A 504,289-nucleotide genomic window follows, 5' to 3' on the forward strand; every position below is an offset into this window, starting at 1 on the left:
TTTCTACATTCCCTCTTCTGACTTCTGTTTGTGACTATCCCCATTCCCTTTCTTCCATTTGTTGCACATTGATCTATATGGCTGCCTTCACTTCCCCTGCAAAGCAGATGTCTTTCTTTTTAATTAATATGTCCTTTTTCTTGATTGTGACTTTTTAGGCATCTAATAAGATGTTCTTAAATTATTCCAGTTATCGTTCACATTTTTCTGATTAAATTCTTCCTCCCAGCTAACTTTCAGTTCATAATTATGTTTAGCTTTGTGAAACTGGTCATATTAAAGAACTAAGAGGCTTTCTGGACCTCATTATAAATGTAATCTAGTCATGATCACTTGTACCTAAGCAACCAGTAATTTTTAGGAGCTTCAAGGGATAGCTGAGTTAGTCTGTTACAGGAAAAAAACAACAAATGGTCTGGTAGTACTTTATTGACTAACAAAACATGTAGATGGTATCATGATCTTTCATGAGCACAGCCCACTTCAGATGACCAGAGTTATGAGTCGGGGATATGAAAACTCGAAATAAATAGGCTGATAAGGTAGTTCCTTAGTTGTTGTTTTTGTGAGGGTGTGGCATAATTTCTGGCTGTAATCCGTGGGGTATGTAGATTGTTGTGGGTTTTTTACCCTTAGTCCATTAGGTATAATGTCCATCTGTTTGCACTTGGAAAGGAAGATGTCAGTTTGGATCTGTGCAAGCTTCTTTGTGAAGTTGATGGATTTCCACTCCATATGGCTGAATGCTCGCAAAAAAACTAAGGAATCACAGCCAACCTCCAGGAGAGACCAAGGGTTCAGACGAAGATTACGACCCAGGTAAGACTGGAGGGAAAGCCCATGTCCACTCTCATGGACTCAGGCTGTAGCCAGACCCTGGTCTGGGCAGAGTTCCTCCCTGAGGGGCCAGTTCTGATACAATGTATTCATAGAGATATCAGAACTTACTCGACGGTGTGGGTTCACCTATCTGATGGAGTGGATGAGGCCATCTGTAGGGTAGCTTTAGCCCCGAAGCTCGTATATCCGGTGTTGCTGGGATGTGACTGGCCCAGATTTGGCCAGATTATGAGGGACTGGGGCCAGGAGGAACAAGGCTCCCAGAGTTGTGGAGCCAGCAGGGAGCTGAAGACATCTTTAAGCTCTGAGGAGATAGGAGCAGGTGAAAACTTTCTCTGAGCAACGGGAAGACCCCTTCTTGACGCATGCCTGGGAGCAAGGTGAAACCCCAACCAATGACCAACCTATTGAGGTTTGTTGAGGCCGGATACCCAGGTTTGAGGTAAGGGCCGACCTGAGGATCAGGGAGAGGTCAGACAATTGCTTTTGGAGGCAGGTATTAGACCTGGCCCACTGTAGCCAGACAGGAACCCCCCCCCCCCTTGTAACATCCATTTTTGCTTGCCTGGAGCATGCAGGGCACACAGAGCAGAAGGCCCAGGCTGTGTGACCGTGAATGGCTGTAAACAGAGATATGCCAATTGCTGACCAAGAGGCTGCCAAGGAGTGTCCTTGACTCAAACCCATATTGATACGAACACACAGCCATCTGCGGGGGGGGGGGGGGGGGGCGAATCTCTCGCCCAGTAAAAGAATATCTGGCACTCCTAATTTAGCTATCTTCCTCTCTTGCAAGTGTGAATTAACTTGAAACTTGCTTGTAAGAACTGGCGCCACAAAATGGACCAGTACAATTTGGCCTCTTAGATAAGAAGATACGGGCCCCCAGGGGTATAAAGATGGGTCCAGCAGTACATTTACTCTGAGTGTCAATCTACCATCTATCTGCTGGTCAGGTTAGGTGTTTGATCTCCTGAGGTTCCAGAGGGGACACCCACCTCGTATTCGTCTTTCCTAGGAATTGAGAGACTGGCCCTGGCCTGACACACTGAAGTTGAGAGGCACAGAAAGGGGTAAAAATTGTACCTGGATGTGGTCCTTTGTCTTAAGTGTACACAGACTTAGAGCTCTTTAAAGATTAAGCTGTCACTTGGTACCATTATTTCTATTTTCTATCTTTATTTTCTTTGTAACCATTTTTTTAAAATCTGTATTTGCTAACAGTTGAGAGAGCAATAGCCATTGTAACCATATGATTTATAAGTCTTTTTAATAAACCTGTAACTGTTTAAGTTTTAACCTGACTCCTTCAGTTGCTGTAATAGAACCAAGCACAATTTAAAAGAACTTCAGCCAGTTATAAAGAGATAGGCATAGGAAGAGCTTAGGCATTTGGATCTGTGTCACTCCCAGGTGACAGATTCGTTGGGACACTTTTCAGCCTTCCCCAGGCTGCCCGCTGCGAAGGAACGTTGTGTTCTAGCAGCTAAAATCTAAGGTGTAATAAGCTCTTCCTATATAACGGGGCGTCTGTTGGCCTGCTGGCCACCCTCTGTGACGGGACCCCGGTCTTAGAAGTAAAGACATTGACGTTAAACCTTTTCTCGGAAACACGCACACGCACATGCACGCTGCCCTGACCGTCGGCTGACGCCCACGCCAATACGTAGGCTGGACACCTGGGGTGAGAAAAAACATTTCAATGGATAACACAGGTTCTTTTGGCTGGGCATTCATAGAGAGGTTAGGGACTTTTGCGAATCTTGCCCTGAGTGCCAAAAGGCTGGTCCGGGGATAGTACCAGGGGCTCCTCTGATTCCACTCCCCGTGGTGGACGTCCCTTTCAATCAAGTAGCTATGGACCTGGTGGGACCCCTGCAAAAGTCTCGGCAGGGAAACCAGTACATTTTGGTACTTATAGATTATGCCACCCACTACCCTGAAGTGGTCCCGCTTAGGAACACCACGACCGCCACCTTTGCCACAGAATTGGTGAAAATCTTTGCCCGAAGGGGGATCCCACAGGAGCTGTTGACCGACCAGGGGACCAATGTGTCATCTAAATTAATGACGGAGTTATGCCACCTCTTGAACATGAAGTCCTTACGGACTTCAGTATATCTCCCACAGATTGATGGGTTAGTTGAACGTTTTAATAAAACCTTAAAAGGAATGCTTTGACGGTTCATTGAGCTAAACATGAAGGAATGGGATATGTTACTGCCTGCGTTATTTGCAGTCAGGGAGGTTCTCCAGGCGTCAACAGGGTTCTCCCCCTTTGAGTTACTATATAGGAGACAGCCGCGGGGAATACTAGACTTATTTGAGACCTGGGAAGAACAAGACTCCTGGGTGAAGGGTACAATCCCCTACATCATAGACCTAAGAAAGAAATTGCAAACAAGAGGGGAGATAGCTAGGGAAAATCTACTACAGGCCCAAGAAAAACGGGCCCAGTATTATAACCAGGCAACCAAGCCCCGAACATTTTATCCAAGAGACTGGGTGCTTCTCCTACCATCACCAGAGTCAAAGCTATTGGCCAAATGGCAAGGACTCTTTGAGGTCCTAAGACAAGTAGGACCAGTAGACTACGAGGTGAGGCTGACAGGTAAACATAAAAACACCCAGATCTACCACATTAATTTATTATAGAAGTGGAAACCACAGGAAAGCGTGTTGATTATGTTACAGCCACCGGATCCAGAGTTGGGGCCCTGGGGAGGCAATCTGGTAAAGGATAGCTCAGCGTAAAGGGGCCAATTTGACAGACCACCAAAAGAACGAGTTGGGAGTCCTCCTACGAGAATATACGTACGTCTTATCAACACAACCTGATAAGTACGAGACCAATTGTGACACCTCCCTAGGAAAATGTGGGAACCCGTACAGGAGGAGGTACAACGGCTGTTACAGATAAGGGTGGTCAAGGTATCCGGCCATGGCATAGCCTTCCCATACCACCATCCTGGCCCCGCACACACCGCCCTCAGAATGCCTACTGTAGGTGTTCTGGTGGCAGAGTGTTGCGGCCCCTTGTGCCCGCCTTCCCTGTGCTCCAGGGGTGGGGAGGCTGGAGCCACGTGCAGCCTGTGCTGCAGGCCCGAGAGTCTGGAGCCATACATGTCCACCCGCCTTCCTCCCCTCCCTATGGTAAGGAGGGGCAGAGGCAGCTTGGCTCCCATGCAAGGCAGAGCCTCAGCAGAAGAGGCAGAGCAGGGGGTGGGGTTGGGACCTTGCCTCTCCCAGCCCTACCATCACTGGCTGCCCATAATCTCAGCAGTATCAAGAAAGCTGTCTTGGACGATCACCTGTGAGACTGAAGTGAAATCCTGGTCCCATCAAAATTAGTGTGAATTGTACTGTTTCTAGTAGGGCCAGGATATCAGCCTCAGCCATTTTCACAATGGAAGCATAGCACCAAATGTTGACAGTATCTGTCTTAGTGAGTTTATTAAAGAAATTCTCTTTTAATAAAACCTATGCACCTGTTAAATTGTGTCCAGTGCTGCATCTGAGGCAAGTATGACAAGCATGTAATTTCTTCCCCATCTCTCTGGATTTCTTTCTTAGTGTCTGTATTTATTTAGACAGAATATATAGAGCCAAAGGCTAATCATGTTAACATGACCCTGTCACTATCCAACATTAAACTGTGTTAAACAAGTTTTGGGGTTTGATATACAGAGATCATAGCTTGCTTAGCATAATGGCAAGCACACCATCTAAAACCCTTTTTAAACTTGAATAAAAAGACACAAACATTTAACATAAGAACGGCTGTACTGGGTCAGACCATTTGATGAAGCAGCATTTGAAATATAAAGGATTAAATACAGCTTTCATTTTAACATCCTTATTCCCTTTCTGCTGAGCTGCATCGATACCTTTACAAGGAAAATCCCCTTTTGTTTAACAGACTTTTTATAGTAAATGTTCTTTTTTGGGGGAAAGAGAAGATGTTAGTAGAGAGAGAGGCTGGAGCTGTTGTTGTTGGCTTTGCTATTTAGTCAATCCAATTCCCTATAAGGTAAAAGAGAAACACACACAAAAGAGAAGAGCAAAGATAGAAAATGCATTTCTAGTTCTGCTGTTGACTTTCATTTTCAATCTCACTGCTGAAAAAACACAGGCCTGGTACACAATTTTATCAGTCTCTCCAAGACCTGGCAAACCCGTACCAGTATCAGGCTATTTAGGGCATTGCTTGCAGTTGCAGTTTCTGATCATGGGCTCAGTGTTGTAAAATATACCTTCGTGGCTGCCTAAGAGAAACTTATTAAACAGGAAAGAATAAATAACATGGGGAAGGAAAATTACACATTGTGTGAATGACAGTCTCATATCTTTTTAGTTATCTAAAGCCCAAAAAGGATCTATCCAGGAAATGGAAGGAGAGACATTTCACCAAAGAAGTATGAATAGGAATAGTGTATGAAATCAAGAAAGCCAAGCCAAAGAACCAGTGACAGCTGGTAAGGAATGCTAGAGACAACAAGAAGTGATTCTACAAATATCTGACCACAAGGAGAGACCAGAAATGGTGTGAGTCCACTGTTCAATGGCAAAGGTAAACTGCAGAGGTGGCACATGGGCAATATGAAGGGTCGCCTGTCCCCTCAATGCCAGAATGCCATGGGAGTGGGGGGAGGGAGGAGAAATGCAAGGGGCCAATAGGCAGAGCAATACCCACAGGCCCTGCACTCCACTTCCTGGTGTGGCTGCTGATGCATGAAAGGGGAAGCCTGAACCCTGCCGCCAGCTCCAGGCCTCTAATTCCCTAGGTCATATTGCTTAGGAAAGGAGGCTTGTGGGGAAGGAGTGGAATGGGACCAGAGAAGGGGTGGGGCAGGGGTAGAGATTTGGGGGAAGGGGCACAGAAGGGTTGGGAAGAAGAGAGGCCTGGAATGGAGTGGGGCAGTGGTGGGACTAGGTGGGCCCTCCCCCGAGCTACGGAAGGCACAGGGAGGAGTCACATGGGGAATGGTCATGTGACCAGTGTCCCCCTTTTGTCCTGCCCCAGCAGTTGTGGCTGGTGACCTGCTAACAGAAGATAAGAAGGCCAAGCTCTCAATGCCTGCTATGCTTCAGTCTTCTCACCCCCAAAAAAGTGACCAGGCAACTAGCAAAATTACCATAGACAAAAAAGGGAAAGGATGCAGACTGGGATAAGTAAATAATACCTCAGATCCTGCACTGCTCATTAGTCTTGTGATGAGCATTATGAAAACAACACAGCTGATTCTGCAGAATTTCATGAGCTGAGACTTGGAGCAGGAGTCCATGCTCTCTGTCCTGTTGGAAAGAAACCATTCAAGATAGATGTTGGTATTCACGGAACAGCTGTATGAAGTAGAACATTGCTATTGGGCTCAGGAAACAAGCACTAAATGGGGGTATCAAACCATGATGCAGTTATGGCAGCCACTGCTTATCATCCCATATTGTATGCACAAATCCATCTTTTTTGAACTGTGTGCAGAGCGAATACGAGCCTTGTGGTGTAAGGACACCAAAATGAGAAGAGCCCTAATGGTGGAAAAACACGTGGTGATGGCTGCATAGAAGCTTCTTTTGGTCAGTCACAAACTGGTTTGTAGTTAGGAAATCCACCATGGGGGTTATGGTGATGCAAATGTGCAGGGTTATTAATCTCCTCCTACTACTAAAAAGTAATAGAGATACAGCCGTGTAAGTTTGGTCTAGCTGAAACAAAAGACCGAACTTTGTAGCACTTTAAAGACTAACAAGATGGTTTATTAGGTGATGTCTGGCCCACGAAGGCTCATCACCTAATAAACCATCTTTAAAGTGCTACATAGTTCTGTCTTTTACTACTACAAAAGACTGAGATGCTGGGCAATGTGCAAGAAACAGGGAATCCTCTTATCACAAAGCCACCCATGAACGATGGCAGGGTGATAGAGGGCATGTATATCTTAACATTGGCTCCAGACCATGTTGTAAGCTAAGTTTCCTGTAAGCTGCACAGTTGCCCATTAAGCACTACCCAGGCACTCAAAGCAGCAGCAGGTAGAGATGCCTCTTTCCCAGCCCTGGACTTGCAGCAGTGGGAAGAGGTGCCCCTCCCCTGGCCTCAAACCAGCCCCACACCCACTGTAGCTAGAGGAAGGGTGCCCCAACTGAGCTTTGGACTTGCAATGGTGGGGAGTGGTGCCTCTCCCTCCCAGCCCAGATGCCGCTGCTGTGGGTGCAGAGAGCTGGGAGTGAATGGGTTGTGTCCTCTCTCCCCAGGGCAGCTTGCACCGCCTCCCCCACCCCCAGCTAGAGCCCTCACCCCAGTCATTGCACTAGGCCTAAATCCCCTCATCCGTGGCCTCACCCCAGAGCTCACACCCCCAGCTAGAGCCCTGCCCAATCTCAGAGCTTGCAGCCCCAAGCAAAACCCTCACTTCTCCCTCATCCCCAAATATCTGTCCCAGTCCTGAGCCCCCTGCCACGCTCCATACCCCTCACATCACCTTCATATTGGTGTACATAACAAAATTCATTCTGCACATTCATAGGAAAAGTGAGAGGGAACATTGGAATTTGTGAGTACCTCAGCAGAAAGGGCTGCTTTTCTAGATGTTGCAGGCACCGGTGGATCACTGGGGCCATTTCACTGACATCAGTGCAGTGAGTCAGTGCATGACACACACATCTGTAGAGAAAGCTGCAGGCAGGTACTTTTTTACCAGACCAGAAGATTCCAATAGATGTGGAAATGTCCAGAGTGCTCCTGAGCAATACAGTTGCTTATGTAGCCATATACCAGACTTTTTTTAGTAGAAAGGAGCATTTCAACAATAGGTTCACACGTGCAGAATGACCATAGAACAGAGGTCCTCAATCTGTTTATCATTGTAGGCTGCATAGCAATGCTCAATGTTAGCTGGGTCACAGACTGAGAACCACAGCACTCCCAAATTCCAGACCAAAATGCCCAATGCCCTGGCCCACCTACAGACCCTTCCACAGAGTGGAGCCAGAAATGGACCTCAGGAATGGGGCAGCAGGGCAACCTTAAGCCTTGACCCTGCCATACAGGGCTGGGTGACCAGCAACCCAAAGCACCATCCCAAATAGTGGGGTAGCCCGCACACCTTTCTCAGCAGGTCCCAGCAACCTTTAGCACACAGTTGTGTGACAATTGGGTTGCATGTGGGCTGCATGTTGAGAACCACTGCCATAAAATTTGCATCTGGCAGATCAGAGTTGCTGGTGCTACCTTTTTGGTAGTTAGACCTCGATAAGGAAAATATTTGTGAAATTATACTAGTCTTCTGTGTTCTGTATAACATTTGTGACTCCAAGGGGGAAAAGTTTCTGCAGGGGTAACACTGAGGTGGATAACGGGATATCTGATTTTGAGCAGCCAGACTCTAGGGTTATTACAGGAGGCTACTGGAATCGGGGAGTCTTTGAAGCAACTTTTGACACTGAGTCCCAGTGATGTGTCTTTCTGTAATGAATTAAGCCATGTGTCATCTAGGGAAAAAAACTTGTAACTCCCACCTGAGCATTAATTGTGGTTTGAAAATGCATTAATTTCTGTTGCAACCACCATGTGTAGACAGGAATAATCATTGTCTTTGTAAGCCTAAATTATTATTAAATGGCAATACATTATTAACATATCTCACAAGGGATATGAGAGTGAGCAGCACTCTTTGAAGCTGCCTGTAAGTCCAGTCATAATTATGGGATATGTCTGTCAGGATGGAGTGCCAGGAGTATTGTGACAGGCCAGAAATGTGTTTGGGGAGGACAAGGAAATCTACAGCTGAGCACATGTTCCACCTGTAGCACAAGCAGAAGCATCTCTGTTTCTCCATGAATTTTATTGTCCATTCCTGCCCATCTCCTCTCTCGGCTATCCATTTCTAATTTATCATTTATTGTGTCTCTCTACACCCTGGGCTTACTATCAGTTTAATCTGAAGATTGCAGCAATGCACAAAAGAAGTGCCTCATCTGACAGGTTCTTCAGCAGTATGTAGGAGTTGGACATCCAGGGTACATTTACAGAAGCAAAAAAAAAAAAAAAAAAAAAAAGAGATCCAGAATTGTGTGCAACCTGGGAAAGGGGAGATTTGGATTTAATTCTCTGCTCTGCTACATAGTTCATGTGTGATGTTGTGTCTTGCTCAAGGCTTGTCTACACTTTAGTGCATCACAATCCAGAGTGTGAAACTGTGTGCGCTAGCCTGTTGTGCAGTAACAGCTGCTGAAGTGTATGAAGAATTCTGCAGTGCACTTGGGACATACTCCTCTGTAACTTTTAGTGCATTTTAGTATGGTATGTAGTCAGTGAGCCTGACAACAGTCTGGTGCAGAATAATTCATACTTGTGATTGCTATGTGCTAGCTTGCCATCTAGCATGCCCTCAGTCTCTGTGCCAGTTATAGAATGGGGATGATATAGTATTGCCAATTCTTGCAGTTATTTAATGCACTGTTCAGTTTATTTAAAACTGCTGTTCTTGGAAATAAAAGATTACATGAGACTCTTGGCTTTTCTAAATAAATTCTAATTCACTCTACTATCAAAAAATAAAATAAAATAAAATCCTGGCCCATCATATAGCCCCAAAGCTCAGAAACTAAAAGGGCAAATCTAAAGAACGAGACAGTTTTCTAAACTCTCTTAGGGGTGTGGAATGTTCTTATGTTCTCAGTCCTGTAATGGGTCTGCACATAGGCCATATGCATGTCTGCACTATCACCCCTAGTATCATTATCTCATAGATAATAACCCTCCCCCTTCTGTTCTAAATCTGATTTGTCAGTTTCATTATGGCTGTGTCTACATTGGCATCCTTTTCCGGAAAAGGGATGCTAATGAGACCAGTCGGAATTGCAAATGCCCCGGGGATTTAAATTTTCCCCGCAGCATTTGCATGAACATGGCTGCCGCTTTTTTCCGGCTCGGGGCTTTGCTGGAGAAAAGCGCCAGTCTAGACAGGGATCTTTCGGAAAATAAAGCCTTTTCCGGAAGATCCCTTATTCCTGATTTTAGGTAGGAATAAGGGATCTTCCGGAAAAGGCTTTATTTTCCTCAAGATACCTGTCTAGACTGGCACTTTTCTCCGCCCCGAGCTGGAAAAAAGCGGCAGCCATGTTCATGCAAATGCCGCGGGGAAAATTTAAATCCCCGGGGCATTTGCAATTCCAACTGGTCTCATTAGCATCCCTTTTCCGGAAAAGGGTACCAATGTAGACACAGCCTATGTGTTCACGTTTTTTCATTGTATTCCTTTGGTATAAACAGGGGTTGACAAATTATGGAAAACCCTACTCACCAGACAAAAAAGGGACTCTCCACCCTCTCCCACAAAAAGTGTTTTTTTAATGGCATAAATTCTTAATAAGAACAGTAATTACTAATAAGTTATTAATAAATATCACCCAGGTTATTAATAAATATCTTATAAACCTCTACCTTTTCTCTCTGCTGCCATGTCTCCTCCCCTTGCTCCATCAGCTCCCCTGGTGCCTGCTGCCCCCCAACCCCTCACCCTCTGCTGTCTTGACTGCTGCCCTTCTCACTGCCCTCAGCCTTCCTGAGACCTGCCCCCCTCCACCAGCCCTTCTCTCCGCCCTGTGCCCACTCCTCCAGTAGCCCCACTCTGATCGTGTAAGCTACCCCTCCTCATCCCCTCTCCTAAACCTCCCTCTACACACCTGCCCTGCCTCTCTCCTCTGGTGCTGGTCCCTCCCCTGCAGCTGTCTGCCCTTCTGCTTCACCCCCAGAATCCCTTGGCACCTGCACCTTCCCTTAGCCCTGTCCCCTCCTGCTGCCTCTCCCTTCCCTCACTGCCCCTGCCCCCTTTGCTCTCTTTTTCCCTGATACCCACCCCCTCACCACCCTCTGCCCCCATTCCCTTCATGCCCCTGTGCCCTCACAGATGCCTTGCTCCATCCCTGCCTTCCTCATGCCCACCCCTTCTTTCAAGCCTTCTCCCAGCACCTCTCCCTCCTCCTCTAGCCCCCAGTGCCCTTACCCTCTCCTCTCCCAGCATCACCCTGTCCCCCCTCTCACTGACACCTCCCCTCCTGCCCTTTTCCTCATTGTCTGTACTTGGCCCCTTGGCATTTGTCTCTCCTGCACCACTGTCCCTTGGTGCCTTCCCCTTTCTTCTTCTTCTTCTTCTCCTGACCTCCTCCCCTCAGCAAAAGCCCCTTCCCCATATTTTTCCCCTCCCCTCCCAACTGCCCAGCCCAGCCCCTTTCCCTCCCCAGGGGCCAGCTCTAGGTTTTTTGCAGCACCAAGCAAAACATTTTGCCCCCCCGCTTTGTTGTTGTCTTTTACACGTTTGCATTTTGCAAGGGGTTTTTTTGTTTCTTTTCTTTTTTGTCCTGGCATTTTAGCCCTATAAACAACAAATAGCATTTTCATTCATTTTTTACCCTAAAGGCAAAGGCGCTTCAGGTGAACTCCCCCGTTCACTCGCTGCTGGGTCACAGCAGCCTTTTCCCTGCTCTGTGCAGCCCCTCCCTATGGGCAAGCATCCTTCACTCCCTACCCACAGGGGGTGCAGGGACATCACAGAGCCAGAGGGGTGCAGGGAACAGTGGGGGAGTACGGAGGTGGCGCGGGGAACGGGAGGCACAGAGCCTCGCCGGCCGGCGGATCAAATGGGGCTGCGCCACCCGTAGTGCGGGCTTCGGCCAGCGTGTCACAACGGCCCACTGGGCCAGTCCGCCCCTGCACTCGCCCAGCTGGAAAAATCTACTCGCCATGGGCGAGCGCATTTGTCGAGCCCTGGGTATAAATATGCTCATGCCAATTCTCTTCCAGAATTTGATGAGGAAGTGGGTCTGGCCCACGAAAGCGCGTCACCTAATAAACCATCTTGTTAGTCTTTAAAGTGCTGCCTAGTCCTGTCTTTTGTTTCAGCTACACCAGACTAACACGGCTACATCTCTATCACTATAGTACATGTCGGTTAGTCTGTGAGCTGCCCGGGCATGCTGGCTTTTAACGTTACAGACTCACATGGCTGCCCCTCACAGGTGAAGCCCAGTCGAGTCGGTACCTCGGGGCGCCTGCTTAGTTGAGAAAAGCATCAAGTCTGGTTTAACCGTCTTAAACTGCCGCGGGGGAACCCGGGATCCCCTTCAACAGCGAGCGGCCCTGCGCTGCGCCTGCTCCCCGTGTCCCGCTGCTCTCGGCTACCTCTGTGCCCGTTTCTCACCGGGCCCCGCCTCCCAGTGCTGGCTGGGGCAGAGGAGCCCAGGCGGGAGTCCCTCCGTCGAGCGGCCCTTCCCCCCAGCACGGAGGGGCCGGGCGGGCTCGGTGTCTGCCCCAGAGGGGCCGGGCCGAGCCAGGCCGCGGCGGCCGCTCGATGTTTCGGCGCTCGGCATCAGGCCGCGGAGCCAGCCTGGCCGCCATGGCGCTGAGCGGGGTGCGCGTGCTGGAGCTGGCGGGCCTGGCGCCCTCCCCGCTCTGCGGCATGATCCTGGCCGACTTCGGGGCGCAGGTGGTGCGGGTGGATCGCTCGCCCCGCTCGGCGATGAGCACGGACGTGCAGGGCCGGGGCAAGCGCTCCCTGGCGCTCGACCTCAAGCAGGCGCGGGGGGCGGCGGTGCTGAGGAGGCTCTGCCTGCGGGCGGACGTGCTGGTGGAGCCCTACCGCCACGGTGAGGGGCTGCCGGGGAGGGGCGCAGGGTTGAGGGTGGGGTGCCGTTGGGGGAGGGCCCCTGGGTGCAGGGCTTGGGAGGAGGGGTGCTGCTGCCTGGGAAGTAATAGGGTGCAGGGCTTGGGGAGCGTCTCTTGCTGTCTGGGGAAGTTCAGAGGTGGAGAGGGGCTTTGGGATCCTGGGGGTCCCCTGCAGAGGAGACGAGGCAGGATGGGGGCTCGGTATCAGGGGTACCAAGGTGGGAAGTCAGGTGACTATATGGCAGTAGTGAGTGTTGCCCTTCATGGGAGATAAGGAGTTGGTGTCTGGATGACAGCTGGCACGTGGCTGGATAGGATGGTGGGAGCAAATGTTAGGAGATGTAAAATCCTGTTTAATTAGTTAACTGGGCAAACATTGGCTTCATCTAGACTGGCAAGTTTTTCCTTTGTGGAAAAACTTTCCAGCTGTCTACACTAGCGGCTTGAATTTCCACAAGAACACTGACTTCCTACTGTCTGAAATCAGTGCTTCTTGCGGAAATGCTATGCTGCTCCCGTTCGGGAAAAAGCCCTCTTGCGTAAATGCTTTTGCGCAAGAGGGCCAGTGTAGACAGCTGAAAACTGTTTTGCACAAAAAAGCCCCAATGGTGAAAATGGCGATTGGGGCTTTCTTGCGCAAAACCACATCTAGATTGGCATGGATGTTTTTCCACAAAAAGTGCTTTTGCAGAAAAGCATCCGTGCCAATCTAGACGCTCTTTTCCGCAAATGCTTTTAACGGAAAACTTTTCCGTTAAAAGCATTTGCGGAAAATCATGCCAGTCTAGACGTAGCCAAAATATTTAACCGGTTAAATGATTAAATAGGGTGAGTGGGGGCTGCCTTGGCGGGCTGAAGTGCCCCCCACTCATGGTGGACCCCACCGGTTAACTGGTAGGCCTCACCTGGTAAGCCAATGGATGACCCCAATGCCTATATAATGGGTTAAATTGTGGCATGCAGGGGCTTTGACCATGCAAAGATAAGCTTACACTTTTCAATCGTTTAAACACTTGAACTCCCAGGCTGCATCTAGACTGGCATGATGTTGCGCAAAATCAGCTGCTTTTGCGCAAAATCTTGCTGCCTGTTTACACTGGCCGTGAGTATTTGTGCAAGAACACTGACTTTGTAATGTACAAAATCAGTATTCTTGCGCAAGAAGCCAAGTGTAGATAGCAACATTAATTTATTGCGCAAGAAAGCCCGATGGCTAAAATGGCCATCGGTGCTTTCTTGCGCAAGAGAGCGTCTACACTGGCACAAAAGCAAATCTTTTGCGCAAAGGCACATGCCAGTATAGAGGCTCTCTTGTGCGAATATTTTTAACGGAAGAACTTTTCCGTTAAAAGTATTTGCGCCAAATCATGCCAGTCTAGACGCAGCCCCAGTGTCTACAGTTTATCAAGCCTGTAAGGATTTGTATGTTTGGGGCCTTAATTTTTAATATGGAGGTGCGATTCCTGTGGAGAAGACAGCTCCAGCATGCTCTGTTCTTTTCTAAGCCACGCAAGCCCATATATTTGAGCCACAAAAATGGCAAGTTGTAGCAGGAGGCTCAGCTTAAAGTTGTATATCACATATTGATTCCTGTGCCCTTTGGGCTGAAATTCTGTATTAAAGATTGAGCACTCATGGAAGTACACGTACATTGTGTTCTGACCACATTAGATTGAGGACTAAAGGGTCACATTATCATTTTAAATATCAATTGTTGTAAATGATCATATTTATCTGTGTTACTAATAATGCCTGTGGTCATTAAATCTTGGAACTACATATATCTGGTGTGCTTTTTCTTTGTCTATTCCTGGGTTTTGACATATTTTTTTTTCCCTTACAGGCTGTACTCTGGAAATCAATAAAACTGATTTCATTTTAATTTATAATTTCACATTTTCTGGTTGAAATGTTTGGATTGCCATGGGATTGTATGGTTAAAAGTGAGACAATTCCATTGGAATTTTGTGATTATTACAATAGAAATTTCTATTGCCTTTTGGTATTGTAAAAACCTTTCTGCACAATTTAAACATGAATGCAAATATGAATTGATGCTGGTGTCTCATTAAAGTTAAAATTCCATCTGCAGTTCCTTGAAATTTGGGGTCTTCAAAGTATTTTTGGGGTCTTCAAAGTATTTGAAGGCTTCAATATCTGAGATATAGGTGAGAGGATTATTCTGGGAGGGGTGGGTGAGATTTTGTGGCCTGCAATGTGCAGGGGTTCAGACTAGATGATCATAATGGTCCCTTCTGACCTTAAAGTCTATGAGTCTATGAAATTCTATAAGCTAGTTAATACATCTTATGGACCTTGTCCTGAAATTGGTTTCATACTGGTTCAGAGATCTTCTGTCATGGAGCCAGGAGCAGGGTTGGGGACCAAGTGATACATGGGGAGATTTTCATTGGCACAGACTAGTTAGACACCCAGATTCCATTGGCTTTTAGTTATTATTTTGTGAAATCTGTGGGAGGTAGGCATTTGAAAATCTGCTCTATCATGGTGAGAGAAAACCAACACATTGGCTGTGTCTAGACTGGCAAGTTTTTCTGCAAAAGCAGCTGCTTTTGCGGAAAAACTTGCCAGCTGTCTACACTGGCCGCTTGAATTTCTGCAAAAGCACTGACGATCTCATGTAAGATTGTCAGTGCTTTTGTGGAAATACTATGCTTCTCCCGTTTGGGCAAAAGTCTTTTTCCGAAAAACTTTTGCGCAACAAGGCCAGTGTAGACAGCAGAGATTTCTTTTCCGCAAAAAAGCCCCGATTGCAAAAATGGCGATCGGGGCTTTTTTGCGGAAAAGCGTGTCTAGATTGGCCACGGACGCTTTTCTGCAAAAAGTGTTTTTGCGGAAAAGCATCCTGCCAATCTAGACACACTTTTCCGAAAATGCTTTTAACGGAAAACTTTTCCATTAAAAGCATTTGCGGAAAATCATGCCAGTTTAGACATAGCCTTTGTGTCTAGTTTAGTAAATTTTCACCACAGTTTTGTGAGGCTGTATTATAACTTGTCTGGTAGTAAAGGGCTCTATTCATAGGTCTTTTCATTTTGAAAGTACTGAGTTAACATTGGCAAAGCTAAAACTAGTTATTTCTAGATTAATTTTCTTAAACTTTGATCCTGCATCTATGCAGATGCAAAGCTTCATCAACAGTTTCTTGTGAGTGAATCCAATTTGAATATACAGTCATGAGACCTTAACATTTTATTATTGCAGGAAGGGTTGTCTGTTTGGGAACTTGTTATTCAGTGAGTTCACCTTTTAGGGCAAGTGGAAATTGAAGAGCCAGATCTACATAATTTTAAATATTATTTAATTGATGCAAACATATCAGCAAATCTCTCTGTTTCTCTTCTTAATCATTATCAGTTGACTCTTTCCAGTCAATGTCATGCTCCATTTGGATCTTGAAGGAGTTGAAGGATGATAGGTTTGTGTTTTTATAAATTAGTTTGGGCAGGTGTGTTCCATTTGAAAAATGTGATGAGCAAGCACTTTTAAGAATCTAGTATTTCTCCTCTTCTCTCCTTTTCAGATTGTATTGCTCTGCTATGTCAGCCCTGTTTTATCAGATAAAGTTCTGACCAAAGTTTAGCTGTAGTTTGATAAACACAGATACAGGTCTGTTTTACAAATTATACACAGTTTGAATATTTCATCTGTAAAAAAAACCAAACACAAACAAAACCCAAGACACTTTTTGAGAAGTCAGGCACCAAAGGGAGAGACAGAGAATTAAAAATGTGAATTTACATAGTTTTTCATTCTTGTACTGTAGATTAAAATTGATCAAACCTACATTTCTCTAATTTTGCAAAAGTTTCTTGCACTTCAGGGTACAGAAGAAACTTTGCTTGTGCAGTTTCTGCAAATCATTTGCTGAGTGTCAGTCTACTCTTGTTTTTATGATAGATAAAAAGTAATAGTAGTAGAAGGGTAGGCTAGTGTAAAGATAAAATTAAATGTCTTATACACATTGAACCTCTGTTAACCAGGACTCCCTGGTATGGGTGCCAGACCACGATGTTCCAGGACCAGAGAGTCCTAGTGAAGGGCTGCCGGTTCCCCACAGTTGGGTTGTTACGTACAACCTAGTGGGGCTGCCTGGCAGGGCCAGGAGCCCAGCGTGCCACACTGGGGCCGTCTGGTGAGGCCAGGAGTCCAGTGTGCAGGAACCTGTGCTGGAGCTGGGCTTCTTGGCATAGTAGGGAAGGGGGTGGAGGGACTGGCAGGCAACAAGGCTGGTGGCATCGGGGGAGCCAGCCAGGAGGTTGGCAGCCTGTCCAGGGCTGGGAGCAGGGGAGCCGGATATGACCTCCCCTGGTCCGGCAAAATGCCTTATCTGGGACTGGTCAGGTCACTAGGGTGCTGGTCCAGGGCAGTCCAATCTGTACCAACACTGAAGGAAAGGGTAAAACTATATTAAGCAAGTAAGCAAGGAGAGTTGTCAATAAGCGTTATGCTGATAAGTGACAGAAGCAGTCCTGAGAAAGTTGTCCAGAGGTTCAACTTTGTAAAGATTGGGGAGTGTGTTAGTCACTTTTTCTATGGTGCCTGATCATCTGGGAGCTGTCTCGTTGGTTCAGCTATGTTCAGTCATTCATAGCAGAGGAAGCTTGTCAGGATGGTTATGAGGAGTCTGAAGCTGGGAGAAAAAAACTATTTTTACATTAATTTTATATTTGGTGCATTCAACATATATAATAAATTTAGTGCATTATTAATTTGTAAAATATTGGCAGTTTGTGTTTTAATATGGCTACTGTCTGTGCTGGAGGCTTTTTTGAACTGAATCAGTATGTTAGCTATGATTCAAGTTCATAAGACTAATACATTTTACAGGTTTTTTTTTTTTCAAATCAAGTTTATTTTGAATCGAAGTTAAAAGAAAATGTTTGCATTGGGATTAAACAATTTATTTTACTGTTAAGGTGTCATGGAAAAACTTGGTCTTGGTCCGAAGGTCATTCTACAGGAAAATCCAAAACTCATCTATGCTAGACTTACTGGATTTGGCCAGTCAGGAAAATATGCCAACTCTGCAGGTCATGACATCAATTATTTAGCTTTGTCAGGTAAAGTGTAAAAATTCCTATTAGATTAACTCTATTTTTGCTTGAATAAGAATTGTATTAACAGGCGTTTGTGCATGTGGTTTAAATTTCTTGAGTGTATCGTTCTCTAGGTAAAAGACTATAGAAGAAGAAAATCTCAGTAAAGTAAATAATTTTTATGATAGTCTTCAGTTTTATCTTTTCATTTTAGGCCTAATCCCCCAACTTTTACTCACTGAAGCAATCCTTGCATGTTTAGTCCCATGCAACTATAAATCAAACTACAGATCAGTATGTCTGCTTGTCTGAGAATGTTGAGTGAAAGCTGCAAGATCCAGGACTTTTGTGAGCTCTATCATGTCTTAGTACTCCGCATATCCTTATATTGAATGCCAAAATGAAGTAATATTATTGATTTAGTACTGCTGGACTGCAGAACAAAGTCCACACTGCTTTCTAAAATAATTTTCTTCCTAATTTTGGTTTAATTGGTACCATTTTGTGTGGTTCTTCGCATCTGTTACTGCAAAGTAACACCTGTATTTGTACACACTTCTGGGGGAGGGCAGTGCTCTTTGTATTAGAAAATGTAAACTGTGCTTGTGCACCAATTAACATTTTTCTCAACAAATTAAATTTTATCAGAGTTTTTAAAAAGATCAGACAAGTATATAGAGTGTTTACAAATCTAGCTGTATGTTTTCTATGTTCTCTAGAGTTAATATTTCTCCAGCTGCTTTTGCCAGAAAATCTAAAAGTAAATGATAATCCTACTTTCTGGCAAACTGGTTTTATTTTAGCACATAGACAATCTGCCTGAAATGTCACAGGCATGCCAGGTAGAATTTTTTTTGCCAAGTTTATGGCAAATTAGACAAGGCATTTGAGAGGTCTGACTGCTCAAGAAATTAGGTGATCTCATGTCTTGGAAAGTTTCCTTATAGTTTTCTGTTTGCTGTAACTCAAAACTGATTTGCCATGGAAAGTCTAAATTAGATTTAATATGTTTGTCTACTGGTACTTATGACACCAGTTGGACTGTTGAATGGCAGGTTTTAGTTAATGAAAAGCTTTGTGCATGCATCCTAAGCTCAGTGGTTTAACACTGTATGTCAGTGTGTGTCTCTTTAGAAAACACACACTGGTATATTTTCATCAGTGCCAGGCAGTGTTTTAGGATGCATTGAATTTGTGTGCTGCTTCAGCTGCAAGAATCAACTCCTAGGCTGGAGGCTTAGGAGGAATGTGGCTCTGCTGCAGAGCTGATAACCTCTACCTTGCCCCACTGGCAGGAGGAAGAGAAAGAGGGTGGTTATGGGGAAATACATAGCAAAATGAAGGTAAGGGGAGTGGTCAGGGGAGCAAAACCGGCTAGCAGTGTAGAAGCCCCTTTTCAAAACAATGGCCAAATACTTGACTCTGCTTCAGCCCTTTTTTATCACCCCAGCCATGTAAAGAGAGCATAATGTTGTTTTAAATTGCTAGCTGAGGATTCCCTTGGCATATAGGGGATTCTGTTGTTATCTTGATTAAGGTATAGAAATTGAAGAAATGTTAATTTTCATTTTTCTACACTTTGATTACATTTGGGTTTTTTTTTTCACAGGTGTGCTGTCGAAACTTGGTAGAAAAGATGAAAATCCTTATGCACCAGTAAATCTTCTGGCTGATTTTGCTGGTGGAGGTGTAATGTGTGCAATGGGTATAATTATGGCCCTCTATGAACGTACAAAATCTGGCAAAGGGCAAGTAATTGATGCAAGTATGGTAAGTCTTTGGTTTTGAAATGTATGTATTTACTTTTTGTTTTTAAACTCTGACTCTATAGAAGGGAAAAATGATGAAGTTGTTAGTAAGGCATAGCACTAGGAGTTAGGGAAATGTCCCTAATGTCCCTAATCTTTATTCCTTCCCCCTTAGGCAAACATCTTATCACACCTTGGCTTTGTCTACCCTTGTCATGACATGAGCATTGGGAGCGGTTTTCCCCTGGGCTCTATGCAAATCACCTCCATGAGGGGAATAGCTAACAGAGCTGAGAGCCCAATGCTGTAGCCTTGTTGACACTGACGTTTTACATCACTGTAACTTGCTGTACTTGGATGTGTGATTTTATTTTTTCACACCACTGAGCTATATAGTGCCAATGTAGACTTAGCTCTTGCCTCTGTCCTAACTACTGTACTTTATACCACAGAAAATGGACCACAGTCTTACCTCTGCCCCGCCATGATTGCTAGAGTCTGACACTCCCTTTAACAAACTACCTCTCAATGCAATTATTTGAAGCTGTATGAGGTGGTAGTTGGATGAGTTGGAAGAAAGTATGCAACAAGAAAACGTTGTGCATCACGTACCCAAAATGATTTATAATGGCAAAAAATGACCTTTAATCCTGAAAATTACTTTTGAAAACAACCTGCTTGCTGCACCAGATTGATCAAAATTTTATCTATCTGCCAATTTTGGTTTAGATAGACAATCTCTTTTGAAAAAATATCTTAAAAAAAAAGTCAGAATGTCTTGGATGAATTTAAACAAATCCGTGTCAGACACTTTATATTAAGAATTATGAGAACAAATCAAATCCATGTAGAAAATTCAGAGGACTTAGAAATGAATACTGAAATTTGTCTCTGAAAGAAGAGAAAAACAAACAAAAATGTGTGCCACACTTTAAACCCTTGTAGAAGCCATGGAGCCTTAATTGTCCCTCCATAATAGTGTTTTAAAATAAATTTTTGCTTCTTTTGAAGGAACAAAATACAATTTTCTTTAAAAATATTTTAATACAATAGGAAGAGTCATTTTGATGTTTAAAAATTTGAATTTAAAAAAGTAATTAATTAACTAATTAGAAATTAATTCTCCATTAAGAGTACTTTTCTAATCATTTTACAAGAAAACGGGTATTTTAATCTACACAGGCCAATAGAGGGACTTGCATTGCCTTCAGTGAACTTTGGATCTCTGTTTGATGAACTTGGAAAGTCTTTAGTAGGCGCGACACTAATTACAAATATCTTGTATTTGGGAATATTGTCTTATCTTCACTATCTGTACTTTTATTCCTTTACAAAAAATTTTGATTTTCAAGTAGGGATGTGAATGGTTATCTGGTAATCATCATCCTTACTGGGTGATTCTTACTGGTTACAGTTAACCAACGAGGGCGGGAGCTGCCCGGCCCATGGTGGGCCCGGCCTGGTCCACTGCAGGCAGGGGTACTGCAACCTGGCACGAGCTGCCCCCATTCATGGCAGAGGCACCGCTGCTCCAGCCCACCTCCATCAGCCCACATTTAATCGGTTAACCAGTTAAACCTAATGTTTATCTGATTAACTAAATAATTGGATTTTACATCCCAAGTTCCAAGGAGAGCATTTAAAATTCACTGATGTCCTGATAATGTCTCCAGCTAGTTGGGAATGAAATGTTAAAAAACAACAACAAAAAAAGCCTTGAACCCTTTCTCACTCCCAAGTTTTATTTTATTGGAATATTAACCGTGTAGCTTAATTACAACACTTCACTTCCTAATGATGAACTGTGATTTCTATCAGATGTGCTTGTTCAGTGTCACCAAATGTACTTTAATCTGGTATTTCATTATGTTCCATTCCCTTGAACAGACATAGCATAGGAAAGTGATGATGGAAAACATATACTCATCATCAGTAGCAAAGACAGTTAAATAATAAGTCGAGACAGATGAGTCTGGTTCCACTTCCAACTCTGACTCATGGAAATATTTTTTAAACCTAATACCACAACCTACCAATATTTGAACTGTTCTTTCATTTTAACCTATTTTGGTTTAACAGGCACAATACTTACGTTATTATACAGGCATCTGCATCACATTATGAATTCCTTCAAGTAGTGGGATTTTCTTAAGGAGAAAAGGAGGAAGTAGTTTTTTAACCTTCTCTCATGTTCCTATAATGACTGTTGTACCATTTCATAGTCTTCCATAGATTACTTTGCCCTGTGTCATGACTACACCAAAAGGAGGACTTGTTCTCAACTTCCTGCCAAGCAACCTTTTTCAAAAGTGTAGTTAATAATTTTCACACCATTCTCTATAGATGGTTGGATTGAGAATACCTGGGATTTGAAGTTATATTTTTAAACACATACTCTCTAGCAAATGTTTTAAAATAATGCCCATCAAACTGCTGATCATTATCAGGGATTCTATGCTTGGACAATATGGATATCATGCACATTAATACATCTATCTATCTATGGTCTAGATGGTACTGGGTCCTGGCATGAGGGCAGGGGACTGGACTCAATGACCTCTCGAGGTCCCTTCCAGTTCTAGTGTTCTATGATTCTATGTTTTGATGTACTAGTATCTAATGTAACAACCACTGGTTAATGAGAGTTATCCAAAATCAAAACATAGTCTTTAGCTATATATGTAAATAAATCCATACTAACTTTAAACCATGCCCTTAGCTGTTCATTGTTTTATAAACCTCGGTTCTTTTTTTAGTTTAGCTTGATTTTTCTGGCATGTTTAATACATTGAAAGTGTTTTTTCTATGTCATTGTTCATCTGTAGCCAATACATTATCTCTTTGGCTCTGAGTTTACATTTCTCCATGTCCATGTGTCCTTCATGTATTCTTGTGAGTGTGTCAGCTTGTTTTATCTTCTGTTTTCTGGAAACAGTAAGACAGACAGTTCTGCTTCGAATTGGAAATATGGACTTGGCACTCTGTGGTAATAGCTTTTAATTACCTCTGTGAAGTCTCATCATTGTGGCCTCAGAAAATTCATTCCACTTCCTTTCTGAGACAAGAAAATTTTTCCTTTATATTTGGTTAGCGTACACTCTGACTCATTCCACCTCTCTTTCTAGAACAGTTTATCAAATGCTCTGGACAATGTGTCCATTACCACCATGTATTTTCCTGGTGTGTAGACAATTGTTCAATCCTACAGTTGGAGCTGGAAAAATAGTTGTCATATTGTTGACAGAGTGTCCATTCACCCCTTCTTTGCAATTGAGTCAGAGACTTATGGTCTGTTTCTGCAGCACTTGGTCTTCTATGCAATGGCTCTTAGGGAGCAGCCTGCTTGCCCCACTCCTTGCACTGCCGTCTCTGATACAGCATGGGACAGCAGGTAGAAGCCACCTGCCCTCCCTCCGCCCCCCATGTATAACTGTGGAAACGCTTAAATTTCCAACTGTTACAGAAATACTTACACATTTGAACATCCCTATTTTGTGTAGAGATTGCTGGTTTGTGAAGCCAAATTAAGTATAAATATGCCAATAAAATTAACCATTCCTATGAACCAGTGAACTTTATCTTTATTTTCTGGGTGTGGTATATTTGTTAGAGCTTGTGTTCTCCTAGGATCAATAAAGATAACTAATTTAGGAGAAAAGTTGAGTCTCTGAGTCTGAATTTACATTTTTTTTAATTTGCTTAGCTGCGGACCTATTGCTCTAGCTCTGTCCAGTATTTTTTCTAACCTGTAATTATGTTGTGCTAATATGGAGGATGTCAAGGCTATTCCCCACTCTGGCACAATGAATGCAGAAATGGGAGCCCACAAAATCACCCCAAAACCTGATCTCTACAGGCTTTGGTACAAAAAACTTCCCCCAAATCCTGATACCTGGACTTTGGGAAATAAAAAAAATCCACTACCACCACCCAAGTATTACAAGAAAAACCAGGGAAGAGGTTACTTAGAAAACCTAAGCCCTAAAGTAAAACCAGGACACAAAAATTAACCAATACCGGTTAAAATAAAAAAGAAAGAACTTTTATCATCAAAACAATACCCCAGTTACAAGCATAGTTGGAATGGCTGTGTGGTAAGAGCCACCAATTAATATACTCATGGAGGATTCCACCATGGGCCAAAACTTAAAATAGAGGAGAAACCATTTCTTAACAGCACAGACATCAGATCCAAAGTCCCAAACCAGAAAACAATACAACCTGACAGATTTATCTAGACTTTACCATACTTACACATTATGAGTATAATGAAGAGTCTTTTTCTTGGAGAGAGACATGTCTTCCGTCTTCCTCCGTATCTAGAGAGCAAACTGGCTCAGAGACAAAGGAGAGAAAAGTTACAAATTCCTTTGTCTCAGTTTGAAATCCCTACCTGCATTTCTATTGGCTGTCCGCTACCTGGCTAGGTACAGGGGCCATAGTTAACCGCTTTGTCCCCAGGCTGCTGGCCATCCGTCATGGCCATGGCAGAAGATAATGTCATTGATATAGAACGTAAGAATGACCAGACTGAGTCTGAGCAAAGGTCCATCTATCCTATTATTGTCTTTCAACAATGGCCAATGTCAGGTGCTCCAGAGGAAATAAATGGAACAGATAATCATTAAGTGATCCACCCCTTTTCGCCCATTCTCAGCCCTGACAAAACAGGGACTAGGGATATATCTGCCCATCTTGGCTAGTAGTATTTCTGGGGGGCATTCTGCTCCAAAAAATAAATAGTTCTACAAAATTTTGCATATTTCATTTGTCAAAATAATGCAGTATGACTGCATCAGTTTCATTTACTTTGGTAATTTATTTAAACTACCATAAATAAAAAAAATCACAATAACTATTCAGGACTTCCTAGACACATGAAAGTTAAATACAAATACTTGGTAACCAGGATCCTGTGTTCCAGTTATAATCCTGGTTTAAAAACCTCTGTACAACCTTTTTAATTTTAAATGCCAGCAGTCTGGTTCCATTTTGGGTTAGGTGGAGCCTGTACTTCTTGAATAGGTTCCCCCTTCTCAAAATATTCCCTAATTCTCAATAAATCTGAACCCCTCCTCCCAGCATAGTCATCTCATTCACACACTGAGCTCCTGCATTTCTGCCTATCTGGTACTGTGTGTGGAACTGGAAGCGTTTCATAGAAACATTCCATGGACTTCAATCTTTTAACTAGCAGCCTAAATTTGGCCACCAGGTCCTCTCTATGTCCTTCCCTATGTCATTGGTACCTATATGTATCATAACTACTGGCTCCTCTCCAGCACTACACACAAAACTATCTAGATGTCTCAAGAGATCCAGAACCTTTGAACTAAGGCAAGTTCCATGTGGTTCTCCCAGTCATCACAAACCCAACTATCTATGTTTCTAATGATACTAATACCAATCTTTTCCTAATGACTGGAGTTCCTTCCACCAGATTACACAGTTTTTGTGCTTTCAGTTTTCTCAAATATTTGCTGGATAGCTCCGTAAAAAGGTCTCAGGCAGATTTTAGACTAAAAGCAGTATCTTCCATATTGTGTAATAAAAGTACATAATTTGGAGATCTTCTCATGTGAGGGAATTTGCCAGAATCCACACCATGTGTTTAAGGTAGTAAAATATTTTGTACCACTCATAGCCCCAAATTGTCTTCCCTGATGGATTACTGAAAGTGTTCTCTTTTGATAAAGTTGTTATGTTTCCTTAGGATCCAGGCATACATAATATCAATATTCCATTCTTTTCCTCCATACTATTTGCAGATGAGTGCACATATTTTGTAGGCTCTTCAAATTACATCATTTGCTACTAAGTGGTCACGTTCTATTTGTTTCATGCTTAGGAGAATATTTCTAGGGTCTTGTATAAGAGGTTTTGTTCTGCCAGTTAAATTCTATATTCAGTTGCTAATTTTTTCTATGCCCTCAGAAACATCCTGATACTGTTCCTCTGTCTCTTATCTCTTCTACCATGAGCACTCTTTGAAGCAGCCCAACAGCTTGTCATGTCTTTAAATCTGCTAAAGTTGCTTTATTTCTTTTAATTATCACAAAGTGAATTAATTCTTTTTGATCTTTTGCTTTTGTATCTAGTACACATGTACTTCTAGTAGGAAGGAGTTGTCTATTATAACCTTTCAGTTTAACCTGCTAGTTACTTTGTTCCCTGTTTTTTTTTCTTTAAATGTATAACACTAAAATATGGGGGGGGGACCCATTTATCTGAGCACCAGTGTCTAATTGGTAGGTTATTTAAAGTTACATCAGTCTCTAAAGAAATTATCCATTCAACTGCTCCTTCCTCATCAGATACAGTTCCTAGATAGAACTCTTCTATGTTTCAGTTTGTCCTCTCTTCTTAGATTTGACATCAGCATTTATGCTTTGCTCCCTCTTCTGAAATTGTTGATCCTGATTGCACACTTACAGGACTCAATAATGCCCAGCTTTTGATAAATGCTGTAATTTTTGTAAGAAATACAGTTATTTTACTGTATTTGTGTCCACATCTTGTGCAAACCTTGAAACTCCTCCTTTCAAATTATTGCTTTACTGTACTTTTTTTCATGCTTCTCTTTGTTTTTTGCTCTGTACCAAGTTATTGTTTGCCAGTTTTTTTTCTCTTGTTCTACTCTTAGTAGCAGTGGCCTGTTTTCCTTCATTTTTTTTATTCTGTTCAGAGTGGCACCAGCTGCCTCACACCGTCTTATTGCTTTTTCTAAAGTGAGAGATCTTCCTATGGTCATTTCTGATTCTAATTACAGTCTCAACCCTTGTAGCGGAATCTGTTAATTCATAGTTGTAGGTTTGGCTCATTAGCTTCCGCTCTGTTAGAAATTCTTCAAAGGACTTTCTTTCCTTTTGTCTTTTAAGGTGAAATATACCTTTCAAATGTTACCCTCTTTTATGTATTTTAAAATTTCTGCAAAGTTGTGTCATAACTTACTGTCTTGGCCTGGTCTAATGCATACTTTCAACTCCTTTGCCTCAAGTCTTGAAGGCTATGTCTACACTGTGCATTGTTGCGCAAGAAGATATGCAAATGAGGCATGGCGATGAATATCGCCACGCCTCATTTGCATACCTACCGAGCTGCCATTTTTGCGGAAGGGGCTTTTGTGCAAGAAGGAGCTGTCTACACTGCTCCTTCTTGCGCAAAAAATCCCTCTTGTGCAGGAGCCGTTCTTCCTGAAAAAAAGTGGCAGAACAGCTCTTGCATAAGAGGGGGTTTTTGCGCAAGAAGGAGCAGCAGTGTAGAAACCTGCTTCTTGCGCAAAAGCCCCTTCTGCAAATATGGCGGCTCATTAGATATGCAAATGAGGCACAGCAGTATTCATCGCCACACTCCATTTGCATATCTTCTTGCACAACAATGTGCAGTGTAAATTTAGGCGCAGTGTTTAAGAAGATTGCTATATTCCACTTCCCCCCCCCCATCCCACCAAAGTCAGGCCACAGGGCTACAGGAGAATCGTAGAAAGGAAATACATTAGCCCCAGATTAAACAGGCCCCTCTACTTAGGATAAACTAACAAAGGCTACTGCAGAACCAGCAGGAACTTGCCAGAATTAATCCTGACTAAAAAAAGGTTCCCACCCCAATCTAGACTCTTAGAAGTGGCTTTATCAGAACTAAAACGGAGTTACATAGGACAAAGGAGAGCTGTGCTCTCCTAGCGACATACCTTCAGACTGCTTGGATTCTTTCTAGCTCAATCCACTTCCCTCTAACATGTGCTCTGCTCTTAAAGCACAGTGCATACTTCCTAGAATGCCTCTGATACCTTTCTATTTTTCATATTTACATAAGCTTAATATGCTCAAAGCCAAACATATTTTGGGTTTTCTTTATGTAGTTGTGATAAGTGCTCCGAGCTCTGCACCCACATGTCAACATCCTCACCATCTCTGCTACACTGTAAGGTTCCTAAAGAGTGCTTGCAAGTGAGAAGCTGGAAGTGCCACAGATTAGAGAGAACTGTGGGGAATAGTCAGGTTAACACTAGAGGTGTACAATTCTATTTAATTGTCTAATTGAACTTGATGTTTAACCATTTAACCGATTAAAGGGGGGTTATGGGATGTCTCTTTGGGCTGGAGCAACCCCCCTTCCACCCACAGCAGCTGGACTGGAGTGCCCTCCCCCCTCCATGGATAGGGGCTACTCCAGTCTGGCTGGAGCAGCCCTTGCCTGCTGTGGGTGAGGAGCTACTCCAGCCCTCGTTAAGGGTGATGTTAACGGGTTAACCTTTCACATCTCTAGTTAACATAGAAATCATTATGTGTACCTCTGTTTTCTGGGTACTGAGAACTAGAGAGTAGGGATGTTAAAATCATTAAGTAAGTAACCATATAACTGTGTGCAGCAGCGTGGGGGAGAGCTGGTCCATGTGGGGAGCCTGTTTTTAAGCCAGCTCCTCCCGTGCACCGGCTCCTGGGTTCCGCCTGTTCCCCATCCCCGTGCCGTTGCTTCTGATAGAGTCAGCAGGGTGGGGTAGAGAAGCTTCTCCCTGGCTTTCAAGCTGGCTCCTCATGCATGCCGAGTGCCTGCATGTAACCATGAAGGTTAACCAGTGAGCCCAGGCTCATCGGTTAACTATGTAAGGTTACTCTTTCACATTCCTACTAGAGAGAGGCTTTTATCTTTTGACCTCCTTCATGTTTTCTGAAAGCAGTTTTATTTCAGCTAGTAAATTGCTGAGGCACTTACTGTGAAGTCACTTTACAACTCTTTTCTTTAATATTTGAACCTCTAGGAGCTTGGTAAAATAAGAAACTTTATCCATCCAATATATGAATGTGTCTTATACCAATCTGATATTATCAGTCAGGGCTCCTTATTATTGCTTTTAAACTTAGAAAACCTCACACACACCGCTTTAAAGGCAAGGTTGGTCTTATGAATGATATAATCCTTAAATCAATTACCGAATAAAAATATTACTATTAAAAATCCTAAGCACGTATAGCCTTTCTTGTAAGGTTATGAATACTTGCTTGTGTAGAATTGTCAGACATTGTACTAGTAACACTAATGTGTATGTTTTGTTTTTTTTAAATAAATCTTTTAAGGTAGAAGGAACGGCATATCTAAGTTCTTTCCTGTGGAAATCCCAGAATTTAGGCCTGTGGAATAGACTTCGTGGGGAGAACTTGCTGGACAGTGGAGCTCCTTTTTATGAGACCTACAAGACCTTAGATGGGAAATACATGGCAGTTGGGGCCATTGAGCCCCAATTCTATGAGCAGCTAATCAAGGGTAAGTAACTTCCCACAGTTGGTTCAGATCCGTCGAGCCTTTCCTTAGCCAGGTAGGGTTGAAAGAAATGAAGTCATTATTATTTAATTAATATCTCTGTTCTATGAAATCCATTGATTTTGGGGGAGGGAAGGTTGTACAGGCAAAATACCTTTTAAAACCAGCTTTAATAAACTACTTATTTTTGTAACATTTGAATGGGTAAGATTTGTTAAATGTATATGTTGAATTAAAAATTTTCTTCTGGAAATGTGCTACTGTGTTATTTTGTGACTGAATTACTGAACAATTTATTTGTAAACCACTATTTTCAAAGGGTTATAAGTCTGCTTTAAAAACTCACTATGGGTGGAAAGCAAGATTTTAGGCTAGACTGCAAATTAAAACATAGCTTTCTATTGTTCAAATAAATTAATTAAAACTATTTAAAAATGCTCTTGCAGTGTAGATAGTCAATAATAGTGTTTCACTTTTTAGGTAAAATTGGATTTTTAAAAACAAGTTGGCTATTGTATAGTAACTTTTACTGCAAAATTTCATAAAGCTGTGTAGTATCTGCTGTCAGATTGTCACACTAGTAATCTGTTTTGCAAATACTATATGCAGTTTTTCTAGTAATCCTTGATAAAGTAATAAGTAAAAAGATCATCAATCCCAGTCTTCACTAGACTTTCATCTTGAATTTAAAACCTGATATGCTCCTGGCTTCCCACACTTTGCCTCTACTCACAGTGGTTCCTTCTGTTGCAAGATACACCTTTCCGTTCTTTCCAGTCAAGATCGGGGTTCTTTTAGAATTGAATTTGTGTATCCTTTAAAAACATACTTGGGTAGATTTGGGCTTTATAGTCCCTTTCCAATATTCAAGTTATGAACTGTGTAAGAATCTCCTTTTAGTCTAAATTTCAGTTTTGTTTTGCAAGTAGAAGAAACACCAATATAGGGGGTGCATGAGGCAAATACCGAAATATTTGTTCCCAAGAGTATAATGAAGTTCTGCTGTGTTATGTAGTGCTAAACAATACTGCACCCTTTTTATTTTGAAATAATTGTTTTTGTTCATTGTTTTATTACAGCAAATATGTTCACTGTTATAAGGCTGTTTTTGAATAGAGTGTTAAGTGTAATTTATTTTATTGAGCTGGGATCCCAGTTGGAGAGTGTAACTGACAGTCTTTTAATGCAGGACAGTTCACATATTCATCTGATATAACAAACCCAAAATTTGTCACCATTGCTGCTGACCCTTCATAAGTTTCCCAGACTGCAATTGCAGCATCTCTTCCGTGTTCAGAAGAGGCACTTCTCTTGGGAAGTAGCTACGTAATACTGAGTGCCGCCTTATGAAATTCGCCCCCACCTCCCACCGATCTCCCCCGGCCAGCCACGCTCCCCCCAACCCCCTCCCAGCCAGCCGATTCTCTCCCACTTCTCCTCCCGATCTCCCCTGACCAGCACCGCTGCCCCCGTCCAGCCCTACTTCTGGCGGCTGGTTCTCCCACCCTCCTCCCGATCTCCCCCGTCCAACCCTTCCCCCCCCCCTCCCGTCCAGCCTTACTTCTGCTGGCCGGTCCCTGCCCCTCTGCCCCAATCTCCCCCAACCAGCCCCTTTCCCCCCCCCGACCAGCCGGCCGATTCTCCCCTGCTTCTCCTCCCGATTTCCCCTGGCCAGTCACCCTCCGTCCCTGCCCCCTGTCCAGCCCTGCTTCTGCTGGCCACCTGCCCGTCTCCCCTCCCCCCGATCTCTGCCAGACAGCCCCACTGCCCTCAACCCTGCTTCCCGGTGGCTGGTTTCCCCCACATACACCCCTCCTCCCAGCCCGCCCCACTCCCCTCCTGGCAGCCATGCTGAGGCCCGGTATTTTTTTCCCACGGCCCAGTACCGGCCTGCGGCCCATAGTTTGGCAAATCCTTCTTCATCAGATCAATAAAGGCCATATACGACAAGGAGTGGCCCAGGGGGTAGCACGGGCTGAGCACAGCCCTAGGCCAGCAAGTTGCGGGCTGGAGCCCCTGCTGAGCCAGGAGCAGCTGCACTGCTGCATTCAGGACCCCTGGCCCGGGGCGCAGTGGAGTGGGTTGGTCTGCGCCCCCCTGCCACCCACTAAGCGGGTGGCAGTCTCCCCCACGCCACTGCTGCAGGTGCGCTACCTGCCCAGCTCCTGAACTAGGAGGCTCTACAAATCTGTGTGTTTGTTTGCAGCCACGTCTTGCACCAGGGCCTGGCTGCCATTTGCTGCCCCACCTTGAGCTAGGGCTGGGCCTCCATTTTGATTAGCTGCCCTGCCCTGTACCAGAGCCTGGGCTCAGCTTATTGAATTTATCACCGCGCTCTGCATCAGGGCCTGGGTTCTGCTTAATGTGTTTGCCGCCCCGCCCTGCTCGAGGGCCTGGGCTTGCACCCTGTGTTTGTTGCCCCGCCCTGCTTGAGGGCCTGGGCCTATAGACTGTGTTTGTTGCTTGAGGACCTGGGCTTACCTACTGTGCTTTGGTGCCGGCCGGGAGTCAGGCTGGACTTTTTAAAGGGGCAGGACAAGAACTGTGAGCTGATAGACTTGCGTATATGATGAACTTCTTCCCCTGCGGCCCGGATCTGAAGCAAGGCTAGGCACGTGAACTATTGCCTCTCACCCCGACCTGAAGCAAGGCTGGTTGTAGACTCACTGACTTGGACTATTTTAAGGCATGGTAGTGCAGTGGGGGCGGACCGGCAGCCCACTGCAACAACCAACCAGCCCCCGGAAGGGGGGAAGCTTAGAGGCTGTTGTGGGCACTGCGCCATCTGAGCTAATTCCCAGGACCAGCTGTGGCAGTGAGTGTACCCCGCTACAGGCTGTAATTTCAATGCTGTTCTTGTCAAACCAGTCCTGATGGTAGCAGGAGGTAGCAAGGCTGATGGAATTCTCACAAGCCTCACGCATAGTTTATTTTAGAGATTTCCAGTCTTCTTTGACTCTTGTGCTGTCATTTCCAGGTGTGCATATGGTTAATTTTTCACCGAAGAGTGATTGGAAGTTCTCTTGGTGCACGGAGGCTTGTAGTCTTTGGATGTTGTACTGCCATCTGTGTGATTTGGATTGCTTTCTGTGTTTTGTTGCAACTCTGATGGCCATGACTGACCTCACAAGATGGTGGTCGGTGCAGCAATCATCAGCTCCTGTCATAACATGGGTGATTTGTGCACCTCTTAGATCCTGTGTTCTTACAATGACGTAGTTTAGAAGCTGCTACTCTTTTGAGTGGGGATGTTACCAAGTTATTTTGTACTTGTTGCTTTGTCTGAAGATTGTATTTGTGATCACATGGTTGTATTCTGCACATTTGCAGAGTAAAAGGATGCCACTGGATTTGGTCTTGTCCACTCCTTCCTTCCCGATGGTACTACTCCATTTGTTAGACTCCCGGCCAACTCTTACATAAGAGTCCCCCACCTATTTTTGTAATGGATGACGCATGCACTGATGATAGTGGCAAATAACTTATTGGCCGGTTGCATGCAGAGGGTCATACTCCTATGAACAGTCTTACTGCTTTGAATTACTGATTTTATTCTCAGGATGTCAAAACACTTTATTGATGTTCATCTCTCCCCATGAGGTAAATGTGTTTCTGATTTTGCAAATAGGGAATCTGCAGCCAGAGAGATGAGTGACATCTGGGACTAGAATTCAATTTTCTGACTCTCAGCTGATGCTTTAATTCCCAGACCAATTGTCTCCAACGTTTTTAACCACAAGATCACTCTTTCAGTTTAAGTTCAGTGTAAGAGCCACCTCAAATACCCTTGCTCCACTTCCCACTCCTTCTTCGAGGTCTTGCCCTTCCTCAACCCCTTCTTCTCCAAGGCCTCACCCTGCTCACTCTATCCACCTTTCTCCCCCATCCTCACTCACTTTGACCAGGCTGGGGTAGGGGGTTGCAGTGCAGGTTCTGATCTTGGGCCAAGGAGTTTGGAGTGTGGGAGGGGCTCAGGGCTTAGCCCAGAGTGGGGAATTGGGGTCCAGGAGGGGTTTCAGGGTTCAAGCTCTGGGAAGGAGTTTGGTTGCAGGGGGATTAGCATCTGGGACAGGAGGTTGGGTGTAGGAGGAGATTCAGGGCTGGGACAGGGGTTCAGGAAGTAGGCTCTGACTGGGCACCATTTAACTGAGACGGCTTCTGGGTGGTGTAGCAATGGGGATAAGGCAGGCGTACTCCTGTCCTGGCCTTGCACCACTCCAACTTATCTCGGGACTTTGTGCTAATGAAGTCCTGCCAACCAGCTCAGGGCTCCTTCTTGCTGTCCTTGGCTTCTGGTAGCTGCCCTGCCTAGGGTTTTGTATCTCCTTCAACTAGCTCCACACCGTCCACACTTACAGCGCCAGCAAGGAATTGAACTCCTTCTGGTCCTGCAATTGTTATCCTAAGCTGCCGTACCCTGATTGTGTCCCACAGAGCCAATCCAGGCAGCTGAGAGGACTTTCTCTAACTGCTCTTCTTTGAGGTGGGATGTGACAGGGCCATGGAAGTCTCTAAAAGGGCCTCAGCGGGTCCTATACCAAGTCTCCATTCTATGGCCTTTTTATAGGGCAATGGCACTGACTATTGGAACTATTTTCCACTGGTAGTGGTGAGTCCATCATCTCATTCTTGAGGGTAACAAAGACTCTGAGCTCAGCTCTTACTATTGTCCCAGCGCTCCCCATATCCTTAGACTGGTACTGTAGTTTGTTTATCGCAGTGATGCCAGTTGGACTCATTGTGGAGTGCTGCGGGAAACTGTCCTACAGAAGAAATAGGAGCCATCCCTTAAAACAGGGCGGGAAACCTTTTTTGGGACAGGGGCTGCTGACCCACAGAAAAATCAATTGGGGGCCATACACAAGTGAGAAGCAAACAAAAACCAAATAAATAAACAAAACTCCCCTAACTGACACAGCCCCCAACTGAGGAGAAAGACATTCCCCTCGTTCCCCTTGCACATGAGAGCCTAGGAGGGCCCAGTTTGGTGGATTTTGTGTGCTCCAGCCCTGTGGTGGGGCAGCAAGGGGGCTGGAGTGCCAGCATGGGCTCCCCTATGCTGGGGGCAGGGCATGCATCCGTCTCCTAGACCTGAGGTTCTCCAACCCTGCCTTAAAACAATCTGAAGAGGACTATCTTCCTAGCTCTTTCAGGAAGATAAAAAGGACATCGCTATGTATATAAAATACTTAGCAATCTTCTGCAAGTGTTAGGAACACACCATGATTATGGAAAGGTCTCTTTTTTTTAACTGTAAAGGACCACATCACAAACAAAAAGTAAAGTTTTATGTTCTGCAGAAATTGATGGCTGTAGATGATCATGCTCATTAGGGAAAATTTTCTACTGGACATTAATAAAGTTTTCAAGCCTGGGTTATATTATAGACAGTGATACAATGTTTCAATTAAAGTAAAAACTTAAAAAACAACAAATAGTCTGGTAACACTTTAAAGACTAGCAAAACGTGTAGATGGTATCATGAGCTTTTGGGGATACAACCCACTTCTTCAGATGACTGGAGTGTTGGTAGTCCAGATCCAAGGATAAATAAGGGAAGAGGGTAGTGGAGGGAGAAGGGAAAAAAAATGAAGGGGAGGAAGAAAAAAAGACTGAGTAGGTAAGCTTCAGAGGGATAGCCGAATGAATCTGTAACAGGAAAAACTGAGTAGAGGCTGATAAGAACCTGGTTAGAATCTGGTGTTGGTCATCTTCCTTTCCAAGTGCTAACTTACAGTTCTTATCAGCCTTTTATAACTACAATACTTAGATTACAAGTTAGTTTGTCTTTTGCTAAATGAGCTTCTCTTTGACACTTCATTTATGCTGAAAGTCTTCGCAATAAGATATGAAATGGGCAATGGTTTTGAAAGAAGAAAGAATTATTGTGACTGAGTAAAATTTGAATTATTTTTAACTGTTTAATAAAAACAATCCTCTGCCTTCCTATAAGGGCCCAAGGAGTTGTCCTTTCACTGTACCAGTAATTATTATAGCGTGCAGACTGCAATTATTGTTTGCTGAAGATAAGTTGGATGTATTGCTGCTTATGTTCATGAGTAATCATGATAATTGCATACACAAACTAAACAGGCACATGTGGGCATTACAGCACTCATCTGCTGACATTCCCGCCCACAAAGTCTATTTTCCAGGTAGAAAATGCTGAGTATCTTAGACTATGGGGTGGAGGAGGAGAAAAAATAATGTATAATCTTCTTTGAAAAATGTCCCTATGGGTGCTCCCCATCAGGTTGGTGTGCTGCCGCCAAGCCTTTGATTGAAGTCTTCAGAGTAGTGTCCCTGGAGCCACGCAAGCCTCTAGCTGCATGCTCCTATAGTGCAGGTATCACGCAAGTGCGAACCTTCCTTCCCTTCAGTTCCTTCTCTACTGCCTTGTGGCCAGACAGCCTGCCTCCATATTATCCATCTTATTTGCCTCTCTGAAGCACAGGGCAGAGAAGGAGCAATAATATCAGCATAGTCTATGCTGGCTCATCTGATCCTGAGAAGCTGAAACACAGATATGTGGATAGACAGCAGCTAAGTCAATAAGCTGGCCTCGAGGCTGCGGCTGGCACCTATGTTGATTCGAACACACACAGTCCCAGGAAGAGGAATTTCCCACTGAGAAAACAATGTCCTGTACTTCCAATTTAATCATCTCAATTCTCTCTTACAAGTGTAAATTAAGTTCACAACTCCCTTGTAAGAACTGGTCTCACAGCAGACAGACCAGCATTAATTGGCATGATAGATAAGAAAGAGAAATACGTGACCCCATGATTATAAAAGTTGGGCCCAGCACACACTCACTTTGAGTGTCATTCTACCCTCTACCTGCTGGTCGGGTTAGGTGTTTGACCTCCCGAGGTTCTATGGGGACGCCCACCTCGTATTTTCGTCTTTCCTAGGAATTGAGGGACCGGCCCTGGCCTGACATGCTGGAGTCGAGAGGCACAGAAGGGGGTAAAAATGGTACCTGGATGTGGTCCTCTGTCTTAAGTGTACACATAGAAAGAGTAAGCTGTTACTTGGTACCATTATTTCTATTTTTCTATCTTTATCTTCTTTGTAACCATTTTTAAGACCTATATTTTGCTAATAGTTAAGAAATAGAGCAATAGCCATTGTAACCATATGATTTATAAGCTTCCTCAATAAACCTGTAACTGTTTAAGCTTTAACCTGACTCCTTCAGTTGCTGTAACAGAACCAAGCACAATTTAAAAGAACTTCAGCCGGTCATAAAGGGACAGATATAGGGAGAGCTTGGGCGTTTGGATCTGTGTCACTCCCAGGTGACAGGACCCACTGGGGCATCTTTCAGTCTTTCCTCAAGGCTGCCCGCTGCGAAGGAATTATGGAATTCTAGCAGCTGAAATCTAAGATGTAATAAGCTCTTCCTATATAACGGGGCGTCTGTTGGCCTGCTGGCCACCCTCTGCGATGGGACCCCGGTCCTAGCAGTAAAGGCACGGACGTTAAACCTTTTCTCGGAAACATACACACACACACTGCCCTGACCGTCGGCTGACATGCCTTCAGCCAGAGACGGAGCTTGGCAGTGTGCTTTATAATTATATTATAAGGATTCATCATAATACATTGCAAAAATCAAAACGTATTTTAACATATAGATACTCAGTTCTGTAAGAGCTAGCAGAGGAATTCAATTCTGTATCACCATAAAAAAGAAAGTCGGATGATAACGTGTATGTAATTCTGTTTCAACACATGAAATCCTATCAATTTGAAATAATGTTTTTTTATTAAGGCATTTAGCTTTGTGTGCTTAAATTCTATCATTTGTTTTGACTTAATGTAGTCAGTCTATCCTGAACAGAATTGCATCATTATCTGATTACACAGTTAGACTGAAAGATGATTGTGAGGAAGTGAAGAGAGGAGGGCCTGACATTACAGGGGTTAAAAAAATCCTTTTGGCCCAACTAGCCCTGCCCCACTTTATCTGTAGCTAGTGCCAGGCCTGAGGGGAGGATAAAAGGAAGGAGCCTGTCTCAGTTGCCTGCTGGCCAGCAAGGAGACAGGAGCGTGGTTCTGCTGTCTGCGGGACAGGAACCAAAGCCTGTCCACTTGGCCAGCCACAGGAGCCTCCAACCCCACCCTTGTTGGACAAAGCCTGCTAGAGCCCTAGCTAAAGGGAAGATCTGGACACTTGGGGCCATGCCCTGAACTCAGGGACTACACTTATAAAATGGGCTGGAGTTTTTAGGCCAGGGCAGCCAGTGGTAGGGGTCTGCACCACTGTTCTGCCAGCTAATTCTGGGACCTAAGCAATAGGCTACCCTGCTGCCAGGGTGACCTTGCCACAATGATGTTTAAAGGAAAATTAGCAGGACTTATCCTGAAGAAATACAACAGCACATACATCTTAGAATTTGGAATTACACACTTATTTTCCAATAACCATTGCAGACTTTAACTTTAAAAAAAAATCAAATCATAGCCTTTAAGTTTGAAAGCTTTTCATTTTCCAGTCTGGATTATTTGCGGTGCAGACAGAATCATAACAAAGAAAATTATGTCAGCAGGGAAACAATTATGTAATATAACATTCTTCAGTTTACCACAGAATGTCCAATTCCACCAGAACATAATCAAAATGTGAAATGTTTTCTATGTAGCATATCTGGTATAGAAATTAGGAACTGGTTTTGGTTTATTTGGTTATTTTAATCTACTGGTATTTGCTTAGAAACGGTCAGTAATTTACAGTAGAACAGCTTTAAATACAATGGTTTTCTTCCATTCCCAGAGAAAAAAAAATTTCCCCTGTATACTTTTGCTATAAAGATATGTGCTGTAATTAAATTAATTATTGAAATTTTTTACAAAAACTGTATTTTTAGGGATTCTTAAAAAAGCAACACTGACATTCAGACCCCTTAAGGGAAACAAAATATTTCTTGTCAGCTCACTTGCAGATGGGGGTAGCTGTTGCTAGGGTTTGCCATATCATCGTTGCTGGTTCCATGATGGCTGGGTTAATCAATAGGGCAGTTTTAGAAAACGTCACCATTTGCAAGATGTCAGTCAACTTATGTTGGTTTCTGGTAACTTCCTGAAGTGGAATGTTCAGTTCTGGGGACATGCATTTAAAAAGATCTTGAAAGTGTGCAAAATCATTTGCAGTAGTAGGTGGAGGATGTATTATGATGAAGGATTAATAATATAATCCTTACGAAATTAATGTAATGTAATGATAACGTGATAATGTGTTCTAGCTGATAGGCAGCTAGAAATTTTAATTTGAGTGAGGAAGCTAAACTAATAGAAGTTGGTTTCATCTTTCATTGGGATTGATTTGGATATTATGAAAGGTAGATATTAGCCCAAAGATTAATTCAGTGTGTGGTTACATGAAACTCACAAAAGAAACCAAATGAAACCTGTATTTCTGAATCTGTAGATACAACTCCTGTATGTATGTCAAACAGCAGCAGACTGATACTAACAGAGTTTTATTCCTTTTATTCTTGTTCGCAGCTGCTATTCAGAATATTATGGGCATCAGTAAAACGTTAATATTTCTGGAGAAACTGAGGCACAACAGAGGCAGGCACTGGAATTATTCACAGGGGAGGAAGATCCCAAAATAATGTGGATGGGCAAGATGGTGGAAACCTCTTTTTCCCCCTCTTCCCATCCCCCACCCCCACTACCTTGCAACAGCCAGGAAATGCTACAAGAGAGGTTGGGTAAAAAAAGCCTCTTTCACCCTTGTAACATCCAGAAAGCTGTAGTGAAAATGCAGAAAGCTCTTTCTCCTTACCTTCAGCTAAAGTAGAAGGAGCTTTACATATAATCAGTCATCCATTAGCCCAGATCTTGTGTGAAAGATGATCGCCCAACCATGTTCTAGGAACAACACTCTGGTGAGAATCCTAGTTGCCCCTTTCTTGCGCAGAAGCTAAGGTAATGAGAGATGGAGATTAGGCTTCTCACCAGGACATTGCATCTGTAGCTGGGTTGGGGAGGCTCTCCCACCCGGTGGTTATTTTCCCATCTCTGGTATATTTCATTCCTGACTAATAGGCAAATTTTTCAAGTCCTGCTTATTTTTGTTAATTTGTCTCAAATATCATTGACTTTTTACTATTATATATCTTTTAAAGTAAATTTCTTAGAGAATCTCTTGAAGGTACCAATCACTTGGCTAAACTTGGCACTAGAATCTTACTCTTGCTCCTACTTTTCGCAATTTGTGTATGCAGGGAAACCCTGTAGAAAGATCATTTAGCTGAATTGTGCCTTTGTTCCTGCAAGAACAAAGCACTTTCCGAGTGGTAACTATAACAGCAACATGAGTATAGCTTCTAGTCTATTTCATGTTCCAAATGTTGATCTTGTTCTAGTTAAGATAGTGGAAGCATCCTGGAGTCCAGGCATAGTTACACAATCAATGACCAGTTTCCTTAGCAATGGAAGGAAATTTTTTTTTTCAGTTTTGCTGAAATTTTCCATGGGGAAAATTGAAACTATGACTCTGAGTCTGCCCGTCTGGAAGGCTCTTGTCAATTTCACTTTTTGCCTGTTAAATTGACATGAGTTTTTCTAGAGGGCTCAGGTACTCTTCCTGACTCCTTGTTCTGGGGTTGGAGAGTCAAAGATCCCAGGCACATGTGAAATTGACAAAAGCCTTTGTGGTGGGTTGCTTCTCTTGAAACAGTATTTCTTTGAATTCATTTCTATGAAAAAATTAGTAGTTTTTGAGAGACTTTTTTAAAAATGAAGAATTGGTTGTGGAAAGAGTCCTTTTCTTTTTGTTGCCACTTCTTTGAGACATATCTTCTGAGCATGCTTTAGTAGGCAAAGACTTCTAGCAAAGTTTTGTAGTACCCTTCTGCTGTTGTGACAGTCGCCTTGTTCTGTCTGGTGTGCTTGTCCCAAAGCTGCCTTTGGAGCTATTCATAGTTATAATATTATGAGCAAAAAATTGTGATTTGTTTAATTTGTTGTTTGTATGGTGCAACTACATTTGTATGGTATCTGGTGCTTTTCAGACATGCAAGAGGACATGGAGTCTATGCAGTCAAAGGCCAGGTCTACACTGTAAAGTTAGATTGAGGAAGCCATTCACCGATGTGAAGGATCCATATCCCTGAGCAGCTCAGTTAGGATTACTAACACCCTCATCCCCTGTAGACAGCACAAGGTTGATATAAGAATTCTTCCATCTGCTGGAATGCTGCAGCTGTGCCTCTGTAGTGTTTCAAGTGTAGACAAGCCCTCAGTAGGCAAAATTGAGATAAAGAAATGAGAGAAAGTGATGCAGCATCAAAAATAAATCAGAAGTGGATTTCCATATTTTTGTTGCATTTTACAATAAGGTTTCATTTAAAACATGTTTCTATTGCTTTTTCTATTGAGGTCATAGTATAAATGATAGAATCATAGAAGCTAAAGATTGAGAAGGTCTGTTAGGCAATAGGATCTCCATCCTTGTCTTTTCTACATTAATTTTCCTTTGTTTCATATTTTTCAAGTCTTAAGTATACTGTCCCCATTGTATGCTGTCTGTACCCATTGCATATTGTCTTTATGAACATATACCTCATATACTTTAATATAATGGCAAGAACAAGGGACATTGGTTTTTCCTTTCCTTTTTCAAATTATGTGCCCTGCAATAAATTTTGAAACCATTTGTCATAGCACACTAGTCTTCAATTACCATAGGTCCTTGTAAGGTGTGCACCTGCATGGCCGTGCACAAAAAATTCTCCACCTGCCCACCTCCTTTGCTGAGTCGAACAGCAGCACTTACCTTCCTGCTGGAAGGTGAGTGGCACAGCAGGTGGCTGCTCTGACAGGCGGGGCTGGCTAAGATGGCATGGGGGGGCCAGCTGAGACTGAGATGCAGGAGGTTGGGGCCTGCTCCGGAAACCAGGGCCTGCTGTGTGGTGGGGGGCAGCGGCAGCAACCTGCTCTGGTGGCCACGTGGCAGAGCCTGCTCCAATGACTGGGGCCTGCCATGGGCTGAGGGGAGAGTGTCTGGGGCCTGCTTCAGCGGCTGTGTGGTGGTGGTGGTGGGGCTGCACTGGAGGCCGAGGTCACCCAGGGGACTGCTGCTCTGACGGCCGAAGCTGAGGCCAAGGCTGCCCAGAGGGTGACTGCTCTGGCAGCCAGGACTGAATAACAAAGTATTCGTACTGTAACGCCAGAAAAGCAACCATTCTTCCTGACAGTGTTCATTATGGGATCTTTGAAAATGTAAATATTGTTATATTCCCCTTAAAGTGCATCAGGGTATCCTGTCTTGAAAGTTCACTGTGGATAACTGGATTACTATTGCAGTAGTTGTAGATGATTCCTTTCAGTGATGCATTATCTTTTAAATCTTCCTTTGATAGACCCAACAACCTTAGCGGGCATCTAGGAATTTTTGGTCAAGGGTATGAAAGTGCTTTAGAGACTTTATCTAATTAAACCTCTCAGCAGTTTTGCCAGACAAATGTAATTATGACCAATTTAGAGGTGATAAAACAAGGCGCAAAGCTTAAATCACCTAGGGAATCCAGTAGCAGTGTTGAGAATAGAATCCAGGAATTCTGATGCTCCATTCTTGCTCTAATTGCTAGATTATGCTCCTTGACTCAAAGTCCTCTGCTCCAACCAAAAGAACAAAATCTCTCTCAGAGATGTAAGTCAGAGATCATGATTCCCACTTGTTGTTTCTCTAACCCTCACTGACACTGTACATACTTCCTTTTATGATCAATGCACTGCAGATCGTCATCCCATGTATGTTTTCCTTCCCTGCTTTGCCTCACTCGTTAGCATCCAGGTTGTCAAGAGAGTTAAAATAACTCACCTTGAGTCAAGACTCATTTCTTCATGTAGGTTCCTTGCTAGTGAGCACATCTGATGCTGAGTAAAGTCAGATTGATGCCTTGGCACAAGAACTGATTCATCGGCCAGAGCTGCTTGTGGTGCAGGACACAGCAAATTAACAAGGGCCTCCCTTTGGACTGAGTATGAGGATGGACTCTATGATCTGACGTGTGATAGTGTAGGAAACATCAAGTAAGAGCAAGCTAAGAAGAATAACTAACACACATGACCCCCCAGTAATTCCTCTTTTTAATCTGCTACAGAAGTTTAATTTTTAGGGCACTCAGTTTTCTTATTTGTTTTAAATTAGATTCGCAGCTACAAACATTAAGAGTGAAACATATTACAGTAAAACTCCAGTTGTCTGGCATCCAGTGGTCCGGCACTCCCGATAGTCTGGCACCAACTGGAACCGGGAAGTGCTCCGGCCAGCCGGACAATTCAAGCTGCTCAGCGCTGCTTCACCAAGTCTGCTGCAGTCTCTGCTGAAACTGACCAGTGGCGGACTTGGGGAAGAGGTGCAGAGCAGAGCAGCTGCTGCTGCTGAAACTGACGAGTAGCAGACTTGGGGAATCTGCGGAGCAGAGCAGCTGGGGTGCTGCCGGGCACTGAGCAGGGGGGTGAGGGGCAGGGCTGCGGGATGAACCAGGCAGCACCCCAGCTGCTCTGCCTCCGGCTTCCCCAAGTCCACTGCTCGTCAGTTTCAGCAGCGGCAGCACCCCAGCTGCTCTGCCCCCGGCTTCCCCAAGTCCGCCGCTCATCAGTTTCAGCAGCGGCCTCCCTGCAAAAGGCGGAGGGTTTGCCCCATGCTGCGCCATTCCCCCCCGGCCCCTCTCAGCCCCCCTTCCGGAGTACCTCCTGATACTCCGGCACCCTCTGGGCCTCAAAGGTGCCAGCTTATCGGAAGTTTACTGTACTTCTTTCACTAAAGAAAGAAGGGTGGGATTTATTTGATCAGTTATTGATTTTACCCTCGATATTCCTTTCCTCCATACATAGTCTATAGTTAGATTTAAAATATTTATTTTGCCCTCTTTGACCTTCTTTCTCACACACTCCATGGTCACCATGGTTGTGTGGAAATACCCCAAGCTCTTACATCAGGTTTTGTATGTTACATTCCTTTCCATCAAATGGTACTGTGTATGAATGAAATGAATTCCGACAGTAATCATGGGACTGGAAGGGAGCCTAAGAGATCATCTATTCCAGCTGGGCAAAAGTCTGGGAGAGGGGCTTTAAACAGAGGAAGCTGCTTACCTAAAATTTTTCAGTATTAATTTTCTTTTTATTTGACTTCATGTCATGGCTCCTTCTCTACTCTGGCACGATAAATGCAGAAGTGGGAGCCAGCAAGTACCCCAAAACCTTATCTACCAGGCTTTGGTATAAAACTTCCCCCCCAAAATATTAAAACCCTAGATTTTGGGAATAAAACTTCCGCTGCCACCACCCAAGTATTGATGCGAAAAATCAGGGGAGAGGTCACTTGGGAAATCTCAGCCCTAACGTACAAAGCAGGACACAACCATTAACCAATACCAGGTTAATAAAAGAAGAGAGAGAACTTTTATTATCGCCACAATATTCCTGTTGCAAGCATAATAACTAGATGGAAAAGTAACAAATAATATACTCATGGAGAAACTCCATAGGCCTAGAACTTAGTTACAAAGGAAAGCCAAACATCTTTTAAAAAGTGCACAGACAGCAGATCCCATAAAACAATAAAACCTAATGGATTTATCTAAACTTTACCCTACTTACAGAAAGTGAAGAACTGTTCCTTGGAGAGAGAGAGAGAGAGACATGTCTGTCTCCCTCAGAAGCTGGAGGGAACTCTCAGAACAAAGGAGGGAAAAAAACAAAATTCCTTTGTCCCAGTTTGAAATTCCTACCTACATTTCTATTGGCCACTCCACCTGGCTAGGTGTAGTTAACCTCTTAGTCTCCAGGCTGCTGGCTAACCTTCATGATCATGACACTTCATATTAAGTAAATGCTTAAAAATCATGCTTCTTGTTAATGATCCCTCGTTTTAGTATTCTGTTTTCCATAACATTTTAAAATATCTATATCTATATTTGTTTGTTAACTTGGGTGCCACAGTGACACACATCCAAACAAGTGCACATGACCTCAATATTGGTGCACAAAACAAAACTCACTCTACTCATGGATAGAAAATCTTAGGCTTAATCTACACTGCAGGGTTTTTGCACAAGAAGAAGAGATCTTCCACAAAAACTTATTGCAAAGTGCGTCCACGCCTAAAAGCACATCACAAAAGCAATGTGTTTTTGTGCAAGAGAGCTCTGATGGCCATCAGAGCACCTGTGCTTTTTTCAATAGGGGTTTCTTGTGCAAAAAGCCCTCTGGAGCATCCACAGGTGCCTTTTTGCGCAAGAGCTATAGTGCATAAAGGAGTTATTCCTCATGGGGCGAGGAATAACTCTACCGGCAAAAGCCCTCTGTTCTGCCGATTTTCTTGCGCAAAAATGTGCTTGAGGTGCAGACGTAGCCTTAGAGGGAACACTGGCTATGACCCTTATGCTATATGAGGCTTCATGCAGTAAATCTGGATGAACTGTGTGTTGCAGAAACAGCATTTACTCTATTTTTATTAGTGTACCTAAAGTATAATACATCTATCACTTTGTTTTTATCTTTTTAGGATTGGGGCTGGATTCAGATAAGCTTCCCAGTCAGTTGAGTTTCTCTGACTGGCCTGAAATGAAGAAAAAGTTTGAAGCTATATTTTCCAAGAAGACACAGGCAGAATGGTGCAGGATCTTCAATGGCACTGATGCCTGCGTAACACCTGTTTTATCTTTGGATGATGTTGCCTTACACCAGCATAACAAAGAGCGTGGATCTTTTATCAAAAATGATCAGGAAGAGATAAGTCCTAGGCCATCTCCTCTTCTTTCAAGGACACCAGCTACTCCATCTCCCAAAAGGGATCCTTTTATAGGAGAACACACAGAAGAGATACTTCTAGAATTTGGGTTTACCAGGGAAGAGATTGCTAAACTTCACTCGGAAAAAGTAATTGAATTCAATAAACCAAAAGCTAATTTATAATATCTAGACATGCAAATTAGAAAGGTTTCAAACTATCATAATAAGATTTTATGCATTAAAGGAATTACACGAAGAAATGTGAATGTAGCATCACGTTTTTGGGGTCAGGGGTGTTACTGTTAAATTAATGTATTAATTGAGGATTACATATACAAACTGTACTTCTGGATTAGAATGCCTTAAGAATGAAACCACTGAAATTTTTCCTGGGGGCATTTGTTATGAAAAGAGCAACAATGTTTGCTTGTTATAAGAGTTTACATCTTTTTTATGTTTCCTTCAGAAAGTATATGAAAGGAAATGCGTGATTGTTTTAATCCTTGCATTTTTAATATATGCTGCTATTAACCGAAGGCAATGATTTTTATAAAATCTTGTAATATTTTATAAATGGGTTGATGTGTTGTTCATTTATAAATTTGAAAGAAATCTCTTAGCTGGTATTTTCTCATTATTGGTATAAAATTCATTTGCATTATCATCCCAGAATATATATTAAAATACCATTATTTTGGCATGATCTGCTTATAGTAGTATATGGCAGAGCAGCTATACTTCAGCCTGGCTATATTTCCATTGCATAGTTAGTCCCATGACTATTACATTTGGAGTCTTAATTTGGCTGGAAAAACTGCTCTGGGTTAAAATTTGATATATTAGTGTCTGCCAATAAGCAACCCTTCTTTATTCTGTAAAAATTTGAAAATGGCTACAACTATGTGAGTAATAAAGTTTTTCTTTAGATTCGCTTTCAATAAATTGAGAGATTCCAAAGTGACTTTGCCTTTGATTTCTCGGAACCAACAAAAACGTATACCTGGATTCATTTACATGAAATGGATGCAACTAGTTATAAAAAGAGCTGTACTGATAAAAATGCTCCAGATCTTTCTGTTCCACAGTTGAATTTGTATGTTATCTTTGCTGACCTCGTTTATAATTGAGTGGTGGGGGTTTCTGTGTTTTTAATTGGGAAAAAATGGGAGAGTTAATTACATGACATACAGTGTATTGCAAGATTGTATTAAAGTATGGGCTGCTGTTAAAGTGAGAGGGGAAATCTAGTGGACGGGGGGGGTCTGTTACTTATAAATAGTTTCATTATGACTTAGATAATGGAGTGGAACATAGTATTATAAAATTTGTGGAAGCCACCAAGATTGGAGGACTTGCAAGCATTTTGGCGGACAGGATTAGAATTCAAAACAACTTTGACAAATTGGAGAATTGGTCTGAAATCAACAAGATGAAATTCAGTAAAGCCAAATGAAAAATACTGCACTTAGAGAGGTAAAATAAATGGATAGCTACAAAATTGGTGGTAACTGGCTACGTGGAAGTTGTGCTGAAAAGGACCTGGGGAGTTACAGTGCAGCATACTGAATATGTATCAACAATATAATGCGGTTGCAAAAAAAAGTTAGTATGATTCTGGACATATTAAAAGAAGTCTTGTATATAGGACCCTGAAAGCAATTGTCCCACCCTATTGGACACTGGTGAGACCTAAACCAATGTATTGTGTCCAATTTTGGATACCACACTTAGGAAAGATTTGGACAAATTGAAGAGAGGCCACAGGAGAGTTACAATAAATGATCAAAGATTTAGAAATTGGATCATGATAGAAGATTAAAAATCTGAGCAAGTTTAACCTTGATAAAAGAAGATTATGGGTGGGGAGACCTAATAAATCTTCAATATGATAAAGGCTTTCACACAGAGGATGGTTCTTCATGTTCATTGATGATAGGACAAGGAGTAATGGGCTAAATTTGCAGCAAAGGAGATTTAGGTTAGAAGTTAAGAAAAAACGTCCTTAGCAGCAAGTTTCCAACTAGGAGTAGGGAAGCAGTGGAATAGACTTTCAGGGGAGACCGTGGACTCTCCATCACTGGAGGTTTTTAAGAACAGGTTGAGTAAACACCTTTCACAAATAGTCTAGATTCATGTAGTACTTAATGCAGGGGACTAGACGTGATGCTCTCTTGAGGTTCCTTCCAGTCCTACGTGTCTATGATTCATTTATCCTCTACTTGGTAGCTTCTAGTGATCTTGTAATAATAAGTAGAAAATACTCAGAAGTGTGTTTATTTTTTCCAGATTGATGGTGTTCCTTTACAATAAAATGATCAGAGAGCCTAGTGTGTACTCAGTTTTGCTAAATGGTTTAATTTACTTTAATACAAAATGTAAGCAAATATGAACGGTGGAATATTCTTTCAGTATGTAATTTTGGCTCCCCACCACCATGGAGAATGAGCACACAACTCAGTATTCAGGATGTTTGCTGAATGGAAGAATGTGGGCCTACGTGCTTAGTATCGTTACTGCCTTATAGCAATAATAGTAGTTTTGTTTTCAAGCCAAACCTATGCCCTAATCCATGAGACACGGGCATCCGTTATCTTTTCCCCCTTAAAAGATAATCCTTTACTCATGGATAATTGGGAGCTCTCCAGATAGCCGGGAGCTCAGTTCTGTTAATCTGCACATACACTTCTCCCCTCCTCTTCTTAACTTGTGATCTCAAAGGCAGGAAAGTATGTGAGCCCCTCCTCCACCCTAGACCTTTCCCTCTGTGCATGTGAGCCAGGCTCCCTTTCATCCCGAGTCAGAACAAACTTCCTCTGAGCCACTTACAGGAACTTCAGGCATAGCTAATCCAATGACTTTAACGAAACAGGATTTCAGTGGGGGACTTCTGCCACCCTCTGAGCTGGGCACTGCTGGCACAGACCACAGCAGAGGGAAAGAAAAGGCAATGTTGGAATCTTTTGCAGGAGGAGACCCCTTTGGATCAGTGGAGCCTGAAAAAAAGCCCACTGGAAGGCTGATTATGCACAGTATGGCCATGCTTGGTCGAGAATTCTGCTATGCAGTGGAGGCTGCCTTTGTCACCCCGGTACTGCTCAGTGTGGGGCTGCCCAAGAGCCTCTACAGCTTGGTGTGGCTCATCAGCCCCATCCTGGGCTTTGTGCTGCAGCCAGTGGTGGGATCCGCCAGTGACCACTGTACCTCGGGCTGGGGCAAGCGCCGCCCTTACATCCTGGCTCTGGGCATCATGATGCTGCTGGGCATGGCCCTGTACCTCAATGGAGACATGATGGTCTCAGGTGAGTGAGCTGCACGTGCTGAGCTAATAGACAAAGCTCATCCTGTTTCTTGAATTAGAAAGAAAATAGGGTTGGTGGGGTTTTTTGTTTTGGTCTGTAAATAAGTTGAGAACGGGCATCACATTAGTAGGTCTCACTGGAAGAGCTTGAGGGAACAATATGAACCTTTCCAGGTTTCATCTTAGCTGCCTGTTTTTTGCCAGAGTGTTCTGCACTCTGCATGCATGTACAGTTTGTTTTATGTTGGTTGCCTCAAAACGCATCTCAGTAATGTCCAGGCCTGACAGCTTTAAAAAGCTAACATATGACTTGTTCAATTTGATAGCAGATTTTATTGGTATGGGTCAAATCTGACATCTGCAAATTGAGTAAGTTTTGCCCTTCCCCGTCCCCCTGCTCCAAAATGACTAAACCTGTGTTCATGTTCACAGCAAATAATGTAATTATTCATGCATTTAATTCAGGGACCTGTAGTGCTAGTGAATAATAGATAAGAAACAACTCTCTGGGAATTATTTTGCATTGGAAATCTTGACTAAAACACCCTAAGAATAACATGCTAGAGGCTATTATGTTGCAGCCCAGGCTGTGTTATTGAAGCAGTCCAAGTGGAAAGGTCTCTTTGCTGGTATAATGGGTTACTCAGGAGAAGAGTAAATTTCTTTAAATGAATGTCTGCTGCACTGTTAGCTTTCCCTTCAGCTGGGTAAAGTGGGATGTGTGTGTCCATATGATATGAAGACTTTGTTTGCAAACACTGCGGGAGAAGTGAAATATCACCGTTAGGGTCAGCGCTCAGTTGCGTTTAGTCTATAAACGAGTGCAAAGCAGGAGTTGTAAGAGTAAATTTGTTTTTTTCTTTTTGCAGCTTTGATCCCTGAGCGAGGCAAGCAGCAGACCTGGGCTATAGTCATAACTATGCTGGGAGTAGTGCTCTTTGACTTTGCAGCTGACTTTATTGATGGTCCCATCAAAGCATATCTATTTGACGTTTGCTCTCATCAGGATAAAGAAAAAGGTCTTCATTACCATGCTCTCCTCACAGGTATGCAGGCCATTTTCTCGCTGTCTGTGGAGGCAGGAAATGAGCAGTTGGGTTTTTTCCTCTCACTGCACTTCTAATCTTCTTGAATGAACTGATCATCTGATCCTATGCCTCAGTCACGAGTGTTTTGTTGCTGGGCTTTTATTCTGGGAAAAGGTCAGCTTGTGACTACAGAAGCAGGGATTCTGCTGAAGAAAGCTCCAGGCACAGACTGAAAAGTGACATTTGCAAAAATTCCTACCTAAGGCTACAGAGAATTACCCAACAGTCTCCCTTCCCCACTTAGTAAAAGAGTTAGCAGCCTATTTTGATTCCCACTCAACTAATGGCAAAAGTTAGTGAAAATCATCTGGATTCACAGTTAGAAGAAGATAAAAGTAAGGAACAGCTATTGAAAGGAATAGCTCTCCTTTATTAAGTAGAACTGCCTATATGGCCTCAATTGGACCCAAACTTGAGTATTGTGCAGATGTAAGTTGGGGCTGGCTTGTTATTTAGGGATGTCAGTGTTTAACTGGTTAATAATGGTTAACTGGTTGATCGGTAAGCCTCACCCTTAACAGCTGGTCCAGCCCTGTGGCAGTCCATGGCAGGCCTGAGTGCCCCACAGGCCACCCGGTACAGCCCCTGCTTGTCCTTCCTTTAATCAGTTAACCAGTTAAATAATATGTTTAACTGGTTAACCTATTTAACATGATTTTATATCCCTTATAGATGTCCAGGCTGATGTGAAGTTAATAGAGCCATACTTTTTCAGACCAAATCCAAATTTATACAGACTTTGGGAGTGTTTGAGTGCAGTGTTTTAGTTTCATTTGTTACATTTGTGTATATTGTGTGAAGTTCACTCATGCTGCAGAAGACTAAGGCAAGGCTCTCTGTACAGGAGGCCCCCGATTTACGACAGCCCAATTTATGATCCCCCGCACTTATGACCTTTTCTGTAAGGGCAGAAGGAGCTGAAATCCCCCGACTTACGTCCTCAGCCCCGTATTTACGACGGCATACGACGCCTGTCATCAAATGCGGGCTCGAGTTACGATGCCCACGTCTTGCAACGCTATCCCTGGAGCCGATCGCATCACAAGTCGGGGGCAGCCTGTACCTATTAAGCCCCGTTTTGAGGATACACAGAGGATCACAGAAAGTTTCCTGCACTAAAGGGTCTCCTGGATAGGTTAATGTGGAAGAGCTAATAATAGGAGCCAACCAGATGGTCTTTGCAATCTGTGATTGTTGTTCAATACCAAAAAATGGAATAGAGGCAAAGATCCTATGTTTGGAGCACTGGTCTCTAGGTGGGTGAATTTCCAGCCCACCTTGATTTTATTCTGAGAGCCTGATTACTCAGACTCTTTAAAAATTAAGTCAATTTAATCCATTAAGGATACCTAGATAGAAACTATTTGAGAAGAGCACTAATGTTAGTTATGTACAAATGAAGATGCAAGTCAATAGAGCATGTACACTAAATGCATCCCTTCTCCTTTTAGGTTGTTTTTTCATATGATGACACAGCAAAGGCCTAATTGCCAAATGCTAAATTGTGCAGCTGCAATTCACAATTGTTAATGAAGCTAATCTGTGACGCAATAGGCTCCAAATATTAATCTTATTCAATGCTGCACAAAAGGGAAAACTATTTTACTAAAAAAAAACCCATTCTCAGTTTAATTATTATTATTATCATCCACAGTGATTCACATGTTCAGAAATATTTTAGGCACACAATATATATTCAACATAAAACAATGAATAAGGATCATAATCAGTCAAGGGAAGGCCAGGAAGGACAAGGATTGACTGTAAGATCACGTGGTTATGGGGTAAGGCAAATGCACATCCTGTGGGTTCAGTAACTTTTTGTTGGAGGTGATGGTATTGCCTTACTCCTTTTCAGTTCTCCTAGGCAGGAGGGCAGGTATAGGCCCTGATCCTGGAGTTTGTTTTGTTATGTGGAGCATCGTAGCAGAGCCCCACTGAAGTGAACAGGGTGCATGTAGATATAGTAGGCCTGCCTGCATAGATCAGCTTGCAGAATCTGGACCTTGTATTGTGTTAACTAAATACCTGTTATGTGTGCTACTGATGACACCAATCACTACTAAAAAATAAGATAATTTTAAAAATTGCACTGCTTACACTATTTATTTACCTTTATCCTTTTTCTCCTCATAGCTAAGGGTGCTATGTAGACGCACTCAGTGTGAATATGTCTGGATTGTGAGGACTGCAAAAGAATGGTTACTTGTTTAAAAACCACAGTTTTCTGTGGATTTCTTTAAAATCCAGGCAGTATTGCTATTGATTTTGTGAAAGCTTAATTTATAAACATCCAAAATGTAGGCAACAGAAATATAAATCAAATAGCTATATTCTGTGATGCTTTTCACATTCTGAGGATATTACGAATATTAACTCATTGGTAGGCATTTTCTCAGGGAAAAATGAACTTTTGGTTGGAATTGTCCAATAAAAAATTAAAGGAAAAGAAAATTCTACTTGGGATTTTAGTAGCCACTGAAGAAAATATACTCAGATGCCCATCATCATACTACTCAGCAAAGGACTACACTCTGACGTAACAGTACAGGAATTTAAATGTTTGTTTTGTCGTTTTACACCATTTCTTTGCTTGCCTGCTCGTTTTGGTGAAATCTCTAGATTATTTTTTCTGGCTGAAGCAGATCAGGAGAAAACCCATATATGACAGTCTCTCTCACATAGAAATATAACAGTTAGTGAATTGGTACTACTTGGTGTTTTTTTATCTCACTGGTTCAGTTTAGTTAATATATTACAGAGCTCAGTGTCACCACCCTTTACTTATACAGACAGTCCTTGTTATAGAAGCAGGCTAAGGAAGTCAATGGGCTTACTCATGTTAGTAAGAATTATTCACAGGAATGAGATCTGAAGGAGACAGCTTTGATATTAGAGCCAGACAGATTTCAAATTCCTCAGTGATGATTAGGCTGAGATATTACGGAATAAGATCTATCACAGGTCTGAATATAGCCTCCCTTCACCCATCCAAGAGTAGGTGAAAAATTAGTTAAATCAAGATGATTGTTCTTAATAAAGGAAATACAATGTGCATAATAGTGTGCACGGAATTGCCAACTGAACCAACTGAAGCAAAACAGGTATCAGAGAATATCAAACATTTCTGCTGTTCCATATGTTTCTGTGGGTTTGGAATGAGAGAATTTTCTGCTCTCCTGTTATATAAGGCAAAGACGAGTATGAATAATCTGTGGCCCAGCATTTTCTTCTCTGTTGTTACTGTATCTAGACACCTTGTTATGTGCTTGGTACTAGGGCTGAATCCATTCAAGAAAGGGTACAAATAGAGATGAATGCCCTAAGCCTGCATTGAGATCTGCTTCAATCTGGGTGGAATCCCAATAACTTCAGTAGGACTCTTATCTGGACACAGGAGTATCTGACTGGATACTGATGAAGGATTCAGACCAGACATATTAGAAAGAGATTTGTTTTTAAAGCGGGAAGCACTGCATTAAAATCATATAGTGCATTTAGCAATCAAAGACATTCATATCTGTGAAAAGGGAATAGTAGCATCTCAGGACCCCATCCTGAGAATAACTGAAGACAAGAAATGCAAGAACTTTAAATCCATTAGCAGTAGAAGGCTTGATTTTTACAGCCTTGAAAGAAGGGTGAATTAGAGATTAGAGAATAGAACTGGGGCTCTGTCATACATTCCTGGGTTAAATGCCTATGCCTCAATTTCTCAAACTTAATAAGGGGTTGAGGCTAAATTCACTGATGTTTCCGAATGCATTGAAATTGCCAGAAGGAAGGTCCTTAGAGACATGAAAATGTAATGTATCTGCTTATGGGTTTGAACCTGGCACCTCCAGTGCTTATCAGTTAATTTCTTGTTACTCCTACACAGTAAGTGAAATTCTGGCCTTACTGAGGCCAGTGACAAAACTTCCACTGACTTCAGCAGGGCCAGGATTTCACTTAATGTTCCATGCTGATTAGTTATACCACACTAGCCCCAGAAGAGGCAGTTCTTGCTTTTATCTCTGAAGGTCTTGGTTTCAAACCCTGCTGCTGGCCCAATTAAGTCTTATTTATTTCAATAAAAATCAAAAACTGAAAGGGAAACTAAACCCACTGTCAGATCTAAGTGCTTGTGTGCCACAGGGCATGCAAAAGCAGTTGCCAATAGCAGCTTTTATTTTAATGGATGGTCTCTTTTCCCTGTTGGTGGCTTTGTAATGTGACTTCCTGTGTGGTAGCAAAGTGCAGTGGAAGGAAGCTGCTGCTGGATCCTCAACTGATTATTAAAAAATCATCCTTGCAGCTCACCAGTTAGGAATGTGATGAAGCCAATGGATGGATTGTGGTAGAAACAGATTAAATTCAGATCATGGCATTTTCAGTCTAGAAGCCAGGGATGAGTGAATCATAGGGAATGGACTCCCATCTCAGCCCCTTGAAATCAGGCTTGAAGAGCACTGAGTGAGGCGTGAGGGAGCCTGCACTGCTGTTGTCCTTCCCCTACCCTGTCCACCCCCAGTTGAGCTGGCCAGCTCCCCTTTAAAGCCACTCTGCACAGATGGGGCTTCCTGAGCCCAGAATTTCTCTTGAATCCTTTGCTATTCCATGAAGGGTTTATACACCCAGACACAGGGATTCTATTTCTTTTTATGATGGGAATTCCCCCATAGACACTGTTACATCTTCATAATAATTCTTCAGCAACTTATTGAGGATTGTTTTTTGTTTGTTTGTTTTGTTTTTAATAAATGCCAGTGGAGTTTTCTTTCTTTTTCTCTCCAGGTCTGGGTGGTGCCCTGGGTTACCTAACAGGTGCTATGGACTGGGGGCATTCTGTACTAGGAAGATTTTTGGGATCGGAATTCCAGGTGATGTTCGTCATTGCGGCTTTGGTTTTCCTAATCTGTCTTACTGTACACTTGTGCAGCATTCCTGAAGCCCCTCTCAGAGATGACAATACAGAAACTAAGCACTTGCTGAAAATGGATGAGCCCTGCAAGTATGGTTCCATAGACGGAGTCAAGAATGGTTATTTAAATCCAGGATATGATGAAAAAAAGACTTTATCTGAGTTGGGGAAATCCTTAGAAACACCACATACACAGGTAATTACAGTTATTGTTCTGTAGTCTATAACATTCCATTTGGGGAAGGTCACAGCCATATAATAAGCCTGGAACCTATGATGCAATGGCAAGTGTGGGATCAACTAAACCCTCAAGTCCTCTGGAAAAGTAACATGGAAGCAGTGACATTTTTCTAGGGATAGTTACTTTTCCTCAGTTTGTCATCAGTCCGATCGACTACAAGACAGGCAGTATTGTCTAGCGCTTAGAGAAGGCAACGGAGGATCAGGAAATCTGGGGTTTCTAATCTAGACTCTTCCATGAACTCACTGAATAAACTCAGCAAACTTTCTTAGCCACTGGTTCCCAATAGCTCCCCAAATGAGGTTATGAACTTTAACACCATATTACATAGAAAGAACTAGAAACCCAACTGCCCTGCAATACATGTGAACAGCTCCTGTTGAAGTCAATGATACATGCACATGTAAGCTTCAGAAGCAAAATACCTCAATACTCGCTGCTTTAATTAATGTGCTGATTATGGCATTCAGGTCTCGGAAAAGTAAATCCTGGCATTGCTGATTTAGTTTTAATTGCTTCTCTCTTAGATACACCGACCGTGAAGTGAGTAGTAAGCAGCTGGATGCTGCATTTTGTTACTTAGGGGCTTTGCAAATATAGTCTCTCCAGTGGTCCTGGGGGATGGGCAGAGTGGGTACTGAAGAGTTGTAAATTGGCATGTGTATTTTGTACATTCCACTTAGACATTTTTTCAAGCCTAGGCAATGAGAAAAAATCACTGAGATAATTCTTTCTGAAAAATATGGTATCATATGGCAACAAGGTTTCTCTGGCATAAGGCTAGCCAGATGGAATAGGTAGTGTTTTGTTTTTTGCTGTTATGTTGGCTAGAAGTGTTCAGAATCCTTCTTATACTGTTGTAGTATCCTAGGAAGATTAAATGCTAATATATGTGTTAAGTTCCTTAGCCATAAGTAAGGAACTAGTGATCTGCTTATTTTCCTTCCATTATGTGTAAGTGTCTCTGATTTAAATCTTTGGAAACTAGATAAATTCTGTAGCCAAAATAATCAGATTTGGGTGCTTAAAATTAGGCACCTAAATTGTCATTTAGGTTCCTAAATGAAAGTGAGCTGATTTTAGGTGTGTTATTGTTTGTTTGCATTCCATTAACACCTGGTGGCCTCTCTGTGCTAGGTACTATGCTGAAAAAAGAATGGATTATGGGCATTACTTAAAGGGAAGATAAAGAGAAAGACACAAACAACAAATAAGCAACAAATGGTCTGATAGCACTTTATAGACTAACAAAACATGTAGGTGGTATCATGAGTTTTTGTGGGCACAGCCCACTTCTTCAGATGACCGGATTTTTGAGTTTAGGATGTGCAGACCCAAAATAAATAGGAGGGGGGGGGAAGAGAGACAGGGAGCTAGAGGGAATCATTTTGTTAGTCTATAAAGTGCTAGCAGACCATTTGTTGTTTTTTCTGTGCAGACTAACTCGGCTACCCCCTGAAGTTTCTGAACAAATAAGCAATTTGTCAGAATTAATGGAACTTGTATATTACAATGTTTCTCTGCTTTCCCTTCCATGAGGCTATAGCAGCCAGCAACTTATATCTTCACTGCTTACCACGAATGCTGTTCCTCCGATTGTCCGAGGTGTTGAATATCCAAGAAGTTCTAAGAAAGGGAGATTTATAGAGAAAACAGGTCACATAAAAACTGATACATACAACTAGCCTCTCACTGCACAAGCTAATACCAGTGAATCAATAATACATGATATGTCAGAAAATCCAATCTCTGTTCTTGCTGTTCCGTTCTCTTCCTCTCTCATCGTTTGGTTGAGTAACTTGCCAGAGACTTAGGATATGTCTAGACTGTATTGCTATTTCAGGATACCGGAAGTATCCCAAAATAGCAACACTGCATCTTTAAATGTGCCCGCTATTCCCCGAAATAGCAGATGTACTATTCTGGCATCCCTGTAACCCTCGTTCCATGGGGGTTAAGGGATTTGTTGGAATAGTGCCTTATTTTGAAATTTGGCACTGTCTACACAGCACCAAATTTCAAAATAAGCTCTTTCAACCTAGACTTGGAATAAGCTACACAATTTGCATAGCTTATTCTGACAGAAGGGTGCTGTATAGACGCACCCCCAGACACTCATATCGAGGGTTTTGGTCTCTGTGTCATCTTCTCTTCTTCCACCGGATATCCTGATATAGTATTCTTATGCATCTAATGTTTCTTTTTATGTGCATGACTGAAACACCCTCACCTTGCCATAAATGTGTGCATCGCTCCAGTGACTTCTTAGTGACACATGCCATAGTCTGTTTCATGCCATATCTTCTGAATGTTTTCCATGTTCATTGCTAAACCACTTAGGTTCCTATTATTCTCTATCCTTTTTATATTTTATTTCCAAACAAGCACCGACTCAGAATTATATTTGTTGTAGCTGAAGAACTATGCTCTTGCATGCTTATTGTCTTGGCAAGAGCTATCAATTTGGATCCAGGCTGGTCTGCCTTTAAAGGAGAAAGGATTGGATTAGTTTGCAGTTCCCTCTTAAATGGATTTCTGTACTGTGTCAAATATAAATTGATATTGCTGAAAACTTCTACAGCTATGAGTTCAACCCGACCCTTGAATGACACTAAAAATAACATCTTCATTTACAAAATCAGAAATACTATATGAACTAAAAAGCACTTGCAAATTGCTTTTGCAGTAAGAGGAATGGTTCAGCTGACATCTTTTGCAAAAAGCAATGATTGTGCTTTATAAGGGCTACCAGTGAATTTAGCTAATCTAATTAATGCCGGTGTGTTATTCCAGGATTAGATACCTTAAAATCAATTGTAGACTTTCAAATGTAGTACAAATCTTTTGACTAAACTCATGCTTCTTTATTTTGATAGAGCTACTATCAGATTAATAGACATCTGGACCGAATGTTTGTCCTCTTAATTTGTTGCCAGATTGTTTAGGGCGTGATTCTGTCACCCTTACCCATACTGAACAGCACTCATCCCCATTATTAATCCCCTTGGTTTCAAATTGATTTCATTCAGTGCTTCTGGGTGCTTGGTGCTTTCAAAAAAAGGTCACATTTTAGGTGCCTATGATTGGACTTTATGGTACCTGTCCCCTTTACTTTGCATGAACTGCCCAGAGATCTTTTCTAGATAACACCGTGCCATTTGTTTAGTGTTTCACTTCATCGCCTTTCACATAAACTGCACTGCAGTCACTGTGGGGTTTTCTGTGTGTGTGTTTTACAGTGTTATTCAGTGTTGCTAACCTTTCTGCAAAAGATGGGGAAGAGGAGAAGATATCTCCTCCCAAAGATCTCCCATTTGCTTGCCACTCAGCCCACCCATTCATATGAAAAAACCTAATTACCTAACCTAGTGCTGTTTAGTAAATCCTACAGAGATTTTTTTCTAGCAATGCTTGGCCATACTGCGCATGTGCATTCATTGTCTTGTAGTGTTGTTGGCACCTATTTCTTACATGCATGGCGTGGCTCCTTCAGTTCCGTCTCTATTGTCCTCGGCAGCAGGTGGAGTGCTGTGCTGACTCCTTCACCCTGAAAACCAAAGAAAAACAACTTTAAAACAATTTACTTCCTCAACAAACTGTAACCCTACCTTCCTTATTTAAAAAAAATCTTCTTTATTATTTATTTTATTTTATTTTTTATTTTATTTTATTCCTACTTTCCCATCCGAACCCTCCTTCCCTTCCAGGGTTATGTCTCTGTTTAACAATGGTCATCATGTCTGACTCCCCCAGGTTCAAGAAAAGTGAAACTTGTTGATGGACAATCTTTTTGTGCCTGGGGGAAGACCGTATTCCCCAGATAAGTTTGCACTGCAACACTCTCAATGTGAGAGCTAGGTAGGACAGAAAGCTTCGCTTTAAAACGATACTCATTGAGAAGTCATTATAGCCCGCTGAAGACAACCCCTGTACAAGCTCTCAGAAATCCTCCAGCAGAGACAAGGCTCAAACTTCCAGGAAGCAAGCCTCTTCATTGCCTAACTGGGACACTCACAAGATGAGAGTTTCCATGGCGAGATCCCTTCCCTCAGAGCCAAGCTCAAGAGTTGGCACTGCTGAAGCACAGGCACATCCGCCACTGCCGCAGCATGGATGTTGATGGCCCCCAAATGTGCCAAATTGGAGCTGACGCACAAAGTCCCCTCCATGACATCACCAATGCTGACATGCAATCCATCACAGAAGCCAATGCTCTTGGACATGTCACATCTATGTATGGCAACAGCCCATACCTCGGTACCAACACATAATTCTTCTTCCAGTGATGTTACCGTGGGTTCTCCACTATTGGTGTCGGGCTCGTCCCTGCGCCACAGATCGGAGACTTTCAGGGAGTCATCAGGTGGGCTGCGCATGTGCGAGTGGAGAGCAGCATTCCTGCCTTCTAAGTAGCACGTGCAGCCCACTTTTCCCTCAGTTCCTTCTTCACCACCTTGGGCTATGGATGGAGCTCAACCCTCTCTTCCTCAGAATGCTCTGCATATCAAAGAGAAGCAATTGACAATCAATTGAGTACTATAGATAGTCAAAGAGAAACTATTAAGTACTTTAGATAGACTCCTCTCTTTATTCAAACAAAAACAAACAAAAAAGCTGCTAGCAGCTCTCACTGCCAGGGACAAGCCACAGCAAGTGAGTCAAACTGAAACAAAACAAAAACAAACCCCTAATGAATAAACGAACTAATAACCCAAGAAGGCAGCTTGGTTTACACAACTTGGGTGGTATACTTAGCCTTGGGGAGACACACCAGTCCTGCCTAACGATAAGATATGTGGAAGATGCTGGGAGCCTATGCCAGCCTCTGATGCCCACAGTGAATGCATGTCGTTGGTCTTGCTGTCTTCTCACCTACTTCCAGGTCATGACTCCAAAGCCCCCTGGCTCTGTGGAGGATACTTGTCAGGTAGTTGACAAGCTTGTTGACTAGTCACTCCCTCTCCCCCCCAACTTTGCTGCCACTATCGGAAAAAGGCAGAAGGGGGGGGAAGGGAGAGGGTACTTCAAAGCAGCAGCAGCACCGCGTGGAGCCTGGGGCCAGTGTCAGGCTCCTTTCAGCCTGTCAAAGTGGCAGTGCCGCATGGAACCCAGGGTCAGCTGGGGACTCCCCTGCTGACCCTGGTCTCCATTTGGCACTGCCTCTTTGAAACACCGCGAGGAGCCTGACTCTTGGCTCTCATGGTGGCATTTCAAAGTGGCAGTGCAGCATGGAGCTCGGGGGCAATGGGAGCCCTGGGGCTGTTCCTATACTTCAAAGGCAGAAATGCCCTGTTGAATAGTCGATACAAAATGCACTGACTATTCGATTAGTCAATTACCCACAATTTAACATCCCTACTGTACAGACACCTAGAGTGGAGCACCCACAAGGACAGCACTCGTAAAAGAAGAAAAACTGAAAAACAACAAATGGTCTGGTAGCACTTTAAAGACTAACAATACGTATAGATGATATCATGAGCTATCATGGGCACAGCGCACTTCTTCAGATCAAAGAAGAAGAAGTTACTCACCTGTGCAGTAATGATGGTTCTTCACGCTGTGTCCCCCTGTGTGGGTGCTCCACTGCCCACAGTCCTCCCCTCTAGTTTGGAAACCATCTACTGAATTCCGTGGTAAAGAAGGAATGGAGGGGGCCATGCTGTGTGTGAGAAACAGGCACCAGTGCACCATGAGATGGCTACTGCGCATATGCAGCACGGCCAAGCTCTGCTAGGAAACAGCTCTGATCACCGGAGTGAGGTCTCACCAACACCCAGAGCGGAGCACCCACGAGGGGGATACATCTTGAAGAACCATCATTACTGCACAAGGCAAGTAACTGCTTACTGAACCTAACAAAGGGAATGTCAACATTACAGTGACCTTTCTTAATGAAACAAACAGAAAGGGCCCTGAACTTGAAAGAGGCTGAGGCTTGCCAACCCGCTGCCAGCTGTTTTGTTAGTTTTCAAGGCAGCAACACTGTAAGCTGTTGTTAATTGCTTTCTTCCAGGTTCAGACACGGATGACAGTTAAAAGCCTCATGAAGGCACTGGTAAGCATGCCTTCCCACTATCGCTGCCTGTGCGTCAGTCACCTCATCGGATGGACAGCTTTCCTTTCCAACATGCTCTTCTTCACGGACTTCATGGGTCAGGTAAGATATGCACACATCTCCTTGCATACCCCAGGAGCAGTCTTCTCACGGGATTGCTTTATGTACTTGCCTGTGCTGTGACAATGGTGTCAAGGTCAGTAACTGCTAGAACTGCTGACTGAGAGTTTTGTAAAGGACAGATGAATGCCCTCAGGCCCTCATTATAGAACTAGATCTGTTGGCTAGCAGGAGCCGGGGGGGGGGGGGGAATGGGAGGATGTGGAAGACGAGAAGGGAGCCCTCTGTCTTTGATGTACATTCTGCTGCAAGAGATGAAATAATGATTTTTAATCATGCTTCTTTGAATGTACAAGGACATTGATTCCCATTTAACTATTTAAACAAAGCACAGAGATCTGTTGCACACACGCCAGTTCTCTGCATTGAGTGTAGGGCTACTCACTGACGAGCAGGTGCACTAATTAAAGACCTGCTGCTGCTGCTGCTTTGGAATAGGCTCTGCTGTGGCAATCTGGAGTAGCAGGCACCATGTGGACCTTTCATCTGGAGGAAAAAGAGAAAAGCTTCCCTGGGGCAATACATGCCTCTGCGGCTCAGCCCGCTTACCCCCTTTATGAACAGATTTTCTCTGCTATGTCCCCTAGACTGCTGAGGTGCCTTCATCTCCATGCCCTCAGAGATTCCTTCCCTTCAGGGCTCCTGAAGCAGCTCTCCCTTCCTTCGGGCAGTTTGTGAACAACAGCATGGGAGTGAATGGGAGAGAGAATGAGTCTGACAGAGAATGAATGGAAGGAAGTGTGTGTATGGGTGAGTGTCAGGATGACTGTGAGAGAGGGGATGAATGGCTGGAGCAGAGTAAACATGACTGACTGCAGGCAAGGTTTGTTTGGAAAAGGGGAGGAATGGATGGGGAAGTGAGGAGGGGAGGATGACAAGGAAGAAGGGAAGCAAAAAGCAACGTGAGAAAAAGGAGAAAGCAGAACCTTAGAAAATGGGTAATCCAGAGAGAAGAGGGCACCAAGAAGAATGGGGTTCAAGGTAAGTTTGAGAGGGACTGTGGGGAGCTAGCTGAGGGAAATAAATAGGAATGGGAGAGGAATTTAAGGAGAAGAGGAAGAGAGAGATGGTGGTAGGAATTGGGGATGGAGGAGAGACTCAGTAAGTAGGAAGAGGCAAGAACAGGTGATAAAATAATAAAAAGGGTGGGAAACAGGACATGGAAGTGAGAGGGGAGAGAAGAAAAGAAAGGCAAAGTGTATGGTAGTGAATAACTTGAAGGCTATAGGGAGTTGTATTATTGTTCTCGGAACTTGTTCCCTTGGATGTGAGACATTAATTGACTGCAAAACACTCACCTTCACTTTGTGGTATATTTCAGATAGTATACCAAGGTAATCCTTATGCACCACATAACTCCACAGTGTACCTTACCTATGAAAGAGGAGTAGAGATTGGATGCTGGGGCATGTGCATCAATGCAATTTCTTCATCACTCTATTCCTGTAAGTACCTGGGAATGTACCCATCTGGCCCAAGAATAGGGGACAAGGTGGGCCGGTTTCAGGTTGGGGTGGGGTGAGCAGAGGCCTCCCTCCAGCACTCCCCAGGCCCAGGCCAGGGACGAGAGGTGGGGCTGTGCAGGCCAACCCCAGCAGCACTCCCTGGGCTTGCAGAGCCATTCTGGGTGGCCCAGCAGTATTGACAGATGGCTGCCTGTGTGTCAGAGGGTGGGGAGGGGGTCAAGGCTGTGCTGCCCAACCCCGGTGGTGCTTAGGGGGACCACGGCAGTGACTTCCCCCTCCCCCGCCCTTGTCCAGCACTAGAGCCTGGCGGGAGGGAGGGGGGAAGTGAATGGTTTGGGGCAGGAGAAGTGGTCCATATGTGTTCAAATGGATCCCAAAGGTGAATGCTGGAGCTAGAGTGGATACACTAGGGATTGTTCTAAGGTTCTGTTTCACCAACAATCCTGCAGCCATGGCCTCTCCCCATCTGTACTCCTCACAAGACAAAGTCATCACAGTGTATTGCAAGACCTTGTGACAAAAATGAATCCTGCCCTGCAATAGCATTGAGCAAATGTGTTAGACCAGGGCCAAAAAATCTGCTTTCTAATCCGTGGCAGGGTGATAAGGGAATAATATATGTATTTTTTAAATTAAAAAACTTAACTTCCTATGTAGGCAAGCAAGCAAGTGGACTTTTGAAAGGCTGAGTTATGCAGTGAATAAAATGGCCATATTCAAATCTTGTGCAGGTCCTTTCCTTTTGGTCTCAGTAGTAGATAGCTATGTAGTACTTCCTTCAACTCCAACAAGAATGTCTAAAACTGGCGTCAAATGCCCTGATGTCAAATAATGGATCTTTGTTTTCATCCTAACTTCTCTGAATGATTATGTTGTAATTGAGTGCTCAGAAGAAATACTGTTGTAATTACTAGGTTGTTGTTTTTTTTTAAAAGTCTCAGCAGTCCCCCTCCCCTTTCTTTTCACAGATTTGCAAAAACGTCTTTTGCCTTATATAGGATTAAAGGGACTTTATTTCATTGGATACCTGCTTTTTGGGGTAGGCACTGGGTTTATCGGACTGTTTCCCAAGGTATATTCTACTCTGGCTCTGTGCTCGCTCTTTGGAGTCATGTCCAGCACGCTATACACTGTCCCGTTCAACCTCATTGCAGAATATCACAGGGAAGAAGAGGTGAGTTTAATGTGTAGGTAAAGAAGGAACTGGTACTTGCCTTGGTTTGTCCATGTTATTTATATTTCAAATTAAGTGTTGCAGCAGAGGTGCCATGAGGGGAAGTTGAGTTTCCAGTGTCTGGAGCTTTAATAATGTGGTGATAAATAATGCTACTGTTACAAATCATTTTCAATTGTAAAACACTTTTGATCTGAGGAGCTCAAAGAACTCCAGAAACCTAAATGAAGCCTTGTTCCAATCCTGTGAGAATGGTAAGGACTGAATCAGTATGGCTGTGTCTACACTGGACCCCTTTTCCGGAAAAGGGATGCAGATGAGACAAGTCGGAATTGCAAATGCAGCGGGGATTTAAATTTTCCCCGCTCCATTTGCATGAACATGGCTGCTGCTTTTTTCCAGCTTGGGGCTTTGCCGGAAAAAAGCGCCAGTCTAGACAGGGATCTTTCGGAAAATAAAGCCTTTTCCGAAAAGTCCCTTATTCCTCTTAAAATCAGGAATAAGGGACCTTTCGGAAAAGGCTTTATTTTCCGAAAGATCCCTGTCTAGACTGGCGCTTTTTTCCGGCAAAGCCCCGAGCCGGAAAAAAGCGGCAACCATGTTCATGCAAATGGAGCAGGGAAAATTTAAATCCCCGCTGCATTTGCAATTCCGACTTGTCTCATCTGCATCCCTTTTCCGGAGAAGGGGTCCAGTGTAGACACAGCCTACATGTATGTACCAACCCTGTTCCTGCAAGCAAGACTGGGAGCCAGATCTTCATCTTGTATGAATCACTGAAGCTCTGTTTACTTCAGTGGAACTGGGCCAGTGTTGAAGATGCAGCTGAGTCCCAAAAGTAAATAACCAAAATATGCAAGGACATTTAAATAGCTTAGTTAACTAAATGTATGGTACGAATGTTTTGTTAAAGAAATGGAATTTAATGCAGTTCAGCATTAAGTTATTGAATAAAAAGAAGGTACTTGTTATGCTGGAATAGGGATTTATATGCAAATTAACAACCTGCAGTGATATAATTTCTCTACCAGATCACATTTAGCCTAGCATTCTGTCTTTGAGAGTGGACAGCACCAAATGCTTTGGAAGTTATGAGAAATCCCATAGTGGACAATTCTGGCATGACCAGACATTGGTAACATTTCTTCCAGACCTCTGTGAGAGTTGTTGGCTCATGCCCTGAAGCATGTGTGTCATTCCTTTAAAAACTGCTTTTATCCTGTATAGAGTCATGAAAATAGTATGAGGTTCTCATTATCCATACAAATGTTTGGAATCTGCTTGCAAGCCTGGACAGTGTGAAATACAGCTCCAAGATAAAACCTTGAAAGAACTTCATTTCTTATACTCAATTCTATCATCTTACTAGGCACAGCAGGTCCTTCATGTCATGTAAGATAAGATGTTAAGATCTTTAAAGAAAAGTTCTCTCAAGTGTCTTAAGTTGGTGGAACCATTTGAGACATGAAAGATTAATAAGAATATGGTGGTCTTGATCTTTTAAAAAGTTTTTAATATATGTTAGAACTGGAAACTGTAGGAAGATGAATAAATGAAATGTGAGCAAAGCCAAATATATGCTGCAAGCAGTGTAAGGCTAGATTGAGTCAGAAGGAAATACAGCAACTATAAGAACAAGTGAAAATGCAACGCAACAGTTGAAAAGATAACAGAAAGCTCTTATTCCAATGAATCCTTGGAGGGTATTTTTCTTGGGTGGAATATTTCCCAGAATTGACTTTTAATTTTGCCAGTTAATGTTCTTGACAGTTCAGATCAGTTGTAACTAAGTATTTTAGAAAGACTTAATGGATGGGGCTGAACCACAAAGCTAAAATGTGTGTGTGTGTGTGGTGGGGGGGGAAGGGGATTTAACTCGTTTCAGGCTAGTCCATTATGGTGATAGGAATACGATGCATAATGCAAATCTAGCTTTAGGGAGGTTCAGGGATGCTGGATTCAGACCCATCTGTCATTAGATGTAACTGAATTAAAAGATGTGCAAGTGGAAAGGTGAAGTTCATCTTTAATAAGCCAGTGTTCTCAAAGAGATAGATAATCAGAAGAAAACCATTTGCTTCTGTTTTGATGCCAGATGCTTGATTAACTCTGTTGGATGGTATGGTTTCACCAGTTCTGACATTAACACAGTTAGTTTTAATCTCAACTTTCTAAAATATACAGGATAGAGTATCTAATAGTTGACCAGATTTCTTCAAACATTGACGTACTTTTTGGTGGAACGATAGGCACATCATGAGACTAAGCATACGCCAGTAAAACATTTGCCATTTCAATAAAAACAACGATGTAAGCAGCCAAAATATCCCCGTTGACATGCTTTTGCATGATGTCATAAAAATAAATGTGGTTAGATCACATAATTTAAGAAAAACATAGAACAAAGAGCAGACCTTTTTAATCAATGGGCTTTCTATTACAACTGAACTGCACTGGGAAGTAAACTATTGGCCTCTCAGTCCCACTTATGCATTGTGCACAAAGCTCACTTGTTCTCTCTTATCTGAATAGGGTTGACTGTACCTGATTTGGAAGACAGTAGGATTCATGCTTGGACGTAAATATTGTAGTGCTGAAAGTCACAGCCCCTAACTTTAGGTGGAAAGGAGGAGGAAGTGGCAGTGGCACCCATGCTAAAACTTAGCTCAGTGGCTCAAGGACTAGAGAATAATTCCCCCTGGCTCAATGACAGTTTATGTACCGTATTTTCCGGCGTATAAGGCTACTGGGCGTATAAGACGACCCCCTAATTTTTTAGTTAAAAGATAGGTTTTCGTCTTATACCCCAGCGCCCCTTTGCCTCCTTTGCTCCCGGTGTCCCTGGTCTGCTGGAGACGGTCCCCAGCAAACCAGAGGCACCGGGAGCAAAGCCGCAGCAGCGGCGGGGTCCTGCGCCTCCCCGGCTTTGCCAGAGCAAAGCCTCAGAAGCGCGGGATCCCGCCGCCGCTTCGGCTTTGCTCCCGGTGCCTCTGGTCTGCTGGGGACCGTCTCCAGCAGACCAGGGACACCGGGAGCAAAGCCTCTGAGGATGTCCCGGCAGCGGGACAGCCCCGGCGCGCCTGGGCTGCCCTGCCACCGGAGCCCCTCCGCGGCTTTGCAAAGCCTCGGGGGAAGCCGGCGGGGGGGCATCCCAGGCGCACCTGAGCTGCCCCGCCGCCGGAGCCCCTCCGCGGCTTTGCAAAGCCACGGGGGAAGCCGGAGCCCCTCCTCGGCTTTGCAAAGCCTCGGGGGAAGCCGGAGCCCGTCCGCGGCTTTGCAATGCCTCGGTGGAAGCCGCCGTCAGAGCCCCTCCGCGGCTTTGCAAAGCCTCGGGGGAAGCCGGCGGGGGGGCATCCCAGGCGCGCCTGGGCTGCCCCGCCGCCGGAGCCCCTCCGCGGCTTTGCAAAGCCTCGGTGGAAACCGCCGTCGGAGCCCCTCCGTGGCTTTGCAAAGCCGTGGAGGAGCTCGGGTGGCGGGGCAGCCCAGGCGCGCCTGGGATGCCCCGCCGCCTGTATACCCGCTGTATAAGACAACCCCCGATTTTTGGGGGATTTTTTTTAGCATCAAAATTCATCTTATACGCCGGAAAATACGGTATTTATACACAGTGGAATTGTCATTGGGCCAGAAAGCAAGGAAGTGAGGAAATAACTCTGTAGCCTGGTAGTTAGGACGCCTACCTAGGAGACCATGGGACCAGTCCCCTACACTGTGCCTCCGTTTCCCCAGGGAAATGGGGGAAATGATAGTGATTGTTGTACCAAATAAAAGCAAGCAGGATCTTATGAGGGGGATAAGGCAAGAAGCCACATTTATTGTAAGGATAATAATAAAAAAATAAAGAAAAGATAGAAGCAAACAACGTTGTTTAACTACTTAACCCTTATACATATAAACATTCATTCATCCATTCATTCAGGTTCTGTGTATTGTTATAGTTACCAGCCTGGAAGTTGCTTGTGACAGAATACTGGCCAGGTATTCTGTACACAAGTGATGGTAGTGGGGAGCGAAGTCCTGATCAGATGCGCATCTGAAGCTCCTGGTAGGCTGGCAGCAGAACCTTGAACTCTGATTCCATAGTTTTTTAGTCCAGTTCTTATAGGAATTTCTTCCTATGCCAGTCTATGGAAATTGCTGCATCATGCCGATGTCTCCAGGGTGGCTGCCAGGTGCTCATCAGTGATCTCATCGGGTGGACCTCCAGTACTTGGTTTTCTCCACTTGACACCTTTTGGTTGCACTGGCACCTGACGCCTTCTTCAGCCCTTTGTTGCTGTATTCTCAGGCTGGCACCTCTCAGAACCATTCACTCATCATCCAAGCACTCTCTCTCTCTTACATACATTCCTTAATTAATGTTTCCCATGCAATATTTTTGTATAATAATAACTTTACATATATCAGAGTTGTAGTTACAAAAAGTTTCTGGGTGGTATTGCTTAAAACATTCTCTGAGTGCTGAGTAAAGTTACAAAGTTTTAAAGAGAACAGGCGTCAATTAAGTAACAATGCCCTTAGTCAATTACAGGGCTTGGCTCCCATAGCAGAGTTAGTGGCTTGACAATGCATTGTTACAATGTATCTCTGCAATGTCAATTTCAAGCAGCCCCCTTGCACAAGCTTGAGCATGTCCTGGGACACAGAGGGGGGGCTGTTTCTGGCTACATAGGATTATATTCTTAACAGTTCTAAGTTACATGACCTAATACATTATATTCTAAAGGGGCAATAATAATAATAAATCTAAACATTTAACAATCTTACCTAATAATAAGAATAAGAATTAATAATCAATCTAAACACTTTAAGTTGTGGGAAACAAATTACGGGGAGTCCCTTCCATTTGGGGGAATCACATTTTTAATACATTGATATGTTATCCCTACATGATTGCTTTTATAAAGCACTTTGAGATCTACCAATGACAAAAGTTATACAAGAGCTAGATATTATGTGTTAATCAGTTGTCTCATTTGATTGGATTTTATTGTATGCTTACTTGCAGAGTCAAAAGGAACAGAATGGAGGAGAAGCTGAGGCCAATGGAAGAGGGAAGGGAATTGACTGTGCTGCTCTCACGTGCATGGTGCAGCTGGCACAGATTATTGTTGGAGTGGGTCTGGGGTTCTTGGTCAGTGCTGCGGGCAGTGTAATAGTAGTTGTGATTTGTGCATCTGCTGTGGCATTAATAGGCTGTTGCTTTGTTGCTTTTTTTGTCCGATATGTGGAATAAAAGAGTATGTAGCTGACGGAAGAAATCTCCATCGGAACATTTTTGTTCTTGATCTGTATCCATGTGGTGCAATTTCTACAATTGTATTTTATAGCACCCTCTTCTTTAATTGGCTGGAATGGTTAAAATTCCAGAGAATTATTTTTCCACAGGGTGGCAGTACTTAGTAAAATCAGTGGCCTCACTTTTCAAGCTGTAAGATCTCTCCATGGCTTTCCTTTCTCTGCCCCAATTTCATGTTCACATGTAAGCCACTTTTATACATGGCAGTGTAAGGCTTTTCATGATTAGTGGTAATGCCCATTATGAGCCAAACTGGAGAAGATAAGAGATTAAATGTGTGTCAAAAAGTATGTACCCAGTAAGGATGAAAGTGGGGGTTACTGATCCCAAACTCTAAGGATGTACTTTTAAGATGGAGGGGAGGAGGGCATTAACTTGGAATTATAGTCCCGGGGAGGTGTCAAGGAGTCACACCAGTGCTTAATTTGTGCCAGGGCTGAGTCCCAGCACTTCTAGGGTTGGCAGTTCATAGCCCTGGCACCTCTGGACTTATTGCATCAGTTATGAAAGTAAAAAAAAAAATTGCTTGAGCCTCCAGCACCTCCATTACAGATTAAGCACTGGTTACAGCCGTGTCATTCCATTATTGCCAAATGAGACAGGTGTTCTGGGTAGATGAGGAGCAGGCATGGTGTGGAAATGGGAGATCTTGGCGTAGAAAAGATTGAAAAGGTATATCCTACTGCTGGGCAGCTTTATGCTGTAAATTGTGCTTTATATAAATGTGAAACAAAAACATAAACCAAGATTTTCAAACCTGAGTGCCTAGATATGGGCTCTTACATCCGTATTTAGGCTCCTAAATGGGGAGTCAGTGGAAAGCTGCTAGGAACAGAGCACCTTTGAAAATCTAATTATGTGTTTACATGCCTAAAATTAGGCACCCATATTTTAAAAATCTTGGCCAAAAATTCTAAATTTGTGAGCCACCTACAGTGTTCAAACTGAGTGATATAGTATGTATCTTAACAATGAATTCAGAACTGTTTGCGCTCTTTTTCTGCACATAAGGGTCTAACTTAATTACATTCTTGTTTTGCTGCTTTCAGAATATTATTGTGACTTAATTCAGTTCCACAAAGCATTACTATGAATTATTCAATGTATACACCTCAAACCAGTCTGTTAAATCCTGTAGGCAAACTAGTATAGTTGTAGAATAGTGATAGAAATAGTGATAGTATAGTTGTATTGAGTACAGATTAAAGTGTACATTTTATTTTTCATTAAAACACCAGAATTTGTTACACTTTAAGCTTTTCCTGAATCATTCCTTCTATATTCAAGAAAGTTTCAAATTGGACCAATAAAGGGTTAAGAGTAAAGATATCTGAATGAGCTTTAGAAAATTGATTTTGCATTCCCTAGTAATTGGAGTCAATGGGAATATGGGGTACTTAGGAGACACCAGACCTGACCTGTTATTAAGATGTATTCCTGGCTAAAATACATCCAAAAAGAGCATTGAGTTGCTTGCTTCCAAAATTTTGATTTTAAAGTGAAGTATCTTCATTGGTGATGTGTGTCTTCTTCTCTGGTGGCGTTCCTATCCATGCCCCAGGGTAAGTGCTCAGCCACCTTAAGCCCTCCGTCAATACAATATTTTGATGAAATCCCACAGGGAGGGATTGTTGCCACATTTGTTTCTAAAAAGTAATGTATGGCTCTTATTAGCACCATTAATTCCAATTTGTTATTGACTTTCAGCACAGCAAAGTACCCTTAAGCAATATGACATCATAGCCCTATGAATGTTGCTCAGTTTTTGATCTGAGGGCTTGTGTGCATTTGTATTGACATGCCACTCAGATGCATTCGCTTATGTTTTTCAGTTCTTCCAAACACTTCCCACTGTGACTGGTTTAATCATTGAAGGCCTCTTGGGCTGCATCTCAGGGACAGCAAAGCCCTGAAAGGCTAACTGATGATGGATCCCAGCTGGGCAGGGGCAGCAGCAGGGGCAAGCTGTGCTTGTAGAAAGCCAGCAAGCTGAGAGCAGAAGAGGGCTGCAGGGAAAGTAGCATTCAGTCTCTCCCTGGGAAAAAGGGTATGTGTCTGGAGCTACACAGCCTGGCAAGATGTCGAAGAAAGGAGTTGTCTACAACTATTCCTTGGGAGGAGAGAGTTTGGACTGATAAACCCAGAAGAGGGAGCTGAAGATAAGAGCAGGGAAGTAGGAATGAGTCTAGGGAAATAGCAGCAGGATTTGGAAGCAAGCAGCCTGGAGTTACTTGACAGAGGGTCCCTGAACTGGAATGTGGAATAGGAGATAAGCCTGGTTTCCCTGCCAGCCATCAAGAAAGTAGTGTAGGACCAGGACTTTGAGCAGAAGATTGTCTAGAATGGCATCAGAGAAACTGAGCCAATGGGACTTTGATACCCCGGAAAGGAAAAACTATAAAGGGAGCTAGTCAGAGGATTGTCATGTGAAGTGAGAGCTGCAACTCCTGGAGAACAAGGGGGCAAGGAGATGCCATGTGAACTATCAGATCCAAGTGGAGTTAATCCTCAAATCTAGCCACAAGGAGGTGCCCAACAATAAGTGAATCCTGTGAAGTCATTTATCACAAGTCCCTTGGAGGTCAATTAACAAAGGCGTTTCCTTGCTGACATTTGGGACTTCTGTGAATTATTATACTGGGGAATTCCATTCTAACTCCTTGGGCATTTACTTCCCCTCCATGTTGTTCTCATCCCTCCTCACAGCCTAGCGCATGACAAACTCTACCATTGCATGGCTGCAATTAACCGCCCCGCCCCTTATTATCTCAGCCGTTTGGAATCAGTGGAATCAGGCTGAAGGTTCTGCAGCATGATCCCCTCTCCCACCTGATTTTGCTGAAGCCCCTTTATGAATGCTGTGTTGCATCGGAGTGCCCATAGCCAGTGGTGGGACAGAAACTATAAAACATCCTTTACTTCTTTAAGGGTACGTCTAGACTACAGGCTTTTATCGACAGAAGTTTTGTCGACAGATACTGTCGACAAAGCTTCTGTTGACAAAGAGCGTCTAGACTACATTCAGTTCTGACGACAAAGCAAGCTGCTTTGTCGACAAAACCCTGTAGTCTAGACACAACCCTAGATGCAATAACACCTTCTGTCGACAGAATTCTGTCGACAAAAGGCGTTATGCCTCGTAAAATGAGGTTTTCCAGCATCGACAAAACTGCTGAGTTCTGTCAACGTTATGTTGAGAGAACTCAGCGGTAGTGTAGACGCAGGTATAGTTTTCTCGACAAAAGTCCACTTTTGTCGACAAAACTGTAGTCTAGACACACCCTCAGACTCCAGAATAATAAGAACATAAGAACGGGTTAGACCAATGGTCCATCTAGCCCAGTATCCTCTCTGCTAACAGTGGACCATCTAGCCTAGTATCTTGTCTGCTAACAGTGGTCAATACCAGATGCCCCAGAGGGAGGGAACACAAAAAGTAATCCTCATGTGTTCCCTCTCCTGTCTCCCATTTCCAGACAAACAGAGGCTAGGGACACCATTCCTACCTGTCCTGGCTAATAGCTATTGATGGACCTAACCTCCATTAATCTATCTAGCTCTTTTTTGAACCCTGTTAAAGTCCTAGCCTTCACCACATCCTCTGGCAAGGAGACTCAGAAATTGACTGCAATGAATGAAGAAAAACATCCTTTTGTTTGTTTTAAACCTGCTATCTATTAATTCCATTTGGTGACCCATAGTTTTTATATTGTGGGAATAAGTAAATAACATTTCCTCCTTCACTTTTTCCTCACCAGTCATGATTTTATAGACCTCTATCATAGCCTCCCCGGCCTTAGTCTCCTCTTTTCTGAACTGGAAAATCCAAGTCTTTTTAACCTCTCTTTATACGGGACTCATTCTAAAACCTCTAATCATTTTTGTTGCCCTTTTCTGAACCTTTTCCAATGCCAATATGACTTTTTTGAGATGAGGTGACCACATCTGTACTCAGTATTCAATATGTAAGTATACCATGTTTTTATATAGAGGCAATATGATATTCTCTGTCTTATTCACTCTCCCTTTTTAATGACTCCTAACATTCTATTTGCTTTTCGGATTGTCGCTGCACAGAGAGTGGATGTTTTCAGAGAACTATCCACAATGACTCCAAGATCTCTCTTGAGTAGTTGGAGCCAAATTAATCCCCATCATATTGCATGTATAGTTGGGATTATTTTTACCATTGTGCATTACTTTACATTTATCGATATTAGATTTAATTTGCCATTTTGTTGCCCAATCATTTAGTTTGGTGAGCTCTTTTTGAAGCTCTTCACAGTCTACTTTGGTCTTAACTATCTTGAGCAGTTTAGTATCATCTGCAAATTTTTCTACCTGACTGTTTACCCTTTTCTCTAAATCATTTATAAATAAGTTGAATAGGATTGGTTCTTTGGGGGACCCAACTAGTTACCTTGCCCTACTCTAAAAACTTACCTTTTATTCCTACCCTTCATTTCTTGTCTTTTAACCACTTATCAATCCATGAAAGGACCTTCCCTCTTATCCCATGGCAACTTACTTTACGTAAGAGCCTTTGGTGAGGGACCTTCTCTAAAGTATACTATATCCATTGGATACCCCTTGTCCACATGTTTATTGACCCCCCTCAAAGAACTCTAGTAGATTAGTGAGGCATGGTTTTCCTTTACAGAAATCATGTTAACTTCCCCCAATAATTATGTCCAGCTATGTGTCTTACAATTTTATTCTTTACTATAGTTTCAACTAATTTGCCCAGGACTGATGATAGACTTACTGGTCTGTAATTAGCAGGATCACCTCTAGAGACCTTTTTAAATATTCCTGCTTAAGTGTCTCCTATAGAAAAATGTATTTAGCATCCAGCTAAAAATACAAATATCCTGGCTAGACAAATGGAAAAATTCCATGTGTGTGCATCTTAAAGAAAAGCTTTTTAAAAGGCACCAAAATCAATCTAAAATATTACAGGTCCTAAGTAGGAAACAAAGGTTCACTTCAGCACTTTGAAAATGTTACAGGTATCAAACATGTTCACTGTAGCACCATTCATTCCAAGGGTTCCACCAGTTCTGCCCTATTACTTCATTTCAATGCATGGACCAAATTATAAATAGCATCAGTTAATGTTTTTAATAGGTGCCTGATTGGTGCTTTTAGCTCAATAACATGGGTTATGAAGTCAAGAAAACAGTGAGATTGGTATTGATCATCCAGGCTTAACTTCATATAAATAGGGTCCAGTATATAAAGCTTTGATGTGGAACATAGCCAAATAGAGAGAGAGAGAGAGAGACTGTGTGTTTATATAATCTCTCTAGGGAGAGAAGCATAGAAATGTAGGGCTTAGTAGGTCATCTATCTCATCCACCTGTGCTGAGGCAGAACCCAATATATGTAGGCATCCCTGACCGGGTGTTTGTCTAACCCAGTGATTTGCAACCTATGGCCTGAGGGCTGCTTATGCCTTGATCATCAGCTATGGCCCATGTGACATCCTCTGGGATGTGCAGATAGAATTACATCTGGGGGGAATTCTGTGCCACTGTGCACGTGCAGATTTTTACATGATAATTGAGAAGTGCTGCAGTTTTGCCTTTCACCCACAAGAAGCCATTGTGGTTCCAGAACAGCCAGCCACTCACTGTGGTCATCAGAGCACCTGCTCGTGGAGCATGGTTAGAACAGACAGAGTGGGGCATATGGGGCTGCTGAGTGTGTGTGTCACTAATTGGTGTTCAGAAGAGCTAGTGGTGGGGACAGACTGGGACGTGGGCTTAGGAGCGAGTGGAATGACACCATTGTGCAAGGAGCTGCATGGAAGGGTCACATGAGGGTAAAAGGGGAGAAGGCTGCAGGAACACAAGGGGAAGAGGGAAGATGTACCTGTCAGAATAGGAAAGGCACAGGGTTAGCCAGGGTCTGCATGGGGGAGGCGCCGCAATTTTTTAACAATCCTCCTCTCAAAAAAAATCCCTATTCCATACTATCCCACTCACCCTCTAGGCTCTTTTTCTCTCCCTCATATCCTCTATTACCCTGATTGCCCCAAGCCTTTGCACTGCTTCTGAGGGGTGCAAGATGTACAGTTCTGAGGTGCAGTTTAAATGAATTAGTCCAAATTCTGTATTAATATACCTAGTAATGAATGTTTGTCAAAAACACATTTCTTGAATCTAATTTTTTAGTCTGTATTGTTTCAGATATACTTGCTGATGGCTATTTCAAAATAAATTAACAAAATAATCAAAACTAACATGGTTACATTGTGTTATTTTGACAAATAAAATGTCATAGAATCATAGAATTCTAGGACTGGAAGGGACCTCGAGAGGTCATCAAGTCTAGTCCCCTGCCCTCATGGCAGGACCAAATACTGTCTAGACCATCCCTGATAGACATTTATCTAACCTACTCTTAAATATCTCCAGAGATGGGGATTCTACAACCTCCCTGGGCAATTTATTCCAGTGTTTGACCACCCTGACAGGAACTTTTCCCTAATGTCCAACCTAAACCTCCCTTGCTGCAGTTTAAGCCCATTGCTTCTTGTTCTATCCTCAGAGGTCAAGATGAACAAGTTTTCTCCCTCCTCCTTATGACACCCTTTTAGATATCTGAAAACTGCTATCATGTCCCCCCTCAATCTTCTCTTTTCTAAACTAAACAAACCCAATTCCTTCAGCCTTCTCTCATAGGTTATGTTCTCTAGACCTTTAATCATTCTCGTTTCTCTTCTCTGGACCCTCTCCAATTTTTCCACATCTTTACATAAGAACAGCCGTACTGGGTCAGACCAAAGGTCCATCTAGCCCAGTATCCTGTCTACCGACAGTGGCCAGCACCAGGTGCCCCAGAGAGGGTGGACTGAAGACAATGATCAAGCAATTTGTCTCCTGCCTTCCCTCTCCAGCCTCTGACAAACAGAGGCCAAGGACACCATTTTATCCCCTGGCTAATAGCCTTTTGTGGACCGAACCTCCATGAAATTATCTAGCTTCTCTTTAAACTCTATTATAGTCCTAGCCTTCACAGCCTCCTCTGGCAAGGAGTACCACAGGTTGACTACACGCTGTGTGAAGAAGAACTTTCTTTTATTAGTTTTAAACCTGCTCCCCATTAATTTCATTTGGTGTCCTCTAGTTCTTCTATTTAGGGAACTAATAAATAACTTTTCTTTATCGGCCCTCTCCACACCACTCATGATTTTATATACCTCTATCATATCCCCCCTCAGTCTCCTCTTTTTTAAACTGAAAAGTCCCAGTCGCTTTAACCTCTCCTCATATGGGATCCGTTCCAAACCCCTAATCATTTTAGTTGCCCTTTTCTGAACACTTTCCAAGGCCAAAATATCTTTTTTGAGGTGAGGAGACCACATCTGTACACAGTATTCAAGATGTGGGTGTACCATAGTTTTATACAGGGGCAGTAAGATATTCTGGGTCTTCTTTTCTATCCCTTTCCTAATAATTCCTAGCATCCTATTTGCCTTTTTGACCGCCGCTGCACACTGTGTGGAAGTTTTCAGAGAACTGTCCACGATAACTCCAAGATCCCTTTCCTGATTTGTCATAGCCAAATTAGCCCCCATCATACTGTATGTATAGTTGGGGTTATTTTTCCCGATGTGCATTACTTTACATTTATCCACATTAAATTTCATTTGCCATTTTGTTGCCCAATCACTCAGTTTGGTGAGATCTTCTTGGAGTCCCTCACAGTCTGCTTCTATCTTGACTATCCTGAACAGTTTGGTATCATCTACGAACTTTACTACCTCACTGCTTACCCCTTTCTCCAGATCATTTATGAATAAGTTGAAAAGGATTGGTCCCAGGACTGACCCTTGGGGTACACCACTAGTTACCCCTCTCCAATCTGAAAATTTACCATTTATTCCTACCCTTTGTTTCCTGTCTTTTAACAAGTTCTCAATCCAAGAAAGGACCTTCCCTCTTATCCCATGGCCATGTAATTTACACAAGAGCCTTTGGTGAGGGATCTTCTCAAAGGCTTTCTGAAAATCCAAGTATACTATATCTACTGGATCCCCCTTGTCCACATGTTTGTTAACCCCTTCCAAGAACTCTAACAGATTAGTAAGACAGGATTTCCCTTTACAGAAACCATGTTGACTTTTGTCCAACAAATTATGTTCTTCTACATGCTTCACAATTTTATTCTTTACTATTGTTTCGACTAATTTGCCCGGTACTGGTTAGACTTACGGTCTGTAATTGCCAGGATCGCCTCTAGAGCCCTTTTTAAATATTGGTGTCACGTTGGCTACCTTCCAGTCATTAGGTACGGAAGCCGATTTAAAGGATAGGTTACAAACCGCAGAAAATAGCTCAGCAATTTCCCATTTGAGTTCTTTTAGAACCCTTGGATGAATGCCATCCGGTCCCGGAAATTTGTTAACATTAAGTTTTTCTATTTGTTCCAAAACCTCCTCTAATGACACTTCAATCCGGGACAGTTCCTCAGATTTATCACTCACAAAGGACGGTGCAGATTCAGGAATCTCCCCAACGTCCTCAGCCGTGAAGACTGAAGCAAAGAAATCATTTAGTTTCTCCGCAATGGCTTTATCGTCCTTGATTGCTCCTTTTATAGCTCGATCATCTATGGGACCCAGAGGTATTTTAGCAGGCTTCCTGCTTCTAACGTACTTAAAAAACATTTTGTTATTTCTTTTTGAGTTTTTGGCTAGCTGTTCCTCAAAATCTTTTTTGGCTTTTCTTATTACATTTTTACACTTGATTTTCCAGTGTTTATGTTCCGTTCTATTTATCTCACGATGATTGGACTTCCACTTTTTAAAAGATACCTTTTTGTCCCTCGCTGCTTCTTTTACATGGTGATTAAGCCACGGTGACTCTTTTTTAAGTCTCTTGCTATGTTTTTTAATTTGGGGTATACATTTAAGTTGGGCCTTTATTATGGTGTCTTTAAAAAGTTTCCATGCAGATTTCAGGGATTTGGCTCTAGTCACTGTGCCTTTTAATTTCTGTTTAACTAACCTCCTCATTTTCGTGTAATTCTCCTTTTTGAAATTAAATGCCAGGGTGCTGGACTGCTGAAGTGTTCTTCCCAACACAGGAATGTTGAATATTACTGTATTATGGTCACTATTCCCAAGCGGTCCTGTAACGGTTATCTCCTGGACCTGATCCTGCACTCCACTCAGGACTAAATCGAGAATTGCCTCTCCCCTTGTGGGTTCCTGCACCCGCTGCTCCAAGAAGCAGTCATTTAAGCCATTGAGAAATTTTATCTCCACTTCTCTTCCTGAGGTGACATGTACCCAGTCAATATGGGGGTAATTAAAATCCCCCATTATTATAGAGTTCTTTATTTTGGTAGCCTCTCTAATCTACCTTAGCATTTCAGTGTCAGTATCGCTGTCCTGGTCAGGTGGTCGGTAATATATCCCTACTGCTAATTTCTTCTTATTGGAGCATGGAATTACTATCCATAGCGATTCTATTGAACATGTTGATTCACTTAATATTTTTATTTCATTTGATTCTACATCATCTTTCACATCCAGTGCCACTCCGCCACCCACCCGGCCTGCTCTATCCTTTCTATATATTTTATATCCCGGTATGATTGTGTCCCACAGATTTTCCTCATTCCACCAGGTTTCAGTGATGCCTATTACGTCAATCTCCTCATTTAATATGAGGTACTCTAGTTCACCCATCTTATTAGTCAGACTCCTAGCATTTGTGTAGAAGCACTTTAAAAATTTGCAACTGCTTATTTGTCTGCCCTTCCCTGATGCATTGGATTCCTTTATATGCGGTTGTTTGTCTGCTCTGGCCCAGGGTGTGCCCTCTCCCCTCCTCTCTTTCTGACTACAGCTTAGAGAATCTCTATCAATGGATTCTCCTCTAAGAGAAGTCTCCCTCCGATTTATGTGCATCTCTGCACCAATCGGCTTTCCCCCATCTCTTAGTTTAAAAACTGCTCTACGGCCTTTTTAATGTTTAGTGCCAGCAATCTGGTTCCACCCTGGTTCTTGAAATGCGATGCCCAGAAATGGACACAATACTCCAATTGAGGCCTAACCAGCACAGAGTAGAGTGGAAGAATGACTTCTCGTGTCTTGTTCACAACATACCTGTTAATACATCCCAGAATCATATTTGCTTTCTTTGCACAGCATCACACTGCTGACTCATATTTAACTTGTGGTCCACAATAACCTCTAGATCCCTTTCTGCCATATTCCTTCCCAGACTGTTGCTTCCCATTCTGTATGTATGAAACTGATTGTTCTTTCCTAAGTGGAGCACTTTGCATTTGTCTTTATTAAACTTCATCCTATTTATCTCAGACCATTTCTCCAATTTGTCCAGGTCATTTTGAATTATGACCCCATCCTCCAGATTAGTCGCAACCCCTCCCAGCTTGGTATCACCTGCAAACTTAATAAGCATACTTTCTATACCAATATCTAAATTGCTGCTGAAGATATTGAACATATTTAAAATATGCAGAATTTTAAAATATTGGTGGCAGAATTTTTAATTTTTGGTGCAGAATTTTTAATTTTTTGCACAGAATTCTCCCAGGAACAAAGCATTGTATGGATGCATTTGCGGCCACAATGGTAAATAGGTGTAGAACTATTGGGCTAACCCAGGGATGGGGCACCATTTTGGGTTGGGGGCTGCTGACCCACAGAAAAATCAGTTGGGGGTCAGGGGCTACAGGGAGGTGGCAGGGGGGCTGGAGCGCCAGCTCAGGCTTCCCAGTGCTGGGGGAGAGCCTAAGCCTCGGGAGCCAGATTCAGGCAACACAGGGGCCACAACCGGCCCCCAGGCCTTAGCTTTCCCATCCCTGGTCTAACCCGTTACTACAAATCCCCAATGAACCTATTCCAGTATTTAACTATTCTTTAAAAATAGTTTCTTTTTCTCGCATCTAACCTGAACCTCCTGTGCTGCAGATTAAGCCCATTACTCATTGACGTGCTTCAGTTGATATGGAGAACAATTGATCAGCATCCTCTTTATAACAGCTCTTAACATATTTGAAGACTGTTATCAGGTCCTCCCTCCCCTTAGTCTTCTTTTCTCAAAGCTAAACATTCCCAGGCCTCTTTACATTTGTCTTCACTGTGATGTTATCTAAGCCTTTTTTAATTGTATCACTCTCCTTTGGATTCTCCCATCTGTCCACATCTGTTCTGAAGTGTGGAATCCAAGACTGGACATACTACTCCATCTGAGGCTTCTTCAGGACCAACTACAGTGAGATAACCTCCCTGGTCTTAGAGTCTACACTCCTGTACTACATCCCAGGGTGGTATTTTTCTTTTTTGCAATTGTAAAATATTGACTAATTCAATTTGTGATCCACTCTATCCTCGAGATCCTCTTCAGCAGTACTATTATCTTAGTTACTCTCTTTGTATTTGAAAATGTGTCATTTTTCCTTCACAAATGAAATACTTTCTACGTGACTTTATGGAATTTCATCTTGTTAATTTTGGATCAGTTCTTCATAGAGTACTTTTTAATGCATAGACCTCAAAGCACTTTACCAAGGAGGTCAGTATCATTATCCCGATTCTTCATGTGGAGAAACTGAGGCATAGAAAAGGGAAGTGAATTGGCCAAAGTCCCTCAGCAGGCTAGTGGCAGAGCCAGGCATAGAACCTAGATCTCCTAAATTTTAGTTCCCTGATTGATCCATTAGAACACAGTACAGTTGGCAATGAGCACATGCCCAAGCCTTACAGGAAATAGCTATGGCTTAAATGAATCAGTGCAGAAAACAAGGGTGAGCTTTGTTAACTTTCTAGGATGATACTTTGTTTCCTTTTAATTTCCCTCAGGAAATGCTATTTTATGTCCTGTTTCGCAATCTAGTATAGAACTTAAATCAAAATCAATCAAAATATTTATTTGCTTGCTTAGAAGTGTTTTACAGTATTAGTAACGAATGTCATGCTCATCATCCCAGTTTACATCTTATTTTTTCATAATCCCATTTGGTTTCCTTGAAAAAAAGCCACTCAAGCAGCTTGTGTGAAATGCTTTTGTCTTGATCCAACATACAGTTCAGGAGGCAAACAGAAAAGTCTTAAATTTGGCAAAGCTTGATGAAATAGCACATTTCCCCCCGACACTGATCCCTTCAGTCTTGTCAGACAATATTGGGGAAACAGTGATTGACAAGAGGAGATCTAGTGAGGTTATGATTGGTGTTCCTGAACTATTATAGTTGACTAGCTCAGTGGAGGAAAGGGATGATGGCTTTTGCTATAAAACTACTTTGAGTGGTCTTTCTCAGTTTAAAGCTATTGAATATGACACTATTTTTCTCCAAGTTTCTGGAAATTTTCATTTCTCAGGGCCTATCTATGTGTGTCCATGAAACAAAACATCTGAAGCATTCATCTCAGTATGAGCTATTAAATTATTCTTAACTCTGTGGCTTGCTACAACGAAACCAATATAATACATAACTTTTTAGTTATTTTTATATGGATTTCCTTTTTTTTTTGTTAGGGGACTTAAATCTTCCTTTATATATTAACATACCCTGGTGTATTAACTATATTAGTTCTATTCCCTTGTAGGGTCCCTAAAGCAAGTTAATATTGAGGAAGAAAGACTCGGGTCAGCTGCCTGTGTGTATTCAGAGTAATCAATGCTGACTAAAGCGAGAAAAATAAATGCTTAGCATTTTCCATTTTTGTTATCCTGACAGGGCTGACAGTGAGAGAGATCTGTTTTGTCACTTTCAAGACAGGAGATCTTGTCTAAAAATTACTTTTTTTGTAGGCACTATTATTTGTCAGAACAAGATTGTGTCTCAGTGATGGGAGGCTGGCATTTGTCTTTAAGTGTCAGGTAAATGCCTCCCACCCCAAAAGCTGAATGTTTGGTTGATCTCCAGTGTCCAATTAGATAAAACTTCTTAAGAATGTTGCAAATAACCTTCCTTATCAGTTTCTAGCCTGATAATTCCCTTTCATATCATTCTGAAGGTTCATTATAAGTATATATCATCCTAATCAAAAAACCATGTGCCTCTTTCTGGTTTTAGAGTTCTTTTACCAGCATCTCATGGTATAAGTTTCAAATATGCTCAGAAAAAAACTCTTCTGTACCCATATGCCTGAGATTTAAAAGCCCAGTTACAAAGAGGGATGTTTGAGTGATCGGAACTAGGGATGTCAATGTGTAGTCGAGTTCACAATTAATTGATAAACCTAGGTTTATCGGTTAATTTTATTGACTAAATTATTTTATTATATATACACATCTGCTATATAGGGGCAAGAGGGAAATAGGGATGTAATAGTGTAGTCGATTAACTGATAAGCAAAAGCTTATAGGTTAATACTATTGACTACATGAATTTCCCTCCCCCCTCCCTTGCCAGTAAATTTTTTTTTGCAGGCTGGCTAGCAGCCCGGCTCAGTCTTGGCTCAGGTCGGGTCCAGGACCTACCCCCACTGCGGCTCTGCATTGAAAGTGTATTATGAGCCAGGTGGTCAGGCAGCCCAACTCAGTTCTGGCTTGGGCTGGGTCCAGGAGCTCAGATGGGCTGCTGCCTCTTTATCAGAGGTAGCAGCACAGGGCGACAGGTAGTCAATTTGCAAGGGGGAGCTGTTTTTTAAATTGTCTCCCCTTGTGGACTAGCTCCTGCCTGGCACCCTGTGTTGCTGCCTCTGATACAGAGGCAGCAGTGCAAAGTGGCAGAATGCTCCCTGGGAGTGAGGCTGGAGTGCACTGGCTGCTGGCCTTCCCCCGGGAACTAAAATATAGTCAACTAACCAATAAGAATTTGTGTGGTTACTCAACTATTCAATTAACCAATATTTAATATCCCTAGAGGAGAAATGAAAGCCTTATTTAGAGTTGTGGAACCCTTATTACCTTCAGATTAGGAATTCACTGACAGCTGAGCAGGCCACTTTTCTATCACTGGGTTTGCACTAGTGCCACTGATTGGTGATAATTAAACAATTTTCTTGATGATGTAAAAGGAGACTTCCCTCTTAGCCTTACCAGATCTGTGGGCTCTTCTGTGTGAGTCCATCTGTGAGGCAGCATCCATATCCAGCATAGGTGTGCATTTATATGAATATGTATACATTTATATGGATTTAAGAATTCAGTTATTTTCTTACTTTGTATCTTCTAAAGAACAAATCCAACTGCAATTGAGACACTGGACAGTGGTTAGAGAAAAGCAACATGATGTTTCAGATATACTGAGCCAAAGGAGCCATTTAACCCACTATCGATCCTTTTCTTCTTAGCTTGCAGAGCTTGTTTTACCAGCCACCTTTGACACCTTGTGTGATGGAGACAATTCTTACAATGAAATTGTCATTATAAATAGATTGTCAATAATCCCCTTCATCTGGATCATAACAAATTCTCTTACTAAGCTGGAGAGAAATATCTCTTAGCAAAAACTTTAAATCTAAGCTCCCAGACCAGCAAGCAATTCCTTGAAGAAAAACGTCCTTTTGTTTGTTTTAAACCTGCTACCTATTAATTCCATTTGGTGACCCCTAGTTCTTATATTAGGGAAACAAGTAAATAACTTTTCCTTATTTACTTTTCCACATCAGTCATGATTGCATAGACCTCTATCATATACCCCCTTAGTCTGCTATTTTTCTAAGCAGAAAGGTCCGAGTCTTTTTAATCTCTCCTCATATGGGACCTGTTCCAAACCCCTAATTTTTGTTGCCCTTTCCTGAACCTTTTCCGATGCCAACATATCTTTTTTTTGAGATGGTGACCATATCTGTAGAAGCATTCAAGATGTGGGTGTACCATGGTTTTATATCAAGGCAATAAGATATTCTCTGTCTTATTCTCTATCCCTTTTTAAATGATTTCTAACATTCTGTTTGCTTTTTTGACTGCTGCTGCACACTGAGGGTATGTCTAGAAAGCAGGGCTATCAGGGTTATCCCAAAATAGCTACTCTGCATCTTTTAAATGCACCTGTTATTTTGAAATATTTTTTGAAATAACAGGCGTGCTATTTCGGCATCCCTTTAAACCTCTTTCCACAAGGGTAAAGGGATGTGTTGAAATTTGAAATTTGGCACTGTGTAGATGAACCCTGAGGGATGTTTTCAGAGAACTATCCACAATGACTCCAAGATCTCTCTCTTGAGAATTTGTAGCTAAATTAGTCCCCATCATCTTGTATGTATAATTGGAATTATTTTTACCAATGTGCATTACTTTATATTTATCAGCATTAAATTTCATTTGGCATTTTGTTATCCAATCACTTCGTTTGGCAAGATCTTTTTGAAGCCCTTCACAGGCTGCTTTGGTCTTAACTATCTTGAGCAGTTTAGTATCATCTGCAAATTTTGCCAGCTGACTGTTTACCCCTTTTTCTAGATAATTTAGAAATAAGTTGAATAGAATTCGTCCCAGGACAGATCTGTGGGGGACCCAACTAGTTACCTCTCTCCACTCTGAAAACTTACCATTTATTCCTACCTTTTGTTTCCTGTCTTTTAACCAGTTATCAATCGATGACAGGATCTTCCCTCTTATCCCATGACCACTTACTTTACTTACGAGCCTTTGGTGAGGGACCTTGTTAAAGGCTTTCTGGAGATCTAAGTACACTATATCCACTGGATCCCCCATGTCCATATATTTGTTGACCACCTCAAAGAACTCTAGTAGATTTGTAAGTCATGGTTTCCCTCTACAGGAACCATGTTGACTTTTCCACAACAAATTATGCTAATTTAGGTGTCCAACAATTTTATTCTTCAATATAGTGTCAACCAATTTGCCCAGTACTGACACTAGATTTACCAGTCTATTATTGCCAGGATCACCTCTAGCCCTTTTTAAATATTGGTGTCATATTAGCTATGTTCCCGTAATTAGGTACAGAAGCCTATTTAAAGGATAAGTTACAAACCACAGTTAACAGTTCTGCAATTTCACATTTGAGTTCTTTCAGAACTCTTGGGTTAATGCCATCTGGTCTTTGTTAAGATTATCAGTTTGTTCTGAAACATCTAATGACACCTCAATCTGGGACAATTCCTCAGATTGGTCACCTAAAAAGAATGGTTCAGGTTTGGGATTCTCCCTAACATCCTCATTTGTGAAGACTGAAGCAAAGAATTCATATAGTTTCTCTGCAATGACCTTATTATCTTTGAGTAATTCTTTAGCACCTTGATCGTCCAACGCCCCCACTGGTTGTTCAGCAGGCTTCCTACATCTGATATACTTAAAGAACATTTTGCTATTACTTTGAGTTTTTGGCTAGCTTCAAACTCCTTTTGGGCTTTTTAAAATTATATTTTTACAGTTAATTTGACAAGAGTTTATGCTCCTGTTTTCCTCAGTAGGATTTGACTTCCAGAACAGGTAATCATCAAGTGATCCATCCCCTTTCCTCCACTCCCAGCTTCTGGCAAACAGAGGGTAGGGACACTCAGAGCACGGAGTTGCTTTTAGCTTATTGTTGCTTTGTGAACACTGCTGTATGTCTCTAATACCCTACTCAGTCAGTGTTCAGGGTTATAAAGATACCACCAGATAGGTCTCAATTGTCTTGAGGCAGATAAATGGCTCTTTGGTTTCAATGACTGGACCAGTTGCAGTCTGAGCACAGGAGCAAGTCTTAATTCTACCCTGGGCTTCACTAGCATGTACAGCATGGGCCAAATCCAGAAGGACTCTGTTCGTACCTCCCTAGGACTGAGTAAAATTCCAATTGAAATCAATGCAAGGTTTTCCTGGCCAAAAATTGAAGGCCTCATCTTCTATGGCCATAATGGGGAATATTCCCCCCTCCCCCCCCCACACACAGACACCAGAATGCCATTTTATGGAATACCCCACTTCCCTCCCCTTTTCCACCCACTTCATTTGACAGGAGTGAATTTCACAGATGAAATTTGTCTATACTAGAGGTTTTGCTCTTGTTGTAAGTGGGGTTAATTGATCTCCAGTTAACCATGCAACTTTAAATGCCAATGCATGTTCTCCATTTTTCCAGTTCACAACTTTTTCTGATCCACTGTAGGCTGAGCCCAGAGGGGAATCCCAAACATTTGATTTCTGGAGTGAACAGCAGTGCAGTGTCTGGGGTATCAAATTTACAATTGTGTTAATGAACTCAAATTATTGGCTAGTAGCTTGAGCTACAACAGGAGCAAAACTTCTAGTCCAGAAGAATCTATAGTAAGATGGAAATTCTACCCTCTAATCCATTCTTCCCCTTTCCTCTCTTTTCCCTCTGTGGGATTCCCTAGACTTCCAGCTTCATGTAATTGTAGAAGTCAGACCAGCAGCAGAAGGGGGCTCCTCCAGATTCTCTTCTCCAAGCCCACAGCAGAAAGAAATGCAAATTAATATGGCCTAACCTTGTGCTTCAGTCTCACACCTCCTCCCTCCCCATTCTCTTAGCCCTGTGGAACTCTTTTTCCTCCGAGTTTCAAGGGCTGCTGTGTAGGAGAAGCACCTGGGAAAAGAGATCCTACAGAAGCTGCTGTGGGACCATGTACATAACAGAGGCAACAACATTTGCACTGTGTCTTCTGTAGATCTCCTGAAATCAGTGTAGCTTCACAGTCCTGCTAATGGAATGGATCCTTCCACACAACAAAGGGACAAGTCTGTCTCCCCAGATGAATAGGAAACTCCATAAGCTGAAATACTGGGGTTGGTCTCATCCTTGACACCCTCATCCATTTCATCATGGGTTAGAATGTATGAACTGTGACAAGAGGCATGTAATGACCTCTTGTGGCATGTTTTATATGAATAAAGCCCAATGATCTTTGGAGATCTAACATCCACAATAGCAGATATGAACAAAAACAGACACATGGAAATTCTGCCAAGGACCTCTATATTCATATTTGTCTGCATTTGGGAGAAAACAAATGTCTCATTTTATGATAACACTCAATTCCATACTATTAGAAGTAAATGTTTTAAGTCAGCAGGTCCAGAAAACTTGCACCCAAAAGTTTTAAAAGCTCTGTCTGATGAGCTTGCTGTATCACTAATGTTGATTTTTCAGTAACTCTTGGAGCCCTAGGGAAATTCTAGAAGACTACAGGAAAGGTAATGTGCCAATTTTAAAAAATGGTAAATGGGTTAACCCATGTAATTATAGGCTGGTCAGCCTGATATTGATCCTGGTTAAGATAAGGGGCAGCTGGTAGCAGACTTGATTAATAACAAATGAAAGGAGGATAAAGTAATTAATGCAAATCAACAGGGGTTTATGGAAAATAGAGCTTGTCTAGCTAACTGAATATCTTTTCTTAGCTCTATACTACAGGTTGCACCTCTATAAACTGGGACTCTAGTCTGGCAACATCCGTGGTCCAGCATGACCACATGCAAGGGTGGGGGGGGGGGGGGAGAGCACGAGCCCATTGCGTGACTCAGCTGGATTGCCCAGGAGGAGGGAAGTTGGGAAGCTGCCTGGGGAGGGAGCTGGATGGAAGCAGGGAAGGCTGGTGCATGGCTCAGCTGGGCTGGGCCAGGGGAGGGCCAGGAGCTGGAAAGCTCAGCGCGCTGCTCAGCTGAACTGTGGGTAAGGGACAGGAGCTGGCAAGCCAGATGGGGCCAGCAACAGTGGGACCAGAAATGACCTCCCCTGGTCTATCAAAATCTCTCATCCAGGGCCAGTCAGGTTCCGTGGATGCTGGACCAGGGAGGTCCAACCATTTATATAAACTACAAGGAAGAAAACAAAATCATCACTGATAAAATTTGTAGAGGACACAAAATATGGCAAGGGGGTCACTAATGAAGAGGACAGGTCACTGCTACAGAGTGGTCAGGATTGTTTCGTTAACATGGTGTAAGCAACATGGTTGAATATGGGGAAGTGTAAATGTATATACATCTAGGATGCAAGCCATACTTACAGGATGGTGGAATCTATCCTGGTCAGCAGTGACTCAGAAAATTTTGGGGCCAGGGTGGATGATCAGGTGACCATTATCTCCCAGTGCGGTGCTGTGGACAAAAGAGCTAATGCAATCCTGTGATGAATAAACAGCAGAATCTCAAGTAGTTGCAGACAGGCTATGTTGCCACTGTATTTGGCACTGGTGTAACTACTGCTAGAATGCTGTGAGGGGTCTGGTAAATAGGAGAGGATTCAGAGAAGCACATAGATTGATTAAAGGGTGAGAAAATATGCCTCATACTTTGAGGTATGCCGAGGTTTTCTAGGGGATACATCAATTCATCTAGATATTTGCCTCGTTTTATAATAGGTAACATAAAAAGCACTTGTGAAGTAACTAAAATCTAAAACCATGATTTGTTTATACTGCTCTATATTGCTGTACACTGAAATGTAAGTACAATATTTATATTCCAATTGATGAATTTTATAATTCTATGATAAAAAGTCAGCAATTGTTCACTATTAGTGTACTGTGACACTTTTATATCTGCTTGTCTAAGCAAGTGGTTTTTAAGTGAGGTGAAACCTGAATACATGAGACAGATCTGACTCCTGAAAAGTGAACAGTAGTTTGGAAAGGTTGAGAACCACTAATTTTGAGGCATCCCTACAGTGTAGATGTGTTATTTTGAAATAAGCTATTTCAAAAAAACTATTCCGGAATAGCTTATTTTGAAATAGCCAAGCAGTGTAGATGTACCCTAAGGTGTCACAGGACTCCTCATTGTTTAATCCAGCTCAGTTATAACACAGTCCAAGGACTGGAAATTTTTAAGCTAGGCAAATACAGACTGGAAATATGGTGTAAATTTTTAACACTGAGGTTAATTAGCCACTCACTAGGACTCATGGCTGATTCTTCATCAGTAACAATCTTTACATCAGGACTGGATGTTGCTCTAAAAGATGTGCTTTAGGGAATGATTTTGTGGAAGTTCTGTGGTTGGTGTTCTATGGGATATCAGACTAGATGGTCCCCCTGGTGCCTTTTGGCATAGGGCTTTGAATAGCCTGTCCTTAAAACTGGCAATGCAGTGGCTTGATTCCTTCTAGACAATGATCCGTTACAGATACAGTACCCTCTGACCACAAATGATTGACAACAATAGCTGATGGTAGGACATAACATTTCACAACTACTGCAAAGTTTATAATTACAAATAATGAACTAGGGGGAAAAAAGCCCCTTCCCCTTCTCAGCAGCACTCAGATCCCAAATATCAGTTACTCTAGTTTTTGTTTATCGGTGTGAATCATTTCACTTTGAAACAGGCTAACAGAGGGTGAAGTGCTGCAGTGAATGCTCCATGAACAGCGTTCTCAAAGGAGCTGTGCTAGAGCCAAGCATGCAGTTGTATTTACAGTGAGTCGTGCTTGGTTCCCCAGCTCAGTGCTGGGGGAGAACAAAGCCAGGCCCTCCCAATCTGGGCTCTAGTGGGAAGTGGAAAGTCCTGACTTGCTTCTCACATACCTCTTGCCACCTCCTCATACAAAGTCTGCAAGCATCTTCCACTTCCAAGGAATCCTTGCTCCCCATGTAGTCCCCTCAGCCTCTCCACATACAGTAGCCTGGCCATATGGAGCCTCAGTCTCCCCCATTGCCATCCCCTTTCCCTAGAGGAAAGAACACTGCCCCACAGATACCCCTTCCACTACTCCACAGCCAGCCTGGGGCAGACCCAGGAGTCCAACCTCCACAGACGCCCCTCCCCCACTCCACCCACTTCTGGGGTGGTCCCCAGAGGCAAACCCTTACAAACACCCTTGACCTCCATCACTCTCAAGGCCAGGACAGTCCCAGGAGTCCACTCCCCACTGCTGGGATAATCCCCAGAGTTACTCCCCCTAGAGACACCCTCCATCATAGGACATTCCCTGGAGCCCATCCCCCAACTCCTCTCCTGAAACCATCCTCCACAGGCACACCACCATTCACTGCTGGGACACTCCTGAGTCTGTCTCACATGGACACCCACTGTCCCTGGGCTAGGAGGATCCTAAGAGCACATCCCTCACAGACACCCCCTCCGTTGCCCCCAAAAACCCCCATCAGCTCAACAGCGCTGTTCGGCAGAGCTGCTGGGCAGCATGTCCCAGCGGCTGCTGCACACCACCACGCCGGGTGGGTAGTAGAGGAGGTCAGGCTGGGGAGGGGTGACGGCGGGCACCAGGGTGCGTAGTGCTGGCTCCTCGGGCTCGGGCTTGGTGGTGGCAGTGAAGGGCCGTGTGGCGGTGAGCGAGGGCGAGGCCAGGCGCCAGAGCAGGCGGCGTAGGGCGGCGCGGAACTCGCGGCGGAGCAGGCAGTAGAGCAGAGGATTTAGGCAGGTGTTGCAGTGTGCCAGGCACACACTGATGGGGAAGAGGTAGGCCTGCGAGAAGAAGTACTGTGGGCTGAAGTGCACCACGTTGAACTTGATGAGGACACTCCAGGCGGTGATCGCCTGGTTGGGCAGCCAGCAGAGGAAGAAGGAGAGCACCACCACTGTCACCGAGCGAGTCACCTTGGCCCGCCGCTTGGGCCCGCCACAGGCCCGGCCCGCGTGGCGCTCACCCAGGAAGCGCAGCAGCAGCAGGTAACAGAGGCTGATGACCGCCAACGGCACCACAAAACCTAGCAGCACCTTCTGGGCCTGGTAGAGGCCTAGCCAGAACTGGGCGCTGTTGCCACGGCCCTCGGGGAACTTGACAAGGCAGAGCTCCTCGTTGAAGACAGTGGCAGTGGTGGAGAAGAAAGCGTGAGGCAGGGCGGCCAGCATGGCAGCCCCCCAGATGAGGAGGCACAGCCATTTGGCCGAGCAGCACCCTGGGCCGCGCCGTTGGCTGCTCAGGGCGGAGGCCACCAAGTGGTAGCGGACCACGCTCATGGCGGTGAGGAAGAAGACGCTGGCGTACATGTTCATGGTGGTCACATAGCAGACGATCTTGCACATGGCCTTGCCGAAGAGCCAGGTGAAGTCCAGGGCGTTCTCCACCGCCCAGAAGGGCAGCGTCAGCACGAACTGGAAGTCGGTCAGCGCCAGGCTGGTCACGAAGAGGTTAATGGAGGATTTCTTCCAGCCCTGCTTGCTCTTCATGAGGTAGAGCACCAGCAGGTTGCCCACCAGCCCCACGGCGCACACCACCGAGTAGACGCTGGAGATGACGATGCGCAGGGCGGCCGAGACGTCCCCCTGCAGCCCCTCGGCTCGCTCTAGGGCGATGCCCCGGGAGGGCTCCGGCAGGGACTCGTTGGTCCCGTTGCCGAACTGCCCGCCCAGCAGCAGGGAGGCCGGCGAGCAGGCGGCGGGCTCGCAGGGGGCGTCCATCCCATGGCAGGGGGAGGCTGGCGGGGGCGGGTCTCTCGCTCCCAGGCCGGGCTGCGCTCAGGAGCCGCGCTGCGCGGGCTGGCCCGGGCCCCCCTCGCCTGCCAAGCACATGCTCAGCCTGGCGCCCCGCGGCAGCCACCGGCTCGGACCGCCGCGACGGCTCCGGGGGCCCGGCGTGGGAGCCAGCCGGGCTGGGGCGTGGCGCGGTGCAAGGCGGGTGCCCCCCGCGCTCCGCTGCTGCTGCCGGCGCGTCTCCCCTGCCCGCAGCTCGCCGCGTTATATCCCCCTTCGGCCCCCGCGGAGCGGGCGGGGGGGCGTGCGCAGCGCCCGGAGCTCTCCGAGGTTCTTCGCGGGGCAGTCCGGCTGGGCACTGCCCGCCTCGCGGCAGCGGCCCGGCACCCCCGGCGGGAGCAGCGCAGCCGCCCCTGCAGCAGGCGGCTCTCCCCCGCCCAGCCTCCTCGGAACTCACCTGCCGGCAGCCGGGACTTGGCTTCCCCCGCGCTGGTGGAGCGAGCTGCGTTGGAACAGCGCCGGAGAAAGCGAGCATAGGAAATGCAGCCCTTCCCCACGTCCAACCGCCCGTCACCTGGGTCCCCCCACCCTTTAAACCGCCCTGGTCTTCTCTGTGTATCCCAAAGTCCAACGTGGAACCCAACCCCGCTTCCCTTCTCTACAGACTTTAAATGAAGCGTGGAGTGTATCTGGGGTCTAATGAAACTCCCAAGCTGCCCCTTCTGTGTGCATCCAAACTTTTAAAAACCTGTAGTCCGGTGGCAAGTTTTGCGTTGAGTTTCAACAAGCACAGAGCTTGTTTACCATGAGGCTTGTCCGTGCCGCAAGCGGACTTTCATCTCTGTTATTTGTTCTGTTGTGTAACTAATTCTGCTTATAAATGGGGTGTGATATTTATTTCCAGTGTTATTTTGTTCACATGATATTTTACACCCACCGTAGTCATTTCCATCCTTACATTCTCCAGGGTTCCGTTTGGTGGCTATCGGCTTCAAGACAATTCAGTTTAACGAAAAGCGTTGCAAATGTTTTGGATTATAAACAAACCCAACCTGGCATTATCCAATGTTCCTGTAACGCATGGATTCCTTGGAGGCATGCGGTACTACATTTTGCTTAGCTACAGAACGAATCCAAAATTATTTGATCTTTCTTCCCCCCCCCCCCCTTTTTTTGTGAGCAACTTGAAAATGTCTCGGAATTATTTTTCTATAACGAAAGGTAAATATGTTAAATGACCACAGATGAATATTAAATGACTGACAATCTTTGACTTCTTAAAATAAAGGCTGAAGGTACCGATGATCCTTATCTCTTAATTTGGAATGGGTTACATGAAAACAGCAAAGATGAGCATCAGACGCTGGATAAGGCCGCAAGAATGCGATAGAGGATTACTATGAGAAATAGTACAGGTTAGGTGGGTGGCCCTGGATTTGAGTCCTATTATTCTCCCACTGAGGTGCCTCTGAGCTTTGCCGTTGACTTCAAACAGCGGAGACCCTTTGATAGAAAATCCTTATGAATATTTTAACATTGGCCACTAGGGGGCTCTGAGGTTTCAGGGGAAAATAGTGCTTTATAAAATAAGGGTTTCGAGAAAATCAGCAGCCACTAACAAATAAAACCTTAGTATCCATGTTTCATTGCTGTAGCCCCTGGGAGGGTGGAGAAAAGTTTAAGTGGCAACTGGGTTGTTGGAGCAGCCTTACCTTTTTATGTCATCTCCCCCCCCCACACACACACACACACAACAAACAAATCAAAGCAAATCTCCTCCCCTCCTTGCTGGCACTGACCCCTTCCCCTGTCCAAAACCCAGCTCTTTTCTTTTGGTTACATATGTCATTAGGAACAATGCAGATTCTGGAAAATAACCAAGCTGGCCGTTTTGTTTGTGCACTGATATTGCACATGAGGCAGTACAAAATACAGCATGTTCTGCTGCAGGTACATTGTTTATTGTTCTTGAGGTAGTGAAATATGTCTTTGTCAGCAAATTAGGCAACAGATACATTGAAAATATGTGTCTGTGTGAAGAAGGGGCTTTAGGAACCAAGTCTCAAAATATTCAGTAATTTTTCTGACCACAATTCATTCTAAATATAACCTCTGAAGAGCACAAGAGCAACTTACACAAGTCAAGTATTATCCCCGTGGTCTGTAAACTGATTTTATTTGATTTACATTTCCACACAGATATTTCTGTACCTTATTACACGCTCCCTCTTAGCCATGGAATGCCTTTCTCTAACTGAAGTTTACTTAAAACCCACTTAGGTGTTGGTATCTGTAAAATAAATCAGCAGTTAATAAAGGTTCAAGAAGAATATAAGGATAATTGGCAGAACTTTTATAATATTTAAAAACTTTGCAAGAGGGCATATGTGTATAGAAATAGTATATATTGTGTTTCCTGTCAAATTTGGTGTATTGTCTGTCTTCTTAGGCCCTGACCCTGCATGTGAGAGCATGCATGCAGACTGCAGAACCCACATAGATTTGTTGGGGCTCTCTGTAGATATAGCACTCTGCCTGTACATTCTGAACTGAAGAATAGTGGCATTAACTTACAAATTTTTGAGGGTGAGAAACTGTATTTTCATCTATGTACAGTGCCTAATACAATGTGGTTCCAATCCACATTGGCATCTCTCAGTACTCCTGTAATGGAAATACTCTGTATTAAAATGCACTGGTATATGTTAGCCCTCATTTAGGAGCATAGGATTTTCACTAACAGATTATGTACATGAAGTGTCCAGTGTTCATCTAGCCTTGTCAGCATGACAGAGACATAGACAGTCAGATCAATTGGTTAGAGAACGAGTTGGGCTAATTCAGATACCAGGAGGTCAGAGTCCAAGACAGGTGAGAAGGCAGGCAGAGAATCAGGTATCAGGAGACAGGAGTGGTGTTACTCACATAGCTCCTCTTCATGACTTCCTGGTTTAAGTACCTGTATAAGGCTGTGTGGGCTGCCACTCAGGTCTTGCTGGGTGTTGATTCTTGCCAATCCCAACTTCACAGGGTCCTCCTGCAGGAGCCTACCCAAAGCCTCCTGTGGTGATGCAGAGGTGTCAGAACCAGAGCCGGTCCTAACCAATTGGTGGCCCCGGCCAAGCAAAAACAAAACAACAAAAACCCACCGGGGAAAATTCATCGAAAAAAAAAAAAGGATCGGGGACAGTTGGCCAAATGTGATTAACCACAAAATTCACCATCATCTTTTAAAATCCAGTTATAGTGTGTGACTCTCTGACTCCCTAGAACAGAGAATTCCACAGGCAGAGGGCATGCTGTGTAAAGAAGTGCCTTCTTTTATATCTTTTACATATCTTCACCCTTTCCTGTAGTTATTGGGATGGGGCTATGACCAGGTAATACTGCTCATTATTAAAAACTTAATTTGCACCTTTTAGATAGAAGAATTCCAAAGTACTTCGCTGACTAGGTACCAAATTAAACCACTTCCAGGTGTTTAATCCAATAGGTGTTTAATGATGTTTCATAGTATCATAGGACAGGAACCAAAGAAGGCTACCTCCTATAATGGAACCTACAGAAGAATGTTATATAGAGAAGGTAGAAATGCCTACATCTGAACATGGCACAACAAGTCTGATCTTGTGAAATGTCAAGGTCTCCTTTTCAGCAGTGCAGAGTCTTTAATCCTATATCCAGAGCATTGTTTTAGATCTTACTCAAAATTAAGAGTACAACAAACAAGTTTCTTGATTTTCTTGAAGGTTGCTCAATTTCTCTGTTTTTTTTTAAATTCTTCTCCTCATCCATTTGTAATTAGCAGTCAAGGAATCATCTTTATTTGACTTGAAAGTCAAATAGTTCAACTGCTATACAGTAGTTTGAAGAATAATCTTAAAAAATAAATGATTTATTTGAAAGTAATGTGATATTCGGTGAATGAATTATTTGTAAATACATTAATCAACCCATTTCTGTACCCGGGGAAAATTCTGTGAAAAAAGTAATCACATTTACTGGAAAAAAAACCAAAATTCATAAAATAAATAATTTCCTGATTATTATTCCTATATTTCCAAAAAATACTATTCCTTATACTTTCATTTGGCCATTTAACTTCTTTCACAGCCAATCCAAATGCCAGGAACTAATAGGACACAGAATGCAAAATTTGATTTCTCATCATGATCTCTGAAGATTTAAAGCCCTTTTCTGAGCACACAGATCTATAAGCCCAATTTTCTTGTAACTTAAATGGGAAAAAGACAGAACCTGTCTTTTGTGTGAAATGAGTTTTATTCTACTTGTATATTTTCTTGCCAATCATATTTGGTTGGTACACTATAGAGACTAAATTGTAATGAAGTTCCAAAACAAGAAAGGGACACAAAATACTGGGGATGGAAGGAAGGGAATGATTAAGAAGGAAGACGTATGTATTCATAATGCAAGCCGATCAAATAAAGCATGTGGGAGTTGCTCTAACTGAATATGAGCTAAAGCATCTCTTGGCAGCACGAGAATGGCTGGCATAACTGCTTGCACAGCCTTTATGTTTATCTTCTGTTTTCTTCTTCATTTCTTTTTGATCTTGGAAAAGAATTTTAAGGGATAGCAAAAGGAGCAAGCTATAGCTCGAAGAATAATTTTAAAAAATGAATGATTTATTTGAAAGTAATGTGATATTCGGTGAATGAATGATTTGTAAATACATTAATCAACCCATTTCTGTATCCGGGGAAAATTTAGTGAAAAAAGTAATCACATTTTGTGAAAAAACCCCAAAATTCATAAAATAAATGATTTCCTGATTATTATTCCTATATTTCCAAAAAACACTATTCTTCATACTTTCTACATGCAGTAATGTAATTCAGGACCTTTCAGAACACGTACATTGTTTGTAGTGCTTCTTTTTTATCAGAATATCAGTGGAGTTTGTAGTAACATGTGAATACGCACGGTGTACTTGGCATAAATCAGTAAGGCTCCAAACATACAAACAATCTGATACATATAAATAGTTGCATAAATGTTCCTGACTGTAACATTTTTCAGAATCCAGGCAGGGTCTGAAATAGTCCTTGTCCCCTGATGTTCAGGGAATGTTACAAAGTATATCTATGTACTAAGGCTTTTGGAAAGGGATGGAATTGAGGCTCACTGGAGGCTCTGCATCTGTGATACTATTCTGACATTTCAGAGGGGTAGCTGAACATATATATTGTTGTTATATATTGAGGGGTGTGAATATAAATATGAAGTTTTATTTCCTTGCCTTAGCATTGGCCAAATGAGATTGACTGTAAAATTATCCATCACTTTTAAAAACCCAGTCAGAGTGTGTGACCCTCTTACCCTCTAGAATAGAGAATTCCACAGGCTGAGGACATGCTGTGTAAAGAAGTTTTTCTTATTTAGCTCCTTAACCTACATCCAAGGATGGCACTTTTGAGGCCATATTTTATAAAGCTATAGTAATTAAATAATCTCTATTCAGTCCAATACTCAATGGATATCAATCATCTTATTTGACCATTGAAGACAATGGTGCTTACATGATTTACACCAGCTTGAGAATTTGGCCCTTTCACAGCAATGGAATTACACCAGAGATTATTTTTGTCCAGTATATGCTTTAAAATTGGCTTTCAAATATGCTTTAACTATGTTTATTTAAAATAGTAATTTTCATACTATTTATCCTGAAGGATTCTTTCTGTTTTCTACCTCCTTTTGGACCTTCTCCAAAGACAAGGCATTTATTATTATAATTGCTTCTAATTACTTGCCATTATAAATACAAAAAAATAACAGGCGAGACCACCAAGAGACTGCTTATTGTGACATTTTTATAGCTGTGAAGGATTGTTTTCCTCCTCCTGTTATTGAAGAAAAAAGTAATAAAATTAAAGGTCTTGAATGGACTTAGTTAAAAAGAGTAATTACCATAGGATGCTCAGATGGGATCTGCATAATTCAAGGTTTTATTTTCTCTATAGAACTGTGCTCAAAGAATAACTCCTTTAACAACAATTTTCTGAATATTTATTTATTTATGTATTTATTTATTTAAAGGAAAGGGACCTTTTTTATTCATTTGACTCTCCTCTTTCCCAAGGCTTTTCTCTTGGACTCATCTGATCTCTCTCTGGCTTCTCTGAGTATCTTTGATCCCTCCATCTTGTACTAACACAATAATTGTTAACAGCTGAAAGTTTTACAGCTCATCTGTATGTTAAGGTTTCACTGTTCCCACACCCCCTATTGAGAAGCAGAAGTTTAAATGGGACGTTGTGCAATAAGTCTTGGGACAAGGATGAATTTCACCTCCAAAACTCCCTTTTTGGGATATAGAAAGGAAATGAACACAAGGTTTTCAGTAGAAAACCTCCCTCCAAGATGAGAAGGCTATCAACATACACCGGCAATAAAGCTTGGTAGAAAGTTTGATTTGAATATTTAATGTTTAAATCTATACTTATGATCCTTTTGTCTCTGATTTATAGGAATACTCATGTAAACAGGTTTTAATGGCATGAATTTTCATGGGTAGCTAATGTCACAGTAACCACTGATGTGGTGGTATCATGAATTGGAAACATGATTAAATTTGGACATGTGAATGATATTGTCAGCTGGATTTTCCTATTAATCCGAATGGAGAACAGAAATAACACTTTATAACTTAACTTAGTTGTAACCATTTACAACTAAGCTACATTGCTTGAAGAGTGATGGAGGATTAGCCGTTTAGGGAGTCACAAAAACTCTCTGAATATTTTGTTTTTTCCCACTTATTTGAATTTGCTCACAGATACTTCATGCGCAGACTTTGGGGCTAACTTTTTTGCACATCAGTTATTAATTGTAAGTCCTTTACTCAGCACTGAGAGTATTTAAGTTATCACAGGTGAGCTGTCAATGTCCTTTCCAATGTCCTTCATGAACAATATTGAAACAGAAGATAAGGAGAAAGGAATCTACCAATGTCCATCCCCTAATTTTGCCAGATGTTGGTTGTGCCAGATAAATGGCAGTGTCCCCAGAGAAGAATAAGGAAACAAGATTAAAAATAACATATCTGAAATTTCTCTATAAATGGACCTCAAAGAAGAACAGATGACATTTGGTTATCTAGATAACCTGTTATATAGCCTTCGGGATGGGAGAGAGATTTCTACTACCTCTGTTCACCTCTTTAGTAGAATCAGAGCCACAGCCAGCATTGAAGTGGGAATATTGGGATACTAGTTCTGACGTTTACTTTGTAGTAGCTCTTCCCTGTTGAACAATAGAACTAACACTGTTTCTTTGTGTAGAGTAATTTTAATGACTCCACAGATGGGGCTTCCATCACTTCTTTTGGGAGACAATCCCAGCTCTGTAGACTTAAGTCTGAACTGACATTCAATCTTCATTTTCCTTGCTTGCTTTTAGCCTGTTTCTTCTGGCTATATCACGCAGCACCAACACAAGGAATTCTTCTCCCTCCTCAGTTTTTACAGCTTACACATCTGTAGACTGTCACCAGATTTCATCCTCGTACCTTTAATTGTGCCCTAGCCATTCTATTCACATATAGCTGTGTGACATTATCAGTTTAAACGGTGCCCAAACAGCTTACTGTTGCAACCACTGTTATATGTTTGCATGAAATCTTGTACAAAGTGGGCCAAGTGAAGTGTCTATCAAAAGGTGGCTCTGTTTATAGCATTTGTATGCATGTATCATTTTTGTATTTGAAGTGATGAGTGTTGGCTTTGAACTTAATGTTTCAAATGTTCATTTCTGGGAGACACCAATAGGAAGCTTGGCTAGCCTATTGTGACAGGACTTCTGGTCAAGTGAATAGAAGTATTTGACTGACAATGGGCTTTGAGTGGGGCCAATTCACATCCAATGAGCTTTTCTGTGAATGTTTAGATTAGGGTTGCCAGGTGTCCAGTTTTCGCCCGGACAGTCCGGTATTTGTGGCCTCTGTCCGGTAACAATAACAGAAAATACTGGACATGTAAAATTTCTGGTATTTTCTGTTTTTCTTGGATGGAAGGCCAGTGGGATGTATGGGCAGGGGCAGGGAGAGTGGGATTTAAAGGCGCAGTGGCTCTTTTTTGTTGTTGTTTTTTTGCTCAACGAATTTTTTTCCCGCCATGTTCGGTATTTTGTGTGAAAGTATCTGGCAACCCTAGTTTAGATCAGCATGGGAGCAATCACATCCACCTGTAAAGAACTGAGTCATGCATGGAAAGGTGATTTGCTCATATGAAAAATTCTATTTCGTATCTGTATTTTTCCACAGGAGAACAATGGGATTCCCTCTATATCAGGGCTGGGCAAAATACAACCTGGGGGCTGGATTTGGCCCACCAAGCCACTGGATCTGGCCTGCGGACCACCCTGCTGGGACCCTCAGGCAGCAGCTGCCATGGTTTCAAACACTGTCTCTGCCATTCTCTGTTCTGCAGGCAGAGGGAAGCTTCGTGCAATCTCCTGGCCCCCAGCCCAGTCCTCAGCTCCTATTGGCCAGAAACAACCTGCCAATAAGAAATGACCTCAGCCAATCACTCAGCTTCTATTGTCTGGAAACAGCAAGCCAGTCAGAGCTAAGAGATTGGCCTGAGAGACTAGGGCAGTGCAAGCCTCTTCTTCGTGCCCAATTGAGAGCCATGTGGAGGGAGGAGGCTGCATTTTCAAGCAGGCTGGGACTGCAGCAGGCAGGGAGCCCAGCCTGCCATGGAGGTGCTGCAGCCTGCTGGCCAGGAGACACTTAGGTAAACTTCTCCCAGCCAGCACCTGCCTCCTGCACCCCAGCCTATTCTGCACCCCAGCTCCCTCCCCTAGATCACCATCCAAAGCCTCTGCACCTTCTGCCCCAGGTGCCAACACCCTCCCAGACCCTGTTACCCCATCCCTCACCCTTCCCCCAGGCCAGAATCCTCTCCTGCACCCACACTCCCTCCCTGACCCTACACCCCAATCTCTGCCAAACACCCCAATCCACCCAAACACCCTCTGAGACCCCACACTGTCTTCTGCACCTCAGTCCCTTACCCTGTATGCCCTCCCGCACCCCCTCCACAAAAAAGTGTGGCCTTTGACCACTTTCCAAAATCTAGGAGTGGCCCCCCACCAAAAATTATTGCCCACCACTTGCTCTATATGGCCAAAGATATATAAAGGGCCCTGAAAGTCCTCCATTTTGGTTTTCAATCCTGCTTTTCCCCTCTGTAGGATCTTTGCTATGAATTGAAGCTTAGAAAAAAGGACTGATGACCCATCCAATGTGGATGTACTCCAGAGATTCTGTACTCCAAGGACTTCATAGAATCATAGGGTTGGAAGAGACCTCAAGAGGTCATCAAGTCCAACCCTCTGCTAAAAGCAGGGCCAAACCTAACTAAATCATCACCAGCCAGGGATTTGTCAAGCCGGGACTTAAAAAACTTGATTAAACATTATTCCATCTCTGCTACAAGACTGCACCAAGAACTTTGCAATTGGTGTATGTAATTTCATTCCTTTAACAATTCTTTTCCTTCCTTCCTTCCTTCCTTCCTTGTCTAGACTACTTGCCTCTGCCAACAGAGACTACATGCTTCCCCCGCTTCATTAAAATAAAAATGGCCACCACGCTGTTCCAGCTCAGCTGATCATCGGCACAGCGCGGCAGTCAAGACGTGGAGCGGTCGACAGGGAACGCCTTTGTCGACCGCTTCTGTAAACCTCATTTCATGAGGCATAAGGGAGCGGTCAACAAAGGCATTCCCTATCGACCGATCCACGTCTTGACTGCCGCGCTGTGCCGACGATCAGCTGAGCCGGCACAGCGTGACAGCCATTTTTATTTTAATGAAGTGGGGGATATTTAAATCCCCGCTTCATTGACAATGTCGGGTAGTCTAATTTACATGCCTCTGTTGACAGAGGCACATAGTCTAGACATACCCTTAGATTCTGAAGGATTTATCATCAGCATGCTTTTTGGGTAAGATTCTCTACTTCACAATTTCTGTTTGATTATAATTTTGAAGGATTTTTTTTCTAGAACTAAAGGATTTTACTGCATTAACAAAGATCCCAGGCTCTTAAATATGGCTCTTCCAGAACAAGAGGCTAGCTATTAACGCCTAATCCCTGGGCTTTGCTTTTCTTTGTGTGTGACCAACACAGTAAAAACAGAAGAAAAAAATACAGTCACACAAATGACCTATTAGAAAGTGTTTTTTGGTCTCTTAAATCACTTCACTTTCCAGATTCAGTATGATATTTCTTGCCTTAACTCTGGAAAGCAATACACTGTTCTTTTCTTGTTTGGGTTGTATTTCTCAGTCTATTTTCCCCACTACTGAATCTCCTATAACTTCCACCACCCAATTTATTCTGTTCAACAGCTGGTGCTCCTTCTTTATTCCTGATTGTTATTTCTTCCTTCTTGTCTCATTGCAGGTCCTTACTTTTATTCTGAAGGTTCACTGCACCTTGATCATAATCCAAGATGATATACGGTGTAGGATTGTAAGTCCTATGGCCTGAAACCTAGAAGAGAAAGGAGATAGTTGACTAAGCTCTGTGCTAGCAGCTATGTCTAAACTACATTCCTCTTTCGAAAGAGGAATGAAAATTAGGCTAATCAAAAATTCAAATGAAGTGCGGATTTTCAAATCTTGCGCTTCATTTGCATAATCGCGTGAGAGCGCTTTTTCAAAAAACGTTTTTTTGAAAAAGAAACCGCAGTCTAGATGGGGTTCTTTTGGAAAAAAAAAACCCCTTTTTTTGAAAGAACCCGTACTCCTGAAAAAATGAGGTGTACAGGTCCTTTTGAAAAAGGGTTTTTTTGAATTTTCGATCAGCTTCATTTACATTCCTATTTAGAAAGAGGAATGTAGTTTAGACGTGCTGGAAAAGAAGGGGAGTTGACTGTGTGAGGCAGTACCTCATATAAATGTCAGCTGTACTCTCAACCATACCTCATTTAGGGTATGTCTACACTACAAAGTTAATTCGAAATAACAGCAGTTATTTCAAATTATCTTTAATAGCATCTACACAGGCAAACTGCTAGTTTGAAATAAATTCAAAATAGTGGAGCCCTTATTTTGAATTTGGTAAACCTCATTCTATGAGGAGTAACAGCAAATTCGAAATAGCTATTTCGAATTAAGTGTTGTGTAGACATTTAATTTGAAATAGGGGGCCTCCAGCCCTTGCCAGTGAGCCCTGGTGGCCACCCTGGGCACAACCAGGAAAACTTACTCTCCTCTCCCCCAGCCGCGGAGACATTAAAGGGGTAGACCCTGGCCACAGTGCCTGTGCCAGCTCCAAGCCTGCCAGCCCAGAGCCAGCAGTGGCCACTGGGGCCCCTGACCCAGTGGCCCCAAAACATGAGCCAGCAAGCCACTGGCAGCTCCACCGCTCCCCAGGAGCAGTCTGCCAGCTCCCAGGAGCCTGCCTGATAGGAGCTGGAGAAGGCTGGTGCCTTCCTGGTCCAGGGTGGAGATCATGGACCTTATTCAGGCTTGGGGGGGATGCCCCCAACATCCATGATCTCCGCACTAGATGGAGGAATGCGGCCCTGTATGGCAGGATAGCTGCCAGCCTGGCCACCAAAGGCCACATGCAAACCCAGGAGCAGGTTAGCATGAAAGTCAAGTTGGTCTGACGAGACGCCCAACCCTGAGCCCTGAGCTGCCCCTCCCCCTTCTTCCCCTTGCTTTTCCCTTCCAGCTCCCTCCTCCCAGGTTTCCCCCTCCCTCTTCCACCCTCTCTCTCCCCTCTCCCACCTCCTTTTCCCAGTCTCCCCAGAGGTTCATCCCCCCCAGTTTTGTTCAATAAACCCAGTTTCTATTTTTGAACATATGTATATTTTATTTGACATCAGGAAGGGGGGCTAGGGAGGGGTAAATGGAAGGATGTGAGGGAGGAATGGGGCATGAGCCCCCGGTGGGGAGGACCGGGGAGACTCTGAGGGCTCCTTGGGGTGGACGCTCTCCTTCAGGGCCTTCTGGATCCTAACAGCCCCCCCGATGGACTCCCCAGATAGCAGCCTGCAGCAAATGCAGCTGGGCTGATGGCAACGACCCCACAAGATGCACCGGAGTGCCCAGGGGCAGCTCTGGCTCCATGTGGATGAGCGCTGTGGAGTCCTGAGTGCAGGCACTCAGGGCACTCCAAGACAGGACTGCTTTGCTGTCCCTCATCGAGGTAGACAAGCAAGCGGGGAACCCTGAGAACCATCTGTCCGGGGTGGGGGTAGGTTCCCTTTAAGCACAGAGCTCAGTTAGCCTCAGGCAGCAGCCCCACACACTAAGTCCTAACCTGATGCCCTTCCAGCACTGGTTCTGGCCAGCCTTAACTTCGGTTCAGGGTCCACTCAGTGTGGACGTGCTATTTCGAAATAGCAAAATACTATTTTGAAATAGTTTTTGTGTATACAGGCAGTCCCTGACTTACGCGGATCCGACTTATGCCGGATCCGCACTTACGAACGGGGCTTTCTCACCCTGGAGGTCGAGGTGGCGGATTGCTGCCTGCGAGCTCCGGGGCGAGAAAGCCCCGTTCGTAAGCTGCTCCCGGTGCCCCTGGTCTGCTGGAGACCGTCTCCAGCAGATCAGGGGCACCGGGACTGAAGCCGCAGCCGCGACGGGGTCCCGCGCCTCTAAGACTTTGCCAGAGCAGCTAGTGTGCCCCCCCCCCCCAGCAGACCAGGCTTTTGTTGTGGACCCTGGGGCAGAGCAGCTGGGGCACTGCCGATTGGTCCTGCAGCGGCACTACTGGACCAACCCAGCAGCACCCCAGCTGCTCTGGGCACTACTGGACCAACCCGGCAGCACCCCAGCTGCTCTGCCCCAGGTCCTGATTCAGCTGCTGCTGGTCAGTTTCAGCAGTGGCTGAATCAGGGCGCCTGGGGCAGAGCAGCTGGGGTGCTGCTGGGTTGGTCCAGTAGCAGCGAGGAGTGGTGCTACTGGAGCAACCCAGCAGCACCCCAGCTGCTTTGCCCAGGCGTCCCCAAGTCAGCCGCTGCTGAAACTGACCAGCGCTGACTACAGGAAGCCCGAGGCAGAGTTGCTCTGCCCCAGGCTTCCTGGAATCAGCCGCTGATCAGTTTCAGCAGCAGCTGACTTGGGGACGCTTGGGGTTCTTAAGTTGAATCTGTATGTAAGTCAGAACTGGTGGTCAGTTTCAGCAGCGGCTGAATCTGGATGCCAGTTCCGACTTACATACAGATTCACTTAACCTATCTTGTACGTAACCCGGGGACTGCCTGTAGATGCGTTATTTCGAATTAACTATTTCGAATAAAGTTAATTTGAAATAGCACTGTAGTGTAGACATACCCTTACATAACAAATGTTTTGGGTTTTTTTTTGCTGTCATTGCTAGAGAGAAGAGGGAGTTAAATCAGTGAGGCAATACCTTATTTACATATTTTGGTTAAGATCAAGTGTATTAACTGTGGATATGTTGCAGACTTTGGGGTAGAATCTGCAAAGTTCAGTTCTTGAGAGCGGTGTTTTAGAGAGAACTGTTGGAAAATCCCTGGACAAAGCCTGGACAACTACTGGGTTCAGGGTAACTCTGATGATGTTTGCTGAATTTGGGTAAGAGGCATTGAACAGAGTGAGAGTTCAAGAGGAAAGTGATTGAATGTCCCTGGTTTCTTGCTGTAATATCTTTCTGGATGACAGGAGGCTGGCAGCTTTTTATAAAACTGATCACCTTGCACCTAAAAAAACTGGTGAGCTGAAAACTATTTGCCTTTTTTAAACAGAGATCAGTAGGGATCCAGTCATCTGATTAGTGGCAAGTAGATGAGAAGGCTTCAACGGGAGAGCAGCAGATTGAGAGTAGTTGTATGGACTATGCTCAGCACAGGAGTTTGAACATCAGTGTACACCGGTGTCACATGTGTGGGGAGTCACCGGACTCTGCACTAGGGATGTTAAATTGCGGTTATCTGACTAATTGCATAGTCGATGAGGACCGCTCTGCAGAGCCGCAGCGGGGGTAGCTCCAGGAGCCAGCTTAAGCCAGGACTACTAAATTTGGCTCAAACTGGCTCTTGGAGCCAGCTTCACTGTGGTTCTGCAGTTTAAATGTAGTAAGAGGTGTCAGGCTCGCAGTCCCAGCTTGCGCTAAGTCCCGCAGGCCCTACCCACAGCCAGCCCTGTCCACCGCAATCAGAAGCTGCTCCGGTAGCAGCCCCTGTTCATGGCAACCATGGCTGGCCGCCACCAAGCGTTGCTACTGGAGTAGCCTCTGTGCATGGCCAGCCCAGGGCACTGAGAACAGGAGCCTTGACCCGCCGTGGGCAGATGCTGCTTTGCAGCAGCCTCCCTTAGCCTCTTTTTGCTGCCACTGCTAGAGGGGTGGGGGAGGCGGCACCACAGAGCCAGTGCTGCAGGGAGCCAGCTTTAAGCTGTCTCCTCCCAGCACTGGCTCCTGTTCCCTCTCCCCCCTTACTGCCTCTCGTAGTCAATACTCTAGTCGACTACTCGCTAACATACCCATCCTGCACCCCCATTCTCAGCCAGATGTGACTCTCAGACAGCAGAGAGAACAGAAGCTTTTTTAGTTCACAGGGATACAGCATAGAACAGACTTTTTAACACAGGAACCAGGAGCAGTCAGAGTCCAGAGCCCCCTCCCTGCATACTAAGCCAGCCGAGACTAACTCATACACTCAGCAACCGGTCCAAGCCCTACAGGCAGCCCCTCCTGCTTCCTGGGCAAAAGGTGTCACCTAGTTGCGTCCTCCTCCCAGGCTCATGTTATGGAAAGCTTCGGCCATTGCGTACATGCTGGGAATAGGGAAGCCTCCCTCCCTGAGTGTCACACACAAAATTCCCATCCCCATCTAGGCACCCAGGTCCGTGCCCAGGGAAACTAAGGCACACACACAGAGTTACTACAGGACAGGACAGTAGAAATCACATGCAAGCAAACAGAGCGAATACAATCTCCACTTCGTCACAATTGGCTTAAAGACTCTGGAGAGGTCTTCCTGTCCTAGCTGCTTAAATCATCTGTAAGCAGGGGCTGAACTGCTGCTTGCTGTCAGCCAGTTAAAGGGAGGGGTGGGTGTGCCTGCTACAATTGTTTAGTTCTGCAAGGTAATTAACTGTTAACTGTTGATATGTAAATACTGCTCAGGAGAGAATCCAAGGTGTGGCTATGTAAATCCCATTCAGCCAGGGCTGATGGAGGGTCAGTGTTGGAATGGAATATGGAGAATTGTATATAATTTGGGACTGTTGTGGGGGTCACTAATCATGCTACCCCTAAATGTGGGAACTGTAAAACATGCCACCAGTGCTTGCAGGAGAGACACCACCATCATGGTATGAGGGCTAGGAGGAACAAGCCTCCCCCCCTTCCAGAGTTGAGTGAACTGAGCTGGGGGGAAGGGTTAAAGGGCTTGAGGCAGCCTGCTTCACACCTGCCAGGCATGAGCTGTAAGACTGGCCCAACCTACCCCATTTCCCCTTTGTTTTAAGGCCAGACCTAAAGCAGACTCCAAGAGGAGTCTTTTTCTTTTGATAGTCCAGTGGAAGCTGGATTCCTTTGCCAGTCCAGCTGGTGGCTAAAGAGTTGAAATCACTGAGAGCTGAAATCACTGGTTTGGCTGAGAGCCAGACCCATTGCAGCCAGTGAAGCAGTGATGGCCAGTAGAGTGGCTGGTGGGAATCACTGGCTGGTGGTGTAACGTGGCCGGTAGGAGTGGTGGCAGGCGAGGCAAGGTGACCAGCAGCGTGGCATGGCGCGGTGACCAGCGGCATGGCATGGAGCAGCGGCAGGCGAGGAGCAGTGACCAGTGGCAGCAGCAGGCGAGGAGCGGCGACCAGCGGTGGCAGCAGGTGAGGAGCGGCGGCAGGCGAGGAGTGGTGACCAGTGGCGGCAGCAGGCGAGGAGCGGCGGCAGGAGACCAGTGGAGCATCCGGTGGTGTGGGTCGAGATAGCTGGTGGAGCGTGGCGAAATGTCGTAAGGTGCCCCCTATCTATCCCCTCACCCCCATTTCTACCCAGGTTGGGAGGTGAAACCCTGCAGGTGAACTTTGAGACTCTGGGTGGCACGGACCAGGGACAGAGACTTTTGGGGTGTCAGACTCTTTGGACTTCAGGTGATTCTTGGGTGGCGGGGGGGGGGGGGGGGCTTAGCTCATGTTTGGGTTATGAACTCTGTTTGTGATGGTTTCCCCAAGTTAATACCGTATGACTTCTCTCTCTGTTTCATTAAATGTTTTTTTTCCCTACACTCAGACTCAGTGCTTGCGAGTGGGGAAGCATTGCCTCTCAGAGGCACCCAGGGGTGTGTGAATTTCCCAGGTTACTGGGTGGGGGCTCGAGCTGGTTCTGTGTGAGATGGACCCCAAGATATTGAACCCAGCCCTGGTTACAGCCAGGCCTACCTGGCAGAAGGGTTACACATCCTATTCGGACAGGGGGTAGAGCCCCAAAGTTACCTAAGAAGCAGGGACCCTGATTTTTTTGAGACTCATGGAGCCACAAACTGTGAGTGCGAGTCGGGGAGACAGAAAATCTGCTTTAGTAACTCAGGGTCCAATTGTTCAGGAAAGTGATTCCTGTATCCTGGGTAATAATAATGAATGGAAAATAATGAAACTACCCTACCAAGGTAAGGCAACGAGATACATGTGACTTTACGTGGAGAAAGGGCTGAAGTTTTAGAAATGTTCATATTGCCCGAGGAGGCTTCAGTCCTTTCTCTCGTTCAAGGGACCAAACTTCTTGCAGGCCATCTAGTGTTCTCCTTCAGCAAGGGACATTTCATGATTTGTTTCCAACTTCAGCCATATCCTTTCTTTGATGGAAGCTCCTTGTGATCTCAACCAAGTGTTACAGTTGAGTGTTTGACCCAGTATCCTCCATCATGTTTCATCCCTCAACATGTAAGCGAGTTTGTCTTGTCTACAGAACTAGCTCGTCAATTGGATATACTTTCCCTTTTTCACTCTTCTGACAGCTAAACAATTTTCTCCTTTGAGGCTAGCACTCTCAGGCAAGTTCCCATTGCTTATTCCTCATTCCTGTTTTCAAGATAATGACTCACTTTTCTCTGTTTCATTGCCAGATGATTCTGAAACAAAACACGCTTTTTAGTCTTCCCCCAACTCTCCTCTTCAAAGATCTGTGCCTTTCCCTGTTGCTTCCCCTCTTCTCTTTGTCTAGTCAGAGCTTTTTTATTAGAATTAGAAAACTCAAAAAAGGCTGGTTTGCACTTTCACTGGGGATGTCTATGTGTCTATTATACGAAACAGGACTGCAAATACAGCAAGAGGAGTGCACAATTTGGACAAAGCCAATTTGCAGCATCTCTACCATCTCTTACTAAGGAGCTAATTTGTCAGAAGTACTTACATGACCCCTAGTACTAAGGTATTGGGACACCTTACAGTCTTTAATGTATTTATAGTCACAGCACCCTGTGAGATAGGGAAGTGCTGTTTTTCCCATGAAACAGTTAAATCTGTGGGGGAGCAGGAAGTTTTATCCTGGATATTTCAATATCCTCTATATTTCAATTTCCACATTAGTGCTGGCATGCTAACCACTGGACCATGCTTCTTCTAGTCTTTGCTATTGCTCAATTTCCTATTCTCTTGGGCTACGTCTACACTGGCCCCTTTTCCGGAAGGGGCATGTTAATTTCACCTATCGTAGTAGGGAAATCCGCGGGGGATTTAAATATCCCCCACGGCATTTAAATAAAAATGTCCGCCGCTTTTTTCCGGCTTTTAAAAAAGCCGGAAAAGAGCGTCTACACTGGCCCTGATCCTCCGGAAAAAGCACCCTTTTCCGGAGGCTCTTATTCCTACTTCAAAGGAAGGAATAAGTAGGAATAAGAGCCTCCGGAAAAGGGCGCTTTTTCCGGAGGATCGGGGCCAGTGTAGATGCTCTTTTCCGGCTTTTTTAAAAGCCGGAAAAAAGCGGCGGACATTTTTATTTAAATGCCGCGGGGGATATTTAAATCCCCCGCGGATTTCCCTACTACGATAGGTGAAATTAACATGCCCCTTCCGGAAAAGGGGCCAGTGTAGACGAGCCCTTGTATTTTAGATCATTTACTTTGTCACCATCTTCTCTAATTAAATAATTCTAGAATAGTAGTGGAGTTTGGTTTGGCGTGTTTCATCCAACAGTCTGTACATGCTGCGAGAATGTTGAGCACTGCATGTCTCATCAGTGCCCTGTGAAGCAGGTAAGTATTATTAAATTAATTTTGGAGATGAGTAAATAATGGGATAGGCTGGTTAAATTGATCTTTCAATGTTGCAAAGCAGATCAGTGGCAAAGCTACAAATAGAATCTTCAATGATTTCCAACTCCCTGTCCCCTGCAGACTTCATTATACTACAAGATATTTTATTATTAGTATTTCATGTTATTAATCATGTTTCTTATACTAAGGCTAAGGGCCAATCAAGAATATGCCCCCATTGTGCTTGTCACTGTACAAATACACATTAGTAGATGGTTGCTGCCCCCAAGAGATTATAATCTAAATAAGTTATTTATATACAACAGAACAGGAGCCATACACGTTGAAACTAGAGATCCTCGCTTGAAATAGTCTCCATCATACCCAGGGTTTACAATTTGGATCAGGGGCTCCTAGCACCCCCACTATACAAATTTGTTCAGCTCCCCGTAAAGAGCTATGTATTAAAATAAAGAAATGACATTACAGTGAACAAAACTTTTCAAGATTGCTGAGGATTATCAGACCCTTGTTATACTTGAAAGAATTTCACAGGATTTTTTTAGGGGAATAAGGCAAAATACCATATTTATTGACAATATAGCATTAATTTGTTATATGCATATTTACACACACACACACAGTCTTGTTGTTGTTTAAAGTTACCAGTTTGTTGCTTACATTAACTTACTGGTCAGATGAGTTAAATGCAAGAGGGAAGAGCAGGGGCTTCTCTCGGTTCGGACCGACACTGATTCTGATAAGGGAAATCTGAAGATTTATACAAGATACCCCTTTTTTATAGAAAATTTTAAATTTAGGTTTATACCTTTTGCTGTGCCAGTTTTTAATTAATTACCATTAGTTTTGTTTGACAGCTGTTTATTTGGAAGTTTTTTTTTTTGTTTTTTTTTTGTTTTTGTTATTTGGCATTAGTATGTTGGTGCCTCCTTTTCAGTGTTTATTTAAAAGGGGTGCTTACTTTTAATTTTAAGGCCATTTAATTGTCCTGCACTGGTTTGCCTTATATTGGGCCCAGTTGACAGCACCTTGGTGACCCTGAGTCTTTCAGCTTCTTTTCTTCCTTCTTCAACCATTTAAACTGTGAAACTGCTGAGCCTTTAAGTTGTTACTTACATTTCAAATGTATTTACTTTCCCTTTCCGAGAACTCTACAATTGTCACATGGGGAAAAAAGACACAATTGCCTTTACAAAAGGGATCGATTTGCTTCTAATACAAAACTTCTTGTGGCCAGGTCTTCTGGGCAGTGGGGTGGCTTAGTGGTTAGGTCCTGGAGTTTGCTGGTGGCCCAAGGTGTAGGCCCCTGCCGCTGTCTCTTCTGTCTCTTCACTGGTCAGCCCCTAACTAAGCCAGGTTCCTCTCTTTTATTCTCCCTCCAGGCCTGACATGGGCTGCCGTTGCTAGTTGGGCAATATGGCCTTGTTTAGCCTCTGCACTGTCAGGCCCTCCTCTCACTCCCTCACACTTTTGTTATACAAACTTTTAATTATTTATTACATTTTTTTATAATACAACCTATATTTTAATTACTTCTAAGAGCATCAGTATGATCATGATGAATCATAAGGATTCTTCTGATTTCTTTCTCCCTTGACATCAGATAGGGTCCGTCTACAAAGCAGAGTTATTTTGGAATAACGGCCATTATTCCAATATAACATTATGCACTGTCTACACAAGAAGCCCACTATTTCAAAATAAATTTGAAATAACGGGCTTCTAACTCTGACCTCCTGTAAACCTTGTTGCACGAGGATTAAGGAAATCAGCAGAATAGTGATTTATTTTGAAGTAAATGTTTTATAGACAGCACCAAATGTTGAAATAAGCTATTTTGAGATAAGCTATGCAATTTGCATAGCTCAGGTTGCATAGCTTATTTCAAGGTACACGCTACTGTGTAGATGTACCCATACAGACACAAGCGGTTTGCCTGATGCATCTTTATAGAAGACTGTTCCTCCCTACTAACCAGAGAAGGATGACTGGCAGAGTTATAGTTGTTTAACATTTATTTTTACATTACCCATTAAGCATAAGCGACGAGGAGTCCTGTGGCACCTTATAGACTAACTGAAGTGTAGGAGCATAAGCTTTCGTGGGCAAAGACCCACTTCGTCAGATGCATGTAGTGGAAATTTCCAGAGGCAGGTATAAATATGCAGGCCAGGATCAGGCTGGAGATGACGAGGTGGATCCAATCAAGGAGGATGAGGCCCACTTCTAGCAGCTGACCTGGAGGTGTGAATTCCAAGAGAGCAGAAGCTGCTTTTGTAGTTAGCAAGCCATTCACAGTCTTTGTTTAATCCTGAGTTGATTGTGTCAAACTTAAAGATGAACTGTAGCTCAGCAGTTTCTCTTTGAAGTCTGGTCCTGAAGTTTTTTTGCTGCAGGATGGCTACTTTTAGATCTGCAATTGTTGTCCAGGAAGATTGAAGTGTTCCCCTACAGGTTTTTGTATGTTGCCATTCCTAATAGCAGATTTGTGTCCATTGATTCTTTTACGTAGGGACTGTCCAGTTTGGCCGATGTATATAGCAGTGGGGCATTGTTGGCACATGATGACATATATTACGTTGGTAGATGTGCAGGAGAATGGACCAGTGACAGTATGGCTGACCTGGTTAGGTCCTGTGAAGGTGTTGCTGGTGTATATATGTGGGCAGAGTTGGCACCGAGGTTTGTTGCAAGGATTGGTTCCTGAGTTCGAGTTATTATGGTGCGGTGTGTAGTTGCTGGTGAGAATATGCTTCAGGTTGGCGGGTTGTCTGTGGGCAAGGACCGGCCTACCTCCCAAGGCCTGTGAAATTGAGGGATCATTGTCCAGGATGGGTTGTAGATCACTAATGATGCATTGGAGAGGTTTTAGCTGGGGACTGTAGGTGATGGCCAGTGGTGTTCTGTTGGTTTCTTTCTTGGGCTTGTCCCGTAGCAGGAGGCTTCTGGGTACATGTCTGGCTCTATCGATCTGTCTCCTCACTTCCTCGTGTGGGTATCGCAGTTTACAGAATGCTTGTTGAAGATCTTGTAGATGTAGGTCTCTGTCTGAGGGGTTGGAGCATATATGGTTGTACCTCAGTGCTTGGCTGTAAACAATGGATCGTGTGGTGTGTCCGGGATGGAAACTGGAGGCATGCAGGTAAGTATAGCGGTCGGTAGGTTTTCGGTATAGGGTGGTATTGATATGACCGTCACTTATTTGTATCGTGGTGTCCAGGAAATGGACCTCCCGTGTAGATTGGTCCATGCTGAGGTTGATGGTGGGGTGGGAGCTGTTGAAATCATGGTGAAATTCTTCCAGAGTCTCCTTCCCATGGGTCCAGATGATGAAGATGTCATTGATATAGCGTAGGTAGAGAAGGGGTGTAAGTGGACAAAAGCTGAGGAAGTGTTGTTCCAGGTCAGCCATAAAAATGTTGGCATATTGTGGGGCCATGCGGGTGCCCATAGCAGTGCCACTGGTCTGGAGGTATATGCATTAAGCATATTACATAAAACATTATAAAACTCGGTTGTCTATACCCTCGCTTGTCTGTTCTCCTAAGCAGCCTCATTATATATTTCTGTTAACTAGCAAAATACACATTAAGGCTCATTAATCAAATATCAGTTCTTTGTAAACATGTCTTTTTTCTGCTGGTCTCGTGACTGCAAAGAGATGCATTTCTTGCTGGCTTAAAAGATTGTATTTTAACATATTCCTAAGACCCAATTCTCTGGAGCTTCATTAGACAGCTAAACTGAGGTGACTATTTCCCTCTTAGTTGGCTTTGCCTGTTTCACACAAAATGAAGTAAGTGATAATGAGACCTGAAGAAGAGCTCTGTGTAAACACCAGAACTTGTCTCTTCCACCAACAGAAGCTGCTGCAATGAAAGATGTTCCCTCATCCACCTTGTCTCCCTAATAAGCGATAATAAGCGTAAGTTGCCAGAAAATCATTAGGAACAATATGGCACCATCAGTGTTCAGCAGAAGCGCCTATTAAAATTAATGAGGTGCTCTGCCTGGAAATGAATGACACAGGATTCAGTGAGCTGTGCCTCTGGTAAGTGTAAGCATAGGTAGGCAGGGGGCAGCGTGGCCAAACTATAATCCAGAATGGTATGAAATTGAAGTGACATTTGAGAGAAGATATTAATGAAGGGTAAAACAAATGACAAGAGTGTTACAATGGAAACACACATTATAAACCCAGGGAATTGAGAGAGAAGGGTAAACCAAAAAGAAATCCAAGATGCTAAAGGCACCCGTACAACCTTAGCTTCGCCCTCTAGTGGCTCTAAGATAAAACATTAAATAAATATAAATTCAGTTTAATTAATCTGGGTTCACAAACACAAAAGTTACATCTATATTGCGCAAAAGCCCTGTGCTCATTATGTATGCAAATGAGGCACAGCAATATTTATTGCTGCGCCTCATTTGCATATGTTCTTGTGCAAGAGAGCTCAATGTAGACATAGCCAAAGGGTATGTCTCTACAGCAACATTATTTCAAAATAACTAGCATTATTCTGAAATAACTTAGTCCATGTCTACACAGCAGGCGGTTATTTTGAAATAATGTCAAAATACTATCAAGCTGGAGGACTTCTTACTCCATCTCTTGTGACCTTCATTGTACGAGGAGTAAGAGAAGTAGGAGTAAGAGAAGTAGCAGTGCTCTGTTTCAAAATGAGTGCTGTGTAGATGCTCCCAATTTTAAAATAAGCTATTTTGAAATAAGCTATGCAATTGATGTAGCTCAATTTGTGTAGCTTATTTTGAATTAAGCCCTGATGTGTAGACACACCCAAATTGTCTTAATAAGAGTTGTATAGTTATTGTACAGCATTACTAGAGAGCAGCGTGAAGGGAACCCTACAAGGGCTACTAGGAATTATTTTTTTGAGGGTCTCAGAGTTATAGACCACTGCAGCAAGACATGCTGGGAAGAAGACAGATTATATAAGCAACTGTAGGAGAGGCCAGATTGTTGAGAGATCTTTAGGCAGGGAAGTATATGTATGGCTACATCTACACTACAGGGTTTTTGCACCAAAACCCATGGAGCGTCCACACCTCAAGCACGTTTTTGCACAAGTACATTTACAGTAAATCAAAGGAACAGAGGGGTTTTAGCGGGGTAGGTATTCCTCATTCTACAAGGAATAACTCTCTCGCGCAAAAAGGTGTGTGTGGATGGGCAAAGGGGATTTTTGTGCAAAAAGAGCCAATCAAAAAAAGCACAGGTGCTCTGGTGGCTATTCTGTAAATAGACATCAGAGCTTTCTTTCGAGAGAGTGTTCATGCAGTGTGGACACTCTCTTGTGCAAGAAGTTTTTGATACAGATCTCTTCCTCAAAAAGCTTCTTGCGCAAGAAGCCTGCAGTGTAGACGTAGCCTATGAGTCCTGCAATTTTGATGTGGAAGAGCAGCTATGGCAAAAGCATCTTACTTTACTTTGAATCTTGGTTGTTTTTTTTTATGGGGGCTATTTGGTACCTGGGAGGTGGGCAGGCATTAGCCCGGCCACATCTAAAGGACCTCCCTCCAGCCTCTGGGGAGGGTCCACAGAGCCCAGAAAACCAACTGATTATGCTGGACAAATAATGAGAAAACAGGGACGGGTGTGAGGGTCAGAGGGCTAAAATGAGGGAACCAGAAGGGGACACTGAGCACAGAATCCCGGACAGCTCCCACTGCCCCTCGAAGGTCTCAAGTGAGTGTAGCGGCTTCCCGCTCGCCACAGCGCCACCTGCCGTTGAGTTGGGGAATTAGCACTGCTGGCAGGTGGCCGGATCCCTTTCAGGACACTGCCCTCCAGCAATGTCCACAACAGCCTGAGCTTTCCCCCCTTCCGGGGGCAGTTTGTGATAGGCCTGTAGGCCTTCAGGAGGTGGCTCCTCCACCTCCAGCACAGGGAGAGACGTGCCTGCCTCCCTGCGTTACTGCGCCTTAAACTAGTCCAGGCGGGCGAGTCTCGTCCCGGCCTTCCTTCAGGTCCGGGCCGCAGAGGAATAAGCCCACCACTTGTCAGTCTATTAGGTTCGGCCCTCTGGCAGGGCAGCCCACAAATACAGCCAGCCAAACCCAGGCCCTAACTCCGGACGGGCGGCAAACGGCGCCCAGGCCCTGACGCCAGGCGTGATCGCACCCAAACACCAGTTGGTAGAAGCTCCTCCTTCAGGAGCGGGCCCGGGAGGGCACCGGCAGCAGCAGCGGAGAGGGGGAGACTGCCACCCGGTTAGGCGTGGCAAGGGGGGGGCGCAGGCCCACCCACCTCACTGCGCCCCGGCCCAGGGGCCCTGATGGCAGCAGTGCAGCTGCGACTGGCTCAGCAGGGCTCCGGCCCGTAACTTGCTGGCCGCGGGCGGCTCTCCGCCCGGACTATCCCCTGGGCCACTCTCGTCTCCCCCTTCCCAGGTACCTGTAGCTCCAGCAGGTTCTTCGGGGAGCCGAGGCCGGTGTCGTCCCATCAGGGTCCAGGCAGTCCAATCCAGGGGTCAAGGGGTTGGAGCTCTACAGCGTCCCGTGGGCTCGTCCAGCCCCGGCGTTCCAGTACCCATCGGGGTTCCAGCCAGTCCCCCGGCTCGGGCCCGTCCTCTGGGTCCCTGGGAGGTTCTGCTGGCTGGCTCGGCCCAGCCTCCGTAGCCCTGGCAGGGACGCCTTGGCTGGCCTCCGGGGAGGCAGCTGAGGGCGGCCTAGCCCCAGAACTAGTCTCCCCAGGCAGGAGCTCGGGACAGGCCTCTGTCTCCTTCAGAGGCTGGGCCCTGACTGAGCTCCCCGGCAGCCTTCTTATAGCCCTAGCCCCGCCCTTTGACTTCCGGTCAGGTGAGGGAGCGGGGCTAGGCTGGGCCCAAAATGGCTCCCGGAGGGGTTCCTCCACCTCCGGCTCAGTGGGGGGCCACTCTACCCCACTTCAGTGAGCCAGTGGACGCCACCCATTGGAACTCTGGCCAGATACTTGAACGGATACAGGAACGGAAATAGGCCTCACAGTCGCAGGCCCCTCCTCTGGCCAACCTCTGTTCTTTGGTTTTATAGATTGCCAATTTGGCAATAGACAGGAGGAGGTTGACCAGGAGGTCCCGCGACTTTCTGGGGTCACGGATGGGGTGTGCATAAATTAACAGGTGGGGGGAAAAGTGCAGCCAGAACCTCAACAGGAGATTCTGGAGGAGCTGAACGAGGGGCTGTAACCTGGCGCACTCAAGGTAGACATGCGCCAGGGTCTCCCTCACAGAAGGGGCAGGTATCGGGAATGGGGGTGAACTGTGCCAAGTACACGCCAGTGCTCACTGCACCATGCAGGATTCTCCAGCTGATGTCCCCAGTGGGCTTTGGAACCAAGGCTAGTCCATTGGGGCTCCCCACCTACCCTCTATTGGTGGTAAGAGGTCCCACCACTTGGTGTCTGGGTGGGACACGAAGGTGGGGAAGTGGAGTGTGTGAAGCACACGTGTGTATAGGTGACTCTTTGGCGCAGTTCGGAAGGGGACTGGCTACAATGCGTGCAGCCGGCTTGGGTGACGAGGGGGAGGCGGTTGGGAAGGTATGGGGGGCTGGCAGCCTAGAGAGGTCTCACAGAAGACCTCTTAAATAAAAGAGCTGCCGGTCATATTGGAGTCCTCAGAGGTTGAGAAGGAAAGCCTGCGCAAGCGTGCTCCACACTGGACTACCTGCATCAAATAGGAGGGTCTGCAGGGCTGGGAGGTGGAGGACATGAACCTAGCTGCACAAACACATCAGGCCCTGCCTTCCCTCTTCCAGGGAGAGATGGAGAACCCCTGCAGAGATCCAATGTAGTCCTGGCCAGAAGAACCACAGCATCAGCTGCTGGATACGAGCCAGAAAACCCAGGGGTGGGGACCAGGGTGTTGAGACGGTTCCAGAGCATGGACAGGACCAATTAGTTAAGCACCAGTGCTCTCCCACTCAGGGAGAGACACCGGAGCAGTTCCATCCATCTCTGCAACCACTCAACTACCCTGGACTCTAAACCTTGCCAGTTCTCTGACAGAAAGGGATGCATGGCAGAGAGAAAAACGCTGAGATAGAGCAGCAGACCCACACTCCACCTGATGGCCTGAAGCGTGGGTGGGAGGGAGCCCACCTGCCACCCGGCCCCTACCACCAAGCCAGAGCTCTTGACCCAGTTGACCCGGGCAGAGGAGGCCGTTGAGTAGACAGCTTGCTAAGCCTCCACCCATGCCAGGTCGCCCGGGTCCTGGACCACGAGGAGCATGTTGTCGGCATATGTCGACAGGACCAGCTGCATCTCCAGCTCATGGAGCACCCAACCTGTCAACCTCTTGTGAAGGAGACAGAGGAAGGGCTTGATGGCCAGAGCGTACTGCTGGCCTGACAGCATACAGCCTTGACGTACTCACCTCCCGAAGCTAACCGATGTGGTCAGGGTCCAGTTGAGCATGACCAAGCACTCTGCAGAAGCTTACAGCACCTGGAGAAACCCCAAAAAATGGGGCCCGAAGCCGAAGGCCCGCAGGGTACCCAGGAGGTACCCATGGTCCAGCCGGTCGAATGCCTTTTCCTGATCCAAGGACAGGAGGGCGAATGACGGACAGTCCCTACACCCAAGCTCTAAGAGATCCCGGATCAGAAAGAGGTTGTCGAAGAGGGTTTGTCCTGGGACAGTGTACATCTGGTCTGGATGGACCACGAATACCAGTACGGACTTCAGTCTTAGGGAGATGGCTTTGGCAACGATTTTATAATCCGTGCTGAGGAGCGAGATAGGATGCCAATTCCTCAGATCGCGGAGGTCCCCCTTCTTAGGCAGCAAGGTGAGCATGGCTCTCCTGCATGATAAAGGAAGGACCCCGCTCTCCAAGGACTTGGCCCAGACACATGAATCTTGTTGCAAGGCAGGAAAGGTGGGTTTCCCAGGAAACCTCTGGGAGGTGAAGTTTTATTTATTAAAAGGCAAATTGGGCCCATCCACACCTTACATTTCCAAAGAGCCAGTTAAAGGCAAAGCTCTGGAAATGGAAGCTTGATGGTGTAAAGAGAACTCAAGGGATGTGGGGATGCTACATTTAATATGCAAACTACAGCAGTTCATTGCTGCCACCTCTGGGATGAAATGTGCAGCTATTTCACACAGCACTGCCCAAAGGCTTCCACAGGGGAAGGGGAAACTACCCTTTTCAGGGTACAAACCACCACCATAATGGGTACAATGTGCTTTACAGACATGTGCCCTGTCCTACCCTGGGGAGTTTATGATCTGACTCAGACATCGAGGAAATACAAAACTAGAGGGAGGCTATCCAGTGAAATGGATGTGAAGGACACGGGCCCCATCTATAGGAGAATGCAATTGTTTCTGCTTCTGCAAACACCTTTATTTGATCTATTTTTCAGAATGTGTTACTATGCTTGTCCAGAATGCTCTCTGTGCTCTGGGAGCGAAAGGAGCCAGGATGCAATCTCTGGCATTAGAATTCAGCTGGAACATCGACAGGATGGGAATTGGTTGGTTGCAGCGCAGAATGGGTGCCTGAGGAGGGGCAGCACTGAGTGAACCTTAGGCAAAGGCCGCTCCCGGGGGCACACCCAGGACAAGACAATTTCAGCCTAGGAGGGCTGAAATTGGGTGCAAAGGCACAGTGCATTCAGCATTAGGGTTGCCAAGTGTCCAGTTTTTGATTGGATTATCCAGTCAAAAGGGACTCTGATGGCTCCAGTCAGTACAGCTGAGTGGGCTGCTAAAAATCTAGTAGGTTGCAGCCGCTAGCTCTGCATGGCTCCTGGAAGCAGTAGGTATTTCCTCCAGCTCCTAGGCACAGGGCAGCCGTGGGGGTCTCCATACAATGCGGCAGGTCCTCCTGGGGCAATGCTTGTAGACGAGGACAGTGCACAAAGCCCCATGGCTGGCCCTGTGCCTAGGAGCAGAAGGATGCTGCCACTTCCCAGGAGCCACCTGAGGTAAATGCTGCCTGGAGCCTGCACCCCATCCCTTCTCCCACACCTCAGTCTCCTACCCCAGCCTGCAGCCCACTCTCAAACACCGACCTTCCCTTGGCCCCATTCTCAAGCCCTGCCCCAGAACCCATATCCCTAGCTGGAGTCTTCATCCTCTCCCGCACCCCAGTCCCCCTGCCTCACCTTAGTAAAATGAGGAAAGAGTGAGGGTGAGGGAAAAGCAAGCAATGGAAGGAAGGGGGATGGAATGAGCCAGGGCCTGACAGGCCTGCCAAAAGCAATTCTGGCCCCACCATACAACAATTAATGGATCCCTCCTCCACATAAGCCATGCCCGCGCAGATGCAATCCACCTGGCATTTGTTTGAGGGGTCCAGGCTTTGGGAGAGAGTTTGGGTGTGAGGTACAGGCCCTGTACTTGGGCAGGAGGGTGCAGGCTCTGGGAGGGGGCAGGGTCTCTCGAAAGTAGCATACTCCTCTAGTCACGGCTCCCAGGCACGTGGCCAGGAGGTCTCTAGGGGTATGTCTACACTACCACCCTAGTTCGAACTAGGGTGGTTAATGTAGTCATACGAACTTGCAAATGAAGCCCGGGATTTGAATTTCCCGGGCTTCATTTGCATGTTGCCTGGCGCCGCCATTTTTAAATGTCTTCTAGTTCGGACTCCGTGCCCGCGGCTACACGCGGCACGAACTAGGTACACCTCGTTGGCACATGGCACATCTGTACACCTCGTTCCACTAGCCTATTCCGAACTACCTAGTTCGTGCCGCGTGTAGCCGCGGGCACGGAGTCCAAACTAGCGGACATTTAAAAATGGCGGCACCCGGCAAGATGCAAACGAAGCCCGGGAAATTCAAATCCCGGGCTTCATTTGCAAATTCGTATGACTACATTAACCACCCTAGTTCGAACTAGGGTGGTAGTGTAGACATACCCTGTATGTTGCAGCCTGCAGGCACAACCCCACAACTTCCGTGGCCACAGAACCCAGCCAATAGGGGAGCTACAGAGTTGGCACATGGAGGTACCCCTCTGCAGGGGCCTCAGGGACCGTGCTGGACACATCCAGGAGTGGCATAGAGCAAGGGCAGGCTGGGAGCCTGCCTTTGCTTTGCTGCACTGCGAGTGGTGGCTGGGGGTTTCTGGGCCCTTTTAGATTACCTGTGCCCAGATATTCTCCCTCTGATATTGTCTTGATACTGTACTATTGAGACTGTCCTGATATTATGGGCTTTGTCTTTATACAAAACTATATTACCTCCCTTTCCCTGAAATAAAATAAAATAAATCTCCCTCTGTCAGCAGCCCTAGGGCCTCAGAGATGGGGTGGGGCAAGGGTATTTGGATTTCTGCCATCAGAAAGTTAACAATCCAGCCTGGTTGGTATTCAGGAGCAGGCAGGCATTGCTTGGGGAGCTGGAGGCAGGTGTACGCAGGGGACGATAGGTGTTAAGTGGGAACTCAAGGCATCCAAGGAAGCATGTAAGGGAAGGCACAGTGCTCCCAGGACAGAGCTCGTGCAGCCTGGCCTCAGTGCAGTGCATACAGGGTTTCTGACCTCCCTTCAGGGACAGACCCAGGAATTACTTATCCCAGATGATCTCCTCCATATGCCCCCCTTGGGGGGAGGGGCTGTCAGGGGAAGGACCAACTACTAGAGGGTTTGAAGGTTTAGCTGGGGTGCATGGGAACTGACACCAACATTGTTATTTGTATGAAGGAGGGATTCCCTGGAAGCAACTTCCTTGCTGAACCCTCCTTCCTCCCCTTGCAGAAATCAGACACCAGAACTCCTAATCACTCCCCTTTTCAGGAAAAGCTTCTTTGCTCTTTCTCTGCAAGGAAGAGTCTCTCTCTCTCTCTCTCTCTCTCTCTCTCTCTCTTAGTTTCCCTCGGCCATGCACCTTTACAGTTTTCTTTCTAGCTAGGAGTTGTTGAATACACTCTGTTGATTTCCCCCAGCTAAAACATGCCATGTGTGCAGAGAAACTGGATTGCAAACTTTTTCTTTTGGGTCCAGTTCCTTCACATGCAAGTGCTCTGCTATGGTAGAAATCCTCCACCGGGCAGATTTTTCTTTCCAGACAAGAGGCAAGGTCAGTGGCTTCTCTCATTTTCATTATAGTTATGTTAAATAGATGCAGATTCGGCATCCTTTCTCTTTCCACCTCGGATCTAAATAAACCAGGGTGACCAAGATCTAAGTAAATATTTTCAGTTTATTCTTTTGTATGAAGTGTCTCCACGTCTGTATTTGCACAATGTTTCACTTACAATAGTAACTTCCAGGCAGCTTTGTGACTGATTTACTTTTCCTGGATCAGAGTTGCTGAATCTCACACTAAAGACTGCAAACATTAACAGTGCTGTGCTAGATACTCCCTTCCCCTCTGCTGCAATGTCTCTGTGAGTTCATCTCTTTTGGAGTTTCAACGTACAGCTCTGCACTTGCAACGCTCCTGTGGCATACTACTTGATTTTAAAGTTGATGTCAAGAAAGCATAGTACAGGCAACTCAGACTGTCATGTTGTTACCTTCTAGAAGCAATTAGGCTAAATTTCAGTTGAAAATTTCATTGCTGAAGTCTGTTTTCATTAGGAACACCCACCGCATTTTTAATTGCAAAATGTAGGAAGTTCGGGTCTTGAAAATAGACTATTTCTTTTTCATAGCAACTCTGAAATACTATGTTGTGATGCAGCAACACAAATGACATAAGGGTCAATGACATCTGGAGCTCAGATCTCATCTTCTTGGATACAAAATGAATTGGAGTTATTCATTTCAGTGGGGGAGGGAATTAAGACACCGAGGGACCTGAAAAGTGCAGAAGAAAAATTCATTTTCTGCAAAATCCCTTTTGGTCTAATCCGGACCCTTCATCCTCACAGTTAAAGAAGGAAAAAAATCACCTGGTTTGGGGGCTCAGGTAGGGAGATATTGTCTTGATTCTGTACTATTGAGACTGTCCTGATATTATGGGCTTTATCTTTATACAAAACTATCTTACCTCCCTTTCCCTGAAAAAAAAAGTATCTTGATTTTTCATACTTGCTATCTGGCCACCCTAATTTTAAATTAAAATTTAAATTGGTTATATAGTTAAATAAGCTCTGCAGCTCCATGCCCTGCAGGATACTGGCCCCGTAGGCTCCTGGCTGCACCAGCCTCCAGCTCTTGCAGATTTCAGGCTTCAATATCTCCTGGCTCCATTGGCCTCCAGCCCCTGCAGGCTCCTAGCTCCACCAGCTTCCAGCCTACGTGAGCCCCCAGACTCACCAGCCTCCAGTCCTTGTAGGGTCCTAGAAATGGATGTAGAATTAATTTCTCTTTCTGTGCATTGCAGGCTCAAGGGCTCATCAGGAGCCTAAAAATTAGAAACTACGGTAGGACTTCAGCCTATCTTCCCGTTAGTTACTAGGCTGGTTCCTTGTCCTAGGAAAGGCAGCAAGATTTTATTTGTTTAGTGTCTCAATGCAATTTCCATATGAAATGTTGCTGCAATTAGAAGAAAAGATGGGCTTCAGAAATGAACCAACCCTGCATTCTCATCCAGCTGAAATGGCTTTGAATGTTCTATTCAGTGAGGCTGTGTCTAGACTGGCCAGTTTTTCCAGAAAATCAGCCGCTTTTCTGGAAAAACTTGCCAGCTGTCTACACTGGCTGCTTGAATTTCCGCAAAAGCACTGACTTCTTACTGTAAGAAATCAGTGCTTCTTGCAGAAATATTATTCTGCTCCTGTTCAGGCAAAAGTCCATTTTGCGCAAAGCTTTTGCGCAAAAGGGCCAGTGTAGACAGCTCAGATTTGTTTTCCACATAAAAGCCCCGATCGTGAAAATGGCAATCGGGGCTTTTTTTCAGAAAAGTGCATCTAGATTGGCACGGACGTTTTTCCGCAAAAAGTGCTTTTGCAGAAAAGCGTCCGTGCCAATCTAGACACTCTGTTCCGAAAATGCTTTTAACGGAAATTGCAACCCATATGCTAACCAGAGGGGTCATTTGAAAGGAGGTCCATTAGTCGAGGAGTCAGTAGAGGGAACTTGACTCCAAGATGCAACAATGGCAGATGACAAGTGTCTCTTATTTTGAAGGAATACCATTTACTTAGAAAAGTATTTGTATTTTTGTCTGAGAGTCTTTAACCATCTGTTACTGTAAATGCCACCACTCAGAGATGAAAGAGACTGTTAGAGAAAAAAATTATGTTTCTCCTTGCTTTGGTTTGTTTACTGTGTTCAGTAGACAGCAGTTTATGTTGGTTATTTCTCTGTGAGAAATACTCTTTTTTGTCTGAGTGGCTTTGAATCCTCACAGCAATAGAATAGACAAAAACATTTTTTTTTTAAAAAGGCAATGGAGTTGTAAAACCACAAAGTTGGCAAGGAGGTGGATCTGGAGATGCAGTGGCTCCAGTTACTTTAAATTGTTTTGTTAATTTGTGTATGTGCTCCTCATGGGTTTTATAATTTGGTCATGTCCCCTGTCAGTTTTGCAAAGAGAAAGGAGTTCACAGATGCAGTGCCTCCAGAACATACATTCACCACAGTGCAGTGGTTAAAAAGGGATCCAGGCACCCTCAGAATCCCAGATGCATAAAGCTACTTCTGGCCTTCCTCTCTTGGCCTACATGACCTGAGCTATGACATTTGATAGGGCCATCTTAGAATCAGAGTCAGGAACTTTCTCTGAAGGGAGGGAGGAGGGGAAGGCTGAGGAGAAGTTTGAAAGTTACTTGGAGAGGCTCCATGATAGCACAAGGGACTGAAGATCCTGAGTGCTATTAGTGAGGACTTCAGGGCAAAATGCCAAACCAGAGCTCAAAAGAAGACCTCAAAAAAAGAGACCCTCACCAAGAATAGCTTATCTAGCCCTCCTCAATATAAGGATATAAAATCCTCTTTAATCAGTTAGTCAGTTATGTAACCCCTTCAATGGGATCCCATAGGCAGGGCACTGCTCCAGCCCAGCTGGGCCATCAGTTCATTAGTAACTGGTAGGGTTAAAATGTGCTGGTTAACCGGTTAACTGGTGACATCCCTTCCCCAGTAGTACATTGGTCCCATATCTCATCCAGGAGGAAGGAATCTGGATAACTTCTGTAAAGGTTTAGAGGAGGTGTCACCATAGGCACCAACTCTGTGGGTGCTCCAGGCTGGTGCACCAATGGGGAAAAAATAGTGGGTACTCAGCACCCACCAACTGCTAAACTCCTTCTCTGTCCCTCTCCCCTCAGTGCTTCCTGCCCACTGGCGCTTCGCTGACCTACTCCTCCCCCTTCCTCCTTGCAGCTGTTCTGAGGCCTTCAGGGGCTCCAGGGGGGAGGGGTAAGAGTAAGAACATGGTGCTCTTCGGGTAGGGGATAGAAAGAATCATAGAATCATAGAATAATAGCACTGGAAGGGACCTCGAGAGGTCATCGAGTCCAGCCCCCTGCCCTCAAGGCAGGACCAAGCTCCGTCTACACCATCCCTGACAGATGTCTATCTAACCTGTTCTTAAATATCTCCAGAGAGGGAGATTCCACCACCTCCCTTGGAAATTTATTCCAATATTTGACCACTCTGACAGTTAGGAATTTTTTCCTAATGTCCAATCTAAACCTCCCCTGCTGCACTTTAAGCCCATTACTCCTTGTCCTGTCCTCAGAAACCAAGAGGAACAAATTTTCTCCTTCCTCCTTGTGACACCCTTTTAGATATTTGAAAACCGCTATCATGTCCCCCCTTAATCTTCTTTTTTCCAAACTAAACAAGCCCAGTTCATGAAGCCTGGCTTCATAGGTCATGTTCTCTAAACCTTTAATCATTCTTGTCGCTCTTCTCTGTACCCTTTCCAATTTCTCCACATCTTTCTTGAAATGTGGCGCCCAGAACTGGACACAGTACTCCAGCTGAGGCCTAACTAGTGCAGAGTAGAGCGGCAGAATGACTTCACGAGTTTTGCTTACAACACACCTGTTGATACAACCTAGAATCACATTTGCTTTTTTTGCAACAGCATCACACTGTTGACTCATATTCAACTTGTGGTCCACTATGACCCCTAGATCCCTTTCCGCCATGCTCTTTCCTAGACAGTCGCTTCCCATCTTGTATGTATGGAACTGATTGTTCCTTCCTAAGTGGAGCACTTTGCATTTCTCTTTATTAAACCTCATCCTGTTTACCACTGACCATTTCTCTAACTTGCTAAGGTCATTTTGAATTATGTCCCTATCCTCCAAAGAAGTTGCAACCCCACCCAGTTTGGTATCATCTGCAAACTTAATAAGCGTACTTTCTATTCCAATATCTACATCATTGATGAAGATATTAAACAGTACGGGTCCCAAAACAGACCCTTGCGGAAGCAGGGTGGGAGTGGAGTCTTGGGGAAAGGGGTGGAGTGGGAGTGGGACAGGGGCATGATGACATAGGGTGTGGTTGGGAGTTTGGGAGAAGGGGTGCCATAGGGGTGGAGGGATGGGTCAAGCAATCCCCTCCCCCTGTTAGAGCAGAAATTGGTGTCTATGGGTGTCGCTACTCCCCTGCCCTACACAGAGATTTCACTCTATCCCTGGAGGCCTTTACTTACAGCATTGGGCCTCCCAGTTAGCAGCATGCCCAATGTGTGTGCACTTAAGACTGAGCTTTATGTGAGTGATCAGGACTTGTATCCAGCACAGAAAATATGTAGGGCCTTCGCCTTCCCACAAGTTGTTGAAAAGGAAGTTAGTTGGTGGGGTTTATATTAAAGATGTTAAGGACTAGCTGACTAGTTGATAGTATCAGATAGAGGCAGCAAAGGGGGTGGAAGAAGGGGTACTTCAAAGTGTTAGCACTGCACAGCTAAGCCAGGGATCAGCTGCTTTGAAACCCCAAGGCGGCATTTCAAAGAGGCAGCCGCCGCACAGCTGATCCATGGCTCAGCTGTACAGGGCTGCCCCTTTAGAATGCCAAAGTGCTGTGGAGCCTGGGGTCAACTGGGGACTCCCCCACTAACCCTGGGTTCCAAGTGGCATTTCCCTAGAACCTGGGCTCCATGGCTTTGAAATGCATAAGAGCCCCCACCGAGGACTCTTGTACATTTCAAAGCAGGCACGCTGCATGCAGCCCTGAGTCAGAAGGACTTCCCGCTGGCCCCAGGCTGTATGCGCAGTACCACATTCTTGCTTTGAAATATACAAGAACCCCTGCAGGTGCTCTTGTACATTTCAAAGGAAAAATATGGAAGTGCCTATCAAATAGTCGAGTAGTTGATGGAAATTCTATGGACTACTCGGTTAGTCAGTTAACCGCAATTTAACATCCTTAGGTTATATCATTAGCGTGTTTGCAATAGAATTTATCCACCTTTCTTTTTATATCATTTTTTATTTTCAATTTCCACGTGTTAATTTAAATAAAGCCATTCAGGCTAGAACTACCCCCTAGTCTGCTTCTATGGCCACTTGCACTGGCGATTTAGGTGTTAAGTGATAGAAGGCCATGGAGTATATACTGTGGTAATACATTATATCTCATCCTGTACTAATGAAGTATGCCATGCCGTTGTGAACATGATGGCTTCTAAGCTCACAGTTTACTAAATGAAAAAGATTAACAGGAATGGGGGCAGAATATTAAATTTGCATGGGAGGGCAATGTATTAAATTCAATATATGTGTGTGGATCCATTAAATATTACCTTAGGAAAGTTGGAGGGAGTGATATTGAAGGATAATAGACTGAATGTGAACATATATATATGCAGTTTATGGGTCTGTTTGTTCTCCAGACTGACATTGCTAGTGAATTCATTAGGGTAACTATATAGCAGAACAGCAGCAGGATGCTGTGATATGGTACCTCTTGTCTTTGATTTAGATTTAATAACCACACGAGGCTTACCAGAGAGCTGAAGGAAGTGTTCCAGTGTTGATAGTGCCTCTGGTAACCCTTTCTGGAATAAAAAAGATCAATATTTTAGTTGTATTGATTACCGGTGAGAAATGCCTTTATCCCCCTTCTACTTACATTTTGGTGTACTATTAACTCAGGGTATGTCTACTCTACAGTGCTATTTCAAATTAACTTAATTCGAAATAGTTAATTCAAATTAAGCTAATTCGAAATAGCACATCTATACACAAAAACTATTTCAAAATAGCGTTTTGCTATTTCGAAATAGCACGTCCACACTGAGTGGACCCTGAACCGAAGATAAGGCTGGCCGGAACCAGTGCCGGCAGGGCATCAGGTTAGGACTTATTGTGTGGGGCTGCTGCCTAAGGCGAACTGAGCTCCATTCTTAAAGGGACCCTACACCCATCCCGGACAGACTGTTCTCAGGGTTCCCCGCTTGCTTGTCTACCTCAATGAGGGACAGCAAAGCAGTGCTGTCTTGGAGTGCCCGAACTCAGGACACCACAGCACTCGGCCACATGGAGCCAGAGATGCCCCTGGGCACACCGGTGCATCTCGTGGCGTCATTGCCATCAGCACGGCTGCACTTGCTGCAGGCTACCGTCCGGGGAATCCATTGGGGGGCTGTCAGGATCCAGGAGGCCCTGAGGGAGAGTGTCCACCCCGAGGAACCCTCAGAGCCTCCCCAGTCCTCCCCACTGGGGGCTCGTGCCCCATTCCTACCTCAAGTCCTTCCACATACCCCTCTCTTGCTCCCCTTCCTGATGTCAAATAAAAGACACGTATGATCAAAAATAGAAACTGGGTTTATTGAACAAAACTGGGAGAGATGAACATCTGGGGAGACTGGGAAAAGGAGGTGGGAGAGGGGAAGAGAGAGGGGGGAAGAGGGGAGGGGAGGGGGAAACGTGGGAGGAGGGAGCAGGAAGGGGGAAGCAAGGGGAAGAAGGGTTAGGGGAAGCTCAGGGTTGGGGGTCTCGCTGGACCAACTTGACTTCCATGCTAACCTGCTCCTGGCCTTTGGTGGCCAGGCTGGCAGCTATCCTACCATACAGGGCCGCATTCCTCCATCTAGTGTGGAGATCATCGATGTTGGGGGCATCCCCCTGAAACCTCAATAAGGTCCATGATCTCCACCCTTTACCAGGAAGGCGCCCGCCTTCTTCAGCCCCTATCAGGCAGGCTCCTGGGAGCTGGCAGACTGATCCTGGGGAGCAGTGGAGGGCTGGCTGCCAGTGCCTTGCTGGCTCATGTTTTGGGGCCACTGGGTCAGGGGCCCCGGTGGCCACTGCTGGCTCTGGGCTGGCAGGCTTGGAGCTGGCACAGGCACTGTGGCCAGGGTCTACCCATTTAATGGCTCTGGGTCTGGGGGAGAGGAGAGTAAGTTTTCCTGTTTGTGCCCAGAGTGGCCACCAGGGCTCCCTGGCAAGGTCTGGAGGCCCCCTATTTCAAATTAAATGTCTACACAGCCCTTAATTTGAAATAGCTATTTCGAATTTGCTGTTACTCCTCGTAGAATGAGGTTTACCAAATTTGAAATAAGGGCTCCACTATTTTGAATTTATTTCAAACTAGCGGTTTGCCTGTGTAGACGCTATTAAAGTTAATTTGAAATAACTGCTGTTATTTCGAATTAACTTTGTAGTGTAGACATACCCTCACTCTTGTTGGTCTCAACATGATTTTTCAGCATTAATTTTTGCAAGTCTATTCCAGTATTTTCTGTTCTTGCATCTCGCCTCTTTAAATTGGCTAGCACTCACAAATGAGTCATTAAATAGCACCTAAGGGAAATATAAGTTTCTATAATTTTATGACATGACTGGCAGTAGAGATTCGAAAGCTATTTTCCATCCTTCCTGAAGAAGATAGTCCAAATATTCACCATGCTTTTCCTCCCACCGCAGTCAAGAGTCATTATTGAGTCAAGTGATAGAAATGTAGCCGTGTTAGTCTGGGGTAGTTGAAGCAAAATGCAGGACAATGTAGCACTTTAAAGACTATTATTGAGTCAAGATTTCATTGAGTCCTTTGAAATGCACAAACATAGGTCTGCTATCTCTCAAGGTGCCTCACAGCTGCTTAGAAATGTTGATCCCTTTCTGCCCCTGCTGCAATCAGTAGGAATTGAGAGAATGCTGTATCTTCCCCTTGATTGCAGTCAGTTGTTTTAGTAAGTGATAATGACAAACAACAGAACAGACCAGGCCAAATGACAAGAGCGGGCAATCCTAATGTGCAGGACAAAGCCATGACAATCTAATATATAAAGGAGAATGTTTGTAAGTTTGTGCGCTAATAACTTGGACACTATCAAAGCTACCGCAACCAAACTTTGTATGGGCTAACCTTTCATCCAGGAGAAGGTTTTAATGTACTTTTGGACCCAATTGGGCCTGAGCTCAAGCTGTAAAAATAAAAAAGTAACCCGCCACGCTGTGCTGCAGGGGCAGCCCCGCCCACCCTAGGTCACGTGCCCACCGCCTGCGGCCCCCAGCGCCATCCGGGACTCGCCCCCTCACACCGACGAGGTTACATAAGTGATCCTCTTTCCCCCCCCTCCGTGCCGGCATGCAATGCCCTGACCCCCACATGCACAATGGCTCAGGCACCTGCCCTGCCCCACGGTGGCACCTGCAGCCCCAGGAGCGAGCTGGGGCGTTCCTCCCACATGTAACCTCCCCTCCACCTGGGGTCGCTCCCCACCTGCCACTTCTCCCTCCTCTGGGGATGAGGCGGACCTATATTTTAATCCCTATAGAAATCAGTGCAACTTTTCTACCATTCAAAAAAAGATAACGGACTATTGTTTTTCTGCATTGTGCTCCTCAGGTTTCCCGAGCATCGCCAGGTAACTCCAGCGAGTAAGCTGATAAAGACAAAACAGAATTCATAGAGCCATGGGGTTATAAAAACAATATTTTCTTATAATAAAGCAAATATAAACAAACATGGCAGAGTGGAGTCTGACATAGGGATGGTAAATATCAATTAATTGAATAGTCGATTAACCTCATGAATTCTTATTGGTTACTCGACTATTCTATAGTCCCCGGGGATCGGGCTGACAGCCAGAGGAGCCCCCTGCCACTCTGTGCTGTTGCCTCTGTGTCAGAGGCAGCAGCATAGGTGCCAGGAGGGAGCTGGTCCACGAGGGGAGCCAGTTTAAAAACCAGCTCTCCTAGTGGACCAGCTGCCTGTCACCCCATGTTGCTGCTTCTGATGCAGAGGCAGCAGCATGGGGTGATAGCAGCTCTTGTTCAGAGGGGGTCTGAGCTCCCAGACCCAGTGCAAGCCAAAACATAGCTGGGCTGCGTGTCCATCTGGCTCCTAATACACTTTAAATGCAGAGCCACAGCAGGGGTAGGTCCCAGACATGGGGAAAGCAGGGAGTAAGCCAGGCTGCTGGCCAGCCTGCTAAAAAAATTTACTGGTGGGGGACAGGGAAAAGTGTGTAGTATATAGCATTAACCAATAAGCTTTTGTTTATCAGTTAATTGACTATACTATTACATCCCTAGTCTGATTGCTTCAGGTGTAAGAATAGGTGTCTTAGAATGGAAAATAATAGGTAAGGTGTCCTTTGGATTATATATCTTTTGACTGAAAGAGTCTTAGGGCAAGATCTAACATGGGGGGTACTGCTTAATGTCTTCAAAAGGAACGTATGCCACCTGTGAAGTTTGCCTTTAATGTGTAAGCTTTGACGGGTGGGGACATTTTTGACTATCATCTGTCTGTTATCTCTATTTGTGCAAAAACTAAGAGGTACAGGTTGAACCTCTCTAATTTGGCACTCCCTGGTCTGGCAACATCTGTGGCCTGGTTTGATTTTAGTCGGATGTCCACTAATGGGTGTGACCAAGTGTCCCTTGGTCCCATAAAGTTTGCTGGCAGCCACCAGTCCTGGTTCTCAGTGTTCTGTGCCATAATTTAGCTCTAATTTTCCCCTAATGGTCTTTGAAGAACCCAGTAAGCAGTGGAAGTGTGGGTAATGCTGCTAGACAATATTGGCTTCTCATGGTCTGGCAAATTTCTCTGTCTCTACAATGATCAAGTCTCAAGGGTGCCGAACTAGAGAGGTTCAACCCGTAGTAGATATAGTGAGTATTGGATGTTAGTGAGAGTTAAGAATGCAGTGAATTTCTTCTCCCACCTCTCTTCTAGAGTTTGATAATAGTGACAATGGGTTGTTAGAATCTAAAGGTGGGTGTCCTGTTTCCTTAAGTTAAATCCACCACTACAAATATGAAAACCTTATGTCTGTCGCATGGTGTGAAGAATCAGCCTCTCCTCCCGGAGTTTCCCTTTCATGAGCAGTCCTGCAGCACCTGAGGGTATGTCTACACTACCACCCTAGTTCGAACTAGGGTGGTTAATGTAGGCAACCGAAGTTGCAAATGAAGCCCGGGATTTGAATTTCCCGGGCTTCATTTGCATCTTGCCAGGCGCCGCCATTGGAATGAGGTGTACCGGTAGTTTGGAATAGGAAACCTAATCCGAACTACCTACTCCGTGCTGCGTGTAGCCGCGGGCACGGAGTCCGAACTACCGGGGATTTAAAAATGGCGGCGCCCGGCAAGATGCAAATGAAGCCCGGGAAATTCAAATCCCGGGCTTCATTTGCAACTTCGGTTGCCTACATTAACCACCTAGTTCGAACTAGGGTGGTAGTGTAGACATACCCTTACAGACTAACAAAATATGTAGGTGGTATCATGATCTTTCATGGGCACAGCCCACTTCTTCAGATGAAAGAAAGATTCTGCAGGACTATTCGTTGTTTTTAAAGTTTTTTCAATTACAGACTAACATGGCTACCCCTCTGGAACCTTTCATGTGTGTGAGTTCTGAAATGACTAAAGCTAAAATTTCCCCTGTTTTTTTTCCAGAGCACTTTATCCGTACGCTGCAAGAATACCATGTAGTTGGTCCTACGAAAGTAGATGCAAGCGGCCATTTTCTCTCTTACAATTTGCATCATCACACCTCAGGTGCCAGGAGAAAAAGAGACGTTAGCTGGAAGGAAAACTTCGTGTATTATAAAATTAACCACAAGGAGAAGGATCTGTTTTTAAGCTTGACTGTCCATCAAGGATTTCTTTCTCCTAATTATGTACTGGAAAGGAGATATGGGAACCATACAGGTGCAAAGAGTGTACCTTACTCAGGAACCTCATGCCACCTCATTGGCACAGTCTCAGAGCCAAATTGTGGGAACGGGACAGCAGTGATAAGCACTTGCAATGGACTGGTAAGTGATGTGATCTTGCATCATGGTTTAGTACTAATTTTGATTGCTTTGGAAGAGAGTCAGAGGTGTGCGCATGTGTGGTCAAAATGCTAGTGGGACTAGTATGAGTATGATAACCTGGTTTTATTTATCACTTGAATAAGGGCTAGCTAGAACTTTAAACCAAATCTAAATCTTTTCTTTTTGTGGTATCAAAGTTTGCAACTTTTAAAAATGTTGAATGTCTCTACTCTCTCTAGTTTAGACTAAGTTAGGGAGGTGACATGCTTATTCTCTTCAAACAATATTTCTACCACTGCTAAAGCTCAGGTGCACTGGAAACTTAAGGAGAGTTTGGGATTTCTAGTTCAATGTCCATACTGCAAAGGCTCAGATGAACTTTTGGCTGATTATTAGATGACTAATGCAAGTTCTTATGTGAAACTGGAAAGCACTTCTCTGTGTAATGCAGTAACTTTTGACTGCCACATTCAGTCAATTCCAAAATTTCAGAGACTGTTCTAGGCATCAGTAGGAAAAATACTATTGACTTTGGTGAAAATTGGAAAACTACAGCAGGATGTGAATGGCATGTGGAGCCCCTTGGATCCAGTTAGCATAGCCAGTAGCTTCCCCCATCTTCGAACTTGTCTATGGAGCAAAGAAATATCTGGCTCCCCATCTTGTCTTTGTGCTTGTTTCAATAATTTGAACAGCTTAAGAGGCTTCTCCCCCAGTCAGAAAATGAGAATTGTGAGGGGAAAGGGAGGAGCAGAGAGAAATGTGCTCCTACTATGGAAGAAGAGAAAGGAATAGGGTGTACAGACAGCTGCTGACTTGAAGAAAATGGGTGAAGGGGGGGTACTCAGAGTATCTGGCGTGATGGGAGAGAGAAATAGCGGGGCACTGAGAGCCCCGGTCAAGAAGGAAGGGCTCCAGGCTGTAGCAAATCACTGAAATTGAGGGAAATGGAAGGCTGGCACACAGAGAGCTTTTTTGGGGACTGGAAGGATGCAAGGAGTCTGTGACCTTTGCAATGAACTTGGTCTACGGAATTAAGAGTGTGCAACTCCGGAACTTGTGAGCTTCTTGTTCTTTCTGGATAAGAAAGGAAAGCTTTGGAAAATGCCCCAAACAATCATTATATTACAGATTGTACCTCCTAAATCTGGGACTGTCTAGTCCGGCAACATCTGGCAAGACCAGAGATGCTCCTGGAGGAGAGAGCTTGGGAGCCTAAGGACAGGAGCGCCAGCAGGGCAGCCATCTGAATCAGCAGCTTGCCTGAGGCAGTGCAGGGCCAGTGCTGGAGCCCCACAGCTTCCGCCAGCTATGCGGGGCCGGGCCTGAAGTCCCGTGACTTTCCTCGGCTATGCAGGGCTGGGGTTGGAGCCCCATGACTTTCCTCGGCTGTGCAGGGATGGGGTTGGACCCCGGTGGCTTTCCTTGTCTGGGCAGGGCTAGGGCTGGGGCTACGTAGTGCCAGTGTCAGAGCTCAAGCCCCATGGCTGTTGCCAGCTGCACAGGAATGGACCCCACGGCAGGAGCCGGAGCCTGTGCCACCCCGGGAGCCAGCAGTAGCTGGGCAAGCAGCCCCGCTGGAATAGGAGTAGGGAGGGCGAGGCAGGATTGCCTGCTGGGGCGGCCTGTCAATAGCAGGACCCCGGTGGCAGGAGACCTCCCTTGGTCTGGCGAATTCTCTTATTGTCCTAATGATGCCGGACCAGAGAGGTCCAACCTGTATTCTCATTCAGTTCAGTGGCAGCTGGGTATCTGCAGTCAAATGCAGAATTCAGTCTGCGTTATTTGAGATTGGGGAATCAACTGGGCAGTGGAGTAAACTTCCTCGGGATTGTTTGGTTTACTGAAAGACAGTAACAGTGGTTACCAGAACTTTGTGTGATGTGTCTCAGTGTGCAATAGCCTGCAAAACAAGAGACCAGAATGCACTGTGCCAAGATAAACAGCTGTGGAGAATTTCCTCCCCTTTCTCCAGTCTATCCATATGTAAGGAAATCCCTTGCTATTCTAAAGCTGTAGAAACCCCATGGGCTTTGAAATATCCTGAACACACATGAAATTGGGGCCTTTAGAGTAGCACATCACAAAGTACTGAAAAACAACAGCTGCACTATTCTTAAAGATATGTTTTATGTCTAAATAAGATGCAGAATATTTCTCGGCGAAATGGCAAAGATTATTGTTTGTAGGATTGTCACAGTCTCTTTGGAGCATTTTAGAAATATGAAGTGACAATTAGGCTATAGAGAAAAGTGTCTGATAGGAAAAGGTAGTGAGAAGCAATTAGTTTCTTTTGATGATTTTTTTTGCCTTCACAGCAATTTTGTATTAATATCCATGAGATGTATAACGTGAGTGAAATGCTCATTCTTTTCGGTCTTGAATACCAAGTTCCTTCCTAATATTCTGTCTACAGTGACATGCTAAGACATATTTTGTGTGCATTTTTAAAAGATTCAGCAAGTACACGTATGGTGAATTTTCAAAAGTGTCTAGAAATAATATAATGCATATTGGGGTCTGAGTGAAGTTCAATGCCATATTGGAAACACAGACTTTTGCTTATCAGCTCTGTGTCTGATTCTTCCATTATTACACTAAAACCTACACCACCAATAATGTGAGGCCTTTAGTTGTGAGAACTAAAGCAGTATGAACAAGTTTTATATGCTGGAACTTTAAGGTTAATCAGAGTTTGTTGTCATGGTTTTTATATTTTGGATTGAATATATTCTTGGGCTATCAAGCCTTCTGTTTGGGGAATATATTTGCTGCTGCTGTGGGCTTTTTTGTTTTGTTTTTGTTTAGGTTTTTGTGTGTGCACTGAGTTAGTCAGGAACTTGTATTATACTGGGTGGAATGTAGATAACATATATAATTAGCACTGTTGTGTAACACCATCTTGTACACATTACTGAGCTGACACTTTGTTTTAATTGTAGAATCAGTGGGAGTTCTACAGAATGGGTAGAGACAATGATTGGGGTCCTAGACAATGTGTCATATAAGTAGAGATTAAAAGATTGTTTACTTTAGGAAGGAGACAAATTAGAGGTGACATTATAGAAAAGTATTAATAAATGAATGATCCAAAGAAAGTGGGTTGGGAATTTTGTATTATGAGATGGAAAGAAAAAAAGGGACATTCAATTAAATTAAAAAGTGGGAAATTCAAAACAAATGTATGGAAAAGTATTTCCAGTTAACACATCATTAGACAGTGGAACTCATTACTGCAAACACTGAGGGTATGTCTAGACTAGATGGCTCTGTCACCAGAGCCATGTAGATTAGTTTACTAGACATACCCAAATGAAGTGGCGATTTAAATAATCACCGCTTCATTTAAATTAAAATGGCTGCCGCGCTGAGCTGATCAGCTGTTTGTTGGCTCAGCGCGCTAGTCTGGACGCTCTGCAGTCGACATCAAAGGCATTTGTTGACTGCCCCGGTAAACCTCATCCCACGAGGCATAACGGGGCAATCGACAAATACCTTTGATGTTGACCACGGAGTGTCCAGACTAGCGCGCTGAGTCGACAAACAGCTGATTGGCACAGCGCAGCAGCCATTTTAATTTAAATGAAGTGGCGATTATTTAAATTGCCGCTTTATTTGGGTATGTCAAGTAAACTAATCTACATGGCTCTGGCGACAGAGCCATGTAGTCTAGACATACCTTTATAGAGGCCAAGAATTTAGCAAATTTTTAAAAAATCATTGGACATTTATATGAATATCAAAAATATTCAGAGTTGTCCTAATTATAACACATTTTGCAAGGGACCTTATGCACTGGAGCGGGGAGTGCCAGGGTTGTGTCCAGAGAAAAGAGTACAGGCTTGGGACACACCTATATCCCATCAATTTTGTACAGCTAGAATTGGCCCTCAGAGCTGCTCTGATTTGCTCCAGGATTGGGGTTGAATCTTTAATGTCCATGCAGAGCAGACAAGGCCTTGGTTTGTAGGTTTCTAAAATAATTTTCTGATGTGTGTAAAATGATTTAGGAGTCTGTTTCACTGAACATCATTGGGACATAAGCTTCTAAGCCACTTAGGCCCAGATCCACAAAGCTATGCAGGCACCTAAACCCCAGATTTTTTAGCCAATTTTAGCCATCATTGTGATCCATATAATTCCCTCTTGCCACTGCCTAACCCTGGAGGTGCCTAAACTCACTCAATACCTAAAATTGCAGGATAAAACTTCCCTTGGTGGCTAGTTATGATACTTTTTTGGGCTGCCCAGGATTGTGGGTTAATTTATTGTCCCCCTGCTTCCAACATGAGGGCGTTTATCATGTAGTAGCTGGGTGTCATCTCTTGTACACCACCAGCCTTTCAATCACTCTCCTCAGGACTTGGTTAACATCAGGCATATCCCAAACCCTGAAAGACTTATGGAGAATGTTCACTGGTAGCATTCAGTGCCTGGCACTGGACACTCTCAGAAATTACCAAGTAATCTGCCTCTTAAAGAGACATACACACACAGCTGGAAGGGTACAGTTGAGGTTTCAGATTGTTATATCAATGTGTATCTATTTATAGTGAAAACAAATATCAGTTTATCAACAAAAAATAGATTCCCCAGATTCAAGTGAGTTCTGTTGCTGCTCTATCCTTCCCAGAGGGCTTGAACCTGAGAGTTCACCATCCATCCCAGTCAGCAAGCCTGGCTCTAGGCTGCTAATTGACTTGCCCTGCCCTTAGGGGCCAGGGTCCTAGACTCTTTGCTGGCACAAGGCCAATTGACAGAGTAGGGATTAGTGCACTAGGAGTGAGGCAGAGTGATCTCCCTCTGAGGCTGAAAGGGAGGAACCACTCAAAGCCACTACAGCCACTCCCTCCTGCCAGCAAATGCTCATTACTGAGTGGTGGGAGTGCATGTGAAACTGTTTAATATGCCATCTATAAAGAGTCCATGTCTCAGAACCATGCTGGAGAAATGTTAGGACCACTACACTAGACTCTTCAATGTGGTGGAAAGACAAATGTTGTGTTGGTTAAGGGCTTTTGTTCTAAGTTGTCCAAGGGACTGGCTGGCTTTACTGATTCTAGAGGTAATTTCCTTGCCACGGATATAAACAATAAAAGCTTTATTAAACTGAGTAAGGCACCATTCTGCTACACTGCTACAATGAAGCTCCTGACTGCTACCCAACTAACACCAGTGTTCCTTACTCATGAACATTCTCTAGCAGAACTTACTTTTGTATCAAGTTTTTCTCAACTTTCAGTTCATTTTTGCAAGTTACAGTTTTTCCGAGTTTCAGATGATAATGAAATGTAAGAGCAGATCCTCACCATGCTGAGCACGGATGTTCCTGGATTTACGTCCTGTCATAAAGATCACACAGATGCAGCATAGATGGAGATATAGAAATATAAGGAGCATATTTTCAATTCTCTGTGGGTTTTTGTAACTTATTTCTGCTTCCATTTAATATGATGTATCCTATCCCTCTTTCATGTAACCATGACTTTGCTATTACTATTCATTTTTATTCATTACATTTTTATTGCTTCATAAAAAGCAGATATAGACATAAAACATCTGCTGCTGGGAGATCAATTTTCTAGTAATTTGCACTGGCCATCTATTGAGTGAATCACATTAAGATCCTTGGTAAAGATAGCAGACTTCTCTAATTACCTGTGTATTTGAAACAACTTTCTACCTGTTACTGGCTGTGTTCTCCCAAGCTGACAATATATGGCTTTTTTTGCAGGAGGAATAATGGTAGTTTGAATTAGGAGCTTTAATTCAAACTACCTAGTCTGTGCCGTGTGTAGCCTCAGGCAGGTAGTTTGAACTATGGGCATTTAAAAATGGCACCCATCCGGGAACATGCAAATGAAGCCCGGGATATTTAAATCCTGGGCTTCATTTGCAAGTTTGAATGCCTACATTAGCCACTCTAGTTCGAACTAGGGTGGCAGTGTAGACATACCCGGGGGAGAGAAAGAGAATTGTGATAAAGTCTGCAGTAAATCCACAGAGGCTCTTAAAAATTAGTGTGGGATTTCTGAACTGGCAACAATGAAGAGAGAGGCAGTAGAAGCATCTGAGGACAGGTGTGTGTGACATGATCTTGTTTGCATAAGCGAATTGTGATGGCTTGCACATCATTAGGTTTGTTATACAAATTTGACTTCCTTGACCTCTGAGATCTTATGTTCATCAAGTGATTTCCTAAACTTTTGAGAATGGGAAGCATGGGCTAAATAACAATCCTAAATTTTCTAGACTCACAGTACAGAGGTTTGTGCTAGGGGGAAACATCATGTGTTCTTATGAGTTGATCATCCCAGAATTGTTTTTATTTTTAATTGAAATCATAGAATCATAGGGTTGAAGGAAACCTTGGGAGATCATAGAGTCCAACCCCCTGCAAAAAGCAGGACCAGTTCCAACTAAATCATCCCAGCCAGAGCTTTGTGAAGCTGTGACTTAAACCAACGCTGTCACTATTTATATCTTGATTCTAGCCTGTCCATGGCCTGACAGATAATACCTTCTTTTCTAGAGATAATACAATGGGTTTTCTCTAAAAAGTTACTCCAGCCATGCAGGGCCAGGGTCTGAACAACTAGAAAGAAATGTCACCCGAGAGCCAAGTTAACTTTCTCTTCGGCACCCCTCCCCCTCTCAAAAGCCCCCAAACCTCTTACAGATTTCTAATTTAGTTAAAGGGTTCTTGTTCAACTGACATAACATGGGAAATATTCATTTTTATGACTGTGGAACACTCTATGGTGGCTTCTGGTTAACAAATTACTGCCACTTCCTCTTCTGCATCTGGCCCAGCCCCCTTTAAGGTTTTGAATCTCACTAGGTACCGCTCCACTTGATAGCTTCAGCTCACAGAGCCAGTCATAGCTAGCACTATGCAAATACTTGTTTTGATTGGCAGGCCGAACTGAAACAGTTCATTTTGGATCTCCCGAAACAAAATATTTTTGATGTTCGTACCAAAACAATAGAAATGGTTTTGGGTTGAATGGAACAGTTTGTATGACCCGAAACATAATGGTTTGTTTAAATTCTGAGACCTTTAGCTGTTTTTTAAATGAAAAATAAAGGAAGTGTGGACACTTCCTTCCCAAAATCAGAGCAGAAGGAGGAGGCAATGTTGCCACCAATGGTGAGTAAGATTAAAGCCCTAATGAAGCAGTATTGGGCCAAGAAGGCCCTGTCCATCAGCAGCTGCAAAGCATGCTGCAAATGGAGGGCCTGTTTAAAAGGGAGACACTGACAGGTAAATAGAGGTGTGTGAAGGAGACAGTGGTTACAGGTGGGGAAGCAGCTTCTGGGAAGAGTCTGGACTGTGGGTAAGACTGGGAAGCCAAGGGCTTGACCCTTTTCTCTGACAAAGGGGAGTATATAGACATTGGAAAGTGATCTGTGAAGACTGAATTATTGAGACTGTGGCTATGTCTACATTGCACTGGTTTTGCGCAAGAAATAGGCAAATGAGGTTTAGGGTGGAATATTGCTGAGCCTCATTTGCATAATTAATGAGAGGCCGCTTTTTGCGCAAGAGGCTTTTGCACAAAAAGGAGCCATCTACACAACTCCTTCTTGTGCAAAAACCCCCTCTTGCACAAGAGCCATTCTTCCTGAAAAAAATGTGTGGACGGCTCCTTTTTGCACAAAAGCCTCTTGCACAAAAAGCAGCCACTCATTAATTATGCAAAACCAGCACAGTGTAGACTTAGCTTCCCTCTCAGAGGGTTATTCCTACAGGAATTGCAAAGTATGACTTTATTTTGCACAAACAAATCCACAAACAAATTCTTCAAAATATATAGTAGATATTATAACTCATGGTTCTGTATGATTTCCTTGAGTGACTTTATATATGTATTGGACAGGGGCAGGGAGTCCCGCAGCATCCTATCTGAGAAATATCTAGCTGAAGATTAATAAAAACTATAAGCCTCCTGCTGAGCTCTCTCCTTCAGGAGTGAGTGCAGCATCTCATGAGTAGCCATTTTTATTCCTGACAAGACTCAAATCCTCATCTCCTACTTCTGACTGATCTTTCATTGGCCTTTGGAACTGTTGACTGACAGCAGCGGAAAGCATGTTTTCTGATAGGACTTACAGTTGATTGTATGATGTTTCATGTTCATTTAGCATCAAATGCTGAATAACTGACACTTTTTCACCTAGAGATTGTAAAGCATTTGTAAAATGGGAATATTATATTGCCTTTTGTAGAGGGGAAATTGAGGCATAGAATTTTGAGGTCACATGACAATTCAGGGGACTAGATGGAAATGGAACCCAGGTCTCTTGGCTTTCATTGTTACTTTCAGTCCCTGATGACTGTTGCTTCCTCTAGTATTTTGCATTCCTTAAAACAGTGGCCTAAAAGCGGGTGTCGTCATTTAGGTAAATGCAAATGTTTCATGGAAGAATTTTCTTGTTCCTCTTGGAAAAGACCCATCATATAATCAAATGCAAAATCTACAATGGAGTCTCTCAACAAACTCATTAAGGGGTAGGTTGTGTTGTGATATTTTCCTAATGTGGCTGTAATGTACAATATAGGCATACACGGCTTTTGTACATACTTGCCATCAAGACCGCACAATGCTTCATATGCCATGTTTTAACCCTCAAGATCCTGCAACGTAAAGAAAAGTTCTCCATTTTTTTTGAAATGGAGGAACTGATCCACAGAGATATTAATGAGTTCAGCAAGGTGACACAGGAAATCTGTTACAGAGTCAGGGGTAGAGTCTAAACAAAGTCCGTGTCAAGTGCATTCATCACAAGATCAACCTTCTTCCCACACTAAATATGCATACCATCAATGCAATGCTCTTTGTCTTCTCCAATAATTGTGGTAACTAATCAACTTAGTAACTTACAAATAGTATCTTTGTTCCAAATGTTAGTTCATTGTTAAAGCGAATGTTCCACACTTAGCAACATAGAAGGACGTACAAACAGGTTATTGTGTATCCTGGGGTAAAATAACTGCAATGCAGTTATCTTGGAAACAATTTATTTGGCATGTGGATAAGAATCTACACGCTATTGCATCGTCAGTCCTGGCTACACATTGGCAATAGATACTTTCTTTGTGAAGGTTTCTTTGCTATGAAACATATGCTGATGGTAAATCTGTTTCTGTGAAATGCTAATGTTTACTCATCTGCGAGAAGAGAAAAATCATTTGACAGCAAATCATACACTGGAGTAGAAATCCCATTGTCATCCCCACAGAATGCTGCCCTTGTGACCACCTCAATTTAGGGTTGCCAAGTGTCTGGTTTTGAACTGGACAGTCCAGTATTTGAGCTTTCTGTTCGGGAAACAAATTGAGAAAATATAAATGTCCAGTATTTTCTAAATAAGATGTAATGTAGATTGTGATGTAATGTCAAGTGTGTCTGGTATTTTTGTTGAAACCACCTGGCAACCCTATCTCAATTTGATTTCAACCTTCCTCACTGACATGGTACCTCGTGGCCACAAAGTACATCTGATCAACTTGTTTGGTGGGCCGGATTTGGCTCACAGAGGCCCTTTTGCCCACCCCTGTCTCAGCTGCTCCCATTGAGACCAATACCCCAGTTGTGGGTGCTTGAAGTTCTGAAACTGCACCGTTAAGCTTTATTCATTAATATTATTCTTTTCAATGTCCCATTATTAGGGAGCTTGGGGTATGTCTACACTACTGAGGAAGACTGAAGTTGCTACTGTTAATTTTCCAGGGTTTGAATTAGTGGGTCTAGTGAAGACATGCTAATATGAACTGAAAGGGGCACTCCGATTGATTCTGGTAGTTCTGCTTGTATGAGAAGGAAGGGATGTCAAAGGGAGAATGGTCTCCCTTCAACTTCCTGCAGTGTTGAGAGCACCAAAAGCCAAGTTAAGCCACTTCGACTTCAGGAAGTTGCGTAGCTTAATTTGACTTTGTCCCATAGTGTAGATGTACCAATACCAAGCATACTGTGAGCACCACAAACTCTCTGGGTGAGAGAGGTCCTTTTGCAATGGCTATCTTTCTGCTTTACAACAAATCTACTTCCCATTCTCCTTGAGCAAACTGTTCCGTATGCCCCCAAGAATGGGTCAAAACTTGCAGAAATGTGTTTTGGCTTCTGTCCAAATCTTTCCATTCTATTAAAATGAAACTTATTTAAACTGGGTCTCCCCTCTCCTCATGGGACCCTGCTGTATCCTTTGTAATAACTGGCAGATCCCTCCCTTCCCCCCCATTATTCTATTTGTGCACATTGCTTAGATTTCATTAGCACCTATGGGACAGCAGCATTCAGAATCCAGTAATTATTAATTTGCTGAATCCAGTAATTATCTGTAAGATTCAGAATTTACCCGTAGAAAGGGTGGGGTTTTTCAGGCTAAAAGATGTGTGGTCCCCTGCAACGTTTTTGTGGTTCTTTCCAGACCCGGACATAGGAAGCCTCTAATCTCAGCCTCATGGTGCTGTAAACAAACATGGAAAGGAAACCACAGAGGGGTCCCCTCTGCATATTTAAAAACATTTTCTGTTGTCAGTTAACTATGGTATGTATAGAAAAGCTCACCCTTAGACAGAAGTCCCATAGCATGCAAAGTTTCCTGTGCATCTGTTTTTTATCCTGCCTTAAATGTGGCCAGATTTCTCTGTATTGTGGGTGATTATGTTGCTTGGTTTCTAGAGACATTTCTTACTGTGTTAATAAATACAAAGAAGTTAGGTTTTACAACTTGTTCAGGATTGTATGACCAGCATTCACTGCAGGTTTTGTGTATTTACCACTTCCTTAGGAATGCACTCCTTTCCTTAGTGTCCAAACCTCAGCTTTGTTCATAACTCCAAGAGCTCCAGTCATGTTTGTCTCCCATCTGTCCGCATGGAAAAACCCAAGCTGACAATCCAGGAGTTCTTAGTATGTGCGAATTCCACTGCCTTTACTGATTCCGTAACATGGTTCCAGTCATGAGATATTCCCTTTGAATAATATAAAACAGTTAGCCCAGAATTCTGGTATCAGCACAAGTTTTGCAATTTAGCATTTCAATAGAACTATTAGGGTGGGAGGATTGAAATACATGTGTTAGTAGTAAGCATCAAGTGCAGTAGAACATTGCACCTTAGGTCTTTAAAATAGCACCATTTTTTTTCTTCTTCAAATGATGAAATTTTTTTATATGGCTTGGAGACATCCTGTTCTCTTTCATTGGCTTAATCTACTCCTGCTAATGCTTTAATTGTCTTAATACTAACATCCCGAAGTACACTTGTCCAATTTCATCATGAGTCTTATGATGTCAAGATTATCTGAGAGTCTCATCTTTCATTTTTTAAAGTAAATTTCTAGCTTTTGTGGTTTCAAGATTTTCCCTTTACACATGTGTTACTTAAACACACAAAACCTAGAAAGCAAAATTAAATAACCAAAAAATGTTACAGTGAGTTTTTATTTGGAGTGGGGAGCTGACTCCGGGATTCTGAATACTTGAGGTTGGTGATACTGTGTAAATCGAAGATCAGAGGAAAAAAGTTAGTGCCATGCCCCACACATGGCAGTTCCTCTAGCACTCCTTTTGTGCATGGCCCTTGAAGACAGCCAGTCAGTGATGTATAGTAATAGTGCCTGTGCGCTCACTTTCAGGAGGCATAGAGGAGTAATGATGGGGGAATTAAAACACAAGCACTACAGAGGAGTTGTTTATTGAGGATGAGAGAAGAACCCCAGAGTGCTTGGTTGGCTTATTTTGCTTGGGAGATCAAATATTAGATTGGTTGCCCTTAATGATTAAAGTTCTGTTTAGTGATAGAATTAATACAGCACTAGAGGAGACACTTTGGGTTTCGCAATACTGCCTGGCTATAAGGCCTCTAGTGTGATCTGGGGTCATAGGACAATTCTGTCTCAATTCCTCTTCAGCTGGTCTGCTGAAATTGACTAGAGGGTAGGTCATTAATTATGATTATTGTGATCTCTAGCCCCCATTACCATAGCGTCTGAGTACAGTAGCTAACAATCTTCATTGTAGCTGGATTTTCCCCCACAATACAAACACACCATGGCCATCATGGAAGTGGGTTGTAGAAGGGAGTTGCGTGAAAACATGGGAGACTCCATAGTGGGCTCCTATGAGATGGGGGGAGTAGACTTGGGTGGGGGAGGAGGAATGAAGTTTCAGGACCAGGAGGCTTTGCTCAAAACAGCATGGAAATGGTTAGAGGAAAAACAGGACCTCAAGTCTGGCATTGGGAAGCAGACAGAGGGAATGACTAAAGCTGCTCTCCTTTGTAAACAGCTATTCTTTGTGGCCACTGAAGGGCCTTTAGATTTCCTAACTACAGTGAAACCTTTGTTATCTGGCACTCTGTTAACCAGAAAACTTTGTTAACTGGCATTGCCCCCAGCCACATTACTTTCACATCTTCAGGCGCACAGGCCTGGCTTGCTTTACCATGATTGGCTTAACCATTTTTTATTTAAGAAGTACTAATCATCTTTAACTCAAAATAGAAATGTGAGACCAACTGCCTCACACTACGAAACTACCAATATTAAAAACTTGAATTTTACTATTATTGTCCATTGGTTTTTCCTAGGTAGATGGGACCCTAGGAATTTTTAGATGGGACCCTAGGAATTCCAACTGGAATTTTTAGATAACCAGAACGCCCTAATCCTTGAGCGTGCCAGATAACACAAGTTTTACTGTATTTAAAAAACAAAACAACCCCCCCCCCCCCACACACCTTCAAATCAGTGGCTAGTCCTAAAGTAGTAACCCAAAAACTTGTCATGTGTCATTCATCCTGGTCTTTTCCTGATCCCTTAAATCTTGCTCCCATCAGCATTAACTAATGTTAAAGCAAACAGTCCGTGCTGCTCCTGGGATAGTGAAACCAGGCCTAATCTGATTTGCTTTGTGGGCCCTGTGAATCCATATAACAATTATATGTGTTTTTCTAAGACTGAAGGAAAAGTTCCTCTCACCCTAACAACGAAAATGTGGGTCTCTGTCCATCTCAAGTGACTGGTTTTCAAAGAAGGATCTGAGCCTAATATAGTTGTCCTTTATTCCTTTTAGCACTGAGGTTTCAGAGTTCAAATCCCACTCATGGCCAAGATGGGGTCAGTTACACTTGCATCCAAACTCTGTCTGTAAGTTGAATTTATTTGAATAATTTTTTTAACATAACACATTTTAAAGCACAGATGTGAGCTTCTTGAAACTGTCCACTTAACTGTAGGAGGTGTGTGTTTTCCCTCCACCCTCTTTTAGAACTGTCATTAATTTTGGTGCAATAAACTGGCACAAAGCTCCTAAAGGCATTTCTCCTACACAGTCTTGTCTGGAAATCATGGCCTGAGGTCCTGTGAGTATTGGGTGATGTGGCTGCAGGATGTTTATCTTTCTTGTGTAAATGATCTAGCTCTGTGTGAGCCTGAGGTTTGCAGCTGTTTGGAGTTCCTATGATTGGGAGTATTGTATTGGCTAAGGTATAAAACAGGATGATTCTCTCATCAGAATCATGTGTAGCAAAAGGAACCAAATAAGAGATAACAAAACTAAAAGAATAACTATCTACAGTTGAAGTATTGCATATAATGGACACTTCAATACCTAAACTTCACACCACAGTACAAATCAACAATGGAAAATTAGACACCACTCTCTACAGAAAACCCACCGACTCATACATTACCTACCTGCTTCCAGCTCCCATCCAGAACACACCACACGCTCCATCGTCTATAGCCAAGCCCTTCGATACAACCGCATCTGCTCTAATCCCACTGACAGAGACCAGAAGCTTCAGGATCTCTACCAAGCATTTATAAACCTCAACTACCCACCCAGAGAAATAAAAAAGCAAATTGAAAGAGCCAGACGAATACCTAGAAACCATCTACTTCAAGACAGACCCAAGAAAACCAACAATAGAACACCACTTGTCATCACCTACAACCCCCAACTTAAACCCGTCCAACACATTATCAATAAACTACAGCCTATACTGGAACAGGATACCATACTCCAAGAGGCTCTGGGAGACAGACCCATAGTCTCCTGTAGACAACCACCTAACCTCAAGATGATTCTTACCAACCACCACAGGACATACCACACTAATACCAACCCTGGTACCTTCCCTTGCAACAAACCCCGTTGCCAGCTTTGTCCACATATTCATTCTGCTGATACCATTATTGGACCTAACCAAGTGAGTTATAAGATCAAGAACACATATTCCTGTGCATCCAGAAATATAATCTATGCTATCATGTGCCGAAAGTGTCCGTCTGCTATGTACATTGGACAAACATCTCAGACACTTCGCCAAAGGATTAATGCCCACAAAACAGATATCAGACAAGATCACAAAGAAAAAACAGTTTCTTGCCATTTTAACCAGAAAGGACACTCTCTCAATGACTTAACCACCTGCATTCTGCTACAAAGACCTTTTACATCTGCACTTGAAAGGGAATCCTCTGAACTGTCATTCATGTTAAAATTCGACACTCTCCAAAAAGGAATGAACAAACACTTGAACTATCTCACCCATTACCAAGATAGCTTCCCCAATTATCACCTCTAATACCATTAACTCACAAACATCCCACTCTCCCCACCTCTAATATCATCAATTCACAGACACTTACCTTCCTTCCTTCCCCCCCCCCCCCCCGCATCCTCCTCCTGTTCTGCAGTGTGATTTGTCCTTTTCATATGTGTTCATTTTTTTAATTGTATCCTTTGGTATATATGGTTGTGACTATTTTCTTCCACTATTTGATCTGAGGAAGTGGGTCTGGCCCACGAAAGCTCATCATCTAATAAACCATCTTGTTAGTCTTTAAAGTGCTACATTGTCCTGCATTTTGCTTCAGCTACCCCAGACTAACACGGCTACATTTCTATCACTAAACTTCACACGGTCTGCCATGAACAGCACATCCAGTTTATAAATTGGATAGTCAATTGTTTGATCATTCTGAAGTATACTTGAGACACCAAATTGGTCAAGTTCATTGTTAGAAGTAAATAGTATAGTACATGAAAAAGATTCAGTGATACAGCTACCAGTTTCTGGGAAGCCATCCTGTGCAACATTAAGTAAATTCCGTTTTCACAGAAGGTAAACTCCTAAAGTTACACATCTGGCTACAAGTATTTTTAGGTTGATTTTTTTTACAAGCTATGAAACTTCTTACAGCTCCCTAAAATCTAACCCAGCAATTTTTACCAGTTCCTTAACTTGCTGTTTTTTATCTATCTAGGTATTGGTCCATGAGGCATCCTCCTTGCTTGTACAAAGACACAAACCAAATGGATCTTGGTTTTGACACTTCCTATTTGCTATGCCAGATGCTGAGCTGTAATATTGCAGGATGCTATGGAATGTAGCTTAGCATGACTGAACAGAACTCAGAGAAAAAACATAGGCTTGGTCAGCTCTTATACAATCCAGACATAGTATGTGGCATGTATGAATCTTATATGTGTTGTGTAACAACAGGGCTGTGTCTAGACTGGCAAGTTTTTCCGCAAAATCATCTGCTTTTGCGGAAAAACTTGCCAGCTGTCTACACTGGCCGCTTGAATTTCCGCAAAAGCACTGACGATCTCATGTAAGATTGTCAGTGCTTTTGCGGAAATACTATGCTGCTCCCATTCAGGCAAAAGTCTTTTTCTGAAAGACTTTTGTGCAAAAGGGCCAGTGTAGACAGCAGAGATTTGTTTTCTGCAAAAAAGCCCCAATTGCGAAAATGGTGATCGGGGCTTTTTTGTGGAATAGCGCGTCTAGATTGGCCACGGACGCTTTTCAGCAAAAAGTGCTTTTGCAGAAAAGCGTCCTGCCAATCTAGATGCGCTTTTCCGAAAATGCTTTTAACAGAAAACTTTTCCGTTAAAAGCATTTCCAGAAAATCATGCCAGTGTAGATGTAGCCCATGAGTAAATGATACTCAAACAGAGCTAAATGAATCACAGTAATTCATGAGAATATCTTCTTTTGTTGCTTAGGGGATTGCAACTTAATTCCTCATCCTCTCCCTCACAAGTATCTCTGTAAATATCCGGTCTGTGTAAGCATCAATAAGTTAAAGCAAGACTTATAAATACTGCTGTTTCATACAGTTTCTGTGGGGTTACTTCAGTTGTACCCTGAGAAGAGAGTCAGGCCCTTTGTGACTCAATGTGATTCAGACCGTATCAGGAAAACAGATGAAGTCTCTGAGAACCAGAACTACTTGTTTTGGTGAGACCAACTGCCAAATACTTTTGTTTCCTTTTTGTAAAAACTCTGGCTCATTAGGTATATGGATATTTCTCTTATAGTAACAGAAGCATGTCTGTTTAGTAGTACCAATGAGCACTAGGTAGAGGTCTCTGCAGTTGGTCTGAGTTGAAACTGCATCGACTGGTAATATTTCAACTTTAGTTTAATCTGCTGCTTCTGAAAATTCTGGCAGACAACGCATCTCCTGGGTATCAGGCATTTATTTCAGTTGAAAAGAAAAGCTTACTTCAAAATTCCAAACATTACAATAATCCCTTAAATCCACTTTTGTAACACCTACTTAACTTTTGCTACCTATTCTGTGGCTTTGCTTCTGGAGGCATGTACAGGAACTGAATCCACATCAATAAAAAAGGACAAAGATGACTTTGTTACATAGTAAACCATGCACATATCTATGCTAATTCTGTGATTGTGGATTGTCTCAGTGGTCTAGTGCCCATTGTTTATAGTCTTAATTCCTAGGTGTGCAGAAATAAACTTACTGCAAATCATTATTCATTGTTGTTGCAACTATGTTGGCCCTCGGATAGCAGAAACACAGGGCGGGCGAGTATCAGAGGGGTAGCCGTGTTAGTCTGAATCTGCAAAAGCAGCGAGGAGTCCTGTGGCACCTTATAGACTAACTGAAGTGTAGGAGCATAAGCTTTCGTGGGCAAAGACCCACTTCGTCAGATGCATGTAGTGGAAATTTCCAGAGGCAGGTATAAATATGCAGGCCAGAATCAGGCTAGAGATGACGAGGTGATCCAATCAAGGAGGATGAGGCCCACTTCTAGTAGCTGATCTGGAGGTGTGAATTCCAAGAGAGCAGAAGCTGCTTTTGTAGTTAGCGAGCCATTCACAGTCTTTGTTTAATCCAGAGTTGATTGCGTCAAACTTGAAGATGGGCGGGCGAGTTAATCTTTTATTGGAGCAACTTCTGTTGTAGTGTGAGACACAAGCTATCAAACTACAGAGATCTGTGTTGCTTGAAAGTTTGTCTCTCACACCAACTGAATTTGCTCCAATAAAAGATTAACTCTCCCACCTTGTCTCTAATCATATTCGTCATTTTGCAACCCCAAATAGGTCAGATATATAGTCGGACTTTATCAGGAGTAATCTAGTGGTTTATGATTTGTAATCAGAAGTAATGCCTTAATAATAACAACAACAATAATAATAATAATAATTAAAAGTAATAATAAAAAATAACAAATTTTAGCAGACAGAACCTAGTTCTTGTTTCGTTGGGTTTATTATTATTAATTTATTTATTAACTAGAATTTCCAAAGTGATTTTTCTGACAAACTTTCATCACTGCAGTTCTTAACAAAGCTATTGCAATCTCTGCTAGTAATTGGTTTAAAATCAATCAAAAGTCCTCACATTTTGTGAAGCTGAAAATCTTGTTGACCCCACTCATCAAGGTACCAGTATTCTTCTCTATTTTGATCTAATGGTAGATTTTAGTTTTATGAGATACCACTCTCTGAAATCTTGGGTCATGATGGGGGGAGCATGCTAGAATTTAGGGGACTAAGAAATGCTTACATTAATTAAAATATATTTCAGTTTGGTGCTATTAACTCTGCTTCACTAATCTTAGTACTACATCTTCTCCAGCTCCTAAGCAGCTCTCTGTTCCTACACAAGTTAGTTATAGGGCATATATTCAATATCTTTGTTCATATATGTTTGTAAAATGCCTTATGTAAAGGGGCCTAATCCTGGTTTGGGCCATGCGCATTCATGGAATATAAGCAAAATGCAGGACAATGTAGCACTTTAAAGACTAACAAGATGGTTTATTAGATGATGGTTTATTATTTAAAGTGCTACATTGTCCTGCATTTTGCTTCAGCTACCCCAGACTAACACGGCTACATTTCTATCACTATGGAATATAAGATTTTTTTTTAAATACAGGCAGTCCCCGGGTTACGTACAAGATAGGGACTGTAGGTTTGTTCATAAGTTGAATCTGTATGTAAGTCGGAACTGGCGTCCAGATTCAGCCGCTGCTGAAACTGATCAGTTTCAACAGCGGCTGAATCTGGATGCCAGTTCTGACTTACATACAGAATCAACTTAAGAACCCCAGGCGTCCCCAAGTCAGCTGCTGCTGAAACTGATCAGCGACTGATTCCAGGAAGCCAGGGGCAGAGCAACTCTGCCTCGGGCTTCCTGTAGTCAGCCGCTGGTCAGTTTCAGCAGCGGCTGACTTGGGGACGCCTGGGGCAGAGCAGCTGGGGTGCTGCTGGGTTGCTCCAGTAGCGCCGCTCCTCGGCGCTACTGGAGCAACCCAGCAGCACCCCAGCTGCTCTGCCCCAGGCGTCCTGATTCAGCCGCTGCTGAAACTGACCAGCAGTGGCTGAATCAGGACGCCTGGGGCAGAGCAGCTGGGGTGCTGCCGGGTTGGTCCAGTAGCGCCGAGGAGCGGCGCTGTGGGACCAACCCAGCAGCACCCCAGCTGCTCTACCCCAGGCGTCGTGGGCAGAAAAGCCTGGTCTGCTGGGGGGGAGGAGGCACTACCTGCGCCCCCCCCCAGCAGACCAGGGAGACGGGGAGCAAAGCCGTGGAGGACGCCCGCAGTGGGACAGCCCAGGCGCGCCGCGGCTGTCCCGCTGCGGGCGGCCTCCGAGGTTTTGCTCCCCATCTCCCTGGTCTGCTGTTCAGACCAGGGAGACGGGGAGCAAAGCTGTGGAGGACGCCTGCAGCGGGACAGCCCAGGCGCGCCACAGCTGTCCCGCTGCGGGCGTCCTCTGCGGCTTTGCTCCGCATCTCCCTGGTCTGACCAGCAGACCAGGGAGACGGGGAGCAGCTTTTCTCGCCCCAGAGGATGCGGGCAGTGGGACCGCGGCTCATCTGGGCGTCCCGCCACTCCCGTCCTCCGGGGCGGGAAAAGCCCCGTTCGTAACTGCGGATCCGACATAAGTCGGAGCCGCGTAACTCGGGGACTGCCTGTAATGTAACAATCAGATGTAAATTTACCCAGGTCTATTAGGAGCTTAAGTCATGTCCTATATTAATGAAGGAATTTCTGTTCTTATGTCTTCCGTGAGGTATCTGGGTTGATCTCTGAGGCTACGTCTACACTGCGGGGCTACGTCTAGACTGGCATGATTTTCTGGAAATGCTTTTAACGGGAAAGTTTTCTGTTAAAAGCATTTGCGGAAAAGAGCGTCTAGATTGGCATGGATGCTTTTCCGCAAAAGCACTTTTTGCGGAAAAGCGTCCGTGCCAATCTAGACACGCTTTTCCGCAAAAAAGCCCTGATTGCCATTTTTGCGATTGGGGCTTTTTTTGCGCAAAACAAATCTCAGCTGTCAACACTGGCCCTTTTGTGCAAAAGCTTTGCACAATAGGACTTTTGCCCGAACGGGAGCAGCATAGTATTTCCACAAAAAGCACTGATTTCAGACAGTAGGAAGTCAGTGTTCTTGTGGAAATTCAAGTGGCCAGTGTAGACAGCTGGCAAGTTTTTCCGCAAAAGCAGTTGCTTATGTGGAAAAACTTGCCAGTCTAGACATAGCCTGGGTGTTTTGAGGAGAGGAAATGCAAATGGAGTGCTCATTTGCTTATCTCACACTGCCATGTGCATATCTTCTTCCGATCCTTTTTGCGGAAGAAGTTTTTGCCATAAAAAGCCCTGTGTAGTTGGGGCCATTTGTCGGAAAAAAACCTTTTGCACAAGAGCTTGTAAATCTCATAATTTGATGAATAAGGACTCTTGGGCAAAAACGGTTTTTTTCTGACAAATGGCCCCGTCTACACGGGGCTTTTTATCACAAAAGCCTCTTCCACAAAAAGGATCGGAAGAAGATATGCAAATGGCAGTACGAGATATGCAAACGAGTGCTCCATTTGCATTTCCTCTTCCACAAAACACCTGCAAGTGTAGATGTAGCCTGACTGAGATGACACAATATTTTGGCCAATATCTATTCCTTGAATGCTTCCTTCTACCACAAGATTCAGGAAGGAACAATATACAGTAAACTGCCGATAATCCGGCAGCTTTAGGTCCCAGGGGGTGCCGGATTATCAGATATGCCGGACTATCAGAAGGGGGGGCTATGAGGGGTCTGGAGTGGGGTGGGAAAGGATGCCACCCCAGACCCTTCATAGCCCCCCCTTACGATAGTCCAGCTCTGCCCCAGGCGTCCCTGATTCAGCCACTGCTGGTCAGTTTCAGCAGCAGCTGAATAGGGGATGCCTGCAGTAGAGCAGCTGGGGTGCTGCCGGGTTGGTCCCGCAGCCCCGAGGGGCAGTGCTACCAGACCAACCCGGCAGCACCCCAGCTGCTCTGCTCCCGGCTTCCCCGATTCAGCTGCTGGTCAGTTTCAGCAGCAGCTGAATGGGGGAAGCCTGACCGGCTGCCCCAGTACTTCCGGGTTCCTGATGGTGCCGGACCATCAGGAGTCCCGGAGCATTGGATGCCGGACTAAGGGAGTTTTACTGTATCCTCCTGTGTGGTTACATTTGTAGCATAGTTGAGAAATATGCAGACACATTCTAAAATGAGCAGAGCATCTGTAGGCCAGGAGAAGTAAACCTCCAATGCCCAGAAACAGCTGTGATCATGCTGGGACACAAGTTAGGAGGATCACTGAGCTGCTCTGACTCTTGCAGTGCACAGTGTAATTAGAGGCGAGGACTCCTCGCCGCTTTTGCAGATTCAGACTAACACGGCTACCCCTCTGATAGTGTAATTAGAAGCACTCTAAGGTCTATATAGTGGTCCAGCCTGAGTGCCAGCACAAGATACCCTTGTTTCCTTGAACTGAGCCCTAGACTACAGCTGTCTGCACAAAGGCAGTAACAGAGGGGCAAGAGGGAGGAAAATACTGACTTTCCCACCCCCACAAGTGTCCTAGTGATATAGATCTGGGAGCCATATAGTGCAACAGAGCAATCAGTATTTACTGCCACCCAGAACAACTGGACACAGAGTCAGTCTCCACCTAAAAACTGCACCTAAAAACTGCACCTAAGCACTGCTCCTCGCTCTGAGTGTGACTATCAACTAGCACTAGCCCTCTGTGGATAGAATGTAGAGGAATATAATCCAAAATATACCCAGAAATTAACACTGGCATACATTTTCCAGTCTGCAGTAGATTGACCCTCTCTGCTGTGTAGACGAGGTAAGGGACAGCCCAAGGCACAAACACTGGGCTGGGATTTTTTCTACCTAGTTTTTGTATCTGCTCAACCACCAGCCCTGTCTCTCTGCTCACAGACTCCTTGCTGGATGGCTCTGCATGTCTGCACAGGGAGGGCAGTTGCTAGCTGGTGGTGGCTGTCACTGCATAGTGGAGGAAGGAGACGGGCAGTTTGCTTTGACTTGTGAACTGTTGCCATGTCAGGCTGCAGCGAGTATTGGTTCTCTCCTGCCACCGCTAGGCTGTGTCTAGACTGGCCAGTTTTTCCGGAAAATCAGCCGTTTTTCCGGAAAAACTTGCCAGCTGTCTACACTGGCTGCTTGAATTTCCGCAAAAGCACTGACTTCCTACTGTAGGAAATCAGTGCTTTTTGCGGAAATACTATGCTGCTCCCGTTCGGGCAAAAGTCCCTTTTGCACAAAACTTTTACGCAAAAGGGCCAGTGTAGACAGCTGAGATTTGTTTTCCACAAAAAAGCCCCGATTGCGAAAATGGCAATCAGGGCTTTTTTTGTGGAAAAGCGCGTCTAGATTGGCACGGACGCTTTTCCGCAAAAAGTGCTTTTGCGGAAAAGCGTCTGTGCCAATCTAGACACTCTTTCCCAAAAATGCTTTTAACGGAAAACTTTTCAGTTAAAAGCATTTCCAGAAAGTCATGCCAGTCTAGACATAGCCCTACAGTGCACAGAGCCCTGTATGCTTCCCTATCTTGACTCCTGGGCTCCCCTGTCAAGGCCAGGCACACCCTTCCCCTGTAAGTATGTGTGCCCTGGGACTTGTCATTGCCTGGATTGGAGCCTTGGGGCACAGAGCCCTGTCTCTTTTGACCACCAGATGGAGACCTCTTTCCCTCCCCAGGTGGGGAAAAGGGCCTGCTACTGCTGGCATGTCTGTGACTGGCAGCTGCTGTCTTCTTGGTCCTGCCTCTGTGACAGGAAGGACTGTGATTTTTGTGATGCGTTCTGTTCAGAGACTCCTTTTTTTCCCTGTTCTCTCCAGGGCACAGTATAGTGTGCTTTTTGGTTGCTGGAAGAAGCCCTTTCTGTGCCAGTTCCAAAGAGCTGGTGCAAGCTATGATAATCTGAAGTGTAATTGCACAAGTCACCATGCTTGTTTGATTTTGTTTAAATATTATTGCAATGGGGATTTAGAGCGTAGTTTTATAAACAATTTACTTTTCTCTACTTACTGGGACTTCCCCGCCCACTTAATATTAACACAACTATTTACCTTGAAACTGTGCAGTTAGATTTTTCCACTGACTTTTTTTTTCATTCCTTTTAAAATAAACACTCAAACATACATACAAACAAACAAAAAACAAAGGTCATTACCCAGAGTTATGTTGTTTTTCCTTTACACTCTTTTTTTTAAAAAGTGTAAAATCCCAATTTCTGCAGAATAATGAAAATTGTGCTCCCTGGTATTTTTGGACTCTGGGATAGAAAGAATGATGACTCACTCATTTCAATCTCTTCTCTGGCAAAACAGTTGCACATTTGTTCCCCCACTGGGCTTGCATTGTACATTGTCTTCTAGTTTTAACTTCTGGTTCATGGACAGCTGTGAGCTAGTGACCTGTACTGTCTCAGATTAGTGTTGTGTTTCATACTTTCTAGCTGAATGAAGCATGGGCTGGATCAGAAATTTCCCTTGGTTCTGCTGTGTTTACTGATAGGACATGAAGACCAATGCTACAAGCAGAGATAGTTGTTCCTACCCTTTAGTGCCACAGCTGTAAGATATGTAGGACTCAGCCTTGTTTTTCATGCATTATATTAGTAGAACGTTTCTGTTAGCAGCACTTGCGACAAGCTTCAGTAGGTCTGTAGTAAGGGTGTTGACAAGTATAGCTGCAATACACTGATGAAATACATCATTGAATAAGATGGAGTGGTATGAAATTAGTAGGCCCCATCAGGAAGGGAAAGGCACATGGAGATGGCCAGGAGGTGAATCGTGCAGGTGTCCCAGCCATTGTGTCCTCATCAAAAGGAATGTTTGTTGGCCTTGAAGTGGCTGAGGGCAAGGCCTCCTCGCATTGTGAAGCATGTAGGCCCACCAGGAATTCTGGTCTCACCCCTGAGAATGTCAGACCTGATGTGGAGACCTATGTGGCGGCCTGGCTGGTGTGCTTGCTTTTGCTGTCACCACCTGTCAGATCTAGGCTGTGCACTCATCTTCCCTGGGCAGACTCATGGAACAAATATTAATGCTGTAAAAGGAGCAGCTTTTACTTCTAGGGTATTTCTCCCCATATCAGATGATATAAAATCCACCTAGCTAGGGACTCCCAGGCAATTGTAATAGTTCTTTTACACATTTCATTTGCATGTTTATGAAAATGGATTCCCCTTTTATCCATTCATTTAATTATATTTTGTTAAATATATAAAATAGGGAACATATATTTGTTAACTAGATTTACCTGACATTGCTTAGGTCCTTCAGGACAGGGGACTGGAGGTGTGTAGGGGTGTAGAAGTCAGGGTTTGGGGGTGAGGAGGGGCTTAGGGCAGGGGCATGGGTGTGTTTGTGGTGGTGCAGGACTCAGGGTTGGGGGATGAGGAAGGGCTGAGGGCAGGGGCTGGAGGTGTGTGTGGGGGCGGCGGGGGGGGTGAAGGGCCAGTGGGGCCCATACTGCCCAGGGGGTAGCTCCCCAGGGCTGGTCACAGTGGGGACCTCACTGTCTTGGCAGTAGGTGGAAAGGTGACATCCACCACTGCTCCCTGCTGGCCCAGTGAGGTTTTAGCTGCCCCAGTCCCTGTCTCTGGTCCCTGGCTGCCCTACTGTGGTCATTACATGGTATAACTGTCCCTGATAGCAGCCACCTCCCTTTCCGTGTTATGGAAAACAGGTACATCTCATTGTCTTGGTACAACCAAACTCTGACCTTGCTTTACATTATGATGAGAGGAAAATGCATACCAATTTGGGTAGTCCTAGCTCTTAACCGTTTAGGAGTTCTTGAACAAACGGATGAACAGACAGACTCGCTCTCTCACAACAAGCTCTCTTAAGTATATAGTAGATGATATGCCTCCCATTTTCTCATAATAGACTAGTTATTAATATTTCCCATACTTGAACCCCTTTTACCATATAGGGACACCCTAGCCAGAACCAGTATCCTTTGTGGTCACCCCAGACTTGTTTGACACCTTTCTGGAGGTCATGATTCCTCCCCCTCCCCCTTGAAGATAGAGAATCCCTGTAGTAGACTAATATCCATACATTGTTTTTGAGGCTAGTTACCATAAGTAGGGCTTTGTGTTTGTCATGAAGGTGTGGCCCTGGGGACTGCCTGAACAATGGTTCTGGTGGTGGCCAGAGCAGCTGCAGGTCTCTCAGGGCCCCATAGCCACTGGTGCCATGGATTAACCCTTGTTGTGCCCTTTCCAGGCCTCAAGATACAATCAAGGGCATAAATCAGGGACAGATCACGGGCCTTGGTTTGTTTGTTTGTTTGTTTCTTGCTTGTGACCTGTCCATGACTTTTACTAACAAGACCTGTGATTTAAATTGTCGTGTGTTAATCATAAGTAATACACTGCCCTGAAATGCAACAATTAATTCTTGCTAAAGAGGATGTAATGCATATTCCATCGCAAAACATCTTTCCTCTGACCCAAATTCTTATGTGAGTAATCGTTGGAACATAAACACCACACACAATCCTTCTGAGAAACTTAAATGGACTAGGCTTCATTACTTTAGATGGGCTAAGAATGATTATTTTGTGGGGTATATAAGATGTAGGGTGCCTTTAACTACTATTTTCTTGCTTTTGAACGCTTGGATTTTGGAAATGATCTGATAGATGGAACAGGGTTGCCACACAGAACCCTTACTTGCTTTAAAGACGTAATGTGGAAATACATTGTGATTTCCATCTGATCTAGAATATGGCCTGGTTGTCTGCTGAACTCCTCACTAGAAAACATAAAGAAAATCCAGAGGAAATGATAATCTCTGCTCTTTAGGTTAGGGATTATCTTCTGGGTCTGTGTGTGTACCCCAGGATTTTGGAGCCCTTGTCCATAACTAGGATTTCCATGTGTTGCTTCAATACAAATAATGAAGTGCTACCATTGACAGCCCCACAGATCTTGCAGGGGAGGGTGGGATTCTTCTTCAGTAGCCTAGATGATCTTTGTAGCACATCATCAAAAGTTAGTGCTGGGTGTCTGGTGGTTCAGGCAGGGCCTTTTCCTGGCAGTCCCACAGGATTCCTTCCTCTCTGTTCTACCTGTAGTGGAAGAGACAAGACTCAGGTGTCATTACCACAAAGGGGTTTCAGTTTGTTTTTAAGTTTCCTCTCCCTCTTGCTCACTTCCCAACTAATTCATGAAGTCCTCTGCTGTCTGTGTCCTCCTACAGGGTCTACTGTGGTCCTGACTTGGACTAAGCAGTCTTGGCAAGGACTTTTGACTATTAATGTGGGAAAATCTATGTGTTCTCTAAATTTCAGAGCACTTTCAGACTCATGCCTGCAGCATATGAGGATTTTACTTATCTCCTTCTTCCTTAGAACTCCTAACTGGAAAAAAGAAAGAAAGAAAGAAAGAAACAAACAAACAAACCAAACCAAACCAAACCAAACCAAACCATGTTTCTGCCCAAGGGCTGTTCTACAGCATAACATTTGAGCATCACTTGCTGACTGGTTACTGCTGGGTCTATGACTTGTTCAATGAGCCACAAGTGGACTGGTTAGTGTATAATAGCAGTCAGTTGTCAGGAGGGGGCAGACATATTTATGCTCTTTGAAACAAGCTGGAGAGATGAAACTGCAAGTATTTCCTCTGTCAGGTAAGAGTCAATCTTCACAGTTGGGGGGGGAGGGAGAAGACATTAACAGAAAAACTCTCTTTGTGCTGAGAAATACTATTTTTTTTCCTTCTAGTATAAGGCATGCTGAAAGTCCAATATGCCATTGAGTTATCCTGTTAACCTTTTTAAATGATTTTTTTTTAAACGAGGAAATGAATTCCATTCTGCTCTGGGGAAGGATTAGGACATCTGATGTACTGCAGAAATTTGGAGAAAAGAAAACACAAGCCATCCACCCCACTGACCCATGGGAAGAAAATCTCAGGGCAGGAATATAAATTAAAGGGCAACATCCCCAGGTCTTTGAGAATGGAGATAAAGCTCTTAGACTATTCCTTTTAAGAACCTGAATCCTAGAGACTCTCAAGAAACCCCATTCTCTGCCACACAGATTCCTGTGCCCTTTCTTCTTAGCCTGCCAGATGACAAAGTAAACAGTTTTTCAAAACAGACCATCCAGAGAGGCCTATAGAAATAGCATTATTATTAAAAATGGTTTCATAAAGTTCCCAGAGAGGGAGTAATCTAAAAAGGGAATGGTACACTTAATTAGGGCATGTAAATTAAAGGTAATGCGCTCGCTTACTGCAGAGCCATTACTTGATACAATTACTACTGTGCTGCATGCCGTGTGCTTTGGGGGTGGATGCCACTAAAGGCAGCCCCCCTTCCCAGAATGCATGTGGTCAGCACCTCAGCTGGAGCTACACTGGCTTAGCCTAGATGAGGGTCTGAGTCCCTCCAGGCTGGCCTGGGAAGTGTGTTGTGCTGGAGTTCTTCCCTTGGCTCTGCTCATATAATTAACATGTTTTCTTTCATCAAATAGGCAGAGTCCCAAATGTTTGTATTTTATGCCTGTGAACATTTTCTTGTGTGGTATTTGCTGTTCCATGTGGGATTAATACAATGACACATACTATGCCAACAAGACATTTCTTCTTGAAAGAGCTGGAAAAATTGTGATGTATTTTGAAATACAAGCTGGCTAGATTTAGCATTATTTGGAAACTGAAGCCTGACAAATTTTTACTTGTTTTGACAAGTGCTTGGCATTCTCCATTGCTAAGAATCCCTGTTATTTAAACCAGGAAGCCACATGAAGTGTGGTTAGACGCATCTTTTTTTGGAGGGCAGGCAGGGAGAATACATTTCAACTGAGAACAGGGTTTCCTCTGATTTTTTCCATCCAAGGGCAGAATGAATTTTATGTGAGCCAAGGCACGTGTGAATGTGCATCACCAGTAAAAACACATGATGCTGGCTGTGGGAGCTCTGCTGCTCAGCTGAGCGACACCTGCATCTCTCCTGCCCAAGTACTCAGCTTATGGGAACACTGGTTGAGAGACTACAATGCAGAGCACTAAGAGTTCTAACACGTAATGTACACAGTACTTCATAAAACACATCCACAAATAAACTCCTCCAGGACCGCACAATCCAAATCAGAAAAAAATCAGGGAATAACAATCCAGGCACAATGGTGGGATAAGTTCCTTTGTAAAGTGTAGGATGTGGAGGGGGAAGAGCTTGGCTTTCAGTCCTGGCAGAAGCTATCTTCCTGGGCACAGGAAAGTCACTGTGAACCCATCTGCAATATAACAATAACTAATTCTAAGGTGACCTTTGTTTGCTTTATCTGAATCCTCCTTCAAAAGGCTAAAGCAAACTAAGACTATTTACTTGGGACTGTGTGTGTCCAAACAAGGGCTATATAATACAAACTGTGCTTTTTTGAAAGAGAGCATGCAGACTGCCTGGGTGTTCTCTTTCCAAAAAATCGGCTTGCTTTTTCGAAAGTACTGGTTGTAGTCTAGACTCTTTTGAAAGAGGCTTGCAGTCTAGACGTAGCCATAGTGGGATAAGTCTCTTCTGGGGAGTACTTAGCCAGGGCATTCAAAGCATTGCTTTTGGGTTGGAATTGCCAGTGTACACATTTAGAATCTCTGTAGCAGAATTTTAGAAGTCTCCTGAGGGCATGTCTACACTTGGAAATAATTTCAAAATAAGTAAAATTGAAATAATAACTTCAGAAATAACGAAATCGAAATAGCGCATCCCTACTACTGGGAAGCATCAAAAGAGCACAGAACTATTTTGAAATAGTGTGTCCATGCTGATCCTCCCTTGGATTTAGAGCCCCCAGAGGCACTCTGGGGAGGGCACCAGGAGCTCAGATATTTCCTGTGTCTGCTTGGTCAGGCAAGCTTCAACGCATGCTTTCAGGGGCTCCTCTCTACGGCTGCATCTCTCACACCACTTCTCCACTGCCTCTCCCTTGTGAGATACAAAAAGGATGTAATGAACTCTGGTTGCCCTTGCGGATGTCACAGCACTGACACCGTGGAGCTGGAGCTACTGCAAACCAGTACCAGGCTCATGGACCTCATGCTGTGCATCCTGGTGCAAGTCATCCAGACTGCCCACGTGCTGCTCCAACAGGATGACTACCTGCCCAAACTGGAGGACTTTTTCACCCAGGTCCTGATGCTCATGCTGCTGTAAATGCCCCTCAATGCCCTGGACACTGTCAAATGTCACTTCTGGCAGTGGGAGACCAGTTCCAACTGGTGGGACCGCATCATCCTGCAGTGATGGGACGACCAGCAGTGGCTGCAGAAGTTCTGCATGTGGAAGGTCACCTTCCTGGAGCTCTGTGAGTGGCTCGCCCCTGCCCTCAGGTGATAGGACACCCAACTGTGACCCACCATTCCCCTGCAGAATCGCGTCACCATTGCTCTGTGGAAGCTCACCATGCAGGACAACTATCGCTCCATCAGGAACCAGTTCAGAATGGAGAAATCCACAGTTGTGGCCGTGCTCTTTCAGGTAGCCAAAGCCATCAATAACCTCTTGTGACGGAGGGTTGTCACTCTGGGCAACATCAACACCATCGTGGGTGGCTTTGCTACCATGGGCTTCCCCTACTGTGGAGAGCCATAGACGGCATTCACATCCCCATCCTAGCCCAGACCACCAGGCCTCAGATTATATCAACAGAAAGGCGTGTGATGGACCCCTCCATGCTTTAGGAAAGGAACATATGGACACAAATATACATCACTCGAAGATGGTTGGGACAAATTGTTTCATGTAATTTATCAATCTTCATGTCTTAATCTGCTGGATCTGTTTCTTACTTTCTGTCTCATTCTTGTGTGTAAAATTAGACATATGAAGTATGGAATGGTTTATGGTTTTTCAATGTGTAAATGAAAGCCATCAAGGGTGATTCCACTGCTGGGAGACTTTAATGTCTGGGCAATTATATGCAAACAGCCTTTTGTCTTTTGTCCAATCTTAGTAGTGGTTGGTAGGGATGAGCCAGATGACTTCCCATGCAAAAAGGGCATCTTAAAAAAAAAAAAAAAGGAAAGTAGGAGTGTTTTGTCTTTGGTTCCTTCCCTCGGGTGTGCCGGCCAAGGACCCCAGAGTAAGGAACATACCTGGTTTGGAAGGCTTTGCTGGAAAAGAAAGAGTTTGCAATAAGTTTGTGACTTGAGGTTTCTGTGTTAGAATTAGCTAAGTGTTTTCTGTTACTTTGAGTTTGTAATCTACTTTGCTCTGCCTGTTCTCACTTATTACCACTTAAATCTGCTTGTACTTAATAAAACCAGCTTTATTTTCTATCAAGCCCAGTGTAAATAATTGTTATCTGGAGGGGAGGTTGGCAATCAGTGTGTACATTCCCCCTTTCATTGCTAAATGGGGCTTACCTAAATAATTCCCCTGGGGTTCTGATCCCATCTGGGGAGTGGCATCCTGGGAAGCTAGGCCCTAAACTGCACTTTCCTTGGACCCGAAGATATTCAGTGTTTGTGCTGCTGCTTGGGGGAGGTGGGAGAGGAGGAGGAGGGGGAGGCGGGAGGGCTTGCAGCCTTGGCTGGAGGAGACCAAAAGAGCTGGCCCAGCAGGACCAGATGGTGAGAAGCCCCAGAGAGCAGGAAGGTGAGTGGCAGTGGCTTTGTCAGCACTCCACAAGGGCTCTTCTGTGACCGCACCTCAAGGGGTACTTCTCCGTGGTGCTGCAGGCCATGGGGGACCACAAGGGACACGTCACTGACATCAATGCTGGATAGTCGGGGAAGGCGCACGATGCCTGTTCCAGAAGGTGTATGCTGGCATTTTGCCCTGACCACCCCATCAGGGCCAGGGACTTGGACATGCTGATCTGCATCCTGGGTGACCCTTTGTTCCCGTGGCTTATGAAGCCCTACACAGGCAGCTTGGACCCCACCACGCAGAACTTCAGTGCCGCGTGGTGCCGCATGGCGGTGGAGTGTGCATTGGGCCATTTAAAGGGGAGGTTCAGGAGTCTCCTCACCTGCCTAGACCTCAGCGAGCACAACATCCCTTTCATGGTGGCAGCCTGCTGTGTGCGTCACAACTTCTGTGAGAGCCAGGGGGAGGCTTTCCTGCCAGGGTGAGGGGCAGAGGCTGAATGGCTGGCCAGGGTTTACAAGCAGCTGGACACCAGTGCCATTTTACGAGCACATCAAGGGGCTGTGCTCATCCAGGAGGCCTGGGAGAGTCTCACAAGGCCATCTGTGGGACTCTCCCCTGTGCCTCTCCACAAGGGGCCCCTGCACTCCCTCTGTGTGCCTTTCCTCCCCCTCCCTCTGCAGAGAAAATAAAGCCTTTTTTGTTTGAAAACAACCCTGTTCATTAGGGGGGGATATAAAATGGGAGGGACTGGGGAAAGAACCTGGATTGGGGAGGGGGATTCAGAGGCGAGGCTCGGAGTGGCACCTGCCTCTGGTAGCTCGTGAGGCTTCGTCTGCCCTTGATGTCCCACTGCCCTGTGTTCTGGGATCCTGACAGTCCATGGGGAAGCTAGGAGGATAAGCCACAGGGAGGGGGTGAGGACGGAGAGGTGGCTGGTGTCCCGCTCCATGCATGAGCCCATGTGCTCCATCACAGAGGTGAAGGAGGAGCATGTGGCCTCATGATGGTGTGCTAGCTGGTCACAGGTGGTCTTCCATGGCTCCTGGTCAGCAGCCCATTCCTGGATGAGGGACCGGAGGCGGGCCATCTGCTCACACAGCAGGTCTTCCCGGATTTTCTTCCTCTGGCTGCTCCTGTGGAGTCAGGAAGATTGCATGGGAGGTGGTGGATGGGCCACACACACAGCTGCCCCAGGTGTGAGTAAGTTACAAGGGCAGTCATCCCAGGAGCCACTGTGTATGCAGCCTAGCCCTAAACTCTGAGCCTACACCGAAGGTCTCAGGTCAGACAATGGCGACGTGCTTCGTGCAAGGCCATATGTTGCCTAGACAGTGGGCACTTTCCTGCAGGGGCACAGATGGCCACAGGACTCATCGCCGCTTTTGCAGATTCAGACTAACACGGCTACCCCTCTGATATCAGACCCTGATGAGATCCAGGAACTCTGCACCAGTCCAGGCCAGTGGTTTCCTGTGTCCCTGTCCAGTGGCTGCCAAGGGTGCTGCGGGAGTGCTGGCAGCCATGGAGTGCTCAGAGGGAGTGGGGCTGGCAAAGGTCTGCACATGCCACAAGCCCTTTTCCTGCAGCCTGCTGCTTTTCGCTCCACAGAGGAAGGGGAGCAGTGGCGCTGGCAGGTGTGGCCAGAGTGGCTACAAGAGCAGCTGTGAGAGGCTGCTGGCGGACAATTATTTTGAATTGGCAGCATGGGGTTGTCCACACTAATACTATTTTGAAATAACAATTTTGAAATAAGCGCTATTCCCTGAAGAAAGCAGGAACACAGATTTCAAAATGACCAGGCCCTTATTTCAAAATAATGGGCTTGGTAGTGTGGACGCTCTGCTTGTTATTTCGAAATAAGGGAAGTTATCCCAGAATAACTCCCTAGTGTAGACCAGAGTTAGGTGTCCTCACAGAGCTCTGCTGTCCAGGAGTTTCCCTGGTTCCTAGCTCCCTCTGTCTAAAATAGGGCTTCGTGGAGGATTCCACAACTTTGGGTGTGTCTAGACTACCTAGTTTTGTCGACAAAAGTGGACTTTTGTCGACAAAACAATACCAGCGTCTACACTACCGCGGAGTTCTGTCGACATAACGTCGACAGAACTCCGTGGTTTTGTCGACGCTGGTATACCTCATTTTACGAGGCATAACACTTTCTGTCGACAGAACTCTGTCGACAGAAGGTGTTATTGCCTGTAACACTGCGTCCAGACTACGGAGTTCTGTCGACAAAGCGGCTTGCTTTGTCGACAGAACTCCATGTGTCTGGACGCAAATTGTCGACGGAAGTTTTGTCGACCGTATCTGTCGACAAAACTTCCGTCGACAAAACGCGGTAGTCTAGACGTACCCTTTGTCTTTAAGGAAACTGCCACTGAATCAATCTTTCACCCTCCGGTTACCTCAGAAAATGTTTTTCCAGCCAGTTCATTTTCTCCCAGCTCATCCTTTCTGATGCTGAGCTTCTGTCTCCATGCAAGGAGAGTGAAATGCTTGTTTTGGGTCCGAAACATCTCTTGGTGAGGTGTGGGACTACTCTCAATAAGATCCATTTGTCGCAATCTTCTCCCAGACCTGAGAATTGCTGGTTTGCCTTTCCTGATAGCTGACTCCTCGCCTAAGTTAGGCACAAGCTTTGGGTGCCCAGCAGAGGAAAAGAGGGTCCAACTTGTGGCAAGAGAATAATGGATAGCATAGAATGTGAATGGGCTGCAGCTGTGTAGGGAACTAGAGCTGAAAAAAGCAAGAGAGCCATAAATGTTTCAGGGAGGGAAGCATATTATTTATGGGAAATCTTTCAACAATTAAATTGTTTAAAATCTGTCCTGCTCTGTGATGAGACCTCCATATCATGCAAGTGCCTCATTATTGGCCTAATTTAGATGGATAGCAATTGAGAACAGTCCATGTCCTCCACTCTGTGGCCTTCAGCACCAAGGAAACTGATAGCACTTAATACTTGGAAACAATTTTTTATGATTATATAATTATTCATGGGGCACTCTTTAGAACTACTGGATATAAAACAAATTAATTAAAAATCACATTTGAATAACTTTGCAATCCAAGAAACATTGCTACAGCAATAGGCAGGGATTTGCAGTGAAATTCAATTCTGGCATGCTGTCGAAAAGAGTCCTGCTTTTAAAAATAAATATTAAACCCTCCTCTTTGCTTGTTTGCTAGTTTTGTTGATCTGGGAATATTGTTTGTTTGAGATGCATCATAGTTTCCAGCCAGTATTCGTTTTTACCTCTACGCTAGCATTTGTAGTGCCTAATAGTAATAACTAGTCTCCCTGACATGAGTATAATGTTGACTTTTGTCATCAGACTCAGTTCTTTTTTGCTGAAATGGAGCAGTGGATATTTCACTCTTTGTTTTTTTCAGTGTTCTCATTGTGCACAAGATTGTACAGAGCAAAACTTAGTCCCAGGAAATGTACATGCTAAATTCTGCAAAATATAAGTGATTTATGATTTAGAGAAGTACTTTTAAGCTTTTGTTAAGTCTGGAAAAGGATCTCACAATTACCAAACTCCTGAGAAGTTTCTAGGAAAACATCAGCCTGCAAACTTAATTTTTTGGCTCAGATTCCATAGTTTTTAGTCACATAGTGTGGCCTCTCTTCATTTTCCTTCCAAAAGCTGAGTCTTGCTCCATGGGCAGTGGGGAGAGAAAGGAGAGGTAAACTGGCTTTGTCCACACTGCCAGTTTTTGCAGCAGAAAATATGCTAATGAGGGGCTCATTAGCATGAGTTGCGACATCATTGTGCACTGACACAACCCGACCCCTCCTCATGTCTAGGCCACCTGGTCAATGGAATAGCATGAGCAACTGAGGCTGGTAATTATATCCCATCTGTAAAACTGTGCGGTGGATAATTTTAGAAACTAGGGATAGTGAATGAATTCTGCCTTCTCAATAAACATACTGTCTTATCCCCTAACAAGAGTCTGCTAGTTCTATTTCTACAAGTATCACAATCCAAGAGTCCTCACTCCTGGTTTTGCACTCTAACCATTAGATGAACTATTCCCCTCTCCCCTGAGCTAAGCTTTACTCCTATATTCACAAATTGAAATGCTCCATTAAAGCACTGTGTTACAAGCCATTAATTAAATTTACGCTGGCTGATGAAGAAAATTGGTGCTCTTTTCATAGAGTGTCTGTGAAATACAGATTTGAGTCCATTTCAAGAATATTTTCTGTGACTTTGTCAGACACACAGTGAGACAATGTCTACACTGCCAGTTTTTGCAGCAGAAAATATGCTAATGAGGGACTCATTAGCATGAGTCGCGACATCATTAGCATATTTTCTGCCAACTCTTTTTGCGCAAGGGGTTTTTGCGCAAAAAGAAGCGGTGTTAGCCACTTCCGTTTTGTGCAAAGACCACCTTTTGCACAAGATCCTTATGCCTCATGAGGATCATAAGGATTATGCCTCATAAGGATCTTGCACAAAAGGGTTTTTTTTGCGCAAAACAGAAGCAGATACACTGCTTCATTTTGCGCAAAAACCCCCGGCGCAAAAAGAATCGGCAGAAAATATGCTAATGATGTTGCGACTCATGCGAATGAGCTCCTCATTGTGAGTATAGACAGCAGAATCCAGGCCTTTGTGAAATTTTCACTTTTGGGGTTTTTTTTTAGACATTTGTTGCAAAACGTATTGCTCAGATGTGTTTATTTTTCTTCATCTTGGGCAAAGTCTCTGTTCTCACCACATCCTGGGCCCCTAGGGGCACATATTGCAGATACATTGATGTGCTATGGTTTAGCACTGTTTGCAAAGAGTAACATGCATTTGAATAGACGTAAAACCAAAATATATTTTGCATTTAAACACTGCCCATTTACAACAACAGATTCTCCAAAAGCAATTTTTAACAGGTTACTAACAAATTAATCCAAATCCCATTCATAAGAATTGAGCTGCATAAATGAGGTTACATATTGATACGTTGGTAGATATAATTAATTAAAGGAGCATTTTCATTCTTCAGCCCTACAGGATTATTTCCTCACCTCTTACTGACTCTGACTAATTGGACAAGTCAGTTAATTTGTGCCTCCATCTCTTTCTCTAAAATGGATATAATAATAACCCCTTGTATTAAAGGCTAAAACTAGTTTAATGTTAGTAAATGGGTAGTGTTTAAATGCAAAATATGTTTTGGTTTTACATCTATTCAAATGCATGTTACTCTTTGCAAACAGTGCTAAACTGTAGCACATCAATATATCTGCAATATGTGCCCCTAGGGGTCCAGGATGTGGTGAGAACAGAGACTTTGCCCAAGACGAAGAAAAATAAACACATCTGAGCAAAACGTTATGCAACAAATGTCTAAAAAAAATCCCCAACAGTGAAAATTTCACAAAGGCTTGGATTCTGCTGTTTATACTCACAATGAGTAGTTCCTTACGACAAGAGCTAGTCATAAATTCAATGGAACATTTTTGTCAGAGAGCGATGGTTCAAAAATTGAATATTATGCAGAGTATGTTAGACTTTGAAGAAGCAAAGTGACTTAAGCTGCCATGGAGTGGTGCTTCCAAGCCCCAGCTCCTCTACAGCTTGCTAGGCAGGCTGTCAAGGAGCTGGAAACATCAGGATGTGCAAACTCCCAGGTGCCCCTCAGATGGGTAGCTGTGAGCTTGCAAACATGGAAAGAGACAGATTCCAGGTTCCCAACTCCTCGTCAGTCTGGATTCGCAGAGTGTGTCTACACTGCTGTCATAGCTCAAAATAAACAAATTGCATTACTTATTTCAAAATAGCTTATTGCTAAGGTTGCCAGATGGTTTCAACAACTGGACACACTTGACATTACATCACAATCTACGTTACATCTTATTTAGAAAATACCAGATATTTATATTTTCTCAATTTGTTTCCTGAACAGAAAGCTCAAATACTGGACTGTCCAGTTCAAAACCGGACACCCGGCAACCCTACTTATTATGTAATTTGTCACTGTCTACACAGCACCAAATTTCGAAATAACCTGCTATTCCAAAATGTCCCTTACTCCTCATGGAACGAGGTTTACAGGGACGTCAGAATAGTGAACCTGTTATATTGCAACATAACGGGCATGCTATTAAGACACAGGATAAATATTTCAGGTACCATTGGTATCCTGAAATAGCTCCACAGTGTAGACATAGCCGCAAGGTCTATGGTTCCAGTGCAGGAATGAAACCAAATTTCAAACTATCACAGGATGAGATGGGATCACAAGACTCATCTAGTCTAACTCTCTGCCAAGATGCACAGTCCTACTGCTTTGTGAAGTGGAATTACCATTCTCCATACAGCTCTACTTGCTACATATATATATTACCATTGAAATCCGTTCAACCCTCTTAGGAAGTTTTAGGGGTTTTAAAAATGGCGGCTCCCCGCTTATGCAAATGAAGCCCGTGAAATTCAAATCCCGGGCTTCATTTGGAAGTGCGGTATGCCTACATTACCCTCCTAGTTCGAACTAGGAGGGTAGTGTAGACATACCCTGAGTTAGTTCCCTTCTCACTGGCTGACAGAAGACACAACAGGAAATAAATGCACCCATAGCACAGAATTTTATTAAATATTATGCACAATACCAACTTAACTTTATGTTGGCTGTAGAAAGATCAATAGCACACGGTAATTTCTGCTATCGTGTTTAAGCATCTGAGTTTAATTACATTTAACTTGTTATATGGCAAGTGTTTGCATCTAAATAATCTAGACAAACACAAGTTCAGTGTATTTTCAGAGGCACCATCTGACCAGGTGTTCAAAGGCTTCATATCTGGGATTGCAACTTCCAGGGAAGGGAAACAGAGGAAAATCACTATTCTTCTCAAAGCAGCCTTTCTGTATTTCTCTTTCCATCTAAGATGGTTTCAGGGACAGGATATATTATAAAAAGGGATTTTTAACTTGGGAATCGTTCCTGGAAAATAAATACATGAGCATTTTAGATTTAATTATTGTCAAAATAGATTATGGCCACTCCCCAAAAGACTCCATCATTAATCTCGTTGCAACAGTCCATGCTCTTAATCATGTCATTTTCTGAAACTCTATACAGGGCTTGCAGTATCAGACATACACTCAGACTTTTCATAGTAGGCGAAAGATGTTCTCAAGTGCCCATTGGAGAGTGGAATGAATATCAGGCATAACTAAGAGCAAACAAGAAAATGAAGAGTGGGCTTTTGGTACAATAGATTCTAGTCTATTTTTATCCAGTCAGTCATGCCCAACAAACTACACAAGTAGCTAGATACCTGGTGTTATCTCATTTGTGGTGGTGGGGTAATGGTTTGCATTTTCCATTTAACTCCATACTGTTCAATTAGAGAAAAGATTAACTTTTCCCCCTCTTCCTCCTCCTCATAGTGCATATTTTCATTTTCTTTTGTTACACCCAAACATGGCTTCAGAGTGCTACAGGTTTTATGTCTCTGTTTTTATAGAATGGAAATTCTTGTCCTGTTTATAAAAACATGTAATAAAAACCCAGGGAACTGCCAGTGAGGGGAACTTCTGTGCAGGAGTCTGCAGGTTGAACTCTTGCCTGTGTCCGAACTGAACACCATTTACAAGTCCCATTAGAGTTTCTTATGACCATTATGCAGTTCAGAGAGCCACCCTGTGAAATTACATAGTGAAATACGAATGGCAATTTCTTCTTATGAGGTTCAAGACAGAAATACCATTCACAGAGCCATATGGCAAAGCGAGGACAGTGCCTATATGTACTATTGCTGGTGCTCTTAATCCCTGATTTCTATGAGCATCAAAGCTAAAGGTTTCAAACAGTGATGAAGCTGCTATAACTCCTTTGGTATTTTATATTGTCTCACTCTGCTTTTAGGCTGTAATAGGATGCACCTTCTTAATATAAGCCAAATCCAAAGGTCCTTATAAGTTTTCACTGCATCCCTATGTAGGGAGAACTCTCATTTGACTTAATAAAAGGCTTTGACCAAGTTAGGACTGCAGAATTTACTCCCTTAACTCGCATGTTTGTGGCCCTTCAGTATGTGATATGATACTTGAGTTATCTCTCCCTTTGCAGCTTGGGGAGAGAACAATTTATTTCCCCCAGATACCTTGACTGTTGCTCACAATCACGTGTCAGCCATCTTCCTGCATAATACTATAGAGCAAGCAGGTTCTGAAGTCATCAGGGATTTGAGTGATTCCTAATGTTTCCCAATCTTCACTGTGTATGTCTGCATCCGAATTAAATCTGCACAGTCTAAAATGAGAGCCTGAATGTATATTTGTAACATGATGATGGTTTATTCAGTACTGTTGTTTGTTTTTGTATGATAAGAGGTAATAGCTCAAAGGGAAATTTGCCATACCATTACAAACGTGATTTTTTAAAATTACTCTTTGCAAGTTTAACAACTGTGAGGTTTCTGTGTTTCGTTTCTGGTTGTTTTCCAGTTTACTCTGAGCCTTGCTAGGCACTCTTGAACAGTTGAGTTCTGCAGTAGATAACCACCATCTACATGTTTTGTTAGTCTTTAAGGTGCTGACTGAGGAGATATCCGAGCCATTAGCTATTAACTTTGACAGTCATGGAATGCAGGAGAGATCCCAGAAGACTGGAAAAGGGCAAATATAGTGCCCATCTATAAAAAGGGAAATAAGGACAATCCAGGGAATTAGACAAATCAGCTTAACTTCTGTACCAGGAAAGATAATGGCGCAAATAAAGAAATGCATTTGCAAACATCTAAAAGATAATGAGGTGATAAGTAACGGTCAGTATGGATTTGTCAAGAACAATTTATATCAAACCAACTTGATAGCTTTTTTTGAGTAGGTAACAAGCCTTGTGGATAAAGGAGAAGCACTAGGTTACTCTATCTAGACTTTAGTAAGGCATTTGATACAGTCTTGAATGATCTTCTCATTAATAAACTAGGGAAATACAACCTAGATGAGGCTACCATAAGTTGGGTACATAATAGTTCCCAAAGAATAGTTATCAATGGTTTGCAGTCATTATGCTGGAAGAGCATAATACGTGGGATCAGTTCTGGGTCCAATTTGATTAAATATCTTCATTGATATTTCACAATGATGTTAGATAATGTCACAGAGCATATGGTTATAATGTCTGCAGATGATACTAAGCTGGAAAGGATGCAAGTGCTATGGAGGATAGGGTTATAATTTAAAATGATCTGGAGAAATAGTGTGAGGTAAATAGGATGAAATTCAACAAGGACAATTGCAAAGTACTCCACTTAGGAAGGAACAATCAGTTTCACACATACAGAATGGGAAATGACTGTCTAGGAAGAAGTACTGCAGAAAGGGATGTAGAAGTCATAGTGGACCACAAGCTAAAGAGTCAACAGTGTGACACAGTTGCAATAGAAAGATATTTGCTTTTTTTTTTGCAAGGAAGACAAGAGAATTCTTCCACTCTACTCTGCACTGATTAGGCCTCAACTAGTGTATCATGTCAGTTCTGGGTGCGCATTTTTGGAAAGATGTGGACAAATGGGAGAAAGGCCAGAGAAGAGGAACAAAAAAAAAGTCATGTTTTCTAGACCTTATGAAGGAAGACAGAAAGAACTGGGTATATTTAGTCTGAAAAGGAGAAGATCGAGGGGACATAATAACAGCTTTTAAGTACCTAAAAGATTGTTACAAGGAGGAGGGAGTAAAATTATTCTCAACCTCTGAAGCAATGGGTTCAAATTGTAACAAGAGTGGTTTATGTTGGATATTAGGAAAAACTTCCTAATAGGGCTGTCAAGTGATTAAAAAAAATTATTGAGATTAATTGTGCAATTAATCGCGTATGCTGCCCCTTTGAAATGCTGTGGTGGTGTTTCAAAGAGGCAGTGCCACAGAAGCCTGGGATCAGATGGACTTCTCAGCTGACCCCAGGCTCAGTGCAGCTGCCCTTTGAAGTACAGTGGTGGCGTTTCAAAGGGGCAGCACCACAGGAGCCCGGAATCAGCTGGAGTCCCCTGCTGACCCTAGCTCCGTGCAGCACTGCCCATAGGAAAGACCACTCTGGCCTTTCCAAGGGGTAGCACCGCAGGAGCCCAGGATCAGCTGGAGACCCGGCTCTGTGCAATGCTGCCCCTTGGAAGCACCACATCAGCATTTCCAAGGGGCAGTGCAAGGCAGAGCCCGATGTCTACTGGAGTCTCCATAGCTCCATGCAGTGCTGCCACTTTAAAGTGCTGCTTGGGCACTTCAAAGATGCTTTGCAACAGTGGAGCCAGGGATCAACTGGCGACTCCAGTTGATCCTCGGCTCCGCTTGCGCTGCCCCTTTGAAGTGCTGTTTTGGCGCTTTAAAGGGGCAGCACATTAGGAACCTCAGCTCAGCTGGGGTCTCCAACTGATTCCCAGCTCCACTTGCGCTGCCCCTTTGAAGTGCCGGAGTGTCACTTCAAAGGGGCAACACAGCATTAATACCTATGATTAATGTGTTAAAAGGATTAAGATGTTAATCCTGTCCTGTGTTAATCGCAGGTATTAACGCGGGTCAATTTATATACATCTATAAGGAATGATCTAGATGGTGCTTGGCCCTGCTGTGAGGGCAGGGGACTGGATTTGATGACCCCTCAATGTGCCTTCCAGTTCTGTGATTCTATTATGCAGACTACAGTAGTGATTTCCAAATCCCAAGAATATGGTGCTCACCAACGGTGCATCTACACTGTACCATAGGTCGCAAATTGCGTATCTTATTTTGATCTTATTTTGAAATTGCTTAATTTGAAATTTCGCACTGTCTACATAGCACTAATTTTGAAATAAATCACTATTCCAAAACCTCTTACTCCTCGTGGAGTGAGGTTTACAAGGATGTCAGAATAATGAGCTCGCTATATTTTGAAATAATGGATGCACTCAAAAGGTGTGGAATAGCTATTTTGAGATACCTCTGATATCCCAAAATAGCGCTGCTGTGTGGACATAGCCTAAGGGCACATCTACACAGCAGTGTTATTTCAGAATAACGTCAATTATTCCAAAATAATACAGTCCATGTCTACACTACAAGCAGTTCTTTCGACATAATGTTGAAATAATGGCAAGTTAGAGGACTTCTTACTCCAATTCCCGTAGCCCTCATTTTACAAGGAGTAAGGGAAGTTGGAGGAGGAGTGCTCTACCTCGGACTTCCTTCTGTGTAGACAGCGCCAAAAGCCGAAATAAGGTCTTTCGATTCAAGCTACGCAACTGATGTAGCTGAAGTTGCGTAGCTTATTTCAGCTTTAGCCTGCTGTATAGATGTACCCTAATTGATTCATGTATATCTTGCTTGTGTGTAGTATAGTGATGATGTTTGAAATAGAAAAACTATGTTAAAGTACCCTTGGAAACATTACAAAGAGAACTTAAGAACAGCCATGCTGGGTCAGACCAATGGTCCATTTAGCCCAGTATCCTGTCCTCTGGAAAGCTACATCTTCACTGCACTGCTTTATTGGAATACTGGAGGTATCCCCAAATAGCTATTCTGCATCTTTTGAGTGTACCCGTTATTTCAAAATATAACGGGCTCACTATTCTGATGTCCCTGTAAACCTCATTCCACAAGGAGTAAGGGATGTTTCGGAATAGCAATTTATTTCGAAGTAAGTGCTATGTAGTCAGCACCAAATTTCAAAATAGCTTATTTTGAAATAACATTGAAATAAGATACGCAATTTGCATAGCTCAAATTGTATCTCTTATTTCGACCCATGGTGCAGTGTAGACTCACCCACAGTGACCAATGCCAGATGTTTCAGAGGGAATGAACATAACAGACCCTCATTGAATTATACATCCCTTGTCATTCCATTCCCAGTTTCTGGTAAACAGGCTAGGGATACTTCAGACCATGTGTTTGCATCCCTGGCCATCCTGGCTATTAGCCATTGATAGACCCATCCTCCATGAACTTATCTAATTCTTTTTTGTGAACTCTGTTAAATTCTTTGTTTTCATAATATCCTCTGGTGAAGAGTTCCACAAGTTGTGTAAAGAATTATTTTCTCTTGTTTGTTTTAAACCTGCTGCCTATTAATTTCACTGGTTGACACCTAGTTCTTTTGTTTTGAGGTATAAATTTCACTTCCTTATTTACTTTCTTTATACCTGCCATAATTTTGTAGACTTCTGTCCTATTTCCCTTAGTCATCTGTTTTCCAAGCTGAAGAATCCAGCCTTATAAATCCCTTCTCATATGGAAGCTGTTCCTTACCTCTAATCATTTTTATTGTCCTCTTCTGTGTCTCTTCCAGTTCCAGTATACATTGTCTGAGATGGGGTGCCCAGATCTGCATGTAGTATTCAGGATATGGGCATACCTTGGATATATATAGAAGTTGTTTTCGGTATGCTGAGCCATCCCTTTGCTTTTTTGACTGCTGCTGCACATTGAGTGGATGTTTTCAGAGAACTAGCCACAATGACTCCAAGGCCTTTTTTTGAGTAGCTACTTTAGACCCCCAACATTTTATATGTATTGTTGGGATTGTTTTCCAATGTCCATTACTTTGCATTTATTAACATTGAATTTCATTTGCTATTTTGTTGCCCAATCAACCAGTGTCTCAACAGAGATTATTCACTGCATCATATGCATAGATGTAATGAGTCACTGTAGGCATGTAGTCAGTAGGACATCCCATGGCCTTCCTATAAAAGGGATCGTGCTCTTTCGTGTGATTCTCCAGAGAGAATCCCTCTTTATTGCTCCATCTCTGTAACTGGCTCAATAGTGGGGAATTCGCATTGTCTGGCCCTAGGGCCTTAGCTAGGGTGTGCTCAGGGGACTGGGTCCTCAGCCTTGTCGAGTACAGTTTCCAGGAGTCTCCACAACAATCTAGGGTGCAGGACACAGTGTCAGGGCAGCCAACCCACTGATGAGAGCAAGTACTGCCATTTGCTTGACTGCCCTGCAGTCCAGCCCAGGGTCCTTTCAGTGACAGAAGGATCCATTGCTGGGTTGTAGGGGATCCCACCACAGTGTGCCGGCCATTGTGCATGGAAGCCCACAGTCGGATGGTAATCAGGCATGCCAGGGCTCCTTCTTAAGCTTCCCCTCAATTGCACCTGCATCCACAGCTCCTCCTCCTCCTCCTCCTCAGGGTATATAGTTAGTGATAGCTGCAACAGCTCATCTTCTTTGGGTGCATCTGGGAGTCCAAGATCCCAGGAAGCCTCCTCAGTGTGGCCATTTGTCACTCACCATGATGGATCTTCACTGTTGGGCAAAGGCCCCCAGCCCATTGCCTGTGCTCCCAGAGATGGAGATGGTCTCCCAGCTCAAGAGCAGGTGGGAAGGTTCTGTCTCCTCCGGTGGTTCAGCCCAGACTGAGCTGCAGGGCCCGCCTCTTAAACTTGGTTCCATCAAGGCGTCGCTCTTCTGCTTCTGGCGGGGCAACCGAGGCTTTCCTGGTGCCTGGCTCTAGAGGGCGTCGGGCTCTTCTGTGCTGGGATTCTCCATGGAAGGCCATGCCCATTTGCTGCAGTTATGTACATGACTTATTATAGCATATCAAATGTGAGAGCTCCAGAACCCCTGATTTCTTTTTTACAACTAGATGGAACTCAAACATTGCTAAAAATAGCTCCCTGAAAATGAAATGAATAATCCCAAAGAACAGAAGCCCTGTTTTATGATACCTCAGGACTGGATTGTGCCTGACCATTATATGAAATGGTGAGGGAGACATGGCGTTTCCTCTGCTTCTGTAGCCCCGCTCCTTCATGTGCCATAAAGAATGCAGTTTCTGCTCTCAGGGGAGCACAGGGACTGCTTTGCCCCAGTCTTCTGGGGATACACAAAGCCACAGCTTGAGAGTGAGAGAGGCAGAGGCATTATTTCCTTAATGCACATGGTTAAAAAGATTAGCTGAGCTTGTCCGGACTGAGAACTTGCATTGTGTTATGAACACATGGTCATCAACACAATGTCAAACACTACTTACTGTATACTGTTGTATTTAAAATCCTGTCAGTCTGTCAGCTACAACCAGTTGCTGTGGTTAAAATTGTCTCAGGAGATTTCCAAAAGCACAAATTACAGTTAGGAGCCTAACTCCCATTGACATGTAGGGTATTTGGTTTCCATGGGAGTTAGGCATTTAACTGCCATTTGTGACTTTGAAAATCTGCTCCATCTATATCCTGTGAGCTGACGTGTTATAAAACTCACTTCCATGCGCCCATAGTATGGACAAACCTGCTGTGTCCAAAATTAGCTGATTGCATCCAAGTAAAGTTAGATGATTGGATTGTTTTTAAGTTAAAAATATAAATATTGATATCAATAAATCCTGAGCACAATTGGATTGAATCAGATCTTACTATCCGTATGTGAGATCTGTTCATATTTTTTGGCTATTAGACAAACTAGAGTTACTGTTATCTCCGTTTCATGTACACTTCAACCAGTTTGCATATCTGACTTATACATTGTTTTTTCTCTTTAAACAAGTTTAATTTATGTTGCTTTTTAACCGAATTACTCAAGAGCTTGCTAGTCAATTATTAGACTAATTATTTTTTTGGGTTTATTATTGGTTTGAATTTACCAAAACACATTATGTCTTGTTAGAGGATTGGCTAAATAAATATTTTATTATATTTTTTAGCAGGTGTAATGTATCTTGGATAGCCATGAAAGTTAGAAATCTCCCATGTGTCTACTTCAACATGCCATCAGCCTGCACAAGCCTAATAAATGAAATTTAAAAATCCAAAACTGATTTTAGGGATTAGAGAGATGAATTCAACAAGCCATTTCTGATCCAGGGGCTTAGCCATTTCAGTGTTTTACTTTTAAGTTCTTGCAAGAAAAATGCTACAAACTGATTAATGAAAATGTAATACTCCAGAAGATTTCTGCCACAAAGATGTTGCCAATTAGCCAACAAATCCTAAAAAGTGGAGGAAACCCCCCCTCAAACATAACTGAAGGAAAACCTCAAGCTGTGCAGCATGAAAAAAGAAACAAACTGTGCATTACCTTCTTTCTCCTGGTTGTGTAAACCCGTGTATGCATTCTCTCAAATTTAGATTGTCAGGATATTGGATTGGGTCTTATTTTGTGTTTATACGGTAACTAGCACAAAGTGGCACTGATCTGAACTAGCACCTTTGGGCACTACCAATAATCCAGTGCTGTGAATTACTGTGGGAATTATTGTAGCTGGCCAATTGAGTTCTTGAGCTTTCCGCTCCAAGAGACAGAGACTTGTCACGATATTGTATATTAAGCCCAATATACTAGATGCATACAGCGTAAGGCCAGAAGGAACCATTACATCATCTGGGCTGACCTCCCATCTGGTCTGACAGCTCATTACATTTCACCCGCTTACCCCTGTGTTGAGTCCAATCTCTTCAGTCTGGCTAAAACATCTCTCTGAAAAAGGCATCTAGTCTTGATTTAAACTTGCATGGGGCAGGGGATGGCTGGAGTGCGGGCAGGGAGGAGTGCATGGGCCAGCAAGCGTGGCCGGGAGACATGAGGGGCAGGATGCATGGAGACAAGTCCCCCCGCCCTGAGCCCTACTACTGGCTCACTAGGAAGATTTAAGGACAGGCCCTGGCCAAGGAAAATTTGCATTTGAGATCCCTGTTCTAGCCAGTTCTCAATCCACTGAATATGTGCTTTATTGATATTGGAGGGTGCTGCTTTTAAAAAAAATCAGCATGTCATGAGGTACAATGTGAAAAACCCTTATAAAAGTTTGTGTCTAATATCCACACAGTTACCCTTCTAATCTTCTCAAAGAATGTATTCAGGATTTGATTGCCAAGACTTATTGTCCATAAAGCCATGTTGACTGGCATTAATCATACTGCTCTCCTTTAATTCTTTGTCTGTTCAATCCCATATCACTTCTCCACAGCCACGCTATATAAAGCCCAACACATACACATGATTTACAGTATAAACAGAGGGGGGATATTCTTGCAGACAGAAACAGGACTGAATGAAAACTTCTTGTGTTACAGCTTTAAGAATTGTCATTACTTTGCTACCATATCCCATTTTCTGGTAAGGCTGAGAGCTCTATTGGGGCTGTGAGTGCATCTCCTGGCCAAGCCTGTGGTTGGTTTGTTGGACAAAATACATTTCTTTTTCCTCCCTACCATTACAACTGGGGAGAATTTTTCAGGAAGCCAGAATTGGATTTCCTCCCTTTTAATTTGTTTCTTCACCAAGTGAACCAGAAATGGAAAGCTAGTCTCAGTTGAACCTAGTTTCCCCAAAGCTATGGGAAACTAAGAACTTTATAATTACATAAAACTATAAGCTGAATCTGCATTTACTCCAAAGCTGAGTCTTAATTCGCTTGCATTTTGGACCTTTATCTGTGACTGTCAGCCAGTACTGTGACCCTGATCTGAGTTTAGAGAGTTTGTCGTGAGACCTGAAACCATGGGAAACTGAACCAGCTTATTGCTTCATTGGGACTTCACGCAACTCTACCAGATGCTTTTCCTGACACTCCTATGGGGTCCAGCACAGAAGTGCTATCCTCATGTTACATGTAGGGAAACTCACACTGAAATTACTTGCCCAAGCAACACAGGGTGTCACCATCAGAGCCAGCCCTAGAATGTAAGCATTCCCATACCAAGACCACGCTGCACGGCACACAGATCCCAGTTAGGGATGTGAACGGTTAACTGGTTAACCGGTGGGAGCTGGAGCAGCTCCCTGCCTGCTATGGCAGGGGACTGCTCCAATTCCGCAGGGCCTGTTGCAGACAGGGCACTATTCACCGTGGGCCTGCCCTGGGGACTGCTGGAGCTGGCCAAAGCAGCTCCCTTTCTCTCCACCCCTTCATTCGATTAAACACTACATTAAACCGGTTAACCAATTAAACAGGATTTTACATCAATAGTTTCAGTGCTATATTCTTACCTGCATGGCAGGAAATACAGCATGTAATATAAAATGTAAATTCCACTTTCTGGTGTTTGCAAGGTACTCAGAGAGAGACAAAGGAAATCAAGGAGATGACTTGGATGCATCCAGCAACCACCAGAAGATGCTGAACCTCTCCTCAGAATGTAATTATCTGGGACAAGCTTTTCTTTTTCTTTTTTCAAAACTCTTAGCACTCTCTCAGTGCAGGATATTTGAAAGCAGAGTCTGTAGAAGAAAGATGAACATGATGAGCATAAGAGATCAGGTTCCTTTTATTTATCCTCGGGGGGGGGGGGGGGAATCTATCACAGTTTAGAGTACTTTGTGTAAATATGATCTCTTCAGACTTCAGGAAAAGAGTCTTTGCAAGTCAATACAGGCAAATTAACAGGAGAGATTTAGGCTAAATAATAAAACTGGATGTCTCCACCCACCCTCAAAAGGTTACTGGAATTTTGAAGCCTGTTTGAAGTCTGTTCAAGGATGAATCACTACAAGGAATAGTAGAAATAACATTGATTTTGACTCAACTGATGGTATAGCCAGTTGCTCCTGTTTAAAAGTAGACTTCATCTGGTAGAAAGCAGTAAGGTAGACTCATCTCCTCTTTTGTTTTCAAAAATAATTTGTACAGGTTGTACCTCCCTTAATTGGGACTCCCTGGTTTGACAACCACAGATGTTCCTGGACCACGGAGCTCAGGAAGAGAGCCATCTGGTGGCAGGGCAGGAGCACTGGTGACTTAGCCGGGAGCCCACAGTGTGTGTGTGTATGTGGGGAGGGGCTGGCCAGGTGGCACGGTGGGGAGTTCTGTCCCAAGCAGAGCTCCCTGGCCTCAGGGACTGGGGAGCTCTCATCTGGCCGCAGCAGTGGACCTATGGCCCCAGCCAGGGAGCTCCAATCCCAGCAGCAGACAGAGAGCTCTGGCCGCAGAGCTCCAGCCACGTTCTGGCACCAGCAGCCTGGGACTCCAGCCCCAGCCCCAGCTCCAGTGGCAGCCAGGGAGCTCTGGTCCAGGTTGCGGAGCTCTGGCCCCATCCCTCCACCCAGGCCGCAGACCTCCAGCTTCAGCTGCGGGGCTAGGCAGCAACAGGGCTCTTCCCCAGCTGTGGAGCTCTGGCTGTCGTGCTCTGGCCCGGGAGTAGCAGGGCTGGTGCCAGGGGAAAGGAGGCTGAGGTAGTAGTGGGGGCAGGCTGGACCTCTAGCCTGGTGGCAGCACAGCCATGAGGGGAGGGACCTTTCCTGGCCTGGAAAATCCCCTAGTTCAGGACCAGTCAGATCCCTAAGGTGCTGGACCAGTGAGGTCCAACCTGTATTGTGTGTGTGTGTGTGTGTGTGTGTGTGTGTGTGTGTGTGTGTGTGTGTGTGAGTGAGTGGGGTTTTTTTTTGTTAAAATGCCATGTACCTCATCACAGGAAAAACAATATACACAAATTGCCCTTATTCTCCTGATGCTTTATAACACTAGTGAACATTGACAATATTCACCACTGAAGAGTTAGCGCTTCTCAACAGTAACCATTGGGGCTATCAATTGACCTGTGTTAACTCCTGTGATTAATGCAGGATAGGATTAACGCATTAATTGCAGGCGTTAATGCTGTGCTGCCTATTTGAAGTGCTGTGGAGGCATGTCAAAGGGGCAGTGCAAGCGGATCTGGGGATCAAATGGCATGTGTAACTGATCCACGTTGCAAAGCCCCTTTGAAGTGCTGCTCCAGCGTTTCAAAGGGACTTTGCAATGCGGAACCAGAGATCAGCTGGAGTCCCCAGCTGATCCCAGGCTTCTAATGCACTGTCCCTTTGAAGCACCACCACAGTGCTTTAAAGGGGCAGCGCTGCATGGAGTCCAGGGTCAGCTGTGATTCCCCCCCCCCAGCATGATTTTCACAGAAGAAAACTGAATACTTCCCTGAAAGTCCTATATTGACACCTGCATGGTTAAATAAGCAGGGCTGGAACTGTCAGATCCATAGGCCTCTTGTCATGTGAGCTGACAGAGTGACCAATAGCTTCTGGGGATGGATGGGCCAGCGGTGGTGGGAATGCAGCGATGGGGGGGGGGGGATGAAACATTTTTGTCAGGGGTTTCAAACAAGTATTTGATGACTGAAGAGGAATGGTGAGATTCTGGAATCTTTGGTTACTTTCTAGATGCTGGGAGCACTTTCCATTGGACATTGTCTAAAGAATACAGTTCTATGTATTCTTGGGGCTAAAACTTGGAACATGAAAGAAAAAAAATCAGCAAACTTTTATATTCTGGGATTGGGTCTGTGTGATAGGGCATCTGCCCCGCACTGTCCCTTTAAGAGTAAAAGTCAGCCCTAGCTGAGGCAGTTATTGCTAATTAGGACACAGATGGAGGCTATATAAAGAAGTGCTCCTGGAGGAAGAAGGAGGAGGACTTTTTCTTACTTTGGATGGAGAGCAGGAGGGATCTGGCTGCCTGGGAAGCAGGAAGCTTCCTGGAGGTAGAACAGTGCTGGGGAAGGCAGGCAGAGCTGGGGAAGTTCTGGCCAGGCAAGCTCCCAGGTTGCAAGGCCTGAAGCAAGGCCTGAGGCTATTAGGGCTGCAGAGAGGCAACCAGGGTAGGAAAGGCAGCAGGTCCACAGCCCCTTGCCAATGATGAGTGGCCATTACAGACTGCAGTTTGCCCCTGAGGCAAGATGAAGACTGGCAGTGGGTCACTGAGGCAAGGAGAGTACAGGGGAACTGGGTTTTCCCTGGGAGGGGAGGACCCTGGAGTGCAGAGACTGATAAACAACCCCCCGGTGGGTCAAGAGACTCTCGAGTGGACACTGCCGGAGGGCAGTATCCTGAAGAGAATGCTGCGGTCTACAAGCGACGTGGGTCTGGAATGGAGTGCATGGAGTGAAGACATGGGGAGACACTAGCCAGAGGAAGGCACCCTGTGGGCATGTGAGCTCATTCCCAGTGCTACCAGAAGGAGGCGCTGTGATGATGAGGCTGCCCCGTGACAGTCTGTCTTTTTGTTCTGTGCAATACAGACCTATTCAACTGAGTTTTGCAGCTGAATTCTCTGAAGATTCTGTTTGTGCTGAGCATGTTCCAGCCCAGGGTTGTTCTGCGTTCTGGGATCCTGGTCGTTGACAGGGGATTGATTGTATGAAATCTACAATCCCCTGTCAAGGACCAGGATCTCAGAACAAAAAGACAGCCCCCATCCTTAAGAACTCGCAAGATAGCTATTTTTCCAGGTATTATCAATACATTATCACTGTATTATATATATAATTGGATAATCTTGGAAAATAATTTTTACATCTCTAAATGGAACAAAACATTGTTTTATTGCTTTTAAAACTTGGCTGCATAAGCAACATTTATACAGTAATATTCCTCAGCACAGTTCAATGAAGCAAAACCTTGATCTTAATGCCATATTAGGTATAACAGCAATCAGTAAAAAGTTTGTGGAATGATTACACACGAGGACAGGAATCTGTAGCACAAGCATGTTTAGAAGCACTTAACTCTTTGGGCAGGGCAGCATTAATTTTAATTCCAGTTCAGATCCCCCCTATTCAGACTGTAGTCCTACTTGTAGAGGAAGGTGTTACTTGATCAGAATGAAAATAATGCAAATACTAACTGTTTGCCTTAATTAATATATTTGAATGAAGAGTAAAAGTTGGATACTACAGGTTGAACTTCTGTAATCCAGACTTCCCTAGTCCAGCAACATCCCTGAACTGGAATCATCAGCGACCCCATGGGGCAGGGCCAGATTAAGACCTACTGAGGCCCTAAACAATGTCAGAAGCTCCCAACAATGTGTAGTATTCTAAGAGAAAGGACAATGAACAGAAAAATAATAAAGTTTTATATTTGCATATATACTGGTACATAGGTAAGGATGCAACCAAAAATTAGTAACTTTTTTTTTATTTAGAGTTCCCCTCATAATATGAGGCCCTAGCTGACATAACTCGTGCATAAATCTGGCATTGCTGTGGGTGCTCCAGGACTGGGGCCCTTGTGGGGAAAAACTGAGTCCTGGCACCCTGGGGGAATGGACGCCTGGGGACTGGCAGCTGGGAGAAGAGCCCTGATCTGGTGGCAGCTGAAGGGCATGCATTGATTTCCTGTGGTCTGGCAAATTTTCTGGTTTCCTCCCCTTCCCTTGCTGCTTTGGATACAGAGGCAGCACAGGGGTGTGTGTGTGCATGTAGTTTTAGGATTAATCGATTAGCCCAGGCTTACCTCAGTTAATTATGAAGGCACCTACACACTAACACCCCTACTCAGAACCTTTAATGTGTGCCCTCCCTCCCTTGCACATCATCTCTAGCTGTGGTAGGACTGCATGTTTTTAAATGCCTGTAACAGATCCAGGGCATGGCTGTGATTTGCTGGTTCCAGGACCATTCATCCGGGTTATAACTTTCCCAGTCCACCAACTATTTTGAGTTGTCATCTAACTCACCAGCCATCAAGGTTGTGCTGAACTGTATACTCACAGTGCTGTTGGAGTGTTACAAGTGCAGGAAGAGGGCTGGAGTGGAGTGGGAAGGGGTCTCCGTGTACAGATTTAGAAGGGAACTAAGAAATATAGGATAGATCTTCAGGGGCTCAGAGAACTGAGGCATGACCCAGTAACATGCATATTTCAATCTTAAAAGAACCCAGATACTGATGGTTCACAATCCATGAAGTGCAGATTGATTTAAGATTGTGGGTGGACAGCTGGACCTAGTCTCCTATGGCAAGGTGAGGAATGGCTTCGTAATCCCAGTCAAGTGAAGTTTAAAATGCTTCCTTAGCTGCTTCCTTAGACATGCATCGACGAAGTGGGTTTTTGCCCATGAAAGCTTATGCTCCGATAAATCTGTTAGTATACAAGGTGCCATAGGACTTCTCGTTGTTTATGCCGACTCAGACTAACACCACTACCCCTCTGATCCTTAGCTGCTTGTAAGTGTTCCTAGAGTTACTGGTCAAAGTGGGTAGCTAGATCTGTGACTGCAGCTACTGGGAAATTTATAGGGCTGTCTGAATGAAAGCAGGGATGAAAGCTGTAGTTTTTTAAAGAAGGGCATTGCTGGGTAGATGCAGGTATGGCATTTCTGTAAGCAAACTTGGCGTATTGGAGTAGAGACAGTTCAGAAACGATGCAGATATTGTTAAATGGGTGAGCGATGACTATGAAATCAAATTAGGCAAAGACAAGGGACCAGCAGATCAACTGTTGGTTGAGGTGAAGATTTTCCAGGTTTTTGTGATCTGTGAGCACTAGGACAGGGAGCCTAGCCACCTCCAATAGGTGACACCAATCTTCAAATGCTGCCTTAATAGCTAATTGTCCCTTGTTTGGTATATCACTAGGGCTCTGGCTGGCTAAAGCAGCCATAGTTCACAGCCCCAGGCAATGACTGCTAGTGCCATGGCCTTGGGTGCCCCCTCAGCCGTGAGCTAAGTTCTTTCTCCCCCCCCCCCCCCCCAGCAAGATTTAATCACAAGTATTTTTAGAAAGTAGATGCCCAGGAGATCACCCAGTGTGCTGGGTCATATGAAGACCTCCTGGTGACCATGAAGAAGTACAAGCTGATGTGGTACAGCCATATAACAAAATCATATGGCCCATCCAAGGGACAATACCAGGGGAAGAGAAGAAGAGGTAGAGAGAAGAGATGAATTGATAATATAAGAATGGACTTTGTAGAGATGCAAGCACTTTCACACAATCATCAGGGATGGAGACAATTGGCTGATTGTTCATCAGTGATGGTGCCCCAATGACCAATGCAGATATGGGAGTGGTGATGATGATTTTTAGCAAAGGTAATGGGCAGATCACTTGACTTTTTTATTGCCAGTCACTTGTCCTTGACTTTTACTAAAAATGCCTATGTCTAAATCTTAGCCTTAATCATAATTCTGTTCTACCCAGGCTAGTCTGCAAACGTATTAGGCATATGGACGAAGTTGACTGTCAGTACCCATCAGGCAACTAACCTGACTTGTTTGGCAGTCAGGAAACTGAAGAGGAACAGCTGAGGGACTTACTGCTGACAGTTTCTGCGCATAATCACCTTTGGAGACACTAACAGACTTATTGCTGTCATAGCAGGCTCCTGTGAAAGATTGCAGCAGTGTTGTTTTTCTTTTGTACTCAGTGATCTTATGGCATTTGTTCTCTCTCTCTCTTTCTCTCTCTCTCTCTAATCTTTACATGCAGAAGCAGGATGTCTTGCTAATTAACTAGTGTCTCCAAGATTAACGGCATTTTGGCAGCACCTGTACAACTTCATTTTAATTTATGGTAGTCACTGAACTGTTGGATCTGTTCAAGAATTCATCACTTCACAGTAAATTTCCCACTGACATGATTATTTTGCATTAAACTAGATTTAGATAGACTATCCAGGAAGCATCTCATGAAACATGGTTTGTACAGAGTTTGAATCACAGAATAGACAAGACCATTACTGTGCAATAACAAAAAATTTCAAGGGTTATCAGGACATAAACTGATGGCCAGCTGGGGCTGGGAACTAAGTCTTTACCATGATTTGGCTTCACGCAGTTTCCTTTTGCACACTGCACTGGGGGTTTTCAGATCTCTCCAAACTATTTCATTTGTTATAGGCTAGTACCGAGACAGGAATATTGTGATCCACTGACTAGTTCTGTTCATTATATTGTTGTTTATCGTTGCACATGTTTATATGCACCTAGGTGGGGCTAGGCCCATTTTGTAAATCGCAATAAGTATTTTGCCCTTTGCATAGTTTTGATCAAAAGCAAACAGCATATTCCTCAACACAGAGAACATGTGCTCACAATGCACACACTAACAAACTAGCTAACTTGGAAGGACAGAAGTAGGGGGAACATAACCTGTAAACTAAATGCCAGAAGATTTAAGATCTGTAGTTAATCAGTCTGCCCATGGATGGCTCAAGTGTCAAGGGTGGGTAATGGGCAGCCAGAGCTAGTGGTCAGAGCCAGGATCCATAATCAAGAGGTAAGAGCCAGCTTGGTCAGGATACCAGGAGATCAGAAGCAGGTATTCAACCTGACACTCCATTTTTTGCGCCCTCTGTCCAGTAAAAAAGTTCAGAAAATACCGGACATGTGTAAAGTCCAGTATTTTCTGCTTTTCTGGCTGGGCACCCAACAGAAGCTTGGCGGGGACAGAGGGAGTGGCTGTGGAGGCAGGGCTGCAATCGGCGCTGGGAGCCCTTAGCTGGTTGCGTGCAAAAGCCTGGTGGGGTTGGGAGGAGTGGCTGGGGAGGCGGAGTGCGATCGGTGCTGGGAGGTACATGTAGTCAAAATACAGGATGTAGATTGTTGATTGTTCATAATAAAGTTCCCATTAAGTGTTAAGCACAGTTGTGGTGGTTTTCTTTTTGCTCGACAAATTTTTAGCACGTGTTCGGTAATTTTTGGGAAACCATCTTGCAACCCTACATATTTTCTAAAGCCAGTATCTTTATGATTTGTGATCTGAGTAATAAATTTTGGCACATATGTCTGAAAGGTCTGCCTGGGGTGAAAATAATGGTAGATGAGATCCTCACTGTAGGTGAAGGGAGTAATGACACAGAAACTGACTGTGACTATGACAGAAAATTACAAGCTTTTGTATAGTTAGGCAAGAACATAAAATTCAACCTACAGAAAGTCACTCAAGCAGCATGAGGACATCTGCTCACCACCGAGAGAATGAAAACAGATCTCAACAAGATCAAGGCAGTCAGAGATATGCCAGCTCCAGTAAACGTTAAAGGGATAAATTGCACCACGGGAGATTCAGATTAAACATTAGGAAAAACTTCCTAAGTATAAAGATAGTTAAGCACTGGAACAAATTACTTAGGGAAGTTGAGAAATCTGTCATTGGAGGCTTTTGAAAACAAGTTATATGAACATTTTTCAAGGGTGATATAAATAGTATTTATTCCTGCCTTTGGGCAGGAGACTGGATCACCTACTTAGGCCCTTTCCAATCCTACATTTCTATGACTCTGATTGCTTCATTGAAATGATATATTTTTCTGTTCAAGTTCTGTCTACACTTGACTGCTCTAGCGGAGCTCATATGACGGTTCACAGGCAGGATGCTGAGTGGGACTAGGAAGCACCCCAACAACAAGCAGTGGATATACTGGAACAAAGCATAATGGATGCCCTTGTCCTGAAGTAGTCCTAGCACGGAAAGTCACTGACAATGCAGTATGACGTGCCAGAAAAAAGACTGTGTCACATCATAACTCTTTTGCCGAGCTATTCATTTATTTGAGACAATAAGAAACTGAACACAGGTGCACCCAAATAGGAAAAAACCTTTTGTATGGCTATCCGGAGTAGTGTGATTTCCTTGCACACCTATGGCCAACCTGTAATAGTGCAATCAGAAAACAAGCCTCTAAACACATTCATGGAAAAGCCCCTTGCTAGTACCCCAAAGAGATTGGAGCACATGCTGATGTGCCTTCAGCATTACCAGATAAATATCAGATATGGTCTATGTTGATTACTGATATGTGTTGATGCCACAAGCAAAGGATGTATACCCAGCATCAGCAAGTTGGGGGAAGGGGATCAGGATATCGTACAGCATGTTAATAGATTCAATCTCCGTTTTCAAAGGGAAGCTGATGGAAAGCAAAGAGGCTGCGGAAACAGACCTACAACTACAGGCAGTGAAGAAAACAAAACTAGTAGGCTGGCAAGAAGATCAAACCAAGTACCAGAAAGAGAAGAATCATACTTTCAAATTAAAGATGAACTGCGTGTACAGGTTAAAATTGTACTCTGAGGACAGAAAGCTGTTGTCCACACTTCATTACATAGGGATGTCATGGAAAAAATACACGGATCAGACCTGGGCATTGGCATCTGTGTTAGATCAGCTCAATAGTGTATTTACTGGCTGGAAGGGAATACCTAACTCCAATCATTGATAGAAGGGTGTGATCCCTGCCAGTCATGTGATAACTGCCAGCAGAAAGAGACATGAGCTGCCTATCTGGGAAAAGGTATGACTGGACCTATTTTTGTTCAGTGAAAATCAACATTTGATTACAGTGGAGCACTTCAACTTTTTGGGAGGTTGATCCCCTGCCTGATACAAAAAGCAGGATCAGCGATGGCATATTGAAGGCCCACTTTGTGAGAAGTGGAATTCCAGACACTGTTCACTGACTCGGATCTCTATTTTCCTCAGAATTCAAGGAGTTCACCAATATACCCACAAAGTAATGGTAAGATGAAATCAGCTGTGAAAACAGCTATGACAGTTACACAAGTCTCTTTCTTAGCACTGACTCCTTGTTAACACAGGAATACCCATCACAGGTACCAAAACTGTCTAGCAGAGGCACTGGTATGATGAAGGACTAAAACCTTGTGATCAGTGAGGGAATGCTTGTCACAACCAGAAGGATGGAGATACTGCTGTGAGGGGATGCCCAATAATCAGAGGAAGCAGGCACTAGAGTATGAAAAATACATAATGTCTCTGGAGACAGGTGCTTGTATGAAGATCCAGCCATTAGAGAAACACGAGGAGTGAAGTCAGATTGTCATGAGAGGTGCAGTGGCACTCACATCATACAAAATGACTGTGCAAGAGGAGCAAATGATGTGAAGGAACCAGAAGCATTTATGAGCCAGCAGACACTCAGAGATTGCCTACTGCAATCATCACAGAATGGAGAGATGGAACCATTCCAAGGCCAATCCCATGGGGAGGGAGGAGACACCCCAGAGAAAGAGTTTACTTCGCTCAAGCACAGGTGGCAAGAAGACAGTGAGGTCACTCCAGAGATGGCTGCCTGTTGAGAAAACCAAGCCGTCTTAAAGGTTATATAACCTGCTGAGTCTGCTAGGGTATGTCTACACTACCACCCTAGTTCGAACTAGGGTGGTAATGTAGGCAACCGGAGTTGCAAATGAAGCCCGGGATTTGAATTTCCCGGTCTTCATTTGCATCTCGCCGGGCGCCGCCATTTTTAAATGTCCGCTACTGCGGACTCCGTGCCGCGCGGCTACACACGACACGGACTAGGTAGTTCGGACTAGGCTTCCTAGTCCGAACTACCGTTACTCCTCGTTTCACTCCTCGTTTCACTAGGAGTAACGGTAGTTCGAACTAGGAAGCCTAGTCCGAACCACCTAGTCCGTGCTGCGTGTAGCCGCGCGGCACGGAGTCCGCACTAGCGGACATTTAAAAATGGCGGTGCCCGGCTTTATGCAAATGAAACCCGGGAAATTCAAATCCCAGGCTTCATTTGCAACTCCAGTTGCCTACATTATCACCCTAGTTCGAACTAGGTTGGTAGTGTAGATATACCCCTATAGATGAGATGTGAACTCATCTGTGTTCTAGCAACCCCTTGCCAAAGGGCTCTGTGATGGGGTCTGGGTGTCAATTATTTGTTTTAATGTTTATGTAACCCTTCTGCCATGCACCTTGGCATCTGGTGGTGAACTGTGGCGAGTGGTGCAAAGAGACTTCAGGGGCTGATCTCATTTGAATCACTCGCCACAGTTCACCACCAGATGTCAGGGTAGAGCTTATCCTGACCCTGCTTACATTTATATTATTTTTTTTTGCAAAATAGGTATGATGTATCATTCAGTGGAACTGGAATCTGGGGGCTTATGTTCCTTGGAGGAAATGTTGTTGATGGGATACCAAGAAAATAAGGAACGTGGGGAGGAAGATTGGAAGCACATGGACAGATCAGTGAATAAGGTTTAATAAAGTTTCATTTTGTTCAACCTAAACTGCATTCAGATTCACTTTTTGTGAATGAAACAGCAGGCCCTGGGGAGAAGTTGTATTGGCCCTCAAAACTGTGTTTCTATTTTGGCAAATCAGGAAATATCAGACCTTTATGTGTGGATGTCTTGTCATTTTTTTTCCTCAGTCCCTTTGAGTTTCTAATGATAACTTGTAAAGTTTCACATATATTTGAGTCTCTTCTGTTTCAGACAAAGTCTGAGACCTGTTTGAGTCCTCTGTGCCTATCTCATGCTCAAGAGGAGCTGCAGTAGTTCTTGTGAAATGTGGTAACAGAAAATGACTGGTAAAGCAGAAACATTGGGGCTCAATTGGCTGTTCATGGAGAGAGGGAATTACAATGTGAGGTACAAATATAAATATGCTTTAAGTTTTGTGAAACACTCGTGAAGTTGTTATTCAGTAACATGTGAAAATAAAATCCCATGGTTAGTAAATTAGGTGACTGGGTCTTTAATATGAGGCTATTGATTACTGCTCGCTACTGGCTTAAATTTCTGTGTTAGCAGCCAATAATCTCCTATAAGAACATAAGAACGGCCATACTGGGTCAGACCAAAGGTCCATCTAGCCCAGTATCCTGTCTGCCGACAGTGGCCAGCACCAGGTGCCCCAGACAGGGTGGACCGAAGACAATGATCAAGCGATTTGTCTCCTGCCATCCTTCTCCAGCCTCTGACAAACAGAGACCATGGACACCATTTTATCCCCTGGCTAATAGCCTTTTATAGACCTAACCTCCATGAAATTATCTTGCTTTTCTTTAAACTCTGTTATAGTCCTAGCCTTCACAGCCTCCTCTGGCAAGGAGTTCCACAGGTTGACTATACACTGTGTGAAGAAGAACTTTCTTTTATTAGTTTTAAACCTGCTACCCATTAATTTCATTTGGTGTTCTCTAGTTCTTCTATTATGGGAACTAATAAATAACTTTTCTTTATCCGCCCTCTCCACACTACTCATGATTTTATATACCTCTATCATATCCCCCCTTAGTCTCCTCTTTTCTAAACTGAAAAGTCCCAGTAGCTTTAACCTCTCCTCATATGGGACCCGTTCCAAACCCCTAATCATTTTAGTTGCCCTTTTCTGAACCCTTTCCAAGGCCAAAATATCTTTTTTGAGGTGAGACCACCACATCTGTACATAGTATTCAAGATGTGGGCGTACCCTAGTTTTTTACAGGGCAGTAAGATATTCTGGATCTTATTTTCTATACCTTTCTTAATAATTCCTAGCATCCTATTTTTCCTGAAGTGCATTACTTTACATTTACCCACATTAAATTTCATTTGCCATTTTGTTGCCCAATCACTCAATTTGGTGAGATCTTTTTAGAGTCCCTCACAGTCTGCTTCTGTCTTGACTATCCTAAACAGTTTGGTATCATCCGCAAACTTTACTGCCTCACTGCTTACACATGAAGTCAAGTGCGCTTTTTACATGCTTATAGATCAGCATAATACACAATCTGTCTGCACTGCACATTTCTGTCTTTCAGAATTCTGTTGTCATCTGTGCTTTTCTTCCCTTGACTGTTCCCTAGCAGCAGGGTACTCCTTTTCTCTCTTCACAGAGAGGTCTGACTTTAAATTAGTAGGAAAAAAGCAGTCCATATCTACTAATGTGCATAATTGTTTACATTTTCTGAGGTTTTCAAATACTGTAGTTGACAGTATTGTAAAAGCAAATAGTGTAAGTAGTAAATGTTGCCTTAAAAGATCTGCTGCATTTTAAAAATAAGGAAGGACTAATAAGCTGCTGGCTGTTTGGAGAGAGTACTTGAAAATACGGGGTGGACTCAATCCATATCCTAGTAGACAGACATTGATAGACTGTGTTCTGTGTGTGATGCTTCACTCTCCACACTTGGGTCAATGCAGACTGAAACTGCCAGACAAAGCATTCTACTTAGTGGCAGAGCTCATCCTAGGGGTGGGCAAGTTGTATGATTATGTGTTGGCTGATACACCGGAGAGTGAATTGGGGACCTTCAGAGCCAGCCCAAGCTGCTACTTGTTGATATAAAAAGGTGGCACTCCCTCTCAGCCGAGGGTTACAAGTGCATGTGGCACTTTGTGCCTGTCATGGCTCTTAGATGACTAGTGCTTGAGTTGAGGTCATCAGTGTCACCCTACTGAACACTCAACAGACACCCATTTACTTTTAAGCTCCCTTTTGTCTAGACAAACTTTCTTTGGCTTCTCTGACATACTCCCTGGCTATAGTTCCTGCCTGGTACCTCTTCTGGAAACAGGCCAGCTGCCTCAGGATCAGTTCTGGCCTCTCCCCCACTCCCGCCCACCACCTCTTCCAAAGATGCCCTAGGTGCTTAAAAATATCTTTTCTCAGGACTCCACTCTGTGGACACTGGCTTATGGTTTAATCCTTCAGGGACCCGTGATCCTGGAATCATAAAAGTATAGGGCTGAAAGAAACCTTGAGATGCCATTTAGTCCAGTCTATGGTGCTGAGGCAGGCCCAAGTAAATCTAGACCACCCCTGGAAGGTGTGTATCCAACCAGCTCTTAAAACCCTCTAGTGACAGATTCTACAGCCTTTCTTGGAAGCCTAATGCAGGGCTTAATAATTCTTATAGTTTTTCCTACCATCCTAGGCTATGTTTACACTGCAGTCCTATTTTGGGAAACTGGCGGTATCCCGAAATAGCTATTCCTCATCTTTTGAGTATTCCTGTTATTTTGAAATATAATGGGCTCGCTATTCTGATGTCCCTGTCAACCTCATTCCATGAGGAGAAAGGAACATTTCACAATAGAGATTTATTTTGAAATAAGTGCTGTGTAGACAGTGCCAAATTTCAACATAAGCTATTTCAAAATTAACTCGAAATAAGCTACACAATTTGCATAGCTCAAATTGCATAGCTTATTTTGAGCTCCGGGTGCAGGGTAGATGCACTCCTACTGTCCACAGACATGGACAGTGAGCAGCTGTTCTCCTCTTGATAACAACAGCCCTTTGCAGAGCTGAAACTATAATCAAGTCCCAAGTCTTCTTTTTCTCAAGACTCAACATGCTTGGTATTTTCACACTTTCTTCATAGGTTAGGTTTTCTAATCTTTTGATCACTTTTGTTGCTTTCTTATGGACTATGCAATTTGTCTGCATCTTTCCTAAAGCGTGGCACCCAAAATTGGACACTGTACTCCAGATGAGGCCTCAGCAGTGCCAGATAGAGGGGGATAGTTTCTTCTTTCAATATAGTCTGGAGTGATACAATTTTTTTTTTACAACTGCCTCATATCATTGGCTTGTATTCAGTTTGTGATCCATATAATCCCCCAATCCTTTTCGGCAGTACTGATGCTTAGCCACTTACTTCCCATTTTGTAGAGTTGTATATTTGATTTTTCCTTCTTCCCAAGGGTAGTACTTGTCTTTATTGAATTTCATCTTGTTGATTTCAGATGAGTAGTCCAATTTGTCAAGGTCATTTTGAATTCTACTCTTGTCCTCCAAAGTGCTATCAACTCTCTCAGCTTGGTGTCATCTGCAAGTTTTAAAAGCATACTCATTACTCCATTATCCAAGTCATTAATGAAAATACTGGATAGTTCCAGATACAGGACAGACCCTTGCTGTCATATGTATGACCAGTTCAATAGCAAACTCCTGGTAATTAATGTTTTTGAGTACAGTCTTTCAGACAGCTTTCATCCACGTTAAAGTAATTTCATTTATACTATATTTCCCTAGTTATTTCATGAGGCTGTTTTATGGGACTGTCAAAAGCCTTACTAAAATCAAAACATATCACATATATACCTCCACACCCCCATCCACCAGGCCAGTAACCCTGACAAAGAAGAAAATTAGGTTAGTTTGGAAAGATTTGTTCTCAACAGATCCATGCCTGCTATTACTCACAACTCGATTGTCCTCTAAGTGCTTGCAAACTGATTGCTTAATCATTTGTTCCAGGATCTTTCTAGATATCAAAGTTAGGCTGACTGCACTATCATTTCCCAGGTCCTCTTACTTCCCCTTTTTCAAAGATAGGTACTGTGTTTGCCCTTTGGTGTTCTGGCTCCTCACCTGTCCTCCATGAATTCTCAAAGATAGTTTTAATTTTTGCTGAGATTGCTTCCACTACTTCCTTAATATACATAGGCTGAATCTCATTAGAGACTGCTGACTTGAATACATCTAACTAATCTAAATATTCTTTCAGCTATTCTTTCTGTATTTTGACTTGTTCCTTCCCTTGTTGTTAGTACTGATTGGCTGTGTCTACATTGGCATCCCTTTCCGGAAAAGGGATGCTAATGAGACACATCGCAATTGCAAATCCGCGGGGGATTTAAATATCCCCCGCGGCATTTGCATTTACATGGCTGCCGCTTTTTTCTGGCTTGGGGATAAGCCAGAGAAAAGCGCCAGTCTAGATGTGATTCTACGGAAAACAAGCCCTTTTCTGGAGGATCTCTTATTCCTACTTTCAAGCTATTTCAAAATTAACTCGAAATAAGCTACACAATTAGGAATTCCTTTCAAGTAGGAATAAGAGATCCTCTGGAAAAGGGCTTATTTTCCAGAGAATCACATCTAGACTGGCGCTTTTCTCTGGCTTATCCCCAAGCCGGAAAAAAGCGGCAGCCATGAAAATGCAAATGCTGTGGGGGATATTTAAATTCCCCGCGGATTTGCAATTGCGATGTGTCTCATTAGCATCCCTTTTCCGGAAAGGGGTGCCAATGTAGACACAGCCATTGTGTTAAGTGTTTATTGAAGACAGAAGCAAAACACTTCTGCTTTTTTGATGGTAATTGAAGCAGGAATGCTGATTTTGCAAAAGAAATTCTGACCCAATCACACTTTAGTCATAGGCAGCAGAGGAGATGTACAAATCTGAGGGGAAACAACACAGACTGCAAGCAAATGTCCTCATCAGTTTCCCAGAGCCCCTTGCGATTTGGTCAGGGTTTGCTCCAGGAGTTTGTGATTCTGCACAAGTCCCTCTCTGCCTTCTTTACTCCTGTTCACCTCAGGCTTCTGTTCCTTTCTCCATTGTTAAAATGGTGGCAGCTAAGAGCATCTTCCTTTCAAAGACTCCCAGTTCCCATTGTCAGGTGAGCCACCTGGTCAAAACCCGCATCATGTGATGAGTTGCTTAGTTCCTAGCCTGTATAGACTAACTCTTCTGGATGATAACTAGCTCACTGACCTAGGTTGCCATCATGTCAAGGCCCATCAAGGTTAAATTCCCCTGCACTGTGTCAATGTCCCCTTGAAAATTCAGCCCAAAATGGAGGAAAAAAGGAGGCACAGATCTACCTCACAAACAAAATGGCATTTGATACAGATATCTGTTCATAATGGGAATAGAATTCATAAACTATACATAGATTCCACAAATTGTCACCTCTGGCAGTAAAGCAGGGTTTTCTCCTTTTAAATTGCAGCACAAAGAAAAGAATGTGAATGATCGATCAGATCCTGTGTGTGCTGGGGGAAGAAGGAGGCAGAGCAGCCTTTTTGGAAGGGAGCCATGGGGGGAGGAGGTGCTTCCTTGTGAGGTTAGCTGAGAAGGGGCATTTAAATTAAATAAACTGGTTGTCATCATTGATTCTTGTACGTTCTCTAAAAAGATGTAAATGTGCATTGTTGAAGAGTACCAGCTCCCTGAGTGGTAGGGAATGAGAATGATTTCAATGTGCCTCGGGAGGGTTGTTGTTAATATGTTTCCCTGCTGGAGCTAGTTCTGCCTCATTAATTGAGCATATGAACGGTTTTATAAACCACATACATGGATTCTCTTTCAGGGCAGTTTGCCTCTGGAAGATGCTCCGAGGGGGCTACATTCTTAGAGTATAATGTGGTCAAAGAGAATTGAATAGCATAAATGAGCATGTAACAGCTAAAATCATACATCACACGAGAGACAGATAAAAATGGAATGTGTAGGAAAATTCCTCATTAGTAGCCACCCAGTAGATTGGATGATGATACTAATGTAAAATGGAGAGAGGATTAATAAAACTTGCAAGCAGCCATGTGTAGAAACTAGTGTTGCTGGACAGCAGTATCAGGTTCTGTTCTGCCAGAGCTGAACCAGTGGAGACCTCTGATGGAACATCCTAAATGCCCATCTTTGACACAAAAAGGTTAGTCAGGCACCCTTTAGAACTCAGTATAGAGGCCATGTATTGGAAGGGCTTGTACACTGAAGCACTTTCTCTCCCTTAGATGTGGTTCTTCTAGGAGAGGATTGAAGTACATTACAACTTCTTCCATACTCCTCAGTCACTGTCACTATCCTCCTTGTTGCATCTATTCTGTGGATACAAAAAAAAACCCCAACCAAAAATAAATCCAAAATCCAACGACACCCTCACCCCCCTACATCAGACATCCACCACAAACCTTTCCTTCATTTCCAAGGCAAATCTTGTACCTTTTGTTTACTCTGGATTTACTGAGGAAAAACAGGAAGACATGCTGGCTAAAGTGCTACTCCCTAATGAAAATAAGATAAAGCAATATAAGAACAGTGTTGTGACCTTTTTTTGCTCCTGGGTGCCAGATGTCCAGTGATTATGAGTCAAATTCATTCCTGTATTGCAGCTTTCAAGTCAGTAACATTAAATCACTTTAGCTCAGTGTTGCATTTCCTGCCTGGATCGTCTCATTTTAACTCTGTAGCCAGATAAAATAAAGCAAACCCCGTCACTTCCATTGATGGACTGGTTTTCAGGAACAACATAAATGTCATATACATGATACTTTGATCACACAGAGCCAGCAGTGGACAATAACTAGCCCAAGGGCCAGACATGGGTCACTAGGGATTAGCCTCTGGCGGGTTGCCAGAATTTTATTTACTTTCGCTTCGCAGGTACACCTGCTTGAAATTCTCGTTTGCTGTGGATCGCTATTACCAGCCAATGGGAGTTGCAGGAAGTGGCATGGACCGGGACACCACTTCTGGCTGCTCCCATGGGTTGGGAACAGTGATCCGTGGCCTATGTGAGCTTTAAGTGGGCATACCTGCAGAGGTGCAGGTAAATAAAGCACTGGCAGCCTGCCAGGAGCTAACTTTGGCAAGCCACATCTGGCTTATTGCAGAACCTTCACTGTTGTGATTTTGCAATCAAAAAAGGATACATGTAATCCTTTAAGTCTGTTAAAATGTTAAGATTAATAATCCTGTACTGTTGGCACAGTAATTTGAAACTTAGAAATATAAATATAGTTTGTTGCATGTAACTTTTTCTAGCCATAAGGCAGACAGCCTTTATTGCTGTTTTTGTAGTACATTATTTGCTGTAAAATCATTAGAAAGGAAAAATGTATAACCCAAAATGCAAATTAAGAAATGTCAGGGAACCAACACCCTGTCATTTAACAATCCAACTGACTTTTCCTACTCAGTGTGCAGTTAATTAATTCAAAACAATAAGGGCTTGTACACTTAAATGCTATGACCACAAAGCTGCACTTATGCAGAACTTCAGCGTAGACCTACCTATACCAACAGGCCTGATTCTCCCACTGGCACAGGTAATCCACCTCTTGGAGAGGTAGTAGCTAGGTCAACAGAAAAATTCTTTTGTAATCCATGTGCTATCTACTGGGGGACCTGGGTTGGTTTAACTATGCAGCTCAGGAAAGTAGATTTTTTCATAGCTGGATCAACATAGTTAAAATGACCTAATATTCTAGAGTAGACCAGGCCTCCAGGAGCTCTGAGAGGAAATTTTTAAAGGCACAAAGGAGAGCAGCTGTACTGCCATAATGTTTCAGTACACACATTACCTACACTGATGGGAGAGTTACTCCAGTTGGCATTGGTAAGCTACCTCCTTGTGAGGTGGTACGTAGGTTGATGGAAGAATACTCCCATTGGCCTGTGGCTGTCTACACGAGGGATTAAGTCATAGAATAATAGAATACTAGGACTGGAAGGGACCTCGAGAGGTCATCGAGTCCAGTTCCCTGCCCTCATGGCAGGACCAAATACTGTGTAGACCATCCCTGATAGGCATTTATCTAACCTATTCTTAAATATCTCCACAGATGGAGATTCCACAACCTCTCTGGGCAATTTATTCCAGTGTTTGACTACCCTGACAGTTAGGAACATTTCCTAATGTCCAACCTAAACCTCCCTTGCTGCATTTTAAGCCCATTGCTTCTTGTTCTATCCCCAGAGGCCAAGATAAACAAGTTTTCTCTCTCCTCCTTATGACACCTTTTAGATATCTGAAAACTGCTATCATATCAAGTCAGTATGGCTATGTCGATCAGGGGGTGGATTTTTTCCTGAGAGATCTGCAATGCTGATGTAAGTTTCCCGTGTAGACTTTGGTACTCCACCAGAATGAAAAGCATAAGGGAAATCAATGGGAGAAACTCCCCATAGTGGAGATTCTGCAGTAACTTGACCTAAGTTACGTCAACTCCAGCTATAGTATTCATGTGTAAATTAGATCAAATTGGTTTCATAGTGAAGACCTGTCCATTGTTAGTGAAAGTCCTTTATGTAACATTTTTTCAAAGATAATTTGAAATAAATATCTTCCTCAGCATTATCAATAGAAATTGAGTACTATGAAGCTTTGTCATTTTAATACAATGATATTAGCCTAGCTATTTTTAAAATTTAATTTGGTTTTAGATAATTTGTGATGTTCTCTCTTTCCTACAAATAGTGGAAACCCTCAGATTAAATACACAGTTGTAGTCCTAGGAAGGTTGATAAGCTTTAGATAAGAATATAGTCTTTATTTTATTTGTTGATTTGGTTAAAAAAGCTAAGCAGTGATATTATTTATCATCTTCTTCAGTTTGGTGGTTTCTTTGTACTTCAGGAAAGTGATTCTTTTTTTATCCCCTGCTTTTCATTTTCCTCATAACCTAGATCTGAATTTGTATAACTACTCAGTAGAGCTTTAAAATTTTGCTGACAAAGTTTTCCATCAGAAAATATTTTAATTGAAAATGAGTTTGTGTGGGATTTTTTTTCTGGTATTGACATTTTTCATTTTTAAAATTTGATTCCTCCCCAAAAAATTTGATTCCTCCCCAAAAAATTCGTTTTAATGTTAAAACTATTGTTTTTCCCCCTCCACTTTACAGTACATTGTGTTGCAACTGGGAAAATTTAGGCAATAGTCATGGCAGTGGGAACCCCCACTTTTCACAACCTTTACAATTGCCATAAAATAAGTAAAAGAAAGGGGCATTTTTTCCATTCTGCCACACTTTTTAACCCCTTTTCCTCTTTTTCCAGTAGGAAAGGGGGGAGAAGTAAAAGGGCAGTTAGGGGATCAAAAAGGCAGTTAGTTTCTTGGGATCATCTGTTTTACAGGCAAAAAAGTCTCTCTAGATACTCTGAACAAAGGCAAGTCCTCCTTTTGGGACAGGTCAGTGAAAGCGGAAGCAGAGCTATTGTCATGTTCTCAATCATTGCTATTTGTATAGTGTATCAAGAGTTCCTCTGTGTCTTGGTTGCATTCTACTGCTTGGATATCGGTTTTTAAAAAACCAAAATAGAAAAAATCCCAACAGACTTTCCACTAAACAATAAGAGAGTGAAAATAACAGCCATGATATTTTCTTATATAAAATTCCTGTTGTTATTGGGTTTTTTTGAAAGAAAATAGGGTCAAACTCTTGTGCGTCTATCAGTTATATTTTGGCGCCACTTCTGCAAGCTGCTTTGAGCTCTTGGATACCTGCTCTTCCTCAGTGGTCCTCTTTGCAGATGTGCGTTAATGGTTTACGCTTTTAAAACAGGTAGAAAAGATTGGAAAGTGGGATCTCACTCATGTTAACTAAAACAAAAAGCCTGATTGCAGACAGGACGGTGGGTAAATCCTTGCTGTGTGGACAGAAGAGGAAAGTATATTCCAAGAATATACATAATTTTTGACTGATACTTCTGTGTTGGATACAGAAAAATAGAATTCATGATTGTTTTGGGAAATAGTTTTTTCAGTTTTTTACTTCATAAAATAACTTATTAAAGCTAAAAATATCTGTGATACTTTCAGTATTGTACAGTAATAAGTACAAATAATGGTAGCTTCATCTATTCTGACTCTAAAGCATACCACACCTCGGCTTAATTTAACAAAATGGTTAAAATGTCATTTCTGTCAGCAGAGAGCTAACAAAAGTTCATCCAATATATTTGTCTCGTATTGTATGGTAAATATTTACTTACAGGAACTGGCAGATCTCAGAATTTCTGGAATTTCTCTGGGCAAACAGATGTATAGAAATCTAGCCTCTAATGGCATGCTATTTGTTATTGAAAGCAATGCAGGTCAGTTCTGGCTGGCTTCATCTGTTACACACTATGCCAAATTATCCATACTACAAAGCTGATTACCACATTGATAGATAAACAGTATTATTATAGCAGAAAAGCATGGTAGCACCCCAGTCACATTTGTTCTAAAACTCTCAGAACTCAAAAGAAACTAGTTCCTCTCTATATACGTGCTTAACATCCCATAATCATTAGTAGAGGCAGTCAGAAAATGTCAACATTTTGACAATAAGTGAGAGAAAATTCAGAATCCCCCCATCTTTCAACCACCTTTCTGCACCTCTACTTTAATCCCACTTCAGCTGAGATTTTTTTCTGCTCTTTTTTGCCTCCAAATTAAACATTCTATCATTTTTTACAGGCCTAACATTTTTTTCTTTAAAGTCCACTCTCATACTTCTTTCTTCTGTTTGTTCTTTCCCCCTGTGGACATGATTTCTGCTTAGCATAGTGTGCATGCTACACAAATGTGAATAATGGTATATTTGGAGAAAATAACATTGTAAAATGGACTGTTATAGGAAAAGGTGAATGTAATGGATTTTCGTGGTAGTGTTAATGGAAAGAATTTTCCGTTCTTGCTTTTTCTAATAATTAAAATAACTTGAATGTGATGTGGGGGAAAGCCTTTAATTTAGAATATTTCAAATAGTGGTGACTTTATAAGTCTATGTAAAATATCATACCTAGGTTCCGATCTTACAAATATATAGTAAGCTGGTGTTCAGTTATGGCAATAGTCCTCTGAAGTGAAGTTCTGAATGGATATAAGTATTTCCAGGATGTCGGCCTTAGAAAAGAAAAACAGTCTACATTTAAAACTTGAATATAATTTAACTTCATACAAATGTATGCAGTTCTACAAACCAATTAGTGCTCCACAGCAGGCGATGGGATTGTTATCCATTAATCGAATGAGACATGTTGCAGGTGTCTGTGCATGATGGGGTATTTTACAGATGCTTTAGAGCAACTGCTTCTCAGGTAGTACAGTTACGTGCATGACTGCTAATCCATATTTATAAACTACCAATTGAAAGAGGCAACAAGGCTCACAGCTGTTAATCTAAACTAACACATGCTGAATTGATGTATAATTTTCCAGTTTTTAAGAATTCTGTCTGATTTATATTTTTTCTGTCCATCATTTTGTAGTATCTCAGTCCTTTTATCCTTAATTTTTAAGGAGATGACAATGGCTTTTATTACAAGACCTAATTTGTATCTCTAATTTTGGAAAATCAATTCTGGCGCCTGTATTTTATAGGGCCAAGAGTCACACTCACAAAAATACTTAAAGTGTGGGACCAAATGGTAATTCTGCATACCTTTTGTTGCCTTATAATTGTCATCACTGTAGTCCCAGTCCAATAAACGTCCCCACTTGCTGAAGGCTTGGAAAATAATTTGTGAACTTTGAGGCTGCATTTTAGGAACAATCCTCCAACGGTTCACAGCCAACAAGAATGTGGTCTAGCTACAATGCACACATTTTGGCTGTGTCTAGACTGGCAAGTTTTTCCGCAAAAGCAGATGCTTTTGTGGAAAAACTTGCCAGCTATCTACACTGCCGCTTGAATTTCCGCAAGAACACTGATTTCCTACTGTCTGAAATCAGTGCTTCTTATGGAAATACTATGCTGTTCCCATTCGGGCAAAAGTCCTTTTGCGCGAAGCTTTTGTGCAAAAGGGCCAGTGAAGACAGCTCAGATTTGTTTTGTGCAAAAAAGCCCCGATTGCGAAAATGGCGATCAGGGCTCTTTTGCACGAAAACGCATCTAGATTGGCACGAATGCTTTTCCGCAAAAAGTGCTTTTGCGGAAAAGCGTCCGTGCTAATCTTTTTCTCAAATGCTTTTAATGGAAAACTTTTCCATTAAAAGCATTTGCGGAAAATCATGCTAGTCTAGACGTAGCCTTTATGTTCAGAAGTATTTCTGAGTGTTTCTTAACCCAAAAGTACTTAAAGGCAGCAATGAACTAAAATCCATCAAATCAAAAGTGACTCAGCTTTTTCACAGTTTGGGAGCTGTTCTCATAACAAAATGAAAAGGCAAAGGCAAGGCTTTATGACAGGAGTGGGCATATTTTAAAAGGAAAAACTAAAGGGCTTTTGTGTTTTAAAGGAAATGATTATTTTGGAGGACAAAATCCTACCAGTAAAGTCCCCTGCATTCAAGTTCTTCACATTTTGCCCAAATGTCACAATTGTTTCACAGAAAAAAATTGTCAAGCAATTTTGGCACATATGGATAGAAGCTTCAGAGGAAGAACACGCATCTAATAATGTCACATAAAAGGAAGACAAGTGTCTAAAGCCTTTTTTTTCATTAGTCTCCAGGGGCTTGTGCACTGCAGTTTGAATCCTCATGTAGCACACAGGTTGTCAAATGTGAGCCTATTACAAAAAATAATCTATTTAAATCAAGGAAGTTACATAACATCAGGGATGATTCAGTGTTTTCCCTTCTTTTCCTTAGTAGTAGGAGGGAAAAAGAAGGGAAGAAAGGTGTTGTGGATTGGAAGTAGATCTATTTGAATAGTTTCTGTTGAAATGCTTGGACAAAAATGTCTTTTTTTTAATGGAAGTGTCAGCCAAAATGTTTCCCTTTTTCTTCAAGATTTTTTATGATGTTGTGGAAACATGAAAAAAATAAAAAAAAGTTTGTTTTCAGAGACTGACATTTTGGTTTCTAAACTTAAAAAAAAATCAGGCTTTGGTTGTCAGAAACCAAAAGAATTTTGCTTTTTGGAAAAAAAAAAGAGATGAAAATGAAAAGTTTTGATTTATTACAGGAAAAAATTCTCATTGCCTGCCTAGCTCTAGTCAGCTGACTCTGGCTCTGTTTACAGACTTGTTGCCCATTTTCTGAGCAATCTTATCTCTGTCTCAGTTTTAGAACCTGTAAAATAAGGATAAAACTTACTCGTATTATGAACCTATGAATAAGTGAATGTTTGGGAAGTGTTAATAGAACCATGAATGTTAAGCAAGTGGAAGCATGAAGTATTGTTGATTTCTGAATGCTCTGCCTTATTTGCACAACCTGAAATGTAAGCAGCTATGACTAGTTTTTTCACTAGTATTGGTTCTTTGTTAAGTTTCATTTTTAATAGAAAGAGAGAGCAGGGAAATTGCTTTCTGAATCACAGCTGCCTTGTGTTTTCAGGAAGGAAACAGTCCATGTGCACAGCATCAGATTTACTTCATCAGCAGGGACTCGAAGTCCCGACTTGCTGCTCATGCTGATCAGGAGCCCCGGGGTGCCCCTACCGCCAAGTGGAAGATGAGAAATGTGGGGTACCCTACTACCCATGGTAGTTCAGAGCTCCAGGAGTGGTCAGTGGCTCAAAGCTTCCAACCACCACGGGTAGTGGGAGCACCCTGCCACTTTTAACTTGTAGACAACCAGCTCCCCACTGCCCAGCTACCAATACCACAACCAACTCTACAACATGCGCACTTGCAGGGCCAGATTTCCCATTAGACACAGTGCCCCCTGCATAACCCCACCACAGCTTGCCAGTGTCCCATACAGATCCCCCAATACTTAGCACCCCAACAAACACAGACTCCCTCATTGCTCATCACCTACCACGACTCCTTCGCCCAGAACCCCTCCCACGCCCTCAGAGACCCACTTTTCCATGCCCTTCCCTCTGATAGCACTCACCGCCCATGTGGGACGTGACTGGCTGCTGGGCTGAACAAGGAACTCTCCAGTGCTATGTGCAGTTGGCCCTGCCCCCTGCTGGGGACTGGGATCAGCTACATTTGATTTTTTTAAGTGCCCCTAGAATGCCCATAACTCGCCTCTCTCTGAGTTACGAATGAGTTACGGACCAAACACTTGGCCATAACTCGATCCGTTCGTAACTCGGACCCCATTGAGTTACACGCAACCATGCAGTTCGTAAGCGCGTGTGGCCAGACAGACTATAACCCCATATCATCCATCTTATTTGCCTCTCTGAAGCACAGGGCAGAGAAGGAGCAATAATATCAGCATAGTCTATGCTGGCTCATCTGATCCTGAGAAGCTGAAACACAGATATGTGGATAGAGAAGCAGCTAAGTCAATAAGCTGGCCTCGAGGCTGCGGCTGGCAAATATGTTGATTCGAACACACACAGTCCCAGGAAGAGGAATTTCCCATTGAGAAAACAATGTCCTGTACTTCAAAATTTAATCACCTCAAATCTCTCTTACAAGTGTAAATTAAGTTCACAACTCCCTTGTAAGAACTGGTCTCACAGCAGACAGACCAGCATCAATTGGCAATTAAGATAAGAAAGAGAAATACGTGACCCCATGATTATAAAAGATGGGCCCAGCACACACTCACTTTGAGTGTCATTCTACCCTCTACCTGCTGGTCGGGTTAGGTGTTTGACCTCCCGAGGTTCTATGGGGACGCCCACCTCGTATTTTCGTCTTTCCTAGGAATTGAGGGACCGGCCCTGGCCTGACATGCTGGAGTCGAGAGGCACAGAAGGGGGTAAAAATGGTACCTGGATGTGGTCCTCTGTCTTAAGTGTACACATAGCAAGAGTAAGCTGTTACTTGGTACCATTATTTCTATTTTTCTATCTTTATCTTCTTTGTAACCATTTTAAGACCTATATTTTGCTAATAGTTAAGAAATAGAACAATAGCCATTGCAACCATATGATTTATAAGCTTCCTCAATAAACCTGTAACTGTTTAAGCTTAAACCTGACTCCTTCAGTTGCTGTAACAGAACCAAGCACAATTTAAAAGAACTTCAGCCGGTCATAAGGGACAGACATAGGGAGAGCTTGGGCGTTTGGATCTGTGTCACTCCCAGGTGACAAGATCCGTTGGGGCACCTTTTCAGCCTTTCCTAGGCTGCCCTCTGCGAAGGAACCCCCTGTGTTCTAGCAGCTAAAATCTAAGGTGTAATAAGCTCTTCCTATATAACGGGGCGTCTGTTGGCCTGCTGGCCACCCTCTGCGATGGGACCCCGGTCCTAGCAGTAAAGGCACGGACGTTAAACCTTTTCTCGGAAACATACACACACACACTGCCCTGACCGTCGGCTGACAGCGCGGGTCGCGTTCGTAACTCGGGGACTGCCTTTACGACCGCTCCATGGGAGTTTTGGTCATAAGAACGAACGGTTCTAAGTCGACTGTTTGCAACTTGTGGAACAGCTGTACACACAGGCCCCTGTGCCTAATGGGAAATCTGACCCTGCATGTGCACATGCTGTAGAGATGAGAGGGGTATTGCCGGTCAGTTAATGAGATGCCCTAGGTCTGTAAAATATGATGCCATGTTGGGTCTACGGGCTTCTGTTAAGGCTGACACCACATCTAAGGCACATAAAAGTTTGCTGCAGTTTAATAACGTTACAGCACAGTTAAAAACTAAAAGTTCCTAGAGTTAAAAGCAACATTTGGTTTGCTCATGATGCAGTGTGATCCTTTGATGGAGTTTTTTTAAAAAGATTGTCATCTGTCAATAAGTCAGGCTTTCTCCTCCCAGATCAAAGGGTTTCTGCTGCACAATTTTATAGTTTCCAAACTTTGATTTCTTAGTTAAACCTCTGAACATTTCATAACAACTAGTACTGGATAAATTATTTATCACCATTAATGTTTGTTGTGAAGTATCCCTTTTTTGAGGGGGGAGGAATTGAGAATCACTGGTGAATTAATCCTGATATTTACTAATGCTTTCATAAGCATTGACCAAACAGTTTTGTCTGCAAATTCTCCACTGCTGTCCTAACATGTCTTGAGTGTAGGTGAAGTGGTCAAATTTGTCCCTGTGTAAAATTTACAGTTTTAGTAAAAACTGTACTAAAATGACAAGCTATTATAAGTTGCACTTTAAGCATAAGGTCTCTTGGTCCTGCTTGCAGAATAGGGAGCTCAGTAGGAGGGCATGAGATATGAGTCTTCAATAGTTGGTTTGCAAAAAGTCAGACTGGAACAAGATGGGGTAAGTTGTGCCTCTTTGATTTAATGGTCTGCCAGATTTCTCTCTCTCTCTGTTTTTGGTTCTTGTGTGATAGGTTTCTCGATTCTAAGAAATGAAGGCCTACATTGGTGCCTTCCAGCAAGAATGTTGCTGGGAACATACAGTCCACTTTAAATTCTACTTGACAATGAAGTTACACCAAGGATGTTCTCATCTAGTATTTCTTCTCATTTTAAGAGGTCACACATAGCATTCTGACTAGGCATGTGTTATTATTTGTCTTTCAGTAACACATAGGGGCATGTAAGTCATGGATCAGTGGGACTTGTTTTGCAAGGTGCTGTACAAACATAGAACCAAGCACATTCTCTGCCCCAATGAGCAATGTTTTCCCATCACTGGTGTCAGGTGGCCCTAAAGCTGGTAGTTGACCACATGGATTTCCCCCTTCCCCTCCCCCCGCCTTGCAGGAGCTAAACTGGAATGATGGCTCTAAACTACTCCTCTACCCAGATGTAATTCTTTGCCATTGACTTCAGTGGCACTATTCCAGTGGAAAGGGTTGCAACCAGGAGCAGCTAACAGGGAGTTTGGAGAGGGAGTTCTCCAGGTAAAAGAGGAGTAAATACGGGACCCTTGTGGTAAGTGGCTGTCTGTAGTGTGTGTTTGTGTGTGGGAGGGTTATTTGCTGTGTGCTGAGCTTGTGTTTGTCTGTTTGGTTTGTTTGTTTATTTGAAGGAGCTTCTAAAAGGTTTGAAATCTAGAAGCCTCTGTTAATTGGCTGAGCTTCAGTCAGGGGGAGGAGCCACCAGGGCTTTATAAGCCTTTGACTCAGCGACCAGGGAGCTTGCGACCAGGAGCAGCTAATAGGGAGTTTGGAGGGGGAGGTTAAATGGCACTAGTGACTTCTGACCTTCTTTAAACATAACTTTTATAATAATCTATATTCCAGACATTTAATAAGAAGCCCAGTTTATACTTAAACTTATTTATAAGAAAAATGGAGACAGAAGCCCAGCAGCAGAGTGGGGGCTATCCTGTTTATTACGTCGAGTGTAACATGTGGGCGAGTGGCGTATGTGTGCACCCATTGCAAGGAGCTCCTGAACCTCAGAGACTGAGTTTGGGCTTTGGAGGCCAAGATGGCTGAACTGGAAGAGCTAACAGAGGTAGAGAGATATGTTGATGAGACTTTCCGGGACACTGTAGTACTGCCCCACCTCCAGTCTGAGAGCCCCAATGCTCTTAAAGAGGATGAAAGTCTCAAAGGAACAGAGCATTCAATGGGAACAGAGGGAAACCATCCCATAGTTGGGACCCTCCTTCCAGAGGATGCTGCGGTATCCTCTCGCACTGAGGATACCTCTGAGGGGGACGGAACTCCAGTTGTTAGGAAGAGGCAGGTGTTAGTAGTGGGTGATTCGATTGTTAGAAACATAGATAGTTGGGTTTGTGATGACTGGGAGAACTGTATGGCCACTTGCCTGCCTGGTGCGAAGGTTGCGGATCTCTCGAGGCATCTAGATAGACTTATGTGTAGTGCTGGGGAGGAGCTGGTGGTCGTGGTACATGTAGGTACCAATGACACAGGGAAGGGTAGGAGAGATGTCCTGGAGGCCAAATTTAGGCTGCTAGGAAAGAGACTGAAATCCAGGACCTCTATGGTGGCATTCTCGGAAATGCTTCCAGTTCCACGCGCAGGGCCAGGTAGGCAGGCAGAGCTTCAGAGTCTCAATGCGTGGATGAGATGATGGTGTGGGGAAGAGAGGTTTGGATTTATTAGGAACTGGGGACACTTTTGGGAGAGGGGGAGCCTATACAGGAAGGATGGGCTCCACCTAAACCAGGGTGGAACCATACTGCTGGCACTAAACGTTAAAAAGGCCGTAGAGCAGTTTTTAAACTAAGAGATGGGGGAAAGCCAATTGTTGTGGAGATGAACGTAAATCGGATGGAGACTTCTCTTAGGAGGAGAATCCAATGATAGAGATTCTCTAAGCTGTAGTCAGAAAGAGAGGAGGGGAGAGGACAAACCATGGGCCAGAGCAGACAAACAACTGCATGTAAAGGAATCCAATGCATCAGGGAAGGGCAGACAAATAAGCAGTGGCAAATTTTTAAAGTGCTTGTACACAAATGCTAGGAGTCTGACTAATAAGATGGGTGAACTAGAGTACCTCTTATTAAATGAGGAGATTGACGTAATAGGCATCACTGAAACCTGGTGGAATGAGGAAAATCTGTGGGACACAATCATACCGGGATATAAAAGATATCGAAAGGATAGACCAGGCCGGGTGGGTGGCGGAGTGGCACCGTATGTGAAAGATAATGTAGAATCAAATGAAATAAAAATATTAAATGAATCAACGTGTTCAATAGAATCGCTATGGATAGTAATTCCATGCTCCAATAATAAGAAATTAGCAGTAGGGATATATTACCGACTACCTGACCAAGACAGCGATACTGACATTGAAATGCTGAGGGAGATTAGAGAAGCTACCAAAATAAAGAACTCTATAATAATGGGGGATTTTAATTATCCCCATATTGACTGGATACATGTCACCTCAGGGAGAGAAGGAGAGATAAAATTTCTCAGTGCCTTAAATGACTGAGACTATAACAGAGTTTAAAGAGAAGCTAGATAATTTAATGGAGGTTAGGTCCATAAAAGGCTATTAGCCAGGGGATAAAATGGAGTCCCTGGCCTCTGTTTGTCAGAGTCTGGAGAAGGATGGCAGTATTTAAGGAAAAATACATCTCCCCACTCTCAGATCTCTCCAAATGACATGATTTTGCAAAGGAATACCCTATTATTTTGGCCAAGACTTCATGGGGAGGAAAGTGTGCATAATATCTCGCACACAAGCACACAACAGCACAAACTTGTCCTAAAGTTATATGAGTTAGCCACGGGGGGAAAAATCCTCTACTGCCAGTGGCCACGTAGTGGCAAAATTTAAGTGAACTTGCTGTGCTTGCCCTACGTTGCATTCAGAACACTATATTATTTCTCACCAAGACAATAATGCATACAATAGGAAAATCATTGGATCTGAGATGTTATTATTCTCTCTCTATAATTGGAGTTCATGTTTGATCAGCTGCACTTGTCATTTTTGCACAGCAGGCAATACACCCACATGATCTCATCTTCTGCTGCCTGGCTGGTGACTCAAGAAGAATTAAATTTACTTTGGACCTAATTCCACAAGGTTTCACATGCTCTGAACTCCTATTGACTTCAGTGGGAATTGAAGGCATTGAGCATTTCACAAGTGGAACTCAGTAGTTCAACAGATCAGCCGGTAGCTTTGCAGAAAGGAGTTTGGACAATGATTAATGGTAGGGCTATCTTGCTAATCTGAGCAAAACAAAGTTATTTATTTCACAGTGTTTGTGCCAACATTTCATTTGTTTCAGTTCACGCCTATTCATGCCCTCCACGCTTTGAGGCGAGGCTTAAGTTTGAATGGACTGAGCTTTTCATGACTTTGATGCAAAAGCATAAAAGATCTGAGGTTCAGCTGGGAGATTTGTCATCATTTTGGTGCCTCTCAGCATGCACAAATCCAGAAGAGTTTGGGATGTGTAATAAAGTTTCTCACAGCTCTCAAAACCAGTAGAAATCGATCAGAACCAAAATCCTCAATCCAACCGTACCTGAACTTTGAAATCCATGGTCAAAGCTAGATGCAGACTTTTCAAAGAAATCCATATCTTTGAAATGACTCAAGCCCACATGCTCATAACCTTTTCTTTTATTTTAAGTGAATTTTGTAATGTTGGTTCGATGCTACAGTGGCTAGAGTTTCAAGCTTAACAGTGAAAGTCACTTCTGCTACTTGCTTCAGATTGAGTGTCTCTAACAACACACAGAAATCCAAAGATAGGGAACACACATGCATTTCAGAAGTACAATGTTTAGTCTGTTTTACAGGTTTTATTAAAGTTACAGTTAAAGTTCTGATTTCTTGAGCATATAGAAATTCTATACCAACCCTTGCATAAGTAGCAAATCTAGTTATACTCTCATCCTCCTAGATAGTGTTAGTATTTGATGGGTCTCCCGTGAGTTTATCATTAGTAGAGCATTGGTTTCTGTTGGAGTTTCCCATAGGGAGCCCAATTTTCCTAATTGGGCACCCTCTTTTTATAATGTGATTCTGACCATACCATTAGCATTTCCACATACAGCACCACCCTGAAGGTAGGGCATATATTAGAATAATGTAATTATTAGGTGTCTTATAATAAAAAAAGATTATTACTGTTAATTTTTGTAATAGCATCAGTTGGAACTTCCTTTCTCATAATCTTGTGGTATAAGTAAGTGACTAAAGAATGACCTTATGTCAAGAAATTCTTAAATCTATGGCCTATTATGGCTAAGTTAATATCTTACAGGTATTGGCCTTTGGGCTTGCATTTCAGCCCTGCTAGGGTATGTCTACACTGCATTCCTCTTTCAAGAGAGGAATGAAAATGCAGACAAATGAAATTGCAAATGAAGTGCGGATTTGAATTTCCCGCACTTCATTTGCATAATCACATCCAGCCGCCATTTCGAAATACCCTATTTCGAGATTAAAAACGCCATGTAGACACAGTTATTTTGAAAGAAACCCCTTCTTTCAAAATAACCCTTACTCCTTAAAAAATGAGGTTTAACAGTTATTTCGAAAGAAGGGGTTTCTTTCAAAATAACTGCGACTACATGGCGTTTTATATCTCGAAATAGGGTATTTTGAAATGGCGGCCGGATGCAATTATGCAAATGAAGCACAGGAAATTCAAATCCACATTTCATTTGCAATTTCATTTGTCTGCATTTGCATTCCTTTCTCGAAAGAGGAATGCAGTGTAGACATACCCTTACCTAATTACATTATCACTGCTAACTACTAAACAATCTTATGTTCTATAACCCTGCAATTTAATCCCATTTTACCTACAATGACTATATATGGCATATACTGTAATTAGTTTGCTATAACATCACACCACAAATGAACAACAAACTAAAATAATTGGTTATAGGTTGGAACTGAAAAGCCTTGATGTTTGGAGTGTTTGTGATTTGGATCTGTGGTTTATAATTTAAGATAGCTTTGCACAATTGTTATGACATTGTCAGCCAAAGTCCAAAATCTATTCACCCTTCCTATGAGGGAACTATGAAGGGAAACAGTAAAATGAGCAACATTTTACTTACTCGAGACAAACAGAAGTTTACCTAAAACTTGTCTCTGTTGTTGTGGATTATTTGTATTGTGTTAGTACTTTGAGTGTTATTGTACATAGAGCTGTACGTTCTATAATGAAAAAATATCTGTGAGGCACGAACTTACAGTTTTATGTCTTGCCATCTTTTCCTTTGTCCTCAAAATTTTGTTACTACATTTTATTCTCTCTCTTGCAAATGTATTATTTCTCTCATTTCCTCAATTAGTATTTTATTTTAAATCCTTTAAATAAACCTCCTGTGGCAAGTGATACAAAATAGGATGTGCTGTATCTTACATGGTTTGCTTTACGTGCTTCCCATTGCCTTCCCCAGGTGAGGCCAGCTGCACATTCTCCAGTTCTGTAAGTTATTTGTTTGCTTTATTCTTCTCCAGAGGCAAACAATGAAGCAAGTGGCAGTTCCAGCATGGCTCTGTCAGCATGCCAGGGACACGTAATGCAGAATGAATAGAGCAGTTGTTTCTGTGTAGCAGCAGGGGAATCAAGTAAAATATCTTGCAATCTGCAATTAGAAAGCAGAAGCCACAGTTTTTATTGTTTGTGCTGAGCAGAAACTGTCACTGGCACAGGGATGACAAGGCATGATGGATGTCTTTTGCTGGAATCACCTGCTTACCCACTCATGAGCCTTCAGAATGTAGCAAGAGCTAGGAAGATGTTTTATGCAGAAGTGTTGGGAGTTGGATAAACTAACAACAGACTGAGTTCACTGCTGCTAGGCTTGGACGGAAGACCATTGTGGGGCAGCAATTTTATGGTAGACAGCGGCCCACCACCTTCAACATGGTGGTCTTCATTAGTGGGCAAATCTCTTTCCCTTTGCACAGAAAGGGACTTGAGGAGTTGAGAGGAAAGAGGGAAGAAACCTTTGCCCCCAGGCTGGAGAGTTGAAGTGCACTGGCTCCAAAACTGAATGAAGCCGTTAAGAACATAAGAATGGCCATACTGGGTAAGACCAAAGGTCTATCTAACCCAGTAACCTGTCTGCCGACAGTTGCCAAAACCAGATGCCCCAGAGGGCGTGAATGGAACAATGAATCATCATGTGATCCCTCTCCTATCATCCATTTCCAGTCTCTGACAAACAGATGCTACACCATTCCTACCCATATGTTAATAAGTATTGATGAACCTTACCTCCATGAATGTATCTAGTTCTTTTTGGAACCCTGCTAAAGTCCTGGTCTTCACAATATCCTCTGGCAAGGAGTTCCATGGTTGACTCTGCGCTGCAAAAAGAAAATCTTTAGTTTGTTTTAAACCTGCTACATATTAATTTCATTTGGTGTTCCCTAGTTCTTACGATATGGGAACAAGTAAATAACTTTTCCTTATTCACTTTCTCTATACCTGTCATGATTTTATAGTCCTTTATCATATCCCCCGTTAGTCACCTCTTTTCTGCACTGAAAAGTCCCACTCTTTTTAATTTCTCGTCATATGGCACCCTAATCACTTTTGTTGCCCTTTTCTGAACCTTTTCTATTGCCAGTATATCTTCTGTACACAGTATTCAAGATGTGGGTGTGCCATGGATTTATATAGAGGCAATAAGATCTTCTCTCTTATTCTGTATCCTTTTTTTAATGAATCCTAACATTCTATTTGCTTTTTTGACTGCTACTGCACACTGAGTGGATGTTTTCAGAGAATTATCCACAATGACTCCAAGATCTCTCTCGAGTGGTTACAGCTAAATTAATCCCCATCATTTTGTATGTATAGTTAGGATTATTTTTTCCAATGTGCATTACTTTGCATCATCAACATTAAATTTCATTTGCCATTTTGTTGCCTAATCACCAAATCATTTTGCAGTTCTGTCTCTTCCCTCTGCCTGCAACCTTTGTGTGTTGTAGGAGTGAGGATGGCAGGATCTATATAGTCCAGTCTGTATCAGCTCTGTTTCTCAAATATTTCTTGCGTATTAGAGCTGATCACTCAGCAAAAGCTTGAAGAAGCTTACAGCCTGATGATCTCCCTTTGCTGCGCTCTTAAGGGCAAAAAGGACTTCCTTTATGGAGAGGGTGGGTAAAGGACTCTCAGATGCAGAACACCTTTTCTCCTGAATACGGCCCTTTGAAATTCACAGTCCGTTTTGGTCAATGTTATCATCATAGGATTTTAAAAATCATAAATGTCATGATTTCTGCTAGTTAAATCTGAAATTTCACAGTGTTGTAATTGAAGGGGTCCTGACCAAAAAAGGCATTGTGGGGGGAGTTATTGCAGAACTGCTACCCTTACTTCTGTGCTGTTGCTGGTGGTAGCGTTGACTCTACAGACGAGCAGCTGGAGAACAGTGGCTGCTGGCTTGGGACACAACTTTGAAGGCAGAGTAGCCCCCAGTAGCAGCACAGAAGTAAGGATGGCACAGTGTGGTACTGCCACTCAGATTTCTGTGCTGTTGCCTGCAGAGCTTGGCACTTAGTTAGCAGCTGCCACTCTCCATTAGCTCAGCTCTGAAGGCAGCAGTGCAGAAGTAAAGGTGGCATGGTATGGTGTTACCACCCTTACTTCTGCACTGCTGCTGGCAGGGCACCACCTTCAGAGCTGGGCATCTGGCAACAAACACTGCTCTCTGGGCACCCAATCCTGAAGGCAGCACAGAAGTAAGGGCAGCAATACCATGAGCCCCTTCAAATAACTTTGTGAGCTCCCTTTAACTCCTTTTTGGGTCAGAACATCTGATTTAGGAACATTGGTCTCCCCTATGAAATCTGTAAAGGGTAAAAGCAATCAAAAGACCAGATTTCACATGGGGTAGGGAGAACCAAGTTTCATGGCCTCAGACACATTTTTCGTGGCTGTGAATTTAGTGGGACCCTGATCATGAGAGCAGCTGCTGCCTTTGTGAGCCCCAGAAATTCCTCAGCCAAACATTAACGTCTCCTGTTGTGCTGACCTATAGTGGGTCCTTCCCTATAGAGGGAATTCTAGGCAGGGGTGGATGAGAGTGCTGCAGGGCCCCAGGCAGCACTGTGGGGCCCCGGGCAGCACAATTTCACGGGGCCCTCCCCCTTTGACACGGCGCTTGCACCATGGCGCCATGGCATATGTGGGGGGCTTCTGCAAGCGCAGGCCTCGGGGCAGCCGCCCCACTCGCCCTGCCCCTAATCCGCCACTGATTCTAGGGCAGCTGTGCTTCCCTGAGCCAGAGGGAGGAGTGGAATGAACTCTCTGCCTATGAAGAGAGAGTGGTGATTCCCTGCACGCTTTTTATTTTAAACTCTGTGCTGCTGCATTCAGAAAGTGCACTTAAGTAGAGAGCAGGAAATAGCAGTGTTTCAGGGTGGCCCTTTCAGAGGGCTGGGGCTTACTCTGACCTTTGCTCATCTAACCTACCTCCCCAAATGAAGGGAAAATGTTTAAGGGGTCATGTCACAAGGGTGAACCTATGATTAGGAACCATAATGGCCTACTGGCAGATGTCTGAGCAATCTGTGGCTGAACCTGCCACTAAGCTCTCTGTTAAAAAGCAGAAGGTCAATGAGGGGCCAGACTTATCTCATAGAAAGGGATGCTGGGAACGAAAGACAGGGCTGATAACCCAATTATGTGGTGTCCCACAGGTGTGAAATTATAGAAGGTTGTGTGTAGGATTCGCCTATTCTGCATCTTCTTGAAGTGTACAGTTATCTCAGTACCAGTATATGGAGAATGGATTGAGTGGCAACTAGAAGTCAATGAAAAAGACTAACCAATGTTGGGGACAGGAAAGACCTTGGAGGGGGCGGGGAGGGGGAGGAATCCAGGACGGATTTTGATGTTTTCCTTTGGAGTTTGATGTAATGCTGGAAGGAGTGAACTTTTGTGTCTTTACTATAGTGCTAAGTTACATCAATGACCTATTGGCAATGAAAGCTGATGGTTGATCATCTGTAGAGAAGCAGAGACAGTGCCCTAAGGCTAGGTGAGCCAACAGACTGGCCAAAAGCCAAGCTGGATAAATCCCTACTACAGATGGTAAACTATGTCAAGAAAATCCCACTGATAATGTTTCTCAGACTTTCCTATAGTCCTGCTAGGTAGGGTGTTCTTGGATACATTCACAAGGAATCATTCATTTCACAAATTTTGCACATCTTCCTTCATTCTACAAACAAATCTCAAAATTCACAAACTTGTCTCCAATGAGTAGCCTGTGCCATATGTAGCAAACCAAATCAGAGTGAATTGTGACTTCTGCAATCAAATATACAATAAAAAATTGATTCGTGCTTTTATTGAGTATTCATAAATATTTGAGGTTTTAAATACTGCCAGAGGTTGGTTTTGGAATATGAAAGAACAATATAAAATATTCCCAGTATAGGTTCATCTCTAGGATTAAAAATCCACACTCTACTCAGTATGCATTCTGTTTTATTTCTATTTCATGTGTGCCTTCAGACTTATGCCTTTGGTGTTTACTCTTAACTGTTCAGTATAATATTCATTTTTAGAATTAGTTTTAGTTGGTCTGCTTTACTAACTGCAAAAGTTTATCTCTTAGCTCAAAGCTGTAGAAATCCTCTTGATATTAATGGTCTTTCAGGTTAATGCTTGCAGGCAAGAGTAATGGGGTATTGGCACCACACTGGCCTCTAAATAGTAAATAGAACCTTAAGGAGGTTATGCAGGAGGCAGCCAATTAGAGAGGGGATGGAAGGAGCGGCCAATCAGTGCATGGCAATCCCATATAAGAAGTGCTGCAGGGCAGAGCAGTTTTAGAAACTCTGTGAGTTCAATGAGGCAGTTTGGGTGCTTGGCAGACAGGTGAAAGCTAGCATCCTGAACAGAGCTGTGCTGCTATCCGAGACTGGGAAAGCTAGGGATAGCTCTTGGCTGTTGGGGTTTGCAGGATGAAACCCTGAGGCAAGGGCAAAGAGGGTTCTGGGAATATGGGGAAGTGGCCGGACAATTGACTTCAGACACTACTGGGAAAGTGGCAGAACAGTCCAACTTCAAAGCTCACCTCTGGCAGTATAACAAATAGGACACTGAGATTCTTTGAGTGATGTGGGTCCAGGAGCAGAAGTGACATCAAGGCATTGGGAAAAGGCATACTTACCTGTGAAGCTAATCTCCAAGACTGCCAGCAGAAGGTGCCAGTATGATGAGAGGATCCATGTTATAGCAAATAAGAATATTAGAGGGAGTGAAGAATATTAGAGGGAGTGACATATGAAAATTAAATAAAAGGGATTTTTAATGCACCTGTAAACTAGGGGACATAGAGTGTCTTCACCAGCTGTGCTAGCAACTACATTGGTGCAGATGTGCCACTGTAGCATTTTTAAGGTAGACTAGCCCTCCTATAAGAAGAGTTGGATAATCTTGAAAACTGAAGTAATAGAAATGGGATTACATTTAATAGTATAATTTGCAAGGTATTGGGTCTAACAAGGAAAGTTTTGCTATAAATGGTGATCTATCAGTTGGAAACCACGGAGAAAGAAAGACCTGGGAGTATTGGTCGATCATAGGTTGACTATAAGCCACTCATGTGAGGTGGCCATGAAAAAAGCAAATGTTAGCTCAGGATGCATTAGGTGAAATCTTTCCAGTAAAGATAGACACGTGTCATTACCATTGTATAAGACATTGATGAGACCTCATCTTGAATACTGGCTGCAATTATATTCCCTTGTGATTAAGAAAGATGAATTCAAATTGGAACAGGTGCAGAGAAGGGCTATTAAAGCAATCACTGGGAATGGATAACCTGCCTTATGAGAGGAGACTTAAAGAGCTCGGCTTTTTTAGCCTAACAAAACAAAGGCTGAAGTGAGATATGATTGCTATGGCTACATGAGTGGGGCAAACAATGAGGGTGGAAAGGAATTATTTATGGTAAGGGACAATGCGCTGTCACATGAAAGACATATGTGGGTCCTGCAGCTTAGCAGGCCTGGGATGGATGTTTCCATCCCTGCTCTACGCAACTTAGCATAGCCTGGGACCCTACAAGCCCAAACAGCAACTGGGCTTTATCAGCTCTAACCCGTGCCTTGAATTGGGAAACTACTGAGCAGTAAACAAGTTTGACCTCTGTCTCAGCCCATAAGAGTGATAAGAATGGCGTTGAGCCAGGTACGTGCACACCTGGTAAACAACTAGGCTGCATCTAGACTGGCAAGTTTTTCCGCAAAAGCAGCTGCGATCTCATGTAAGATTGTCAGTGTTCTTGCGGAAATACTATGCTGCTCCTGTCCGGGCAAAAGCCCTCTTGCGCAAATGCTTTTGTGCAAGAGGGCCAGTGTAGACAATGCGGTATTGTTTTGCGCTTTCCTCAAATGCTTTTAATGGAAAAACTTTTCCGTTAAAAGCATTTGCAGAAAATCGTGCCAGTCTAGACATAGCCCTAGAGTGTAAAACCTGCTGAGGGTCCCACCCGTCTGGGAGTTCCACCAGAGACCTTTTCCCTCAGAAGGTGCCCTAGATCTCCCCATTGCGGCCTGGTGTGAAGTGACCGGAACGGAACTCCCCACAGACCTGAAGGGGCATAAGCATTTCCAAGTGCCTGTTGTTCATTAATTGCTTTGCCTATGCTAATTATTTGGATTAGTTTGCTGTAGCGGTGTATTTGGCAGTATTAAGCCTGTAGTGGTAGTGATGTAGTGAGATTTGTATTTTGTAGTAGCTGTGTAACCATTTGGCAGTATTAAGTTTGTTTTTGTAGTGAGATTAATAAAAGCAACTATCTATCCCTAATTGACTCTGTCTTGAAGCGAATTCACAACCCTGTTGGGCCCTGCCCCTGTGACTTGACAGGTTCTAGGTGCCACTAGAATAAACCGGTTTAAACTGGCCATCAACAAGTTTAGGCTTGAAATTAGACAAAGGTTTATAACCATCACAGGAGTAAAGTTCTGGAACAGCCTCCAAGGTGAGCAGTGGGGGGCAAAAACCATAACTAGCTTGAAGATTGATAAATGTATGGACGAGACGGTATGACGAGACTGCCTACGATGGCATCTGTGATGGCTAGCAGCAAATATCTCCAATGACTGGTGATGGGACACTGAGACTGGGGAAGGTTCTGCAGAATTTCTTCCTAGCTGTCTGGCTGGTGGGTCTTGCTTATATGTTCCAGTTCTAACTGACTTGATCACCATAATTGGGCCTGGGAAGGAATTTTCACTCAGGTCAGACTGGAGGAGATTCTGGTTTTTGTTTTTGTTTTTGTTTTGTTTTTTGCCTTCCTTTGCAGCATGGGGCATGGGACACTTGCTGGTTTGAATTAGAGTAAATGGTGGGTTCTCTGAAACTTGAAGTCTTTAAATCAAGATTTGAGGACTTCAGTAACTCAGACAGATGTTATGGGACTCCCTCAAGAATGGGTGGGGAATGTTCTGTGGCCTGCAATATGCATGTCAGACTAGATGATTGTTATGTCGTGGGGAGTTTCAGAGCATAGGAAGAAAGCAGTGGAAAGGCAGAGAGCTGGAGTAGGTGCAAGTGTCCATTTTATTGCATAGCACAGAACTCACTAGAACAAGCCCAGACTAGCTGGGCTGACCCCAGTGACCTACTCAGTTACCATAAAAACAAGATCTATATCTACAACCCAATATACAACAATGATCTTGTTGGTTTCTTCTGGACTCAAAGTCCATGAGTCTGACTACAGAACCATTTTTATTCTATTTATTCTATTTGCACCAGAGAGTTTTGGAATTAATGAGAAAAAAAATAATTTGAACAAGCTGCCCCTTCAGTTTACAGGCTTCTTTGAGCAATCCTAATTAAAGAGAGAGACTGGATATTTTAAGAGGCTTTTCCTAGAATGGAGCATCTGCTATGCTATTCTTCTTTTCCAACTGGCATTTTTTGGAGGGGAACTAAACAATTCTCCTTTTCAGAACTATTATTTCTACGTTATTTTGGAATTTCAAATGTATGCTAAGTTTGCAAGAATGTGGCACTCTTAGTACTTTGGTTTAAGCAAACATCCCTCATTTGTAACAGGGGTCTTCATTTTCGTGGAGCCAATAGTTCCTCATCTTCTGATCCATAAACTGTGAACTGGTAGTGAAGAAAAAGCGAGAAGTCCTACAGAGATGGCAGAATAATAGCAATTGTTATAAGGGGAAAGAATAAACGATGCAAACAGGGCTCTGTTCTGCATACTGGAGCGTGTTACTGCATCTGAAAACTAGGCTCAGGATAGCTGTGCAGCATTAAATAGACTGTTAGATGAAACAAGGGTTGATTGTGGTCATACCTATGGCTGATAGTTCTGGCTCAAGTGAAGAAGGACTAGCAGTTTTCAGAGAGTAAAAAGAGAAAATGAGGGAAATGGAGGGGATGAGTAATGGGTATGTGATACCGTGAACAGCTGGAGCAGTCTGTGGTCAAAGATGAGATAGCTGAAAAGACCAAACTGAGGAGCAGCTGTTCCATATGGCATGCTCTCCTTAAAATCCTGTGGCTTTACAAGCACAGAAGTCCTTAAAATCCTGTGGCTTTACAAGCGCAGAAATTAATGTGACTCCAAGCAGCTTCACAGCTGAATGACCATATCTACCTTTTTTTAATGGATAACTTTATCCACCAACAATTTTCTACCACGAGTAAAACAATATTTTTTGTGAAACTGATACAGATCTTGATGCAATGGTTTGTTGGGCAATAGTAACCACATAGATAAGTGACTATTTTATGGAACAGCTCTCATAGTGGAACAGTAATACCCAAATGCATTAAAAGGAAGATGGCATTGTTGCTAGCCAGAAATGTGAAAATTAACAAAAGACGAAATCATGGGTTCAAGAGTGAGCAAAGCTCACTGTTTTACAAAAAACCTCTGAACTTCTACAGGATGAGAATTTAAAGGAGATATTTTCTTTCAACTCTTTGCAAAGCCCATCAGAAAGCTTTTTGGTGGGTTAGAACAGATGATATCCAAATGGGGTTGGCTATCAATATTAATGAACCTGTAACACCTGTGCATTGCCTGGGCATCAGTGAAAACAGTATGTATCTTGTCTGTTTCTTTTTTCCACTTTCATTTTCTAATAGTGTATTTTAATGCAGATAAACTGGATTAGGATCTTTTTATCCATCTTAACTGGAGTTAATGTAAACCACTAAACTTTCATCAAAGCACTCTCTGCCTATCTCTGACAGGCACTGAAAGAGAAGCTGTTCTGTCCATGGTTGGTGAAAAGAAGAAACAGAGTTGAGTGTAGTTATTGCCATGCTGATGCTATAACTGCTGTTCTCTCACCTACTAATCTTTTTCCCACTAGGGAAGTCTGTTTTAGGTTCCCATTCTGGGTCAGTCAAAAATTTGACACAACTATTTTTGATGGAAAATTGGGTCTTTGACTAAGTGAAATTTTTCAGAAATGTGTCTGTTCTCCAGGGAAAATCTCTGTGTTGTGTGTGTGTCTGTGTGCGTGTTTAAATTTTGTCCTTTTTGTCAAAGTAAATACCAAAAACTTTAGCCAAAATCATTGATTCAGATATGCCAATAGCAGTGTCTGGTGGAAGTTGTAGTTTTAGCAGCCTGTGCTTCCCTCCTACTCTTCCATGTACTGGGCTCCCCAGATTGACCTCATTTGCCATTTTTTTGGTGAAAAATAAAATAATTTGCAGATATTCCTTGAGTGGGATGAGGGAGAAGGAGGGGAAGGCAGAAACCTTTTTCCAGCCAGCTCTTTTCCCATTACTGACTGTAGTTTTCATAAACAAGCTTGGGTTAAATGCTGGTTTTACTGCAGTAGCACTTTTTCCTGGGAAAAGACTGAGACAGATGTTTGGCAATGAACACAAATAGGCCACCTCCGGTGTGAATGCATTTCAGATATCAGAATTCATCATCCTGTCATCCAAACTCTGTGGTTCAAGCAGCATATCACACGTTTTCTTGCCATGAAGTTTTCCTTACCAATTTGAGCTCTGCTGGGCTTCTAGATTGTTTCTTCACCTACCTTGGTTAAGTTGCTTTTATGTTAATGATTCTGAAGACAACAAAGTGTATGAAATAACTGACTTTCAGAAACAATTACTGAAGGTTCATAATAACAAAGGACATTTTCCTCAATGTTGACTAAAAAAATAAACTAAAGCTCTTAAACAACAAGTAGTCTTGTAGCACTTTAGGGTACGTCTGTGCTGCATGGCTATTTCGGGTTACCAGAGGTATCCTGAAATAGCTATCCTATCTCTACACAAGCTGTCTGTTATTTCAAAATATTTTTCAAAATAACGGGTGTGCTATTTCGCCATCCTATGAAACCTTGTTGCACTAGGGATAAGGGTTGGCTTGACATAGCCCATTATTTCAAAATTTTGTGCCGTGTTGAAGTGCCAAATTTCAAAATAAGGTATTTCAAAATATATTTGAAATAAAATATTCAATGTGCACTATGCAAATTGCATATCATATTTCGAGTTTAGGGTGCTGGGTAGACGCACCCTTCAAAACTAACAAAAATATATATAATCTGAGAGCTCATCTGAGGAAGTAGGTTCACACACACATACATACACACACACGTTAGTCTCTAAGTAGTCTCAAAGGTCCTACAGGACTACAGACTAACATGTGTAAAGCCATACTCAACGTTACAGACTAACATGGCTATACCTCTGAGACTTTTAAAGTTGTTAAGTTGAAGAATAATTAAAACTTTCTTCTATTTAATATAGATTATAAATCAGGAAAGGTAATATGCTACAGATATCCAAAGTATATTACATTAAGTAATTAATGTGTTATGGGAGCTGTCTGGGCCATCAGTAGATATTTAAGCTTCAAACCTGTTTGTACAATAACTTCTACACAAACGGCACTAATGAGCACAGAAAATAACATTGAAAAGAAATTAATAGGAAATTGATGACAGTGATTTTTTTTCCTATTTTTAACTTGGAGCTTGATTGCCTGTTCCCTATGCATTTTTCCAGAAATTGTGTGTCAGTGAAAATTATGTCTCTGGTGCTCTGACTTGATCTAAATCCTCATTGAGAAAAATGCAAGTGAGGATTTTACCATCATGCATATGATAGACTACAGGAAGGGCAAATTAACTATACAACTGTGTGAAAGTGTCTGTGGGTATGAATCAGGTAAATTCATTTAATAGCTTCCCATCTGCAACTGGCGTAAATGGCAGAGTCTGGAAAATGATCACTCCAAAGCCTACTCATTTAAGGAGAAGCATGCAGATAGTAGCTTTTACATGTAACACAGGTTGCTCTTACTCCATATTATAGTGATTATGGTCTTGTCCAGATTTCCAACTGTGTCAAAAACTCCCAAAGTTCAACTGAAAAGAAAGACCATTTACAAATCCTTTTTGCTTTCCCTTGGAAAAATATTAGACATCCAATGGGTAAGATGGTTCAAACAAGTCCAAGAAGTTAGTAGAATATAAGCTCTACAGTACTTGCTGTGGAGCAAATTGATTTTTTTTTACAGCAGACAGAAGTTGACCTTCTTGTGCAAAAACAAAATCACTTTGTTGTAGAATGTGTTATATTCCCTCAATCCCTTGACATTAGAACTGTAGATGTTTCATCCCAGTCATTTTATTCCACTGCAGTCACAATAATGTCTAACTGTTAATATTGTCCAAAGGCTGGTGAGGGTAAGTCTGCAAGACAAAAGCAAATGGGAGAATACATCCACTGACATGAATGCCTCAGAACTGAAGCTTTCTAAATCCCAGAGTGCTGAAAAAACACTAATCCCCCCTTTGTGTCTGTAAGGTCGTTACCATATAGTAAGTAAATAATTTCCCCTGTGCTCTGAAATCTTGGATTTCTTCAGTATTCATTTATTTAGAAGTCATTTCTGTTCACATGGCTACAATATTTCTTAGTTTTACTGTGGCTCTCTTGAGTCCTTTTCAGTGGCAACTGGTCTCTGAGGTTTGTCAATCCAGAATAATATAAGCAATAGTGACAAATCCAGGCATTGATAAATTATGATGATTGAAAAATACATTTGAGTTCTTGTTTGGCTGCTGTGTATTGAGCCTTCTGTGTTGGTATTTTCAAGCTTTTCTCTACAACGGAGAGCTCGTACTTTCTTATGTACAAGGTGTCCTGTGGTTGGGGCTGGTCATTGTCCTGCTGAAGCAGCACATGGGCAGTTGGATGAACTGCGCAATGAGGTGCAGTACGAAGCCCGTGAGCCTGGCACTGCTTTGCAGCAGATCTGGCTTCATAATGTCAATGGAGGAGCAGCATGTGAGACATGGCCATAGAGAGGAGACCCTGTAAGTACATGCCTCAGGAAGTGTCCACTTTCCTAGTGCTCCCCCTGGAGTGCTTCTAGGAGCTTTAAATCCAATGCAGGCTCCAATCAGTGTGAATGTGCTAATTCAAAATTATTGTTTCGGGAGTTATTATTTCAAAATAATTTCCTAGTGTAGACATGCTCTGTCATCCTGAGGCTCACAGTGAGTCCAAAACTGTGAGCCAAAGAAGCAAAATGATCAAGGACACACAGCAGCATTTTGACTGAACAAGCCAACAATGCATAGTTGTTAGGAAACAGGATATCAGGAGAGATAGTGGGTGGGTAGTTGCTGGGCTACCTGCTAACTCAGTTCCTATAAAAAGGTTTGCAAACTTCTGAGATTCAAGGTTAATAATCAATTTCTAAACCTAGTAAATTCCCCCAAGTTTCATTTACTAAAGTTTTGTGCAGCTCTTGCCATGAGATCCCTTCATTTTTTATTTTTGTGATAGCTCCCAGAGGGTCATCTCGTGGGTTTCACTAGTCATTGCATGCATGCAGAGACGCACACAACTAAGATTCCCTGTTTCATAGTGCATTGTACACCAGTATATGAGAGACAATAGGTGATTACAACAGAATGATATGGGGGTGCAGAAGATTGTTACAATTAGTTTCATAAGTAGTGACATATCACACTAGTTGTTCAGCCATTGTCAAGTTTTGTAGGTTTCAGAACAAAGATGACCTGGCACAAAGTTACTATGGTGAGAAGCTATATGACTCTGAAAACAAATTTTCCATCCATAGTAAAAAAAAAAATGCTGTTTTTGGTGGGGAGGTAATATTGTTTCGCCCGAACATAATGGTCAGACAGAGATACGTACTCATCAAGAATTGGGATGTGTGAAACTAGAGTTTTGGAGTCACTGCTATCATTATAACCTACTCTATGAAAGAAAAGTCTGGCCTCTCCTTTTACAAAGTAAGTAGCTGTGATACAACCCTGGTGTAACTTCCTAGTTTTCTGCTTTTGCAGTCTTATTTATTGGACTCATGCTTGCTTGACATCTTTAGCTATAAACTTAAAAACAACAAATGATCTAGTAGCACTTTATAGACTAACAAAACATATAGATGGTATCATGAGCTTTCGTGGGCATAGCCCACTTCTTCAGATGACTGGTCATCTAAAGAAATGGTCTGTGCCCACAAAAGCTCATGATACCATCTCATTGGTTTTTTTAGTCAACAAAGTGCTATCAGACCATTCGTTGTTTTTAAGTTTATCCTGTACAGACTAACTTGGCTATCCCCTGAATCATCTTTATCTATGCTGACCACAGTTTTAATGCTAGTTGTGTACATTAATACCGTGAGTAGATTCTTGGTTTGTGGTACCCAATTTGTATGTTTTGTTTTTGTGCTAAAAACTGTGACTCCTAACTCCTTTAAAAATGTATATTCTCATGTAAACCCAGAGCAATAAACCTTTGTGGATTTGAATCTTAATCCAGAATCTGTAACTCTTGGCTGGGTCTTGAAGTTTGTATTACCATCTTCAGTAAAATCACAAGGCTTTAAAAAATAAAGGCAACTCTGGTCTTTTTATTTGCAAGAAAAGTGGGGTGAGAGGGAAGGATTTCTGTAATAAGGGAATTAATTATTCCAATAACAGAAACTCAGAGGAAAGTACACTTAATTCAATTCCCATCTTAGGGTATGTCTACACTACAAAGTTAATTCGAACTAACGGACGTTAGTTCGAATTAACTTTGATAGGCGCTACACTAGCGCTCCGCTAGTTTGAACTTAATTCAAACTAGCGGAGCGCTTAGTTCGAACTAAGTAAACCTCATTGTACGAGGACTAAGCCTAGTTCGAACTTACTAGTTCGAATTAAGGACTGTGTAGCCCCTTAATTCGAAATAGTGGGAGGCTAGCCCTCCCCAGCTTTCCCTGGTGGCCACTCTGGCCAACACCAGGGAAACTCTATTGCCCCCCTCCCGGCCCCGGACCCCTTAAAGGGGCACGGGCTGGCTACGGTGCCCGTGCCAGGTGCAAGCCTGCCAGCACCCAGCCAGCAGACCCTGCACCTGGCACGGCTCGAGCCAGCCACCCGATGTCCCCCAGCCCTCCCCCTCTTCCCGGGACCAGGCTGGCGGCTCCCAGGAGCTTGCCCAGGACCGCAAGAGGCGGGTACCCGCCTGGTCCAGTGCAGATATCGTGGACCTCGTCCACGACCTCCGCACTAGGCACAGGAAAGCGGCCATCTAGGGCAGGAGAGCTGCCAGCCTGGCCACCCAGGAGCAGGTTTGCATGAAAATCAAGGTGGTCCACTGAGACCCCCGACCCTGAGCCCTGAGCTTAGAATGGCCGAACTGGGTCAAACCAAAGGTCCATCTAGCCCAGTAGCCTGTCTGCTGACAGCAGCCAACCCTAGGGACCCTGGAGGGGATGGACCAAAGACAGTGACCAAGCCATTTGTCTTGTGCCATCCCTCTCCAGCCTTCTACAAACTTCGGGCAGGGACACCACTCCTACCCCCTGGCTAATACCACGCATGGACCCAACCTCCATGAATTGATCTCACTTCTCTTTAAACTCTGTTCTAGTTCTAGCCTTCACAGCCTCCTGCAGCAAGGAGTTCCACAGGTTGACTATTTGCTTTGTGAAGAAGAACTTTCTGTTGTTAGTTTGAAGCCTGCTACCCATTCATTTCATTTGGTGTCCTCTAGTCCTTCTATTATGGGAACTAATGAAGAACTTTTCTGTATGCACCCTCTCCACCCCACTCGTGCTTTTATAGACCTCTATCATATCTCCCCTACATCTCCTCTTTTCTAAGCTGAAAAGTTCCAGTCTCTTTAGCCTCTCTTCATATGGGACCTGTTCCAAACCCCTCATCATTGTAGTTGCCCTCCCCTCTCCCACCTTCTCTCTTCCCCTCTCCCACCTCCTTTTCCCAGTCTCCCCCAGTTTTGTTCAATAAAGAGAGATTCTATTTTTGAACACAATTGTCCTTTTTTTTGTACATCAGGAAGGGGGGCTAGGGAGGTGTAAGTGGAAGGAGGTGAGGGAGGAATGGGGTACGCGCCCCCGATGGGGAGGACTGTGCTGGCTCTGTGGGCTTCTGGGGGTGGAACCTCTCCTGCAGCCCCCCAATTGCCCCCTCTCCCCAGATGGCAGCCTGCGGCAAGTGCAGTCGGGCTGATGGCCGAGTGCTGTGATGTGCCTAGTGTGGGTACTCCAGGCAATCCGAGCCAGGACTGCTTTGCAAGCGGGGCACCCCTGAGAACCGTCTGTCTGGGGTGGGGGTCGGGTCCCTTTAAGCACAGCCCTCGGCTAGCCTGAGACAGCAGCTCCATGCTCTAAGTCCTCATCTGATGCCCTGCCGGCACTGCTTCCGGCCATCCTTAACCTCGGTTCAGGGTCCACTCTGTGTGGACATGCTAGTTCGAATTAGCAAAACGCTAATTCGAACTAGTTTTTTAGTCTGGATGCGTTAGTTCGAATTAGCTTAGTTCGAATTAACTAATTCGAACTAAGTTAGTTCAAATTAGCACTGTAGTGTAGACGTACCCTTAGAGAGTGCAGAAGGAAAACCATGCTGTGAATACCTGCACTCCAATCCTTCAACTCAAGGGTTATATTTGTATATGGACATTGGGAGATGTGGCGTGGGCACCTGATAATGATACTGGAAATAAGTGGCAAGGGCCTGGAGAAGACTGAACCAAGGAAGAGTATTTGTTAGGTCTTTAATGAACATCTTGGACTTGGGCTAGCTGTGGGGCTGCTAATACTCAGAGTATGCTATTAATTATTCATCCCCTCTCCCTTTTTCGCTGATATAGAGATTCGAGAATGATTTTCCTTTCATGTTAATTTGGCTAGCAGGGCTAGAGAGTGTCTGCCAGGTAGTCTTTTCTGCCTTCCTGGCATCAAAGTAGGAAAGGAGGAGAGTTTAGGGACCAGAGTGCACAGTGAGGGAGAATTCTCAATATACTACAAGCATTATGATGTGTGGCTTGGTGTTGGATCCGAAGCAAGTCTGGTTCAATGGGTATGCTGACAAGAGTTGCTTTTTCCTGTTTAAATGCATTGTTCAGAATGCCATGTGGCTAGCGGGAGAGAGTGAACCAAGTTCTCCAGGACAGTGCCTAATTCCCAATGAAGCCCATAGAAAATCAGGGCTGGGATTTTTAAAGCAAACCTAAGAAATCAAGATTGCGTGTCTTCATTTGAAGATGCTATAGCTCAGCCAGAAGTTATGCGCTTGATGGAGAAACTGGGGGAAATTCTAGTCTGTGCTGTGCAGATTGTGATCATAATAGCTCCTTCTGGCCTTAAAATCTACAGGCTCATCTAAACAGCAGGGCAAATGTCGAATTAAGATACACAACTTCAGCTACGTCAATTGTGTAGCAGAAGTCGAAATAGCTTAATTTGGCTTTTGGCGCTGTCTACACAGCAGGAAGTCGAAGGAAGAATACTCTTAGTTTGACTTCCCTCATTCCTCATGAAATAAGGGTTACGGGAGTTGGAGTAAGAAGTCCTCCATGTTGACATGATTTCAAAATAATGGCTTGCTGTGTAGACATGCATTTTGTTATTTTGAAATAACATCAGTTATTCCGAAATAACGCTGCTGTGTGGACATACCCTATGGGAATAAACACCCCTGTTTCACTGTTTCTGAGGGGAGTAAAGGCTTTTGTAAGTGATCACCAGGAACATCTAGTTTGAGCTTCAGTATAACATAGGCCATGGAATTTCATCCCGTAATGCCTGCAGTGGAGAGAATTATTCTTCCCCATTATGCAATAGCCTCTCTACTATACAAGTTATGTTGTTTAGATGCACAGCCCTAGAAAAACAAAAGCAGACTTTTCTACTGTATGATGGATGCAGCATTTTGACTGATTAACTTTGCTCTTTTGGCAGTTTTTGGAGTCTGAATAACTTTGCCTTGATGAAGAGGGAGAGAGGTTCTTAGAAAGGTGTTTATCTGAACAACTCATGTATGCTGGGCACAGCAGAACTATGATGCTAGCAAGCTGCCAAAGCAGTGTCCTCCAATGTTATTACCCTCAAGTACTGAGTTCCTAAGCAAGAATTCCTAGCAAGACTTCAAAGTTCCCCTTTTTGTATGCTATGTTACAAAGAGAATAAAAGGAGTAAAAATCCAGCTATTGTTTTTGTATAAAACTGTTGAGTTAAACATTGCTAACTTATCAGAAAAGCCCAAAGCTGCTGATATGAGAGACCATCTGCTAAAAATATATATACTATCATGAGAGAGCTCATCTCAGGTAGTGGGTTTTCTCTCTCTCTCTCTCTCTCTCTCTCTCTCTCTCACACACACACACACACATGCACGCACGCACACGTTAGTCTCTAAGGTCCTACAGGACTACAGACAAAATGTTTAAAGCTATGTTCATCTACTTTCAGTCTTGTTTGAATCCCAGTGCTGGACAGATGCAGTTGAAATTAACATTTCTGTATTTATTTTCAGACTGGATATTTCCATCTGCCTCATGGAGACTACTTCATTGAGCCTGTTAAAAAGCATCCAGTGGAAGATGGAACACCACACCCACACATAATCTACAGGACAAATATCCCTCAAAATGCTTTAAGGCAACGGCGGGAGACCACAACAGGCAAGGCACAAGTTTGTGGATTGACTGGTATGAATTTTGTTGGAGCTTTTTGCTTTTTTGTTGCTGACTTATTTAACCTAATCTAACCTTTCCTGCCTAGATATTTACACCCTTCTTTTTCAAGTGCATTACACTGAAAGGTGTGCCATAAATACAGTTTTGTGACTTACTGTATCTGATATTTAGAGTTTCTTGTATGATTTTTAAGCTTAGTGTGATTTCAACTTTATATTTCATTAGAGGTAAAGCTTGTGAGTATCCATCTGATCCATTCCTGGTGCAGCCCTTTTGCAGTCACACCCAGACAGTACTCAAATAGGTCCAGATGCTTGCAGCCAAATCTTCAACTGGTGTAAATCAGCAGAATCCCATTGATTTCAGTGTATCTAGGTGCACTTACACTCTGACTTCAGTGATACCATCTTCCCATTCACACTATCAGAAAAAAACTAAACAAAATCATACCATGTTTTAGCTTAAAAACAAATAGTTCTGCAGCACTTTAGAGACTAACAAAACATGTAGATGGTATCATGAGCTTGCATGGATACAATGAATGAAGTAAGGGCTCCAGGATACAAATAAATAGCAGGGAAAGAGAAGGAAAAAAATAGGAAAAATATTGTCAATTAGAATGTCTGTGCTAAATTGGGCAGATAGAGTGGGCTATAAATACCCTGGTGCTTAGCTTTTTATGTCATTAGGGTGTGGAATGTAGCCGCCCATCCAGGGAAGGTCTTTGTTCACATCTTGATTACAGGTGTCAGTCTTGTAAATGAAACCAAGTTCTGCAGCTTCTCTCTCAAGCTCGTTTTTGAAATTGTTTTGTAAAAATATAGTCACTGTGACGGGGCGCTTCCGCCCCGCACTCAGGGCGCTCGGGGGGACGTCGGGCGGACACACCGGGGGGCGGGGAGCCCGGACAGGCCCAACACATTGGGCTGCGCGGACGCACCAGGACCCGGTGCGGGGAGCGCCGGGAGGCAAAGGGCGCCGACAGACAAGGCCCAGGAGGGAGGGGCCAGGGAGGCGCGGGCTGATGAGGTCACGGGGGAAGGGAGGCTAAGGAGCGTCGCAGAGGAAATGACGGACAGGGGGAGCGGAGCCGGCGGGGGATTTAAACCTGGGGCCGGCATGGCGAAGGGGGAGGAGGTGAACGGAGCAGCGGGAAGGGAGAAGAAGGGAGAGGTGAGACGGGACAACGTGGGAGAGGCGGGCCGGGAGGCCTGGTGGAGTAGGAAGCAGCCCAGGGCAGGGTCGTGGAGCCCGTGAGCGGGTGTGTTTTGGGGCATTTCCCCCATCCGCTAGGGAGGGACCGTGGGTCCCTGCCTTTAGGGCCCTGGGCTGGGGTTCGGAGAGGGGGCGGGCCCAAACCCCCCTACTCCGCTGACCGACGGATCCAGTGGAGGTGAAGGCGCAAGCAAGCGCAATAAAGGGCCATCGGCCGTGTTGTTGACTCCCTGTTGTTGACTCTCTGTGGCAGACTAGCTTACAGTCACTTTCAGATCCACTCACTAATGGCTCTAAAAGTGACTATGCTATTGCTATTTATTTGTACCCTGGTCCTGTTACTCCATTCATTCTGTAGAAGTGGGTTGTACCCACAAAAGCTCATGATACCATCTACATTTTTTGTTAGTCTCTAAGGTGCTGCAGAACTATTTCTTGTTTTTCAGTTGCAGACTAGCATGGCTCCCTTCTGAGACTTTTAAACATGTTTTAACTATTGGTTCTATATATTATCATCTCTGTGGTTGAGTTCCTTAAAAGCCACACACATGCTTTTTTTCTCTCTCGGTTTCTACACATCGGTAGAGCATGCTACAATCATGTTTAGAGCAGGAAAAGGGAAAACATTTGACAGTCAAAAGAATTTGTGACACTATGAGGTCTGCTCCTGCAGATGCTGTTTTGACTTTGAAAATTAACTATAATGTTATAAAGAGAACCTTATTAGACATAGGCACTTCAAATTCCAAAAAACGATATGCAAAAACTAACGCAAAATCCTTAGAAAAGTTTGAAAATATTGCTATTGTTACTATTTTGTGGAACTATTTACTTCAAAGAATTAATGTTGTCAGCAAATTACTGAAAAAAATTTATACACATTTATTGAATGCTGCACAATTATTAGCTTCGGTTACAAGTTTTGTCATGGACATTTGAAATGATTATAGATCCAAGGAAGCGACATGTTCACATTACAAGAAAATATAGGTTCCTCTGAGATATATGATGAGAAGCATAAAAAACCAGGAAGCTATTTTTTGTTGCAACTAGAGACAATGAAATCAATTTGATAAGAAAGAGAAGATCATCATTGAGACCATCAGTATTATGTGTGACACAATAATAGTGCAATTGCAGAGTGGAAGTAACTCTCTAAAGAAAAGTGTTCATTTATTTTGTGTGTTTTTTGACAGAAATAAAGATGAAGATGCTAAAAACCACTACAGTGAGAAATTAAGTGAATTCTCCCAAGAAGACATAGACACAAATGTTTTGAAAGTGAATAGAAACATTTCATTCATTTTATCAGAAATGATGAGATCTGTGCTTCGAGATCACCAATTGATTTGTATAGACTTGTACATAATGGTTTGTGGGGAACATTTCCAAATGTAGAAACTATTCTGAAAATATATTTTACTAATACCTGTCACAAATGCTTCTGACAAACATTTTTTTCTGTATTGAAATGAATTTAAAATTATTTACAAAATATGAGTCAGAAACATTTGACAGTTAAGCAAGACTGACAACTGAAAGTGTTTTTTTACAAAATATTACTTATGAGGACTTAATTGACAATTTTATAAAGAAAAAGTGTAGAAGGAAAGCTATCTGAATAATTTTTTTTTCAAATTGAATAAGTTTTTTCAGGAGAAGTTAACTTTTATTTTTCCATTCATGTGTCATCTATGCATTTTATTTTTAGTCTTTTTTCGCATTAGCTTAATTCAAATTCAAGCTTTCACCTAGACCAGAAGTTATCAAACTGTTCTCTGAGAACTCTGTTCAGGTGGACTGAGGAAAAGTTACGATGTGTTTTTTTTAAATAAAGCGCTCTTACCCAAAGCACTTTACAATAGTTAGCTAATGGTACAAACAATACTTGGAAAGATCATTAAGTGGTCCACCAAGACCCTCAGCAGTTTTCAGGTGGTCTGTGGGAAAAAAAAGTAAGACTACAAAAACAATCAAGTACCTCACTTCATTTACTTCTTACTACTTATAATATAGGAGGTGGATGAAGAAAAAAGAATGAAAAATTTGAGGGACAGGAAGAGGGAATGTTTTTTTTCTTGATGGGGGTCCCCAGGAGGACCCGAAAAATGAAGCTGAGTGTAGGACCTCACTAATTCTAAATCTGCCACTACTTTGGAATATAACTCTTGTTGATTAGAAGACCCTGGAATAATGGAACCTATCCACAGAGTGCTCCTGTTCTCTCCTAATTGCAGTATTTAATACACAGCTGATTAGAATGTTGACTGTTCTACTTCCACCACCTGCATTTGTTCCTTACTAGTGGAAATTTTTCAGTCTAGCCTGGACACAACATTAGTAAACATACTATAGGAAAGAAACCTTCATTGGCAGGAAGTCTGATGAGGGGATTGTGTCTACGTTAATCACAAATTTCTAGAAGTGGAGTTGCAGTGAATTCAGCTTGAGAATATGTTTGAAATTATAGTGGTTAAAAAGGCTAATTCTTTTCCAGGGATGAAAGATTAATAATTAGTCTCCTGTCTTTCTGAGCCATGTCTACTGCTGAAGTTTTTATTATATGTACTGCTAATTGAGGAGTAAAAGGAGCAGACAGTCTCTCCCTCTTCTCTCAGCCCTCATACATGCCTTTACAGCTGTAAACCTTGAGTAATATTTGCTGTTTGCTGACATGAACAGTCAGTCAATGGGAGCTGTGCTTGAATATATAACATGCCCTACATTGCTAAGTACAATGTATTATGAAAATTCAAATTCCTAGGCAATTCAGGTTGAGCAATCAAAATGAATGGCTACTTTGGACCTTAATCTCTTTGTCCTCGGCTGCCCATATATATAATATGGGGATAGTACCTCCTAAGCGCTCACTAGTTGTATGAAAGTTAATTAATATTTGTGAAGCAGTTGGATGGTATATAGGCATAGAAATGCCCTTGAGGAAATTTAATAATTCTGTCTTCAGAGCAGGGTTTGAATAGTGTGCAGTAACTACAGCCAAGGGCAATCCATGGAACAATGCGAAGAGAAAGAAATACTGTATGGTTCACGTGAAGTTAGCAGTGTTCATTCTGTGCACTGAAGAGGTGGGGGTCCTGTATCAAAAACAGTATGGAATCATGTTATGAAAGACTATCTCAAAATGGATGCACAGAAAGGGACCAAATTAAGGCTGCACAGACAACCTTAATTCTGGCATTTACTAACTTTGGAGGGCTTGACTCTGCAACCTTAATTTCTTGTAACATAGCTTTTTGTGTATAACATTAGGTAACGCATAGTTCTAATACATCAGTATACTGCTGAAAATCTTTTCTCTTTCACTCCTTTCTTCCCAGTCACTTTCCACATAAGCTAATTTCACATCAAAATAGTACTTAGGAATTGCTGCTGAGTTCACTGTATTATAGCACCAGGAGCCTGAAGCCTCCTACGTCTTTTTTCTCATATTCTAAGTGATGGAATGTGCAGAGGAGGTGTGTTTTGTTTATTTTCCTCTGTCCAAAACTCTCCTTCAAACTAGTTAAAACCAGGGTTGGACTTGAGTCATCTGTATTGTAAAGAGGGCAAAATAATTCTTCCACTGAGCTTCCCAATCTCCCTTATCTCAGATTCTGAATTTAGTCATTGTGGGGATTCACTAAACCAGCTGTTGCTTTCTGATTGTTTTATAGCTGACTTTAGAAATGGAAGTTACTTTTTCTACCTGTGGTCAAGGGGGCTGGAACAATTTGTATGATGGAGGGTGCTGAAAGCCTTTGAATCAAACTGCAAATCCTGTATATGATGGAATCCACTTCAAGTGAAGAGGTGTGGTAGTACCCCAAACTCCAGCATCTATGTCTGTGATTTGGCTGAGCAAAGTTTCTTACGCTGGCGGACTGCTTGATAGTGCACACTTTTTTCAAAGAGCATGAGTTAGTTTCAATGAATGTGAAGTCTCTCTCAAGAGGAAATGAAATATTAATCTTCGCTTAGAGACCAAGAGCAGTTACTGTAGAAGCCCTATAGTTAGGCTGATCCAGCTCCTATGGGAATCTATGGATATTTTTCCACTGACAGCAATAGGAGTTGGTTTAGTCCCCTATGGCACTAATATTTCAGTATGTCCGGTAGCTCCTCTGCAGAAGAGGGCTTTCTGCTTCTCTGTACAGATTTGAGAAAGAAATAACTATGGAGATGCTTGTTGGTGGAAAGAAATATTTAATGCTGAGCCATTTAAAGCCTGACTAACTTTACTGTAGTACGTTTCAGGCACAATACATTTCTAGAAAAGTTTTTGTGTGTTTGTGTTAAAAATCTTAAATTCCTAGATGACTTTAAAAAAATTCTCCTTTTCATAAATTGTTTAAACTTCTTATGGTGGCTTTTTTTTAGAAGAATGAACATAGAAATATATTAGGACAATGTCAGATATGGATTTTTAAAAAATATTAGGTTTTCTGGTTCTGATGGTTTAGTGTATGCATCTATCTGACTCTGTCTACACTTCGCTGGAGTGTAGAGTACAGTTGCTGCATGCCCATGCTATAAATAGCAGTATAGTCCATGAAACATGGCTTAGGTGAGTAGAATAAACTGAGGTTCCTACATTGGCTGAACTCCCAGTGGATTCCTGGATAGGCTCTCTGCATACCCAAGCAGTGCTTCCCATGTCTACCCTGGTATTTTTAGGAGCATAGTGTCCCATGGCCTCCCCAGAATCTTTCACTGTCACATGTAGCCCCCTGTGTGGAGCCCAGGATCAGCTAGGGGTTCTCCCACTGACCCCGGGCTTAGTGCGGCGCTGGCTCTTTGAAATGCTGTGGGGAGCCCAGCGTTGGGCTCCTTGCTGCATTTCAAAGCAGCAGCACTGCTTGGAGCCTGGGATCAGCTGGGGAGTCCCCAGTTGACCCCAGGCTCTGTGCGGAACTGCCACTTTGAAATGCCGTGGAGAGCCTGGTGTTGGACTCCTCATGGCATTTCAAAGTGGCAGCATTGCATGGAGCCCAGGGTCAGCAGGGAAGCCCCCAGCTGACCACGGGCTTCGGAGATTTCACCTTTACCACTCAAGAAAGCGATCTTGAAATCATTGTGGATAGTTCCCCCAAAGACATCTGTTCAATGTGCAGTGGCATTCTAAAAATTAAAAAACTAACAGAATATTGGGAATCATTAGGAAATGAATAGATAATAAGAAAAATTACCATATCACCTCTATATTAAGTCATTGTATGTCCACATCTTGTATACTGTATGAAGAACTGGTCACCGCATCTAAAAAAAGATACATTGGATTAGGAAAAGGTACAAAAGGAGCAACAGAAACGATTAGTGGTAAGGAACAACTTCCACGTGAGGACAGATTAACAAGACTAGGACTTGTCATCTTGGAAAAGAAATGACTAAAGGGTAGGGGGATTTGTTAGAGGTCTAAAAAATCATGAATGGTGTGGAAAAATAGAATAAGGAAATGTTATTCATTCCTTCGCTAACATAACACAAGAAGCTGACCCAATTAAATTTATAGGCAGCAGGTTTAAAACAAACAATATAAATTATTTTTTCACAATCAACTTATAGAACTCTTTGCCAGAAGATGGTGGAAAAACCCAACTATAACAGGGTTCCAATAAGAACAAAATAAGTTCAAGGAGGATAGCTCCATCAGTGGCTATTAGCCAGCATGGGCAGGGATGGTGTCTCTAGATTCTGTTTGCCAGAAGTTGGGAATGGATGACAGGAGATGGATCATGATGATTGCCTCTTCTGTTTATTCTTTCTGAAGCACCTTGCATTGGCCACAGTTGGAAGACAGGATGCAGGGCTAGAAGGACCATTGGTCAGTATGGCCATTCTGATATTCATATATAGATCTGAAATGTATCTGCCCCCTTGGTGTAACCCACCAGACCCCACTCCCTTTCCAGAGCTGAGATAGAGTCCAGGAGTCCTGTTGGGGTTTGTCTCTCTCCATAAGTTAATAATGAAGTAAGAATATACATTAAAATGTTAAGGTTAACCAGTGTCCCTTAAATGACTTGCCACAAGATGTTAGAATATGTTATTGTTAGAGCTGAGTGGGTCTAATATTTATTTAATTTGCTTTCTTTTATATAGGAATTAGTTACAGTGTTCCTGTCAGTTAACTGCTAGGATATCTGAAAAAAAAAAAGAGAAGAGTCTTCTAGTACCTAAATAGCCCTTGTGTTGGTGATGTGTGTTGAGAGGAGGGCAGATGGGGTTGGTTTCTCCTCTCCCATTTGGTGCTTCTCTTGTACTGAGCATTCTCAGTAACAATGCTGAAACCCATGTCCTCAGTCTGTCCCCCCATGCTCTCACTAGCTTCTCTCTCCATCATGGCATGCACAGGTCGGCTCCCCAGTACCAAAATCTGAAGTGGCATCTCTGCTAGATACATGTGTAATGCCAGTGCACTGCATGCTACCATATGTGTAGACCTAGCGTATATCAAACTACACACAAGAAATAATGTATATTTCTTGCTCCTTAGGCTTCAAGGGCCAGTAGCCTAGTGGTGTTGCTATTAAAGTAGCTGGAGGCCTGTTTGGCACAATATCTTTTGTACTGTGTCTGCTACCCAGAGTTTGTCTGCACTGTAATTCACATCTGCAGCTGACCCATGTCAGCTGACCTAGGCTTGAAAGACTCCAGTGCCTTGGCTGTCTAATTGCTATATAGACATTTGGGCTTAGGCTGGAGCCTGGAATCTGGGATACCACAATGGAGGAGAGTCCCAGAACCCACCAAGCCTGAATGTCTATGCTACATAATTAAACAGTCTTTAAATATGAGCTCAAGTCACCTGACATGGGCCAGCCCAAGGTGTTTAATTGCAGTGCAGACATGCCCTCAGTGACTCCAGAAACCTGGCGTATTTTAGAGCTGAGGTACAAAAGACTTAGTTTAAGCACCCTAACAACTTCTGTCCAGAGGAACTTCATGGAAGCAAAAGCCCTCTTCTCTGGTGCCCTCATTTTGGCATTGAAATCACAGACTGAGTTTGGCATTAGTTTGAATAAGCATCTAAAAACAGAGGGTCATTAGATCCACTTCATGCCTCCATATGTAGGTCAGAAACTTCATAAGCAGAAAACCTCTTACACGATCTTAGATGTGTGTGTCTATTCCTAGAAGTTCTTGTGGGGACAGTGGCAAGCAGAGAATCCTTTTGGAATGTTGGCCTGGAAACTGCCATGCCTGAATGGTTGTGTGTGTGTGTGTGTTGTATCTTAGTTCGAGCTTGTACCCAGATGGAGCAACATCTTGTACAGGGCAGCTGACACTCCCTCCCCCAGAATGTCTCCAGTGCTTGCTGAATAACTTACCGCATGGGATAAAAGGCCTTAAAATACAGTGGTTAAATGACCTTTGTACTTCCTACAGGATACCTCTGAATGTAAGATTTTATTGAATGCTGGGGACTCTTTGAAGATTAACTTACCATCATCAGAAGACTCCTTAAATGTATGGCATAAATTGTGACTTTTGACAGTGCAGTTCTTTGTTTTCTGTCTTAGAAATGAAAGAAACCAGGTCACCCATTTATTTTCAAAGGATGGCCTTGTCTTTTTTGGAAAATATTAGAGACTTAGCCAATATAAACAGTCTTTCTGACCAGCCACACTCTGCTGCATCCTATATAACTAACTTATCTGTCAATGGAATTGCACTATTTGTATATTTTCTGTTTAACCATATAAAAAACTGGTTGGTCTCACTCTTTCTTTAGCTTCTCTAAAACATCTGGCCCATTCTTCCTTATGACAAACTCCCAATGGAAAAGCTCAGGTATACAAATTGCGTTACAGGATTAAGTCAGTGTGATAAATATAAAGGAAGGAACATCTTTCTGCCTGTTACTTTGCTTTATGTAAGAGTTGTTTAAACCTCTATAGAAGAGGTACTACATATTTGCCATACATAGAGAGTAAATGAGTATGCTCTGTTAGAATGATCTTTCTTAAACTAAGAACAGCAGGGTGCACACACAAAAATCTTCCTGGGCACAGACAGCCTCCCTGAGGAGCAGTGTGCACTGAAATTAACATAAAAAGAGTGCTTGTCTCTGCAGACAGAAGAACCCTTAGAGGTTTACCGCTACCATACGCTGAAAACAATAGCATAGCAGCTGACAGAGCTGGATCAAGTAATCACATTTCACTGCTTTCAAGGTCTGGTTAAAATGAATATCGCTGGGGCCTATACATTTCAGAAAGTTTATGATTTTATAAGCAGAAATGCTATGTGGAAGGAATTATATTATCATTACTGTGCATCTCATTAAGTATAGAACCCTGCCTTCCATTTTCCTTGTCTCCTGCTTTTCTCTTCAAGCAACTCTCCCTGCTCTCAACTTAGAGAAATCTTTTTCTATTTGTGTAATTTCTAGATTTCATTCTTGAGAATCAAAGCATTGAAAGTAATGCTGACACATTAGTCCTAGGTACAGATGGATGGGAAATGTTTTCATCCACCAAATAATTGAAAGAATTCAAAATCTGTTTCTCTTGAATCAGTATGAAAAATTAGAAATCTTGACATTGTTTTTGCATGCCAGAGCAGATACAGGAGTAGTACAGCATCACCATTTATTTCTGTCCATGTGTAGTCCCCTTACTAAAGGGGCCTCTGACTTTTTCTGGGAGGATCCTTTGTGCTGCACTCTAGCCCTAGAGACTACAAGTCCCATAAGCCCTTGAGGAAAAAGGAGGAAGCAGGGGCTCGTCTGGGCATTTTGGGAGAGAGAGAGAGAGAGGCTCTCCATTTTGGGAGACAGGAGTCAGGCTGCTGTGGAGGACCCTTTGTCCAGTCCAGGAGCTGTTGTGTTACAGCTAGAGCATGGGACTGAGCCTGCAGGACTTGGATCTAGCAGGCTGCTTATTGTCCCTAGAGGGGAGAGACTCTGGCTGTGCCTGTGGCTGAGAAGGGCTACACATAAACTTGCACAGCTGAGGAAACAGTGAGTAACCGGGGTCTGGGAAAGTGCTGCCTGGGACAGACCTCAGAGATATAGACTAACTCTGGGTCCAAAGGGAGGCAGAGTGACCAGCCCAGTGAACCAAAGCTGCTGGCATTTGGTGGAGCCTGCTCCAGTGGCAGAGGGATTTTGCAGGTGGCTGCTTAGCTTGGACTAAAACACACAGGACCTGTCTCCACTCCAGCTGCAGACCTCCAAGCATGCCCATGCAAGCAAGTGTCTGGGACTCTAAATCCAGAGGAGCACACACTCTGGGGTGGGATAAATGGTGGCAGTGCAAATGCCAGATAGAGAAATTATCTTTCGTTCTGTGTATTTCTTAATTTATTTTGTTCACTTTTAATCTGTTCAACCCTCTTTCTTTAAGTTGTTAAGTAAAGGTGTGATAATTCTAATATAATCAATTAGATATATCGTATTTATAATTATTGTCTTGGCATTAATTCCAAGTTATTACTGGAATAATTTTAGTCCTGGAGGCTCCCATGGCACACCATAAGTGTGAAAAAGGGCCAGCCAGGTGGAGGTACTACTACTGTATATTCTGTAGGAGCCAAGTACTGCAACAAAGGGGTGGATAGGGAAACCCCAAGTAAACAATATTGCCACTGGGGTACTCAGGCTCTCCTTTTATGTTAAAACATCAGGTGCCCAGGCACACTTGTGAGTGTGACCTGCTCCTGAGTAACCCAGGGAGGGGAGTGGGAGGAGGTTTATACATGTTTTCCACCATGAAGCATAGACTGATCCTCTCCCTGTGGTGCCCCTATCTGAAGGTACTGTCCCTGCAGCTCCCTAAACACATCAACTATGCCATCAAAATCTTGCTCACTTGTACATCTACTATTGTGATATATGCCACCATGTGTCAGCAGTGCCCCTCTGCCATGTACATTGGATAAACTGGACTATCTCTATTGGGACAGATCCAGACCAGCTGGCTGCTGCAGTGTGGTGACAGGTAAATATGCTGGTCTCTGAGGGTGTGTCTAAACTACAGCGTTTTTTTTTTTTTAAACTTAACCTGTGTCTAGACTGCCACCACTTTCTTTCAAAATTAAATCAAAAGAACACGGCAGGTTTTTCAACCACGATAAACCTCATTTTATGAGGAATAATGCCTTTTTTTTAAAGTGTTCTTTTTTGAAAGAGAGCATCCAGACTGCCTGGATGCTCTCATTCGAAAAAGCATTTCTATTTTTTGAAAAAAGTGCTTGCTTTCTAGACGATCTCTTTTGAAAGAAGCTTTTTCACAAGATTCTTTCGAAAAAGCCTCTTTCAAAAGAGGCTTGTAGTCTATACGTACACAGTGTGTGTCTAGATTACATCCCTCTTTTCACAGAGGGATTTAAATTAGGCACCTCATTGCAGGAGGAATAACAGGTAGTTCAAAATAGGGCTTTATTTCGAATGCCTCTTTCACTGCCTCATGTAGGCGCGGGCAGTTATTCCGGGCTTGTAAATTTAAAAAATGGCGCCCGGCTGGGAAGATGCAAATCAAGCGTGGGATATTTAAATCCCAGGCTTGATTTGCTATTCCGAATGCCTACATGTGCAGCCCTATTCCGAAATAGGCTGCAAGTGTATACATACCGGCTGTGTCTACACTGGGTCACTTATTCCGGAAAAGCAACTGCTTTTCCGGAATAAGCTGCGAGCTGTCTACACTGGCCCCTTGAATTTCCGGAAAAGCACTGACGATCTACTGTAAGAAATCAGCTGCTTTTCCGGAAAAACTGTGCTGCTCGCGCTTGGGCAAAAGTCCTTTTTCCAGAAAACTGTTCCAGAAAAGGGCCAGTGTAGACAACACAGTAGTCTTTTCCGCAAAAAAGCCCCGATTGCGAAAATGGCGATCGGGGCTTTTTTCCGGAAAAGCGCGTCTACACTGGCCACGGACGCTTTTCCAGAGACAGGGCTTTTCCGGAAAAGCATCCTGCCAATGTAGATGCTCTTTTTCCGGAAATACTTATAACGGAAAACTGTTCCATTTTAAGCATTTCCGGAAAATCATGACAGTGTAGATGTAGCCACCTTGAGTGAACAGTTTTCTCTTCCCTGAGGCTGTGTCCAGACTCAGGTTTTTTTTCGAAAAAAGTAGCCTTTTTTCGAAAAAACTTCACCTGCGTCTAGACTGCAGCTGCGTTCTTTTGAAATTAAATCGAAAGAACGCGGCTTTTCTTTCGATGGCGGTAAACCTCATTGCACGAGGAAGAATGCCTTTTTTCGAAAGTGCTCTTTCGAAAAAAGGCGTTCTTGAAAGCAAACAGGGCTTTTTAGAAAGAGAGCATCCAGACTCACTTGCTGCTTTCTTTCGAAAAAGCGGCTTGCTTTTTCGAAAGTTCCGCGTGTAGTCTAGACGCTCTCTTTCGAAAGAGGCTTGCAGTCTAGACATAGCCTGAGTAACCAGGGCAGGGGCTGCTGCAGTGCAATCAGGAGGAATCTGAAGTCAGATAAGATCTTGCCAGAAGCAGTAAGCTAATCACCTGTGCATCCCATTAAGGGCTTGCTGGGGCTAGTTTTAAAAAGCATTCATTCAGGGAGGTTCAGGCAGCAAAGGGCCTGGAGGGAAGGGTGAGCTAGAGAAGGGTAGAAGGTTGTAATCAGGTACTAAAAGAAAGGTACTGGAAGGAGTTGTTTGGGAAAGAGGCCCAGGGAAAAGCTGCAGTTCTGGTGGTTCAGGAATCACTCACTGCCTATTGCCATTAGGATCCCTGATGCCACCAGACTCCTTATTTTTGCTGAAATAGACTAACATGGCAACTTTTCTGAAACTTGATGGAACTGTCAACACTGATCAAGCTTCCTAGGTACATATAAAATTCTGCTTCATCTATTGTCCCCTTACCAAGATGCAACTGCTTTGTCAAGTTGATGACATTGAGGCTATGTTTAGACTGCAAAGTTTTTCTGGGATACTGGAGGTATCCTGGAAAAGCTCTGCCACATCCAGGGAACGCATCCTCTTTTTTGGAACAGTTTCCGAAAAAGCAGGCACGTTCTTTCGGTATCTCTATTCCTCTCAGTGAGAGGAATAAGGAATGTTTTGAAAGAGGAGATTTTTCTGAAATTTGGTCCTGTATAGATGGGCCAAATTTTGGAAAAGCCTCTTCTGAAAAAAAAAGCTGAAAAAGATACACAAATTGCAGAGTGCAATTTGTGTACCCTTTTCTGATAAAACTCTGCAGTCTAGACATAGCCTAATATTCAAAGGTAGCAAAGAAAATCGTCGTAAATTCAAACCTGTCTGCAAGTTGCATCATATCATCTATATAAGCTAAGGAGTTGAACTGTAGATGATCCAGTGCCATATTTTCCAACTCACCTAGCATTCTTAATATCCAGTTTAAAAACACAGGGAAAGAGAAGGTGAGGCCATGCTCTCCAGTCTTACATCCAACCTTTATTTCAACAAGTGGCTTAATTTTCTATCCATTCTTATGGCATTGTTGGTGATTTTGCAAATAGTTTTCATAATTGCAAGGATTTTTCTACTTTCCATAATGCTTTTTTCCAAACTAAATGAAATGCCTTTGTTAAGTTGATGAAAACAACAAATATCTTTAATCCCCATTCTCACATTGTAATCAATGCAACATTGACCTGGTTTGTAGTGTTCTCCTACTACTGCTTCCTCTAAAACTGACCTTAATCTGACAGTTAATTTCATCATGATTTTTTCCAGGACTAACGATAAGTTCATACTTCTATAATTATTCACAAAACCAAATCTCCTTTCTTCAAAATTGGTACAAATATGGCCTTTAGCTATTCATCTCATACCTCCTTTTGCTCCCATACCTGCTTGTATATTTTTTCTAATACTTTGATAGCACTTATCCCATGAGCTTTTAGAAGCTCAGCTATTATATGGCTGTCATGTTATCTGAAGAGGCTGTCAACTGAGAGTGCCAATGTCAGAACAGACTGTCAAAATCACAGCAGACCCCACAAAGTGATGGTATGTTCTATAATTAAATTTCACCACCACTGTAACAAATGGGAATTCCTAAATCACTGAAACAATTTTAGCCTGGAGTCACAGACTCTTTGAGCTCTCCTGTCTATTTGCCATCCAAGCTAGCTGTACTTAGTGATAAATGGTCACTTAGACTAGGTCTACTCTAGGAGGCAATGTCAAACTAAGACATGCAACTCCAGCTATGTAAACAGCATAGTTGGAGTGATGTACCTTAGTTTGACTCACTGCGGTATCCCCATGATGAGTCGACTGCTCTTACTCTTCTCGCTCTGGTGGAGTACCAGAGTCAACAGGAGCATGATCAGTGGTCAATTTAGCAGGCCTTACCTCTGGGAGATCAATCCCTGTAGTAGTAAGTGTGGACAAGGCTTTACAGCAAATATCACAAAATATTCAGGTTGCTTCAGTTCCAAGAGACTTTTACTTACTTGTAATTAACTAAAGGTTTATTAACAAGGAAAAAAGAAATTAGCTGTTTATGGGTTAAAGTAAACAAGCATGCATGCACAAGTGCGTTTTGATTCAAAAGTTGACAGAACTGTAATCACTCTATTCAAAATGTCTTTCAGAGCTAACCTATGCTAAGTTGCATAAGGATCTCTTTTCTCCTGTAGGAATCTTTTGCCCCTCAGAACCCAGACAGCATGAAAGAGATTCAGTTTCTCCTTGTCACGATTAGGTCTATACTAGCCCCCTAATTTGAACTAGAGAAGCTAATGTAGGCATTCGAAGTTGCAAATCAAGTCCGAGATTTAAATATCCCAGCCGGTTGCCATTTTTTGAAATTTACAAGTCCGGATTAACTGCCCACGTCTACACTCGGCAGGGACCAGGTATTTCGAATTAAAGCCCTACAACCTGTTATTCCTCCAGCAATTTTTGGAGGCAGTTACAAATACAGTCAACAGATGTCTGACTTTTGTTGCTACATAATATTTCATTTGCTTTCAAAGCATCATGGGCAAGAACTTTATCTTAATCAATGCTGCTTTTCCTGTTTGTAAAGATCTGTCATTGTGTAACTCACCAGTGTGAATGCTCAATATAACTTTATACCATGGGCTATGGAGGTTAAAAGTGAGATCAATATATGCAGCAGCCCACCAGCATTTCATAGTCTAACCACATTCTTGTCAATTTAACATCTAATATCTATTTTCGTAATGCTAGTATATGTAAGCAAGACTGGTTTCTAGCTATGCATTCGTAAGTGTTCAATGAGGCTGTGGGCCTTGAGATGAGCTGTCATCTCATCTACTGGCATCACAGTGGTGTATTTCTATTGTTTTTCCATTTTTTTAACTGCTTCACTGCACTTTTTATTTCTCCTTCTGATGGTGCTTCAGTGTTTTGCAAACCTCTCTGTTCATCTAGCTTGTCTAGAATTGCTGCATGTGTTTTGTTAGATGGGGACAGAAGCAGGTCAGAAAACAAAGAGGGGAAATTTACATGTTTTGTGATTGCAGTGGGAGGAGAACCTACTACTGCTGCCACTTACCAGTCTTCTGATCCAGCATGGGAATACTAATTGCATTGTATTTGCTGTTCAGTTGAAAGTTCTTGGTGCATGCAACAGACCTACTGAATACCAGATGGATGAAAACCTTGCTGAGTTGATATGGAACAAAATGAATTACTCACAGAAAAATCTTACCTCTTGGGCATGAGCCTGTTGAGTAAATCATGCCCTTGCTTTCCCTTCCTATAGAAGATCCTAAGCACAGTTGAACAGCAGCAGTGTCTGCATGACTACGGGGTTGTCTACTCTACACAGTTAAGCAGACATTGAGCCTCTGAATTAAGTTGATTGTGCGTGTCCACACGATACTTATCTCGGTGGAGTGTGTCCTCACTAGCAGTGCTTGCATCGATGCACAGACCAGTGCATTGAGGATAGCTATCCCACAGTGCAACTAGCCACAGGATTTTGGGGAGGGCTTGTAACACCTCGTGGGACCAAAACTTTATGAGTGGTAATGGGAACATAGCTTTGGCTTCCTATGAGACAATTTATTCCCTCCCTTTCTCTCTCCATCATCTTAACAGCAAGCAACCCAAGTTTCCTCACCTTTTTTTGAAAGCCTGGCTTAGTCACACTTATACCGTAGCCTAGGAAGCATGGACCCCACTCAGCATTGTTGTCAGCATTATAAACACATTGCTCCCTATCCTGCAGTATTTACAGAGCCAAGACAGGAGATGCTTCATGTCTCACAAACAGTCCTGCTGCAAACCATAGAGGGAAACAATTCCCAGTTGCTGTTGGCAGTCATGCATCATCTGAATACAGCTGAGTGCCATTTCTGGTCCCAGAAAACAAGCACTGATTGAGGGGACTGCATTATTATGCAGCTATGGGATCACAAGCCATGGCTGCAGAACTTTTGAATGCAGCAGGCCAGTTTCCAGGACCGTATACAGAGCTTTCCTCAGGAACTAGAACACAGTAATGTTAAAATGAGAGCTGCTCTGACAGTGAAGATGCGAGTGGTGTTTGCTCTATGGAAGTTTGCAATGCCAGACTGTTACCTATCAGTGGGGAATCAGTTCAGAGTTGGAAAATCCACCATGGAATCTGTGGTGATTCAAGTTGGTAGATTTCAGCGAAGAAAGGGAATGACTCTGGGGAATATGCAGAACAAACTGAATAGTTTTGCCCTATTGGGATTTCCTACGTGTGCTGGAGTGATGGATGGATCCCTAACATGGCACGAGATCACTTTACCAAAGCGTATATGAACCGAAAGGGAGAATTGTCAAGCCGTGTTCCATGTCATAGACCCATAGAATAATAGAACTGGAAGGGACCTTGAGTGGTCATCAAGTCTCGTTCCCTTCCCTCATGGCAGGACCAAGCACTGTTTAGATCATCCCTAATACATGTCTATCCAACCTGCTCTTAAATACTTTAGTAATGGAGTTTACACAACCTCCCTAGGCAATTTATTCCAGAGTTTAACCACCCTGACAGTTAGGCTGTGTCCAGACTCAGGGGTTTTTTCGGGAAAAGTAGCCTTTTCCCGAAAAAACTTCCCCTGCGTCCAGACTCAAGCCGCGTTCTTTCGAAATTATTTCGAAAGAACGCGGCTTTTCTTTCGATGGCGGTAAACCTCAATTTACGAGGAAGAACGCCTTCTTTCGAAAGTTCCTCTTTCGAAAGAAGGCGTTCTTCAATGTAAAGAGGCCGTCTTCGAAAGAGAGCATCCAGACTCGCTGGGTGCTCTCTTTCGAAAAAGCGGATTTCTCTTTTGAAAGATCCGCCTGCAGTCTAGACGCGATCTTTTGAAAGAGGCTCTTTCGAAAGATGCTTTCGAAAGAAGCCTGCAGTCTAGACATAGCCCTAGGAAGTTTTTCCTAATGTCCAACTTAAACTTTCCTTGATGACATTTAAGCCTGTTGTTTCTTGTCCTATCCTCAGAGGCCAAGAAGAACAATTTTTCTCCCTCCTTCTTTTAACATCTCTTTAGATATTTGAAAACTGCTATCATGCCCCCTCTCACTCTTCTATTTTCTAAACTAAAGTAGCCCAGTTCCTTCAGCCTTCCCTCATAGCTCATGTTTTTTAGGCTTTTAATCATTCTTGTTGCTCTCCTCTGAACCTTCTCCAACTTTGCCACATCTTTCTTGAAATGTGGTGCCCAGACTGGATACAGTACTCCAACTGATGCCTAATCAGTACAGAGTAGAGCAGAAGCATCACTTCTTTTGTCTTGCTCACAATACTCCTGTTAATGCATTCCAGAATCATGTTTGCTTTTTTTGAAACAGTGTCACACAGTTGACTCATATTTAGCTTGTGATCCACTATGACCCCAAGATCCTTTTCTGCAGTACTCCTTCCTAGACAATCACTTCCCATTCCGTACTCCACAGTAGAGTACTTTGAATTTGTCCTATTTATCTCAGACCATTTCTCCAGTTTGTCCTGATCATTATGAATTATGATCCTATCATCCAAAGCAGTTGCAACCCTTTTCAGCTTGGTATCATCTGCAAACTTAATAAGTGTACTCTCTCTGTTCAATATCTGCCGATGAAGATATGGAACAGAACCAGTCCCAAAACAGATCCCTGAGGAAACCCAATTGTTATGTCCTTCCAGCCAGACTGAGAATCATTAATAACTACTCTCTAAGAATGGTTATCCAACCAGTTATGCACCCACCTTATAGTTGCCCCATCCAGGTTGTATTTCCCTTGTTGATAAGAATGTCACATGAGACCCTATTAAATGTTTTACTAAAGTATAGGTATATCATGTCCAGCACTTCTCCCTTATCCACAAGACTTGTTATCCTATCAAAGAAAGCTATCAGATTGGATACAAATCCATGCTGGCTGTTATCACCTTATTATCTTCCAAATGTTTGCAGATGAATTCCATACTTACTTGCTCCATTATCTTCCCTAGCAGAGAAGTTAAACTGACTGGTCTGTAGTTTCCTGGGTTGTTCTTATTTCCCTTTTTAGAGTGGGCACTATATTTGCCCTTCTCCAGCCTTCTAGAATTTCTCCTAACTTCCATGACTTTTTAAAGATGATAGCTAAAGGCTCCAATACTTCCTTTATCAGCTCCTTGAGAATTCTAGGATGCATTTCATCCTGGTGACTTGAAGACATCTAACTTTTCTAAGTAAATTTTAAATTCTTTTTTTCTATTTTAACTTCTAAACCTACCCCATTTCCATTAGCATTCAATATGTTAGGCATCCTGTCACCATCAGTCTTCTTGTTGAAAATGGAAATGAAGTAATTAAGCATCTCCTGTTGTTTCTTCCTCTTCACTGAGCAATGGGCCTACCCTGTCCTTTGTCTTCCTTTTACTTCTAATACATTTGTAAAATGTCTTCTTGTTACGCTTTATGTCTCTAGCTTATCCCTGCATACTTGCATTATTAGCTTATATTCATCCTTTGTAATTTGATCCACTTTTTATAAGGCTCCTTTTTATTTTTAGATCATGTAAGATCTCCTGATTAAGCCAAGGTGGTCTCTTGCCACATTTTCTACCTTTCCTACCCAGTGGAATAGTTTGGTTTTTCAACCTTAAAAATGTCCCTTTGAAAAACTGCCAACTGTCTTCAGTTGTTTTTCCTCAAAGGGTATGACTACACTGCAAGCCTTTATTTTGAAATAATGTCAAGCTGGAGGACTTATTACTCCAACTTATGATTACCCTCATTTTATGAGGAGTAAGGAAAGTTGAAGGAAGAGTGTTCTTTCTTCAACTTCCTGCAGTGTAGACAGCACCAAAAGCCAAAGTAAGCTATTTCGACTTAAGCTACACAATTGGTGTAGCTGAAGTTGTGTAGTTTGATTCAACTTTTGCCCTGCTGTGTAGCCTTAGTCTTGCTTCCCATGAGAGCTTACCTACCAGCTCTCTGAGTTTACTAAAATCTGCCTTCCTGATATCCATTGTCTCTATTTTGCTATTCTCCCTTCTACTATTCATTAGAATCATGAATGCTATGATTTCATGATCACTTTCACCCAAGCTGCCTTCCACTTTCAAATTTTCAACCAGTTCCTCCCTATTTGTTAAAATCAAATCTAGAACAGAGTAGCTTTCTGAAATAAAAAACTGTCTCCAATAAAGTCCAAGAATTTTTGGATAATCTATGCCTTGCTGTGTCAGTTTCCCAACATGAGTCTGGATAGTTGCAGTGCCCCATCACCACCAAATCCTGTGCTTTGGATTCTTTTGTTAGTTGTTTAAAAAAAAAGATTCATTCACCTCTTCTGCCTGGATAGGTGGACTGTAGTAGACCCCTTGCATGACATCACCCTTGGTTTTTTTATCCCTTTTAACCTAACCCAGAGACTCTCAACAAGTCTGTCTCCTATGTCCATCTCCACCTCAGTCCAAGTGTATGCATTTTTAATATACAAGGCAACACCTCCTCCCTTTTTTCCCCTTGCCTATCCTTCCTGAACAAGCTGTATCCTTCTGAAACAATATTCAAATCACGTGTATTATCCCACCAAGTATCTGTAATACTAACTATATCATAGTTGTGTTTGTTTATTAGCACTTCAAGTTATTCCTATTTATTTCCCATTTTTCTTACATTTGCATACAGGCATCCAAGATATTGATTTGATTATGTCCCTGAGTTCTTCCTTGTACCTCCTTTATCTCTGCTATTATAGCCCATCCTCCCTCCCATTTCTGACCCATCTCCTGGTGGATCACAAGGAGGATCACAATCTATTTCACTGATATCAACTTGACATGGCCAGGAAAGGATCATAGGTCTGATTAGACAGATAGATAAAAGCAGGGGCTTTCTTTCCAGATTGTGAAATAACAATTGATGTTGAAATGATAATATCCTGGGAGATCCAGCCTATCTCTTGCTCCCATGACTCATTAAACAATACACCAGCCACCTGGAAGTAAATAAGGAGCAGTTCAACAATAGTCAGAATAAGTGCAGAATGGCAGTGGACTGTCCCTTTGGACTTTTAAAAGGTCTTTGGTGCAGTTTGCTTTCCGGGTTACTCCTCAGCTGAAGCAATTTCCTCTTTGTCATCACTGCCTCTTGTGTGCCCCATAAAGTCTATGAGGCAATGAGAAAAAAGTTTCTGCCAGGCTGGGGTGTGGAGATAGCTTGCTTGGCAGCTCATTTTGAGCAGCCAGATACCAAGGCAATAAGAAGAGCCCAGCAAGGGGCTTTGTGCGTCTAAGAGGCTTTGAAAACCTGTTTCATCAATGAGCCACAGTAATGTGTGATATATATCCGTGTTGTGCTTTCCCAAACTATACTCTCCATCACATTAGTTCAGCTTTAGTGCCCCATTCCCTTGTGTATGATCTTAATTAAAATGTTTTTTTCCTCAAACTAATTTGTTGTGTTATACAGACACAAACACAGAAATAAAAGAAAATTAAGAGGATAAACAAAATTAGCTTATTTGCACTCCTAACCATCACAGATCTTGGAAAGGGAGCCTTCTGTTATTTGTACTCTCCCCTGGAGTTGAGTGGAAGGGATAATGAATCTCCTACTCCATTTATTGGAACAATTTGGGGAAGAGGACTGTGGACAAAGAGATTCAGGCAGGCAGCTCTGCATTGGCTGCAGAGGAAGTCTAGCATCCGGTTGCCTTTCTTGAAGCTTAACCAGATGCCTTAGCTTATCTGATTGGTTCTTCATAATAATCTCCTTCTCTGTAGCACACTCCTGCTCCTGGGATACCCTTCAGTTCTCCATGTCCATGTCTACGTTCTCAGCTGTCCCAGAGGCGTTCATTATCTCACTGAACATGTCATCCCTAATCCTCTTTTTCTGCCTTCTAATCTGGGAAAAACGTTATTGCAGAGTGCAGGATGCACCAAAGGACATGCTTTCTGTTATGCGGCATACAAAGCACAAGGCAACCATTGTCAGAGCACAGATTGTTTCTGGTGCAAAGTTGATATTTAAAGAAATAAACCCATTTGCACACTTCACTGCAAACAACATTATCACAATCCTTGGGTATCCCGTGAATCAGTTTGCTGGTCCAATACATCATGACCATGGCCCTGAGGCCCGGACAACAGGTCATGTGCTGCAACTTTTGACAAGCCCATGTTTGTCAGTTGTGCTACTCCCCCTTCCCCTAGCTACATGGAGAATGCTCAAGAACAGGTTCCACCCTTAAGTGTCCCAAATAGCTTTATTTTCCCCCCACAATGGCTTCCTGTGTCTCTCTCCCACACCTTTTCTTCACACTGCTCATAATAGATGGTGATCTTTTCCAATCACAGCAATGGTGCATTAGAAGAGTGTGCTTATGGAACCTGGATTTCACCAGGGGGAGGAAGGGGGCAGATCACTTGCACTATTGGTTTTGGATTGAGGCCTTGTAAACTTCCCCCATTTCCTTTAGGTGACCCTATGTGATATCAGTCACCTGAGGGTAACTGAGGCAGCAAGGGAGCAGAAGCTGCAATCATCTGAGTAGCGACATAGTCCTTATGCTGCTATACTGTGTAGTGATGCCCACAGAGCTAATACTGGAGTGGCAAGGAGAAGTGTCCTACCCTAGTGGAAAAACTACGGCAGCCCTACCCAGAGACCTCCTACAAAGGATTGTGGAGTACCTCCCTCAACATATCCTGGGGAACTCAGTTGAGAAGTTCTGGACCATCCCAAGGCACATAAACATAATATTTTGGGGAGCATCTTCAGCATAGCTGGAGTGGCTATCAGGAAGCACATGCCTTTTTTTGTTCTGATTAAACACATTATTTAGCAGGATATGTATGTTTAACAGAAGTGCCTTCCCTCTTGCTCAGCCACCATTCTGTCCTGCCACTGCTGGGCTCTGGCATTAAAAACAGCTCCTGGTTGTCAGGGTGAATGGATCCATTGCTCACCTGTCTCCCATTGTGTGTGTGTCAATGCAGGAGTGGGAGGGCAGGACCAGAATGACTGTTCGCCTCCCTTAACTTCTGGCACGCTAACTCTGTAGTAAAGACCAGGCCAGAGACTTTGCACATGGGCCTTCATGTCTCCTGTGGACTGAAGTACAGCCCATTATTTCTGACATGCTTCTTTAGCTGTGAACAGTTTAGACAGGAAATAATTGAAAACAATGAGCTTCCTAATATCAGACTCTTGGGAAATTCTCACTTAACTTGTTAATGGGATTTAATCGGCCATGAAAGACTCTTTTATAGGTTAGTGCGTGTTTCCCTCTCGTTCACATGAGCATAATTTGCAGAAATTATCATTTAGAAGGAAATCCTGTAACAGATATTTCTTCAATGTATCCTACTTCTGTGAAAGTGACTGTCTTGAGTAAACAGTGTACAAATGAAAATAGAAACAAATTTAAATAGACACCAATTACTTGAAAATAACAGGGGGTGGTTAATGTCTGGACTGTGTCAACAAGTCCTAATATTAAATGGATACAAGTAAATTATATGTTGCTTGTGGAGGGTATGGAGAGCAAATTATTTCTTGTAACAGTCACTGTGACAGAGGTTAGTCCTTGGATTGACTTAGATGCATATTTTTTTTTAGAAGTTCTGAGTTTGTTTCTGTCTATTCCGTTTTTGTGTGGATGTCCAGAGAAATGAGTGCAAAAATAATAACAATAATGATACTAAGTATATAAAAAGACTCCAATCTGTTCAAAAGCATATGTCAGTTCAGATTTGTCCTGTGATTCACCTATTAACTATCCCTATTCTAGAGAATAGGGACACTCCAATCGTTTGGCTAGTGATTTCAGCAAAGTCACCAAAAGGTCTTATTCCATGCATGCTGAATCTGTCCAATATCCAGTCTGTGAATATCTTGGAAAAAGAGACAATTCAAGCCCCTCAACAACCACACAAGTGAATGAACCATTTTCAAAGCTAGCACTTCAAATTGCTCCATTTTTTAAAATGTGAAAACCCTTTGAGTATCTAAATGATAAAAAAGGAACGGAAACTATTCCCCTTGCAATGCAGCACTGCAGATAACAGGCCCAGCTGCTCTTCCTGGGCTACATAAGTTCCGATCCACTTGGACTCAGGATTTAATTTCATTTGATTAATTGCATTGGAGTGTGGATGGGAGACGTGAGGGTGCTTGCCTGGTAGGGAGCTAGGGGAGGGCTGTTCTACTGCTCTACACACACACACACACACACAACTTGACATGTAAGGAAAAGAAATGAGACTGCAGTGTGAGTTCTCTGTGCAGTTCTCTAGGAACAAAAGGGTTGCAGAGCTCATCACGGAGAGAGATTCCTTAATGTGCCATGCATTGAAAGCAAAAGGCAACCCAGTTTAATGGGTAAGGGTTGTGAAAGTAAGATAAGCATGTGGCAGGTGCCTCCACATCCTTCTGTATGGGGAACAAGGGACATTGAGATGGGAGAGCAGAAGCCACAGCAGGACTGTTCGGCTAGTACAGAAAGCAAGTTTGGCCCGACAGTGGGGAAAGAGGTAGTCGGTTGGGTGACATTTCTTAATGAGTAGCTGCTATGAAAATATGCTAGCAGCATACTTTGATGAATAATTTTTCATTAGCTGTTTATGGTAATTTACGGAAGATGAAGAGTGCCTGACATGTCTACTTATTTATGCTATAGAGAACTCTGGAGGGGGTCTCAGTTAAGTGAGGCTAATCAGCTTTAATATAAAAAACCAGCAAATGAATTTTTAAAGCCAGCGATTGCCCATTGTTAAATGGGATTTGTGTATGTACTTCCCGTATGCCACACTGAATGCTGCTAATTATTAAAGCCAGCTCATTTGACAAAGGTTGCAAGATTATACTTGCTGTTGGCAATGTGGCTGCTGCAGGCAGCATGAAGTGAGCTCTGTGCTGTAGAGGTGGGTAAGAACGTTTCTAAGCCAAAACTACTGACAGAAGTTATGTGGCAGGATGCTATGGCTCAAATTCTAGAGTTAATTATGAGTAAATGTTGTGCAGTCAAACTTAGGAGTGCTGTAACTGATGGTGTGTCAGGGACCAGTGAATCAATGACAGTGTAATGCACATGCTTGATGAGTGAGGGGTGAATTGAATCTCACAACTTCCTCCTTTCCGCTATTGCTCCTGTGGCAATTCTGCCTTTCTGTCTCCTTTGTGTGGAAGCTACTGATTTCCTTGAAAAAGATTACATCACCATTTACATCACCTCAGAAAGTGGCTTCCTCCTCCTGGATCTGATGTAGTGAAAGTGTGCAAAGCATCTTTCACATTGAGAGAGAACTTTTGGAAATTTGGCTATTTCACTTCCCGAAACATGCTTGTAGGCTTTTATGTAGTGGAGCCCAAAGGTGGTGTGGTTTATTATCTCCTGAAATAACACTGAAGCTATTAAGAAACAATACCCAAATACATAGGAGCCACTCTGAAGGTGGAGCACCCATGGGGAAAAACTCTCCCACTCCTCTCCCTATGCCTCTCATGCACTGGCAGCCCTTCAATTACAAACTCTTCCTCCTCCTTCCCAGACCTTCCTAAGCACTACAATCAGCTGACTTATGGTATTCAAGCTCCAAGAGGGAGGGGGAAGAGTGGGGATGGAACATGCTTGGGGGAGGAGGTGCAGAAGAGGTGGAGTGGGGGCAGGGTCTAGAGTAGAGGGAAGGGGTCAAGCACTTTGGTGCGTGACTCCAGCAAGAGCTGGCTGAGCTGCAGCAAAAGCCAGCAGGGAGCTATTTAAAGAGCTGGCAGGGCCCCAGGGTGCAATCTGTAAGAAAATTTAAGTTACTTTTACCACTGCGCCTATGCCTAAACGATAACACGGGGGGCGGGGAACAGTGCAGCTATAGGGAAAGCATGGGCCGCTAACACCTTTTTTGATCAGGTGACTTCATCCGCATCACCACAGTACAAAGAGCTGGGAAATTCAAACCTGTAGAGCATCAGGAGTGCATCAAATCACTCCAAAAGATTGTAAGCTCTTCCAGACTGGGATGGAAACTTCATCTGAGTTTCAGAAAATGCCTAGCACAATGTGAGCTGTCACCCAATTTAAATACCAGTGAGGATAAAGCTGGTTCTTAAGGCACTTTTCATCTGTTGATCTCGAAGCTCTTTGCAAAGGAAGTGTAAGTATTGTTATCACCATTTGAGAAAGGGGAAGGCAGAGACAGAGAGATGAAGTGACTTGCTCAAGGACATCCAGCACGCCACAAATACATTTCTTCAATCACTCAGGTAAATACAAGAGAAGGACAAAGGAACCAGAGTTCAGATTGCTTTTGCATCCAAAAGTCCCCAAAGTTCTGGGTTTCTTCACATCAAAGGTTTTTGTTAAGCTAATTATAAGAGAGACTAGAAGACTTACCTGGCATTGGGGAGGGTACAGGAGTCAGGGCAGGACCAGGGAGGCTCAGGGCAGGTAATGGGGGAATCAGGGCAGGGAGGTGGGAGGTATGGGGGGATGTCAGGGCAGGGGGCTGGAAGGCCTGGGGGTCTCACTCAGGGCAACCCATGATGGTGAGGATGGCATTACAGCTGCTGGCCCCTCTTGGCTACTTGAGGAGTAGGAGTGTAGGGCAGCAGGATTGCTGGCTGGCAGCCCTTCCTCCCCTGTCCAACACTGCAACTGAGGGCTGGTGGGAGGGTTTGGGGGCACAGGTGCACTTACGAGGACCAGTGGCCAACAACATGGAGAGTGACGAGGAGTCCTGTGGCACCTTATAGACTAACTGAAGTGTAGGAGCATAAGCTTTCGTGGGCAAAGACCCACTTCGTCAGATGCATGTAGTGGAAATTTCCAGAGGCAGGAATAAATATGCAGGCCAGGATCAGGCTGGAGATGACCAGGTGGATCCAATCAAGGAGGATGAGGCCCACTTCTAGCAGCTGATCTGGAGGTGTGAATTCCAAGAGAATAGAAGCTGCTTTTGTAGTTAGCAAGCCATTCACAGTCTTTGTTTAATCCAGAGTTGATTGTGTCAAACTTAAAGATGAACTGTAGCTCAGCAGTTTCTCTTTGAAGTCTGGTCCTGAAGTTTTTTTGCTGCAGGATGGCTACTTTTAGATCTGCAATTGTGTGTCCAGGCAGATTGAAGTGTTCCCCTACAGGTTTTTGTATGTTGCCATTCCTAATATCAGATTTGTGTCCATTGATTCTTTTACGTAGGGACTGTCCTGTTTGGCCGATGTATATAGCAGTGGGGCATTGTTGGCACATGATGGCATATATTACGTTGGTGGATGTGCAGGAGAATGTACCAGTGACAGTATGGCTGATCTGGTTAGGTCCTGTGATGGTGTTGCTGGTGTATATATGTGGGCAGAGTTGGCACCGAGGTTTGTTGCAAGGATTGGTTCCTGAGTTCGAGTTCGAGTTATTATGGTGCGGTGTGTAGTTGCTGGTGAGAATATGCTTCAGGTTGGCGGGTTGTCTGTGGGCAAGGACCGGCCTACCTCCCAAGGCCTGTGAGAGCGAGGGATCATTGTCCAGGATGGGCTGAAGATCACTAATGATGCGTTGGAGAGGTTTTAGCTGGGGACTATAGGTGATGGCCAGTGGTGTTCTGTTGGTTTCTTTCTTGGGCTTGTCCTGTAGCAGGAGGCTTCTGGGTACACATCTGGCTCTGTCAACACCTCCAGATCAGCTGCTAGAAGTGGGCCTCATCCTCCTTGATTGGATCCACCTGGTCATCTCCAGCCTGATCCTGGCCTGCATATTTATTCCTGCCTCTGGAAATTTCCACTACATGCATCTGACGAAGTGGGTCTTTGCCCACGAAAGCTTATGCTCCTACACTTCAGTTAGTCTATAAGGTGCCACAGGACTCCTCGTCGCTTTTGCAGATTCAGACTAACACGGCTACCCCTCTGATACTTAACATGGAGAGTGCTGGCCCAGCTGGCCACTCTCCTGCTGGTGCAGCTACCCCCCGTGGTCACTCTGCATATACTGCAGTATAACTGTCCCCCGCATTCGCTGTTTCCAGTGGTCACTCTGCAGTATGATTGTCCCTTCTCTAAGCCTCCTTCTTCCTATGTTACAGGAAACAATTCCATTCCAGTCACATCCTCTATTCCTAGCACAACCAAACCCCGATCTTGCTTGAAGTCAGGATAACAAGGAGCTGCATACCAAATCTGGTGATCCTAGCTCTTACCATTTAGGAGGAGTTCTTGAACAAACTGACTCATGGATGGACAGAAACTTTCTCTAAACATCCATATCTATATCTATCTATGTGGGGTCCAGGGTTTTGGTATGAGCTTGTCTACTAATTATACAAAAAGAAATACACACTCAATTTGGCAGCCAATTAGTTCATTTTATCATTTAATTGTGTTATCTATCATTATGGTTAACTCACATGTTATTCCATAGGTAATTAATATGCATATAAGTAGGAGCAGATTATTGAGGTGTATATATAAAGATTGATAAGGAGAAAAGACTGTGAATTAGGAATACAAGCAGGGCTATAATGCAGGGCTTCAGGCTGAGATCTGTACGATTTCAGCTTAGCCGTATGAGGCCTCAGGCTTAAGGAGGATTGAAATAAGTAGATGAGTAAGGATACATCTGTGCCGGTAAAGTTACAAAATCACTGTAAAGAATGGTCTGGTAGCACTTTAAAGACTAACAAAACATGTAGATGGTATCATGAGCTTTTGTGGGCACAATCCACTTCTTTAGATGACCTATTTATTTGGAGTTTTCTTATCCTATAGTCATAACTCCGGTCATCTGAAGAAGTGGGCTGTGCCCACAAAAGCTCATGGTACCATCTACATGTTTTGTTAGTCTATAAAGTGCTACCAGACCATTTGCTTGCTGTTTAGATTTATAGAGGAAAGCGGAATATGTCCTCTGGACTGTATTGGGAAGAGTAACCAGAAATGGGTACTATTAATGGCACTCATTTAATTTATGGCAAAAGGACAAGAAACTTATGATATGCTGGTAAATAATGGTTGTACCAGTACTGGGAGGTGAAGAATGCATTTGACAACAGCTTTAGTTGTATTTAGTAATAAAATTTTCACTGTCAGTAGTTTCACAGAGAGTACCAAGCAAGTAATGATTTCCGATTAATAATATTTCAAGGAAGAATACAAAGGAAGAGTTGCACAATATTCCTCCTACCTGTACTGTTATTGTTACTATTAGAAGCACAACCAGCAGCTTCTGGTTTCTGGTTCAAAATCAGACAACCTTTACCCTGACCCCAGCACTCTTTTTAAAGCTAAGAGTAATACAGAGATGTCTGTTTTAGATGGACCATGGCTTTGTTTGTACAATATTGAAGAATGTTAAGATTGTCCATATTCCATTGCTTATGATTACTACAGCAAATCTCTTTTTCCTTCCATTTTTAAAGAGTCTTTTATTTCAGTACACGTATGGGAGAATGAAGTTTAATATCAAGTACATTAAGCATACCTCCGACAGCTGTAAAAACCCCACATTTTAATCTTCAAGGATAGTTCAAAACAGAGTGATTCCATTTCTAATGCATAAATTTACAAACAGAGTAAGCTCCATGAATAAGAGTAAGCTGATGGGAACATTTCCTCTTATCGACCACCCGCTGTCTGGACAGCAATTTAAAATATGTCGACACCAGCTATGTTAATGTCACTGGAGTTGTGTATCTTAAGTCAACCTTCTGCTCTAGTGTAGACCAGGCTTCAGTCATTAAGCTTCCAGGGCACCAGTAACGGCTTTCATTAGCACATTTAGAACTATAAACAGATCCACACTACATATTTTTACCTTCATATACAAAAAGATATATGCACTAAAATAGGATATGCAGATCTAACAGATTGTAACTGTATAATTGATGTTACATGACCTATTTTGCATAAAGCATCTTTGAGTTATGCATATTCATATAAAAAAAACAATTCTCAGAGGGCTTTGGGTGGAGGGTCATCACAGTTGATTCCCAATATTCTCTTAGCTTTTTATTACCGTTGCTGCACATTGAGTGCATGTTTTCAGAGAACTATTCACAATGATTCCAAGACTGCTCAAGAAAGAGATCTTGGAAACCATGCTCTGAAATGTCCTGAGCCTTCTCTTTGACAGAAACTGGGAATTATATAGGCTTCATATTAAAAAGCTCATTCTCAGTGCATTAGCTAGGAAATATTGCTGTGATATTGTGCTAAGAAAAACATGTCTTTCATGGTTTAATTATAGAGATAAAGTAGCATGCAAATACAATTTTAATGGGGATTTTTAATAGGAATTTTTAATTTTCAAGCTAATTTACATAAGAACTTTTTTCATAGAGTATTTGACAGAAGTATATAAAGATGGTTATGTAGGAATAGAATCCTTATAACAAGGTAACAGAGAGAAGAGTTCCTGGATGTAAAATTTCCAGAAGAGATGCTTGGTGGTGGCAGCAAATGTCTAAGACTGGATCATAGGAATTGCAACAGATTAGAATTAATCACGACACGTCTACAGTGATAGTACTTCTTGCCTACACCCAAATTAGGGACAAAGGCCCCAAATGAGGATTATAATTAAAATAGTAATGCAGGATGCTTTGAATGGTGTGGGGTGGTTTATTCTACCACAATGTCCTATTGCCTCATATTGATGATTCAGTGTTTCTAGTGTGAACAAATTAAAATAATAAACATGAGAGAGTATTTGGTTTGTGAGAAGTAGAAGTAAATTGAGGGGTAAAAGACTGGTTTTTCTAGATGCGTTTCAGGCTGCATATGCCAGTGTTTGCCCTAAACCCATTCTAATCTGTTCCAGAGCTCTTGTAGTGAGACATACTTGAGCGGAACCTACAAGGGTTGAGGATATCCTGCAATGTTGAATGCATCTTTACTCTCTAAGGGTCTGTCTACACTGCCACCCTAGTTCGAACGAGGGTGGCTAATGTAGGCATTCGAAGTTGCAAATGAAGTCCAGGATTTAAATATCCCCGGCTTCATTTGCATCTTGCCGGGTGCAGCCATTTTTAAATCCCCGTTAGTGCAGACTCCATGCCCGCAGCTCTCTACCGCGAACTACCAGTACACCTCTTAGAGAGCCTAATTCGAACTATCTACTCCATGCCATGTGTAGCCGTGGGCACGGAGTCTGCACTAATGGGGATTTAAAAATGGCGGCTCCCGGCAAGATGCAAATGAAGCCCGGGATATTTAAATCCCGGGCTTCATTTGCAACTTCGAATGCCTACATTAGCCACCCTAGTTCAAACTAGGGTGGCAGTTCGAACTAGGGTGGCAGTGTAGACATACCCTAACTGATTCTGGTTGTGTTTCTGGGCACTCTGAGGTCCCAGAGTGGTACACTGCACACAGCATTCATTTTTCCTTGAGCACAATCTGTAAGAGACAAAGTGAAAAAAGGGCCTTGGTTGTGACAGTCAAATCATGTCAAATGTCATTTATGTAAGGGGAATCCAATCTCTCTGAGAGAGAAGTTTGCGGAAAAATTGACTTGACAATTTGTTGCACTGATGCTGTGGGATTGAAGAGTGTGATCAAACTGAAGATTAATTTAAATCATTTTTTTTAAAGTGAAGCTATCAGAGTTACTGACCAAAGGCTGGAAAATAAATGGTATGAAGGAGGATCTAGCTCAAGCATGATGGCAATGTAAATTTATCACTTAGCCAACTCTAATAGCAAGCTGTATTGATTTATTAAATAAGGGTATAACAGGGCTGTACCAAGGCCTGACCACGGAAGGGAGCCACTCTCAATCTGGGTCCCCAATAAACACTTTATTACATACCACTTGTACTCCCCCCGCCCTCTATGTGCCCTTAATTCATCAACTTAATAAATCAGTTCAATACCAATTACATAGTCAAAGTCCTCCTGACAACTTCATAGACAATACCGCTGTGCGCTAAAAGTTCCCAAATCGCCGAGCCCCAGTGGCGGGGTAGGGGGACTGGGGCCCGCCCTCTCTCCCGGGTCCCGACCCAGGGCCCTAAGGCAGGGATGCCAGTCCCTGACCAGCGGATGGGGTTGTGGTCCCCAAACATGCCCGCTGATGGGTTCCACGGCCCTGCCCTGGGCCGCTTCCTCCCCAGCCACATATAGCCCTTCCCCACTCACCGCTGGTGCATTCTCACCTCCTCTCTCCTCTCCCTCAGATCCAAGCCCCATTTCAAGTTCCCCACTGGCTCAGCAGGTGACATCAGCCACCGGCGCCACTGGAGCAGTTGGTCTCCCCTCTAGTGCGCCTACACTGGTGGCTCTCTTGGCTCCGGACGTGGCTTTTGCGGGGGTGCAGGTTTCTCTGCCCACGCTGCTTCTGCTGCCGTGCAGCCCCTGCAATTCCCCCTCTTGCGGACCCTCACAGAGCCCTCCTAGAATGCGGGGTTCCTTCACCCCATCACAAGGGCACCCCTTCACTCCTATCTTCTTGGCCTGCTGAAACTGTACAGACACCAGTAGTTGTACATTGTACATTTACAGTACCCTTTATTTTGAATTCATCCCACCAATACCACTACTGACCCCTTGCGGCCATTATGCCCCACTGCTGGTGAAACAGATTCATTACTCAGAATTCTATCTGGGGGTCTGTCATAGCCTGTTCATGCGCATGCCCCTCAAGGACTGGATTTAATTTACCACCCTGATAGGAACTAAGCGTATAAGCCTTTAATTTTGTACTAAGAATTGCTGTAATTAAAGATGGCCTTGATACTAAATGACAGAGCTCAATATCTCTTGTATGTTGGAAAGATTTGTACCCAGATCTAAACATTGCAGCTGGCCTCTGCCCTGTCATGGGCACAATCAATACCTGGGATCCAAGCACTCCTGTCTTTTTAGTAAAGTTTGGATCCATTTGATTTGGACTCAATCTGTAGAGGTCTGACTTACCTATAAGTATTACCACAAGACATTTAAAAATTTAAAGTGATCCTGAAGCACAATATCTCCATGAAAAATTAAATCAATGCCCTTTAACATTCCAGATACCTTCAGCTTTTTCAAACAACAAGAGCATTGGAGGGAGAAGTGGGAAGGAAATCGCAGAGCAGTCAAAACGATTTCTCGGCGTTCTGTCAGCAAGGAACGATGGGTGGAGACGCTTGTTGTTGCAGACAGTAAAATGATTGAATATCATGGAAGTGACAATGTGGAATCCTACATCCTCACTATAATAAATATGGTATGTGATGTACTTAATTATTTTTCAGTTAGACAAATTACATAAATGCAAGCAAACTTGATTACATTGTTAATCATCATAAAAACAGTGATAACGGTCTGTTATTTAAAGAAGTGGAATAATTTTTATATATATTTTTAAAGTCCTATCTGTTATTTCATGCAGAATGGGGTTTTCTTCTATCAGTTTTAAATTGATATGTGCATTACACTGGAACTTTCATTCCACTGAAATTACCAGTTCTGAATCTCATGCACCTTTTCTGCATGAAATGTTCCTAAACAGCAATATTAACATATTGTGTCAGGGCAGTTAGATGCAGCAGAACATGAGAGCTTTATCCAATCAGTGATATGAAGTCCCTTCCCCATGGGTAGGAATGGTGTCTCTAGCCTGTTTGTCAGGTCTGGAAATAGATGACATTAGAGGGATTACTAGATGGTTACCTGTTCTGTTCACTCACTCTGGGGCATCTGGCATTGGCCACTGTTGGAAGATAGTATCCTTAGTTAGATGGATCTTTGGTCTGACCTAGTATGGCTGTTCTTATGTTCTTATTTCAAATGTTTAGGGATTCCCCTATTGAATTGGACATTATTCCCTTACCTAAACAATAAGCAATTTGGTGTGTCCCAATTCTTGTTCATCAATTTCATAGATATTGGGTCTGATTCTGATCTCCTTTACACAATTGAACGCCTATTGAGAGAAATGGAGAGAGGTAATTAGTAATGTCCCTCACGGGTCCATACCGGGCCTAGTTCTATTCAACATATTCATAAATGATATGGAGAAAGGGGTAAACAGTGAAATTTGCAGAAGATTCAAAACTTATTAAGAAAGTTAAGTCCAGAGCAAACAGTAAAGAGCTTCAAAAGACTCTCACAAAACTAGGTGACTGGGCAATCAAATGGTAGATGAATTTGCATGTTGATAAATGCAAAGTAATGCATATTGGAAAATATAATCCCAACTTTATATATATAAAACGATATGGACTAAATTGGCTATTACAATTCAAGAGAGATCTTGGCGGCATCGTGGATAGTTCTCAGAAAACATCCACTCAATGTACAGCAGCAGTCAAAAAAGTAAACAGAATGATTAGGAATCATTAAGAATGAAATAGAGAGTAACACAGAGAATATCTTATTGCTTCTATATACCTCTTGAATATTGTGTGCAGATGTATTTGCCTCATCTAAAAAAGATATCTTGGCACTGGAAAAAGTTCAGAAAAGGACAACAAACGTGAGTAGGGGTTTGGAATGCCTGCCATATGAGGTGAGAGTACTCAGGAGGTCATCGAGTTCAGCTCCTCCTTCCACCCCCCAAAAAAGCAGGACCAACCCTAACTAAATCATCCCAGACTGGGCTTTGTCAAACTGGGACTTAAAAACCTCTAGGGGTGGAGATTCCACCACCTCCCTCAGTAACCCATTCCAGTGCTTCACCACCCTCCTAGTGAAATCATGACTGTTGAGGTAAAAGTAAATAAAGAAGAGATATTTACTCCTTCCCATAACAGAAAACTAGGAGTCACCATATGAAATTAATAAGTAGCAGGTTTAAACATACAAAGGAAATATTTCTTCACACAGTGCAGAGTCAACCTGCAGAAATTTTTGCCAGAGGATATTATAAAGTCAAGACTATAATATAATTATAAAAAGAGCTAGATTGATTCAGGAGGACAGGTCCATAGATAGCTGTTAGCCAGGATGGGCAGGAATGGTGTCCCTACTCTCTGTTTGTCAGAGGCTGCGAATGGGTGACAGGGTGGGATCACTTGAGGATAACCTGTTATATTCATTTCTTCTGGGGCACCTGGCATTGGCCTATTGGAAGACAGGATACTGGGCTAGATAGACCTTTGGTCTGATCCAGCATAGCTGTTCTTATGTAAATGGTGTTACAGGCAGTCCCCGGGTTACATGGATCCGACTTACATTGGATCCCTACTTACAAACGGGGTGAGGCAACCCCGCGCTAGCTGCTTCCCCCCAGCAGACCAGGGAGACGCGAAGCTAGCGCGCCCCCCAGCAGAGCAGGGAGACGCAGAGTGGCTTTTCTCAGCAGACACCTCAGTTTGAGAAAAAAGGACTGAGGGAAGTGAGGTGTGGGAGAATAAAACTGAGCTCTGGAGAAATGTTTGGCTAGAGTTTCCCCTACAGTATGTACCAGTTCCGACTTACATACAAATTCAACTTAAGAACAAACCTATAGTCCCTATCTTGTACGTAACCCGGGGACTGCCTGTACTCCTAATTTACACTTTTGATATTGTGAAAGTTGTGCAGCAGTTTTACTAACTTTTATGGAGACCCAGTCAAACAATTTTTTTTACTCTCAGAGGAAAAGGTTCAATCAGTTGTATTACAGAGGTTTCTGTTACTGAGGCTGATGTTTAAATATGTTTTCTTTCTCCATCATTTCTGTTTTTAGAATGGACAGTAATTTCTTGTAGACAATTGTGGTTTTTTCCCCATGGATAATGAAATCTAAATTAAAAATGTAAAAATAAATAAAGTTTAAATAAATTCCCAAATGAGTAAATTTCAAAAAGTGATCTCACTTAAAAATATAATAGAGGCTTGTGATATTTGTCATGCTGTTTGGAGTTGCTCATGGCTATGAGTGCCAGTCTCATGACAGACTGTCAAAAAGCTAGCCTCCCCTAGACAGCCCTCAGCATTGTCTGGACCATGCCACATGGGACTCCGGCCACAATTTATGGGACCCAGGTTTCCGGCTGCTGCTGTATGAGTCATGATGGCTGGGAACCCTAAGCCCTTTTAAATTGCTGGGCCCTGAGGCAACTGTCCCCTTCGCTCCCCCCATCGGCAGCCCAACCGTGATAGTAAATAATTTTTTACACTGTATTTGAGAAAGGAAAGCTGGGGAGGTTGTTGATGGGCACTGTTCATCACTGGCGTTTGGCAGAGTCTAAAACATTACCCATATTATTTATCACAGTTATAAGATCCTTGTCTGGTCTCTCTGAGCACATCCCCTCACTGTTGGGCCTCATTGCTTTATGTTTCTGAAGGTGGAATCCCACAATTCATGCAGTGCCCAAGCTATGACAGCCTGGCTACTGGGATGTCTCAGGCCTGACTGAGTTTGGGGAGCAGTGACCAGGCAGCTTTCTTTTTAAAAAAGTGTTTTTTAAACTTAACAGTAGGAACCCGGAAAAGCATCAGAAAAAAAGAGTTTAAAATAATACGATGTCTATCTAAATGTTTATCTTACCTGGGGGGTTGCCATCCCTATTCCAGACACCTGACCTCTTGATCAACACAAGAACCATTTCTCATCAGCAACTCCCAGCAACCCAGTCCTTGAGAATGTCCCTTTTTATCCCTTCAGATGTCTTTTTTCTTGCTTTCCTGGGTTTTGATTCTTCAGTGTTTACAGCCTAGACTAGAGTGACCAGACAGCCTGATTTTCTAGGGACAGTTCTGATATTTGTGTCTTTGCCCAATTTTTCACACTTGCTATTACAAGCTGGGATCTCTCACACCTTGACAGACTGCTCCATTCAGTTCAGTATGGGACAAGAAGAGATCTGTGAAAGTGAATAAGTCCAGTATTATCCACCAAGTATGGGTAAATGTCAGCTATCTGAAGCTATTGTTCTCTTTCCTGCACAGTAGGAATGTATCATACATTTCTACCAACCTTCATCTAGCTGTATTATAAACTCTGTTGTAGACTCTTTTTTATGTGACTGTCCAGCACCTACCATCCGAGAGCCATGATCTTGGTTGGGGTCCCTAGGCACTAAATATAAATCTGTTAGGGTATGTCTACACTACAAAGTTAATTCAAACTAATGGACGTTAGTTCGAATTAACTTTGATAGGCGCTAAACTAGCACTCCACTAGTTCGAACTTAATTCGAACTAGCGGAGCGCTTAGTTCGAACTAGGTAAACCTCATTTTACGAAGACTAAGCCTAGTTCGAACTTACTAGTTCGAATTAAGGGCTGTGTAGCCCCTTAATTCGAACTAGTGGAAGGCTAGCCCTCCCCAGCTTTCTCTGGTGGCCACTCTGGCCAACACCAGGAAAACTCTATTGCCCCCCTCCCGGCCCCGGACCCCTTAAAGGGGCACAGGCTGGCTACGGTGCCCGTGCCAGGTGCAAGCCTGCCAGCACCCAGCCAGCAGACCCTGCACCTGGCACGGCTCGAGCCAGCCACCCGATGCCCCCCAGCCCTCCCCCTCTTCCCGGGACCAGGCTGGCGGCTCCCGGGAGCTTGCCTAGGACCGCAAGAGGTGGGCACCTGCCTGGTCCAGTGCAGACATCGTGGACCTCGTCCACGACCTCCGCACTAGGCACAGGAAAGCGGCCATGTAGGGCAGGAGAGCTGCCAGCCTGGCCACCCAGGAGCAGGTTTGCATGAAAATCAAGGGGGTCCACTGAGACCCCCCGACCCTGAGCCCTGAGCTTAGAATGGCCGTCCTGGGTCAGACCAAAGGTCCATCTAGCCCAGTAGCCTGTCTGCCAACAGCGGCCAACCCTAGGGACCCTGGACGGGATGGACCAAAGACAGTGACCAAGCCATTTGTCTTGTGCCATCCCTCTCCAGCCTTCCACAAACTTCGGGCAGGGACACCACTCCTACCCCCTGGCTAATACCACTCCATGGATCCAACCTCCATGAATTGATCTCACTTCTCTTTAAACTCTGTTCCAGTTCTAGCCTTCACAGCCTCCTGCAGCAAGGAGTTCCACAGGTTGACTATTTGCTTTGTGAAGAAGAACTTTTTGTTATTAGTTTGAAGCCTGCTACCCATTCATTTCATTTGGTGTCCTCTAGTCCTTCTATTATGGGAACTAATGAAGAACTTTTCTGTATGCACCCTCTCCACCCCACTCGTGCTTTTATAGACCTCTATCATATCTCCCCTACATCTCCTCTTTTCTAAGCTGAAAAGTTCCAGTCTCTTTAGCCTCTCTTCATATGGGACCTGTTCCAAACCCCCCATCATTGTAGTTGCCCTCCCCTCACCCACCCTCTCTCTTCCCCTCTCCCACCTCCTTTTCCCAGTCTCCCCCAGTTTTGTTCAATAAAGAGAGATTCAATTTTTGAACACAATTGTCCTTTATTTTGTACATCAGGAAGGGGGGCTAGGGAGGAGTAAGTGGAAGGAGGTGAGGGAGGAATGGGGTACGAGCCCCCGATGGGGAGGACTGGGCTGGCTCTGCAGGCTTCTGGGGGTGGAACCTCTCCTGCAGCCCCCCAATTACTCCCTCTCCCCAGATGGCAGCCTGCGGCAAGTGCAGCCGGGCTGATGGCCGAGTGCTGTGATGTGCCCAGTGTGGGTACTCCGGCCAATCCGAGCCAGGACTGCTTTGCAAGCGGGGCACCCCTGAGAACTGTCTGTCTGGGGTGGGGGTCGGGTCCCTTTAAGCCCAGCCCTCGGCTAGCCTGACACAGCAGCTCCACGCTCTAAGTCCTCATCTGATGCCCTGCTGGCACTGCTTCCGGCCATCCTTAACCCCGGTTCAGGGTCCACTCTGTGTGGACATGCTAGTTCGAATTAACAAAATGCTAATTCGAACTAGTTTTTTAGTCTGGATGCGTTAGTTCGAATTAGCTTAGTTCGAATTAACTAATTCGAACTAAGTTAGTTCGAATTAGCACTGTAGTGTAGACATACCCTTATATATTTTGAAGAGTTTGTTTGTGGATTGGCTTGTGCAAAATAAAGTCATATTTCCCAATTAGCTACAGATACCAAATTTTGCACAAACAATCTTGCCACTTAAATTAGCAGAATGAACTACTTTTTATACCAGAATATGCTGGATGAAAGGTTTAAATAATTATTTTTAAAACCTTCAGAGGGGTAGTTGAGTTAGTCTATAATTAGAAAAACTTAAAAAACAACTAATAGTCTAATAGCACCTTAAAGACTAATAAAACATGTAGATGGTATCATAAGATTTTGTGGGCATAACCTACTTCTTCAGATGACTGGAGTATTAAAAGTCCAGATCCAAGGACTTTTAATATTCTAGTCATCTGAAGAAGTGGATTATGCCCATGAAAGCTCATGATACCATAATTATTTATGTTTTTCATTGGGAAGAAAGTCATGACTATTATGATTAAAGTTCATAACAAATATTTCCTAACAAAATTAAATTCCAGTCACCTATTCAACTGTCTTTTTAGTGCAAAGAAAATTTTTACTGTTACAAATCACAAAATAATTCAAATTAGTTACAGAAATAGTAATGGAAGCTTTACGAGTTTCTGATTCAAATGTGCAATGTATGGTAATTATTCAATAAACATACCTGCTTGGGCCTGGCAGTGAAAATGAGCACATGAGAAAGGGTGGGAGAAAATAAGCAATGGAAGGAATGGAGAGAGAGTGGAGGGTGGGGCTTCTGGAAGGGGTGGGGCCTCTGGAAAGTGAGTGGGCAGTGGAATTAAAAAGTTGACAACCTTAGTCATGAGAAAAGTCCCATGGCTATATTTTTTGTAAGCAAGATGCAAGCTCTTTTTTAGGGCTTGTTGCTACTTAAAATACTATAACTAAAATACTAAAAACACTGCCTATACCAACGAGAAGAGTTCTCCCATAAGTGAAGGTAATCCACCTCTGCAAGAGGTAATAGCTAGGTCACCAGAAGAATTCTTCTGTCAGACTTGCTTTGTCAGACTATACATGGGGACTTAATGGGATTTTTCACATCACTAATCAATGTATTTAAACTAATCTAATTGTGTAGAATGGACCATGCCTATGTCTGAAACATCTGTTTTAATTTCAGTTCTTAATGAGGGTGCTTCCCAATGTCAGATTTTGTCATCAGATGTTTGTATCCTGGTCTTACAGTTAATGGGAGTCTTAGTAATGCTATGGGTGATGGAGCTGAGGTTTTGATTTTTAATTAAAATTAAATAACTTAAATAATCAGATCTCTCCTCCTCCCCTTCAAAATCCTTCTCTTCCATCAATATTTGTGTACTGAAGTGTATTAATAACCCCAGAAAACATCTGATGTGTACTAAAAAAAATAAGTACATAATATTTCAATATTCCTTTGTGTGACAGATTTTTTTAGATCAACCAGCCCCACTAGGAATAGCCTTTTTGCCAGCTGCTAATGAATGCAAACTATTTAAACAATTATCTTTCATTTGAGAGATTTTTGAAGAATTAAGAGCTAGCACAATATATTTTTTTTCATCCCACAGTATTCAGCGAATGCCATTCAGATAACTCCTAGATTTTTGTTTATATAATTTGCACCAATGAGACACATCTGCAGTGGAGTCGCACAGAAAATCTTGGAAATTATCTTTCATTGTAGCCATCAACACCATATTGTTTTAGCTGGTTTAGCTCTGCCTAAGTACAGTTTTCCTCTTGCTGATGGCTCCTTTTCCCGTCCTCATTCTCTCCAAGCAACATTCCGTTGTATTAGGTCGTATCCACACTTATTGTATGCAAGCATTTCTAGTTCCTTCCTGTCTAGAGCTGGACATTTTTTTTCATCTAATAATAAACTCACAAAATAATGCATTTTAAGGGAATCAAAAGTCTTTGTGAATTTTGCTTAAATTCTGCAAGTAGTTTTAGCCAAAAAAAGTGATGTGACCTATTTCCACCATTTCAAAATAAAAGTTGTAACCTTTTGTTTCAAAGCAGCATTTAATTTTTAGATTTATCTAATTGATAAAAACAAAAACAAAACAAAAACAAAAAACAGAAAAGGGAACCTGCCCACCCCCACCCCCCATAATGACCCAAAACTAAACCCAAAACAACAAAATTCATTTCTGGTACAGAAAAGCTGTAACAATTCAGTTTCCATTCAAACAGATCTAGTTTATGTTTTGACTTTCATTTTGGCTCCCAAACCAAAAACTTCAATAACTCCTTCATCTCTATCCTTTTCCTAGTTCTATTTCCACCTGTCTAATCACACTCTCTAACATCATCATTTGGTCCAGGAGGACTCAAGAGTTCAATACTGGGTCCTTTGTTATTTTTAAGTCTAACTGCATCATCATTTTATCTTTAGTTTCCGATCTGGTCTACACTAATGAGATAAGACAATTTCAGATACGTTAGTTAAGTCGCATAAGTTACATAACTGAAGTTACAGTAGCTTAGATTGTTTTACAGCATTCCCATCAGAATAGCTTCTGCAGCTAGGGAAGGTGAAGTGCTAAAGTTGATGGGAGAGTGCCCTGCCATCAAGGTACCGTATCTTCACTAAACCCACTAAATCAATGCCTTCTGCATTGAGTGCCAATTTAGGCAATAGTGAAGAGAAATCTCCACTTTTCCACTGATATTACTGTATATATATTTTTATTGCCCTTCTATTTGCCTAATATTTACTTCCACTTTTTTCTCTTCTGCTAGCAGAGTCCTCATGGAGTTTCTACAGAACCCAACTGTTAATACCTCATTTGCTCTTGCCCGAATCTTTGGTCATCATTTGCACCAGTTCAAAGTTGATGTAAAATGCTACCATTGTGCACTGGTAGTCTGTATCTAGACTACATCCCTCTTTCAACAGAGGGATGTAAATTAGACATGTCAAAATTGCAAACGAAGTGAGGATTTAAATATCCCGTGCTTCATTTACATAATAGTGTAATGGCGCTCTTTCGAAAAAGCGTCATTTGGAAAGCAAGCAATCTAGACACAGTTCTTTCAAAAATGGCAGGCTTTTTCAAAAGATCCTGTACTCCTCAAAAAATTAGGTTTAAAGCCTGTCATTTTCGAAAGAACCACATCTAGACTGCGGTTTTACTTTCAAAATCTTCCTTTTTTTGAAAGAGTGCCATTACGTGATTATGCAAATGAAGCATGGGATATTTAAATCCCTGCTTCATTTTCAATTTTGAAGTGTCTAATTTACTTCCCTCTGTCGAAAGAGGGATGTAGTCTAGACATAGATGTAGTGTTTTACAATCAACTTGCACTGATGTGAACAACTATGCTGGAAGTAGAACAATAGTGGATTGTACCCTGAGAAAAGTGAACTTAAAATAGTTTTTCTAATGGGTCATACATTTTTTTTTTCTGCTTAACATTTTAATAACTTCTTTAATTACTGAATTTTTTTTTATCATTTGACTGGACTGTTGTAGTTAATCATGGTTATTACGTTTCAGAATGTAAAGTGAACTTTCTGTAAGTACAGTGTATAGGGGTGGGGAAGACAAAGAGGGAACTTTGCTTGAAATAACCTGCATATTTTCTCTTTAAATCTCTGCCATGATGTAGAGGAGTTATTAATTTCATACCTCCTGGCTCTGACACAGGTTACAGGATTGTTCCATGATCCAAGTATTGGCAATGCAATCCACATTGTGCTCGTCCGTCTTATTCTTCTTGAAGAGGAAGAGGTGAGATACTGTTTTCCCCCAAAATTACAATGAAGGGTTGGGAACGCAGGGCATTGCAGCAGGTATTTAGATCCACATTGATTGAGAGCAATGAATGCACCCACTTTGTGTAGACAAAGGGTTGCTTGTTTAAAATGTTTTGTTCATTCCATTCCTCTGTTAATCTCTTGACTCTGGCACAGCCAGTTTATGGTTAACTGCTGTTCGAGATGGCACATCATTTAACTCATCACTGCAGGTGTTTGCACATCAACTCCCAAAATAAAATTGAGTTAAAAAGTTCAAATATTAGGATAATTGTGCATGAGGAGGAAACTTTTCAGCACCGGGAGAGGACTTCCAAAGATTGAGGTGGCTTGCTATGGAACAGAAATTCAAATGAACAGGATACTCAAATGAATCATCCACAATCTAATGACATAACACATTCTTAAAGTACAGTGCAGCTGCCTGTGGAGTGCTCTGAAGAAGCAGATCTACTATCATACACCTGCAGGACAGATTATTTTCTCTACAAGCTCCTTTTACAAAACTCAAAGAAACAGTGACCTATAAAATGTTCATTGTTGTGAACTAACCACACACAGTTTATTGCATGTTCCATGTCTCAGAAATGCTGTAACTACCCCCTAAATGAATGCTGATTATTATAATTTTAATGGATGATTTCAAATCATCATAATTACGCAAAGCTTTCAGTGGGTATAGCCTTAAAATAAGGTCTCCGTTCAGAAGGCTTTATCATCCATCAACCTAAACCAGGTGGAAGCCTGTGCTATTGAAATCAGTTGGTGTCTATGTAAGAGTTGAAACCTGCACAAGTGAAAATAATTTGGAGGATAGGAGCCTAATTTTATTCAGCTAACCCTATGGATAAGGATATCAAGGTTACATTTTCAAAAGCACCTAAGTTTCATTTTCAATATGGACATAAACACTTCAGAGTTTTAATCTTCATTGACTTTCAATGTGACTTAGGCTCCTGTGTGCCTAATGCACCTTTGAAAATGGGACTTAGGTGCTTATGGCACACCAATGCTTTGGAAAATGTTTATCTATGTAATAATATACTGAGAGTGAGACAGAGTAGGTGGCAAACCCAACAAAGAAGGAAACAGGTTGTTGATAGAGCATATTTGCAAAACATATTTTTCTTCTTTAACTTGTGTTTGTTCTATCTGATCATAAGACTACTGTTGAGTATCTTTTTCAGCTTAAAAAACGGCGTGCAGGAGCATAAAATGAGATTGTTCGTATTGCATTAACGGTACTAAGCATGATAGAAAATGGCTTTCTTCAAGTTACTTGCTAATTAATCTTAATCTTCTTGGTGTCAGGAGGAATATTAGTTTCCAAGAGGGAAACAAAATATTATTGCTTGAAAAAATGCAATTATTGATTTTGTTTACTTTCAAAAAACACTATTTCCCTTCTTTGATATACTTCTTTTTTTCTCTCTCTAGATACACTAGCTGCAAAAATGACAAAGTTTTAATTTAAGATTTGAGGCATTAGACAAATAGCTGCCATTGTGCCTAATGATGTTTCTAGCTTTGGGCAAAAACGTAACCAGTCACATTTCAGTGATAGTAGTAAGCATGATAATTAACATTTCTGCTCTGCTATGGCAATATAAAGCAGTCTTTATAATAATATTTTCTTCTTTTTTTTTCTTTAGCAAGGCTTGAAAATCGTTCATCATGCGGATAAAACTTTAGCTAGCTTCTGTAAGTGGCAGAAAAGCATTAATCCCCAAAACGATAACAACCCTATACATCATGATGTAGCTGTACTTCTAACAAGGTATGGTCACAGCCCTGGAGAAAAACTGTCAACTATTGTTTTATTCATATTTCTTTCACCGAGGACATGTTTACAGGATAATAGACTCCTTTTGCCCCCCCTCAAAACACACACTTCCATGTAAACTGTTGTGCCCATCTTAGTACAAAAATAAGTTTGCTTGATGAGTGCATCAGATGCTAGTAGTACAGGCGGAGTTTATGAGCTGTTATATAAAAGCACAGTGTCATGGTTGTAAGGTGCCAAAGCTAAACCACTGTATCTTTATATTGGATTGCTTACATCTGTTTGGAAATGTATTCATGTCTCTGGGTGTTCTATTAAACGTGCGTCCTCGCCAGGAGATTCAGATCTGTAAGCAGATATGTGGCCTCCTGTCGGACCCCTCCCCCATGCATCTCTCATGCATGCACTGGAGCCCCGCACTTCATCCTCCTCCTCCTCCTCCTCCCTCCTAGCACTTTTGCAGCACCACAAATTACCTGATTCGTGCTCCATCTCCATTCCCCCCTTCCCTCTATTCTAGAGCTTGAACAGGCTGGAACAGCTGATTCATGGCATTCCAATTCTGGGAAGGAGGGGGAGGAGCTGGGATCAAGTGTGAATCAGGTGATTTGTGGTGCTCTGAAAGTGTTGGGAAGGAGGAGAAGGAGTAGGAAGTGCGGGGCTCCAGTGCACGAGAGATGCATGAGAAAGGGGCAAACCAGAGATCAGCAAGCTGCAGTGTGTCCATTACCGGTCTGACAGATTTAGTCTCTCTCTCTCTCTCCCTCCCTCCCTCTCTCCTTCTGCATTGCTGATATCCTTTGGAAGATCATGCTTAGCCCAAGATCTGGGCCCCATTGTGCTAGACACATCAGAAATAGTAAAAAACAGTCTCTGCCCTAAGATTTCATAGTTTAAAGAAACAAGACAAACAAAGGGTTGGAGTAGGGGAAAAGGTATTCCCCTCCACTCTGCCTTCACTGATGGGAAACAGGGCCACTGAGAGATAAAATGAGTTGCCCAAGATTCTACAAGAAGTCTGCATTGAACAAGGAACCAACTCCAGCCTTCTTGAGGCCCATTCTAGTGCCTTATAAACAAAACTGTCCAACCTTTTAAAGCACATAGACTCTAATCTTGTAAGCTTGGCAGAACTGCTCCCTTCTCTAAAGGTAAAAGTGTTTAGGTGTGTTTGAGGGATGGGGGCCTTAGTTTCTCAGTTGTACAAAAGTAAGCATCCTTTGTTTGTCGAAAAACAATTTTATGGCCAGCCTTCCTTGAATATAAACAAACTTGAATGAAACACTTGATGCTGCAGATTACTGTTTGTTACAAAGTTTCAGGATGCTCTTGTCTGGGACTTTTATAACAATGATGTAAGTTTTGGTAATTGAAGTTTCTTGACTACTACTGTAATTATTAGCAATCTGATGCTGTTTGCAGGTCTATATATATTACGTGTATGTGCATGTGTGTGCGTGTGTGCGCGCTACCAGCACATCACTTGCTTCATTTACTTAATATATTTTATTTGATTTGGCCCCTAAGCACCACATCATAAGGCCAATGCAAAACTTCCAAAGGAAAATTAAAGTTCTAGTCAGCCTACATTGTTCATCAACTGAAATAAAAGTATTTGATGTAAAAGCAAAACCACTCATGCTTAGCTTAATCAGTCCAGACAAAAGAGGTATGTCTACACAGCAAAACAACAAAAACAAAACAAAAAAACAGTCTTACAGCAATGAGTCTCAGAGCCTGGCTCAACTGCCTGAGGCTCACATGACTCCCTGTTGCTGTGCTAAAAATAGTTGACATTCAAACTCATGCTGGAACCTGGGCTGTTAATCCCAGTGAGAGGGGAAGGAGGATTTCACACTCCAGCCTGAGCTTGACCGTCTAGACTGCTATTTTTTGACCTGCAGCACAAGCCATGGTTAGTTGACCCGGGCCCTGTGACTTGCTGTCAATAGGGTTTTTAATTTGGTTGGGGGTTTTTGTTTGCTGTGTAGCCATATCCAAAGTAACCATTCCTAACAGATGCATAGAATAAGGATCAGTACATATAAAAAAGTAGGACAACAGAGAGGGTCTCCAGCTGATTAATCTGCCAAAAAGAACTAGCTTTATATAACAACCTAACAGTAACACACTCACACTCGCACACATTCACGCATGGAATCTAGGGAATGGAAACTACCCTATCCCAGATACCACACAGGATGAGAGCTGATTTTACCTGCTGATTCTTTCCATTGTAGATTGCATGCCTTGGGGTTAGTACTGTAGCTCTTCATGTCCAGAATAAAAATAAATATTATTTCTGTCACACTTCTAGTGATGCTCTGCATGCCTTCAATCAGAGAGTTTCATTAGCCAGGTCCATTCGGACCACGCCTGTGCTGCTGCTATCATCCTATCCCCACCCTCAAGGATGCATCAGGCTGCATGTTCCCCCTGGGTTCCTTCTCTGCTTGCAAGTTTCAGAAGGAAACTCCAAAGCAGAAGGGAAGGTGGGTGGACAGTGGAGCACTCACGGGGGACATATATCAAAGAAGTGCCATTACTGCATAGGGGGAATAACCTTTCTGTTCTCTCATTGGTCTCCTGTACTCATCCAATTAGATGAAGAAGGAATAATTAAGTCTCTTGGCTAAAGACTTTATTGGTTTACAGAACTCAGTTGTTTATCTCTAGCCAGAGAACATTATCACTCCCCTGCTGGCTGAGAACAGATCTTAGATGCCTATAAGGAATTTAGCTACCTGCTGTGGCTTGCTGCTGTCCCTGTAGCACCACATCAACTGTGGTCCTTGAGTGGTGCTCCAGGTGAAATTGTCTTGTCCAGATTAATGAGCTGATGTAAACAGTTTTTTCTTAAAATTATAGCAGGGATCCAGGCAATAAGAGACCTGAGGAAAATTCCAAGCAGAAGGCCTAATGTGGGAGGATGAGAGAGTAGCTTTAAGGGTAACACTCTACCTTATTCTAATAAATATCCCTGTTCAGTGTTAGAAGAAAATGACTCTTCCTGTGATACCAGGGACGAACCCCTCAAGCTTCAAGTAATCAACATGAGGATCCACAGAGTCATGCACTGAATGTTGTCATAGGCAAAAATTTAAAGATTTTTTTCATTCCAAAGAACTAAGTGGATCGTGGATGCTACAACAGAGAGTATTGCACAGAATATTCCCAGCATGTTTATTATTCAGTTGCCATTCTCTCCTGTCTTTCCAAAAGACAGGGATTTTAAACCACATATTGCAAAAAGTAAAGTATTGTCCTTGCCTAAGAAGAGACTTGGGATAATACTCCCTTTACTTCATAATGCCCAGCCCATGCTCACTTCCATTTAGGGAGTGTCTAACCCAGAGCTGGAAGGTTTACATTTCAGCTGGAGTAGACACACTCATACTGACATAATCAGAGCAAGTGTGCTAAAAACAGAACTTTAGCCATATTGGTGTGAGTGGCAGATGTGCTAGCTATCCCAGTTTGTACCTAAAAATTTGTGTGAAATCATACTCAGAGTGGCTAGTCCCTGCCATTTGAACTGTCCAGCTCCAGTGTAAAAATACCCATAGAGGGTGGGAGTTCTCAAAGTACTTAGTTATGTAGTCTTCACCTGCTAGTCACGAGGAGCTCTAGCTAACCTTTTAGAATGGTACAGATGATCACAAGGATATGGAAAATGAGCAGGGAAGGAACATTTACCTTCACTGTTTTGAATCTCAGATGTGCACATTCTAACCTTATCCTGAGCATCAAATGGAAGATTCTGCTCCACAATAGCTGAACTTTTTGAGCCAACAGCAGGGATTACAATGCCACTTGCATGGAAAAAAAAGTGTAATTTCCAATTAATCAAGCCTTTACATTCAAGTCCCTTTATAATTTAACTTCCTGCCACCAAGCTGAGAAAGCAACTTAAAATGATGCCAATTTACACTCAGTCTGCTCCCTGCCTGCATTTGCAGCCTTGGCTACCACCAGTCAGCTTCTAAAACACTACCATGCTGTGTCTGATGTTGCCTGCCCTTTCAGCCATGGAAAAACTGTGATAAAATCTATACAGCCACCACTTTATCCTCCTTCAGATCCCTCCATAAGAATAAACTCTACAATGAGCCCTACAAATGCCAGCCTAATGATCATATATAGACTACAGCCATTTCCCCCTTCTTTCCTCTTCCTACTCCCTTCCTTCTTAGCTCCAGCCCCAGTTAAAACTCAGTGAAACAATTGCAATCCATGCAACTAATTATGCAAGTTTGATTCTTTACTCTATTCATTTGCATGTCTATTGTATCCTCATCCCGTTCTTTTTGTCCATTTGCTGAGGTTGTGAGAGTGATGTCTCTTCTCGTTATTTGTATAATGCCTGTCAAAAGTGGACCCCAATCTTTGGGCATTACCACTAATATTTACTTATAAGAAGTCCTATATATACTGGTATAAATGGCAGCTGTACCGTTTTTGCTTAAAATTCAAATTAACGCCAATGCATGATGATACGGAGGTTTATTGGCCATAGTAAGGAGCACTAAATACAGTTTCAAACTCACTTACCTACAAGTCTTTGCTGTGCTTACAGAAAGGACATTTGTGCTGGCATGAATCGGCCCTGTGAAACCTTAGGCTTGTCTCATCTATCTGGTATGTGCCAACCTCACCGCAGCTGTAATATTAATGAAGATTCTGGGCTGTCTTTGGCATTCACTATTGCACATGAGCTTGGACACAGGTATAGTTGGATCTGAAATGTAGAGTCTAGCCAGGGGCAAATTTAATGTTTTATGTGTTTATCTTAACATGGCATTTCCTTCTTAGATTCAAAGGGACCATCGTAGTAATCTGGAATAGCAGGGGCCATAGCATTTTTATTCTTTTTTCCCCTTTGGGGAAAATGAAAAATTGATGCAAAATTGGCAAATCAAAATTAGTCTGTGGAAAATTTCAATTTTGCAGAAAATTGCATTTTTTGTAAAAAATCCTTCAGATGGAAGCTTCATGACCAGCTCTAGCTTTCTAGCCTGACAGTCATAATCCTTAATTAGTGCCCTATGAAATTATTTTAGGCAGAGATTTACAACTGTACCTGCATTGTCTCAGCCTTCATTTTTGCATACACCCACAGAAAAAATTTGTAAGAAAAAAAGTTCCAAGATTGTGGAAGAGGAAAAGAGCCACCCAAGCTCTGGAGTCATTTAAATGTGATGTCTTCAAAAAATAAACATGTCTAAAGTTATTGGGGGTTTTAATTCCTTGGACAGTTGCCATGTCTGGGGCTGTACTGAGCTACAGTGACAGTTTGCTCACGTTGCTCTTCCAGTGGGGTGCTTGTTTATTATTGTTAAAAGTTATTGAGTAGTAAATCTCTTACAAGGATTGACAAAAGCTTTGCTGAGGTTAGACAAGACTGAGTTATGAACAGTTGTGGGAGGACCTGCTTTGGGGATGGTCTGTTACAATGCACCTCTGTTTAAATCAAATTAGAGTGACATCCTTGAAGTTATTTGAGAAAGAAGGAAGGAAAGAAAGAGTTTTGTAACCAGAGAAATTATTACAAGAAAAATTAATGGGTCAAATTCTGATGTGAGTCAGATATAACTATTCTGAAGTGAATGGGGTTATTTTCATTTGCAACACAATCATTGAGCAAAATGTTGCCTGTAATTTTTGTGAGATTTGTTTTCAGTATTGTTCCAGACTCCCTACTTGCAGTCTTGTCTTTGAAAAGTCTCTCACAGCAAACCCCAGACCTGTAGCCAAGCTGCTCAGTGCTGTGAGCTCATCCAATTTAATAGATTATGCTGGGTTTTGGCCTTAAGAACAAAGTGCTGCAGGAAGTGTTAGACATGTTCTCCAGGCACCATCCTTCTCTCCAAATCATTACCAAATTAACTTCATTGTGGGGGTGAGGGGCCGACTTCTGGGCCCCTGAGCAAGGTGAGGTCCAACTCTGCTCTTGCAGAAGGGGTGGGGCTGTGGGCAGAATGGGAGGGGCTGGAGACAGCCAGCCTCAGTGCTTTACAGAATATTCCACGCCTCCCCAAACAGCCCTAAGAGCTTCCCAGAACCCTGGGGCAATTGCCCTCTGTGTCCCCCGTCAGCAAACCTGACTGCAGGGTACTAATGGACACTGCCAAGTGGATGAAGGAAAAAGCACGAGACCTACGGTTATTAAAAATCCCCTGGAACTGTTAGCTAGAGTCAGGATATAAACAGTGGTTAATTTTTGCCAGGGCTGAGCCCCAGTATCTCTAGACTTGGCAGTGCATTGTCTGCCTCTGGGCTTGCTGTATCCATTATAAAAGTTTTTTAAAAATTGCTTGGGCCCCGGCACCTGATTGCTTGATTCTTGCCATCTCTTTCATTACAAATTAAGCATGGTATAAACTATGGGGCCCGGCACAAGTCAAATCAGATGATTATGTTTTGGCTTCCTAACATTCTCCCACAATTTCAACTCAGGAAGTTTTATTCTTTGCTTTCTGCATGGAACATTGCTGTGCATTGTGTGCCTGATCTAAAGCCCACTGAAGTTAACAGGAGTGTTGACTTCTGTTGGCTTTGTCTACTTTTATTCCATGGATGAAGTGATACCTGTATATTTTCCTAAGCATTTTGGAAGAAAGTTGCTATGTAAATTTCAGCTATAATAACTATTTCATATGCTTGGTAATATGTCTTATAGTTTTGGTATCCAGCATGATGGAAAAGAGAATGACTGTGAGCCTGTCGGAAGACATCCATACATTATGTCCCGTCAGCTGCAGTATGATCCTTCTCCACTAACTTGGTCACCCTGCAGCAAGGAATACATCACACGTTTCCTCGAGTGAGTGATTAGAATATTATGTCTACCTCGAATAACGGAATGCTGTGTAAGGTAACAAAGAGTTCAGGAAGAATTCTTAATTATTTTTATCCTTTTGAGGTATGTTGATGGATCCCATGTCATGCCACACCCTAATCTAACCAAATAGTGGTCAATTGATAGTGGAAGAATTGTTACATTGTGCAATGTATGGATTGGATGTAGATTTCAACAACCTGAGTTAAAAATGTGTGTAACCGGAAGATATCATACAGTTATTGGGAGAAAAGATCGTCTTACAGATAAGATATATGGTGATGAGATCTTGGAGAAATCACTTATGCTCACATTTTCAAAAGTGACCTCTTATTAGAGGAGCCTCACATTTTGAGTACCCAACTATTGACAACTCTGATGTGACTTTTGAATGTGGCTGCAGCTCTCCCTGAAGTCATCCAATGATTGAAGCGATTTCCAATTTGACAGACTACATTCTGCCTCCATAACATTCCTCTGCAAGGTGAACTGGGGAGAGCTATGGCAGAGCCCTTCACCATAATTCAGAGAAGGAAAGAGCTGCGGAGAAGGTCACACAAGAGCAACAATATCCCACCAACGAGAACCACACCAGTTCTGCTGCCTTTGCAGACTTCAGTGTCCCTTCTATATGCTATGGGTGGGTGAAGATACCAAGTATTAATACCCAGGTTGCTCCTCAATGGCAGGTCCTCCCAGGTTTTTTTAAGTTCTTTGCTTTTATCTGAGGTTCCTAAAACATTACTGAAAATAAGAATTATTTGCAAAATTCCCCAGGTCCATCTTGAAATCTAGAAGTCTTGTTTCTGAAAAAACATATGGGAAAATGCCATTCATGATTAGAAATGTAAAGTTGAATTATTTTTTAAAATTTATAATTACAATTACAAGCACATGATTGTTTGGTTTCATTTAATTTCCAATTTGATCTTTAGTCGAGGATGGGGATTCTGTCTAGATGATATCCCAAAAAAGAAAGATTTAAAGTCAACACTCATTGCCCCAGGAGTAATCTATGATGTACATCACCAATGCCAGCTGCAGTACGGCCCCACAGCTACTTTCTGTGAAGAGATGGATGTGAGTTCTTTTTGTTTTCATCTATTCTACTAACAAGAATTCAAGTTTTTACTTCTTAGTGTGACCTAACTAAATTGTAGTTTGGGGACATTCTATTCTGCCTACCTAAAGTTCTTCTCCAGTTTCAAATGAATATGGCTGTCCCATTTTGTTTTGTAGTTTTCTTGGAATATTATTGAATGGTTACTATGTTCTGTGCAGATGTGACTGCATTTCAATGGTAAAGTGGTGTAATTGGTAAATATACATTATAACTCTTGGGTAAGCGTATAAACAGAATCTTTATGACTTAGAAATCTATGTCCCATTTTCAAAAGCAGCTTAAGCATTTTGGCATATCTGTCCCATTGGCTAGCAATCATTTGGTCAAATTCATTAATTGGCTACACTTGCTCAACTTCTGTGAGAATCATTTGAACAAATCTCAGAGCAGTATTTGGCTTTGTATTCCTTACTTTTGCCCATTTTTGTTATGGACTAAATTGTTTAGGAAAGAGGTGCAATAGGTATGCTTATAAAAACTTTCATTTGCATACGCATCAGGAAGTCACTTGTGTGGACAATTGAAGGCAATAGGTGATTTACCAAGTAAGGCATCCAGTATCACTCCTTAACCTAAAAACAGTGGTTTGCAAAAATCATCTTGATTACTTTTTTTATTATGATCACTACATTTATCCTCATCTACTCACTATTATTTAATATTGGCAGTATTATACATTGCTGATTAATCTTCTCAGTCATAATGAGCAGTATGGGTTACAGTGCTGAATTGCAGCAATTGAAGCTGAATCATGTATTGAAATAATGTGTTCATTACATGTTTCACAGCTGTTCTTTACTGCTATAATTTCTTTTTGTACAGATCGGAAATTAAAGTATTTTACATTGTCAGTTGTGTCTCTGCTTAAAGTGAACAAACAGGCCTTTGCATTTGGTATCTCTTGACTAGTTGATTTATAAATAAATATATGTCAGTAAATTAATTTGTAATGTTTTTACTGCAAGGCCTCTATTTTTCAGGTAACAAAAGAGCAAAGAATTGCATATTCTGCTCAATCCTACAGTGAAATCAGCAAAAAGTGGGTATTTTACATTGATTATCTTGAAATGGTTTTGTGTCCTGGGGATGCAAGCCTATATGAAAGGATAATTTACCATCATGTTGTCACAGATTGAAGAGTCAAGGGCATGTAAAATTAACTCTAGTTGACTTGCAAGGCACGTGTGACTGCATGCCACAATGATCCATGCTGTGATGTGCAACCACTTTGTGGCAATGAAAGGCTTGTGGCAATGAAAGGCTCTGGCAGAGGCGAAGCTGTTGGGAAAGGTTTCAGCAATTCTCTGCTGCTGGATCCTTTCCCCGCTGCTGGAAACTTTCCCTGTGGCAGGGAGGCAGTAGAATACTACCGTGCTAAAAATAACAATGTAGTCAGGAAGCAGAGCTTAGGCTGAAAGAGAGTCCTCTTGGGTAGGTACTCAGGTGCATATCCACACCCCTCAGGCATGTCTTTACTCACGTAGGTGAGAAGGTGGGGCCTCAGCAGAAAGGGGCAGTTAGGGAGATGTGGCCGTGGTTTGGGCATCTATGCCCCCCACTTTCAGGGAGCTTTTGCCACTCCTGCTTTAATGCCAGCTTTCTGACCAACTTGCACTCAGTGTGTAGCTTACCCTACTGTTTACAGGTCTAGCGAATTCCCATGTGTCTGCTTACACTTAGCTGCATTTGCCTGAATTTGGCTAAGGATTTTCTTTCTATATTGACATGAACACTTTGAGCAGGGTTTATAACCAGCACCAAGTGAAGCGGGTAGACAGTATCCCCACTATACTGAGGAAGAAAATGAAACATTAATGGGCTGCCTTTTTTTCCAACAAGCAGAGCACCCCACCACTCCCTTTGAAACAATGAGAGCGACAGGCAATCTGCACCTCGGAAAAACTGGTAGTTAATGTCTTGTCACTGAATCTTTATCTCCAAAATGCCCATCGATTGTAATGAGATTGGAATTTGGTGCTTAACCTAGAATCATAGAATCATAGAATCATAGGACTGGAAGGGACCTCGAGAGGTCATCGAGTCCAGCCCCCCGCCCTCAAGGCAGGACCAAGCTCCACCTACACCATCCCTGACAGATGTCTATCTAACCTGTTCTTAAATATCTCCAGAGAGGGAGATTCCACCACCTCCCTTGGCAATTTATTCCAATATTTGACCACCCTGACAGTTAGGAATTTTTTCCTAATGTCCAATCGAAACCTCCCCTGCTGCACTTTAAGCCCATTACTCCTTGTCCTGTCCTCAGAAACCAAGAGGAACAAATTTTCTCCTTCCTCCTTGTGGCACCCTTTTAGATATTTGAAAACCGCTATCATGTCCCCCCTTAATCTTCTTTTTTCCAAACTAAACAAGCCCAGTTCATGAAGCCTGGCTTCATAGGTCATGTTCTCTAAACCTTTAATCATTCTTGTCGCTCTTCTCTGTACCCTTTCCAATTTCTCCACATCTTTCTTGAAATGTGGCGCCCAGAACTGGACACAGTACTCCAGCTGAGGCCTAACTAGTGCAGAGTAGAGCGGCAGAATGACTTCACGAGTTTTGCTTACAACACACCTGTTGATACAACCTAGAATCATATTTGCTTTTTTTGCAACAGCATCACACTGTTGACTCATATTCAACTTGTGGTCCACTATGACCCCTAGATCCCTTTCCGCCATGCTCCTTCCTAGACAGTCGCTTCCCATCTTGTATGTATGGAACTGATTGTTCCTTCCTAAGTGGAGCACTTTGCATTTCTCTTTATTAAACCTCATCCTGTTTACCTCTGACCATTTCTCTAACTTGCTAAGGTCATTTTGAATTATGTCCCTATCCTCCAAAGAAGTCGCAACCCCACCCAGTTTGGTATCATCTGCAAACTTAATAAGCGTACTCTCTATCCCAATATCTACATCATTGATGAAGATATTGAATAGTACGGGTCCCAAAACAGACCCTTGAGGAACTCCACTTGTTATCCCTTTCCAGCAGGATTTAGAACCGTTAACAACCACTCTCTGACTACGGTTATCCAGCCAATTATGCACCCACCTTATCGTGGCCCTATCTAAGTTATATTTGCCTAGTTTATCAATAAGAATATCATGTGAGACCGTATCAAATGCCTTACTAAAGTCTAGGTATATGACATCCACCGCTTCTCCCTTATCCACAAGGCTCGTTATCTTATCAAAGAAAACTATCAGATTAGTTTGGCATGACTTGTTCTTCACAAACCCATGCTGGCTATTCCCTATCACTTTATTACTTTCCAAGTGTTTGCATATAATTTCCTTAATTACCTGCTCCATTATCTTCCCTGGGACAGACGTTAAACTGACCGGTCTATAATTTCCTGGGTTGTTCTTATTCCCCTTTTTATAGATGGGCACAATATTTGCCCTTTTCCAGTCTTCTGGAATCTCCCCTGTCTGCCATGATTTTTCAAAGATCATAGCTAAAGGCTCAGATACCTCCTCTATCAGCTCCTTGAGTATCCTGGGATGCATTTCATCAGGACCTGGTGACTTGCTGACATCTAACTTTCCTAAGTGATTTTTAACTTGTTCTTTGTGTATCCTATCTTCTAAACTTACCCTCTCTCTGCTTGTATTCACTACGTTAGGCACACCTCCAGACTTCTCCGTGAAGACCGAAACAAAGAAGTCATTGAGCATCTCCGCCATTTCCAAGTTTCCTGTTACTGCTTCTCCCTCCTCACTAAGCAGTGGGCCTACCCTGTCCTTGGTCTTCCTCTTGCTTTTAATGTATTTATAAAAGGTCTTCTTCTTTCCCTTTATGCCTGTAGCTAGTTTGATCTCATTTTGTGCCTTTGCCTTTCTAATCTTGCCCCTGCATTCCCGTGTTGCTTGCTTATATTCATCCTTTGTTAGTTGTCCTAGTTTCCATTTTTTATATGACTCCTTTTTTATTTTGAGATCGTGCAAGATCTCCTTGTTAAGCCAAGCTGGTCTTTTGCCATATTTTCTATCTTTCCTACACAGCAGAATTGTTTGCTTTTGGGCCCTTAACAACGTCCCTTTGAAATACTTCCAACTCTCCTCAGTTGTTTTTCCCTTCAGTCTTGCTTCCCATGGGACCTTACCTACAAGTTCTCTGAGCTTATCAAAATCTGCCTTCCTGAAATCCATTACCTCAATTGTGCTGGTCTCCCTTCTACCTTTCCTTAAGATCATGAACTCTATTATTTCGTGATCACTGTCCCCTATACTGTCTTCCACTTTCAAGTTCTCAACTAGTTCCTCCCTATTTGTTAAAACCAAATCCAGAACAGCTTCTCCTCTGGTAGCTTTTTCAACCTTCTGAAACAGAAAGTTGTCTCCAATGCAGTCCAGAAACTTCTTGGATAGCCTGTGCCTCGCTGTGTTAGTTTCCCAACATATGTCTGGATAGTTGAAGTCCCCCATCACCACCAAATCTTGGGCTTTGGATAGTTTTGTTAATTGTTTAAAAAAGGCCTCATCCACCTCTTCCACCTGGCTAGGTGGCCTGTAGTAGACTCCTAGCATGATATCACCCTCGTTTTTTACCCCTTTTAGCTTAACCCAGAGACTCTCTACACAGCTATCTCCTATGTTCATCTCCAACCTCTGAAATTAGAAGTCATTTAGGTTGCTAGCGGATACATAATCCACTATATATTTGGGAACGTTTATCTGTTTGTCTGTGCTGTATCTTCTATGGTATGTGTGGTATGCCTAGCATTGTTAATGACGGGGAAAATTCATATGCATGATGACTTATTTGGAAAGCTTCTATGAAAGCTAATGAGTTTCCTTCCTAAATCCCTAAGGGTATGTCTACACTACCCCGCTAGTTCGAACTAGCGGGGTAATGTATGCATACCGAACTTGCTAATGGAGCCCGGGATTTGAATTTCCCGGGCTTCATTAGCATAAAGCTGGCTCCGCCATTTTTAAAAGCCGGCTAGTGCGAACCCTGTGCCGCGTGTAGCCGCGCGGCACGGGGTTCGCACTAGCCGGCTTTTAAAAATGGCGGAGCCAGCTTTATGCTAATGAAGCCCGGGAAATTCAAATCCCGGGCTTCATTAGCAAGTTTGGTATGCATACATTACCCCGCTAGTTCGAACTAGCGGGGTAGTGTAGACATACCCTAACTTTTGGAAGAAAATATTTGTCTATAAAATCTATGGATTTTTTCCCAATGTGAAAATGAAACTGCCAGCAGCAGGATGTACTCATTTTAAAGCCCATTTCTAATAATCCAGCAAGCTATTCTAGTGGATGAAAGATAAAAAGTACACTTTTGATTGTATTTCTTCTTGAGTATATAGTAGCAGAGTACCTTTCACACAGAGAACAAAACATATTCCATGAAAAACAAAAATTCCATGCACCCTGGTAGACCAGACATCCAGAACAGATTTTAATTCTGTGACTACATCCCAAAAAATGTAGTGTCCCCAAATGCTCCCTAAAATGGGGTTCCCAGATTTCCCCCCCCCCCCGAGGCCCACGTGTGCAGCTGCAATTGGTGCTGCATTCCACAGTTAATACTTCTTAAGAAAAAATATTAATTTTAATGATTACATACTGTGACAAAGTCAAACCTGAGGGCTGCAATAGAGTGGGAAAAGGCAGCTCTAGCTGGGTAAAAAGACAACTCTGCTGTTAATTAGAAGTGGATTACTGCAGGGCAAGCTGGAAGCCCTATCCCAGGTAAGACAACCCCTTGTCAGCTCTATCTTAGAACAATTAGGATCAGCTGATTCCACTTCAGACCTGCCTGAGACCTTTAAAAGCCTCTCCTGTTAGCTGGAAAGGATAGGAGTGACAGGTAGACAGAAACACCAACAGCTACTGAAGGAGGAGACAACCAGTAAGTGAGAAACTGGGCTTCCCTACCCCAGGAAAAGATTACCAGCCCAAGCCCTGCTAAGAGGAAGGCTGACTGCCCAGATGACACTGCAGATGGGAGAAGAGGTGTTTTACCAAAACACTTCCTACCAAGGGGAGAAGTTCAGAGTATGTCAAGGGAAAGAGGGGTCCTTACTACAAAACATATAGGCTACATCTAGACTGGCAAAGTTTTCCGTTAAAAGCATTTGCGGAAAAGAGCATCTAGATTGGCACAGACGCTTTTCCGCAAAAGCACTTTTTGCGGAAAAGCGTCCATGCCAATTTAGACACGCTTTTCCGCAAAAAAGCCCTGATCGCCATTTTCGTAATCGGGGTGGTTTTGTACAAAACAAATCTGAGCCATCTACACTGGCCCTTTTGCGCAAAAGCTTTGCGCAAAAGGACTTTTGCCCGAATGGGAGCAGCATAGTATTTCCACAAGAAGCACTGATTTCAGACAGTAGGAAGTCAGTGTTCTTGCGGAAATTCAAGCAGCAAGTGTGGACAGCTGGCAAGTTTTTCCACAAAAGCACAATGGAAAAGGAAAAGTGGAGAGCACAATGTGGTGTTCAAACATGGAGAGCATACGGTATAAATGTATAAAGGTGAGCAATAAGTGATATAATGTTAACAAAATTTTTACCAACAGGCTACGTCTACATTGGCATGATTTTGCACACGAACACTTTCGCGGAAGAGTTCTTGTGCAAAAACTCTTCCAGAAGAGAGCATCTACACTGGCATGTGCTTTTGCGCAAGAGTATCCGTGCCAGTGTAGACGCTCTCTTGCGCAAGAAAGCTCTAGTGGCCATTTTAACCATAGGGGTTTCTTGCGCAAGAAATTCATGTTGCCTGTCTACACTGGCCTCTTTCACAAGAACAATTGCGCAAGAGAGCTTATTCCTGAGAGGGAGCATCATAGTTCTTGTGCCAGAAGCACTGATTTCATACATTAGAACATCAGTGTTCTTGCACAAGAACTCGCAGCCAGTGTAGACAGGCAGCAAGTTTTGGTGCAAAAGCGGCTGCTTTTGCTCAAGATCACACCAATGTAGGCACAGCCTTCCAATGCCAAAATAGTAACTGAGCTTTTCTGAAAATCTGTGACCAACAGTGTGTGCTGAACTGTTTTGATAATTTGGCCTCACTTCTATAAAAGGTTGAACCAAAACCCTAGATATGAAATTTACTTGTAATATGTATGCTGGGAGGGCTTAAATTCCTGAACTACATCCAGATTTTGCCCCTTAAAGCTCATTTTTAATTTTAATAACACATGTGTTTGTGTACAGTTGCTATTTATATATAATGACCATTTATTTATACAGACACACGCGCGCACACACAATTGCTCAGTAGGAAAAAAACCCATATACTATAATAAAACTAAAAAGGGATGAAAATTAAGGTGCATCGGACTAAATATGAATTACAGATATTAGACAACAATAAGAAATGTCTAATGACAGCTCAGTCCAGAAAGGAGAAATACCAGCCAAACCTGAGGTCCTAACTTACTTTTCAACAGTCTTTTTGCAAGTGAGTGCCCACTGAAATGTCTGGGTGCTTGCTAGGATTGCCAGCTTTCTAATCACACAAAACTGAACACTCCAGTCATGCCTTTTCCCCGAGGCCCTGCTCCTGCACCAGCCCTTCCCTTAAGCCCTGAGCACACTCATTACATTCCCCCTGCCTCAGTGGCTCACTCTCTCCTACCCTCATTCACTTTCATTGGGATGGGAGAGGAGGCTGAGGTGCAGGAGGGGGTGAGGGCTTCAACAGGGGTGTAGGCTGTGGGCTTGGGGAGGCAGGGTTGGGGCATGGGCTTACCTCTGACACAGCTCCCGACCAATGGCTCCTTGAGGCTAAGATAGATTCCCTGCCTATCCTGGTGCCATGCTGCACTTGGAAGTAGCCAGTCGGTCCATCATCTAGACTATGGGGGTGGGAGGAGGCTCCATGTGCTGCCTCTGCCCCCAGCTACTGTTCCCCCTCCCCAAGCTCCCATTAGTTGAGGACTGGTCCACGGGACAGAGGCAGAGTGCGGAGTTCTGTGGTCCTCCCAGCTATTAGCCAGACCTGTTAGCTGCTTGTGAGGTGCAGTGTTGTGCCAGGACAGGTGGGGACTAGTCTTACTTGGCTCTGCAGCACAGTTGACCAGATTTTTAATGGTCTAGTCAGCAGTGGGTCTCATCATACATTTTCTCCTCTTGAGGCTGCTTGTGCATCTGCAATATGCTCAATATGCTCAAACTTTTTTCAAATGAACATTCAGTTGTTAGGGGGCACGCCGGTTGAGAGAGCAGGAAGAACTTTCAAACTCTCAAGAGAACTCTAATTCAGTCAGCTGGACACAATAGCTACGTCTACATTGGCAAAATTTTGCACAACTATTTTTAACGCAAGAGTTTTTGCGTTAAAATATTTGCACAAGAGAGCGTCTACACTGGCATGTGCTTTTGTGCAAGAGAGGTGCTTTTGCGCAAAAGCATCCATGGCAGTGTAGACGCTCTCTTGCGCAAGAAAGCTCCGATGGCCATTTTAGCCATCGGGCTTTCTTGCGCAAGAAATTCATGTTGCCTGTCTACACTGGCCTCTTGCGCAAGAACACTTGCACGAGAGGGCTTATTCTTGAGTGGGAGCGTCATAGTTCTTGCGCAAGAAGCACTGATTTCTTACATTAGAACGTCAGTGTTCTTGCGCAAGAACTCGCGGCCAGTGTAGACAGGTGGCAAGTTTTTGCGCAAAAGCGCCTTGCCAGTGTAGACACAGCCAGTATGGTCACAATTTTGTATTTGTACACAGATCCATGACAGGACAATAATGATGAGTAAAAGTTCTGTGGCTAAAATTTTAAACAGAGACTAGAGATTTGGTGTATCTGATCTTGCAATAACTTTCAAGGAGCCTAGTTTTCAAAAAGTTCTAAGTAACCTGACTGCTTGAAGTCAAGCCCTTTAAAGGTATCACAAATTAAAATACCCACAAATCCTTGATGACTTTTGAAAATTGCAGCCTGGGAGTTTCAACTCTTCTGGAGACAACTCCAATTCGCTCTCCTTCTTACAGAATATTTGCCAGACGCTCTGGTGCTCAGTGAAAGGTTCCTGCCGCTCAAAACTGGAGGCTGCTGCAGATGGAACTAGATGTGGAGAAAACAAGGTGATTTACAGGCTTCTTTTATATTAACATGAAGATAAGAAAACATGATGGCTTCGTCTAGACTGGCAAGTTTTTCCGCAAAAGCAGGTGCTTTTGTGGAAAAACTTGCCAGCTGTCTACACTGGCCACTTGAATTTCCGCAAGAACACTGACTTCCTACTGTCTGAAATCAATGCTTCTTGCAGAAATGCTATGCTGCTCCCGTTCGGGCAAAAGTCCTTTTGCGCAAAGCTTTTGCGCAAAAGGGCCAGTGTAGACAGCTCAGATTTGTTTTGCGCAAAAAAGCCCCAATCGCGAAAATGGCAATCGGGGCTTTTTTGCGGAAAAGTGCGTCTAGATTGGCACGGATGCTTTTCCACAAAAAGTGCTTTTGCGGAAAAGTGTCCTTGCTAATCTAGATGCTCTTTTCCACAAATGCTTTTAATGGAAAACTTTTCCATTAAAAGTATTTGCGGAAAATCATGCCAGTCTAGACGTAGCCAATGGGTTTTGTCATTGTCATAGATTAAACTAAGTGGCATACTGAGAGATGTCTCATATCTTTGTGTTGCTGAGTTTTTCCAGCATTTCATGTTTTCTATTGCTTAATGGAGTTCACTCGTAGTAACATTTTTCTCTGATTTTAATCTTAAACCCTGACCTTTCTCCGCTTGCTTTTATTATCATTACCTTACTGTTTTTCTTCCAACTGAGGGGACTATGCTTTCTTTTTGATCAAAGTTTATTGCTAGCCAGCAGGAGCTCAACGTCCTAGTTCATAGGGGCTGTAAGATCTGACCTCAATACTTTTTAATGCGATTCATGGCCTCTGCTTGCTAAGGGAGTCAGAAACCTCTGAGGTGTTCTGAATTTGTCTTGTTGCTGGAATCCAAAGCACCACACTCCATCTCCATGACCCAGGTGTTGTCACTATTGCACTAGCTGTCTTGTACAGGAAGATGTGAAATGCATAGTTATTAAATTATTTGGAGGTTCAATTCTAAAACATGACAAGCACTTTAGTGGGAGTAAGGAGTGCTCAGGTCCTCTCAGGAATATGTCTTTAATCAGGATTTCATGAGATGAATCTAATTCCTCTCCGTCTTGTTAATTGAACAACTCTTGGTGCTGTGATTCTGTGGTAAAGAGGGCCATTCCCCTGGCTGCCCCCCTCAAATTGCCTATGAGGAGTTGTCAACATCATTATTTCCAAATAGTTCATCCACTTCACATTTGCACCCTATCTTATTCTGGAATAACTTCCACAGACCATGAAAGATGTTCAGGTTTGCCCCATCTGTTGTTGTTGCTCAGACAAGTCAATAGTTCCAATGAAGAAGGACCCATCCAACCTCCCAGTCTGGAGGAAAGCCTTTATAGAAAGGTTCAATACTGGGACTCATAGAATGAATTTGCAGTTTAAATAAGAGGACTGAAAGGAAATGAAAGAAATGGAAAGTTTCAGAGCAGAATATCAGGAAAGTTTTCCTGACCAGTGCGGGGATAATCAGCTATTTATCTGGGGATACTTTCCCAGAAGGAGCAGTAAACAGTGTGGTTGAATAATAACATTTCAGAGTTCCTGTAAATACCCTGTAGGGCAAAATCCTCCATTGGCAAGGAAAAGAAATCACCTGGTGCTGAATGGTGATTTGCCATGGCAAAATTCACTCTAGAATGCCTCTGAGCCAGAGCAGCATAACAGCGTGAATCAGTGTGGGGCTAATGATTACTGAACTACTAATGGATTGGAGCAGGTGACCACAGGAGAGAGGGTTTTCTTCAAGAGTGGGGATTTGGAAAGCAAGGAAGGAAAGGTTGGGGGAATATAGATTCATATGATATTCTCAATGGAATGCTAGGTATCTATCTAAATGGATGGGAAACACTGTTGCGGAGAGTATAGTAGATATAAACATAGCCTAGAGCTATTGAGATGGGAATGGTCTCTCTAAGGTGGACAGCACAGGAAAGCGTTTAGATCCTTAGAACCTAGAATTCAATGGCTTATTTAAATCAAAGTATAGTATACACAGGGAATGGATACCAAGACTATCAGAATAAATACTGATTCTGAACTAGCTAGACATCTTCATAGACAGAGAAGGGGATTGAAAGACACAACAGCAGTACTTTCTATTGCTGAATCATTGAAAGCAATTACAGAAGTTGTATATTTGCTATAATTTAATTAAAAAAAATTATGTTTGTGGAAGAGGACTGTTGGCTCCTCATTAAAACTCAGTGGGGTTGGTTTGGTTTGGTTTGGTTAGCTTGCTCCCAGTACTGAAAAGGTGAATGGGAAATCAGAACTCGGGGAACAATGGGAAGAGGCCATTGAGGTGAGCCTGACTGACAGAGCTGGTGGGCTAATGAGGGAGTCAGGAGGCCGGGGGGGAGGGGTTTCTAGCCTCCATGTGAGCTGTAATTGCCTGGGTCAGACACAGAGTGGGGCTGAGCTAAGGAGCGAGCAGGGTCCAGGCTGAGCTAGGGAGCAGAGACATGCCAGACAGAGAGAACCATAGGAATAGCTGAGAGAGCAGATCCTGTCCTGAAAGAGGGCTGCAGTAACAAGCACCTGAGACACATCCCCAGAGAGCAGAGCTGCAGCCACAGAACCAGAGGGGCCAGGGAAGCGGCCAAGGGAGCTGGAGGCAGAGTAGCAGAGAGTGGAGCTGGAGCTGTGTCGGACGATGGTCAGGGCAGGGTGTATTCCTATACCTGTCCCTTATGACCGGCTGAAGTTCTTTTAAATTGTGCTTGGTTCTGTTACAGCAACTGAAGGAGTCAGGTTAAAACTTAAACAGTTAGGGTATGTCTACACTACCCCGCTAGTTCGAACTAGCGGGGTAATGTAGGCATACCGCACTTGCAAATGAAGCCCGGGATTTGAATTTCCCAGGCTTCATTTGCATAAGCGGGGAGCCGCCATTTTTAAAACCCCGCTGGTTCGAACCCCGTGCAGCGCGGCTACACGGGGCTCGAACTAGGTAGTTCGGACTAGGATTCCTATTCCTAACTACCGGTACACCTCGTTAAAGTTCGAACTAGGAGGGTAGTGTAGACATACCCTTACAGGTTTATTAAAGAAGCTTATAAATCATATGGTTACAATGGCTATTGCTCTCTTTCTTAACTGCTAGCAAATATAGATCTTAAAAATGGTTACAAAGAAAATAAAGATAGAAAATAGAAATAATGGTACCAAGTGACAGCTTAATCTTTAAAGAGCTCTAAGTCTATGTGTACACTTAAGACAAAGGACCACATCTAGGTACAATTTTTACCCCCTTCTGTGCCTCTCAACTCCAGCGTGTCAGGCCAGGGCCGGTCCCTCAATTCCTAGGAAAGACGAAAATACGAGGTGGGCATCCCCATGGAACCTCGGGAGGTCAAAACACCTAACCCGACCAGCAGGCAGATGGTAGATTGACACTCAAAGTGAGTGTGCTGCTGGACCCATCTTTATACCCATTGGGTCACATATTTCTCTTTCTTATCTGTGATGCCAAATGGTGCTGGTCTGTCTTTTGTGAGACCAGTTCTTACAAGGGAGTTGTGAACTTAATTTATACTTGTAAGAGAGATAACTAAATTGGAAGTACTGGGCATTCTTTTTGCAGTGGGAAATTCCTCTCCCAGGGACGGCTGTGTGTTCGTATCAACATGGATGCCAGCCAAGGCAGTTCTCGCAGCCTCGAGCTCAGCTTATTGCCTTAATCGCTCTCTCCTCATATCTATGTTTTCAGCTTCTCAGGATCAGATGAGCCAGCATAGACTATGCTGATTTTATTGCTCCTTCTCTGCCCTGTATGCTTCAGGAACCTCAGAGAGGCAAATAAGATGGATGTGAGGGGGGGAGGGAGGGTGTGTCTGTCTACAAGCTGGTGCTAGAGCAGTCTGGAGCCAGGTGCAGTGAGAATTTGGGGAGAGTGAGGGATGGGGGGGGGGACTGATGCTGGGGGAAAGGGCCCTGCTACTTATTTAGAGCCAGAAGGCATGTGGCCACTGCCAGAGTAGTGTCCATTCCACAGCATCCCTGCAGCACACCCAGGCCCAGGGAGGGAGGCCTTGGGACATGTGAGGAACAGACTGTGAACTGACCTTACATTCCAGAGATGCTGTTTGCAATGTCCCATGCAACAGAGTGGGGTCATGTATTTTCCTCAAACCTTTCCCATTTTCCTTATTCCTTTGAAATTGATTGCTGTTAACTCCTTGTACTTGCTTTGAACTGTATGTAATGTTCAGTAGGTCAGGGAGGCTACGTCTAGACTGCAAGCCTCTTTCGAAAGAGGCTTTTTCCAAAGTATCTTTCAAAAAAGCCTCTTTCGAAAGAGAGCATCTAGACAAGAAGATTTTTCGAAAAAGCAACTCCCTTTTTCGAAAGAGAGTCTAGACGCTCTCTTTCGGAAAAGCCCTGTTTTCAAACAATAGCGCTTTTTTTTAAAAAATGACTTTTGAAAAAAGACATTATTCCTCATAGAATGAGGTTTACCACCATCGACAAAACGGCCATTTTCTTTCAATTTACTGTTGACAGAACGTGATGGTAGTCTAGATGCAGGTACAGTTTTTTTCGAAAAAACCCTGTAGTCTAGACACACCTGGAGAGAGCACCCAGAGCAGGGACACCCTAAAGGTATGTCTAGTTTTGTTGGAAAAATGGCAAAACTTGAGGAAAGTCCACACTGCAGTTGTGTTCTTCTGCAAGAAAACCGAAAGAACAGTGTTTTTTTCCCGCATTGGTAATCCTCATTCTACAATGAAGAAGCCTTTTTGTGAAAGAGCTCTTTCACAAAAAGGCGTGTGGATGTGGAAGAGGGAGTTTTTTCAGAAGAAGAGGAAAGAGGAAACAGCACAGGTGGCCTGGTGACCATTTTGTCCATAGCAATCACAGCTTAAATGCAAGAGAGCATCCATTCAGTCTGGAAGCTCTTTTTGAAAAAGCAGATCGCTTTTTCGATGGGCTTTTGCAGTGTGGATGCTCTCTTTCGGAAGAAGTTTTTTTGGAAGATCTCTTCTGAAAAAAGCTTCTTCAGAAAGAATCCTGAAGTCTAGATGTAGCCTGAGTGCCCACAAGAAGGCTGGAAGTTGAGAGTTGAGGCCCCCACACCAGGAACCCTGGGCCCAGTCTTACTGGGGTTACAAGGACTCTGCCACATGGTAGAGTGGAAGGGGAGCCCTTGCATTGTTGACCTCTGGGTACAAGAAGTGGTAGCGGGGACTCCGAACCTTTCGTTAGCCCATTTCACCTAGGTAGTATAGAAGCCAGGAAAGTTCCCCACAAGAGAAGGACCATTCCCCTGATACATTTGCTTCATTTTAAGTCAGTTCTGTCTCACAGCTTCTCTCCTCCATCACCACTAATTGTCCTCCCACCTGTGGAATTCACAAATGCTCTAGAGTTGCTGCTGGAGGGTCTCATTTTTATCACATAATAAAATATATTGGTATATAAATACTACATGTACATTTCAATGCATAGCAAATATAACAACGTAAATAAAACATTGTATGAAATTTGAATTTGAACGGACTTCACTAGTGCTTTTTATGTAGCCTGTTGTAAATATAGGCAAGTATCTAGATGAGTTGAGGTACTTTCTGGATGATGTCTGCATCCCCCCAGGGGCATACATACCCCTGGTTGAAAACCACTGTTCTAGGTCATCAAGCTGACTAATTGGTTTTCTGCACACACACAGCAGACTCAATTTTTATTTAAGCATTCCTTAGTCTGCATTTTATTTTGCACTGATGATTTTGTGATCCTCTGTATTTGCCATTTCTTTATTAATCAGTGGTGCTTCAATGCGGAGTGCATTCCAGTGGGAAAGAATCCAGAAATGATAAACGGTGGATGGGGCACATGGTCCTCCTGGTCCCATTGCACACGAACATGTGGGGCAGGAGTTCAGAGTGCAGAAAGACACTGCAATAATCCAGAGTAAGTTGAGTGCACAGTCCATCACCAACTCTTTGAATGCCTTTCCTATATAATGCAAGGTGTATGAGATATCTGAGGCATATTTGTGAGGATAGCGACGCTTCTGTTTCTCACAATATTATCAACAGCTACTGCTGCAAGTCAATCACTGAACCCACTTCATCCAATAAAAACACTTTTGTTTAGAATACACCAGCCTTCCCATTATAATCTTCATCTTGCTTCTGCAAAAGTGACGAGAAGTCCTGTGGCACCTTATAGACTTAGGGTATGTCTACACTACAGTGTTAATTCGAACCTGATTAAAGACATATTCCTGAGAGGACCTGAGCACTCCTTATTCCCACTAAAGTGCTTGTCATGTTTTAGAATTGAACCTTCCCCCCCCCGAACTACTTAATTCGAACTACTTACCCGGTACGGTCTCCCTGGACGCTGGGACATCCTGCGGTGGCCCCTCCGGTGTGCCCGGGTCAGGGCTCTCTGGTCCCGGCTCGCTGTCCCCCGGGCTGGCATGGACCGCCCCACCCCCCAAGAGTCTGTCGAGGGCGGGGAAGTAGGGGCAGGTGTCAGCCCCTGCAGTGGCACCGCCCCTGGTGGCTCTGGCATACCTCTGCTGCAGCTGCTTCACTTTAATGCGCACCTGCTCCCGGGAGCGCCTGTGTCCCTTTCAGGCCATGGCAATCGCTATGCGGCCATAGACAGCCACGTTCCTCCTCCTAGTGCACAGATCATGGAGATTGGGGGCCTGCCCCCAAACCTCAATGAGGTCCATGACCTCCGCACTAGTCCAGGGGGCCGTGTGCCGTCTACGGCCCCTGGCGGGCCCCTGGGTGCTGGGGGACTGGGGAGGAGACGGCTCGCTGCCACTGGCTGCCTGGCTTATGGTGGGGCCACTGGGTCAGGGGCAGAGACCGCTGGCAGGGCTGGCTGTCTCAAGTGCCGTCTGGCCAGAGTCTATCCCTTTAAGGGCCTGGGGCTGGGGGAGAGGAGTGGAGTTTTCCTGGTTGTGCCCAGAGAGGCCACCAGGGGGAACCTGGGAAGGGCTAGCCTCCCACTAGTTCGAATTAAGGGGCTACACAGCCCTTAATTCGAACTAGTAAGTTCGAACTAGGCTTAGTCCTCGTGGAATGAGGTTTACCTAGTTCGAACTAAGCGCTCCGTTAGTTCAAATTAAGTTCAAACTAACGGAGCGCTAGTGTAGCACCTATCAAAGTTAATTCGAACTAACGTCTGTTAGTTCGAATTAACTTTGTAGTGTAGACATACCCTAACAGATTTATTGGAGCATAAGCTTTCGTGGGCAAAGACTCACTTCATCACTCACTTATGCTCCAATAAATCTGTTAGTCTATAAGGTGCCACAGGACTCCTCGTTGCTTTTGCAGATTCAGACTAACACAGCTACCCCTCTGATACTTGACATCTTGCTTCTGAGTCTTCTATCTTCCTTGGAAATTGCCCCCAGAGGGAGATGAAATTTTCACCTGTGGGTTTAGTACAAACCTCAAAAACATTGTTTTAACAAAAGTACTTTGGATAATTTGCAATATGTTCAATAACTATGCGGGGGTAAAGATTAATGACCTATTCCCAAGAGCAACTCACATATGATCCTAAATCAGCTTCATTTGAAGTCTGAGGGATTCTGGAGATGGATTTTAAGAATCTAGAGACATAGGTATCTTTTGGCCTTTTTTTAAATTGTCCCATTTCAAAAAGGGCAGAAACATTTAGGGCCCAGATCTTTAAACATAGTTAGGCACTTGACTCCAAGGAGTGATCAGCTCCTGACATGGGTGAGTCTATGATGAACTATGTATATGTTACTCTCTTAGGGTATGTCTACACTACCACCCTAGTTCGAACTAGGGTGGTTAATGTAGCCATACGAACTTGCAAATGAAGCCCGGGAAATTCAAATCCCGGGCTTCATTTGCAAGTTCATATGACTACATTAACCACCCTAGTTCGAACTAGGGTGGTAGTGTATACATACCCTTAAATATGTAATACTACATGTAACATTTTCTGAAGTGCCAGAAGTCTTGTTTATACTGCAGACCTATATTGGCATAGTTACATCACTTGGGAGTTTGAAAAATACACATCCTTCAGTGATGTAGTAATACTGAGCTACCCTGCCAGCCCCTGCTGTATATAGTACTGTGTCAGCAGAAGGGGTGCTGCCTCTAAGAAGGTGGATTAGCTATTTTGATGGGAGAGATCTCTCCCATTGGCATAGAGCATCTTCATTATCATACTACAGCAGCCCCAAAAATTCACACTTTACTTCTAGGCCTCAGTTTGGAGGAAGGTATTGCACTGGAGAACGGAAACGCTACCGCATGTGTAACATTCTGCCATGTCGACGAGACACACCAACCTTTCGTCAGATGCAATGCAGTGAATTTGACACAGTTCTCTATAAGAATGAATTCTACCAGTGGATTCCAGTTTATAACACAGGTAAGACGTAACACAGTCAAAATCATAGTACTTACAAATCGATAATGTGTGAAAGGGATGTAAATGAATACAAGCCTTTGTCTTGCCTAGGAAAAATATCATTTTGTAGGCCATGTGGACTGGTGGTCTATGAATAAATAAGGGCTTTTATTTCTGTTTATTTACTTACATTTCTGAGAAAGTATCAGTGTTTATCTCAACTATTTAAAAAAGGGTGAAAACCAGTGTCAAAAATTAGCCTTACTGTTTTCTGGATAAGTATGTATCAGGATTAGTAAGGGATAGTGGGGCTGGAAGGACAGAAAAAAAGAAAAAAGCATCCATTATCCTGGGGGTAAGTGACTAGCTCTTTGTGGCAGGAAGTACCTAATATGTGGTGATTTTGAGTGTTAATAAGCTGTCATCACTGAAGTCCAGTTTGTCTGGATGGCAATATAGACTGAAGTGTATCTAAGGGGACAGTCTGTGGCTCCATTGTAAGCTAGAATAGTGATCTAGGAGTAGACATTTGCTGCTGGTTTGGTTAAATATCATCATAGAGTATACACCCAGTTTGGGGTGTCTGTCCTGTTTAATGACAGTCTGACCTGAGATTAGCCTCTAAATTGTGAGCAACATGCCAGGCAATGTGACAATCTGATGTACCCATCAGGATACGGTTGCCACAGGTCAATTGGGCTTTAGGGTCAGAACCCCAAACCACTGCAGGCTTCTTGCGCAAGAATGGCTGTTCTTGAGCAAAATCATGTGGAGCATCTACACTGCACGTGCATTCTTAGGCAAGTAAATTTACAGTAAAGCATCAGAAAAGAGGCTTCTTGCACAAGAGTTAATCCTCTCCCCATGAGGAATAAGCACTCTTGCGCAAGAGCTCTTGTGCAAGAAAGCAGTGTGGACGGGCAACAGGGGTTTCTTGCACAACCCCTATGGTTAAAATGGCCATCAGAGCTTTCTCGTGCAAGAGAGCATCCACACTGCCATGGACGCTCTTGTGCAAATGCACATCTCTTGTGCAAAAGCACATGGCAGTGTGGACGTGCTCTTGCGCAAGACCTTTTGCTCAAGAACTCTTGTGCAAAACAGTTATTGTGCAAGAAGCCTGCAGTGTAGACATAGCCCTAAAGTTTAAATTTGACATTGAGAGTTTTAAGGTTTAAAGCTTAGTTACAATGGATGATTTACAATCATATGAAAGTCTTGACACCAAGGGAGCTTAAAAGTTTATGGTCATCTACTTTCTGTACATTAAGAAGGATACCCCAGATCAGGGGCTGAGAGCTATGCTCGTGGGCTATGGCCAAAAAGCAGTCCCTGAGCATCCTCATGCCCTGGATGCAGGAGTGATCCATATTCATTTGCTGGCAGCTGAGCCACAACATGAGCATCAAATTAAAATGATGAACTCTGAATGAGAGAGGAAAAATTAGTTGATGAGATGGAGAGAAGGAAGCCAGTCAAAGTGCCCAGATGACTGAGATGGAGAAGGAAGCTGAGGAGAGATCCAAGGAAGCCCAAATGATGTGAAAGAAGCAAACCAGAGAGAGGCAGGAGCTCACACACATCCTGGACAAGCACAAAGAATAGCTGACTCAGGCTGACTGTACAGAGGAATTCCTATCCACCTTTGAGAGAGTCTATGAAATCTGCAAGATTTCAGAGAATAATCAGATGCCTATCTCATTAGCTGGATTGACTGGAAAAGCCAGTCAGGTATTTAATGAAATGAAGGGTGACGCTATGGTGTATGAGAGCTTAAAGGAAGCTGTACTGAAAAGGTTTACAGTCATCCCTGAGTCTTATTGCTTCAAGTCTGACAATACAACTTATACGGAACATGTGCATAAGCCGCTTTGTTATGTGAAAAAAATAGGGGCTAGTGTTGAAGGCAGCTTTGATAAGCTGTTACATTTGGTGATGCAAAAGCAGTTGTTACACCTCAGTGGTTCCTGATCATGTCAAAGCAGCCATTTGTGGCAAAAAACCTTCCACAGTTTTGATGTCAGCAGAAATTGCTGATGAGTATGTTGAATCTAGGGCACAAGAGGGATGTAAACTCTGAGTCATAAAGGAGGTAGGATTTAAGAATAAACCTAACCCCAACTTTGTTAAGAAACCTCAAGGGAGTGGTAATGGGGCATCGACCCCACTCTGGTGGAGAAAGGGTTAAAAGTTGCACTGGGAGGCTGTGCAGGAGGCAACTAATCAGAATGGGGATGGGCTGCAAGGTACAATTAGTCATGGCAGAGCAGGCCCATATATAAGGAGGGCAGAGGAATCAGTTCCATCTTGGGAGCTCAAGGAGGAAGAACTGAGTCCTTGAAGGGCTTGAGGGAAGTGCCAGCACCCTGGCAGGGGAAGATCAGTTGAAGCTCCAGGCTGCAGACTCTTACTTGGGAGCTGCATGAGCCTGCAAGAGAGGGCAGCACTATTGACTCTGGCCATTAGGCCACATACCCTTGCAAGAGAGCATCCCTATTGACACAGACCTCTGTGCCAGATTCCCCTGAGCTAAGGACATTACTTTGCCTTTATCAACATTAAAATGTATTTGCCATTTTGTTACCCCATCACTTAGTTTTGTGAGATCCTTTTGAAGCTCTTCACAATCTACTTTGGTCTTCACTATTTTGAGCAGTTTACTATCATCTGCAAATTTTGTCACCCCTTTCTCCAGATCATTTATAAATATGTTGAATAGGGTTGGTACCAGTATGGACCTTTGGGGGACACCACTTGTTACCTCTCTCTATTCCTGCCCTGTTTACTAACAATTTGACCTGAGATTAGCTTCTCAGTCTGGAGCTACATACCAAGTGCCACGATAGCAGCTAAAAAAGTAAAACTTTGAAACAGTCACAAGCACTCACCTTTCTGCACTAGAAGTACTCAGGAAACTTTACATGCATTGCTTTGTGCATTAAACAAGAGTATTTGTCAGCTCTCCTGTGGCTTGTGAAACAATTCTCTGGGTAATTTCATGTATTTCTTTCATGAGTTGTGTGCATAATCAGATGAGAAGAAGAATCCTCACCTTCTGTAAATGGTGAGGCAGTTTGCTAACCACTTATCTTCCAAATCAGAGCCTGGTTTGGAACAAAACAAAATTCTAAACAAAGGAACAGTTCCAAGGATTCTTGGACCAGTTCCTCAGCTGGTGTAAATTGGTGTAGATTCACTGAAGTTTAAGGAACTATCTCAATTTAGACCAGATGAGTATCTGATCCCTTATCTTTCTTATAGAACTCTGAGACTAATCAGCTGTGCCTAGACTGGCCAGTTTTTCCGGAAAATCAGCCGCTTTTCCGGAAAAACTTGCCAGCTGTCTACACTGGCCGCTTGAATTTCCGGAAAAGCACTGTCGATCTCATGTAAGATTGTCAGTGCTTTTCCGGAAATAATATGCTGCTCCCGTTCAGGCACAAGTCTTTTTCCGAAAGACTTTTGCGCAAAAGGGCCAGTGTAGACAGCACAGTACTGTTTTCCGCAAAAAAGCCCTGATCGCGAAAATGGCGATCGGGGCTTTATTGCGAAAAAGTGCGTCTAGATTGGCCATGGATGCTTTTCCACAAAAAGTGCTTTTGCGGAAAAGCATCCTGCTAATCTAGACGCGCTTTTCTGAAAATGCTTTTAACGGAAAACTTTTCCGTTAAAAGCATTTCCGGAAAATCATGCCAGTCTAGACGTAGCCACCCAGTTCAGTTTGTCTTTTCATTTCAAAGGAATTTCAGCCTCATTTTAGTTTGCTGTCAAGAGGATTGTCCTTAAGAGTTTGGTTTATTGTTTTATCAACAGGTATTGTTTTATCAAAGCTCTCCATTTATGTATACGGCTTAGGTTAAAAAGTCCCCAGTTCCTAGCATGAAGCTTTCCCAAATACTAAATGCAGCCAACTTCTTTTCTGTGGAAATCCTTTGTCAGTGAGATGAAATCCAACGCCATAATTGTCGTGGATTTTTTTCTGTTGTCTTTTTTATGCTTCACCGTGAAGGAAGCATTTTAAATGTTGCAAGGAGATGAGGTGATCCTAATGGTCCTTTCTGACCTTAAATCTGTGGGAAAAAACTAAGATATTTAATGCTTCTGGAGACCTGTGCTGATTATTATTATTATAATAATAATTAATAATTAATAATTAATAATTTGTTAGCACCTACAGGTTCTAATTAGGTTAGAGGCCCCATTGTGCAAGGCACTAAACAAATTCAGAGGAAAGCACAAACTCTGCCTTAAAGAGTTTGCAATCTAATTTAAAATAATGAACATAAATAGTAAGAGGGAAAAGAAGAGGGGAGCAGCGGTAATGAGATTTTGTGGCTACAAATGCGTGTATGTATAACTTGATTGTTCCAAATTATTTTGCTTCCCTCTTCCCCTCAATACACACAGATTTTAAATTGAATGATGGCACTCAAAGTGGAAAGTTTGGGGAATAGCAGGAAGGGAGGGGAGTTAACATGAGGAAAGAAATAGGAAAAGGAAAGAAGGGGCAGATATTCAGGAGAGCGGATGGAAGGGGGACTGAAGAAAGAAACAATGGGTGACAAAATGCAAAATCCAACCGATATCTTCATGAGCCAGGGAGGAAGCTCGGGAATATAGTAGTGGTACGCTTATGGAGTGTCCCTGCCCCACATTACCAGGACTGGGCAAGAAGTGGCATCATCATGGGATGAATGTTGCTGCTGTTCGAAAAACAACACTTGAATGAAATACAGAAACTGGCAGACTAGAGCTGCTTTGCCTGAAGCAGTTCCTTGCTGCTAGGTCTTCCTACCCACCTGCAGTGTCCTTCTGCAACTCCAGAGGATTCTGCCTAGAATGTTTGCGGATAGAACTGATAGAACCAAACTCTCTATTGGGTATAATTTTATAAATAAGAACTACTGTGAAAAGAGATGTTGAACAATATGAAGCTCATTTCTTCAGGCGTGAACACTGATGAGGAAAATAATGCTATGATTTATTTTTGAATTGCATCTTTTAAACCAAATGCTTCATACTCAGTTCCAGTCTATCAATGCAACCCCCTATATAGTGTCTATTGTATGATCCAGATTAATTTTGTGGCAGCTGGGTTTAGGCAGAAGAGAGAAAAAGATAATAGGTAAGTTACAGGAAGAATAACTGAGCCTGGAGCAACTGAAAGAGGATTTTAAACCAACATTTTCTAATTATGGAAGCCTAAAATAAGCCCCCCAAATCAATAATTAGGAACAAAAGTCACACTAAACTGTAACCTGATATTATAAAGCACTGAGCTGCAGTAGCTCTTGTTGACTTCAATGGATTTTGTGGGGGTTCAACACCTCTGAAAGATAAGTAGTAAATGATAGACTTTAGGTATTCTAGTTTGAAAATTGTGGTCTGAGGCTACATCTAGAGTACAAGCCTCTTTCGAAAGAGGCTTTTTCGAAAGAACTTTTCAAAAAAGCCTCTTTTGAGAGAGATCGTCTAGATCAGTAGTCTCAAAAGTGGGGTGGGCACACCCCAAGGGGTGGGCAAGATGATCCATTGGAGTGCGGGGAGAAAATATTATAATTTTTATTTATATGTATTTATCTAAAAAAATAAGAAAGAAATTAAGCTTTACTAATATTCAATATACGGATTGACACTGGTGCCCTCACTCGATCCATATGCCAGACGGTCACGTGTCACGTACGGTACGCAAGGTATCCTGAGGGAAGAGTGGGAGTTCTACAATGCAGAAGGATTGACAGTGGCGCCCGCACTCCTTCGTTCGCTTTGAGCGTATTGCAACGTATTGCAGTTTACATGTGCCCAGTTAAGTGGATTTACGGATTATATTATCTTGTTTTAACTAAACTAACCCTCAGAAAATGGACAAGTGGCTTAAAAAGATTCCTGCAAAGAAACCGCGGATTGAAGGTAATACTAATAATGCGAGCACAAGCGAACAATAAGAAAATGGCAGAGCTGACACTTCTCCTACTCCTAGTATGAGCTCTTCGTCAGCCACTTTACGAGGTAAAAAAAATGATGATCTAATTAGATCTGACAAGAATTTGGCCAAAAAAATCGAAGTTATCAAGAAGTCTATTTGAAATATGGATTTACATCCGCTATCGTTAACAATGAACCTCACCCTAAGTGTATATTGTGCCTTGAGATATTAGCTAATGACAGTATGAAGCCATCACGATTAGCAAGACATTTAAAAACTAAGCATCCAGAACATGAAGACAAACCTCTACAATTTTTTCAGCGATGTTTCAAGTCATGAGATATTCAATCCAGTACTTTACAAAATTTCACTAAACTTAATAATAATGTTTAGAAGCCTCTTTTGAGGTTTCTTACTTAATAGCAAAAGACAAAAAGCCACATACCATTGAGGAAACACTTGTTCTTCCTGCCGCAGTAAAAATGGTTGAAATAATCCACGGAAAACAATATGGCGACAAACTAAAATGCATTCCTTTGTCAGAAATACTGTTGGAAAACACATAGAAAACATTGCTGAAGATTTGAAGAAACAAGTATTAGAACAAATTACGCAGTGTGGTAGGTTTGCTCTACAGTTGGATGAAAGTACAGATGTTTCTAACATGTCTCAGCTTATGGTATTTGCTAGATTCTGTTTCAATAATGAAATACACAAAGAACTACTTTTTTGTGTGCCACTAAAGGAAAGATGTACTGGAGAAGATATATTCTCAACAGTAAATGTCTTCAATAAAAACAATGTTCTGTGGAAACACTGTGTAAGTGTAACCACTGATGGAGTGGCTGCTTTGACTGGAGCAAAAAAAGGATTCCGGAGTAAAGTTACAGAGATAGCACCACACGTGAAATTCATTCACTGTATCATTTATAGGCAAGCTATTGCAGCAAAGAAGTTGGAGCCAGAAGTGCACAAAGTGATACAGGATGTCATCGATATGGTTAATTTTATAAAAACAAGACCTTTAAATAGTAGAATCTTTACAATACTTTGTAATGAGATGGGGAGTGACCATGAAAATCTTTTGTACCACACAGAGGTTCGCTGGTTATGTCGTGGCAAAGTGCTTAAAAGAGTTGTCGAACTTAAAGATGAGTTATGCATTTTTCTTTTACAAAAAGACAAGTGTTCCAAATTTGCTGACCTTTTCTGTGATGACAAGTAGCTATCAGTAGTATGCTACTTAGCAGATATTTTCGAAAAAATAAACACACTTAATCTGTCCCTTCAAGGTAAAGGTGACATTTTAACAATAAGTGAGCAAGTTACTGCTTTTCGAAAGAAGCTCGTGCTATGGAGAGAGCATTTTGAAAATAGATGTTTGGAAAGGTTTCCATCGAAAATGATGTAAGTGTGTCACCTATAAAAACTCTCATATCTGCACACTTAGAAAACTTGGAAACAGAATTTTCTAACCTATTTAAAAATCTTCCAAATGAAGAGTTTCAGTGGGTTTTGAACCCATTTGTTAAAAATATAAAAATGCAACACCTTCCGATTAGTTTGAAAGAACAACTGATTGACATCAGGGAAGATGGAAATTTACTAGCCGAATTTCAACAGAAACCTTTGCATAATTGGTGGATGGGATGAAAAAGGAGTACCATGATTTAGTAAGTGCAGCCAATTAAGGACTTCTTCCATTTGGATCTACGTATCTTTGTGAGGTGTCTTTTTCAGCTATGACAGCCATTAAAACAAAGTATCGAAATAAACTGAACTTAAAACTAGACCTTCAGATCGCTGTATCACAAAGTGTTAAACCAAGATTTTCAAAATAATGAAGCATATTCAATCACATTGCTCTCAGTAAAAATATTATTATTAATAATAATATTTTTTTAGTGAGAGCAAAAAGGTTTTCTGTACCATTAATAAATAACATTTTAAAAAATATTTTAAAAATATTGTTTATTTCATCTTTATCTCATCCTTTTTTAATTTCTATTTTTTGTGTATGTTTTATAATGTACATAATATATTAGTACAGTAGTACATGTATATAATTTATAAATAAATACATTTACATATATTGGGAGTGCGTGATCGAAAATTTTTTACTGATAGGAGTGCGTGATCAAAAAAGTTTGGAAACCACTGGTCTAGTTGTTAAATTGTTCAGTAGTCTTATACCTTCACTTTTTAAGAGCAAATTCATCCTATTCTTCCCTCAGTTCAGTGCTCAGACAATTCCTAGATTTGAAGAGAGATGAGAAGCCCAGCAGAGGTTGTTTCTCTTAATACTGGATATGCAGTTACAGTTTCTCCAGCATTATATATAAAAAAGCATAAATACAGAAATATCCGGCTGAAGAAGAAAAAGTCTTATTCATTTTCCACAGGTAATTCTCTTGGAAACTGGCAGACTAGTGCCACTGTGACAGAGGTAATTAAACCAGGATACAATGTTTATCCTTATGGTATTAAATCCACCTATCTCTGATAAGGAAGTGATATGCAGGTTAGCTTACTTTATTGCTTTATTTTATTCAGGGGAGTACAGTTAAGCTTATCTAAATCCGCTAGTTTCTTGGAGAACTGTATTTCAATGTAAGGGCTACACTGAGGTTATGAAATAAAGGCTAGAAATAGAAATAATCCTATATGGATACATTATATTTAACCAATCTGTGACAGTGATGGGCTCACCTGTCTGTTTAGCCTCTTCTCAAATTTTGGAGGATAGGGGTTACATAACTAAACTGTGACGGATCTCATAGGACTTCAGAAGGCAATATGCCTGTGTTTCATATCAGATCTGTACAGCTTCATTCTCCAGATCTCCAGTCGCCATTAGTCTGTAATCAGGCAGAAACTAATGTTGCAAGGATGGCTTGATGTTCTAAAGCACCCGCTTGCCGCCTTACTCTTGCCCTTTGTTACCCCCTTTGATGACCAGTGTATTTGCAGTAGGAGTAGAGGTTGTGTGGTTGATTTTTCTCTTGCAACCTTCCCTTAGCCAAGTCCCAGTCCTGTTGAGTTCGGTAGGGCCAGGATTTCAACAGAAATGCAGAGTCACTCCTTGTGTTGTAGGGGAAAAAATATTGCAATCCTGTCTTTAGGCAGCAGCACACATTGCTCAAACACCTAGTTAATCAGGTGAGAGTGGATCCTTTTCTTAAAGGTATAATTTCCTGCTCAGGTAAACCCACATGTGCTAACTTTGATCAAGCTAAAGCACTCAAAATACTAGAGCCCTTGTAAGGGAGGCAGAATAGGCTAGCTGTCCTGAGTAATAGCGAACCTGTGGCCTCAGATATCTGGCTGGTCCCATAGATTGTGCCACTACAACTACACTGTGATTTTTTTTTTTTTTTTTGGTACACTGATTTGATCAAAACTAGGACATGTAATTTGCCACTTGGGTAAATGTGCACCTTCACCTGAAGAGGATAGGCGTACTTTGGTGTGAATTAATAGGAGTAAATTTTTAAGGAAATAATTTAAACCACTATATTAATAATTTTGATGTACAGAGAAACTCCACTGGTGTTATTGGGTGCCAATTGAAGACAATCTGCCGCAGAGCTAAGTTGGAATGGGATGCTGTGCTACAGGAATGAAAGTCGAATCTCCCTGCAGATAACTCATTCCATATGTAGACCCCTGAGATCCATAGGTTTTGAGAATGGAAAAATCCTCTTTCTCCTAAAACAATTTGAAGAAAATTTTATGATGTTTTCCTACCACAAGAGCTGCCTCTTTGTGTGTTTTCTGTATGAAAGGGAGAATCAGGCTCTCTAATGTGTTTTTATGACCTAAAATAGGAATATTGTCTGGGCTATAGCTCTCGGTATTTGCTGCTTCTCTTCTGCTTATAGACTTCATATTTTGAAAGCTCTTGTTTTTTTAATTCCTTGCTAACCAGTTGCTTAAAATAGGTACTTTTCTTAAGAAATGTTGGTTCAATATCTGGCTTTTCTGTGCATTTTCAGTATGACCCAGGCAGTCTCTTAATCTTCTTGTGCCTCAGTTCCCCATCTAAAAAAGGAGGATAATAGTACTTCCTTGCTTCTATCCTGTTTACTTAACATATAAGCTCTTTTGGGACAGTGATTATTTTTTATGAGGTTGTGTACCGAGTCTAGCATAATGGGGCCCTCATCTTAGTTAGAGCCTGTGGACACTACAGTAATCATATATATAGTAGCCCAGTGTCTGTAACACCAGTATGCTGCTGTTCCCTCTGGGGGGCGCTGTTGCCTGAAATGCTGGCTGTTCCCTCTGGGCAGCCCGTGCTGCATGGTGAGTGCAGGGCCCAAATGGTTGCTTGCGCTGCTTGCTCCCCCGCGGTGGCCCGGCTGAGTGGCGCAAAAGTCAGCCGAGTGCCACGGCGGAAGGGGAGAGGGGGCGGGGCGGTGACGTACATGGCCAGGGGCTGGGGCCTGGCCATGTATGTCACCGCCTTGCCCCCCTTCACCTCCTGCCGTGGTGCTCGGCTGACTTCTGCGCCGCTCAGCCGGGCCACCGCTGGGGAGCAAGCGGCACAAGCAGCCGTTTGGGCTCCGCGCTCCCCAGGCAGCATGGGGAGTGTGGAGCCCAAACAGCCATTTGGGCTCCGTGGTCCCCCGAGTGAGAGGCAGGAGTGGGAGGAGAAGAGAAAGAGAGAGGCAGGAGGCGGATGAGAGCTGAGAGAGAGGGGGGGAGGCAGTAGGAGGAGGAAAGAAAGAGAGAGAGAGAGAGAGAGAGAGAGAGACGGAGCGAGAGACTGGAGGCTCAGGAGAAGACCGACGTGGAGGAAAGACCTGAAAATCCCGTCTTATGACGGGCTGATTATCTAGTATACATCATAATCTGGAAAACAAATGGCTATTAACGTGGCCGGGATAATAGGCAATTTCTTCAATGGCTGCAGTGGTCAGTCCATAGTCAGTTGTGTCTGAATGTGAAAGACCGAACCTTAATACTTACATCATTGCTGGAGTTAAAGTGCCCGTCTGTTGAATAATGAATTGACACTGTGGGGTAGGAACAGGAACTACTCTTATTTTCAGTGAACTTCAGTGGAGAACACAATTTTTTTTTTTTGTTCATGCCCAATATGTCTGTTTCATTTTTTAACAGTTGCTGCTGTGCTCTTCTTTCTTGCTCAGAACTTCCAGAAATGAAATTAGACACCTGGTGATTTTTGCACAATTCCATACACTTCTCCACTGAGAAGTCAAACTTCTATGCTACACTTTAGGAATGGCTTGAAAGCAGAAAAAGGGTTTTGCAAAATTTCCAGGTCAGACAAGATCAGTTTAGAGCAGGAGACAAAGATGAGGTGGGATTCCAGAATCCTTGTTTCCTAGAAAACATGGTGTTTTTTAATTGAAAATGGTGCTTTTGATGGTAGCAGAAATAATACTAAATCAATCTTAGCACCAGGTACTGAAATTAACCACAGCAGGCAGAAAGCTCCTACATGAATTTAAATAGAAAAAAACAAAAATCAGACCTCTTTTGTGCATCTCAAAGAACAGAATTAAAATGAAGATTGTTTGATTGCCCCAGTTAGCAAACTTCACAGACTGTTAAGGATTGAACAGGGATTAATTTTTTCATCCAAGCCTTCAAAGCCTTACATAATTCCACCCCAACTACATCCCAGACCTTAACTCCTGCCACTTGCCTCCTTGAATGATGCCAGGTTCAAAGCTCAATTCCATCCACCCTCTGCACACTCCTATCTCAATCATGCCTATGATAAGTGGAATGCTCCTCTTCATTCCATTTGCCAAGCCACGACCTTCTTTTCAATCAAGTCCCGCTTAAAAAAACCCCAACTTTTACCATCGTGTACAGTTAGCCAAAACCAGCTACGTTTCTGAGTTTCCTGGAATGTCTCATTTGATTTTGTCTTTGAGACCCCCAATTCTCCAAAATCTGTATTGACTTGAATGGGATTTCTTGCATGCTCTAAGTTGAGACTTTGCAAGAATAGGACCTTCCAGTTCTTTGGGGGAAGGGACAGCTTTTATTGTGTGTGCTACACATGGAGGGGTTAAATTGCCCGGGCCTCGGACAAAGGAGGCAGAAAGGGCAGGAAAGGGGTAGAGCTGGGGGGTTAGCTTTCCCCGTCTTGCACTTCAGCTCTGCACAGGGCTCCAGTGGTGATTTGAAAGGGTCTGCAGCTCCAGCCACCACTGCTGCCTCAGTGGCAGTGGCTGGGATTCCCAGGCCCTTTTGAATCACCAGATCCTGGGGCAGTTGCCGTTTCCTCTGCCTCCTCCCCCACCCCATCAGCAGGCCTGGCTACACAGAGCTGAACATATTGCCCGTGCTGTTCAAACACGAAATAGAGACTGAGCTACCTTCTTGCTCGTCTATCATTTATAAGTATAAGTTTGTTTTTGTTTTTAAACAGTGCCAAAAATTGCACTGCACATGGGCCCTGCCCTAGCATGTTTGAATATTGCTGCCCCATTAGATGATGAAAGTGCAACAAAACAGTGATGTGGGAAAGTGAGAGCGGTCGCAATATTCACGTCATTAGGCTTTGGTTCAGGCTCTCAGCAGAGATGGGTGTACAGACAGTTGAATATTCCTTGAAATGTTTAATAAATGCCTATCTAAACTGCATAAATGCCTTCGTTTTTTGGTTGACTTGCTTCTCATGGGTCTGTCAGTAGTAATAGATTTAAACCTTCAATCCAGCAAAGCTCCAGCTGCAACACTATTGCCAAGAGGGCTAAAATGCTCCATGGACGTAGAAAAGGGGGAACTCAAATATGGGTAAAGAGGTTATTTTATCTCCATACTTGGCACTGGTGCAATGGCAGCTGGAATGCTCTGTCTAGCCAACTCTGGTACCTGCAAGAAATTTTATAAACTTCAGAGCATTCCAGGAAGAGCCACAAGGATGAATAAAGGATTAGAAATTAAGTCTGATGGCTGCAGTGGGCAACCTGCGGCTTGTCAGGGTAAGGAATGACAAATCACAGCCAATGTAAGCTATGGGCACCAATACCTGTGGATGCCAGGAAACAATCTGTCTGTCTGGTGACCCACCAGTAGCTTACTCTGATGAGCCATCTGCAAGCTGCAGGTTATTCACCAGTATCTTATGGTAACAGACTACAGGAGCTCAATCTATGTCACTTAATAAAGAGATTAAGGAGTAACTTGATCACAGTCTGTAAGTATCTATTCAGGGAACAGTTAATAATGGGCTCTTCAGTCAAGGAGCCATAACACAATCCAATATCTGGAAGCTGAAGCTTTCTTGACTGGGGCCTTAGATCCACTATGAAGAACATTAGCCACTGTTGTTCAACAGTGGGACTGTCATTTGAATATTTTTCATGACTACTAAATTCATTTTAAATATTTTCAGTCCTGTATCTGACTCTAATACATTTTTGAGATGAGAGGTTCTCCATACGTTTCATCTTCCAGATACCTTGAGGTACCAGAGATTATCAGAATGCTGCATATTTTATTTCAGAACATGGTTACTGCATCCAGTAATTGCTACTCTGAGAAAGTATATGTTTTTTTCCTTCAGCTAATCCTTGTGAACTCTACTGCCGCCCCATAGACGGCCAGTTTTCCGAGAAAATGCTGGATGCAGTGAGTGATGGTACTCCTTGCTTTGAAAGAAGCAACGCCCGAGATATCTGTATAAATGGCATGTGTAAGGTATTGGGTATGTTTGTATGTTTCCTTCTCTAAAATTTCATGGGAAACTATTTCCCAAATAATTTAAGAGGCTACCAGCATGGGGTATTTGATTTCATTGTATTTTAAATTATAATAGAAACAAGTTAATGGACATTAGAGTTACCTTGACCTTTTCTACTCAATAGATTGCCCTGGGTGTTGTTTCTTCTATTATCAGAATCAGTTTAAGAATGTCTGTTTGCTCTGTTCTTATGGAGATATTGTTTTCACAGAGGATTATACATTTTGGAGACACAATTAGTTTTAACCATTCCACATAGCTTCATTTTGAAAACGTGATCCTAATTGTATGAAATCATGTGTTATTCATCAGCTTAGAATTAAATCCATTGCACTTGCAGTATTTAATCACACACTGAAGGACTTTCAGGCATAGAAACAATGAAACTGCATGACATTTACAAGTAGTTTTTATAGAATAAGGTAACTGGCAGAGCACTGAATGTGTGCTTCTGTAATGTTCTAACGCCGGCTTAATTACAAAGGTAACCAAAGCAAACAAATGAGTGTATGTACCAAAGTGGTTTTTTTTCTCAATTGTAGCCACATTACTCTTTTGACATAATTCTCCACTAAGCCCAGCAGCCACAATTTTCTGTTGGTGTGTTCTTAAACTACATGCAATTCCTGAGATACGGGGTAATGGTTATACAGAAGAAAAGGTAATCCCATTGTCGTAGAAATTGAGTTCTTTTTTTCAATGGGATAGCAATATATTGGAATATGTTTTTGTGTTATGGAAGAGTTCTAGCTGTAGTTTTCATTTTTTTTAAAATATGAGGTGGAGAACCTGTTCTTGCTGAAACCCAAAGGAGATTTGGCCAGTGACATTGTTGGGAGCAAAAGAAGGACTAAGGTCCCTAGAAAACAGTTAGTTGCTGGTGGAAATTAATTTTATCATCTTCCTGGGGGGATATTTGCATGTCTTAAGCAACTGAATACCAAGTCATGTATTTGCTATGTGTCTACTCTGCTAGGTGGAATTATTAGAGGATGAAAGAACAGCACATTTATGAGCAACAAAAGGGTTAATTCTTAATATTTTATACAGTACTTACACTTGTACTAGTGTATTCTTAGGACAAGATGGAGTTCCTGATCCAACTTCCATGGGAGTCATTGCAAAGATTCCTCTTGCCTTCAGAGAGAGAGAGCTGGGATGAGCAGGGGGAACTTGAAGTCATACTTGAAGATGTGCTGAAACAAATCTTTTTTTTTTTTTTTTTTTTTTTAAGATATGAAAATATTTGGTACATGTTTTCAAATGTGTATTTTTGCTAGAGTGATCATGTTGCCCAAAGGGAAAACAGGACACTATGTGGGGCTGGGACTGAGCCCTCCTCCATCTGTTCCAGAGTGGTCCAAGCTGCTCACCCAACCCACCTCGCATTCCTCTGTGTGGGGCTGATCAAAACCATGCACCAGAGTCCCCCTTTTATATACAGTGGGAGGAGGGGAGACAGGATTGGAGCAAGCTGTGATACGCACACTAGATAGGATGCCCATATTTCCCAAAGGTTGGAGCTGGCACGATTGTTCACTCTAGCTCTAGGTCTCCCTCCGTCCTCCCCGCTCCCATGGGGCTGGCATCACCACTTGCTCCCCCACTCCCGCCAACTCCCACCTCCCCACATGTTCCTGTGCACCGTGCTTTATGATAACAGTGGGGATTTGTCCCAAAGGTACTGTGCTAAACAAAATAGGATGGGTGATCATCCTCTTTTTTGCTCATCTCTATGCCTCCTGACTCCAGGCAGGACTACTCTACGAGGGCTATTTTCATAGTATATTTGATGCAGCTCCAATAGTATCTCAAATTTTATAACACTCATCTCATGAGACTTTCACTCTGGTTTCTAAGTAAAAGGGATTGAGATCAGCATGACTAAGCATCAAGCTTTCGGGGATTTATTCATATCAATTCTCACAAGCTTTGGCAGTTCACACATCACTACAGATATATGCCTAGTTTATCCAAAGCTGGTTCTTTTAAAATTCATTTGAATCAGCAAGGATGAACAGATGCAACTCTGTTAAACACAAGCTCTAGCATGTATATTAGAGGTTCCCAAACTGGTACATGAGCATGTTAGAAGTGATCTATGGCAAAAGGTTGGATTGTTCTCTTGAAGGAATAGTGGACCCTGCCAACCCCTGTTCCATGACAAAATCCTTAAAAAAAAAAAAAAAAAAAAAAGGGAGGAGAGCAGCAGTTGCACAGAGGAATGAGATCCAGATGTTAACCCGGTCACTGCTTCCTTCAGTTGAAAACCCAGTTGTGTGATATCTTACAGGAAGGTTAAGATTACAGGAACATTTCAGAGAAGCATTGAGTCAGAAGAGCAGTTCCCTGAGACAGGAACCAGAAGGGAGACAGCGGGGCTGGGGAACCTACTTGAACCACAGCCCAGCCCCAAAAAGGAGTCACCAAGAGGAAGGAGTTGTGTGGTCCAGGACTTTGCAATGGAACTGCAATGCAAATTCTGGTGGGCCAAGGGGCCCTGCTTTAACCACGTCATAGATCTAGGGAGGAAAGCTGTGGAATCCCTTAATTTATGAGAGACCATAGTTGTGAGTCTGGAGACCAGGGCAAGAGGAGACCTACAGAAAAGACTTTCCAGAGAGGTCAAAGGTTGCACTGGGACAAGTGAAGCACCCTGGTTCAAAGGGAGCTGGAGGAGATTCAGAAACCTGAAGCAAGGTGAATTGTAATTGAATATGCCTATTACCCACAGCTGTGAAATTCCAGTCAAGGCACCTTAGCCCTCTGGCTCTCCCCTCCGAACCTTCTCTGGCTTCTTTTCCACACACACAGTCACCATCGCCAGCAGAAACTCCCTGCTCTTTCTCCTTCTTCACTCTCCACATGCCACCAGAGTGCTGTTCTCCCCTCCCCCACCCACGCACACTACCAAGGCCCTTTTTGCCTTTCTCTCTCCCCAACCCGCATGCACACAAGGGTCCTCCCTGTTCTTCTCCCCCCCAACATGCACACCAGGGCCCTTTTTGCCTTTCTACTCTCTCCCCATACACACAGCAGGGCTCTCTTTGCCCTTATCCACCTGCCTTCCCCACTCTTTCCTTTCCCTTCCTTTTACTTATATTCCTGCTGACCCCGCAGGCCACTCCGTTCTCCATCCATAATCTGTATTCTTAGTCTAACTTCATTAATGGTGAGATGGAATCCATTTTACCTTCTTGTGAAACTTCTTGTAATTTGAAAAAAAATTCCCAGACAAAAGGGAGACCACTCAATGTTCACAACAACCCAGCAAGAGAGGCCCAGCCTGCCCAGCATATTCAATATCAGTCTGGTCAGTGCACTTACCTGAATCAGGCAGAGCAAGAAGGTGAATAAGAGACTAGGTGGATGAGGTAATAACTTATATTGGACTAGAGAGAGGCTATACAGAGCACTACTTCAAGGACCTGAATGTGAGTTTCTCACAACCCAGGTGAGTGCCCTGGCCACCAGATTGATGTCTCTGGCCTTGACCAGAAATTCCATCTTGCACTTAAGAATATTTCCTAGTGAAAGTTTCATCAAAATCAGCAGATTCTCATAAGATTTCAGTTTGGACATATTGGCATTTTCTGATCAAAGATGAATTTTGTTTTAACTCTTAACTTCCTTTCCTCCAACCCTCCCCGTCCTGACTTTTCCTCCAAATTCCCCAGGCAAATGTCTGTCAGGCAATTCAATGCTTAGTCTATCAAGGCCTAAAATAAATGTGTGTAAACAGTAGAAATTTGCATATGGTATTTCAAGCATCATTTTTTTCTGAAGATGGTACATGAACCTATGAAATTCTGAGTTGTTCACAGATAATGATTGTTTTCAAGGGGCATTTTGTAAATATTAGTCATGTATTATCATAAGTGATTCGGGAGAAATGAGGCTGCTTTTTGAATTGGTGTACTTGTGCTATAAGTTGACAGCCCATTTACATTCAAGCTATAGTTTCAGTTCACCCAACAAACAGAATGAATCAGAGCCAGGATCATGTGATGCAGTATGTAATCCGTCAATTTCCAAGGATTGGAAGAAATGATTAATAGGTAACTAAAGCAGGCCTCTTCTCTGAATGGTAGCACACGTTTTATATAAAACTAGCCAATTAGCCCATCATAAGATGGGATTTTCAGGTCTCTCCTCCACGTCAGTCTTCTCTCCTGAGCCTCCAGTCTCTCGCTCCGTCTCTCTCTCTCTCTCTCTCTCTCTCTCTCTTACTCTCTCCTCCTTCTACTGCCTCCCCTCTCCCACTCTCTCAGCTCTCCTCCGCCTCCTGCCTCTCTCTCTCTGTCTCTCTCTTTCTCTTCTCCTCCCCTCTTGCCTCTCACTTGGGGGACTGCAGAGCCCAAACAGCCTGGAGCCTCTGTCACGCTGCACGTCACCGCCTCGCCCCTCTTTGCCTCCCGCCGTGGAGCTTGGCTGATTTCTGCGCCACTCAGCCGGGCCGCCGTGGGGGAACAAGTGGCGGTTTGGGCTCCCCCATGGCAGCCTGGCTGAGTGGCGCAGAAGTCAGCCAAGTGCCATGGCAGGAGGCGAAGGGGGGCGTGAAGGTGACGTACATGGGTGCTGCATGGGGAGCATGGGGCCCAAATGGCCGCTTGCACCACTTGCTCCCCCGCGGCAGCCCGGCTGAGCGGTGCAGAAGTCAGCCGAGCACCACAGTAGGAGGTGAAGGACGTGACTCAGGCAACAGTGCCACCCAGAGGGAACAGCCAGCATTTCAGCGTTACAGGCTCACAGACACTGGGCTACTATATATATGATGTGTATCCAGCTTACGCACTTGAGGAAAAAACCTTTTCAAACATCGCAGAATAATTTGGCACAATATTAGTTCAATTCAAGTGAATGCAATACATGTTGTATTTGAAAATACATTTGTTCGTGCAGGGCTAATTCTGGTACTGGAATAATAGGTGAATATTGAGATTGCTAATCTGAAAAAGGAGTCCTTGAACATGAAATAGTAAGCCCTGATCATGTTTTTAATCAGACATTCTAGGTACTGAATTTCTCACAGAATGTTTCCTTTGGCTAAAATAATGTTTCATACTGGCCTGAAGTCAAATATGAAATAACAATGGTAGGGTACTATATGATCTTATATCTGATACCCATGTGTATTTGGTGTGTCTTGAGGCACAAAGACCAAGGCCAATGCTTTCAAACATAGGTACCAAAGGGCAAACAATTTGTAAGAAGGTAACTGTTGCCCTCCAGGTGTTGCCCTAGTTTGGATGTAATGAAGAGGTTGGGGCAGTCCCAGGGAGAAACAGCCAAAAGGCAACCGAGCGAGTCTGGAGTCCAGAGTATGCACAGAACTCAGAAGAGAAACAGAGCTGGGCTGAGAGCTTTAAGGAGAGGATATCACTGAAGGAGGGAGCAATGAGCATTCCCCAGTTGAGCAGTGGAGCCAGATCAAGCTGGTGAAAATGGAAGGTAGTCAGGAGGTCTGTCCGCAGGCCAAAAAGCCTCAGCCAGATAGGGATAGCAGCAGTGGGATGCCTGCCAGCTGTCTGAGATGATGGCTAGAGAGGGCTGAAAGCAGGAGAATGAAAGAGGGGGTGAGTTCACTGGTATTTCTAGGCAAGAACTACAACCAGACCTGAGAATGAAATGAGGTGAGAAAGCACCCCAGCTGGAGCGGCGGAGGGGAGATGTGTGGTGAGGGGCCTTGAGCATCATACTTGAGAGCTGCCGTGTGGTGAGAGGTGCTGGAGCTATCCTTGATGTGCTGATGGACTCTTGGGGCTTGAAAAAGTGAATGAGGACTGGACTGGGGAATGTATCTGTTCTATATATTTGACTGTGTCCACCTACTGCCATCTTAGGGATTAGAAACCGTATGGAGCTTCCCATTTATTCATATATACAATAAAAGCTTTGTTATACATCATGTTAGGGTATGGGGGGGTGAATAAATTAAATAATCTGATTAACTAAAAGTGTAGGGCCAGATATGAGGGTTCAGAGTGTGGGAGGGGGATCCGTCAGTAGAGGTTTGGCCGCAGGAAGCGGTGAGGGCTCTAGCTGAGGGTGGGGCCAGAGCTGAATGGTTGGGAGTGCAGGAGAGGGATCCAGGCTGGGGCCAAGGTGGATCATATTGTGGGATGGAGTGCAAGGTTCAGGCTCTAGGAGGGAGTGCTGGAGGGGGGCTCAGTGTTGGGGTTTGGCGCACAGGCAAAGGTGCAGGGTGCAAGCTCTGGGATGAAGTTTAAGTGTGGGAAGGCTCAGGACAGGGATTGGGGGGGGAGGTTTTGGGATACTGGATCTGGGTGGTGCTCACCTTGGGTGGCTCCCTGCAAGCAGGGACATGTTTGCTTGCCTGCAAGTGGAGGAGTGTTTAGGTGACTCTGAGTGTTGCCTCCACTTGAAGTCACTGCCCCAGCAGCTCTTGTTAACCATGGTTCATGGCCAATGGGAGTTGCAGAGCTAGTGGGGCGGAGCAGCACTAGGAGCTCCTGTGTCTGTTTCTCTGCCTAAGAGCTTAGGGACCAGTAGCCTCTTCCAGGGAGCCACATAGAGCCAGATAGGAAACCTGCTGGCCCAGTGCCAGCTGGACTATAAACCACACTTTCAATGAGCATCAGAAATGGCAGTTTATAGGGCTTTCCAGCTGGTAACATGCCGAATAACTCATCTTTTACTGTATAATTAAACATAACACGTACATAGTGCTTTTATCAGTAGATATGAAAACAATTTTTAATCCTCATCATAGTCTTGTGAGGTAGGCAAATGTAGTACTAAAGTGCATTTTGCAATGATCTCTGATCTTTATTGGAACATGTGGGTGCTACCAGAACATAAATATTTATTACCACTAATAAAGAGGCATTGCCACCATAGTAGGATTATGTGAGAGGGACAGATATGGACGTTTCCTGGACTTGGGTAACAAAAAGGGAGTTGACTTAATCTGATGTGTGTCATTATCTGTAACTAAGAGTTTGGTTGGCATATGTGTGTGTGAGATTCGCTATAAAAACTGATAGGTGGGAATTTTGCTTCTCTCCTTACAGAAAATTAGATTTAGTCTACATAGGTTCAGCTAAAATGTTCTGTCTCCCTTCAAATCATATTCAATCAGCCAGGAGAATAGTCTGTTCTTTTTTTAAAATCATGATGTAAGATGTATTATTAATATCTTCTTGTTGGAGGGTAATAATACCATATGGAGAGGAAAAGGAAAGTTAAGTTGCGCTTTTGGGAGTTTTTGTTTTGTTTTTGTTCTGGTTTTGGTTTTAACATGTAAGGTATCAAAGTGCATGTTTCAATCTTGCAGAAACAGCACAGTTCTTTAATGCTGTGGCCTCCACTTTTTACCCTTCCACTGTCAGTCCAATAGAACATCAATTCTCTGCCCTCCCGCACCCCCTCCCGGCTAAACACGTATCAAGATAAATAGATACACCAGGATGTGTCGCTTTCCCCGTTGAAGCAGCAGAGGGAGACACAAGTGAAAGGAGAAGCTTGTAAAGGTATCGTGTGCCGCCCTAGCAATGTTGAAATTCAGTTTGCTTTTGTGTCCATATCTCACAGCTGAAGGAGTGATTTTTCATTTTGACCTCCTGCTAACTGTGCTGACGTGACATCCAGGTCTCTCCTTGTGAAAATGGTATCAGGAGACAAAAGGGAAACACTCCAGGTTGTTTTCCTTTTTGAAGCTGAGAGACAGGAAATCAATTGTTTTTTCTTCTTGTAGAAAGGCTTTCAAATTACAGTCACATGCCCATATGAATACATCCATTATGCCATGTGGTGAAGCACGTAATCAAACAGTGAAATTAAACCTCAAGGGCTAAATCCTGACATATGTCCCAGTAGCACTTGCTATTGCAGACAAGGAAGGCTTCCTGCAACTCTTTGTCCTCATCCTTTTTGCTGGGGCTGGCTGAGAACTAGTTTGCCTAGCCATGAAATTTAGAGCAATGTCAAGACTGCTTGGAATTACGCTGCTGTGTTGTGGCCTTCTATGCACTGTTATGCCAGTTGAGGGATTGTTGGAGCCCAGAGCCTTCTGGTCATATTCCCACTCATCTTTGGTACTCCTCTTACATGGGGTGACATATTTGGCAAAGTATTCCACTAAGGTGAAAGAACCTTTATATGCCTGTCTGAGGCCTGTCCCGTTTGCCTCAGGCATATACCTGTCTACCTATCCTGGAGTGGCAAGAGGATGTTGCATAAAAAGGGGTTTTTTCTCAAAATGGACACGTCCACACTGCATATTTTTGCGCAAAAACCTCTTGCGCAAAAACAGATCGGAATAGATTTTGCAAATGAAGCATGAGAAAATGCTAATCAGCACTTCATTTGCATTGCCTCTTCTGACAAAACACGTAGTATAGACATAGGAGTGTATCCATTCTAACAGAGCAGCTTAGAGGCAGATATGAACATTCCAGACTTGTTGCCCCTAGGGGATTTAGTTCCTGCAGGAAATATGCTTTAGTTGATCTATTGAGCCATGCTACAGTCACTAGCCAGCCTATAAAATTGCACATAACTCTTATAAATTTGATACACTGGGTCCTTAGTAGCTGCCATATCTCAACATAGGTGTTTGAATAGTCCGTGTTTCCAAAGTATTGCATATATTGTATATTACATTCTAGCTTTTCTTTAGTTCTGTATTCGTTTCTTTCTTTCTGAGATAATCTGGGGTCAGAGTTTCCCTTGCATCTGAGCTTGGCTCTGTGCAAGAGAAAGAAGTTCCAGCTCTTTGAGCCTATAATATACTCTGAACTATCTCAAAGCTCATCTAAGACAAATTGGATTGTTCTGTCATTGGAATATGGTCCAACTCCTAATAGGCCATATATGGATGGATGATTGGCTAGGTGTAGTTCCACTACACCTCACCCTCTTGCCCTCTGACATGTTCTCCTGTGTTGGGGAACTACAGAAGCTGGCTTCGCTGGTGTAAAGTTTTATGCCATCAGAGAATGTGTCTTTCAGGTCTGTCAAAAAATGTTCATGTCAGTAATATGCTTGCAAAGGTTAATAGATATGATATTGGTGCACTAACACTGCTACTTTTTAGTTCAATTGGCAAAGCAGTTGCTTCGGAAACCTAGGATATCTGTATGCAGTACAACAGTAGAGAAAAAAATCCAGGATAGGCTGGACAATTCAGGTTAATTGAAAGGTTTGTTTCTGTTAACAAAGTGGTTTCTGTTTACCATTGCATGCTTCATAGCATATACTGTGCAAATTATGGCTGTCACTCTTGTGCAATACAGTATGTACTTAAAATAAATGTGACAGTCTCTGGTACTAAATGTTTACACGCAAAGTATATTTGCATTCTATGAAATTAGTTCACTTCCCCTTCTGAAGCAGCAGATTAGAACACAGCACCTGAGTCAGTGGCATGTTGAGTTTGGAGTGATTAATTATAGATAGAATATTTATGTTAAAAATATCTTTCTCTTTAGGCTGTTGGCTGTGATTATGAAATAAATTCCAATGCAACTGAAGATCGATGTGGAGTTTGCCTAGGAGATGGATCTGCTTGTCAAACAGTGAAGATGGTGTTCAATCAAAGTGAAGGATTAGGTAAAGAGGGCTTCCCCCTCCCCTCCTTGCTAACACTGTTTCTGCAAATAACAAGGCTTGAAAATTTCTTTGCGTTTTATGTCGGTGAGTAAACTGAATGGTAAATTACCAGTGGAGGTTCCTAGTCTGTTTGAATCAGAGACGATTCTTTAGCCTGTACTGTGAAATGTCTCTGAGTGCCCCTTAGCCAATTAAATGCCAATTTGTCTCCGTGCTGTTAGATGTCAACAGCCTCCACTGTAAATTACTCAGATAATAAATAGCCAGCAGGCTCATTTTCAAAAGGTATGTAATTAACCTCCTTACAAAAACTGGGACAAATCATTAGATAGTAATTTCCCGGAAAATTCCCCAGATGAGTAACTTGGGGATTTGTTCCATGGCACCCATATATCTAGCTTATTTCAGTTTTATCTACCCACTTGCTGCCCATCCCCCCATGCAGATAGCAGAAAGGGGTGTCACTGGGTTGATCTCTGTGTAATGTAATGGTTCATAGATGCCTGAGAGGTCCCTGGAAGCTCTTAGGATTGGGGGAAAGGAAAGGTGGCTTTATATCACCTAACCTTCACTCATCTCCTGTCTCTTTAATCCTGCATCTAGAACAGCTTGGGTGGTTAAGATCTAGATAGAATGGTACTTGGTCCTGCTGTGAGGGCAGGGGACTGGACTCGATGACCTCTCAAGGTCCCTTCCAGTTCTATGAGATAGATATATCTCCATAAGTATAGCAGATTTCACTCTGAACACACAAACTTTTGATAGTGGTTTCATTTTTCTTGACCTACTTTGCTATTTATTATTAAAAGATCTCATAAATGTTATTAAAAAAACCTAGTGCTTCTGAAATGTAGTGGCCTGCAAAGTCTCTGATTAGCTACAGGACAGTTACAACATGGGTGTCAATAAAGAAAGCCTCCTCAACCACCCCTATCATCTGCTTACACCTGATGTTGCCAGTAGTGCCTTTAGAAATGAGGAGAGTTCATTTACTAAACTCATTTAATCCCTTGCCATCACCTGAAACTACAAAGGTTTATTATTATGAAGCAAGGTTATCAGTTAGTTTACTATATATTTGAGAGGGTTTGTGAGTGAGCGAGTTTATCTGTCTGTTTGTTCAAGAACTCCTCCTAAAGGAGCTAGGACCAACAAATTTGGTATGCAGCTTCCTCTTCAAACTTAAAGCAAGGTAAGGGTTTGGTTGTGCATGGGGGAATGAAGCTCTCTCCCCCCTCCAACCCTCCCATGTGTATGGAGACACATAAAACATACAGAAAAGAGACAGACTCACCAGGCAGGTGAAAGGGACTTGCTGGGTGTGCCTATCCCATCCAGGACTTTCCCAGCCCAAAGCCTCCCACCCCCAGGTGCCCTTTAGAGGAGGTGGAGGGGGGGGTTGCAACACCCCATTCATATGGGAACATTATTGGCTGTTCCCCTTCATCAGGGAGCTAGGGGGAAATGCACAGTTTGCTCCATTCCTCATTCTGGCTGGAGAGCGTGGGGGGCAGATAAACATGAACCTAAACCAGCCCCAGCCAGGGAACATGCACCCCGCCCCTGGCTGTGGCCACTGGAGCTGCAGAGGCTATGGAGAAGCACTTTTCACCTGGCTTGAAGCTGCTGTGGTGAGAGAGGGTTTGGTGAAAATTGAAACAAAGGAATCATTAAGCACCTCTACCATTTCCACATTTTCAGTTATTGTTTCTCTCTCTTCATGAATAATGGGTCTACCCTGTCCTTTGTCATCATCTTGCTTCTAATATATTTTTAGCATGTCTCCTTGTTACCCTTTATGTCTCTAGCTTGACTGAGCTTGTTTTGCATCTAAATCTTCCTAATTATGTCCTTACGTACTTGTGTTATTTGTTTATATTCATCCTTGATAATTTGACCCAGTTTCCACTTTTTTTGCAGGACCGCTTTCTTGATTTTTAGATCATTCAAGATCTCCTGGCTAAGCCAGGTAGTTTTCTTGCCATATTGCCTTTCTTTCCTACACAGCAAAATAAATTGCTTTTGTGGCCTTAATATTGTCTTGACTGGCTTTGACTTCTCTTTACAAACAACGGGTGATTTGCACAATTTTTGTTCATGTCTAAGAATCTTTGGTGAAAGCTGGATGCAAACTTTCTGTCAGGATATTTGTGATTTTTTCCCCCCCTGTGTCTATTTTGAGTGTGGCAGTGTAGTCTAATGAATAGTGCACTAGCTGATGAGTCTGAAAATGTGGGGGGTTATTTCTGGTCTGGCCATTGGTCTCTAGGGTAAGACCTTGACCAATTCACTTCACCTCTCTGGACTTTTGTTAAAGGAAATTAATTATACTGACTTTTTACAAAGAGATCTCCTGATGAAAAACAACACAGGACTATAAAATATTATTGTAAGGCAAGGCAGGATGCTTCCATTTAACATGTTTTATGTTTATAATGCTCTGGTATCAAATATCAGTACTTTTTGAACCAACTTCTGAGGCATTGTGCATACTTTTGATTGCCTTTTTTATGGAATTGGAATAAAACCTGAAGTAGGGGAAGGTTATTTGTATATTTTGGGGGTGAAGGGTGGAAATGCCATAAATTCAGGAAAGTGCCATTTTTTTTGTTTGACTTGCCATTTTCTGACAGGCAATAGCATGGCTCATTTACAATAAGGGCTGTAGTGTGATGCAGCACTTCAGAATTTCTGAGAGAACTAATTAACTAATTCAGGAGAGTTGCAGGGAACTAATAAATTAGATGGTAGACTTACTGCAACATGTCTCCAAGTTAGCTTATTTCAGTATGTCTAATGATCAGTTACTGCCTCATAAACTGGACACAGTTGGTTTAGTATTTTATTATTAATGGACACCCTAGTTATTCAAATGGCATTGGTTTGTTATGTTAATTATGCAGGTGGAACAAAATAGCAAGAAAGGTTAGACAAATTAAAAAATCTCTTAGGTCTTGACTGGCTAAATTATCAACTATTATAGACTTCCATTTATAGACCCCTAAATGGTTAGATGTTTTAAAGATGAGCTAACAAATAAAGAAAATAAGGGAAGAGAAAGGATACTGACTGTATAAAAGACAACCCGAATCAGGGCTCAGATTCAGTGGGTGCCTGCTGGTAAAATGCTGACACCTGATTTCATGCAGCTGCTGTATTTTCCAGACTCTTTGGCTATGTCTACACTAGCAGTTTTGTTGGTATAATTTACATTGCTCTGGGATGTGGAAACCCCACCCCACTCCTGAGTGACTGTGTGGACAGTGCTATGTTGGTGGGAGATGGTCTGCCAACATAGTTACCACCACTCATTAGAGATGGTTGTGTTGGTGGCAGAGCTCTGTCCTGTCTCCTCCTACACAGGAGATGGGTACAGGTGTCAGTGTGGCTGTGCCATTGTAAGGGCTCTAGTGTAAACATAGCCTAAGATTACTTCTTTTTGAATGGGAAGTTTCTCCTTGTTATGGCTGTTGAGATGCCTCAAAAACATGAACCAGGTAAAACTGATATAGAGATTCTGTGTGCAGAATATAAGCAACAGGTCTGAGAAGTGTGAACTGCCTCATTCATCTCAGAAAGTGCTATCCCATGACAGCAGTGCACAAGGGGGAGCCATATTGAAGAAGTCCAGTGGGGCGTACAAGGAGAAGACAAACACAAGGAGCCCAGCTAACATTTCATTGACTATATTTGGCCTGACTCGCATTTAAGGCTGGCTGGAACCAGGTCCGGCAGGGCATCAGGTCAGGAGTTACTTTGTGTGGCTGCTGCCTGAGGCTATGAGGTCTGTGCTTAAAGGGACCCCCTCTGGACAGCCGGTTCTCAGCTTTCCCTGCTTGTTTGTCTACCTTGATGAGGGACAGCAAAGCATTTTGTCTCTGTGTGCTCTGGTTGCCCTCACTCGGGACACCACAGCACTTGGCAACATGGAGCCAGAGCTGTCCCTGGGCACTCTGGTGCTTCTCGTGGATGCATTGCTGTGAGCCTGGCTGCACTTTCTGCAGGCTGCCATCCGGGAAGTCCATTGGGGGGCTGTCAGTATCCAGGAGGCTCTGTAGGAGAGCTTCCTCCCTGAGGACTATTACGAGCCTCCCTGGTCTGCCCCACTCGGGGCTTGTGCCTCATTCCTCCCTCATGTCCTTCCACTTAGCCTTCCCTAACCCCCCTTCTTGATGTCAAATAAAATACACGTATTTTCATGAACACAAACTCTCTTTATTTAACAAAACTGGGAGAAGGGAATGAAACTCTAGTGAGACTGAGGAAAGTATGCAAGAGTGGGTGGGAGAGGGAAGGAGGAAACCTGGGAGGAGGGAGCTGGAAGGGGGAAGCAAGGGAAAGAAGGGGGAGGGGAAGCTCAGGGTTGGGGGTCTCACCGGACCAACTTGATTTTCATACAAATCTACTCCTGGGCTCGCATGCGGCCTTTGGTGGCCAGGCTGGCAGCTAGCCTGCCATAGATGGCCGTGTTCCTCCATCTAGTGCAGAGATCATGGATGTTGGGGGCATCCCCTCCAAACCTGAATAAGGTCCATGATCTCCACCCTGGACCAAGAAGGAACCTGCCTTCTCCAGGCCCAGGCAAGCTCCTGGGAGCTGGCAGACTGCTCCTGGGGAGCGGTGGAGGGCTGGCTGCCAGTGGCTTGCTGACTCATGTTTTGGGGCAACTGGGTGAGGGGCAGTGACTGCTGGCTCTGGACTGGCAGGCTTGGAGATGGCACAGGCACTGTGGCCAGAGTCAACCTCTTTAAGGGCTCCGGGGTGGGGGAAGGGAGAGTAGTGTCCTTGGTTGAGGCTTGAGTGGCCACCAGGGCACCCTGGGAAGGCTGGAGACCCCCTATTTCGGTATAAGTGTCTTCACAGCACTTAGGCTGTGTCTAGACTGCAGGGTTTTTTCAAAAAAAGTAGCCTTTTTTTCTAAAAAACTTCACCTGCGTCTAGACTACAACCGCGTTCTTTCGAAATTAAATTGAAAGAATGTGGCTTTTCTTTCGACTGCGGTACTCCTCATTTCACGAGGAATAACGCCTTTTTTCGAAAGTGCTCTTTCGAAAAAAGGCACTATGTAATGCAAACTGTGCTTTTTCGAAAGAGAGCATCCAGACTGCCTGGGTGCTCTCTTTCGAAAAAGTAGCTTGCTTTTTCAAAATTACTGGTTGCAGTCTAGATGCTCTCTTTTGAAAGAGGCTTGCAGTCTAGACGTAGACTTATTTTGAGATAGCTGTATCAAATTTGGTGTTATTCCTTGTGGAATGAGGTTTACCAAATTCAAAATAAGCGCTCCACTATTTTGAATTAATTTTGAAATAGCAGTTTGGCTGTGTGACACTAGTAAAGTTATTTCGAAATAACAGCTGTTATTTTGAAATATCTTTGCTGTGTAGACATACCTCCAAAGACTAACAATATATATATAGTACCATGAGCTAATATGGAAAATATGCAGTGTTATTGTAGCCAGGTCTGTCCCAGGATATTAGAGGCAAGGGAAATGGGATAATATCTTTTACTGACCAACATCTATTAGTGAGGGAGACAAGCCTTTGAGCTTGCAAGAAGCCCTTTTTATCCAGAGAAGAGTTCTGTGTAGCTTGAAAACTCATCTCCCTCAGCAACAGAAGGTAAAAGCTATCTCATCCACTTTGTGTCTCTAGCATAAAAAGGTATGAAAGCCTTTAAATTCTAGTGGGAGTTTTGACTTCACAGGATTAGGCTCTTGACATACATTTAGTTTTAGTATAAATTTCTTCATATCCTACTTATAACATTTCCATTCCCTTCAGTGGTTATGAGTACATACACTTAACTTTTCAAAAAAAGAGTTGAAGGGGGGAGAGATTAATAGCCTCAGTGATTTGCTTGGTTCAAAGATGATTATAATGCCAACAACATTAATACTCTAGGATTCAATAAATCCAATCTGTGGGCTAGATGGCTATGACATGTTGACTGAGATGCTGAGTCGCAAATCTCCAGATCCTTGTCAGTCTGAGCTGTGCACCCTAAGCTGTGGAAACTGGATGGCTACGTAAAACCAGCTCTCTCAGCATCTTAAGCAGAACAACTGAATTACTGAATAACCTGCAGCTTGTTTAGCTTTGCTTTCAAAATCAGCACAGTATTCCCTGGGAATTAGTTTAGGCATCTGGGAAATCAGGAAATAATTCAGCGAGTCAAAAGAAAATGAATGTAGTACAAAGACCAGAATGCAAAAATGTATTAGCAAGCTGTCCTGGTACACCTTGGAATCAAGTTTTTGAGCTACAATGGAAGAACTGTGCCAAACTAATTGTATCTGAGTTGTTGTTAACAGATTTTTGTTAAATTTGTATTTTAACACTAATTTTAGCAAACATTAGTCTAAGAAGCTTAAATCCAAACTTATTGTGGAATGCTGTAATTACATACAAACATTGGAATAATAAAGCACTTGTATACCTCAAAGGATAAATATAATAGAGACTCAGGTGCTTGGATACCATGGTAACGAGTGTTAAGTACTTATTTAAGATAGTAAAGATGGTTCAGTATGGCTAAGTGTAAAATCCTCCTTGCCTTACTCACATGAGTAGACCTATTAAGGCCATTAAGACTATTTGTGTAGGACAAGTAGAATTGAATTGTAAATCCTGGTGTACCCTAGGAATTTTGACTAGTAAAACTTGCTTTATTTCAGCACACTCTGACCACACTCAATTTTGAGTTCTGTCAGTAAAATCTGGAGTTTCTGTTGGTGGCTGAAAACACCCTCCCCCCCTTATTAGGCCCCCATCACTGAAGTATCGTAGGGTATGTCTACACTACCCCGCTAGTTCGAACTAGCGGGGTAATGTAGGCATACCGCACTTGCAAATGAAGCCCGGGATTTGAATTTCCCGGGCTTCATTTGCATAAGCGGGGAGCCGCCATTTTTAAAACCCCGCTGGTTCGAACCCCGTGCAGCGCGGCTACACGGGGCTCGAACTAGGTAGTTCGGACTAGGCTTCCTATTCCGAACTACCGGAACTAATAGGAAGCCTAGTCCGAACTACCTAGTTCGAGCCCCGTGTAGCCGCGCTGCACGGGGTTCAAACCAGCGGGGTTTTAAAAATGGCGGCTCCCCGCTTATGCAAATGAAGCCCGGGAAATTCAAATCCCGGGCTTCATTTGCAAGTGCGGTATGCCTACATTACCCTCCTAGTTCGAACTAGGAGGGTAGTGTAGACATACCCTGAGTGTTTCAGCCTTTCATGAATTTTCCCTCACAACACCCCTGTGAGTCAGGAAAGTGTTGTTATCCCTATTTGGTAGATGGGGAACTAAAGGACAAAGAAGCTAAGTCACTTTCACAAGACCACACAGGAAGTCTATGGTACAACAAGGACTTGAATCCAGAACTCACAAATTCCAGGCTAGTGCCCTTCTTCTCATACATTGGTGACAGCTGATAACATTCCCTTCAAGTTTCAAAAATCTTTTCCCATAGGAGGCATCATAAATTAATGCAGCTGCCATAGATTTTCTCTAGACTAATCACACCCTGAAATATACAGTGATCCATTTCACATGTCACAGTATATATATCGTAGATGGTGCCACCTATCCATCCTCAGTAGAGTTCCTCTAGATTTACTTTACTGTATCTCAGATAAAAATTAATCTCAATATGTCTTCTAGCAGCATAAATAATAATTATGTTCTGGTCCTCTAACTAATGTTTGAAACCCAAGAAAAGTTTGTAGTGAAAGGCACTGTTAACTAGATAGAAAAGGAGACACTGAAACTTAAACCAGATAGAATGTTCACTCTTACATATTGCAAGGGTGGTTGACATTTCAGTCCTGGGGGAATTCTACAATTTTATTATAGCACCAAATGTAACACTTACAGAGTACCACTTGGACCAACATTTGTTTTTTATAAAGGTAAGTAATAGAGATGTATACAAAGGCAGCAAGTGGGGGAGAGGCAAGCAGGAACCATTGCTGCAGGGAGCCATTTCCCCCCAGCATTGGATCCATGGTGGTGCCTCCACCCCTTTCACCTGCGTTGCTGCCTCTATCAGCATGTGGAGGGGCAGGGGAGACTGCCGCAAAGCAGCCTCTGTCTCCAGCAGTCCCAAGCTTCCCGTGGACAAAGGATGCTCCACCTCCCAAAAAGCACCCTCTGTCCATGGTAAGCCTTGGCTCACCACGAACAGAAGCTGGCCACGGCAGCGGGATACAGTGGGATGGCAGGGAGCTCCATGTAGTGGGACCAGAGAACACTGACTGCCAGCCCCACCCCTGGGGACTGTAGAACAGTCAAGTAACTGAGAAGAATTCATGCGGTTATTTGACTATTCAACTACCTGATATCTAACATCCCTAGTAAGTAACATATAATCATTTTCGATTACAATAATGATTATCTAAAGGAACTTCTCTTTTCTCCTTAGGTTATGTTGACATTGGACTGATTCCAAAAGGAGCAAGGGACATCAGAGTAGTAGAAATGGCAGAGGCAGGAAATTTCCTTGCAGTGCGGAGTGAAGACCCAGAGAAGTATTACCTAAATGGGGGGTTTATTATCCAGTGGAATGGAGAATACAAAGTGGCAGGGACAACATTTCAATATGAGAGAAAAGGAGATCTTGAAAATCTGACAGCATCTGGACCCACCAATGAGTCAGTCTGGATACAGGTATAGTAAAGGGTCAGCAGCAGAAGCTGGTAACTCTGACTAGAAGCAGAATGATCTCGAGCTTTTAAAACAAGTCAGGAAAAATAGCTTTTATAATTAATTCCATTAGTACTCCAGCAAAAGTTCCTTCATTATCTATTTGGCTGTCAATGTAGTCATATGAGTGAAGGTCTTGATTCAAGAGTTACTTAAGCACATACCTACGTTTAAGAATATAAGTAGTCCAATGACTTTGCTTAAAAATGTGCTTGAGTACCTTAATGAACTGGTACCAAAAATCCAAAGGGAGAAAGTTCTATTCAATCTTTTAATGCTCACTGCCTAAGAGTGCTCCTTAAAATATATGTTCTGTTGATTTATCCAGTCTAACTTTAAATAGATCAGACTAATATTTGCCTGTGGGAAGGTACTTGTAGATTCCCTTTTTCTGTCTGGAATGTATCTATCCTCTCTTTTCCCTCATTTACTTAGTATGCCACAGATTTGTATTAAACATAAAACCATAGAAAAAGAAGGGAGGAAGGAATGGGACCTACTAGTGCACCATTCCCACATCTTATATTTATGGGAAAGATGTATCCAAGAGAGTTCACTGGATGATCCTTGTTCAGTGTGCAGAGAAACAGACTTAGAGCAGGAAAATAAAGATTTTTGTCAGTGTGTTTTGTGTTCAGTGTTGCCTGGTTAGGTGGGAGTAAACCATTTTATGGAAGAGTTTCAGTATTTATCCCCTAAAGATTATCTTCTTCCTCACCTCTGTTATCTGCCAAAAGTAAATGAACAATTTGTTTGACTTGCTTACTGCCTGTTGCAGCTAAGAATTTTCCTCTTTATTTAAGGAGACATATTACAAAACAACATTAAAGCCACGTTTTGATAAATATGCTGCTATTTGCTGTGATACCATATGGAACTGCTGTTTCATACAGTTGAGATACTGTCATTTAAAATGAAATTAGCATATAAATATAGGTATTAATAAAATGTCCATTTTCAGTTATCTCAATGTGTTTATTTTGCTTAGCCTTGTCTTGTAGTTATAACGACAGAATATACTCTAACGCGAATTTTCAAAAGTATGCTTGTAAAAGTACATGTTTGCTTTAGTGCACCCCACATTTAAATCCAACTTATCCCCCCTAAACACCTGTGAACAAGTGAGGGTTTGATATTATAGACGTTTCTCAAGTGCAGGCATGCTTTGAGAGTCAAGTGTTTCCAGGCTGGGTGCCTATAAAGATTTGCTGACACTTTGGAACTATACTATTGCACATGGGTGGGAAATAATTTTTGAGGGGGCCCTCCAAGATTCTGGAAAGTGGTCAAAGGCTGCACTTTTCGGTGGAGGATGTGTGGTTTGAGATGGATGTTGGGTGCAGAAGGGATCTTGGAGTAGGTGATTGGGGTGCAGGAAAGGGTGTGGGGTCTGAGAGGGAGTTTGGGGTTGTGACCTGGGGCAGGGGATTGGGGTTCAGGGTCCATGAGGGAGTAGGAGTGCAGGAGTGAATTTTGGGTAGGGTGTAGCAGGGGTGCAGGGTCTGGGAGGGAATTGTGACCTGGTGTAGGATGTGTGTGACCTAGGATAGGAGGGGGTAGTGACCTGGGGCAGGGAGTTTGGAAGAGGCAGGCTCTGGCCGGGAGACACTTACCTAAGGCAGCTCCTGGCCAGCATCCCAACAGGGTCCCTGAGACAGGCTCTCTTCTGCAACAGCCCATGGGATGCTCCCCTGCCCCCAGGCCAATCATCACAGCTGGTAGTGGGGACGGGGGAGCACACAACCTTTCTCGCCTCTGCCAGATTCGAGTGGTGCTTAGAGAGAATCGCAGAGGGGAAAGGGAGAAAGACTTCTCATGCTCCCGTACCCCCAGGCCAGTTCGGGCCTGGGAGCATGAAAGTGCACAAAGTCTGTCACCCTGCCACATTCCCTGCCAGGCGTATACCTCACTGATCAAAACGGCTGGCGGCTCTCTCTAGGCGCTGTGTGACCCTGGTGGGTGGGGAGGAGGAAGGAGCCACTAGATATTTTGAACAGCCTCAGGGTCTCGGCAGGCCAAATCAAATAGCGTGGCGAGCCATATCTTGCCCACCGATGCTCTTGAAGTTGTGGGCCAATGTGTTATTATCATAGACAGAACATAATTAAATCATATTTTTTTTTAGCTACTCTTTCAGGAAAATAACCCTGGAATAAAGTATGAATACACTATACGTAAAGAAGGAAGCCTGGAGAATGAAGTAGAGGATCCAGAATATTTTTGGCAATATGGAGGCTGGTCGGATTGCAGTGTAACGTGTGGAAGAGGTTGAAAATACCTTTTTATTCTATTATCTTTTTAATTCACTGACAACTGATTTACTCTGTTTATTACAGACAGGGGAGATGCATGGGGGGCATGAGGAGTCACATGCCCCACATGCTGTAGGTGTAAGGGGCTGGCCAGCAGCTGGCAGGGGAAGTCTAACCCTGCACTGGAGTCCCTCCACCCCACACTCACCAGCAGCAGCTGAGCAAAGCAGCTCTGCTCTGGGAGAGGGGCTGGACTATTCCACACTCCCTGGTGACAGAGTAATGCAACTGAAGGAGCAAAAGTGAGCCTTTGTCCCAAGGCTTCTAGGGTTGGCTGTCCCCAGAGGGTGAGTCTCCACCCTTTGGTGGTGGGTACCTTAACCACTGTATGAGCTCCCCAATATTCTACACCCCCCCCCTTATCCTTCCTTTGCCCCAGGGTGCCAGGTCTGTCCATCACCAAGTGGGGGAGGGGTGTGATTGTCCCTGGGGAAGGCTTGAGCCCTTGACCTCTGGCTCCAGAGGCAGGTACCTTATCCACTGTGCAAGACCCCCCCCTTATCCCTCCTTTATCCCAAGGGTGGGGGACAGGGCTTGAACCCTCCACCTGTGGCTCAAAAGACAAGTATCTTACCCACTGCACAATCCCCCCAACCTCCCTCTATTCTACACTCCTCTTACCTTTCCTTCATCCCCGGAGTACCAGGTCTGTCCATCACGAAGCAGCGGTGGTTGTCCCTGGGCAGACAGGCAGGGGGGAGGGTGCATGGGCTTAAGCCCTTGACCTCAGGGTCCAGAGTCAGGTACCTTATGCACCATGCCACTTGCTCTGCTTTCCTCACCACTGCTGATGGCCCTGCTAGTCTCCTTCACCATCCTCTCCCCCCCCCCCCCATTCCAGCTCTGCTAGTCCCCTGGGCCACCTTAGTTGGGGGAAGAGGCAGGGCAAGGCTGGAGGGAGGTGGGGAGAGAGTGTTGCAGGGCAGGGAGAGAGCAGGGAAGAGGCAGGATAGGAGCAAAGCAAGGCTGGGGAGGGGTGGGGGAGTTCCTGGGGTGGAAAGGAGTTGTCTCAGCCCTTATCCAGATGGTGGGAGGGGCATGTGGTCAGTGGCCCCCAGATACTTCCTCACCCATTCACCTCTCATTATAGATTAATAGAGTTTGAAGCTAGAAGGGTCATGTAGTATGACTTCATACACAGCTAGGTTTGGTAGAATTTGACTTAAAAAATCCAATTCTGACAGATAATATTGATGTGTTTAAGCATTTTGCCCCCTATTTATATTGCGTTCATTTTCACAGTTGTGGGAAATAACTGGTTCCGGGGGAGTGTGACACAGTAGACATATAATGACCATATACGTAAGATTAAAAAAGTGAAAAGATTTATAAGATGGCTGTCAATAAATGTTATGCTGTATTCATTGCATGTTTTACATACATTAAGACGGGACCGTAATAAGTTCACAAATAGCATTTGCTTATTTTGCCTATTCATAGATTTAGGATATCATCAATGGAAATATTTTTTCATAGGTGTGTTGTTTGTATGATGAGGTCATTGTTTACTAATATAATTCTAATCTTCTAAGCCAATATATAACACAGGTGATACAACTCCTTGAATTAATTCCTGATGAACTAGAACATATCTAAATTTAATGATGAATTTAAAAATTGCTAGTGATGGAGAGACCACCATAATTCTTTGTTAAAATTTCTTAAGGTGGCAAATGGTTTTTTATAACATTTCACCTGAATTTCATCCTCTTCTACAAACCTACCTGAAAAAATTAATTTAACAGTGAGGGTACTCAATGGTGCACATTATTTCCTGTCTGTACTTGTCTAGTTTCAACTTCCAGCCATTCAGTCTTGTTAGTCCTGAGTCTGCTAGGCTAAAGAGCCCGTTTTTGTTCCCAATGTAGGAACTTAGAAACTGTGATCCTGTCAGTCCTTACCTAGAGCTGAAAGTAAGCTGGTTCTCCCTGGTGCACCGAGAATGTCCCATACTCTTTGCTTCGAGATGTATAGCTTTGCCTGTGGCCATATCAAGTGCATTACACTTGGCTTACTAAGAGAGACAGATTGTTCCACATCACTGGTGTGTTATCTCCATTATATATCACTACCCCAATCTTTGAGTCAGCCTCAAGTTTTATCAGTGATTTTATTTTTTCTTCCAAGTCATTGATAAAAATGCTAAATAGCATTGGCTAAGTGCTGGTCCCTGCAGAACTTCACTAGAAACACAGTGGCTGAATTATGATTCACTATTTTCAATTACAGTTATCATTTAAAAAATAACAAGGTAGCACCTGTAGCACCTTAGAGACTAACAAAAATATATAAATAGTATCATGAGCTTTTGTGGGCACAGCCCATTTCTTCACATGACAAGCATGGTGAAATATAAAGCTTGAAATATAAAGTTTGAAATATAAAGCAGAAAAAGAGGGGATGGGGGAGGAGAAAGAAAGGAGGGAAAGGAAAAAAAACCCTGTCAATTAAATTTTTTTTAAAAACAAAAAATAGTCCTGCAGCACCTTAGGGTACATCTACACAACAGCATTATTTTGGAATAACTGACGTTAGTCAGAAATAACAAAAAGAGTGTCTACACAGCAAGCCATTATTTCGAAACAATGGCGAGCTGGAGGACGACTTACTCCGACTCCTGTAACCCTCCTTTTACAAGGAGTAAGGGAAGTCGCTGTGTAGACATACCCTTAGGCTATGTCTAGACTGCAGGCTTCTTTCGAAAGAGGCTCTTTCGAAAGCATCTTTCGAAAGAGCCTCTTTCGAAAGATCGCGTCTTGACTGCAGGCGGATCTTTCGAAAGAGCAATCCGCTTTTTCAAAAGAGAGCACCCAGCGAGTCTGGATGCTCTCTTTCGAGGAAGCCCTATTTACATTGAAGAACGCCTTCTTTCGAAAGAGGAACTTTCGAAAGAAGGCGTTCTTCCTCGTAAAAAGAGGTTTACCGCCATCGAAAGAAAAGCCGCGTTCTTTCGAAATAATTTCGAAAGAACGCGGCTTGAGTCTGGACGCAGGGGAAGTTTTTTCGGGAAAAGGCTACTTTTCCCGAAAAAAACCCTGAGTCTGGACACAGCCTTAGAGATCAATAAAAATGTAGATGGTAGTATGAGCTTTTGTAGGCACAACCCACTTCCTTAGATGAATGAAGTTAAGGGGTCCAGGGTACAAATAAACAGCAGAGAAAGAATGGAGATGGGGAGTGAAAGAGAAGGGAAAAAGTGGGGAACAAATATTGTCAATTAGAATGTCCATGCTAAATAAGGCTAATCGAGTGGTTTCTAAGTATCTGGTGCTTAGCTGTTTATGTCGTTAGGGTATGAAATATACCAGCCCATTCAGTTCAGGTCTTTGTTCAGACCTCAGTTTCAGGTGTCAAACTTGTAAATGAAACCATTAATTATTAGCTCTGTGATCAGTTCCTCTTAAACTGTTGAGAGGACAGTTAATGTAGAATTTCTCTGTTGGAATATAATTAAAATAACTAATAATTATTACAGTGCACTCATAAAATTATAACAAGCAGAAATGCAAAATGTCACCTTAGTCATCCTCTGGCTGCTGTAGTTTTGTTCCCTCCTAGTTCATGTAGTCTAATTATAAATGACTCAAGCAATCGGACTCCTATCACTTTGCAGTTGAATTGTTAGAAAATTCAACGAGGAGTCCTGTGGCACCTTAGGGTTTGTCTACACAGAAACATTATTTAAAAATAAAGTAACTAGTGTTATTTCGAAATAACAGTCCTCATCTACACAGCAGGAAGATATTTTAAAATAATGTTGAAATACTCTCAAGCTGGAGAACTTACTCCAACTCCTGTAACCCTCATTGTATGAGGAGTAAGGAAAGTTGGAGGAAGAGTGCTCTATTTCAAAATAAGTGCTGTATAGATGCTCCCAATTTCAAAATAAACTACAGCCACTCCCTGAGTTACGAACAAGTTACGGACCAACACTTAGTCCATAACTCGAAGTATTCGTAACTCGGATCCCATAGCGTTACATGGCAACCGCACTGTTCGTAAGCGCGGATTGCCATTCGTAACTCGGATCTGCATTTACGACCGCTTTGGTCATAAGTGCGGATGGTCATAACTGGAGGTGGTCGTAATGTGGGGAGCACTTGAAATAAGTGACGCAATTACCATAGCTTAATTTGTGTAGCTTAATTTGAGTAAAGCCCTACTGTGTAGACTCACAGCAAAGGTGCGTCTACACAGCAAAGTTATTTTGGAATAACGGCTCCACTTCTGCTATTTCGAAATAGCCCCTTCAAAGTAGCCTACTTCAAAGCCTACTTCAAAGTAGGAATAAGAGATCCTCCGGAAAAGGGCTTTTTTCCGGAGGATCGGGGCCAGTGTAGACGCTCTTTTCCGGCTTTTCTAAAAGCCGGAAAAAAGCAGCGGACATTTTTATTTAAATGCCGCGGGGGATATTTAAATCCCCCGCGGATTTCCCTATTACGACCTTGAAATTAACATGCCCCTTTCGGAAAAGGGGCCAGTGTAGACGTAGCCCTAGTGATGGAGACTCCACTACTTCCCTAGGTAACCCATTCCAGTGCTTCACCACCCTCCTAGTGAAATAGTTTTTCCTAATATCCAACCTCTCCCACCACAACTTGAGACCATTGCTCCTTGTTCTGCCATCTGTCACTACTGAGAACAGCCTCTCTCATCCTCTTTGGAACCTCCCTTCAGGAAGTTGAAGGCTGCTATCAAATCCCCCCTCACTCACCCTTTCTACAAAACAGAGGCTTCAAGTCTTTTCTTTAAAACACAAAATACATTTTTGGAGACAAATGCTACGAATAGTAAAAAGTAAGTTGATTTTTTAATTGATTGGTAACTTTCAGCTGTGAGTAAGATTGTTCTTCAGAGATGTTTGTTGATCTCAATAAGAGCTATTAGATAGCAGGAAAGTCTAAGCAAGATAATAGAAATACCATTGTCTTAGCCATTTATAACTAGACTGCATAATATAGTGGGGGAAACAAACTTGCCCCTGCAAGGGGATGGCTAAGAGAACATTAGTCTTTTCCATTTCTAATTGTTAACATTTTTGTGAGTGTTGGAAGATAATTATTGGTTACTTCAATTACATTCCATGAGATTTTAGTGTTAAAGAGACAAACAAAAAAATCAAAAAACAAATTAAGTGTGAAGTCAAGTGTATTAAGACAGCAAAGAAAAACATTAATGCTGGTGTTTAAATCTTCCGCACGAGGAAAATAACTATGGTTATTTATTTTCCATTATTCGAAGAACTGTCTTGTTACAGATTTCATTTTAGGAAATTAATGCCTGGGGTCAATGTGATTTCTTTTTCATGCTAATTGTTAGGTCTGTCACGTGATTGATCACATGATTAAAAAAATTAATTGCTATTAATCACACGATTAATTGCACTGTAAAACAATAAGAATGATATGTATTTAAATATTTTGATTTAAATTACAACACAGAATACAAAGTGTATAGTGCTCACTTTATATTAATTTTTTTATTACAGAACATTTACACTGTAGAAAAAAACTTCAGTTCACCTCCCTGAAGTATTGTAGTGCAAATTCTATCATGAAAACTGAACTTAAATTCTTCTATATAATCAATATATTTGTATCCTATTCAAAAGAGTCCTTTATTAGCTCAGCTCCAGCTGCAGGCAGCACAGGTTGCTTCTATTTTCATGGAACATAACTTCCTGTCTCAACCTTCTATTCTGATTAGCAGGACTGCAAACATGCAACTGCAGCTGCATGGATTATTCCTAGTTGCATTATGTTTGATTTTCAGTTGCTAATGGCTGAACACACAAGATAGCTGACTGTAGTCTTGTCAAACTCTGGGTTACATGCAAGTATGACAAATTCAGAAGCTACAACACTTGATGCCATTTGAGAGACTTCCATGCAGGGTTTATCCTCAAAGAGATTCTGAGATGGCGATAAACGTTACATTTAAAATGAAGGTTTACTTGTACATCTGAGATATAAAGATTGTCTAGTGCTATTTTTATTTTCATGTTCACTGTGCATTATAAATATATTATCTAATGTAATATGAATAATATATGAAACAACACCTCCTATATTTTTCCCTGCCTGTCTTTTTAGAGCAAGTGGTACCCTTCTGTACCAGTCATGATATTATCACACCAAGTCTCTGTGTTGCCAACTGTGTCATAATTGTGTTTATTTACTGGTATTTCAAGTTCTTCCTGATTATTCCTCATACTTCTTACATTAGTACGCAGACTACTAAGATAGTGATTTGTTTACACACACCCCACCCAGTTCTGACTTTTTTCTCCTTTATCCCTGCTACTACAGTCCTCCCAGTTTCTGTCCTGTCTCACAAGTCTCCATGTTTTTGAATTCCTGTGGGCTTTGGTCACCTGCCCCTCCCCCCTCACCCATTCAACCCTCCTCATTAGATTAGTCAATCTGTATCCAAATGCTCTCATACTGTTTTAGACACCGAGTGTCAAGACAGCACATAAATCCCTTAAATAATATATTATTTGATTTATATAAAACCGTTACTTTGCTTTTTTTCTTGCACATTATTCTTTAAATAATTGTTGATAAAAATATTGCAGATACATTTAGTCCTTCCTAAAGGCCATAATCATGTTTCTTAGAATTAGACTAAAGTGGCCTTGAGCATAATCTTTCTAATAGAGGACAGCCTCTTGGCTGAAAGATAGCATTAAGCAGAATGCAAAAGTTTATCTCTCTATAGAAATAGTAAGCATGTGGTAAATTTTCAAAGCTTATAAAGGGATTTAACCACAAGATGCCTATTGGGGTTAATTAGTGTATACCCACTAAATCCCTTCTCAGCTTCAGCATTGCAAATATAACTCCAGATGTACATGTTTAGTTCAGCGGTGAAGTTTAATCCAAAAGTTGTGGTGTTAGTTTTACAAATCAGTGGTCACTATGTTTTCTTTCTGCATTTATGTGCTGATTTTCAAAAAGTTAGGGATGTAAGTTTGTGATGATAATTTGTGCATACAATCTGTGTGATTATTTGTGCATTCAAAGGGCAATGTAAAACACTCTGTGTGTATATGCATGAGCACATATTCATGCATACAATCAATTTCATGCTCATTGCAAATAAGCATGCAATCACTCGCATGCTTTTACACAAGCACTTTGTACTTTCTGACTTTTGCCAACACTGACCCTTCTTATCTACATTTTCACTACTTTTTATGACATTTTCAAGGGAAGTGTTCAGATGCTGTGTGTACATCAGAAAAAGCCCAACCCAGCCATGCTTCAACAGGCATTTTTGCTGGTAAATTTAACAGAGGAATTAAACATTGAAAGGAAATGAAAGGTGAACTGGACTTTCCAGTCAAAAATAGTCATTCCAGCTCATAGTTGACCTGACATAGGCAAAGAGCAGGAAAAATTTTGTGGGGAAAAAAATCTCAATTTGATCTGATTATGTTTGATACTTTTTGTTTGCTTTTTCATGAGCATTGGTGTAGACACATTCAGTTTTTGCGATTGTTGGATATCCATGTCCCTTATGCCTCCTGCAAGGAGGTTTACAGGATCTGTCAAAAAAAAGGCTTTCTTTCTCGACAGATCCCCCTCTAGACTGCTGCTTTGTGCCGACAAAGTGCTGAGTCTGCAAAATGCGGCGACTCCCCAGCTGTCCCCGGGCTCCATGAAAATGCCATGGCCCCTTTGAAGTACCCCTGTTCTCTCCCCCCCCTCCCTTTGCTGCCTCTATCTGATAGAGGCAGCAAGGGGAGAGAATTGACCAGTCGACTTGATTATCCAATAAGCATTTGCTTATCGGATAGTCAACTAATCCTTAAAATCCTTAGTTCTGTGTGGCACTGAGAGCTGACTGACCCCTTCCCTGCCTCTACTGCCCTAGGCCCTGTCCATTCCAGGAACACGGAGCAGACTCCTACCTGACAAAGGGGCCCAACATGGCTGTACGCTCCCATGGATATTTATAGTTATCAAAAATGGCAATGTTTGTTTTGTGACTGTTTCATTTAATCTAGTAGCATCTTGGTGTGCATATATTATACCCTCTGGTTTTGAAGTAAGTTATGTACATCCATAGTGGAAAGATTCAGGACTTATACCCACCTTTAACTTCTAACCAACCCAGGATTTTCTGAAGTTCTGAAAATAAAATGGATCCACTTAAGGATCCTGTTAAAAATAGGATTTGTGTGATTACAGCTTGAAATAAATGGCAAGACTAAAATAGGCGGGTATACTGATGTCTATGGTCAGATGTCAGAGATAAGGGCACATGTACTGTAAACAAGACTTCTGTACATGTTTGAAGAAGCTACCTCCATCACCTTACTTCTGCTTCAAAGTGCTTTCCAACCAATGAAGTAATGTCTTGTATTGGACCAGTTAAAGAAACAAGTTTCAAGTTTTCAGAGCTCTTCTTCAGGTCTAGGAAAAGTACACAAGGGTGTCACAGCTAAACCCAAGGTGGACAGATTGTTTGGCTTACATAGTTAACATGTTCCAAGGCACGATGCAAGGTGAAGTAGCCCATTAATACCCTCCAGTCATAAGGCATGGCTGTACTACTGAGTTAAATTGGTATGTCACCTTAGGTCAACCTAAGTGCGCACAGTATTCCTCCTGCCACTGTAACTCACCTGCTATGCTGACCTAGTAAATCCACCTCAACAAAAGGCTTAAGGCTTAGGTAGTTCAACACACATGGGTCTTAGACACTGCATTATTTGCATTACATGTTGGCTGTCAGCATTGCTGACAATTTCACTGCTGGTAGGATCCCTGTTTTGAAATTAGGGGGTGTATGTTCCAGCAGTGGGCCCCAGTAGTGCTGACAATTCTAGTCTTGCTGCCCAGATCTCACCAGGAGCCTGACTGCCGCCCAGGTTCACAGATCCCCTAAGTGCAATCTTTGTGCAATATTTGGAGTTGAGCACCCAGGTGGGAGCCTGGCTCCGGCTGGGAGCTCTGCAGGGAGCTGAGGGCCCAACTGGTAGCCTGGCTCTATCTGGGACCTTGGCACCAAGCTGAGAAGCCCAGGCTTTCAGGCTCTCACACTGCCCCCTTCAATCAGTGCAACTGCTCCTCGTGATATGCATGTCACCGACAGAAGGAGTGCATGGACATGAATCTCTGCAGCAATTCCTGCTGTGTCTGTGTTAAGCTGACTTATCTTTGTAATATAGACATGCCCATGGGGGGAGGGAGTAAAAAGAAAAACTAGCTGAGAGGGGAACTGTAAGTGGTTAGTTGATTATTGTAATGAGCCATAAATCCAGTATTTCTCTGATAGGTTGGGACCGAGAGAGCTACAACACTGCATTTCCTCTGTGGATCAATGAAGAGAGAGTATCTTGTGTTTGTTCATCCTTTATTTCAGCACAGAGGAATGGAGTGTGAGTAATAAATACACAGCACACAATCCAAGCTGAAACCTAAGACAGTGTTTATCTCCTCAGTGAGTGTTTGAGCCATTGGTATCTGGTTTAGCTCTATCTCTTTTTGTAAGGGATGGAAATATTTTTACGACTTTGAGTTGTGGCCCATTGTGTAATGGCTAAGACAGTTTCCCAAATGGTGTTCTGCAGAACCCCGGGGTTCCACAAAGTGAAAATAAAGGTTCAGTGAGAAAATTCCATTATAATAACATTTTATTATTTAAAAAATAATAATTAATCGGTAAGCATTCATGAATTTTATTGAAAACAATTTTCATTTGTGTTTGCCATGATAAGTGTCCCTGTGTAATGCCAGCTTAGCAAGAGAGTGGGGACAATGATGTCACTACTCAGTGCTGCGCTCGTAGTCAGTCAGTGGTGCGATCGCTTGTTATATACCACCCTAAATCTCTGTACTCAGTCTCAGGGAGCGTGGATCACATGGTCACTGAATACAAATATACTAGCGCCACGTCAGACAAAGTCGAAGCTTCAGCTGTCAAACCAGTTGCTTGTACGGGAGTGTGCAGGTAGTTCTCTCGCGAATACTTTACTTCAGTATAGTTGCGTGATTTCTTGTATTTAAAAATGTAACCATGACAAATATAAATTAACTATGATTTGGGACCGGCTCTGTTCAATATCTTCATTAACAATTTAGATATTGGCATAGAAAATATGCTTATTAAGTTGGCAGATGATACCAAGCTGGGAGGGGTTGTGATTGCTTTGGAGGATAGGGCCATAATTCAAAATGATCTGGACAAATTGGAGAAATGGTCTGAGGTAAACAGGATGAAGTTTAATAAAGACAAATGCAAAGTGCTCCACTTAGGAAGGAACAATCAGTTTCACACCTACAGAATGGGAAGCGACTGTCTAAGAAGGAGTACAGCAGAAAGGGATGTAGGGGTTATAGTGGACCACAAACTGAATATGAGTCAGCAGTATGATGCTATTGCAAAAAAAGCAAACATGATTCTGGGATGCATTAACAGGTGTGTCATGAGCAAGACACGAGAAATCATTCTTCCGCTCTATTCTGCGCTGGTTAGGCCTCAGTTGTAGTATTGTATCCAGTTCTGGGCACCACATTTCAAGAAAGATGTGGAGAAATTGGAGAGGGTCCAGAGAAGAGCAACAAGAATGATTAAAGGTCTAGAGAACATGACCTATGAAGGAAGGCTGAAAGAACTGGCTTTGTTTAGTTTGGAAAAGAGAAGATTGAGGGGGACATGATAGCAGTTTTCAGGTATCTAAAAAGGTGTCATAAGGAGGAAGGAGAAAACTTGTTCATCTTGGCCTCTGAGGATAGAACAAGAAGCAATGGGCTTAACCTGCAGCAAGGGGGGTTTAGGTTGGACATTAGGAAAAAGTTCCTAACTGTCAGGGTAGTTAAACACTGGAATAAATTGCCCAGGGAGGTTGTGGAATCCCCATCTCTGGAGATATTTAAGAGTAGGTTAGATAAATGTCTATCAGGGATGGTCTAGACAGTATTTGGTCCTGCCATGAGGGTAGGGGACTGGACTCGATGACCTCTTGAGGTCCCTTCCAGTCCTAGTATTCTATGATTCTATGATAGATTAATCTATATATCATGACCTTGTTTAGCATTTGTTTATTATTATCCTTGCTTATTTGTAGTCTACTTTTTCAGCTCCATATATAAGACTGTTATTAGGGGTTCCGCAAAATTCTTTCGAGTTTAAAAGGTTTCCATGGCCAAATCAAATTGGGAAACACTGGGCTAAGATAGTCCAAGTGCTGTGATATGCTTTTTATTCTTCTAATATGACCAAGAATAATAAATTAGCAGGGAATAGTCCTCTCCTTTTGAAAACAAAACTAATACAGCACAATTGTTGCTTTTCAGATAGTTGCTACTGCCTTTTCCTTTTTGTTTTGAAAACCACAGACAGAAAACCACATTGTGAGATGGGTCTGGTAAGCCAACATGATCAATGTCCATTTGAAACTGAGCACAAAAGTTTAAGGATTTAATATTATTTTCACAGGTGTTCAGCGACAGACAGCCAGGTGTGTGAAAAGGGGAGGAAGTGTGATCAAAAACTCCTTCTGTGACCCTGAAATGCAGCCAAACGGACGACAAAAGAAATGCAATGAAAAGGATTGCCTACCCAGGTAACAAATGCTGTGAATACTAAGAGGATATTCTACAGGAGCACTATTCAGCATACCTCTATAATCCAGTACTCTCTGGTTGGATGGCCACTTATCATGGGTGTGGCCAAGTTTCCTGCAGTCCTGTAAAGTTTGTTTACAGCTACCAGTCGAGTGCTGTTATGTACCTCTAATTTGCCCCAATTGTCTTCTAAGAACCCAGTAAGCAGTGGAAATGTTGGTAATGCTGCTAGACAATATTGAGGTCCCGTGGCTCAGCAAATTCTCTGCTTTGGCCCTAGTCAGATCCCAAGGGTGCCAGACTGAAGAGATTCAACCTGTGTTCTAATTCAAAAATAGTATGAGACAAACATAGGGGAGGCAAAAGACATAGGAATTGCAATGACAGCTCAGACTTAACAGCTCAGACCAATAGTTCATCAGTGGTTTCTAACAGTGGCCTTGACTAGGTGTTTCAGGAGAGAGTGAAAGAAAACCCGTAAAGGACAATTTCAGGATCATAAGTGAAGTGTCTTACTAATAGTTGATAGATAAGTCTCAGAGGGTAGCTATGCTAGACTGTAACTGTAAAAACAGTGAGCAGTTCTGTACCACCTTCGAGACTAACACATATAAAGCTCATGATCTAATATATTTGCTAGTCCCTAAGGCTACTTCTACACTGAAATAGCTATTCCGTATCTTTTGAGTACATCCGTTATTTCAAGATATAACAGGCTTGCTATTGTGATGTCCCTGTAAACCTCATTCCACAAGGAGTAAGGGACGTTTCAGAATAGCGATTTATTTTGAAATAAGTTCCATGTAGACAGTGCCAAATTTTGAAATAAGTCAGAGGGAAGGGTGACGGCTGGGCAAAAGGACTAATATCTCTCCTAGCCTCCCTTGAAGGAGAGATCTAGCCCTGCTGTTGCTGTACTACTGTTGCTGTCTCTCTCCTGAGTAAGAGGCCAGCCCTGTTAGGACTCAGATCTTTCAGCTGCAGGTGTTGCCTGCAGCCATTACTAGGGGCGGCTTTAAAGCCAGAGGCCGCCCCTGGTGGCAGGCCGCCCCAAAGGGGCGAGCCAAAGGGGGCTGCCCTTTGGGGAGCCCTTTGCAGGCAGACCGAGGGCAAAGGGTGTGTTGTGATGGTGGCAGTTTTATGTGATATTATAATTACTGTGTGTGTGTTAGTGTGTGCTGGTGAGAGCAGCACACTGTCGGTTGTGTGGTGGCTTATTCAGTCCCTGGTGAGATCAGGGAGGGCAGGCAAGGTTTCTTGGTGAGAGGAAGTTCCCTTTACCTGCCCAAACTGAAGGTTTGTGTTTGTTCTGTCTTTCCCCACCCTCCCATTATGTACTTTGGCACAGATGGGGTACCTGAGGGGGAGGGCTCAGATGGCACTGTGGCAGTTAGGGGAAGATATGGAAATAAGATGCAGACTGGCCAGCCAAGAGGAATGAGGTTTAGACAGTTACATGCTATACCTTTTTCCGGTCCTGTTCCCAGCCTCAGTAATTCTGGGAACTTCAATACCTGGCCATCTGAGGGTGCTGCTGCTGAATGCTAGATCAGTATCCCAGAAGACAGTTGTCATCCATGATTTAATCCTGGATGAAGGGGCTGACCTGGCTTGTATCACTGACATCTGGCTGGGAGTGGAGGGAGGTGCTGACCTTTCCCAGTTGGGCCTGGCTGGGTTCTCAATACAGCATCAGCTGCAGCTTAATGGTTGGAGAGGTGGGGTGGCAATTGTCTATCAAGATACTATCTCTCTGGCTAGGGCCTTGGTCCACCAAAGTGTTAGATTCGAGTGTTTTTACTTGACGTTGGGTAGTTGGGATAGGTTGGGTATGCTGATTGTGTACCATCTACCTCGCTGTACTGGCCGACGTGGTCTCGGACATGGCATTGAGGACCCCAAGGCTTCTGATCTTTAATATCTACGCTGAGACTGTCCTATCTGGTCCAACCCAAGATTTTATGGATACCTTGACCACCCTAGGAATAACTGACCCAATGCATGTTGCAGGTCATACGCTCAATTTTGGGTTTTGGACTAAGGGAGATACAGTTCTTGGGATAAGGGATGTGGCTACACTCCCTTTGTCATGGACTGATAACTGCCTGGTCAAGTTTAGACTATCTGCTGACCTTCCCCTGTACAGAGGCAGGGAACCGATTAAGATGATCCACTCTCAGAGGCTGATGGATCCGTAGGGTTTCCTGACGTCCCTGAGGGATTGTTCAGCCATTATGGCAAATGGTCCTGTTGATGCCCTAGTCAATACATGGAACATTGAGGTAGCCTGGGCAGTTGATATGATTGCTCCTAAGTGCCCTCTTCGGGCTAGTCGAGCCAAGTTTGCTCCCTGGTTTTCTAGGGAGCTGATGGCAGCAAAATGGTCTGTGTGACAGCTAGAACACCACTGGAAGAGAACTAGAGCTGAGTCCAATCGATTGCGGGTTAGAGCTGAATTGCGAGCTTATCCTGTGGCAGTGCTGACACCGAAGAAAAACTACATCTCCACCCATATCATATCCGCACAATGCTGTGCAGTGGAACTGTTTTGAGTGGTGCAGGGCCTGTTGCAGTCTGGCACTCATGACGAAATGAGAGACTACTTGGGAAATCTCACCCCTAAAGTACAAACCAGGACACAAAAATTAACCAATACCAGGTTAATAAAAAGAAAAGAGAAAGAACTTTTATTATCAGGGCTCAACAAAGCATTAAATCTACTCACTCATGGCGAGTAGATTTTAGCCAGTCACCCTGTTCACCAGCGGCACACGCATGCGCAATATGGGTCTTGCGCATGCGCAGTGCGGGGCTGGTGAGCGGCTTTCGCCGCTGTTTGTCAAGCCCTGTTTATTATCACCACAATATTCCTGTTGCAAGCATAATGACTAGATGGAACAGTAACAAAATAATATACTCATGAAGAAGAAATTTACCATGGGCCAGGAACTTAGTTACAAAGGAGAGCCAAACCCATTTTTAAATGCACAGACCAGATCCCATTTCCCAAACCATAAAACAATAAAACCTAGCGGATTTATCTAAACTTTATCCTATTTATAGACTGTAAAGAGTATTTTCTTAGAGGGAGACATCCTGACCCCTTCAATAGCTGGAGAGAAACTGCCCAGGGACAAAGGAGGGAAAAACCCAAAAATTCCTTTGTTCCCATTTGAAATTCCTACCTAAATTTCTATTGGCTGCCTGCCACCTGGTTTAGGTAAGGGACATAGTTAATCCCTTAGTCCCCAGGATGCTGGCTAACTCTCATGATCATGACAGAGGTGCTCTTGGCCCCCTGCTGTGATTTGTTTGTAAAGCACTTTGCAGATAAGATTGCTCGCATCCAGTTGGATTTGGACTCTGGTTGCTATGTAAGTGGGACACAGAATGTGTTGAGCGTACTACCTATTCATTTTTCTCTGGATCAATTTCAGCTACTGAAGACTGAGGATGTGGACAAGGTGCTTGGAGGAGTGCAACTGACCACGTGCTCACTTGACCCCTGCCCTTCATGGCTTATTAAATCTAGCCAGAAAGGGATGACTAGCTGGGTCCAGGTGATTATTAATGTGTCTTTTTAGATCCGGTATGGTTCCCGCTGCCTTGAAAGAGGCAGTGATAAAACCGTTACTCAAGAAGACTTCCCTGAACCCACATGATATAAATAACTATCACCCAATTGCTAATATTCCCTTCTTGGGCAAGGTACTTGAGAGGGTGGTGGCATTGCAACTCCAAGCTTTCTTGGAAGAAAGAGATTACTTAGATCTATTTCAGTCTGGCTTTAGGTCTGGTTTTGGAACTGAAACCACCTTGGTTGCCCTGGTAGACAACTTATGCCGGGAGATAGACAGGGGGAGTGCATCCCTGTTGATTTTCTTAGACCTCTCAGCGGCTTTTGATATCATCGACCATGATATCCTTCTGGGACACCTGGCAGAGTTGGGTATTGGAGGCACTGTTTTGCAGTGGTTCTGGTCCTACCTGTCGGGACGCTTTCAGAAGGTGGAGCTAGGGGACTGCAATTCGACCCCATGGTGCTATGGGGTCCCACAAGGTTCCATCTTGTCCTCTATGCTTTTTAATATCTTCATGAAGCCGCTGGGAGAGGTCATAAGGAGTTTTGGAGGACAGTGCCATCAATATGCAGATGACACCCAACTCTATTTCCCTGTGACATCAGAACCAGCTTTGGTGGTGACTGATTCAAATTGGTGTCTGGAGGCGGTGATGGTTTGGATGAACTCAGACAAGCTGAAGATGAATCCAGATAAGGCTTAGGTCCTGTGGATCAGGAGGCCATCCATTTCGGACTGTGGCGTGTCACCTGTTCTAGATGGGGTTTCTCTCCCCCTGAAAGAACAGGTATGCAGCTTGGGAGTCCTTCTGGACCCTTTTTTAATATTTGAAAATCAGATTCCTTTGGTGGCCAGGAGTGCTTTTGGGCAGCTTCATTTGATCCACCAGCTGCAACCCTTCCTGAACAATCATGACTTGGCTACAGTGATCCATGCTCTTGTTACATCCCGACTGAATTACTGTAATGCACTTTATGTGGGGCTGCCTCTAAAGAGCCTTCGGAAGCTTTAACAGGTCCAGAATGCGGCTGCTCGAATCTTAACTAATACTCGTTATATGGAGAACATTATGCTACTTCTTCGGCAGCTGCACTGGCTTCTGGTATGTTTCCGGGCACAATTTAAGGTTTTAATTATGACCTATAAAGCCTTAAATGGGCTGGGTCTGGGGTATCTGAAGGACTGTCTTCTCCCATAGGAACCTGCCCAGGGATTGAGGTCAGCTGGGGAGGCTTTGATTCATGTTCCCCCACTTGTGGAGATAAGATTAACATCTACGCGGAACAGGGCCATCTCAGCTTTTGCTCCCAGACTGTGGAATTTTCTTCCTCAGGATATTCTCATGGCACCAACGCTAGCATTGTTTCAGCGTCAGGCAAAAGCCATCCTTTTCACTTGTGCTTTTATTAACGTTTGAGTCTGTATGTATGTGTTCTTCTTCTCTATATGTTTTTAGCAGGTTTTATGACCCTCTGGGGTCTCGTATTCTAATTTTTTATATATATTTGTATCGTGTTTAAACATTTTTTTTGTAAGTCACCTCGAATATTTTAAATAGTGAGGTGGGGTAAAAATATTTAAATAAAATAAATAAATTTTGAAATTAACTTAAAATAAACTATGTAATTTGTGTATCTCAAATTGTGTAGCTTATGTCAAGCTATGGGTGCAATGTAGACACACCCTAAGGTGCCACAGGACTACTCATTGTTTTTAAAATTAATAATGCATGCTGTGGTGCATGATTGTGTGTATATTTTATACATATTTCATCTTATGTAATAAAGCCATGGATGTACACCAGTAGTTCCCAACCTGTGGGCATGTCCTCTTGGGGGGCACGCAAGAGGGCATGAGAGGGTCTAGGCCAGTGAGTCCCTCTCTGTCCCCAGCTCCACCTGGCCCCACTGCAGCTCTGGGTCCAGCCACAGTCCCATTTGTAGCTCGGACTACAGTCCCTAGCCCCAACTTCAGCTCCTGGCCCCAATTTCCAACGATGGATATCTTGGGTATGCTCACAGGTTCCATTATGGATAAAGGAGAGGCACAACAGAAAAAGATTGGGGACCACTGATGTACTTGTTACCCATATAAATATCTAACCATTTTAAAAATCTTGCTAATCTTTTAGGCTTTCTTTTAGCCTCGCTGATATCTTGTGATAAAGGTTAATTTCTCACTGTGGGTACGTCTACACAGCGGTGCTATTTCAGGATAATGTCTGCTATCTCAAAATAGCCTTCTGTACGTCTTAACAGGAAGACTGTTATTTCAAAATGCATTTGAAATAACGGATTTGTTATTCTGAGGTCCTTTAAATCTCGTTGCATGAGGATTAAGGGACTCATTGAAATAGTGCTGTATTTTGAAATTTGGCTAGGTGTAGACAGTGCCAAATTTTGAAATAGGCTATCTTGAAATTGTTTGAAGCAGTTATTTCTTTTCAACAGTTTTACATCTTCTGCTGTTCAGTTATATTGGATGTTTCCTTGTTCTGCTAACATAAGGGAGGGTAAATAGGAATGCCAAATTTACTTTCTCTGTACTATTGATTATTTAATACTCTTCTCATGTCCCTACCTAAATGTCTGCTCTGTCTAAACGAAACAGTCCTGACATTTTCACATTCTATTCAAATGAAAGTTTTCCAGTATGCCTGTCTCTGTTGCATGATGTTAATTTTTACTCATCGTGATTGTATTTATCTCTGGACACCTCTTTTTGATACATCTCTTTGTGCAATGGAACAACCAGAATTGAAGAAAGAATTCTAAGTCAGAGCAGATTACTGATTTATATGTGATGCACTATTTTTAGTACTGTTTTCTATTTCACTGCTTACATACCCAAATATGTTTTGCTTTCTTTATTTTTGACAAGTGTCTGTCACTAAGCAGATGTTTTCATTGAGCTGTCCACAATGATTTTAAAGGCTTTTTCCTTAGACATTCCAGTGATTTTAAACTCCATCAATGGGTGGAGTAATTAAAATTATTCCTATTGCTATGTATAACTTTGCATTTGTCGACACTGAATTGCATGATGTATATTGCTGCTTAAAATGTGAAGATATTAGGGGGATTAATGGTTTTATTACTTGTTCCTGCAGCATTCACAATTATATCTGATGTCTCTTTGGAGAAATATCTAGAAATGCTGTTACAGCCTATGTAAATCATTTTAAACATATAAAGTACACAGCTTGGTAGTAAATCTGCACGAATTCCCAAGGAAGTCAATTGACAGTAAAATCAAACATATTAACTAATGACTTCCATAATAGCTGAAGCTAAACTGAATACACAGGAACATTTTTATATTTATAAAAATATAAATTAAGCTCTCTAGTCCAAAGTTCTAAAGAGAAATGACTGGATTTTTCATATGTTAAAAGATCTTCAAGTGAAATATTATCTAGCTTCTGCTGCTTATATTTTGAAATCGCTGTTTCTCTTCAATAGCAGTCAGAGCCTGCTGTAGAAAATTAGATTGCTGTAAATCATCTCTTAGCAATTATAGAATTATGTTAAACATGACTTCGTGTGCCTAGTTTTCTGTACTCTGCTGAAGAGATGCTCTTGCTTAATCCCAGTCTGACTGACAATTCTAAAACCATTAATAATACTTTCTCTCTGCTTTGATAAATGTCCTTTATAGAGTACTAGTGGCAATAATTAAATATTGATAATGTGCAATGTAGGAGTTTCATAAAACATACTCATAAGGATTTGGTTGTTTATCTCTTTTTAGTTGTGATAATGTATTGGCTGTGATGTATATGAGCTGCTAGACAGCATAGCTACTACCTGTAAAAAAAAATAATAAGGAAACCAGATAATGAATCTAACTGCAATTAAAGCACACACTATGCCACATGAAGCATGGAACATAGGAGCCCCTCTTCTAAAAATACAGGGCTCTGCTACTGAGCTGATGGAGGATTATAGTTCCTTATTGAGCCGTATAGCAATACATCCTCTTTATAAACTGGTTATTGTAAAGGCAAAACAAACACAGACTGATTTAGTCTGTTCCCCAGAGGCTAGTGTACATGCACATACCCACACTACAGCCATAGATTCATAGTGAGCTATTGCAATTATTTTCTAATGTTATGAAATCCACAACTAGATTCCCACAGCTGTGTCGTATACAATCCAGAAGGAGAGCTAAACTTCCTCTCTGCAAAGATAACAACACCCATGGGGTTTCCTGGTCTCAGGAGCTATATTGCCATCAAAGGCAATTCTCTTAGTAGCTAGTCATCTACCTTCCAATATGCAGATCAGTTTCTCAACAGAAATATCTGATCAAAAACAGTCATGAGGAAATTTTCTCAGATAGCTTCCTTACCATCTATTGGATCTGATGGACTGAAAACATTTGACCACAAGATTAGCCATCAGACTATGAATTCAAACCAAGTCATACAGTAACTAGAAGACATTCCATTCTATCACTGTGGATTTACTTTTGATAAAATCTACATAATCACCTGTATGGCTGTAAGTCACTCAGGGGCATATCTTCACTTACACTATCTTAACTCGTAGACTCCCGGTTTCTGAGAAGTCAGAGTCCTAACACTGATGTTTAAGTGATTAGGGGCAAGTGATAAAACTCTTTTGCCCATTTACTAGTTAAATAATCTGAAGTTACATAAGACATTTCTAAAATATTGTATTTAACATAAATATGCAAAGTGTCAACCCAGAGTAGAATGGAAATGACTGACTCCTACATGGGAAGCTAGCATTTGATGAAAATTCAGATATGATAGACCCATTAACTAGAGTGGTATTGATAGGCAGCAACACAGAAAGATGCTGGTATGAACCAATGTAACTTACAATTATATTGTTTGGCTGGTAAGCAGTTGTTTACAGATGCTCAATATAAAATTCATTGTATTGTCCTAAAAGGAAAGAGTGATGTTTTTTCCTTTACTAACACTCTTCTGTACCTACCGAGTGAATAGAAATTTTCTTCCTTTCCTCTAAAGAAAATTGCCCTGGCCTTTTCTGACATGAATAACTGCTCAAACAGAATGCCCATAAATAGATAATTTGAAAAGTCTTCAATCTCCTGCCATCTCAGCAGTGTTCTCACATTCTAGTGTAAGCTTACTGCTGTTTTTAGGAGACAAACTTTTTTAACCACCTCTAATGGTTTGCTTAGCAAATTCCAGCAATCCTACGAGGACAGAAAGTATGATTATTATTTATATTACAGTAATACCCAGAAGTCCCAGCCAAGATTTGAGCCCTATTGTCCTGGGTGCTATAGAGAAATATGACAAAAATAATACCTAGGCCTTTTCATCAGTAGCTCTCAAAATGCTTTACAAAGGAGGATAGTATCCCTACAGCACAGGGAGGGAAATGACTTATCCAATATCAATGTGAATTGAACCTCTTGGATTCTTGTCTTGTGTGACAAGCCCTCCCTCATGGTGCTTACAGTCTAAAACCATGAAACAGACAAATGTTGAAATAAAGGAAGCATTTATATTTCCATCTTTTTATTGGGAGAGAATGAGGCACAGAGAAATTAAAAGATTTCTCAGTCACACAAGGATTGAACTCAGATCTCCCAAGTCCCTGTGTCCATGTTGGGAGAAGCAAATATTGCCTGTGCAACCTTAATTTGGCCCTCTGGCGCATATCCATTATAATACATGAAATACAGGCTATAGTTACCTGACCAAACACTGTTGTTCCACAGGACTCCTGCCTCACTCAGTGCACTGGATGGAACTGCTCTAGGGGTGAATCAGCACTGTGCAATGAATGAGACTGCTGTTGACAGGACTCTTGTCTCATTTCTTGCAAAATTTGGAGGGTATGTGGTGAATGAGGCAGGGGATTGCTGGTAAAGAAAGGGTGAGTCTCAAGACTAAGGCACTGAAGAGCTGGATTCTGTCTATGGCTCTGCCACAGAGTTCCTGTGTGATGGCAGCAAAGTCAATCAAAGGACAGGAAAAATAATATACTATTGAACAACCACTTTGTGATAAGAGAGGTCTGCACCCTCCCTTCTGGCTGGACCCCTCACCTCTGCACCCAGCAGGGCCATCAGCCACCACAGGCCCAAGGGCAAGGTGGGAGGGGGGAACAGCTCCACGTCCTCAGAAGAAGCAGGGCCGAGGGCAGTTGGTCCTTAGCACTGCCGGGGCCACAGTACTGCTTCCTCCCAGCTGTGTGCTGGAGCTAGAGACAGGGTGCAGTGCAGCCTCAAAACAAGCTACCTGCCCCGGGAGCAGCCAGGCAGCCACCAGCTTCCCCAGGGCTGGAACTGCAGCCAGGGTGTATGAGTGGTATTGTGTGCTGAGGTTGCTTGTAATGGCGTGGACAGAGCCTAGCAGCCCTGGGCCTTCCTTCTGGTTTATATTTGGGGTTTCTAAAAACTCATCTTTCAAGGTTTCAGTCAGCCACCAGGAGAGGTCAGAGAGCAATTTCCCCCTCTCCCAAACATATTCTGAGTTTATTTCCTTCCTCTAAAGCATGTGGGATGGCCTTAGGTGGAGCTGGGACTCTGGACAGTGTGGGCCAAGCCCTTTGGTCTCACCAAGAATTCTCCCTTCCAGCTGCATGGCTGGCAGGTTCTTGCTTACATGCTTGGGGTCTATTTGATCATCATATGTGGAGTCAGGAAGCAATTTTCCTCCCTATCGGACTGGCCCTGTCTTTGGGGGCCAGTTTCATATTCCTTTGAAGCATGCATGTGTTGGTTACTTGCCAGCATTATCTGGGAGTAGCTCATTAAATCATTTCCCTTTGATTGCAAGGGACATAGCAATGGTATGCCTCAGTCCCTCTTATTATCTCCCCTGATACATAATGGTCTAGCCTCCTGGGGGCTGTAACAGTTTGGGCTAATTTTTAGTGACAGCCCTGTGGCACTTGGAGTGAAACTTCCTGAGGGCAGAGAATGGGGGAGGAAACTGGGAAGCCAAATTTGAGAAAAAAGATTGGGATGGGGGAGGTAAGAAGTAATAGTGAGTGGTAAGAAGTGCAAAGAGTGACGTATTGCAAAATAGGATGCATGGGAAAAGAGAAAATGAAACCTGATACCTATGCATGTATTAGATTGGCAGGTGTTTTTTATTTATTTATTTTTACTCTGCTTCTGTATTAAGCAGTATTTTGCCCACAATGAGGTAGAAAGTAATAGCTAGTTTCCCAGAGGTAATGAACTGATACAAATATTGCCATGAGGCTAACTGAGGAAATGGTAAGAAGTGTCAGCAAAGAGGTACATTATCGCTTTTTGGTAACACGGCCAAAATCCCCTGATGAGGTAACTGAATAAGTCCGATGTTCAGTCAGCATAAATTGAAGTGCTTTCAGAATGACAGTTAATACAGTCAATATTGAATATAGAAAATATCAAAGGTAGTACACGATAATTCAATTAGCATAGTAGGCACTGGTTTTGTTTTATATCATACACTAGAATTGAAAATATGAATGCTTTGTACATATGCAGCAGCCAAGGTTTAGTGGTGTGGATGGGGATTTAAGAAACATTGACTCCAGCTACATAATTTACATAGCGAGGGTTGCATATTTTACTTCAGCCTTCCCATGTAGTGGGAAGAAGAGTGGGGATGGTTAGTTTTATTTTGTTTTGTATTTGCTGAGAGACCAGATTAATTATGGAATTGTAGGAGCTTTTTCTTAAAGCAGAAGGAGTGCATCTAATGATCTTATTTAAAGTACTTTTAAATTTCTTTTGAGTAGTTTTATTTTATCAGTATGCTGGAAATGGGATGAGTCCACTCTTTTAGCACACGTTGAATACTGTCCCAAATAATTAACGCTGGTATTTAGTGATTCACTCCCATTAGTTGTTCTCAAAGATTTCAGTGCACATTTGGACTCCATTTCATATGAGCCTAGCCATATTTCTTTCTGGCTATAATGCTCTCTTATTGAAAATTCAGAACTTATATAAGCATGTGCTCATCCATTGACGCCTATAGAGTTGTATCCATGAGTTTGAAACCTTTTATGTTTTATCCAGAAGGTCAATGAGAGTTCCTTAAAAAATAGCCAGAGCTTAACTCTCCCTATCGAGTCTGGTTTGAATATTTTGGAGACTCAGGACATGGGGGTTTTGAAATGCAGGTATTATAGCATGCTTGTATCACCACCAGTCCTCATAACCCTGGAGACTTAAAGAATCCAGATTTTAGGTCAAAATTAGGGCTCATGGAAGTCTACTGACTCATGTAGAGTTGTACCTACTTACACCTCTGAATCAGCACCTGTGACTTTGCAAGCATCTGTTGACAGTGGAAGTTTTCAGAGGACATGCCTGAAGGTCAAGAAGCACATGTCATTTTTTTGTGATTCCTTCACGGACTTGTAGTTCACAGTTAAGCCAAACTCCCATTTAAGAAGATTATGGCCGCCTTCTCTGCAAATAGTAAGACCACAAGATGTTAATGCTTCTCAGATGGCTTTTAACCTTTTTTATCATGCAAGGCTGCCATGCAGGTATCCGAATGCATACAGTGGTCCAAGAATATGTACCAGGAAATAACTGGGTGAAATTAAGGAAAGCATAAAGAAGGCTTTTTCTTTAAAGAAAGAAAAATCTAAAGACAAATCTAATAATGATGTTTATTACAGTGTGAAATATTGCCCTAAGGAAAGCAGTGGTCACCCAAACGTCCTTTAAAACCAGACAAAGCCCAGTAGTATGTGCTGTTGTGAACAATTCTTTACTGACAGAGGGACAAATGAAATGATCTGTTCAGTTTCTTCCAGTTCTAATAATTGGCATAGTTATTTGATTTCATTTGCTTTTGATACTAAGGTCATAATGAGCAAGTGAACCATAGGACCAAATAAACAAAATGCAAAACTTCCTGGACAGTATAGATATCAGTCACAGTTAATGTGGCTTATGTTCCTTTAGTATTTTAGAAATGTAATCTTCAGAGTCTGCTGCTGATAGTGGGCCATTGTCAGGTGTTTAGTGGTTTTTTATGAATAACTTAAATACAAGCCCAGAACTCTTGATTATGTTACTTCTTCTGTATTGTCTGAGCCTCCCCAAAGCTAGCGTTATCTAGTATGCCTGAAACAGATTAATGTTCTTGTCCTCCTGATGGTCTGCATTCCCTTTGACTTGGATTACAGGTGGTGGATAGGAGAATGGCAGACGTGTTCAACCACCTGTGGTCCAACAGGAGAGAAAAAACGAACTGTCCTTTGCATCCAAACAGTGGGATCTGATGAGCAGGCACTGGCTGCTAAAGACTGCCAGCATCTGCTGAAACCAAAGACCCACCTTTCCTGCAACAGGGATGTTCTGTGCCCATCCGATTGGACAGTGAGCAACTGGACAGAGGTAAGCATGACAGTTGATAGAACTAATGCTTCTGTTCTGTCTCCACCTGACTTCAAACTTCAAGGTGGAAAATCTTTTCAGAAGGAATCATGGGGAGATTCAAGAAAGAAGCACGCTATCAGTGCTCCATTCCTCCAGAAATAATCATAAACCTATATACCCACCTGTATACCTAAATCAAAGCTCTGTTGTATAGTCAGGTTCAGTTACTAGTTCTGAGCTCAAATCTGTCAACAGTGGGGCAAATTCAAACTCAGAATCTGAACATCTTAATTTTGACCAAACATTTGGAATTTGAATTTCAAATTCAGCAGTAATATGATGGGGGGTTGGTTCTGCCAAGAAATACGAAGCTAGCTCCAGAGTCCTTCTACATATTTGTTTCAGGATCTTCTCTACAAGAAAGAAGTAATGGGTAAAAGCAAGGGTAATGGTGCCCCTTCTTCTTACACCAAGTTGCTATTCAGACACTAATGTCAGCCCTGTCCTGAGCAGTAACAGAAATCTCTAGGGTCTTGCAGGCTGGCTTCTTAATGAAGACAAAATCAGTGATGCAGAGTCTGCGCATATTCCTTATGTAACTCTCCTTACTTATGGACACCAGTCCTGGAACACATCTGGGGCTCGTCTACACTGGCCCCTTTTCCGGAAGGGGCATGTAAATTTCACCAGTCGTCGTAGGGAAATCCGCGGGGGATTTAAATATCCCCCGCGGCATTTAAATAAAAATGTCCACCGCTTTTTTCCGGCTTTTTTAAAAGCCGGAAAAAAGTGGCGGACATTTTTATTTAAATGCCGCGGGGGATATTTAAATCCCCCGCGGATTTCCCTACGACGACTGGTGAAATTTACATGCCCCTTCCGGAAAAGGGGCCAGTGTAGACGTAGCCCTGGTGTCACAGTATACAGACAATCTCTTCTTCCTAGAATCTCAGTCCAGTGTCAATGCCTATTTAACGGGTGCCTCTGTGTCTGATGGCAGACAGGAAGGATAGAGATAAGAACATAAGAACGGCCATACTGGGTCAGACCAAAGGACCATCTACCCCAGTATCCTGTCTGCCAACAGTAGCCAATACCAGTTACCCCAGAGGGAGGGAACACAACGGGTAATCCTCACGTGATCCCTCTCCTGTCACCCAGTTTTTTAGAGATGTGATTTTATAATCTTCAGCAACACACAAATAAAATATTTTTAAAATACATTTTAAACTAAGGTTCCTGTAGATTAACACTACCACTTGAATGACCCTTTCACAGGTCCGATCATATACCAATAGATCTGGCAGGCTTTTTCACTTTGAAGTTAGCTAGAGCCCCTCTTGAGGAAGCAGAGCTACACAACAGAGATAGGAAGAGTTGAGTAGGTGCATATTAGGACCCAGTCATGCGCCTTAATTTTCAGGTGCCTTACGCAACTGTGTAGTCTGTGTATGGGTAAGAATAGTTCTGGCCATCATTCCCAGAGAACAACTATAGACCCAGTTCTTGAGGTAATCAGAGACATTGCTCTCTCAGATCCCTCTCTTCAAGGACTGCTGCCTCTCCACTAAATCTTGCATAGAAAAACCAAACACCAGTGCATGCCCTCCCAAACGTAATATTTACTCACATGCTGAGGAAATAGAACTCAAAGACTGAGTAAGTCTACACTGTGGTTAAAAACCTGTAGCCAGCCTGTGCTAGCTGACTCAGGCATGGGCTGCAGGGCTGTTTAGCTTCAGTATAGAATTTTGGGTTTGGGTTTGGGCAGCACCTTCCTTCCTAACTCCCAGGTCTCAGACCCTGGGAACCAGCTCAAGCCAAGGTAGCGGCTAGCTGCAGTTGTCTAATCACAATGTAGACATATACTATGAGTAAAAGAGCTAAATAGCAATGCCCACCATAACAACAATAACAATACCACTTACAAAAAGGACCCTGACCTAATACTTGATATAGACATGCCAAACTTTGAATCCAATCCAGTTCTTGACTTTGAGGCTCTTATTTCAACTTCAGCATTTACATTATGCTTTTCATATTTACTGTGCTTAACAATCATTAACTGGCTTACTAGAAAAAGTCTTCCGGGTGTCTGGCTCGCAGAACATGTGATATCGGAAACAGCTGCTTGTTTGTTCAAACCTTTCGGAGGCCAGACATCAGCTCTGCTATGGAGCAGATCTGGGAGATTTTGCAGCATTTTATATTGGCACATGAAGCCCTAAAGCCCTCATTCTATTTTCTAAGCTATATCTCCTATATTGCAATAACATGTGACCTTGTTGTGTTTCCCTTGACTATGATTGTTTGTCAGCACTCCAGACTCTCTGCATAGCCTTAATATGGTCAGCAAATAATGCACAGTTATTTTAGTGGTGGCCAGTGAACTACAGAATGAAGTAATCAAAATATAACTTTATCAAAATTATTTTAACATAGTAAAGTCACTGTTTAAAATAGTTTGAGTCATTGGGCCCCATGACAGCTGCCCCTTTTGCCTCCCCCATTGGCAAGCCTGATAGGAAGGGCAGGATGAGTTGTCTGGTTAGTCACTTCAGAAGCCAGGAATACAATGGCAATAGTTGTCATCCCCATTATTAACCAAAATTTTGTCCTAGCCATTTGAATGGCGGCACAGTGGCTAAGGTATCTGCCTCCACAGCGAAAAGTCAAGGGTTCAAATCTAATAGCAGCAAGGAGGTGAGGTCTAGCTCAGTGATTTGAGCATTGCCCTGCTAAACCCAGGGTTGTGAGATCAATCCATTTAGGGACCTGGGGCAAATCTGTCAGGGCTGGTACTTGGTCCTGCTGTGAGGGCAGGGGACTGGATTCAATGACCTCTCAGGTCCCTTCCAGTTCTATGAGATTGGTATTCCCACTTATAATTAGTTCAAAGGGAGAGAGCCTTATCTGAAGTAAACTAACATGGCTCAGGATCTGGTCCCAAACATAATCTTCAAAGAAAGGAACCATAGATTGAATGTGTTGTTGCAGCTGTGATATAACAGGCTGGCCTGGAACAGCTCCTACCATACTTGGCAGGTCAGATCTCTTCCCTGTAAATCCATCAGGACCACAGTCCTGCCAGCTGTTTAATTGTAATGAGTTAACTGTTTTAACAGCTATTTACATCCCCAATACAAATACAGGAAGTGTGGGTAATAAACAGGAAGAAGGGGAAGTATTAGTATAAAAGCTAAATTATGGCTTAATTGGTGAAGAGGAGTATAACTTATTTAGGAAGGACAGGCGGGAAAAAAGGGAGATGTTGCATTATACATCAAGAATGTATATGCAGATTCTGAGGTCTTGAACGAGGTGAGAGGCAGACTGATTGAAAGTCTCTGGGAAAAGACAAAAGGGAGCGAAATAGGGATGACATCATGATAGGGGGCCACTATAGACCACCAAATCTGGAAGAAAGGGTGAATGGGGCATTTCTGGATGAAACATTAGAAATATCCAAAACGCAAGGGCTGGAAAGAAGATATTGATCAACTGTTCTCCATGTTGTCCACTGAAGGTAGGACAAGATGCAATGGGCTAATTTGCTGCAAGCAACATTTAGGTTAGATATTAGTACAGACCTTCTAAATATAAGGTTAGTTAAGCTCTGCAATAGGTTACCTAGAGAGATTGTTGGGTCCCCATACCAGGAGGTTTTTAAGGACAGTTTAAACAAACACCTGTTAGGGTTGGTCTAGTCTTACTTAGTCCTGCCTTAGTGCATGGGGCTGGAACTGATGAATTTTCAATGTGCCTGCCCAGTCTACATTTCTGTGATTCTGTAACCTGGCTGCTGGTGTTTCTACCAGCATGTCACCTAAACCTGCTTTGAGCAGGGTTAGATGACCCTGTAGTTAAAGTGCCATCTGTTCATCTTCACTAGCACTATTGCTAGCAGCTAAAGAAATGTGTGAAAAATTCAGAAAAATCTCAACCACTGAGGACCAGATTGTGCTTGTGGGTGTGGAAGGAAAGTCGAAGGAGCATTCTTCTCCCTTAGCATAAGGCCAGGCACAACTGTGGACCCTGAACCCATTAGAACACAAGGACTGCTCCCCATTTAATCTGCTGGATGGAATGGGACAGAATATCCAAGGAATTGAAAGAGTAAAAAAGGAGGCCGGCCCATGGTCTTTCCACAAGTCTTTCTAGGCTAAAGAGTGTGTCTTCACAGTGAAAATAAATTACAGCTTACACAGGCTTCCTCACAAAGTTTTAACAGAGTAGTAACAGAACTTCATTAAATTAGCATCAGTTCACCATGAATCCATGCTGCAGAAAACAGAGCAAGAGGGCTAGCTCAGCTCACTAATGGGGCAGTTACTGGGAAACTGAGAGGATGCAGTTTGACTCCATTTAATATTCAGCAGGTTTTAGGGAATCCTTTACTCTCCTTCTTCCCCTTTTGGTTTCCCTCATAGGGCAGAAGAGAGCAGAAGAATCTCAGAAACTAAGACTTAGTCTGCACGATGGGGGCAGATCAAGCTAAGTTACACAACTTCAGCTATGTAAATAGCATAGCTGAAGCTGACATACTACAATCTAGTAACCACGGTGTCTTTACTGTGCTGTGCAGACGGGAGAGTGTCTCCCATTGACTTCCCGTATGTTTCTCAGAGAGGTGGAGTACACAAATCAATGGGAGAGCGCTCTCCCATCAGTTTAGTTTGTCTTCACCAGAACTGTCAAATTAACACTTGCTGCATTGATTGCAGAAGTGCCAATCTACTGGCAAGTGTAGACATACCCTAAAAATAAGGTAGAATTTAGGCAGAACCTTTACAAAATATGCTGACTGATTGTGACTGAAGCAAGGAGTATACACAGGGGAATTCGAAAAACAGGTTAGCTTCTGGAGTTGTAGAAGGCTGAAGGGCAGTACATGAAAATGCACCTCTGGGAGACTGACAGCAATCAAAAGTGAACATGCCAAGCATGTTTTAGGTGGTATCCTTTTAAGTCTCTGACATTTCTTAACCTTCATGTGGGGAAAGAAATTGTGCAAACAGGACGTGAAAATGGAGTGCTCTAAGATGCTCTGTGCAATAGAATGGTCCTACTCTGAGATTCTGCCTTTATCATTTAATCTGAATCATTTCTATCCTTCTTAGATGACATTCACTATATACAGTAGGTAGGAAAGTATTACAAATCTCCCTCCCATGAAGAACTCCCTCCTTGCATGAATCAAAATGCTAATTTCTAGGGGAAAGCTTTGTTATTGATTTTGATAAGAAGATTGATTTTATAGATTGATGCAAGGTTTGTAATGATTGTATGAATATGTGCAGGAGAATCAAGAAATAGGGACTGAAAATTGTCTATTTATTTTGCAGTGCACAGTTACATGTGGTGGTGGGGTACGGACTCGTAAAATCACTTGTGCCAAAAACAATGATGAACTGTGTGATATGTCCAAGAGACCAAACTCTAAAGCGCTATGTGGCCTCCAGCAGTGTCCTTCCACCAGACGACTATTGATACCCCACCTGAAACCCAACAGAGGAAAGATCATAATAAGGAAGACAGCAATTAATCCCAAAAGAGACCAAAGAGACCAGACCACAACAAAAATGCCTGAGTTCCAAAGCACAACTGATTTGGTTTCTATTGCCTCTACTTCTGTCCACTCTTCCAAGAAGGACAATCTGGAAATAGGAACATTACAGAATAATTCTACCAGAACAAATGATGATTATAATCCCTTTATGTTTAATGGAAGCAGGTCACACCACGAAAGTACTGTAAGTAATAGTTCAAGTACTGAAAATATAAGAAACATCCAGAATATCTCTAACACATATCCAGATTTTGCTTCAGAAGGGGACCTCATTCAGACAGAAGTTCATTACACTACTTCGTTAGTCAAAAGTCCAGCAGTCACTCCAGGCTATGATTATTTAACTGAAGAGTCTGACAATATTGATTGGCCAACAGAAGGCAGTGAAAAACCTACTGACATCCATTACAAAGTCAAAAGCAGCCCTGCAATCAAAACCAGGAGCAAACCACCAAACATCAGCTCTCATGTAATTAAGACTCCAAAAATCTCACCAACATTATATCATCATGAATCTTCTACACTGTCTGCAAGTAGCACTGCAGCAGAAAAACTGTCATCTTCAACCACAGTGAACCAAAAGGGTATCAGTGTGCAAATAGATACACCTATCACTGAAAAGGTCACCACAGAAGGACCAGCAATGTTTGATAATGTATCAAGAGGCCAGTTTGGAAATGGAGCAGAAATGGAACCCTCTGACAAGATAGATTATACCCCAAGCACAAAATCTCCAAGTTTTGAAGAAGCTCCAAAGGACCACAGTACAGCTTCTGAGGGAAAATTATCCAATGCCACAGAATGGGACTATGCAAGAATGTCCAATAATTCTCGTGGTGATGTGTACTGGATAGTGGGGAACTGGAGTGAGGTAGGTGATTTGTAATTTATATCTGGAGACTTAACTCATCAGTCTGATGCTGTGGTCTCCCATGTTTCAGAAAGATGCATTCAAAATGCAACAGATAGAGAAGAGCTACAAGGATGATCAGAGGACTGAAGAACCTACCTTATGAGAAGTGATTTAAGGAGCTTGCCTTGTTTAGTATGGTCAAATGAATGGTGAAAGGGATGTATGATTCTTCTCTATAAATACATCAGAAGGAAATACACTAGGGAGGGAGAGGAGTTATTTAAGTTAAGGCCTAGCGCTGGCAGAAGGACAAATGGATATAAACTCGTCATTAATATGTTTAGGTTTTAAATTAGTTGAAGATTTTGAATCATGAGATCAGTGAGGTTCTGGAACAGCTTTCCAAGGGGCGTAGTGTGAGCAAAAGTTGTTTCAGGAGAGAAGACTGACCAGCTACCTGTATAAGACACTCAGGGTATGTCTAGATTACATGCCTCTATTGACAGAGGCATGTAAAATAGGCAACCCGACATAGTCAATGAAGCGGGGATTTAAATATCCCCGGCTTCATTAAAATAAAAATGGCCACTGCACTGTGCTGGCTCAGCTGATCATCGGCACAGCACACAAGTCAAAACATGGATTGGTCAACAAGGGAAGCTTTTGTCGACCACTCCCTTATGCCTCATGAAACGAGGTTTACAGGAGCAGTCGACAAAGGCTTCCCTTGTCAACCGATTCTCATCTTGACTTGCGCGCTATGCCGACGATCAGCTGCTCTGGCACAGCGCAGCGGCCACTTTTATTTTAATGAAGCTAGGGATATTTAAATCCCTGCTTCACTGACTATGTCGGGTAGCCTATTTTACATGCCTCTGTCAGCAGAAGCATGTAATCTAGACATACTCTCAATTACTCTGCCTCTGAACATGGAACAGTAACGGGAGCCATAATTGTGTCATTAACCCATTTGTCTTATTATTAACCCTTATCTTCACAGCTAGAAAGGAGCCAGTGTTCTCTTTCCCCTGCATTAAGGCTTTGACCAAAACTAAGAATTTTATCTCTCAGTAGTTGTAAAAGGGAGGGCGATGTTAATATCCTGTAATAGTCGTCTGAATGTTTCAAAAAATAATGGCTCACTTTTTGAGTCTATCAGCAGACCTTTTGTGGTTTATGTGAAATTGTCTAGAATGACTGTTTGAAACCAGTGATGACTCCCAGTGAGTTTGGAAACTCTTTTGAGAAAAAAAATATCATTTTGAAGGCAAGTGGGCTTGAAGATGATGATTGGCCTACATGCCTTCAAAATGATGCCATATATCACACCTTGTCAGAAAAAATATACAGAGACCAAAGGATGTCCCATGGAGACCAGTAATATAATGAAATAACTCTATAAAGACATTGCTTATTTCGCAAGGACTCCACAAGATGAATAGAACAGATAAAAAGCCACACCACTGTGAATGGATATTCAGGTTTTTTAGTTTTCCAAATTGTAATTTTTGCTTATGGTACTATCTCCAGCCTGTTTGAATATTCTACTTAAATGTAAACAAAGTACAGCAGCAATGCAGATAGCTAGTGTCAGTCAAATTTTTCTGTGGCCTCTGAAACATTTTAATGATATTTTGATGTTGCTGTTTATTTGCTTCCCCATGTATTGAGGTCATTTGTTCTATTCAACAAATAGGTCTCAACATGGTCAACTCACAGAGTTCTGAGATGAGTTATTCAAGAAGTCAGGGCTGAGAAACAATCACCACATTCAAGCAAATGTAATAATAGAATATAAGCAACAAGATCCCACATAAATGCTGTGTGCTTTTATTTAGTCCCTTTTTCATCATTTTTCCAGAATGTTTTGCTTGTTTGCAAATGGGACCTGTCTCAGCAGTGGTATTTTTAATCAGTTGACAGCAACATTTTCAAACTATGACACCTGAAGTTAATCACCTACATTAAGATTTAGGCACCTGAACAAAGATTGATGAACCCTCATCTCTCACTGATTATTTTTAGCAAGCATCAGGTACAGTTTATGTAGCAACAATGGAAACCTCTTCATGTTGGCCTGCCATTGTGCTTCAGCCTTGATGCAGAGGGAACACTTTTAGAGGTGAGAAAGGAATTTGTCTTCTTGTCAACTCAGTCTTACAATTCTCTGCAAGGTGCAAAATTAGGCTTTTTGGTAGTAGATGTGGACTCATGGGCCCTAGAAACTAGACTAGGATGACGAAATTCACTCCACATAGGACACCAAATACAAGATGCTGGAGATTTTTGGCCGCTATTGGAATTTATCTCCTAATCAGCCTCCTCTTCCTGTTGGTTATTTAGTAGTGTTTTAAATATATTCTGATGTTTCAGCATTGCAGTCAATTCAAATAGTTAATTATCTCCTTTGTCACCAGCAATATTGGCAATAGACAGGAGAGACAGAGTGGAAAATAGATGTATTGACAACTTATCCTAGAAAAACAGAAGTTGGAGGACCAATGAAGGACTGAATAATTACTAAAGAAATGCAGGGCTGCTATTACAGATGCATCATGTTAAGTGGAAGAAGTTTTCCAGAAAAGAAGAGATCTTACTATAAATCAGAAGATTGTTCCTTTTCATTTTCATAGTTAGGCAGAAGAATGGCATGTACTGTTATCGAGGCAGCTTCTTTAACTTTAAATCTGTCTTTTTAATGTTGTGACCTTTTGCAAGGCAGGCCAATCTCTATGAAATCAGGGATTATGGAAAAAGTCATTCGCAAGAGGATATTTTTGTGGAGCAAAATATGAAAAAGGTGGAAAACCACTGCACTGTTTGCCATGACTGGAAATTTAATGGTGCTTGTGGCAGGGCAGCTGGTACTTCAATCCATATCCATCTCTGAGCATTCCCATTTGCTAATTGTGCTCTGTACTGAATATGACTGATGTTTCAAAACATATTCTACTCTTTTTTCATTCATTTCCTGCTCCTATAGTTATCAAATGATTTATTAACTGCGACTGATTTCTACCTTTCCTCTCTCCTCTGTAGTGTTCTACCACCTGTGGTGTAGGAGCTTTTTGGAGACATGTGGAATGTAACAGTAGGAATGAATCTGACTGTCAGCACATGAAAAAACCTGACCCTGCAAGAAGATGTCATCTCCGTCCATGTGCTAAGTGGAAAACTGGATCCTGGAGCAAGGTAAAGTCTCTCAGCACTACATACAGTGGGTTAGCAGTAAACTCACTAACTTTAGACACCAGGCAGTTTTATACTTAGATTTAAAATGGCTCACTAAAATAATAATTTTCTGAGTGAATGCACACATGATTCCTACTTGATCTTTCAGCATTCATCTGATAATTTCCTGCCTAGCTTATTTACACATAATTTCATTTTGTTTCTGGGTAATCTTTGTTAAACATATGCTACAAATTCTGATCTCCCTTAATTGCAGAACAGGGGGAATCATGTTTGTTACATCTTGTACGTAGAAATATAGCAATGATCACTCCTTGTGTTTCATAAAGTATTTTACAGAGATCTATGGGGCAAAGCTTCCCCCTGCTGTGTGCATGCTTTCTCTCATTTTTTTTGTTTTTGTTTGTGTTTGCAGGAACATTTCCCAACTAATATAATCTTGTTATTACCTTGCTAAAAATATCACTATTGTCATGAACTAATGGAGGTGATTAAAGTGGATATAGGACTAAGCTTTACAATACTTGTAACCTTGCTGCCTGAACTTCAGAGAAATCATTGCCTTATTTCAAAACTGAAGAAAAATGTAGCTGAGAGAATGATTATCCATTTTATTTTGTAGACTCACAGCCAGTTCCCGTTATACACATTGTCCTTTGTCAGATTACACATGAATTTTAAAGGCAATATCCAAATTTAAATAATTGGGATTTATCCTGTTTTGCAGCTTGAAGGTGTCTGAAGAAGGCTTGAAATGTTTTGGTGATAGTATAAAAATTCATTATTTTGTTTCCTAGTCAATCAAAACATGCCACCATAACTCTCATGCTATTCTCTAAACCTGAACAATGTGTTGATTCACAATATGCATTGATACCACTTAAAAGAAGAGAAAGCTATCCCAAATTCTTTCCCTCGGCAGAAAGCGACACTGCCAATGGAGCAGGGATGAGTCGCTGGACAGGATGGTCTCCAGAAAGGTTGAGTCCCTATTGTTAGTACAATATGAAAATTGTACCTTCTCAGTGAGAACCTCAACTAATGAGTGGCTGGTGTGTCACATTCACCCTGTGTAGAAAACCCATGGAAGGCTACTACGCCACTTATGCCTGGGCTACATGACACAATAAGGTCAATGTAAGGTCACGGCCAACTTATCCATTAGGCACAGTAGGCACAGTGCCTAGGGCCCACGATACTTTTAGGGGCCCACGAAAATGTTTTAATTTCTTTTAAAATCAGAAGAAAAAAAATGAACTTTTAGGGCCGAAGAAAATGTTTTAATTTTTTTCTCACATCAGAAAAAAATGAAACTTTTAGGGCCCACGAAAATCTATTAAATTTTGCCTAAAACAGAAAAAAAAAGTTGAAGTATTTAAAGTTATATCAAAAATAATTTTTAATATTTTTTTTATGGAGGAAGGGGCCCACGAAGGCAAAAGTGCCTAGGGCCCACGAAAGTCATAATGCGGCCCTGTGTAAGGTAGCTTACATTGATATAATTGTGCTGGAGTCAGCACACACACTACTCCTTGTCCTGTCAATACAACTGCCCTTCTATAGTGGCACAATAACTCCTTCTCCATGAATCATAGAATCATAGAATCATAGAATAATAGGACTGGAAGGGACCTCGAGAGGTCATCGAGTCCAGCCCCCCGCCCTCAAGGCAGGACCAAGCTCCACCTACACCATCCCTGACAGATGTCTATCTAACCTGTTCTTAAATATCTCCAGAGAGGGAGATTCCACCACCTCCCTTGGCAATTTATTCCAATATTTCACCACCCTGACAGTTAGGAATTTTTTCCTAATGTCCAATCTAAACCTCCCCTGCTGCACTTTAAGCCCATTACTCCTTGTCCTGTCCTCAGAAACCAAGAGGAACAAATTTTCTCCTTCCTCCTTGTGACACCCTTTTAGATATTTGAAAACCGCTATCATGTCCCCCCTTAATCTTCTTTTTTCCAAACTAAACAAGCCCAGTTCATGAAGCCTGGCTTCATAGGTCATGTTCTCTAAACCTTTAATCATTCTTGTCGCTCTTCTCTGTACCCTTTCCAATTTCTCCACATCTTTCTTGAAATGTGGCGCACAGAACTGGACACAGTACTCCAGCTGAGGCCTAACTAGTGCAGAGTAGAGCGGCAGAATGACTTCACGAGTTTTGCTTACAACACACCTGTTGATACAACCTAGAATCATATTTGCTTTTTTTGCAACAGCATCACACTGTTGACTCATATTCAACTTGTGGTCCACTATGACCCCTAGATCCCTTTCCGCCATGCTCCTTCCTAGAATGAGGACTTATATCTATATTTAGACACTGTATTACTTACATCAGCTATTCACTCTCTTGTCAGTTTCACAGCTCCAGGGAAGCCATGAAATTGACAAGAAAGCTGGGCAGCTAGAGCCCATCTGCCCTGGCTCCCTACTCCCAGCTGGGCTGTTTGGAGGCTCCCCACTCAGGAAGGTGACAGAGCTTGGGCATCTGGCCATGGCTCCCAGGTGTGCTCTCAGCTACCCATATGGTCCCTCTTTCATCCTTTGATGTGCTCCAGAGGAGGGAGGTGGGATCTCAGCCACCACAATAATTACTGTGGTTGCTGTAAATCAATCTAACATAGGTTGATTTAGGGCGGTAGTGTAGACATGGCCTCAGTCTTACTAGAGCCTTCAAGCCCTCTGCGCAGGGGTGAATGTTGCCCTCTCTTTTCTCCATAAATGTCACTGCTTCTGTGACAAGTAAAAGATGTTTATATTGCAGAAAGAAACTACAAATCAAGGCTAGTAAGAAAGTACTGTAAACAAAAGATGTTTTAGGGATTATGAGTCTAGTTATGTGGCCAATTTGAGGTAAATAATCTCTTTGTAATAAAATTTCCTGCCATATTAGCCACCTGTTATTTCCCTGGAACCTAGTGCTACAAACCAAATTATTCTCTCACATATAAAAATATGTTTTGGGGCAGAGGGTGCTATTTGTTTGCTATGATGTGGATTTTTAATCATGGCAGTTATTATGCTCATTACTCATTGTTGTCATTATTATTATTACAAACATTTATAAAGCACCAATGACAGTAATATTGCTGCATCCCCACTGCAGGTCAATGTGAAGAAGTCTGGATTAAATTAGTTGGTTTTTATGCTTCATTGTTTTGGAACATGATCCTACAAGTTTCTAGGGCTACGTCTACACTGGCAGCTTCTTGCACAAGAACTGTTTTGTGGAAGAGTTCTTGTGCAAAAAGTCTTCCACAAGAGTGTGTCTACACTGTCATGTGCCTTTGCACAAGAGATGTGCTTTTGCGCAAGAGCATCTAGGGCATGTAGAGAGAAGCAGGAAGTGCGGGGATCCCGTGCCCCTATTTGTGAGAGGCACATGGTAAATGGGGACAGCCAGGGGTTTATGAACTGCAGATTGCCCACTACTGCATCAGAGGAACATGTGAAATACCCATAAAACCCTTGCATGGTGTCGAGTATCAGAGAGGTAGCCATGTTCGTCTGAATCTGCAAAAGTGGCGAGGAGTCCTGTATGGGCAGAGGGGGAGCACGAACATTCATCTTCTGAAGTGGGTCTTTGACCATGAAAGCTTATGCTCCAACACTTTGGTTCGTCTATAAGGTGCCACAGGACTCCTTGCCCCATAAAACCCTTGTTTTTAATTACACAATGATGGAAATATCCTCCAAACCCTGAATGGTGATTGGCTTATTTCTTCCTTGACAAATCAAGCAGTTTAGAATCTCCTGCATGTTTTATTGTAGGGGATTTTTTATGATGTATTATTACTCTCTTACTATGAGACTATTTGGAACCAGCTGTCAGGGCTTCCTAATTAACAAGGCATTTTTATCACTGATGGATGTTTCAAACATGCCAGTGATGGTAGGGAAATAATTTTGGCATATTTAGATCTGCTGCAATGTGAAACAATTTTTCATCCTAATGCTACTTGGCTCCTAAGAAGACAGGAAATTCCAGCCATGTTTCACAAGGCAAATATTTGCATTGATCCTCTGAATGTGGAAATGTTAGCCTGTCAGAGATTTGTGGTTTAAAGATGTGCTTCTTTCTGTTCTGTGTACAGTGCTCTACAAACTGTGGTGGTGGTTTCAAGACCCGAGATGTTCACTGCACTGATGTTCATGATAAGCGAGTTCTGCGGCCTTTTCACTGCCAATTATTAGAACATAAACCACAACTGAGCATTAGCTGTAATACAGAGCCCTGCTTGGAATGGCGTGTGGCGCCTTGGAATGAGGTATTGGCCTATAAAACAAGCAATTAGAGCTAGCCAATAACTGTCAATTACTAAAGTGACTATTATGGCTCATACTATTATGTGAACTTGCTCTCAAAGGAAGAGATTAAGCTATTACCTAATCATAGGATCTGCAGCTTCTGCTTTTGGTCGGAGATCACTTATACTAACAGTAAACCACATCAGAGCCACTCATAGTCTGTATTCAATATACAGCTACATCCTGCAAGGACATGTTTACATTGTATAGTAAACCTTGGCTTAGATTCAGGTTTGAGCACAAGTCATCCACACACAAGGCTTTTTGACCCACATCAGAAACCTCAGGATGTAGGTCTGTAGACTCATCCCAGCCTATGGGTCTGAGCCTGTATCCCACTCTGGTTCTGGTTCAAACCCAGTACTTTAGCAGCCTGACTGTAGTGGATGTCCAGGTTGCCAGGTTCATGTTTGGAGAGTCTGCCAATGTTACCCTATAATTACCTAGACTTGTGTGACCTACTCTTCTTTACCCAAACTTCCCAGGAATGGGAAGCAACCTCCTAGGTCAAAGGCAGTTACTTGGCAATTAACCTTTCCTTTCCACAATGGACTGCTCAAGTGTAAACACGATTCACTCTATCTTGTATTGTCTATGCCCATCACTAAGAAAACCCATAGCCAGCATGCTGCTAGCTGGCCAGAGGAACACAGCTGGATTCTGGTACATCTATGGTTTCAGGAGAGCAGGACCTATGACTTGCACAAGAAATGAGCATGTGTATGGAAGGGTGTGTCTAGATTACATGGCTCCATTAATGGAGCCTTGTAAAGTAGTTTACTCGACATAGTCAATGGAGCAGGGATTTAAATAATCCTTGTTTCATTAAAATAAAAATGGCCTCCGCGCTGTGCTGACCAGCAGTCTCTGGTATGCCTCATGAAACCACACCTCAGGGAGCACCCTTGATTCCCTGTTCTGGGAGGGAGTGGGCTCGGGGAAGCAGAGTGGTGCGGGAAGTGGAGTGACCCAGCCCACCGCTGTGGTGAAATGGAGCAACCTACCTGGCAGATGGCAGCAGAGCGGAGCAGACTGGAGAAAGTTAATGAATTGCTCAGCTTCCTGCAGTTCTTACTGCCATAGTAAGGGGGGGGGGCCCAACTCCTGCTGCTACCCCACAGCCAGCCCCCTGGTAATCTCCTGGGTCATGTCACTTGTGGGAGAGAGGTTTAGGGAATGGGTGCAGTAGAGGTGAGAAGGGGCAGAAAGAGGCAGGGTAGGGTGGAGCAAGGATGGGTCTTTGGGGAAGGCATGGGGTAGGAGCAGGGTAGAGCAGGGGCAGGGTGGAGTCTAGAGTAAAGGCGGGGGTTGCCCTGGGCCCTGAAACCCCTTTAGGAATGGCCCTGACTACATACAAAGGGGACAACTCCATGGGTGCTCCAGAGTTGGAGCACCCACAGGGAAAAGCTAGTGGGTGCAGAGCACCCTCACAGCACCAACTTCCCTCCCCTGCCCCCTTCCTTCTATGCCTCTTGCATGCCAGAGTCTCACTGATTGACTCCTTCCCCTCTCTCCCAGAATCTCTGGGACATTGCAGATCATCTGTCTGTGGCATTCAGGAAGCTTTGGGAGGGATGGCGAGGAGCAAGAATGGGGTGCAGTTAGGTGAGAAAGTATGGTGGGGGTTTGGGGAAAGGGTGGGGTGAAGTGGAGGAGTGGCGGGGGTGATACAGGGGCACAGGGTGGGAAAATGGGTGGAATGACAGTGTAGAGGGAATCAGGTTTAGGAGAAGCAATGGAGTGATGACATAGCCTGGGACAGAGTGGGGGGTTGAGTACCCCCCAGCAGAAGGGGAAGTCAGTGCCTATGGCTAAGTCTAGACTGACTTAGAACAACATTTCCTCAGATCCTATCCCTTTTTACCCCTTCTCTACTTACTCTACATCAATGACATCTTTATGATCTGGACCCATGGCCAGGAAACACCGGATGCATTCCACAGAGACTTTAACAATCTGTGGGACGGGATCTGAGGAAACGTTGTTCTAAGTCAGCCATAAAGATGTTAGCGTACTGTGGGGCCATGCGGGTACCCATGGCTGTGATTTGGAGGTATAAGTTGTCCCCAAATTGGAAATAATTGTGGGTGAGAACAAAGTTACATAGGTCTGCTACCAGATTGGCAGTGGTATCCTCTGGGATAGTGTTTCTAATTGCTTGTAATCCGTCTTCATGTGGGATGCTGGTGTACAGAGCTTCTATATCCATGGTAGCGAGGATGGTGTTATCAGGGAGGTTATTGATGTTTTGTAGTTTTCTCAGGAAGTCAGTAATATCTCAGAGATAGCTGGGAGTGTTGGTTGTGTAGGGTTTGAGCAGAGAATTTACGTAGCTGGATAATCCAGTAGTGAGCGTGCTGATGCCTCCAGCTCCCATCCAGAGCACACCATATGATACATCATCTATAGCCAAGCCCTTTGATACAACTGCATCTGCTCTAATCCCACTGACAGAGACCAGAAACTTCAGGATCTCTACCAAGCATTTCTAAACCTCAGTTACCCACACAGAGAAATACAAAAACAAATTGAAAGAGCCAGACGAATACCTAGAAACCATCTACTTCAAGACAGACCCAAGAAAACCAACAATAGAACACCACTCATCATCACCTATAGCCCCCAACTTAAACCTGTCCAACACATTATCAATAAACTACAACCTATACTGGAAAAGGATACTACAGTCCAGGAGGCTCTGGGAGACAGACCCATAGTCTTTTAGGGTATGTCTACACTAGCTCGTTAGTTTGAGCTAAGTAGGGAAATGAGGGCAACCGGAGTTGCAAATGAAGCCCGGGATTTAAATATCCCGGGCTTCATTTGCATGTTCCCAGGCACCGCCATTTTTAAATCCCCCTTAGTCCGAACTAACTGCCCACAAGGAGTAACAGTTAATTCGAACTAAGGAATTAGTTCGAATTAACGTTTAACTGCTGCATCTAGCCGCGGGCAGTTAGTTTGGACTAAGGGGGATTTTAAAATGGCGGCGCCCGGGAACATGCAAATGAAGCCCGGGATATTTAAATCCCGGGCTTCATTTGCAACTCCAGTTGCCCTCATTTGCCTACCTAGCTCGGACTAACAATCTAGTGTAGACATACCCTTATAGACAACCACTTAACCTCAGGTTGATTCTTATCAACAACCACAGGACATACCACACTAATACCAACCCTGGAACTTTCCCTTGCAACAAACCTCGTTGCCAGCTTTATCCACATATTCACTCTGCTTATACCATTATTGGACCTAACCAATTGAGTTATAAGATCAAGGACACATATTCCTGCTCATCCAGAAATATAATTTATGCTATCAGAAGCCTTGGGATAAATGTATTGTATCTCTTCCAGTGCACTGCTTCGTGTGGAGGAGGCATTCAGCAAAGAACAGTAACATGCATCAGTACAGAAGATAATGAAGCCAAAAATCAATCTCTGTGTGAGCATGAGCCCAAGCCTCCAGAATCTCAGAAATGCAATATGCGAGAGTGCAGGAAAAGTGCAAGTAAGTTAATGCACAATGTGCTAGCTCTCTTGAAAATCAGACAGATCTCTCCCTCTGTTGAAAGGCTTTTTCCCCTGCACCATCAGAGGCACACAGCTCCTTTTTGCACAAAAGCCTCTTGTGCAAAAGTGGCTGCTAATTAATTATGTAAATGAAGTGCCACGATATTCCACGCCGCGCTACATTTGCATAAGCTTTTCCAGAAGAAGGTTACAGTGTAGCCATAGCCTCACTGCTCTCTGATAGATAAACAGCTCCAGGTCAGACTCTAGTCTAGGCAGTCCTACAATCACTCATCCAGTAGGACTTGGCTTGTGTGCCATTTTAAATAGTCTGCCAGGGAAAGAGCCAGGGTAAAGGATAAGGGAACCGAGGTGAATTAGATGTGTGTGATGGCACAGGATCCGCTCATCATGGAAGTAGCAGGTAGGACTATAGAATGTAAGAATGGCCATACTGGGTCAGACAAAAGGTCCATCTAGCTTTATTTTCCGAAAGATCCGCATCTAGACTTGTGCTTTTTTCCGGCAAAGCTCCATGCCGAAAAAAAGCGGCAGCCATTTTTATGCTAATGAAGCGGGGGAGATTTAAATCCCCGCTTCATTAACAATTGCGATACGTCTAATTTGCATCCCTTTTATGAAAAAGGGATGTAATCTAGATGTAGCCCTGGTCTTTACAACATTCTTTGGCAAGGAATCTCACAGGTTGACTATGTGTTGTGTGAAGAAAAACTCCCTTTTGTTTGAAACCTGCTCCCTATTAATGTCATCTGGTGACCCCTAGTTCTTATGGAAGCAAGTAAGGATGTAAGGCTCAGGCCTAGTTGAGATTTGAGCTCATAAATGTTGATTTACAAGACCAATGCACCAACCCCTGAACAATGGAGCTGGGCCTGCCTAAACTTTGGATGTTATCTTTCATAATAGTAACAGAGAGGCCAGCATTTACCAGTTCAGATATTGTGCCCTTCCCTGTTTCTTCTCCACATAGGCTACATCTTCACTACAAGGTTTTTGCCAAAAACCTGCAGAGTGTTCACGTCTCAAATGAGCTCTTGTGCAATTAAATGGGCAGTTAAATGGCAAAACAGAAGGCTTTTTCCACCATAAGTAAACCTCCTTTTCTGAGGCATAACTGCTTTTAGCGCTACAGCTATTGCACAAGAATGAAAGTGTGGATGCTCCAGAGGGGTTTCTTGTGCAAGAAACCCCTATGGGAAAAAGCACAGGTGCTCTGATGGCCATTCGCAGAAATGTGCATGAAAGCACATTGCTTTTGCCATGTGCTTTGAGGTGTGGACATACTCTTGCACAAGAAGTTTTTGTGCAAAAACTCCTGTGCAAAAGGCTTCTTGCACAAGAAGCATGTAGTGTAGATGTAGCCATACTGTGCTCTTAGGGTATGTCTACACTACAGCACTAATTCGAACTAAGCTAATTCGAACTAGTGCATCTAGACCTAAAAACTAATTCAAATTAGCGTTTTGCTAATTTGAACTAGCATGTCCACATTGAGTGGACCCTGAACCGAAGTTAAGGCTGGCCGGAAGCAGTGCCGGCAGGGCATCAGATTAGGACTTAGAGCATGGAGCTGCTGTCTCAGGCTAGCCGAGGGCTGTGGTTAAAGGGACCCGACCCCCACCCCAGACAGACAGTTCTCCGGGGTTCCCCGCACGCTTGTCTAACTCGATGAGGGACAGCAAAGCAGTCCTGGCTTGGAGAGCCCTGAATGCCCACACTCGGCACATCACAGCACTCGGCCATCAGCACAGCTACACTTGCCGCAGGCTGCCATCTGGGGGGGTGTCAATCGGGGGGCTGCAGGAGAGCCCGCAGAGCCACCCCAGTCCTCCCCATTGGGGGCTCGTACCCCATTCCTCCCTCACCTCCTTCCACTTACCCCTCCCTAGCCCCTGATGTACAAAATAAAGGACACGTGTGTTCAAAAATAGAAACTCTCTTTATTGAACAAAACTCAGAGAGACTGGGAAAAGGAGGTGGGAGAGGGGAAGAGAGAGGGTGGGAGAGGGGAGGACAACTAAAATGATCAGGGGTTTGAAACAGGTCCCATATGAAGAGAGGCTAAAGAGACTGGGACTTCTCAGCTTAGAAAAGAGGAGACTGAGGGGGGATATGATAGAGGTCTATAAAAGCACGAGTGGTGTGGAGAGGGTGCATAAAGAAAAGTTCTTCATTAGTTCCCATAATAGAAGGACTAGAGGACACCAGATGAAATGAATGGGTAGCAGGCTTCAAACTAATAACAGAAAGTTCTTCTTCACAAAGCAAATAGTCAACCTGTGGAACTCCTTGCAGGAGGTTGTGAAGGCTAGAACCATAACAGAGTTTAAAGAGAAGTTAGATAAATTCATGGAGGCTGGGTCCATGGAGTGGTATTAGCCAGGGGATAGAAATGGTGTTCCTGGCCTCTGTTTGTGGAAGGCCGGAGATGGATGGCACGAGACAAATGGCTTGGTCATTGTCTTCGGTCCCTCCCCTCCGGGGTAGCTGGTGTTGGCCGCTGTCGACAGACAGGCTACTGGCTAGATGGACCTTTGGTCTGACCCAGTACGGCCGTTCTAAGCTCAGGGCTCAGGGTCGGGGGTCTCAGTGGACCATCTTGATTTTCATGCAAACCTGCTCCTGGGTGACCAGGCTGGCAGCTATCCTGCCCTAGACGGCCACTTTCCTGTGCCTAGTGCGTAGGTCGTGGATGAGGTCCACGATCTCCGCACTAGACCAGGTGGGCGCCCGCCTCCTGCGGCCCCGGGCAGGCTCCTGGGAGCTGCCAGCCTGGTCCCGGGAAGAGGCAGAGGGCTGGGTGGCAGCAGGTGGCTGGTTCGTGCCGTGCCAGGTGCAGGGTCTGCTGGCTGGGTGCTGGCAGGCTCGCACCTGGCACGGGCACCGTAGAGAGACCGTGCCCTTTTAAGGGCTCTGGGGCCGGGAGGAGGGCAGAAGAGTTTCCCTGGTGGTGCCTAGAGTGGCCACCAGGGAATGCTGGGGAGGGCTAGCCTCCCACTAGTTCTAATTAAGTGGCTACACAGCCCTTAATTCGAACTACTTAATTTGAACTAGGCATTAGTCCTCATAGAATGAGGTTTACCTAGTTCAAATTAAGCGCTCCGCTAGTTCGAATTAAGTTCAAACTAGCGGTTTGCATGTGTAGCGCCTATTAAAGTTAATTCGAACTAACGGCTGTTAGTTCGAATTAACTTTGTAGTGTAGACATACCCCAACTGACAGATCAAGGAAAAGATCCTATGATTCATCCTCTCCAAAGCTGAGGGAGAACCCTCTCTGGGCTGCGTTCAATGCCTCTGCTTTACAACTCTGTGCTTGGGGTACTACATAGAACATAGTCTAGTTCACCATAAAACAAACAGGTGTCTGGGGCAGCACTCGATCTGGAATTCTTAGCTTTGGTCTTTTGTACATTTCCTTGAGCTCCTTTATCTTCTCCCTACACTACTACCCAATTTGATTGATCCCACGACTGACCGGCAGCTGCTTAGTTAAAAACGGTACAGATTGAGGCTCCTCTTTGAGGTGCTACCGGGGCTTTTGCTTGCAGCAGTCCAAAACTTCATCAGGATTCTGGGTAAGCGCCTCCAATCAGGTGGCTGCTAGGCATTGTTCTTCTGTATAAAACAACGGATGTGGGTAAGATGAAGAAGCCACAGGTAGTGCAGGACTGAGAGTGCTGAGCAGAACACAAGTAGATGGAAAGATAATCTACAGTAATGATTCAGTGTGGCTACGTCTACACTGGCCCCTCTTCCGTAAGGGGCATGTAAATTTCAAGAGTCGTCGTAGGGAAATCCGCGGGGGATTTAAATATCCCCCGCGGCATTTAAATAAAAATGGCCGCCGCTTTTTTCCGGCTTTTAAAAAAGCCGGAAAAGAGCGTCTAGACTGGCCCCGATCCTCCGGAAAAAGCGCCCTTTTCCGGAGGGTCTTATTCTTACTTCAAAGTAAGAATAAGACCCTCCGGAAAAGGGCGCTTTTTCCGGAGGATCGGGGCCAGTCTAGACGCTTACTTCAAAGTAAGAATAAGACCCTCCGGAAAAGGGCGCTTTTTCCGGAGGATCGGGGCCAGTCTAGACGCTCTTTTCCGGCTTTTTTAAAAGCCGGAAAAAAGCGGCGGCCATTTTTATTTAAATGCCGCGGGGGATATTTAAATCCCCCGCGGATTTCCCTACGACGACTCTTGAAATTTACATGCCCCTTACGGAAGAGGGGCCAGTGTAGACGTAGCCTGTATGTTTTACAGACAGTGCTGGGGGGGAGAGGAAGGGGACACAGAACTGCTGCACTCTATCTGCTCCCTCCTGCCGTTCTTGAAAGCTCCCACTGCTCCTCATAGTCAATACAGCCTCTTAGAAAAGTAAGTTCCCACAGCTTCTGGAGTCCTGTCCCTTAGATAGCCAGTGGCAATGCGTATCTGTAAATGCAGTACTTTTGAGAATAGTGTGACACACTGTGGCTTGGGCCTTGTTCCAGGGGCATAGCCATGGGTATAGCGTGGCCCACCCACTCTGTATCTAGGCCCACCCACCCACTGCCATCCCATTTGCCATTGCAGCTGGAGAGTGGGGTTGGGTACTGGGGCTTAACCCTACTCCCTATCATTTCCTACCCAAGTGTGCCCTTCTGACTATGCCATTGCCAACCCCCTTGGTGTATCTGCTGCCTTGGAGCTCAGACACTCTGCTTCTCTCCTATTCTGACCATGCATTTGCACAGTTCTAAACCTGGCTATAGGTTATTCTCATCTAGATGCTAAGATTATAACTAACTTTCATCCTGTTTTTCACCATAGGCCTGCCGTGCCACAAAGACAAGCTGTCCATTAATTTCTGCCAGAAGCTGAAATGGATTGGCAAATGTCTGGTGCCATCAATAAGGACTCAGTGCTGCTTCACATGTAATAGGCCCCGAATTCCTAACAAAACAAGATCTGGAAATCAACAGACCTTCAAAGAACAAAATTACACCAAATCCAGAAGAAAATTGCCTCCAATCAAAAAGAGCAACAGCCAACGTGCTGAGCACTAGGGTTTTTTGCTCCCTGGTGAATTTAATCAGTAGTTCCATTTTCTCTTTTGTATGGAGCCATTCTATATAGATGGAAACGTAAAGAACAGATCAAAATTGGGGAAATACATCCTTTAGGGCAATCAACCCCAATATGCTTCTTCAGCCCTCTTTTTAAGACAGCTACAAATTTGTCATTGTGCTTTGCAATGTGTACCTGTTCCTGGTACTTATGTGTGAATGGAATACAGATTAGAGGCATGCATACAGGTCTTTAGAAGAATGTTGTGCTTTTCATTGTCTCCATTTACAGTGGAAGAACAAATTGTGGTTGCCCCCAAAACAGTATTAAAATAACTGGCACTTGTACAGAGCACCATTTAGTCTCAGGTCCCAAAGTGTAAAGCTAATCTCTCCTGTTTCTTGTAATTAATGGGACTTTTCTCTACACAACCTCCTGGGATGTCGGTAGTGTGTCTGCCATACTGCAACTTGGAGGCAAGCTCTGTAGGTTCTGCAGCAGCTAGGCCTTATTGGTGCTAGCTGTAGAGAATCCCAATAATTACTCAGCTCCATTGGTGATGGTATAACTATTCTCAATGGGAGCTGATTGGCTTTTAAAACACTCAAGGCTGGGAATTTTAAAGAAGATGAAAGGAGTTTGGTGCTTAAGGTCCACTGAAATTCAATGGAAGTTGGATGCAGAGGCCTCTCAGGACAATCTGCCATCTTAAGCAAACCTTCAGTGTTCTATCCCCCTCCTCATTGGTTCAGCTGCCCTCCATTATGACAGAGAAGAGGCTGGGCTAAATTTGAGTAGCATTGTGGCCTGGCACATGAGATTGCAACTCTGCTCAAACTTGGTCCAGTTGCCCAAGATGGAGGGGTAGCGGGTCCCAGTGTACCGCCCTAGGCAGTGCCTACGTCACCTATAACAAGAGCATACTCCGGTGGGTGTTTCACTCAACCCACTAGTTTGTGACAGCTCAGTTTTTGATACTTCCCTATACTTTCCTAGCCCTTCTTTAGAATACTATGTTCTAAATGTGGATGGGCTCTGAAAGTACATCGTACCCAGACTTATAGCAACGTATGCATGCCTCTTTGCTTTGACAGGTTTTCTATTTTCTAATGCCAGAGCTGACTTCAGATTTTCAAAGTGTTGGGGAATGCTCAACATGGGTGCACAGAACTGTGGGAAAAGCATAATATATTCTGTTAACCTAACTTCCTGACACTTGGCTGTATCATGTATTGTATATTAATACCATTTATTTAATATGTAGTAATGTATTGTGCCTAACATATGTATTGGCTAACATTTGAAAAATCCTAGACATAACCTTCAGATTCCTAACTGTTCTAAGACTTCAGGGGGTAGCTGAGTTTCGTCTGTACAGAAAAAAACAACAAATGGTCTGGTAGCACTTTATAGACTACTAAGGTTGTGCTACTTACAGTCTTCTTGGTTTTATACCATATGAACAGGTCATAAATATATTGCAGTGACTAAAGAGGTTTTTGACTGTTAAGGGCCATGTTTCCAGACTAACATTATAAAACATACTAGAAATGTGTTTAGACCTGACTTCTAAACCTCCTGAAGGGAGGTTCCAAAGAGGATGGAGAAAGGCTGTTCTCAGTAGTGACAGATGGTAGAACAAGAAACAATGGTCTCAAGTTGTGGTGGGAGAGGTCCAGGTTGGATATTAGGAAAAACTATTTCACTAGGAGGGTGGTGAAGCACTGGAATGGGTTACCTAGGGAAGTAGTAGAGTCTCCATCCCTAGAGGTGTTTAAGTCTCGGCTTGACAAAGCCCTGGCCGGGTTGATTTAGTTGGAATTGGTCCTGCCTAAAGCAGGGGGCTGGACTTGATGACCTTCTGAGGTCTCTTCCAGCTCTGTGGTTCTATGATTCTATGACTTATAGTGTATTAATTAAGGCCTCAGTCCAGCACCTGCATCATAGAATCACAGGGCTGGAGGAGACCTTAGGAGGTCATCGAGTCCAACACCCTGCCCAATGCAGGACCAATTCTAACTAAATCATCCCAACCATGACTTTTTCATGCCAGGACTTAAAAACCTCTAGGGATGGAGATTCTATCACCTCCCTAGGTAACCCATTCCAGTGCTTCACCACTCTCCTAGTGTAATAGTTTTTCCTAATAGCCAACTTAGACCTCCCCCATTGTAACTTGAGACCATTGCTCCTTTTTCTGCCATCTGTTACTACTGAGAACGGCCTCTCTCCATCCTCTTTGGAACCTCCCTTCAAGTAGTTGAAGGCTGATATCAAATCCCCCCTCACTCTTCTCTTCTGCAGACTAAATAAGCCCAAATCCCTCAGCCTATCCTCGTAGGTCATGTGCTCCCGCCCCCTAATCATTTTGGTGGCCCTCCACTGGACCCTTTCCAACATGTCCCAATCCTCCAATTTGTCTAGGTCACTCTGGACCCTATCCTTACCCTCCAGGATATCTACCTCTCCCCTCAGCTTAGTATCATCTGCAGACTTGCTGTGGGTGCAATCCATCCTCTCATCCAGGTCATTAATAAAGATATTGAACAAAAATAGACCTTGAACCGACCCTTGGGACACTCCACTTGATACTGACCACCAACCAGATATTGAGCCGTTGATCACTACCCACTGAGGCCAACAATGTAAGCAGCTTTCTATCCACCTCACAGTCCATTTATTAAAACCATACTTTCTTAACTTGTTGGCAAGAATACTGTGGAAGGCCTTATCAAAAGCTTTGCTAAAGTCAAGGTGTATCACATTCACCAACTTCCCCATGTCCACAGAGCCAGTTACATCATCATAGAAGGCATCCATGTAGGTGAGTATAGTGGTCCCTCCCTCTAGAACGCACACACACCCACGTACCCTGAAATGGTGGTGTTTGCTAGATCTATGCCTTCCGGCTCACTTCTTCTCTTGACGTTAATGGAAAGTTCTGCAGGTGAAGCATCACATGATCAGGCCTCTTATTGTGTCTGGGATGACAATTTAATCACAATTACAGCTACTACATATGCTGCTTTAAATAAGCTGTTAAAGATATGTTGCTGCTATAAAAAGGTGCTAATATTTGAATAGTAGCTAAAATGATGTCTCAGATGTCCGTGTACGTATGCATACATAGTCTATATGCACATGCATGTTCTAAAGTTATATACACCTAGGCTGTGTCTAGACTGGCAAGTTTTTCCGCAAAATCATCTGCTTTTCCGGAAAAACTTGCCAGCTGGCTACACTGGCCGCTTGAATTTCCGCAAAAGCACTAACAATCTCACGTAAGATTGTCAGTGCTTTTGCGGAAATACTATGCTGCTCCCGTTCGGGTAAAAGTCTTTTTCCGAAAAACTTTTGCGCAACAGGGCCAGTGTAAACAGCAGAGATTTGTTTTCCGCAAAAAAGCCCCGATAGTGAAAATGTCGATTGGGGCTTTTTTCGGAAAAGCACGTCTTGATTGGCCACGGACGCTTTTCCGCAAAAAGTGCTTTTGCGGAAAAGCGTCCTGCCAATCTAGACGCGCTTTTCCAAAAATGCTTTTAACAGAAAACTTTTCCGTTAAAAGCATTTCCGGAAAATCATGCCAGTCTAGACGTAGCCCTATGGTGTTGCTGGTCAGTACCAGTTCTATTGCCTTTAAACATTACAAGATACTTAAAAATAGTTGCTGTTTATTATTTGAATGTTTCTTGAATGTTTAATAGCCTGAAGAAGGAATAAAAATGAGACCATTTTATACAGTTTGGATATAAAGTTATTAAATAAAATGAAAGGACCGGTGTGTATCATCTCTGAAGAAGCAAAATGGGTGCAAAGATTTGGTCATAGAGCTCCATTATTTCAAGCTGAGACTGTGTTGAGGGCCAAACACAGACCCATCTAATACAGTGGAACTTGCAAGGGCTCTTTGACTGAACTAGAACACTAACTATTGATGCTGGGGCAGTGGAAAGATCTGATAAACGATCCTGCCTCCCATCCCACCACCATGGCTACACAGTTAGCTAGATCAAAGCTAGTGTCTGTACATCTACCTGAGTTGGAAATTACCTCCCTTGTCAATATAAACTTGTTCATCTTGGCCTCTGAGGATAGAACAAGAAGCAATGGGCTTAAACTGCAGCTAGGAAGGTTTAGGTTGGACGTTAGAAAAAAGTTCCTAACTGTCAGAGGGGTTAAACACTGGAATAAATTGCCCAGGGAGGTTGTGGAATCTCCATCTCTGGAGATATTTAAGAGTTGGTTAGATAAATTTCTATCAGGAATGGTCTAGATAGTACTTGGTCCTGCCATGAGGGCAGGGGACTGGACTCGATGACCTCTCAAGATCCCTTCCAGACCTAGTATTCTATGATTCTATGATTGCACTAGGATCATCTGTTCAGATGACTATCCACCATGACACCCTCCATACACAAAACTTTTTCAGCAGCACTGCCTCCCAGAATAGAGTCCTCCATCCTGTAAGTATGGCCTGCATGTTTTGTTCCTAGTTGAATATATTTACTGAACTGTATTAAAATGTTGTTTGCTTGCACTGAACTTACCAAGTGATCCAGATCAAGCTGTATCAGTGTCCTGTCCTCTTCATTACTTACCACTCTCCGAATTTTTGTATGAGAGGTTTCTTTGGGTGACCTCAGTAGGGACCTCACCAGATGCATCCTCCCCTACTAAGCATTCCCCTTTGAATCTGTTCACTGTGGATAAGAGCTGACAGTGGTTAGGGGACAAGTCTGGTAATAAGGTGACCTGTGTTAAATTCCCTGCACTGCTCGAGTCTTCTCATTGATCTTGGTTAAGTTAGATAGGGTCAGATTCTTGGAAGTATCTGTAGGAACTCCCTCCATAAGTATTCCTTCCATTGACTAGCTGTGCCTACACTTGGAGTAAGGTTTGTGTACTTAGGCACTCACAGGGATGGATTTTTCCTAATCCTGAGCACTGTAGGTTGGTGTCTAAGGCCTGGTTTACTCTTAAAACTTAGATCAATGTGCCTCCATGAGAAAAGTGGGGTTTACAAAACCTTCTTCTCACCAGCATTACCATCTCCTTAGGTGGCTGCCCACTTAGGTTGCTAGCTTTTGAGCATCACATTCTAGAGCACTTCTCTTTCCACGTTAATTATTTACAGAGTCTAGGTTCCTAACTCAAGCTCTGTGAGTAGCATTGTTGTGATTGTGATTTTTCTAGGCAACTAAAAATTAGGTGCAACCTTGCAGAGTTGGGTCTAATTAATTAACCCGCATGAAAGCATATTGTGTGCATCTATGCCTCACTCATTTGTCTCAATGCAGGTGACCAAGCAAGTGCCACCAGCAGTCAGAAAACTGTAAAGAATGGTGAGCTTGCAAGTACTGCTGAATGTTGGCAAGTAGTCCGAGCCTCGTCTTGCAAACATGGGAGCTGCCATGAGACAGAGAACTGAAATTCAACAGAAAGAGCTAGCTGATCACAGGAAACTGCGATGTGTGTTGATTCAGTTGATCCAGAAGGAACTTGTGACATGATAGGAATGACTAGGCGTTAATAAGTGGAGTTTCTTTTGCAAAGCATTGTTATTCAAAGGACAGCACGCTCTGCAATAGCCTTCCTTTTTACCCTCAAGTCAGCCCCTTTGCCATACAGAGTTTGTAGTAGAGTAGCTCACTTTCAGTAATGCAAAATTACTGATTATTAGAAATTGGCACCAGTGTACAATAATTGATGTCATATAGATACCTAACGCAGATTAATATAAATGTTGAATTTATATTATTTATATTTATAGACATATGGCAATGTAGTGCTGAAAGGGACTGTGAGTTCTTTTAGTCCAGCCCCCTTCTCTCAAGGAGAACCAAGAAAATCTAGACCATGTCTGACAGGCGCTTGTCTAATCTGTTCTTAAAATCCGCCAGTAACGGGGATTCCACAACCTCCCTTGAAAGCCCGTGCCAGTGTTTAATTACAATTATCCTACCATAAATCTCCCTTGTTCCACAGTAAGTCCATTATTTCTTGTCCTACCTTCAGTTGTCATGGCAAACAACTGATCACATTGTTAGCCCTTTACATATTTGAAGACTGTTATCAGGTCCTCCCACAGTCTTCTTTTCTCAAGGGTAAACATTGTTGTTTTTTACTTTAACCTTTAAGCTTACTTAATAGGATAGGTTTGCTAAACCTTTTATCCTCTGGATGCTCCAGTTTATTCATATGGTTCATAAAGTGCTGCACTGTGGCAATTGGACACAGTTGTTCATCTGAGCCCTTGCCACTGCTGAGTACAGAAAGAGTTACCCGCCATGTCTTACATATGACACTCCTGTTAAAATATCCCAGATTACGAGCCTTTTCTGCAACTGCATCACATTGTTAATTCATACTCAATTTATTATCTACTTACTATAACTCCCCTTTGCTCCTTTTGATCAGCATTACCATCTAGACAGTTTTCCCTCTTTTTGTAGTTGTGCATGTGATTTGTCCTTCCTACGTGAAATATTTTGCACTTCTAATTTCATCTTGTTGCTTTCAGACTAGTTTTCCAATTTATCAAGTTAGTTTTGAATTCTAATGCTGTCCTTCATACTAATTGTTACCCTTCTCAGGTTGGTGTGATCCATAAATTTTATAAGTGTATTTTGCAATCTGGTATACAAGACATTATTGACAATATTTGACTAGTACCTTACTCAAGACTGATTCCTGTGAGATCCCAGTTGGGCAGCAATGCACTGAAAACTATTCTTTGAAGAAGGTCTTAAAAACAGCGCATCCTTATAGTAATTTCATCTGGATGACATTGCTCTAGTTTGTTTATGAGAATGTCATATTGGACTGTGCCAAAACCCTTCCTAAAATCAAGCTAAATCACATCTACTGCTCACCCCAAACCTGTTGTAATCCCATAAAAGAAGGAAATTAAGTTGGCTTGGCATGCATTTCCTTGACAAATTCATGCTGGCTATCCCTTATAACCCTATTATCCACTAGGTGCTTACAAATTAACTGTTTTAAAATTTGTTCCAGTATCTTTCCAGGTATCAGAATTAAGATGACTTCTCTATATATTTCCTGGCTCTTCTTTGTTTCTCTTTTGAAAGGTAAATTTTATAATATGCTTACAGAAAATAATCCCATCTCTTTACAGCTTTTTCTGCAGTTTTTTCCAACAATCCTAATTTGGTGTCTTGTTCTACCTATTGCTTTGGCAGGTTGAGAGATGCAATCGAAAATCCATCTCTGATGTAAAGAAGGAAATCCCAGCAACCACATTTCTGGCTAGGAATTTCAGAGAGCAAGGACTGTGTGCTGTGAATGGCTGAACTAAAAAGTCCTCTTATAAGACATGGTTAGAGGTTTCTAATTTCAACGCATCTTTAAGGACCAAAAACAAATGATGGCATGCAAATGTTTTTTCTTACATGATTTAAATTCCCAATATGCTGTGAGCAGACAGCCCCATGAAAGCAGGGAGCATGTTAAAGAAGCGAGGTCATCATCAGATCCTATTTGAAAGGTGTGATCAAAGGGAAAGTTTGTCAAGATTTCAAAGGGCTGTTATTTGTTCAGTATTCTCATTATGTGCTCTTAGATGTAGCTGTTTCTAAATCAAAGTAAGCAAAGTTTTTGCACAGGATGTAGAGGGTTATTGGAAGTGATTATAGAGAGGCTGTTACCTGTTCCTGGATTTTCTTTTTACTTTCATGTTTATCAAAGTTAAAAGCTTCTAGGGAGGCTCCTTCAATTGCAATCACATCTTAGCATGCAGGATAAGGCCATGTGAACACTGCAAGCTCTGATTGATGTGAGTTATTTCATCATACAGCTGCCAAAATTTGTCTATTGGTTGGGTGTGAATATACTAGGCTTTTTGTGTCAGTGCTGCATCTATGCAGCAGAAGTTCTTAAGATAATGTAAAGTACTGCACCAGAGGTAGGTATCCCACTTTACCATGTGCTGCCTTTTGGAACAGCGCCTTTTGGGAACTTTTCACAATGTGTTATGCCATAGAAATGATCTCTGGGAGCCAGAAATAAAGTGGCTTGCATGCAACATTGTCCAGTACATAAAGCCATCCACTACCCATAATTTGTATGCCTTTTGTACTGTCCTGAAAAGAAAGGAACAGTGATGAAACGCATTTTGGTCAGTAGCCAAAACTCCAGCAGCATACTTTCAAGGGGGTCCAGATACCCTAAGGCAGGGGTTCTCAAACTTGTGATACCACAAAGCCCCTCTCAGTTGCTCGTGACTCCCCTCTCCATTGCTGCAACCACCCTCTAGGTTGCTCGTGCTCCCCCTCTAAGTTGTTCACGACTCCCTCTAAGTTGCTCATGTCCACCCAGGGAGTCAGGAACCACAGTTTGAGAAACACTGCCCTAAGGGGAGAATAGAGGGTCAAACCCCAAAGAATAAGCAATTAAATCAACTCGTATACAATATTCGTGTACTGTAAAAGACCATAGACTAAGGTTTTATATGAAAGCTGGTGACACACTGGTCATAAATATCATTCCCTGGTATATATTGGCAGTGTATAAATAGGGGTTTGTGTGTGTGTGTGTGTGTGTGTGTGTGTGTGTGTGTGTGTGTGTGTGTGTGTGCTAGAAATATGTTATTTCCATATTTCCAAATATATTATAAAACAGCTCACATTAGACAAAGGAATGTGGGTTTACTTGTCTAGGTCGCATTTTGTAAGTCAGAGGACAGTGAAAGTGCATTTGCATATAAAGTGAACAAAGCGATCACACGAACAAGTAGCAGCTTGGTGACCACAATAGGTGACAGAATTTGCACACCTACTCTTGCAAAGCCTTCCTGGTTCTTGAGACAAAGACAATGGATTTTGGGTAACAAAAGAGGAGCAAAAAACTGTTTAGTTTCCTACCACTGAGGAGACACAGAGTGCAGCATCCCTCTGAGCCTGTGAAAGATAGATCCATTAACCTGAGTCTTCCGTAGAATGTTATTGTTCCCAGCCATGTATCTACTGAAAAAATATCTTTGATTCCATTATAGCCCTGAACTCTTAGGAATCTGGTTAGAGGTCAGAACCACAGCCTAATATTTTTAGGCAAACACAAAAAAGAAGTGGTAGCTCTGGTACCAATCTGCAAGAATTCATTGCCTATCTAATCTGCTATAAAGTACACTGTTTATGAGAGACCTTCTGCATCCATCCATTCCTAACTCTACTTCAATTCTTAAATTTTAATCAAAATATGTAGGTATTACTGCTGTTCCTGCCATTTTCCTCTCTGTTCCCTCTGGTGCTTCCTATACATATTAAAGAAATATGACTAAAGTTACACATTGTCCTAAATTTTACTTAATAGCAGCAAAACAAAAAAAAATCTACACTACCTTAACGCTACCTTTTATTTAACTACTTATCTTCTATAAAATCAGTTACTGAAAACTAAAAGAAGGAACTTATCTTATTTTCCAAATCACATCATTCACAGTATATATCAAGTAATACATCTGACAATTTACATCCATTCCAAGGCCTCCATATTTTCCAGACTTCCTCTTTCCTGTTTTAACATCCATATACAAACTTATAGAGATTTACTTCACACCCAATTGATTCCAGCTATTTTCCACACTTGTGGTAGATAGGAAGGTAACAGGAGCAATGATTTCAACAGAGCAAGTTGGTCCTGTAACAATATACATAATTTGTTGGAGTAATCCTTTTTCAAAAGTAACAAGAACCAAAAGTCAGCCCCATTAATCTTTTATTGATTTGGTTATAATATTTGGATGCAATTCCAAAGGTCGACGTTTATTAGATATTGCATTATCCACAGAAGGGAGTTCAAATAATGAGAGTTTTAGAGGGGGCAGTTCAGTTAATAAAAGGTTCAGTGGGAGAGTTCAAGGATGATTAGGATTCAGTGGAGGGAAATTTTGACAATGAGGTGAGTGATAAGGGTTCAGGGGAAGGGGTTTTTCAACACTGAAGAACCAGGGAGTGGTAGAATCATAGACTACTAGAACTGGAAGGGACCTTGTGAGGTCATCAAGTCCAGTCCCCTGTCTTCACAGCAGAACCAAATACCTACTAGATCATACCTGACAGATGTCTATCTTACCTGCTCTTGAATATCTCCAGAGATGGAGATTTCACAATCTCCCTAAGCAATTTATTCCAGTGTTTAACCACCCTGACAGTCAGGAAGCTTTTCCTAATGTCCAAACTAAACCTTCCTTGGTGCCATTTAAGCTTCTTGTCCAATCATCACAGGCCAAGGAAAATAATACACACTCCCTGTAACACCCTTTTAGATACTAGAAAACTACTATCATGTCCCTCTCAGTCTTCTCTTTTCCAAACTAAACAAGCCCAGTTCTTTCAGCCTTGCCTCATAGCTCATGTTTTCTAGACCTATAATCAATTTTGTTGCTCTTCTCTGGACCTTCTCCAATTTCTCCACATCTTTCTTGAAATGTGGTGCCCAAAACTGGACACAATACTCCAAATGAGGCCTAGTCAGCGCAGAGTAGAGAGGAAGAATGACTTCTTGTGTCTTGCTCACAACACTCCTGTTAATGTATCCCAGGATCGTGTTTGCTTTTTTGGCAACAGTGCCACACTTTTGTCTCATATTTAGCTTGTGGTCCACTATAACTCCTAGATCCCTTTCCGCTGTACTCCTTCCTAGACAGTCGCTTCCCATTCTGAATGTGTTGAACTGATTGGTCCTTCCTAAGTGGAGCACTTTGCATTTGTCCTTTTTAAACTCCATCCTATTTACCTCAGACCATTTCTCCAGTTTGTCCAGATCATTTTGAATGATGACCCTATCCTCCAAAGCAGTAGTAAGGTCTACTAGTCTAGACAATGAAAAAATAAAAGGAAAGAAAGGATCACAATTAGATACGAATCCAGCAAAAGGAGCGATTCAAAGAATGAGAGTCCTGATGGAATAAACCTCTGTTCCTGATTCTCCTGTATCTCCTCCCCTTATATTTTCCTTCTTTGCTGCCTTTTCTTTTTCTTATCTGTCTATACATATATAAAAAATTTCCCGTTGGGGGAACAGAGTGATGTCAGCACCTCACTCTGTATCCTGCAGCTCTCCTCTGCTCGCAGCCATGCAACCTCCTCCTTCACTCCTCCCCTGTGCTCCGGGGAGGAAGAAGCCACAGGCACAAGCTGCGAGCCACATGGCCTTCCCTCACCTCCCTGATGTTTTCTGTGTGGTCCGGCCTAACATGCAGTGTCCAGGCTGCAACCTTGATGGCATGTGAGGGAACCAGGAACGGCATGCCCAGACCAGCCTCACCTCGAGAGCAACCCGGTAGGTCTGAGCTGGGGAGCGGGGCCTGGCTGGGGGCCCCAGGTGGAGAGGATGATCTGGCAGGGGGGCCCTGGCTGTGAGAGGTGCAGAGGGGGCACCTGGCTGGGGGCATCCAGCTGTGAGAGATTAAGGGGGGGCCCTGACTTGGGTGAGTTTAAGGGTGCTGGGGAGCAGGGAGCTTGGAGGGACTCTTGCTAGCATGAGAACAGGGGCCACTTAGCTCTAGGTGGGTGACTGGTGGGGGCACCTGCTGGGAATGTATAGGGCTGAGTGGATGATATAATGAGACTCCCTGCTCCCTGCACTCCCGGCCCCCTCGCATACCTCTTCAGCTGAGACCCTGCACTCTCCAAGCCGCTCACATGCCCCTTTGGCTAAGACCCCACACTCCCAGCCCACTCAGTCATACCCTCCAAGCTGAGACCCCACAATCCCAGCCCCCTCACTCACCAATGTGTTAAGACCTCACACCCCCAATCTCCTCACACACCTCCTCCACCGAGATCCTGAACTCCAGCCTGCTCCTGCCCCCTCCCACCCCGGGAAGACACCCTGCCCCCAACCTGCTCCTATACCCTCCCCTGGCAAGACACCTATCTCCACTCCCCCCTCCTGCCGCAGAGACAGGGGGATTGGTGAGCATAGCAAGCAGGAGGCAAAACCCCCTGGTCTATATTTAAAATAAAAAAATACACTTAACACTAATCTTACAATAACAAAAATAATGTTCTAATTTCTAATCTATCTCACACACTAATCTATGTGTACAGTATACACCCCTCCCTCCCCCCGACAGCTCCTTTGCCTTCCAGCACTTTAGCTGAGAAGAATGAAATCATTTTGACATTTGCCTTTCTCCTGATGCATGTCCAACAGTTATACATTGCTTCATTTTCAATTCTAACAGGTCTAATCCACACTGATCTGAGGAAAAGGGCTTTTTTCTTTGCCTACCTACACATCACTATGTCCCCTAGTTGCTACTCCTGTGGATGCAGGATCAGTCCCATCTTTTTATCTCTTTGCTTAACATCTGCTTTAAATGCGATAGCTGCCTGCCTGTGGATATCTGCAATGGATTTCAAGAGCTGCTGATCCAATAATATGCTAGGCTGCAGCTCATTTGAAGGCACCCCGTCACCCATCACTGAGCAGTTTCATATCTCTCCTGTTCATGGCTTTAAATGGGGTTATTCCATGTGATGCTACAGTTCCTCTAAGGGCCATTAAAAACAGTGAGAGTTTCTGGTGCCAGTCCTTCTTCTGCAAACTTATTGCTTTCCCTAGGGCAGTCTTTATGGTTCCATTCATTCCTGCCACCTCTTCTGAACTTTGGGGACATCCTGCTACATGCAATCTTTGCTTAATAACAAATGCCTGACAAAGTTCCTTTGTGATTTCTCCCACAAATTATCATCCCCCATGAGAACCAATTTCTTGGGGAATATTCCTTCATGTACCTGCTCAGCTAAGACACAAGCCATAGACAGAGTAGCATTGATTGTTGTAGGTATTGCTTCTGCACATTTTGTGAAAACATCTACTATTACCAAACAATACGGATTTCCTTTTGTAGGTTTAGCTAGAGGCTCTATTATCCAATTTTTATTCTAGCCCAGGAACCCTCTCTTCTTTGATGACCCCAGGTCTTTTATCACTTTAGAATCTACATTATTGGTAGCACAAGACAAACAATTATTTACATGCTGCTCTATATTGGTTCTCATACTCAGCCACCATCCTATTGCTTGAAGTCTACTGCATTTTCTCTATACCCAAAGATCATTATTATGGGCTAGCTACCATTTCTGACTTTATTTCTGCTGGGACTACCAATACTGGCACATTTTCTCACATTTTAGTGACTAAAATTAATCCTATGACAGACTACCACATTTTCCACTATTGATATTCTTGTTTTGTTACAAGACTTTATTTCTGGATCCTTTTTCTGTAGAGATATTAGCTCTGCCTGTTCTATTTTATCCCCTCATAGTTTCACTAGTGGAGCTTGTTGGAATTTTGACTGTCACAGGGACCACTCTTTTGCTTTTATTTTAACTTCCCCTGAGTTTCCTCGGTGTACTTCTGGTGAGCTTTAACTTTTCCCATTTGCTCCGGCAGTTCTCTTTGCAGTGCTAGACTCCAAAGATAAGACAATTTTTCAGCATGTGCAATAGGCTTATTGTCTGCTGAGCTCATCCCTCTGTTCTTTGCCTGGAACATCCAATTTACTACAGTTCTTAGTACCCCCACTCTGAATCTGTAAAAATAGCTACTTCCTTATCTACCTGTGTGTTTTCCAATGCTACTGCTATTGCTATGATTTTAGTGGCTTGTGCTGAATGAGGTATGCACTGTTCCTTGAAAACATTCCATCCAAAATTCTCACCGTGGCATGTCCAGTGCAGGATTTTTCCTCACTATCGTAGCAAGAACAAGGGGTGGGTAAATTCTGACCCACGGACCAGATCCGGTCTGCAGGATTAGTCCCTGGCGGGCCGTCACCACTATGTTTACCTGCACCTCCCCAGGTGTTGGAGGATTGCAGCTCTCATTGGCCGCAAATCGCCATTCGCAGCCAATGCAAGCAGCGGGAAGTATCATCCTGGTCCACGGCATTTCCTGCTGCTTGCATTGGCTGTGAATGGTGATTTGCAACCAGTCAGAGCTGTAATCCTGTGGAGTCGCAGGTAAATACGTGGTGGTTGCCCGCGATGGACTAATCCCGTGGATGGCCACTTTTTTATTGCCCATCCCTGAGCTAGATCCATCCACAAAAGAAACATCACTTGTTTTTTCCTTTATATCCCCCCCATACTTCTCCACCTTGAAACAATAGAAGTTCCTCTGCAGGGATTTTGGCAGGATATACTCACGCCGTTCGCCATCCATCATGATGCTGTACAGGATAGGAGATAAAATGTTTCCATATTTACATGTTTGTTTTACAATGCCAATGACCATTTAGCTCACCAGGGGCTAGAAAAATGACCCTCGTTAATTTTTTCCTATCAGTACATATTTTACTGGATGATGGGATATTTTAAAGACTAGGAGGGATAATCCAAAAACTGCTTATTACTGGGTTTAATTCTAGTAATAATACCCCTTTAAACTATGGTGCTTTAATTAATCCAGAATGTTGTATATAGATTGAACCTCTCTAGTCTGGCACCCTCAGGACCTGACCGGTGCCAAACCAGAGAATTTGCCAAACCACCGGAGGTCAATATTGTCTAGCAGCACTAGCAACACTTCCACTGCTTACTGGATTCTTAGAAGACATTTAAAGGTAAATTAGCTAAATAACAGCACGGAACACTGAGAAGCAGGACTTGTAACTATAAACAAACTTTACGGGACCATGGAAAACCTGGCCATGCCCATGATAAATGAACCTACAGCTAACTAAAATCATGCCGGACCAGAGAATGACGGACTAGAGAGGTTCATCCTGTATTAACTTTTTCCTAGACGTGTATGGCTCCAGTGTCTCCTCTGGTTGTTGTTTTTCCCCAAGAGCCCATTTTATAAGATCCTCATTGGTAAAGCTTATTTTCTTAACTTCCTTTCTATGATATTTCTATCTCTTTCCTGCCCAATCTGAATTTCATAAGGGAGTCCTGCAAAATTCTCTGAGTTTATGAATTATTTTTTCATTGCTGACACTGCTAGACCTAATATGCTGGATACTTAGCTAAGCACTCAATTGCTGTATCCTTCTTTAAAATATCCATAGATTTAGCCAATACTCTAATCTGGTCTGAGGTACATAGTCTCTCCTCTGGCTTTTCCTCCTGTCTACTCTGATTTCCAAGCACAGCTGTCTTAGTTACTGTGGTAGTAACTATTGGAGCTTTAGGAAGTGGTCACTGCATCTCCTCTAATTGATTTCTAAGGGTACATCTACACATCAGGGCAAAAGTCGAATGAACCTACGCAGCATCAGAACACTCTCCCTTCGACTTCCCTTACTCCTCATGAAATGAGGGTTACATGAGTCAGAGTAAGAAATCCTCCAGCTCAACATTATTTTGAAATAATGGCTTGCTGTGTAGACATGTACTATGTTATTCCAAAATAACGTGGCTGTGTAGCAATAGACCAAGTGGGCCATACAGACCTAAAGGAAATGCCTCAGAATACTCATAGCAAGGGAGATACAAACCTGGTGGATTATCATCCTATGTGTCTATTTTTACACTAATCCAATTACTTTCTCCAGATTTTACTGCTCATATTATTCCCTTGCTTACTTTTAACTTCATTTTTTTAAGATACATATGTCCACATGTTTAATTCCCTGCTTCTTTATTCTTACTAGCATTAACTGCATTCTTTATTCTTACAGAATTAACTGTCCCCTTGTGATGGTAGAGATACACATGCCTCTTCCCTCCCTGCTGTTCACAGGAGCAAAGAAGCTTGGGCCATGTGGCCACCTCCCTTCCCACTGCTCCAGGGCCGGGAAGGCTGGAGCCACATGGCCTCCTCCCTCCCCACTGATCCTGGGACCAAGGAGGGTTGGGCCAGCTCCTGCCATGGGGCCTCCTCCCTCCCTGCTGCTCCTGGGGATGGGGAGTGCTCAGGCCATGCCACCTCTTCCCTCCCCACTGCTCCCAGAATGCTGAGGCACGCACTCTTCCCCTCCCCATGGCGGTGGGGGGGGGGGGGGAGGCGCTCATGTGGCCTCCTTCCTCCCTGTTGCTCCTGGGGATCGGGAGGCTTGGGCCAGCTCGGGCTGTGTGGCCTCTTCCCTCCCCACTGCTCTCGGGATGCTGGGGCATGCGCAGGCTCTTCCCAACCCCATGGGGGTGGGGCCTCCAAGGAGGGGGTGGTGCTGTAGGTGGAGCTGGGGGCTAGAAACTTCTCAAGTCTTCTCAAATATTCTCTGTGACAGATGGCATGATGGACACCTCTCCTTTTGTAATAGTATAGATTCCCTGCATTGGTAAGTACAGCGCTTCCTGCAGCTCACCCATCTCATGGCTTTTGATTCCATTCTGCTACTTCTTGAGTTAAATGCTCTCTTTCACCTTTTTCTTTATCTACCTCCTTCTGTGAGGCGAGGATTTGAGCAGCTTGTGTCAAATTAACAGCTCTCAAAGTGGCTGTGGCTACTTTCATATTAACTCCTTTTGCCTTTCTTCTTTCTCCTCTATTACATTCTGTACCTCCGCTTTTAACTTATTTGTAAGGGAGCCATCATGTGTAACCCCTGCAATGTAGCCTGTTTTTTTCCTTTTGTTTTTTCCCTTAGGCTTAATCCACTGTTCTTATTGCTTACACATATGTATATAAGCACTAAGTCCTATAAAATCATCTTCCTGCCAAAGGCCTTTTGCCTCTTGCTTAACAAAATCCTGTAACCCATTTCCTAACATTATTGCTGAATTGTAACTGTTACTTAGCTTTTCTTTTGCTGTCCTTTGTTGTTACTTGCTTAGCCAAGGCAATGGTCTTTGGTATAGTAATCCCAGCCACACCCACATAGTAAATTCTTTAACAAAACTCATGGACTATTGCAGAAACACTGGTTCAGTGAAGCTGAACTAAAAAGATAGCACTGGAAAATGAAATTCTCTTGTCCTTAAGCAAATGCTTCTATGCCCTGTTCTGTCACTGGGCTTCCAGTTCTATACAGGCAGTCCCCGGGTTACGTACAAGATAGGGACTGTAGGTTTGTTCTTAAGTTGAATTTGTATGTAAGTTGGAACTGGTACATATTGTAGGGGAAACTCTAGCCAAACATTTTTTTTAGTTTTGGATAGCATAGGGAAAGGTTAACTCCCCTCTAATGTTTGTTTTGCTGTCTGTTCCCCTGTTCAGAAGATTTCACATCTATTTCTGTCCCTGTGACAAACTCAGGACTAAAGGAGTAACTCATCAAATACCAAACAGCTCTGCACCATGCTTTGAGCTAATAGCTTTATTTCCACACACCACCCAGGGTTCTAGGAGGAGGGTCCTTTTTTTGCTAACACAATGAGGCCAGCACTTTGTTTGTTTTGGTGGAGTCTTTGTTTGCCCAGGGAGCCCAGCATGTATAGGGGGAGGAGGGGCGGAGAGGCTGCTTTTGTCTGCTGTTCTGCAGCCTGTTGCTCAGGGGAGGGGGCAGCCTGTTGCTGGCAGGGGGGGAGGGGGGGCGTGCAGGATGCGAGGCCGCGGGGGGAGGGGGGGGCAGCGGGCGTGGGGAGGCACTTTTCCTCTGCCCGGCAGCTCTGCGGGATCCCTGTCCCTGTGGCCAGCTGCTGCAGGCAGAGGCCAGTTGGAGCCGGCCGAAGAGGAGGAGGAGGTGGATTCTAGGACCCAGGTGAGCGAGCCCCGGGGACCTGTGCTCCGGGAGCCCGGCATGTATAGAGGGGAGGAGGGGCAGAGAGGCTGCTTTTGTCTGCTGTTCGGCAGCCTGTTGCTCAGGGGAGGGGGCAGCCTGTTGCTGGCAGGGGGGTGGGAGGGGGGCAGCGGGCGTGGGGAGGCACTTTTCCTCTGCCCAGCAGCTCTGCGGGACCCCAGTCGGAGCCGGCCCGAGGAGGAGGAGGATCCTAGGACCCAGGTGAGCGAGCCCCGGGAATGCTGCTGCGCATGTGCGGGAGTTGCCTCACCCCGTTCGTATCTAGGGATCCGACGTAAGTCGGATCCACGTAAGTCGGGGACTGCCTGTACTGTGTGTTGTTTAAAAAGGAAGAAAAAAACTTAAGAAAAGAAAAAAGATGTTGGACACCCTTAGCAAACCCTCAGCTAGAGGAGGAGAGAGATTCAGGCAGTAATTGCCAGTGTTTAACTACACAGCTATTATTGGCATTACAGCAATCATAAAAGTCAAATAAGGTTAGTCTGTGAAATTGAATTATTTTACCTCTTCAAACAGAAAAAGCCTAAACAGTAGGAGAACATATCTAAATACAAATCATTTAATGCTTACAGAAAAGCTATCTATCCTCAAACAGATTAGCTTATTATACAAAAAGTTATATTATCCTCAATGGAAGTATTCAACTCTACCAAGGGTATAATTGGGAATGAAAAAAATCTTTTGGCTTTATGAGAGTCAGAGCAAAGTTATTTAATCAATTCAAAAACCACACAGAGATTTGCTGGAAATGAAGACAGCTGCATAGGCAGTGATTTGAGAGAGTTCAGAATGAAAAAAAAATAGACGTTGTACTAGTCTTTGGTTAGAGGCACTTTATTTAAAAAACTGCCCTTACTGCTTCAGATAAAAGATCATGTTCTTTGGAGTTAGCCATATTATCGTACATGTCAACTCACTGTTTAACAACTATGTCACTATGGGGCTTTATTGGAAAAAGGTACGCAAATCACACTTTGCGTACCTTTTTCCGGGAGTTTTTTCAGAAGAGGCTTTTCTGAAATTTGGCCCATTTACACTAGGCCAAATTTCAGAAAAAACCCGCTTTCAGAAGAGCCCTTCTTCCTCGTGGAAGGAGGAAGACAGGGCTTCTGAAAGAGTGCGTCTGCTTTTCCGCAAAAAAAAGCAGAAGAGCAGACGCATTCCCTGGACGTGACGGAGTTTTTCCAGGATACCGGAGGTATCCCAGAAAACCCCTGTAGTCTAGACATAGCCTATCTGAGCTTCCATGCCAAAAATATAGGAGGAACCCCAAGTAACGTTTTTAGAGGACACCAGTGGGTTTGATTTTGGGGTAGCTATTGGGTATTAACCAGGAACCTGACACTTTGTTACCACTTATTAAAAGCCATTGAACTTAAAAACTAAAACCTGGCTAAACAAAAGCTGCTCCCCACAGAGGTGGTGTGGAACATGATTAAATTGATTTGGTTGGGATTAAATTGGCTGGTCTTTTCATATAATGAAATCATGTTGATTTATGTTACTGATTTAGCAATACTGTGCTCTTAGAACATTGCTTTTGAAATCGTTGTACCATTCTATGTGTGAATAAGGCATGTGTGGAATGTGAGTAGATAAGAGAAAAAAAACCGGCAAATTACAAAAAAGAAAGTGAAGAAACAAGACGTCAGTGTCACCATCCTGAGACTTGATGGCCAGACGGAGCGTGCAGATTGACAACCCTAAAGAGCAAAAGGCATCCACCCTAAATGAAAACCAAAATACAAAATAAGGAACTGAAGGATAGCTCTGAAAACAAAATGCTGCTGATGAAAGAGAACAGCACAAACAACCTGCTTGGAATGAATCCTCCAACTATGACACAGCACAGTCCCCAGGCTTACATAAAGATCTGTTAGAATAAAAGATGGGCAAGGGCCTAAGGGCTTTGAGCCATTCTGCAACCCCGGAGTCTGGGACATTTCCAGCTATGGTGCAGCTCCCCTACTTGTGCTTAGACTAGCTGGCTGCTAGACGGATTGGAGCACAATAAGGGTTGGGAACTAGAACACAGGGGTGGGCAAAAGCCTCTAGGGCTTTGATCCGGCCTGTGAAGCAGTTCCAGGCCCTGCCCCTTAGCGCAGGAGTCGGCAACCTATGGGACATGTGCCATGCGTACCCATTTTCAGCAGTACGGGGGAGGTAGCTCTGCCCCGCCCCTCATCCCCTGCACAGCTGCTGGAGAGCGCTTCCTCCTCCCTGCAGCGGGTCAGGCTGTGGTGGGAGGAGGCAGCGCTGGGGCTGAGGCTCCTCAGCAGCACCTCTGCTGGGCACCACGGCCACCAGGCTTGGGCCAGCCCTAGAGGCTGGAGGTGCTGCTGCCATGGCTATGCAATCGGGGGCTGGCCCCAGAGGCTCCGCTGCTCTCCAGCCTCTGGGGCTAGCCCCAGAATGCGGGGCCACTGTGGCAGCAGGGCCTCCCGACAGGGTGTCCGGGACAGTGTGGCTACAGCCATTGCTGCAAAGGGGCACAGAGCCAGGTAAGGTCCCCCCTCATGCCCAGACCCCCCATAGCCCAATCGCCTCACTCCCTCCCTCCCCAAGACCCAGCACCCACAGTTTGTGCTGACACCCTCCCTTGTTCCTGCACCTTCTCTCCTGGCCAACATCCCACCCTGCTCCTTCATCCACCTTGCTTCTGCAGCCTCCTTCCTGGCCACACACTGCACCCTCCCTTGCTCCTGTTCCCTCCACCTGGCCAGACACTCCCAACCTGCTGCTGCACCCCACCTCCCTCCCAGAGCCTTAGTCTATTTGCTGGCAGTCCTGTCTCACGTATTGTACCCCTCATTTTTGTCCCTACCCCAGAGCCTAAGGAGGTCCATAAAATCTACTACCTCCAGAATCCCAGAAAAGTAAATCTGGTCTATGGGAAGCCCTAAATCTCAGGCCTTTCCTTTCCTTCCCCTCACTCTGTGAGGCTGGGGCACCAGAGGAGTGAGGGGTCTCAGTTGGGGCCACATCAGTGAGCACTGAGGTTTTTTTAGAGGAGTTTTTTTGCTTTTCACTTGTGTGGTCCCCAACTGATTTTTCTGTGGGTCTGTGATCCCTGACCCCTGCCATAAATAAAGTAAACATAGAAACTTTTTGTGTTGGACATAATATTTTACTTTATTTAAACTGAAGTTAGATTAAGTGTTTTAACTTTCTCAAGTTAGTCTATCAGTTTCATAATTTAAATTAAATCGTTCTCACTAGCTGCAGCTGGTACAGAAAATAAGGTCACCATACCCAGCCTGCCCTTGCCTTTCCTTCCCCTGGCACACAGATCCATGAATAAGTTAAATCTCTGTACATCACTTCTGAAAGGTTGCCAACCCCTGCACTAAAAGGCAAGATGTGCATCTTAATTTATTTATTAATGAAGCTACTGTCAGTAGGACTATTACTGACTTTGAAAAGTATCACCAGCACTCAGACCCATACATAGAGGGCGAATAAGTCAAATCTCAGCACTCCACCTCCAAAAAGTTGCTGACCCCTGCCCTAGAGTGTTGCCTGGCAGCCACCTGGCAGTCACAAGCCCGGGAGGCGCGAGCCCTTTCAACTGTTTCTATTCCAAGGGCTTGCACCTGCTGAGCGGCTGCCAGGCAACAGGTTAGCAGCAGGGCCAGGGGCTGTTGGCCATGTGAATTCTAAGCCTCCACCCCAGAAAGCTCTGGTGGAGACTAGTCCCCCAGCATCCGCTCATCTGCTCCAGCTCGCTTCCACTGCCCAAAAGTCAGGGGGACAGGGACCCCGGGCCAAGCAAAGCTCCTGGGAGTGTAGTTGTCAACCCCGCCCCTTTTGCCTAAGCCCCCCCTCTCCCCTTCAGGTCTGTCTGCAGCCACTTCTGAAATTTGTGAAGTGGCCCTCCCCTCCAAAAGTTATTCCCCACCCCTGCTATAATACCAACTGCAGAAGCTTGGGCAGGGGAGGGAGTATGGTGTGATCATTTGCATATGCTGATTTTGCATGGCTGCGTTGTACTTTAAATAAATGTGGGGTCTTGCCTTGTCCCCTGAAGAAGATTCCATGTGCTTTTATAAACATAACAATGAGAGGGGAACTCAGGGATCACATCCCTCCCCACAAATTCTGCAAATGCCAAGCTGCCTCTTGCCGGGCTCAGTGTGACGAGACCCCACAGCCCCACGAAAAGCCCATGGCTGCAATGGCTGGGAGCACCCAGCGCTGCTTCCTTTCCAGCTCCTGGCACTTCACTGCAGTTCAGCTGGCCACTTCCACTCTGCTCAGCCTGCCACAAGGTGTGTTCTGTCCTTCTCAAGCTGGGCCCCCCACCCCCAGCACGTTTCCGGGTTGCTCAGCCCTTCTCAGCTGTCAAATGCCCCACAGACTTAACATGTACCCTATGTCACTTATAGCCTCCCATGTGTTGTTTCTATAGCAGAAATGTCTTCTTTAATGCCAAGTACCAGGAGCGTTTTATTTTAGTTTGGTTTTCCAGAGTTAATTACCCAGAAGCTGGAAACTGCATGGTAACTCCAACCCCAATCTCATTTGTTATCTCCAGAAACATGTTTGTATTTTATTCTTGCTCTTAAATATCTGAACAACTTTGTCCTCTGTCTTAGAAAATGAAGAGGATGGCCCAGAAGATAAGCTACTAGCCTGGGACCAGGGTTCAAGTCTTTTCCTCAGCTCAGATTCCTTGGGTAAATCACTTACAGTCAGATTTTGAAGTGTTAACATACCTAGATATGAAGACAGGCCCCAGTAGGGTCAGTAGGAATTTGTCATCTAGTGCATTTGAAAAATCCCTTTTGGAGGTTAGCTGCATTTTTGGGCACCCAAACACCTTTAAAAATCTTGCCCTTAGTCTCTCTGTGCCTCCATTCCCCAGCTGTAAAATGGAGATAACAGCATTTTCCTGTCTGGCAGGTGTGTGGTGAGGATATATATCACAGACTGTGTCCCAAATCTGGTATCAGTTCTCTCTTCAGATGCCTTCATGTTATATGCTAGTAAACTTCTCAGGGCAAGCTGATATCAATCACTGACTCTGGCTGAAATACAGCCCTTAGTGGGCCTAAAAAACCCAGCAGCAGGAGAGTTCCAGTGAGTCAGCTCCTCCCCTGAGGCACTAGCAGCAGAACTCAAGAGATTTTCTCCAGGATTTTGGAAGCTGTTTATTTAATTTTACTTCTATCTCCTCCACCTCTTAGAGCTGCCTGTATGTTTTAGAGCCATAGCAGTGAACCAGTGAATGAATCCCCCAGGTAACACAGGGTCTAACAAGTTGGTCATTTAATCTAGGGTAGAATAGCAAGTGCATGAAAAAAAAAAAGAGAAGATCATCTCCCCGAGCAGAGTGGAGCTACAGCTGCTTGTTTCCATCTGCGATCTTTCTCTGAGAGACAGAAGTTGGGGAGGAGAGATAAAACAAACTGGGGGAGAGCACACTAAGAGGAATAGTGTGGGAAAGAGACAGGAGACGCATGTTAATAGTAATAATTTATACATAGTACTAGCTTTGCCCATAGATTTTTATTCTGAGATGTACAAGGGGTGGCAAAGGTTGTCATCCCCATGGTCCAGAGAAGGAAACTGAGGTACCAAGAGTTTAAGGTCAAACCTGAAAAAAATTGGATTTTACCTAGATGCCTAATTTTGAGCATCCAGACTTGAAGATTTTGGTGCAGGTGACTTGATCAAGGTAACACAATGAATCCTTGGCAGATCCAGAAATAGAACCCAGGTCTTCTGACTCTTCTCCCTAGTTTTTTGCAGAAAACAAGAGAGTGAGCTTGAGAAAGAAATGACAGAGCAGAAAAGGGAGAGGGAGCTGGGGAAAGAACAGGCTGCAACTGCCTCGAGGCATGATTAGATAGGAAACTGGATGAGGAGGGTTGGGGAGTGGGGAAAGGAACTGACAGCTCATCACTGATGCAGTTCCAAGGTATACAGAGTCTCTGGTATGCATGGAATGTTCTTTAGTGCAGTTGGTAAAAACTCCAGTGTAACTTAGTGTAAATGAGAGAGCCTGTGGCATGAACTGAAAAAGTGGACTGCTTTATGAAAGCTCCTAGCTCCTGTCCACAACCTGAAGCACAGTGTCAAAGCCTGTTTTCCACCTTGGCAATGCTGCCACTCGCTGATGTTGGCAAATTAGAGAACTACCTGCAGTAGCCATTTCAGTGGAATAGGTCATTGGGAGGAATGGGACTTCCACACTACTGAGCAGTCCAGCCAATCTGGCATCGCCCCACATAGAAAAGCAATGTGAAGGGACATTACTGCATAGGAGACTTCAATATGATGGAAACAGCTGAGCTGACAAGGCACCAGTGCTTTATAACAATGAATTTCCGTAGACTTAATTGTGTGGTAAAGTTACAACTCCTCCTTTCTGCCCCTCCCCCCCCCCCCCCCCCCCCACCGGCCCCACATTTATTTAAACAGGTGACCAGAAACAAAAGATCACGATTGTCTTTTCTCATGCATATGCTCTCTGTTTCATACAATGAATGAACTAATGAAGCATGAGATTAAATTATCTCTTATCCACAATGTTCATTCTAGAAATTGTTATTTGGTTTCTTGGCTGTGGCTGTAAAAACACTGTCATTTTATCATACATGGCAGCCTCAATCAGACTCGTGGTAAAACAATAATTGTTCATAATCTTCCTGCCCTTTGCCACTGCTGATGCTCTCTGAATTCTAATTGAATAGCAAAAAGCAGCAGAATAAAAACTCATACAAGAGCATTTGTCTTTGCAGGGAAAATCTGTAGCTGCATCACCTATTTTTCCTCCCACCTGCTTGCATTTCACCAGAGACAGAATCAGAGCTGCCATTCAAACCAGGCTGGTGTGGGACTATACCACTGAAGCCCCAGGCAGTTCACTCTGCCTATCACAGCTGCAGGCAGACTTTACCAATGGAAACAACAGATCCAAGTCCCAACACATCTTCTTAATACCCAGCTGCCGGGCTCTGAATTTCCTTGGGTTGTGGTTTTCACTTCCTCGCACTGCAACAAGGGGGCCCTTGGATGGAGACAGAAGTGCCTAGTGCTGGTGTGTGAAAAGAAAGAACGCTGGGATCGGTGTCACCCAGAGCCACTCAGGCTTTGCAGACGTCACAGGAGAAGTATTGGACCAAATGCAAGAGAGTGAAAGTGCAAGAGTGCTTAGAGCAGGACTCGGTCACATGCTTTATCCCTGGCAGCCCCCTTGTTATCAAGTCGGTGCTCCATGCACAGTCCCTTGAAAACCCTTGTGATGGATGCAGGATAAAAACCTCAACAGGAGATTATTCAACAGCTCAGTGCCCACATTTCCACTGTGCCTGGCCCACTGGGGGATGTTTGGGCAAGTACACAAATGGACATTGCCCCAAGGACACCCTTTGTCAGTGTTGATCCACAGGGAGCAGCATTGGGCTTGGCAAGCAATGTGTTTGTGGCTTCCATTAGCTTGCTCTTGCCTGAAGATGCCAAAGAGTGCTCCCTGCTTATCGCCCCCTTCTTTGGTGATAGATGTAATGGCTGATGGGACATGGCTCTCTGCGGATATAGGGAGAGGGCAAATAAAGTGGAATCAGAATAAAAACAAAAGGAAATACCAGTGCTGTTCAGGGTGGGCTAGTTTGCATTTGAGCCACATGCTGCTCTGGAGAAAGGATGAATGAGCTGACTCCACAGGGAATCACAGGAGGAATCTGGCATCCTGGCACAGTTAGATAATAATACCAGAGCGGGCACTTTGCAATGGCAGGGCTGCCAACTCTCAACACTTGTGTGGAGTGTTTGCCTGGCCCTCGGCCCTCTCCAGTGGCCTTTCTGTGAGGAGCCTAGTGCTGCCAATGGCATGAAGCAGGTTGCATCAGGATGGAGCTCTGCCCAGAGACACAAGCTCCGAGCAGCTCTCTGTGCACTCAGCCTCCTCCCCTTGCTCTGGTCTACAGTCGGGAATTATATGGTAATAATTCCCCTTATTTCAAAATAACAAGCAGAGCATCTATACTACCAAGCCCGTTATTTCAAAATAAGGGGCTGGTTATTTTGAAATAACAACTCCTGCGTTCCATGAGGAATAATGCTGATTTTCAAATAGTTCTTTCGAAATAGCGATAGTGTGGACACTCCACAGCTGCTATTTTGAATAACTATTCCCCAGAGTCATTCAAATTACTGACTCCCCAGTACTTCCTGGGGCTCTAAGTTGAGGTAGCACATCCACATGAAGGGAGCGTGCCTCGGCCTAATTTAAAGGCTTCCCTGTAGTGTGGACACACTATTTCGAAATAGTTATTTCGGGAGTTATTATTTTGAAATAAATTCCTAGTATAGACATGCTCTAAGGTGCTACAGGATCACTCGTGGTTTTTTTGTTTTTTAAGTTACCAACTTACATGGCTACCCCCAGGAAAGGAAAGGAAAGGAAAGGAAAGGAAAGGAAAGGAAAGGAAAGGAAAGGAAAGGAAAGGAATATGTGTCTGTAATATGATAATTATGCTTAGCTTTAAGCCTGACTCTTAAAATACAAGTCTCTCCAAGTTTTAAATTAGTAGCATTACAATGTTACATCAATAGCTGCTGTATACTTCCTGCATGAAGTGGCTTCTACAGAAAGTATTGGCTGAGGTGAAGAAAGCTTTTACATTTGCAAAAGTGTAGCCACTGCCCTGGCACTGTGACTATTAGCATTGGACATTGATATAAAGTACTGTCGCAGTGTGTGTTGCTTTAGAAGGAGAATACAGACATGAGATGAAATCCTGGCCTTGCTGAAGTCAATTGGAGTCTTGCCATTCACCTTAGTCAGGCTACAATTTCACCAGGCCCGAAGCTTCAAGCAGCTCACAGTTTAGCGAATGGAAGGAGACATGCCATGCTACTATTAAATCTGTGTTAAGCATGGAGGAAGTGATCGCTCAGAAAGGCCTTTTATTGGTATGGCTAGCAAATTAGTTTTGCTGATTTTATAGGGGCCATCTGTTGCGGCACCATCAGAAGCTCTTCTCAGCACAAAGGGAACATTCTATGACCTCACGGTCACAGCAAGCTTGGAATGTATCTTGGCTAGAGTAAATAGTCAGTAATAATATAAACTTTATAGACCGTCCCCACCATTTTTATAGACAATTTTTGTCTGCCTCATATATTTCCAAGTACAAAGTGTACCCTTATAGTTTCATCCTGAATAACTTTTCTTTTAGATTAAAAAAGGGTCCGTATGAGAGAGGGAGAGAGAGACAGAGAATTGTATTGTTGCTTGATCTAAGATTACGTTTAAATTTCTAATTACCCACCTTTAGGATCGACAGGTTCTTTACAAATAGGCTACGTCTAGATTGGCCCCTTCTCCGGAAGAGGCATGCAAAGCAGGCAAGTCAGAATAGGGAAATCCGCGGGGGATTTAAATATCCCCCGCGGGATTTAAATAAACGTGGCCACCGCTTTTTTTCCGGCTTGGGGAAAAGCCGGAAAAGAGCGTCTAGACTGGTGCGATCCTCCGGAATAAAGCCCTTTTCTGGAGGATCTCTTATTCCTACTTGCAAGGATAAGAATAAGAGATCCTCCGGAAAAGGGCTTTATTCCGGAGGATTGCGCCAGTCTAGACGCTCTTTTCCGGCTTTTCCCCAAACCGGAAAAAAAGCGGCAGCCATGTTTATTTAAATCCCGCGGGGGATATTTAAATCCCCCGCGGATTTCCCTATTCTGACTTGCCTGCTTTGCATGCCTCTTCCAGAGAAGGGGCCAGTCTAGATGTAGCCATATAGTTTATTAACACAGCACAGTCACGAACCCCCCAATTTCACAAGGCAGGGAATGCATATTTCCATCCCACATCCTTACATCATTTCTTCTAGAACAATCTTAGGTGTTAGCCCATCTTCCTCACCTTCCCCATCACCTGGGACCATCATTCTAGCCCTTCCAAGGACTACATCATCTGCTCCCCATCGCCCGTAGGCAGGGGTCCCACTTTCATACTATGTGACACTGACTTGTATAATGCATAGTTAATAGGGGATGTTTCTAATGTTGAAGTGTCCTTTTCCTATAGGTCAATGTATCATTGCACTCAACATATTATCATACACGTCAATTTGTTACCATGGGCCTTTGTGGTCATCTATCACATCCTGTGTCCTGATTACTCAACTCAGCCTGAACCAATTCTTTGGGGACTTTTATATAATGATGCATCTACTGAGTCTGAGGGTATTTTTCCTACCATCCTGTGTGGGTGAATGGTCCCAGACATAAGTTCCACTTTTTAGTCCCAGGAAACCATAAATAAGCTATGACCTGTATCTGGGTGAGACCATGTCTCAGTCACGGAGATCTGCTAACCTTAGTTTCTGCTGATCTTGCAAATGGCCTGTTATAGCCTGGACCAAAGATAAAATATAGCCCCATATTACTTGACCTGGACTATGAGCTTATATGTGCATTTGTCATTTAAGTACAACCCTGCCCTGTAATGCAGCCATGGCACTCATTGGAAAGTGCATTCAGAGGCTAAACCATTTAGTTATACCAATGGCCAGCATGAGCCCTTTTGGTGCCTTGGGCCTCGGCGTGCGGCGCTGCCCCCGGGTGCAGGGTGCATGTGCGGGCCTGCCCATGGGGCGCGGGCCCACCGCCCAAGGTGCACGGCACATGCGCTGCCCAGCCTGGCCTGGTCAGCGCTGCTGGCGCGCGCGCCAAGCCATGCTTGGCCCCACAGCCGTGGGGGGAAGGGTGCTGCTGGCCGGCACCGCAGTCATGTGGGCGGGCCGGCGCTGCAGGAGCATCAGGCACCCCCCGGCCCATCGGTTGGCACCCAGGGCAGCTGCCCGGCTCGCCCATGCCTCTGTCCAGCCTTGGTTATACCCTAGAGCAGGAACCACTGCACTGCAGGGGAACCCAATTCACCAGACAGACCTTGGGCTGGGCTGTACTGCACCCATGCTGCTTCTATGCCTAATGGCATCTGGACTGCCACACAGCCCAGTCAGTGCATGATGCCAACAGGCTTGCGGTTGGCTGTGTGGGGGGAAGCAGGGCTTTTTACCAGACATGGGCACCATCTGAAGCAGCACATGCACACATATAGGTACAAGCAGCAGGACCACTAATTTGGGGCTCTTGTTAGACTCTTATTTACAAACATGTCCTGGCCCCAGCTAAGAAAGGGCACAGACCTGTACCCAGGCAGGTCAATAGCAAAGCCCCCACAAGGAGTTGAGTGCTGCTGTGCTAGTATTCAGTGGGCCTTCACAAACTGCAATGGGCAGACATAAGTCCTAGTGTATTACACCTGAACCAGACGTCAGTCAAGCTAACACAAAGGGCCGGTGGGAATGCTAAGCAGCTTTGCAATGCCTTCCTCCCACTCCCCCGAGTGTAGCCCTCTGGCCAGCTAGCTATGCCACCCTCCAGTTGCCCCAGTCTGAGGCACTGAGTAGGCAGGGCACATTGTGCTGCAGACCAGCCTTTAGCAGATTTCTTGCATTACCGCTTTTAACTATTACCTAATTAATCTAAATTAACAGAACCCTATTATTAGCATGATAGGCTGTAGCATCCTATAACATGCTGTATTACCTCAGCATCACAGAATGGCAATTGTCTTCTACGAACTTTAAAGGTGCAGTACAAAAATCACTTACACATAGAATCATGGAAGACTAGAACTGGAAGGGACCTCGAGAGATAATCGAGTCTAGGCGCCTGCTCTCACAGCAGGACCAAACACTGTCTAGACCAGGGGTTCCCAACCTGGGGTACGTGTACCCCCAGGGGTACGAGAAGCTTGTCAAGGGGGCATGGGGAATATTTGGTAAATAACTAGATTATCCTAATTGAAATAGTCCAAAAGTAGTGGTGTTAGTGAAAAAAGTTGTGGATTCTAGAGTCTAGAATTTATTTCCTTTCATATTGAATAGGGGGTCCAGGAAGGTTTACTAAAAGCCAAGGAGGTACGGGGACCAAAAAAGGTTGGGAACCTCTGGTCTAGACCATCCCTGACAAATGTCTGTCTAACAAGCTCTTAAATATCTCCACAGATGGAGATTCTACAACCTCACTAGGCAATTTATTCTAGTGTTTAACTACCCTGACAGTTAGGAAGTTTTTCCTAATGTCCAACCTAAACCTCCCTTGATATGATTTAATCCCATTGCTTCTTGTCCTCTCAGAGGCCAAGGAGAACAATTTTTCTCCCTCCTCTCTGTGACACCCTTTTAGATACCTGAAAACTGCTATCATGTTCCCGCTCAGTCTTTTCCTTTCCAAACTAAATAATCCCAGTTCTTTTAGTTTCCCCTCATAGCTCATGTTCTCTAGACCGTTAATCATTCTTGTTGCTCTTCTCTGGACATTCTCCAATTTCTCCACATCTTTTTTGAAATGTGGTGCCCAGAACTAGACACAATACTCCAATTGAGGTCTAATCAGCATAGAGTAGAGTGAAAGAATGATTTCTTATGTCTTTCTCACAACACTCCAGGGTCATGTTGGCTCTTATTGCAACAGAGTCACACTGTTGACTCATATTTAGTTTGTGGTCCACTCTGACCCCTAGATTCCTTTCTGCAGTACTTCTTCCTAAACAGTCGCTTCCCATTCTGTATGTGTATATCATAGCAATGGGTACCATTGGTGCAGACTCTGGGGCTGGAGCACTCACCAAGAAAAATTAGCAGGTGCTCAGCACCCACTGGCATCCATGTTCTTCCTCTGCCTCCCTTTCCGCAGCACCTCTAACCTGCCAATGACCCCGCTCACCTATTCCTTCCCCTCCCTCCCAGTGCCTCCTGCCCACCATGGACAGCTATTTTATACTGTTCAGAGACTTCAGGAGGAAGTGGGAGGAGCAGAGAGGAGACATGCTCAAGGTAAAGGTGGAAAAAAGCAGGGAGGAGGCAGGGCAGGGACAGGAAGAGGTATGGGGGAGACACAAAGGAGTGTTGTAATAGACATGGGCCAGGGTGCCATTTCACACGTGTAAGGAGAGCAGCAGCTGTGCGCTCTGGGATGTAGATAGCTTTTCATCCCATTCCCCAGATGCTAACAGGAATGAGGGGAACATGCTTGCATTCTGTGCATGCCTCTCACAACGGCCAGGATGTTTACCATTTGCTTAGCTGTAGACAGCTCATCCTGGTTGCAAAGTTGCTGGCAGACTGTTTCTAGGAGTGCCTTTACACCGGCTATGGGCTATGATCCACAGTATTGAGTCATTTGTATGAAACGAAGCCTTGTATGATTTTTTTTCTTCTGTTACTACAAGACTATGAAGGCTCCACTCTTCCCATGTGGTGATTTGTGAGTGCTTAATATCAGGGGCCCATAGAATTTGCAATGAGAGGCCTAAAGAAAAAATGTAAAAGAGATTTTTGAACACAGTGTAATTCGATGATAAACTCTGATGCTTCTGATCGGTCAGGGAGATGGCCATCATGTTTTGACTCAATTTGTTCTTGTCAAATTTGATTTTATTTAATGAGATCAAAATTTGATTGCAAAAGGTTACTCTGACATAATATACTTTGATTTCCGCAAGGCATTTAACTTAAGACCACACGACATTCTGATAAATAATTTGCACAATGCAAAAGCAATATCACTCATGCCACACTTATAAGAAGCACATGGGATCTTTTACAGGGGAAAAGGCAATACACTACGTTTACTGAAAATACAACATGAAAAGCAGCATACCATTCACACACACACACAGGTCCTGCAGATGTTCTTATAGTTATCAGTCTATAGTGGCTCAAGTCAATCCAGTGGCCAGTTAGATTAAACATGAGTGAGGAGCTGAGCTCTGTCAGTCATGATTCAATGCTTCAAGGTGCTCTGCAGAACTGAACCCAGAGAGCAAATGCTCCCCATCTTTATGCTTATAAATTCCCATTTGAGTCTTTAGGTTTTGCAGTGTCATGCTGAAATCATTAATCCTTAAATTGTGTTAATCTCAGAGTTTTCCAGTTATCCTGTGATCGTTATTGTCAGGCTTCCCATTGTTATCTCCTGTTTGTTGTCTGACTTTTAGAGATGTCTGCCTGTCTCCAGTGTTCATTAATTCTTAACTAATCAGAGTATAACAAACCATCTTGTCTTCATTAGGATTTTACCTTGAATTAGATTACACAAATTAAGAACGAATTTTTTTCCCCCAGTGAAAACAAAGGTCCTTAGTCAAAAAAACCTCACTTTATTAATCAAAAGGAAACATATTTAAAAATAATTTGGCAAGTGGAACGGAATTCAGTGTCTAAAGAGAAGCAGTGATATCCATTATTATAGGCACCAACTTCTGCTCTGGTGAGGAGGATACTTGAACCCCCACTCTGCTTTTGGCCCTGTTTCCACTCCACCCTTACCCACAAAACCCTCATCCCACCCTGCCTCTTTTCCCACCTCTGCTCTACCGTGTTTCTCCCCTAGTCCTCCTCTTCCCTATACACATGCACGGGCCTTATCTATCTAGAGTCAATATTGTCAGAGGTTGAACTGAGAAACCCAGAGATTCTTATAAACAGAACCTCTTCCTCCTCTCCCTGAAGAAAGATCAATGCCATTAAATTGAATGTGGGGCCTTGTCTAGGCCAAAACTAATTTACAAAGTGAGGCTAATATTGGCTATGTTTGAGCAGGAGTTTTGCAGTTTACAATGGCTGGGAATCAAAAGGATAGCCTAATGTTTGGAAATCTCTCCTTTTTATCATTCTGTGAACTAGAAGATTTTAAGAGGGGTCTTGTGATGAAGTACTACACTCTCGACAATTAAGCTTCCGGGGAATAAAGCTAATGAATAAGCTGTGTCTCCTTGCCAGATCAGAAAGAGTTAAAGCCCTAATTAGCCCATTGTCTCAGGGAGAAGAAGATGGCTCTGGAAGAAATGGAAGGAAGAAAGTGACCATGGCTGGCTAGCTTTGAGAGGTGATGGCCTCTCTCTTCTCTACTTGGCCTGTGGGACTGAGGAATTCTGTGGCATAACAGAGAAGGTGCTGCACAGTGCTTTAAAGGGGTTGGGTTGGCAGAACAGTGTAAATAAATCCCATGTGGTGTTTATTACAAAAACTCTTCAAATGCTCTTTGTGACCAGAGGAAGACTGGCACGGGGGGGGGGGGGGGGGATTCCTTATTATAGGGTGGGTTAGCTGTTCCTGATGTAGAGTTATTTGATAAAATATAGCACGTGGCAATTTTAAAAAGAAAGAAGTGGAAGCTGTTCATTTCTTAAAATGGGAATCTCAGGGTGTATCTACACAGCAGGACTTAATTCAAAATTGAGTTTATTTCAAAATTGGGAGCGTCTACCGAACACATTTCAAAATAGAGCACTCTTCCTTTGACATCCCTTACTCCTCATACAATGAGGGTTACAGGAGTCAGAATAAGAAGTCCTCTAGCTTGACAGCACTTCAACATTATTTCAAAATAACTGCCTGCTGTGTAGATGTGGACTAAGTTATTTTAAAATATCATTGCTGTGTAGACATACCCTCAGAGTCAGAATTCCTCACCACACACACACTGCCTTCCCTCAAATGAGGAGACCTACCCTCTTTGGGAACAGCCATGATTACAAGTAGAAGGACCATGCCGATTCATGTGTGCTATTTTAATGTTTTGACTGGTATATGCATTTCATAATTTTTATTTCTCTTACACATACATTTCATTATTAGACTAGTGAGTTCTAAAATGCCTAATCTGTCCTGTCTGGAGGGCTGGAATAATTCTTCCAATGGTAACTTTCAAAAAATGTATAAATAGGACTATTGATTAATCACAGTTAACTAAAAAATTAATTGTGATTAATTGAAGTTTTAATTGCAGTGTTAAACAATAAAATCCAATTGAAATGTATTAAACATATGTGGATGTTTTTCTAAATTTTAAAATGTTTTGACTTTAATTCTAACAGAATACAAAATGTACCATGCTCACTTTATAATATAAGAACATAACATAAGAACATAAGAACGGCCGTACTGGGTCAGACCAAAGGTCCATCTAGCCCAGTATCCTGTCTACCGACAGTGGCCAGCACCAGGTGCCCCAGAGAGGGTGGACCGAAGACAATGATCAAGCGATTTGTCTCCTGCCATCCCTCTCCAGCCTCTGACAAACAGAGGCCAAGGACACCATTTTATCCCCTGGCTAATAGCCTTTTATGGACCTAACCTCCATGAATTTATCCAGCTTCTCTTTAAACTCTATTATAGTCCTAGCCTTCACAGCCTCCTCTGGCAAGGAGTTCCACAGGTTGACTACACGCTGTGTGAAGAAGAATTTTCTTTTATTAATTTTAAACCTGCTACCCATAAATTTCATTTGGTGTCCTCTAGTGCTTCTATTATGGGAACTAATAAATAACTTTTCTTTATCAGCCCTCTCCACACCACTCATGATTTTATAGACCTCTATCCTATCCCCCCTCGGTCTCCTCTTTTCTAAACTGAAAAGTCCCAGTCGCTTTAACCTCTCCTCATATGGGACCCGTTCCAAACCCCTAATCATTTTAGTTGCCCTTTTCTGTACCCTTTCCAAGGCCAAAATATCTTTTTTGAGGTGAGGAGACCACATCTGTACATAGTATTCAAGATGTGGGCGTACCCTAGTTTTTTACAGGGGCAGTAAGATATTCTGGGTCTTATTTTCTATCCCTTTCCTAATAATTCCTAGCATCCTATTTGCCTTTTTGACCGCCACTGCACTCTGTGTGGAAGTTTTCAGAGAACTGTCCACTATAACTCCAAGATCTCTTTCCTGATTTGTCATAGCCAAATTAGCCCCCATCATACTGTACGCATAGTTGGGGTTATTTTTCCCGATGTGCATTCCTTTACACTTTCCACATTAAATTTCATTTGCCATTTTGTTGCCCAATCACTCAGTTTGGTGAGATCTTCTTGGAGTCCCTCACAGTCTGCTTCTGTCTTGACTATCCTAAACAGTTTGGTATCATCTGCAAACTTTACCACCTCACTGCTTACCCCTTTCTCCAGATCATTTATGAATAAGTTGAAAAGGATTGGTCCCAGGACTGACCCTTGGGGTACACCACTAGTTACCCCTCTCCAATCTGAAAATTTAACATTTATTCCTACCCATTGTTTCCTGTCTTTTAACCAGTTCTCAATCCAAGAAAGGACCTTCCCTCTTATCCCATGGCCATGTAATTTACACAAGTGCCTTTGGTGAGGGACCTTGTCAAAGGCTTTCTGAAAATCCAAGTATACTAATATCTACTGGATCCCCCTTGTCCGCATGTTTGTTAACCCCTTCAAAGAACTCTAACAGATTAGTAAGACAGGATTTCCCTTTATAGAAACCATGTTGACTTTTGTCCAACAAATTATGTTCTTCTACATGCTTCACAATTTTATTCTTTACTATTGTTTCGACTAATTTGCCCGGTACTGATATATTATTTTATCACAAATATTTGCACTGTAAAAATAAATAAGTCACAGTATTTTTCAGTTTGCCTCATTTGAGTACTATAGTGTAAAATGTTTATCGTGAAAGCACAACTTATAAAGGTAACTTTTTTTTGTTACAGAACTGCACTCAGAAACAAAACAATGAAAAACTTAAGCACTTAGCGAAGACAAACACGTTTGTTTACACTCATAGGAGATAGTACTGCCCACTTCTTATTTACAATATGAGCTGAAAATGAGACCAGGCATGTGCCTGGTACTTTTGTGGCCAGCACTGAAAGGAATTTACATGCCAGATATGCAAAACATTCATATGTCCCTTCATGCTTCAGCCACTTCTCCAGAGGACATGATTCCACGCTGATGACAGCCATTAAAAATAACGCATTAATTAAATGTATGACTGAATTCCTTGGGGGGAGAATGGTATGTCTCCTGAATGTCTATTTTACCTACATTCTGCCATATGTTTCATGTTATAGCAGTCTTGGATGATGACCCCAGTACCCATTGTTTATTATAAGAACACTTGCATGGTAGATTTGACAAAATGCAAAGAAGATACCAATATGAGGTTTCTAAAGATAGCTACAGAACTCAACCTGAGGTTTAAGAATCTGAAGTGCCTTCCAAAAGCTGAGAGGGATGAGGTGTGGAACCTGCTTTCAGCTGTGTTAAAAGAGAAAGACTTCGATGTGGAAGCTACATAACCCAAACCATCAAAAAAGAAAATCACTTTTCTGCTGGTGGTATCTGATTAACATGTGTTGGTCTACACTATTCTGTATTGTTATCAAGCATTGTGCCTTATAAGCAAACTTGTTTTTCTGAGTGATTGGCTGAACAAGTAGGACTGAATGGTCTATAAGCTCTAAACTTTTACATTGTGTTATTTTTGAATGCAGTTTTTTGTACACAATTTTACACTGTAAGGTCAACTTTCACGATAAAGAGATTAGACTACATTACTTGTAATGGAGGAATTGAAAATGACTTTTTTTGTTTTTAACAGTGGATATAATTGTAATCAAATAAATGTAAATTGATCACTGCAAATTTTTATCCTGTGATTTCATAGAAATCAATATATTTGAAAATGTAGAAAACATCCAAAATATTTAATAAATATTATTCCATTATTGTTTAAAAGAGTGACTAATCACACAATTAATAACAATAATTGCTTTAATCCGGCAATTAATCACATTTAATTTTTAATTGCCGTACAGCTCTATAGATATTATGCCTAGGTTTTTTGTTTCTAGTGGTGGTGCATATCTGCACATGCCTCTGTGCACACAACACAATGTGTTGCTCACATGGATGAACAAAGAAGAGAATGAACATGGATGAACGTGTAAGCAATGCAAGTGCAGCACCGCCCATATGTCAGGCAGGCTGCTCATAGCGGGGTCTATTATCTAGTCTACCCTGGTGACCAGAAATGCTGACAGTGATCCTGTGAAGATGTAGTAGCCTAACGGGTATATCTTCATTGGAAGTGGAAGTGTGATTACAGCGTGGGTCCGTATGCTCTTGCTAGTTTTAATGTAACTAGCATGGGTATTGGGCAAAGTTCCCTCTAATCTTCACTATTCATATATGGATTTTTTCTATCCATGTGCAGAATACATTTTTATGTGCACAGAGGCATTTGTGAATGTGCACCACCAGTAGAAACACAAAACCTAGCCATGGGTGCTCTGCTAATCAGCTGGGCAGCATTGGAAATTCTCCTGAGCAGTTGCACAAGCTCACAACTTACAGAGAACACTGGTGGTGAATGTAGACATGTTGGAATGGGTTAGCAAACAATGTCTCATCCCTCCAAGGATGCTAAATGCATACTCTGCTAGCTAGGCTGTGCTGAAGCCTTTGCCTGTGCCGCCACATGTAAACTACTCTTGCTACGTGTGCTAGTTTAGATTATACATTCACTTGCAGTGTAGCCATACCATGGGATTCCACTAATCAACACAGTCTGAAACTGGGAGACAGCAACCTCCAAGCCTATATTTAGAGAAAGGGGGATTCATAGCAGAAGATGGATGGGAGGCACTGTGGAACTTAACACTAATTAGGGTCACATAGATTCATGCAGGGTCTGCTCAAACATTCTTAAGAGTCACCAGCTGGCTATTGAACATACAGAATAAGACCAAAATGATAGAGTGAAGCTCCATTTGCATATCACTTTGTTTTGCTACTAATGGTACCTTCACATACCTTCCAAGTAAGTAATCCTGAAGGTTATGTCTAGACTGGCATGATTTCACGGAAATACTTTTAACGGAAAAGTTTTTCCGTTAAAAGTATTTCTGCAAAAGTGCGTCTAGATTGGCACGAATGCTTTTGCGCAAAAGCATCCGTGGCCAGTCTAGATGCAATTTTGCGCAAGAAAGCCCCGATCGCCATTTTCGCCATCGGGGCTTTTTTGCACAAAACAGTCCTTCCCTGTCTACGTTGGCCCTCTTGCACAAAAACATTTGTGCAAGAGGGCTTTTTCATGAGCGGGAGCGTCAGTGTATTTGCGCAAGAACACTGACAATCTTACATTAGAGCGTCAGTGTTCTTGCGCAAATTCAAGTGGCCAGTATAGACTGCTGGCAAGTTTATGCGCAAAAGCAATTGCTTTTGCGCAAAATCTTGTCAGTCTAGATGCAGCCAAAGTGTTTTCAGACTGACAGAGGAAAAGTGTTGCTTTCAATCTTTCTATAGACATGTCTGTCCTTAGTAAAGAAACACATGCTGCATTATAATTATATTTCACTTCTTTCTAGTTTGAGGCACAGATAAAAAGATATAGATTATAGTCTGAGAAGTAGTAAGGATCTGCAATAGGGAGCAGATGCCAGTGAGCAAGAGAGATTTAATCCTGAACATTATGGATCCTGAACTACCTTAAACAGTGATTTTGTCAGAGCCTGTCAAAAAGTAGCCCTAATCCAGTCAGTACTTCAATAAGAAATACCCCAGGATAGCACATGGGATGGAGATATCATGTTGGCTATTTAAGTGGAGCCTCTCTGAGTCTCTCAAACCAATGCCTATCACAATACTATTTATTTATTTATATTACAGTAGGACCTAGTTGAACCAATCAGTTTACACTAGGTGCTGAACAAACATGTAAATAAGAGAGTTCTTGCTCCAGGAGGCTCATAATCTGGGTGGAAATAAGATTTCAAACAAGGGATGCAGAAGTGGAAGGATGCAGGAACAGCAAAATGAAGATGTTATATAAAATAAGCAGTAGTCTAAGTTCACTATTTGCCCAGTCATTGCAAGATGCTATCTTTTGTGGGAGATGTAAAGAACCTTCCCATCTATAGATGAGATCTAGCCACAAAATACAAATCTTGATTCTGAACCCCTTGAAAATTTGAAAACGCTCAGGAAACTTACAGTTTTCCTATGAGTAATTTCAGCTAGCTTCATTTAGGGATGTTGGCTTCTTGAGTTTCTGTTAAAAACGATATGTAGTTGAGACTAATCATGTAACGGTTACCTCCAGTAGCCTAAGTTATGCGTTGAGTAACTATATCCTTTCCATTAAATCAGCCTTCTAGAATTCTTCTTTGCTTTTTGTACTATGCTATATTGTTCAGTATTCTGGTGCATTGTTATATAGCCACCACATTCCATCCACATTCCTGTTTTTCCTGTGTTTTTGATTTTGTTCTCTGAGATCAGAATTTAGGTAAATGCAATACCTCAAACTTTTGATTGGTTTCAGGCAGAAACTAATGATCTGAATACAGTTTTCACCTTGGACTCTAAATTAAAATATTTTAAAACTAGACCTCATTATCAATGAGAACTTTTCACAAAAATTTCCACTAAAAGTTTATCTCCTTTTTTTGTAAGAAATTTTTCAAAATGGAAGGGTTTTTTTCCTTGAAACTCAGTCCATGTTCACAAAAACATTTTTTTGTAACTTCGGCAAAGTATTTGGTGAATTTGAATGAAGAATCAGAGTTGTATCAAAACCTCCTGTAACTGAGATCTGCTTGATTTTCCTTCTTGTTCAGAAAGCTGTGCACCACACTTGTTCTATTATTAGTCTTTTTTTCCACCCGCTACAATAGATAACATCCACTTTTTTTTCTTGGAGGCAAGGACACACCCACTGGGGTAGATTTTGTTCCTATTACATTGCTAGACATTGGGAATAAATGCAGTTAAAACACAGGAGCTACTCCATATTTACAGAGCTATAACTGAGGCCTTATCTGCACCTAAAATTTAGATTGACCTAGTTACAATACTCAGGGCTATGAAAAATGTAAAACCCTCCATGACAAAGTTAGGTTGATCTGACCTCCACTACAAGAATTCTTCTGCCAACCTAGATACTGCCTCTCAGCAAAGTGGATTACATCATTTTCCTCATTCTATACACAGACTGAGTATAATCCAACCTGTGGATTACAAATTGGCCCTTGAGGTTCCACATATTATACCGAAGATTTCCAAAGGGCTATGCATCTCCATTTGAAATATTTAGGAGTTTTCACAATGAAAAAAAAATGTTGAAAGCCAATAACCTACATGGAAAAAAATGTTTTGTCATTGTAAGGATGTGTCTACACTACACAAGTACAGCTGCAGTGCTGGGTTGCTGAGGTATAAACAACATACCCAGCAGGCATACTCTGGCTCATTGCCTTACAACCTAGGTGAAAGAAGGGGAAGAAACAAAAGATTTGTTGCCCTGTTTACCATATTTGTGGATGGTAAATGCAAATTTGTGAGTTGTAGTAAATTAGTAAGTCGTGCTTCTGTGAATCTCCACTGCATTTCATGTAGCATTCAAGATGTCCTCTGCTACCCTCCACCCTAACCTGTGTACACTATCCACATATGCTTTCCCTCTCCTTGAGCTGAAAAGCTTTTTACCAAACATAGAACCACTTTAATTGTAAAACTACTCAACTGCAGCAAAATGACACAGAGAAAAGCTGTAAACCTTCCTTGTGCAGACAAAACTGTGTGAGGCACCCTCTCATCTTTGGAGGGGAGAAAATTGAACACTGTCATGTTGTTGATGTGGCTGCCTTTTCAAGTGAAGCATATAAATGTTCTGTTTGCTTCCCCCCACTCCCCCCCAATGCCCTAATGTGTATCACATTCTGCAGCTGCCCAATAAAATCATCATTATGTGTTCATCAAACATCTTGAATTGTTCTCATGGATTGGAATGGATTTGAAAAAGGTCAGGTTAATGTCACTGGTGAGAGGGACCAACCAACAGCAGCTCAGCAAGACATTCTTATTGGCCCATATAATACTCTAACTACCATATATAATCATGCAGTATCATTACTCTAGGCAAAAGGATGAGCTGTAAAGACTTGGTATACATTCCTTTCTCGCTACGCATAAGCCTGGTCATGGATAGCCAATGAAAAATGAATGATGCATGATGTGAGTAGATTTGAAAGCCTTTTATAAAGAGTGATGGTGCTATCATTAGGTGCAGCGGATGAAAATTTTCTTCTTTGTATTTTTTTTAGACATTGTTTCTTTCTAAACCATCTGTCAACATTGTCCTGTGAAGGCCTGTGCCGTCTGTTTACACGTATTAATAGCTTCAAAGGACTTTGTGATTGTTTAGCGAGTGCTAAATCAATAGCATGTCTCAACTCTGCAAGTGCCTCCCAAAATTGATCTCGGAAAAGGAATGAGCACTTTTCCCCCAAGCATCTTTTGAAACTTTGGGGACTCTGTTCTCTTTGCCTTCAGTTATTTGTTACCACTGTCTGGCAGGTTGTTCTTTTCACTGTACGTTGCAAGGCTTGGCTACAGGGGCGACCCTAGACTAGCTGCCAGCACCTGGTGCCCTAGGCGAACCATGCAATCGGCATTCCCACCTCCAAACCCCTCAATGATACTGTGCCACCATTTGGCATTCCATTTAACTTGGCGCCCTAGGCGACCTCTTAGTTCGCCTATATGGACGGGCCACCCATGCTTGGCTATGCCAGTTTGCATTTGCCCAATCTGACTTAGCAGCTGTGCTGCTGCAAACAGGTATGTCTACACTGTGGATTTTTTCCGGAAAAATGACCATTTTTCTGGAACAACTACACTTATGTCCACACTGCTATTGCATTCTTTTGAAAGAAAGTCGGAAGAATGGAGGATTTTTTCCATGAGCAGTAAACCTTTTTCTCCAAGAAAGAAGCCTTTTTCTAAAAAAGCTTTTTCAGAAAAAGGAGTGTGTGGATGAGGATGAGAATGTTTTTTCAAAAGAAGAGGCCTCCTGGAAAAAGCCCTGGTGGCCACTCTATCCACACTAATCACAACTGAAATGCGAGATAGCGTCCAATCAATGTGGATGCTATCTTTCGAAAAAGCACATCTCTTTTTTTTTGCAGTTTTGCTGTGTAGACGCTCTCTTTTGAAAGAAGTTTTTCCAGAAGATCTCTTCCAGAAAAGCTTCTTCCAAAAGAAGCCTGCAGTCTAGACATAGCCAAGGAGTCCGAGTGGGTCCCAACTTCTGTGCTTGGCTGGAAGAAGAAAACTGCTGCTTAGAACCCTAATACAGGCAGATGGAGACATGGTCATTCCTACTGGAGTGCTTGTGTTAGGCCCCATTCAACAAGTGTGACTTTGCTATGGATGGACTTAAGGAGCTGATCCTGCACTCACTGAGAGTGGGGAGTACTCAGCACTCCCCTGGATGTGCTCATTACCTTGCACAATTATCTTGGCCACAAAGGGGATAAAAGGGATATTATGAATAAACGGCAAGGAGAAAATGGCCTGGGCAGCCTGAATAGATCTGATCTAAGCAGCACACCACAGGCCAGTTGTAAGGTTGGGAAGATCTCACTGTGAATTATGGGTGTGTGTTCCCTACCATTATACAACTAGTTCCATTTGGCTCCTTACCCTCAATCTCAATCTGTGATGCTACCAAAGGGAAATGTGAACACAGGGCAGTGGTATGGAAAGATTTAATGCATGATATTTGACAGCTATAATGTAAACAGCTTAGAAAGCACAATCTTTTCACAACACAGAAAAATTGAAGGTTGCCAACATTTTTCCCTCTTCTATGATTGTTAGCAAAGTGCAGAAATTATGCTATTGTGTTGACATGTGACCTTTTATTGGTGATTCAGCACCAGCAGCTAGGCAGAATCAATTTATCAGTGCAATGAAGTGCACATTATTCCCTTTCATGTCACATGCATTTTATACAGTGTGTGCAAGAGATGCAGACATGCACACACACACACTCATGTACACCTGCACAGACCTCTAATGAAAAAAAGTTCTCATTAAAGTCCATAGGTAGCATAATCATTATTGACAAGGAAGTAGGGACTAGTAGGGAAGTGAATGGAACACAGGCTGGTAAACCAGGCAACTTGGGTTCTGTTTCAAGTTCTTCTGTGGTCCTGCTGTGTGACTTTGGAAAATTACTTCACCTCTCTTCACCATTGACCCCTTTGTCTAATCTGAATATAGGCTCTGTGTGACCAGTGCCCAAAACAATGGGACCTTGAGCTCATTTGAGGCTGCTGTAGGCTGCATGAATGCAAAACATAATCTTAGATGATTTGTTAGCACATCACAAAGACAGATTTAGGAAGGATGAAATAGCAATTCATGCATCATACTAAAGAGTAAGGAGGCATGGGTTCTGGTCCACAGACTGGTCAAGTAACTCCATTGAATTTGCTCAGTTTTCAAATACATGGATTTCATGGAGTGCTATCAGGCGGAATATAAATGAAAATTTGTTAAGCTCTTGTTATCTCTTTGCGTTATTATTATTATTATTATTATTATTCAGTTTGCCTCTGAATGTGACACTGGCAACACTGCAGCTTCAGCTAAACAGAACACAAAATAAGATATGTGATAAATGATCAGTTGTAATCAAACATCGTTATTGTAATGGGTTGTTTCTGAGAAATGAGCTGACTAACTGCTCCAGAGGAAGGAGAGTGGAGAAAAGGTGGGGAAAGCACTTTTTGCCAAAATAATGCCTACCAGCTTTTTTTAGTGGCTACATTTAATATTTCAGTGTAGTCCACACTAAATTAAACTGGGATAGCAAAATATCTACGCAGCACATTTGGAAGCACCTGTGCCTGCATGGCATTACTCATGGCACCTCAGATAAACACGGGGCTAAATCAACTCCATTGTCTTGGGACTCCTGGCCGTGGTGCAGTTGTCTCTAGTTCACCCACCTTAAAAATAGTACCTATGGGTGAGAGATTGTTTGTGATGGGAAGCATTGCCCAGTATGGGTGCCTGAGGGCGTAGTTAGTGTCTCCTAGGTTAGTGTTGAGACTCGAGGTAGTGTGCTTGTTAATTTTTAGAGGAGGCCCTAAATAGTTGAGCCTGGCTCTTGTTGCAGTGGTAACACTTGGCAGAAGAGTTACACACATATATATGCTGAGGACTAAAGCTGGTTCCCAAACTCAACCATTTTTCACCCACATTTCAGCCTGTAATATAATGCCTTTGAGACACAGGGTTTAGATCTGAGCAGGTGCTATGACTGGAAACGGGAAGGGCTCTGTGAGGGTTTTAGAAAGTTTATATAGAGAGGTTAAAAACCAGGAGGAAAGGGAATCCTACCCCACTCTCCAATTCTTGGGTGTGAGAAGGTTTCTGCACATGATGAAACGTGCTGAGGTGAATCATAGGAAGACTGTTTGGGTGGGGAGCTGCGCATGGTCAGAGAAAGGAGAGATAAAAGCAGAGGGGGGTTTCAGCAGGCGGGAAGTTAAGGACATCTCAGATATAGGCGTTTCTGTCAGGGTGGTGACTGGTATATTTTCAGACAGAAGATGAAGAAGAAAAATTTAGAGCTTATAATTATGCTAAGTTTTTGGAAAAAGTGCAGGATATAGTATGTTAGTGTTTGGTTTTTTTTTAAATAGCTCATAATACCTTGTTTATGCTATAGCACAGAGAAATAGAAGTGTCTATCTGTCCCCTAAAGTAAAATAAATACAGTCAGAGCAAAAGTCAAAAGTACGAGAGTTTTAACACAAATGTAAAAGCCAAACACTCACAGAATCCCAAGAGTAAAGTGATATCTTCAAGCCTGTATCTTCAAAAAAGAAGTAGATACATTCATGGAGGTTATGTTCACCAATACTTAACCACAATTGCTAGGAACCGTGTCCCTAGCCTCTGTAAGAGGCTGGGAATGCATGACAGGGGAGGGATCACTTGATGATTACCTGTTCTGTTCATTCCCTTTGGGGCATCTGGCATTGGCTGCTTTCGGAAGACAGGATCCTGGGTTAAATGGACCTTTGATCTGACCCAGTATGGCAGTTCTTATGTTCAAGCTGGATACAGAGGCAGCCAGGGACTGCATCATCTCTGCCCATGGATCCTATGGAACTGTAGTAACATCTGACTTTCCCCCTGGCTGCATTACAGAGGATGAGACGGAACACATTAAAAATCTTTAATTGTTCAGAAGGAGGTTGGCACCAATGACTACCACTTGAAGTTCCTGTTGCAGTGATTCTAAAACCTGCCTATGTGAAACCCCATTGAGTGACTTCTGTCTCTGCCTCAACCCATCATCACCTACCGAATGACAAGGACTGCAGCTGATACCTCTGCAGAGACCATCCATCTAGGTGTAAACCAGGTGTCACATGGGCAGGCAGGAGCAGTGGTAAGAGCAGAAATCAGAGCCCAGGGTCAGAACCAGACATGCTGGAACAACATGTATAGTGGGGGTGCTGAGAGTCACTGCACCAAACTGCAAACTTTGTACGTGATGAAAGGCACTTTAAGCAAGGGGGTACAGCAGCACTCCTGCATTTCTAGTGCTAGTGCCTCTGGTCAGAACCAGAGTCAGAGGCCAGAAACCGGAGCTGAGGGCCAAAACTGGGTTACCTACAGTGAAGCAGGGTAGGGAACAAACAACTGTAAGTGCTATTACAGCTTTTGAGCAAACACTTTGAGCAGCTGCTGCCATTTCTGGGCTGAAGAGCCAACCTGCTGACTTCCAACTAATCAGGCAGCATAGCCAATCAAGCAGCCTACTTCAGGCCAGCTGCGCTCATCAGGTGGCCCCAGAAACTCACTCTTCTGCAGGCCCTGATTTCTGACCCCAGCACTTACGGTACATGTGACTGTTCTTTTTCCATATCTGAGGTAGGGTATTTACTCATAATGATGTTATCTGGTTATCATCTCTAATCTAGCGAGGCATGCTTTCAAAGGTAGGCTTGGCGTGTCGTCGTAATTAGCATCGTTACTTAGAGGGCCGTAAAAAGGAACCTTTCCCACCCGCCTCAAAAAGGTCTGTAATGCCTTCATTTCTGTATGCAAAGCTGCTCCAATGTGCAGCCTGAACTCCCCGGAGATGCTGACACTTCCCTTCTGTGCCTTTATCCTGGGGACCACAACCAAGAATAAATCTAGCTCCATTACCAGTGCAGTCTAGGAAGGGTACAGTGCTAGCTCTGCAACGTAGGCTGGATGCATCACATATTAAACTATTCATTACAATTTGCAGTTTAATTGTACACATAACCCAACAGCTGAATATTAAATAATTTGTCATGATTTCGGCAATCTAGTTCACCTGCAGAGGGCAGTTGTGAGGGTCCCTTGAATGATGTTACATACTGGGTGCAATAAACCAATATGCTGGTTTGTTTGCCTGCAATTTGCTGTGATCTATTCGGCTACGTCTAAACTGGCATGATTTTCCGGAAATGCTTTTAACGGAAAAGTTAAATGGAAAAGCACTTTTTGCGGAAAAGCGTCCGTGGCCAATCTAGACACGCTTTTCCGCAAAAAAGCCCCGATCGCCATTTTCGCGATCGGGGCTTTTTTGCAGAAAACAAATCTGGGCTGTCTACACTGGCCCTTTGGTGCAAAAGTTTTGCGCAAAAGGACTTTTGCCCAAATGGGAGCAGCATAGTATTTCCGCAAGAACACTGACAATCTTACATGAGATCGTCAGTGCTTTTGCAGAAATTCAATGTAGACAGCTGGCAAGTTTTTCTGGAAAAGTGGCTGATTTTCCAAAAAAACTGGCCAGTCTAGACACAGCCTTCAGCTACGTCTACACTGGCATGAATTTCCGGAAATGCTTAAAACGGAATACTATTCCATTTTCAGCTTTTCCGGAAAAAGAGCGTCTACATTGGCTGCGGAGTTTCCGTGATAACAATGCGCTTTTCCGGAAAAGCGCATCTACATTGGCGGCGTGCTTTTCCGGAAAAGCAAAAGCCCGGAACCATTTTGAAAAGGGCAAAGGCCACCAGACCTTTCCGGGGGCGGGGCCGGAGCTCCGTCCAGACGCGTGGTTAAAGGGGTCTCGCCGGGCAGCCGTTGGTCTCGTGCTCCCGTGCCTTGGGACCTCTGCCAGGGACTGGCAGCCTTCACAGGGTCGGTGGTTGCCCTGTGAGTTTTGGGGACACCACCCTTTGGCCCCCAACTGCTTTTCCCAGCGTCTTCTTTTGTCTGCCCTGCTCTGTCTGCCATGGAGCCGTGGGTGGCCATGTACCTGCTCGGGCCCCTGTTGGACCTGTACAGGTGCCTGGAGCTTGTGCTGCAGGCTGGTGCCCTGGCGTTCCTATACCAGGAGACAGAGATCGCCTTGGACTCCCTCACCAGGGAGGTCCTGGCAACCGCGTGGCATCAGCACCCTACCATAGACCGGCCCATCTGGACTTTGGAGACGAGCACCGACTGGTGGGACCGTGTGGTCCTCAGATGATGGGACGACCATCAGTGGATCCGGAATTTTCGGATGAGGAAGGGGACCTTCATGACGCTGTGCACCTGGCTCACCCCCGCGCTGCAGAGAACCGCCACCCGGCTGCGGGCACCCATCCCCGTGAACAAGAGGGTTGCCATCGCGCTGTGGAAGCTGGCCACACCGGACAGCTACCGCTCGGTGGCACACCAGTTCGGGGTGGGAAGATCCACCGTTGGAGTGATCGTCATCCAGGTAATTCCAGGTGGAGTGGGATGGGGGGAGGGTGCTCCACTCCAGGCCCAGGGTCACCCAAGACTCCAGGCTGGGTCGCCCAGGGGTTTCGGCCGTCCCTCCCTTGCACAGGCCTGCTGGTGGGGGGGGGGGGCATGGGGCGAGGGGGGCCCTGGGGTGTGTGTGTGTGTGTGTGTGAGGACAGAGGCAATCAAGGGGGGGGGACCCAAGGGAGCGCACACTCACCCCTGGCTGTATGTAATGTGTTCCCTTGTGTTTCTCTGCACCCTTCTGCAGGTTGTCCACACCATCAATGACGTCCTGCTGCCAAGAATCATCCGCCTGCGCGACGTCGATGAGACCATGGCCGGCTTCGCTGCCCTCGGGTTCCCCAACTGCGGGGAAGCCCTGGACGCCACCCACATCCCCATCTGGGCCCCGGAGCATCGAGCAGCCCACTTTATGAACAGAAAGGGGTACTGCTCCATCGTCCTGCAGGCCCTCGTGGATCACCAGGGCTGCTTCCTGGACATCTATGGCGGCTGGTCTGGCCGGGCACACGACGCCCGCATCCTCCGGAACTCAGGACTGTTTCAGAGGTTGGAGGCGGGCACCTACTTCCCCCGGCAGGACTTGAGTGTCGGGGATGTGCCAATGCCCATCTGCATCGTCGGGGATGCGGCCTACCCCCTGATGCCCTGGCTCATGCGGCCCTACACGGGGCAGCCGGACCAGAACCGGGCCCGGTTCAATGACCGCCTCAACCGAGCCCGAAACCCAGTGGAGCTGGCATTTGGACGCTTAAAAGGCCGCTTCTGTTGTTTGCTCACCCGTCTCGACATGGGTGAGCAGAATGCAACGGAGGTGCTGGCCGCGTGCTGCGTGCTCCACAATATTGTGGAGCGCAGTGGGGAGGCCTTCCTCCCTGCATGGGTGGCAGCTGAGGCACAGACCTTGGACCAGCCCGACACAGCTGCCATCCGCCAGGCGCGCCAGGAGGCGGTGCGCATTAGAGAGGCCCTGGTGGACATGTTTGCCCAAGCCCCGTAGCAGGGTCGCTTGGGTCACCCCAGAGTACTCCGTCTCAGCTCCTGCCCTTCCCCACCTCCTCCCTTTACCTCCCCCTCCCCAATAGTAAAGCGTCGGGTCACAGCACATCGGCCGTCATCGAGTCTGTTCGTCGGGTGCATCGGGCGTAGTTAGGGTTTTTCTTTTAAGTTAGGCTAGGGTTTAGGCCACCATTACCGTCCTGAAGAACAGCCAACAGGATTTGGGACTTGTGCGGAAGGCTTACATCAGTGCCATCTTCGATGGATCTCCTGGCTCTTCCTCTCCTGAGGCCCGGAAGGCTCAAAGGATTGACGTGGCCAACAACACCGTCATCGTCCGTCGAGGGATCTCCTGGCTGTTCCTCTCCTGAGGCCCGGAATGACCAAAGGATTGAGGTGGCCAGCTTCGCTGTCATCGTCCGTCGAGGGATCTCCTGGCTCTTCCTCTCCTGAGGCCCGGAAGGACCAAAGGATTGAGGTGGCCAGCAACACCACAATTGTCCTCCCTGCGCCTAGACTATGTTTTACAATCTGTACTGTGCTGCATCTTTTAACCATTTGTGCTTGTTTGTTGCTATGTAAATATAGTTTGTGGTTTACATCTTTACTGAAAAGTCTCAGTATTTCTTTATGCGCCGCAAACCAATGACCACTGAAAAAGGCCCCCTCCCCCCCCCCCCACGGTGATAGAGTCATGAATTTGTTGTCCACAGTTTGTAACCCTGTTAAATTGAAGTGGCTAATTGGCATCTCACATAATTTCTTTGCAGTTACTAGAGGAACACAATAACCACACAAGATTCAATTGAAAACAGAACTTTTTATTTACAAAGGAGGGGGGAGGGACCTTTAACCTGGAGACGGAGGGGGGGCAGTTACTGGGACAGGTGGCCCCTGCGAGCGCCCCTCTGGGGGCGGACCTGCCCACGCTGGGCAGGTCGCGTCGGGGCAGCCTGCACGGTGAGGTGGCCACAAGCAGGAGCACGAGTAGGAGCACGGTCAGGGTCAGGACCGGGAGCACGGTCAGGGTCAGGACCAGGAGCACGGTCAGGGTCAGGGTCAGGGTCAGGGTCAGGGTCAGGAGCAGGAGCAGGGGCAGGGGCAGGGGCAGGGGCAGGGGCAGGGAGAGGAGCAGGAGATGGGAGAGGAGCAGGGATAGGAGGGGGCATGGGCTGTGCTCCGGGAGGGATGGCGGGGGCATGCGGTCCGGCCATGCCGTAGTGGATGGCATGTATTAAATGTGCCGTCAGGGTGCCCATTGTGGCGCGCATCTCGCGGCATTCCTCCAGGAACGCAGCCCATCCCTCCTGCCGCCACTCCTGGTCCCCCTGCACACGCTCCGCAATGGAGGTCTGGATCCCCTCCACCGCGGTGACGTGACGCCGGAGCAGCTGGTCCCGGGGTCGGAGCCTGGGCCTCTGGCCTTGGGCAGCTGGGGGTGCCGCTGCTGCTGGAGTCGCGGGTCTGGTGCTGGGTCCCGCTGCAGGGAAGAGAAGAAAGGACAGGTCAGTCAGGCAGGCCATCCACTGTCCCCACACCTCATGTCCTCCACCCCGGAGCCCAGGTGACCGCACACTTGTGGCTTGGGCCCACTCGGTTCCCCTCCTGCTCCCGTGTTGTATGTTGGCAAGGAGGACCGCCCCTGGAGTAGGGTCCTCCCTGCAGTATTGTAAGCACCGGTCTGTATCCTGGCCCCGTGCAGGGAGGGAGGGTGCTTGTGCTGCGTTCACCTGTGGAACTCCCTGCCGGTGGACACTGTGAAAAGCTTAGGGCTAATCAGTGGTGTTTGACAGGGAGTGAGATGCAGCCCCACGGCAGTGCCTGGGAGCATATCTGGCAGAGGCGGTCTGGGCTTTCAGATCCCCTCGCGTGGGATATCTCCTGGACAGAACCAGAAGGGTGACGGTGGGGGGGATGTCCCATCCTTGCAGCAAAACTCAGGGGCCCTTCTCCCTCCCACTATCCCTCCCACAAGCCTGGTAGCCCAGGGACAGGTGTGGCCACAGTGGGGACTTCCCTCGGGGAACCTGCCAAGGCACTGGGAGCAGGTGAGGGGCTCAGTGGGGGTCCACGGTCACAGGACTGTGACGCTGCGCTTATCCCAGGAGCAGCTGGCTGTGCCTCACAGCCAGGCATGGGACAGTGTGCCGTTCCCTGTGCTGCATCCCTTGGTGGAGCTGCGGGCTCTGGGCTGAGTCCCTGGGGCCCTAGCCGGTTCCAGCCGGCATCCACCCTTCCCCCTGGTCCCGCCGAATGTGTGTGAGGAGCACGTGCCCTGCAGCTGCCTGCCACGGCCACCTGCCGCTCGGTCACCAGGCTGCACGTGGTTGCACGTGCTGCTAACTGCCTCATGCTACGCAGCGTGCAGCTCACGTGGCCTGAGTGACATGCTCTCCCCCTCCTCCCTCCGGGCACCTGGCTCTCCCTCCCCCCCGCCCTCCGCCCCCCGCCCTTTGGGAGTGTAACCTGCAAAGACTCATCAGTGGGTTCCTCCCCGGCCACAGAGGAGCTGCTGGAGGGGGCCTGCTGGGTGGCAATGCTGGCCTCCTCTCCTGACGCACCGCCACTGTCGTCTCCCTCCTCCGGCTCGGTGGGACGGTTGATGGGGGGGTGCTAGCAGGTGTCTACAGGGACAGCTGGGGCTTGCGGGGCTGGCTCGCCCAGAAAAGACTGCATCCTCTCAAAATAGGGGCAGGCATCGGGTCCTGCTCCCCTCCCCTCCGTGGCCCGCACGTACCCCAGCCGCAGCTCCTTCACCTTGGAGCGCACCTGCTCGTAGTTGCGGCTGGGGTGGCCTTGCTAGGCCAGGTTCCATGCCAGACGGGTGTACAGCTCGGCATTCCGGTGGCGGGACTGCAGGTCATGGAGACCCTCCTCCTCCTCCCACAAGTCCAGGAGGGTCTCCAGCTCCCTGGGGGTCCAGGATGGGGCCCTGCGTTTGCGGCCCCTGGGGGCTTCCTCCCCTGCCCCGGGTGACGGTGGCTGATGACCACCTGGAGCTGCCATGCCTGCGCTGAAGTGGCTGGGCAGCACAGTTGCCATGTGGCAGAGCTGGGAAAGGTGGTCTCCGGGGGGCTCCTGCCACGTGCGGCCAGTAGCGTGCGGGCTCTTCAAAGTAGGAATAAGAGCCTCCGGAAAAGGGCGCTTTTTCTGGAGGATCGGGGCCAGTGTAGACGCTCTTTTCCGGCTTTTTTAAAAGCCGGAAAAAAGCGGCGGACATTTTTATTTAAATGCCGCGGGGGTTATTTAAATCCCCCGCGCATTTCCCTACTACGACTCATGAAATTTACATGCCCCTTCCGGAAAAGGGGCCAGTGTAGATGAGCCCTTCATGTTTAGGTAAAAGACATTTTAAATATCAGCTCAAAACTGGCATGTAATGAGTATTGTTTCACAGCTTGGAATGTGATGAAATGGCAAAATGCTTGAAGCAGGAAAAAGTGAACTTCTTTTCCTCTTATTTGGACAAATAAAACACTTGCTTTTCCCCCAACATTTCTTTGTAATTTGAGACTTGTCTGATCACCATTGCCCTTCTTTGCTTATTGCTTAGGCCCACTGCTTAGTGAGGAGGGAGAAGCAGTAACAGGAAACTTGGAAATGGCAGAGATGCTCAATGACTTCTTTGTTTCGGTCTTCACCGAGAAGTCTGGAGGTGTGCCTAACGTAGTGAATACAAGCAGAGAGAGGGTAAGTTTAGAAGATAGGATACACAAAGAACAAGTTAAAAATCACTTAGGAAAGTTAGATGTCAGCAAGTCACCAGGTCCTGATGAAATGCATCCCAGGATACTCAAGGAGCTGATAGAGGAGGTATCTGAGCCTTTAGCTATGATCTTTGAAAAATCATGGCAGACAGGGGAGATTCCAGAAGACTGGAAAAGGGCAAATATTGTACCCATCTATAAAAAGGGGAATAAGAACAACCCAGGAAACTACAGACCGGTCAGTTTAACTTCTGTCCCAGGGAAGATAATGGAGCAGGTAATTAAGGAAATCATATGCAAACACTTGGAAGGTAATAAAGTGATAGGGAATAGCCAGCATGGGTTTATGAAGAATAAGTCATGCCAAACTAATCTGATAGCTTTCTTTGATAAGATAACGAGCCTTGTGGATAAGGGAGAAGCGGTGGATGTCATATACCTAGACTTTAGTAAGGCATTTGATACTGTCTCGCATGATATTCTTATTGATAAACTAGGCAAATATAACTTAGATAGGGCCACGATAAGGTGGGTGCATAATTGGCTGGATAACCGTAGTCAGAGAGTTGTTGTTAACGGTTCTAAATCCTGCTGGAAAGGGATAGCAAGTGGAGTTCCTCAAGGGTCTGTTTTGGGACCCGTACTGTTCAATATCTTCATCAATGATGTAGATATTGGGATAGAGAGTACGCTTATTAAGTTTGTAGATGATACCAAACTGGGTGGGGTTGCAACTTCTTTGGAGGATAGGGACATAATTCAAAATGACCTTAGAAAGTTAGAGAAATGGTCAGAAGTAAACAGGATGAGGTTTAATAAAGAGAAATGCAAAGTGCTCCACTTAGGAAGGAACAATCAGTTCCATACATACAAGATGGGAAGCGACTGTCTAGGAAGGAGCATGGCGGAAAGGGATCTAGGGGTCATAGTGGACCACAAGTTGAATATGAGTCAACAGTATGATGCTGTTGCAAAAAAAGCAAATATGATTCTAGGTTGTATCAACAGGTGTGTTGTAAGCAAAACTCGTGAAGTCATTCTGCCGCTCTACTCTGCACTAGTTAGGCCTCAGCTGGAGTACTGTATCCAGTTCTGGGCGCCACATTTCAAGAAAGATGTGGAGAAATTGGAAAGGGTACAGAGAAGAGCGACAAGAATGATTAAAGGTTTAGAGAACATGACCTATGAAGCCAGGCTTCATGAACTGGGCTTGTTTAGTTTGGAAAAAAGAAGATTAAGGGGGGACATGATAGCGGTTTTCAAATATCTAAAAGGGTGTCACAAGGAGGAAGGCGAAAATTTGTTCCTCTTGGTTTCTGAGGACAGGACAAGGAGTAATGGGCTTAAAGTGCAGCAGGGGAGGTTTAGATTGGACATTAGGAAAAAATTCCTAACTGTCAGGGTGGTCAAATATTGGAATAAATTGCCAAGGGAGGTGGTGGAATCTCCCTCTCTGGAGATATTTAAGAACAGGTTAGATAGACATCTGTCAGGGATGGTGTAGACGGAGCTTGATCCTGCCTTGAGGGCGGGGGGCTGGACTCGATGACCTCTTGAGGTCCCTTCCAGTCCTATTATTCTATGATTCTATGACCATCTGTGGTGACCCTATGTTTTCTTTCCCATCTCCCCTTTAAAACATCTTTGCACTAGATATCTAAAAACCTGATGTGCCAAAGTCATGCTGACTTTACACCAGGGTGAGAGCAGAATCAGGCCACAAATGTTCATTTGACTTGTGATTTTTATTTTAAATTTCAGCCTGTATAGCTGTAGTTAATGTTCCCAACACACAGAGAACTGGACATCAAATGCTAGAATTAGTGGAGCATTATTGAAGTTGGTTGGGGAAAGGTGTGTGCAAAGAGGGCGGTCTTACATTGTGCACTGAATATGGACAGCTTGCATTGGCTCTGGTAGCAGGGGGTGCCATAGTCAATGGCTGTCCCTGCTCAACACCCAGCTCTTGGCTTGAGGCGTTGTCAGCTGCAGGGGCTGTGTTCTTTGAGAGTCTTAGGGGAGTGCACAGAGAGAGGTGATTCCAAACATAGGTACTGTAACTAGCCATGCTGGGGATGCTCTCACATCTCTGGAGTGAAGTGGCTGCCACCATCAAATATAGGGCTCACAGTTTGATTCAATGCCTCCAGCACCCCTGACTCCAGATACTCCAAGGATGTGGTAATGTGGATGCAGCTGTTAGCTCTTCACAAATTGTTGTATATTGCTTCAGCCTTTCCTGCAGTGCAAGTGCAATTACTTGTAAAGGCTATCGAGTCTCTGATTGTCATTATTTCTTTCCTTCAGACACTCAGTGTCTTAATTGCTCCTTTTAAAAAAGTTTTCATGGGTGCACATTTCAAAGCTCCTTTGCTTGTTTTACAAGAGCTCTTCAGACCTATGAAAGGACTGAGTCTTTCAAACATAAATTCACCCTAATTATTTATTCAGAATTTTTAACTTTAACACACCTGATGGCCTTGAATAGGTCCCTAGATTCCTTTGTGAGGCTGACAGTCTCTGTGGAGAAAGTTTTGGTAGCATGTTGTGAGATACTTAACCCCAAAGACTCTGCTATTCTGCCTGAAAACTGACTAGAAAATTCACCTTGACAGAAAATATAAATACAACATATATTGCTCCTGAAGGTGCTTTCATACTGCATAGCAAGACATCAGGCCACATACTGTAGAAAAGCAAAGAATTGTTTTTGTCCAGAGCAGAATATAGATCAAATACTTTCAGAAATATTACCAGGAGAGAAAATGACTATCCTAACATGACTAGCAAGGTAGCAAGTAACTGGGAGCTCTTTAACTGTACTGGTCAAGCTATAATATGGTGTATGCCTCCCTTTTTCCTTTGTAACTGTTTTACTGTAATAGATAGTCTTGTAGTTAATATATAGTACTAGGTGCACAAAATCTGGGTTCAAAACTTGGCTCTAACATAAACGCACTTTGGGCAAGTCACTCACTTACCCCATCTATTCTTCACTGTTCCCATCTGTAAAATGGAAACAATATAATTATACTAACCATTTGTTTGTTTATAAAGCTGGAAAACGTGGGGGTGAGAGATGGAGGAAGGAGAAAATGCTGGTGTTGCAATGCTTGATTTGTTTGGCAAGTGCTTATGCTATTCAAAGAAAAAGCACTAAAAATATATAGGTACAGCCAGTGCCTCAGCTGTGGAAAGTGGCAGAGCTCCATTGGAGTAAATGAAACTGCAACAATTTACACAGCTGAGGGTCTGACTCATAAAGTAGTGGTATTGAAAAAAAATTAATGTGCTGCAAGATACATATTTCTCAAGAGCACTACTAACAATTCTAGTGAATTCTAGACTATTATCTGCAGCAACTGCAATTTCAGGAAGTACTGGGCATTCTTTTTTTTTTTTTTAATTAGAAGTGACCAACAAGAATTGCAGGAACCCTTTTAACATTAATATGTGAGGGGCTCCAGAGAGTTTGAGCAATCTACAGAATGCCTTAACTGGTTGGCCAAAAACAGAGCTGTCCACTTCATCCTGTTTTACAGTCTCCTGCTGCACAAGTGTATGATCTGATTATTATTTTCATTGCTGTGATCTGTGTTTTTATCCTCCCGCTTAACAGGGATGGGAGTGATTTGCAAAATTAAATTAACCTAAACCACTTTTTTCTTATTGGTAATTGTCCTCTCTTGTTGCTAGATTATTGTAAATATTAAAATATCTGAGCAGCCCCACTGAACTGACTTCTTTTTCTTATACACTAGCTTATCCAGCCTCTTTACTGCTTTTTTGTTGTTGTTAATGCTGGTGATTGACATTTGGGGTTGGTATTTTACTAATAGATTTTTTCCCAATGATTTCTAACTTTGAAGTTTCCTCTTTTTGGCCGAATAAATTATATTTTTTTAAAGCATAGCATTTAATTGAGATTTGCATATGTCTGATTTATGCAGGACTGACATCTACTGCTAGAAAATTAAATAGCAGCTAGCGTTTTATACCTCAGCTATGTCCTGGTATACTTGCTTTCATGCTTTCCAAAGTACCTTTTTAGGGAGAATACATGCAAGACTAAAGTTGCCATAAATATAAATATGAATCATTTTACTATAATTCAGTTATGAGGCAAAAAAGCAGGATATAGTGTGAAACCCAGTATAGCACACTAGTTTAATGGGATATTCTCAGAGATCTAATCTGAGCCTAATGATTTTTGGGACTGCTGTCTACATGGTAGTAAGTGCTAGCTGGAATCTGATTCTCTACTACCTTTTACTTTGTGTAGTCATTTTATAGGTACACAGGTGCAAATGTCTTCAAGATCAGGGAGAAACAGGTTCCCAGGTCTTTAAACAATGCTAGAAACAAGTCTGATAGACCAAGGAAGCTGGGTTTTGATTTTGTTAAAACTATTTGGCTAGATACCATCTTGACAAAATAGGAGAGGGTTCAAATCCAGGTTCCATTTTCTCCTCAAACTTAGGAAGGGGGGGGTGAGGTATTGGATGGTTTAAGGCAGATATTCCTTCTTCAAGCCAACTCTGATATGGGAAAACTGCAGTGGTTTGGGGTTTCATAAATCTGGGAATAGTGCAGAACTATGTTCTGTTGTAAGAAAAACATCACAGTTCGGGGGTGTCCAGCTAATAGGTTTGCTTTTGATCCTTCTCAAAAACTAATTCTCTTTTTAGAGTGGCAGGGTTGACAACCTTCTCAGAAGCTTGTTGACACAGTATTTATCTACTTCAACTGCATTTCCAATCCATTGGGGTAAAAATCACTAAGCTGTTTATACTTGTTATATTTACCTCTGTAGTGAACCAGCAGATTTGATGAAAGGCACTTTATGAACCCTTTCAAGAGTAGAGTGCTCTGTTAATTGGAAACTTCATTTATGTGGGATGAGAGACCTAACATTGGAACATCCCATTGAAGTAGACTGTATTAAATTGAAAAAACTATTTGGTCTCTGAAAATGATAAAGAAACAGTAACCTGATTAACTCCACACTTACTACTACTCATTCACTTGGACTTCCTGAGTGGATAGATCAAACAGAGAGAAAAAAAAGGGGCCTAGCTTTTCTGTGGGGAGTCCTTTTTCCCGTTCCCTGAATTTCCCTGTCAGTTAAGACACTGCCCACCCTTACCAGCCACCTACTGAGGAGAGCAGGATGCAATGGGAAGAGAGAACATAGGAACAGCCATACTGGATCAGACTAAAGGTCTGTCTAGCCCACTATCCTGTCTTCCAACAGTGGCCAATGTCAAATGCCCCAGAGGGAGTGAACAGAACAGGGAATCATGATGTGATCTCTCTCCTATCACCTATTCCCAGCCTCTGAACAGAAGATAGGGACACCATTCCTACCCATTCCAGCTAATAGCTATTGATGGACCTAACCTCCATAAATCTATCTAGCTCTTTTTTGAACCCTGATAAAGTCCTCATCTTCACAATGTCCTCTGGCAAGGAGTTCCACAGGTTGACTGTGTGCTGTGTGAAAAAAACTTTCTTTTGTTTTAAACCTGATGTCTATTAATTTCATTTAGTGACCCCTCATTCTTTTATTGTGGGAATAAGTGAATAACTTATCCTTATTCATTTTTTCCATATACAAGTCATGATTTTCTAAACCTCTATCATATCTTCCCTTCATCTCCCCTTTTCTAAACTGAAAAGTCCAAGTCTTTTTAACCTCTCTTTATATGGGACCTATTCCAAATCCTTAATCATTTTTGTTGTCCCTTTCTGACCCTTTTCTAATGCCAATATATCTTTTTTGAGATAAGGCGACTACATCTGTACACAGTATTCAAGATGTGAGCATACCATGGTTTTAAATAGAGGCAATAATATATTTTCTGCCTTATTCTCAATCCCTTTTTTAATGACGTCTAACATTCTATTCGCTTTTTTTGACTGCTGCTGTACACTGAGTGGATGTTTTCAGAGAACTATCTACAATGACTCCAAGATCTCTCTCTTAAGTAGATATAGGTAAATTAGTCCCTATCATGTTGTATGTATAGTTGGGATTATTTTTTTCCAATGTGCATTACTTTACATTTATTAACATTTAATTTCATTTGCCATTTTGTTGTCCAATCTCTTAAGTTTGGTAAGATCTTTTTGAAGCTCTTCATAGTCTACTTTGGTCTTAACTATCTTGAGCAGTTTAGTATCATCTGAAATTTTGCCACCTCACTGTGAACCTCATTCTCCAGATCATTTATAAATAGGTTGAATAGGATTAGCCCCAGTATGGACCCTTGGGGGACACCATAAGTTACCTCTCTCCATTCTGAAAACTTACCATTTATTCCAACCTCTTCCTGTCTTTGTCTTCCTGAGCACAAGAGTTGAGGGGAATCCAGCCAGTTACAACAGAATTTTACATTCCTGCGTGTACTTATAACTTAACAGCCATTTTGTATGTTTAGCCACTGTCTACTGAAAATCAAACATTGCCTAGGGAGAACTTTGTGAGCCAAGGTCAGACAACTGCATACATGCAGTTTGTTAATTAGAATGGGGGGATGGGACAGAAAATTAGGGAGGAGAGTGAGTTCATAGCAACCTTGGTTTTAGGTGCCCTTGACATTGTTGTTTTGGCTAGAAATACTGGAACTGTTTGGAGATTAGTAGTTTGCTGAAGTTGATTGACCCAGTAAAAGTGACTATGCTGATCTATTAAGAGTCACTATAGGTCAGCATAGTGTTTTGTCAGAGTTAGCTGTAAAAGATTAGATAAAAATAGCAGTCCCAGAGAGTTTTTCTTTAGGCAAGCAGCTAACAGAAAAAGGACCACTAGAATCCCAGCTGGTGATCAATCAAAACCATCTCAGATTCTAGCTATCTGTATCTGAGATATTCTAACCTACTGTGTACGTGCACATATGCTTAATAGCTAATAAATAGTTGTAGATAAGAGTATGCTTCCTTGTATCAGTCACTTATCAGATCCCCTGTGTTCTCATTATTCCTGAAATTGCTTCGAGAGAAAGATGTTACCATTGCTTTGGATTCTGAAAACCTCACAGAGCAAGATCTCCCAAAGAAAACAGTTCAGGCTAGGTCCCCTTTATTCTAACTTCTGAGGTGGACAGCTGCTAAGGTGGCGTAAATTACCAGTCCCTGGAGCAAGAGTATTATTCTGAATACTACCACTGTCAGATTGACTGCTCAATTGTATCTGTATCTCTCTAGCTTTCCCCTGTGCATGCACAGCATGGGGGAATTGGCAGAAAACTTGTAGTGTGTTTTACGTTAGCTGTTTCCCACTGTAAATGCTTCATTTCACATTTTTGTGTTAACAGACATTAGCTTACATGAGACTAAGTATGAGATATTAATACATCTTCCAGCCTCAATACATTAAACTACCTCATTAACCCTTACTATTTTCAGGTCACAATGTCAGCATATATCAAACTTATTACAACTTTCTAAAGAGCAGCCTCAACCTTTCCACCCCACCCCAAGTTAGTACCATTCCCCAGCTCTGCGTACTTGTTTGTTGGTTATACAAGGTTGGAAGAGTACAGCCTGTATTTTATACAACACAATGCACACTGAGGCTTAAGCAGTAACACAGCCATTAATGTTATTTTAATACACCGAGAACGCATCTAAACAGCACCCTAAGCTCAAAATAAGATACACAATTTATGCTATGCAAATTGCATATCTTATTTTGAATTTATTTTGAAACAGATTTTGAAATCTGGCAGGTCTACAGAGTGCCAAATTTTGAGACAATGTGCTATTTTGAGCCATCCCTTAACCCTCGTAGAACAAGGTTTACCCGGATGGCAAAATAGCACACCTGTTATTTCATAAAATATTTCAAAATAATGGGCGGCTTGTGTAGACACAGTGTAGACGTACCCTGAGATAAGTACAGAGAGGCTCAAGAGAAATACTCAAACCAAAAGCATACACTAAGATTGTGAAGTCAAGCACTCAAAAACCAGAACTAAGTTTGCCTGTGCAACCTTAATTGGGCTCTTTGTGTATATTCATTAAGCTCCCTGTCTTTTCTTTATATGCTCACAAACTATTTTCCCCCACAGGATTCCTGCCTCCTTCTCTACACAGGCTGGATGGTGCTCACTGAATGAGAAACTGCCCAGTATTTTGTTTTCTTCTCATTGTTCAAGATGTGGCCCAGACCCTACTTATTGCACTCTTCAAACCCTCCTATGAAGACAAGATGTATTCATTTCCTCATGGACTTTTTGATGGCGCTCATCAATATGCTAGCAGAGTGTTCTGCAGCAATAAACAATAAATGTTCCATCACCTCAGTGAGGTAAGGAACTATCTGTAAAATGAAGAACTGAGACATATTAAGGGCAAAAGTAGCCACCACTTCTGCATGCCAAATTTAAGCGTGCTAGGATCTGATTTTTTAGCATACTTAACAGTATGTAACACTTCATATGTTCAAAGCACAGCTCATGATTTCCAGCTGAGTCCTCAGCACTTCTGCAAATTAGGCCCCACAGTCAAGTCCAGAATCCAAAAAAGTTCCTTGTGAAAAGTTAGGTTTAAGTACCTTGCCCAGTACCACACAGGACTCTCTGGCAGAGGGGAATGTAGTCTAGAATCCAGTTCTCCAGGGTAGCCAAAAACATCCTTTCTCTGTCTGCAACCCCCTGCTTCATTCACGAGGCTCACTGAACTTTTGCATCAAGTGAGGCAGAGACCCTATAGAAAATAGCCTCATTCACTACACAATTACCCCATGGGCAGCCTATCTACTAAATGAGGCAAGGCCCTGTGGAAAATGTGATCACCAAATTAAAGACAGTTATAATTCCATTACAAGGGAAACAAATTAGGGATGCATGGTGATACTCCCCTGTCACCTCATCTTGGTCCCAGTCTCCTTGCCCAGCTTGGCCTATTTTCCCCCTTGAAAATCCTCATCCAAATCCCAAGTCTCTCTCCCCACCTCCCTGCTCCAGATCTTTTTAATCTTTTTTTTGCTCATCCAGTCTCATATCCCCTCTTGATGATCTCTCATGCTTTCTTCCCTGTGGGCTCTCAGTCTGACAAATTTCTCACATTCATTGAAAGTATTTACAGTTGATAAACACATAGGTGAACAAACTAGACTAGCCCTATAGAAAATATTCTTGGCTGTAGTAAAACTCTTATAAAAAAAGTCACTTCCTATTTTTCAAACAGGTTGTAGTGGCAACCTCATGGTATTGTCTCTTCAGGTAATGTAGTTAAACATTTATACTAAATTACATTCTGTAGTTGTAGCCTGCATTTCTTGTTCCTACATGCTCAACTGTACCTTTGCCTCTATTAAAATTAATTGTTTCAATAGACTCAGTTAATCAAGCAATCCAGATTGTCCTATCCTCAACCATATTTACCACACCACCGGTCTTTGTCATTCTCTCCCCCTTCAGGTTGAGGTCATCTTCCCAACTCCTCACAAATCAGCCTTTTTCTGGTTTCAGCTCCTAGCTTGCTCACTCTTCCTCCTCCCACAATGTTCCTCCATCTCAGGACTTCAACTTCTATGTTAAAGCAGCGAGGAGTCCTGTGGCACCTTATAGACTAACTGAAGTATATAGGAGCATAAGCTTTCGTGGGCAAAGACCCACTTCGTCAGATGCAAGTTCTATGTTGATGACTCAGCCAACCTTTTAACTGCACATTTCCTCACCTATACCCTCATTATTTGACCTGCAGCCCTAGCTCAACTCCTCTGCTCTCTAATGAGGCTGTTTACCTCCAGGCCCTTAAAAAAATATATATCTATCTCCAATCTACCTCTCCACTCTCAAGATCAATTATTGCCTCACATGAGGCCAGTCTCTGCCACTCAACTGTTACATTTTCAAAGAAGCACCTTCAGGCTTTCTCCCATGCTGACTCTCAGGTTTCAGAAGAGCCCCCTATAAGTTTACAAAAAGCTCCCTTATCCTCAACTCTCCTTTGCCATAATGCTTATAAAAAACTTAACAGCTGGCCTGCTAGTGTACACAGACTACAGACTTGGTTTCTTGTACTCCCTCCTCAGTCTGCCTCCAGCTATTGTCTGTCTTTAAACATAAGCTCTTTGAAGGAGACAGACAGACATTTTTGTCTATTTTTGCCTAGCCAGCCGGGGTCCTGCCCCATCACTATAACTCTTGGGTTCTCCAAGAATACAAACAGATTTATATTTTACTTTCCGATCACTGATGAAAGTGTTTAGTAACATCAGGCCTAGCACCAAGTGCTGCGGAACCCTACTAGAAACAGTTCTATGAACTGTTTTTGTAATTGTTTAGACATCAAGGTTGTGAACTAAACTCCATAAATTCAGACTGATCTTCTGCTTTTGAACATTAGTTTAAAATGGGACCTTTAAGCAGTCACCTCACTTATGTCAAACAGCTATTTGTGTGTGCACAAATACCTATCATGAAATAATGAAGGGGGGCATTTTGATACTTACAGTTCTTTAAACTTTTAAATAATTACCGAAACCATATCTCAGTTCCTTTCTATAGACTGATATAAATAGGACAGTTGCTGTCAATTCCTAAAGCAGCCAGGAATCATTAACCACTCTTGTACCGTGCAATCCAGTACATCTTGATTCATTAGTTAAATCTTAGGAAGCGGGCTACTACAAGGTCAGGTTTTTTTTTTGTAATTAGTGAGAAAATGAAGCCGAAGTGTTTTTACTAGGGTTTGGTTCTCTACAGTGAGGCACATACATCAAGTTGCACAGCTCAGCTCTAGCATTTAAAATGCTACATGAACTAGATCCCAGCAACCCTAGTAGCATTCAGTACTCTAGTCTACTAACAATCTAAACCTTGGAAATGCAAGGGAATGAAGCTTAGTTTTGTCACTGAAGCCTCAGGAAAAATCTCTTTTAAAAGGGACTTTGTTTTAGGTTCTAAAACATTAGGTTCAGTTGTATTGAGATGTATTTTGTCGCTCTGTTTTACTCTACAATCTATCACATACCCACGCCAAACTTTATTAAATACATATTAGTTACCAAAATTTATTATTTTTAAACTATGACAGTATTTTAATCCTTCATTAACAATTCCATTTACCCTTAATTCATACTAAACCGTAGTCACCTGGCTTTGTTTTTGAAATCAGATACCAAGAAGCTTTGCTGCACTTCTTGTGTGTAAAGTGGTCTTTCCCTAGACACATCTAATATCTGAATAGTACAGAAAAGTGTTTCATGGTTGATTTTTTTGGCTCATTTGAAGATCTATTTCCAAATCAACATAGTGCAAGTAAAATGTTACAATATGATTTAGCTGCTCTATAAAAACTATCACCCTTTTTACACTAAGCCAGGTAGGGAAATAAAATGTTAGAATTCTTCTTCAGCATGTTTGCATCGACAGTGTTTCAACTGTAGCAGCCTCTCCACGGTATCAGCAACAGTTCGTTCACCGTGCACCTTGTTATCTCGGGTACGGATATTCACCGTTCCACTTGCCTTCTCCTTTTCACCAACAACTAAACAAAGAAAAATCCACAGATTAAATTAACTTTTTGCCCAAGGGTTGGTTTAAAAAGAAAAAAGAATTAGGAAATTAGGAAAGAACACACTAAAGCTTCCCAAGACAAATGAATCCTACACTGCAGCCCCCTTTACCCCTTCCCCACACTCACAGCTACCTTATGGTAATTCTAGTACAGACTCTGAATAATGAAAGCCCCATGACTGACACTGCTTTTGTTAACAACTCTGTGTTATATTTCAAGTGCCAGATTCTCATGTTTGATGCACAACAGCAAGATTCAGCTCCTGGGTACATGTGCATAGACTCATCAATGCATCAAGATATCAAAAGCAGCCTGAATCAGTGATCAGAATGTGGTTCTCCTGCTTTAGCATACACTTCACAATGAAGTTATTGAAAACCATTTAATGTGAACCAATCTCTTGACCTGTTGAATGAAAGGCACCAAGATATTTTTCCTGATGCAGTGTCATTGTGCCAAGTAACTAAAAAGCAATCTCTTCAGCTAACAAAGCAACAGAGATTTGCTCCATGGTGAGCAGTCATGTGCAGCTTAGAGGACGCGGTCTGAGAAGAAAACATGAGAATTAAAAAGGAATTTGCAGGCGTAGCCATAGTCTCTGCTTCACTCATTCCTGGGAAACTAGGTTAGACCAAATTTCAGTTGTATACATGAAAAATAAATCAGCTACTGCAGTATGTGACCACTACTCACTATTTCTTTACCTAATATAAAGTTATACTGTGCAAGCTGAGCATTTCTGATCTTCTTGTTTAGCGTACAGCCAGGATCTACATCCACATCGGACATTAATCCAGCATCATGGAATTGCTGTCTGACCTAAGTAATAAAAGGACAAAATATTTAAATCCTCAACCATGAGAGTATGTAGACTGACTGAAAGAAACCATTTGAGCTTTGAGAAACAAAAATTAATACTAGATATCTGATTTACTTTCATTCAGAGGCAGATGAATTTTGGCATTTCTCCTGGACCGGGTCCTCAAAAAAGTACACAGGGCACTGAAATATGGCAGAATGGCTCAGATAAAAAAAAAATTAATGGAGATTGCCTATCTCCTAGAACTGGAAGGGACCTTGAAAGGTCATTGGGTCCAGTCCCCTGCCTTCACAGCAGGACCAAGTACCATCCCTGACAAATTTTTGCCCCAAATCCCTAAATAGCCTCCACAAGGATTGAACTCACAACCCTGGCTTTAGCAGGCCAATGCTCAAACCACTGAGCTACCCCTCCCACCATAATAATGCATGAGATCCTCACACACTAAATACTAAGCAATCCTAGTATAGGTTGAACCTCTCTAGTTCAGCAACATCCATGGTCCACATGATTTTAGTTACCCGGATGTCCATTTATCATGGGTGTTGCCAACTTCCCTGCTGTCCCACAGTTTGTTTACAGCCATCGGCCCTGGCTCTCAGTGTTCTGTGCTGATCTTTAGCTCTAACTTACCTCTAAATGTCTTCTAAGAGCCCGGTAAGCAATGGAAGTGTTGGTAATTCTGCCAGACAATAATGACCTCCTGTGGTTTAGCAAATTCTCTGTTTTGGCACTGGTCAAGTCCAGAGAGTGCCAGTCTAGAGCTGTTCAACCTGTACCCGGATTCAATAGTATGGATACACTACAAGATTTTAGCCATACTGCAGCCAGGAGAGCTACAGGTCTTTGTGATCAAATGATCATTTAAAAGTTTAGGCCTGATATGGATAGCCCTATGCAAATACAAAATTGGTATCTGCAAAAACGAGCTGCAGATATTGACATCCGCAGATGCGGATATAAAGTGGACATACCCAAATTTGCAGGGTTCTAGATATGAGATTTGTATCCGCATTCACAAAAATGAGCCATGGATATCCGCATTGTATACTCGGGTATCCTCATGCATGGATGTAAAAGCAGATACCTGCAGATTTTACAGTGCTCTACTGATGAGTTTAAAGGAGATATACACAGAATGAGGTTTGCAATATTAAAATACTATTTACAACATACAAAGACCCCTGTCTTTTCTGCTCCATCATTACTCAAAATGCTTGTGGGCACTGGAGGTCTAAGTACAGTCAACTGCAGGAGTAGGATACAAAATGTTAAACATGTTTTCTCCATAGGTTTCTCTCTGGCTACAGAGCTGAGGAATTTCCTTTGCCTCCACAACCAGAAACATCCTCTTCAGCATCCATGTTTGTGGCTTGGATACCCAGAATCCAGACTAAATATTTATGTAAGATGATTAAGCTCCATTTAAAAGTTAAGCAGCTTAATTTATTATCAGAATACAACCAAACTTATTTACAACAGGAATTATAAAAATTCCTTCATAAAAACAAAGCCAATGACAATTAAGCATCTCAATTAAATCACAAATTTATCTTGGAACAAATGAATTCACCTTTTGTGCATATTCGTCACACGTTGGTCCCACCGGAACAACCATCACTTGCTGAGGAGACAGCCAGAGAGGCCTTTAGAAGGAAAACAATTGTAAATGGAGCATTTAGTAGTCTTCAATTGTATTAGACATACTTAATGCCCTCTTCCACCATCTAGAGTGCTCCCTCTCTGGCTGTACAATAAGCTCATTTTTCAAATTTACCATTTGCCTGCATAGTTTTCAGTCAGGATAGCAATCATTCTTTCCACAGATCCTAAGATGGCCCGGTGAATAATAACTGGCCTTTTCTTGTCATCACCATCATGGCTGTAAATTTAAAAAAAAAAAAAAAAAAAAAATTTAATATACTTGTACTTGATAGGAAAAACAGACTGTGTAATTACTACACACTCCAGCATTTGTAGTCGTACTCACCTCACAAAGGTAAGGTTAAATCTGACCGGGAGCTGGAAATCTAACTGAATCGTAGCACACTGGTGGTATCGGCCAATGGCATCTTTAATTTTAATGTCAATCTTAGAAACAAAAATCAAATGTTTAGAAGAGATTTTCAAACATCTTCACATGGAGTGAAATCTATTATAGTGCTGAGGAACCATGCAAACCTCTATATATCATCTATGTCTCTCTTCAGCCCAAGGTAGGACAGAAATGGCTTAGCAGTCCTGGGTTGAGCCATCTAATAGAAATTAATACAGCAGGAGTTTCACCAATTCAAATTAAGTTTACACATTGATTCAAGGTCCTGAACTAATTTGGAGCTTTCTACTTCACTTTTCCTGGAGTTCCTATTGAATCTATTCAACTGTACATGGGAATAACTTTAAAAAGTCAACCTGAACAATTATCAAAACCAAGACTTCTGCAACCTGTAGCTGAAAAAATTCCAAGCCTATTAATTCAAACATTAGATAATCAAATGGTGTCAGTTTTACAGCTTCTTACATGCTAAAAAGCACACCTCTGTAAGTGAGGGCTGTCTATGTCAGTTGAGGGAAAGAGACCACTAAGCAATGAAGATCATATTCCTTTCCTTCAGATTGTCCAGCTTCATCAATGTAATTTGGCTTCCAGATCTGAAAGCATGCACTTTTTAAATGCAGGCTGCAATCCTAAAACTATCTAGTTGAAAGTTAAGCAAGTATTTGCAGGATCTGGGCTTTAATCATTGAGCAAACTGTCCCTCTTATTCTACTGTTCTAAAACTGAACAGGGGTAGAAAACCCTATCACTTAGTCTGTTTGCACATAAAGTCAAACTATTGAATTAGTTTAAGATGTTTTATTGAACAAAGTTCTTAGTGACCTTCAAAATCAGCGGATCAAAACAAAAAGTGATTTAATGTTTTTAATCTTTTTTGGCAAATAAATGTGTGTCATTTGTTCAAGTATTTGGATGGCAATCAATTTTTCTGGATGATTTATCAAATTTTATAGTTATTCATTAAAATTCTTAAAAAAAGTTTTCTGTTTGCTATTTTCTTTAGTTATCCAATCATAAACTAATAAAAAAAATGCACTTAGATTGAGGCTGGACTCCATGAAGAGCTGCGTCACTAACTTAAAGGTACAATTTTAAACCATTTTAGTTAAACCAGTGCAAAAGGCTATATATATAATTATTTCAATTTAGTTTACTGCTGGGCACATGTTTAAGCTAAGAGAAAAAGTATTCACACAGGTGTAAGCAAGCATCAGAATAACCTGATTTAATTATGTGGGTTCAAGCTTGTAGGCAGACAATGGTGAACAACGAGCAGCTGCAGACACCAATAGTTTGCTAAAAGCCCATAAAGGTGAAAACTGAACAAATTATTTGGTGAATATTTATAAACAACATACATTCGCAAATATATCAAATCAGTCTACTACTGAGCTGTGAATAGTAAATTAGGCTATGTTTACTGAATAGCTTATTCAAAACAAATATATTAACAAGTTGCACACAAATGATGTATGGAGCTTCTTTTTCTTTGCAAGAGATTTCAATACAATTCCTACTTCACTTCACCAGATTGTGTCTGAATTGTGAAATTATTTATGCAAGAAGAATAGAAAAACTATAGTAGACACAAAATTGCAAATACTAGAAAAAATATTTTACCTCAGATAATTGTTTTTTATATTCAAGTTTTAATTTATACACTAGCCATAAACAATTTTAATTGCTCCTTTTTAAAAAAAAAAAAAAGTTACTGATCAGAATATGTCCGATATAGTTAAAACCGTTTAATAAAAAAGGCACAATAGTGCCACCTTCTGTTCATGCTTCCAAATGAGTTATCTACTTTCTCATTACAATAATAAAAGTAATACAGGTTGAACCTTTTTGGTTTGGTAATATTTGTGGTCTGGCAGAACCACCGATGTCACTGAAGCAGAGAGCCCTGGAAGCTGGAATGGGGGTGAGAGAGGAGGAGCGGAGCCAGTCCAGGGTGCAGGAGCAAAGCCAGTCCAGGTGGCTGGCAGCCTGGAGCCTGGCTGGGGGGGAGGACCAAGAGTGGAGCTTGTCCGGCAGCCTAAGGACAGGGAGTCCAACCAGGGCCAGCAGTGGAGTTGATGGCCATGAGGGGAGCCTAGCCAGGAGGCTGGTGGCCCTGGGGGAGAGCCCAAGGCAGGCAGCAAAGCAATGGGAATTGACCTCCTCTGGTCCAGCAAACTCCCTTATTCAGGACCAGCTAGCTCCCAAGGGTGCCTTACCAGGGAGATCCAATCTGCACTAATTGTTTTGTCTGTGAAAAGCTGGGTTGATCTGATTAAATAGAAAAAAGTTCAGCACAAAACAGATTCTTGGAAGTTGTCGTATCTAACATGAAAACAACAAAGTCTCAAACTCATTAAGAGTTATCCATCAAGCTACATATAGGAAGGGGGGAAAAAAAATCACATCCCAGAAAAACATGTAACTCTAAACTGAGCCTCTTGAGACAAAATAAAGGACACAGGAATTTATTTCACAATGTTTGTTCTTTAGGGACAGACTTTGATGTACATGACTTGTCATTTCCCTTAGGAATACATTTTATTTATTATCCTCCCTCCCGGCCAATGCAGGATGCTTTAATGAAAAATTAAAATGACCCAAATGCACTTGAATGTACAAAGCTAGATCAAGGAGTTTGTAGGATGACTGAGATGGGGGGGGAGGAGGAAGGGGTAGACAAGTCTGCAGGGGAAATGGTTGGAAAAAAAACCCTACCACAACACTCTTTACTCCCTCTTCCTGATAATTAATATAATGAAGGCTGCTGTCTGCTACTAATCTTCATCAATGCCAATAATACATTCAGTTAATATAACATGAGGGTGACCAGATGAAATCTTACTTGTTTTCATGTCCTCATCTGAAACCATTTGACAGATCTTTTTCATACTCAGAACTGGGGTTTGTCAAGGGATAGATATATCCCAAACCTCTCTTAAAAGAGGTTACTTAATTTTTAATATGATTTTGAGAACCCAAAAACACTTTGGGTTTGGAGGATTTTATTTCTTTGAAGCTCTCTAAGGATCATTTCTAGTGCTATTCCACTGTCTATCCCACAAAAATTGTGTTAAAATACTATGGTGATGGAGGTGTTCTTAGCCCTCAATAGTTGTTGACACACTTAGGAAAGATATGAACATTACAATAATTTACTAACCTTAGGTCCATAGAAAGCTCCATCCCCAGGATTCAATTCCCACTTCTCGCCAAATTCATTGAGGCTGTTTTCAAGTTGCTGGAGAAAGAATATATATTTTTAGTAATTCACTTTGTATTTACTTAATTAGCCATGTTTTTTCTTGCACATAGTACAGTATCAGATCACACACAGAGATAGTGAATACTAGATCTTTCCCTACTTAATTGTCATTCATGCTCTAGTATAACTGGGGACCCACTCCTGCTTCTCTTACTTATGCAGCTGAATTCTGCAGTACTACGGTCATGATTAAGTTGCAGCTGGGCTCTTTGATGGTGGCTCAAAAAAAAAAAAAATTCACATCACACTCATGTTTGGAAAAAAAACCTATTTTACTTTTCCTCCTTTTCAAGTACCCACATCTTTTGAATCTTTCTTTAAAAAGAGTTCACATTTTCAATACATCATCCACCATGGTCTCCACATATTGGAAGCTATTACTATTAGCAGTGGCACAAAGAATTAAAAACAGCTCTACAAGCTAAAATGAGTACAGTCAGAGCTGTCCCCAGTCCTTTTCAAGGCCTAACCCTCTTCCCCTACCCCAACATTTCAGTTTCCCACTACTGGCATATACAGTTAACACTTCTATACCAGGCCATTAAAGTTACCAATTACCTTTTCAGCTTGATTCCACACTTCAATATCTCCAAGGAACTTTTCAGGACGAGTGGAGAGGTCCAATTTGAAGGAAAATCCAAACACACCATACACAGCTTGCAAGAACTCCAGACAGCTCTTTATCTCCTCTTCAATCTTTCCATGAAGACAAATTATATTTGTGGCTTTATGTTGTTTGCACTTTAACACATAATATCTTATTCAACAACATACTTTACCTGCTCCATAGCACAGAATATGTGAGCATCATCTTGTTGGAACCTCCGTACTCTAGTAAGTCCTGTAAGGGCTCCTGACAGCTCATTACGATGGAGAACTCCAAAATCAGCCAGCCGCAGCGGCAATTCACGCCACGATCTTGGTCGATGGTCAAACATAAGGCTGAAGGAAAAGGTTCATTATTAGAAATGTATTCACAATTAAACTAGTAAAGAGCACCAGTGTACATTCATATAAGTCAGATGCTAGCAATTTCACTAATGCTGACAGGTTGTAATACAGTACACCATCGAACTAAGAGAAAGCTTTGAGGGAAACCGTTTCAGAACTGCTTGGGAGAAAGACAGGGTTTTTCTCATAAGAATCACACACACATTAGTTCATATTAAAAGCTGGCTTTTTAAACCTCATCTATGAAATGGCAGTTTATATCCATTCTTCATTTTTTTCTTTATCTTCCCGGACTCTCAGGTGCTTAGCACATTCAGCAGTTTCTGCCATCCCGTGTGGGTCCGTTCAGGCTTCTGAATATCACATTAATGGATCTGGCTTTCCTCTACTGTTCTGCATAATGCTTCTCTAGGTTGTAGGCTGCCATCTTTTTCTCTCTCCAGATAGAGTCTATATTGCCACCCAACACTGTTTCCATTAAAAGTGACAAGCGTCTCTTAAATATGTCCATCATCATCATCCCACTATATTTGGTGTTTTAGATTAGTTTGCTCTACTTAGAATTTCTGATGTGACAAGAAACTCTTTTCAGTGGACTCTGAAGATCTTCAACGGGCATTTACTTTGGAATGAGTACACCTTCTCAATCTCTGCTCCATAAAAAACTAACTTTTTTTTTTTTTTTAAGAAATTCTAGAAATGCTTCATTCACTATAACAGCTACTTTTGGAACAAGGATGGCCGTATACTTTGTCCTTCATTTGTGGATAAATAAAGCAACTTCTAAAGCAGTGTCTTTTTTTCCACCATTAAGGGATGTGTTGAATTAAGCAAGACAATTCTGTCAGCTAAAATGAGGTAATCTAATTGTGCTTTATCATTTGTCCATAAAACTCCTCAGTTGTCTTCTGCAGTTACTTTCCTATTGGTTCATAACCTAGTATGACAAAGAATTTAGTCTGAAAGTAATCTAGAATAATTCTTTCATTGACTTGTTTCCTACCCAGTTCTTACTCTTCTTTTGTATTTTGACCCTGCAAATCTGTCAGGGATGGTACTTGGTCCTGCTGTGAGGGCAGGAGACTGTACTCAATGACCTTTCAAGGTCCCTTCCAGTTCTATGAGACAGATAGAATTGCTATGTCAGTATCATGTCTAGAATCCACATTCCTAGAGTCGATAACAGCCATATTTGTTTCTCTAAAGCAGAGGTTCTCAACCACTTTAGGCAGCATATGCAGCTCTCTGTGTTAAGTGGGTCACATCCATACAATATATACACTACTTGAGGTTGTATATTGACCCTGAGGATGTCACATGGGTGGCAGCTGTGGGCTAACTGCACAAGAAGCTGCCTGTGGGGTAAGAACCTCTGGTCTAAAATGTAATTTGTTTACACCAGTCCATCTGCACTCATGGATTTCAAGGACATCAAGATATCTATCCATTTCTTTAAATATCTGACCAATTTTAGTTGCTTCTTACACTGTTCTCACATTCCAAAAATCCAATTTTCATCATTGATCTGACTTTCAGCAAGAAACTTCTCAGGAAATGCATTTCCTTGCTTATCTGGCCAATGCCAATCATCTTCCTCACAATAAGTTGATACATTAAAAACTGGCACTGCCCCATAAACAAATACGTATTTCAGGCATACAATTTTGGGGGGATTAAAGGAGATAGTTTTGAAAATCTAGCCCTTGAAATAATTGGTTCATAGCATTCATAACTATAACTCAATGAATGTAGGCATTGTAGGCTGTATGGTCCTTAATTATCAGATTATTTCACACTTGATAGGGTTTCAACTTTGAGTACCTGGGTTGGGCACCTAAATAAGAAGCTTGTATGTAAGAGGTTCAGAGTACTCAAAACCATAACTGAAACAGAAATGTGTACATTCTGGCCTGGGCTAAAATTAACCCAAGTTCTAACTCCATAAGAAAGATACACAGCTGAACTGAAGGTATAATTTAAGAACATGTCTCTGCACTACAGGCTCATGCATAACAGCTAGAAATTATAGTGATAGTACTAAAAATAAACTGTATTTTAAATATGCCAAAGTGCACCTTGCTTGAAAATCTTCATACATTTCAGGGGGGGAAAATGAAAGAGATAGCCCAAACAAATTAGCAATATTTGGTTAAACAGGTGCTATATAAATACCAGTGCCCTGGGCAGTTCATGGGCTTCAGAGCAAAGATTTCCTTCTCCACCTCAAATGAAAACATGTTTTCACTGTAATGCTGCCAGTGTCCTGATGTAATCCAGAGTTTGCTGTTGTAGATATTTGGAGTGACAACCTCCTGGAATCCTCGTTTTCGATACTCGCTCTGAAAGAACAGACCCAAGAAACAGAAGAGTTAATAAGGCAGGCTAGAATAGTAGTGCTCAACTTATGGCTTAAAGCTACATTTGTCTCTTTAGAATAGCATCTGCAGAAGTTGCGCTTCTGAAGCATACGAGACAATAGTGAGTTAAACAGGCAGAAGCCAAGATCCCTTCCCATTCTTTTGCAAAGGCCAGACAGAATGAAGACATGGGTGCTGGAGAATAAGATAGAAGAAATACGTTTCTCCATCCCAGCAACCAAAACAGCCATCAAGAATCAGTTTTCATTTATCAGACACAAAATAATGAGCAAAGCCTTGTGATAATCCACTGCAGCATTTGCACTCTAGTATAGTACAGAAATATAACATGGTGCAGTGGCAATGCAAATATCATGGCACAATGTCAGGATGTTTTTCCCCTCCACCTCTTTTGTTTTCTTACCCGGCAAACTCTGCCAGGTTAAATCCAATAACCTATTAAACAAACATGCTGTGTGCAACTGTTCGTGTGTTTGTTTTAAAGCATGACACACACAAATATTTACAACTAATCCCAATTATATCACTATACAACTATTTCCTTTTTAATTCCTTGTCTAGAAATCTTTTAAAATACAAAGGGGCAGGGAGAGATCCAAAGAAATTAACAACTTACCTTGATGAACTGAATTAATGTGTTATAGATGTAAGCTCCCTTTGGCAAGAAAAAACAACTGCCAGGACTGAGCTCATGGAAGAAATAGAGTTCTTGGTCCTGTAGAAAAACATGAATACATCTTAATTTTATCTGATGTGTTTAGATTTCTGATCATGTTCCTTTCTTCTCTCCACGTTACAGCTAAAGCCAGGCCTAAAATGTTAGTTCTCACTGCACATCACTAATTAAACCACAATTTCATTTTTTAAAAGTTCACATACTGTACTGACACACAGAAGATCTGATATAGTTCCCTGTATAAATATCCCCTATCATGAGGGTTAGTTTAAGATTGGTGTCCAGTTTCCTATTTAATATGGATGCTCCTAGATACACCTGTCATACCACATATCTGTGCGTGATGGCTTGTTAACTATACCCGAGGTGGTTTATCTGTTCTGCTTTCACCACTAATAATAACAAGTCCTACTGTGACATTTTACTATTCCAAAGCACTGTGCAAACCATTAATTAGTAAGCCGAACCCTTGCTAGATTGTGTTCCTGCTTTAATGCAGGAGATTTTAAAGAGTTGCCATCTCCTTTCTCCAAACAAAAAAAGCAGGCCCTGTAATGGTCTATTTAGGAGTCTGTTAATCACTGGTCTAAAAAAATGCATTTTCATTATGATTATTTTATTTACTGGCTTTAAGAGACCCTATAAAAGCTATAAGAACCCCTAATAGGGCAACCTTCCTCTTCAGATTTAATTTAGTGCTGTGTTGAAGCCCATCACTGGTTACAGATATTCTGCTTTCTCCAATTTTGTACATAATTATTCCATAGAGGACAGATATCAACTTGTCTAGATTTGTCATGTTTTGTTAAACAGCCAAAAACTCTTTAAAAGATGCTTCTTTTGTCTACAGTCCATTGTAGTAGTTTTCGTGCTCTGTTTTGAAGAGGATGATCATTCAATTATGCAGCATGTCCCTATATGTTCTGTGAATTACATCACATCTGGAAATACTAGCAGATAGGGTCCGTCTTTCACATGCCCTTTTATTCACTGTGCCACCTCTAGGCAGAATTTTAAAAGTAAATTACCAGCAAGTTTATCTTACCCGCCCAATCTTTCTGTGATCTCGATTTTTAGCCTCCTCCTGAAACTTCTCCCATTCCTTTAACATTTTAACATCTGGGAATGAAATTCCATAAAGCCTTTGGAGTGTTTCCATATCAGATTTGCCTTCCCAATATGTTGAGGAATTCTGAAGACAGACAAAATGGAACAGCAGAATAATGTGGACAACAGCACCCTTATGACTGCAACTGTACAAGCTCTGTAATATAGTCTTTAAAGGCATGCAATAATTAAAAACTGGTCAGTTAAAAAAATGAAACAGATAAAAGTACTATGTAAAATGAATACAACCCTGTATACAGAAATCTTAGTTTTTTAATCATGATGAAAGCTAATTGTACACAGTCTATACTATTATAAAAGGAGAGGCATCCATCATGCCATCTGTCATAGTACCAGACTTCTCCCGAGACTCCTCTGCCTCTGGCAGGTCCCAAGGTGCCAGCCAGACGGGAAGGTGCAAAGCAGGCACTTTGTGCACCTTTGCCCACCATGTTACTGAAGACCAACCAACCACCACCAGGTAATGGCACGCGCCCTGCACACCGCAACCTTCACATCGCTCCCATGTCATGGCCCAGCCCATTTCACCAGCCCTGAGTGCACCAAGACCCGGGTGGGGTTGCTCTGCTGCGCAGCCAGTGGGCTCGGGGGAGACTTGCACTGAAATGGAGTCCAAGAGGCCCCTTTCCCCAAACAACCACCAAAATCTAGCTGCCCCGCCCCCAGTGCAAGCCTGCCTCCTTCCCTTGCCCCCCAAGCAGCCTGTTAAATACCTGAGTCAGCCCCTCGATGCTGCCCTGTGCCCGCAAACCCGGCCCTGAAATACCTCACTCCCCTCCCGCACCGTGACCCTGAAATCCTCCCTCGTCCCCACTCAGACTGGTTCAGCTAAGTTAGAGGTCCATGTGCCGAGTGTAGAATAGAGGCCGTGCATTGCCAGGAGTGCAGGGAGTCCGGCCAATGGGTCCAGACAGGCTGGCCAGGATCCAGCCCGCCAGCACCCAGATGACAGACTCCAGTAGCTCCATGGCACCCTCTGGCAGGTGAGAGTGCATGGCGCACGCAGGCACCACAAGGTGGGAGGGGAGTAGAGGGGACATGGCCATTGCAGTAGTGGGTCCTTCATGGACAAGATGGCAGCCAGGTCTGCTTTTGCCTCCCGCACCAGGCCAACCTGAGTGTATGTCTACCATCACAACGGGATGGATAATGCCAGTAAAAATAAAAGATCAGATTCTTCACTGCAGCAAAGATGCACAAAACACAAATCTACTGGAGGTGTGTAAAAAAAAAAAAGTGGTTTAAAGATCTCTTTTGCTGCCTTTTATCTGGGTGTGATTCTATGCATGGCCAGTCCCATCTGGCTGCTCCAATTTACAATAAGCTGCAAAGGGAAGTTACAAGAGGCAAAAATTGTAAACCAGAATTGGCATAGTTTATGACGTACCTGGATAAACCTCTTATCTTGAGCCATGTTCCCTCTCCTGCTATTCTATCAGCAGTCAGTGTAGGCCGAGGCCTGCATAATTTAACTGCACTACTGGAATATCACTCTTATAGTAGGATGATCCTTCCTCAGATGGGCTAAACTAAGTTTATGGTCAGATTATACCACAGATTGAACTTCTGTGGTCTGGGACTCTCTGGTCTGACAGGACCACGGCTATTCCCGGAAAAGGGAGCCCCAGTGGCAGCAGCTGCCAGCAGCTGGGAGCAAAGCTGGTGCTGGGGCTGCCGGAGTTTGAGGGGCTGGCAGGGCCGCCAGAGCTCATTGGGTCCAATGGCCAGGGAGAGGAGCCCAGCAGGGAGGATAGTGTCCCACCCTCCCCTGATCTCCCACCCCGCATCTAGCAAAATCCCTTATCCAGGAGTTGTCAGGTCCTGAGGGGCCAGACCATAGACGTCCAACCTGTAGCCATGCAGCATGAAGTGCCGTACCCCTGACTTCCAGAGATTTGGCCCAAGATGTCTATTGATAAATTTTTGCTTAAAATTATGCATAGAATCTCAATGTTTACCTTATGGATTTTTAATGCTTTTATCTTGCCAGTATGTCTGACATGGGGACCTCTGCACAGATCTATCAAGGGACCACACCTGTCAAAATGCAAACAAAGACTCAGTTAGCTCACATTACATTAGTAATGTTGGTTACTCGTGACAGACACTTCATTGAGCATGCATGTATATATTTTACCTGTACACTGTAGTAGTTGGAGTGTTGACTTTTTCATTCAAGATCCGACACTTGAACTTATTATACTGAGAAGGAATATAATGGTAGAGTCCATGTTAATTCTTCACAACTTGAAACGGCAATTCAAATCTCAAGTATTTTTTATATGCTATTGCCAATGTGTGAAATAATGTATTCTACTAATTTAAAAGAATGCTTCAATGCATGCATCTGAACAAACTAATTCCTCTCTTCCTCTCCCCCTTCCCTACCCCCGATGGGAGAGTATCCTAAGGAATGGAATATAGCGATTAAAAGATCAGGAACAACTTTTTGTTGCACTCAAGTGTTTGTGTGTGGTCTGCTATACAGGGTAGACCTTCACAAAGAGATATAATTTCCATTTTGCTCTCACTGGAACAATATGGGCTCAGCTTGATTTCTACAGCTAGGGGTATTCTTTAAAAAAAAAAAAAAACAAGTACTTCTCAGTCTAAATTCTAAGATGTGCGCTGAACACATGCATCTCCCATATTATTCTCTCACTCATTTGCACAGAATGGTGTGATATGTAACTTTTATCAGCATCAGTTTTGGATGGACACTTAGGAACAAGTGCACCACATTCTTGGGCAGACTGCAACAGAAAGTCTATTTTTTTTTAAACAGCGGAGTAATAGACTTCCAAAAGAAATGAAGGTTTAGAAACAAGAACATGACCAACATTATACCAATTCTAAACAATATAACACACTTAGGGACAAATGACAAAATCACTTCCAAACAATGAGACTTGATAGCAAATTTCCAAAGGCGAGAACACATACTGGCTGTGCCAAATAAAACTGTGTAGATTCTCAAAGTGTAGCTAGGATTTCTGGATAACCATTCCCAGAGAATAGTTATCAGTGGTTCACAGTCAAACTGGAAGGGCATATTAAGTGTGATAGAGAATACTCTTATATAAAGTTAGCAGACAATACCAAGTGCTTTGAAGGATGGGATTATCATTCAATTTAAACTGGAGAAATGAGCTAAAAGCAGTGGTTCCCAACCTGTGGGCTGTGGACTCCTGGTGGTCCAGGATGGTACTGCAGGGGATCTGTGGAAAGTTTTAAAATAAGGATCTTATTTTTCTTTTCCTTTCCTTACTTTTCTTTTTTTCTACCCCCATGGAGGACAGTCCATGAAATTTTAATAGGTTGAAAAGGGGTCCATATGCTCACAAAGATTGGGAACCATTAGTCTAAAGTAAATTCAATAAGAGACAAAATGGGAAATGATGCCCAAAGAGTATTGCAAAAAGAGATCTGGGGATCATAGTGGATCACAGACTAAATGAGTCAACAGTGTAACACTGTTGCAAAAATCCTAAACATCACTCCAGGTTATATTTGCCACAGTGTTCTATGCAGAATATGAGAGGTAATTCCTCTATCCTACTCTTCGGTGATTAGGCCTGAACTGGAGTACAGTAGTGTGTCCAATTCTGAGCACCACGTTTCAGGAAAGAAGAACTGGAGAAAGTCCAGAGAATAGCAAAAAAAAAGATTAAAGGTATGAAAAACATGGAAAAAAAAATTGTGAAAAAAAGGGTCTGTTTAGTCTGAAGAAGAGAAGACTCGAGGGCAGGGGGGAATAAGATAATTTTTTTTACAGCATCTGATATCTGCAAATCCATCATTTACTGTCACCAGTGTTTTACATTCTCAAGGAGTCATAGTACCATCCAATTCATATTCACAACAGCCACATAAACTATTATGCTCATCTTGCAAAAAGGGAAACAAAGCAACAGAAAGACAACATACTCAGTAAGTCAGTGGAAGAACCAGATTAGAAGTCTGGTGTTTCAGGAACAGAATCCCATGATTACCTTTCATTCCTTTCATTTAGAAAGTGAAAAGCTTGTGTGTGCACTCACCTTTATTAAATATCCCAAGTAAAGCCACATTAAAACCTACACACTTGGAAGTATTCTGTCAACTTGCTGCACACAACATCAGCAGTGCATCTTTCACCAATACTAATAGCAGATGCACAGCTTACATTTCACACACTTACTGTGCAGCTAGAGTAAATATGAAACAGTCTAAAACAATCTACCTTAAACATTTCAAGTAGAGTTTCCTTCTTAATTTCCAGTCTTTCAAATGGTTGTTTTTCCTTCATGATCTTCTTGCATAAGGCCTCCAAAGCAGAGAAATCATTACTGGATACGCCTCTACAACAGACATAAGTATTCTGCATTATCTCTTACTAGTAATCTCTTTGGTGGTTCCACCCCCACAACATAGCAGCATATGAACTAGAGTCACCATAATGAGGGAAACAATTTTCACCAGAAAACGTGCTGTTCAGAGCACTTTGCCCCAGGAGCTAGGAGAAGCAGGAATTAGATTGTGTCAGAGGGGTAGCTGCGTTAGTCTGAATCTGCAAAAGTGGCGAGGAGTCCTATGGCACCTTATAGGCTAACCGAAGTGTTGCAGCTGACGAAGTGGGTCTTTGCCCACGAAAGTTTATGCTCCAACACTTTGGTTAGTCTATAAGGTGCCACAGGACTCCTCGTCGCTTTTGCAGGAATTAGATTGTGACTCCATGCCTGCTCGTGGGGCAGCACACCAATCCACTGCCCTTTTCTTGATCTGGATTGGAAGGTTACAATACAGCCTCGTGGAAGTGAAAAGAAAGAACTTACCCATCCTGAAGGTACATGTCGTAATAAAATCCATTTTCTATTGGTGGGCCATAGCACAAACATCCACCATAGATTCGCTCCATAGCTTCACCCATTATGTGAGCACTTGAGTGCCAGTATACCTAACAAGAGGAATTAAAAGGGGCCCAGCTTGAGCAATTCTGTACAAAGCATTTCAAGATCCTCTGAAATCCATACGGAAGTCTTACAATGATTTGTTTTTATAGATACTTGAAGGGAAGATTTATTATTAGAGCCAATTACGTAGTGGGAAATGAGTCACATATCATTTTGCCAAATACCCCAAAAAATCATGAGTAACTACCTAACAAATTATACTTGATGATCTTTATAGTCTGTTAAGTTTTGAAAAAATTTCACAATAGTTCTCTCAAACAGCGGGTAGGGTGCGGAAAGAAAAATTCACTTAGTTGCACAAACTTTAATTGACTAGCCTCATTTACTATCTTCATAGATCATCTATTATAAAACAGCACCAATGGAATGGTAATGCAGGCTGGGATCCATGAAGGGATTTAGGTGCTGCAACGCTGACTATCACAACACCTGGCTATTGGTTCCTAGAAAAAAATCATAAGAAACTACACTGTGATCCATTAGGGATGTAAAATCCCATTTAATCAGTTAACTAGTTAAACATTATGTTTAACTGATTTAGGTTTATAATCTACATAGCCAAGTTAGATGTCTAGGGTCCGGAGAGAGACAGGCCCCTTAGAATGTGACCCATAAAATTCAGCACGCTTGGCTAGCTTGGGCGGCTTAAAGCCAAGAGGAGATGCCAATGACAGGGATATTTGCCAAGTCCAGCCCCTTTCTCAGAGATGACAACTAAAGTCCCTGCTGCAAGGACGCGTCAGTCTTTGCTTCTTATCTAGGTGGCTGGTTCCCATTTCTGGAGAGTCAGGCAGTTTGGACAGCTAGGCTGCTTCGTACAGAAACGAGTTAAGTCCCTGCCTAAATCTACACAAAAAGGCCAAAAGAGGAGGTGGTGGTGTTACCACCTGCGGTGTATGCCTTTTAGCCCAGTGATAGAGCACTCACCTGGGATATGGGAGACCAGGTTCAATTCCCCTGAAGAGCTACAGAAGAGATTGGCAACCTATGCACGTGAGCTGATTTTCACTGGCATGCAAGGCGGAAGCTCAGCCCCACCCATCCTCCCCATGAAGCCAGGAGCTTGCGCCAGTGTTCCCTTAACACGTGCGCATATGCGGCAATGCACAAAAAATTCTAATCTAAGCCCGCCCACCTCCACAGCAGCACTCACTTTCCTCCTGCTCCTGGAAGGTGAGTGTCTTGGCTGCTGCCGCTGGCGGGGACAGCCTGGGGTCACATTGGGGGGCGGCTGCTCAGGCAGTTGCTCTGGCAGCCAGGCCCATGATGGGGGCTGGCTGCTGCTGGGCTGAGGCCACATTGTGGGGCGGCTGCCCCCAGTATTTTGGGCCTAGAACACGTGGCGGGTTGATGCCGGGGGGTTGAAGCCACAGACAGGCGGGTTGCTGCCGGAGGTGGGATGAAGCTGTGAATGGGCAGGTTTCTACTGGAGGGGGAATTTAAAGCCACAAGCAGGGGGCTGCTACCACTGGGGATCGGAGTGGTGGGTGGGCTAGCGTATTGGACACAGGGACAGGCCCATGGCCACATTGAGGGTTGGCGGCTCAGACAGCCTCTCTGGCGTGCTGTAGGTTGCTGAATCCTGACTCAGAGGCTTGTGAGCTGCTTAAAAGTATCAAACTATGAGCCTGAGATCAGAGAACTCAGCAAGGCAAAGGAAAGCCAAGGATCACACTAAACGGTAAGATCTGCATCTTAATTTATTTATTAATGAACTGCTATAAGTAGGAGTATTAGTGACTTTAAAAAGTATCACTGGCACTCTGACCCATAAACAGAAGTAAGTTAAATCTCGGCACGCCTCTTCTGAAAAGTTGCTGATCCCCTAATTTAGAGGCTTTTTCTTGCCATGAGAGTCCTAATATAGTCTTAATTACTGCAACTGCTATTAATGCATGCCAGCATGCATATATCTGTAGTAGCACATCATACTTTTTTAAGTAGTTGGTAGAAAATAAGGGATGTATAACACTATGATTTTCATTCTTTATGCCATTAAAGGTAGTAATGCTAACTGAGGACAAGTTCAATGTAGATTTGAAGTGTGTCATTCAAGAGAGGGAAGAATCAGTTTAGTGGAAGATACTTACTGCTTGAGCAGCTTCATCATCAAACTTGAGCAGTTCCAGGGTACAGTCTTCCTCCAACGGACGATCTAGATCCCAAACCACTTTGTTCACTTTAGCAATAACAGTGTTGTCAGCCAAGCCTTGACTATCCAAAAATAAAACTTATGTCAACTACAGGAATCAAAACATTGAGACACTCTCCCACATTGCTACTCTGCCCAGTCAGGGTCATATTTTCAAGACTACTTAGCGACGACTTAACTTTGCTTCCACTGACTTCAGTGGAAGAACAAGGGAAGCAAAGTCAGACCAACACTACGCATTTAAGAAAATCTCACACAGCGTGTTAATTTGTTTTACTGGGGAGGAGGCTGTATGCTGAGGTGTGTGTGAAGAGCAGGAAGAAAATATATGTTGTTCATTTTGCAAATTTCCCAGTGTAAAGTATTCTAACAATTGACTTAGGGCAGAACTTGCAGAATATGCTAATAGGATCCTTCTGCAATAGGAGATGCAGCCTCTTTTAAGCAAGTACCTGAATAAGGACAGATTTTTTTAAACTTCCTGTAAGTCTGACTTTTACATTTTGTCCCAACTAACTGAAAAAAGAAAACCTAATTCTTAAAGATGATAAAATTTGGCATTCACTTGAAACTTAAACTGAAAATTATTAAATACTTGAGCAGGTCACTGGTTCAGACAGATTGACTGCAAAAGTGGAAGCATACCATGAGTGTTTCTGAAGCACTTCCCTTAGAGCTGAACAAGTCTCCAAGACGACCTAATCTTTATTAAGTTTATTTCACTTCAACTGTATTGGAAATTACTTGATGTCTAAGAAACATACCAATATTGTTCAGAAACATCCACTGATACCAACTCATTCTGAGCTTACTAAACACTAAATGAACATAGGTAAAATCTTTATAAAATATAGCTAAAAATATAGCTTGAGACCAAATTTTCAGAGATCATCTCGACAGATGAATAATTGTGCAAACAGCACATGCATTAATTGCCAGCCTTAAATATATACCAAGAAAGAAGTTTCAAGTAAAATGAGTAACCTAACCAAAAATACGGTTCGTATTTCTCTGCTAAAGTTTAAAATCTCATTTTCATTATTTTAATTTTGAGCATCAAACTGGGACCACAATGTTTTCCAAGACGCCTATTATATTGCCTTAAACGTTCTATTGTAGTTTTACCATTCGATAACACAAAGGTTGGGTAGTGCTCTTCTTAATGTGTGCCACATATATATAGGAAAACTAGAAGATTTACTCAGCATTGCTCAGGTCCTTAACTCAATTTGTTTTTTGGAAAATAAAATGAAATGAACATGTTTCATTTAAATCATTGCTCTGGGATGAGGGGTCCAGTATGTGGGCTGCCTTGGGGAAGAGAGGATTACCCCAGCCTTCTTTCACCTCAGCATCTTGAGGTCTCATGAGAAGTGCCTCTCCGTGACCATGGCAGCTCCAGCAGGCACAACCACGGGGAGGGGTGCAGCTGGGACAGGTCCAGATTCATCTGCCTCCTGCGCTCCCCAGCCAGAATGAGGAATGCAGTAAGCTGGGCACTTTCCTTTTGCTCCCTGATGAAGGGGACCATCCAGCAATGTCCCCATACAAATCAGGGGGTGGAGGGGAGCTCAGCTCACACCTCTGCCCTCCCTAAAGGGCTGGGGCAGCCACCCCCTTTCATCTTTTCACCTGCCTGGTGATCCTGTCTCTTTTCTATATGGTTTTCTGAGAAGCAATCCTATTCCAGGCACACCCCATTTTCCTGACACGACTAGATCCTTACCTATGATAAGAGGACGTTGTATACCAAATTTGATATCCTAGCTCTTACTATTTAGGAGTTCTTGAATAGCCAGACTCTCTCTAATATATAGCTGATAATTAAATTAAGATATTTTTATGATCAACTCCTATTGAAATTTACAGACTTGTCCCCACATGTCAATGCAGGATAGTTTAAACTATGTGATGCGCTAGCAACCAATCATGCAAACATTTCATACATGTGAGTAATATTACTCATGTGCTTGATTTGTTTCCAACTCAACAAGTGTACTCACTTAGTAAAAGTTACTCTCATATTTATGTACCTACAGGATCCAGCACAAATAATGTTTTAATTTTAGAAATAGCATCTTCATAAGGCAAAGAATTAAGTTTTGAAATGAGAAAGCTGTTTAGTTTGAATCTACTATATATTTGACAGAGTTTGTCTCTGAGCAAGTGAGTCTATCTGTTCAAAGACTCCTCCTAAATGGTAAGAGCTAGGACCACTAAAATTGGTATATAGCTTCCTCTTGACATAACTTAAAGCAAGGTAAGGGTTTGGTTGTGCCAGGACAATGGATGTGCCTGGAATGCGATTGTTCTTCATAACACAGAAAGGGAGGGGCTGCTAGCAGGAATATTTATATTGTGTAATGACCACAGGGGGGAAACAAGGGACCAGAGATGGGGACCAGGACAGCTATAAGCCCATTGGGACAGCAGGAGGAAGAAGTAAGCCTCCCACCCACTTCTGGCTAGCACAGTCCCCGCCGTGGCCAGTCCTGGGAACCTGAACCCCAGGCAACATGGCTTGAGTTGGCTCCTGTGCTTTCCCACCGCCAGCCCTGAGCCCCTTCTGACCCCCCCAACTTTGAGTCCTGAACCCCTGACACCTTCAATCCCCTGCCCTGCACCCCCACACATCCCCAAGCTCCTGCCCTGAAGGACCCAAGGAATGTTAGGTAAATCTTCTGGTTTATAATAAAAACAAGATAGCCTTGAAGAAAATTAAGTTGTATTAAGAAATAAATAACCCACCATGCTAAGGACTATAAAAGATCACATATGCAAATTGCAGTAGCTGTTTCTGAAAGTGATAGCATAGATCATAGAAGTCAGTCATACCTAATTCCACAAGCAACTTGATAGGGAGTGGTCTTCCAGGATTCAGCATCAACCTGCTTGCCATCAGGTAATGTGACTTTAATGGGTTTACTGTCTTTTGCAGCTTTTTCTGCTAGAAGTGCATTATGTTCTGCTTTAAGTTTATGATACATCTCTAGGCGCTGATCGATATATTCAGGCCAAGGATTCAGCTACACATAAAAGAATGGATGGAAGGAGAAGTATTTATCAAAGACTTCCAGTTCTAATGTAAAATAAACTTGAAAATTAAGCAAAGGAAGTACATTTTCTGGAATCAGAATGTAATTGATTTTCAATGGACCAAGGAATCTAAGTCACTTGGGCCTGGGCGCTTATGACAGTTTTCCAAAGGAAGAGGGGCCAGGCTAGTTTCTTAGCAAAAAAAAAAAAAAAAAAAAAAAAAAAAACAGTTAATGCACTGCAACAACAGTTTGAGATGGACAAATTCTAACAGAGCTTAAAATATGCTGGAAAAAAAGACTGACATTATCATCACAGTAATAAATGAGAGCATGGGAAGAGTCTAAGAGCACAATACTGCAAAATTACAAGCATAAAACTTTTATACTTAAATATGCCAAGATCTCCTACTTTTGCCTCCTAGAAGTACAAATTCTGACTCAACCTTATAATAATAAATCAATCCTTCTAACATCCCAGCTAACCTGTATTGACACTCCATCTTCTCCATCCATCTTTACTTCCTTCCTTCTTCCATTTAACCTATTACCGACACTTTTACCTATTACCGACAGCGGGGATCCTCAGGAGTACAGGATCTGCCAAAAAAGCTCCCCGCTGTCGCGGCTAGACTTTACTTTCACTTTCAAAAGGGCGCTTGATCGGCACAGCACCCGAACATGAGTATGCAAATGAAGCCCAGGATATTTGAAGCCCAGACTCATTTGCACTTTCGAAGTGCTTGATTTGAATCCCTCTGTCTGCAGAAGGATGCAGTCTAAACGTAGCCTAGGTGTAGTGCACTGATGTCTTTGGTTTTTCATTCAGCAATGAAATTAAACTATTTAAAAACATATAAATGAACTGGAAATTCACCTCTGTGCAGCCTCCATCACCAGACCCTTCTTTGGTTTTCTTCTTTCCCCCTTCCTTCTTCTCTTCCCCAGCATGTATCTAAAAAAAAAGGTAAAATGAACTAATTTTATTGTACTCATCTTTCTCGAGGTCACGTTTTTACAGGTTGGACCTCCCTTGTCCAACCCCCTCAGGACTTGACCCATCCCGAATGAGGGAATTTGCAGGATATGGGGAGGTCCCTTGCCAATGGCCTCTCAGGACGCTCCCTCTCCCTGAAGTTGGCTCCGCGCCAGCCCCACTGCCACTGGGCTCCAGCCTGCAGGCCTTGGACATGGGTTCCCGCCTGCTGGAGCTCCCCAGGATGGAGCTCCCCAGCATCCACAGTCCTGCTTCTTCCCCGCCTTACTGAGGATCCCTACCTGGGACAAGGTTTGCCTATCCTGCTGCTGCCCTGCTGTCCAGAGCTTCCTGGGGACAGGGTTTGCCGGCTGGCCCACTTTTGCCACTCACCGGTCCCGTTACTGCTCTGTCCAGCCAGGGATCCCCGGGACAGAGCTGTCTAGCCTCTGTGGCCCTGTTTCTCCCCTTCCCGCCAGGGGATCCGCGCCAGGGATGGGGTTCATCGGTCCTGCTGCTGCCCCGGGGATGGAGGTCCCCAGCGTCCGTGGACATGCTTCGCTCCCACCTGACCAGGGCTCCCCAAGGATAAGGTTCACACTACAGATGTTAAATATCGGTTAACTGACTAATCGAGTAACCTTGTGCATTCTTATTGGTTAGTCGACTATTCTATAGTCCCTGGGGGCAGGCCAACAGCAGCGCAGGGTGCCAGGCAGGAGTTAGTCCACGAGAGGAGCCAGTTTAAAAACCCAAAACACCCAGCTCCTCTTGCAGACCAGCTGCTTGGCATCCTGTGCTGCTGCCTCTGATAAAGAAACAGCAATCCGGGGTGGCAGGTGAGCTCCCAAACCCAGCGCAAACTGGAACTAAGCCCGACTGCTTGCCCGCCTGGCTCCTAATACACTTTAAATGCAGAGCCACAGCGGGGGTAGGTCCTGGACCCAGCGGGAGCCGGAACTAAGCCGGGCTGCTGGCCAGACTACTAAAAAATGTAGTGGCTGTGGGGGGGGAGGGGGAAGTACTATGTACATAGTATATAGCATTAACTTATAAGCTTTTGCTTATCGGCTAGTTGACTACACTACTTCCTTTTTCTATACCCCGTAAAACACCTTGCTTATAGTTCTATGCTTTTTTTAAAGTCAGAGCTGTCCAGAGCTTAAAGTTGAACGTGGTGCATCCCATCACATTTAAATCACGGATTAAGAACCGGTAATTTAATGAGGAAAGTGAAACAACATTGGAAGAAAGGATAAAAACAGACAAGATAGTATCAGAGCTGTGTTAGTCTGAATCTGCAAAAGCGGCGAGGAGTCCTGTGAAACCACAGGCGCCACATGCATCTGACGAAGTGGGTCTTTGCCCACGAAAGCTTATGCTCCAGTTATGCTTATGCACTTCAGTTAGTCTATAAGGTGCCACAGGACTCCTCAGCGCTTTAACCGAGAAGATAGTTACTTGGTGGTTCGGTATATGCTGGTCATTTCCTGCATGCACTTTCTGGCACTGTTTCAGTTTCTTTTTTGAGTTCATCTGGCCAGATCCTGCATCAGATCAGTGCAGCTCTTGTGCCTGCACCGAGCCCCATGGACTTTATGGGGAACCAGGGCAGGAGAAGGGCAATTTAGACTGCCAGCTCTGCAGTGCAGGAAGCAGGGGGGCTGGCACAATGTGTACAGTGGGGGTGCTGAGAGTCACCGAACCAGCTGTACACCTTGAGTACAATGGAAACCACTGCAAGCCTCGGGATGCTGTAGCACTATCCCCCCAATCACACTCCCCTCCTTGCAGCCCCTATGGCAGGAGAAGGGAGCGCTGTGTGTGTGGGGGGGGGGGGACACCCGCCCCGCTGGCGCTGCCAGACCACACGCACCCAGCCACCCCAAAGGGCCGGCGGGGCTAAGACACCCGGCTGGAGCTAGAGGGCAACCGGCCACGGGGCCGGGTGGGGAGCAGAGGGAAGCAGCCAGTGTGTGACCCGGCCCCAAGGCGCAGGGGCTTTTCGGCCCGCGGTTCAAACCCAGCCCCAGGCCGGAGGGGCCGCGTGGAGAGCCCCGGAGACCGGCGCGGCGCTCACCTGGCTCCCGGCCCCCGCCATGCCGCTGCCCGTACTCGCTCCGCACGCAGGCCCAGCCGGCTCCGGCAGCTGATGCAACTGGGGGCGCGGCTGATCCCGCCTCCGACCGCGGGAAGCGGGCGGAGTTAGCAGCGCTGGGCCCCGCCTGGCTGGGCGCCGAGTGGGGACAGGGCCTGTCAAAGGGCGGGGCCATCGCTCCGCCCGGCCTGACGTGAGACCAGTGAGCTCCGCCGCGGGCGGCCCAGGACCAGCCCTCTGCCGCCTGGAGCGCGGCCCCGCCCTGCCGCGGGTGGGCCCGAGCGAGGAGCCGATGACCCGTAGGGAGCGTCGAGAGGATTGACTAGCCCACGTAGGCGGCCCTGCAACCCGCTACCAGCCATCCTTGCTGGGCTCCGCTTGCTAAGGGAGCGGCTTGAGTCCCCCCCCCCTCTGCCTTGTTCTCGCCGTCCCGGGCTTCCAGAGCTGAACTGCGATCCCAGCCCCGTTTGCTAAAAGGCCTGCCTGGCTGGTCCCCTTCGGACGCCCTCTTGCAGGGAGAGGGACTCCGGCTAGAGAGACGCGGTGGGCCTTGGCCTAATAGTTTTATTGGCCCCGCTGCTGAGAGACAAGTTTTCCTTCTCTGTCAAGTCTATCCACACCCGCCTCTTGGCTTCCGGAATGGGAACAGTCCTGACTCTCTGTTGCATCAGTTGGTAGAGCTGGCTAGGCCAGTTTGTAACCTCACCCTGGAACCTGGCTCTGTGCTGAAGACCTGAAGGAGTGCTCCCTGTGGCTTGGAAACTTCACTCTCACCAGCAGAAGTTGGTCCAATAAATGCTATTACCTTAGCCACTTTGTCTTTCTAATATCCTGAGACTGACATAGCTACAACTACTCTATGGCTGTGTCTACACTGGCATGAATTTCCGGAAATGCTTAAAACAGAATAGTTTTCGTTATAAGTATTTCCGGAAAAAGAGCGTCTACGTTGGCAGGCTGCTTTTCCGGAAAAGCCCTTTTTCCGGAAAAGCATCTGTGGCCAATGTAGACGCGCTTTTCCCGAAAAGAGCCCTGATTGTCATTTTCGCGATCGGGGCTTTTTTCCAGAAAAGACTACTGGGCTGTCTACACTGGCCCTTTTCCGGAACAGTGTTCCGGAATAAGGACTTATGCCCGAGTGGGAGCAGAATAGTTTCTCTGGAATAGTGGCTGATTTTGTACAGTAGAGCATTGTTGCTTTTCCGGAAATTCAAGGGCCAGTGTAGACAGCTCGCAGCTTATTCCGGAAAAGCGGCTGATTTTCTGGAATAAGTGGCCCAGTGTAGACACAGCCTATAAGACTAGGACTGTTCCTTTTTGAATGAGCACAACCATGGGCCTTGATTCTAAGCCCAAAGGGTGGGGGACAAAGGTGATTTACACCACTAGGATACTGGGTCTGCGAGAATGGCCAGTAGTATAAACTGGAGTGGTTCTGTTGTAATTCACACCTGAGCTGCAAAAGTCCACAAAGAAACATCCAGCAGTGTAGCTAGACTCCAGCTACACCAGTGGTCTCCAACCTTTTTAAGCACAAGATCATTTTTTGACTTTAAGTGCATCTCAAGATCTATCTCAAACCCAAATACCCTTGCCCCATCTCCTTTGTGCTCCTGCAAGGCCCCCTGCCCCTGCTCATTCCATCCTCCCTCCCCTGTCCTGCTTCACTTTCAACAGTCTGGTCCAGAGCCTGGAAGACCAATATGATGAACTGCATGTACATAGGAGTTCTAGCAGAAAAACGACAGGGAGCTGTACACGAACCTCAGTCTTCTCATACAGCAAACCCAAATGCTGGGGGACCCTGATTGACTTATTCATTTAAAAATCTGATTCCCTGCCATTTACAGTCCTTGAAGAACTCCATGGCAGCAGCTCATTACCTTTCCCAATATACTACATGACATCATGCTGCACATAAATATCCCTATATACTTCCTTTTATTTGTTTTAAACCTGCTACTTATTAATGTCATTTGGCAATACCCCCCAGTTTCTTGTGTTATGGGAACAAGTAAATAACTTTTCCTTATTTACTTTCTCAACACCAATCATGAATTTAAAGACCTCTGTCTGTCCTATTCCCCCTTAGTCATCTCTTTTCCAAGGTAAAATGTCCCAGCCTTTTTAATCTCTCCTCATATTGCAGTTGTTCCATACCCTAATCATTTTTGTTGCCCTTTCCTGAACTTTTTTATCTCATTTTTACCAATGCCAACATATCTTTTTGTGAGATAAGGTGGCCCCATCTGTACAGAGTATTCAAGATATAGGCATACCATCTATTTATATAAAGGCAATAATTGTATTTGCAATGCTCATTTCCTGATAATAGTGTAGTACTCAGTAGGCTCTATGCTTCTGTCAGAAATGGCAGACAGCAAAAAATTCCACATAGGTTTGTGAGATTTTTTTTTAAAAGGTACATAAATTATGGGATATGGGTGGCATTGCATGATGGAAAACTGACCCCTATTTCCAGAGATCCCTGAACAAGTGAATTTCCTTCCCACACCGTTCTGAAAAAAGTTCCTACGAGGAACTGCACCAGATTGTGCACCAGATAAGCACACGGATACCTACTCATGGTATACTGCATTTTGAATCAGCACAAGCATGCCACTTTTAAGGAAGTAGTGTTATTACATTGGTGTAATGGGGCATTTACATTAGCCAGAGATAGGCTTTAGTGTAGACATATGCACAAATAAGGTCCACACAAGACAAGGTATGTCAGCCTAACATTGTAATGTAGATCAGGCATGAGGGCTCAAAAGGTACCTCTTGCCCTGGAACCATAAAATAGGTGAAGGGTGGTTATGTAAGTCCTACATTGCACAGAGAATCTTTATTGTGTTGGCTGCTTTCTGGGCCCTTGCAACAATGATTTGGTGCTCTAGATTTTAGGTGTTACAGTCAGATAATAAAATTTACTGTACTAGGCAGTAGACCATGTTGAATGTTACAGACTTAATGAAAAGCTAAAAGACAAACAAAGGAGATTAACATTAGTAAACTTATACTAATCTTTATACAGACAAATAGGAAAAACAATCAATAAGGCCACTATCTAATAATTTAACCATAAATATGATCTTAAGAACATAAAATTTTTTGCAGTTTTAAAATTAAAAATGGGTTGAGAATTGCTTTGGATTTAAACCTTCTCTTGCAGTGTTTGCAACTCAAAAATTAGTTTCACTGAGTAGAACATGTGAACCAAGTTCATCACACACTATGTCATGTTCAGATGCCAGATAATTAGCATAAATGGTGAAAAAAAAGGAAGTTTTAGAAAATTTTGATGTTTAGTTTGGTGATGAGCTTTAAAGATAGTTCTTTCAGATAAAAAATTATCACTACGGTTGATTTAAAAGATTAAAAACACCCCACAAATTACATTCACATGTAATGAAAATAAAAACTGTGCAAGTCAGTAAAAAATGGACACAAGATGCTTAAAAGTCAACAAAATTTAATGAAATTGTCAGATGTGTAACAAAAAGTACACTTTCTGTCAGAAGATGGCAGCAAAGATGCAGTTTCTTCTGTATATAAAACTAGTTCCATGTTTCAGGGGTGACCTGTTTATGACATTGGAGTCAGAAGACGCTATTTCTGAGATAAAAACCAAAAGCTATCAGGCTCTTGTATGACTGTGTATCTCACCTCTGGCTCAGGCAGTTTAACTACCAATGGGGGAGTTAGTTGAGATAGCACCTCAGCTGGTGTAAATAGTTGCAACTATTGATTTCAATGGAGCTGTGATGATTATTACCAGCTGAGTGTCTGGCCTGTTTTGCCTAATGTCAAACTCACTTGAAAGTTGTGGTTGGAAAGACTGTCTGGAATTAGAATGTTATTGGGTTCACATTCTGCTTAGGAGAGACTGAAACAAGGAGCCAAGAAAAAAAAAGTCAGTGAAATAATAGGGAGAAGAATTGCAATGAGACTTTGAAACAGAGAGACTGGGGCAAAGGAAATGGGAGTGAAGAAATGGGGAAGAGGTAAACATTTTAATAAAAAATACCATAAACCCAGGCCAGTTACTTGTACCAGCCTGTTTTGGGGATCCTTTTATCCTAATTATATAGCAAGGCTTCCCTGGAGGTAGCAAACCATGTTTGGACTTTTTCATGGTTTAAACTGAAACACCCTTGTAGGAGGAATAAAGATTCAAGGAAGAAAATTTCCACAACCTCCCACTAGTTTTGCAAACAAAAACATATTTGAACATTTTGCAAAAAGCTGAATTCTCTGAAGTTCACCCACTCGTATCTAGCGTTAACAGAACATAACTTCAGGCAGGACTTGGTATGTTCCATGAGCCCATCACTGATGAACTGGCGGCAGAATCCATTTTCCAATTGTTTTTAGTGTTAAAAATTTAGGCTTTAATCTTTTAAAAATAAAGTTTTTAATTATGGCCTCTTGCCTTGATCACTGTGAACCTTCTAAATGGGACCTGATGCGGTTTTGTACCCTGGAATCTGCAAATAGCCTGGAAATACAGACACCTAAGCTATCTACTATAGATCATAACTCTTGTTCTATTATTTATTTCAGGGATGTGCAATAAGCAGCCAGACACAGTTTGCCAGAGTTAGCCCCTGGTGGGCCGCTGTCACTGAGGTGCGGGGAGCCACTAGGCCCTGCACCCCCATCTGCAGCCAAATGTGACTCTCAGCCAGTAGGTGGAACAGAAGGCTTATTAGTTCACAGGGCACAGCCTAGACCAGACTTATTAGCACAGGAACCAGAAGCAGTCAGTACAATCCATCTTGGGAAGTGGGGGGCCCAGAGCCAGAGCCCTGGGCCCTCTCCCTGTATCCAAAACCAGCTGAGATTAACCCACACATTCAGCAACTGGTTGCAGTCCTACAGGCAGTCTCACCTCCTCCTCTGTCCAGCTTCCCTGTCAAAAGGTGTCACCTGGTCACACACCCCTCCAAGGCTCAGGTTACTGTGAGCCTGGGCCATTGTAAATGTGCTGACCTCCACATTCTTCCTTAGTGAGTCACACCTGGAATTCCCACCCCCATCTAGATAGTAGGGCAATGCCTAGGGAAACTGAGGCACACATACACACACAAGTTACTACAGAACAATACAGGACAACAGAAATCACATGCAACACAACAAGTGAACAGAGCGAATACAATCTCCACTTTGTCATAGCCACCAACACTTTATTTACCTGCACATTTGCAGGTACAGCCGCTTGCAGCTTCCATTGGTCACAGATCGCTGTTGCTACCTAATGAGAGCTGTAGGAGGATGTGTCTCTTCCCGAATCTCATTAGCCTGTATGAAAATTGCTACTGCTGTGCAAAAACCTGTGATCATGTCACCTGATGCTGGAATCCATCATGGATTCAGTACTTTTCCACAAGAAGGGAAGAAAGGAGTCAGGTTTGGTAGACAAAGGATTCCTGCCTTACACAAATCCTAGTAAAGGGTGGGGAGTGAAGTAATCCTGGTCATTGAATTGTCCCTGGAATTCCACTTAAGATGACTGCCTGAAACAACTAAGACTGAACCGGGGGAAGGAACTGGACCCAAGCTGGAGGATATCTGGTCTATGAAGAATATTGTTAGAACTTCTTGGGTGATATATTACATGTAACTAGGTTTTTTAGTGTATTACTTTTAGCTTGTGGCTTCTGTTTTATTTTGCTTAGTAACCTACATTGTTCTCTGTGCTGTTTTATGACCACTTAAATCCTGCCTTTTATTCTTAATAACATCACATTTGTTTATTAATAAATCCAGTGTAAATAACTGTTATGGAAGAAAGGGGGACAAGAATTCTGTGCATATCTTGCTATATTGAGAAAGAGGGTGAATTTTTATGAAACTTAATCTGTATGAAATTCCATATAGCATAAGATGGATTTTTCTAGGGTTCAGCTCCTGGATGGGCTGTTTATTTGAGTGCATTGTACTGCTTTCAGTCTCTGTTTGCAGCCTTGTAGATGTGGCCTTGTCCCTGTGTCTGTGCTGATGCAGGCTGGAGAGGTGGGATCAATAAGACAGGGTTACAGGGTACCCAGGTTGTGAAGGAAAACAGGCTCATTGGGGTCTCAGCACATCTGGTGACAGTCCCAAGGGAATTTCAACCCATCACATAGGATGCATCTGCACTGCACCTGGAGCTTGAACTGAGCTACACAAATTGCATAGCTTATTTCAAGTTAATTTCTAAATAGAGTGCTATTCTGAATCATCCCTTACTCTTCAGGGAACGAGGTTCACAGGGACATCAGAATAGCAAGCCCATTATATTTTAAAATAACAGGCTTGCTCAAAAGATGCGGAAAAGCTATTTCGGGATACTTCTGGTATCCTAAAATAGCTCTGCAGTATAGACATAGCCATAAGGCCCCTCTGAATGTCAGTAAGGCAGAAATGAAAGAATAAAACAAAGAAAGAACTTTAACAAGTATAAAGCAAATGAAATTGACATGTAAGCACCTATGTGAAAATAACTTCATGTGTCTAGATTAACCTGTTTATACTAGGAATACTGAAAGATGAAGCCTAATCTTTTGTTCTTAATTCACCTTTTTGAGTCCTCTGAATCATTAACGCAGTGATGTGTTGGACATTAGATAAATAGTTAATTTTGTGTATTACCAAAGGGTTCCGTTTTGTTTTTACATCAATGGCGGTGTCATGGGCAGAGTGAGTACAAAATCCAGTCCTAATGTTATTGCAATAAATTACCACAATTTTCTAGGAAAATGTACTCCTAGGAACACCAGATGGAAGTTTTATTTCTGTTTTTCATTTTAAAATAATAACTTTTAGAGATTGATCTCAGAAATCAATCCCCTGCTGTGGCTTTCATGGTATTGCCATTATGCACTTTGAATCTTATGTTTAGACTATGGGGAGTGGGACTTAGGACTGGATGTCCCCTATATTTTCACTGACCACTGTGTAACCTACACCAAATCACTTACAATGACACTCTCAATTTAAAAAGTTGTGTTTTTTTAAAAAAGGTCCTTAACTATGTTATTAATTGTGTTAGAGGAGCAAAACAAAACAGTTAAAACCATGTAATTTACATTTTATCTTTCCTCATCCCCCTACTCCTGCCTTTGTCTCTGTCTCTTAGCATGTCTACACTAGGAAATTATTTTGAAATAACTATTTTGAAATAATGTGTCCACACTATGGGGAAGCCTCAAAATTAGTCAGAAGCAGGCTCCATTAATGTGGACACACTACCCCAACTTAGAGCCCCAGGGAGCACCGTGGTGGAAGTAATTACTTTGAATGACTGTGGGGAGTAGTTATTTTGAAACAGCGGCACTGGAGAGTCCACACTACAGCTATTTCTAAATAACTATTTTGAAATTAGCATTATTCCTCGTGGAAAGCAGGAGTTATTATTTTGAAATAACTAGCCCCTTATTTCGAAATAATAGGCTTGGTAGTGTGGATGCTCTGCTTATTATTTTAAAATAAGGGGAGTTGTTTCAAAATAATTCCCTAGTGTAGACCAGGGCTTAGAGACACTCTCATATTTCTTACCTCATTTAAAACTGCGTACTTTTCAGCACCATCAATCATCCTACAAAACTAGGCTTTCCTTCACATTAGTGGGATGCATCCCATTTATAATTTAATACATGTTCTACTCCCAAACAGTGAGATTTTTTTTTCTAACAGCAGCATTTGGCTCTTTATGTTTTTTTCATACTGAGTAATTCAGTGTTTAAAGTTAAGACATGTGGCCATTTTATAGTAATGGAACTTTGTTGATTTCGAATTACCATGTTTCTCCCCATAGATATCCTTAAAATCCTTTTTCTCAAAAAGGTTGTAAACAGATCTCCTTTCGGAACCCCACAAAATGACCACAGTGGAAATGTTTAACTAATAACGTAAACTAAGAGTAAATCCTTGTTCCATAAGGAAATAGGAGTTCATATTTAATCTATATCTTTATTACCATCCTGTAGTGAAAGCATTACCACTCAGTGGGGCTTAGATTTTCATGTATGGACTTGCTTCATGACAACATATGCTAAACAACCACAGACTATTACTTCATTCGAATGGTCAAAGGTTGAAAATACATGTCAGATACGTTAATCGGAGTTGTGCTCACACACAGAAAGGAGAGAATAGGAGAGACTCTTGTACTGTATATAAAGATCTAACTTCCATATTCTTACAATTCTACATCTTATTAGCTGGCAAGAGTGAAGTAGACTAAGAGTTATAACCAATGGAAAATAAAAATAAATAACTTTAAACACCAGGGCTGTGTCTAGACTGGCCAGTTTTTCCGGAAAATCAGCCGCTTTTCTGGAAAAACTTGCCAGCTGTCTACACTGGCCGCTTGAATTTCCGCAAAAGCACTGACTTCCTACTGTAAGAAATCAGTGCTTTTTGCAGAAATACTATGCTGCTCCCGTTCGGGAAAAGTCCCTTTTGCGCAAAACTTTTGCGCAAAAGGGTCAGTATAGACAGCTCAGATTTGTTTTCCGCAAAAAAACCCCGATCATGAAAATGGTGATTGGGGCTTTTTTGCGCAAAAGTGCGTCTAGATTGGCCATGGACACTTTTCCGCAAAAAGTGCTTTTGCGGAAAAGCGTCCGTGCCAATCTAAACGCTCTTTTCCGAAAATGCTTTTAACTGAAAACTTTTCCGTTAAAAACATTTCCGGAAAATCATGCCAGTCTAGACATAGCCCAGTTGAAAAAATATAGTATTCCCGTCTCTCAGTTCTCACAACTCAACATTTGTTTAAATTAGCCGGGGAACAGGAGAGTGGTATATGATAGCAAGTTTGTGACATCAGTCCAGTTCCAAGTGGACAAATGTTCACATCATAAAACCCACATCATAATGGGCACTAGTTAACAGCTTTATCTTAACAGGGATACAGATGACTGACATGGCATGGATTCTGAGATTCCAAAGCCAGCAATCCTCTTAGGGTTGTCCCCTGGTGTGCTGACCCCTTAGAACTGAGTCCTCCCAGAGCTGAACTGTGTTGTACTGTAATGGAGTGGTAACCCCAGCACTATGCCTTGTCTGAGGGAGACCAGAGGATCTGGCCCAGCAGGACAGGGTAGTGGGGAGCCCTACAGAGCAGGAAGCTGGGCATCAGTGGCATAATCAGCACACCAGGGGACAACTTAAGGGGACTTCTGTGATTCACCCAGTCACAGGATCCATGAGATCATCTAGTCTGACCTTTTGTATAACACAGGCAATGGAACTTCCCTTGCATAGGGCTCTCTTTCAAGGAAATTCATCCAGATCAGGGCTAAGGCACAGTGGCACGATTAATATAAGGAAGCTGCACACATTATATGGATAAATACAGACTTTAGGCTCCAGAGCTGTCACTATGACACCTGGGTATGACTTTTCAAAAATTCTCTCTTTATTATGCTAACTAGAGTTAGAAATGAATTCTAGGCACTGTGAACAAAGAATCCTCTCTCACTCATGCACATATCCACTCATTTTTAGGAGGGGAAGATAGCAAAGGAAGGTATTGAATTCTAGGTTTTAGGGTCTCCTAAGCTTTCTTTTTTAAAAAATTGTATTCATGGTTGTTTTTTTATTTTGTTCCAGACATTTCCAATGAAATATATTTTGTTTGCAGTACATGTTCTTGGATTATTTCTTAGTCATGACTCAAATGTTCTGGTGAGCATTTTATGAACAGGTTTTGTTATGATGTTTCATGGAAGCATGCCAATAATGTTTTCGCAAAGAGAAGAGACAGTTGCATCTGAGCAAACAACTGGGTCAAAACAATATGTAACAGATTGCTCAGTGAATCGTGTCTATATGCTCACTGCCAGTTATGGAAACAAAGGGTTATTTTTATAGGTGTCTTCTTCATATGGAAATATTTGACCTAAGATTTAAAATAATACTGGAGTTGAAAGTTATTGCAAGATCCTATAGTTCATATGTAATAGTAAAGGAAAGACATTTGCCCTTATTTAGTTCTGAAGAGCCCTAAAATTGGATTTTGAGTGATTCCACTATGGAATAGCGCAGAAGGATTCCAGAGGGAGCTATGTCTAATTTTCAAGAACCAATTAAAAGATTACCATATTTACAACTTGCAATGAGGGACAAATGGATGGACTTCCACTTTCTTTGTTAAGAAAATAAAAATACAGTGTATTTGTTCTCAGAACTCCTTCCCTAACTCTTTCATGGTTTTCATTAATATGTCAATTTGCTCATCTTAAATTTCCTCTCATTACTCCTGCCAACTGGTTTCTACATTTATGCAAACACTTCTCTGTATAAGGCTCCCACTGGTTTCTCTTTTTCCATCTTTTTCCTGTTTAGAAAAGGGAGGGAAAAGGAGTTACTTTATTGTTGCCACTTTCAGCCCTAGAACTTTGGCCCACAAGAGACTGCAATTTGCATCCTCACTATTAACAAGTCCCAAGGACTAAATCTGCCTACACGACCTTCATGTTGCCTTGAAGGCCTGACTATTTTAATGCTTTCTTGCCAAGGCTTTCAGAAAAGATATGGAGAATGTGCACATGCCTGTTTTGTTTTTTAATTCCACAGTGATTACTGTCTCAGTTATAAGATTGGCTGTATATCTGCCCCCCTCTCTGATTTCATCCCTTTGAATGTCTCCTCCCCACCCTCCTGTACCTTTATCTCTCCTGAGGTGGAATCACCTAATTCTCCCACTATTAGAACAGACGTTAAACTAACAGCCCTTTATGTCAATCATGGTTATCCTGTTGATCCAGCTGGATACACTACCTGCAATTCTTATGCTTAGTAGTCTGTGACTAGTGATGAACACAGTGACCAGACAGACTTCTTATACCAAAATATTATTTAATCTTTAAAATAGTACTAAAGCTGTCACCATGCCTCAGTGGGCCACAATTAAGAATACCAAATTCAGGACAAACTGCTGCCAAACCAAAACTGGTAGTTATTCTTCCATAAGATACCAGGCCAGCAACAAAAGTAAAATTCTGTCTCACCACACTGCCTAACAAGGAGTCAAAAATGCAGCCTCCTTAGGTATTCTAGTCTTGGATTCAATACCAGACCCTAACTTAATGATCAGGGGTATTTAAAAACCAATTTCTTCAACCAAAGGGCTCTTTGGATTCCAAAAGACCAGTCACACCCCCAAGTCAATACATAATTCAGATCTCAATAACCATACTGTTGCTAACCCTTTAATACCTAGCATCTAAAGATTTATTTATAAAAAGAAAAAAAAGTGAGAGTTAAAATGGTTAAAGGAAGCAAATAAATATATCAATCGCAGAATTCTTGAATCAGGTTCAGAGAAGCGATGAACGAAACTACTTGCTTAAGTCTCTTGTTGCTTCCAATTCTTTGGAAGGCCCTCAGTCCCTTGGTTAGAATGCTCCCATTAGTCCCATTAGTATAAAAGTTAGGACTGTCATTAATTGCAGTTAACTCATGTGATTAACTCAGAGTTAATCATAATTTTAAAATAGAAATTAATTGCACCTTTAATCACACTGTTAAACAATACCAATTTAGATCTTTTGGTTTTTTTCTATATATATATTGAAATACAGGCAGTCCCCGGGTTACGTACAAGATAGGGACTATAGGTTTGTTCTTAAGTTGAATTTGTATGTAAGTCGGAACTGGTACATATTGTAGGGGAAACTCTAGCCAAACATTTCTCCAGAGCTCAATTTTATTCTCCCACACCTCACTTCCCTCAGTCCTTTAGTCTCAAGCTGAGGTGTCTGCTGAGAAAAGCCTCTCCGCGTCTCCCTGGTCTGCTGGGGTGAGGGGGGGGGGGCCGCTAGCTTCGCGTCTCCCTGGTCTGCTGGGGGGAAGCAGCTAGTGTGGGGTTGCCTCACCCCGTTTGTAAGTAGGGATCCGATGTAAGTCGGATCCATGTAACCCGGGGACTGCCTGTATATTGATTTCAATTACAACATGAAATACAAAATGTACAATGCTCACTTTATTTTTATTACCTTTTCCACTGTAAAATAATTGTAAAATTCTACCTCCTACAAGTACTGTAGTGAACCCCTTTATTGTGAAAATGCAACTTACATATGTAAAACTTTACAGCCTACAAGTCCACTCAGTCCTACTTCTTTTCTTATTCAGCCAATTGCTAAGAGAAACAAGTTTGTTTACATTTAAGGCGGATAATAGTGCCTGTGTCTTAATGACAGTGTCACCCGAAATTTAGAAAAGATATTTGTATGGCACTTCAGTAGCCGTCATTACAAGATATTTACATGACAGATATGGTAAAGATTTGGATGACACTTCATGCTTTGGCCACCGTTTCAAAGAGCATGCTTCTATGCTGATGACACTTGTTAAAAAATATTGCATGAATTATATTTATGACTGAACTTCTTGGGGAAGAATTGTATGTCTCCCGCTCTGTGTTTTATCTGCATCCTGCCATATATTTCATGTTACAGCTGTCTTCAATGACACAACATGTTGCTTGTTTTAAGAACACATTCGCTGCATGTTTGACAAAATACAAAGAAGGTACCAATGTGAGATTTCTAAAGATGCCTATAGCACTTGACCTAAGATTTCTGTATCTGAACTGCCTTCCAAAATCTGAGACAGACAAGGTGTTGAGCATGCTTTCAGAAGTCTTAAAAGAGTAACACTATGATGCAGTCACACTATGATACCACAAGAAAAAGAAAGCCAGTCTTCTGCTAGTAGCACCTGACTCAGATGATGAAAATACATATGCATTGGTCTGCAAGCAGCACTCACCATCAGCATGGACACATGTCCTCTGGAATGGTGGTTGAAGCATAAAGGAACATATGAATCTTTAATGCATCTGGAACATGAATATCCTGCAATGTCAGCTACAACAGTGCCTTGTGAATGCCTATGTTCACTTTCAGGTGATGTAAAAAAAAGTGGGCAGCATTATATCCTGAAAATGTAAACAAACTTGTTTGTCCGAGTGACTGGTTGAACAAAAAGTAGGACTGAGGGGACTTATAAGCTCTGAGGCTTTATGTTGTTTTGTTTTCTGAATGCAGGCTTTTTGTACATAATTCTACATTTGTAAGTTCAACTTCCATGATAAAGAGAGTGCACTAAGGTACTTGCATTAAGTGAATTGAAAAATGCTTTTTTACGGTGCAAATATTTATAATAAAAATATAAAGCGGGCACCGTACACCTCATAGCCTGTGTTGTAATTGAAATCAATATACAGTTTTGACTGCTATAGTCCAGAATTCCATAATCTGTATCCCCATGGATGCTCCTGTGTTGGAGCACTCATGGGGTTAAGTTGGCCCCATGCTCAGCAACTCTTGCCACCTTCCTGGAGCTTCTGGAGTGGCACAAATAGCTCATTTGTGGCACTCGAGCTCAGGGAGGGAAGGTGAAGAGTGCGCACAGGGGAACTTTTGTGGAGGAAGAGGCAGGGTGGCCTGGCCCCCCAGCCCTGGGGCTTTGCAGCCACCCTGTCTCTCTACTCCTGCCCACTGAGCAACCCTTCCAGTCCCCAGTGGCAACAGAGGGGCCAGCATTAACTGAATGGGGAATGTGGAAGAGTCCTCAGGGGAAGAGGCAGGTGGATGCAGAGCCCAGAGGCTGGCATTTGGGCCAGGAGTGCAGGCTGGTGGCCACATGGCTTAGTGCACTCCTGCAGGACTACACTCCTGACCCTCGGTCACAGGGCTCCCCAGTCACCCTGTCTCTTCTCCTGAGCGTCCCCCCATTCCGCACTTGGTCAATGCCAGCCCCTCTGCTGCCACCAGAGTGGAGCTCCACAGTCAGCAGCAGCAGAGGGGCCACATTGACCTCCCCTGGTTTGGGTCCGGTCAGGTCCCAAGAGTGCCTGATTAGGGAAGTACAACCTGCATTTGAAAATGTGAAATAACATGTGCATATACATTTTGGTGTCATCCCAGAGCAAGCACATTTGAGGACAAGGGCACAGTCAATACTCATAACTCCTGAAATAAAAATTATACATGCTCATAAATAGACTATACCAGCCAATTGGAGCTGCATGGGCAGTGCTTGTGAGCATATGCAGCACACAGAAACCCTCTGCTCCCCTCCCTCTAAGGGACACACCACATAGAGGTGCTCATGCTGGCCCCAGCAGCTGGCCACTTTGAATGTGTGGGGTCACGATGTGCCTCTTGAGGGGGAAGGGGAGCAACGGATCTCCACATGATGCACGTACTCACAAGCAATGCCCCTGAAGCTCCCTTTGGCCAGTTTGTCCTAATTGAATGAGTGCACGGTAAGTGCCTCCCAGCCAGAGCCTGCACCTTGCTCCAGGTCAGAACCTCCTCCTGAACCCAAAGTCCCTCCCAGAATCCACACCCTAGTCCCCTACCCAGAGCTCCCTCCTGTACCCAAACTCCATTCCAGACTCTTCACCCCCTCCATCAATATAATAAAAAAGTGCCACCCTGACCACTTAACAAATTCTTGGAATGGCTCCCTACAGAAAGTATATCCCACTCGTGCCTTATGGGAAATGCTATGATGCTTTTCTGTATGCTGCTCGACTAGCTCCTTTCAAAGCAAAGGCAATTAAAATCACTCTTAAGCAGAGTTCATTGGTTTAAAAACACAGCAATAAAACTGCTAGACTTGCAGTTTCCCATGCATATCCCTTCCTCCCCACCCCAAAACTAGGGTTGCCAGATGGTTTCAACAAAAATACCGGACACACGTGACATTACATCAGAATCTACATTACATCTTCTTTAGAAAATACTGGACATTTATATTTTCTCAATTTGTTTCCCGAACAGAAAGCTCAAATGCTGGACTTTCCAGTTCAAAACTGGACACCTGGCAACCCTACCCACAACACAATCCTGATGCTCCTTTCCCCTTTACTTGAGCAACCTTTTCTGGCCTATGACAACACCTGTAAAAGGAATAGAAGGTAAACAAAATATTCATTGCCCCAGAAAGAGCCATAGCTCCCTTTTACCTTGTCACAGTAGCGCATGCTTATTCTGTCTGTTTTGGCACCAGACAACTTTAAAAACAGAACAAAACAAAAAACCACCAAGAATTTCTCTCTCTTTTTGACCTTGGTCTGGAAGCACACATACAGGAAGACTAACAGCCTTTTGAAGCAATACATTTTATTTTCCATTAAAGTATTTACTGCTGCTGTAAGCAGAAATGAAACTTACAACTAAACAGGGGTGAAAGAAATTTAACAATGTTCCCAGTAAAGGGGCCTGATTCTGGGCCCTTGAAGGGGTGGGGGTGGGGGTCAGCCTCTCACAGTCAGCCCTTCAGCGCTGCACAGCATGTACTGCATGGGGCTCCAGTGGCAATTTAAAATGCCCAGAGCCACAGCAGCAGCTGGGAGCCCAGCCGAGCCCTTTTGCTCCCCTCCCCATCAGCAGCCTTGACCCCTCCTCCATCTGTGGTCCTGCTGGTGGCGTGACAGATCTTTAACATCATTACCCCCTTTACCACAGTGGCACTTTAACGTTGGCAGTGTACAGGTTGATACGGGCAGCCACTTCTCAGTGGACCCACTTTCACCTCTGCTACTAAAGGAAAGAATAAAAAGCCAAGTGTGCACCTACAATTCAGAGAAAGCTGCATGTAAATTAGGCCTCCTTTGCAAAAGGCCTTTGAAACATAAATAAAGCCACATTCCCAAAGGCCTCTCTCTCTGTGATAAGAGAATGAGGCCACCCTCTCCCACACCCTTAACCCATGCTTTTACACTGCTTAAGCAAGTATTCTGTTCCTGCACCTGAAAGGTCCTGCCTTCTTGCTCTCTGATCCTATGTCACTTTTCTCTTTTTGACCTTTTGCCCACAGCACTGTACAGTAAGTAGTTTTATTGAAGTACCAAATGGCCTCCTCCTACTCAGAGCTAATGGCCTCTTTTCTGTCCTCATCTCTTTAGCTGGCTGTGGTGCCTTGCACATTGCTGGCCGCTCCCTTCTCATTCATTCACTGCTCTCTGAGTTTTCCTTCTTTCAGTATTTCTGCTCCGAGCATCTGTGAGTTTTCCTGAGAGCTCAATCCTCATCCCCTCTTTCTCTCTCTCAGTGCTTTCTCTTAGGTAAGTGGATTCATTCCTGCCTCACTTTTACAATGTGAAATCACAAATGCATTTTTTCTACCCAGTGTCTTTTGTCTTCAGCCCAGACCTTCATTTCCCTCCCTTCCATTGCTACCTGTTAGCATGAATGACAGTTCAGAGGATTCCCTTTCAAGTGCAGATGTAAAAGGTCTTTGTAGCAGAATGCAGGTAGTTAAGTCGTTGAGACAGTGTCCTTTCTGGTTGAAATGGCAAGAAACTGTTTTTTCTTTGTGATCCTGTCTGATATCTGTTTTGTGGGCATTAATCCTTTGGCGAAGTGTCTGAGACTTTTGTCTAATGTACATAGCAGACGGACACTTTCGGCACATGATAGCATAAATTATATTTCTGGATGCGCAGGAATATGTGTTCTTGATCTTATAACTCACTTGGTTAGGTCCAATAATGGTATCAGCAGAACGAATATGTGGACAAAGCTGGCGACGGGGTTTGTTGCAAGGGAAGGTACCAGGGTTGGTATTAGTGTGGTATGTCCTGTGGTTGTTGGTAAGAATCATCTTGAGGTTAGGTGGTTGTCTATAGGAGACTATGGGTCTGTCTCCCAGAGCCTCTTGGAGTTTGCTATCCTGTTCCAGTATAGGCTGTAGTTTATTGATAATGTGTTGGACAGGTTTAAGTTGGAGGTTGTAGGTGATGACAAGTGGTGTTCTATTGTTGGTTTTCTTGGGTCTGCCTTGAAGTAGATGGTTTCTAGGTATTCATCTTGCTCTTTCAATTTGCTTTTTTATTTCTCCGGGTGGGTAGTTGAGGTTTATAAATGCTTGGTAGAGATCCTGAAGCTTCTGGTCTCTGTCAGTGGGATTAGAGCAGATGCGGTTGTATCGAAGGGCTTGGCTATAGACGATGGATCGTATGGTGTGTTCTGGATGGGAGCTGGAAGCATGTAGGTAACTGTATGAGTCAGTGGGTTTTCTGTAGAGAGTGGTGTCTAATTTTCCATTGTTGATTTGTACTGTGGTATCCAGGAAGTAGACCTCTCGTGTAGAATGGTCCAGGCTGAGGCTGATGGTGGGGTGTAGGTTGTTGAAATCTCTGTGGAATATCTCCAGTGTTTCTTGGCCATGCGTCCAGATCATAAAGATGTCATCGATGTAGCATAAGTAGAGAAGGGGTAAAAGGGGACGGGAGTTGAGGAAACGTTGTTCTAGGTCAACCATAAAGATGTTAGCATACTGTGGGGCCATGCGTGTACCCATGGCTGTGCCGCTGATCTGGAGGTATAAGTTGTTCTCAAACTGGAAATAATTGTGGGTGAGAACAAAGTTACATAGGTCTGCTATCAGGTTGGCAGTGGTGTCCTCTGGGATAGTGTTTCTAATTGCTTGTAATCCGTCTTCATGTGGGAAGTTGGTGTATAGAGTTTCTACATCCATGGTGGCAAGGATGGTGTTATTGGGGAGGTTATCGATGTTTTGTAGTTTCCTTAGGAAGTCAGTAGTGTCTCGAAGATAGCTGGGGGTGTTGGTTGCGAAGGGTTACTTATTCTACAGTATGTTTTGCCCCTTGTTGAGTTTCTGTATTGGCTTCCATTCTTTTTCTAAAAGTGGCTTAACATAAACCTTTATGCCTGCCGCCTATTCTATCTGCTCCTAAACCCCTTCTCTTGTCCTCCAGAATGTCCTCTCTGATCATTCCCATTTATTCTTTCCTCCCTTGTATGTCTTTGTAACTTCTTTCTCATTACAATCTTACTGCAACTGAACTGTTTTCCCTGCTACAGGATGTCTCAGTGGGTCACAACTAAGAATACCAAATTCAGGACAATACGATAGACTCACCCCACACTGATGGTTATTTTCCCACTCAAGCATATTGTTCACAAGCTGTTGTGAAGGTCCCTTGACCTTCTGTATATGGAATTAGCCAGGTGTTGTGTGACACTCCTGGTCCAGAGGGAGGAAACAGGGGAAACATCTTTGGGATATGGGATAGCCACAAGAAAATCTAGACTGTCTCACCCACATCAGAGCTGGTGACAGATCCACTAGAAGAAGACCACAGCCCTCTTGCAAGACATACTGGCTTTAACCTCTTTCTCCTGTTTCCTTATACCCTACGGTGTTGCCTGCCACCACAGTTTTTAAAATATATTTTGTTCCAATAAAAAAACAAACATTTATAACATGTTTTCCAAAATGCTTGAAGTTAAAAAAATAAAAAGTAGAAGTAGAAGAAAACTTGTTTATTGGAAAACATCTGTTTATCCTTAAAGTAATATAAAATGTACAGGAGTTCATTACCTATCAATTCTGGTATTTTTAAAAGGGATCATTAGTTTGCACAATTTTTCATTAGCATACACATTAGGGATTCCATAGTAAATAGAGCAACTGTTTCTTTTTAACTTTGTTTTTTCAAGTGACCTGAATGGAAGAACTGAAATAAAAAGAAATAAAATGTTTACAGTATTTCATAAAAGTGGTACATCTGTCAAGGCTGCCTGAGGACAAGTTGTTTGAGAAATGTTTACTTTTTCAAACATGGGAATTCTTAAGTGGAGTGGGATGCTTGGCATGTTCATTTGCATGCCTGTACCCAGCATGCTTTTTGGTATCTGTCTTCAAACTGTGGGAAGAAACAAAATGATTAATGTGCTTGTGTTATGAGGGCACTGAATTACTTAATATAGCATAGGGGTGTTACCATGCACATTAATGTGGAGACCTTTTTCAATTGCTAGAGGATGTTTCCCCTCCCCCTTTAGACGTGTTCATGGTAAGGCAAATGTGATTTAGACAAGGTAAGCAAACCCTGGACACTCCCTGTTAGACTAACTCCACAGTGTCTCATGATAAGTTTGAAAATAAAATTCAATAAGTTCTACATTCTGCACAAAATATATCTAATTCACTCTCCCTTTCCTTTCCCCCCCCCACCCCCCCACCCCCCACATTAAGATGGGAAAGATGGTAACCTTGCGAAAAAATATATTTGCAGATCAGGTCTGCTCTTTAATGTCCATAGCTTTGGCAGAATCTAAAAATAACTGTTGTTGAGAAATAAGACTCCCCTCCACATCTTTGTAAACAACTGAACACAATGCATTCATTTGAGAAAACAACTGAATCACTTTAAAGCAATAAATCAAGGGGCAAGAAGAGTAGCATGCATCTCGTTTAAATTACTCTTCAGATAAAAGTAAGTTCTTCTGACTATCTTGTTCAGATGCTGTTAATGGTGAAGCAGTATATGAAATATTACATTACCAACTCCTCTGCAATGCCAAAGGCATTTGTACAGGAGTTTTACCTGAGTAAAGCCTGCAGGACTGGACACATAGGAAGAACTTTTGAGATAAGTGGTAAATGTACTTCATTAAGGACAGCAGTTCGGCTGCATATTTTTGCGCCTGCACCCTTTAGGCAAAGGCTTTTGACCACAGCTTAGCTTGTCTATTGACTATATCCTCTGACACAGATAAAAAAATGTTTAACTAAAGGGTGATTTATGAGGAAATAGGGAATTCCACTGGTCTCCTTTATGATTATTTCCCATTCTATGGGCCAGATCCTAAAAACCATTGGAATGAGTTTACCCTTTCACCCTGCTTCCCAGGCAAGAACAATGGCCAGAACAATGGCTTTACAACAGACTAGACTAGCTCTCCTATCTCCGTCTTATCTTCCCTCTTCTCTCATTATATACCCCCCACTCCAGTGAATGGTATTAGCAGCAGAACCATCTTTGGGGCTGCTTTTCCATTTACAGTGTATACCCCTTCCCCAGATGACTTCTGACTGACACTTAAAGGTCATTTCACTAAAATTTCTGAAAGTCATTGATTTGCAGTACAGACTTCTGGAACTAGAGAGTTATCTGGGACTTACGGCTACTCCATAAACATAAAAACTTTATATATAGTTACTTTATAGAGATCTAATCTGAATTAATGATGAAGGAAGAAAATATAAAGGCATCTACAATATCTTTCACACTATGGGTATTTTAAAGAGTTTAGTCATGAATTCAGCAAATTAAAATTTTTCCATTCCATTTATGATGTATAAGCTTATAATGAACAATTTTAATGAGAAAAACTCTGAGGCTAAGCTATATCCTTCAATTTTGAGTCAGTGATTTACTTACATTAAATTGAGAGTTAGATAAGAGACACATGTCCTCAAAAGGGATCATTTGGTTTTTATTAAGTTTAGCATTTTAATAAATTGCTAATGGCAGAATTCCTAAAGTGCACAATTGTGTTTAATTGAATAACAATTTGCTGTTTTGGAATAAAATCGTCTTCCTATACTGTAAGCTATTTTGTTCCATATTTCAATATACAGGTAATGAGAGCTGTACTTCAAATGTTTCTGAATTAGAATTTGACATTGCTCAAAAAATTGGATGCACCTTTGGAAGTTATCTAAACCTCATACATCTGCCAAGCTGGGCATTGATCCTGTTGTATGCTACTGTATAAGCATCTGTAGGATCACGACCTTAAGCTGGGAGTCTTGAGAGACCAAGTCTTCACCTGAGATTTTCACTTAATTCATGGCTGAAAATAATATAAGAGCAACTTCTTCCGTAAGACCTTAGCTCTTCCAGCTCTAGGCCTCGCTACAAACTGGAATTTGAACATTTTGAAAAGATATTATGTCACACCTGGGATAGGCTCAGAGAGATTTAAACTGAGACTAAACAACCTACCTACTTGTGTTTACAGATTAAGAAAAACAACAATAAATTAAGTTAATGAATATCAATGCCTGTACCTAGGTTTGTTATATGTCATATGTTGTATTTAGTTAGCAATTCACTGGGCATGCTTCAGTTTAAAAGAATAAATATGGTTGCTTTTTCTCTGCCTTATGAAGTACAGTGGCGCCTTTTAGGAATTGTTTTAAAGATAGTTCTCTCTTTTACCGCAGGGGAGATTCTAATGACTGGAGAACTAGTAAAATGTTGATAACAAGAACCAACCCCCACCTGCCAAGTAACTGAAAGAAGATGTTTAATCAGAGCATTTAAAAAAAAAAACAACTCTTTGTTTTTAATGTGTTCTGTCGATATCTGTTCAGCTTTATTGGTTAATTAGCCTTCTGGGGAAAGGTTGCCTAAAAGTGAATACCTTTTCCTGTCAAGAGTCCCAAGAAAGGCTCCATCAACACTGGGAAATAGAACTGACATTCCTGATACTGCTACAACCACAAACCCCCAGCAACGCTCTCTGACATGGGGGTCGACTGTGACTGTAAAAGGCCCCAGGCTAAGGCTCTTTAAATCTCTGCTGGAATCCCATTCAGCATTGATCCAGTTATGGCACCATAAGTACAAGTGTATTGTACACTATGAATTATCTGTTTATAATTATTGCAATAATGGGACAAGCACAATAGAGCAGCGGTTCCCAAACTTCATTGCGTGACAACCCCCTTCTGACAACAAAAGTTACTACATGATCCCCAAATAATGCCTGAACCCACCCAGCCGCTGCAGGTAGCGGGGACGGACGGGAGGGCAAGCCAGAGCCCCGCTGCTCCAGGCACGAGGGGCCAGAACTGCAGTAGGCCTGTAACCTGAGTTCTGCTACCAAGAGCAGAAGCTCTCAGCTCTCAGGGTTTGGCCCCAGACTCCTGCAACTCCAAGTCAGCCCTCACCATCCCATTAAAATGGAGTCAGACTCATAAAGCTGCAGTACACTTAAGAACCGCTGCAGTAGAGCTGTCACAGCCAGGTCATAAGTGGCCAGAGGGAGCAGTCATAGCCAGACTCCACAGTCACAAGACAGGAGTGAGCAAAATCAGGATACTAAGAGGTCAGAAGCAGGAGACGAACTGGAGATAAAATCCACAAGTCAGGAACCAGAGTCAGGCTAGGTCTAGATACCAGGAGGTAAGACTCAGGAGACAAACTGAAGGTCAGAACCACAAATCAGATGCCAGGAACTCATTCTGCGAAGAATACAGAACAGGGTAGAGCCCAGTTATTCAATAGCTGCCTCTTCCTTCTTCTGGCTTAAGTAGAGCCAAGAGGCCAATTAGCTGTTCCAGGACTTCACCAATAGAACTACAGAAGTAACATCTGAAGGTAGGACTGGGCTTCATGGATCCTAGGTAAGCAAGCATCAGTAAAATATCAGATGGAAGATTGGCCTGTGTCTGTAAACCCTGCTGCCCTAGGTGTATGGCCTGTGGCTTATGATACTGGGTCTCCTCCAGGGAAAGAACCATGTATGTCAAAGTATGGAGTGGTTTTGTGATGCAGACAAGTGCATATTAAAAACTATATGAAAATTATCACATGAATGTCATGGATAAGCATCCAAGATAGACTTGAGCCCTGAAAGCTGATTTACTTTGCTATGATATTTATGATTATGTGCAAGAGTTTTGCAAATGCAACACCCACTTGTGTTGGCATTCACAGAGAAACAAAATATGTGGTCCCCCTACAATCTCAAGTAATCCATCACAGGAAATATGGACACCTAATTCTAACAGCAGTGATCCCTCCTCTAACCCAATTCAGCACTGATGATAGAAAATTAGTTCCTTTGTCCCCAAATTGATCCATGGTGCATAAAACCTTGGCCATCTAAAAAGTGAAAATATTGATCACTAACTGGCTCCTTATGTGGTAATCTCAGAGACAACAACACAGCCAGCACAGTTGTCTGTGCTTCCAAACAAGTTTGCTCTTGCTGCTGGATCTTTTACAGTTTGGCTTTGACTCCACAGACTGTCATGCAAAAGAGAAGTATGCTGGGAGGAGATACCATGGGGAAAATGGTATTGCATATTGTTACATTTTTAGGTAATTAAAATAAGCTTGTTTTCTAAATATTTCTCTGATGGCAGCAAATACTTGGAAAATAAATAACAAAGAAACATGGGAGTACTTTTTTTAAATTGGAAAAATGTTTAGAAATATATTAACTCAAAAATAAACGTGTCTGTGACATTCTACTGTTAACTTATGTGTGCTTTTCTCTAATGCAGGCTATGTTGTAATCACATGTATCCTGTTAAATAATAATTTGAAGAATAGCTAGTCTTCTTTATGGTAAAAATTAGATCTTGTGCCATACTGCATGTCATGTTGGTGGCAGGAAGAGGGTGGGAAGCTGCTGTCCTTCCCAATCCATGTGCCATCAGCACAAAAAGATTTCTCTCTAGTGCTTGAAAATGATAGTAGGGAATGAGAGTTTCTCTACTCACTAGGCCAGATTCTCAGGAGGGATAAATCAGCATAGTTTAAATGAAGTCAATGGAGCTAACCTGATTTGTGTCAGCTGGCAATCTTGTTTCCAAGAGGCACAGTCATCTGGCTTGATACTTCTCCAGTCGGCTAGCACAGCAATGCATATGGCACTGAACTGTGCACTTGCCACTACAGTGCACTTCCAGAGTGCATCTACACTGCACCTGGAGTTTGAAATAAGCTATGCAATAGCTTATTTCAAGTTAATTTAAAAATAGCTTATTTCGAGATTTTGCACTGTCTACATAGCACTTATTTTGAAATAAATCACTATTCCGAAACGTACCTTATTCCTCATGGAATGAGGTTTACAAGGATGTCGGAATAGCGAGCCCATTATATTTTGAAATAACAGGAGTGCTCTAAAGACGCAGAATAGCGGAATCCCAAAATAGTGCTGCAGTGTAGATGTAGCCCCAGAGTGGCAAGATCAAAAGAGATACCTGACAACACTCTTAGGGTATGTCTACACTACAAAGTTAATTAGAACTAACAGCTGTTAGTTTGAATTAACTTTAATAGCGGTTATACATGCAAACCGATAGTTCGACTTTAAATCTAACTAGCGGAGCGCTCAATTTGAACTAGGTAAACCTCATTCTATGAGGACTAACGCCTAGTTCGAATTAAGTAGTTCGAATTAAGGGCTCTGTAGCCACTTATTCGAACTAGTTGGAGGCTAGTCCTTCCCAGGTTGCCCTGGTGGCCACTCTGGGCCAAACCAGGGAAACTTTTCTGCCCCCCTCCTGGCCCCGGAGCCCTTAAAGGGGCACGGTCTGGCTACAGTGCTCGTGCCAGTTGCAAGCCTGCCAGCACCCAGCCAGCAGACCCTGCACCTGGCACGGCATGAGCCAGCCACCCGCTGCCACCCAGCCCTCCGCCTCTTCCCAGGACCAGGCTGGTGGCTCCCAGGAGCCTGCCCGGGGCCGCAAGAGGTGGGCACTCGCCTGGTCTAGTGCGGAGATTGTGGACCTCATCGAGGTTTGGGGGGAGGCCTCCAACGTCCACGACCTCTGCACTAGGCACAGGAATGCGGCCGTCTAGGGCAGGATAGCTGCCAGCCTGGCCACCAAAGGCCACATGCAAACCCAGGAGCAGGTTTGCATGCAAATCAAGTTGGTCCAGTGAGACCCCCCGACCCTGAGCCCTGAGCTTAGAACAGTGGTCTCCAACCTTTTTACACTGAAGATCACTTTTTAAATCTCAGAACAGGCGAAGATCTACCGCCCCGCCCCCTCCTTGAAGCCCCGCCCTCTCTATTCTCCTCCTGTTCATCACTTGCTATCCCCAACCCATACTTACACACTCTGATAAACAGTTTATTTTTAAATTATGTGATACATACAATTAAAATCACGTGTTTTTAGTTATGAAATAAATGGTCTGTTTTTTATTCATGCTATTTAAATCTAAAATGAAGCATTTATAATTATACATTTTGTGGGGGCAGAGTTCTGCGGCTGGGGGCAGGGGAGAGGGAACAGGGTGCTGGGAGGGCAGAGGACAGGATTCCGCAGCAGGGGACAGGGTGTCAGTGGGGACAGAGTTTGGGGAGTGGGGACGGGAATGGGGACCGAGCTCTGCAGCTGGGGACAGGGGAATGGGGACAGAGTTCGGGGAGTGGGGATAGGAATGGGGACAGAGTTCTGTAGCTGGGGACAGGGGAGTGGGGACGGGAGTGGGAACAGAGTTCTGTAGCTGGGGTCAGGGGAGTGGGGCCTGAGGAGAAGGGAGAAGGGACAGGGGATAGGGTGCCAGTGGCAGCAGAGTCCCCTGCATCTGCCTCCTCTCAGGATTCTTCCCCCCGCAGAGTGAAGCTAGCACATGCCTTCTCTGGGCCCGACCCCTCCCCCCCCCCCCCCCGTGGCGCAGGGACACCCTGCACGTGCCTGCCCCGGGGCCAAACCTCCCTTCCACAGCGCAGCCCAGACCATCCCCCCCTTCCCCTCTCCTCCCACAACATGGCCAACCCCCGCAGGCACCTGCCCCATGGCCACACACCCCTCCCATGGCACAGCACGGCCAACCCCTCCGCAGCACGGCTAACCCCCCGTGTGCGCCTACCCCAGGGCCAAACCTCCCTCCTGCATCACGGCCCGGCCCAGCCCGGCCCAGCCAACTCCCTCCCCTCCCACAGCACGGCCAAACCCTGGGGCCGACCCGCACTCCCATGGTGCAGGGAAACCCCTGCGCTCAACTCACCCCTCCGGCGCCGGCGGCGCAGAGAAGCCTCCGCACTCCGCCTTCAGGGTCAATGCCCTCTCCCCCAGCACGCGACAGAGCTGTGGGAGGGGAGCAGCCCGCTCACTTCTGGAACCCCAGGAAGTGACGGGGCTTCAGAAAGGATTTCCGTCTACCCCGCGGGAAGCCGGCACTACACTAGAGGTAGATAGTGGGGCTTCTCAGGGGTGGGGCTGTGGGGTTGCCCAAACACCTCGCGAGCGACTGGGCGAGGCCTCAACCAGTTGGTGACCACGGGCTTAGAATATAAGAACATAAGAACGGCCTTACTGGGTCAGATCTAAGGTCCATCTAGGCCAGTAGCCTGTCTGCTGACAGCGGCCAACACCAGCTACCCCGGAGGGGATGGACCGAAGACAATGACCAAGCAATTTGTCTCGTGCCATCCATCTCCAGCCTTCCACAAACAGAAGCCAGGGACACCATTCCTACCCCCTGGGTAATAGCACTCCATGGACCCAATCTCCACGAATGTATCTAATTTCTCTTTAAACTCCGTTATAGTTCTAGCCTTCACAGCCTCCTGTGGCAAGGAGTTCCACATGTTGATTATGTGCTGTGTAAAGAAGAACTTTCGCTTATTAGTTTTAAACCTGCTGTCCATTCATTTCATTTGGTGTCCTCTAGTTCTTCTATTATGGGAACTAATGAAGAACTTTTATTTATTCACCCTCTCCACACCACTCATGATTTATAGACCTCTATCACATCCCCCCTCAGTCTCCTCTTTTCTAAGCTGAAAAGTCCCAGTCTCTTTAGCCTGTCTTCATATGGGACCTGTTCCAAACCCCTAATCATTGTAGTTGCCCTTTTCTGAACCCTTTCCAAAGCCAAAATATCTTTTTTGAGGTGAGAAGTACACAGTACTGAAGATATGGCGTACCATAGTTTTATACTTCCCCTCCTTCTTCTTCCCCTGGCTTCCCCCTTCCAGCTCCCTCCTCCCAAGTTTCCCCCTCCCCCTCCCACCGTCTCTCTTCCCCTCTCCCACCTCCTTATCCCAGTCTCCCCAGAGGTTAATCCCCCCCCCCCAGTTTTGTTAAATAAAGAGAGTTTCAATTTTTGAACACACATGTCCTTTATTTTTTACATCAGGAAGAGGGGCTTGGGAGGGGTAAGTGGAAGGAGGTGAGGGAGGAATGGGGCACGAGCCCCCAATGGGGAGGACTGGGGTGGCTCTGCAGGCTCCTCAGGGTGGAAGCTCTCCTGCAGGGTCTCCTGGATCCTGACAGCCCCCCGATTGACCCGCCCGGATGGCAGCCTGCGGCAAGTGCAGCCGGGCTGACGGCCGAGTGCTGTGATGTGCCGAGTGTGGGCACTCAGGGCACTCTAAGACAGGACTGCTTTGCTGTCCCTCATCGAGGTAGACAAGCAAGCAGGGAACCCTGAGAACTGTCTGTCCGGGGTGGGGGTCGGGTCCCTTTAAGCACAGCCCTCGGATAGCCTGAGACAGCAACTCCACACTCTAAGTCCTAACCTGATGCCCTGCCGGCACTGGTTCTGGCCAGCCTTTACTTCGGTTCAGGGTCCACTCAATGTGGACATGCTATTTCGAATGAGCAAAACACCAATTCGAATTAGTTTTTAGGTCTAGATGCACTAATTCAAATGAGCTTAGTCCGAATTAAGTTAGTTCAAATTAGTGCTGTAGTGTAGACATACCCTTGCTCCATGAGGACAGGATTTTGTCTTAAGGACAAGGTGGCTGTTAATTAATGATAGTATTTTGTAGTATTGGTCCTAGAGACCCCAGTCTGGGATATACATTTTACACATATGTAATGAAAAAAGCTCCTTTCCCAGTGTTTCCAATGTAGATCATTTGTCAAGTTTCTAGGTTTTAGAAGGGATATCTCCATATTTTCAGTGTTTCAGTTTCCAAAGCAGGCACACAATTTTCACCCTGATATATATAGTAGAATTTGCTAGTTTTGCTCTCTTTGAGAAACATTCTGTCTTATCCTTATAGTGAAACTAGAAGACTTACCTGGCATTGCATGGGTAAGGCCTGGGGCCATGCAGGCCAGCAGGGCACAGCCATGCTGGGTGGCCTGGCAGTTATGGGGGACTGGACTGTGGTTCCTGCAGGGGAGGGGGCTGTGGCTGCATTGGCTGGCTCTGGAGGTGCTCCCTAGATGTGGAGGAGAATGGTGGTGGGTCCTGTGGCCGGCAAGATGATGAGCTCTATCCCCAGCTAGCCACTCCCTTCCTGGTGCAGCTGCCCCCAGTGGTCACTCTGCAGCATAGATGTCCCCAGCACTTGTTCCCCCAGTGGTTATTGTGCAGTATCACATCTCTCTCATCAGCCCCCTCCCTTTACATGTGTGACAGTTCCCTTTGGGTGTGAGCCCCCGCCCGAATCCAGGACGAGGGACCTGCGAGCCCGACTGCCGACTTGTGACAGTCCCATTTGGGCGCGAGCCCCCGGCCGAGTCCGGGACGAGGGCCCTGCGAGCCCGACTGTCCCGTTTTCCCCTTTCGATAATCTGTGCCAGGGTCTGTTCCTGGCTACCTGTGGGCTTCATGCTCCCTCCCGGGTTTTGCCTTGCCTCCTCCTCATTGGGGTGGGGGTGAAAGGGGACCCAGACCCTCCCTTTCCACCGGGTCCCAGCCCGGGGCTCTAAGTACAGGGTCAATGTTTCCCTGTAGGGCTGATGGGGTGCATTCCCATAACATGTCAGCCCACGTGCGCCACAAGGACCCCACCCCGGGCTGCTTCCTTCCCCCCATGAACCCCGGGGTGTTCGGCTCCAGCCCTCCCGCGTCTACCGTGGTTCCAGATGTCCGGGCCTCCGTCAGTCTTCCAGTGCTTCTCCCGTGGGGCCTCGCTTTCCCATGGGGTTGCTCGTTCAGGGCTCTCCATCTCCCGTCCGTGGACGCCCCACCAGCCCCCTCCCCCGATGCCAGCAAGCACTTTTAAAATGGCCCACCGGCCGTGACGCAGTACTGCGGCTCCGCCCCTTCTGTGATGTGAGGCCTTTCCCTGTCACTTCCGGGCAACTGCCCGCCACCTCCACTCCAACCGGCCATATGGTGGGGGCAAGGCTTGTGTCCTTCCTGCCACCCAGGCAGGGAGGAAGGTTTCGGCTTCACTTCAGCTGAGCGGCAGCGTCCCGCCACTTGAGCTCACTGCCCACAGCGTGACTCCCCACTCACCTCTCTCCATAAGCTAGTGTGCGGGCTGTTGGCAGCCCGTCACAACATGTTATACAAAACAATGGAATTTCAGGCACATCCCATTTTCCTGGCACAGCCAAACCTGACATTGCTTTAAGTGAGGATAAGAGGAAGCTGTATATCAAATTTGCTCTTAACATTTAGAAGGCATTCTTGAACAAACAGACACAGAGTATGTCTACACTGCAGAGATTTTTTGGAAAAACAACGTTTTTTCCGAAAAAAACTTCAATTACTTCCACACTGCAATCACATTCTTTTGGAAAAAAATCAAAAGAACTGAGGGGTTTTTCCAACATTGGTAAACCTCTGTACGAGGAAGAAGCCTTTTCTGAAAGAGCTCTTTCGGAAAAAGGTGTGTTTGGACGGGGAAGAGGAAGTTCTTTCGAAAGAAGAGGAAAGAGGAAAAAGCACAAGTACCCTGGTGGCCATTCCGCCCATAGTAATCACAGCTTACATGTGAGATAGCATCCATTCAGTGTGGACGTTATCTGTTGAAAAAGCAGATCTCTTTCTCAATGCACTTTCACAATGTGGACACTCTCTTTCAGAAGAAGTTTTTTTGGAAGATCTCTTCCAGAAAAGCTTCTTCCAAAAGAAACCTGCAGTCTAGACATAGCCTTATAGATACACAAATCCTGAACTTTGGTGTGATTTAAAGTTGAATTTTGCAAACAGCCCCTGTTTTTACAGTGAATCAAACAAAATCCTATATCCAAACAAAGAAAGTTTGGGATGTTCAGTGTTTTTACTGAAAATGCAAAACAACTTTCACATAAGAACACTGTTTTACTTAAATGTATAATAAACCAAAAGAGCACTGACCTTTGTTTATATTTGGTACGGAAATGATATCTGCATTGTATAAGCCACTAGGCTATGCTTTTTCAACATGTAATGAGGGCACTTTTTGTTTTGGGAATATCTGAGTAATACAATACTCCATTACCCTTGAAGCTTTACCGTCCCATTTCTGGCTGTGAGCTGGTCTATGGTCAATCAATGTCCTTGTCCTTCTATGAAGCTTAAAAGCATTGAACAATTCCTAAATGTTTATCCTCACTGTGTAACTGGCTCTTTGGCATTGATTCAATTGTCAGTAAAATCTTTACCTTACTGAAGCTGAAGGCATAGAATTCACATGTCATATTTTCAGTTAGTTTGTTTAGAATGAGGTGAGTCACATTTGTACAGTACAGTTGGCTTTTGTTAGCCTCTAATTACCTTTAAAATTGATCTTTACAACTGAAACTCAACTTGTTCTTTTAATAAAGCCATGTTAACAAATGAGGTCACGTTTTCAAGTTGGCAAAAGTCAGACTGTTGTTTTCCAGGCTGGATATATAAAAGTAGGTAGTAGTTCCTGTGGGCTAGGATTTTTTTTCTGTGAGCATATGGAGTGCCCCATGGGGAGGAGGTTGCTGGAACATAAAAATTGGCATACTGGACCAGATTGGAGTCCAGCTACTTGGAGTCCTGTCTCTAATAGTGGCCAACAGCAGATGCTTAAGAAGAAGGTATAAAAATCTACAGTACACAAATATGGGATAATCTACTCCCCATATTAGGTTTCATCCAGACCTCTTATAGTTAGAAATTATTTATAAGCCCTGAAACATGAGGATTAATCTCTTTTTATTATTAAATTACGAAATACATCCTAGAATACTCAAGGAGTTGACTGAGGAGATATCTGAGTCCCAATCAATTATCTTTGAAGAATCAGGGGAGATTCCAGATGTCTGGAAAGGGAAAAATATAGTTCCAATCTATAATAAAGAAAATAAGGACAACTAGAGGGATTACAGACCGGTCAGTTTAACATCAGTATCTGAAAACATAATGGAGTAAATAATTAAGCAAACACCTAGAACAGGGGTGTCCAAACTTTTTTCAAAGAGGGCCAGATTTGATGAAGTGAACATGCGTGAGGGCCGACCATTTTGCCTGACATTCTTTGAACCATTAAAATTAAATGCAAATTAACTATTTTATGCAAAGTTTATTGCAAACGGCATACTTTTCATTTCGTCACATGGATGACAAATCTAAACAGGTGTTAAATCACTCTGCCTTTCATATCTGAAGGCCAGATGAAAAAAAAATCCAGGAAGCTGAAATATATGTCAGGAACATTGTAAAGTACATTACATATTATTGGTAATAAAGGTTGTCTGTCAACTTTTAAGTTCAAAAAATATGAACAGGAACATAACACCAAGTATATATGTTGTGTCCAAATATATTTATAACTGATTTAGACCAACTGACATTAACTGAGATTGTACAATGTATTAATCTCAATACATATGGATTCGTTGGGGGCCATAAAAAATAGATATTGCCAAATTACCTGTGGGGCCATATTAAACTGGAACACGGGCCGCAATTGGCCCGCGGGCCGGACTTTGGACATGCCTGACCTAGAAGATGATAAGGTAATAAGTAACAGTCAGCGTGGACTTGTCAAGAACAAATTGTGTCAAACCAACCTTACAGCTTTCTTTGACAGGGTAACAATCCTTTTGTCTATGAGGGAAGTAGAAGATATGGTATATTTTGTCTATTGTAAGGCTTTGACACTAACTCGCATGACCTTCTCATAAACAAACCAGGGAAATACAACCTAGATGATTGTGCAAGGTAAGTGCATAACTGGTTGAAAAACATTCCCAGAGAGTAGTTATCAGTGGTTAACAGTCAAGCTGAAAGGAGACCTGTTGAGTGGCGTATGTGTTGTGTGGGTGCAGGAGCTAAAAATATTCTTGTTTAGGGACCCCAATGGGCTAGCCCTTGCACTGGAGAGCTATCTATTCATGAATGGTCTCCTACTTTGTTGGGTCCAGCTTGATCTTTTCTGGGGATAGAACAAATAGAATACGATTCCCATAGAACTTGAGTCAAATAAGGCATTTTGTGTATAGGCTATGATGATGCAGTCTCTCCGAGACAATTCTAACATGGTGGGTGTACCACTTGCGATTTTCTGAGAAGACAAGTCTACCACTGAGACAGATGGCCCAGACGGGGACGGAAGGTTGCAGTGGAGTTCATCAGACCAAACAGCATTGTTAAGGATCTAGTATGTCTGTAACACGTCCAGAAGAATCTTCCATTCGTCCCCTACCCTGATGTGCAGCAGGTTATACACTACCCAAGAGTCCAGTTTAATAAATACCGGTGAGGATCTCATTCAGTCCAATAGGTTAGGGGTCAGAGGTAAGAGGTACTTGTTTCTCATCATTACTTGATTCAAGGACCAATAGACTACACAAAGGTGTAGGGGACAGGCTCTGACTTTTCAATGTGCTAGAGTGTGCTCCAGCCCAAACTCTGCACCTGGCCCCACTCCCACTCCATCCCTTTCTCCAAAGTCCCATTTCTACCTCCACCCTGCATATACCCCCTCCCCTGAATGTGCCCTATCCTTGCTCCTCCCCACCCAGAACCTCCTGCACACCACAAAGCAGCTGACCATGGCAGGCAGATGGTGCAGGAAGAGAGAGAGAGAGGTGCTGATTGACGGGGCCTCCCAAGCAGGTAGAAGGTGTTGGGGGAAAGTACCCACTATTTTTCCTGTGGACGCTCCCACTCTGGAGCATCCATGGAGTCAGTGCCTAAGGTGTAGGGTCCCATCCTTCTTGATTAAAAGGACTGGGGATGCAGATTGGCAGATAAACCCTTCAGCTAGTTTTGGGGAGTACAATGCACAGTGACTAACTCTGGTTCAGACACCACAGAGATTCAACCATAAGGTGCTTTTGCCCCAGGTTGCAACTATATAGTGCAGTTGTAGCCCTGATGTAGGGTAGGGTGTCTTCATTCTTTTTCTCAAAAAATGGCCATGTACTCTTGATATTTTACAGGGAGGCAGGGGACAGTCCTGAGGGCAGCCTTATCTGACCCACCACCAAAGCCCAGGGTACCCTTGAAGTTGACATTATCTTACAGGGTCTACCTGGATCAGAAGAACCACTGCCAGCCATTCACAAGCGGACCCATCAGCAGAATTTGGGGGGAAGCTGATTTTTTGTACATACCAAAGGGTGAGGGGCTTATGGAAAGCCAGTCATGAGGCACTGAGAATCAGGGGGCATTGCAGATAATGGATTGCACCGAACAGCAGTGTCTCTCAGTATCCTTAGATGGCTTCTTCGAGAGTTCAAGTTTCTTCTACCACTGGACCTGAGGACAGGAAAGACCCCACTATCCTGTCCACAAGGTCTGAGGAAGGTTTTGGCTGTACCTCTGGTATCCCGGAAAAACTCTGTCGCATCCAAGGAATATGTCTGTTCTTCCAAATTTTTTTTTCGGAAGAGCAGATGCGTTTTTTCGGCATCCCTGTAAACCTCATTTTACAAGGAAGAAGGGATGTTCCGAAAAGGTTTTTCCCCACATTTGGCCCAGTGTAGATGGGCCAAGTGTCTAAAAAGCCTCTTCCAAAAAAAGGAGAAAAAGCTACGCAAATTGTGGTTCGCAATCTGAGAATCTTTTTTCCGGAAGAACTATGTAGTCTGGACACAGCCTAAGGACCAGCAACGGAGATATCTGTAGCTCCTGTCTGGAATTCATAATTGTATCATTCTTGAAAGTGTGGGGCCCTCAATGAATATCGGGGGGGGGACTGTCCCAGGTTATAACACGTTGGTTACACCCATGCCAGGCCTATCTACCAGGCCTGAAGTTGGTCATTTCCCTGATATCTCCAGGCTAGCATTTGTGAAGAGCTGGCTGCAAAAACATAACTTGGCTCAAAGCAATACAAACATAGTTTATTATGCTAGGAAACTTCAGGCGGTAGCCGAGTTAGTCTGTACAGGATAAACTTAAAAAACAACAAATGGTCTGATAGCACTTTATAGACTAACAAGACATGTATGACCGGTCATCTGAAGAAGTGGGCTGCGCCCATGAAAGCTCATGATACCATCTACATTTATATAGTATATTATGCCAGTGTCGCAGCCTCTCGTGGGTGGTCAGTTACCAGCAAGCTAGATCAACCTTGTGGGCTCAATATAAATAACGACATCAATGAAGGCATCCAAGTTTGGAGGGTCTCTATTCGGGCCAGTTCATCCTTGATCTCAGTCTGGAGACCTCACTGCAATTGATACAGCAGAGCTACCTCGTTCCACTCCACATAAGCAGCAAGCTATCAAAAACAAGCAGCATACCTTAGCCGGGCCTATTCCTGTCAGAATTTCCGAACGGTAGCTTCAGTTTAGTTAGTGGGTGCAATTGGGGTCATTAAAAATTGTCAAGAATGCTTGAAGGAAAATGTTCCAGTCTGACAGCACCAGCCTGCATCATTCTAATTAGGGGGAATCACCAGCTCACAGTATGCTTGTCCAGTCAGTTTCCGTCTGCTCCTTCCCAGCCCATCTGCCAGTGCCAGCCTCCCTGCCCAATCAGTCCCAACTTTTCCAGTCCCCTCCTCACCAAACTCCTTATCTCAATCTACTACTTTCCCTCCCCTGGTCCAGCTCTTGTCCTCTCTGTATTTGACAAAGCTTCTTCCTTCATGCTGCCTCACTGCCAGTGGGGAGGCAGGGGGCAGACAGCCTAGTGCTTAGCCAGGAACAGCTAGGACTAGACATTACAGGGAAAGTCGGGCTTTAGCCCTGTTGTCCTGAAATGGAGCATGCTCAGTTGCTCTGTAAGGATGGCACATTTTCACAAGGATGGCAAAAGACACATCCCGACACAAAGACCATGTAGCAGTGCTACCAGACCACCTATAATGTCTAATATATCAAATGATCATCAGTATAGTAGCTACTGAAATCAGGATCTTGGTTTATAGAGAAAACTAGTACCTTCTTTAACCTCTATGTGTTTGGAAATGAAAGAAAAAGATGTGGCAAAGGCACAAGAGCAGCTGAAGAGACGCCTTGAGTACAGAAATACAAGTGCTAATTTCCCTTATATTAGCCATCAGGAGAGACAGCAAAACATGCAGAATCCTTCATGCTTTGTAATATTGTCTAATGATTATTTCCACTTGGAAGAGGCAGTGCTGATAAGAAAGAATGAACTTCAAATGGAAAAATACTTACATGTACACAATGTTTTCCTATTTTGAATTATTAAAAAACATGCTGAAAGCAGAAAGCATATAAGGAGTGGAAAATGGGAGGGATCAGTAAAGAAAGCTACCTTATTGAGGTGAGACCATGTAGGGATAAAGTGAGAAAGGCTAAAAGTCAGGTAGAATTGGACCTTGCAAAGGGAATTAAAACCAATAGTAAAAGGTTTTATAGCCATATAAATAGGAAAAAAAACAAAAGAAGAAGAAGTAGGACCGCTAATTACTAAGGATGGAGTGGAGGTTAAGGATAATCTAGAAATGGCCCAATATTTGAACAAATACTTTGCTTCAGTCTTTAATGAGACTAATGAAGAGCTTAGGGATAATGGTAAGTTAACAAATGGGACTAAAGATAAGGAGGTAGATATTACCATATCCGAGGTAAAAGCCAAACTTGAACAGCTTAATGGGAGTAAATCGGGGGGCCCAGATAATCTTCATCCAAGAATATTAAAGGAACTGGCACATGAACTTGCAAGTCCATTAGCAAAAATTTTTAATAAATCTCTAAACTCAGGGGTTGTACCATTTGACTGGAGAATTGCTAATATAGTTCCGATTTTTAAGAAAGGGGAAAAAAGCGACCCGGGTAACTATAGGTCTGTTGGTTTGACATCTGTAGTATGTAAGATCCTGGAAAAATTTTTGAAGGAGAAAGTAGTTAGAGACATTGAGGCTAATGGCAATTGGGACAAATTACAACATGGTTTTACAAAAGGTAGATCGTGCCAAACCAACCTGATCTCCTTTTTTGAGAAAGTAACAGATTTTTTAGATAAAGGAAATGCAGTGGATCTAATCTACCTCGATTTTAGTAAGGCATTTGATACAGTACCACATGGTTAAATTGGAAAAGATAGGGATGAATATGAAAGTTGAGAGGTGGATAAGCAACTGGTTAAAGGGGAGACTACAGCAGGTCATATTGAAAGGTGAACTGTCAGGTTGGAGGAAGGTTAATAGCGGAGTTCCTCAGGGATCAGTTTTGGGGCCAATTTTATTTAATCTTTTTATTGCTGATCTTGGCACCAAAAGTGGAAGTGTCCTAATAAAATTTGCGGATGACACAAAGTTGGGAGCTATTGCCAATTCAGAAATGGATCGGGATATCATTCAGGAAGATCTGGATGATCTTGTAAATTGGAGTGATAGCAATAGGATGAAATTTAATAGTGAGAAGTGTAAGGTTATGCATTTAGGGATTAATAACAAGAATTTTAGTTATAAGCTGGGGACACATCAGTTGGAAGTAACGGAGGAGAAGGACCTCGGAGTCCTGGTTGATTATAGAATGACTATGAGCCGCCATTGTGACATGGCCGTGAAAAAGGCTAATACAATCTTGGGATGTATTAGGCGAGGTATTTCCAGTAGGGATAAGGAGGTGTTAGTCCCATTATACAAGGCATTGGTGAGACCCCATTTGGAATACTGTGTGCAGTTCTGGTCTCCCATGTTTAAGAAGGATGAATTCAAACTGGAACAGGTACAAAGAAGGGCCACTAGGATGATCCGAGGAATGGAAAACCTGTCTTATGAAAGGAGACTCAAGGAGCTTGGCTTGTTTACTTTAAGCAAAAGAAGGCTTAGGGGAGACATGATTGCACTTTTTAAATATATTAGAGGGATAAATACCTGGGAGGGAGAGGAATTATTTAAGTTTAATACCAATGTGGACACAAGAACAAATGGATATAAGCTGGCTAGTAGGAAGTTTAGACTTGAGATTAGACGAAGGTTTCTAACCATTAGAGGAGTGAGGTTCTGGAACGGCCTTCCAAGGGAAGTAGTGGGGGCAAAAGATCTATCTGGTTTCAAGATTAAACTAGATTGGTTTATGAAGGGGATGGTTTGATGAGATAACATGATCTTGGTAACTAATTGACCGTTCATTATCAGTGGGAAATAGGTCAATGGAGGGATGATAGGAGTTACTAGAGAGAACTTTCTGGGTGTCTGGCTGATGAGTCTTGCAGAAGATTGGCAGAGGCCCTGGAGGTTTTTCGCCTTCCTCTGTAGAATGGGGTACAGATCACAGCTGGAGGATTCTCTGCATCTTGGGGTCTTCAAAGTATTTGAAGGCTTCAATATCTGAGATATAGGTGAGAGGATTATTCTAGGAGGGGTGGGTGAGATTTTGTGGCCTGCACTGTGCAGGGGGTCAGACTAGATGATCATAATTGTCCCTTCTGACCTTAAAGTCTATGAGTCTATGAATCTATGCTTTGGCTCATCTCCTTTAGGATTTACAGTCTT

General features: G+C 43.2%; 5 protein-coding genes and 1 long non-coding RNA gene across 10 annotated transcripts; 3 read left to right on the forward strand and 3 right to left on the reverse strand.

Moving 5' to 3' along the window:
- Nucleotides 1–1,578: 1,578 nt before the first annotated feature.
- On the reverse strand, nt 1,579–12,042 carry LOC112544708 (uncharacterized). Its single transcript, XR_003088045.2, has 3 exons — nt 11,843–12,042; nt 6,024–6,135; nt 1,579–5,115 (listed from the first exon to the last, which is right to left on the reverse strand). It is a non-coding gene; the product is annotated as an uncharacterized LOC112544708 (long non-coding RNA).
- A 26-nt stretch (nt 12,043–12,068) lies between these two features.
- AMACR (alpha-methylacyl-CoA racemase) lies at nt 12,069–45,294 on the forward strand. Its single transcript, XM_075932583.1, has 5 exons — nt 12,069–12,486; nt 17,446–17,589; nt 19,175–19,335; nt 28,391–28,577; nt 44,107–45,294. The coding sequence occupies exons 1-5, from the start codon at nt 12,192–12,194 to the stop codon at nt 44,514–44,516; spliced, it is 1,197 nt and encodes a 398-aa protein (XP_075788698.1). The 5' UTR covers nt 12,069–12,191; the 3' UTR covers nt 44,517–45,294.
- Nucleotides 45,295–45,440: 146 nt separating this feature from the next.
- SLC45A2 (solute carrier family 45 member 2) lies at nt 45,441–74,781 on the forward strand. Its single transcript, XM_006116515.4, has 7 exons — nt 45,441–47,632; nt 48,501–48,677; nt 53,496–53,818; nt 59,880–60,023; nt 61,363–61,486; nt 62,476–62,681; nt 67,690–74,781. The coding sequence occupies exons 1-7, from the start codon at nt 47,185–47,187 to the stop codon at nt 67,915–67,917; spliced, it is 1,650 nt and encodes a 549-aa protein (XP_006116577.1). The 5' UTR covers nt 45,441–47,184; the 3' UTR covers nt 67,918–74,781.
- A 10,481-nt stretch (nt 74,782–85,262) lies between these two features.
- RXFP3 (relaxin family peptide receptor 3) lies at nt 85,263–90,975 on the reverse strand. The gene has a single exon (XM_075932584.1). It carries the CDS (start codon nt 90,240–90,242, stop codon nt 88,992–88,994), a length of 1,251 nt encoding a protein of 416 aa, XP_075788699.1. The 5' UTR covers nt 90,243–90,975; the 3' UTR covers nt 85,263–88,991.
- Nucleotides 90,976–120,245: 29,270 nt separating this feature from the next.
- ADAMTS12 (ADAM metallopeptidase with thrombospondin type 1 motif 12) lies at nt 120,246–381,075 on the forward strand. 2 transcript variants are annotated; one of them, XM_006116518.4, is made up of 23 exons: nt 120,246–120,513; nt 131,195–131,556; nt 228,688–228,862; nt 261,413–261,609; nt 270,912–270,995; nt 272,674–272,798; nt 277,381–277,530; nt 279,484–279,627; nt 280,578–280,722; nt 289,717–289,809; nt 295,593–295,738; nt 298,038–298,207; nt 311,662–311,795; nt 321,291–321,411; nt 329,828–330,072; nt 332,234–332,375; nt 343,869–343,995; nt 356,727–356,937; nt 362,265–363,359; nt 366,381–366,533; nt 370,637–370,810; nt 374,207–374,360; nt 379,182–381,075. In XM_006116518.4, exons 1-23 carry the CDS (start codon nt 120,387–120,389, stop codon nt 379,415–379,417), a joined length of 4,710 nt encoding a protein of 1,569 aa, XP_006116580.2. In that variant the 5' UTR covers nt 120,246–120,386; the 3' UTR covers nt 379,418–381,075. The 2 variants fall into 2 exon arrangements, with proteins under 2 accessions (XP_006116580.2, XP_006116581.2); XM_006116519.4 differs by lacking the exon at nt 289,717–289,809.
- Nucleotides 381,076–442,188: 61,113 nt separating this feature from the next.
- Nucleotides 442,189–495,671, reverse strand: TARS1 (threonyl-tRNA synthetase 1). 4 transcript variants are annotated; one of them, XM_075932586.1, is made up of 20 exons: nt 495,535–495,671; nt 494,753–494,896; nt 465,005–465,082; nt 463,928–464,118; nt 461,031–461,154; nt 458,803–458,924; nt 458,211–458,328; nt 456,126–456,190; nt 455,947–456,025; nt 453,906–454,052; nt 452,801–452,899; nt 451,979–452,145; nt 449,635–449,797; nt 449,414–449,551; nt 448,754–448,831; nt 445,525–445,625; nt 445,312–445,416; nt 445,108–445,180; nt 443,419–443,533; nt 442,189–442,684 (listed from the first exon to the last, which is right to left on the reverse strand). In XM_075932586.1, the coding sequence occupies exons 2-20, from the start codon at nt 494,804–494,806 to the stop codon at nt 442,536–442,538; spliced, it is 2,166 nt and encodes a 721-aa protein (XP_075788701.1). In that variant the 5' UTR covers nt 494,807–494,896; nt 495,535–495,671; the 3' UTR covers nt 442,189–442,535. The 4 variants fall into 4 exon arrangements, with proteins under 4 accessions (XP_075788701.1, XP_075788702.1, XP_075788703.1 ...); XM_075932587.1 differs by lacking the exon at nt 495,535–495,671 and having other exon boundaries at nt 494,753–494,779; XM_075932588.1 differs by lacking the exons at nt 494,753–494,896; nt 495,535–495,671 and adding an exon at nt 467,184–467,585.
- Between the last annotated feature and the right edge of the window lie 8,618 nt (nt 495,672–504,289).

This window comes from Pelodiscus sinensis, chromosome 6 (assembly GCF_049634645.1).
Source record: "Pelodiscus sinensis isolate JC-2024 chromosome 6, ASM4963464v1, whole genome shotgun sequence".
Lineage (NCBI taxonomy): Eukaryota > Metazoa > Chordata > Testudines > Trionychidae > Pelodiscus > Pelodiscus sinensis.

Bases quoted from the DNA above. Each gene is read 5' to 3' on its own strand.
- AMACR (XM_075932583.1), top strand. From the start codon at position 12,192: ATGTTTCGGCGCTCGGCATCAGGCCGCGGAGCCAGCCTGGCCGCCATG. The intron at 12,487-17,445 runs GTGAGGGGCTGC...TTTACTGTTAAG, and splicing joins GGTGGAGCCCTACCGCCACG to GTGTCATGGAAAAACTTGGT. The intron at 28,578-44,106 runs GTAAGTAACTTC...TTATCTTTTTAG, and splicing joins CTATGAGCAGCTAATCAAGG to GATTGGGGCTGGATTCAGAT.
- SLC45A2 (XM_006116515.4), top strand. From the start codon at position 47,185: ATGACTTTAACGAAACAGGATTTCAGTGGGGGACTTCTGCCACCCTCT. The intron at 48,678-53,495 runs GTATGCAGGCCA...TTTTCTCTCCAG, and splicing joins TTACCATGCTCTCCTCACAG to GTCTGGGTGGTGCCCTGGGT. The intron at 61,487-62,475 runs GTAAGTACCTGG...TTCTTTTCACAG, and splicing joins TTCTTCATCACTCTATTCCT to ATTTGCAAAAACGTCTTTTG.
- RXFP3 (XM_075932584.1), bottom strand. From the start codon at position 90,242: ATGGACGCCCCCTGCGAGCCCGCCGCCTGCTCGCCGGCCTCCCTGCTG.
- ADAMTS12 (XM_006116518.4), top strand. From the start codon at position 120,387: ATGCCATGTGTGCAGAGAAACTGGATTGCAAACTTTTTCTTTTGGGTC. The intron at 289,810-295,592 runs GTGATTTACAGG...TTTATTAATCAG, and splicing joins CTAGATGTGGAGAAAACAAG to TGGTGCTTCAATGCGGAGTG. The intron at 370,811-374,206 runs GTATTGGCCTAT...TATCTCTTCCAG, and splicing joins GTGTGGCGCCTTGGAATGAG to TGCACTGCTTCGTGTGGAGG.
- TARS1 (XM_075932585.1), bottom strand. From the start codon at position 465,658: ATGTCCACGGACGCTGGGGACCTCCATCCCCGGGGCAGCAGCAGGACC. The intron at 454,053-455,946 runs GTAAACATTGAG...GTCTGTCTTCAG, and splicing joins AAGCATTAAAAATCCATAAG to AATTCCTCAACATATTGGGA. The intron at 442,685-443,418 runs GTAAAGAAATAG...TTCTTTGTTTAG, and splicing joins ACAGTATAACTTTATATTAG to TTGTTGGTGAAAAGGAGAAG.